Here is a 576,716-nt window from a genome sequence, read left to right on the forward strand (position 1 = left end):
GTCATCATTTCCTCCACAGTGCTTTTGGTTATCCTGCACAGTGTGGCAAGAAAGCAAACCTTCCCATCGCCCAGTAGGAGGCTCCACAGACCAGCCAAAAGTTATTACCAGCCGCGTCACGGCTCCATCACTGTGGGCAAGCTGATGGAGCAGTATGTAAGTGTTGTTGATAGTCTGAATGCTGGTTTGAGATCAGCTTCAGTGATGAAGGAGGACATTCGGTGTGCATAAGGAGATTAAAGGCAGTCTTTAAGACCCCCAGCTAGCTCAAACATGAGATATAATACGCTGCACAGGTAAACTCATTTGTTTTGTTTCTGAGCAAATCAGTTAAGCCAGGACTAAAGTTAAGCTTCATAACTGCATGAATGTAAGTTTTATATTTTACTGGAGCGGTCCTTTCTTTTTTTTATTCCCTAAATATAGAAATGTGTTGTTTGTTGTAATAATTTGTTTTGCATCAAATATTTTTAAAAATATTTTAATCCAGAGACAAAACTCGGCTTCTGGAAAAGAAAAAATTATCACGTTATGAGTCCTAATATTTGTTTAACTGTGTTGTAAACACAAGTTCTCTAAAATATTTATAAGAATTGATAAGAAACAAAGATCACTAAAACTATTAAAACCTAATCTTAACATGTTTTTGTTCAATAAGCCTCATAAGTTATGGATAAACAACATGAACCTTGTGTTTCTGTCATGTAGTGACTGATGCTGATCAACTGTATTTGGCTTTGCAGTTGTGCAAAAGTCTTGAGTCACCCCTCGTTTCTTTATATTTTGCTTCCTAGGAATCAGACAGACTTTCTTGTTGAGCAGTAGTTCTCTTTCTGAATCTCTTTTAAAGTTTTTCTTTGTTAAATCATTTACACTGATCTATGAATCAATTTTGCATAAAAAATACTCCTAACCCAAGGGATGAAACAGGGTTGTGTAGATACAACCAATTTGAAATTGTATGTTTACACTTTGTTACTAACTGCCTGTAGCAAAAACATCATTTGTTCCAGTTTCTTTAGTTGAATCTCTGCAAAATGCCAAAGATAGCACACTTTGAACTGAGGACTGGTGGGTCTAAAAATACTGTCTGCAGCAGATAAACAGTATCTGAAAGTCATGAGGAAAACGTCCAGCAGAGACCTGACAGGACCTGAGGGATGCATTTGGATCTTCAGCTGATCCATCTACTGTTCACTGAAGCCTCATCAGACCTCACTGGACTGAAAATCATGGAAACAGGTCTGATAGGGCAATGAATCCAAATTTGAAATTTTTGATTCAAATCATCAGAGGAGGATTATTTTGTTTCCATTTATATTTTATTCTGCGATTTTTCTTTAACATTGAATATTTATCTCTTTATTGTCTGAAATAAACTTTAATATGAAGCTGATTCCATTATATCAGCCAATACCTGTTATGTCAGTACAGTTTATTATATTAACTGTTAACAATCGCACAAAACAAAATGCTGTGTCTGAAAATAATGCACAATATTTATACTTCGTCTATCTACATAGATAGATAGATAGATAGATAGATCTCATGTATGGAGGTGATTATCAGTATACAAGGCTTATAAAAACAAACAAACACATTCACTTCCTCTACTTGTAGCTCAGGAAAAAAAGCAAGCATAAACTAACAAAGAAGCTAGCTGCAGATTATATCAAAGAGGTGTGTAAGTGAAATACAACTTATATAAATATACAAGTACAGGTTAATACAAGCTGTCAGTATAAAATATAAATATCACATTTGTTCATTTCTTAAGAGTTTACATAAAAAAATTACACCATTAGATATGCTGTTGGCAGGTTTTGAAAAAAAGATTTCAGGGTAATGTTATGGTGGGACAACAGTGAGACTGGTACAGCGCCCCTGCATTACTGGTCCAGGTCATTGCTGTCACGGCTGGGGGGGCGATAGTGGTTCTGGCAGAACTCCCTGATCCGAGCACAAGCCTCCAGCATCATCTCCTCCGGGACTGTCACCACAATGCGGAAGAAGTTGGGATACTCAAACGCCTGTGAAACGTCAGGAAGGATGGAGTTTAGTAATATGTCGGTGTGAGGACCGACGAAGCAGCAGTGAGATTAAAGGTGATGGCGTCTTACAGAAGCAGGCAGACAGAAGACAGACTGCTCAGTCACCAGCCGTTCGGTGAAGTCCACATCGTTCTTAAAATCTGGGAAGTGATCCATGTCGATCCCAACCTGGAAAATGTAAACACCACGGTTGGTCTAACCTCTAAACTCTGAATGCTAACATCATTCAGACTCCTTTACTGTGTGCACACTTCATTTGTAGTTTCCCACCAATCAATGAAATCTTTCATTGATTGGTGGGAAACTACAAATGAAGTGTGCACACAGTAAAGGAGTCTGAATGCTAACATCATTCAGACTCCTTTACTGTGTGCACACTTCATTTGTAGTTTCCCACCAATCAATGAAATCTTTCATTTTCAAAGGTATTCAGACCCTTTTTGTTTCCGAAGTGTTCTCAGCTGTATTCCATTTGCCTGAATTATCCTTAATCATCTGACTGGAGAGACTTGAGAATTTCTCACATGGGATATCAAATCCCATCATTTTTATTTCATGTCACCAAAACTCTCAGTAGATCTCTTTGATAAAACTATGGTGAAGCAGAAATCTGCCAACAATGTCCCCGGGTTCTTAGCAGCCTCAACTTTGGGAGAAGTTTAAAACCATGAGGATTCTTCCTACATCCGTCAGTCTGGCCATACAGAGTAGCCAGGCAGGTAGGTCCTTGATCACAAAGGTGACCAGGAGCCCAAACAGTCGCTCTGATAGAGCTTCAGAAGTCCTTTCAGTGGTGGAGAACCTGCTGGTAGCACCACCATCTCACCAGCACCCCATCAATCAGACCTTTATGTTATGGGCAAAGAGAAATGTAAACTATGACAACCTGTCCAAAAGTCCAAAATGTAACTATTTGTTGACACAGTAGAAGCACTTTGTCCATGTATCTACATCTCATATCTGCACATGGACACGCCTAAACTCATTATAAACCCCATAACACTCATTACCTGCTGACACTAGCTCCACAGAGAAGCACAGCGGTGGTATCATCGTGCTGTGTGTGCAGCAGGTACAAGGAGATGAATGATGAATGCGAATAAATATAAATATTGTAGAGATTACCAAAGCTGTAACTGCTGCTCAAAGACCTCATTCAAAGTATGAATTAAAGGTCTAAAAGCTTCTGTAAAGTTTCTGTTTTAATATGCCAACTTAAAAAAATCGAAAAGTGTGCTTACATTATGGAACAGAAATCAGACTGATGGAGGGGAGGAACTATTAATCATGTAGACTTTCTGTGTTCTTTCAGGACACTGTGTGGCGTCACTTTAGAGCCTGATTTTAAAAGTCATTTAAATGGTTAAAGTGTGAGTCATTTGCAAAATCCAGACACTGTGGAAATTTCCCATAAAATGTGAAAACCTGGGCACAGAGCACAGTTCACAGCAAAAATGATGATGATAAGTAAACTAAATGTGATTGAGAAAATTATCATGGCACAAAAATTTGAATCCAAACCACACGTTCAGCACTCACCATGATGTACATGGCTCCTGAAGGCATGACAGGGTTCAGGCCGGGGACGGAGGACAGCTCGCTGAAGCAAATCTCTGAGTTAGACTGAGGAAGCAAAAAAAGATAAACCATTCACACAGTGTCATGTGATGCATATTAATGTGCATTACTATGTGATTTTTGAGACAGAATTAAGACATAACAACAAGAATCTGGACTGAAGGGACAAAAAAGGAACCAGGGTCAGCTACTGCTACTCAAATTCCAGTAAATTGTAAAGGTGGAATATATTAAAACGACTTCTCTCCATTACCTTGAGGAAGCTGATGGTGTTGTTGTAGAAGCTTTGAGGAGTGTTGTTGAGGATTCGCTCCAGCGCCCCCTGAACGATGCTGCAGGCTCCCAGAATACGCTGGCTGAGTTTTACCAGACCCTGTCGAATCTGAAGCGAAGAAACGTGTCAGTCGGGTAAATGTAAAGTGCAAATTATTGTATATCATTGTGTGTTTGGGTTTGAGTATTGAAACAATCAGTCAACGCTTCCCCCATCAGGTCAAATCGTAAGTTACAACACTGTTAACATTTACCAGCTCTCATGTCCTGAGAAATGAGAACACAATGCTTTTAATTAAATGACACCAGAGGTTTGAGACTTACAGAGGAACTATAAAAAAAAATAAATAAAAAGTACCTCAGTTCCAAATATATCATTCCTGTCATGGATGAGGATCCATCCCATCCTCCAGCCAGGCACCAGCCAGCGTTTAGCCAAACCACCACAGGAAAGGATGGGGACATCACTGCTGAGGGATGCCATTGAAGGAGAACTGCATCCTGGGAAAACCTGAGGGCAAAAACAAGAATAAAAACTTTATTTATATGCAGATATTTGGCTTCCTTTGACTTTCATACGTTTACAGATGTTTCGTTGAGGCAAACTGACGTGAATTCACATGACTTAAAAGGAGAAAATCATCATGCTATTGTCATTTGGATCAGTTTGGGTTTCCCACAGACTGACACCACAGTGAAAAACGAGAGAGCTTGGAGATAAACAAAAAAAATCATAGGAATTCTTGGTAATTTTGAAATTATGTTATTAACGCGAAGGCTCAGTGATTAAAGAGAGACCCAAGTTTCTCAGGCAGATCAGCAGAAGGACAGGAAGACCCAGGGCTGGAGGTGGGTTGCAAAGCAAGTTGCAGATGCACAGCAACTATTGCTGACTGAAGCAGCTCAAAGAGAGCACTTCATATAATATTTGCCAGTTGGGCACTGAGATCAGCTGATGTCTTTTTCTTTTTTCTTATTTATTAATTAAGCATTTCTGTAGTTATGCTTTCTTCATTTCAATCCTATTTGTGTCTGACACCCTCCTTAAAAAGAAGAGGAAACAGATATGAATTTCTCTGAGCAAAATTTAGGTTTTGATTTGAAGTCAAGATGGAAAAAGTAACTTAAAATGCAACCAAACCTAAACTCAAGAGTGGCTGAATGGGCAAATAAACTACTGTCATTTACACAGCAATGTATAGTCAGAACTGCTTTCATCCACCTCATGTTCACTAACAGCACGACAGCAGCTGTTTACAGAGTGCCTGAGTAAAACACAGCGGCGAGGAAAGTGTTAAAAGACACAAATGTAACTGAAAACAACCATTAGATCAGCTTTTAAGTTTGATCTTGCATAATATTCTTCCTGAAAGTCTCACAAAAATACCACAGTAGAGAGAAACAAAAGGAAGAGAGTTAAAGAGGGAGGCCGATGCTGAGGTAACCACAAAGAGAAATGTTTCACCCACAGAAAGCTGGTTCGTATTAAAGCTGCGTGACGTGAAGAAAAGCCACTACCCCGCATCCTATTGGCCAGACTGAATGAATGACATAACAGCAGCACAAACGTGCTTGCATAACTCGTTTTCTGGCACAAATGTCTTAAATGTCTCTCAGATCAAGAGGAGGATGAATGTAAAGCATTGATCAACATGGATGCAATAAAAAGCTTGATGGAGACAATGGAGTAAATGTATAGGCAACTGTGTGCATGATTTATAACTCTGACTCATAGGCAGGTCAAACATCTCCACAGAGAGCATGTTGACTGTGCAGACGTGCCCCATAAAACCACAATTTATCACTGAAGGGCTTACAGAGGTTAGGAGCAGGGGCACTGACCCACTGCCTGAAACGTCCTTGCTGGTGCAGCTCACAGACGCCGTTATCCCCCACTCACTGAAAAAGAGGCCTCACCAGTGCACCCCAAGCCCAGCTCTCCACCCACCACACGGCCCCCATTCCTCCCCAGGTTCTGCTGTAACAAAACCAGACAGCTGCAGTAATTGCAAGCACATGCAGCCAAAAAAGTGCAAAGTCATTCTGGTCTGCACATGCTCATTATGGAACGGGCCAATGGTGGCGAGGTGGTTTTTGGATGCACCCAGTAACCCCGACTTTAAACTATTACACTCACAACAGCTCCCACAAAAACACAAACGCAAGCTTTCAAAAGTTGTTTTTTGTTCAGCTTTAATATCGTCAAGCAGGCGAGTCAGCAAGTCCACTGCGACACAAGGCCTCCCAGTGTTTTTCCACGAAAGCACACATCTTCATCTCAACTCCAGAGCTGAGATGAAAACGTGTGAAGATAGCAAAGGAAATATCACAGACGATGCAGTGTGCAGCATGCATATACTAAATGCCTCTTAAATGACTGATCGATCGATTGATAGTTGGCACTCATTAGACAGACCAACACACTGTAAAGTGCAAAAGTCCAAACAGCTCAGATGTAACAAAGGACTGGAGGGAAGTCTTTTGGGAATAAATCCGAATAAGACCCAAACTTTCAACTTCAGCTGAGACAAAGTTCAGATGGTTGGAAACTCCTCAAAACAACCCTCACGAACTAAAAGATGCTAAAGCACCATAGTTACTGTCTACTGTTAAGTGAGTTTTAAGAGAATGAAGCTCCTCCCTCTTCTTTTTTAAGTTGTTTGGTGACATTTAGCAGAGACATGCCTGGAGAATAAAGGTGAGGCAACAAAGAAAGAAAAAAACTGAGTGTAAATTCAAATATTTCAGGAACCATTTATGACAGAGGTAGAACACTCTACATGTACATATATTTTTTAAAATATAGTTATTATAAATGTATATGATGCGTTTATAGCCTATAAAAAGGAAATAAAGGTGTTCTGACTGATCAATTTGAATTCTTAGTGGAAAATTACTGCACTGTTGCCTCGTCTCCATTTGTTGCGAGCTGACAAACAATATGATGGCTGCCAGAGAGTGTGTCTGCTTATCTGTGGACATATTTGCATGACCTTGAACTAAACTTTGACCAGTACAGATTTTCCCAGACTGACATAGATGCCAAATCTTTGTACCACATATGCTGATGTTATAAGATATGCATGTTAAACTGTGTTGCATCACTGACAGTTTCAAGAAGAATTTCAGAATAAGAACTTTTCACATTTTATGAGCGGAGATCTAATTTTATTACTTCCAAGTGCGAGAAAATATTTTAGGAAATATGAGGACAATAAGCTTGTCCTCATAAACATTACGCTACATTATTATTCTTATTATGAGCAAATGCAATACTGATGATAATGACCAGAGAAGGATTTGTAACTGGAAGGTTTATATAATATATTTAGTTCTGAATATAACAATATTTAAGACCCTACTATCTTTCGATGTAGAGTAGACATTGATTGGTTTTAATATGTTGGAAAAGTTTTGCTTTTGAAAAAAATATCTGAAAGAAACTTCAGAAACAGGAATATTTCACAGTTTCTGATAATGCAAAGCTGATGAGCAATAAAACTTTTGAAAGAGCTGCACGATTACACCCACGTGTACAGAAAAACAGTGGGACGGGTTCAGTATAGACCGAGCTGTCATTATATGCTGATGATTTCATTCTGTTTATTAGACAAAAATCTGTTCTAGCTTTATTCCATTTAATCAAACCTGAAATCTTTAAAGAAAACCTGTAAGTCATACTACTCACTAGGCCTAGAAAAACAGATCAGAGTTTTGCTGCAGTAGTTCTACTGGAAGTCTGTTCCTGTTAAAAGGCAGGTCTTTCTCCCCACCATCACCAAGAGATGTTCAGAGAGGATCATCTGATTGCTCGGGTCTTTACCTCACTATTTAAGGTGCCCTGAGAAAACTGCTGTAAATTGGTGCGATCCAAATGAAGCTGAATGAAATGTAATATTCCTCACAGGTGAACAAACCATACACTTATTAGATAATGTCAACATAACTCCTTTTGGAGCAGTGCTGATTATACAATGCTAGTACTATTTTGTGAGCGTACACTCGATACTTGTTCAAATCATATGTTTTTGCTCCTTTTTGACAAAAGTTGCTTTAAATATCCAAAAACATTTGTGTGACGGTTTGTGGCTTTTACAGTTTTGACAACCAACATGACAAAATGATAAAATAGAAAGATGTGAAGAGTATGACCAAGAAGGACTTACCTTTGATCAATTCTGATTATATTTAGTACTGGACTGTATTTTTTAACATGGATGCGGTCTCACTTTAAATCTTTATCTATCCACTGCTTGTCCTTGCTGACCTCCCTGCCACTGGCCTGCACAGAGGCACTAATCCCCTCCCATGTGCTGATGTGAGGTTGTGCACGCACATCAGCACATGCAGAGCCAGGGCAAATGCCACTAATTGGAACAGAACATTTACTGTCACTGTGGTTTAAAACAAAAAGAAAGTGCCTCGCTGGTGTTGCACGAGCCAAGCCCACCTGTGCTGAGATGCAGCTTGTGTCGACAGCTGCTACACTCACCATATCACTGTAGATCTCATCAGCCAGGATGGGGACACAGTGTCTGGAGGCCACTGGACAAAGGAAGAATGGAATTGTTTGAGAGATGTTGTGTTTGTTTGTTTACAAAACTGGAATTCTTCCCCACTCTGAGTACAGGAGTGCAGCCAACCTTTGAGGATCTCCTGCAGGTGCTTCTTGTTGAAAACAGAGCCACACGGGTTGGATGGGTTGGTGATGATTAGACAGGAAGTCCTCTCATCAATCAGGCTCTCCATGTGCTGCAGGTCAACCTCCCACGACTTCTCCGGCTGTGAAAATAATCATAATACATATTTATGCACTGATGAGTGTTTATTACCATTACTTTACTTGTATATTATTTTCATGCCACTTTTACTTTAGTAACTTTACAAATTACATGCTCGTAAAATCTGATTCTTTGATATAAATGAATCCAGTTAACAGAAAACATAAATGCTGTGTAGCATAACAGTCATGATGTTAGAGTTCCACAGCCTTCACCATCACCAGCCTCTTTCACATGTTTCCTGCTCTGTTGCTCCTTTGAGATGTGGTCATTAAAATATGTGAATCTTTCTGGGAGAAATTAACAGATAAGCTGACTGACTTCATTTTAACGAGTTTGGTGTGTGTGGCAGATCCATTTTAGTTTACCCATGATTGATGTACTTGAAAAGATGATGCCACTAAAATGTAATAATTATAACTGTTCCAGCCCAAAAAGTGTTTAGCGTTTAGGCCAGCATTAAAAACAGAGAAACTGTCCCCACACTTACAAGCAGGTTGTAGAGTTTGACCTCGATGCCCATGGAAACAGCCAGAGTTTTATATAAGGAGAAGCCTGGGCACGGTACCAGGATATTGTCTCCTGGGTTGCACAACACACTGATAGCCAGGTCGATGGCCTGACTGCAGCCGCTGGTCAGAATCACATCCTGGAAGAGAGACAGGGTCTTCTTTAGTTTGGAGAATCTGTTACTTTCACACAGGAACGAGCAGATTGACGCCATTTGCTACCGAGTTTTTAGTAAAGGTGTAGTTCACATTTCAGATTTAGGGGCAGACGGTAATGTGTGTGAGGAGTGAGCACCTCTGCCTCTAGTGGAGCCTCAGGGCAGCTGTAGAAGTTTGCCACCGCCTGCCGACTCTGCAGGTAACCTGTCAGTGGACGCAGAGAAAGGATTCATGATTGTATATGTTCAACAGTTTCTTCTGCGCTTTGCTGGCTCTTAGAAAAACATATTTATCTTTGCATCTATCTTTTCACATCATTTCACTTTAGGGATGGCTCACCGACAGAGGGAGCATAGCCGTTGTATTTTTGGGAGTCTATGGCATCCTTCATGGCCTGAAGCACTGCACCATTTGTGGGCAGGTTTCCAAACACAGTGGGATCCCCTGAGGAGCAAAGGTGAAGGTAATCAGCAGTTAGAAAAAACAAAGAATAAGCATGATGCAAACCCCCAAATCAGCAGAAGAGGAAATGAGGAATCTCCTCACCGATAGAAAGTGCGATCATGGGTTTGTCCGGGTTCGGGGTGAGCTTCATCCCGTCCACGATGGCCCTGATGGGGTTGAGCGTGTTGTTAGCCATCTCCGAAGGCTTCACCTCCCACCTCTGCCTCCGGCTCTTAGATTTGGTCAGGTATAAGGCACCTTTGATGTTGACATGGTGGACGCCATTCCCGTGCACCCCATTTCTGTTCACTCCATTTTCATTTAGGGTTTTTCCATTTACCGTAGTTTTGCCACAAACTCCATTCCCATTCATCTGAACCATGTAAGACTTGGTCTCCATCCTGGAACTAAAGAGGATGATGGACCATGAGTCCAACACAGGATTAACAAATGATTCATTTAATCAGACTTAGTCTTGTAATGTGCCATACTTCGTATCTATACTCTCCTAGATTGCAGAGGTGTCAATTTCATATACAATATTTATATATTAAATATATAAAAATATGTATTGATATTTATCATATTTATATCTATTTCATTTTTCTGTATATATCTGTAACTGTATTACAGACATATTTATTAATATATTTATTTAATGTAAACGTATGTATTTTTTTTATTTAATTTATTTTTTCCCAGTTTCTAAAACAAGTAAATATGTAAACTGATACAAATGCATATAAATACCAACATAGAAAAATCCTAATTATATAAATTCATTAGTTCCTTTGTTTATTTTATTATGACTGATTTTATCATCAGTGATTCCTATGCATTATAGAATGTTTATTTATGCATTTATTTCTATTTATTTATTTGTTTAGTTATTTACTAAAGAGAGAGCTCACAGTGTTTGTGATGGTGTGGTCACCAACAACTAATAATATATAAATACATACATGCATACATTTACCAATTAATACATAAAGTATGTCAAATTAAAAATTTATTTTAGAAACAATTAAATCAACACAAAAATTAATTCAAATGAATATGAACATTTTACATTAATTAGATTAATTAGAATCTTTATTTTGTATTTTTTATGCATTTAATTGCTCTACTTAATTTAACTTTTGTGTTTTAGTGTGAACAATGGCATAAGTTGAGTCCAATGAAATACAATAAATGAATTAATCTGGGCCTTTTGATGTTGATGCATTTAATTCCTTTCTATAACTATTTAAATACATTTAGTTTATTTAATTGTTCAATTCTGTTTTCATTTCTTTAATTTGGCTCCGTCATCTCCGGTATATGAACAAAGAGCTCCAGACAAACAAAAAAAAAAAGGGGGGGGGGGGGGGGGTTCTTGGTGTTTATTGGGCCTGATTACTCCTGCTTACTTCCAGCTGTGTGAACTTTGTGTTTGGAAAATACTAAAATAAAATACTAAAAATACTAAAAATCTTCCACCAACAACCTTTGTATTATCTATGGGGTTTTTTAAAAAAAAAAAAAACTAATATATATATATACACACACACATACACACACATATATCTATATATATATGTACTATACTATATATACTGTAACAGCTTGCAGAGTTGTTAATGGTCTCGCCTACATTGTGAAAAAGATCTTTTTCCCGAGGTACAAAAAAAAAGACTTGAAAAATTGAGGTTTTGTGCGTAAAAAAAGAAAAAACAAGAAACAATTTAGATATTTTTCTCATCAACGTGAATTATTGATCTGCTCAGATTTTGATCTCTTTTGCTGGATTACATTTTAACTTTCAAAGCTTTTCTATTCAAAATTGTAATAAATGAAAGTGACCGCATTCACTTTAAAGGTTAATATTTCATTGATAATTCATTCATAGATTCATCGGTCTACAAAGAAGCTGAGTTTTTGTATTAAGTGGTTTAAAGCATAAAGTTATCCAGTCGTAGTAAGAGTGCTGTAATGTGTAATATAAATCTTTGAAAACTTGTAATTTATCAGGATGCCACTCAATTCATACATGATTTTAAATCTGCCAATTAATGAAATTACATAATTCCAAAAAAAAAAATAATGTTGTTTACTTACCTCATGATTTATTCAGTCTCCAAAAAGCAGCAGCGCAGTTTAATCGCTCTCAGTTAAATTAAAGAACAGAAGCTACGATGTATGAACCCGGCTTTATAGCAAGATCCCTGAAAATGGGAGTTGAGCCCTGCCCATAATTCCATTGGTGGAGGTTGAGGGTTGTATCATCACACCCCTCTTACATCACTAACCAGAACCATACCACCACAAAACCTTAACAGCATCAATCAGCATGTGGAGGAGCAGTGAAAGAGAGGAGTCGGCCTCACGCACAGGGAGACCGCCTCAGTGCGTCACGCCAGAATCAGCTGGGGCCAAAGCGAGGGTCTGATAGCAGGGCAGAAATCTATTGATCGTGAAGGCAAACTGCAAATATGAGTCCCACAGCTGGGGACATATGAAGGTCTGCAGGAAGTGAAAGTCATCTTCATCTCGTGCCAAAACATTACTAACATTTTAATGCTTTTAATGACCTATATACACCTTTGTGTGTATGTGTGTGTGTGTGTGTGTGTGTGTGTGTGTGTGTATGTGTGTGTGTGTGTGTGTGTGTGTGTGTGTGTGTGTGTGTTGTGTCCTTTACATATTGTTGTGATTTACATTGCTGTGCTTGAGAGTCACCATCTACCGGAACCAAATTCCTTGTGTGTGTTTGTGCGTATACTTGGCCATTAAACGCAATGAATGACTCTAGTACATTCCAGCACTGATCAGAGACCATCCAGATCAAAGCTTTTCCCAGGAAATATCAAAGTGATGTCATCACCTTCCACTGCTTCCTAACTTATAAACAAGGTTTCTTCTTTGCTTTATGCACATAAAACCATAAAACAACAGAAAAATTATGAAAAAAAATTGTGAGAAGATAAACTAGGCTCTGCCTGTGAATCACTGTCTTCCTCCTTCCATCTCCTTCTCTGGTCTATCACTCTCCACTTGCTGTCCACCTGAGAACAAGACACAATCTGCTATTGCATTAAACTATTATTTAATTATCCACACTTAACAACTCTTGCACCTAATCCATAATAAAGTAATGACAGAAAATGTTATAGAACCAAGAAATTGTGTTTATTATTGTTTTTATACCTGAATACCTCTGCGATGCAACAACTGGTTCATGTGTTATTGTGACCTGTCCTGTAATCCAGCTGCTGAGGGATCCACTGCCTTTAGCCTCACACAGCTGCTTTTGTCACTGTTTCCTCCTCGTGTCCTTACGGTGCATGTCTGGACAATAATATAACATGAGTAATCATTTTAAACAATCTATACACATAAAACACACACACGCACACGCGCGCACATGCACATGCAGTGATCTCCAGAATACTGTATATACTGTATGGCCACAAGTTTGCATCATGGTGCTGATCCAGAATCCTTCCCTTATTATTTATTCCTAGTGCTATGATAATAAAGTAAAAAGAATATAAAAAACAAAGTAATAATTATAAAATAATGTATTTATGATGATTCAGTTTGTTTGGCTGTCCACCCCGTGCAGGCAGAAATCTTACTAAATGTTTAAACTAAAGAGATACAATAATTTTGCTGCTGTAAAATCAGCATTTTGTCATATTTGAAATATAAATCTAATCTATAATCTGTTTACAGATTATATATACAGTATGTGTGGTTTTTTGAATATCGTAATTATAATATTATAATATTTCATATTTATGTGGCAGGGAAAAGCCCTGTAGCTCTTCACAAGCTCGTTCCCGGCTCGTAACCGGCACGCACTGCCATCAAGGGCGAGCATTGGTTAATGGTCATCATGTGACTGATGCAAGCCAGATCCTTTTATTTAGCAAAATTGTGAATAATAGTTAAATGTTTTTGTTGAGGGGCACAGACAGGACTCCACACGCACACACACATAGAAGAAAAAATGCCTCAAGGGCACTTGGGGCACCCAACATGCTCAAGCCCCCTCCACCCCCTCTGCACATGCCTGGCGTGAACACTAAACTGATCATCACGTCTTGTCTTGTCAGGAAGCTGGTAAGGAGTGTGTTGTGGGAGCGGAGCTTTGCTGTAAATATCGAGTGTTGGATTTCCACCTTTCACACCACGGACCACGAGCACCGTGCGGGAGTCGGGAGTACCACAGAAGGAGTCACACTTTTGAAAACTCTTCAGACTCTCTGTTCATTATTCAGTGTAAATAAACTCACTGTCGCTCATCGGAAAGTCCTGCATTTGGATCCTGTTCTTGTCCTGAACCTGACAGAGAGCACGTAAAGTCTCCCCAGCAAATAAAACATGATTACTGCAGCACAATCAACTTTCTTTTCTGTTTTGGGACAGATTCATAACAACTGTACGGGCTTGAACTTTTTTTTATGACCTACCTGGTTGGATTTTATAAGGAATCATGTGCCCTCGGCCCTGAAAATCTTAGAAATATGGTATCTAACCAGATTCTTACTCTGGATGGCATTACCTTGGCCTCCAGTAACACTGTGAGGAACCTTGGAGTCATTTTTGACCAGGACATGTCCTTCAACGCGCATATTAAACAAATATGTAAGACTGCTTTCTTCCATTTGTGCAACATCTCTAAAGTTAGAAATATCCTGTCTCAGAGTGATGCTGAAAAACTAGTTCATGCATTTATTACTTCCAGGCTGGACTACTGTAATTCATTATTATCAGGATGTCCTAAAAACTCCCTGAAAAGCCTTCAGCTAATCCAAAATGCTGCAGCAAGAGTCCTGACAGGGACTAGAAAGAGAGAGCAGATTTCTCCTGTATTGGCTTCCCTTCATTGGCTTCCTGTTAAATCCAGAATTCAAAATCCTGCTCCTCACATACAAGGTCTTAAATAATCAGGCCCCATCTTATCTTAATGACCTTGTAGTACCATATCACCCTATTAGAGCACTTCGCTCTCACACTGCAGGCTTACTTGTTGTTCCTAGAGTATTTAAAAGTAGAATGGGAGGCAGACCCTTCAGTTTTCAGGCCCCTCTTCTGTGGAACCAGCTTCCAGTTTGGATTCAGCAGACAGACACTATCTCTACTTTTAAGATTAGGCTTCAAACTTTCCTTTTTGCTAAAGCATATAGTTAGGGCTGGACCAGTTGACCCTGAATCCTCCCTTAGTTATGCTGCAATGGGCATAGGCTGCCAGTCTCAGTCACTCTGTGTTAATAGACCTCTCTGCATTGAATCATATCTGTTATTAATCTCTGTCTCCCTGCCACAGCATGTCTTTATCCTGTCTTCCTTCTCTCACCCCAACCGGTCGCAGCCCTGAGCCTGGCTCTGCCGGAGGTCATGGGGGTCATATAATTGTTGGGTTTTCGTCTGTATGTATTATTTTAGGGTCTACCTTACAATATAAAGCGCCTTGAGGCGACTGTTGTTGTGATTTGATGCTATATAAACAAAATTGAATTGAATCCAACAAGTGTTACATTTGTAGCCAATTACTATCTGCTAGGACTCACTCTGTTTATTTCAGTCCCTAAATTGAATCGCTCTGTCATGGCTGCGGTAGCACAGGTTGTGAGAGAGGGCCCAAACGCTGGCACGAGCTTGGATGCCAGTGAGCTTGGTAGTACAAACGGAAACATAAAGGGCATGAACAGAACTTAAGAATTACCTATACTGGGAAAACTAACAAAACAGACCTGAAACCTGAAGACACAGAGGGCAACAACACAGACAAACCAGCAACAAGCAGGAGAAAACACAGGGCTTATATACTCACAGGGGCAATCAGGGAATGGGAGACAGGAGGGGAACACAGCTGGGAGAAATCAGAGCTGACAAAACAGTGGAAATGTAAACTGAACACACTGACATAAGACACGGACCTTCACAATAAAACAGGAAATACACAGAGACACCAGCGCAGAGGGGAACTACTAAATAACCAGGGAACTAAACCAGGAACACAAGAAACTCAAAACAGGACAATTAGACTTTTAAAACATAAATTAAAGACTAACAAAGTGAACTTTATACATAAATCATAGTACAAAACACAGGAAGATGCAAAACACTGGGTCAAATGACCCAGGACCATGACACGCTCAACCTTTCTCGTGCTTTTTAAAGGAATGAAAATGTACAAGTCCAACCTTAGTGATGTTAAGAGTGTAAGCAGCAGCCAGATGCTGTCTATCAAATGCACTAGATTATCTGATCATCGGTAAGTGATGAGGTCCTGGCAGTTTGGAGATCTGCAGCATTCGTGTGTATTAACACAACGCCAAGAAGGAAAGACATCAGAAAGTGCTGCTGCTCGTCCATCTCAGAGGTCATTTCAGAACAAGTCCATCATTCTATAGTGAGAACTCCCCAACGAATTCACCCCAAGGTCAGACTACGCAATACTCAAGTAAACGGCAAAAAAAAAAGATCTCCATCTCAGACTCCACAGGCCTCGGTTAGCATGTTAAATGTTAGAGTTCATGAGAGTAAAAAGACTGAGCAAGTATGACTTAAAAGAAGAAAGCTTCTTATCTTTAAAACGAACATGGCAGCACAGCTTAGGTTTGCAAAGCTGCATCTAAACAGAGCACAAAACTTCTGGAACAGACGAGACCAAAGTGGAGATGTTTGTCTATAATACACAGCAGAACGTTTGGAGGAAACAAACACTCAGAGCAGCTGTCAGCACAGAGGAGGAGTGATGATTTGGGCTCTGTGTGGTCACTGAGTGGTCAGTGAACTCCTCCAAACCGAACCACCTTAGAATGATGTACAGTCTCTGCAGCTCCTGCACATCATTTACGCTTTTACGTCCCATACCAAGACAAAAAGTTACTGATTCATGGAGGCTATAACATACTAAGACTGACGCTTGGCTGAGAAAAACATGTTATGCTTTCATGTGTGCGGACAGCCAGATCACTGTGTTTTCAATCAATAGCCGACAGACAAACAGAACTTCAAACCAAACACTTAATGCTCGACAGTTACAGCGAGCACTCTGACTGGCTGGCAGTGAAGAGGTGGAAAACTGCTCTTTATGCAACGGCCCATCAGTCAAGCATCATGCAGTCATTTCAAAATAATGTCAATGAAGAGGAGACTCTCCTCTAGCTTTCAGGTCTGAGAGGTGAAGCCAGCGTTCTGTCCACTGACCAGCAGGGAGTGACTCCTGTTCACGAAAAAGCAACAGCCGAAACGGCCCCATCTTTAATCTGCTGCTGTGCTGTGGATGGTTTCATCCTTTCACAGAGGGTGGATTGTTTTTGTGGTGGTGATCTCCTCCACATGGATGCAAGAGTTATGGGCACAGTTACTTTGACTGAGTGGCATCTGACAGAAGCAGCTGTAGCAAATGAGTTTTTTTGAGGGGACCATGAAGTTAAATAATATTCTCCTGTGGCATCTGAATGAGAAGGAAAGCTAACATGACAGTGGCAGAAGCACTCAGCAGGAGGTTTCATAGCAGGACTTCACTAACCAATGAAAGCTACAGTGGCTACATCTGCCTTTTATTTTCAGTTCAATTCAAATCAGAATTATTTTTATAGCAACAAATGACAAGAACAGTTTACTCAAGGTGTTTTATACTGTGAGGTAAACACAATTTACAAATACTATAATACTTTAAAGTCTCAGCAGGAAGACTGAAGAATGCCTTTTCTTTAGTAGTTCAATGTTATTGTATGACTTCTGTTTCTCTTGTTTGATTTTGTTCTTTTGTTTCATGCTTTTGGGGAGATCCTGCAAAATCCTGCCTCCTAATCTGAATGAACTCGATGTGTTAGAAAAAAAAAGATTTGCAAAGTTGGCAAGTTCTTCAAATGTCTTGCCTCAAAATGCTAAAAAACAAAAACTGTGTTTATTGGCACGAACAGCCAGAAAAAAAACTGTTTTCCCTGTTTAATTTCTATCATTTGATTTTTTTGCTTTTTCATGTGTGAGGAAATGTGTCTTATTAGAAATACAAGAGCCAGATAAATCTATACTTGTAAACATATATAAAACACTGTTTTTTGTTAATCCCTTTAACTCACAGATAACCATAAAAAATATTGTTTGAGCAAATAAGAGAAAGAGTTACTAATCAAATATTTTGGCTTCTTGTGTCACCTTGCAAAGTTTCGTGTGGCTGTCGATCAACAGAAGGCCAAGAAGAATAGCCGAGACCATGATCCTATTTAAATAAAGAAAAATTACTAAATTCATTTTCAGCAGGGATGCACCAGCATCTGGTGATATCAGCCAATAGACTGATATGAGGCAAAAAAGAAGCAATGCGAGTGCTTCATATGAGTCACTTTATTTTAACATCAGCAAAAGCTCAGAAAGTTAAAATATGATTAAAGAAGCAACACCAACAACAATGAAAGAAAGGACTTACGGTCTTATGGGAAAGCTCAGAAATGACAGTCTCTGGGACTTACATTTACATCAAAAACACACACAGCAAAATGAAAATAAAACAGAACGCACTGACAGTAGTTGAAATCATCATCATCGTAATAATTCCGTTTTGTTTATAATGGCGAATAACGATTACTGTCACCTCGATGTGATTTAGATTGTGTTGTATTGTGGTAACAGGTCACATGCTGATCTCTGAAGCAGATATATTGGATTATAGAAGGTGGCAGCATGAGGCGTGAAAGTTTTCTGTCTCTGTGTTTGAGGCAGCAAAACTGAATCAGCCTGTTTGAAAAGGAGCTCTGCTGCATGTCCAGTATGTCCAGTATCCGTCATGGAACAACACTGTCACGGTCACGTCCTCTCCACCACAGCCAATCAATTCACTCAGTTAGGGTATCAGCTCTCATCATTTTGGCGCACACAATGAAGGATCTTAACTTCCTTAGGAAGTAGAGCCTGCTCATCCCCTTCTTGTGCTTCTCCACCACATCACTGATTTTAGTAAACTCTGTCTGTGTTGGCCTACATCTCTATAAAGAAAACACAAGGAAGAAAGAAGCACGTCTGACATCTGCAACCTGTTAGCTTTGCAGGTTCTGATTTTACAGGTTAAAAAAGCCTCTGGGGATGGCATTTAGCTGCACAGAAACTGTGCTTAAACCACATCACAAGGTCCGAGTTCATCACGTGACATACATCTCATCTTCCTTTGTATCCTGTCCTGTAAAGGCCTGTATTCAAGCACACACCAATAAAAAAAATCACATTGCAAAAGATAGTTACTGACAATTTCTGAATGGCGTTTAATTATATTTCACAAAAATGCAAAATAAAGCAAGTCCGTGATCATTTCAGGCTTTCATCGTTAATGGTTTTTGAGATATACGTGCACAAATGTGCAAAAGGTGATGACTCAAAAACCACAGAAGAAAGTAGCAGTTCCAGGTAACACTGCACTAGCTATTTGTTCTGTTTATCTTTTTATCCTGGTTCTATCATTCAAGGCCAGGATGAGCTAAGCTAGTTAACAACGTCCTCATTTTACCCCCCACCATGACGCTGCGCTTATTTACTGTTCCCTCCAATAGACCTGTGTAAATACGCATCAGCAAACAGAGTGGGTGGGACGATGGTTAACCTCGGTGCTGACCAGTGACTTGTAGATATCCTGCAGAGGAAAAGTATACACGACTACCAGTGATTGGTCCTTGGAGTACAGAGAGGAAAACCAACTAGAAGTAGTGCTGGCAGTGACGCCAGGTGATATAACCAAAAAGCACTACAGCACAGCTCAGCAGTAATACTGTTAAACCCACACGACACCACCAACCAGCAAATATTCATCTGTTTTAGTCGGTCGGTCATCATTCTGCAGTGGTTTGCACTGTTGCCTCGCAGCAACAAAATCCTGGTTTTGAACCCCACGCGGGGCCTTTCTGTGTGGAGGTGGCATGTTCCTCTGTGGGAGTACCCAAAGAGTCCAGACTCATGCAGTTAGTGGGGTTAGGTTAATTGTGTGTGTGAATGTTATTGTCCGTCTGTGTGTGTTAGCCCTGGACAGACTGGTGACTGTGCAGGGAGTTTTTTAAATATTTCTAAGACTTGTCAGAAAAGAATTTTTGACACAGCTTTTCCAAACATCCTGGTTTTATTTTAGATGCTTACACGTGTTTCACTGTGGGGACGGTGTTCTTTGGGTTGTACGCCTCTCTGTTCTTCCTCTTCCCATAAGCAGCGTCTCTGTGGCCAAAGAGCTCTAGTTTCACCTGAACAAACGGACGAGCTTCCTGTCTGCGTTATCTTCTCTTAGTCTGCAGCCTCACAGTCCGTTCCTGTGCATCAGCTCAAAGCTTTCTGAGCTTTTATACTGTGTGTAAACTGAAGATAACCCTCAGGTGTAACTTGATTTTACATCTTTGACCATTACAGAGTTAGAGCACATCGTTACACAGCAGTGCTCTGTGCTGTGGCTCAGTGAAAAGGTTTGCACTGGTCATTTTTGGTTTTATTCTAAAATTATTCTGTTATTGCATGCAAACAGAAGTAATGTGTGCTTTCTATAAGAAGCTGGTTCCCCACTTGGAGAACGTTTTGAGAAAAACTTTAAATTTAATAGGGGTTAAAAAAAAGCGTGTCCTCATTTTTATGTCGTGTGAAGTGAAAACAGGAAGCCAAAAGTTGGCTGTGCAAATGGAAATTATATAATCAGAAACATTTACCTCGGTCTGGACTTCCAGGTGGGGTAAAAGTCCTGAAATGTTGGACCTGCTGACGGATCCAAACAAAACACATTACGAAAATACAACGATCCCCTCTGGGTTATTTATTCTCACTTATATAATCAGAGACCTGTTATCATAAACCAGAACACTCGATACACACCTGCTACAATAAGCTGCACCATACAAACGTTTACAAGAAGCTTTTCTTTCCTTTCAGTTAAACGTGTTTGAGTGCTACCTTCTTCAAATTTTAATAGGGAGACAAATCTATTTAAAACAATTCTATGTTCTGTGTTTTGCACATCTACATTCAGTTAGCGTAGAGGAACCATGTTGGCTCACAAGAACAGACAGATCATTAGAGAGCACTGATGGCTGTATCTTCACGCGGCATCTAAAAATACTCTAAAAACTTGATTTAATCCTCGAGTACTCGAGTAGGGGAAATTAGTTCAACTGCCTTCACCGTGACTGAGCACTCTCGCATTTTCATACTCTAACAGAAGTCTTTTCTTTTTGATGTGAGGTCTATAATCAGGGTCACGGTCAGGTGACTCCTCTCCGTCACTGCTTGAGGAATCAGTGGAGTAAAGAGCGTTCACATCGAAGGAAGAGTCTTCCTCCTCTTGCTTCCTCCTTTCCTCGCTGTCGCTGCCTTGCTCCACGGGCTCTTCCTGCCCGGCTGAGGCTTTCCTTTGGGTCGATAGGTGACACTGCTCAGAGCTCAGCCTGGTAAGACTCACGTAGGGTTGTAGCAGCTTGGAGTGCAGCAGCACACCCTGACTGGGCAGCGATAGCCTCAGCTGAGCTCTGAGGCCTCGGCTGGTTTTGGACCTGCCTGCGGCAGAGGAGGAGCGTGAGGAGCGTCGGGCGGTTCCTGATCGAGGTCTGCTGTTCTTTTGTGGCTGACGATGGCGAAGGGAGCTCCGAGGGGCGACTTTTTTAGATGACTTGGAAGATGGTGTGATTTGATTGGCAGCACAGGCTGAGAACAAACTCTCTGACTGAGCACCTTTCTCAGGAGGTCCAGAGACACTGATGTCACTGGCTGTGGCTGGAACACCCATCTCAGAGGTACTTGGGTCCTGAACAAGCTGCTGGGGGTTTTGAGCAAATGCCTCCAAATCCTCCTTGTGTCTGTTGGTACTGCAGACCCGTCTGAGCTTTCTCTGTTCAGTCGGGGTTTGACACCAGGCAGAGGGAGATGAACTCTTTTTGTCTTTTACGTTTCCTGAGGTGTGATGGTGTGGAGAACTTAGCATCTCCGAACTGGAAGAAGCTGCCAGAAGAAGCTGCTTTGGTGATGCGTGCTGGTGTTTACAGCTCGTCTCGAAGGAGCCAATGTTCACCAGTCGGACCACCGGTGACAGCAGAGCAGGCAGTGGAGCGCCCCGAGCAGACGAGGCCTGAGGCAGAGTTTGTGCTTGTGAGGTGTCGCCTGAGGATCCGAGTGGCCCGGAGCTGCGCCTGTATTTGGGTTTTGCTGTTCTGGATGCTTGGACTGCTGCCCGAGGAGGGCTGGGGGTCTGCGAAGGTGGCTGATCGGACGGACAGGGGATGAGGTCAGATGGTGTGAGGTCCTGCGATGAAGAAGTAGAAGACGATGACGGGAAGAGCAGGGGAGATGAGGAAACGTTGGCCTGAAGGAGAAGCTCCTCCGAGCATCCCCGCAGGATGCTCTTCACCCATCGCTGGTGTTTGGAGCAGAACTGAGCGGTGGGGGCCGCCTCCTGAATACTTGTGCTGCTTCCCTGACTGCCCTCTTCCTCCGCTCTCTTGTTTACCTCATCTTCCTCCTCTGGTTGCTGATGTCCTCTAACGTCTGAGCTCCCGTCCGAAAAACTGAAGCCGTCTTCAGACACATCGCGAGGAGCCTCCTCTGGATGAACATCTGGATTAGTTTGGCTTTCTGCTGACTTGAGAGGAACCTTTGAAGAGCTTTCATACAAAGCCGACTTAAAGAGTTGAGGCGACCGAGATATCGACGACTGACGACAGGAAGCAGCATCTAAAGAAAGAAAACAGCGACACGCTTGTTACTGATAACAGTGGATATTCATAATTTCACACAGAGAAGATCTAATCCTGCTTGTGTCCTAACAGTAAAAATATACAGTTTAAGAGGAGAAAATTACATAAATTAAAAGAAACAGCAGAAATGGTAAAAGCCACAACTCAAAGCTGAAGAAAATCTACCCTAAAATAAAATAAAATATAAAGTTATTATCTTTTTATGACGTAAACTTGAGGTGAACTTTTCATGTTGAGCTGTTTCTTACCGCAGTGCAGCAGCTTCTTCAGGGTCGCAGCTATGGTGGTGGAGTCAGAGCTTATTACCTCTAAAAGTAGCTTCTCCTCTTCAGTCACAGGGCTCTGTTTCTTCAGGATCTAGTGAAGCACAAATGTTCAGTTATCACAGCGAGACATTCTCACTGTTGGCATTTTTGCTCTTCAGAATTTCCCTCATCAACGTTCTTAAAGGAAACTTGTGGAGTTTTTGACCATTTGAGGTCGCTGTAGAGCCAACGGGACAGTTTATCTACATTCAAACTCTCATTTTTACAAACGCATCTTTAAACCCTGCACACACACACACACACACACACACACACACGTCTGGTTTGCTATCCTCGTGGGGACATCCCATTGACATAATGCTTTCCCTAGCCCCTTACCCTAACCCTAACCATTAAAAATGAATGCCTAACCCTAACCCTTACCCTAAACCTAACCATAACCTAATTGTAACCCTGACAGTAAAACCGCATTTTGAGTGTGAAAATTGCTTTCAACCCCGAGGGGACCTGGATTTTGGTCCCCACGGTGCAGAAAGTCCCCACCAGGATAGTAAAAGTCAGATTTTGGTCCCCACCAGGATAGTACGAACCCGTACACACACACACACACACACACACACACACACACACACACACACACACACACACACCTTATCAATGTAGGTATCTCCTTGTAACACAGCATCCAGCTCATGGAGATAATGCAGCAGCCTGTCCTCGACTTTCTGGGCATACCGTTCCCCATACTGCTCGTCCACGTCATTCTGCAAGACAGACAAAATGCATCATCCCATGAAATTCAGCATAATAAGTGCAAAAGTCTTGAGCCATACCCCGTTTCTACATCCAGATGGGTAGAATCAACTTTTTGGGATTTCCTTACCTGGATGATTGAGCATGCAATCATGAAAGACGTGTTTGGGAATCACTTTGTTGGTGCAAAAATATATTTTATGTCTGTCAAACTGCTTGAATGATTCACAGGTCAGTGCTAAGTGTAAAAAAAAAAACATTCCTCTGGAAGTGGTACAAGGACTGAGAATGAGCAGCCAATGTCCAAAGTTCAAGCACATTACTGTTCCTCCACACTTGATCACTTTTTCAGGTTGGCAGCCCTACAACTCTGCAGCTCACGGAAAGATTTTGTACATCGTAGCTCTGCAGCGCACCCTGCTGGCCACAGTTAGGACCGCTGCATTTTTGGCCCAGCTGGGATGAGTTTTTCTCTACTAAGAAATCTAGTTGTACAAATACATGCAGGGTTGCCTTTATGATAATTCCAAACATTCGAGGTTTGATCAAACCCGACTGATTATTGTGAACAGAACTGTGTCTCAAAGCATAACTTTGGGGAAACTGCAATGCCTTTATCAACAAATCCCAAACTGTATGATTTAGAAATGTGCTGAATGTGCATGAATCACGTAGGCCATGAATATATTGGGACTTTAAAATGTATATAGAATATTCTGGATCTGTCTCATAATCACTTAAAGAAGATTTACCTTAATGTAATGTTCAAGTTTGTCTTTGTCCATAGCAAGTGTTTGTGCCAGAGTCCTAAAGTCCAGGTGGTTCTTCCTCATGAGGAACATTTCACGTTGGCTCTATGCAAAAAACACCAAAACACATAGAATCACCTGTTGATATAAGTAAAGTTTTTAATGTAGGCAACTGTAACTGTTCCCAAAAGGCAATTCCAGGTATTCTATCGCATTTTTCAATATGCAACTACACAAAATGTTATGAACGATTTACTTTATTTACAGAATAAAAATGCCTCGCTCGAGGCTTCAGAAAGAGGACTGAAAGAGAAAGAGAACGGGTGAGGTCACAGCGATGAAGTACATCTATTATATACAGTCTATGACAGCACACCACCAGTGTGCCATCTGTGAGGAGGCGAAAACTAACAAATAGTTCGATTCAATTCAATTTTATTTATATAGCGCCAAATCGCAACAGCAGTCGCCTCACAACACTTTATTTTGTCAGGACAACATACAGAGAAAACTCCATCAATCAAACAACCCAGTATGAGCACTTGGCGACAGTGGGAAGGAAAACTCCAGCAGAGCCAGCCTCACAGACTGAGGGAGGGGCAGCCATCTGAGCAACCAGTTGGGGGGTGAGTGGAGGGAGGCAGGAAACCCCCCCACAAACTATGGAAGACATCCATTGATGCTTCCTGTCTGGTGCCTGAACTTTTCCTTTAACTTTCTTGAATATTTATTATAAAAATGTATCATTTATATTCTTAATCCTGCTGTAACACAATCATTTTCTATGTGGGATCAAAAAGTATGTATCTATCCATCCATCTTTCTTCCTGATGTCTGAGGGGTTCATTTAAAGGAAACAATCGATGCAACATGTATAAGACATTTATGAGAGCTCAATCAGCCACAATAATAAAATCATTGACGGGTGAGGTGAACAACAGCCATCACTGTGTTCCAGTCCTGAGTTCTGCTGGGAAACCTCGGTCTTGACATGTTTTACCACTCAACCAAACACTGCGGCAGACAAAACACACTCCAATGGACAACAACACTGCTCAAAGGTAGCAGCCTCCATCAGCAGGACAAGACAGCAGCAGCACATACAAGCTCATGAACATAACAAAGCCTCCAACTGGACACGCCAGAACAAGTCCGATCCTGTAACCCACTTAGTCTTCAGACCCAACAGGACACCCCCGGAGGCTTTGTGCCCCAGTGGTTTGGAGCTGTTCCGTGAGATATGGGAGACATGCATAATTTAAGGCAGGTACTTTTAACTCAGTTTTGGTCTCCACCGGTTCAACAGTGGCTTCCAGTTAGTTCTAGCTTTGCCCGTCAGCTGCAGGGCAGATCACTTACACACTGGTCTTGGTACTCGGGGAGTTTGCTCGGGAAGAACTGGCCGATTTTTGACACGGTGTCAACCATTCCCCGGCCCTCTTTGAGCATCCACATAATGACCTGGAAGGAGACACAGGAACCACCAGGAGGTGAACGTTCACGAAGAAACAACCCCATTTCACATTCCTGTACATGCTTACTGGACCACTACTTATTTCCCTACCATGGTCTTGAGGCCAAACATGATCTTCATGTGTTTGATGGCAGGCACCAGTCTGGGTAGAAGTCGGTACGTGGTTTCCAGAAACCCTATCACCCTCTCAAAGTGCTCCAGGTCCCTGCTCTTTATGATGGAATAGACCTGAGCAGAGACGACGCGCAGCCTCCACGAGTCTTCCAGACTCAGAGGTTGGGAGTCCACATCTGGCCAGCTGGACAGGTCCAAAACTGTGAGCACACAAAATGAAGCCAGCATGTCACAAGCAAACGCAAAGGCATGAATACATTTGTTTCTAAGACTTTCTTTATCTCTGCTGTTTGAGATTAGCTTTGCAAGTTTCATGTATATGTTTCTTCTACATCAGTATAAAAAACCACTCAGACAAAGGTGTTCAATAAAGCTTTTGTTGTGTTAAAACTTTTTATTAAAATCCCCAGAACCAACCTTGTTGTATATCCATCATCTTGTGAGTCCAGACATGCTCTATGATCCACACAGGCAGCTTAGAGAAGCTCTGCATGCGCCCAGCCCGCAGCTCTCCTCCGTCCATGGCTCAGCTCCGCGGGCTCTGTGGAGGGAGGCAGAGGAGAGCATCAGCCCGCTGCACCTCCTTAAACCCCCAAACCACCACAGCTGGACATGTACCGGCAAGTTGAGGATGTTACGCATCTGAACATCCCCGGCTCTCAAACTTTAAGTTTTTTAAAAAAATGTTGCAAATAACTTCCTTTGCATGCCTTTATTTAGCATTTCAAAATAAAAGCTTAGGAAGCAAGAAACCCCGTCTCTCTCTGTAAGATAAGATAAGATAAGATAAGATAACCTTTAATAGTCCCACACGTGGGAAATTTGTTTTATCACAGCAGGAAGTGGACAGTGCAAAAGTTATGAAGCAAAAATTAAAATACAATAAGAATAAATACAGTACACAACTGTACAGAATAGAATAAAATAAAATACTATCTACAGTAGAATAAAATAGAATAAAATATACAATAAGATAAAAATAGAATACAAATGTTATATACAACTGAGTAAAAATACAATGATGCCAGAAAAGACATTTTCTGGCATCATTAGTGTTATTGCACATTTGTGGATGTGTGTGTTTGATCAGTTAAAGTCTGATCAAACTGTGTCATATTTGCTTCATATTTGAGTTTTTGAGACTTCGTCATCGGTGTTATTTTTTTCCCTCCTCGAAAAACTAATAGATTGCTAACTAATAGTAATACTAATAAACTAATAGTTTTTATTACAAAACATGTTTACGTGATGCAATCATCTTATCCGAGCCACAGTCTGAGTAACTCACTCACACATGCACTGTATACTTAGATCAAGTCCTTTGCACTACTTTTGAGCACTTTGTTCTCCCATGTGTGCCTTTTCTATTGGCCATAATTGGCCCATATTTCGTTGTACATGCACAATGACAAAAAAGGGCCGCTCTATTACATAGGTAAGCGCATGGACTTTTATTGTGAAAGCGTGGTTGACCAGGAAGTACTTTACCGGAGCCGTGAATGTCTCTGCCCTGACTTCACCCTCCAAACTATGTGGTCTTGTCTAATCCACAGCGGAGCTCAGACGGTTCTATGAGGTAACGGGAAGCTGCAAGGCTTCATTTTTGTTGCGCTCAGTCAGTGCTGACAGTTATCTGACTTTTTATTTTTATTCATTGTTACATCAACATGCTAACGACCTAGCTTCAACAGCTCACGGTCGCTCTTGAACCGGCGCGCATGTTTCGTTGCACCTGGACAAACCGCTAGGTGGTGTCTAACTTTAACGCTAAACAGGTGTTCCCCTAATTGATGTGTGCTGAGGGTAATATTAAAGAGCGTGATGTAATAAATCACGCGGCGATATAAACAAGTTCAAGTGTGGCTGCTAATGCTAGCAGCAGTTTGTAGCTCTTGGGTATAAGCTTATATTTCAATGACAGAGCTAACCATCGAGCTCTCTGCATCAAACGGCGATGCTTGAAAATATAGAAGGCCATAAGACTTACCGGACGTGTTAGTTGTAGTCATTAAAATAAAAAGTGTGTCCACTAAACACTTAAAAAGATTTTTTAAAAATTCCAAGTTGCGGCCCACTCGTGTTAGCCGGTGTCCGCCATCTTTGTTTTGGTTCGGATACACAGGTGCGACTTGGGAAATTGAGTTTTTTTTTAATTCTTCATGACGGCACCATTACCAGTTTAGCAGTGTTGTTACGGCCGCTTTAGTTTTTCAGACATCACAGTTTATTTTTTATTTGTATGGTTACCTGTGTGAATGAGAGGAGGAGAAGATCGGTGAGTTTAAATACTTGGGTGGTTTCCAAAGCCTGTACAGTACACAGGGAGGTGAAGAAGAGCGTACAGGCAGGGTGGAGTGGGTGGAGGCGAGTGTCAGGGATGATTTATGACAGAAGGAAAGCATGCAACTGAAGAGAAGGCTTAGAAGGTGGTAGTGAGATCTGCTGTATGGTTTGGAGATGGTGGCACTAACAAAAAATAGGCATGGGGATGATAGAGATACGGTGGCAGATGTGATGATCTGTGGTGACCTCTTAAAAGAAGGAGCCAAAAGAAGGAGCAGTATTTTAAACCTTCTTACTGATGGAAGTCAACAAAGTCTCAAAAGATATCTTTACTTTCTCTGACCGACCTAAATGGCCTCTTTTTGTCTCTTTGTCTCAGTCCCACCATGAACACATCCTCAGTGTCTCTGCTCCAGCTCTCCTGGACCGGGTTCAGACTGTATGCATCTAAAGGCCATCGCTCCGGAGCCCTGAGCCTGATGGCAGCAGCTTCCACCCGTCTTCCACACATCTCACCCTGTAGACGCTCCTTATCCAGCAACGTCAAAGTGCGCTCCTACCTGCAGTACATCAAACGCAAGCTCATATCCCCCCCCAGTCCTCCGTACAGCCATGTGTGTCAGGTAGGGGACCCGGTGCTGCGTTCACATGCAGCTGCTGTGGACCCTTCAGCTGTAACGGGACCTGAGATCCAGCGTGTCATCAAAACTATGGTGGCAGTAATGAGGAAGCTTGAGTGCGTGGGACTGAGTGCGCCTCAAATTGGCGTGCCACTCCGGGTCCTGGCTCTGGAATATCCCCAAAAAATGTTTGAAGAGAGCTCGCCTGCCACGAGGGAGGTCCGCGGTCTCTCCGTCCAGCCCCTAAGGATCTTTGTGAACCCACAGCTGAGGGTGCTGGATGGTCGGACGGTGCTGTTTCAGGAGGCCTGTGAGAGCATCTCGGGCTTCTCTGCCACAGTTCCCCGCTACCTGTCTGTGGAAGTGTCTGGTACGCATGCTTAAAGCTCAACAGTGACACATCTCATTTAAGAGTGTCCACATTTGTAAGGTGTGCCTTCGTCTCGGGCTTCTGTCTTCTCACCCTGCAGGTCTCAATGAAAATGGTGAAGCTGTAACATGGCAGGCTAGTGGCTGGTCGGCCCGGATCGTCCAGCACGAGATGGACCACCTGGACGGCGTCCTCTACATCGACCGCATGGACACAAAGACCTTCATTAATATCAACTGGCAGGCACACAACGAATAGAGACTGAACACCTGCTCAGGGCAGACTGACTAACTGGCGATGCACATATGAACGTGTCTTCTGGTTTCTGTGGACCACAGATCTGTACTTTGACAATAAATGCTGAAAGGATGCAGAATGGATCTTTAAATGTTGTTACCTTCCTTCTTCATAGTGAAGAAAAAATACGATTGGGCATGACTCAGTTAAAAGGCTCTAACAGCTGGAACACCAAAACACTGATGTGGGCTAAAATATTGCTACCTTATAAAGCGTGGAAACTGGTTTTCAACACATAAGCAATTATTTGTGTCATTAAAATGTTAATTATAGAAGTTATGAAAGCTGTTTTTTTTGTCTACAGGATACCTGAGGGGGTGTGGTATGAAGCAAGATGAATGACTTAGCCAGCTTTGTCAAGCTTAAAGAGTTTTCTGTGTCACAAAATTGGCTCGCTTCTCAAACTGCTAAACCACCGTGGTTATGATGAACACATAACCTGAGTTTCAGTTTAAAATGAACTGAATTTGAATTAAAATGTGCAAAAATCACCAACTTTCCAACAGTTTAGCATTTTACTGTTATGTTTTTATTTTCTGACAACATCCCTGTTTGGAGTAGGGGACACTCACAAGGATCATTTTGTGGAGGGAGGAGTCACATGACCCCTCGATACTGCCCGTTATTTGCGCACGCACCAAACCCGAAACAAAAAGGCTAACTTAGCAAAGTGGCTAACCATTGTGTTTTTTTTTCTTCATATCTCAAACTGAGGTTTTAGGTTTTGTTGAGCCAGCTAAGGCAAAGAAAGCCTGACTGTGTTCAACTTCATTCTCAGGCATTTAAAAATTTAAAAGTAAATGTGAGTAAATGCCAGAAGTTCCTCTAATGGCCACTGGGGGCTGGTTCCAAAAACGAGTCAATCCATATTATGATGTCATCTGCTGTTAAAGCAGTGGCACCTCTGTGCGTGCACTGTAACATCATGACATCAGCAACACTGGACAATCCTGCCTGCTGTAGATGAGTTAGCAAAATATAATATCAGAAAAAATGATCCTAAAAAACATTATTACTACTATATCTATAGTTTATTTAAGTGTGCTGTGAAGACATTTGGGGGTGCTTGAGCACCTGAAAAAGGACTAAGCAGCATCAAGCCCTGGCTACTTTGATCTTTGTCCAAATATGAACATTTTTGGTTCCAAAAAGCCCCAATAACAAATAAATATAATATCACTTTGAACCACGAGATGATGCAGAAAGTCCAATCTGCCCTCAGTCATCATGAGATATTCTAACATTAGTAACTATGTGCTAATGCAGCATCTGTCACAGTACAACAGCAGGAACGGTTATAAAAAACAGAGAGACTCAGATTAGTTACAAGATGTCTTTAAAGACAGCAACACAAATTCATTTCAAACAGAAGTAAACGTAACGCTCAGTGAATTACTGCAGGAAAAGTTTTTGGTAGAAGGCTGACACCAGGTGGTTGCAGAAGGTTTTTACAGAAAGAAGTGTTATCCTTTTGCTAATCGTGATATTGTTTTTGCACCGTGTATGAATATCACACAGACCCATGACCGCCGCCGAGGTCGGCGCTGCCGGGCCGTGCAGCTACATTTCTGGGAAGGGTGCATGTCAGACTACATTGCAGGATTAGCAGAGTACAATGCAGTTTGACAAATCATTTGGTGTAAACAAATGTTTGTCCTAAATGTGGAAAGACTCCCTTAAAGTGTTCCTGAGATGTTGCATTAAGGCGACAGTGGAAAAGCTAGGAAAACAAAGCTTCCAGCTGCCACTGACATTTCGGAAAATGTGCTTTAGACAACAGTGAAGTCACCTTAAAGGCAAAAACAAGCACTGATTTCAGCACGCGGCCAAATGACTACTCGAGAAAATAACTTCATAGTTACAGTAATTGTCAGTTTCAGCTGTTTTCACCTTTCACAGCAAATTACAACAAAAAAAAAGAAAAAAAGAATGAGGAAAGCCACATAACATGCCAAAAAAGTAATATTTGAAAACTTCTCTAATACAGAAAATGAAGGTTCTTAGTGTTAGTTATGAAGCAATTACATTTTAAATGCTGTGACTGATTTTCTGCACATTTTATATTAAATCATACCCACCACACCGCGGTGATCAAGCCAATTCATCCCATGTAACACACGTTTACCACACATACACTTTAATGGCACATTGACCCTTTTACTGCAGTCTGCTGCAGGACACAAACATAAAACACATTTGCTTTTGTTCACAAGTTACCGCAAAGCGACCTGCGAGCACAAAACCACACCACACAGAGGCTACATGCAAATATCAAATAAATGGCACAATGGCAGAACTTCAAGGCAGCGTTTTCAGTTCCAGTACGCAGATTTAAGGCACCGTAACTTTTGCTAAATGCATCTCGTAAGTGCAAAGCTTTTCAGACCTTTATCACACAGATGTTGACTGGTCAAATGTTTGGCCGCAGCTGCATGTAAGCGGATTTCTGAACCAACAGGCACTACAATATTCGTTTCCACAGTATCTGCACAGGACCAGAGGCTTTCTGGAGCACCACTTATCACAGGAGGAGCACTTTCCCAGCTGTGTGCTGCGATGGAGTGACTGGCAGGATTTCGCCACGTTGCAGGATTTCAAGTGGAAGACTCTGCACTCGTGGCACAGGATCTGAGGGTCTGGATTGTTGAGATTGCAGCATTCGTGGTAGGCGATGGCAGGAGGGAGTGCAATTATTGATGAGGGGTCTTCACTCAGAGGTAAGGAGCTCACTGCTGCACTGCTGCCAGTGAGAGTGGGTGATCTGAGGCCTCCACTCTGCATTTTCTTCACTTGTTTCACGTTGTGGACATTCTTTCTGCAAATCTTAAGGACCGCACAGGTCTCATCGTGCAGGGTTTTGCATTCAGAGCAGTAAGAACAAGAATCTGAGTTCTGGACACATCTGCAGAGGTTGTAGTCGCCATCCTCGCTCTTCAGAGCCTCGATTGGATCTACCTGCAGACTTTGAGGCTCAGAGTTTGTTTCACCCAGCCTCGTAGCACCAGGGGAACGCCAGCTTGGCCTCTTGCTGTCCGAGGAGTTTCTGCTGGTGAGTGGCTCTCGCGGTGGGAATGATGCTGTTGTTCCGTTGCTGTGTGTTTTGACAGTGGTGGGCGATACATTGTCCGCTGTCATCCAGATTAATGAGCAGGGACTCTGGTCATTGTTGACAACCATCTGCGGGTCCCCTTCATTAACCGGATCGGAGTACAGATCCACGTCTCCATCGGGCTGCTCCATTAGGGCCTCGCCAACTTCCAGCATCTTCTTGGTGTTCTCCACAGCAACCTGTAGGGAGATATAAGTAATAAAGTCAATTAAGGTATTTTATATCCTACTGTTGCATTTGTTAGCAGGAAGAAGAAATACGATTGACACGTTTTCTTTGCTAAACATTTTGCCTCACAGTACACCCTCCTGGACCAAACATAGTACTACAAAGCAAGATTGGTGGGTTAGTGAGGAATGTTTTCTAAGATTTTAAAGGGTGAAAGTTAAAAACAGCTTGTTTGAGGCAGACAATGAAGCGATTGGCTGCACCAAGGCTGACAAAAAAAACAAAAGATCTCAGCATCAGTGTCACATACCTGCAGGCCGTTTCCTCGCTGCCTCTCCATCACTGCGCTCAGCTCCCACTGGGTGTCGCCGCAGTGCTTCCCCAGCGCTGTTGTAAGAAAGTGGCACTCGCAGCGGGCCAGGAAGAAGGCGCAACACAAACGAAGGAGGGTATCCGAAGAGGTGGAGTTCACTCTGTGCGTCTGGAGATTGAGCTGCTCAGATGATGACGCGCTGAGCTCGTACCCTAACAGGTTGAACAGGTTCTCGATCTGAGCCGTCGACAGCACCGGGGTGATGTAGTGCGTGAACGTGCCGGAGTACATCTGGGACACAAAATGTAAAACTTTAAAATCAGATTTGATTATTTTAACTGAACACGTGAACTTTTTTCTCCTTCTGGCCCACCTGGATTACAGTGTACTCCTTCCTCCAGGGACCCAGGTACAGGTTCAAGGCTGCTTGCTCCAGCACCTCAAAAGCTTTGGCCAGGCCTTGCAGGCCTCCTCTGGTTCCAACTTGTCTGCTCCATCCTGCTGCTGTGACTGCCTTGAGCGACTCCTCCATCACCCTCAGTGGATCCACACCCAGGCAGTGGATCTCCTGAGCATTTCCCTCCTTCATAAGTCCCTCCACCTTCCTCCACAGCTCCTCATCTCTGCACGGCAGGCTCGAGCCCTGTTCCAAGATTTGGCGCTCCAAACTGCGATCGTAGGCGCCCATGAGATCTACGTCTCTCTTCCGGGAGAAGCTCATCTCTTTCATCCATTTATTAAGAGAGAGAGACAAAAATAAACCAAGATGATCCTAATAACTGAGTCACACTTTTTTTAATTCATTTTTTTTCTTATTGCTGTGCATCGACCTAATAGTGCCCACTGTCAACGGATGTCACTGAGGGAGTGTCCTATGAATTGAATTACACCTCATTTCACTCCAAAGGGATTGACAGCAAGTGGAACCTCCCACAGACTGTTGCAACGCCACATCAGAAGCACTATATTTCTCTGTTCTGTTAGTAACTATAAAGAGTTACAGTGTGACTAAAGTTAAATACACACACACACACAGGTGTTTTCCAGGTTCCTGCTATGTCTGCAGCACATGCTGACGTAACTGTGGCCACTGGAAATATGAAACATTTCGACCTTTAGCCTCATTAAACAGCACACTCTGTATCAGCTGCGACTCGTTTTGAGCACATGTTAATAACGAAAGTGAAACTTTACCATAAGTGAAAATAAGTTGACTCACTTTGTTTTTTTACATCTACCAAACTTTAACGTGTTTTCAGGGAACATCTGGAAACTTCAAGCTCATCAACGAGAAAAACGAGAACCTTTTTTTAACAGCCCCACTTTAGCATTAGCTTAGCCGCGTCTGCTACGTTAGTTACCCAACTACCCGGACAGTGAACGCACCCCACCCCCACGCGCATATTGTAAACCGGCTTGTTTTCCTTACTTTATCCAGTTTGCGGTGAAGTGGCGCCGGGAAGCTTGGCACCGAGCTGTTCTTCAGTTCGGCCGACATATAATCCGTCGACGAAAGCGAAATCAACTTTTATCAACCTTCCAGCGTGATGTCAGGCTCGGTCTGTGTGGGGAAAATACCCAGGAAGTGCGAGGAAGCGGCTGAACCTCCCCAAGGAAGATGTACATTTTTCATATTAAGAAGACATCTATGTCGTTCTGAAAACACGCCGAATTACACGTACGCTCCCGATAAACTTGTAAACGTAACGATTTAAGTTTTAAAATGTGTGTTTTTAAGCCAAAGCGCGAGGCAATAGAAAACCGGTATAATTTATAGGAAAACTCGGACTGAGAGAACATGAAGAAGGTATGTTCGTAGGTATGCGAAGCTAACGTAACGCAGCTGGCTACAGGTGGGCCAGTCTGGCTTTGTTCGATATAAAACGTGTGTCTGACGCACAGACTCACCTGTTCCTGGCACGTAATCAGCTGTTTTGGCGACTCCGGCCGCACGACTATCTGCTCGATTATCTGGGTAACGTAAACATTGTCACGTGGCACGGGATTTCCAGTTTATACAGGGTGTGTTTGGTAGTTGTTCCTGGATGTGCCGTTAGGTGGGTGGAAACAGTGGAACAATTACTTTAAAAGAAAAGTGATGTAAAAACGGGCTGAAATACAGAAAAGGTGGAAACAGGAAGAAGCTGCAAAGTGTGCTACCGAATAAATCGATTAAATCAACAGTTTTCCTGCGTGTAGTTTCAGCCACTAGATGGCAGCATTTCACCTGCTGCGGCAGCCTCACCTCTGCACGAACCACTGACACGGCACACACAGACACACAAACACACGTCTTCCTGTCTTTGTGAGGACGTTTACTGACATGATCACAGGTGAGCAGCTAGTTTAAACTCTTTAGCAGAGTTTTTCTGGTGCGATGGGAACATATCCATACATTATAAAAATAAATTCTAAAAGTATTTGTTCTGTGGTTGTTTTTAGGGCGGATTTAATGTGTTTCTGTTCATATCTAGTTCTGAGCAATAGATTTGTGAGAAACGTATACATGTTGTATTGCACTAACGAAATATAATTCCTGATAATATATAACACAAGTTCATTACCCAAAGTGACAAGAGGCCACAGAATGTCCCAATCATGGCTGTAAATTCTCTGTCAAAATCTTGTAACACCTTCGGGGTTTTGTTTGTTTTGAGCCCATTTGATGCAGAGTTCAGATTAACATAGATTGTATATAACAGATGGATGTAACCATAATCTCTGGTTTACAAAAACCTTTTTGTGAAGCCTTGAGATGAATGTTTTTGCTGCTGCCATCTTAGTTTGTCACAATCTGACATCACACACGGGGCAGACCTGACTGCACACTCATAAAGCGGTGTACTTATGAATGAACAGCCAGGCCCATCATGGAGCATGTGCTGCTTTACCACCTTTCTAGATCATTATGTGCAATATTATGTTGAATTCAGTAGTAACTTAAACTGGTCACCGAGCCAATAAACTGACTGCCTGAATTAATGGTCACAAATCTGAATTTAGCCTCACCCCTGAAAGGTGCCCTCACGCTCAGTACATGTTCCCACTTCCCACATTTAAATCTCTCCACCGGTCCTTTCAAATTTAGCCGTGCCAGGATACACATACACACGGAGACAGAGGATGGGCGTGGCTTCAGTGACCCCGTAGACAAGGGCGGACCCGTGATCCTTTAAAGCATCCCGGTCCGGCCAGGATGCTCTGCACAAGCCAGCAGCTTCACTTCGCATCGAGTGAGTCATCCTCTACCCTTCATCCTCCAGCAAGTCTGTGCAGCTACAGTGGGCATGTCGAACTCGGACAGGGTTGTGTTAGCTCTCGGAGGAGCGGGAAAAGTGGGCTCCGGGATCGTTAAAGGACTGCTGGATAAAGGTAAGCTTCTCTGTAGCTCGAAGGACATTTGGCAGGGAAAATAAACTGAGTGAAATAGAGGAGGACAGTGAATTGTAAATGTGATAAATCTTTGGGACATCTATGCGTTTTTACGCGCAGGTGTCTTTCCCCTTGGCTTCTACGCGTGAGGAACTCCATCATTATAAACCGCACTGTAAACACTTTACGGGCATTTTTGTGCGGTATGGCCACTTTTAATAAAAACAATTATTACTTATTTATACTTTATACTTATTATTATTGTTGTTTTATTGTGTCTGAATTATTAGACAATTAAATAATGACCCGCCATAAGTGATCCGCCCGCGTGCGTAAAACTGCCGGTCCACTGTATTGGGGTTTCTATGCCACGCTCTACACCGACAGGTCCGCTAATCACATTTTTATGAGGGTAAAAAAAATTTGAGCGCGCAATGTGACAACTGATCTACCAAAAATCCCGTTCGACTCTCATAAAACTAAACTGCAACACAAATGATCTATAGTTGACAATAAAATGTTGGATTAATAATCATAGACGTGTCAAAAACAACAGGCTGTTCAGCCTACTGTACAGGTTCCTTTAATCTTCCTTTAATCAAGATTTAGGGGGAGTTACCAATATGACACAATGGAGTTCTCATAATAATGCTTCATTGTCAATAAAAGCATGTCCCATCAGGAAATCTTTGGAACAGTAAAGACAGAATAAACATTCTCAGGCAGTTGTGTGTGTGTGTCATTGTGTGTGTCATTGTACAGTTTGGCTTTGTCATATCTGGGATTGCTGTGTGGGTGGTTTTATCAGCACAGCCTCATAAAATCATATCTAAATTGATCTGAACTCCTATCATCATCATCTTAAACTAAATTACAGTTTATGACGGGAGTTAAAAGAGCATAATTTCAGTTCTTGGCATGAGCTTCATCCCTGTTTGGATTCTGTTGTGTTCTTAAAGCTGAAATCTGTTGTGGGTATTTACCGTTCTGTGCCTCCAGGAAGGAAGAAGCTGAGATGAGAGTTTATTGGTTGCATGCTCACAGCTTCTTTGTTTGAACTGAGCAGTAAGTTATTGTCGACATCCCGGTCAGATTTCACTTTCTGATCACCTTGACAGAAGCAGCACAACAACACAGGTTCACTCCATCCTACTGTCTCTGTATTAAAGGTCTCTGTGTGTTTGTGTGTCAAGGTTTTAAAGTTGCAGTGATCTCCAGGGACAGCAGCCGCCTGGAGAAACTCCGATCGTTTGTCTCTCCCAACACAAAGGATAACCTCACCACTATAGTGGGAAATGTGGGTAAGTCAGGTTACTTATCCTGCCCGTCTCTGCTCTGAGGATTGTTTGCGCTTGTCCACAGCCCTTATCGCATAATTACTGATTCCTCCCCGGCAAACACTTAAAATACAAATCCAAACTGTGTTTAGTCAGAATGTGCAAAAGAGAGCCTGCAAAGTATGGGAGTGGCAACATACTGCACCAGAGCTGCATTAAATCTGTAGAAACCCTCACATGTAGTGCAGCAGTGAACTTAATGTTGCAGGGAAATCTTTCTCAGGTGGATACAAGCACCATAACTGGCTCATATACTCTTTTATCAGAAAGCCGGTTTTCTGTTTTGGTTGTTTTTATTTCCAAGATGGTCACCAACTCTGATGAGAAAATCTCATTTTACCATCATTCTTAGTATCAGGTTGTTTGTGTGTATGAGCTATCTTTAGAAAATACTCAAAACCTCCTTGCGCCATTTTTTTAACAGTGAGCTCAGGAATAAGGGTGTACTAGAGGCAGTACTTATGTTTCAGCCACATCACCTGAATGAACTCCAGGCACTCCTCCTGGCACTCCTCATTACTAACTTTCTGTGGGGCCATAGGTGAGAGTTAGAGCTGATCATCTACTCATCAGAAGGTGGGTGGTTCAATCCTGGCTTTTCCAGTCTCCATGTTCAGCTTGGACTAAAGCCCAGATTGCCAAATTGGCACGTTCCACTGGACTGTTTGCTCAGTAATGGAGGGCAGACAGCGTCTTGTGCAAGTTCACACTCCACAAGTTAGAGTTCGGTTCATGCAGGTTAAAGCTGCATGAACCGAATTCATCATTTAGAATTCTGAACTTTACAGGTAAAAAAGCAAAGCTTCAGGAACATTTACCATAGTTGTTCATGTGCACTCTCTGGTAATGAGTTCTTGTTATCATCACACACTCTTAGGTATTTCCTATGACTCCAGTGTGACCCTTCAAATTTGTGCCAAGTGGAGCTGATGTTGTAAATTCTTGTTTCAGACTCAGGTCGTCCAGCTTGCATGAAAATGTAAAAAAGTCTGTACTCGTTCACTCACACAGTCTCCAACTGCTCATAGAGACTGTCTGTAGCAGTAATGGTGCAAAGCCTGTGAGCTAGTTCAGGCAGGCAACCTCAGGCAAACCAACACGCCTGCCTCTCCTCACGTCCAACACCAAACACACCCTCTCTGTTTGGCGGCCAATTTAAGCTGCAGAATTTTCCATCTGAGCCTCTGACATGTCAGTGCTGCCCTGCATCACCGCCTGCTGGTTGGTCCCCTCGTATTTGTACTGAATAATCAGCTTAGAGACATGACACCAAACTCTAACTGTTCTGTTAGTAGAACAAATCAATCATTTCAAACTGCTGTAATTGCACAATGGTAGTGAGAGGAGGGGGGGGGGATTAAACCCAACCGACCTCCTGTCTCAGAAGTCTGTGGGCTTGTATTCAACTACAAATCCTCCACCGTACAATGTGATAAACTTCCCATTTCTTCTGTCATCATTTGTCTGCATCTTAGCAACTGTCTCACAAATGATTTACATATCACTCGATACAGGAGTCTTTCCTTCTAAAGAATCTGCTGTTGAGTTGCGTGTGGAGGTGTGCGGGGTCAAGTCTAGGAAAACTATTTAAATGTCCAAATATGCATGACTTGTTTATGCATTCATCTCTAGGAGGTGGCATTATTTCAACAGTCTTTAAGCTCTTCTACCCATCAGCACATCTGTGCGCTCCTCCTGCTATGAGATAAATGCTGACCTGACAACTGCTTGTTTGGGTTTAGCAAAAGACTGCACCTTGGGGTAACGAACATCACTGCATCTTAAAGAAAATAAGAGTCAGGAGCGACGTCCACCTCTGCCGTAACCTATCAAGTTGTGCGTCCTGTGCAAAAAGGAACATTAATGGTGATTTGTTAATTTCAGATTTAGTCAAATTATTGTTTTCAGCTGCTGATTTATTAGGTGGAGGTGCAAAAAAAAAGATCCTGTATTTTGCCACTAAGCTTACAGTATCCAGTATGGAAAGGGCTTACACCCCATAAACACACCAAACATTATTAAGAAAATTTCAGTGATAGTTGAGATGACATCACAGCAGCAGGTGAGGAAGGTGTTTATCTTCTACTGCGATGTATAATCAGAGTTTTGTTATTCCCCAGTAGGGCTGAAGTTCTATATCGATGCCGATCTCAGTGATTCATTAGAGAAAACAAGTTTGCCTGTCCTCTCCTGAAGTCCAGCGTCTCTGTTTTCAGGCTCAGAGGAGGAAGCCGAGCAGGCGAAGCAGGCCCTGCTGAAGGAGGTGGGGAAAGTCACCGACATAGTTTCCTCTCTGGGCTTCAGCTGGTGGCAGGGAGGACCCCCACACACCCAGTCCCTCAAAGATCTACACTGGGTCAGTACACGCACATACTTTCCAATATACTTATTTAATTTCTTCTCCCTCACTTTAAACTCATGCAGCATGTAAACACTTACAGGAGTCATTGGGGTGCTGTGATATTTTCTTTCCTGTGAAATCTGCAGGTAATTGAGACGTTGCTTTTCAGCACATTTGTGTCATGGAAAGCCTTCTACCCCCTGGTGAGGGACGACTCCAACTGTACCTATACGTTCATCACCGGTGAGGCATCGCAGACAGCACCCTCCGTCGCCACGACGTCCACATTACAGAGAAACGCAGTCGTATTGCTGATGTCGCCTATGTCTCCTCTCCTGTAGTGAAGACGTGTGTTTGCTCAGTGGGATGAGGCGTAGTGCTGCTTTGCCTTTGTTCTACCTCTCTCTAGTAGTACTGAGGTAGCATCTGCCAGACCTCAGGGCGACGTTGCTGAGCTCTGCTTCACCGATGCTTCTTCTCTCTCTCTGTGACTTTGCTCAGAAGTGATTGGGTAGCATGGAGACTGTTTGGGCACGTGGTTAGTGGTAGCTGGATGGTAGCATTACCATCTTTGGAACGATAGATTCAGATTCAAATTTACCAAAAGGATCAGAGAAGTTTTTAGTCTGGCTGAGCTGTTTGGTTTTCTCTCTTTATTCTCTCTGTCCACTTGGGGTCAGCAAAACAGCTGCCATGTTATTTTACACACTGCATGTCCCCGACTCTGACAGACTCGCTGCGTCCGTGGGTGTACCCTGCCTCTCGTGCAGGGTCACCTGCGATAGCTGCTCGCCTTGCATTCCTGGTGTGTGTTTATGTAGTGTTTTGCTGCTTTGCCACAGGAGGAGCAGGAGAGAAGCTGCTGATGCCTGGTACAGGCTTCCTCACAGTGGGCGCTGCCAGCACCCTGGCTTTTTGCCATGTACTGCGTGAGGAGTACCCCGAGGTGCCCTGCAAACTCAACCAGGTGAGATATTAATGGGATTACACAGCAGAGCCTTCGATAAACTGCACAGAGTCGGCTAACATGACTCATGACCCTTTAGACTTGACCAAAAGAAGTCAGCTTGCAGATCAATTCACATACCTGCCTCCACAATCATCTACGTATGTAATTCTCTCTGCTTTCTAGTGTTCACACGCGCAGCCCTGAATTTCTGTGGCATTTGCTCACTCAGGGGAAATCCGTAATACTGACACCACTTTACCACCCATGCAGATTCAGTTCTTCCTCGGTGCCTTTGTGAGAACCAGCTCACATTTCACCACATCCAAACATTACATAACCTTATTCTGTAATCTTGCATGACAGAAGTTAATCAGGCATTTTATCTAAATAGTGCATGTGCATATTTCTGCCTTTGTGCAAACATGCATATTTAGTCAGGAATATGCAAAAAGCTTCGTGAACTTGGCTGATAGAAAAACAACTTTGATGAAATCAGCCCTTATTAATCAAAACTTTACCTGATCTCCTGTATAAGATCAGAGAAGTTGATCTTTTAATTACGCCTGGCAAACTAGATGAACTGCTCGTCTCTACCTCCACGATGCCTGTGAACCTGATGTTTTCGCACATCGTACATGTTTTCGTACATCTCAGAAATCGCCTTTGGAAACTGTTGAGAAGTGGACAGGGACTTAGTAGTTGTGAGATGATTGGATGACCCATTTCACAGCTAAAACTTGATCTTACTACCAGTGCTTCCTCACAGGACGCTGATTAATCTCACCACAGCTTTAGCTCAGAGGTTGAAACCTGTTTTATGAGAACAGGAGGAGCCAAAGCTCGAAGCACAAACCCCGACATAAGTAGACGACCTGCTCTACATCCTACAGTCATCCCTCTATTGCATTCAGCCCCTCTCCTCTTCTCTTCTGACAGGTGAAGATTAACACAGGTGTAGCCACTCCTGATCACATGGCGCCCGGCTTCCTCAATCATCTGGACCTGGGTGAGGCTGTTGCCGCCCTGATCGAAAGACGAAACACCGCCCACAACGTTTTCACCATCAACTGCCCTGCAGACTTAAAGAGCGTCCTTCTGGAGAGGAACCTTTAGACTCCAAAAAAAAAAAGACCCCACCTTCCTCCAGCCTCACCTGCACAGGATCGCACTGCTTCTTCTCCTGCACTCTCCAGAAATAGTCTCCTTTGATTTCCTGTCATACAACTCTGAAACCCATCCATGCTAGCCGTTGCATATTTTCCTGCCTGTTCTCACATCGTTAGCAAGTTTTCTCTCAGCATGTGCTTTTTATGGGATATGTAAGAAAACCAACACCTTCTCCCTATTATCTGTTTCTGTGCGTTGTTACATAGTCTGTTCTGCCAGCCGCATCAACAGAAGACGTGATAGACAGCTCATTCTGCTAAATATTTTTGGTATAAGTAGACGTCTTAAGGCCAAGCAGGTAAATAATGACTTCACATTGATAACGACTGTAGTCAAGTTAGCCAAGATCCCAACAACTGGTCCAAAATGTAAATATATCTACAGACATAGACTGTACTCAGTGGAAGTTTTGACCACTATGAGTTTAACAGAATAATGTTTTAATAAGCTAGTTCTACAGCAGCATGCACTCAGACAGGTGGCTGTTACTACCAACAAAACCCCAATGTCCAAACATAGCTCTTAGGAAATCGACGCAAACATGCAAATAGCGCAAGACAAAAATCTTCTTTGTCTTCAACGAGGTCGCCGGGCCTCAAAGAAGCACTAAATGTAACTGTGTTTCCATGGCAACACCACGAGGCATCTCCCGGTGCAGTTAAAAAGCTGAAGAGAACAAACTCTCACACTTCAGCTGTGCATGTATCTTGACAGACTTTAGGAGTTCAGTATGCTTGAAATTTATCATCCACGACTAAAGAGAACGTGTTGCTACATGATCCCAGTGGTGGAGTTAAAAGTTTACCATTGCTGCATCCACTTCCTCCCTCCCTCTCGCTTCTCTGAGAGCTTCAGTGTTTCCCGCTGGTGTAATCGCACTTCACTCTGTGAAGTTTCTGGATTTGTTTTAAAGGAGTGAGAGAAAGTTACATCCCACATCTTTTTGCCACCTCTGTAAATCATTTCAGAAGCTTTTAGATCATCCAGGAGACACTTTGTTTGCAGCGTGCTTTAAATGAGCAAGTTCATACAACATGTCAGACTGTTGGTTTTGGAAAGCTCAGATACAGTCAGATGATCCAGCCAGCGCTTCGATCGAAGTATAGCAGCTAAACTGGATGAAAATTGCGACATTTGCCTGGTTACAGATTCAGCAGCTTGAGCCATTTCAGCCTCTTTGTAGCGCTTATGCAAAAATAACGTTTTACAAACACAAATAAACAAGATATAGACAATACTGCTGACCCTGTGTACTTTTTTTCAGGTGTATCACTGCTCAGAGGTGCGGTGTTCCCTAGAAAACTTCCCTCAGCACTGGTTAGCATTGTGGCTTGTAGAGTGTTCTGCTTATCCGAACTCTCCGGTTCACCCCATAGTCCAAAGACATGTACAGCAAGTTTTAGTTATTGTAAACTGCTGTAGGTGTGACCTGTGGTTGCCTCTTACTCACTGTTAGTCATTATATGGAGTTCAGGGTGTACCCACCTCCTGTCCAGTGTCAGCTGGGATAGGTTAAAGCCTCCCATGAACCAAATCATCGTAGACGAAAGATAGAAGACCTGAACAGACTTCTTGCGGAATATCATGAATAGTTTCTGACACTTTCTGTTGGTTACAGTTGGTATTTTCTTTGAACCCTGACTTGGGTGAAATCAGTAAAGTAAGTAAAACAAACCAGGTTTAAGCCTGGGGTTGGACTCATCAACGATGATGAGTTTAGACCTCAGAGGTTTAAGGCAGCATTTTTCACATTTGTCCACCATGATCGGTGAGATGGCATCACACCCGTCTGGTTTATTCGTTTTAACTGGCTCGACATCACAAATGTTTGTGTCGATCCAAAAACCTCTCATTTAGATTTGTCAGTGCAAAACTAAAAACAAAAGTGACTTCCTGTGTCCAGTGTCTTTCTTATTCTCCCCTCTTACTCTTAACTCTCATCTAATTGTCAATACTGTTAACAAAACTGCCAGAGACAAAAAAAAATGAGCAGAAAAGAATATTTTTTCATTTTAATTTACAGACACAGAATATCAACCAAAAGTTTCATTCATGTCACTCAGTTAAATAAAGAAAACCTGTCTTAGTACTTGTTGGAAAAACCATTGTTGGCAAGCGCAGTGTTAAGATTTGTTTCTTGTAGTGGGGGCAGGTCGGTACACATCTCAGGAGGGAGTTTGGTGCACTCCTCTATACAGAAACTCTAAATCCTTCAGGTTTCTTTGGCTGCTGCTTGGCGACTCAACCTTTCAGCTTCTTCCACAGATTTGTGAAAGGATAGAGGTCTGGAGACTGGTTAGTCCACTCCATGACCCTAATGTGCTTCATACCAGAACACCCATCCATGACCATCTTCAGTGTCCTGGCTGAGGAGGTTCCACGGTGGTGGGAAGGTGGGAATGGAAGATTCTGTGCAAAGGTGTGCTTTCTACATCTAAGAAGCTGAGATCAGGAGAATCTGTAACTGATTTCCACACGAACACACTCTGTGGGAGCCAGAACCGTGGCATGATCTGAAAGCATGAAAAACTTTATGTAATGTGCCTTTCAGCATTTTTGGGTCGATATTCTGCCTCTGTCCATTAAAATGAAACTACCATAACATTTAGAGACTGTTCATGTCTTTTGTAAGTGAGCAAACTGAAGTCTGCAAATACTTCAAAGCATTTGAGTTGATGCTAGGGTGGGGCAGCCTGGACATATTTACATCAGGCCTAGCGTGACTCTCTGTCCCGTTCACAAGCACCAGCTCGACCCCCTGTGGGCCCCTTTATCTGCCAGCCATTATTCCAGACAGTGTGTCCCTTAAATAAACAGCGGATTGCGAGAGGGCATTGTTGTCTTGTATGTCGTCACGCAGACATGCTGGCTCGAGAATGTAAACTTCTCATGCAAACAGATTTTTACCAAGGATAACTGGGACTGGACCAGGAAGCAGAGAGAGGAAAGTGAGAGTAGGGTAGTAGTAGCCTCTGGAGGGGGCGGGGAGCCAGCGCGCCACAGTTTTTGTTATGAACTTGTCGGCTGACGGCCCAATTAGGCCAAATTATAATTAAGCAAAGGGAAACTCATTGGGCCCCATCTCCTCTTCTAGCTCCCTGCTTTTCTCTCCCTTCTGAAAAGGACAAAAACGGTCAAATACGCCCACACAAACGGCCATGTTTGCTCTGCCGGTGATTCACGTCAATCTAATAGAAGAAGAAAACTGGCTTTTGTTTTAGGGGCCACAGTCTTCTGGACTGAGGAGCGGGCAGAATGGAAATGTGGGTGTAAAGATTAGACGAAATGAGGAAATTTAACGAAGGAGATATTTCAGCGTTGGAGCTGAACCACTTTTAGTGGCAATCATTTGGTTCATGATGAGACCTCTTGCTTAAGTTCACTCAGGTTTGGGGACATTAATCTATGCACAGCTCTCTGAAGGTCCGGCCACAGCATCTCAGTCAGGTCAGGTCGAGGTCTGGACTCTGACTGCAGCACCTTGATTCTTTTCTTCAGTTTGCTCCAAGCTTTAGCTGTGGGACAGATGGCCTCACATTGGACTCCTGAATACTTACAGAGGAGTTCATGGTCCACAACTCATCATCCATCCACCACCAACGTTCTTATCCTCGAGTCAAGTCGGAAAGTCTTCCCTTCTCAAGGGCACATGAAATCACAGCCCATCCAACGCTTTCACTGTCAGAGGATGTGCTATAAACCAGAACACGCTGCAGTATTTGCAGGATTTTTATTTTTTGGCTGTGGTGCAGGAAGTAGAGCAGGTACTAAGTGAAAGGGCGGTGGTTCAATCCCCGGTTCCTGTTGTAAACACAGTCACTGATGAATCCCCGAGAGTGTGTGGTGTAGAAGCACTTCAGTGAATGGGTGAGCTTGCTTTAGTAAAAAGCCCTCTGAGTGCTCAGCTAGAGCAGAAAAGCACCAGTCCACACTGTCATTTGCATTTTTGAGGATAAAAATGTTTGAATGATAAATGCCGGATAAATAGATTTATTTCGATAGTGCTGAGCTGAGCAGGATAAACGGTTCCAGAAAAGCAGTTTGGTGGCGTGTGTCAAATTTCCCATCTGCTTCTGATTAAACACTGGAGCGGCTGAGACGAGAGGAATTAAAATTTTATATCAGAAGTTAAAAACAAGCCTCGATCTTGGCAGCGCGCTGCTCTGCCTTTCGTGAGAGCGGCAAGACCTCACCGAAGCGGCGCTGCAACTTTCCATTTTTGACAAACCGACACCGCATGTTGACTCATGGGGCGACACCATAGGCTGGTAGGTTAGCTGGAGAGGCAGGTTTTTCCCTCCTGACATATCATCTCTCCCTGCCTGAGGAGGCACTGTGGAAAACAGGGTCAGAGAAGTCACCAGCCCATAAACACAGTGTCTGTGCAACAACAGCTGTCAGCATGCTCGATACTTTGGAAGTGATTAATATCGGTTTACTCACTGCAGAGGCTCGTGTCGTATCGACGGCCAGCTTTGAGGTGAGGGGAGCAGAGTCGTGCTATCTCCACCGGAGCGTGCTCCCCAGCAGCAGCAGGACACAGACGCTGCAGCGCGGCTCGTAAACACGGCTGTACGCCAGCGCTTCATACTAACCGTCTCCATTATGAACTCATTGGTTCAAAATGTGGATTGTTAAAGTGGTTTACAGCGTGACAACAGACTGAGAGAACATCTCGTGACAGCAGCCGTGTTTGGTGGAGTCACTTAGACCCAGATTTGTATCAGGACGAGTTTTCACTCAGTAAAACATTCACACGAGAAAATCTTTTGCTTTGGGACCATCGCACTTTGACTCAAGGTGTGACGGTCCCTGGACCTGGTTATGTTTTGGGATTCTTGTTTTGTGGCTCCTGTTCAAGTTTGGGATTTTTATGGTGAAATCTGAACTTATATAAACTTGAAAGCCAGGCCAGAGCTGTTGTAAGATCTCGCTTTTTTCATTTAAGGCAATACGACAAAATAAAGCCCATCTTATCAAAGCAGCTTTTTGAGACAGTAATCCATGCCTTTGTTACATCTAGGCTGGATTATTGTAACGCACTTTATTGTGGGGTTAGAGATGCGTCCATTAGGCGTCTGCAGGTTGTGCAAAATGCTTTAGCACATCAAGTCTGAGCACATTACCCCCACATTACCAAAAACTAAGTATAAATTTAGAGGTGACCGTGCTTTTGCTGTAGCTGCTCCAAAGTTGTGGAAAGATCTGCCCGTGCACGTTAGGCCTCTTCTCTTTCTGCGTTTAAAACTCTTCTTAAAACATATTTATTTGCTGAAGCCTTTGGCACTCTTTACGGGGTTGACTCAACTTGTTTTATCAAATTGTTTCATCAAGGAGCCGAGGAGCTCGCTGCCCTTGTTGTCTTGTTGAGTTGCAGAGTAAAGGTTACGATTCATGTCCTGATTTTTTTATTCTTTATAGTGGAAGTGAGCAGATTAGAAATGAGAATATCAGAGGGACGGCTCAGGCCGAGCAGTTTGGAGACAAAGTTAGAGAGGCGAAGCTGAGATGGTTTGGACATGTGCAGAGGAGGGACAGTGGTTGAAGATGGAGCTGCCAGGGAGGAGGACAAAAAGAGGAAGACCTCAGAGAAGATTTATGGATGCAGTGAAGGAGGCCGTGCAGAGCGTGATGGACGAGGAAGCTGGGATAGGGTGAGAAGGAGGAAGGTGAGCAGCTAAAAGAAGAAGAGAGTAGTCCCGTAACATCCAGCCCTCGACATGCACAGGCAGTCCTCTCTTTTCTTGGTCTGAAAGCCTCCCTGACATTCGACCCTGGTTTATCATTTACCTTCTTTAATCTGGACACTTTAAAATGGTCTAATAAATAATTTCACTTTTTCTATCACACATACTTTAGTTATTCCACCACCAACAATGTTAGTTAACCAGGGAAGGGTGCAGAAAAAGGAAAAGCACTAACGTCTCCCTTTTAGCTAGACACGTTTCAGCTACATTTATGCTGACACACATCAGTCGTGTTTGTTTGCTCTTCATGGGAACAAAATCCCCAAAAGGTTCAAACTTTTTCAGACAAGATGTGTGTAACACTGCTGTTCTTGTAAATGCTGCTCTGATCTTAATGTTCCCCACACCTTCAGTGAGAGCGAAAACAGCAGAACACCGGCAAGAGAGAAAAGTGTTAAAGCGAGTGCATGCGCTTAGGTTCATGCAGCAGCGTAAGTGATGAGCCACTTGTCCTGGGTCCAATCGTGTAAACGGGCGGTGCTGATTTAGACAGGAGGAATGTCAGTTATAGATGGTATCATGATGAACTGTGTGCACACAAAACACTTCAAAAATAAAACATTCAAGTCTCAGTGATGAAGCTGGATGTATTGGTGCTCTGTGGTGGTGTTGGGGGGGGGGGGGGGGTTCAACCCTGTAAATGAACTGGAAAAGGGACAAAAAAACACGGAGCGAGGATGGAGGGCATGCTGGGTGCTGCAGCGGCCTCTGATTCGGAGTGGCATGTTGTTTTTTCCTTGAGTTTACAGGCTTCTGCTGTTATTCAGCCATGTGCCCATCACATCCTCCTGCTCGATCGAGGGTTCATCCTCACACAGACACCCGGACAGCCGAGCGACTTAAAAACCAAACTAGGAAAAACACATCAGCTCCAATTACCACTGGGTGACTTTTGTTTCCCTCTGTTAATAAAGACCAGACATCTTCCAGGATGTATCACTGATTCACGGATCACTAATTAGAGGTTACCAACCTCCATATGGCTTCTTTTTTTAAATTGCAAAAGCAGGAAACTCTCCTGCACGATGATCAATAGACCAGATGTATGAAAATACACTGATCTTTCAACTACACTTTGAACCAGGCAAACGGTGCTGTGATAATCATCTGAGCTCATGCACACTGCTTATAAAAGTTAAAGGAACATTTTAAGAGATGAAAAAAATCATGCTGGCCATCTTTACTGATATGGACTCGATAATGTGTTAGGGATGAGCAGATGCCACATCATTTGATGGAAATGAAAATTATCAACCCTACAGAGGGCCCAGAATTCAAAGATAAAGTAAAAAAAGATGTGGTAGGTAGGCTAGTCCATTTTGCCAACATGCAATTGCAGCAACTCAAAATGACCCTGGCATGCTTGCATGCATGCCAGGGCATGCTCCTAATAAGGAGACTGATGGTATCCTGGGGGATCACCTCTCAGGTCTGGACCAGGGCATCACTGAGCTGAGGTGCAACCTGAGTGTTGGACTGACTGAAAGCTAACGTCCCAGAGGTGTTTTATTGGATTAAGGTCAGGGAGAGTGGGGGCCAGTCAACGGTTTTAATTCCTTCACCCTCCACAAACTGCCTGCATACTCTCTCCACGTGAGGCCGGGCATTGTTGGGCCTCAGCCAGGACCCACTGCACGGCCCGAAAATAGCTCCAAGTATTTTTCATCCCGATACCTACACCTCATGCTAACCGCAGTGGCACTAGCCTTATACTACTGCAAAACTAGTGAAAAACAGTGTCCTCCTCCTGGAAAACCAGCCATGTTTCAGGGTTGTCTCATTGTTATCTTCAGTAACTTTGAAGCAGCTGAAACTGATTAAGCCCCTTAACTGACCAGATCAATATCCCAGAAGTTTAATTTGTTGCTGTACTTAAAAAAAAAAAAAAAATCCTGTAATTATTTTTGAGTTAATATTTAACCAGTTAAACAAATTTCTCAGCCATAAGGTGCTTAACTGTAGCAAGAGGAGCCTATAGAGAATTTATCGGGTTCGTCTTGGAAAAAATGTGCTGATTGCAAAAAAAGCTGCGCAAAAAAAAAGAAAAAAAAAGTGGCAGACCAATGAATTACTGGAATTTAAGCCACTGAAACTGAAACGTAGCACAAACATTGTGGATAGTCTGTAGCACACAGCTACATTAGTGATATGAAAGCAAAAACAGCATAAATGTGGTAAAGAAGCCGTTTGGTGAGGCCGAGCAGACACCTGCTTAAGACGACGCGCCAGTAACGCTTCTAAATGAATAAACTCCAGAGAGGTTCTTTTCTATCAGACTGCAAATGTACTTATTAACCCTTTATTGACCGGCCCTTCAAATTTACCTGTAAAATGGGCCCGCCGGTGGGCCCATGGTCAATAAAGGGTTAAAGTTGTAAACTTGGATACTTGAACATGTGAAACTGACTTGCTTCTGGTGGTCATCAGAGGAACTGCAAGTTTTACAGCTTCTCCTGAAATTTTACACATTTCGGAGCTTTTGAAATTTTACTTCAACAATTTCAACATGTTGTATTAATACACAGTCAAACATCTTTACACTGACAGAAAGGGAAGTTTCACTCGTCCGACTGACATCATTGCTAGGCTCGGGGTATCATGACGACCACTCAAAGTCATCAAACGCATTTTGACCATTTCATTTGAAGTTTATTTTTCCCTCTACAGGGACAAAAAAGAAAAGGAAACAAAACAAATCAACATTTCTTCTCTTTATTGTCTAATTTGTCCAACACATTCATCATTTTTAAAGTTTCACAGTACAACAGTTCAATAAAACCGCGACTCAGTGGACAATAAATCATTTACATTAAATTGACGCCTTAGTCGTCTTTACAAAACACATTCTGACATTTTTATTAATTATGTAAACGTTACACAGGCAAGTCTTTATGTAATTGTCAGAAATTGTAGGCAGTAGTAAATTCCCCCCCAAAAAAGCTCTTTTCACATGTTTTGGATGGATACAAAAAAGGAAAAAAAAAAAAAGAAAAAGAAGATACAACCAGTAAACTGAAGTGTAAATGATTCAAACAGCTGAAGTGTAGCTCACATTATTTGACATGCACTGAGGATTTCTGAGATTTAAAGAGCTACCGGTTTCCACCAAATTTGCAGGAAATTAATCTAAAGAAGAAAAGAAAGTGGACCCAACTGATTCTCATCCCAGCACTAAAGACTCAACTTCCAGAGAAAAGACAAGTATCCAATATGTGTAGATGTGAAGGGAGGAATGAGTCAAAATAAGGTTTAAAACTCTATGAAGATACAAAAAAAGCTATGAAATAACCTGGATTATGTGAGTGTGCAGTCCCTGTGACCTGGTGTCCAGGAAAACATCCACATGAGGAGAAAAGCAACCCGAGTGCCTGCAGTTAGTAAAACCCAACCTAAACACTGCAGCGCTCCTCCTCCACTACATCTCCACCAATAACCGAGTCCATCTGAACATCCAACACAACCTCACCTCCGAATGCCTCAAAAACACACACAAGCATTCAAAAATTACAAATGTGCGTTATTTCTTTAAAAACAGTTTCTCTAGAACAGATGACTTTCCAAATCTCAGTCTAAGCACGCACACCCCACACTGTAAACTTCAGTAGTGCTTTTAAAATCAAACTCCTTCACATTTTAATCGTTTCCTGAATCAGGTGATTAAGTTTTGACACCTTATCCCTTTTCCTCATAAAGCCCCAGTCACACTGCTTTTCTTTGATGCCGATGCGACAGTTTTATTCGTCTTACTGTATGTAAACATCACTTCACTCCAAGCCTCCTGTGGAAAAATGCTCGTTCAGCCCCTCCCCTCTGGAAGCAGAGGAAGCTGAAACACCAACGTGCAGCTGTGCTGGGGACTTGTAAGTCGATGCGTTTAAGAAATCTGAAGTTAAAGTCATTCATGCATAACTGGAATGTGAGCTACAAACAGCAACTGCTCTCATTAAACTGCATTTTAATAACTACATAATTGAAATAGAGCAACAATCAGTCCAACTGGTGCCACTAAAGGTGGAAATTAGCATTAGCAACTCTGTTTTCTTTCATCGGCTGGAGAGAGTAAATGAAGCCCACGCTAATTATTCTCAGTAACATGTTAACACATGAATATTTGCTTTCTGTTACAGCATTTGCCTCAGACATAGTTGGAGGAGCCTGTCAGTCCCTGCAGGGAAGCGGTCATCGTGCCGCGCTCAGGTCGCGGACACGAAAAGGTCAAAAACATTTGAGATGGAGAGAAGTGGTAGTTCAATCCTTTCTGCAGAGAAAGGTGTGTCCGAAGAAGTCTGGACAGCAAACACAGCAATCCTTGGATAAGTCCAACTTCAACCACTCTGAAAACACAACACAGGTCCCAAAGCAGGCGCTGATGGGGTCAAAAAGGCTCACCGACACCAGTTTAGTCCCTCTGGTTGGTTAAATGTAACGTACGTCTGTATGTGTGCAAGAAAATATGCATATGCAGTTTCAGGGAGCTGCAGGTTCAGCTGGAGCCTTTATGTACTGCAGCAGGGGTCACGGGGTGAACAGAAGGATGTGCAGCAGCCTACAACACACAGTGGGGAAAGATTTTACTGGCAATACATTTGAAAATATAATATCTACACTACATGAGCTGCATGTGGCCATTTCTGTATCCTCCCTGATCTTATTGAAGAAGATAAAGGAAACAAGTATCCCATCTTGCAGGGGGTTGGGGTGGTGGTGGGTATTACCAAAATTCATAATACACCCTCTGAACACCAACCAGGTCAGCGGTGAGTACTTTCAGGGTAGGGTTAGATTAAAATACAACTCTTTTAAAATGTCTCTAATTGTCATGTCCAAAAGACAAAGCTACAAAGCTTAAATATACACATTAAAAAACACAAGGAAACATAAACTAGTATTCATCTTTCACACTGATGAGCTAATAAATGAAACTTGTTTTGTTGCTTTCATCATGAGACTTTCATCAGGGGCGCAGCCGACTCCTCCAAACACAGTGACTGGAAACAACCAGGTGAGGCAAGGCCAAAAGGACTCTTCATTACTCTGAACGCCTCAGAGTAGACAGCGGCAACAAGTAGAGCCATCACGTCGTTACGCATCCTCGATAATCCAGAAAAGGAGCGACTACAATACCCCATCGGCCTTTTATGGCTGAAGGGGGAAAAGTACTGCAAGTAACTACAAGCAGTCTTTTATTTTAAGTTGACGTTTAAATGTGTGAATGGCTCTGCTCCCAATTCAGTCAGATAATTCAGGCGTAAAGGTGTAGTAACCACAAGGGGAGCTGTCAATGCAGACTGCAAGTTATCACAATGTAAAAACAGCATTGGTTCGGTCGTCTGTTAAAGTCCACAGATCTGGAACACACTGTTCATTTGATGCTTGCGTCTTCAGCCATTTTGCTGCTGTTTTCCAACTGTTTGATCTCATATTGGTACTGATTGGCTATTTAGCCTAACCAAGGACAAGGTCTGCATATTAGCTGTGGGTAGAACTCCATGCACAGTATTCACAAATATATCAAAAACAATCACAGGTGGTACAGCTGCTCTTGGGTGATGCCTGCAAATGCAGGAAGATTGCGACTTGAAGCTCTGCAGTGATTGGTCGATAAGAGGAGCAGTAAGATTCGGGGATGAAGGAACTCTGCATTGTTATTTTGAAATACACGTTACAGATTTTTGAGACGGCTGCCGTGTGAAATTCACTTTGCTACACAGGATAAAATGTTTGTAATGTCGCAGCAACGCGAGTAAGCTACTCTGCAGCCATGCTAACATTTCAGTCCGGGTCAAAAACATGACGTTACCTTTTTAAATTAACCGTCTGCCGTTGCCGTGTGAGCAAATTAAACAAGTATTTAACAATTTTTTTTTTTTTTAAAACAGTCATAATCAAACTATTAGGTATTGACAACCATGAATGTACTGGTACTCACTAATACATCGTGGCATGCCCAGCTACAGTAATGTGTCAAACAGCTGCTTTTTGGTAAGCCAACATTGTAATTTGTTAGGCGGCTGTTGCAAGAAGCCTAAACTCGCTGCACATTAACAATAAGTCCTCCAGTTTCCTCTGACCTGCACTTGATGTTTTGAAGGTCATATCTGAGTACAGAGAGAGGCGGGCATTTGACCTTTTCAGCATTTTGCTACAGAGTGATGACTTGTAAGTCTGCTTCGTGGTCGTGTCTCTGCTCCACTGTCAGTGTTGGTAACTTTCAGTGACTGCTGAGACGTACTAGGATTAAATGTCCAGTAAGAATAACTGCTGACAGTCAGACATAACGCATGTCGACTCGTGTTTGATGGCTGTTTCTTACTTCATAGGCGGTCTGGGATTTCTATGGTACATTATTAAAAACAAGCATTCAAATATCAATCTGAACTTTGATCATCTTTAAAGCCAAAGCCACGGAAAAGCATCTATACATCATATATAACCAGACATTCAACCTAAATCTGCTTCTCCAGCATGAAGCTGATTGCTGTTGCTGACAGCTCTGTGCAGCACAGCAGTCTGCAGAGTTCAATACTTGGCTGTAGTGGAATCATTGTGTCACTGGGAGTTTTGGGAGACGCCAGTTGAGGAATGTCACATTTTGTAACGTGCAGTGTCATCACGCCCCATCCTGCAGAGCAGCACCTTGGGTGCCAGACAGGCCATTCAGTGACACTCTCATCCCTCGGTGTAATGCATCAGTCTCAGTCTACTTCACTCCGGCTATCGCTCCATCTCAACGACAACCTCTTTTCACAACTGCATCCACACTTCAAACCTTCCTCCAGATGAGCTTTTCAGAATGATGCCAAAACTGGAAACGTGTTCACTCGTTTAACAGCAGCTCAAAACACAGCAAGTATCTATCGGTCTGCTTGTTCAGATGAAACTGCATCATATATTTCAGGATCACACTTTCAGTGTCAGTCAACTCAGACGGGTCGTGCTGCAGCTTTTTGCTGTGAAATTGGCGGCGTTCTCATTTTTCCATGACCAACAGCACTAAATTCTGTCAGAGCAGACTTCTCTAATGTTTGTGTCTAATTTTTTAAAAACTGTTTACAAACCAGACTTTTGCTGGTGGCTGACACGCAGTTCCTGAGAGCACACGGTAAAGCAGGAGTTTTGGTTGAAGAAAAACAAAAAATAAACAGACTGGAGTCAATTCATTCATCCGAGTGGTTGCAGGGCCTCCTGCTACAGACTCAGGTTTTACTCAGTTTTGGGAGATGAAGGCTATGTGAGGCAGAAAGGACTTCTCACAGAGGGCTGCAGAGGGGCTAGCAGTAAAGGCTGACTCCCTGGTAAAGCCACGACGCTGAGGATGAGCCATGACAGACACAGACATGGCACTCCATAAATCCTGACACCCAGCCACTTTTCTTCTTTCAGTGTTTGCATGGCTTCTAATGCAGATGAAGTGCTAGCTATCTAAAGCAGAAAACTTCTGTCACGACTGGATAACTTGAGCTAATTCATCCAAACTCACAAGTTTGATCAGCCTTGTAAATTTGCCAGGCTGACATGACTTTCTGCAGTACGAGCTATGCAAGCTGGAGGCATTTAGTTGTAACTTGGCTAGCTATCCAAGGTTGCATTTGAGTTCAACTTTGTGATTAAACTAATCAGAGAAACCAGTTGTTTTTTAAACTCTAAACACCATTCAGAGGTCACAGGTATCACGTGATTATTAAACTTTTTGTTAACCCAGGTGTTCTGGTTCAGGCTCTGCGTGCATCCACATAAAAAGGGGCAAATATATTTATTTTACGGTGACAAATAAACAAATAAACTGCACTCAGTTCAACATTAAAGTTTACTCTGTATGTTCAGCACCGACTCTGCACCGGACTGTGTGCATGTTTTTTTAAATCTGTATTCTTGTAGCTGCCACTGCAGAAGTGTCAGATTAAGACCAAACATAAAACAAAAGTATACTTTTTTAGCATTTTAACAAAGCACTGCAGGACATTTAAGTCACTGTGCAATAACACGAATGTTACAATAACCTTTACAGAAAAGCTCATCTTCAAAGCAGCCATGTGAAGTATGGATATCCCCTTACCTTTTTCATATAAGCTTTCCCGCAGGAAGCTGAGGTACTCCGGTGTGCAGAGACTCAACATAGGCCAAAGCACTCTGCATGGAGGTGAGGCAGTATCCCTCCTCTCCTATCAGATAGCTGAAACAGAGAAGCGGATGATAGTAAAAGGTTTTATAGTTTTACACTAACAATTTTTCTCCACTTTTGGAGTTATGAACAATTACATGGTGGGCAGGCTGAGCAAAAGAAAGTCATGGATGCTATATGAAAAGATCAAGTCATAACCAAGGAGGTTTTTTTAGAGACAGCAGACGAGATGCAGACGAGGCCAGGACTCAACTCTGACTCCAGGGCTAAGAGGATCGAGACACGAGAGGGGACAGAAAGAGGAAAGCGGTAAGATGCTTATCACTCAGCTGTTATCTGGAAATTCTGAACAAAACATGCATTTGAAGGAAAAAAGGAGAAGAAACATTTTGTGAAGCCACTACAGTTAGCGGGATTTCTGCATCAATTACTCATAAAATGCTGTCTGATCTTTATCCAAGTCACAATCATAGACAAACTGATCAGGGTAGTGGCGCACAAACAGTTGGACTTTCACGTTATCAGTGAACACAGCATTTAATCCTTCACACTGCAGACTGAAAACTAAGTTAACTCCTTAATTAATGAATTTACAGTCAGCTTTTTCCCCTCTGAGATGAAAATAGACACATTTGTGGCTGAGTTTAAAGTCAAACTTATTTTTACTGCTTTGATTTGAGTTAAGTGTACGTTGTGATTCGAGGTCAGTTATTTCTGTCAAATTCACATTTTTTTAAAAACCCATCTTTCTATACTTTTCATGAAGCTTTTACTTCAACGCATTTCTGTGAGAACGGGAGTCTCTCCTCTAACGTGAATGATCTAAACTCAAGCAAGGACTTTATTTGCACTTTTATAGAGAAGAAAACCAAATCCCAAATATCCTGACATTCCTCAGCCAATGCCAGTCTAACCAACCGGCTTTTACAATCCACTCTTTTTGGAGATATGAGGAGACCTTTTGGGTGTGGTGTGTAAACTCACATGCTACTCTGCCAAAGACGTATGGCTCAAGCCGAACAGCACTTAGCTGCTTTTGGTGACATGAGCGTGCTCTGCACCAATCATCATCAGAAAAGAACAAAACTTCAGCCTGAAAACATTTGATTTGGATTTTTAAACCTGACAAAGATGAAAACTGGAAGCACTGCTGTTGCTTTGTGTTCATTTAGATCTGCACAGAAGAGCCAGTGTCAGCATCATTTCTCATGGTCAGTGTGTTTGCCATTTATTGTCACGTTTGTGTCTCCAGCAGACGTCGAGCAACATCAGCAGTCAGATTATAATGAACATAATTCTGAATTCAGTTTTATTTGATGAAATATTTGTGACTTCGATAACAATAATGTTCTCAAGTAAGGATATTTTTAGCCAGCTAGCTCTAATTTAGCTACTCTGCACAAACATGGCCAACGTTAGCTGACCAGTTTAAAATGACCATCAGCAACTTCTCAGATGAGTCTGAATGAACTAGCAGGCACATTAGTCTTCGGTATCATTAGCTAGAAGAAAGAAATTTGGTTTAGATTTGATTCCAAAATCCAAACTCTCCCTCCATATAAAGAATATACAGCTGATGCCGACTGCAGTCTTCACCCGAGGGCCTGAAACGCTACAGCCAACTATCTAGCCCGTTTGTTTGCTCACTAACGCTGTCACTGGCACTACCTGAAGCCACATTAGTGTTTTGTTGTCCTTTTGCGGTGGTGTGCTGATTGCCGTCAGTGATTGGCTGACTCTGATCTACCTTTAGCCATTGTTGCTCACTGCTGGATGGAAGCACGACGCAAAGCAAAGCAATCGTAACAGGAAAAAAAGCATCAGAGGCTTTAGTTCTGTCCTTCATATAGAATCACTCCACAGGCTACAAGAGAGCTAAGAGAGCTGAGGAAGGTCTCATTACAGCCTTTCAGACAAAAAGTTTTTTGATTTTAAACTTGGGAATAAATAAGATTTTTCCTGAGCGGCAGCATGTTAACAAAATACTCACATTTTACTGTTATTTTATGTATTTATGCACCAAACTGTATAAATAAACTGTATGTTTATCTGCTCCCAAGGACATCATCACTTTCCATGAGGATGACTCACCCTTCATGAATGAACTCCTCCAAAGCAGCACATTCAGACACCAGCTGAGGACACTTGCACCGCAGAGCCACGTAGGACAGGATGGGTAACAGGTCGTCTGCACCACTGTCAGAGGAAAGAAGGAAGGAGGCGGTAAGTTCAAGTAAGAGGAAAAACAAAAGCAAATAAATAAAGATGAAGGGAAAAACAGAGTGACATTCACAGAGTATGACTGCATGCACTCTCCAGGGGACTGAAAGGAAACTAAATCAAATGTAGCTCTTAACGGGATGCCTGTTCGGGGATGGAAATGATAAAGCTTTTTTTCTCCCCCCTCCTTCCCTCTTTGCTCCCTTTCTGAGATCTGTTGGGAGGACAAATTGCAGCCTGGGAGATGATGACAGCTTGATAGCATTTTCCCTGTGTGCAGACAGTGACCATTTGTTTATCAGGACTCACACGCAGGGCTAACTGCTCGCTTGCTAGTTTGCGTGAGAAGGCAGGTTGCTGGCCCTCAACTGACCCGGTGCACATGCAACTGGATACTCTCCTCCTGCGGGTTCTGGAAGGTGTGGACGAGCTCATGTAACCGCTGGGAGCTGGACCTCACATACTCACACAATCGCAAACCCTGAACTCTAATCTTCAGAGTTCACTACTGTAAACATACACATCGATCGCTCACACGAAAACTGGTGTCTCTGCATTCCAAGGATACAATGCAGTCCAGCCACATGCACGAGTACTGATCTCTCAGGGAAGATTAGGCCACATTATGGCTTTGCAGGGCTCTTTAGTAGACAACAAGTTTAAAAATGCAAACGGCAGAAGCAGAAAGATAGAAAATTTCCCGAATAAATGGATGTAGAGGGAATACAGTGATTAATAGAGGATCACAATAGAAGAGGAAGGGAAAAAAAAGGACTAGAAAAAGCATGACAACAACAACAAATTAGAGATGATGGCTTTTCACAGAATAAAGAGGGCAACTAGTACAAAAAACAAACCACCAGTCAAAACTAGATTATAAAGAGTAAGGGTAAAGGCCAGGAAAAAAAATTCAAATTTGGTTATACAAAGAATTTATTTTACAGTGAAAGCAAAAAAAAAAAAAAAAACCCCCAAAGGAAACCCGTCTAAGTTCTGAGGGAATATTTAATTGAATTGGTGTTGTTGGGCCAATGATCAATGAAAAGACCAACAACATTTAGAGGGATCTCCAACAGCCTGTTAACGATCATCCTGAATCACAGCCAGAATCATTTTTTAAATATATCTGCCACACTAACATTTCAGGTCGTATCTGGTAATATAAGTGAAGTAGACGTGAGCCAAAGTGCGCACACGCCACCATTTGAAATTAATCCATGTGTGGGTAGCAGCTACATTAGTCCATCATCATCATCATCTCAAAACTAAAGCAAGAAGAACAGAATGAGGATGTGCTTTGATTTTAAAGTAGAGCTTAATGGGACTCCTCAATTGCAGAGACACTGGTTTATCCAAGATTTACTGGTGACAGATTCCACTGTGTGAAAGGGCTGGGTACGGTGAAAAATTAAAGAGGCAGGTGAGCAATTTTACAAATACACAGTAAAATCAGACTGAATCACTTCAGGTAACTGTGGACCAAAAGTAGAGAAGAGCCTGGAAAATGTTACGAGGTACTAGCACTTAAACTGTTAGGCTAGATCCTTTATTATATGCGAGTGAGACTCTCCTGTTGGTATAGCACACCTTCTCCTTTATCACACTGGAAATGGGAAACAGTCCCAACCCTAATCCCAGTGCGAGTCTGGGTAAAATAGGACAAAATGGCTATGATATAAAAAAAAAAATCATAATTTTTAAGGTAAAGCAGGAAGCACCGTGATGTGAAGTTTAAATTACATTTTGTCACTGTATTTTTCTTAAACAAATTTTCTATATACTGAACAATGAAACACCAGCTAAAGCCAAAGCACACAAATCCTGACCAGATGCATCTTTGGAAGATAAAGCTGGGGGACCAGTCAGGCACCGAAACGCTGCAGCAGATCAATCCATACGGAAACACGCAGCGAACAATAAATAGAGCAAACAGTGTTGTTGCACTGGTGTACTCGATATACACAAGGAGAGATAAATATGCAATATAAACATAAATATTAACACATACACACAGCTTCTCTGTCTGCAAAACATCTTGATTAGATTTTTAAAAAACGACTTTCCAATCTGAGTCAGGCCTTGGATTAAAAACACCCACTCTGTGAGTCACAGTGACATCCACAAAGGCAACCTGTATTTAAAAGGGACTAAGAAAAGCAGTCACATATGGAACTGCACTGAGCTGCAATCAGCAAAGAAAAACATGCAAGCGCCGGCAGTCGGGGGGCAAAGTTCAGTCCAACCTGGAGATTTCTGTTCATCTTTACTACAAGATGGAAACAAAGCTCTGAAATCTAAAATAGTCACTGATCGAAATGTCTTCTGTGGCAGGACACAGCGCGATTCATGTTTCCACATAACAAATGCAGCGTGATTAAGTTTGCATTTCTTGGAGAGACATTCGTTGCTAAGTTGTTTATTTTAGCGTCGTGAGGGTACACATCAAAATCCCTCAACGTCACAACGTTTCTGGATCAAAAGCTTTGAAAAGTGCTGCGCCCAATCAACTCTTCCACTGCCATCTCTCATCACTTCACAAGCGCTCCGATGCAAAGAGACAGATATGGAGCAGGAGACACTGCCTCAGCCGCTCAACAACAACAACAACTGGAGTGTACAAAGAAGAAAACGTATCCAAGAGCTTTCTGAAGAAGGAAGATGTTTTTCCCCTTTGACTCTTGGAGCAAACTGGATTTTTACAAGCATTAATCACACATAAAACCCATTTAAAAGCTGCTGACATATCCCCCCTAGGTTTTGGGTCGACTGTTACGAGTCCTATTATAAAACGTCTAACCTTAACTTAAGTGTGGTTCTTTTAACAGCCTCATAAATGCTCTTATTCTAGGATTATGATCTCCACCCATTCAGTAAAGGAAATCCAGCGTCTGTTTTTTTACTTGTGGTCACTAGAAGTCTCAGTCTCTGTTTGCATAAATAATAATGCCAAAATACCGTCGGCCCAAATTAGAGATGAAGCCCAAACTCATGCGGATATTAATGCGTTCTCTAGCGGATACAGTTCAGCGATAATATGAAGCCACAATGAGAAATATGCAGAGCTCTGCAGCCATTTATTTTACAAAGTTTTGGTCCAACTCTGTCAACAAAGAACACGTTTAATTTGCTGAACCCTATGCATGCTACAACCTACTGAGCATTTGTCTCTGGGTATCACTGTTCATTCCACAAAACTCCATCCCTTTTCATTTATTCCCCAAACCTCCTCACTGGACCATGGTGTTGTTCCAGGCTCAGCCAGCACGACCCACTTTTGGGCCTGGTCAGGAAGAGGCGCTCTACAGGAGGGCAACAGACCCAAGACAGCGCCTGCTGTGCCAGACCTAAATGAGCAGTGATGAGAGCTGACAGGGCAGCTACCAAGGCAGGGACCCCTTAAATGATGTTTGGGTACTTATGAGCGGATCTCGGAAGAGTCTTTCCCGTCCTATTAGGAGGAATGAGGCAATGAGAAAAGGACTTTCATTTAAGTTTAATGAGGTGTACTTTAGAGGAATTCATCTAAAAGAACAATACACCACTGTATTGTATAACTGTTGCATTGTTTCTCAGTTACATTTGTCATTTTTGTGTGCTAGTGAAAAAGAAGGATTGGTCAGTGCAGTACCAGAGTAAAGGCCCAGATACTTACTGGAGCTGATCATTTACTCACATGGCCGCTGTTTTGGGAGTCATGTCCCCTTCATGAAGACACCTGTAATCCTCGGCACAGGCACAGATCAGGCGTAACGTCCTCACTGGAACAAAACACAAGAAACGATAAAACTCATGGAGCACTGCAATACAGACTGAATGCTTCAAATATTATAATATAAGATATCAAAGTATTGACCCACTAATTAGAGATAGCAGCCAGACAAACAGGTTTGGATGCAAAGTTGAGAGGAAAGAAAAAAAAAGGGCGCATTGGGACATTAAACAGATGTGTTGGGACAAAGTGTTACAGACAGATAAATCTTATTTAGAGTTTGGGGTGTTCTGATGAGAAAGAACGTGCTCGAAAATATCTGACATGTTAAATGGAGCGGGTGTGAACGCCTCGGGTGCTGCAGTGGAGGGAACGGCAGAAAAGGAATCGTAACCAAGACAGGCCGTCACTCCATTTTCTAACAATGCCATACACCTCGCAGGCTATTTCCCCCTACAGCAGGACAATGACCTAAAGCAGACTGTGTGACAAGAGCAGGCAGAAGGCTGATATTCTGTTTATAATGAGTCAGCCCGCACAGTCATTAGATTTCAGCTGCTGTGAGAACAGACCGACTGTCAGGAAGCCGGGGGTGAAAAGTCGGAAAACCTCAATGAAACAACAGAACGCCAAAGGTCTGTGAGACTGACAAAAATGGATTCAAAGCAAAGTTTAAGGAACAAAATTATTTTTTCAATCATTTACTGAACAAAATGGGTTTTTCTGGGTTTAGTGCAAATACATAAATGCTGGTTTAGAGTGACATCAGAGACCATCTGGCCAAGAACTGTTTATCTTTAAAGCTCACAAGAAGAATTGACTTATGCCTTCTTCACTCTAAGGACGTGCACCTAACGGTTGGCTGCCCTCACACTTTACAGATGCAGAGAGCTTTTAGTAAAGTTTAATGCTGATGAATAATAACACTCTTAGTTTTCTATAAATGTGAGGTCTTATGATTATAATTAAAAACAGACTGAATTTAAAATTCAAAAGGACACGTCACCAGTCATCAAAGAGTTTCAAACAAACACGAAACCCTTCTAACAAAGCAAAATTAAATGTTTTTTTGTACCTTTCAAAACCTGCAAATACTAAAATAAAAATTAGCGTGAGGAGGGAGGTTAGACGCAGAGCAGTACCAAGCCTCAGGCCATGGTTTTCTGCCAGAAAAGGGTGTATTTCTTCTTTCAATTGGAATTAATCCTCTCTTAAGAGCAGCTTTCCATCCCAAAATTCTGCCTTTGTGTAAACGAGAATAAAAACAACACAATCTGACTCACCAATGCATTCCAGTTTCCGCTGTGGACATCGGTCATGAATGAGAAGTTTGAGCTCCTGGATAGCAGACCCGTAGGGGTAGGAACCTTGTGGGGAACCGGTATTTTGGGGAAACAGTTTCAAGGGAATGCCGATATCTCTAGGTGAAGCATCGCCGTACAGCTTCACACTGGTCTCGTAGGCCTCCTCCCTTTCTACGTACACCTTCCTGAAATGAAAGAAAAATGGCTCCAGAACGAAATCCAACAAACGGACAAATAACTAAACGATGGAAACGGAGCAAAGAATGATACAAGTCTGGGAAGCGTTACATGAAAACCTGGTAGTGGTTGTGTAGGGGGTACATTTTGGATATTTAAACTCCAGGTTATTCCTAGTCGATGGCAGAATGAGGAATAATTTTTTAAATCTTCCCCGGAAACTAAGTTGGATAACTGTCACAAACTGAGCTCCTGCTGTCTAATTGATTAAAAACATACCCTAAAGTGGAATAAAAACCCCAGAATCAAGAAGCTTTTCTTATGTCTTGACGTGGTTGTTAATATTTAGGATTTGAGCACATCGCCCTTCCACAGGATCATTGTCTGACACCCTCATACCTGCTTAACATAAAACTCAACAAAAATAGTTCCACTTTAGCTTCTAGCTAAAATTAGGGCACATCACCACGAGACACTGCAGAGCAGAATTCTTGCTATTCCACTTCTTATTTCTGCAATAAAGTAAAAAGTATGGCAAGTTGATGCATAATTATTAGTATCAATAAAACTGTTAAAATTCTCCATCATTCAAGAAACAATACAGCTTCCATGTGGTAACAGTGGACTGTATCTAAAGGATGAACGCAGCCATGGTGATGCAGGTGATGTCACCTTTCTGAAGTCTCCAGCTGAGCGTTTGTGTTTTGAAATCATGCATCAGCGTAGGGCGGGTCGGACCGACAAACACAGGGATACTGCTGAAGATCTGATCTCAAATTTCTTTCAGGCTGTTTCCAACATAAAATCTTTAAACTCTGATTTACTGGCTTCTTGCAAGAGCTTTTTTAAATTTTATTTTAAACATATTTTTTATATTTATATTAATAATCTAAATCACCCAGCTCACTTCAGTGCCACGACACCAACTACCACTGAATTTGTTTGAATCCAGCTAAACTAAAGGTTGAGTATAGGAAATGCGGAAAATTAATGGCACAGCACACAACTGGGAATGAAATATAAACCACAATAATGTTAGAAGTACCATCACAGTCAACTACATCGAAATCTGCAACACAAACAAGTTGAGAACCCAACCAGAGAACAGCAGATGAGGGAAGCTGAGCAAAAATAAGAGCAGCACTGCCCCATGCTGGTCAGAGACCTTGACCCACTGGTTAAATGAACTTTTTAAGTGTTATTACACAGTCTGAAAGCTACATTTGTAGCAGTCTTTTCCATCCAGTTTAAGCAGACAGCATAACATACGTCTAAGACTCATTTCTCTCTGCATGCAGCCTGTTTTGATCCATTTCTCTAATCAGCAGCAACCTTTCAAATTCAGGTCAACGTTTTCACAAATTACTTCTAGATCTGAACCGATACGTGCACTGCACCTGTGTTTTCCTAAAAGCACTGTCTCACACCCTACACTCGGTGACAGAGGAACATTTTGCTAACAGTAAGTTAGTGTAGGGCTGCACGATTTTGCATAAAATGAGAATCACGATTTTTTTGCTTAGAATTGAGATCACGATTCTCTCACGATTTTCTTTTCCAATATAAATATTTATAGCACTTATTAACTGCACATCAACTTCGTAACAGTTGAAACTGAACATAAAAACAATAAATAAACATAAAAACAATAAATGCCTCACATTTTGTTGTTGCCGCAAAATGTTGTACTGCTTGAAATTCTGTCTCCACCGTTGCTCGACACTGCGTGTATAGAGCAGGTAGTGCAACAATAGAAAAATAGTTGCGGGAGGGCACTGTGTAGCGTTTGTCTAGGGCAGGAGTCAGCAACCTTTAACACCCAAAGAGCCATTTGGACGCGATTTCCACGCAAAAGCAAACTCTGGGAGCCGCAAATACTTTTTGACATCTAAAATGAACATAACACTGTATATATTGTTTTTTTTTTTTTACCTTTATGCTTTGTGTGAACAACTAAGGTGTGTTGCCTAAATGCATGAAGTACTACAGAGAAAATTACATTTTATTTATGTAATTAACACATTTTGAACTTTGCAAAATTCCGCCTAAGTATGTATTTTACCTGGTTAATGTGTGTGGCGGGGCGTGGACTGCAGCGCCGCTGCAGGGGAGGCGGACGCACCTTAGCGGTACCCGCAATCACGCCTCGCCGCCTTAACATCTGTGCCACCTATGCTGTTGTGTTGGTGTGTGTCGGGCTGCGAGCTTTAACACCGGCTGTATGCGTAAAGCAACCGTGTGTGAAAAGTGGTCAATAAAAAGATGCTGAAAAGCGTGTTCATGGAAACATAGTCGGGTCTCCCGTGATATGTTTACAATGGGACTTCCGCTCCTGAACCTCTGCGCACAGCGTCTGCTGTACGATCGGGGTCACTTTCATCTTTACGCACGACTGTAAGCTGCCGTCTGTGAGGCGTGAACGTGTTTGTTTTTGGAGAACAGCTGCTGACATAATGTGGATCCGAAGATCCATAATTGGCCTTCCTGGGGTTGAAAGTCTCGCACGGCGTTTCGGCGGGTATATCGGCTTCCGCAAGTGTGACGCTTATTTTGATCGATCAAAAACTAATACAATATAATTTTATATTTATATTTCAATATCACAATAATCTTCCAATTTAGAACTACAAGTTATAAAAGAACTAACATAAATAAAGTAGACTTTAGCTAATTACTTACAAAAAATTATTTATTTCCCCAAACCATGCGGAGCCGTAGAAGGACTACATGCGGCTCCGGAGCCGCAGGTTGCCGACCCCTGGTCTAGGGTGTTGATCATTTTCCTAAATCCCTCGTTTTGCACAGTGTTGATGGGAGCCATATCTTTGGTCAGGCGATAAGTAAGTAATTTCTTTGTGCCTGCGGGAGTTCGACGTGTATAGGGAAGCGCTGTATAAGGTTCCCGTTATTGATGTTTGGGTGGTTGACCGGGACAGATTTTCTCCTGTCACTTTCTCGTCACCCCTGACGTGTTCTCCGTTGTTTCTTTCCTACCAATTTGAGCATCACACGGCACAGCTTCTGTATCACGTGGTATAAGGCTCCGCCCTTGTCATTTGTTGAGCAGGAAGAGTGAGCGCTTGTTTTCATGCAGATTATCTCCCGGATCAAAATGCGGTACAATCGTCGTCGTCTTTCTTTCTTTCTTTTTTTTTTTTAGATCGTTGTCATTTGGAAATGAGATCGCACATAAGTATGAATCGAGATCGCGATTTTCTAACGATTAATTGTGCAGCCCTAAGTTAGTGAGTTTAATTAAGGTTGTAAAAAGCTAAAATTGTGTATTATTATTTGCACTAAGTAGCAGTTTGTATGACTGCTCAACAGTGAAGTCGTTACTATACAGTATTTGTCACATTTCCTTTACATGACAATAAATAACTCTTTGAATTTTGTTGGTCACACAAAAAAAGGAATTCAAAGATGTCACCAACACTAATTAATGCACCCTACTGTTTCATCCCACACTAAAACTTAAATTTAATAAATATGGGTGAATAAGGGACAACAATGTTAGAAACATGTTAACTTGTTTTATCTTATTGGCTTTCTTCACAACCTTAAAAATATCCGTTTTATGGGAACTCAGACTTTTAACGACCTGCAGGAAGCCAAGCTTAAATTTGGGTGTTCAAATCTGGATGAATAATCTATTAGAAGCAGTAAGGCAGTTATTTAATAGTACATATAATTTAATATTTAATAGGAAAGTAGTTTCTATGCACTATATTTCTCAAGAATTTGGATTACATTTGGCCATAGTGGATTATAAGATCTCTATTATCTAAACAGCTCTTTGATTATTGGTGTTTCGGCACCTTTGTGCCTCTGGCACAGAACTGAGGATTACAGGTGCACTACCTGAAAAGAGTCACTAGGGCGCTCCACAGGGGTGTGAAGAAGGCTTCCTCAATGCTGGCGAGACACAGGTCCTTAAAGCTGGCAGTGTTTAGGCACTCAAAGGACAGCAAACACAAAGACAGAAGCTGATCTGAAACACAGAACATAGCCGTATCATTTAACTCCCATCAATGAATGCAAATGTCGTGACAAGAGAAGAGTTTGCTGTTCCAAAACAACAAGCTGTGCTCACCGATTGCAATATGAATGTCCTTGACGACAGCTTTCAGGTGTTCTTTAAGCGCTCTCTTCTCCAGCTCCTGGACGTGGCTCTCATCCTGCTCCAGCGGCACAGAACAATCGCAGACCAAATCTGAATCCGAGGCAGTGTCGTCTGTGCTGCTGGGGGGTGGAACCCAATCCATCTGAGTCACAAACTGCTCCAGATCTTCAAATGAGTTCTCCCGGTCCATTGTCCCCTGCTCACTGGGCTCCTCCGCCTCTTCCTCCTCATATTTAGGGATGAGGTTGTGGGAGCGCGAGGGAGAAATCAAAGAGTCTGTGCTGAAGCTCTTTACACTTTGGGTACTACATGCTGTCCTGACTGGTCTCTTCGGAGTCTCTGTGTGATTCAGAACACGTCACCATTAACGTAACTTGGTTCACTCCAATTAACAGCATCACGAGTCCAGAACCTCTAAATGCTGCCCATACAGAGTAAAGCTGAATCCAGTGTTCTGTCTCAAATCCTCATTAACAAAAATTTAAACTAGGTAGCACAAAAAAGAAGCCAAGAGAACATAAATATGAACCCACTGTCTTCCAAACCAACCCCTTACCTGGATGAAGTGGGTTGTGAATGCTGTGACGTGGTCTCAGTTGCATGGCGGGACTCTTAGGGAGACCTTTACTAACGATGGGGTACAGCCGGTTGTAAACTCGGTACTGATGTTTCCTCAGCAGCTTCACAACTGGGTGGTCGGACTGGCTGAGGACACAGTTAAGAGCGATAACAGAATCCACTGACGATGCAAAATCAGAAACGGCTGTGGAATAACACAATTTAAATACTTTCCAAGTCCACAGATTAATAACAAACTGTGCTCCAGAAATCATTAAAGATCATTAAATGACTGAACATCTTTTAGAAGGTTCATTATCATTCATCTGTAAATACTCTGCACCACATTGTTGTGTTTCACTTGTTTTAAAATGGATTAGAGCTGAGCGAGTGTTTCTTCATTAAAGGCATGCAGCTCTCTTCAGACTGCATTCGTTCTAAACTCCGACAAACGTTTGTTTGCTTTGTCATTGCGGGGTGCTGTGTGTGTACAAGCATATGAGCTCCTCTACCAGAAGTCCAAATTACTCTCAGTGAAACAAGTACATGCAGGATTAGGACTGCCTAATTCTGTAGCACAGTTAAACCATCTGAAGCAAATACACAACCAACCTCACCGTTTATGCATATTCTATAAAATCTGTGCTGTATATGATTTATTATTGTGTTTAACTTTACTGTAAATTTGTGAAACTTTTATTAACTACATGTCAAACCAAAGGACAAAGAGAAAGTCAAATCAAACCTCGAATTCAGCTCAATTTCTCTGGTGTTGTTGAAGTCGTGGCAGACAGTTTTTTGCCTTTATGCATATTTCCCTATTAGTTACTTTAGTTTCGGCTTACTGCCTGGTTTCGTCTCTTTGCAATTCTCTAGACACTCAAGCCAAAATACCCTTCTGATTGACAAAACACCACTTAAACACCCCAATACTTGAATAAAACCTAGAAAGGACCAACCTGAGCAGTCACAACATTTGAATGCTTTGACTGTGTCTTGTTGTGTTAAAAAAAAGCACAAATAAATAGCACAGGTATTTCTCCACACAAGAAAAATAAAACCGTTTTGCACCTTGTTGTCAGTTACCTGAGCAGGTAGGAGACCAAATTTGACACTAACGAGACATCAGGATTCTTCTTCATTTTGGCTTTCCACTGTTTGGGCCAATCCTAAAGAGGCCAAAACAAAAACGTCTTAAACACATATATAAAGGTCTATTAAGTGATTAGTCATTAATTAACCAACATAAAACTCAATACTTGAGAACTTGTGAAAGAAAATAGAGGGGACTGCCTGTAACTTGCTGTGCATCGACACTGCATCAGTAGAAAAAGAAGAGCTATAGAAAAACAACAACATGCAACTCTGTGTGATTTGGAACAAACTAAGATACTTTGCTGGAAACTGGAGATCTGAACAGGAAATAAATAGGTAGGTTCAGAGTTTGCCATCTTGTTTACTGTACTGAATTATTGTAGAATTATTTGCTGCTATGCAAAGTCTTCTAATCTTCATTTACACCTGCCAACGCTTTTTAATAGCATTTAAACTTACATGGTCCTGTTCATATTCCAGAACATTGGTGTAGAGAATACGCTGCTCTCGCTCCTCTGGAGTCATTGCCCCAGACGCTGCAAATCTCCTGGAATGACGAACGCACACACAGGAGAGGTTATTGAAATTGTATGCTTGCCAGTGATCGCTAATTTTGGAAGCAGATCCCTTGTTGAGGTTCCAACAGCCACTATGTTTTTGTCCTGACTGCAAAACCCCAGCAAGAAACCTGCAATCTCTGGTTTATTATGCAGTAGGTTATTTACACAGTTTATAAACACTGTAATTTGGTCAATAAATTCTATAAATAACAGCACAGAAGTTATACTTAATACAGGATCACTGTCATGCCTGGTTAACCAAATGTGCAAATAGAAGAAGGAATTAATTACATGCAGGTGTGAAGAAAAGAAATGAGAAATATTATGGAAACCTATTTATAGCTGCACATGTACTACAGAGTTCAATCTATGCATTTAAAAAAATAAGTTATTTACAGAACTTTTAAAAAATAATTTTTAAAAGTGTGTCCAGTTTTCCTGACATCTGTGATTTATTGCAGGGACTTTACACTTCTGTATGAAATTCACAGTGCAAACCTATCGGTCATCATATAACACCTCCCTAGAAATATAACTACCTGTCCCAGCTTGCATCAGGCATGAGCACAAAGAGGAGTGCACAGCTCTTATACATTTACATTTAAAGTGACCAAAACAAAGATGCTTTACTTTAATTCACTGTGTTAATGAAAAGCTCACTGTACCTGTTGGCCTCTTCCTGCAGCCTCAGTCTTCTGTCCTCCATCTTCCGCTGTAGCTAATGTCAACATTAAGGAAATCTCCAAACCACTGCATGGATAAGACATGAGTATATCCTGGGAAATCTTATAAAGTTCATTAAAGCTTTAGAGAGTCAAACTATTCACATGTTGCCACTAGTGTCCAAACCAATGGATTTTTCTTTGATAAGAAGCTTGTAACTACTTTTTAGTATTACAAGTATAAACTTAACCAGCAATCAGTAACTGATTAAAAGCTTCAGTCATTTTTCAAGCAAATGTAAAAGAGCTTTACAAAAAGCTGTAGATCTACAGATCAGCTGATGAACGACAGGTAAGCTGCATTATCAGTGTCACCACGTTTTACATTTGTACGACCGTTTAACCAAAGAGATTTCCAACACACTGGGAAGTCTCATTTGAGTAATATAGATCAAAAATCTGTTGGTTTTTCGTCTGAATGTAAAATACACAATATACATCTTTGCATTTTCTGCTGTAGCAACAGGTCAACTTTACAAGTCATTTAAAAGCAGCTGGTTACTCAGAACTGCTACAACTTTCAATAAACTTTGTCAAAGCATATTTAATATCTAATAATAATAATACTAATAATAATAACAACAACAACAACAACGACGAATGTGGGTCAGCATCACTGACTGAGGAGGAAAGTGAACTTCACTGGGAAAGTGAAGCCACCACACTCCACCAGCCTCCACTGACAAAAAAAACACTCAAATCACCTTACACAACACAGAGTTTGGCTCAGCAAGTTAGTTTGCTATTGTGTGATTTTGGTGTTTTGCAGTGTTAGTGTGGATCCAAACTATCCACAGCACTGAAACCACACCGTGACTGGAATCTAAAAGTACTGTTTATGCCAGTGGAGTGGGTGATTCTGCAAAGAGTGATTTCTTTCTTAGTGTGTTGTTTCCACAACTCTGCAATTTAAACAAGGTGATTCAAAAAGGACCGCTTAAGTCAGAGAGCATAAAATTTAGGATACATCAAACAACAATAAAAGCAAAGCTTATTCAGCTAAAGGATAAACGTAAAAAAAAAATAAAAAATCAACATTCCTAAATCAGAAATCCGATGTTTAATGTCCTTTTCCGCTTTAACCATTCTCTCTTCTCCTGGCCCAATTCCCAGCAATGCACCACCTACTTCATTGGCATTTGAACATAATGCAAACATCAAGGCAGGGATTGTTGCTCAAAATTTATACACATCTTTTGTTTTTTGCATTTGGATTGCTACAAAGCTTAAAGCCTCATGCAGTAAATCCAACTGTGTACCACATTCAAAGGATACAGCATCCTGCCTGGCTTTGGCTATGATGAGGTTCTCCATCATCTGCCGCTGGAGAGAGAGTGTCTGAATGGGGAAAATGGAGAGAAGGCTATTTACTTATTACTTTACTTCACTGTATGTATCTGTTCAATAAAATGAGATCTAATCTTGGACTCTACTAAAATAGCTTAACATAAATCAAAGTTCAAAATATTCCCCTGGGCCTTAATGCAGCCTTTCCTCTATTTGAGGAAAACAAATCATAGCAACCATTGATGAATCTTTCTGTAAACAAAACACACAACCACGACTCACACATACCTTAAACTCAGATTTCTAAGTACTAGGAAAATAAAGGTTTTTCCTGCATCGACTCAGAAATGTGGAGGTACATAAGGGCCAACAGGGGACAAAATCCACACCAGAAATGTCAATGACACAGCCAACCGCCACTTAAAAAAACTACAGGAGGCATCATCCAAGTTCCACACAACATGAAAGTAAAGTATTTGTTGGTGATACAAACAAACTAGTTCCCTTCCCTCCACTCCAAGTGTGCAGCCACAAAACTCTTACTTAGTCATTGACAGTCGTTGACAGCTCTTTACTACATATCATGTTGTGGTTCTGTATTAAAAGGATATCTCCTGATTTACATGGTTTGTAATAGCAGTTACATTAAAAACTATTTAAGCCACCCCACGTAGTTTTAATACTATTCTGTAAATAAACGTTAAAAATACTGGGAATCCCTGATGTGCAATTTAAAGTGCAAACTTTGAAAATACTTCACCTTTTTCCATAAACCAAAGAGCATTTTCAGTTTATTTATATTGACTTAATTATTATACTGTGCATACTGTGTATTTTAAAACACAATGGCCTAATTGCTTGCCACGTTAGTGTCATTAAAAGCTTGTGGGGGGGACGTGTCAGTGGCGTTAATTGGCTAACAAAATTAGCCATTATGACTTTACCTTTACAAACGCCTTTAGTTTCCTCCAGAAAACACGAAGCTCCGCAGACTGTCGAAACATATTCCGCACCTAATTGACAAGTTAACGTTACTTTAAAAACCTACAGCTCAAAATAAAAAAGATCTCTACAGAAAAAGAAGTGTTAGCCTACAACCGAGCCAATTAAGAAAATAGCAGCTAACCAGATGTAAGCTCAACTTGGCGGCATTTTGCTTACCATTATTTACTTTTTTTTTTTTTTTTTTAATGTAGCGAGTTTCCCACTAAAATTATAAAAAACGACGAGAGAAAGTTCTGCTTTGTAGCTCACACGTTACCCGGCTAAAATAAAACGCTCTCAGGCAGTCTGCTCCCTCCGCCCGTCAAACTCACCATTAACAGCGGTGGAACCGCGAACCGGAAGACCAGAATACAAAATAAAAGCACAGGTAGCGCGCTTTACTCCACCAGAGTTTCCATTATTTTGATTACCATCGCAGAAAAAGATTCAGTACTTAAACTGAGGTCAAAGTTTGCGACATTAAATACATTTAATAAAGGCAACATTTCCCTCTTTTTGTGCTACCAACTATTAGGCGAATAACAGAAGAAATGGAAGATATTTTATTCTAAAACAATAGCACTTAATGTTTAACACATCTCTGTAGCATAGAATTTCATTATTTGCATTTGTATGATAAATGTCCCTAGATCTTAGATTAATATAAACCACTTGTGCATATCAGTATCCACAAACCAGGTGGTGCAGCACAGAGAGGCTCTGATTAAGTATCTACACCCCTTTGTAATTCATATTTCACGTATTTAATCATTCCTGTTCATATTTCTATTTACCAACTTATTTGAAGCATTAACTTTAATTTCAATGGTCACCAAAATGTAAAAACTATTGGTAGTAATACATCCAACTTAAAAAAAAAAACAAACAAAAAAAAAAAACACGTGTACATTCAAGCCCCACCCACCAGCTGCTGAAAACTTCTGTCTGCAAGGGGCAGCCAATCAGAAGAAAGCCTTAAAAAGAAATGAGCTAAATCTAAGTTTTAGACAAAGAAAGTTTCATTTACAAATGCAAAGGCAGAAAAACATTTTACTGACAGGGTGAGAGACCACAGTCAGGGACAAAAATGTGTCAAATTTCTGTTTAGGCTGAGCAGAGACAAAAAAGAAAGAGCAATCACATAAACACTGTTTTCCCACAACCATTCCCACACTCACTAATACACGTCATTTAAGGATTTACATTTTGGCTGCTGCCTGAGCTTTTGTTTGGAGCTGATGAAATACATGATGTAATGGAGCATTATGAATGTGAAGAGTAATGCTGGGAAAACAGTGAGATGGTGAGTGAGTCTGGCATTGCGATGAAACTTGACTGCGTTTAGTTCGCATAACTGAAATAAACACTATTTTTGTGCAACATTAAACTTTTATTTTCATAAATTCTTTCTTTGCCTCATTTACAGGTAACAAAATCAAATCACACACAAAAGTAAAATGTGAATATGTGTGTTCTTATCTTTAAATAAACTTTGAATGTACATTCACAGCATGCTCATATGTTAATGTTAACTACTTAAAAAGCACCACTCTAATGCTGTTTGCCATCAGCTCTGACCTGTTCTTTGGTATGCTCCTCACATCTCTGCAGTATGTTAGGGTGCAGCACCCTGCTGAAGAGCCCATTGCTGATGAGGGCGTTACATTAAGGTGGAGGAGTTTAGTAAGGGGGAATATATTGAAGTAGCATCAACATGAAGGCGAGTTTCTGAGATTTACACTGAGCCCTGTACTGCCTCCTCAGGCCTGCCTTCTTCTGGTTCATTATGGAAACTTTGGCTTTTCTGTCATTGATGCACACTATAGACAACTGTGAGCACTTACCAAGAGCTAATCCATCTAAAACACACCCAGCCTGATACTGGTGACAGTGACGAAGATGTCAGGAAAGACGGACCAATCCTGAGCACTGAATATGTCACCTGCACTGTCTGTCAAGCATAGGCCATCTTTTCAGTAGGAGAGGAAACACTCAGAACCACAAAGTGAAACTAATTAGAATAAAAACCGTTTGTCTTTCTTTGTCTTCCCTTTTATCAAAATATAATCTTCACTGTTATTATAAGGAAGTGACTGTGTAAATATGCTAGCATAAAATGAAGGTTTTACAGTTTAAAAAGTTATATTAAGATTGATATAAAAGTCATTAAAATTCTATTTTTAACTCTGTTGAAGTTGAAAGTTGAAGCACATTTATGAATCGCCTCCTGTTTTAACAACACCTTGTATAAGTTTTGGAACTGAAGGTTTCAATATGTGAAATATAGAAGTCCGCATGAAAGTGTATGTTCTTTCAAAACCTGTATATGTTCCTCAGCATCAACAGTATCTTCACATAATCATGACACTGGCATCAACCCGAGCTTAATAAAACCCAACAACACCACAATTTTACATGTTTTTAGATATCGTCACAGGCTGGGGTCTGGCCTCCCTCTCACACTTCAGTTAAAACTTTACTGTTGCCCAAATTTGAAATGTTTTCAATAAACTTTACCTACTAATTTTTAGACCCTTTTCCAAAAAAAGCCCCCCTTTGTTTCATTTGTGCCACACACATGCAAATTTCTATTAGTGTGCTGTGGTCATTTAGTGACAGGGAACAACAAACTTCAGCGAGTACGGGAGACACAAAGTAGCAATCAGAGCGGGACCATTATCATTAAGTTATGTCTATGATAACTCTGTCAGATGACATCACGGCAACCTTGTGGCTTTAGAGGGAAAAAAAAAAAGACTAAGTGTGATTGAATATCCAGGCAAATCGGACCAAATATGTATACACATGCTGCAAAACTGGAAGGAATAATATCAATAATTGAATCCCTTCTTTCAGGTTAAACTCTAAAAACCAGTGGGATGTTTGGACCGACTCTTCCTCAGGAAGTTTGTCTTCTGGCTAAGAAAAAGCATCTACCTGTTATATTCCACATGCAAAATAAAGGTGCAAACAAATAATACTGTTAAACCATTTTTATATATCACTAAAATAAAAAATGTAACATTTTTGGAAATCCTTTTAACAGAAGTTGTCACATCTTTACATTTTTAAATAAACTTGTGCTCAAGCAAGGACAACAAAGTAGCGTATGTGACAACAGACTGAGACGAGTTCATTTCCCAAACTTACCAAAGATGTCTTCTGATAGGCTTGACCAGGTGTGAGTCTCGCCAGGCGAGCTTCGTAATTAGCTTTCAGCTTCTGGTTCAAACGTGAGGCTTCTTCGATGGGTGTCAGCTCCCTGCAGCGCACAAACACGTAAACAAATAATACATGACTCACGGCGCGCGTCAATTTAGATAACAAATCGACTGCAACACGTTTGCTGTTTCACTTGAAAACACTGTGCTTTTCTGGGAATCCAGAGCAACTACTAAGTCTGTTCTTCTTTGTTTGTCCAGCTTCTATCACTGGAGCAATATTTCCTCTCCTTGATGAAAACCAGTCTTTACTTTTTGCTCGTGTCCTGCGAAGCTTCTGCTTGTAGTTTGTGGAAGACTTCGGGAGGCAGGAAAGGTGAGGGCTCCTCGGCTTTGTCTGACAACGCCCTGCTGCGACCGCTCACTCTGGGACTCGAGGATTTATGGTCTGTGGCCACAGGAGCACCACCCGCAGGTACTGTGACTGCAGTCAAACAGAGAGACCAAGAACTCAGGCTAAAGACACAATGAGATGACGTAACACTGTGCAGCAGGTCACATCTGACTTGTGACTCCTGGCTCCAACTTAGCAGGGACTGACCAGTGTGTTTATAGAAGAGATGCTTCTGATTGGAGGAGAACGTACTCACCAGTGTCTGCAGTGTGAGAGGCAGGGACGACCGCAGTCTGAAGGGGCTCTGGTAGGCCAGGTGAACCCGAAGAGAAAGCAGAAGCCGACAGGTCGGGGGGCTCGGTGCTCTTCCCTACAAATGACTTGGCTCGCTCCAGACACTGCTCAGCTAGGGTCAACATCCGATCCACTTCCACTGACACTATCTCCTTTTCCACTGAGGCCAGAAAGACACATATCACGCCGTGAGATGGGATTAATCTCTCTACTATACACAGGTCATCACATGGCATGAGAAAGCTGATTGAATTTCACAAATGGTTGATTAGTTCAAGCCTTGATCAGAATGATTAGCAGTGTTGGAACAAGAGGATTACTGAGCAGCAACCCTTGATTGGTCCGGGTCACAAATCCATCGAGTCCAACACGCTCACATTCAGGTGGTACCTTTATGGCTTACAATGATGCAGATAACACTGCTTTTTGATTGATCAAAGCAACCACACAAACAGGTCATGGTGCCATGATTGCTGGTACACTGAGGCTACGTCCACACGTACATGGGTATTTTTGAAAACAGAGATTTTCCATTTTCTTTCTTTTTAAAAATCCCGTCCACACATGTAGTTTGGAAAAATATCTCGGTCCACATGTAAACGCCAAAAACACAGTCAAACGTTGTCAAGAACATGCCAAATCCTAGCCGTGCAGAAATGTTGGCCAATCAAAAGTCTAGAAGCCTGGGAGCGAAAGAGTACACAGGGTTTTCAGGACTTCTGAAAAGCTTTGTGTTTTTCTGGAAAGGCAGCTAATTTTGTGTTACTTTTCAAGTACCTTCATCATTTCAAATGTTAATATCCAGAAACAGTATTTCGGCTGGTGTAGACTCACAACTTAGGAATGAACTAAATGCATACAGCATGCATAAATTTTTTGTTAATTTATTCAAAACTGACGACGCCTCTGCCTTTCTGAATGGAGGGACAGTAACTGCATGTGTATATGTAAGCGTGTAAAAACTGCACATAGTCAGATTAACAGCAACAGTATTTTGTCTCTATCCGCCATTATAGAAATTCATCTCATGTAAACAATAACGTGGCGCACAGCGTCACGTCAAAAAAGGCGCACACCTTTGAGCTCGCGTGAGTAAATCTCCGTTTTCCGCGTCCACATGTAAACACAAAAACAGAGTTTTTCGAGAATCTCTACCCTGGCAGGAGTTTTTAAAAAATCTCCGTTTTCAGTGATTGAAGACGCCGTTTACGTGTGGACGAAAGGTGCAAACGCACAGAAAAATCTGCGTTTGCAAAAACACCCGTGCTCGTGTGGAGCACGGGTGAGCTGATGAACAGATGAGCCTACCTGCCTCACAAAAACAATCAGCTTTAAACCCACAGATGTTAAACCAAGTAGAGCTCTGGTAACTGTGACGGCCACAGGATATAATTTACCAACAGACTCCATATAAAAGATTAAATTATTGGCCATTTTCATGTTGTGCATTTTTGGGCTGTAGCCCTATAGTCCCCCATTAAATCTGGACTATCGCACAGCGATGAAACTGCTCGGATGTATCCATGAATAACAAATGCTGAAACATTTGTTAAAGATGTAGTATCTCTTACTTTAAGATACAGTAATGCAGTTACATTTCATACTCTGAATGAGCTGCCACTTTTACATGTTGTGTGCCTTGTGAGTCCACTGCTATACAAATAAAGAGTTCTGAAGCGTGGGACTGCGGGAATTCTTTGATAATAACAAACAGCACAGATTTTGGATCAGGAAGTGAGCAATGCTTTTTCCTGCTCTGAAGTTGTGGGCCTGACTCACTCGAGGAAGCACTGCTCCAGGAACTGCAGTTTTCGGTGCGTCTGTATTGGCATCTTTTTTCAAAGTCAGAGGTCGCTTCTCGTAAAGTATTAAAGGAACAGAGGAAACGGTCAGGAGGGTAGTTCTGCTTGTTAACTGGTTCATGTTCCGTGTTCAGTGTCTGCTTTAACGAGCACTGGATTGTTCGCACACCAACAGGTAAACTGAGCAGAGATCAGACCTTATACCATTATGTTACTTCATCATCAGTCACACATTTCCTTCAGCTCTTACTCTGTGAAACAGCTTCCTCCAAAAGTGCATGTGATATGTAGTTGATGGTCCGGAGGTATTCACAGTAAGCTTCCTGCAGAGAGACCACAAACAGGCCATCAGTAGTTATAAGTACACACACTGTGTGATAACCTCACACACTGGCAGGCATCGCGTTAACACATTAGTTGTAGTTTTTAGTGCCTCCAAGTTTGATAAAGAAAGAGTTTTGTAACTCAGGAAAGCAGTTCAGCTTTGGATCCAAAAATGGTTACATGTGGTGCTGAGGATAATCTGTTTTTAGAGGAAACATAGTTGCACTTTAACTAGTCCAAAGGATGTCCTGGGTCTAAATTCACACCTACTGTTTTTGTGCACCAGGACAGAGACAGACAGGTGACAGTGCCTACAGATCAGGTCACTTCCAGCTATGGTCAGGGGTCACCTCAACCCAACCAATCAAAACTTCTAAACAATAGCATTTATTTTGTTCTGCCAATAGAAAAATATAGCACATGCACACAAACAGACTCCAAGGAACATATTAGATACTGCGCAGAGCCCTCAAACTCGCAGGCTTCCTGTAAAGGACCCGAGTTTGAGAACATCACCATACAACCCACCAGCATTTGAGAGGAAAATATATACACTGATCAATCACAACTTTATAAACACTGACAAGTGAAATGAATAACACTGATTAGCTCTTCATCAAAGAACGTGTTAGTGGGTGAGATATATTACAGAGCAAGTGAACATTTTGTCCTTAAAGTTGATGTTAGAAGCAGGAAAAATGGGCAAATGTAAAGATTTGAGTGAAGGGCCAAATTGTGATGGCTAGAAGACTGGGTCAGAGCAGCTCTCTGATTTTTAAAATTTAAAAACAAAAAAGCTGTTGTGGGGTGTTCCTGGTCTGCAGGGGCCGGGGGACAGTATCTATCAAAGTGGTCCAAGGAAGGAACAGCGACAGGGTGATGGGTGGCCAAGGCTCACTGATGCATGCGGAGAGTGACAGATGGCCTGTTGTGCTGGGAAACCTTGGATCCTTCCATCCACATAGATGTTACTTTGACAGGTACTGCTTACATGAGCATGGCTCCAGATCAAGCAATTGCATATGGACACATAGCAGGGGAACCTCTGAAAATGATCTTTATCTGCAAGAGAATTCTGAAAAAGGCACATGCTCTATACTGTTGAAAAAAATAGAGCAGTTACCAACTCAGTTGGATCATGACATTAGTTTCATGCCTGTTTTGCCCAGAGACTTCCCTAAACTTCAGTCTACTCTGGTCTTGCATACTTATTTCATTTGCCCATTTAATGGAGGCTTCAGCTCGGGTTCAACATATCAAAGTTCTGAACCCAAATCAAAGGTGAAACAGAGGTTGTTGATTGTCTTGCTTCTATTTTTGTCAGGAAATGTGCAACCAAATCCTGGCCCTGAACTGCAATATTCCCAGACTCCTTCTGATTTTAAAATAATGTCTGGTGTCAAATATATTCATCTTAATGTGCGCAGCCTACTACCGAAGATGGACATGGTCAAAATTTGGGTTAAATCTACAGATGCAGATGTTGTTATAATTTCTGAAACTTGGTTAACTAAATCTATTACTAATGAAGACATTAACATATATGGGTACAATGTATATCGTACTGATAGGCCAAAAAAAGGAGGCGGTGTAGCTATTTATGTCAAATCAAGATTTAATGCCTCGATTGTTCTGTCCCAATCGATATGCAAACAAATGGAGTTTTTGGCTTTGAATGTAGATATTGCTAATACTCTTTCGATAACCATTGTTGGGTGTTACAGGCCCCCATCTGCTTCAAAAGAGGCATTACCTTCACTAAAGCACCTTTTGGCTAAATTAAATTACACTGAACTACTAATGGCTGGAGATTTGAACTGGGACTGGCTAAATGCAACTTCTGGTGAATTTAAAGAATTTTGCGATTCAATTAATCTTACCCAGCTAGTCTATCTTCCTACCAGGCCAAATCTTAAATGCCCTGAAAAGTCCACATTAATTGATTTGGTTTTAACAAATGTACCTCATAAATTCTCTTCGCTTGGTGTCTTCTGTAATGACCTAAGTGATCACTGTGTTGTTGCTGTTTGTAGAAATGCTAAAATTCCAAAATATAAGCCGCGCATAGTGTGTAAAAGGAATCTTAAACAATTCAATGAACAGGCTTTTCATCATGATTTGTCAGTAGTTAATTGGGAAAAAATCGGATTATTACCAGATGTAGAGTTAGCCTGGACATATTTTAAGGAAAGCTTTATGGAAATTGTTAATAAACATGCCCCCTTACGGAAAGTTAGAATTAAAGGTCGAGAAAATCCCTGGTTCTTGCAGACACTCGCAGATAACATACACAAGCGTAATAGAGCATGGGACAAGGCGAGGCAAACAGATACTTCCACTGATTGGTCTGTTTTCAAACAGCTTAGAAATAAATGCACTTCTCTTATTAAAAAGGCCAAATCCGAATACTTTTTGTCTGTCACCACTGAGAATCTCAACGATCCACAGAAATTTTGGAAAGTAATCAAGTCTTTTTCTGTCAATAAAATGACTCAAACCTTTCCTAAATTTGTTGTAAAAGACTCAGTCTCAATTAATGATAAAACTGAAATTTTGAATTGCTTTAATGAACACTTTTTATCAGTGGGCTCCTTGTTTGATTCTGCAGAAACTTTTTTTAACAAATTCTTGCCCAAAATTCTCTATGTTTTCTGGAGACCGTTTTAACTTTGTACCCTTTAGTGTTTATGAAGTGCATAAAGCTTTAAAGGCTTTGGATCACAGAAAACCTCCTGGTCCAGACTTGATGGAACCTTATTTTTTGAAGCTGGCAGCGGATTATATTGCAGAACCACTTTCAATTCTATTTAATTTTTCAATTAAAACCAAAGAAATTCCATCGGTTTGGAAATCAGCTTTTGTCTTGCCTTTGTTGAAAGGAGGTGATCCATCGGTGTTGACTAATTATAGGCCAATATCAAATTTGTGTGTTTTATCCAAAATCATGGAATCGCTAGTTTGTGACCAGTTGAAGGAGTTTTTGTACTCTAATGATATTGTTTCTAAATTTCAGTCAGGCTTCAGGAAAAAACACAGTACCAACACTGCCACTATGAAAGTGATAAATGATATTATTATGGCACTTGATAAGAAATTGTACTGTGCGTCACTCTTTATTGACCTCTCAAAAGCTTTTGACACTGTTGATCATGCTGTCCTAAAAAACAGACTGCTCAGCCTTGGATTGTCAGAACATGCAATAGCGTGGTTCTCAAATTATCTGAATAATAGAACCCAGTGCATTAAACTTGAAGGTCTTTGTTCTAAATTTGTTGCTGTCCACAAGGGGGTGCCACAGGGCTCAGTTTTGGGTCCCCTTCTGTTTCTTTTATATATCAATGACTTGGGTCAAAATGTCTCAGACACAAATTTGCATTTTTATGCTGACGATACAGTTATTTACTGTTATGGATCATCTCTTACTCAGGCCATTGAAACCTTACAGAAAGCCTTTGTTGCTTTCCAGCATTCACTTATCCAGCTAAAATTAGTTCTCAATGCTGATAAGACTAAGCTAATGTTGTTTTCTAAGTCAAAGAAGGTCCCAGAGCCTATTCCAGTGGTGTCCACCCTTGAAGGAAATGTCATAGAGATAGTTCATGAATATAAATACCTTGGTGTCTGGATAGATGACTCCTTTACCTTTAAACCACATATAGAGAGACTTGTAAAGAAACTTAGGCTGAAACTTCGTTTTTTTTTCCGTAATAAACAGTGTTTTTCCTTTGCAGTAAAAAAACGTCTTATCTGTGTTAGATTATGGTGACATTCTGTATATGAACGCTTCTTCTTCATGCCTTCTAATGTTGGACACGGTGTATCATGCCTCCTTGAGGTTTATCACCAATTGTAGATATTTGACCCATCATTGTGACTTGTACTTAAGAGTAAATTGGCCTTCTTTGGCCATTAGAAGACAGGGGCATTGGTACACTTTTATTTACAAAGCTATGCTTGGATTGCTGCCTCCTTATATTTGTACTTTGGTCACAAGGACAAATAGTGGTTCTTACTCCTTGTGTTCAAATGATCAGCTGCTGCTGTCTGTTCCCCTTGTCCGCACAGAGTTGGGTAAGAAAGCCTTTGTCCACTCTGCGCCTTTTTCATGGAACCTGTTACAGAAAGACTGGAAACTGACTGAATTGTTGTCTTTAAATGTTTTTAAAACTAAACTCAAAGGCCTACAGACTGCCTCAATAATGTGTAATTGTTTTGTGTAATTTTTAATCTTGTTTGTTTGTATGTATTTGTTTGGAAATGTGCTGCCTCTTGGCCAGGACTCCCTTGAAAAAGAGGTTTTTAATCTCAATGGGACATTCCTGGTTAAATAAAGGTTAAATAAATAAAAAATAAAATGTACACCAGGGATGTGAACACCAGGCCTCAAGGGCCGGTGTCCTGCAGGTTTTAGATGTGTTCTTGATCCAACACAGCTGATTTAAATGGCTAAATGACCTCCTCAGCATGTCTTGAGGTTTTCCAGAGGCCTGGTAATGAACTAATCATTTGATTCAGGTGTGTTGACCCAGGGTGAGATCTAAAACCTGCAGGACACTGACCCTTGAGGCCTGGAGTTGGACTCCCCTGCCCTACAGACTCTCTGATGCAGGGGTCCCCAATCCCAGTCCACGAGGGCCGGTGTCCCTGCAGGTTTTAGATGTGTCCTTGATCCATCACAGCTGATTTAAATGGATAAATTACCTTCTCAACATGTCTTGAAGGTCTCCAGAGGCCTGGTAATGAACTAATCATGTGATTCAGGTGTGTTGACCCAGGGTGAGATCTAAAACCTGCAGGGACACCGGCCCTTGTGGACTGGGATTGGGGACTCCTGCTCTGATGGCTGTAGCTTCTTTCAGCAGGATAATGCGCCCTGCCACAAAGCAGAAACTGATCAGCAATGATTTGGAGCAAAACAACGAGTTTAAAGTGTTGACTTGAGATGGGAGCATCTGTGGAATGTGGACAAACAAGGCTGATCCACGGAGGTCCCACCGAAGAGCTTACAGGACTTAAAAGATCTGTTGTAAACATCTTGGTGCAGACACCAGAGTGCAGACCACCTTCAGGGTCTACTCGACGGGTCAGGGGGACACGCAGGTGGTCACAGTGTGATGGGGAAAAATGAAAAAGAAACCACAATCCGCAGAAGAGTGTTTGTTTCCTCTAAATATTTTAACTCGACGTGTTTTGAATAACAGGAGTGAAAATGCCAAGTTTGTCTCTGGTTTTAGAAGCAAATATTCTTTATTATAACGCATCGTAAACATTGGTGTTATGCGTGTAAAATAAACTTGATGACAATGCAGCAAAAAGGCACTTTCACAGGACAAAACACTGAGGTGAGTCCCGGGATAGCAGTGAATAAATATCATTATTAATTAAAGGTAGTTTTGCATGTATAGAATAACGAGCAGGTTAACGTTATGTGGCTAACCACTGACAGCCTCCGCCCCCTCCCTCTGTTTACATCCCCACCCGCCGCTTCCTGTGCGCTTCCCGCTGCTGTGTCCGTGCTGTCGGCCCCCGGGGCTCACTGACCTTGTGTCTGTTCCCTCCGTCCAGCTGTATTGCCACTTTGGCCATTTTCATGGCATTTTGTAATGGTTTCACTCCGCTGTCAACTTTAGCCATGGTTACCCTGGTGCCCCTTCTTCGTTTTACGTTGGTTCCGCCTCTTCTTCCTCGTTTTTACAGGGTAGGCTACACAGCGCCCTCTACCGCTTCAGACTGTTTAGGCTGAATTACAGTTCAGTGTTAGTGTTATCTAGTGAGACCAGGACATAGTTCCTGGTGTTCAAGGCTATGCACGAATGTGTCCTTCTGCATCAGACGAACAGTCAGCAGAAGGACGCAGTTTTCTTCTTCTTCCGGCTCCCTTTAGGGGTCGCCACAGTGCATCATCTGCTTTCATCTTACCCCAGCATCCTCCTCTGTCACACCAGCCCTCTGCATGTCCACCTTCACTACTTCCATGAACCTTCTCTGAGGTCTTCCTCTTTTCCTCCTGCCTCTCAGCTCCATCTTCATCATCTTTTGCCCAATATATCGACTCTCCCTCCTCTGCACGTGTGTAAACCATCTCAGCCTCGGCCCTCTGACTTTCTCTTCAAACTGCTCAGCCTGAGCTGTCCCTCTGATGTATTCATTTCTAATCCTCTCCATCCTTGTCACTCTCAATGAGAATCTTATTGTCTTCAGTTCTTCCACCTCCAGTAAACCCGACATCAGAGCAGGTCTCACTACCATCCTGCAAACCTTCTCTTTCACTCTTGCTGCTAGCCTTCTGTCACACATCACCCCTGACACTGTAAATGATCTGGGATGTGGGGATCTGGTTCTTTTGGTGTAATGCTTTTTTTTTTTTTTCAGTTTATGCAGTGTATTTATATTTGACACAAACACTCATTATTTAGTCAAAGTCTTATATTTTAAACCGAGGTCCCTTGTCTTTGTGAGCCCTAACTTGCCACCGCAGAGTGAGCTATTCGCAGATTTTGATCTCAACTATGCTTCCCTTTGGACAATAAAAATTACACTGAGATGCTATAAAGAAATTGCTCATACTTACATGCCTGACCCTACATGCCTTTAACTGTATTATCGTGTGGTTATTATAATATTATTAAAATAAAAAATATAGCACAGTAACTTATAATTGCTAGCTCATAATTGCTGTTTGTAAGTAAATGATATCACATATAATAATTATTGTTGAAGCTTGTAAGATGTAATACATGTTAGTGTAAAACACAGAGTTTTTACATTTTGGCTTATCTACACATTAAACTTCATTCTGCTTGATAAAGTGTTTTATACATAAACAGTGGCCATAAAATAAACCCATCGTCCCCATATGAGAACATGCATTTAAAAATAATTCTTTTTTTTGTGCTTATCTGGTTAGACTAAACCAAAAAGCAATTAGAAATTGGAATTGCATGCCAAACGAGAGCTTGGGTGCATTGCTTGGTTTGGGTTTTGGTTTTTGAATAGGAAAAACATAAAAAGCAAACTGAAACCATGTGGAGTGCAGTCATGTAAAAACAAAAAGCACAGCAGATGTTTTCATCATATTGAAACAAGCAAACATTTGATTTAAAACAGAACCTACTTGTTTGATTTACTTGAACACCACCAAAAACACCAAAAACCTGTCAGGTGTTAAAATTCTGAGTAAACGTAAGTACACCTCTGAAACTACTATAGCCTCTTTAGCATACAGGCTCAGATATCAGTTTCTGAAAATGTTGACCACTCTTCCAAAAACAACTTTCATGAGGCGGATTAGAAACAGGATTGAAACCTGGGTTTTGAAATATCAGGTACAGCAAATGTAATTAGACAAAAATTACATCATGAAATTAAAACAAAAGTTACATTAAAACATGAAGTTGGTGTCATAAAATCAGTTTAATCCAAAAGTGAAATTATAAATGTAAAAAAAATACAACAAGCAATTTTAAAATAAGAGTACCACTAAGGAACAAGCACAGACATGAGAAATTAATACGATGACAAATGGTATTAAATACAAAATGACATTAAAGTCTGAACTTACAATAAATGACTTGAGAAATGTAAAATATATATAATTTTCATTTAAAAAAATGTGGCTGCACAAACCGGTGATACAAGACCGCCATCTAATGTGGAAGTGGGAACGTTACAAAGGATTTTTTTTTTTAGCGCAACTAAGGCAAGGTGCATGTGTGTGCGTGCGTGTGTGCATGCGTGTTTGTATTGCTATCACGATGGGAGAAGTGACCTTTGCAACACGTTCCTCCTCACTTACTATTTACAGATAAATACTACATGCTAGTGAAGTTCTCTGCATGTTGTCCAATAATTAACTTGTGGACTGATAGCACAGAAAGAAAAGGAAATGAGTGGGTGGAAGAGAAGAAAACCAAGTGAGTGAAGGTCAGAAACATGAGCTAAAGTAAAATCAGCAAAGAAAAAGGAAGGACACTGACTCAGCAGAAGCACTCTGAGGGGGAAAGAGGAAGAAGAAAGCCGTGACAGTGCGCGGTTGTGAACTGAGTGGCTTTTTTTTGTTGTTTTTCTCTTACGGTGGGGAAAATGTACTCTGTGGAGGACACACAGGTGGCCAGGAACGTTGAGCTGAATGACGGCTCTCGAATGCCACTGCTGGGTCTTGGGACATGGAAGGTAGCCCCATTTCTTTATCTGCATTTAACTTTGAGAAGTTGCTCAAGTGTTACTGTGTTTTCTCATGTATTGTTAAGAGTTACTATATGTTTACTAATGCTTTCTAATACATGCACAAGGCATACTTACTGATATTTGTGAAGGGAGGTGATTAGAAGGACTTGATTGTGACTGGCAGACACTGATCACTCTTTCAGGTGGCAGAGTCAAGTTTAATAATAAGACACATGCATCCAAACAGTGGTTTCAAAACTTTAGAGGTCGAAATTAATATTCAAACTTTATAATTACATATGAAGCCAGTAACTGGATCAAAGTTTTCCCTTACATGTGATTTAACACATATCCAAAAAAGCCTTAGATCAGGCAAATACCAAGTGTCTGTTGAGCCATCGAGTGGCTCAACAGACACATTTCTACACAGCAAACTGATGATTCTTATATGATATGATTTGCCACTTAAACTATTAACTATGGTTATCAGCAACTGATGTACATTTGCACACCACTTTGCTACCAAGCGGCAATCCAGATCCTCCATCCTGCTGTATCTGACATACAGTGGCGTGAGGTCACCCATTGGTCTTTGGCATTTTGAAGTCTAAATGTTGATGTTTTCACTGCTGCAGTTAGTATCTTAACAAGAAGCTTAACAAGAAGTTATCAGCTAATGTTAACATGCTTAGTTAGCAAGCTGATAAACAGCAGGGATGCAATGCACAGGTAGAGACAATTGGTGCTAAGTAACTAATAAAGTAGTCCAAACCAAAACTGAAGCCAAATCTTCTTGGTTTGTTTGTACCGCTTAGCATGCTGTATCATGTGTGAGATAATCAATGAAAAATGCCCATAAAAGCACAGTAGAGAAGTTCAGTTTAGTGACCTGCTGAGAAGAGGCCTATCAGACATTGGCATGACTGTCACCAATGGTGTTGCTTGACTTCATGCACATCTGTGATGTTATTTTGACCCTCTCAACTTTGTATTATCTGTTGTATTATCTATCTCACATAAATTCTCTCTACATTGGTGTAAATGTGCCCAGGAACCAAGAGTAAGGTTAGCAGACACTAACTCTACTGTCCTGCTTGTTGCAGTCCTCTCATCTGTCCCCGACCTCGATCCAGGGTGCAGTAGAGACTGGCATCGCGGCTGGATACCGCCACATAGATACTGCCTACAGTTATCAAAACGAGGTGGACATTGGAAAGGCTCTGCGCTCCAAGATGCAGCAGGGCATCATCCGCCGTGAGGATATGTTTATTGTCAGCAAGGTGGGAAAGTAGTTGGTGGTAGAGGTGGGATAGCATGAGGAGGAAGAGTCCGAACTTCTTATTTGTCCTTTCCAATCTGTTTCTTTTCCTTTTTTTCTGTTAGATTGACCAGGACATGTCCTTCAATGCACATATTAAACAAATATGTAAGACTGCTTTCTTCCATTTGTGCAACATCTCTAAAGTTAGAAATATCCTGTCTCAGAGTGACGCTGAAAAACTAGTTCATGCCTTCATTACTTCCAGGCTGGACTACTGTAATTCATTATTATCAGGAAGTCCTAAAAACTCCCTGAAAAGCCTTCAGTTAATCCAAAATGCTGCAGCAAGAGTCCTGACAGGGACTAGAAAGAGAGAGCAGATTTCTCCTGTATTGGCTTCCCTTCATTGGCTTCCTGTTAAATCCAGAATTCAAAATCCTGCTGCTCACATACAAGGTCTTAAATAATCAGGCCCCATCTTATCTTAATGACCTTGTAGTACCATATCACCCTATTAGAGCACTTCGCTCTCACACTGCAGGCTTACTTGTTGTTCCTAGAGTATTTAAAAGTAGAATGGGAGGCAGAGCCTTCAGTTTTCAGGCCCCTCTTCTGTGGAACCAGCTTCCAGTTTGGATTCAGGAGACAGACACTATCTCTACTTTTAAGATTAGGCTTAAAACTTTCCTTTTTGCTAAAGCATATAGTTAGGGCTGGACCAGGTGACCCTGAATCCTCCCTTAGTTATGCTGCAAGAGACGTAGGCTGCCGGGGGATTCCCATGATGCACTGGGTGTTTCTTCTTCAGTCACCTTTTTTTGGACCCACATTGAGCTGATATTTCATTAGTTATTATTAATCTCCGGCTCTCTTCCACAGCATGTCTTTTGTCCCATCTTCCTCCCCTCTCCCCCAGCCAGTTGCGGCAGATGGCCCCGCCCCTCCCTGAGCCTGGCTCTGCTTGAGGTTTCTTCCCGTTAAAAGGGAGTTTTTCTTTCCACTTTTGCCAAAGCACTTGCTCATAGGGGTCATATGATTGTTGGGGTTTTCTTTGTCTGTAAAAATGAATTGAATTATTATTTAAAAGTACCCAGATTTATGCATCACGATGCTGTATGTTAATGTTTATCTCACTGTGCTTTAACTTTTCTAGCTGTGGTGTACCCATCATGCCCCAGAAGACATCCCTGTGTGCCTCAATAAGTCCCTAAGTGATCTCCAACTGGACTACCTGGATCTTTATCTTGTGCATTTCCCTGTTGGCCTGAAGGTTGAGCAGAGATTTTCAATTCTGACAGTTTCACTGTCCTTTATTCTGCCATTCTTCATTTGGCTTTGACTTAAAAATAAGTTAATCTTCTGGAATAGTCGACCTTCAGGAGTCAACCATGTATTCAATTCCCATTCAGGCAAATTGGAGATAAAACTGGAGACATCTGTTAAACTCACTTTAACAATAAAGACATTTTAGGCAAATTTATTCAAGGCAGTTTTTATTTAACCAAAAAAAAAGAAAATCAGAGGATTCTTACTGCTTCCATGGGAATTAAGAGTTTAAGCAGGAGCTAGGTGCTGGTAACCAAATCAGCAAGCATGAGCACCTCTGTAAAAGAAGACATTGTGGAAGTGTGCTGGTCTAGAATATTCAGGTGTGTGTTTTAACAAATGCCAAAAAGGAAAGATATCGGCAGTGATCTTAGAGGAGGAACTACCCATCAATCTGGGAATGTTATTGCTGCTAAAAACAGCTGAACGAGCTTCTGAAACATTGGATTCAGTTTTTCATATACTGCTTCTGCATCCTGGCTTAGGTTTGGTTAAATCGACACGGTGTAATGTGTCAGGAGTTGTTGTTCATGTATTTAAAAATACACTGCTCAAAAAATGAAAGGAAAGCCTTAGAACTGAAAGAGGGTGCACTGTGGGGAAAGGAGATGTGCCATTTGTCTGATGGACTTTTAATTTCACTGCAGAAAATGGGTGATGAGCTTTTCCCAAAGAAGGATGGAAAGATGGTGACCTCTGACGTAGACTACGTAGATGTGTGGAGGGTAAGAAGATACAGTCTGTATGCTTGTTTGAATAACAGCACTGAATAATCATAAGAGTAAATGTTAATGACAGATAAATGGACCATAAATGATAATAAAATGGTCAAAGTAAATACTTATGACCCAGATGTGAACTGTGAGTCATATAAATACAGCTCCATACATCATTTAACTAAATTCTTATAGAATCTTTTACATTTTTATCTGTGATTTAACTGATATTAAAAGCAGATTTTTTTTCAGGCAAACTAAATTGTAAAAAGTTGTGTTGTGTTTGCAGGGGATGGAAGCACTGCAAGCCTCGGGGAAAGTAAAGAGCATCGGTGTGTCCAACTTCAGCATCCTGCAGCTGGAGAGACTCCTCGCTCTGTGCAGGGTTCCCCCTGCGGTCAATCAGGTACTGCAGATGTGTCCATTTACATTCACTGAAGCTGTGAAGGCTCATTTCCACGAGCGCTACAACATCTCCTAGTTCATTTTGTAATTAACTGGTGTTTGTACAAAGATGTAGCATGTTCCCAGAGGTTTGTTTCTACGTTTACAATCAATCCCATTATATGTTATACATAAAAAAACTTTTCCAAAACTTTTGCACCTAACTAGCCTCAGACTGTTCATCACAGAAACACAGTTTTAAGGTCTGAAACACGAGGCTTGATTGCACAACATGTGCTTCTACAGTTTTGGCATTGGTTAATCAGTTTTCAAATGATGTAATGAATTCTCTCTCTCTCTCTCTCTCTCTCTGTTACACACACACTCATTGTCTTATCTTAGTGAGGACATCTCATTGACATTATGCTTTCCCTAGCCACTTACCCTAACCATCAAAAATGAATGCCTAAACTTGTGGGGACCAAAGTGCTGGTCCCCACAAGTTTAGTAGCACGCCAATTTTCTGTCCTCACAAAGATGTCTAAATATTTACACACACACACACACATGTGGTTGTGTAAGACATTTTATGAGTACCATTTCCATTTATTGTCAGTCTGTTTGAGCCGGTTATTAATTGGTAAGTGTAACAGCTGCTTAACTGATAGCTGATTTGAAATTGATCACTCTGATTGGTGGTTTTGGATTTCCTTTCATTTTCTGCCTACCAGCGTAGCCATCATCCTTTGTGTGTGAGGAACAAGATCAGATCATTGCAGTGTTAGCACACTGCTGCTGAGGAAATTCATTAGTGCTGTTTGCCTCCTCACATCACATTTATTTTAAATCAGAGCTCTTCATTTTTTGTATTTTGCATCACTGCTGTAACACACTTTCCTAGAATTTGGGGTTAATAAATGATTTAACATCTCTTATTTTTTCAGCTAGCTGTATATAGAATGTAGTCATCGTGGTAACTTTAACTGCTTTTTAATGACACAGATGGAAGCAATTTAAGGTTAAGGAGATATGGTGCATTGAAATTTCTGCCTTGTCTTCTCAGACAACAGTCCCACACCCTGACAGTGACAGGAGGGACTTGAGGGACTTCCATTAATAAAGTGGAGGGTTGTCCACTTTATTAATGGAAGACAAAAGTGCTTCAGGTTTTGTGGAATTTTTGAAAAAAGAAAAAAAAAAAGTCATCAGTGGGTTATTCAATTTGATCAGCTCTAAGATGCCTAAAAACATTTATTTTACTCTTTAAAGCCTTTTTACAGTATAAGTATCAGCTGCTAACACCATTAGCTTTTGTAGCTGACCTATCGACCTCCAACCACCAAATAACAGGCTAGGTCCAGCAGCAGCAACAATCCCACTGCAGTTTCTCCAGAAATCAATTGTGTTTAAGTCAGTCACTATCAGTCCTGAACTAAGTTGTCAGACTTCTTATGACAGTGTGGAGTTTTGGAAAGCCATATTTAGTAAGGACTAGTAAACTTTTTTTTTTTCAATTTAGTTGCTCAAAGTTGGACTTTGTTTTCCTGCATTCGTGAATCAGTCAGGAGCTGAATTATTATGATTGTGCAGATTCTTCCAGTGTCAGGTTCTTTTTCTTGTGATAATGTCACATGTGTTTTCTGTAAAGTGATAAATTGTGAGCTACTGAAACATTTTAGAGTTAGTGTCTCGACTGTTGTACGTCTACTTGTCATCCACAGGTGGAGCTACATCCTTACCTGATCCAGACAGATATGATAGAGTTCTGCAAATCCAAGAACATTGCCTTGACAGCCTACAGCCCCTTCGGTTCACCTGGGAGACCCTCAGAACTGTAAGAGGTCTTGCCTCATGATCCACACCGACAACCAAATCAGAAAAACAGACACGGAGAACTTTTTGTTCTTTAAATGTTTTAAACCTTTATTATATATACAGATATATAACATATCTCCAAGGCTGAGAAGATAAAAAAAGAGATGTTTTTTGAATATTTTTAAAAGTTCGGCCAGTAAACTGACTCATAGGAAGTAAAGGTCATAACAAACTTGCTGTGCAGAATCTGGATCTCATTTTGATGAAGTGCAAACTAATTTATGGAATTCGACTATTGGGGTAGGGAAAAATTGAAAAATGGATGTAAATATATCCTGATATTTAGGATGGTTTTCATGGCACAAACATAAACACATGCACTAATTATAATGGTGTGGTCCTCTTAAGTTGCAGATATATTTTATCTCAGTGGTTCTTTTGTGTCCCCATATTAGTTTGTCTCTTTCCGTTTGGTAGAGCTAACTTTATGTCTCTTTGTGGTCTGCATCTTTTAGATATATGCAGCTAACAGTAGCTAATAGCTACATCCAACAGAGGCCTTGTTCATCTCTTAAGCCGTCTTCATAAATCCTTCCCTGTCACAGGTTAAGAGAAGACACAGATCCATATAAGCTGCTGGAGGACCCAGTCATTGCTGATATCGCCAAGAAGCACAAACGCAGTCCTGCACAGGTCAGGTTGAGAAAGTGTGTGTGTGTGTGTGTGTGTGTGTGTGTGTGTGTGTGTGTGTGTGTGTGCGCGCACTCGTTAGTTAGTAACAGTGAACTTTTCTCAGGTCCTGCTGAGGTACCATGTGCAGCAGGGTGTTGCAGTCATCCCCAAGAGTGAAAAGCCTCACCACATCCTTGAAAACACAAAGGTAAGAAACCATTGTAGCTCTGGTGAGACAAAGATGCTTACCATGATTTTCTCGGTGGACGTATTAAACCTGCATTCTTTTTAACGACCACCAGGGGGCAGGCCCTCTGGTTGACTCGCTGCACCATTGTGTGGTACAAATTGTTATTACACAAAAGGCCCCAGTTCAATTTCAGTTGACAGCGCCTCAGCAAATTGTATAGTTTTAGTTCAGGAGTATAGTGTAAGTATATTTAGAGCCTCGTTGTCGGTTTCCCTGCAGATCTTTGACTTCAGTCTGACTGAAGAAGACATGAGTGCTCTGAAGGGACTGAACCGAGGGTGGAAGGCCTGTGCAATTGAAGAGTAAGTGAACCACCTGCCTGCTGTAGCTGCATTCTCCAGCATCAAACCAATGATTGCTCTTTTGTCTCTCAGAATCAAGTCTCACCCGTACTACCCCTTCACCTGAGAGAGAAGACGCCACAACGACCAACGCTGGAGCATCCATCAGTGACCTGTTTACTAATAACGATGAAATGTTTAGAATGATAAGCTCGCTTTGCTTTTTTAATGTTTAATGTTTTTTTTAATTAAAGAAAAAATGTACAAATGCACAAACGAATACTTCTGAAATGATATTATGAAAAAAACTGCAGTACTAATGAATGCAGCTTTTGCTTCAAAGGCAGAGATTACATCTTTTATAAAACATTCACGTTTAATCCTAAAAGCAAGAACAAAAAAAAAAAAAACTCTTTTAAATGAGCCGTCTGCAGCTCGTTCTGTTTCCTGTATTTGTTCCCTTAGAGGAATATCAAATCTCTGATTCTTCCCAAATACACTACTTCTAGGGAACCTTAACCGTGCATAACCAGTTTTATCTGTTTTAGTAGTCGACAGCTTAAATGTCAACAAATCAGGCTCGTTAACAGACGACTGACATCTTGTTCCACACGCTGCACTCGCATTATGTAAAGTCCACATTTCAGTGGAACTACAGAGCACCAAACAGCTATGCAGTTATGAGACAGTGAGTGGCAGCGACAGATACAACACTGATTAAGTCAGATGCAGCAAGAAAAGGAGGCGGGTTGCAAAGCGGCATCCATACTCAGAGAGATGTGTGAATAAAAGCGTCAGCTGCGCCATGAGGAGGTGTTGGCTGCCACTGAGAGTAGCTGATCTGCTGGGATTGTGGCTGAGCTTGACTTTGTGGCCTGCCTGCACTGTAAACAGACTGGAGAGTCGCGGACTCCTATTGGGCAGCGGGACCCAAGTCCGCTGGTCACCGTGTCGGTCGTAGTACAGAATAATGGCTCCTCCATCTGGATTCTGAGCTGCTGCAAGCCCTCGATTCATGACTTTACAAAGCCAGACAAACTGTCCAGTGCTGAAGACAAATGTATATAAATTCAGGACAGACTGTTGATCACATGACGCAGTTTTCTGTCAACACTTATCTAACCAGTGTGCTCCAGAAAGATTTCCTCCTTACAGCTCTGACTTTGTCCTCTGGGTGAGGATGAGAGTCATGTAGGAGACTTAAAGTCTTGATCTGTTCAAGTGCATGTGAAGTCCATCCGTGCTGTTACGAAGGCTCTAAACTTCCATTCACCCCAGGCTCCATCTTCTTCTGTGGCGAGGCTGACAGCGGCGGAGGCTTCACGGTGCACACGCATGCCGAAGCCCCTGCTATGCATTTGGGCAGGTCGGGCCCTCTGGACCACGCCCCCTTGTCTAGGTCGTATACCTGTGTGGCTCTGGAGAACGCCATGCTCTCCCAGCTGAAGCCCCCGAGAACATAGATCCTACCTGCCCACACAGCGAGCCCCGCCTCGCTGTTGGGCAGCAGCAGCGGCGCAATCTGGGTCCACTGGTTGCTGCGTGGGTCGTAGGACTCCACCTGCAGGATGTCGAAGCGTTCCGAGGTGTCCTCGTGGTCGTCGCTGCCTCCGATGGCATAGATTAGGTTGTCGAGGGAGGCCATGCAGTGCCAGCCCCGGGCCAGAGACATGGGTTGGCGTTCCACCCACACATCGCCATCCCGCAACGGATTGTAGCTCAGGACGTCCCGGCGGTATGGGCCGATCTGATAGTTGTGACCGCCCGAGATGTAGACGACGCCACGGTGGACCGTACCAGCGTGACCGTAAGTAAGCCTGCAAAACACAAACAGTTTTTTACATGTGTGGCGTGTAAACGCAGTCCTCACAGCTCAGCTATCAGAGATAATCCTCAATCAAAGAGGCGGAGTCAGCAGTAACCTGGGCAGTCCTGCCACGTAGGACCAGCAGTCCTCAGCAGGGCAGTAGACCTCCACTGACGACAAAGCTCCGGTATCATTCCTCCCTCCCACAGCGATCAGGTACTCTCCCACGGTCCCCAGGTAGAAGTCCACTCGCCGCTGGTTCATCGGAGCACCCTGCAAAAACACGCTGTTCGTGAGTCTGGGCTGCTAAACGACCTCAGACTATCAAAGCGGCTGGAGGGAAGGGACTTTTCTACACTCTACCCTGGTCCACTGGTTGTGGCGGGGGTCATATCTGTACAGAAGGTTACAGGCAGCGTCTCCACCGTTGTCCCTGGACGAGCTCCCGCCGGCGGTGAAGATGAAACCTCCCAGGACTGCCAGGCAGTGGTGGCTCCGCTGGGCCGGCAGCTCAGTCTCTACCTTCCAGCTCCCCGTTTCAGCGTCCAGACAGGAAACGCTAGCGCTAAGCTCCTCCCCACGCTCGGAAACCTCAAAAAACAAGAGAAGTCTAGCTGTGAAGCTTCCAGGTTTCACTTTTCAGACAGCAGTGGAGACACGTTTTTATATTTTAAGTCTCAAGATTAAAATACTAACACTGAAATCATATCACAGTAAGTGTCAGGTGTGAAGACATCAGGTCTAAAGCAGGTTTAACATGATGTTCACGTGAAATCATGAAATCAGCTTCTGTACCTCTCCTCCAATGAGCAGCAGTCTCTCCACTCCCCCCCTCACTGTGGTGCGTCCAGTTTGCAGGAGTGGTTGAGCGCTGGTCCTGGCGTGGTATGCCAGCGCCTCCTCCACCAGGGCCTCACAGCCGGCCTCCTCGGGCAGCAGAGCTCGCACATCTGGAAGCACCCTGCTCATGAGGTCTGCCACCGGGATCAGAGGGAACCGGATGTGGGAGAGGAGCTGCCTGGCATGGGAGGTCCGCTCGGGCGTCTGGCTGAGCCACTGCAGCGAGGCCTGGAGAAGCGCCTGCTCGCTGTCGTGCTGAACCTGGCGATGAAGAAAGGGGCTCTCAGAATGCTAACCTTGCTTTTGATTTCAGCTCGTCTGCTGAGCCGTGGTGAGAACGTCTCACCTGGCCACTGGAGAGGTAGGAGTTGAGTTTGTGGAAAGGAATGTCGCGCAGGAAGTCCGGGGTGAAAGAGAGCGTGGAGAAATGTTTGAGGATGAAGCGGTCGATGAAGGCACTGAGTCGCTCCAGGCTGTAGAGCAGCGCCAGCTCCTGCAGGTACAGGTAGTTGTCCTCGCTCACCTCTGTCTCCAGGAACTGGCAGCAGAAATCCACCGCTCGCCATACCTGAACAATGCACGAGTTTTTATAGGTAACATTAATTATCACCACCAATTGATTTTTAACAGTTAAACAAGTGATTTTAACAGGTGATTAAACCTCTCGCACTACAAACACAGAAATTCTTAGACATATTATTTTCCTGATAATTTAGTTTAAATGCTCCAAAAGGAGAAGTTCAGTCAAACAGGTCACCCCTCTAACTTTAAGCCTTAACAGTATCTAAACTGATGAGCTATAAAAAAAAAATCACCTACTGTATATTTTTCATGAAGAGAAAACTACTCGAAAACCATTTTTTGTACCAGGCTGTAAAGTATTTTTTTAATATGGGAGTCTACTGAGATTGACTCACTTTTAGGGTCAGCCCCAAGTGGCCATCAGAGGAAGTGCAGTTTTTGGCCCTTTCCCTCATCAGCCCCAGAAGTTGCCGCTTGGCCTGCGTCGTTAAACCTAACAGCTCGCTGGTTGCTTACCTGCAGGAGGTGAGCAGCTTCCAGCACATAGTCAATGTTTCCTCCGTCCAGTGGCAGCTCGCCGCTGTACAGGAAGTCCACCACCGCCTTCAGACCCATGAAGGACATCCCGACCAGCTCCACCTGCAGATAGGAAGAACACATGCTTGTACTCTATTCCATTTACAACTTCAGTACAACTAAGATAGAAACAAAGGCTCCCACAAATGATCCACATTGTTTTTAATCTGACTTTTTAATATATTATTTTACGTACATAAATAAGCTAATTTCCTGAAGCATCAATGAAACATCTGAAAGCTTTTTTCACAGCGTTGCCTGCATACCTCCTGCTGGTGCTCCTCCTTCATGCCCAAAGTAAACATAGCATTGAAATACGGGCTGGAGACCGCCAGCAGGGCTCGGTGAGCGGGGACGCGCTCGTCTTCAGCCACGAGGACCACATCGCAGAACTGGCCGTGCTGCCGCTGCTCGTTGAGGCCCTGCAGCACTTCAGCGGCATGATCCACCCAGCGGAAAACCTGCAAACACAGACAACATCACCCTGACCACAACTCTTTACTCCAAACGGCTGTGTGCCCGCTCCCAGGAGCCTCCTCAGAAACCTTGTTGAAAAGAACCAGGCTGCCTTTCTTCTTCTTTTTGCCTGCTTACTTTTGCACATTCCTCCTGATTCACACCCCAGATAAAACCAACTGCTGCCAAACTTCAGATGGAAGTTCTTGGCACTCGCAGTGTTACTGTACAAGCAGTAGAGAGAGATCTGCTGAGCTTTTCATTGTCTGATTTTGTCTCTCATGCTAGAAATGAGCTGACTTCTCAACTTACCAGAGGGATGAAATCAGTCCCCAGATCCTCTGCACTTTGGATAGACAACTGTCTACAACTATTAGTCGATTAACCTGAAGCTACTTTACAGACCATGCGATAATTTTTAACAATAATAACACTGACCTTAGACGATTCGCTAATCCGCTGGGGTCGACACACTCGGCTCGATTTGTCCATTACATCCCCCCAGGAAGGCATCATCTAAAGCACACGCACACAGGTTTTACTGTAATTCTCTCACAACTATTAACTAATTAATAAGTTACTCAAATAATGCATCACATTGTTTAACTGATTCAGTTATTTTCAAGAAAAAATGGAAGTCAAACAAAACAAGAGATCTGAGGATATTCCCTTCAGCTTTGACTCTGATGTTTGATTTATTGCCCAGTAATAAGAAAAATCGTTCATAAGCGTGCGGGGGTGGCTGCTTTTAGTTTCACTATGTGTCTGGAACACGTTCAATAATCATGTTGGTACAGGACCTGTAACAGTTCAAGAGATCAACAAGTCTTTGGTGTTTGATGTGAGAGTTGAACGAGCATGCTGGAGTCTGAGTCTCATCTGAAATAGGAGCTCTGATGCTTTAGATCACAGATATTATGAACCACACTCAGTTGAGGGTTCACGGCCCTTCCTAAACACAGGAAGAGGAGACAAGCTAGAGCCGCGGCTCTCGGGCCTTTAGCGAGATGAGATACATACAGCTGAAAAGCCCAGACGAGAAGCCGTGTCACTGCCGCAGAGCCACTGACAGCAGCGCTTCCACGCGGACCTGAGGCGGGTCAGAAGGCGGCTGGCTCCTCTGTTATTCCGTCAGCAGCAGCATCTATGGGTCCCGCAAGACAGCCAAAGAACAAACTGCCGCATTTTGTCCAGGAAGCAATAAAATGCTTCAAACTTCGCTCTTCGTCCACCGTCTTCTTACAGAGACTTATTACCGATGACACATGCTGTATTGGACCACAAAAACAGCTGGAGCAAGCAGCCAGGTGGAGTTAGCTTAGCCGCAGGTTAAACATCAACTGAACTTCCGGTTTGAGTTTTCAGAATAAACTCTTGCATGTTTATTTATTGGTGGTTTACGTTTACAAGCTATGAGCTTACAGATGAATAGAAAATATGTATTTATAAATATTTGCTAATTTTTGTTGGAAGGAAAATATTTGCTTATTTTGTGTATTGAAAAACCAGAGGGCTCTGAGAAGCTGAAGAGATATTGAAATCTTTGGAAACTTTTGGACCTGCATCAAATAATAATAATAATAATAATAATAATAATAATAATAATTATTATTATTATTATTATTATTATTATTATTATTATTATTATTATTATAATAATTATTATTATTATTATTATTATTATTATTATTATTATAGTAGTAGTAGTAGTAAGTTCGATTTACCAGACAAGACTAAAAGCTAAACGCAGTGTTCAAAAAAAACTTTTTGAGGCTTCGTTTTATTTTGAAGTCAACGACTTTAGGCCGGATGTTGTTATTTACATCAACACATTATGAAGGCCATTGAGTTACCAATAACAACGCCAAACGGTACTGTGCAAAAGTCTTGCGCCACCCGTCTTTTCTCTACGTTATACGAGCATATCGGGAAATAGAAAGAAAGGAAACAACGTTGCTAAAGATCACCTTCAAAAACATTACAAGTCTGGCTCCTTTGAAACAAAAGGAGGTGGTTCAAGACTTTTGTGCGGTACTGTAGATAAACAGCTGCTAAATGAATGAATGAATGAATATATTAAAGAGATAAACGGAGGCCTATCGGGTGGCAGGACTGTCACAATGTCACTGTTTTATGACACAGTTAACCTCGATTAATAATCTGAAAGAAAACAATAAACAATGTGGGCATGAATGTCCGAGTGCAGCACACTGGTGACCTGTCCAGGGTTTACCCTGCCTCCTAAATTTGTCAAATAAAGTTTGTCCCGTTCAGGGAAAATGAGTTACACAGAGAAAGGAAGTGGACTTCTATGAAAAGCCCCAAAAGCTATTGATAAAAGACATGATAAGATCATTTATTTTTATTCAATTATTTTTATGAGTAATATATTTATTTTGAATATGTTTGGTACACAGTTAAAACATGGAGCAATTTTGCCTCTTTTACGTCATAGAGTTGACTGCACATGTGCAGTATCCTCCCACACGTGCCCTATGGGAGGAACACGAACAGGTGGATGAAGTGCGATGCTGTGGGGAATGCTTGGCTCAGAAACTTGGCTCCTGGTTACTGTGATGGAGTAACTCCCATCACGGCAGCAGTGTTCCTTGTGCAATAATGTTTATAGATGCTAACTCTAGCTTCCTAGTCCACAGCAGCCACTTCGTTTTTTTAACTCAGTGTTTCTGGTGCAAAAAGTAGCTTCTGTAGTGAAATGCGAATCTAAGAAAACTCTCCGAACTGTGATGTTTTGAAGTTAAGGCTAAAAAAAGATAAAAGTTATGAACAAAGTACCACTGCTGTTTGGACAGCTCCTTAGTAGAAAAGCTGCTCTGAGAACAGAGGACTTTAAATACAGTTTCTTTAGCAGTGGAAACAATGGAAGGAAGCAGTTCTGTCAGAAGGCCCCACAAGCACGGCCTTTCTGTGATTAAAGTAAGGACACAACATTTATCAAGCTGTCATATTCATATTTAGGATGTTTAATAAGGAGAGAACATCTCTCTCTCTCTCTCTCTCTCTCTCTCTCTCTCTCTCTCTCTCTCTCTCTGCAGCCTGCATGTAACAGCAGGTGCAGACTGTGAGACAGACAGATGGAGATGAGGCTGGAGAGACAGAAGACATAACCAGCCCCCCTCCTGCAGTCTAACATAGCTATTTGTGTGGTTATTGCGGACCACTGAGTCTAAGTTTGCAGGAAAGATTAATGAAAGCTTGTGACTAGTGATGTGCGGATCGATCCTGAAATATCGATTCCTCCGATACCAATCATTTATGTTCTAGAATCGATTCTCACATTAAAATATCGATATTTTAGTAATTTAGGGTAAATTTGTAGTTTATCATTAACAGGAACACAGTGGAAAGAAACTATAACATTTGGATTGTCTGCAAAGGAACTACTTCCTCTTCCGCCTTTCATAGTCATGAGCGAAATACGGCTGTATAAATGTGTCCCTTGGCGTGCGCACTCACAACAATGGCTGAGCGTAATTGGAGTCATGTGCAGACGTATTTTACCTCCACAAACAGCTGAGACGTGGTTTGCGATACATGTGGCAAAAAAGTGAGGTGTTGTGGCAACACCACTAACCTTGTCAAACACCTCAGAGTAAATCATATCACAGAATATGACGAGCGTATGTTGAGGCGAATTGAAGAGGAGGAGAGGGACAGGTGCTGCTAGGGCGAGACAGACGTCTCTCATGGAGTCCTTTAGTGCTGCGGGCAGGCAAGGTGTTCAAATAGCGTGCAACTTCTGTTTTTTTATTTCTATATGATGAACTCTGCATTATTAAGTGATAAGAACAAGTAATCTGATGTCCTGTAATCATTATGACGCTATAATTTGAGATACAATAAATTAAATAAGTTTTTGTACAAAGTATCGGTATCGGATCAGTATCGTCGATACCACCCTGAATTTTACTTGGTATCGGATCGGAAAGGAAATCAGTGGTATCACACATCACTATTTGTGACCGACAGCAGGTCGACCAGCAGGTGGCAGGATGATGCAGGCACAAACAAACCAGGAGGTACAGCTCAGTTGGGCTTATGCCAGTGTCAAAGAGGAGGGAGATGACCTTTGACCTCCAGCTAGCCTATTTGATCAGTGGATTTCATGTTTTCAGCCCAGCTCGTGGGTTCACGGTGTAGTTTATGTGAGTGTAATGACCAATGGCTTTGTGTCAGACTAGTACCTGTTCCTCAAATTAATTCATCTGCACTCTGCTGTGTAAAGTTGCGCTAGAAGGTAAAAGAAAGACCGGAAGTTGATCGTTTTAACTTAAGAATAAAAGTATCTAATTAAAATAAAAATGCCAAAAAAAAGCAAAACAATTGCTCTCATTCTCATGTTATTGTATACAGCTTCCATTTCAATTTCACACACCTTTTCCTTTGTGAAAGTTATTTTTATTCTGCTGAATCATTTTTGATACACTTTTACTTTTTTCATGTTTCTGACAGCACTTTGGCTGTCAGTATTGATAAACAGAGCCAATAAAAATAATCATTCACTGTAAGAGCAATTAAATAAGAAATGTCAATCTGGAATCAAATCGCTAAAAGATATATAATGTGTAATATTAGAATGAGAGAAAGAGAATTCATATTTATTTATTCCCTTACTAACAGGAAGAAATCTTCAGCACAACCAGGCTCACACCCGCAGAACCAGGATTACTGCCCACGTGATCCCGAAATATACAGAATTATAGAAACAGAAAGTTTCTGTTAATTCAAAGAAATTCAAAGAAAATCTCTTGTCCACAAAAAAGGACGTTTTACCTATAGTGATTACTAATAGAAACCTATAATAATAATATTATTTATAATAATAACATTTCATGGTGATGCAAAATGTAAAATGGCTAAATTTGGTTTCAAGTCATTTTTGAGAACTTGCTGCTTTTGATTTTATTTAGAAAATCCCTGCCGGAAAGTGTCGCTGCCTGTCGCCGTTACCTTGACAGCGCTTCTTTTGCTAAACGCTCATTGACCAGGAGGAGGTGAACGCAGCGTCTGGGGGAGCTTCTCCGTCTGTCTGCTGGCAACCTGATTGACTAACATCACCCACGCCCATAAAGTGGTAACATACAGGAAATGAACCGAGCTGCTAGAAGAACAGCCGTCTTTTCCCGCTGAGTCTCACCGGCTTGATTGTTCCAGTGCAGTGGTCGTGATTTCCGACTGAAGCCCGCCGTGAAACGCTATCGGTTCTAGGTCTCTGATGTGTAGCATCCACTGTGCAAGTTAGCCGCTTTAGTACCGTGTAGCTGGCCCTCCCTGGTTCGGACCCATTCAACGCTCATTTTGCCTGCCTAACACTTCTCCATCCGAAAAATGGCAACCCAGATCGATAAAGAGGCTTGCAGAGAGGCTTACAACCAAGTGAGGGACGATAACACTGACATCAATTGGTGAGTGTGCGGGCACGGTTACTAACCCATACTCCATTGAAGATTGTGACTGTTTTATATTAACGCTAAAATTACCGAAAATGAACGACACACGCGCATAACCCTGCATCTGTCTGGTGGTATTCTAGCAGTTATCCACTTCGGCGACCATTAAAACACCAAATAGAGTATTTATTTGATGTGGTGTTAGTTAAAAATGTTTTTCATTCTGTCTGTTACCGCCCACTGTTCCGTCTTTTCAATGAGGAAGAGCGCAACATGAAGAGACGGACTTGCTTTTGAAAAAGTTGACATTGTGTTTAAATAAGCGTCGTTTGAATAAGCGGATACATGCCGAATAGCACACTAACTAATAAAGGCCAATAAAATGTCATCAGCTGTACGTTTGGTGGCGTTTACTTGTGCATTTCTGCACCAGGACTTTAAATTACACTATGTTCCTATGCAGTTACGCCTGCTCATTGCGAAAACGCGCTAGAACGGCACATTGCGGACTGATTCTTTAGAAAAACTGGGCAAAATACACGCAGCGTTCGCTGTCCTGTCCCTCGGATGTGGCTGATCTGTATTCTGACTGTTCAGCGGTCACACGGCGCACTGTTATCAGGCCCGGCGGGGCAGAAGTAATTTCCTTTGTCCTGTATTCAATGGGGAAAATGTTATAGTGGTGACACTTGCAGATGGCTGATACACAGCTGCCACCTTGCATGGGCGTCTCAGGCATTTTTCTGCAATGGTTGTTGGTGGTGTGTGTGTGTGTGTGTGTGTGTGTGTGTGTGTGTGTGTGTGTGTGTGTGCGCGTGCGTGCATTATGCAAACTCATGTGATCCAACAGTAATTAACCCACTGTGCTCCTTCCAGGGCTGTGTTTAAATATGAGAACAACATCATTGTGCCTGGAGGACAAGGGACTGACTATGAGGACTTCAAGAGGATGTGCACAGGTAAGACTGGATCAGTTTTAAACGCAGGGCTGTAGCTGTGTAGCTGGCTGCTGTAGATTCTGTAAAACAGCCTATATATCAGGCAGCTTGACTTGGCGGGACACTAATCTTTTAAGACTCTGTGCTCCATCACCCAATGAGCCTTGAGCCTGTGACGAGGCTGTCAGAGCACTTAGCTGTGTATTCATTGCATTGCATAATCTGGTTCACAATATCTCAAGTTTTTTACTACAGGGTGGCCTACATTTGTCTATTGGTGCAAACTACAGTGGAAATATGTTAACTTTTAGCTTTACTCCTTCAACGAGCTGACGTTCATTAATATTTCACCTGCCTCTAACAAGAGAGCCTCCAACCTTCTCCCAAAGCACAAACTCCCATAGGCCACTGTGGTGCAATGACTTCCAGTGCGCAAACCTTTTATGTATAGATATCAAAAAAACCTATCTCACTCCGGTGAAGTTCCCCTTTAGAGAGAGTGAAGCATCTGCTCAGATGATGGGTGTGGCAACTGCTAATGCAAGCTCTTTTTGTCTTTAAAGCTTCAGGGCCTCCTGTGTCTCTCTGCTTCCTGATGTCTAGAGCTCACATTCCTATGTTGAAATCACTCCTTTACAACAGTGCTTTACATGTAACCGCTCAGCTGCTGCGTTCGCTATTGGTTCCTGTTCAGTGATGACACTCACATCTCCCTCTGTGGGCTCGTTTGCCTTATTTAGCAGTGAAGTTGTAACCTGCAGAAAAAACCCCTGTGCGTGTGTGTGTGTGTGTGTGTGGGAGGAGCTGCCGCAGACTTGAGTTTAGTGAGTCCAGATCAACTCTTGTAGAATATTGATCTTAAACTTATACTGCAGCAGGAAGTGAAAAAAGAAGATACTGCATGCTGGGGTATTGTTACACCAAGATCTGGTTCCTCATTTTTTTAATGTAGTTTAAGACTTTTTAATCCTAGTTTCTTCTGAGAAAATGTAACCGGAATCAATGACTCAGTTAGAGGTATATATTATTGATTGCATCCCACTAAAGGATCAGTTCTAAGTAAACTCTTCACCATGTTGTAAAGGAGATTTTCACTTCTTAAGTCGTCCAAATATATATTTTAAAAACAATCACCTGTAAGCCAAAATGAATGCCCATATAACCACCAGACGATGGATGATTCAGAGATGTATCGACTTTTCATCTGTCTGTGCATTACTGTGCAGTTAAATTCAGGTGGTTCTTGTTTTCAGAAGATGAATCCTAACCAGCTTGTTAGGTGAACTTCCATGAAATATGTTTCAGACTTGTCAGGTTCCCCTCAGGATGAATTATAAGCATAGGGTGATCTGTGTCCAGGCATAAATTGATTAAATATTGGATGGATTCCCATAAAACATAGTTCAGAAAGACACGATCCCCCAGAGGATACATTTTACTGGGTTTAATTGTCCAGATTTTACTGTAACACCTCCAGCTAGCCAACACTTTTACATAGCCCTAAAATATTTGAAGACCTGCTGACTCAACTCGGAAAAAGGTCTAGTGCAGACATTCATAGCCCCCAGGGGACGAATCATAATTTCACTGTAGTTTTCTGGACCTTTGATCCATCCATGGATTTGTATGGATTGCTGTCTTAAAACTAAAATAAAGAATTATTTTTGTCTCATCAAATATATTTCCGCCTGTGTCACGGTGGTGCAGTGGTGTCGCCTCTTTACGAGAAGGTTGTGGGTTCAAATCTGTCGCTGAGCACGAGCTTGCAGCTTCCTCCCACAGTCTGTAGGCATGAATGTGAAGTTAACTGGCGAGTGTGGATGTGGGTATGAATGCTGCTGCCTCTCTGTGATGTCCCTTTGATGTCCTACCCCACATGCTGCCACGTATCTTCCGGAAATAAAAGAAAATGCACATCTGTACATTTTTAGCAATTTCCAAACATGAGGTCTGTTCCCCCCCCCCCCGTGAAATGAATGTTGGCTTTGATTAGCTGATGACTTTTTCCAGTAGGGATAAATGTCTTTGCCGCTAATGGAATGAATTGTAATTTCTTGACTCTTTGGCTTTATTGCAACTCTGAAGTTGGTGTTTTGGGTTAAATTTATAAATAATCTTTTTAATCAGTTGTGTACAAATAGCTCCAAGTGCTAATTATAAAAGGTGGTGTCAACTCATTAGGGGGAATCCAACTACCTTGACTTCACCGTCCTCGGGCCTCGCTGTTAGCGTAGATTAAAAACACCAAATTTGGACACCGTCGACACGCTGGTAACACCACTCCTTGCCTGATCCACCTGACACCGTCCACAGGAGACGGCTCTGGTTGCTTTCAGAGGGAACAGGCGGGTGCGCTCGGGGAGGCAGGGTGTCGCCCGACAACTGCTGAAATGAAGGCACTTAATGCAGAACAACCTCTGTGCCGACAGGTCGCTGTTCTGCCTCCTCATCATGTTGTAGTTTCAGTGCAGATTTGTCTGCAGAGTCAGCATGGCTTTAAAGGAAAGATAAACCAGGAAGAGCGAGGCAGAAGGAGGAAGTGGGAGGGTGTGGTTCAGCGCCAGGATTTGTGTCTGTACTGGTTTTCTCTCTGGTGGCTCAAACCATGATGAGAGCCATGACAAAGAGTTCATAAATCGCCATATAGCAATATTTGGATGTGACAGAGTGATTGATTCACAGACATGTCTGAGTCACGTGACTGCTTGTGCAGTGAGGTGTTGACACGAGGGATGTCCTCTGTGGCTGATAAGACTGTTTATAGTGGCTGGTCCTGTCCTGAAAGCCTGTATCAGCTGCTCGAATGTAAAGATAAGACGTTTCACTGTGAAGACTTTAACACAGCAGAGACTTAAAATAAACCAGTTTACATTTTCAAACCATTTCACATATCATCTTCAAATCAAAGCCACTGAATTTCCTGCTGAAATGCTTCCTCATCAGGACATCACAACTTAATAAACCTAAGATAAAATCACTTAATGTTGTGTTTTTCCAAATATTTGATTGAAGATATCCGAATGCACATGTCCAACCTTTTCCACTTCTGATTGGATACACATGTCTGTACTGTGGCTTTGGGTCGATACAGAATACTGATCAGGCACCAGTGTTAATCCTAAACTATGTCCTTCACTGGAAATCATTCTTTTATATATAAGGTAGCAAAATATAGCAATAAATATGGAAAAGGACATAATCACATTCAAGTGCAGTTAAAGTTTCCCAGCACGTGGGTTAAAATAACCGTATCCTAAATATAGGATTGGTGCGTCCCAGCAGTACAAGGAAGTGAGGAATGACCTTTCAGCTCTTTATCACAATAACTTCACACAGACAGTTATAAGCACCACATGTAAATTTGTTGATATCAGCCAACATGACTGACATTCAGCCAATATATCAGTGCAGCTTTTTACTCTCCAACTTCTTTTAGAGAACCGAGGTGTACGTCAGGATTTTTAATGACCCATTTTAAACTTTTCCTTCGAATAGAAAATAGAGTTTAGCTTTTTTCCTGATGACAGACTTTTTTATAAAGCTGTTGGCATCCGATACTCCACTCCACTGGTGACATTTCCAAACCAATAGATCACAGGTGGAGAGTGGAAAGTTGGCAGAGCTGCAATAACAGGAAGTTTAAAGAATCAGAAAACTTTATTGATCCCAGAGGAAATGATGAAATTAAAGTGAAATTTGAGGATGTGGAATTCAAAGGCACTGTGAAATATTAGGGACCTTTATTTTTCTGGCACATGTACAGATTTGGTGCCCAGTCGTCACAGAAAGGGGTGACTTTAAAACATTATCAAACCCTCCCTGCAGCCAGCGGCACTCACAGACCCGGGTGGAGGGACGGTGCTGTTGATGCTTCAGGGCCGTGTTGCATCTAAATGCTGCCTGGTGGAGCTTTTAATGTGACACTGAAATATTTTGGCTGTATTTGTGCCATAATCTGAGATTTGTGTATTGAATGCTTCCATAAGTCTTTGAACTTTAGAGGTATTCATTCAGTCTTTAATTGGTTTGCAGCTGAGTCTGTATGTTTGCAGTGCTGTTATTCCTAAAATGAAACTGCTCTTTGCCCTGCAGCCCACAGAGAACAACATCTGGAAGATGGTAATGAGTAATCTGTGGAGCACCTAAAGGCAGGGCGGGCAGGAGTGTTTATTGGACAATGTGTTGACATCCTGCAGGCGTGATAAGGCATCTGCACTTTCCTTAAAATTCAAATATAAGTCCTTTCCACGTTCTCTGACTTCTTAGACCAAACAACACTCCAGCAGAGTGGTATGCTGGATTTATGCTTCTGCATTGGTGTTCGCTTGTGGCTCTTTGGGCCTTAGAGAGAGGCATTGTGGGAATTCAACCAAAGCAGTTGCCGCACAGACGCGCTTGGTGTGCAGTTATTTCTAAAAAGCAAACGGCAGGTCAGCTGACGGTGACGGTGCTGATTGGTTTGAAAAGTTGCTTTGAACAGCAAACGAGGACTATTTAGTTCACCACAAAGAGGAAGAGAGGCTTTTTTTTTCTTTTTCTTTAAGCACGTAAAGACACGTTTCACTGCTAACAAGTTGTTAATACTTTCTGAATGCTTTAGTTTAGCTAGTAGCATGGAGAACAAAGGGACTACAAGAAGATTAGTCGTCATTACCAGTTTTTCCACATTTTTTTCGATGCTGTCCCCTTTTGACTGCACACGCCTACAACATGTAGATGTGGGTCCCACAGCTACAACAGGGGTGGGGAACTCCAGGCCTCGAGGGCCAGTGTCCTGCAGTTTTTAGATGTGTCCTTGATCCAACACAGCTGATTTAAATGGCTTTATTACCTCTTCAATTTGTCCTGAAGTTCTCCAGAGGCCTGGGAATGAACTAATCATTTGATTCAGGTGTGTTGACCCAGGGTGAGATCTAAAACCTGCAGGACACCGGCCCTCGAGGCCTGGAGTTCCCCACCTCTGGTCTACAGGATGCAGATTTGCAAAGGAAAAAAACACTGGTCTTCTCCATATTTAGGTTTTGCTATTTTTTGTGGTAAGAACAGAGAAGACCACCTTCTGCCAAAAGCAAAGGAAGCATCTCCAAAAACAATATTTGTATAAGTCTTCAGATGCTTGTGATTTATAAACCAGGACAGAGAAGTTCCTGTGAAAATTACAGATCATGTAGCTACATCACTGGTCTCTGTCCATCAGCTGTCACTAATCATTTTGTAGGTAACAATGAGTCCTAGCAGTCATTGTCAGTTGGTGTCTTCAGAGTTTAAATAGGTTTAACTTTGTATTTAAACCACTAAGCTTCCATGCAGTTATGGTGTCTGTTTGTCAAGAGAGATTACGCTCTGATAGGTGTTTTTTGAATGTATTAACCATTTCACTTATTTTCCAAGTACCAGTGCCAAATATGTGTTTCACTGTCACTAATGTAAATGCTTTTCTTCATATACCAACTTTAACTGAACATCTTTGGCTTCTGGACTGTTAGTTGTTGAAAGGTTTGGTAAAACTGAACCTCCAATTTTTCAAAATTCTCTGGAGGGGCAGCCAATCAGAAGAAAGTTTGCTTAACAGAAGGGGGAGGAGCTAAACTGTTTTAGTCAGGATGAATTGAGGGGTAGCACCAAGGCCCATCAAAAGATAAATAAGGACCATTTTTGAATTATGAATAGAGTTCAAGAGTAAATGTATGGATGGCAAAGACACCAACCATGATTTTATCAAGTTCTTGATTCGTCATTTTGTCTGTCAGATGCCAAAAAGAAATAAAAGACGCTGCTTGTAATTTACCACATCTTGTGGTAATGTCAAACATCAGTCCAAACAGTTAAAATGTATTCAGTTTAATATCCTCTGAGGAAAAGAAAACAATGAAGTCCTCAAATGAAGAAGCTGAGGAAAGAAGGAAATTAGGAAGGATTTGGAGGGTTTTGAGCAAAACGTTAGTCTCTGTATATATATCTGTACATATGACAGATAACACACTGTCTATATAAAGTTAAAGAGCTGACCACAATGGAATAAAAAGCTTGAAGACTTAAAAAACAGGTCAGTTAGTTTCATTAAGATTTTTTTTTTTTTACCACCAACATTTATACTTGATCTTTATTCTTAGTACAGAAATTCTGAATTGGTGCATGCCTGAAATTCCTTAATCTCTACTCAGAATCTTGAGTTAGCAGATGAAGAGCACATTCATGATTTTCTTAAGATTTGGTGGAAAGCTGCATCTGAGTGGAAACCCAGGATCCCGAGGCGGCGCGAGTCAGACAAAAGAAGCAGCAGAAATGTTTGTTCGTTCATGTCGGCGTGCTTGTTTGTATTCGGGCGTTATTCTCAGATTGCAGTGGACCACCGTGACAGTGACAGGCGTGGTCACTGGGAGGTTTGCGACACAACCGCAGGGCTCACAAAAGATTTTACTCATCTAGTCTACTGACCTGAATACTCCCCGGCTGCACAGACGCGCTCTCACAAAGCGTCCCTCTGGTTTGGAGTGCTGGGACTGTGCCACTGGGACAAAAGCACACAACTCTGCACAGCAACACTTAAAATGTAAAACTGTTGATCAAAGCACAAACTCTTCAGTTACAGTTTTAACTGATCGATGGTGGCCAGTTTTGAATAGGCTAATAAAACTTGCATTGGGTTACATAAATAAATATCCAGCGTGTGTTTGCAAATATGAAAATAGCAATAAGTTATGTCCGCATGACAACAGCCCAAAATCTAAAGACAATTAATGCTTAATGTGTTGTATTTCTTTGATTGTGGTTTTTTTTTTTTTTTTATAACTCCATCTAGTGCGATCCTTTCTTCCTCACTGATTGGTTAGTCGATGTATTCGGCTTTAATCTGTCTTGACTCATGCATTCCCCGTCTTCCCTCAGACGACGCTCGTCTGTTCGGCTTCGTCCGGATCACGACGGGAGATGCCATGAGCAAACGAGCCAAGTTCACCCTCATCACCTGGATCGGGGAATGCATCAGCGGGCTGCAGCGTGCAAAGATCAGCACGGACAAGACGCTGGTCAAAGACATTGTGCAGGTCAGTGACTCTGGAGAAAGTAGCAATTAAAGTAATGGTTCCTTTGGGGAAACTGGTGGCTTTACATTCGCACGACACTGGATTCGGAACAAAAACAACCAGAAGGATAAATGTGTTATGGACTCTTTGTATTTCTGAGGCCATATTTAAAGGTGGACACAGGCACTCTGAGGTCACCCATTGGTCAGCGCCCCACAGTTTATCAGCCAGTGTCAGTTTTGACAGAAATTCTGATTTAGTTTCAGTCATAATGCAGGCATCTGAAGTCTCTTTGCTTCAGTTGACTAAATGGAATGAGACTGCAGTCGTCCAAGTCTAAAGTTGATTCAGCTGACTAAAAATATAAAGTGTAAAAGTTTATTATGTTTTTACCGGTGAGAGTTTACAAAGGTCACAGTTTACAAATTGTGTCTTATTTTGCTTGTCCACACTTCTCTTCCTCCCATGTGTTGACATTTTGTTGTGTTGTCATGAGAAACGGGGAAGATGGGTGCTAACATACTTAAGCTAATTAACTTAATTAGTTTTGATTTATTTTTGAATCATTGACAAAGTGTCAGTACTTGTCATTATAGTTTTTGTCCTCATGCATAAGATTTATTTAGCTATTGTCAGAAGAAAGGGTCCCCTGTTGGGTCCTATGATGAATTATTGGTCAACAAAATTAACACTGTTATTAGGTAAGACTATCAAGCATGACATAGAGCTGCGTATATGAACTGTACGGCTGCAACGTGAAAAACTTGGATGCCCGCTAATGACCGTTTAATTAGTAACAGACTAATAAAGTTCTTGCATTTAGCTCGAGTTAGCTGTGGTGAAGCCTAGCAAGCGACCTTTGGACAAAATTAACGGTACATGTGGAGGTTTGGTTTCTGATGACTGTTTTTCAATGTAACCTTTATTTGGCTTGTGTCATTGGGGTTAACGATCACTCCTGTGGGGAAACCCCCCACCAGAGCAGGATGACAGTCAGTCCATGCAAATAAAATGATGCTGAAAACCAAGTGATGACATAGGGAAATCAGGAAAATGACCCAAAACAAAAACAAACGATGAGGTTACAGGATATGGTCTGTAAGGGACATGCAAAATTAAATGAAGTCTGCATAAACTTTTATAAATCACAGAAGAAATTCTCTTGCCATAGGATTTCTGTAGTATCAGAGTAATGTAGGTAAAGCTATCCGTGCATTCATGAGTTCTTAAGAAACGGCTGTTTCAACATGACAATGGTGACAAAAAACAAACAAATCCAGTGGACTAGAAATGCTGCACTCACCTGTAGCACAACAACACAGCACATTAATGAGCTTAAAGAGTGCGGCTCCATTTACCAATTACCAAATTACCAAAGAGGCTTATATGTTGGTGTTAACAACATCAGAGTGGCCAAAACATTTTTAGCTTTGAATTCACGCTGAGCTGATAAAACGCGCCAGGTTGCTCAGGACGAGCAGCCAGTTCGTTGGCAAACAGGAAGTCGATTCAGTTGTGGTTATTACTGCGGAGGAGGTGAAGAATTACAGGATTAAAACCAACAAGGTAGTGTTGAAATAACACCTCGGTTCAAAAATAATATGGCTTGCTAGAACATGTGATTACCTCGTGCTGATGAGCTCCAGCAGTGGAACATGCTGCATGACGAGTTTTGGATGCAGAAGACTGTATTAGCTGTAGTAATACAGATAATATCGGTGCCTAAATTAAAGTTGTTGGTGACACTTGCAAGAAATGAAGCATAGCTTCGCCCACCTACACAGGAGCTGATGATAACTCACCGGTAGCCTGTCTGCAGCTGCTGTAAGCTGCTTTGCAACCCACCTCCACCCCAGAACCTCCTTTAGATGCTGTCTCAGACTTGATTAACAGCAGCTGCTTTCCCTCCTCTTATGCATTCAGTACATCTTCATGGAGGGGCAAATGTCAATCTTGATACCAATTTGTCACTAACTTATTATGTAATTTAATTTTTCCCCTATTTCCAGTTTACCTTTTAATTTGTATTAAACTGTGAAGGAGTTTATTGAAAGCATCCTCATAATGTGCATCTAAATACCAGCTGCTTATCGTAGGGATGCACGCCTATAATTAGGCAGATGATATGGTGTTCATTATTGTCAGCAGGTCATATGTATGATGTGGGCTATCGCCAAAATTATTTTAGACATCTCCATCAGTATCGTACCAGAATTTCACAATCGAAGCTTCATGTTTTTAGAAGATTTTAAAGAAAGTTGTCTCTTGGATTAACTGCTGGACTGAGCAGAGAGAAGTATACATGCGGTCATAAAGTATGCTTGAGTAAAGTCCTGTTAGCTTTGTGTGTTCTCATGTAGATGTCCGTGTTCTGGTAGCGCTGGTCTTCTCTGATCTTCTCTTCTCTCTGTGCAGAACTTTGCCAAGGAGTTCATGATCAGTGACCCGCGGGAACTGGACGAGGACTACATCCGCACAGAGTTGAAGAAGGCCGGCGGAGCCAACTACGACGCCCAGGCCGAGTAAAGAAGTGCCACTGGAAGGGTCGGGTCAGGGCGGAGCAGCTGTGGGTGGCGGGGTGGGGTTGGGTTGTCTAAATGGGGGGGGGGGGGGGCGGGGAGTGTTGGGACTGGGCTGCTACCTCTCGGGGAGAGGGCAGGGCAGGATGGAGAGGGCACTAGTGACAAGTAGACCGTCACAGGAAGCTGAACCAGCTTACTGAGGAAAAGCCTCTTTGGATGTGTCCACATCTGTATCAGGGTGCTTCTGTCCTTGATTTGTAGGATAAACAGCTGGAACCAGTGCAGCTGCATAACAGAATATACAGGTTAACCACCACAAACGTGTACTTAAAAGCAAGCATATAAGCACTCTTAAAGGTGTCCTCTCCTTTCTGACGCCCTGCCCTCTCCCCAGTCAGCTCATGGTTGGTTATCTACTGTGCTGTGCGTCGTCATCTCACGCTCCTCCTCGTCTCAGCTGTCGTCCGGCTTCAGCGCCATCCGACTGAAAGCGAAGGAGGAAAATGTGGAAAAACTGGAGGGCTTCACTTCAAAGATGCCATGAGAGCGGCTCATGTTATTAAGACTGTTCACCGATAAGAGCACAGCAGACACCCCTCGCTTGCAGGCATGTGTTAGATACCAGAACATGCTCGTAGTCTTAATACACTGTACCTCCAGGAGGAAGAGATCTCCATTTTCCCAACAGTATCCTCAGTGATGGTTGGCGGCTTGTTTTGAGCAAGCTTAGCGTTTCTGCTGAGTACACATTTAACTGCCTCTTCATCTCCAGCCAGACAGCTGTGTTTGGATTACAGCATCAGAGTTCACTGTAATTGATCCTCCTCTCTTCTTCCTTGTCCTCTGAGCTGTGGAGCCTTTTTGTCACTCTAGTTTCTGTTTGTCTTCATCCGTGTCAGCTGAGATGGCAAACAACCATGTTCGTGGCTTTACCAGAGGCTTTGGCCTGTATTTTGCTATAGAGGAACAAAGGAATGACTAATATTGATCTCTAAGCATCCGTTGCAGTCAGCTATTGCCTGTTCCCCTCAACCTCAGAGGATAGTGAAAAATGGAGGTCTTTTCTTCTGGTGTCTCATCTCATCATCTACCACTGAAAGGTATCCATGCATACTGTAACCTACTGTGTTTGACTGCCTTAGTCTCCCATGGAGAGAGGGTCATCATGGGAGCTTGTGGACACTACACTGTGATTGGCTGTCTTCTTTTACATGTGGGCGGGATGTGGGTCTGAGCCCGTCGTCCTGACCCAGGAGCAGCCACGTCTCGGTTGTAGCATCTGTTTTTATTTAGGTTCAACCCTCCCTTCCCCCCTGCTAAAAAGGATAAAATAGGATTTTATTTCTTTGTACTTTTCTTGCTTTTGAGATGAATTTTATTTTCTCTGGAAAGTTTTACTTGATCATTTGTTTTGTTTGTTTGGTTTTTTTTTTTTTTTTTAAACATTGGAACAGATTTTCCCAAAAAAAAAAAAAATCATGCAAAATTGAAACAAAACAGAATGGGCACAAGATCGGTCATTTCAAAATAAAATTTGATGTTTTTCCAAAACCTGTTTCTCAAAGTGTCTTTTGTGTCTCTTAACCTCCATTTTTATTACGACAGTAACCCAGCAAACACATCTATGTTGGCCCAGAGTCGGTAGGTGTGGGTCAGCAACAGGACTGTGCGTGGAGGGCAAGACCACACTCATCAAATTTGCATCCTCCTCCGTGTGTCACCAGCACCAACATCTGTGAAGGCCTGATTGTTTCCTCAATGATACACATCCCGTTCAGGTGGCCTCCTTTTGTCTTGCTTATTTCAGCAAGATGATACTAAAGCGCTCCGTGCACGTGAACCGTTAGCCTACGTAGGCTAACCCGGCGTGCCTGCAGTGCATACCAGTCTGCATCCGGCACATTATGAAATTAAAAAGGAGACAAAACGGAGCAAAGGCAACTGAACAGCAAAAATATAATATGATGCAAGAATGGGAAAATATTTTTCTTTCAAAAATGCTGTAATTAGTCTGCCCAGTTCCCAAAGACTCTTTGAGGTAACGCAACACGGTCCAAAGATGCTCCTGCCTCAGCTGCCGGCATTAAATCAAAATGAGCTTTCCCAGTTTCAACTTTTGATGTTTAAATGATTTAAAAATCATCATGTTTATATAAGAGTTTTACACACCTCCCCCCCTCCGCTTGTATTGGTTGCTCTTTATCGAACATTGCTTCGTATTGATTCAATCCTCGCAGTCTGCAGTCATGACTTGGTCACATCTAGTAAGTCTGCATGTTAACGGAGAATATCAATGCCCGATTTGCACATTATTACTTTCAAAAGCAGGTTTGCAGCCAGAGTGACAGCTGCTGGTGTGTAATAGGTCAGTCGATGGCTCCCGGCTGTTCCAGCCCAAACACTGTCTGCGTGCGTGTGTGTGTGTTGGTTGTCCTGTTACAGCTCCCTGTTGAGTGGATGACTGTTTGTTTGCTGCTGATCAAACACGGATTCTGCTGAGTGATTGTGCATACAGTAGGCTGGTGCCTGCCTGCTGGGTGGTTGCAGCAGTGTGTAAAGACTAATGGCAGGTTTCATAATGACAGAGCTGTAAGGAAGTGAGTAGTGGATGCAATTTGAGATCACCATCAGTGTGTGTGGGAGTTTGGGCGAGTTGAGACAGGCATGCTGGGGACCACTGTATTGAAGCTGATGTTCTTAAGATTTAGATTAATTTGCATTAAAAATGAGTGGATGGGCCTTTATCACAGCAGACTTGTTACAGCAGGTCAATGAAGTCGTACAAGGAGGAACCACTTGTGTCTGTTGTGTAGTGCAATAAAGTTTCTTCCTTTATTTTCAGTTCTCTTGCCCACAATCAAGGTTTTAAACGGTTGTCAGCGTTTTCCCCACGTCTCTGTGTTACACATTGTCATGTAAAGTGTGTGAATGCTGCTTAAAATAGACCCAACACAGAGGCTGTGGCGCTGCTTTAAAGAGGACCCGCTCTGCTCAGTGCTAACTCCATACAGGGATTCTTTTAGTTTTGTAAATTCATAGTTTTGTTTAATCTTATGCTGGTGCTTGGTGCAGCCCCTCAGTTCTTCATGTGTCTGACATAAGCGATTCGAGCTCCTCCCTCTTTGAAGAGGGTGGGTGGGGCTTCTGTGCTCACAGACAGGAAATCACCTCTCAGTGACACCACACAGATCCAAGAGTAAAAAAAACAGTTTGGATCTGTATGTTTGGTTGGTATGGCGGTTTAAAGAAGGAGATTTTGGTATTTGCTGATTTGTTGGGGGATTTCCCCCTCTGATCCTCGGCTGCTGGATTATGTTTATCCCCGCACCCCCAAGAGATTTCCAGACATGTAGGTAAAAGAGTCTTGGCACGCTGCAGATGACCCCTCCACAGGAACATTCACACCAACACAGCAATAAATAAACCAAGCCTGAAATGAGTCTCAAACATTTCTCATTGTGAGCTTTTGTTAGAGACCCACAGCACAGCTTTATGCACAAATACCGGATCATGGGCCGGAGCATTTATGGACTTTACGCCTCCAGAGAGCTCCTACTTTTTCCCCACAGTGCACGAGAACCATGATCCTTAAGAGAATTCCCTTTTAATTAAAATCTTCAGTCCGACTAATTGACAACGCTCAAATGAAAAAAGAAAAACAGTTTGTTAGAATTGCACTGGTTCAGTTTTGTGCACAGTGACTTCCACAGTAGTGTTGTGATTGTTGGCCTCTTCTTCCTTTCACTTTTGTGTCTCGCATGTTCTGACACCTCCAAGCGGAGGGGGCCAAAGGTAAAAGCATGCAGAAGCATCTATCACTTTCTTTCAGAGAGGGATTTTTTTTGTGCGTGTGTGTAAATCTTCCTGTAACCAGGAAGTACAACTCCTTTTCTGGAGTGTGCCTGGCCAAGACAAGCAGCGTTAACTGAGGATATTTTTGATAACAGGAAAAGCCGGGACTCTGCGAGAAAACCTGCACAAACACAGGAGAAGCTGCAAACTCCACACAGACGGGTCGAGCTTGAACGCAGCTCTCTCTTACTGTGAGCAAACTGCTAAGCACTGAGCCACTGTACTAGCATGCAGGACTGTAGGAGTCTGAACAAGGACTGTCAGATCAGTCCCTGCAGAGCTGGCACTCCAGTCCTTCCTGCATTCTTCAGACCTCCTCAACACAGCAGCCCACACAAGTCATGTGCTCTGAGAGAGAGAGAGAGGCAGGAATTGTCCTCCACTCACCCCACATATCTAAATGTTTATGTCATGATGCTGTTGTCTTTTTGAAAATTAATTATTCTTTAATTATTCACCTCTTAAACATCAGTTCCTGCCTTTTAACAGCTCAAGTAATGATTCAGACTATTCCAGTGTCATAACACTTCATACTTTTATGTTTTGGAACATAATAAATAAAAACAACCTCAGACGAGTTACAACACATTACATATTTATTTATGTATTTCACAAAAACTAAATCAAATTGCAGAAGCAGGCCATGTCCAAGCACTCAAGACACTTGGCAAAATTTCCAGAAGTGGACGTCCCAGCAAATTCACCCCAAGGTCGGCCTGTGCAACCCTCAGAAAAACTGAAAAAAACAAAAGGAGCTCCATCTCAGGCCTCAGTTAGCATGTTAAAGGTTAAAGTTCATGAGAGTACAATTAGACAAAGGCTGTACAAACATGGCTTGTTTGGAAGGGTTACCAGGAAGATGTCCTTTGGAATGTCCTTTGTCCCTTTGGAGAAAAGTAAACACGTCATACCAGCTGTCAGCACGGCGGTAGAGGGATGATGAGTTGGGCTCCTTGCGGTCACCGAGTATACCAAAGCGTCAAATGTGAGGCCGCGTGTCCCGCAGCTAAAGCTCAGACCAAACCGGGTCATCAACGGGACAGTGATCTAAGCTCAGCAGCAGATCTCCAACAGGACGGCTGAAAAAGAAAAGATGGTCGAGCCAGAGTCCAGACCTCAACCTGACTGAGGTCCTGTGTGCTGCAACCTTCAGTGAACTGAGCCAACAATGTAAAGAAGAGTGGGCCAAAAATCCTCCACAACGATGTGACAAACCTGCTAAGCAGCACACGATTGTTATTTCTGTCCTTATATGTAAAACTTTAGAATCGAAAGAGGACTTTTATTTTTAACATGACTGCATGTTAAACAGGAAAGTGAGAACAACTGTGATCTCTGTCTCTAACACATAATGTGCGTATAAAGTTTCTTCAACTTTATGATAAAATTTGAATGAGTCATAAGTTAATAGTGCCTGTCAATTTGTCTCATGTAGTAAATCATTATTATCTGCTGTGTAGTTATCCATTAGGAATCAAACTAGCTCCCAGTTTGTTCTTAAGTTGTTTAACAACTACGTAATCATAAAAGGGAACTTACTGCGTGTTTCCTTGTTTTCTGTCACGCTCATATTTTAATAAGGAATCAGGTCACAGTTTGTGCAGGTAATCCCTCGGCCTCTTTTTCTGTTCAGACAGGTTTTTCTACTTTTGGATCTGTAACATCACAGACAGGAGATATCCATGATGTGGGTATGTAGGGACCTGCAGTGTGGAGTGGGAGCCCTTCAGAATAAAGTTCTTTTAACATGAGGGTGAAGGATGCTAAAGCAGTGTGTTCAGACATGGACTGAGGGGTGGCACCAAGACCCGGCATATGAAAGAGGACTGATACAGTGTATCATGTGAAACCACAAAGGTACAGAGCTAAACAGGTCCCCCTTAACTAATGATTAGCTACTTTACATTATCTGGATACATTTTTATCAGCAGTTACTGATTAACTAATAATTAACTAGAAGTTTCTCATTTGTTTCCTGCTTATTCCCAGGTAGCTGTGGTTGCTGGTTATTTTAAAGGGCTGCTTTTAAAAAAAAAAACCCTGCTTTAAATTTAAACACGCCACAAGCGAGGCGTCTCTAAACACCTAAAGGTTCAGACGGTTTGCATCAGTGCGGTTCTCAGACTCAGAGAAACTCTGCGAGACATTTAGTTTGAAGTTTTCCATTAAAGCTTTTAACATTTGGCTCCTTTTTTTTCCAGTTTGTTGTAAGTGCTGCTGGACTGATTCAACATTTGGTTAGTCACAGCTCAGAGGCCTAAATCCAAACAGACTCAGATGCCTGTGTGATAACATCTGAGAGAAAGAGGCAGGCAGGGACCCTGGGAGTGTTCAGAGAGGGGAGCTCGTGTTACTCCCGATGAACTCATCTGCTCTACACAAATCCTCATCTCAACTCATCTTCTGCCACACCACATGTTTTATGTTTTCCATCGTTTTAAAGTGATGTCAGTGTTTCCAAATGTAGCCTCAATCAGTAATAAGTGTAGTGATAACTCTTATTAGCAGCAGGATCCTCATAGCTCTGTCACTTTCGTGTTCCCATTGTAGAAGCCAGTAAGTATTTCCCAGGAACACCAGAAACCAACCAACGCTCCATAGCTGGAATACCAGTTATTTAACAGATTTTAAAAATGTAATCATCATTTGAAAAGCTTTTTTAAGGACAGTGCCAAAAATGATAAACATGAGGTGTTCCACTGCAGGGATGAGTCAGAAACTGGATATGTGGCTCAGGATTCGGAGACTTTCTCAGCCCCCTGAGGGTCATAAGTCTACGTCTCTGCAGAACTCTGATGAGTGATCCTCAGTCAAAGTAACCGTGGTGTTAGATGTGGCTGGACTACATTTGGGGCAATGTAAGTAATTCCAGCCAACCACATCTAACAGCTGATGAATGCCTACTTGTGGTCTACAGACAATCTTTGGACTTGGATCAGGTGGTGCAGCCCTTTACTTATACCCAGTGATCACTTTTGCATGTCCGAGACTATTATTTGAATTTCAGATTACAAACATGAGACATTCCAACCCTGACCTCTGAGCTTTTCTTTTTCTTTTTGGTTTCTTGTCACCCAAGAACGGCCTTTTTGAAAGCCTAAATGAAATGTAGACCAGGAAGATGTTGGAAACCTCATCATACTGAGACGAAAAGAGGAAAGAGAGATAATGGTTGGTGGGAGGCAGAAGAAGGGGGGCGAGGGGAGCATGGAGATTGAAATTTACACGAGTGAGCAAAGCAAACGGGGGTGGGAGGTGGGGCGGTTCTCTTTTCAGATTCTTCCAGGCCATGTGAAAAGCGAAGACAGGGAGACAGAGGGGGGAATGCGAGCGTGAATGAGTCTGTCCTCAGACTTACTGTGTGCCAGCGCTGCGCGGCGTTGGCACAGAGACATCTTTGTCAGAGACTAACGAGCTGAGGGCCGCTTCATTCTCCCACCTCAAATGAGCATCTGTTTACAGAGGGCCTTTACACTGAACGCAGGCTCACAGTCAGGCGTCTGTTTGCTGTGATGTCAGTCTGTTATTGCTTCTCTATCACCACCAATCATCAGTTAATCACCTGTCACATGACAGGCAAAAATACAGTTCCAGTAATTATTATGATATAACAACTCTGCTTTATACAAATAGAGCTTAAAGTATTTGGCAAAGCACAAGTCATGACACAAAGACAAGTTGGTGAAACCAAAATATATGATAGGAAAATTTTAAACAGATTGTTGTTATCCATGGAGATAGTCAATATTCATTTCATCTTTATGAACTTAAAGTAGAATGGGAGGCAGAGCCTTCAGCTTTCAGGCCCCACAGCTTCCAGTGTGGATTCAGGAGACAGGAGACACTATATATACTTTTAAGATTAGGCTTCAAACTTTCCTTTTTGCTAAAGCATGTAATTAGGGCTGGATCAGGTGACCCTGAATCCTCCCTAGCTAGCAAAATGTGAGCAAAATCCAGTCTGTTTTACAGAAAACTAAAAAAAAAGGTGCAGATTTGTTACACTTATTTCTTATAAAATTTAGTTTGCTTCTCATCTCAGTCACAGTTATAGACAGCCACAGTAGACAGCTGGGCAAAGTAAGCAAATATCTGTTGTCATTGTCACCAAAAGCTGCTTGGAGTCAGGCGTTCCACGTAAGGAGATGAGATGTGTGGATTAGCGCTGCTCCTCGCTATAAACAAAGTCTGGATGCAAATTTTGGATCACTGACCAACCTCCAAAAGAACTTTAGTATGAACATTTAATCAGGCTCGAATGCTTTGCTACAAAATATACTGAAGGAAAAAGTTTTGAATCTGAGTTAAAAGTTCACAAGTGCACGAGTAATGAAGCTTCTTCAGCTTCATGCATTAATGCTTTAATGTGCATATGTGCACATTAATGCATGCACATGTGCTTTAATAGCAAGTGTATGGGGAAAGAAATGAAACCATGTGTCAGACGACTCCATCAGGCTCAGCAGGAAGGCAGGAGTGTGAAAGAAACTGAGATCATGTTGAGTTTGCCAGCAAACAGGTTAGCTTCACAAAGTCTGTCACCCTGGCAACTGACCTGGGATTTAAGTTAGCGCTACTGCTTTCAGTAAACTGCTTCTGATTCCTGGAACAGGTCCAAGGAAAGGCTGGTGGGTGAAAAACAGAAACGAACAGTACTGTCCAAATCTCCTGAGCTACCCCCTCATTTCTTTGTATTTCACTTCCAAGGAGCCAGACTTTCTTGTAATGTTTTTAAAAAGCGGCCTCGAGCAACAGTTCTCCAGTTTTCTGAAGGTCTTTCAAAAAAGTTCTTTGGACATCGGCTGCTTTTTTACAGATTTTTAGTCCAGACCTCGTTCCTCGTTTGCAGAGGAATGTCTTCTTTTGTTTGTGACAAACCTGCTAAACACTACGTATCATTCAAGTAAAAACAGAAAGAAAAGCACCTAACAAAGGATGAAAATGTGAAAACTTACAAGAAATCAATTTTAAATTGAAAAACACATAATTTGTTCCCATTTTTAGATGATTCTACAGAAAATGCCAAACATAGCACACTGCCACAGAAATAAGATTGTATTTTTGCACCAACGAGGTGATTCCCAAAGAGCTGTTAGCAGAAAACTGAACAAGGGAAGGACAAAAGAAGAAGCAGCTGGCGTAAAACTATCTACAGTAGATACATCTGGACCTTCAGCTGAATCAGTTCAGTTCAATTCAATTTTATTTTATTTTATTTATTTATTTATAACAATTGCCCTAAGGTGCTTTATACTGTAAGGTAAAGACAATAATACAAAGAAAACCCCAACAAGCAACCAATCCCCCCTGAGCAAACACTTGGCAACAGTTGGAAGGAAAAACAGTTTTTTAACAGGAAGAAACCTCCCAAAGAACCAAGCTCAGGGAGGGACGGCCGCCTGCACGACCAGCTGGAGTTGAGGGGAGGGAAACGGGACGAAGACATATTGACCCTTCGTAAAGAAGGAAACAGGGAGAAAATGCTGAGGTATGCCTCATTACACAAGAACTGGACTTAAAATCATTCATTCATTCAATTTGAATGAACGAATAAGGAACTGGACTTAAAATCAGTGTCAGCAGGTCTGACGGAGCGATTAATTTAAATTTGACATGTTTGGTTAAAATCAGGGCAGCACGGTGGCATGGTTGCCTCACAGCAAGAAGGTCCTGAGTTCAATTCCACCATCAGGCCGGGATCTTTCTGTGTGGAGTCCGCATGTTCGTGGGTTCTCTCTGGATACCCCGGCTTCTTCCCACAGTCCAAAGACATGCAGTTAGTGGGGATAGGTTAATTGGAAACTCTAAATTGCCCATAGGTGTGAATGTGAGTGCGAATGGTTGTCTGTCTCTGTGTGTTGGCCCTGCGACAGACTGGCGACCTGTCCAGGGCGTCCCTTTCCTCTCGCTCCAAGACAGCTGGGATAGGCTCCAGCCTCCCCAGGCAGTCATACCAAATATTGACTTCTGTGTTTGTTAGAATTGTACAAACTCTGTTTTTGCCTTACACTGTTTTTCAATCTATCTTTTCTCATTTATCGCACCTATTTCCCATTTTCCTAGTAAAACATAAAGAAATGAGGGGTGGCTGTACAGAATGTTTTTCTTAATACTCAGTTAAATATTACCTAAACAGCCCTGAATGATGAAGCAGGCTAGTCCAACAACAAGAATAGAGATAAGAGCCCGAGAAAGACAGAGGAAAAAATACAGGTAAAGGATATGACTAATAATGGACAGGTAAACCTAACCAGACTCTAATAAGGGCAGGAAATGAACAAAGTAGGAAGTATAAACACAGAAAGCCTCATGAGGAACTAATCTTCAAAACAAAACAGGAAGCAAACTGAAGAGCAGATATGTAGAAGCTGAAGAGGCTCAGAAACACAGGGACAATACAAAATAACTATTAAGACTTACAGCCAGCAATAAACAAGAGATATGGCAAAGATTATGATAAAGAGAGTCATTTCAATTTTTCTTTCCACTGCTGCATTTCTAGGAAGCCCCTGTTAACAGCTGAACATGAATTGAAACTGAGCAGAAGTCCTTATCTGTGCCTGTGTGTGAGGAAGTTGAAATATGTAGCTGGCTTCCTGCTGCAGACACTATTTCAAAGAAGGCTGACCAATCTACACCGAGCAAAGGAAGAGATGTAAAGATGCAAAAGCCCAAATCTGATGAGGTTAAAATGGTTAAACTTTACAAAGTCTTCAAATAGTTTAAGAAAAGTCACGAAATATTAATCTCCCGGGAATCCTAGAGGATGCTGTGGTATGTAGATCACAACACTGACATTAAAACAAACAGGAAGCATCAGCGTATTGCAGTACATTGCTCTTCCCTGTATTCAGCTGGATTCCCAAACTAGTAAAGCTGTTTTCCTGACTTGCTTGTGTTTTGTCTATTTGCATGTGTTCTTTCCAATTTCAGAGTGTCGAGCTTTCTAAGCCACCCTGTATAAAAAATTTGCATCCAAAACAAATAAAGGGAATTCTTCTCCAGAACTTCGAATGCTGATGATGCAAGTCACTGTTTACTGTATACAAGTGCTACCATTCAGTCAGATCTCCAGTCTAAAGGCCCAACACAGATTCAATGAGACTGAAAACAAACTGTACCGTTATGAAAATAAAAACTCACAGCGCTCATAAAAGACAATTAAACAAACCCATCTCTGAAACATTTAGCCTAACCAACAGTCCAGAAATGTGAAAAAGTGTTAACTTTTCTTCAGATTTCAATAAAGAAATTAAGTATTTATGTTTTATAATTTGATTAAATAAAACACATTAGAAAAGTAGCTTTGTGTACTCATACATTAAGATTGTGGCAGTGATTTGAACCTCCTGAGGGAGTGGCAGGTACAGCGTGTCTTATTTAAACCTTTAACAAATTGGCTCTTCTGTTGTATTTGCTGCTGACCGTGGAGTCAGCATGCAAAGATGTGAAAGTCTTCATCGGGGCCTTCATCAGAAAAGGTTGTGGATGCCTGTGCCTCTGGCGGGAGATTAAAAGCTATTCAAATGATTTCAAAATAATTGTTACGAAGCTCATCTGTCGTTGGATTCAAATGTGTCGGGACAAGAGCAAAAAGAGTCTCCGAGGACATCAAGGATATCAGGGACTCTTTGTTGTCATTCACTGTGGTGAAAACATGAAGAACAAGATCCGCTTACTCGGGTCTCTGTGCCAATAACAATTAGAGTATGTGTAGGTGTGGCTGTAGCTCAGGAGGTAGAGGAGGTTGGTGGTTCGATCCCTGGCTGCTCCAGTGTGCACGCCTGAGCATTTGGGCAAGACACGGAAGCACATGCTGCTCTCCGATGCGATTAAGTGACCTGAATGTCAGATAGAAAAGCGCTTGTATAGAAAAAGAAGTGCATGTGTGAATCTGTGTGAATGGGTGAACAAGTCAAGTTGTATTTAGGCAACACGTCGAACCACAGCATCATCTTACATAAAGCTGCTGCTGACCCGCGTTCTGCCGTCTCCCTCGGTTCTGTCTCTTCCTATCGCTCCAGTCGCTCATGTGGCGTGCACGTCTATTTCCTTTTAATTAAACCATAACTCTCGGCTCTTCGTGGATCAGTGACATCTGCTAAAGCAGTTATTCATTTGTTAAGGCCACAGAGGTCACAGCGAAAGGTCAACTGCCTCTGTGCTCTTTATGAGACGGATGGGAGTGGCTCTGCTCTTTAAACCACATCGATTACAAGATGAATTTTTTTGTCTTTCGTTTTTTTTATGTTAAAATCATTCATAGCTTCACACAGTGATCTGTAAGTTATGCTTCCATCTGCTTTATTATATTAGGTCTGTTGTAGAGACCTCTTTTATCTCAGCCTCTAAAAAGGAGCATTTGATCATTTCTTGCATAACCAGCCGAGTCGAATATGTTCTTTATATCCTGCAGCTCTGCTGCTCTCTCGCTCTCATCATCTGTTTCTCACTGATTTTGTCAGGACCTGCAGATCTTACACCTGCTGCTGAAATCAGGCTGTAAACATAGTTTCTGCTGTAAAGTCTCTCGGGCTTGAACACAAACTGTATATAAAAGATGGCTACAGCCCTTGTTATAGTGCTCACTGATTTCTAGACTGTATTCTGATGCCCACAGTTATCATGCCCACTGCAATGTTCCTGTTCTGGAACCAGATGTGACCATGTTTGGATGAGACCCAGACAGCACCGTCTGACACTGCGGTGTCGGTATTACAGAGGAACGTGGACAGTAAATGTGACTCCATACAGCACGGCGCCGTAATGTATAGCCCATGTGCACTGTGTGGGTGGTGGTAACCCCTGCGTAGCTAAGATCTACCCCTCAGAAGGCACGGGGTGAATACGTAATAAAGCATTAGACCTTTCAGCCCAAATCTATTTTTTATGCATAATCCATCATTTAAAATGTTATCAAATGAAAAATTCTCTTTTTAAAACTTGTTTTATTTGTTTTAATCTTTTAACTTTATGCATCAAGCAAAAATTAAATTATATGCAACAGTCCCTGACTGGAAAAAAATTGTTTAACATTTCAACCTATTTTCTGCAGATTCCAGCATATAAAATAAAATAATGGTTTGTGTTTACACTCACTCTTTCAAATAGATGTGAGTAAAATAAATAAAATCAAAGACTCAGCAGCACTGAGTCCTGTCGCTCTTAAATCTATTGTCACCTGTTTAGCACGAGTGGGGCGGGTGGAGGTTTGCCCGGTGCAGCAGCTGTCATGTCAGTGGGAGGATCCGGGGGTTTCTCTGTGAATGTCACATTCCCGTGGCAGCGTGCTCGGTGTTTGCTCAGATTTGAAGTTTAATTTTTCGCTGTAGAAAGTTTTCTTCCCACGCAGTGAACAGCAGACACTAATGTTTTTGTCACTTTTTAAACACTAAAACTTAAAGTAATATAAGTACATCCACACTTTAAACACTGCATGGTCGTACTCTCTCCTGCACTCCATATTATCCATTGGTGATCTGCACACGTCTGTTACCACGGACATGCACGCTCGTACGTCATTGTCAGGAGACAGTCTCACAAACAAAATCACGACGGTTTAGTAACGCAGTAACGCAGCGTGCTTACGGAAATGTACTGGAATGTAACAGTAATCTAATTACTTTTTTGCAATAGTAATCCCTTACATTACTCGTTACTTGAAAGAAGTAATCAGATTACAGTTACGCATTACTGCCCATCTCTGCTTGGGTGCATGAGTAGTGTATCTGGAAAGTATCTTTGCACAAGAGTTTGGGGTTCAAATCCTGACCAGGGCACACATCTAATAAGAGTCTTTAGGATGAAGCATACCGGTTTGGATGCTGCCTGGATTAAAAAGGTCTGTGTCAGTTTTTGAGTAAGTAAGATGTATTGATGAGAAGCAGGCAATTGGAATGAGTATATGCAATGTGGATGGATGGATAATTTTTCAATACTGAACAGATAATGCTACATCTTTTAGGATGCATCACGCAGCTTGAAAAACAATGTCCATGCTGCCTAATATCGGCCTGGTCGGATCGTGCAGACAGGGACAGAGTTGTCGCTTGACACATGAGTGTAGTGTACACGAATGCTCACCATTTTCAGGTGCATTAAAATGCTTACCTGTGTGGAAAATGTTGGCGTTTCAATGCACTGTTTAAATACTCTGGTCGTGTAGGTAACTTTCTTGTATATTTCCCAATCTGTTGTGCGTAGGCTGATCAGATTACCCCCAAAAATAAAAGAAAAAGAAAAAAGAAATGGGGGCAAACACTATGTTTATGTGGGACAACATCGGACATGTTAGCAATGCTAGCATGCTATGCTAACATAAAGATAAACTAAAGTATGGTTTTTATACGCTCCTGTATTCTCTTTTATTTCAGTTCTTCCAGCTGCGTTTCTGTCTGGTAATCATCGCTGGATTTCAATATGGATGAATCCATACATTGTTGTATGTTTTATAAGCCACATCTGACAATTTTAGCATTTTTTCAGCCAGCTATGATGTGCTCTGCTGCTCCATGCCATTTTTTTGCCTTGTGTGAAACCGTAGAGACAAAAACTGCATTTGTCAGTATAAACTGCTGATTCATTTCTTTGTGATCGTTTCCATCTTATTTATTAAAAACTGCAAACCTGTGACTTTTTGGTGACTTTCCCATTAGACCGACTGTATTGCTTCCTTTACATGCACCGGGTAAAAGCCAGAAAAGTGGACATCCTGCAGAGCCGGTGAAATGTGGGACACTGTCTTGATATATGGGGGCAGGGGAACAAAGGCATAAAAATCTTGTGCAGTCCCACATAAAGAGGGACATCTGATCACCCTGGTCATGTGTTAGTCAACATGGGTAGGTAGTTGCTTCAGTTACTCACCTGAAAGCTGAGACTAGTTTAACCTGCTTTGCATTCGCCTGTTGCTGTTTGAGTTTGCCGAATCTTATTGATAATCTGCGGTTTTTGTCCATCACATCGCTGATACCGTCGTCCTGTCTGTATGTGGTTAATTACACTCATGTATCCACATTTCTCTGTAGTTGTTTTGCTAGTTCATGAAAATAATTCTTCTTCTCCCTTTTAGTTTTTTTTGTCTTTAGTTTTAGAAACTACTGGAATCGTGTGAATCCCCCTCGTTTTCCAGAGTAAAGAAGTTGAAGGCCGTTTGGTGACTCTGGGCTCGTAGCTAGTCTTGTAGGATGAAAAATTACAGCCAATTTGCACACTGCTTATATAACATAGTAGAGTACTGGACCTAGTTACACCTGTGTTTGACAAGGTCAGTTCATCTACACGAGCAAGCGCAGAAGAGCGGATAAATTTGAGAAATTCAGTCTTTGCGAGTGTGTGGTGTGTGGCTTCGTTTTTTTTCTAACTTGGTAGTCAAATGATAGATTTCCCGTGCAGTCACTCGACAGTGACACTTTTACCATATAGGGACTCAGCTCAGAGGACGGGGCAGATGGTAAAGGGAAACGAAGTCCAACATGCAAAAGTCAAGCCATATGTTGCATGCGATTTTTTTTGTCCCCTTGAAAGGTCTGCTGCCTCGTGGAACCGGTCTTCTTCTTCTGCTTTTTCACAAGGTTAAACTTTACAGTGAAACCGGCAAGCAGAAGTCGCCACATAAAAGACTCAGCAGCATCCTGATTCTCTCAGAATGAATCGAGAGCTGCTGCAGAGACCAGAATGTACCGAAATGAGGAAGCTGATTGTAATTGCAATGAGATACGATTCTTCATAAATGTGTAGGTATATTAGCCTGGTGTTAACGGAAATACTCACATAAGTGACATTTTTGCCAAGGTGTCATTTCTCTCACAGCTTTGAGCTGGCACATTGTGGTCCGTGCACACACGCACAGGAAGCTGTCAGAAACAAACCTAAATCTCATTCAAATGCTTTGGATGCAAAGCAATCAAGAAGAGGGGACTGTTTGCACGGCAAGACCCGGTAAACACACAGTTCCCCTTTATGTTTAAACCTCAACAGAAAAACCTCTTCAGGTGACGATTGTTTCCTGTTTGTATGAATGAAAACTTCATGGGAGCGCTGTAACCTCTGCACAAAGTACAAGTGAATCCAACAAGCGCAGAACAGCAGATAAAGTTGAGAATTTCAGTCTTTGCGAGTGTACAGTGTGTGGCTTCTTTTTTTCTAACTCGGTAGTCAAATGATAGATTTTCTGTGCAGTCACTCGACAGTGACGCTTTTACCATATAGGGACTCAGCTCAGAGGACGGGGTAGAGGGTAAAGGGAAAAGAAAAGAAGAACTAATGAGGCTCACTTCTCAAGTCTGAGCTTGCTGACAGCTGAATCAGTACAGATGAGTGAACACGCAGGCTGCCAGAGATAGCGATCAAGCCATGTTTTTCTTTTTTTTATCGGAATGTGTGCAAATACATGAACTGTGTGTTTCGCTGGTTCTGTTCGTACCTGCTTGAGGTATGAGGCGGATGAAGTATGACAAATGAGGAAACAAAACGGAAAATAAAAAGAGCAAAGATTATAAATTGTAATTGGTGTGGTTGTACCTGCAGGCCCTACAGCTCAGAGTTCACTAAAATCACTCTTCATGTTTTAACTCTGAGCTCAGAGTGACCTGATCCAGCTGTAACTATTGGCTTTATTAAAAAGGAAAGTTTTAATCTTCAAATTGTGATGAATAGTGGGTCAACAACCCTCTTAAGGGACAACTCCCACTAGGGTTTAAATACCAGGGACTCTCCACCATTTGGTCTAAGAACCGAAGAAGCTTCTCGGGTGAAAAGTAAAACATTTCTTCAAGAAACTTAAAGAAGTCCAGCTCCTTAGATCTAATCTTCAAAGTACAGAAACTGGGAGCTGGTTCCAAAGGAGAGGGCCGGCCGCCTATTCTACTTTTAGACCCAACAGCAGCTTGTGAGACTAAAAACACTCAACTTATGCGTATGTGCCAAAACTGCAGTTCCTCTAATGGCCACTTGAGGCTCCAAAACAGATGTAAGACTTCCCATGGATTCCTATGTTAAAATGCCCACCTTCACAGCCTCAAAATGTCTGTTTAATGTCTCTTTGGATATTTTTCCAAAGAAGCATTTGTGATGTAATTATTTGACATAGAGCCTCTCCGAGCAGTTATTGCTTCAGTTACAATATTAACTCTGCAAATTACTGGACTCCTTTGTATCCCCCAAACTGCGATCTTTACTAACAGAGTTTGTGTGTGTGAGTGTGTGTGTTTTTTTGGGGGGGGGGCAACAACAGTCATTTTGGGGAAAATGAAAACTTCTGTCAACATATGAAAACTAAACTGTTAAAAAAGAAAAAGGCCACTGCTATCATGCCCATCCCCTTCAGCCCGGTGAGGCCTGCTCTGTCTTAGTGCTGCTCTTAGTGCCTGCTCTTGTCTAGTGTTCCTCTTTGGCAGGATTGTCATTTGCGACGAACCACTAACAGCCACGAGTTTACAGAGAAAGTGTACAGACTTGTTTGATACTCAGTTCAGGAGAAATGAGAAGTGCAAGCCATAAACTGTGACTTTATGTTCAGCTTGTTTCGTTAAACTACAACACATTCTCATCCCACGGCGTAACATACCCTCGCATGTGATAAATGGTTGGTATGTTACACGTTGGGAATAAGAATGCTCTGTAAAGTCCGACGCAGACTGAGACTTACTGACTTAAACAGGTCGTACTGAAACAAATGAGTACATGAAGTGATTTTGCTTAAGCAAATGACTTTTTCTTTTTCTTTAAATCAAATGCGTCATTGTTTGTATTATCATATCATGACCCAGGCCTACAATGTCTCCTGATCCTGCATCATGTTGAATGGCTGTATATTATATTTAATATATTTCTATAAGTATCAATCACAAAAACACTTTTAGGTCCAAGAAGATATTTTTGAAAATTTTCAAAAAGACAGTTATTCCTGCAGCTTTTCTGTCTGTGTTTGTGCTTCTGTTATGCATAAGAGTACACAATCTTCATGGCCTTTGCACAGTTTAAGGTAGTATTTCTCTTTGCAGATTGCTGCCTTAAATAGCTGCTGTATAAATTCTAAACAGGGCTTGGACTTTGCCACTGTTCCCTTTATTAGAGGATTATTTAGAGAACTCTGTCTGCACTGTTGTGTTGAAACACAATAAAGAATGATGCAATACACATGTTGTAAGCTACACAATCTTAAAACTTTAACATGGTGAAAAAACAGCCCTACTTGACCGATCAGCTACAGCTACAGGGGGTATAATACAGTTTTTGGTTTCCCCTGTAGAAACATGGATCATGTCGTCCACATAAGAAGCAAGCTATAGTGTTTAATCCAGTTATCAAAAATGGAGCCTTCCGATAATCTATGATTCTCCTTCTTGGAGCTACTTGGATATTCTAGAACGTTTGATACCACTTATTAAAACATTTAAATAAATTCAAACGTGTCCACAGTTCAAGTACAAAGAACATAAAGATTATTTGAATTTATAATTATTTATAACTAAGTAATTAATACTTAAATGTTTATTTGTAAGAGTCTTCCTGATAGAAGTTCACCCCAAAATCAAACTTCTCTTTCCAAACATCATGACTTTAAAAAGATCCACAGACCCTGTTAACTTTGAAGTACAAACTATTTTCTTTCTGCTGAACTACACCCACCTAGAAAGAAGCTCGCCCTCATAGACATTACACAAGTAGGCGTCTCCATCGGCTGAGCTGTAATGTGAGCTTGTTACATGCTTCCTTTGATTGGTCGATGTAGAGACTAGAAAGCAAATACTTCCTACTTGAAACTGCTCACACCAAGGTTTTTGGAATTTTTTTTCCTGTTCTTGAGAAACCCAGACACAGTTTCTGGAGAAAGACTCGCTGCTGAGTTTTCCCAAATGTGTTTTTGCAACTTTAAACACTTTATGGCAGGTGCCATTAAGTTCCAATACAGTCAACAGAAGTTCACACTGTGAATGTGTGTGGGTAAGTCTTTACTATGAAGTAGAGCAATGCAGAATCAAGCAGACATGAGAGCAAACTTGCAGAAAGACTAAAAATCTGGAAGGTGTGGTTCTAGGACTAAGCAAAAGCCTGGAGGCAGTGAGGTTCAAATTCAGATGGAGGCAGGTGGAGGTCCACCAGAAAGTGTGCCTAAGAAGCCCTTTAATTCATTTTGCTGAGCTTCAGAAGAGTGATGATAACTCCATTTAGTATTCGTACTACCAAAACTTCACTGAGTCATTCAGGTTTATGACCCAGTTATCTGTGGCTTTATTGCAGTGGATGCACTCCGGGGTTCGTCTTCTAACTCTCAGGTTCTTCTTATACTGCACTCTCTGCTTTGCCACCATATCCTGTTTATGTGACGCAAGCAGATGGCAACGCGTCACCTTCATATTCAAAAGTGCCTGCTTTCCTGCAAGCCCTCATTACAATGCAACACACCCAACTCGGAGCACTCACACAGCAAATCTTATGCCCTTAAAAGGCATTTTTCCAACCGCCTGCTGTTTCTGCAGAGGACCTTCCCGTCTCTCTTTAGTTACTCTCGTGGCCCCTCTACTGGCGAAAGAGGGGACGGGAGCATGAAAACAATACAAGCTCTTTATGAGGGCTGTACTGTGTATGAGTCACACATTCAGGTTTGAGACAAAAGTAAGAAAACTGGATAATAAATTACTATTTGTTTCAGTTTTTCAGGAAGAGGGAAACTACAGAAACTGCAGAATTAGTTTTCTTTTTAAAAAAAATATATCCTTGAGACCTTTGTATCATTTTCTTTGTGGGTATTTTGAGAGTTTAGAGTCTCTTTGTAGTTGTTTTTCTTCTTCCTGTGGTTCTTTTTTGTCTTTATGGGATTGATTATCGATTTTAGTTGTTTTGTGTCTTGTCATCGAGCTGTGTTACTTCATGTATATATTCTAAAAATCAGGAGCCCTCTGATGTGACGGGCCCCAGGATCTGTGTTCTGTAATACATTCATGTAAGAGTGTGCTGAAAGAAATGAGATATGATGCAAGCCTATTTATGTGGTATTACAAAGTCTTTCCTTTCATTTGATAAAGTCACATTCACAGTAATCGCCTGCCTATGAAATTATGACGTTTTTTCAAGGATAAATATGGCCTTCATTGGATATTTTTTAAAAACTCCACACATGGTTTTTCATAATGCTACAAATTTTACACTTCATCATTTCATATGCACATATGACAAATACCTGCTAAAAATAAATGTTTCAATATTATCATACCCATGTCACTTTATGTAAATATTAAAAAAATGATGTACGTCGTACAAATTGCTCGAATAGTATTTATAGTATACCATTTATTTTTGAGTATATAGTATTATCTATCTGATAATCATGTTCAGAAATATTGTATGAATACAACTGGTATGCCCAGGCTACTCACGCGCATTGTTTCCGCCCCCTCCCTGAAGCGCGTGGACATTTCGTTCTTTCATTGGCTGTTGCTCCTGCAAGACCCGGAAGTGTTGCTGTCACAGGATGGAAAGCTTTTAGCAGCTGTTTCATTCAAAGGTTTGCGCCTCACGGACACATTTACTGTTATTGTCGGAGACCGCGGTGCATAAAATCTGTCTTCGTTAATCAAACACGACGTTTTCGGTGAAGGATAATCATGAAGCAGTGCTGGGCTCTGTTACTTTAACCCCAGCATTCATCCAGGTGTCAGCTAACCACTGATGAAAAGTAGCCTGGCTAGCTTCGTTTTAAACGCTCTTAAATCATCTCTGTGTGTATGTTTAGAATAGCCAAGGACTCCTCTAATCATCGGGTGGACAAAATATCCTCAATGCAATGATAAAGAGTAATTTTGTACTCCTTCCCGGGTGCACCTGCGATTCCTGAGTCCAAACAAAGATGGCTGCGTCCACAGAAAGCAGTTAAAACTGTCGCAGGTTACTCAGTGAAGCTGCTGTTTTTATTCTCGGATGGTTGGATGAGTTTTTCGGGAATCTAGAAACGCCTTCAGAAAGACAAAAAATTTAAACTTGTTTTCAGGCATCAGCAGCTGATTAAGACAGAATGAAAACACATGTAGGTCCATCCGTCCATGTGTGCTGGACTACATTATAAAATCTAGCGTTTCTGCTGTTGTGTTCTTTCCATTCATATTCATCGGAGGGGCATAATATACAGGCCACTATAGAGTCACCACTAAATGATAAAGCTTAATCAGCACTGGGAGTGCAACGTATTCACTGAGCCAGTTAGTGAGCCCACAGTGGCGCTTACACATCTGCCTAACCAGGAGAGATCTCAGGAGAAGCTGCTGAACATAGTGTTTTATTAATCAGACAATTAAGTTCATCATAAAGCATCTAAGTGCTGCTGCTCATTGTGTCCCAAAGCCCTGCAAACCTGGTCCCAGACATGCCTGTCACATGTCTCGATGTTCGCTGTTCAGAGGTCATCCTGGTTAGAAAGAACTAGGAACTTGCCCAGTCCCCTCCCACCTCCCTGGGTAGTCTGCCCCCTTCTATGATGCCTCTGAAGACTGAGCCCATAAATTCTTCAGAAAGTGTTTAATCAGGTGGCTTCATAAGGGAGCAGAGTTTGATTTTCCCTTAGACTTCTATGCAACCAGAAGTCTTTTTGCAACCATGGGAGTCGCCCCTGCCGCCTTTGCAGGTGCACATTGGCTTCACTTTTTATGCCCAGCTACATTTTTGTCTTTGGTACAATATGTATTCTTAATTTCTAAATGTGATTCATTTATCATCAAATTTTTTTCTTTTTAGCTTCTTTAACCGAGCCCATAAACTCATCACCTGGTTTCGCTTCTTTGACTTTTAGCCCTGTGACTGCCTGGCGACCTGTCAGGGTGTACCCCGCCGCTCGCCCAGTGGTTAAAAAAAATAGCCGTTGCTTCTCTTTTCATTGATATCGATTTATCTTTAGATTGGTTCAAATGTAATATTGTTTTGCTTTTCTTTTCTTTGAATTGGATTGCCTGGCAGTACGTACACACAATGATGATTTCCATTCTAGAACATCATGGGTAACGCTGAGAGTGTGGTGGTGCAGAAGCGGCTGGCCCGTTTCCGTCCCGAGGAGCGACCTGTGGTTGAGGGGGTTTTTGACAAGCTCCAGGGTGGTGCTGGGGGCACCGCAGGGAAGACCATAACGCTGGAGATGCTGCAGGTGTGACTGTGGAAGCAGTACTAAATATTTTCAAAATAAGACTTAAAAATGTGTCAGCAGATGGAACAGGTAAAAGCTTGAATGTAATATCACGACTTCATTACATCAGGTTTCACATGTTTTAGGCAGTCCAGTTTTCCATTTGTACATCTTTAAGCTTTTCCTATCAGGCAGGATTTGTTTTTCTGACTATGATGCTTTGACTACTTGGTGTAGAGGTGCTTTCTGTCACCAGGTTTCTTTAAACATTTTGTTTCTCCCAGTCATCAGTGGGCAGTGTGGCACCGGACTCGATGGTGAGGAGGGTCTACCGGTGCATGTCCAGCATCGACCCTGGACTGGCAGCTCCAGCAGCCTCGGGGAAGGCCGGACACGCCGGCCCCTCTGGAGTCAGCCGAGAGCAGTTGATCGTCTTCCTTGCAGACACCCTGCGGGGAACTGCAGAAGAACGTGCGCCACTCGTCATGGCTATGTCCCAGCATGCGGCAGGGGCGGCATCAGTTGTCACATGTGAGCAGGTGGTGGAGGTGAGTAGAGTGTAGTGTTGGTTTCTGCAGCATTTGTTGTCTGTGCTTCTTACAGCACTCCTGCACTTTCACTAAAGTTCCTCCAGGACCTGGTCTCTGCTGTAGTTCAGATTTTGGTTCACAGAGGACGCCTGCAGGGCTGGAAGCCAGAGAGGATGGGTGACATCTCCCTGGGTGTAAAACTCCTGGCAGAGCAGATGTGCTCTGAGCTCAAACCATCAGGTAGAGCTGATTTGGAAGTTCTTGAATATTTTAGAAACTCTGACTTCTACTTCTCCAACTTAATCTACTTGAAATCTACTACTTCCCTTTTTCTCATTAGATGAGGGGGCTTGTGATGTTTCCTGTCTGGAAGACTGGATCTTCAGGGTACAGCAGGTATCACAGTACCTGGAGCTGCTGGTAGCTGAGGGACTGAGTGTGTCTTTGAGCAGCCGGCCAGCCCCGACGCTGCTGCCCCCCTGCAGGGAGACGCCTTGGAATGAACTGAAGTGTCTACTAGAACTCCCCAGCCTCATGTTTCTGGCTCCACTGGTCAGTATATACCAGCATATTTTTGCTTTTTTATGGAGTCAAACCAAAAAACTTTCAGACACCCTGAAACATTTTGGTGTTACACTTCTGTTTTTGCCTGCTTAATGAGAACTTAGTTGTGTTGTGTTACTGCAGTGTAAACAGCAAACATATAAACTGTATTCAGGTGCTCTAGTTTTTAGAAACGCAGCGATCCAGACGATTCTAGTTCCAACATGAGACCTACACCTTGACATCAGTTATCTGGTGCTGCTTCAGATTTCTCATACCTGTGTGACATTAATAAGCTGTTTCTTGGTGTGAAGACGACAAATCTTTCCTTTATTTGAATAGAATAGAATAGAATAGAATAGAATAGAATAGCCTTTTATTGTACATGTATGTACACAGCAAATGTACACAGTACATGTACAACGAAGTGTAATGCTGTAGCTACACTCGCAGTCTAACATATGTATGTTCAGTAAGTAGATCTTTTTACTGGCTGCACCTGATGTGGTCTGTACAGGTGGGTGCCAAGCAGTGTTGGCCAAGTTACTTGAAAAAAGTAATCAGTAACTAATTACTGATTACTTCCCTCCAAAAGTAATCCTGTTACTTTACTGATTACTTATTTTAGAAAGAAATTAGTTACTTAGTTACTTTTTAAAAACATGATTTACAACCTGAATAGGTAATAAAACAATAGATCTTTCAGCCCAATTCTACTTTTTCTGCATAATCCATCATACAAAATGTGATCAAATGGAAAAAGTCTCTTTTTAAAACTTGTTTTATTAGTTTTAATCTTTTAACTTTATGCATCAAGTAAACATTAAATTATATGCAACATTCTCTGACTGGAAGAAATTTGTTTAACATTTAAACCTATTTTCTGCACATTCCAGCATATAAAATAAAATATTTTTTTGTGTTTACACTCACTCTTTCAAATAAATGCAAGTAAAACACAGCAGAAAATAAATAAAATCAAAGACTCAGCGGTCCTGTTGCTCTATTTTCACCTGTTTAGCAGGAGTGGGGCAGGCGGAGGTTTGCCCTGGTGCAGGTGTGTCACAGCCGTCATGTCAGTGGAAGGATCTGGGAGTTTCTCTGTGAATTTCACATTCCCGTGGCAGCATACACTCGATGCTTGCTCGGAAGTTTACGGGTTTTTTTCGCTGTAAAAAGAAGTTTTCTTCCCACGCAGTGAGCAGCGGACGCTAATGTTTTTGTCACTTTTTATGGAATCAAACTCAAAGTAAGGTCAGTACTACCACGCTTTAAACGCTGCACGCTCATACTCTCTCCCGCACTCGTTATATGATCCATTGTTGATCTGCACACAGCTGTTGCCACGAACGTCGCACTCGCTTACATCATTGTCAGGAGACACTCTCGCAAACGAAATCACGGTTTTAGTAACGCAGTAATGCAGCGTAATCCCTTACTTTACTCGTTACTTGAAAAAAGTAATCAGATTACAGTAACATGTTACTGCCCATCTCTGGTGCCAAGTAAGAGCAAAAACAAGACATTATTCTCTCATTTTAGGATTTTTGTCATCCTAAATCAGCAAACTCATATCAAATGTAGCTAAGTGAAATTAACGTTCACAAGGCTCCAACTATCCAAAGATGTTTCTCCAAACTTTAATTTTTCTCAGGTTGCTTTTGTCAGCTGGATAATTAACTCTTTAAACTTTGGTGACTTGATTAACACAGGTCTGCAACCAAAAAAACCCAGCGAAGGCTTGAGCGAACTGTGAAACTGCACACTCATTAATGGCCTGTCACTCAGAAAGTCTTTACCTGGTTAATCCTCTCGTCTTAATTCAGTTCAATTCAATTTTATTTACACAGCACCAAATCACAACAACAGTCACCTCAAGGCGCTTTATATTGTAAAGTAGATGCTACAATAATACAGAGAAAACCCAACAATCATATGACCCCTTATGATCGAGCACTTTGGTGACAGTGGGAAGGAAAAACTCCCTTTTAACAGGAAGAAACCTCCGGCAGAACCAGGCTCAGGGAGGGGCGGGGCCATCTGCCATTTGGGTCGATTTCTTTATCATTCTCCTCTTAGACGAGACTGATTAAAAAAAAGTTACAAAATGTTATTCTTAGTGTGTCGTGACAGTTTTTAGAGATCAAATCGGGTCGCTGTTTTTGCCATAGACGTCCATTAAGGTTTTGCAGTCACATGACCGCTAATCATGTAACGTTAACTTGCCTGTTTACATCTAAGACGCTGTAAGGTCAAGTCACGCAGGGCTTGAGACCGAGCCACCGACTAGGAGCAAGTGTTTGCAGACATGCTGGCATCTTCCATTTTTTGCTGTAATTTTGTTCTTCATGTTAGTAAAAAAGCAAAAACATTCAAGTAGTAAGTTTAGAGACCAAGACAAGCAAATAGCTCTGACATTTGGCTTCCTCCTTTTTATTCTCTTATTTAAGTCCTTTACAAGCTGTTTTTCTGTTGATTGGAGAAGGAATTACTTGATTAAATATTGCAACTCTAATATGAGTCTCTGGTATATTTATGAAAGCTCGGGGTGCTTTCATGTTCAAACAAGGAAAAGCTTTCTTTAAACCAGTAAAACAGAAAGTAGCCGCCTACATAGTGTTCCTTGTAATTAACCAGAATCTGTAATCAGAATCAATGAATCGACTAACTATTGCAACACATTTATCACCACCAGTCTATCAGAATTTGCTCAGATGTCTTGTATTGTGCACATGCAGGTGTCACTGCTTTTACTGATATTGATCACAGGTAAACATGTAGCTTTAACACTTGGGTGGATACGAGGTTCAAACAGAGGTCATGACAAAAGGTGCATCACTGTCTAAATATTTACAATAAAAGATGTACTTACTGAATGTGTGTGTGTTCTTCTAAACATGGCCGTGCAGAATGGAGAGATTGTGGCTTGCAGCTTTCTCAAGAACTGCTCGCCTGCTCACGAGTGAGCGATTGAAGTAGTTTGTCACAGGAAACCAAAGACAAAAGCAAGTGTGTGAACCTGTCCGGCTGTGTCTCTGAGAACTTGTTTGAGCTTCAGACAATCAAAGTTATTAAATGTTGTAAAAGAAATTCGATCAACTCTTATTTTCGCACGCCTTCTAAAGACTTGGTTTTAACTTCTAGGTAGAGTTAGTTTTAGGTTAGGGAGAGGCTGGGAGTGCATTAATTTAAATGAATGTGCCAAGCAACCATGCTTTTGTATGTATATACTCTACTACAAACAGAGTGGAGCGGGCAGTAGTTGCTGTCGGGGAACCTCAAGGAACAGCCAAAGTATCTTTTGAGTGGGGTTGGTCAGTGGGTTTGGCACAGCATTTACTCGTCTTTCTAGCAGCGCACGTGCAGAGTCTGGTGAAAGCTGCGAAGAATAGGGGGAGTGTTAGTGGGATAACAAGAACTAAAAGCACTGAGTCATGCAAAGTGGCGAAACAAGACATTCAGTGATCTGAGTAACAAGAGGGGAACAGGTTCTCCGTCACCTTTCAGACACCCGATCCACCTCCTCTGTTGTAGTGTGATTTTTATTATAACAGCAAATCATTCATCAGATATCACACATATTCTTCCACACGTCACTGTTAATCTCACCAGTTGCCAGATGGCTACAGCGCCCCCTGGAGGCTTGTGTTTTCCACTCGGCTGCACGGGGAGAGCTTTACCAGGATGGTGGCCGGCCTGATGAAGCGAGGGCCCACCCTGCTGCTTATCAGAGACACCAAGGGGCATGTCTTTGGGGGCTTCGCCTCCCACACCTGGGAGGTCAAACCTCAGTTTCAGGGTAAGTATGCCTGTATGACTTACACACCACAGATTAACTCTAATGCTCCCACTGCAAAAGAGCTGAAGTCCACCTGTTATGCTCATTTTTATTCTTGCACTGTATTTGGGTAGCTTTACATGATTCACAGCTCAAAATAATCCTTCTTTAAGTAGTATTGTCTTCCTTTATGCAGCCGCTCAGGGAGAATTTGATTGATTTGGGGAGTTTATGTAATCAGAATCATATAAAAGGACAGATGCATATATGATCTGCCACAGTGTTACTTCATTAATGTCATTTTTTTCTCCAAGCTTTCCTGTTTCCTCTAAAATGTAAAAAGGGCCACAAAGTGAATATTTTAATATTTTATTCTAACATTTAGCCAAGTGAAATAAATCATTCTGATTGTGGTCCTACAGGAAAGGACCGCACAAATCACAGTGACCTGTTTTTGAGAGCTGCTGGCACTGTCATAAAACCAAGTAATACATCCAGATTTAAAAGAAAAATCAGTGAATGTTTAACTTTGTTTCACGGGTACGAGTCATACCTGTCTGTTGCACAGGCTTGAGTGGCCGAGCAGGAAGTTACTTTTTTTTTAAAGAAAACTAAAAGTTCTTTGATGCTGTGATTTAGACACGATTCACATGAAACAAGCCACACATAAAAACTTTGTTTCTAGCTGAATTTCTTCATCTTTCTGAAGCCCCTGTTCTCTAGTCTAGAATAGGGTTGCAAAGGGGCGGAAAATTTCCGGTAAATTTCCGAAAAGTTTCCGGTAAATTTCCATGGTAAGTTAAGCTTGGGAATTTTGGAAATACTCCATATTGGAAACTTTCCATGGAAATAATGGGAATTATGGAAATTAATGGGAATTTAGGAGAACTAACTGGGAATATATTATTTCCAAGCATAAATATAAACAGAAATCATAAGAAAACCTTCATGCAAAATTTTTTTAACAGATATTTCAACAAATTTATTTGTAAGTACAGTAGAATAGAACACGTTTCAATAACTTGTTTCATGGATGAATAAAAACAGAAATGTTGAGTTCAATATTACCATCCTCTAACCGCGCTCATTCAAAAATGCCCCCTGTCCATCTCCACAAAGTCCCATTCAAAAGGTTAAATGAATAATGCCACTTATCCTCCAAAACGTCCCATTAAACATGCAAATCTTCCTTCAAGCAATCCTCTTTTCTCATTTTTGCTGTCAATAGACTCTTCCTGGATCTCATCATCATCCAACAACATGTCCACTTCCTCAGCATCCAACTCTGAGTCTTCCTCTTCAGTGTCACTTTCCAGCCTTGTTGAGGGTGGCTCTGTGTCAGGCTCAAAGAGCTGTAGAATGCCGACCAGCTTTTCCACTCTCACATTTGTGAGCCTGTTGCGAACCTTTGTGTGGGTGTTCCCAAACAGTGACCAGTTGCGCTCTGAGGCGGCTGATGATGGTGTGATTTGGAGGAGGATGGAGGCTACAGGTGCAAGGGCCTCAGATTCACATAGTCCCTTCCACCAGGTGGCTGCAGATATGTGCTGGCATGACTGCCATATTCCATCCCCTTTCCAAAGGCCTTGCTTTGTTCGATACTTTGCCAAACTGCCTAGAACTTTGCCTTTATCGAGACCCAGGTGGTCAGACATGGCTGTAATGACCGCATAGGCACCGTTGCCCTTGTCATATTTGGGGTCCAGCATGTATGCTGCTGCATGCACTGGCTTCATGCAGAACTCCCTCCGCTGTTCCAATGACTTGACCACAGCCGTTTCCTCTGCTTTCAGTAGTAGGGAAGTGGGCAGAATTGTCTGGATTTCTTCTTTGAGTTCTGCAAAAAGGCACTGAACATCTGACAAGATGGCACCATCCCCCTCTATCTTCGCTATTGCTGCTGCAATAGGTTTGAGGATTTTCTGACTGCTAGATACTCTTTCCCAGAACACATCATCCAAGATTACCTTCTTGATGTCACTGTCGATGCCTACAGACTGGGATATGGCCATCTCTTGCAGAGACTCCTTTCCCTCCAGAAGGCTGTCAAACATGATAACAACACCACCCCATCACGTTATGCTGGGAAGCTTCAGTGTAGTACTCTTGTTCTTTTCCTTTTGCTTTGACAGAAATGTAGCAGAAGTTACTTGTTTGCCTTTAACATATTTCAGAACTTGCTTCGCTCTCTTATTCAGAGTGTCCATTGTTTTTAGTGCCATTATGTCTTTTAGGAGAAGATTTAGTGTATGGGCAGCACAGCCAATAGTAGTTATATGAGGGTAGGTCTCCACATGTGCCCAGGCAACCTTCATGTTGGCTGCGTTGTCAGTGACCAGTGCAAAAACCTTATCTGGTCCAAGGTCATTGATGATCACTTTTAGCTCATCTGCAATGTATTGGCCTGTGTGTCTGTTTTCCTTTGTGTCTACACTCTTGTAGAACACAGGCTGAGGTGTGGTGATTATGTAGTTAATAATTCCTTGTCCCCTGATATTGGACCATCCATCAGAGATGACTGAAATACAGTCAGCTTGGTCAATGGTCTGTTTCACCTTTGCTTGAACTCGACTGAACTCTTCATCCAGTAGATGAGTAGACAATGCATGTCTGGTTGGGGGAATGTATGCTGGTCGGAGAACATTCAAAAATCTCTTCCAGTACACATTGGATGTCAGCATCAGGGGTGAGCCAGTTGCATAGATTGCACGAGCGAAACACTCATCTGCGTTTTTCTGGCTAGTGTCATCCATAAAATCAAAGAATCCTCTGATGCCAGAGGGACCAGGAGCTGATGAGTGGGTATCTGACTCTGATACAGCTGAAACAGACTCATTTTCCCCTTGAGTGGAACTCCTGGCTGCTGCATGTGTTGGGCCTTGAGGAATTTCTTTGCACTTTGCAATGTGCTGCTGCATTTTTGTGGCATTCTTCACGTACGTCTTATCACAATACTTACACATATATACAGATTTCCCTTGTACATTAGCTGGTGTAAAATGATAGCGCACGTGGCATTTTTCTGTAAAATAAAACAAGAGCTTGTAAAAATGCTAATGCAATGCAAGAGATCGTAATAATACAATTGCAATATGATAATAAACAGATATAAATAGTAAGGCTAGCTAAACAACTGGAATGATCTTCAAAACAAAACAGCCAAATGAGGAAGCTAGCATCTTCTTTATGTTATACTAGCTATGGCTTATTTAGCATCTAACAGATGCTAGCATTTTATTTAGCATCTTATCAGATTGCTATCTACCAGATTAATACATTTTATGTGATATTCACAATTTAAACATTTAATGAATATATTTTCCCATAATATCATCAAAACTTACCTCACTTGTTAAGTCCACAGGCTCAAATGTGTGCCTTCAATACTCTTTGTCCTTCAGGCTCAAAAGTGTGGTCCATGTGTACATGTGATGGAGGCATGCACAGTGCCAGTAGGTGGTCTCAATAGCCATGCAGCAAGCATGTGCTCTGTACATGTGATTAAGGAATGGCATGGATATTCAAGTGTATTTGAATTGCATTTGTTTGTTTTTGTCACTATTATGCTAAAATATACTTTGCTCAACTATATTTAAGTTCCCTAAGAAGAGCCAACCTTCAATTTTGAAAATTCCCATAAATTCCCATAAATTCCCGTTTATTCCCATGGAAAGTTTCCATCTTTGAAAATTCCAGGAATTTTGCAACCCTAGTCTAGACTAGAATAAAATATATTAGAATTGATACTTTATTGTCATTCAGAACATACACCAGTTAGTGCGTGATTTAGATGTCTGTGGAAGAGCTACATCGTGACTTAAGATGTAACCCCTCTTAGCCCACACCACGACTTTCCACGCCATCCAGTCAGGAGGTATGATGTCGATTTCTCTCTCAAGTGTATTTCATTCATTAGAATTACATTTCAGTGCATTGAGTCACCTGATTTTGCAGGTCTTTGCTCCCCACTGCTGTCAGACTCCACAACAAAGACTTCACAGCTGACCAAACACACACATCCACACATGTGGATGTGTGTGTTTGCCGTATGTGCAATAACACTAGGTGCAATTCTTTTTTGACAACGCTGTATTTTACTCAGTTGTATATAGTATTTTATTTTATTCTATTCTATTGTGTACAGTATCTTATTCTTATTCATATCATCTCATCCTATTCCAGTGGTTTTTTTTAATTTTTGCTATGTGACTTTGCACTGTTTACTTAGTGCTGTAACAAAACAAATTTCCCACGTGTGGGGAAGGTTATCTTATCTTATCTTAACTGGACTAATACAATATTTGAAAAAAACACAGCAAATCAAAAAATTATAAAACGTTTAAAAAAAGCACCTAGGATAATTTTTACAAATATTTATACATATTTTGTTATATTCCTTTAATATTTTATATGTAAATATACAAATTACATCTCTGCTGGTGTGTGGATTTTAGCATCAAAATGACAATGTGAATTAAATGGATGCATAACTTTCTCTCTGGTAAAACCATTGGTGCTGTATCAAACAACCAGCCGTATTACTTGTCATTAGTAAAACAGCTCCAGAAGGCACCAACATTACAGAAATTATTTTTTTAGTCTGCATTTTAAATGTTGTGAATTTGGGCAGTCTGTGGGCCTCGACTCATTTTGAAGTCTGCATTAACGAGAGGAGCTGCAGTTCTTCTACATTGGCTTCATTTTTCTGACCCAGAAGCTGCTGCTCGTTTTGAGCAAAGAGCTCTTAATAAATCGCTGTGTTACTGTTTGTGCTTCTGAGCCGTGGCTGCATTTTAAACGCAAACCTCTCTGAAAGCCGGCGTGCAAAGAACAACCGCGTCCAAGCTTTTGACTCAAAATCGTATTCTTTCCTATTCATCCTTTGCAGAACTTTTTTTTTCTGTGCATATCTTGAGACATCTGTAAATGTCAAATCACTGAACCATCATTTGGTTTTTCTCTAAGGCGCTCCACAGCAGTACGCAATCGGATGAGATTTACAGCTCAGTAAAAGATTAACCACAAGAAAGAAAGTGTGTCGGCTCTAATAGATACAAATATGTCACGCAGCAGGTAGAGACTCATCTGAAAACACAGATGAAATGAAACACTGAGGAAGTAACGCCACTGGTTTGAATACTGTGGGCTGTCACTTGACTTTCCTCTCACATCTTCATAATTTGTATATTTGTGTGTGTGTGTGTGTGTGTGTGTGTGTGTGTGTGTGTGTGTGTGTGTGTGTGTGTGTGTGTGTGTGTGTGTGTGTGTGCAGGTGACTCCAGATGCTTCCTGTTCACTGTGAGCCCCAAACTGAGAGTTTATACAGCAACAGGATACAACCAACACTTCATGTACCTCAATCAGAACCAGCAGACCATGCCCAACGGACTGGTGAGACCACACTCGTTCAGCTGGAGAGAACTTATTAATGGAGTTCCTCAGGGCCTGTACTCATCACAGATATCCTCAGACATAACCCTCTTACTTTTACCAGAGCCTTAATATCTTTAGAGAAGTTGTATGTAATTTAGGGAACATAGCAGTCTGTGTAAAAGTGCATTTTAAAAAGCTTTGTTTTTTACCCTTTTATCTAAAAATTCTCCTGAGGTGTGTGCTGAGTATATTGGTTATCTCTGACCTGATGGTAGCAGTGTTGGCTCACTGATCCAACAGCTACACTCAGAGTGATATCAGTGTGCACCTGTTGTTGTCACAGTGCAATGATGGTGTAGAGCTGCGCTGTCTTTGACATTTGAGGGTCTACAGATGATAGTAAACAGAAATCTGCCAATGATGACTCGAATAATTGGACAGCAGAATTAAAAAGAGTAAAAGTTTCGATTTTGTCCAGAATCAGAAGCGTTTCAACAGAAAGTCCCACAAAAGTGCAGGAATATCTCATCATCATCTCAGCGGTGCAGTAACCAGGCTGTAATACTCAGGAGCATGTGGCTGTGATTTGGTGTAGGTGGCTCTGTACCTCATACAGCAGCTATGTTCAGCCTGACCTGACAAGCTAAGCACATCTTCTGATCATTTAGAAATCATTTGAACATTTCATAGGTTCCTCAGCGTGGACGCAGCGGCTCCTGTCCACGTTTGGACTTTTGTGTTTTGCAGTTGTTTTGGTTTTATTCCACTTGCTCAGTTTTGGTTTCACAGGCGTTTCACTTTGACTTTCACTTGCTGGTTAGATTTCAGCATAGAAAAGTACTCGGTTGGTTTCCTGAACACAGTGGCTAAAGAGACGATATTTATTTATTTGCCCCTGAGTGGCCCCCGAAAAATTAAATGATTTGTTTTGTGTGCCCTGCTTGTGTTAACTGACATAAAGATGTGTTGTCTGGTGTTCATCAGGGGATGGGCGGTCAGCACGGCTATTTTGGCCTGTGGCTGGATAGTGACTTTGGCCGCGGTCATAGCCGGGCACGACCCAAGTGCACAACGTATGGCAGCCCTCAGCTCTCTGGAGACGAAGACTTCACCCTGGACTCCATGGAAGTGTGGGCTGTGGGAAAACCCCCAGAGCCCGAGGAGGTCAGAGTACTTGTTCAAATTCTTCTATAAACTCGGCAAAATAAAGACCCGTGCTGACCTAGAGTCAGAAGGTTTGCACTGGGTGTTAGTCGGTGTACCTGGAGTCAACAATGTGTGGCTGTCTGAACACAAACAGCCAAACAACATCTCCGTCAAACGTTGTGTTTAAAACCAAAGAAATACATGTTTGCATTTTGTGTGATTTGGGCCTTAACTAAAGTTTCTCTTTAGAGTCCATTTTTAAAATACTTTACAACTCCACAACTTTATTAGTGCAAAAAAAAAAATCAATGTATTTTCACTTAAACAAGCGGCGGTTTTTTTATGTGCATTAAAGTTATATAATATAAAAAATTTAACAGTGCAAATGCAAATTCCTTGCTGACAGTTTAACTAAAAGGCATTTCCAGTGGAAATTGGCCGACATATCCTCAGCATAACCATGTATAATATCCACAAAACTTAAAAAGAGGTTAAACACACACAATACGGTAATATTATGTTGAAGCACAGTACGTATCACTCCGCGAGGCTCCTGCCTACGATAGCCATAATGCTCCGACAATCCATCAAGCGGTGCGGCTTCGTAGCTTAGCAAAGTCGTACTAAAACATTTGACAGATTTTTGAGCGCCCTGTACCACATAAAATTGTTTCGAGGTCATAAACACAAACAGAATTCATACATAAGGCACACGGGATTATAAGGGGCACTGTCGATTTTCAGAAAAATCAAAGGATTGATTTTAAGTGTGCCGTATTTTCCAAAAAACACGGTAATAACGACGGCCCACTAGCATGCTCTACCAAAAATAGTGCTTTGTTGTGTATCTGACGGACGAAAGCTAAACCAGTTCCACACCACTGAAGCTGCAGCATTCTTACAAACCAATTCTGGTTCATCCGTTTCATTCAACGATCCGCTTTCTCCCTTCTCATTCTCCGTCGCCGCCATGCTTTTTCCGCCATGTGCGTATGAAAACAAAGGCACTGCGCATGCGCGTTTTACACATATTCTATCGCAATATTTCATTTTCTTATCGTTGCCCAACATTATACCGGTGTTACCGTGAATGGTATGATATGGCCCGGCCCTATCGGATAGTTTTTTTTCTTTAATGATATGGACTAATCTTGTCTGAAATAAATACATAAAGCTCATGTTCCTTCCATCCATCCCCACATGTGTGGTGGGAAGGAGCAGCCTACGCAGAGAAATCCTGACCTCGCTCTCCCCAGTCATCTCCTCGGCTTCATCTGGGTAAAAACCAAAGCATTCTCAAACCAGCTGAGATATGTGATCCACACCCTGGGGGGCTCGCCCCATAGGCATCGTAGTCCATCCTAGTTAGATGCCTGAACCAGGAGTAGAGGATCTGCTCCGAGATTCCAGGGAAACCCCCTCCACTTCTGTACGCTTAGAAATTCTCTCCATAAAAATTCCGAACAGAATCGGTGGCAAAGGGCAGCTCGGGAAAAGTGCAGCACCCACTGGGAATAAGACCAAACTCTCACTGTGGTTTCACAGAGACCGAATCGCTCATAGCAACCAGCCAGATGGTCCAAACTTCAGAAGCGCCCCCCACAGGATGGAATGCCGACACCACGTGCACGTGTGGATCGGTTGGACAAACTCCCACACACACTCGGATGCTCCAGAGAGGACAAAGAGGAAACATGCATTATTCCTTCAAAGTTCCTGACTAACAGACAGAATCTCCTGTTTAGTATCCCTGCATACAATATTGTGGAAAAGTCTTGAGCCACCCCTCATTTCTTCATATTTTATTTCCAAGGAGCAATTCCTTTTAAATTTAAAGGACTCCTGAGTAATCGTTCTCCAGGCTTTTTGAAGCTCTTTCAAATGTTTTCTTTGGACATTGGCGGCTTTTTCAGTCCACTCCCTGTACCTGATCATTTTCACAGTTAAACTTTAGATTTCTTTCAAATTAAATGCTTAAATTACATTTTTAGGCATTTTGTCACTAGCAGCCTGTCATAAAACACATTTGTTCCTATTACTTCTGTTGAATCTACAAGTAATACCAAAGATAGCACAGTTTGACAGAAATAAAATAATATTGTGCAGCAACAAGGTGATACCCAAACAGCTGTTAGTCAAGTGGCTTTGTCATAAACATGGGCCTCTTTTAGGTCTCTCTTATTCTTATTTCTGCCACGCCCACCACTGTAACCAACAGTCTCTGTGTCACAACACAGCTCAGCCTTACATGTAAATGTATGCAAAGACTTCCCATCAAAACATCCCCCTAAATAACATTTAGGGATCAGTAACTCTGCAGGTTTAGCAGACAGTGGTGCTGTTAGAAACCAGTTTATCGCCCAGTGTCCTAGTACTCCACAAATCTCACTTTATGTTACTTTCCTAAATTATTTTTCAAGGTAATAAATATGCACAGAGTACTAACTTTTTGTGCAGTTGTATATTGCAATAATAATATATGAAGGTGACATTTCACACAGCAGAATTTGTCTAATGGCACACTCACACTGAGGACGATGTTTTTTATCTGATAGATTTTGTTGCACTCTAATGCTGATCTGTGCATGCACAGAGCATGCACTGCACCACAAGAGCTGCAGTTCTTCTGCATGAACCTGCTGTTTCCTTTAAAAACTGTGTTTTTATTTTCTGTGCCTATTATTTTGCTTTACAGGGTGAGGAGGGTGGAGGTAAGAAGAGCATCCTGGATGTGGATCCAGAGGCCCAGGCCCTGATGGAGATCACAGGGAAGACCATGCACAGTCAGGGCCTCAGAGAACCAGAGGATGACCAGGAGTGACTGTAAACACACCCAGCTATATATCGCTTCCATTCATGCCCCAGTCTACCCAGTTACTAATTCATAAGTGGATTTAAAGGGAGCTTAAAGGTGGTCTGCACAGTGCGGTTTGTCACCAGTGTGCAGGTTTCAGGCCTGCTTTACATCAGCGAGAGCACGATGGACGTGTTCACATTTGAGCTGCACTGGTGTGAATTCATTTTATCACTATTAAAAAACACAAAGTGAAGAATCAGACTGAAGAGACGTAGCTTGGAGGAATAATTCAGGGAATTTACAACACTGGCGATCACAGCTTCTTTTTCCTTCCTTTTTCCTTCCGATAAAGTTCACGAAGACAAGAAACAGAAACTTTGATTACCTGTTTTACAAACTGGACACATTCCTGGATTTACTATTCCTTACCAGTTAGCACAAAGTCCAAATCCTGACTTGGATTCTGGGCAGATAAGCTGAGTAATTAACGGGTTAAAGCGAAATAAACAAAGACTGTGGAATGCTGTATCACAGCAGGCCTGTGGCGTCTGTGCAGATGTGATACTGTGAATTTCATCAAGACTGGCAGATTATTTCACTAAATTTAAGAAGATTTAGACTACAATCTATTATTTTTAAACTTATTTTAAGATGGGTAATTTTTGCAGTGTATCTTTAAAATTATTTAATGTACTAGTTTTTAGTTTATTTGCCTTGATTTGTTCCTTAGAATAAGTGTTTTATGCCTATTTTCAGATTTAATTTCTTCAACATTTTGCTTAGAACAAGTGGTTAAAGCTTATTTTAGGTTTCAATTGCCGTGATTGGTTGCCTGGAATAAGTGTGTAAGGCTTATTTTAAGATTTAACTATCTATTTGTTGCCTAGAATAAGTGTTTAAAGCTTATTTTAAGTTTCAATGTTCTGATTTGTTGCCTGGAATAAGTGTAAAAGACTTATTTTTAGCTTTATTTAAATCTCGATATTGTTCTTATTTCAAGAAATCTTAGTAAGAAAAAAACACTTACTCCACTGGCAGATAATTTCACTTGTTTTAAGCAAATCTTCACCAAAAATAAGTGTATTTATCTAGTATTAAGGAGGTGGGTTTTTGCAGTGTAAGTCACGTGTGATTTTATGGTTCAGTGTCTTAGACTGATAAGCAGGTCTGTGGTTGATCAGTGAGAGGATCAATAAATCTCTATTTAATCTGTAATCTAATCTGTATTATATTACTTATAAAGTGAAATATTTCAAGCCTTTTTTATGTTTTGCTTTGATTTTTTGGTGTTATTTTCCTTCTTACTCATATGAACAGCAGAGTGAGCTGGTCCAGAGAAGCTGCAGCACTTTACTTGTTGCACTAACTGGCTGTTATTCATTTAAAAGGCTGTTTTGCTGTTTTTGCAGCAGTTTACAGCAGCAGCTGCTCTGCTCCGGTGTGAAAGGTGAAGCAATGTGTGAAGATGGGTGCCGCTCGCTACTTTAAATGCTTCCATGGTTGATTCTTCGACTGTATTTAAAAGATAGATGTAGCTGAAGTGTGTTAACCTTGCATTCTGTCTGATGGCCGGACAGGGTAAAGTCTCAGAATGACGTCTGCTTGTATTGAAGCAGACTGTAGAGGGAAAACATCCTCCAGCTCCCTGGATCTGTGTCCTTACTAAACACTTCCAATGTGTATTTATTGTCTCAGTCACTAGTTTGAGCCCCTAATAAATAAAGCACAGTTATGGTTCCCAATAAGCTCACAAGGAATAATAAAGTACGGTGTACTCTACCATGTGACTAAGAAGCTTCTCCAGAGGTTGCCACTTGGCAGACATCTATAAATTTTAGTCCCAGGACTGTCGGGATAGTCAGTTATTGCGACCACACCCCAAGTAGGTTTATGGGTGCAGCTTGCTATCCAAGAATTAGCTGATAGCTTATCTTTCCACCCACAGTTGGCAGCAGGCAAAGGCTTTGAGGCTTCAAAGTTCAGACTCACTATTGGAGCCATCTTCGAGGGGCCACGAGAGGATCAGCAGAGAGTTTTCGGCGTTTCCATTCTGGCTTCTTTTATCAGTCCTGTGGGCGGAGCTTGTTAGTTCTGCTCACAGACTTCATCCATGTGCTGCAAAATAAGGCGAGCTTTGTAAATGTTCAGGTTGTCTAAAGATGGAGCAAAACTAGAAGTGACGTGTGTCCTGCAGTCTCATGCTTGTGATGTCAACTGCAACCAAAATGGTTGCAGGTTTGAGCCGATATCACCTGAAGTCGCCCGTTTACAAGACACGCTAGCTTCACTTTGGCACAGTGCAAGGAAGTGGTGACATATCATCCATCTTCCATCATCCATATTTAGGCAGTGATGCAGACCTTTGCCTGAGCAGCTCTGGCACTGACTCATTCTGTGGTTACGCTGATAAAGATCAGGATTGCAGAGTCCAGGAAACCTTTTCTTCATGTCGACGCCAGCTCATTGAGCTGAGGTGGTGTAAACTGAGAGACTATTGGGATCTCTATATCAGGCCCACAAGACAAATGAGCCACTGACTGAGCTCACCTGTTTGTTAAGCGAGCCAGTTAATTCACACCCACTTAACTGAATTGTCATGCCCAAAAAATGGCTGGGTCTTACCATCAGCAGTCAGGCATCTGGCTCAGTTGTAGACACAGGCCTCTTTTAGGCCTCTCTTATTTCTGCCACACCCCACAATTGTAACCACAGTCTAGTGTGTCACAGCTCAGCCTTACATGTAAATGTATGCAAATGCTTCCCCTAAAAACATCCCCCAATATAACCTTTAGGGATCAGTAACTGAAGAATTAACAGACGTGTTGTACAGAGGTGCAGCTAATAGCCTTCCTCTGTCCCAGCACTCTGTAAATCTCACTTTACTGAACAGTTTATGGGAAACAGCCCTCAAACTTTTATTTTCAGGTCAGGACAAACACACCCTGTCTTTTCGTCGCTGTAGAGCCACTTGATCCACGAGCAGCTTTAGGAAATCCACTTCTGTTACACACCAGTCGATATGCTGGTGTGTATATGTGTTAATATAATATGTTCATGTGTTCAGCTGCACAAACAGGAAATCGGTAATGTTGCATTAATACGGTTGATGGATGTGAAGACACAGAAAAGCAGCTTAATGTTATTTCTTTATCTAAAGTGACCACAGAGTTCAGTCAGCTGTTAAAAAAGTGCACGGTGCAGATTTTGTTCACTCAGCTGGAACAAATTAGACTCTGTGAGTTAGCATAGTAAGTGTTAGCAACATGAGCTCTGAAATCTGGTGTATTCATTATTTATTGGTTATTTTCTGTATGTACACTTTATTGTAGCTACTTTGACCCATTTCTCACTTTTGCTCGAATGTGACTTTATGTCTGCCGACACGACGCACAGATGAATAACTGCTAATACAAACAGCTGATCAGTGGCTGAAAGCAGCTCTGTGTTCACCTCCTCCCGTCTCGCCCGCTCCTCTCTCGCTATCATGCAAATTACTGAGACAAGTTACACATGCAAATCTATCAGATAGTCTTACAGCACTTCAAACAGCAGCATGACGGCTCTGGGCCCATAAACATTTATGTTTATTGTATTTGTGTAAGGAAATGATTTTAATATTATATTCCCAGAAATGAACGTAATCTGGGATCATCTCGTATTTTACACTCTTCGGAATAGTTTCTCCAACTTGTGGTATTAAAATGTCCCTGTAGGCTTTGTAAAATAATTGACTGTGTCGTCATATTTTCTAAAATATTCATCTTTGTAGCTTTTTCTTCTTTGTCTGGCAGAGCAGGGTTTTTATTCTCTTCATCCTGATCCACACACATGCTGACTTTTCTATAGGTCTGATGTCACCTAGTAAACCTCAAACTTAATTTGCTATCAAAGGACATATTACATTTACTGTTTTATTCAGTTAAAAGGAAATTCAGCTGTAAATAATCATTCTTTGCTCAGAAGAAGCAGCGGGAAATTTCCTCTCTGAAAATAGGCCGACTATAAATGCAGAGTAAAGGAAATGAGGCTAAAAAGATATTTATAAAACATTTGATGAACAAATGCTTCCAGTACGTTTCAGCGAGTGAAAATACTCATGCTCTTTCTTTGGAGTTTGGACCTATGACTAACGCAGGTGAAACAAATGCCTACGACATCCCGGGTTTATAATAATTTTTCACTCACATCCGGTGAGCAGCCACTTTGTCAGATACACCTGTTCAACTGCTTTTTAAGACGAATAATAATCAACCAATCACATCGCAGCAACTCAGGTGTGCTGACATGGTCAAGGTGACCAAAATGTGACATGAGTGTTGGTGTGAGATTTTTCCTCACATCCATCTTTTATAGAGGAGATTCACAGAGAATCACCTGAAGAGGATAAAAGCATCCAGTGAGCGGGTGTAAACACCTTCTTGATGTCAGATGTATGAGAAGAACGCTTTGAGCTAACTGGAAGGCACAAATAACACCAATAAAGATTCATTACAACCAAGATGTGCAGAAGAGCATCTCTGAATGCACAAGACACAGCAGCAGAAGACCAAACTGAGAAACCGAGACTACAGTTTGCACATTTTCAGCAAAATATTAGTACCAACTGAGCATCGTTCAAACATCACTGCCTACCTGAGAATTGTTGTTGATCATGTCCATCTCTTTACTACGACCGTGTCTTCTGATGACTGCTTCCAGGAGGATGACATACCGTGTCACAGCGCTCAGCTACCTCAAACACAACATTGGGTTCACTGAACTCAGATCAGTCCAGCAGAAAACCTGGGATGTTTTGAAATGGGAGATTTGCATTATGGGTGTCCAGCTGACAAATCTGCAGCAACTGTGTGATGCTAACATGGCAACATGGACCCAAATCTGTGTTTCCAACACCAGCCCAACGTGTGGCCAGCGTGTATATAAGATGTTTAAAGCAAGAAATGAAAAAACGAATGTACTTTCACTTTAGTAGGATCTGAGTTACAGGGGGTTAGATAAAGAGTAAGTTTTGTGGTCTGTAGCTGCAGAAACAGAGTCAAAAAACGATATTTCATGACGATAAAGAAAAAAAATGTCTGGGCCTGCTTTGCATTTCACAATCAGACATTTGTGCCTGGATTCTGCTTTTATTTTAATTACATGTAATTTTCTTTGTATACCATGTTTGAGTTACAAAAGAAATAGTAACTGTATTTAGGAAACTGTAGTTTTGTACTCCAAACATGTGAACATTATAAACGGCATGTATGCTAGAATCATGACGAGTTAGTTGTGCTCTGCTCACCTTTCTTGCGAGCAGCTTGCTTTCTCCTTCCCCCACTCCCTTTTTTTCTTTTTTGATACCCTGAATTCACTTTCTTGGCTACAGACATGACTCAGAGTTAACATTAGTACTCACATTGATGGAAAAACTTAGCTGTGCTATGTTGGTGAGTCTGAGATGTTTGAAGGGATGGGTGCTCAAAGTTAAAAAGTGGCACATAGAAACAGGCTGAACAACAACAACCCAAATTCATCAGGAATCCAATATGGAATGGCATCATACTATATAGAATATTGTCACTGTACACATGTACAATGGGATACAGAGCATCTCCTACTCAGTGCAAACATGTGGGAAAAGAATGGGGGGGTGCACAGTTCTGCAGCACTATATCCCACATAGCAGACAGGTCTGGCCCAGATCTGGTGTCAAGCCTGCACTGCTGGCTGACTTCTGGCATGGTAAGAAGAAAGTGTACTTTATTGATCCCCGTGGGGAAATTCCTCTCTGCATTTAACCCATTCACTCAGTGAAGCAGTGGGCAGCCATTGGGCACGGTACCTTGCTCAAGGTACCTCAGGGTAGCTGTTCAGGGGAATCGAACCCCCGACCTTCCGATCATGGGGCCACCACTCTACCTACTGAGCTATCCCTGCCCCTAAGTGGTATGTCACTTAGATATGGGCCAGGCCTGGCGTAGATGGCACTGTTTATGTGATGGTATGCTGCATCTGGCTCGATTGTGGTTTGGTTTATGTGGCCCAGGCTCATAGAAAACAGGCCTGGCTCGGGTCAGCATCAAGCTGGCACTTCTGACTGACTGGTGTCATGGCAGGGTGTATGTCAACCAGATGTGGGCCAGGTCTGGCAATGATGGCACTATTTATGTTCCTATTTTCCTATTTTAGTTAGAAGACCCAAATGCCATGTTGCAATACTATACTGCTATGGTAGCCAACATTTCAAATGCAGGTTTGTGAGTGTACACTTTATCCAAAACCTAGTGACGGTTTACTCATGTTTACCACTGGGTGGCTGTAGCTCAGGAGATAGAGCAGGTCACTGATTGGAAGGGTAGTGGTTCGATCCCTGGCTCCTCCAGTCTGCATGCCTGCAAGATACTAACCCCAGTTTCTCTCTGGTGCATCCATTGGAGTGTGAATGTAGTTAGGAAGCACTCAGTTTAGAGAAAGTGACTGTGGCATGTTCTACAGAGCGCTTTGAGTACTCTGGGAGAGTAGGAAATCACTATATAAGATTCACAGTCTGAACAGAGTTTCGTCATGTTACTTTTGCACTATTATATTCCAGCAGCAGTATTATTTGATATATTGATATAATGTTAATTCTGAATTATATAAATCATTCAATTCAAAATAAATTTGCTGCATTACCTTTGTTGAGACATTCTGTGCTAAATACGGCACATGTTGTTATTACATGGCTTGATTAAGCTACACATTAGGCTGACATCTGGGGCCAGAGCTGAAACTGTTCTGGGCCAGCACAGGGCCAGCAGTGTGTCTGCAACTGGCCTTGTGCTGGCCCATGTGTGGGCCACCTCTGGCAAACCAAAGCCACCAAAGGGCCGTCATTCTTTGCAGTATGTGGGCCATGTGTAAGCACATTGTGTGGACCAGATCTGGGCCATACCAATTTTTCTATGTGGGTTACTATGAACAGTATTTCTCCAGTTGATTCTGTTCATCTGGACGTAGCGTTTTCAGTGGGAGAAATGTTTCGTCACTCATCGTTCACACTGCAGGTCTTAATGCTCAATTCCGATTTTTTGATCAAATCTGATTTTTTTGTCTGCTTGTTCACACTACAAATAAAATGCGACAGCAAACGCTCTCCAGTGTGAACGCTCAAAGCATGCGCAAAAGAAGACGTCACACACAACGCGCTCTGTTTGGACCCAGAGCAAACAGTATTGTTTGACTGATGGCCTTAATATAAAGACTTCGGACTTTACGTTTCCCAATTGTTGTTTTAAGTTATTTTGTTATTTACATAATAATGTAGATAACCTAATAATGATCCTTATTGCTGTTTTAGAGGAGCGGTGCTTCAAAGGATAGTTGCAGATTTCTGTCAGAATCTGCAGATTATACAGTACAAATAAAATGTTCACGTTTCTCCAACGTTGTCTTCCCAACAGTTTCACTGACATCTACACTGGATGGCCAGGAAGCGTTCACGATGTCTTCTCCGGCGCTGATAATTGGCATCTGTCTCGTGTCAGTGACGTAAAAGACAGATTTAATGCGACATGACCATCAAACAGCAGTCGCTTTCTAAAACATCAGATATGTATCGGATTCAGTATCACATACAAAAGTGACCCAGATCGCATTTGAAAATATCAGATTTGTGCCGTTCACACTGTCATACCATGATCGGATATGGGTCGCATAGGGTCAAAAAAATCGGATTTGATGCGCTTTCACCTGCAGTGTGAACGTGGCTTATAAACAGTACATTTGCATAACGACTGAAACCAGCCCACTGAAGGAACAATGGGCTGGGGGGTCAGTTCCTTCATCATAATTATGCAAATTCTCATGACCATTGATCAACAACCACTGACCAAAACCCACTGATCAATAACCACTGATCAATGACCATGAGTACCATTCACAGAGAGTTGGGGAATGGCTGCAATCACAGCATTGTAAGATGGTGACAGATGTACCCTTAGGCCCCCTCCTCGATTCAGAGATGGTCTTTCCCTTTTCACGTAAATGGCCTCCTTGACTCCGCCCTCAAACCAGCGTTCCTCCCTGTCCAGGATGTGTACATCCTCATCATTGAAAGAGTGTCCACTGGCCTGTAGGTGTAAATAGACTGCAGAGTCCTGGCCTGACGAGGTAGCTCTTCTGTGTTGTGCCATCCGCTGCGCCAGAGGTTGTTTGGTTTCCCCGATGTAGAAATCCTGGCAATCCTCCTGCACTTAACAGCGTACACTATGTTACTCTGTTTGTGTCGGGGGTGATAAACCCAGTTTATGCTCCAGTGGATGATGAGAGTCAAACTGACCCCATCAGTAATGGGGGACATCTAAAAGCTGATGTGTACCGTAAACCTTCGCATACGGATCAGTATTTGAGGTTTGACTCTCATCATCCACTGGAGCACAAACTGGGTGTCATCAGGACGCTACAACACAGAGCGAACACCATCCCCACTGACACAGCGGCCAGGGAGGCAGAAGAACATCACATCAAGAAGGCCCTGAGTAAATGTGGTTACCTCCCCAGAGCACCTCTTTAGTTTTCTTGGTGTTCAGTGCCAGGTTGTTCTCTGAACACCATCCTGTCAACTTCAGGAGCAAAGCATTTCATGATTACCGGAGTGAGGGCCACAGGGCGCTAATCCTTCAGGCTAGTGATGGGAGACTTCTTCGGCACTGGGATGATTGTGGCTGAGTTTAGACAGGGTGGGATGGCTGCCTGGTATAGGGAGAGGCTGAAGATTCTGGTGAAGATGAGGGTGAGCAGAGTAGGTGCTGAGAGCACCTACTCTGTCACTGTCGTCAGGTGGGGACAAAGCAAACGTAACCTATGTTTTACCTGATAGGTACAATGTTGCTGTTGAAGGGTTGCTGCTCTTCCTGTGTGTGTGTGTGTGTGTGTGTGTGTGTGTGTGTGTGTGTGTGTGTTTGTGTGTTTGTGTGTGTGTGTGTGTGTGTGTTTGTAAAAAAAAAGTAATAAATATAAAATAATGCATTTTTAATGATTCCACTTGTATGACTAGCCACTCAATGCAGGCAGAAAGCTTATTTAATGTTTAAACTGCAGAGATTAAATAATTTTGCTGCTGTAAAATCAGCATTTTGTCATATTTGAAATATATATATATATAATATATATTTCAAAAATAATCTGTTTTTTTTTTTTTGTTTTTTTTGTCTGTCCCATTTGGTTCTTTAGCCGTCAGAATTGTTGTCTGAAGACCAACAAGGATACCAAATGGATTTATTTTGCCAAATGGATCATCATGGCATTGCCGTATTGGTCCATTTGATCAACTTTTGTTGTTATTATTTATTTTATTTTCAGTAGTTACAGATGAGACAGACATGATTGGGGGATAGGAAAGGGAGAAAGAAAGAGAGGAAGGAAAAGAAAAACAGAAGGGAAGAGGGACAGTGAGAAAGGGCACTTACAAAGACAAAGAGAAAAAAAAAAAAATCTCCTGGATCACCTGTTGAGAGAAAAAGAAGAGAAAACAAGCAAAAAAAACAACAAAGCAACATACTAAACACAACACCATCATGTTAATCTAGCTAAGTGTAAACAGCAATAAATACTAAATATTGAATGTTGTTGTGCAGCACAGACAGCGCACAATGTGCTTTGAAGTAGCAGCTAAGAAAGGTGTAGTTTATGTCTACGAACAGTGAACACCCATGTGCACACCTGTGTGGATCAGCGCGCTTGTATACAGAAGGTTTCCCCATGTAACGGTCTGCTAGAGGGTGTGGAGGGCCATAGCCCCGTCCCCCAGGGCATGAAGCAGGCATGGAGGAGATCCAGGCTCCAGACATCCAGAGGCCCCAGAGTGCGAGGACCCAAGGAGTACCACCGGAGGGGCATCCGTGCCACCCTCCTGGGAAGGGCTGAGGAGATCCCCAGACGAGGGGTCACCCAGTAGCCACGGAGCAGAAGCCAGAGGGGGCTGCACTGGCGCGCCCGCCGGCTCTGCTGGCAGCCAGCTGTGCCAGAGTGAACCGAGCTGCAGGCCCCGAGGCCGGAGGCCCGAGGGCCCCCTTTGCCCCGGAAGAGGCCTGACCGAGCGACAGGCACCAGGCCCCGCCAAGTAGCCACCGGGAGTAAGCTGGTGTATACCTGAGCGCCCAGCCCCGGACACCAAGAACCACCAATGCACCGACCCCTGAGTGCATCAGTTACCGGCAGGGAGTGTGGTGAGGGGAGATAGGCCTCCACACTTTGGAGGGCCTGGGTGTTCCCAGGGAGGTGGAGTCTAAGACCTGACCTGACATATAGACACAGACAAACAGGCACACACAGACACAAACATGCTTTCCCACCCTCATGCACACATATACAAACACTCAGCACTCATCCAACGTAGGAATAGACATATATGCACATGTACACACAATCGCACTCCCCAAACATACTCTATACCCCGGGTCCAGGTACCCTCGCCCCCAGAGGGGGAAAAATAATCTGTTTCTTAATGTATTTTCTTTAAAACACTGTTTTTTTAAAATATCGTAATTATAGTAATGTGTGTGTATATGCATATTAGATAGTTTTGGTGAAATATAAGCCCTCTACAAAGGAGGGAAAGCCCCGTAACTTCCTTTGAAACTAAATATGTTCCCTATAACAGTAGACAGAGCTACAGAGCCATGGCACCCTTACCCAGTTAGCTACCACATAATGACCAGCACTACTTGTGCATTAAATAAAAGGACGAGTAATGTTTGCCCCACTGTTGCACACATAGCACGCTCATTTGTTTCAGACAACTTGCCAATGTATACATAATAGCCTAATACTCCTGTGTGCTATAGACTATAGTGTACACCCTACTTACTGGTTTTTGTTGCATCAGTCTGCGTCTCCCAATTAATTTGTGTGTGCTCTTTGCAAGCTTGTTCCCGGCTCCAGGCACTGCACTCTGCCATCAAGGGCGAACACTGGTTAATGGTCCACAGCCATTGAAACCCCCCCTCGCACACACACACCACACACACACACACACACACACACACACACACACACACACACACACACACACACACACACACATGCCCGTAGTGCAGAGTGGGCAAAACCATTTTGTCTGGAATTAAAGTTCAATCTCAAATAAATGTATCCAGACAATTGAAATATGATGCTAATTTTTTAAAACAAAGGCTTGGTGCCTTCCTGCCATTACGCCCTGGTAATCCCCCTATTTTTCTTCCCATTATTATTCCCATAAATCTGTGAATTTTTAAACAGTATCCACTTTGTTTGTTTTTGTATTTATTCTGATATAATTAATCCCCCCCCCCCCCCCACCGCATCCCCCTGTTGTGCCACCCGTTAATAAAAAACCTGGAAACGCCCCTGTTAGTTGACACTTGTAGGTCAAACAGCTGTGCGCGTGTTTACATGAGCGCGTGAGACTGTGAGAAGACTCCCACACACAGTGAAACATGTTATAAACGACCTTTTACGACTTTTATGTGAAAACACAAGCCTAAGCATCAGAAGCGCTCATTCTGCAGCTCACTGCCCTCTCGTACTTTGCATAGATACCGTCCTTGCTTCCGGACTTTTTTTATAACTTGCGGGCTATAATGCAAGTTAACTTTTACTTCCTTGTACACACACGCGGATAGAGGAACTGGCCGTTTTGCGGGTGGCCTTTTTGTCAGCGCTCTACATCCTCTCCTGTTTCACTTCAAAACGTTCAAATCATGATTAGATAGAAAACAAACGAGCGGCGACTTTGGGGAGCTGTAAGGAATCGATTTCACTCACAAGGTAAGCCGGACACTTTACTTTTCTTTATTTTTTTCCTTCTTTTCTGTTTGTTTGGAGTCAGTTTTCTAGCGGCCGCGGCGTGACACAGTTCAGCTGGCTGAGGGGAAATCCGCTTTTTGCTGGCGGCAGCTGCAGCAGTGTGTGCGGGGCTGCAGGGGATGTGTCTGACCAGGCGGCTCAGCGTGGAGGCAGCTCCGTGTCAGAGCGGGACCGGTACCTCCGAAAGCCTTCACGCACGGCGCACTTTACATTTCTTCTATGGGGAACTCGTTTTGAGGTGAACAGTTGGGTCCACGTGGAAGAGTTTCACCCATATTTAATTCCAGTACTTCAAACTTCACTGTGTTGGTCAGGATAATAGACACTGGGCCCTCTGCGGCTTTAGTGCGGGACTTTGTGTAGCGGTTGTGCCATTTTATTGTAGTTTTGCGCCACTTTTGTGAGACTTTTTCTATTCCATAAAAGTCGTTTTTGTGTGATATTGCATTTCCTTGTTGTTGCTTCTTCTCCTGCCTTGTTTGGGGTCATTTGTGTGCTTTTTGTCTTTGTTGGTCGTTTTGCGTCATTTTCATTGCTGGAAGGTTAGTTATTGAATATTAAGAGGTCGCAGATTGCTAGTTGCTCTGCTAAAAATGTCTTGCATGAATAACTGTAATGAGATGATCTGATAATGTGGTTGTATTTCCAGGCAATTTTAAGTGATCTGTGCAGGAGACCTGATTTAAATCAGGGTGTGCACGTTATTTTAGTTCATGCGTCACATAAAGACTAAATGTGATCTCAAGTGTGCCAGACCATTAAAATCATAGCACCATAACCCGTAATGTCAGTATCTTTAAGTAAAGCACATTATGAAAACAATACATACTTAAAAAACTGTCAAACAACCAAAAATATTATTGTTTTTTTTTTCTCCTCAAGTTAGCAATCCATCTTTAAAACAGGGGTAATAGCGTATATGTTTCCCACATTCAGTGACTCTGCTGTCTTTGGATCTCAGTGGAAAGGCACAAAGCTTTACATCTTCACGACTCAAACAACTAATTCACAATTCAGGTCTTTTCATGCCTGTGTGGTAATACTGGCATCACCACACCAGGAGCAGTGTGCTTTTTCTTTTCTGAAAAGGTCTTTGGCACAGGATTATGTTTTCTGCATTAGATGTTTCCTCAGCAGCACGCTCACTGCTGCTAAACAAGTTTTATTCTATTTAGGGCCGATTTCTGATTTTAAATGGAAAAAAAATGTTGAATTTCCAGCTGTGCAAGGCACTCGTGTCAGACAACATGGCCCCTGCTTGGTGTGGTTGGCTGATCACAGGCATGGACGACTGAACTTGCTAAGAGCATCACTGAGGCGGTGCGAATTCAAACAAGAGAACTGTTCAGAATCATTGCTCAAACTTTTACTGGCAAACCGGTGGGGTGTGTAGATGCAGAGGGAGCTCCTTACAAAGACTGTTTTGGAGATCTTTGGCTACGTGGAGTGAAGGATTACAGGAATTCAACCAGCACGCAAGCTGCGGGAAATACTTGCACACACTCTTCCAAAAAGCCAGCGCAGCATTGCCTTCGTTAAGCGCTGATTGGTTGTAAATGTTAAACAGGAAAGGGAACGACCATAGAAGACTTTACCACAATGATAAAAAAGCACAAAAAACAACAAAGATCAAAGAGGCATGGTTAGAAGCAGAGACGTGGACAGTTTCCACTGTTTTCAGTTTCACAACACCACCAAGGTCTCTGTATGTCGTGACATTTATCTTCTCTGTGGCAGGGATGAAGCTGAAGGACCAACAAGTGCACAGCACGATCTTTATCTCTGCCCCTTTGGCGATTGTCCACAGTGACAAGATGCAGACGTATTTGTGTAAATCTCTACCTATCATGCGTGCACCAGTTGTGCTGGGACCTTATGCCATTTTACCCCTGATGGTGTTGCATTCAAATGTCCATCTTGTCCAGAGTTATACAAATAAAGGCTTTCCTGCATGGGAAAAGATCAAAAACAATCAAAAAACACCATAAACCCCAGAATGTGAGTTCTACTGCACATTTTCAGCTCATCACAGATGCCGTCCACCTGTCCAAAACTCACAAGAATCGTTAACTGTCCTACAGTATGGGTCAGAATTGAATCAAGTTTACATTCAGTGTTCATGTAATGGGTCTAACACGAGGTCACCGGTTTGTCTCTGTCATTCTCTCTCACCAAACCAAAAAACGCATCACTTTCTGTTTGTGCTTCACACATGGATCGTGAGCCAGATGAGCAGCTACATCTAGATTCCCCTTTATAATCACCAACGTTTGTATGAGGAGCTGTAATTTAATGATTTCCTGAGCGACTGAAGTTTTCTTCCATTGTGTTGACAGCAGAGGTGGAGTTTATCACAGACAAATTTATTACAGTTATTCAGGAATTTCTAAACATAATTTTCTCTTCAGTTTGCATCTTGATCATCATCTTGTGTCTCAAATTGTTTCTCAATTTCCTGGTTCCTTTTCTTCCTCTTTGGTCATTTTGCATTGCTTTTGATCAGTTTGAGTTCATACTGTGTCTGTTTTGTTTTTGCTTGTTGTGTATTGCTTTAATTATTGTGTCCATCTACGGTCATTCGGTGGCTCTTTGTGGGTCATTTTGCATCTCTGTTTCTTTTTGTGTATCATTTGTCATTTTGTGTCTCTTGCTTTTGTCATTTGAAGTCCTTTTTGCCACACTGTGTCACCTTTTGCCCTTTTTGTATTTCTTTTGGGTCTTTTTGCCTCCTTTTAATGATTTTGTCTGTTTTGTGGTTATTGTGGAGATTTGTCTGTCATCCTGTGTCTCTGCAGTTTTGCTTCTTTTGTCTTTTTTGTCATATTAGTCTATTTTTCCTAATTTCGTGTCTCTTTTTTGGGTCCTTATGTGCAGAGTTGCTATGTATTTTATGCTATTTGTTCATTGTACTTGCGTTGTGGTCGTTTTTGAGTCTTTTGTCTTTCTTTCTTCTTGCTCATACCACACCTATTTTTGTATAAATATAGTATAAATATCCAGATGGCGACACAAATCATCTTCTATGAGAGGCAAATGACTTCAACAAGACATAAACAAATTCTAAAGAAATTCAAGGACTGAAAATAAGATTTCTGTTTGGGTTGCCATGAGAAACAATGAGACACCAAATTACCAGAAAAAGACTCAAATGGACCATAAATAGCTGCACATTGCCTTCATTCAGCAGACGTGTGTCCTACAGCTCGTAGTCTCGTAACCTTCCTTGTTCCAAGAAAACAAGAAACGTCCAAATAGTTCACGTCTGTAATTCTTTTCATTTCACTGAAAAACCAATGCAACGATGTAGCTGTAGCTCTGTGGAGCGCTAACACAGCCGTCTGTGAAACTAAAGCATCTGCAGAGACGTTAAAACCACATGACTGACCCCAGAGTCACCGTATCTGTATCGCTGCTTCTTTTAAGTGCAGATATGCGGGGAACATTTTCTTGCACGTCCTCTTAATTGTATTGATGGGGCTAACGGGTCTAGCCTGTTCTCTTGTTCCTTTTTTCTCCAACAGCACAGCCTTTGGCCGTAGATGTCTGTTGAAGTTGAATGAATACATTGTTGGCTGGCAGGAGGGAGATGGCGAAATGCAAACAAACACCAACAGTAATGTTCGCGTCCACCTCGTGGATCTGAACTCACTGTTGAGTCACTGATGTTCACAGAAACACGCTGCTCCAGCTGCTAATAATCATTTTACTTCACTATGGCAGTGTTTGCTTAAATGATTAATATTGATCCTTATTATTCACTGACACGGTCCTGTGTAACTGTGTGGAATCGGTTTGTAAATACTGCAGCAAGTAATTAACTGGAATATTTAGTTTTTTGATATTCCAAATAATTTCCTAAATATGTGATGAGCAGTAAAACAGCCGCCTTGAGTCAGTACAACATAACGCAAAGTGTTTCATCAGCGAGCGGAGCAGGCGGCATGTGGAGGCTAACTGGAAAGTTTAAGCAGACTGACTAATCTCAGTGTTGTAGCTAAATTTGTCAAAACGTAAAGTTGTTGCTGTTTGAAAAGTTAAAATCTGTGTGGCAGCCATAGGAAATGGCTCTGCAAAAGGTTTCTGCTAGAAAAATAGAATTTTTAACGCTTACCATTTGTTCTCTGCGTGAACAGAGGAGAGGCCAGGCTTCAGTCCCCCGGTCTGCCCCGATTACCCACGCCGATGACGTCCTGCTCTGGAAAGTGTTCGCACGTGTGCGTGCAATTCCAAGAAATGTTTTGAATGACTTCTGATAAAAATTGGCTTCCATCCATCGAGATCTTCAAGGCCCGCTCAACGATTTATTGGTGGAAAATTTACAAAAAGCCTTTTAAATTAGAAACTATGATCCTTACAAGATCAAAACTGCGTGGACAGAGCAACATGTAGAAAGCACCATAAAAAGATTTAACATAGCATGTCATATTTGACCTTTGACCTCTTCTTCAAGGTCAAAAGAATGATCTAAAAGTGATAATAATGCTGCTTGGAGCTATTTAACATGGAAATACGTTTTCAGATCGATATACGTGTTAGCATGGGATACTTACTGAGTACAGCTGATTAATTTATTATTGTGACTTTGTTATCCACTTTACAGTAACAGGTTATTACTGTTCAAATACATAACAATTTAAATACATGTGAAATATTACTGAAAAAGTTCCTTTTTTTAATTTTAGAAAAGAAAAATACAGTTTTTAATCAAAACGTTTATATTTATCGCTAACCATTTAAACACATTTTAATAAGCAATGAAATGAATGCTACACAAGTACAGTATTCACATAAATAACCAATAATTATTCCCCAAATGTAGTCTAGTATATGGACATGTAGTTAATGTAGAAAAAAGCCCCCAAAATGAACATACTGTAAATAATTTGTTAAATCTCGTATCAGCTGGTAGCGTAATGTCACATATTTATTATCATTTATGCAGGTGTTTGCAAAAAGAAAAGAGAAAAGTAAAATTCTGCATATTCTGTGTTTTTTTTTTCTTTTTTTAAATGCATTTTAAAACTGTTTGATCCAAAGTTCACATATGTGTAATTGTTAAAGAAGCAATGAGCTAAAAGAGGCTAAACCACAGGTGTCCAACTCCAGGCCTCGAGGGCCGGTGTCCTGCAGGTTTTAGATGTGTCCTCGAGGCCTGGAGTTCGACACCCCTAAACAGTTTAGCAACTGTGTGAGGAGATAAATAATAATAATATCAAATCTCTTTCATGTGTTTATTGTAAAGCTTCAACAGTTAAACTTATTTGAATAAATGAGTCGAAATTACGTTTTTTGTTTTTGCCGCTTCAGCTCTTTAAAATCAGGTTTCATATATATTGCTGCAGTGAAGTGAATGCCATTAGATCTGCACTGTTAGTCCTCAGACTAAACAAGCTGAAGATCTTAGTTTGTTCTACTCTTTTCTTAAAAAGATGCGTAGTTTTTTTCATTACTGTTTAAATGGGGTTTTTGTTTCTCTGGTGCTTTTCATTCATATTTGGGTTGCATGTAAACAGACTCATTATTCTAATTTTCACTTATGGCACAAGTGAGTGGATTAAAGCGAGCCACAGACTCAGTAATGCAGCCAAATTATGAATGTATCACCTCTGCGTAGGCCTGTGGGGTTTTGAGGAAGATGTGAGATAACGTTGTCCTATACTGCAGAAATGATTTGACTTGTGATAAATACCCAAATATTAAGACAATAGCCATACAGTTCATGTTGGGGATAATTCAATCCAGTAAAAACGCCGAGTGTAAAACTTAGAAAGACCGACGGACACAGACATCTGTCCTCCTTCCTCTGCTGCTGCGGCGCATTCACTGCCTGCAGGTGTTGCTGCTAGAAAGTGAGAGGAGGCATTCGCTTTCTCAGCCTGCAGCCAAGTTAAAAAAAAAACCTGCTAGATTAGAGAGTGTGGCACATTAAGCAACCAGCTGTTCTATATACATACATACATACGGCTTAGCGTTAGCTCGGTCAGAACAAAACTGCACTCTAACTACAAGCAGAAAAACACCAAATAAGAAAATAGACTGAAGCTTTTTTAGATTCTAAATGATACTTCTGAAGTGAAACATTGCACAGGCAAAAATGAAACTATTACAGAGACAATAATCGTTTTGTGGAGTACAAGAAAAAAAGCATAAAGGAAGTTTGACGTCTATATGATTTAAAGAGCTGTAGCGCGCGTTGCACCCCACCCAGCACCTCAGGCTGATGTGTCATCTTCAAGGTGCAAATCTTCATGCTCTTTTTGTAACATGCATCTCTGTATATCTGCTGTTAATCACCCGTAAATGATTCTTTTGTTCCACAGCATCTTAAACAAGTTGCTTTGGACTTTAGCTCGTACCTCGCTGCAAATATTGATATTAACCAACACGTCTTTGCTGAGGATGAGCTGGATCCTTCAGCTTCTTCACTCCACGTGCTGAACTCAGCAACTTGCTGAGTTGCTGAGGCCACAGTGGCCTAGTTTACAGACAACCACAGACTGTATATAAAAGATGGGCACAGCGACACAAAGCCACATATAGGTTTTGGGACATGACGGTTGCTGTTCTGGCTGCTGCTCTGTTACTTTTTGGAGCCAGAAGCTGCACTCGTAAACTGCACGAAGGACACATACATGATTTGTCGTTTTTGTAGTTTTGCCTCTTCGCGCCACCGCAGTGGATTTTAAATCAAACAATCGATATGTGATGAAAGTGTAGACGCTCAGCTTTAAGTCTTAAATACAAGGACTCATTAACTGGCCACTCATTTTCAGAGGCTTAAAAGTAAATTACTAACATCATTTTCAATATAAGGATGGATGAAAATCATTAGCAGTTCATAACTGAGCCCGTGGACATCACTACATGCCGTTTCCCCCCCTGAGATGCTCTGCCAGGCTTTTACTGTGGCTGACTTCACTTGCTTCATCTGTTGCACAGGTTGCTTTCGCAGTTTGCCTCGGCTCATTGTCCATCTGAACTTTAAAGATCTGTCCACACGGTTTTGCAGCATTTGTGTGAATCTGAGCAGAGTACAGTCCTGTCCACAGTTCATCATGAGCAGTCACATCATCAGTAAACACCAGTAACACTGCCTCCATGACCTGTTCATTACCTACTTTGTAATTGTTTATATGGTCAGTTTCTGATGTCTTTCTAACTGGTTTACTTTTGGTATTTCAGCCTAGCGCAAAAAAGGTTGGGGACCGCTGGGTTAACCAATCCCAAACCCCACCCATGACCTGCTGACCCCATTCACAGCAGTACAATGCTTAGCTGCCTACCATCCTCTTTAGCCAATACACTGGCTATGGAAGCATGTCATACAACCCAAATATAAAAACATGCAAAGTATCCCTGTAAATACCAGTTTTGTGTTTATATGAATGCATTCCTTTGGCACCAAAGGTGGTTTGGCTGAAAGAAACATCACATCCTCATTTCACATAAACACAAATCTTCCTGAAATGTTTTCCATACAGTCATGCAGGATGTTCACCTGACTAAGGCCTCAGTTTGTGCTTAACAAGTATGAGGAAATTTGTTAATGTAAATAAGATCCTTAATAGGGACTGTCCCTCCACTGGACTCAGGGTTTCAGTAGGAAAAGCAGGGGCATAGTGCTGTAATTATGTCAGTTAATTATTCACCTCTCCTCAGAACACTGAAGAATGCTCTTTAGTTTAATGTTTCAGCCTTATCCGTATTCACAGGAAAGCACATCATGGATTTTTACACATACAGACGTGCTTTTAATCATATGTAAAGATAAAAATGCCATTTTTTCTTAATCTATGCTCTGTTTTGACTGTAACTCTTCACTAACGTTTCTTAATGTGTTGTATTCAGTGTTGTGACACACTTCACAAGAGGTAACTCAAAGTTTACGCAGCTCAAAGTGAAATATTTCATGTTGGAGGCATGTTCAGTGCCTCGCCTCGTCTCCAAGCACTTTATTTGTTCTGTTTTTTTCTCTTTCTCCTTCTCTTCACCCAACCCCTGACAACCAATTGTTACAACCACTTCTACTCAAAGAGCTCAAAAAATATTAGACACATTAACAATGTTATGCTGAAGTGCATGATAGTCACAGACAGTGTAAGGAACTTTAAAAGTGTTTTTGTGAAAAGGTTTTCACAGTTTCTGTGCAGTCCTGTGAAAAACTGAATCATCTGAGACTCAGCTGGCAGGCTAAGTGTTAAAGTTCATGAAAGGCCCATTAGAAAAGGACTGAAGTACGGCTTTTTCAGAAGGGCTGCCAGGAGGAGGAAGCCTCTACGCTCTAAAGAAAAAACAACAGTCAGGTTTGCAAAGCTGCATCTGAACAAACCAGAAGACTTCTGGAAATATGTCCTTTGGACAAATAAAGCACATTATCCATGAAGCACAGCAGCATGTTTGAAGAGAATCAAGCACCTCACACCAACCGTCAGCACGGCGGTGGAGGCACCATGCGGTCACTATATATACAAAAGTATTCTACAGTCACATTTGAGGCCGTCTGTCCCACAGCTCCTGATGATCCTCAGCAGCAAATCTGCAACAGAACGTCTGAAAAAGAAAAGAATGGAGCTGCTGCAGCGGTCCAGTCCTGACCTCAGCCTGACTGAAAGCTTCAGAGAGCTGTGAGACTGATAAAGTCATACAGAAAACGATTACTTCTTGCTGAATCATGAGGTGTAATTAGTTTTTCACAGGGCTGCATATTACAAGGTTGCTGCCTTAAAAACCTTTCTTTTACGGTGCAGTTTTAGCTCCCGAGAGAAGCTTGTTAGAGTACTGTTGCATCACCTTCATTTTTAACTTCCACATCCTGGGTACTTGGTCCTAGTGCACATTTACCTCACAGTGTACTGACTTCACCTCATTGCATAGTGAGTTGATAGCATCTCCGCTACATAATAACAAGCTTGTTACGTTCCCTTAGAGTGACTTCTTTAGCTCAAAGTTAGCTGTTGCAACTTTGAGTTTTGTTACACCAGCAACAATATCCTCGAAAGGCCTCACCACCATAACTGTGTCTCCACCTGTGTGTCTCCAACCGTTTCACTAGCGTACAGCTGCATGTCCCATCATCTGCAGTGAGAGTAAGACAGAAAATCCCCCCCGTGTCATAGATTTGCTTTATTTCCTTTGTGAAAACAAAAATAAGAGAAAAAATTTGTGATATTTTTAGAGGAATTATTTCTTTTAGGTGATTAACATCATTAACTAACATCATTCATTTGGCATTTGTCAGCATCATCAGTGAAAGTTGTGCCAACAGTGGAGATGTTACTGCACCATCCTGGTAGGTGTTTACTGGATCTTTGTAACATCTGTGTAACAGCGAAGCGTGTCGAAGTTACATGCAGAAGTTACAGTAGGTTGCAGTTAGCTGCAGTACCAGCAGAGGGAGCTCTTTTATTTTAAGCCAATATGAAAATAATAAGTTTAAACAGACTTTACTAACACAAGTAAATACATATTAGCCACCTAGCTTAATCGTTCCTGGCATAGAAGGACCCTGGAATGTATTTCATACCTTCCTTGATCACTAGCGATTTCTTGGCTTTAAATGTATCATCTCCCCCTGCAGGTAGGCTACTTGGACCGGCGTGTCTGTTACGTGCTTCCCCGTGAAATTAGGTTGCTTGGAGACATTGTTTGGCGTGACACTAACAACAACAAAAAAGAATAACAAACAAAAGCTTTCAAGCTTGTCTAAGTTTGCACTACGTCAGGGGTGGGCAATTCCAGGCCCCGAGGGCCGGTGTCCTGCAGGTTTTAGATCTCACCTTGGGTCAACACACCTGAATCACATGATTAGTTCGTTACCAGGCCTCTGGAGAACTTCAGGACATGTTGAGGAGCTAATTTAGCCATTTAAATCAGCTGTGTTGGTTCAAGGACACATCTAAAACCTGCAGGGACACCGGCCCTCGAGCCCTGGAGTTGCCCACCCCTGCACTACGTCATGCACACCAACAAACCTCATGCTTCTCATGTCTTATACTGACCACACCCTCCCAGTTTGGTCATTTCTCTGATGTGTCAGTGATGCTGCCCTGCAGCCCAGGCATGCAAACTCTAATTGTAGTTTGCTTCTTAAATTAAAATGTCATTTTAAAGCTTTTGAGGATAATGGTATGTAGATGTTGTCTGTCCGTCTGCAGGCATCTTGAGTTAAAACTGACAGACATAACCTTTACTGGTATGCAGGACTGAGAAAATTGTGATAAAAATCTAATCAAATTGAAAGCGAACTGATTTTGGACTGTTTATAGACTGTATTTTCAAGATGGCCACAGCAACCGTCACTTCACACAGGGATTTCTGGAGGCTTGGGGTTTACACTTTGACCTTTTTTTTTGAGTTAGAAGTAGACACTAGATGAGCGCGTAATGGCGTACAGGTGCAACACACAGGTACACACATATGCCTGCTAGTCGAGTTTCAGGACTGGAATTAGCAGAGTGCTAGCTGCTACAGCTGCCTGGACCAGCACACATGCCACTCAAAGCAGCTCATCCCTAACTTAACACAGTTGTTAGGAAGGGGGAAATGTTCGGCAGAGGTCAGTTTTTTTATACTAGTCTGCAAACATGCATATTCGTGCTGTAAGTCCGGGCATTTAACTGTGGGGATCTGTGGCTGACTCACTTTGGAGTCAGCCTCAAGAGGCAGCTAGAGAAACTGCAGCTTTTTGCACTTTGCAACATGAGTGCTTAAGTAATAATGTACATGGGTTGAAATGTCAACACACTGACCGGAGTTGCAGCATGTGTGATCTCAACTTCCACTTCCTTTTGTCTTCTGCTGCCTTTCTGTTAGCACACAAATGAGATGAAGATATGAAAAAGCAAAGCAAAAATAGAAATGGCGCCAGATGTGGAGTTTGGACGTGGACCCACTCATCAGAAAAGACGTGGGTGAGGTCAGCTTCCCATTTCAGGCTAAAGTAGAATCCAGATATAGTGAAAGAATTAACGTGTCGTCACACGGCTCAGAACACGGACATTCCTGTGCAGTGACCTGGATTCAAGTGAAGCGATAAAGTCTGAAAACTGGGATGAGATGTAAATGAGTGATTTCTGTTGTTTGTCATCACCGCCGTGTCAGCCAGAACGGTCTGAGGCGACATGTGGCTATCGGAAGTCTCCCAAAGCAGCCAGATGACTGTAAGACACGCAGAACTACCACAAACCACACGGTCATGTTGCTATAGTCGTTTTGCTTCACCGGCTATGTATCATGCAGATATTTTGCATCTCCTAGTAGTTGTTTTGTGACTCTTACTGGTTGTGTTATATCTGTTTATGGCCAATTTGCATCTCTTTATATCTTTGTAGTCATTTTTGTACTTACTTCTTTTCCTGAAAAAGAAGTAAAAGTTCACACTATATGGCTCGTTGTCCTGGGCAGTAATCCACACGTGCATTTATTCACTGTTTTCAGATCAAGTATGTACATTTATTATTTTTTCTTAATCGTATGTGTTAGTAAAAAGCATCATACATTTCTTGTTTGAAGAAGGGACACATCAGTAGGGATTCTGAATAGACTCTAAATATCTGTTTCGCCTCTTTGTGAAACTGTTGTGTAGTTCAAAACTATTTTTAGGCTCTTGTGTTGTGTCATTGTCATTGAGGGTCTTTATTTCCTATCAAGTATTCTCGTTACCCGCGGATCTGCTCTGTGTTTTCCTTGCACCCCCTTCGTGCCACTCCTAAACCGAGGGGTTCCACAGAGTTCAATCCTGGGTCCATTATTATTGTCTTTACATTAGTCTTTTTTATTATCACTTTGAAAAACACTTACTTACAATAAGCTCATTTACAGAAATGGCTCACAAAAAAATTGTACTGTATGAACCTGTTAATAAATATAAGGAATAAAAGGAATACAGAAGAGTAAAAACAAAGGAAACAATAAATGTCTTTAAAAACGATTTAATGAAACAGAACTGGGATGAAGTGTTCAGAAACAGGATGCGAACGGTGCTTATGATGAATTGCTTAGAATATTTACATTATTGTATAATACAAACTGTCCAATAAAGCAATATAGTAGAAAACATAAATATACAGACTGTCCACAGATAACAAAGGGTCTGTAAAAGAAGGAAAAATGCACTATACAGAGATTTCTTAAGAAAGAGAACCAAAGATACTGAAATTAGATATGAAAGATATAAAAATAAGTTAATGAATATACTTAAATATAGTAAGAAGGAATTAGATAATAATAGAAATAATATTAAAAGAAAAAAGTTTTTTAAATTGTCAAAAAATGTAAAAATCAGAAATCCTTGGATTGTAATGATATTGATATTCATTGAGGGTATTTTAAAACCATTTACTTACGTCTGTAATTTATCATTTCAAACTAGTCGATTTTCAGACCGAATGAAAACAAAAAGTTATAGCTCGGGCAACAAACACCATTTCACAAACTACAGGCCTGCCTCTTTACCTCAGTTCTCAAAAATACTTGAAAAACTGTTTAACAACCGACTGGAAAAACGTATAGACAAACTACTCACCGAGCGTGGGTACGGCTTCAGATGAAGAAGATCAACATCATTGGCACTATTAGATTCAACAGAATACATCACAAATTCCACAGACAAAAATCAATATGTGGCTGGGTTGTTCATAATCTTGAGAAAAGCATTTGACCCTATAGATTATGATATATTAATAAGAAAACTGGAACTTTATGGTGCCAGAGGCGTCGTTTTAAACTGGGTTCTGAATTATATAAGAGACAGGAAGCAGTTTGTGAAATGAAATGGTTATTGCTCTTTATGTATGGACATTGCTTGTGGTGTACCCCAGGGCTCAGTTTTGGGCCCATAATTCTTTAACTTATACATCAATGACACTTTTAAAGTGTTCAAAGTATTAAAAATGTCACTCTTTGCTGATGATACAAACATTTTCTGCTCTGGTGATGATCTGAGACAACTAACAAAATAAGTGAACTGAAGTTCTTTACAAAAACACATTGTCATTAAATTTGAATAAATAGCAGTAATAGCAGTACTGGTAATAGCAGTTTAAGTACAAATGTTAACATTCAAATAAATGAAGTTGATACTGAGTGAAAATACATTTCTTGAGGTAATAATAGATGAAAAACTTAACTGGAGAGAATAAGATATGATATATAAGATATAATCATTCCAAAGTCTCAAGAAGCATTGCAGTACTAGTAATACTATTGCAATGCTAGTTGCATTACTAGCATTGCAATACTAATCCAGTCTAATGCTGCTAGTATTAGACTGGACTTCATATTTTCCACTGTTCACTGGTTTCACCTTACATAAGCTATTGTGCAGAGGTCTGGGGCAATAACTAAAAAACAACATTACATTCACTGTTTACTCTTAAAAAAAGCAGTTGAATCATCCACACTGCAGGTTACAGGTTATATACACACTCACTACTCCTGCAGTCATAGTGAAATTCCAAACAGCACAAATTCTGTTCAAAGCAAAACAATAATGAACTACCAGGTCATATTCATATGTTCTTTTTGAGAGAAGGAAGTTATAACTTAAGGTGTTTTTGTAACTTCAAGCTGTGACTGTGTGTGATACCAGGAACAGTCTTTGTGTTTCTGTGCGTGGAGTGAAGCTGTAGACCAGTTTGAGTGTGGAGCTGAGGCAACGTCCAAACATAAAGCAGTTTAAAAAGAGTTATAAAGATGTGATCTTCATGAGTTATAAAGAAAGGAAAACGCTGAAATTCAGTGAATATCTCTGTTTAGCTTATGCTTACTGTATTATACAATTAACTTTTCAAAACTCTAGGTATTGTATTTGTTGTGTGGAGTCACAGTTTACTGCAGATTATATCAGTAAGGAAGCTGATTAAATGTTGACCGATAACTTCTGGCGAAGGGGTGGGATTAAATACGTGTGCACGTATCGAAATATTAGCTCTATTTTGTGTGGCATTTTTTTCTTCTTTCCGTTGCTAAATGAACTTCTGTCTATCTGTCTACATGATACAAACAAACAAACAAACAAACAAACAAACAGACAGACATTTTCAAATTAAAGACCTGCACATTTCAAAGTAAAACAGCAACCAAATGTATTGAATAAACACAACACGAGAGGTTTAACATTAATAATAAAACATGATTTTTTTTCCCTTTCATCATCGTATTTCGTAACTTAAATAAAGGCAGGATTGATTTAGTGATGCCTTCTGGAGTAAAGGATGATTTATGGAGCAGTAGGCGAGGTTTGTTTCTCGGTGAGCTTGTGGGAAAAACATACGCACTGCTTTAAAGGCTATTGCAGGATTCATAAATGTGTCACAACAGGGAGGATTTTACTCTAGTATGCACTAGCTGCAAGGTGCCTGTGATGACTGATGGATTAGTTGTTGTTTAAAATAGTCTCAGCCAGCAAAAACTCATGTTTCCACGTTTTTCCTAATTATTCAAAAGTCATGCTTCGGCTTTCTCCCTCCCTGTGTCAGCTGCAGAGATGGCTCGTTTGGGGCAGCAGGGCGAGATGACTGAGTACAGGAAGATCGTGATCAAGCGGGACCTGGAGATGGGCGTGGTCATGACGGTGTTTCGGCAGAAGGCAGAGCGGCTCACTGTGCAGGTCATCATGGAGACCCGTCAGGTGGCGTGGACACGTACCGCAGACAAGACTGATGGCGTCTGTAAGTATTTGAGTCTCAGTTGTACGACCTGAGGGTCCCACTGTTGTTTCCTCTTGTTGTCATACACCATGATGCTCCAGCTCAGAATCTGTCAGGTTTGGTTCAAAACTTTCAAAAATGGGTTCATCTGAAGCAGGATGTGACATGTTTTAAACCACACCATCCACACTCCTTTCTCTGTGACCTTATTTCCCGTTTCCTAGTATCTATATAGTGGATGTATGTAACCACGGTAACGTCCGCCAGTGTTTTAGGCATTTTAAAGCCACAGTGTTACCATTTTGGTCACTGCCTCATTTCTGTTTCTTTTCTTCCCTATGACTAATCACAACATCCCTATAAAAATAAATATCAAACCACACCTCTGGCCAAAAAGTCAGGAGGCACATTAGTGTATCGGAGGTACCACAGCACATAGAACAGTACCTGTTATCTTGGGGCTCCTGCACTTCACTGCTCATTGTGTAGTTTTGAATATCAGCTTCATGAAGCTTCAGAGATGACTGTGGCTAAAAAAGGAAGTTAACCATACATCATATAATCCAACCAGTTTATAAAACAATGTGCATGTTTTGTCTAAATTTCTCCTTGATGGTGTGATTTCACTTTATTATTATAAATGCATTTGGGGTATTTTAACCTTTATTTGATGGGACAGTGGAGAAAGACACAGAACATAGCCTCGAATCCTTATGGCATATGGGTCACCTGCTGAACACAGGGTGATTCTACTTTAAAAAGGAAATAAAAAATGAGTTTATCATATCTGTGCACAGAGGCCTGATATCTCATCACATGGCTCTGGGAAAAAGATGTGTTAATTATCCTGTTTGTGCGATATAATTGGTAAATGGGGTGGCTGTAACTGAGGTGGTCAGCTACTAAGTGCAAAGTTGGTGGTTCGAACCCAGTCTGCTCCAGTCTGCATGCCAAATATCCTTGGGCAAGATACTATGTGCACAGAAGCTCTACCCCCTGTTTATAGTAGGTTTGATAAAGGGGAGGATGAACTGAGGGGCCCAGTGTTATTCCAAATCAAACACTGCTACTTTAGTAAAGTTTATGAATAAAATCTAAGTTTGGAAATATGCATTACAGGTCTCCTTCAGTAATGATGATGGTCGTATAGTTAAATCACATCCTTTAAAAACTGTAGCTGCTATAAAGAAACACGTGTGCTGCGTTTCAGTGGACCTGTCTGAGATCCGAGAGATCCGTCCGGGAAGGAACTCCAAGGACTTTGAACGCTTCAAAGATGGGAAGGACAAGCACGATGAGAGCACCTGCTTCACCATCTTTTACGGCTCCCAGTTTGTTCTCAGCACCCTCAGTCTGGGAGGTGAAGCTTTATGGATGTTTCATGCAGTGTTTATAACAGAATTTAGTAGCATCAGAAATATTTATCTGCTGCTCAACAAACTCGTAGTTGCCAAGTGGATTTGCGTGATGTATTTGCATCTTCTTTTCATTTCCCACGCTTGCTGTTAAGTTCTTTTGAAGCTTTTCAATGCATAAGTGCACCTGTTGCTCCAGGAAGTGCCTAGTGCAGGCTAATTTGTTTTAGGGGTAAACAGTAGTTTTGGTGTTACCTATGTAATATAACCAAATCCACTGGTGTTTTCACAAACACATCTTTGAGTAATGTGTCTTTTTTTTCTCATTGTGCAGCTGATTCTGTGGATGAGGCGCAGAAATGGCTGGTGGGACTTGAAATGCTGAGGGAGGAGACTCGGGCATCACCAACCCCGGTGCTCATAGAGAGGTAGCCATGCATGCTGCAGTGTTTTCATCACCTCAGACACTGACATTTATTCAATTCAATTCAATTCAATTTTATTTATATAGCGCCAAATCACAACAAAAGTCGCCTCAAGGCGCTTTATATTGTACAGTAGATAGCACAATATTAAATACAGAGAAAAACCCAACAATCATATCATATGACCCCCTATGAGCAAGCACTTTGGCGACAGTGGGAAGGAAAAACTCCCTTTTAGTAGGACAAAACCTCCGGCAGAACCAGGCTCAGGGAGGGGCGGGGCCATCTGCTGCGACCGGTTGGGGTGAAAGAAGGAAAACAGGATAAAGACATGCTGTGGAAGAGAGACAGAGATTAATAACAGATATGAAATTCAAACTGTGAAGATGTCCTCCAACCATAGCTGCCTCGAATTTAAAGCAAAACATTACCCTAAGGTAGAGGTGTCAAACATGTGGCCTGGGGGCCAGAACTGGCCTGGAAAAGACCAGCCTGCCAGACAGCTTTGGAAAATGTAAAAGATGGCAGAAAGTTTTGGACTTTTAACTGTATTTTTATACGTTTTGCAGCTTTTCCTGCTGATAAACACCTCCCCCAAGCCATTTCATTTGACACTGAAGTATTTAAGTGACAGATAAACATTTAAATGACAGAAAAGTTCCTGTGTTTCACTGTCTACTATATAAATTGTGGTTTTAAAAAAAGAAAATTATTTTTGCAAATACAGCACATTGTGTCAGTGAGCTACCAGAAACCTTATCATGTAGAAAAACTGAGAGGTGCTGCACTTCTTTATCTTATATTAAGATATTTCAGGGATTAAATGTGCAGTTAAGCAACTTTAGAGTGACAGAATGTGAAGTTTCACTTGTTCGGCCCACTTAACTTAACAAAGTGGGCTCTAAAAGTAAAAATGTGAACTGTTTGAGGTCTTTGTTTTTCCATGATCTAAACATAAACCTACACTTTTATCAAGTCTTTGCTTTAAAATGTTACATTGTACATACTATTAGGATGCACCTAACAGTATGAGTCATGCAAACACCTACAGACACACACAGACACCCAGCTGTGTTTCCATGACTTAACAGGACACACACACACACACACACACACACACACACACACACACACACACACACACACACACACACACACACACACACACACACACACACACACTTCCATAGTTATTTGTGGCTGTGCTGCTCCGATCATTGATCTCTCTGTGTTATTGCCCCTCCAGCTGGCTGAGGAAGCAGATGTATTCTGTTAATCAGACCAAGACAAACAGGTATGCTGAATATAAAGATTACCTACTAACTGTTTAGTTTATGATACTTACTAATAATTTTTTTTACAAAATGAATCCAGTGGTTTTACCAGTGTGCTGCAGCCCCGAGCTCTGGTCCCACCAGTATTAGCGCCTGTTTGCCTTCAGCCACCTCTGCTGTGTTTAATATGGATTCTTTAAAAATGAACAGAAGCTAATTATTCCAGCTGGCTATATTTAACATGTAGCTAGATGTCTCGAGCTGAAGAGTTAGTGAAGCAACAAACTGTGGAGAGAGCATGCTCAGTTCCTGAGACTCTGTGGTCCACGCCCTCCTGTGTGCTCAGAGCGTTTTTTAAATTACTGAATGTCCAAACTATCGTATGGAACACATAAACCACATAAACAGCACTTGAATGTGTTCGTCATGTAACAGGATGAGAAATTAATTGGAACAAAGTTGAAATCACGGCTAGAACAGGACATAAGTCTGGTAAACCTGTTCTACATGGTGATCTGACCCTTTAAAGTTTACCCATAATGCACTTAGCGATGCGAGTTTCTGTTACTCTGCAATGCGTCACAGATAGTACTACCCTGTGTTACTGATGCTGCGCCTTTCAACCCTGGAAACTTTAAAATTTCATGTGGATGTGATCTGGATCTCAGAATAATTTCACGTTGCGTAAACTTATAAAAAATCTGTTCTACACCTGATGTTAAATGGTCTTTTTTCTGCACACAGGAAAGTGTCTGAACATGCTATAACCAGTAATAATAAATGGTTTCCAGTCTGATCACACTGGGTTTTTTGTCTCATATCTAGCATCTCCTTGAAGGAACTGAAGGCACTGCTACCTTTGATGAACTACAAGGCCCCGAGCTCTCGCACTTTGAAAGAAAAATTCCAGGTATTTTCACTTTGCGGCTGCCTTTTTAAAAACATAGTTAAACCCCCTCAGAACACAAAACAGTCGTCTGCAGCTGCTCCCGTCAGCTTGATCACAGCTTTCATGCTCTGCTTTCACAGGAAGTGGGCTCGAAGAAAGATCGCCTGGACTTTGAGCAGTTTCACAAATTTTACAAGCTTCTCATGTTTGAGCAGAATGAGGTTGGTATGAATGAATGACATTACATAATATCACCAGACACGGGTTCTTGTTTTTCTAGCCCTTTCATTCATGCTGGGTTTGTTTTTTCTCAGGTTCTTGACGAGTTCAAGAAAGAATCCTGCGCCTTCATTCTGGGGTGAGATCCCGTTTCCTCTCGTGTAAATAATAGCGATCTGATGAAGGATGCTCGTGTGAATGTGTGTTCCCTCTCTCTTCCGTCCTGCAGTAACACAGACAAACCGGATGCCTCGGCCGTTCTCCTGCACGATTTCCAACGATTTCTCATCTATCAGCAACAGGTAAACAAGCTACAAGGAATAACGAGCATGTCGGACAAGCCGTGACTATATTTAGGGTGAGGATTATGCAGGAAGCAGACATGGAGCAGACCTGGAATTCCAGAATTTGGAAACTTTGAAGATGGAAAAGAGCCAAACTGCTAAAACAGGAAACAGATTATATATAACCAATCATACTGCAGCCAGCACACGTCCAGGACCAGCTGAGTGGTGGAATTCATCTTTTTTTTCACTGTCATAGCAAAGATATGGGTAAATGTACTTCTATTTATTATAATTATAACTAGTGTGGCGTTGGTTTATTTGTCTGGTGTGATGAACAGGGATACTGTACATGTCTTGATGGGTACTTAAGCGAAGCTGTAATGTTTTTAAGCAGTGCACATGTGTGTGAGAACGACAGGGATAAAAACATTTAAACGTTATTTGGAGGCAAAGTCAACAAAACTTCTGAAGCTTTTAGAATTTTTCTGGTGATTCTATGCATGCAGCCTTTAGACATATATAGACTCATGAACGTCTCTCCACGTAAGGGCTTTAAAATAATTGCCTGGATTCATCCTAACATGCCTGCTGCGGTCTTTGGTTAAAGTTACACCCACTTAAACGACATATATGTCATCATTTGTCATGGTCCTGGGTCATCTTACCCAGAGTTTGGGTTATTGAAATATTTTTCTTTTTCAATATTGTTTCATGTATTTCCTCTTTGAGTGTATTTATGCCTGATACTAGTTTCCGAGTTTATTCAGACTTTAGTTCTCCCCTCTGTTCTGTCCTCTTGTGTCAGTCCTCCTGTATTAAGTTCATTCTTGTGTCTGTGTTCTCTCACTTCCTGTTTTATTTTGATAGTTAGCCATTCCTTGTGCTTTGCTTTCAGTTTTGCTTCCCTTGTCTCGTCCTCTCATTACTTCCTGCTGTGTTCCCCACCTGTTTACACTTGTCTCATCACCTCTTGTTGCTCCTGGATTGCTGGGCGTTTATCAATACGCGTACTTGTGCGTACTTGCGTTCTCGTGTACTCGTGATACGTCATCAGTCAGAGACCAAGTACTGTTCCAATTCGAAGTACGCATCAAGCCGATAACGCGAAAAAGTCCCGGATGTGTTCTCGATCCGCCCGTGTTATCGAGCATGCATCGGTGTAGACTTGGTACAGCTATATATCCCAGAATGCATTTCGTCCAAAACTCAACAGCGGACTCCCGGCACATCGTCTCCCCCCCCCCCCCCCCCCCCCCCCCCCTCCCCTCCCCGCCCGCGGGCGGTCTTCTCACTACTCAGGTTAAATAAACTCCAGCAGCTGTCTATAGTATTGAGTGTCCACTAGAATAGAAATAAAAGCGTTCTAACATCTCACCTGCTTGTTTTTATTAAGGTATGTACACGTATGTACATGTACACTATTTTTATTAATAGAGGTTTCACTACTGAGGTTAAAAATGATATATAAGTCACTTAGATCACTTCTAAATGTTAATGTTTGGTTTATTTCAGTGTTTTATTTGTTCCTGAGTAAACCGGTTTGGCTGTGATTAAAGTTAAGCTTCATAACATGTTACTCACAGTTAAATTAGGAGGGGACGGCAGTAAAAACTCCGGACCTGTGACATCATCACGTACGCTGGTACAAATCACGAGTCCGTGCTCGCGTACTTGAGAATTGAGAGACGGCCCACGAGTCTGTGCTCGCGTTCTCGGCGGGTACGTACTCCCGTGCGTTCTCGGCGAGTACGTACTCACCGAGCACGCGAGTACGTACTCGCGTACTTGGGCATTGATAAACGGCCTTTGTTTCCTGATTTCAGCCTTCAGGGTCACCTGGTCCAGCTCTAACTATATGCTTTACCAAAAAGGAAAGTTTGAATCTTAAAAGTAGAGATAGTGTCTGTCTCCTGAATCCAAACTGGAAGCTGGTTTCACAGAAGAGGGGCCTGAAAACTGAAGGCTCTGCCTCTCATTCTACTTTTAAATACTCTAGGAACAACAAGTAAGCCTGCAGTGTGAGAGCGAAGTGCTCTAATAGGGTGGTACTATGATCAGGGGTGCACATAAGTGGTTCGCAGGTGCGCATTCTCCTCAAGATGTCGAAGAAGCAAGCTCCTTTAAGCAATTACTTTGGTGTTTTTCCACCTCCAAAGAAATGTCAGAAGGAGTCCGAACCGCAAAAGAAGCGCGTATTCTCGGAAAAGTGGTTGCAGGAGGTGAGCTGGCTTCAAACAAATGATGAACGCACAGAGATGTGGTGCAGTATATGCTGTGAAAATCCCACTCTAGCGGACAAAAACAGTGCCTTTTATATGTACACAAATGCACATTGCAACTTCTTATCTGGTGCGCATCTTTTATTTTGACAGCGAATGCGCACCTGCGGGCCACTTATGTGCACCCCTGACTATGATATCAGGTCACCAGCGACTCGTCCAGGGGTAAGGTTGGGGTTTCTAAACGGGCACATTTTCAGAAACTAGAAAATGTTACTTTCATTTTTACTTTCATTTCGGCATTACAGATTTTCTCATAAAAAGATTTCCAGACTAGCAAAGGTTACCCCCAACAAGTCACCAGTGAGCTGGCGGATGATGGAAGGTTAGCTTATTTTCAGTTCTTATTTATAAGGAAGGGGAACAGTGATATGATATCATTCATTATGTGAGGACACAATAATATTGACTTCCTCACTGTGCAGAGAAGTTTATCTTGTTTTGTTGCCCTGTTTTAGCCCTGCAGCTGTGCACTGAACTCGCCTCTGGTTTGGAATCGCAGGGATTTTTAAATGAGTTGCAGTACTTAAATCTATATGTTAGCAATGTTAGCTTATTGCTAACAGAACGCACACTGAAATGTAAGTCTTGTGTTGACAGTTGTATATTACAGAAATATATGTGGCTGATAAAGCTATTTTGGGTTGTGCTAAAATGGTTTAGAATCAGTATGTGTTTGATTTGGTAGATTTTATAACTGTGCATCAATTTGTTTTGTAATCTGGCTGTAACAGCAGCCACCTGAAGGCCACAGGTGTTGAGTGATGACCGAAGTGTCTTGCCGTCTGCTGCTGGTCTCTTTGAATGTCAGCACAGGGCTGAATGTCTCAGATGGAGTCTGCTTGGCCCCCCTGGTCAACTTTGGCCCAAAGACAGTTTGTAGATTGCTGACCAGGTGGTTCCCAGATTCACCACAGTGCAGTTATCAACAGCTGGGACCTTACTCTCTGTGGTTTTAGCTAAAGCAGTTATAGAATTTACTGCTTTTCCTTTTCTTCCTTTTCATTTATCGTGCTCTTACAGCAGAAGAGTTCACAGTGTGCTCACTGGACCGATATTGATTCTAATGCAGATTAAAAAACACTCCCCTTCACACTTAAAAGGACTTAAATTAACTGTACCGTGGCCAGTGTTGGGAAGGTTACTTTTAAAATGTATTCCACTACAGATTACAGAGTACATGCCCCAAAATGTATTTTGTAACATATTCCGTTACGTTACTCAATGAGAGTAATGTGTCCTGAATACTTTGGATTACTTAATATATTATCATGCTTTTTACAACTACATGGATGTACTATTGCTGTGTGATTTATTACTATTACTGAAGGCTACTTGTCATACCAATACCAACTAGATGTTTAAATCTTAATATAAATGCGTAACAGTAGGTGGACATTAGGTAAGGCTGCACTTTTTGCAGCGATCTCATATAGAAAACTATTCCGCGCGTATATAAAACAGGTCTGCAGCTCCGAACCGTAGTAAAGGGACCTCTGGCTAATACGTTGGGTTCGTGTCGGGCTCGTAGCTGAAAACTAGCTTTACTTTGTTGTCTGGGTCAACTTTGCTAGCGAGAGACAGAGAGAGGCGTTTAAGGGCTGCTCCAACGGAACTTATTGTTTCGGAGGAAAACACGAACACAGTGTACAGTTGAGTCCTAATAGCTTACTTACAGCTGGGTTCGTCAGGCACTCTTCTTGGCTGCAGTGGTTATTATTATATTTACATGCTTCCAGCTCCCGTTTCTGCTCGATGACAACTCGTACTTTTCCTTTCTCTCCCTCCCTCGCTCACAGACACATGACGGGTATGGCAGTCCATTCTCCCTGCAGCATGGACTACACTGCCCATCAGGCTACATGCTTTGGGGCGATGCCTGTAACACTCTGCCTATTAGCTTCATATTAAATCATTTTGTGAATCATTTTGAAAAATATTTCTTCAAGTCATTATGCGGGGTGCAAGTAGGGGTGACATGGGCCGCGAGATTGAGACACAGACATTAGAGCCTCTTAATGCGTGTTTTGTGCGTGGAATTACCAAAACTAGAGAGGGCAAAGCTGAACACATGAAACGGGCTGAGACCGCCGTGTAATCCATTTATTTCAATAAAGTAACTGTATTCTAAATACCACCTTTTTAAACGGTAACTGTAACAGAATACAGTTGCTCATATTTTGTATTTTAAATACGTAACGGCGGTACATGTATTCTGTTACTCCCCAACACTGACTGTGGTGCGGTTACTTAATTTACACTCTATCTGAAGCAAGCCATGTAGTTCCCCTCCTCTCTCTAAAGTCTGCTAAGGCTTTCATCTGATTTCCTCATATACAGAGAGCAGCATGTTTATGGATTTCCTCTTTCGCTGACATCACACAGCTCTGGGACTAGAAAAAAAGTCTTTGAAATGAACCGTCGCAGTCTGATGATTTTTTTTTTTTTTTTTTGGCCCTTTCATCCATCAGGAAACTTGGGCCAATGATCTGAACCAAGTCAGAGAGCTGATGACAACCTTTATTGATGACACCATGAGAAAGACCAATGACCCGGAGTTCACCGTCAGCGAGGTATTCAGCACCAACATGAGTGGACACCATCTTCCTTCTTCTGCACGAAGTTTGATAATCGATGCTAAAACGGAGTTTTGGCAGGAATGCAGTTGTGTTAAAAAACTTGCTCGAAATTCTGATCAACAGAAAGCAGCCTTTAAGTTTTTGGAGTGTTTAAATGAATACATAATCATCCCGTAGCAGTTCTACAGCGTTGTGGAGTCTGGAAGGGCGGGGCTGGGGGAACGGGTTAGATTACTCTGAAATCTGAAGCTTTTCTCCTCTTCCAGTTCCTCGGCTTCCTGTTTTCCAAGGAGAATTGTATTTGGGATGAGAAGTTCTCAGACATCAGCAACGTGGACATGAACAACCCTTTGTCACATTACTGGGTCAACTCCTCACACAACACGTCAGTTTGACTCCATCACACATACTAATGATGATCAGTAATATTTCCACATACTATTGGTTTGTTTAAATGTGTGAAAGATAAAATGTAGCATGTCTCCTGTTGCACTTCAACAGCTACCTGACAGGTGATCAGATTCGCAGCGAGTCGTCCACAGAGGCTTATGTCCGCTGTCTGCGTCTGGGATGCCGCTGCGTCGAATGTTAGTATCAAACCCCCGGAGTGTGCTACACCTGAATGACGCCACTGTTCGGGCCCAGCATTAGCATGCATCCTGAGTGATTCTGTTGCAAGTGGACAGCTCAAAGACAGTGACGAAGGAAGGAAGCAAGCAGTGACATCTGATCATTCAAACCAACGTCTCAGCGTAATCTGGGCTGACTGGGATACAGCCGCATGCTTTTACCAGCGTGTGTAGATGTGTCCTGAGCAGTGTTGGTCAAGTTACTTGAAAAAAGTAATCAGAACTAATTACTGATTACTTCCCCCAAAAAGTAATCCCGTTACTTTACTGATTACTTATTTTCAAAAGTAATTAATTACTTAGTTACTTTTTAAAAACACGATTTACAACCTGAATAGGTAATAAAGCAATAGATCTTTCAGCCCAATTCTACTTTTTCTGCATAATCCATCATACAAAATGTGATCAAATGGAAAAGTCTCTTTTTAAAACTTGTTTTATTAGTTTTAATCTTTTAACTTTATGCATCAAGCAAAAACTTAATTATATGCAACATTCTCTGACTGGAAGAAATGTGTTTAACATTTAAACCTATTTTCTGCACATTCCAGCACATAAAATAAAATATTTTTTTGTGTTTACACTCAGTCTTTCAAATAGATGCAAGTAAAACACAGCAGAAAATAAATAAAATCATAGACTAGCGGTCCTGTTGCTCTATTTTCACCTGTAAAGCAGGAGTGGGGTAGGCGGAGGTTTGCCCTGGTGCAGGTGTGCTGCAGCGGTCAGTTGAAGACTCCGCGAGTTTCTCTGTGAATTTCCCATTACGTTGTAGCGCACTCGGTGCTTGCCTGGAAGTTTAGGGGTTTTTTCGCTGTAAAAAGAAGTTTTCTTCCCACGCACAACGGACGCTAATGTTTTTGTCACTTTTTATGGAATCAAACTCAAAGTAAGGTCAGTACTTCCACGCTTTAAACGCTGCACGCTCATACTCTCTCCTGCACTCGTTATATTATCCATTGTTGATCTGCAGACATGTCGCACTCGCTTACGTCACTGTCATGAGACATTCTCGCAAAAAAACTCACGGTTTTAGTAACGCAGTAACACAGCGTTCCTACAGGAAAGTAACGGTAATCTAATTACCGTTTTTACAATAGTAATCCCTTACTTTACTCGTTACTCGAAAAAAGTAATCGGATTACAGTAACTGCCCATCTCTGGTCCTGAGCAAGGCTGCCAATTTTATTACAATGTGTTCAGGTGTAAAAGACACTACCAAGTATTGAATAGTCGATAAAGCCTTTTGTACGCCTTACAGACTAGCGAGCCAGCTCTAACACTCAGTAATGCCCCTGCCCCAATATCTCATTCATCAAATAAAAACCGAAAGATAGTTGGCTGGTGTAGGTCAGAGCGACTGCTGGGGTCTCCACATGTTTGCCCACAAACTCGCGGTTAATGTCACAGTCTCTAAGTTGTCGGTTCTCTCTAAGTGCACGGTGCTGATTGCACATTTGATCTTTGAAAATGGAAAATCTCTGGATGCTAGTTTGTATCAAAGTGAGCGAGAAGTGATCACAGGCCCTCGTCGAGATGTGAGAGCAGACTCAGACGGCAGGTGTGAACTTTGATTTTGAGCTGTCCACTTTTGATTGACATGTTAATGTAGGCAGAACAAAAATCAGTGACTGAAATAAAGATTTATTTTAACTCTTGTCTGTCTTAATAGTTTCTAACATATAAATTAACCACCCCGTCCACTCGATGTTTTGGGCCTTTTCAGCTTAATTTGGCCAAACTTTTAATTAATGCTTAGTAACGTTTGACGTAAATGTCACAGAACCACAGTTGATTGCTTTAACTTTGGAAATGAATCATACCATTACATGTAAAACAGGAGTTTTTAATGAGAGTTTTTAAGATTCCTTGCTCACTCAGTGTGTTCACAGTGTCTCTTTGTGTTACTGAATGCAAACAGTGGACTGCTGGGAGGGCCCCGGGGAGCCAATCATTTACCACGGCTGGAGCAGGACGACGAAGATCAAGTTTGAGGATGTGGTCAGAGCGATAAACGAGCATGCTTTTGTCACCTCAGAGTAAGAATCAAAACAACCAGACGTGTTACTCAAAAAATGCTGCCTTTGACTACTGTTAAATCTGAATATAAGCTGATGTTGGATCCAGATAAATCAACATTGCAGTTCTGTGAATTCAAAGGTCTGAGCTAAACTGCAGAAGCAGCGATTCAATGTGATGATTTAAGAACTTTAATTCATTGGGAAGAGATTCTGTTTTTTCATTGGACCATTCAGAACCATCTCGGTAACCACGTCTCGTTGTCTCAGGTTCCCGGTGATTCTGTCCATAGAGGAGCACTGCCCCATAGATCAGCAGCGTCAGATGGCTCGTATTTTCAGAGAAGTATTTGGAGACAAACTGCTGATCGAACCCGTGGAGCACCTGGCCGAGCAGCTGCCTTCACCCACACAGCTGAAGGGCAAGATCATACTCAAGGTAATGTGGTCTGAGCGCATCCACGCGTCAGTGGAAACGACTTGTCACAGATTCCTGAAAACGGTGCTCTCCTTGTTTTCTTTGAGCAGCACAAGAAGATCAACATGGAGGGAGGATTCACCGTCAAGGATGTTAGAAAGGGACAGAAAGAAGGAGACCTGGAGATCTGGGACCCTGTGGATCAGGTATTACCCTACATATCAGTGTGTGCCATTGATAAGAGAGGTTTGAGGTTCTGAGATTAAATGTGTTCAGTTATGTCATTTAAATGTAGCTAAATCGAGTCAAATCCAATGAATTTCTCTGGATTCAGGGCTGACGGTTCTTGCCACTTTTTGCCTCTATTATGATAATATAGTATTAAGCTGCTGCGTTAGTACTGTAGCGTAACAAACTGACTTGTGTCTGCGCTGTGCTGTGTGCTCATGTGCGTCTGTAATTTTTTTTGTCATCTCTCTGTAATTCATTGACCTCACTGAACGAAAGCAGCGCCCGACGCTTTGTGTCCCTGTTGCTCTTTGAAAAGCTTCCTGAACAAGTGGCATGTTTTGCATGAGAAGGTGGAAATGTAAATGTTCATTTCTCTTTGTCAGCGCTGGAACAAGCACTACTGTGTGATCTCTGACGACAAGCTGTACTACGCAGAAGAGTACGAGGATGAGGAAGAGGATCCCAGGAAGGTAAAAACCAAAGTTTAGTAGCAAACTTCAAATATCAGGTTTATGCATCTTTTTTGGACATGTGGTGCAATGAGCTGTAAAGAAGCGAAAAGGGGATGTTGAAAGATGCCTTATATTAAAATTTGCAATAGATTAGTTATTATTTCAAAAGTACAATGACAACAATACTAAAGTGAAAGTACTAAGTATTGTAATATTCATCTTGTGATTATTTCACTCGTCATTAGCGAGAAATGCTGGAGCCCTAACCCTGACTCCTTCAGCTCCAAGTTATTAATAGAACTTTTACAATAATTTAGAAAAGTATTGATAGAATTTTTGTTTTTGTGACGTTTCAGTATCAGGACCTTCACTGCTCGGAGCCGTGGTTCCACGGTCGCATGAAGGAAGGCAGGCAGATGGCCGAGCGGCTGATCCAAGATTACTGTAAAGAGACCGGCGGACGAGACGGCACCTTCTTGGTCCGACAGAGCGATACCTTCGTTACAGACTATACGCTCTCCTTCTGGTACAGTGTCCCATGTTTTTTTGTTTCATCAGATTTACATACCAGCACTAATTTCTGTTTGTCCTTCCCCCTCTGTGTTCGCTTTCTAAGGGTGGGATCTCGGCGTCATGTAGTATAGGAAATGAGAAGGGCGAGAGATTTGAGAATGGGGCTCAGAAAAATGTAAAGTTTGCTCTGCTGTGAGAATGTCTTGTAGTGTGTGCTATATTTGCTATCTGACCATCACATCTCCTACTCCATGGTGGAAAGCACAGACGCTGTGTGGGATTTTTAAGAAATATTAAGAAATTATATAAAATGTACACTATATAGAACAGTCACTAAATCAACAATAAATAAACACTAAAATACACAATAAACCTGAATTCTAAAAAAATTGACCGTCACCTGACAGCCTGAGTCATGCAGTGATGTGGGCTCTAATCTGAGCTGCTGGTAAGTGCAGAGTTCTGATAAGCCTGAAGAATTTCTTCTGTTGGCTTTCCTGTTTAGGGCTCATAGGAGTTGATTTCATCTGTGTTCAGTAGTTTTTGCACTTAAACAACCTTCCTTGAGGCTTCTGTGCTCATTAATAGTTTGTGCAGATGATGAATAGGAATATTGACTTTATACAACATAACTAATGACCTTACCCACTAAATGAATTCCACTAATAAAATCATCATTTACATGAAGGAATATGAAAAACAGAAAATTCAAATTTTCCCACTTTAGTTAAAATAGGATTGTTGATTATCTGCAGTAATTTGTTTGCCAGCAGTGAGATCACACATCCTTGTCCTTCCATGCGCTTTCACAGAGGTGGGTTTCAAAGCGGCTTGCAGAGGCAACAGCAGTTGTTAGCAGGCTAAAGCAGTTTAACTGACACACTTTATATCAGCTGCCAGGATAGCTACCTGAGCTTGGCTTCACGCTGTGTTCAATTTGTGTGGTTCAAAGAGGATCTATTATTATTTCAGTTCTATATTTTTATTCTTGTACTTAATCTACCTTTCCTCAATTTAAAGTTTAATGTAATGTGACATTAATGTAAGGCACTGAAATCATCCTCTGTGTGAAAGAAGCAGTTTTAGCTGATTGGCTGCTCTTCACAAATGGAAGGTTTTAACAGCAAATGGGCGGGGCTTCTGTGCTCACAGCCAGAGCTGTGTGCCTTAGATAGATGATGCTGGAGAGATCCTCTCTATCATACACAACCAAGAGTAAAAATAAAGTGTCTACTTCCTGGTGTGTCACAGTTTGCATTAAAGCTGCACCTAAATTTAGACCAGAGAGGAAAGGAAAGAACAAAATGAGAGCGTAATTGAAAAGCTGGTGGTAATGTCTATAAAAACCCAACAAAAGGGTGAAAAACACAGGGAATGAAATGCCAACAAAATTCCTCAGCTTGAGGATAATGAGGGAAAACTCACAGAAGGGGTCACAGCAGTGAAAACAGACCATCCAACAGAGACCACGGGGAAGACACACACACACACACACACACACACACACACACACACACACACACACACACACACACACACTCTCTCTCTCTGTAGTGGGGATTGAACACAGGAGTTTGGAGACACAAATGAAACTGTTAAGGACAACCAGACAGTGGAGGAAGTAAAACCTAACTATCAAAGTAAAACAGGAAACCAACAATAGCCATAACTGAAACAAGGAAACGCTGAAACATGAATGAACTTCTAGAGGGGGAACATGGAAAAGTGAGCGCGAAGGAGATGACTACAAATAACTACAAATACAAGAACCAAGGACCAGAAAACACAAAGGACTGAAGTCATTCCTAAAAAATCACGAAGTAAACAGAAACCAGACACTCAGTAATTTAATAAGGAAATAAGGTCACAGTAGAACAATGACGAAATAAAAACTGTAATCCAAACGTTACACTTTTGAACAGAAAATACAAACTGAGGGCGCCGGTTCAGCTCGGTGGGATAAGCAGCCGGCCTGGGCTCCAATACGACCCTCAGCCCTTTGTTGTATGTCTCTCCTGTCAGGCTTCACTGCATCTATCAAAATAAGGCCAAAAACACATTTAAACTCAAATGGAAACTCGGACTAGAATATATTCAATTTGAATTCAGTTATATTTATGATTGGGAATAAAGAGAATCTGAATAGGTCAGCTGTAAACACTTTGGTAGCTTCATGTTTCTGCTACACTGGAGAAGAAAGCTTTGAGTAGGTGTGTCCACATGTTTGAGCGGTGCTGCAGTGATGCAGATGTCATCATTTCGGTCATTTGTTTGCACGTGTTTCAGGCGAAGCGGGAGGGTGCAGCACTGTCGCATTCGCTCCGTCACAGAGGGCGGACACACCTCCTTCTACCTGACGCCAAACCTGCACTTTCCCAGCGTGTACGCCCTGATCCAGCACTACAGAGACAACCCGCTGCGCTGCCAGGACTTTGAGCTGCGCCTCACCGATGCCGTACCAAAACCCGACTCACATCTGCAAGAAGGGTTTGTCCCACAGTGCTAAAATGCATCACAGACATCACAGGGTGCTGAATCATTTTGCAGTGTGATGAGAAATAACGAGTTAATCATTCACAACTTCTCAGCTTATAATAAAAAACCAAACCCTGGTTTGATGCAGGGCTCCACATCAATGTTCAGTTTTAGTTGTGTTACTGTAGCTAAGCTTACATCTCACACTCAGTCCCACACACATATGCATAGCTTCTGTTTCTCACTTTCACACTTTCACACATGCACACCCACGGATGGATAGTAACTGCCCTCTCACTTCTATCAGCCTTTTTTAAGAGCATGGAAGAAAAAAAAAACCTCCTGTTTCTGTCAAAGCCAAGCCATCATCTGATAAACAGACATGCCACATAAATAGAATAGAATAGAATTCAACTTTATTGCCATTGCACATGTCACAAGTACAAGGCAACGAAATGCAGTTTGCATCCATCCAGAAGTGCTTTAGCCATGATATAGATATATTACAAAATATATATTAGCAATAATATAGATATATAAATATATTACAAAAATGGGTCTGTTATAGGTATGAGGGTACACAATATGGGTCTATTATGAGTATGTTATAATGTACATGGTATGAAGGTATGTTATGAATATGCTATAACTATAAGTATGTACAGGCTGTAGTGGTGTACAAGCTATGAACAGGATATAAATATAAAACTATACAGAAATATGAACTATGCAAGTTATAAACAGTTGTAGAATTAAAATTATCATATTGTACAGAATGATTATTTATACAGCATTTACAGTAGTGCAGTTAAGATAAGTGAAATCTGTGGATAATTTCTACAGAGGCTATATACAGTGCTAGTGGTTGTGAATGTGTAAGGGTGTAACCCTCCTTGTGTTTGTGTGGAGCAGGTGGTTCTACAGTAACCTGAGCAGAGGTCAGGCAGAGGATTACCTAATGAGGATTCCCAGAGATGGAGCTTTTCTCATCCGGCAGAGAGAAGGAGAACCAGACTCATTTGCCATCACATTCAGGTACCATGCTAAAGGAAATTCAACAAATGTGTCTCCACTGAAATGTGTCATTTCATACAGGTGAAATAAAGTTGATGACCCCTCATTATGTAACTGTAATCTCTATAAAAACTTTCCATTAATTCAGACACTGATCCTCAGACATCATTAGTGACAAAGTTGGGCTAAAATGTGTGTTTTCCAACCTAAATCTGATGATCAGGGTGACAGAGCCAAAACACACTGCCACCGTGACCATCTGCATAACGTGTTTAGTACTGCAAACATAACTACCTGTTATCAACTTCTCTCATTCAGAGGTGACGGTAAGGTGAAACACTGCCGCATCCAGAAGGAGGGCAACATGTATCTGCTGGGCACCACTACGGAGTTCGAGAGCCTCGTGGAGCTGGTCAACTACTTTAGGAAGAAACCGCTGTATCGCAAGATTAAGCTACGTTACCCGGTCACGCCCGAGCTGGTCGACCGCTTCAGCACAGTGAGTTTCAAGAGATTCTGCCACTGTTGCAATAAGTTTGTGGAAACTAGTGAATCATTTGTGCTTGAGAAACTGGTAATTATGGTAGCCCCAAGAGTTCAAACACACTAACAGCTAGAAAATTCAAGGAAACTCAATGTTTTTGGTTTTTGCAATAACGCAACAAAACAGCTGCGGATGTGACAAGCTAAGAGTAAATGGCTAGTAGCAAACATGTCTCTGCAGTATTTTATGAATCGTGTGATTAAAACACACCTTGCATCTTTGTCTGCCACACAACACTGAAGAATCCTCCCCTTCCAAGCACGTCTCTGTGCAATCATTGTGTTTTGTACGGTTTCTTTTTAGTTTCCCAGTTTAGTAAAATAGCCCCCCCCCCCCCCCCCCCCCGCACTTTTATCACACTATGGCTCTTGTTCTGACACATGCCATAGAAACTGAACATTTAACAGTATTCCCCATGAACCTACTTTTCTCTGGGTATTTCTTAATAACATTTAAATGAACAATAATGGATTACACAGCAGTGGGGAAGAAATTCCCTCACAGTAGATGTCTGCGAGTTCCTGCTCGTCTCTGACTGTAAATTAGCAAAGTTTGTGGCAAAGCCAGTAAATTCCTCAGTGTTCAAAATACATGGTGATGAGTCTGAGGAAGGTTTTAATAATTTTAAACTCAGAACATTTACTGTAGTTACACTTTGCTCGCTGTTTTAGCACCACTACAGAACATTTAAGGTCAGCGTCAGGTCATGATATCCTCTTAACAGTGCGCTGTGTTTCACAGGAGAAGAACTGTGCCTCTTTATATGATGTGAAGACGTATGTGGAGCCCAATGAGATCGAGCCCTCGCTGGTGTGTATGCAGTCAGATTTGGTCATTTGGTGTGTTGTCGAGATTTCTTTGATTATTGTTCCTTTAACATTCTCAATTCTATGTGTGTGTCTCCTTTAGCCTAAAAATACTGTCAAGGCATTATACAGCTACCAGGCGAGGAGGCCAGATGAGCTGAGCTTTCAACAAGGAGCTTTGATACACAACGTGTCCAAAGAGGCCGATGGATGGTGAGTCCACACGCAAGTTTGTGTCTTTGCATGTACGTGGTTGGCATGGCCACGGACTGATTTAGTGACACAGATGTGGAGAAGGCCCTCCGCCCTCCACAATAGAGATCAGACTCCAATTAGAAGTGACATGAAGTGGCTTTTTGTCTTTGCTGATGTATCTTAATGTAACAACTTTGTGTTGATTTTTAGCTAGTTTGTGTCTTTCTTTGGGCATCTTGGTGTCTTTTTGTGCTTTTTTTCTTGTTGTGTCTGTTTTAGATGTTTTGTGTCTCATTGTAGCGCTTTTGGTCTATTTGTGGTTGTTACATTTTTTGTTTGTTGTGGACTTTTTTCTTCTCTTTAGAGTTGTTTGGTGTATCTTTGCCTAGTCACTTTGTGTCTCTCTTTACATACTGGTGTGTGTGTGTGTGTGTGTGTGTGTGTGTGTGTGTTTTGATTGAATTTACAAATGAAATGATTCTAACAGTTACTTTAAACCCTCAGTAACCCTTACATAAACATGGCTAATTGCAAACACGGGACTTTTCACATCAATTTACACAGAAGTATCATTAAGTAGAGCAACTTTATTATTTAGACTCTTTCTCTCCTACTGACCTCTCTAAACTAACTTTAATAATGACCTCTGAGTCTATTAGACTCCACGTCTTACCGTTAGTGGTTTTAAATTTGATTAGTTTAACTTTATTAACAGACTACATACAAACCGACTCTCAGAGTGGATGTAATAAAATAATTAGGAAGCCATCTCTTGGTGCAGCTGTCTTAGGTAATTAGAGACCAATCTTTAAGTAACGATCTCCTTCTGCTGGCCTCTGACAGTGGACTTGTCTTTGTGCTTCTATCGTTAGATCTGAGACCTCGGTGCAGCATTTGATGCTGCTGACTGGGACGCTTTATTACACAGTGTAGAAGACATCATCAAAATATACTGTGCTGGCTTGAGCAGTGTTTAGCTGACAGATTCAAATGCGTTCATGAGTCTTCCTCACTCGCAGAAGTTTTCTGTCAGACATGAGCTACATGGACTGCTGTAATTCCTTTATTCTCATGTTGTTTTGAAGGTTGTCAGAAAAGCCTTTAGTTGCTCCAAAATACTGACAGGGACTGAAAATAGAGCCCATATATTTTCTATATTGGCTTCTCTTCACTGGTTCCCTGTTAAATGCAGAATTTAAAATTCTTCTCCTGACAAACAAAGGCTTGAAAGATCAGGGCCCATCATATTTTAAATTTCTCTTAGTACCTTATTGTCTTAACAGAGCACAATGTTCTAAGACTGCAGACTTGCTTGTAGACTCAGGCTGCTAGGATACTTCCCATAGTGTGTTCTGTCCTTTCTTCAATTTCCTTCAATGCACATATTAAACAAATGTGTAGGACTGCTTTCTTCCACTTGCTAAGTATATCTAAAATTAGAACCATCCTGTCTCAGAGTGACGTAAAATCCTTCTCATCACATTCAAGGTCTTGAATATTCAGACCCCGTCTTATCTTAAAGACCTCATCGTACCGTATCACTCCATTAGAGCACTTCCCTCTCACACTGCGGGCTTACTTGTGGTTCTGGTGACCCTCAATCCTCCCTTTGCTGCGCTGCACAGCACTAGGCTGCTGGGGCTTCTCGTGATGCACTGAGTGTTTCTCGTTCAGTCTGCTGGAGGTTTCTTCCTGTTAAGAGGTTTTTTTTTCCTTCCCACTGTCACCAAAGTGCTTGCTCATATGGGGGTCGTCTGGTTTTGTAAGCTCTTTGCCTCACAGTATAAAGCACCTTGAGGCGACTGTTGTTGTGAGTTGGTGCAATATAAATCAAACTAAATTGAACTGAAGTGACTCATTCTGCTCATTACAGGTGCAGAGGAGACCACGGTGGCAAGTTACAGTTATTCTTTCCTGCTAACTACGTGGAGCCAGTGTCCAGCAACACCGAACCTGTCACCAGAGTGCAGGTAAAGATTAGAAGTCAGGTCAGAGTTCAACTGTACTGTAGCTGTGTGGAAAGTGACTAAAAACGACCTCTATTTGTGATGTCTGCTAAAACAGGAAATGGAAGATAACCCACTAGGTGAACTATGTCAGGGCGTCGTGGACCTCTCCAAATGCAACATTCAAAACTGTGAGTACTCGTTATCTTAGTGTGTCACACAGTCACAATGGAAAAGCACAGTTCATATACATTACACAGCAGCGTCGTCCAGTTTAGTTTAGTCCTGAGCATTTTTCTCTGGCTTTAACTCAGTTTGGACTAAATGTGTCATTACTGCATTAGGGTTTGTATACACGTCGACTAAATCCTGATTCCTCAAAGTTTGGGAGTTAAACATCACTGGGCCTCTTTGTCTTCCTTTTTGTAGTGAAGAATGGTAAATACGGGAAGCCCCACGCAGTGACCTTGCAGGACAAAGATGAAGACAGTCTGCAGTTTGACTTGACTGCAGGTTCTCTGGAAGAGCTGTTTGAATGGTACAAGGTGGCATGGGACATTATTCAGAGAGCGGCGAACAAGCAGTACAGCAAGGAGCAAGAGGTGAGTGCGATATGCTTCTGTGGAAGCAGAGCCCGCATCATAAAACCCGTTGGGATGTGATTGCTGGAGGTTGCACCAAAACCACCAGCAACCACAGACTTTGGTCACTTGCTGATTGCCACGTGTTGTAGATAGCATGGAAGACATCAACTTGTATGCAAACAGTTGGAAACTAACCACCAAGCGTTAGTGAAACTGGAAAAACTGCAGCACAAAACAGAACGTTTGCATCCAAAGTTCTGCCTTTAATGCTGAAACCAACCAATGCAAATCTCACTGGTGATGGGAGGAATCTGCCCGCGACCAAAGCAATCACAAGCAGGTCTTTGGTGCAGCAGTGTATGCATCTTTGCAACCAATATCACCTGGCAACAGCAGGTAACCTTCTGCAACCCGTCCCTAGCAACTGGGGTGTCATCCAGTGTTCTCTAGGCTTGTGAGAATGTGACTTTAAACGAGATACAAAGTGACTACAAGTAAATGCAAAGTTACTTACTAACAACTACAACGACAAAAACTGGCTACAGTGAGACACAAAATGCTTCGTTCAGTCAGTGGAGCTGGTTCTACTGGTGCTCTCTTCCTGTTAAAAGAGTTCTTCTTTCCCACCGTCACAAAGTGCTTGCTCACAGAGGATCATGTGGTATCTTATCTGATACCACAGATACGATGTAAGGCAATTTAAGACAAGTGTTGTTGTAATTTGAAATCATTTAAAAATATACAAAATTAATGTAAAAAATAATAACTGAAGAAACTATAACTGCAAAGAAATGATGTAAAAGAGCATCATCTGTGTGAGCTTACAGGAGGGTTGTATATTGTCGGGAATCGGTTTTTGTTTAAGCTAGCACAGAGTTTGACCGAAGCAAAGTGCAAGATGCAAAACCACATCGGCGTCTATATTCATAGGTGGTCTGTCCACATTACAGTGCAAACAGGAAATGACTTGTTTTTCTGTCCGATATCAGATGAAACAACAGGTGGAAGTGGAGAAGAAGGCAGAGGTTGCCAAGGAGATGTCGGAGGTGGTGGTCTACTGTCAGCCACGCAGCAAAGAGAAGGACCGCTTTGGTAAATACGTGTCAACTCACATGTCAAATGCAGACAGAAGCTTTTGCACGCTGCTTTAAAATGAAACCTTGCCTCACTTATTTAATCTGAGGTTAAGAATCTAAATCATTGGTGAATGCGGTGTTACTTTTGTAACTCCATGTCACAGTAAGATGAATTCAAGCTTTGTGTTTGAATCGCTTTTCTCCAGACCTCCAGTTTTAAAAGCAACGTAGTTATTGTACAAAGTGTACAGCCTCCGGGCCTGAAAAATAAAACCACAAATTTAGATCAAAAGTGCATTTAGATCTGAGTACTGCAGGCAATACTCATACCCAGCTTTGCAGGATTAAAAAAGCATGTTTAAAGCCTGCAATGACAAACATTTCCCTGTCTAGCTTGCAACAACATTGTCCTGATCAGTGGATTTATTGATAACTCATCTGTTTAGTAAACGTCACTTTGACTGGTGTGCCACAGGGTGCTCACAACTGTAAAAGTGCCTGACCACTGCTAATCAGAGTTACTGTGTTTGGTGTGCCGGGCCTGTTATGTAGGCCACACACGGCAAACAGAAGGAGGTGACCTTTACAGGTCCAGCTGCCAAATTTAAATCGGGTATCGTTTTTAGCTTTTATAGGTGCAGTCTCTGTGGTATCTCATTTCAGTGAATTGCAATGAATAAGCAGACACCTTCTTCTTCATTTCTGACTTTTAGATGTTGTTTTTTCTGTTAGTTGGTGGCTAAACTTCCTTTGAATGACACAATTTTAAAAATATAATTGCAGTCACAAAAGTGTTTAGATACTTTTACTCAAGAGCTGGTCCCATCCTGAAATACACGTCCGTGACTCCTGTAACTACACAGTTTCTAACATTGATTTAATGAGTCTTTCTAGCCGAGGAATTATTTGAGCTGAGGAAACTCGCCGTGTTCAGCCACAGGTTGTTGTACAAACAGGATGTGACCAAAAGGAAAGATCTAAAGAGGTTTCCTGTGATGCACTGTCTCAATCTGGAAATAGATGCTAAAACTACATTCGCACCACAATTGATTTCTGTAGGTTCAGAATGACTCTGTGACATTTCCAAATAACAGATCTGCAATATCAGCTTCTAAACCAAATAAGCATCTGAAGGGAAAAAACACGGTTAAATCTGAAAGCATCTATAAACCTTTATTTAATCGCGTTGTACATAAAACTCATTTTACAAGAAGCTTTTATGTAGCATTTATTTGATACTATTTAGGTTCATTTTTAAATGTGTTACTTTCAAAATTAGGAAAAGACCGATTTGAAGCGGGCACAGTCACATGAAACAATGCCACGCCACAGCCACTCATTGTTAGAGCCCCAAAACCCACAATCGCTCATCTCGTTTGATGACCACCACTTATCATGTGGAGTGTGGTTACTGAAAAGAAAACAGGAAGTTGTGCTGAAGTGAGCAGGATTTGTAACTGATGGACCAGCTTCAAAGTTCTGTGCTTGTTGCTCATTTTTGTTGAGCATGACATCCAGTTCAGATAAATTCAGTTATATTTTATTCCTATGGAGCCGATCAACATCAATAGTGAGAGAAAATGTTTGCTGCTGTGTTTTGGGTTAAGTTAAAACCTTTAATGGATCATTAAAGTCACCTAACAGTGAATTATAACACAGCAGCCTGAGACAGCTCTCTGGGTCCTCTTATTCAGCAGCATTGCACATCTAGAAGTAATCGAGGGCCATTACAGTTTTTATATGGCAGCAGACTAACTTGCCCAATGTTCTTGAGACTGTGCAAACACAAAGAGAGTCATAAGTGTGCAGTTGCAGTTTTTGTCACTCTCTGATCAAAATTGACTGAACCAGCAGCAAAAGATCAAAACTATGCTTCTCGTTTGATAAACATCATCATTTATTCCTTCTTACCTTCTTCCACCACGATAAAATCACACTTCCTGCGCAGCTCTTTCTGTCTCTGTGTACTTCAAGACCAGTTTACCATCTCAAATCTCGGTTTTCTGCATTATTCGCTTGCTTATCACACAAAAATAACCTCTGACAAGAAAGCCTCATTTCTGCTGTTCAATACTGAAGAAATGTAAACTTTTACAAATGATGCCAAAGTGCTCTTAGCCGTGTCTCTAATCAAACCTCTGTAACTTTGCTCTGCTTCACTTCAGCAGCATCAGGTAATGTTCATGTGTTGATTCATGGTTTTATTCTGTTTTTGATCTACTGCAGAATATTTTTAAGGTTATCTGCTATAAAAAGCCAGGCCAGGAAAATCAGCCTCATGTTTTTGTGTTTTATTCTCAGTTACTTCCACACAAAAGCATCTGCTGTGGTGCTTTCACCTCTGATAAAGTCTCACAACTGTCAGCTTTGTTTTTATACAAAGATCTAAAAATATGGATTTGTGACCATAAATGATCAGAATTTTCTGACTGAGTGAAAATGTGTGAGAGGATGGGGTTTAGATGCAGTTTAGACGTGCATCCTTTCACAGTCTAGTCCAGGGGTGGGCAGTCTCAGTCCACGAGGGCCGGTGTCCCTGCAGGTTTTAGATGTGTCCTCGAACCAGCACAGCTGATTTAAATGGCTAAATTAGCTCCTCAACATGTCCTGAAGTTCTCCAGAGGCCTGGTAACAAACTGCAGTGATTCAGGTGTGTTGACCCAAGGTGAGATCTAAAACCTGCAGGGACACCGGCCCTCGTGGACTGAGATTGCCCACCCCTGATCTAGTCCCTAAACAAACATCCCTCTGAAATAAATCCTTCGTCCACCAGTTAATTTGTTTAGCTCGCTTTAACTAATTGTTAGCTCCCTCCTTTAGCAAGCAGCGAAGGTGAGGTGGCTGAACCACTGAACTTCTCCCCTCTCTCCTGTCTCTGCAGACAGTTACAGCTACAAGGAGGTCCGCTCCTTCGTGGAGAACAAGCTTCCAGGAAAGAGCCGCACCAAAGACTTCCTGCAGTACAACCGCAAAGCTCTGAGTCGTGTCTACCCGAAAGGCCAGCGCGTCGAGTCCTCAAACTATGACCCTTACCCGATGTGGGCCCTCGGCTGTCACATGGTGGCTCTCAACTTCCAAACAGCAGGTACAGCAGTGCTCATTTATCACACGGCGGAGGACGAAGGAGACAGTTTTGAGGGCTTTTCATTTATTTTCTTATGACAAGAAAACATTCTAGAGAAGCAAAGTACAAAAACACGCTAAAATATTTGTATATATGACAGAATATACATATAAAATTAGAATAAACCTCCGCCTGTAGGTTGAGCAACACGAGGATCGGCACATGAAAGGACATGAAAATGCAGAAATAAATAAGTCTGAGGAAATAAAAGCGTGAAAATGGAAAATAATAGAGGATTTAACACCCCATTAATACAAGAAATCTTCTATTAGTAGTATCTGAATGCTTATTTCATTATATTCCTCCACTTATATGTAGTATTTTGGCTATGAATAGCTTTATAAACCCATATATTATGTGTTTAGAGACACTATGTCTTTGTCTTTTGAGCCTAGTTACAGTCACGGTAAAGAGAAAATACACTATCTGTATATTACTAAGAATTTAAGTGTGAGGACAAAGTAAAAAAAATATCTAGTCTTTAGCAGGTCGTACATTTGGGTTTGTATGAGCTGAGATGAACAACACCTGACACTGTCATTATTTAGTTAACTAGGGCTAAACCAACATGCAGAAGCAGTGTGTCCACCCCATGGTTCTGTAGCCTGTACAGTCTTTCAAATACCTGTTCTCTGTGTGAGGTTAACAAACATGTTGGCCCACTCTTCTTTACGGTGTGGCTTCAGTTCGTTTATCCACAGCATCTCAGTCGGGCTGTGGGACTGATGGTCTCACATCTGACTCCAGAATACATAAAAGGAGTTCATGGTGGAGTTCTAAGTTTTTCACACGTTACTTCAGCATCTTGTCTTAGTTTTTGTTCAATAAATAATGGCACAGTGCAATGTGTCATATGTTGGGATTCATTTAAAGTTACATTTACCTCATTTTAAGACCTGCTGAGAACCAGGTCATTTTTATTATGTCCCGATATTTAAAGATATGACCACCAAGTCTGAACCCTCAGACTGCTGATGGGTTGCCAGTGCATCACGCTTCACTAAAGCTAAACTCAAACTGCCCTCTTTATGTTTTCTGTCATGTCTTTGGGGGATATCTGTCTACTCCACCTGAAAAAATAACACAGGTTACGCTATCGAGTCTACCTGTTAGAATATTATCAGGATTTGCCTGGAGGAGAAGTGACACTGTGAAGTTATTCAGGTTCTTGTAATGCTAATGTGTCCACCCAGATAAATACATGCAGCTGAACAACGCCCTCTTCAGTCTGAACGGACAAACGGGCTACGTGCTGCAGCCGGAGTTCATGCGTATGGATAGCTACGACCCTCATCAGGACAAGAAGGAAGTCAAATACAAAATTGTGGTCAAGGTATGCCGCCACACGCACACACACACACTCTCTGTGCCTCTGTCATTACTATGAGTCATGTTCAGGGTCGACTTATGTACAAAAATGCACTTTGGGCCCGATGGTGTGCAGAGAATAAGAGCAGTTGTGTTCGTCCCTTGCAGGTGATTGGTGCCAGACACCTTCCGAAGCCAGGCCGCAGCATCGCCAGTCCATTTGTGGAGATCGAGCTGTGCGGGCACACAGAGGAGAAGTACAAGACCATCGTCTATCGTAAGGAGATTCTCCAGCAAACTTTCTATTTTTACTCTATTTCATCTAGTTTTTCTCTTTTAATACATCTATTAAAAATGTAGCTTATGTTCGTTGTTTCAGTGTTTTCTGCAGGAATTAGAGATTTGAAAGATGATCGATGGTAAAATTTTAATAAGGTTGTTGTGTATCTATATCAACACTGAGATTTGCCTCGTCTTTGTGGGGCTTTCGATCTCTCAGTGGAAAAATTGTGGGACGTGGGGGGCTGGAGCCCATCCCACCTCTCACACGGCAAAAGGCGGGACAGGCCGGGAGAGGTCGTCCGTCACAAAATATAATAATGTAAAACCTTAAAATAATCAGAGCTTGAGCACCTTCGGCCTTAGCTGCAATTCTGCGGGAACTTTTATTCTTTTCAGCTTGAGGTTCTGGGGACTTTCGATTTAACGGGGACTTAAGGTTTCACAGGTTAAATCTTTGTGTGTTTCTGCCCCCTGCAGGTGACAATGGTCTGAACCCAGTGTGGAAAGGCTCAGAGCGCGTAGTCTTGAGTGTGTATGAGCCTGAACTCACCTTCCTGCGCTTCGTCGTCAACGAGGAGGACATGTTCTCAGACCCCAACTTTCTAGCTCAGGCCACGTTTCCTGTGAAAGGCCTCCGCTCAGGTGGGAATTCATACACGCAGCTTCTGTTACCGTCACTCTCAAGCAGTGCTCGTTATCATTATTACATGAACTAAATGTTACTTAGAAGCAAGATTTAATACGCACTGAGAATACTTTCACCTGAGAACTATATCATGTGGAGCTCAAGACAATTTCCTTGTTCACCAGTTTTCTCACAGGTGTACTTGCTTTTGCTGTATTAACTTTCTTGTATGGGGCTCATATTTTAATAAGAAGAGACACTCCACTTCTCAAATTAGAACTAATGAAACAGATAAGAGGTGAAACAATTCTGAATCATTTGATATTTAAGTAATATTAGACAGTGGCTAGCTCATGTCTCTTGTATCCTGGCCAAAGACTTTAATGTAAACTTTTAGATTCTTTGTAATCAGGGAGTTTCCACTCTGAGTGTGACGCAGCTTTAATATCTAATTGGGATGACTGACACCACACACTGAAGTGAAATTAGGTTGTGACTCATTTTAAGACATTTTAAGTTTAGAGGGAAAACAACTCATACAGTCACGTTGAAAACAACGTTTTTTGTATTTCTGTAAAAACAAAACTAGATCCATTGTTACTGCTTAAGATTGTAAAATAAAAACTGGATTTATAAAAAAGAGATTACATAAAATTTTAAAAAATGTAATTTTTAAAAGTGATTTTTAAAAGTCGAAAACAACATGATGCCATGAATGAATCAAGTTATAACACAAATCAAGGCAATATGAATAAATGAAGGAAATGAAATGTTTTGGGTTTGCTTCTGCAGGTTACCGCTCTGTCCCTCTGAAGAACGGCTACAGTGAAGACTTGGAGCTAGCTTCTCTTCTGGTCTACATCACTGTGCAGCAGGCCGGGGTGAGTAACGCACCAGGAACGCATCGACGTTTATGTCACTGTGGCTGGATTTCTGTGATCTCCTGACTCGCACGTATCATTCAGAAAGCGGAGGAGGAGCTGTACTCGTCTTCCAGCCAGCTGAAGAAGAAGCAGGCAGAGCTGGGCGAACCCTTCCTGTACGACACACACAGCAACCTTCAGCGATCCTCCCTGGCCCAGCCCACCAACAACCTCATGAGGAAGGGCAGCACTGGCGAAAATCCAAGGTAAGTCTGAAAAGTGCAGGAATACTCTAGCAGCGACAGTCTATTCACGGAAAGGACCCCGTTCGTCTGCTGCTGTTGTCTTTGGGTCTTTTGCCAAGCTTAAATTTACCATTTTTACCAAGCTTGGTTATATTTTGGTTGATTTTGCTGCCGCTAACATCCCGCCTATCTATCAGACTGATTTCATTGCCGTCAGCGGATGGCCTGCTTCACTTCAGTTGAGGTCCTTAGACTGCCACAGCTTCCAAATTTCAGTGGCAAGCTCGGAATAAACTCCAGAGTTCATATTCACTTCACCGATTAGGAAATTCCATCCATAAAACAGCTTTTTGGTGGATTATCTAATTTGCGTTTCATGGCGCATACTGTAATATGTACATATACTGTAATATATGACAATTAATCTGTGATACTTGTTACTCTCTGCTCTCAATCTGTCCGTCTTTCTCTCCAGGTCAAGGGAAAAGAAGATAAACAACAGTAAATTTTACTCCTGAGGACTCATTTGTCTAACCTGTGTGAGCAGCAGGCTTCAAATCTACTATCAATGTTTGCTATGGGAGCTGTGATCTGGAAGATCTTTTTTTTTTTTCCCCATCTTTCCACCGAAGATGGCAACATTCCAGTATCCCGAATGGTTTTCTATTTATTTAAGATTGAAAAAAATAGTTCCTAATGTTTTGGAGTTTTTGAAATATGGAATTGGTGGAGGAAATGTAAGAGGCCATTACAACAGCCCAAGTAGCCAGCATTGTGCTTGATATGTTTGCATTCAGTCTGTTATCAAACTGCATCGTGTTACACTGATGGTATTTATTTTTAATTAAAGAGCGGAGTCTGAAATAATGAAGATTTCACTGCAGGGCTGTTCTGCTGCCAGGGAGCTTGTGTTTAATTCATTTTAGTCATTTTGAATGTGTTTTTTTTTTTTGTTTTTTTTGGGGGTTTTTTGCTGTGCAGTTTCACCAGTGTGACGTTTTTCTTCACAATGTTTGTTTGATATGGAAATCCGATCTGTAATCTCATGCAGTGAGTGTTTCCTCTATTTAATATGAAGGCAGATTGTGGTTATAGCTGTCCCATAATTCCTCTGACTTCCTCATGAATCGAGTCAATAAAGTATGCTTGGTGAACGATATTCTTTATCTGTATTTATTGCATTGTTTTCTGCTCCACTGCAAGTACTGCAAGTAGGCTGCAGGGACAGCAGTAGGCCAAACACTTGAAGTGAGGAGAAAAACGAGAGGAGCGTAGAGAGACCTCGAACAAAAGAGCAAGTCCTCCATCAAAAACTGGGGAAATAATTACCTGTAAGTTTGCTCACTTACAATTTTTAACAAAACATATTCCATAAAGGAATATACTTTAGCCTATGGATCTCCAGCTTCTCTGGAGATTCATAGGCTAAAGTACAGTATGGAGCAATATGCAAGTAATGAGCCAACCCCGGTAGACAAGAGCAGTGCAGCTAAACCAATGACAGATACATCTACTGAGCATGAAGAGTGTGGCTGGACTCGAGACAAAGAACAAGTCCCCAGCTCATCTCAACACAGGAGATGTTTGCAACACTGCCCTATGCTCCATCTCCACTACCAGCATCACTGAAACCACTACTGCTCTACAACCACTTGGGTATAAGATCAAGGATGCAAGCAGATGAAGACAAAGGCTGGAAAGATGTTGATGCAAGCTGCAGAAGGGTGTCAAAATGAGGTACAGCAAGCTGTCCAAAACAGAGGCTCTAGATGCCACCAAACAAAGGCTGCAAGCTCTGAGAAGAAGGCTGAAGACATATACCAGAGAAGAATAAATGGCCTTCTGGTAAAAGCATGTATTGATGTGCCATCCTGGAGGAGCTGGACTTCCTGTGCAACCTCTGTGGGGTCCAGGTATCACCTCATGCAAGCAGCAGTGACTCTGACTCCAGCTAAATGAGAAGAAACTGTCCAAAAAGATGAGGGAAACGTGTCCTCCACCTGCAAAACCATTTGTTTCTTCTGTTTTCTCACTAACAGCTAAAGCTTCATGTTTTTCCCCCATTACACTGATATAATAAGATGAAGAAAAGAAAAAACACACCCGGTTGATAACATATTCACAGACAATTTATTTTTGATTGAAATTATTTCACATCATAGTTGTTATTTTCCTGTTGAAGATCTTTTGTATTTTTATTACAACAGCCACAGAGCAGCAGCAGCAGCAATAATAATAACTCGGCAGGAGAAGCAGATCAATGCGACCGAAAGACTGAAAAAGAGAGAGAAACATGATGGGCGCCCCTTTTCCAGCTGCCAACAAAATGATTTTACTACAAGGAATGGGAAATAAAGTTGAAGTAGTTGCATTTTTTTTTCAGTCTGTCAGATTTGTCTGACCCTGTTCCTTCCATAACAATGGTTAAGACTCGAGCACAGCTGTACATGACGCAGGTGTGGTAGAAACTTTACAAAAAAATGTTTTTTTTATTAAAAAAAGGTGACAGATGAACGGGGAGGAAAGCGCAGTGAGCTCCACAGGAAATAGGAGACATGGCCGAACAGGAGAGACGGTACTTTTCAACCAGCACATGTTCTAGAGTAACACTTAAAAAAAAAAGAAAGAGAAACATAATAATAATCTCAACATGCTGGACCCCAGGCTCACAGTTTGGACAAGTCAACGTGGCCTAAAACAACCCACTATGGGAAATGGGCTCATCTGCTTTCACGCCAAGTTTGATGAATTACCTCTGGGATTAAGGGTGAAGCTACAGCCACGAGCTCCTTACCTCAGCCAGTTTTCCCTACTATTACAGTCTCTGGAGATCCTACGCTGCACTGAAGCTCAGTGTTGTGTTGCAGGTTGCTTGTAGCCTAAAAGCTGCTAAGCTGTGATCACAATCTGGAGACCACTGGGTGATGTTTGTTTTTCTGCTTTATCTTATTTTAATAGCATTAGTCGTACACCCTGTAACAACCCCCATAAAGGCCACAAGCACATTGGTCTAGCAACAAGGATGTTTAAAATAATAGCGTAGCTGGAGTTTTGATCCATTTAGACTTCGTCCCCCGTCCTTTGTGTGCCTTGGAAGCAGTGCGAGAAAACCCTTCTAGTCTGTTTTAGCTCCTCCCTCCTCCAGCATGACATCATAAAGATCCTAGACCAGAAAAAAGAAACTTTCTGAAACTGAGTGTTTCGATCAGGCTCGAGCTCGTGGATTACTCGCACATACCTCATTATCTGAAACTCTGGTATTGTATTGGAAGGACTATTTTACCTTTCGATAAAGTCAAGGTAACCATTTCTCCTGATACGCTGAGCTAACCAGCCGATGGCTGTGGCTTCACGTCAACCAGATAAACGTGATATTGGTATCAGGATTCTTCATGTCACTCTTAAAATAGAGTCAAACCGTTCATCCTTCAAAACCATCGGGGATAAAAACAACTACAGTAAAATCAGACTGAATCATCGGTTCGCTGATGTGTGGAATCACCAACTTTATTTAATATGATCACAGTCAGCGTGATCCACATACGATACGATTCGTGATATAAAAAATGGCCATCGTTTAAATGATTAAATCTCGGCTTCAGTCCAAAGGCGCCAAGTGTCATTGGCTGTTTTAGAAAATCAACATGAATAAAGCTTTAACTGCCTCAAACAGCAGACTCATGGGTAGATCCTGGCTATGACCAATCACAAAACAGCCGGATGGGATGTCTCCATTTCAGTCCTCAACCTGGTGAGATAGTGATCAAACCCTTTATGGTATTTTTACAAAACAAAATAACAAAATAACGAAAAAACATATCCGATGACGCGGCAACATTTACGTGCAAAAAACCTTAAACAACAAAAACACCGGAAACAAATGTTTGATTAAAGTGATCGAATGAGAGAAACATAAAATATAACACGCATTGAAAACATTTTTTTTAGATTACAGAGCACTTTGTGTGAAAAGAAGAAAAACAAAAAAACAACCACACACATTAAGATGAAGGCAACAACAGCCTGCCGAAGAAAAGGAGGCTGAGAGAAATACAGAAAGGAGATGAAGAAGGGCGAGGATTCAAAAATGGTTCAAAGAGAGAAAGGTAGAAGACGACTATATACACTCATATGTACATCATACGGGATATGAAAAAAAGAGCACAATGTCCTAAAGCTAGACCCGAAGATGGCCGTACACAAACCGCACCTACAGGCCAAACAGAAAACTGTCGTGGCACCCAATAAATAGGAAACAAAGCGCTTCGTAGCGGACGGCGTCCTGTCCTCTGATTCAACAAGCATCTGGAGCGTTCCCCAGGTCGACACGAATAAATAAAATGGATGGATGCAGTTGCGCTTGCCTTGAGTTTCCAAGACAAATCCGCCCAAACCACGCGCACACGGGGAGGAGAATAGATTCTGACAGACTTGCAGTGTGTCAGGGCAGTTACCACATCGTATGAAACGCTGCCACAACAAACAGGCAACACTTTGAGGGAATGTACACGGGCAAATAGAAGGTGCCCCACCCTCCCCGATTACTCGTCCCTTATTGTGATCGAATATGTACAAGAATTTTGTCCCATCCTCTGATAAGAATTAGCCTAAAAATGTCATCCACGTGATATGGCGTAATATAAATACAGCAGAGTGATTCAAAACAGGTCGTGGGACAGGTAAAAAGACACAACAAGTGACTCATCCGCTAGAGGCACTGCGACTCCTCCGCTCGGACCTCAGAAAAGGGGGTCGGAGAGGCAAACGGCGTCAGGGGGGCGACACCACGCTCAGGTTTGCCTCAAAAAAACAAAGCAGAGTAAAGACGTTTGGCGAGTTCTTTGCTTCAAAAGCGTCCCAAAGCACCTGCACGGCGGGGACCAAAAACGAGAGCAAAGGGGGATATGAAAATATACAACTCTCAGCTGGTGATGGGTCTGGTTTAAACAGGTCCGATTTCAGAAGTCCACTCTGAAGTTTGCCACCGCGGCTTTGGTACACGGACGTCCATGTGCGGCGGCGATCTGCGAGGGCTTCTTGGATAATGCGATGCAAAAAAAACAAAAAGCTGTGTACTTTGATACCTCCCAACGAAATCCAGGAAAGACAATGTGTCGGAGGTTTTAAAGACAACTTATAAATATCAGTCAGTCCCAGACCACCCAGCTACTGCTACACAACTGTCCTATTAAATAGAAACGGGAGAGCTTCAGCACGCACACTGAAGGCAATTTAAAAAGGACCAAATATTGCCATCACCCTTGACATTCCTGCAGAGCTCCCAAAATGTCATCGTTGGGGAGGTGATGGGGAGGGAGGTGGGCATCTCCTTATGTTTTATATAGAAAGACACAATATATGAAAGCACAGATGTCTGGAAAAATATGTTAATTCAAGTTGATAAAAACCTTTTTTGTTTTCTTTTTCTCCTTTTCGCGAGTTGTACATGAGGAGTAGGCACAGTCTTCTTTTCTCTGAGGTAGCACCTCATTTTCCCAGTGAAAGATTGGAAAAGGCCGGAATTTGATCCTGAAAACTGACAGCAAAGAGAGAGCGAGGACTCGATAACAGTTGACTGCGTCCGTCGGGAGAGCTACATCGTGGATCGGATCAAAGACGAACTGGAAGGCGAGCTGCTGCGTCCATCCAGCCTTCGTTCCATGAGGGGCAAACGCCAGCGAGAGGCTCCGGGGGGGGAAGCCTTCCTCGATTCGGGATTTCATTATGAGGTGCACACGCAGAGGTTTGAGAGGGGAAAAAAAAGAGTGATTATGAAAACTGAGAGACTACGTATGAAAGGACGGGGCAAAGGGTAAGGACAGAGGGAGCAGGGTTCCGGTATTTCAGTACATCGGGTCCTCTCGTTCTCTGATGTCGTTTGTAAAAAAAACCAAAAAAACAACAAGGGCCTTCGAGGTAAGAGGAGCGATGAGTTTCACAAAGTTCCTTCCCGGTGACGGTGTCACTTTGCGGGATCGGTGATGAAACTGGTGAAGGCTCCTCCTCATAGCAAGTGTCTAATCAGACGGGGTGATCCTCAGGCCGGGTGATGTTAGGGTTCCTGGTGTAATGATGGCGTCGATGAAATGTGTGTGTGAGTTTGTGTGCAGTGTGTGATCGTGCTTGTGTGTGTCTCGGCATGTAAAGGGGCTGCTGAAAGCTTGGCCGATCACCATGCTTCAGTGTACCGAACATCAACATCCTTCAGGTTAGGCAGTTTGGCCTGGAGAGGAACACAAACAATATACACTTCAGTTGAGATTAGTTTTATTTAAACAGCAACAAATTTAAACAGGCACTTTAAATTGTAAGACAAAGGCCAAATAATAAAGAAAAAACCCCAACAATCAAACAACCCTCCTATGAGCAAGCACTTGACAACAGTGGGAAGGAAAAACTCCCTTTTAACAGGAAGAAACCTCCAGCAGAACCAGGCTCAGGGAGGGATTTCATTCATAACTGTGCTTAAAAATTCAGTGGAGGGTATACAATACCTTAAAAAAAACCAACTAACTAAACCACCAAACAACTGATGGAGATGCACTGATGTGTTGCATGAAAAACACCAGCAGAGAGCAGTCTTTAATGGCGATAAGTGCAGCTGAGCTCAGAAAGCTGTGAAACACGGAAACAGGAAGTAGTACACCAACTATTTTAACAACTACTGTTTGTCAATATTTTAGCATTAGTCCCAGTGATAAAGGTGAGCCAGCAACATCGATAAAGCTGCGTTTAAGCTCCTTAGCATGCACAACAACAACGCAAGCCCAGACATGTCTGAGAGCGAGAGCCACGTGTACCTAAACACTAAGCTACCTAAACACCCTTCAAGGCATCACAATCACTGGCAAGAAAACTGTTCCTACTAAAGGTGAAAACAACTTGTTTCACCACTGGTGACAAAAACACACTGCTGAGTACAGCCAGGCTATAAAGGCACACAAGGAGGAGATGCTAGCAGCTGCTGATGTGCTGCCCAAAAGTAAACAAATGACCCCTCCAAGCATTGTTAGAGTGCTCGCTAGCTGCGCTCCATGTGAGAGGAAGAATAAACAGTGGATGGAAATTTCTGGTGCAGTTACATAGTGGAAAAGCAGAGCTTTAAGCAGCTGGTTAAAAAGCTCAGCCAAGACTCAAAATCCCACGTAGAAAATATTCCTCAGATTCAGTTTTATTATGTGACATTACTGCCTCGACCGCCTCGAGGGATTGTGCAGCTTAATGTTAAATGATCAAATTGACTTTAGCTGTCAGTAAAGCACAGTTTTAGCTATCATGGGGTCAGATGTTGGTGGCTTTGTCAAAACCATTTATTTTCACTGTATTAATACAAAAAATATGTATGCATCTATCAGTCCATTCCAAATTACTCTGTGTAGACATCAGATATAAGACCTCTCTTCAAAGCGATAAAGGTCCCGAGGCATGCTTTTTTCCATTCATTTAGCATTAGGTGCCACACAGAAACAGAACAGCAGGGGAACCATTTAACACTGACTGAATTACCTTGAGGTCCTCGTATGTGTCTGCTGTGAGCTTGGTGCTGTTCATGTTCAGGCTGCACAGACTCTTCATGGCTGAAACAGGCAGACATTTGCACTTAGAGTTGACACACACACACTATCAAGGACATTCACTGTGTCATAAAAATGCTTCCTATGCAAGATGTCTTACAACTGAGCGCCAGGAGACCAGCATCAGTGACGGGAGTCTCACACAGGTTCAGAACCTGAAGGCAGGCCAGATGCTCGGATAACAACCTCAGTCCTGCATCCCCAAACTGAAGCATGGAACAAAGCAAGGAAAGGGCAGCTGTTAGGCATCTGTAGGCTCATAGACAGTCATGATTTCCTTGTGCAGCTGTGTTTACCTGTGTGGACCAGAGGTTGAGCTGTTTGAGTGAAGGCAGCTTGATGAGCTGCTCAGCACAGGCACTGGTGACATTGGTGAAAGCCAGGCTCAGGTTCTCCAAGTTCCCAAAAGAACCTGAACTGAGCAGGCGGGCCAGGTCCGCATCCTAGAGAGGTGATGACAGGTTATTGTAAGAGTTAAATCAAGAGTTTTGCTTCTTTTCCAAGACAGTGTCTGTGTCAGCAGTGCGATCTCACCGTGGACTTGGAGGGCAGAGTCAGCCGGGTAGGGCCTCCTTTTCTTTGCTGAGGAGAAAATAGAAAGAAAGATGGCGTCTGAGCTTGAGGCCTTGCAGGAATCGTTTCTAACAGTAGATGGCACGTGTGAGCAGCTGCAGGCGTTTCCCACTGAGGCACATCTCTGATCACCTCGTGTTTAATTTCAGTAATAAGATGCTTTAAAAATGCTTCCCGTCCTGCTTCAGTTAGAACCACTAATAAAAAATTATTCTCCTACATAACATAAATGTGGTGTTTCTGGGGCAAGATTTTGGCCTGCACAGTAATGACCTGCAAATTCACTGATGAAATTCAGTTCTGCATCATCAATTGGGAGACAGATTATTATGTTTTAACCTTAAACAGCAGCACATTTTGTTTTAGCTCTATTCTCTCTCCTTCACTCACAAACTCTCTTTACATCCATTTTATTCAATTATCTAACACTGCATTTCAAGTTTATTGAGAGATAACGGTGTACCGCTGTGTTGGTGTGATAAAGAAAACAGCTGGTTACTGGGAAGGCCTTTTAAAAAGGAGGCGAGATAAGTTATGGAATATAGACATGTTTATTTGAATTGCAAATAAATGGAGTCTACATATCAGCGTAAATGACGTATGTTAAGCAAATATAAGATAAATGTGTTGTTTTATCACTTATTTTAACAGAACTATGACAGCAGTAATAAGCAGACACTTTTTTGATATAAAGTTGTTAATTTTACAGATTTAGACTACTTTGCTTCCATAACATGCCGTCTTTTTCAGATTTTTTAATATAAAATGTGTGTTGTGTAAATCGTCTAAGGAAATGTAGTGACATTTATATCAAATATACACTAAAAAACACAAACTTTTATAATTGGAGAAGAGTACAAGAGTCTAAACTTTACTGTGAATTTGAAAAGTGTGTGACAACTATACATTGTAAGCACATTGGCAGTTTCACATGCATGTATTTTCTGCAGATTCTAGCTATCATTATTATTATCATCAGTTTCTCCCAACACCTGTCTCTGCTGCTGCTCTGAAGGAAGAAAAAAACTACAACCTCCAAAGATTTTTAGAGTAAACGGCAGGATTTTATATCCAAACGTGTTCATACACATAATATTTGACATGTGGATGCGTGTAAATGCACCTTATGTCTTCCTTTTGTCCCTAATGTGTGCATGACCTCTCAGACTGTCAACAACCATCACCAGTGTGTTAGAATTGCAGACTGACAATTATCTACAACCAGGTCACATGCGTTACTGACGACACATGAATTTGCAGTAATGAGAAGCTGGTGACTTTATTTTTCCGTGCACCCGCAGCAGCGTGCTGGCAGCAGCGTGCTGGCTGCAGGCCTCGGCGCTCCTACTAAATAATGAGAGTGTGAGGTGGAGTTGGAACTCACCAGCTCTTTGAGCTCTCTCTGTCGGTCGCAGAGCTGCTCGTACATGCGGAGCCCCACCTGGGTGCTCTCCAGGGTGGAGATGATCTGCAGCTGGGTGTCTTTATTTTCAATGATGTTGTACTCCAGCATCAGACACAGGATCTGGAAACATGTCATGCACAAGTTAAAGCTGCTGATATACTGAAACACCAGAACATGTGATGAAACCAACACGTAGTGCAGCCCAGTGTTGGTAAATGGATTTTCTACTCTTAATCTACTCGACCTGACTCATTCACAAATTCACACAAGTACTTTTTTCTATGTCTAAGACTCACATTCACCCTCCAATTAATCCTTTTAGAGCAGCTTGGCATCCAGCATGTTGTCCAAGGATACTTTGGCATGCAGACTGGAGCAGCCAGTGATCGAACCACCAATTAGTCAATGACCTAAACTACCTCCTGAGCTACAGCTATGCCAGATAGTAATATTAAACTCCCAAACTGCACATGGGTGGACTAAATAGAGACTAAGGTGAGAATAAAATGACCAAAATGCCATGCAAAACAACCGCAAAGACTCAAAATGTCCAAAATAATGAAATGATCAGAAAGAGAGATGTGGAGAAATGAACAAAAACAAGACAATATAGCAACAAATACTAATTTTAAAAGAAGAAATGATTAAAACGAGACTGGAAACATCCACATAAAGAGGTAAAGTGACTTAAAAGTGAGACAGATATGGCCACAGTGTGGCCAAAAAAAAAAGTTACTAGAGTGAGGAAACGACTGGAAAGTGAGGCTGAGGAGCAACAAACCAAATGTGATGCAGAAAATCTATAAAGTGATAAAGACTAAAATAAAATCTGTACACAAACTACTGCGGTGACACCAAATGACCACAAACAAAAAGATAAAAAATGGCCTCAGAGACGCATAAAGTAAGGAAATGTGGTCAAAAGTGTCCACCAAGAGACAGAAACATGAACAAGATGACCAAAATGTGAAAACGTACAACCAGAAAGTGATAAATTACAGAGATGTGATGCGATAAGACCAAAAAGGTTAGAATAAAAACAACCACGGAGCAGTGTAGAAACACCCCACAGTGACCCAAAGAATCCACAAAAAGACACAAAACTGCAAAATGTGTATATATTTAGGAGAGCAGGACATAATTCATGGTTATAAGGTAGAAAGATTGAAAATCATCCACCTCCACCATGGTTTGGTTTCCACGGAGGGCCAGCAGCATGCAGGGGCCCAGCTTATTTTCAGCCAGAGAGAGGAGGAACTTCTTGGTCTTATAGCAGGAGCCCATCAGGATATGAACCTGGAGGATGGAAGGAAGAGCAGGAGGTGGGTCACGTTACAGTTCAGGATGACTGTGTCGATGCTTACGTGTGCACATGTGTGTTCATACACTCACCATACTAGCAAAGAGCTCTCCGTCGTCATCACAGGCCACGCCTCCTGGACTGTAGAGCTGGAACCAGCCATCTTTCCCTGAACGCACGCTGAGCAGGCAGGAGTGGACCTGGAAAGCACACATACAGGGTGACTCTCCTTTCTTAGGCTTAAAGCAGAGATCAACCTGAACACACACACACACACACACACCTCCTGCCGAGGGTCCTCTGCAAACCTCTGAATGACATATTTCAGCTCCCTGTTTAGAGACAGAAATATCAAGACACAAAGGTCAGTTTGTTTGAAAGCTCGAGTTCACCTCATTTATCAGGAGCATGTCTCGGTTACTTACTTTGTGAATTTGGCATGTGCAAGAGCCCTGCAGAGAAGACAGAGATATGTGAGGTGTTACAGCCTTAAATACATGAACGCATTTTTAAATGCAGCGTGACTCAGAGCTGATCTTTATGGCACATCTGTGCTTTCTGGAAGCTGCCTCGGCATCACGTCTGCGCTTTCTCTAACAGTGATGTCAAGCTGATGACACAGAGGCATGGTGTTACTTTGTGTTGGTGGATACGGTCCACATGCAGAGGGAGTGCAGAGCTCATTATGACTTTTCCAGCACGTGTACGCATGACTTCTATGAACTGTTTGTTACCCAGATCAGCGATTCCCAAATGGCGTGCCGAGACACCCCGGTGAGCTGGGAGATGAATCCAGGGATTCTGTGACAACTGTGCATTTTTGTTACAATGCACAACTGCACAGAAAGTTATGAATGAATTACTTGACTCTGTGTGTACTTTGCACTCGTTTCCTCTATAAAAATATGCCACAGGCTCTGATCTGCAGAGTGGATCAGATTCTTGTGAGGAGCCAATGACAACCAGAGACCATCTGTAAAAGATGGATCATAGCTACTGAACGTCCCCCCCACTGTTGTCATAACAATGCAACCATGAGTGGAAAGTACAGGGAAGACATGGAGGGCCATTTTTCTAGGAAAAACCATGTTGGTGCTCATCAGTGCGTCACTGTAAATATACAAGCACAGTAAAAAGAAAGCACAAACTTTCTATTGGAAGATTTTTACGTATCGACACTTAATAAATGATCTAATCCTTAACGGGTCTTAAAATTAGGAAAGTACATCCAAGAAAACCTGACATGTTACACTGTGCCAGCATGTATTAAACAAAATCTAACTCAAATGCTTTAGTAATGTAGTAATGTAATCATTTTCTGCATGGCTCTATCACTCTCTCACATCACTGTGGAGGAATTTTGGCCTACTCTTATTTACAGCTCTGGGGTTTGCAGAGCTCTCTGAAGGTCCAACCACAGCATTTCAGCCGGGTTGAGGTCTGGACTGTGATTGGGCCACTGCAGCACCTTGATGCTGTAAAACAAGCCTAAATCATCATCCCTCCACCGCCGTGCTGACCTGTCTGTGAAACATCTCCACTTTGGTCTCTCTCCAAAGGACAGAAGTTATTTTCCAGAAGCAATGTAGCTTTGCAAGCCTGAGCTATGCTGCCATGTTCTTCAGAGAGAAGAGGCGTTCTTCTGCAAGCCAAAGAAGCCCTACTTATTCAATTAACTGTATTTTAACCTTTTATCTTAACCTTTGAAGATTGCCTTGAATTTTTTGTCATGAATCTTTCTCACTGTACAACAATGGATTACAGATTGTTTGGAAACGGCCTTATAACCTTTCTGAGATTGATGCACAGCAACTGTTGCTCCTCTAAGATGAGCGCTGATATCTTTCCTCCTTGGCGTTGTGTTAACACACACCTGACTGCTCCAGAACTGCAAACTGCCGATACCTCTGCTTTAATGGAGCCTCTCACACTTGCCAAGAATTAATTAATCAAGTGCATCTGATGTCCTGATACATAAATCCTTACAACTGACATTATTTTCTTGTGACCATGACTATAATTAGCTGGTGCACAATAAAATGGAATGCACCGAAAGCTCGTGTGTTTACATATTTGTTAGTTTTTACAGCATAAAACATCCCGTTTCCACCTTATTCAACAGATTTCACAGAGAATGTTTCGTTCTCATCTAAGTCATGTCTGTGACTGCCAGACTGCCACAAACATTCACTTGGGCTCAAGGATGAACGATTAGATCTTGGTGGTCAAAGATAAAGGTCGCTGTGACCTCACAAAACATGTTTTGGCTAGCAGTAAAGAATTTTGATGCTGGTCACTGAAAAATGTCAAGTGGAAAGAAGCGTCACTGGTTAACCAAACAGCTTCTGTTGCCTATCACAGAACCTTTGGCTGGCAGATCGTGGTGTTTCCAGACATTTTGAAATGGTGGGAGCACGACTGAAAACAAAGCAAGAAGATCCCACAGTGAAGCAGTTCAAATATCATTTAAAAAGTATTATTTAAAAATACTTCATATAGCTATTAAAAAACCCTCTTTGTTCGTGGCATTATTCATGTAGTATGGGATGATAATTATGGAATCATTAACGTGTGACTAACAACTTGTAATGTGTTAATTAGTCCTCTGCATGCATATGCTTCTCACTCTGTACGAGATGACTCACTCTGTCCAAAGCTAAAGGGTTCTGGGGAATATTGTTGCTTTTCCTAATGACGCCTGAAGACATCAGCCAGGTAACAGTGGCGCAGGTGGGTTCCCCAGCTAACGAAACAACAAGTTGTTGTCTAGTTGCCGTTAATGAAGCTCGGGATCAGGCAGCCAATTACAAAGACAGCTCTGGGCTACTTATGTCTAACAACAGCGGGCTCGCTGGGGGTAGGAATCCGCCCCCCACCCTAGTCTGCGATCCTTTGGGAAGCACGGTAATGTACCTCACCACGTCAGCAGTGACACCCCCACGGGTCCTCATCAGAAATATGTGCACACCCTGAGAGACAGCGACAGCGAGTCTGTGGGGACTGGCTTGTTTTTGGAACCAGGCTCAAGTGGCCACAACAGGAACTGCAGTTTTTGTTGGGCTTCCGCACAGCTTCACTGTTCAGCCCCAGAGGCACACGTTGGGTTTTAATTGACGTTCCCACAGCAGGAACCCCAAATTCTCTGCTGTTTGGAGCAGTCCCCAGTGCTCTGTGTAGTGCAGCGGTCCAATCCCCGGGCCACGGCCCGGGCCGGTCTGTGAGTCGTTTGGTACCGGGCCGCGACAGTTGAGGCTCCGGTGTGAAATTTATGGTTTTCAGCGTTTTTATCGTTAACTCGGTTTCCCTGGGTCTTTCCCGTGTTGTAGTTGTGTGTCTTATTTTGAAAGAAATATTTACGCGTTACCATAGCGACCAGAGAGGAGGATGTTACTCTGAATGTCGTTGGCGCATTTTCAGGAGGACGCTGCTAAAGTTACACAATTACACAGTGAATTCACTTTTATTATTATATTTACAAAATCCCACAGTTTTTGTCTCGGTCGTATCATTTTATTTTGTTGTATTTATCCGTGACACCTTAAAGGCCGGTCCGTGGCACAAATAAGGTTGGGGACCGCAGGTTCAGTGGCCTCCATGAACACAAGGTGCTTTTTGGTCTTTCATCATTAATAACATAAATTATATTATCCAGCATTCTAACTCATGCAATACTTTTTGATAGTTCGACACATTTTTAATTAAAAAAAAGATGTTTTTTGGAGATTTTTCTCCAAATCCGAGTTCTGTGCTTTTTTCAAATATGTGTCTGTGTGTTTATGAATGGAGCCTGCTCAAACCACTGGGTGACATAATGGTGGATTTATCTGTTTGTTTTTTTTAATTTGCATATCCTATTATATATGCAGCGTGCAACATATGCTACATTATCTATGATGAACACTCACTCTTTAGGGAAGGGGATGGGCTGCAGCAGGCTGGCCAGAGCAGGTCTCCAGTCGTCATAGTCTGACCTACAGCAACAGTCACAAAGCAAGAACATAGAGTCAGTGTCACCCTGTCAACCCGGAGAAAAATGGTTTTGGCGTGCTACAGCACTGACGCATTAACTCACAGCATCTTGAGGATGAGAGCGAAGCAGCCCAGCACTCGGTCAGCCTGCGCCGGCAGCTGGATGGAGAGCGTGTTGACGGCCGGGCTGACCAGCAGACAGTCGATAAGGTTGGGTTCGCTGTCGCCCCTCGTCGGCCCGCCCTTCCGCTTGGTGTTTGCCGAATTGTTGTTCCGCTCTAGCTCCACCAGGATCTCGCTGGAGTTGACAACGGAGGGAGGAGGAGAGAGCGGCAGGGAGGACGTCGGAGAGGAGATGGGGATGGTTGGAGCCACGGGGTTAGTGGGGGCTGGGGGAGGTGGCTGAGGAGGACTGGGGGTGGTAGAGAGCGGTAGGATGGTGGCAGGAGGTGGCGTTGGGGGTTCGGGCCGCAGCAGGCGCAGCGGCATCGGGGGTTTGCGGTCGTTCTGCTGTTGACAGCCGTTTCGGATTTCCTTCAGGCTGGGGGAGTTGTCCCGACTGCAACGAGCAAGAGAGGAAAACATCGGTCATGCTGGAGAGCGTGCATGAAAAAGCGTAAGCACAGATGAGAGACGCAGGTGAGATGTAGCTGGAGGCAGAAGCGATGTTTCCTGGAGTGACAGCTCCTTCGTGGGTTAGTGCTTTGGAAAAAGTGGCTCCTCTCTGGGGTGAACAGCGCTAAAGGGATGGTGATAATGAGCTGAGAGGGCCCGTGAAATCAACAAAGAGTCCAGATGGGAAACACCAGAAAGACACAATTCAAAAAATAATTCTAAAATAAATAAAAACCAAGTCCAAAATGCTGATGAATGAATGAATGTTAAATCCACACACCAATGGCTGATGCCACAGTTGCTACATCCATAAGCAATGAGCTGCATTTAATAAGAAGCAAAACTGGAAACTGTGAATAGTCCTGCAAGAACCCAACAAACCTCAGGTTATTCTTCTTAATAAACATAATCAGCTTATGTATTTAATTACTTTCCATTTATTCTTTTGTATATAATTGCTCATGTATTTCTGTGGCACTCTGGAACATTGCAGATTAGTTTAGGGCTATAAATGGCATAATGTGGTCTGATGATCGAAACAGTTACCGTCTGCTTTCCTGGTAACATCTGCAAATTGGTGTTTGTATCGTTTCCTTCATATTAGTCCTACAAGATGTGGGAAATTACCAGTCATGTGTTTGTCTAATCAATGACAACGTGAAGGCAAACAACAGAATAACCCTTCTGCTGGAACAGCAGCAAAAAGGAGCCTTAAAAGCAATGGCGTAAATACTCTCGATGAATGCTGTGGAGTGAGCTTTCTCTAGTATAAAAAGTGCAAAATGAAAACTCTGAGATGATGGAACAACAAGTGTATAGGCTGAGTGAGAGTTGGAAAGAAGAGAAGGACGAATGTGAAGGTGGTAAGACGAGTAAGCGTTTATTAAATGAGTGCGGTTCAGGGAAAAGACAAGAAGCAGAAGAAGAAGCAGATACTGTTTGCGTGTGGATATGGACGTGACTGACCTGTTGATGAACTCCTCATAACAGGAATAAATGGCAGCCAGACACACCGCCACCAGGTTTGGCAGGACACGTGGGTGAGGGCACTGGCCTGTGGGCCCGTGCATGCTGCAAAACAAACGTGCAGGTCAGAGGACAACTTGCAACTTATCTAAATCCAGTGTGAGTCTAACGATACCCGTCCTCTAAGCTGATGCTAGAGGACTACATGGTAACTGTGTACGAGCTTTCTGGGGGTACAGCCTCACCTGCACTTAAACAAAACACTGTATACTTGAATTCTTTAGGAATGCCAGTCACTAGTGACCTGTAAAGGATAGCTAGGAATGCTAGTGATTCTACTATGAGTGTAGCGGGCTACACCTGCCACGCTGGAGATGATAAGGACAAGACAATGACAGTGTTAGCTCAGAAATGCTACCGATTTGGCTCAAAATACTAGTTGGCAGTTCCAGGAAGTGTAGAGGTTGGTAAAAGTGAGTGGCTTGTCTCACGCAGTGAGGAGAAAGGTCATGCTGGCCTGTTACTTTGAACTGCTGGCCTACCACTCTTTGGTTTTCACACAGATTCAGTTCCTCCTTGCGTACGGGAAATATCTGCAGTGTGCTGCATTTTATCCAACAGCCTTTGGCTTCAAATTATATTCACTTCCTCTTAGATTGTGAATCATTCAAAGAAAAAACAAATGTACTACTTATGTGTTATTATATTGTCTATTATGAGATTTCAAAGAGCTTGTAGAGTGAGGATATACGTTGGTGCCCAGTTCCTACCACAAGGACAAGTGGACAAGAAACACACAACTCACACACACTCTACATCCAGTGTCATCAAACTCAATGTTATATTATTGATAAAATAAATAATAATAAATAAATAACTGTCCAAGTGTTCAGGCAAATTACAATCTGATGGTTTGGCAACATTTTTCTCTTTTTCTTAAAACTTTCATCTCAATAAAGCTCAGCTGAACACACGGCCTCTCCTCAGGCTCGCCGTAGACTTATTTCTGGTTTCCAGTAGACTGGTCTGGCTTTGGTCTGCGCAGCATGTTTACCCAGTATTGAAGGCAATGCCCCAAAAACGTTTTTCCCCCTTTTTAAACATCCTGCCATCCTGACCGCGAGCTACAGCTGTGGCCTCCAGAGCAATTAAATCCCACCTCACTGCATCTTTAAATAGAGGCTGTAGTCTGAAGTTATTGAGTCACAGATTACAGATTTATAGCAGCACATGCTCACCTGTGAATAAACTTCTTGACCACCTCCATTCCACCGTTGAGCTCATTAAGAGCCAGGATGTACTCCTGAGTGAAGAGACGCAGACGAGGGCACTTCCCGAAATCCTGTCAGCAACACCCAAAAGCAGAGTTAGGAATATATAATCCAAAATGCAAAATTGAATGATGAATAAAGGATATGCAGAAATAAAATGTTTTCTTATTCTCATTAGCTACTGCATACACATTTATTAAAGACAACTAGCAGAGTCTTTCTTTGCAAAACACCTAATTTAGGAGAGACTCACACTGATTACAGCTCTCGTGCTCTTTCTACACCATACTTAATCACCATTTCTATCTATTACTTAAGTTGCTGCTCATGAACCAAGGGCTTGCACAGGACTTTATGGACACTTGTGGGAACTTTACATGGCAATTCATTCATTCATGTTTTTTAAATTCTCACAGAACTGAAGACAGCAGACGGATTTAAACTCTCTCATTCAGCAAAATGCGCGCCGTCATCCACTGAGATCAGGTTTTTCCACTGGAAGCAGTGAAAACCAGTTTGAAAAATATTTCTGCCTGCATGGAAATGCTTCTGCAGAAACCCTTAATTTGAAAGCTAACGGTCTCTGGGGGATTTCTCAATATTTACCAATTTAGCGTGACGTCAAAACACAGTCCAACCCTAACCTTAGATGGGTCACAGATGATCTGGTGGGTGATACGACATTAAATTACAACACAGCACCAAACAGCTAACAGAAAGCTCCCAGGGTTAAGACGCCGCAGGAATGTGGCATTTGCAGCCAAAAACACAAAACTGCCTGCAATAAACAGTCATCAAAAGGAGAGGTGGGCTACGTGGAACCAGTAAAGATTTTTACAGCAGATCTATCGTTGCTGGGAATTACTGGTCTTGCAAAATCTTCTGCTTCCTAAAAAATTACTTTAAGAAGTCTAAAATAAGAAGAAGTCTAAGATAAAAATGGCGCTGTGCAGAAAAGCGGTACTGGACTCGTCCGATCTCACCATGTTGTGTTTGAGGATTCTCTGAACCACAGGAGTGAACACTTCGATCACAACGCTCGACCGCGGTCGCTCCCGACAGTGCTGCAACACACAAGAGCGACGGGCGTCAAAAAGGAAGCGCTTTTAATTATTTGCAATATTTACGACAGAAGAAACGTGTTCAGCATCTGATGCACAAGAGCTCACCTTACAGAAGAACTCGCACAGATCAGGTGGAGGGTGGTTGTTTTCCAGAAGAGGAGCGATGGCCTGCACAAACACACATGTACACACACAAACGCACACATACAGGTGACTATTTCCATATCATATCTCTTATTTACACAGGCCCAGAGCCAGCAGGTGAAGGAGCTGTGTAAAAACAGGCCACAGGTGAGCTACACAAACATCGCAATTTCCCTAAGCATCAAGCTCCACCCGCTCTGCCCAGTTACCACCGCGTGGGTATCGACCACCACGGTCGAAAACACACAAATAAAAAAAATGTAGCATAAAGAGAGACACAGGGACAATCTATATTCTTCAGTTTAACGAGCAAAGCAACAAAAGGGTGGACTGAAGCTTGTTAATGATTAATAAACTTGTTAAATATCAGTTTAGTGCACAGTGACAGCAAACTTACCACAATGATGTTTTCATGATCCTGAGGACTGAGGTTTGAGTTCTGCAAAGGAAGAGGAAAAAAATCAAAAATAAGGAAGAACTCATTATGATTACGGAGTAAACAATATGTCTAACGATGGAAATTCTCCACCTTAAAGGAAACGACATCATCACGGCAATGTCACGCAACACGAGTGAGTGTGCTACCTCAGCCAGCAGGGTGGAGATGATGTGCAGTGGAGCTTGGTGGATGGATTCATCCTGCAGCGGTGAGGTCAGAGCCATGTCCACCAGCGCTCTGATCTCCTTTAGCGCCACGTCCCAGCGACTCGGGTTGTTTAGGACCTTGCGATACTTGTAGATCTTTTTCTGCAGGAGAAACGACGCGGTCATGGACAGCTGAGCACTGGCCCAAAGGCCGCAGGACTGCACATAACACATCAGGGTGCTGCGTTTGTGTCTGTTTGCACAAGTATTTGCCTATGGAGGGCCCAGGAAAACTGCTTGTGTACAATGCTCCAACAAAAAAAAAACAAAGCCACATAGCTCGATGATGTAGCTGAGTGACAGCTGAGCTCACTACACTGCAGCATGAGAAGCACAGACAGAGCAGCGAATGCTTTTTATTGTTTTTAATGTTCAGTTTCACTTCAGCTTTTTCTACGTTTGAACTTCACTCTTCTGCAACTTATTGACCCACTAAAGCACAAGCAACACCAACCCACAGATGGTTGTTTGTGCCACTGTTGGTGACAATAAACAGCTACTACATGTAGGCGAAGGTGCGCGAGGCTGTCCGCAGGCAAATACCTATGCAAATGGATACAAATCCAAGACCGTAAATCCACCTTTAGACAAAAGGAACTGCAAAGATATGCAAAGAAAGAAAAAACTAAGCCCACACACAAAATACACAGAAAGAAAACAACTGTGGAAAGACACAGACCGCAAAGAGAGACAGAACAGCTACAAAGAGACAAAGAAAGTTCCTCAAAGTTGGACGGAGCAAAGAAAAAAAAGGATAAAATGTACAAAACACCAAAAAAAAGGCCAAATAAACTTATGACAATGATAAGCAAAGCAGACACAAAGCATTAGGAAATAATATAAAAGTGGTTTTTGTCTCGTTGGTCCTCCTTTGTCACAGTTTCCTCCGTGTTTGTGTTGGATTTTTATTTTAAAGGTGTCCCAGGAAATGTGTGTGTCACACACTAACCTGAAACATTTGTACAGTGCAGAAGTCATTGCAAGTACTAAGGCATACTTCCTTGTACAGCTTTATTTAGCTCTGTGAGCACAGCATGGATTCAGACCTGACAGGTTTAGAGGTCTGGTCCTCATAAAGGTCTGTGAAGTGCTATAAAATGCTGTGTGGGGTTGGGGGAAGGTGTGCAATAATAAACATCCATTTCTGATGTTTTGAGATGATAATTCTGCAGTAAATGTCACCGCGTGTGGTAATCTTTACAAAGTGGAGGACAGGGTGAAGGCTGCAGCGTGGAGCTTTAATGAGGCTGAAGAAATGATTGAATTCATAGTTAAAGAAAGAAAAAACAGTGACCTTACCTTCCACTGCAGGGAGTGAAACCACTGGTCCCTCAAGTAGCTGTTTGCAGCCTGCAGCAACACACACACACACACACACACACACACACAGACAAAATGTCAAATGATTTCGAGTATATCCTGAGACAAACTTTTGCTGCTGTGCAAAAAGTCACAAGTTCACCTTTTAGCCAGCATTAAATGACCAGATCTACAGTTTTATTAAAGACTCCTGCGCTGTGAAGAAGAGAAACAGATTTAATGCACCCATAAAAGCAAACCTAATGGTCAGAGAGCTGCTAAAACAATATCAAAAACTTGCACAGTGCTGCAACTGTCAGATGCACAGTTAACAATAACAACCATTCTGTGCATCTGCCAAGTAATCTCTAAGTAATCAAAGTAATTGTAATCTTAGTAATCTAGTCTAATTTAAAGTCTTTTAACTAAAATAAAAATGTAATAACTGGACGTGTCGGACTTCCTGATAAAGTTGATGGCATCCACAGTGAGACCGTTCCACTCGTGTCTTTAGAAACAGAGCGGTGGCTTCAAATCGCAAATATTTTGCTTGGTGATATTGTCTCAGTGGAGGGACACCAAATATGGATGTTTTATTAAATAAATTAAAATACTCTCATCTCATGCACCCCCATCGTGACACATCGCACAAACTCACATTAAACCAGCTCAACTGACAAACATCTAACAAATACGACACAAAGAATCGTCGCCTAATTTATAAATTAGATTGCCAAAAATGTTGTTACCAGTCTGAATGAGTCTTTGTCACTGAGCACAACTCAAAGGGACTCTTCTGAACCAGCTGCCGGCTGCTTTTATTCACAAACAGCGCCGCCGTTGACCCCCAGCGACAGAAATGTCTCTGAATGTCTATTATCATGAATTTCTGTCTATGGTGACAACAACAGATATGCGATTTCCAATGATATATCGTCGTTAATTGCTGTATTATCAGAAACAGATTGCATGTTATTTCCAACCCGACCCCATTCCATCGCAGTCTCACAGATTGATATATTGACTCTGTCTTATGGCAACACGTATGGCAGGTTTTAGCGACAGCATTGACAGCCTGACAATCTCATTTAACAGGAAATACATAACTGCAGTGAGATAACTTTATCTTATTGGATAAAATGGATATTGACAAAAAAGTCAAAGGAAAAAAAGGTGATAAATACTCAGGATATCACGAAACGTTGAAAATCGTAATAACGTTGCATCGTTGCTGCCGGGTGATTGCCGCTGTGCTTGCAGCAGCTTAACGTGAACGCGGATGAGCTCCGGTGTTGGATTCATTTCTACGCGTTCAGACGGAGTTCAAACCTTTTTTACATATTCGACTTACACAATGTGCTGACCCAACCCATGAGCGACGGTTACGACATTATTACTTCAAACTACTTTGTTAAGTTGCGCAGCGCTATCATGCAGTGTGCTGCACAAACTGCTTTTGTGGTTGTTCCTGGTACAGTACGTGTCTCTGGTCAGGGCTCGAAAAATCGCTAGCCCGACGTCCCGGGGCTAGCGATTTTTCCAGTCGGGCTACCAGAATCTATCCCTGCCCTGCCCGTCGGGCTATCATAGGAAGGAAAAATATATGTCAATGCTTTTGCATTCTTTCGGAAATGTAGCTGGGTAAATATGTCATTGGCATCGGTGAACCACTGTCAATATGTGACTATGGCTGCTCAATTAATCGAATTTTAATCTAAATTACGATCTGGGCTTTCAACGATCATTAAAAATGACTGAGCCGATTATTAGCACCTCCCTCGTGCTTTACTCTCGCGCTGCTCCGTGTGGCAAATCGAGCGCACCTCTCTGCGTTTCGAATACGCGGCACAACAATTAAGAGGAGCTAACAGAGGGAAGCTCGGAAAGCTAAGCAGAAGTTATTTGGAGAGGAGAGTGACTGCCGTTGGTTGAAAAGAGAGGTAAAAAAAACCCTTCAGTGGTGTGGAAACATTATGGGTTCGCGGAGTCAGACGTGGATCAAGTAGACATAGTGTGGAAACTTTGGTGTCGTAGCTGCACCACAGAGCGACATGGCAAAGTTCACTAAACATAGATGTTTACATTTTATTTTTTTATATTGCAAACATTTGCACTGTTATCAGTATTTGCACACTATTTTATACTATTTTTGACCATCTTTAAAGCCATTATTCAATACATTTTTATTGTTAAATAAATATCATCAAATAATCGAGATCTCAATTTCAGTGAAAATAATCGTGATTATCATTTTTGCCATAATCGAGCAGCCCTATATGTGACATATTGAAATCACATTTGAATTTGCGCTTGTTTTTTGCTTTCACTTTGCAATCGCGCGAACTGTGTATAGAGAGCGACAGTACTGATTGGTGAGTGACGATAATTTGCGCACCAATTCCTCTGACATCATCTTATCAATCGTTAGTTTACTATGCAAACATGACAAGTGAAATCTCCCGCAGGAAGCTTAAACATGTGAGAGGTTGATCGCGCAGAGAATCGCTGAGCGTTATGTGAGTGCGTGTGTAAAGGCAGCAGGATATATATTTTAGTTCTGCTGAGCCAAATAAGACCGGTCAGGGTGAAGAAGTGACAGCCAAAGAAAAGCTTACCACAAAACGGAAAAGTTATGACAAATCAGACTATAAGGCAAAAAGAAAGTGCAGCTTTATGGTTTCATGGACAAAAGAATTTCTGTGGCTGGTATATGACAAGCTAAATAACCAGGGGTGCACATAAGTGGTCCGCAGGTGCGCATTCGCTGTCAAAATAAAATACGCGCACAAGATAAGAAGTTGCAACGCGTGTTTGCGTCCATAAGATTTTCTGGAGGAGGACAGACATTTGTTTAGAACTCTTAAAGATGTCGAAGAAGCTCCTTTAAGCAATTACTTTGGTGTTCCTCCACCTCCAAAGAAATGTCAGATGGAGTCCGAACCACAAAAGAAGCGCGTATTCTAGGAAAAGTGGTTGCAGGAGGTGAGCTGGCTTTAAACAAATGATGAATGCACAGAGATTTGGTGCAGAATATGCCGTGAAAATCCCACTCTAGCGGACAAAAACAGTGGCTTTTATATGGACGCAAACGCGCGTTGCAACTTCTTATCTGGTGCGCGTCTTTTATTTTGACAGTGAATGTGCACATGCGGACCACTCATGTGCACCCGTGTAAATAACATAATGTTCTGCCGGGTGTGTTGTTGGTTTCCCTCGATTTCTGAGTCGAAAAGTGCCTTTGTTACTGGGACCAGTAATTTTAAGAAAGGTCCCCATTAGAACCCATGAGAAATGCAAGAAATGGATTATTGCTCAGTCTGCAAATAACATACTAAAAATCAACCTGAAAAATCTGTTTAGAACAGCCTACTATGTTGCAAAGAGTGAACTGCCACTGGCAAAATTTAGCAGTCTTTGCAAACTTCAAAAAGCAAATGTCCTAGATCTTGGTTCCACTTGCCTCTTACCTGTGATTTCAGTGGAAATTTCAAATTCAGGATCTGACACAGACTGATTCCTGTTGTACAGTTCTTACAAGTTCATAGAAATTTCTGTTCAATTACAACCAAGTATTTGAGTTGATGATTGTAATTTTTATACAATATTGTAATTTGTGTTTCAACAATTTTTTGATTAATGTTTTGTTTCCGTTACAATATTATACATTAAAGTATAATATTGTAACGGAAACAAAACAGGAAACAAAACATAAAAAAAATTGCTCCCTTTTTTATTCGGGCTACTTAAATTTATTTTGGGCTACCAAAAACTGAAGAGTCCCTGCCCGAAGGGCTACCAGGGATTTTGAAATTTTGCGAGCCCTGCTGGTGCAAAAATTAAACATACAACCGCACACACAACCAGAAATCAAAAAGATCACGCAGAGAAACACTGCATGCAGCGCAACATGACCACAAAGAGATGCTAAACAACAGTTAAAAGAACAGTTTCTGTCCAGTGAAACAGCTAGGCTTTCAATTTGTTGATTTTGGATTAAAAGCATAGGATGGGGCAAGTCAAGTACTAGAGTACTTAAATATAGTAAAGTACAGTACAATTACAGCCTTTGGTGCTCATGAGTACCTGCCTGCTTCAGCTTAACCTACAATATAGCGTCAGGTTGGGGTTTCTAGTCATCAACTTTACCTTCAAATCTACCATCCGTCCACTAAACACTAAATGCACGTCAGTGTTCTTTACATAGCTGGAGATTTATCCCAGGTTTCCCAGCATTCCACGACCAGCAAAGCTTCTCCTTCAAAGTGAGAGCATCGGGCGGTGGTCCAAAGAAGGCCAGCAGGCACAAGCAAACACAGCTGAAGAGGCTGACATTCACTGTTGACCCCCAGCACCAATCATAGGCCGAGCTGTGTATCCAAGGTAATTGGGCTAATGGGTAACGGTACTAAATGTGCCCCCTGAGCGGCTCTGGTTAATGCTGAAATGAAATTTCCTCAGAGTTCAGCAGGTACATGGAGCAACAGGCCAAAGACAGGACCTTGTGTTGTCCCAAGCCAAAGCAGACAGACAAGCTTTAATAAGTTAAAGATTGAGGTAAATTCAGGACTGCTTAAAATCGTAAAAATACTCATTTAACAATGCTACAAACAAAACAGCATTTACACAGTTATCTGCAATTATTTAACTTTTTGTCACATTCCAGCTGTTCATAGAAACACTTGCTAAGAATGAAACTAAATAAATGAAAATCAATGTGACGGGCACAAACAGAGTGATGCTATTCCATGGCTGCCTAATAAGAAGAAGGATCAATGACCTGATGACAATTTTTATCATTCTGTTGTGTAACATCAATCTACAACAGTGACCAGAGCACAGAGCAGAGAGTCTTGATCCAATTATCCACTGGACGCCACATAAGCCACCTCTAAATGTGGCTGCTGCCCACAGAGGTGTCGGCTCCCAGCCAGGTTTGTTCCACTGTAGCTGGTCTGGAGTCACCTGTGTCGCTTTGTAGTCATTTTCTCTCATTGCGTTTGGGTTTTTTTGTAGTCATTTAGTGAAGTAAGCGTTGTATTGATGTACAACTGTGATCAAGTTTAAACTTAACCTTTAAATAAGAATCTGTAGTAGGATAGGGCAGATCAGATTTGACAAGCTGACGCAACGAGATGTGGAAAGTGTGTTTTGACAGTGTGTTCCTGGAATGTGCACGCAAATCAAGCCACAATGTTTTGATCTAGTTTCAGAAACTGTCTAGTTACAGATACGCTCTGAAGGAGACAAAGAGGAACTTGTTACGTTTTCATAAGACTTCAGCTGCATGGAGGACTTTGCTCTTAGTAATTTACTAATTGTGCTGAACACAAGAGGTTACAATTATTAGAGCAACAATCACTGAAAACATCCACTAACCTCTCTGGACAGCATTAACATTTGTGAGAACAGTTTTCTACATTTTCATTCTGTTGTCTTTGTTTTTAAAGTATTTATAAAGTTTGCAGTGCTTTTGCTGTTTGAAACCTATTTTAATATACCCACTGTACGGTTTTTAAGACATGTCAGGTCGGTAACTTGTTGTTAAGTCTGGTTAAATGTTTAGTTAGAAATATGAAGTGTATATCTACATGCTGACAACATCAACCTTGTTTCCAAATTTGAAGTCTTTTTCTCACTTTTTGACCAACAAATCGTTTGGCCGACCTCGAAGCCCTCGGTGTAACGGATCGTTAACACGACCCTGCTCACAGCTCGCACATGCTACCAAAAACATAACCTCCCTGGCGGAGGTGAAAATAGTCGTAATAATAATGAATTACCTGCAGCAGGACGGTGCCACCAGGGAAGCTGAGCTGGACGCAGTACTTTGGGGCATTGTCCCAAGAGAGGAGCTGCAGGTCCTCTATGGAGCTGTAGGGCAATGATGTCTCCATGTAACCGGTGGGCTGGGGAGGAGAGAGGGAAAGAGCAAGAGGATATTAGTCTGCCACTGTCTAACATTTACAGTACATATTGTATATTTAAACAAAGCAGGAGGAGAAAAAGGCATTTATTTTTTACTGGCAGTCAGCTGGAAAGACAAAAAGAAACATATCCCAGGCTAACCTGCCCTGGGTAAACACGAGGCCAAACAAAACCTCCAAATACAGCCGAGTGGTAAATGCTGTGAAAACAGTACACAGAGTAATCTTTATCAGCTGTGGTGACATTTGATTTAGTTCCAAGTAAACATTCACCGAATGCAAGAACAAAGTGGAAAATCAATTTAGCAAAAGCCATTAATCACGCAAATACACAAACATCCTCCAGAAAGACAGGACGGCGGCGCTTTAACTCAACGCGCATGCAGAAAAAGGCCCTTTGGTGCGATGGCAGAGCTCTGATCGCAGTCTCATCGCAGTGCACATGAGTAACACGCCACAACCCGTTTGCTAGTCTCAAAATGATTACAGAAACGCTGACAAATGACCACAAGTTTCCGGACTCAGGAACAGAAGAGTCTTTAGAGAAAGGGAGGCGGGGGGAGCCAAGCAGATAAAAATAACGAGGCTGAGAGAAAGCCACAAGGAAACCGAGCCTGTATATCTTCTAACCCGCAGGAGGAGCTTGAAGAGAAATGTTTAATGCCACTCTATAATAAGACGAGTGTCTGCCAGCACTGCAGAAACAGCAGCAAATGAATCATCAGCTGATTTCCCAGACGCCGGCGTCACTGCATGATTTTCGACCAATTATTGTCGATGGCAAGATTAACTGTATATCCACACAAATGGCCCGAGTGGACGTCATCTGTAGTGGCTTTCACTGCATTGCTCTGCTGGAACTATCATCCTTATTTTGCTTTTCATTTTTCTGAGGCCATTTCCCTTCAGAAAATTTGGAAAACACAGAGTGGAGTGGCAACATTTTCTCTCAGGGCGGCAGAGCGAGTGTGAAAAGTTTCACCGGGAGCAACTTTGTCACACATACAGGACGTCCCTCTCTGAAAGCCATTTCTGTAATCTGTGAAACTGCACAGATTGAGTTTTTATGCCAGTGGTTAAACACAGATAAAACATTACAACTTGCATTTTGGCTTTCTTGCGGTGACTTGATTGCAAAACACCGGGTTTGCAAAAACGTAATGAAGTTTGGTATCTAAAGAGAGAAGTGACTAAAGTGTCGTAGCTGACCTACTTTATTTGGCGTGTTGCTGATTGAGAATGAAACTGGAAAGAACCACAGCTGATCTGCTCCGTCAGGCGTAGGTTTAATAATGCAGTAACCAGGTCTATGTATTAGTAGTAACAATGTAAATATAGTAGCACACATGTAACTGCCCACCTAACTGAGATGGGCTAAAGTTAAGGATACCTCCTCCTTTTTTTCCTGTTTATTGTATTAATAACATAAAAGTGCAGGCGGGCAGATACAGGAAGCTTAACTCGAGCCACCTTTTCTTCTTTTAAAGCACAAATAATGCAGCAGTTAAACTATTCAACCATAACTGAGAAACGCCAAATAAACAGACAACGTTGGTGGGCAGTAGAAGCATTATTTATATTCATTTAATTTCAGCGCTCACTGGAAGAGCAAATCTTCTACACATTTCAGTTCAGGCCTCTGCGAGCGCCACGTCTGCCTCTCAGATAATGTTTCTGATGAAATCCCAGGAAAATCTGCTCTTATCTGATTACAATAACACATGTTTTGGTATCAGTGTGCTCATAACAACTTGTGACAAAGAAGCCTTTTCCGGATGTCATCAACCTCCCTGTAGTCGTCTTTAGGCCTTTTTTGTCATCCTTTGATTTTCAGGTGAATTTGAACCATAGGCCCAGGCCACTGTGAGACCTCCCATGATGCTCTGAGCACTTTCAATCCGCCCCTCGTTCTTTTATAAAGCACTACTGCGTGTCATCGTCTGGCTCCTCTATTCTCTTTCATGCTTTGGTTCCAGTACAGGTCTCTTCCTGCCTGTTCATTTAGGTTCTGTCTCCAGTTGAAGTCTTTAAAGCACCTAAGGACGAGCGCTGCTGTGAACAGGCACAGTCTAAATAAAACTGACTGAACTGAGCTGAACATGTGTAGCTTTGTGCCGTTTGCCTTTGCAGCTGTGTTTTCACTCTTTCTGTACGTGGGGCCTCTCTCACTCTCTTTTTTTAGTGTTCCAGAGACATTTGTTAACAGTGACTTTAAAAGTATACAAGGCCCGTCCTTCCATGACTCCACTGCATCTTCTTCCCTGCGCGTGCTTCCACACAGATAAACAGCACGTCTGCGGCTCCAGTAAACACAAACACATCTGAGCAGCTACACGAGAGCAGCAGCAGACGCCTGGCGTCCCTCTGCAGCCCGCTCGGGCAGACAGGTGGTTCTCGTCCTTAATTGCGTCCATCTCTCTCTATAGAGCAAACAAACAGCTCTGCCAACCCCACCCGGTGAAGAACGTACATGCTATTCCTTTATTTACACCTCCCTCCACGACCGATGGGTGAGCTGGCTTCTCGGTGTAACCCCGCCTCCCCGCACACAGGATACCTGTTGTGCGCCCGCACCCGTGCGGGATTTTCATTACAGACGACGTCCACGGCAAATATTGGTTCTGGGCAAGATGTCTCATTTCCTCGGAAGAGTAAACCTCAGCCCCTGCCTCTGTCCATCCCTCCACCTCTCCGTCTGCATGTCTCAAAGCTGCCAAATAGTGTTTGCGGTGGGTTGTTTGCACGCACATGACACACTAACGAGATGAACTGCAACATTAAGAGGAGAATATGAAGCCGGGAGCTAAAGGAGACGATAGGCAGAGGGAGAGCAGAACGGAGACAAACAGAGGAGACTTCAATTTTCTGATAACCGGCCGAGGTTACCATAGATACTCCTTCCTGCACAAGAGCGAGCACTGATTGCCTCTCTCTACCCTTTCCTCTCCCTCTCCTCCTCTTTCAGTCCTCCTCCTTCTTTTTTATGTCTTATTCCCAAACCTCTCCTTTTCTTTTTTTTGGCTTATTCTGTCTCTTTCTGTTGTGCTTCTCATCACGGAGAAGGGCTGGAGGAGGCTACGGCTCCTCATCTCCTCTCCGCGCTGCTGCGTTGCTATAGAAACAAGAGGATGGAGATGTATGTTATGTTTTTTTGTTTCCAGGGAGAAGCAGACAGCGAGCAGTGATGGAAGGAGAACGGAGGAAATAAGACACAAAGCATAAGAAAGAGACCGTGACGCATGAACTATATTTTACAGTAAAACGTTCGGCTCATCTGTGCTGATCACCTCTGCATCACTGGCAGGGAGGATTATGGACAGATTTCCATTCAAAACCACCAAAATGTAAATCAGTACACTTTAAACACCATTTGTAGCGATGCGCCCGTTTATTGGCTGACCATTGGTATCTGCTTTTGTCTTGTTTACAGCCATCAACAAATCAGTAAACAAGGTGACATCACCGTGGCAGCGGTCGATGTTGATCTGTTGTCTCCCATCAGTTTTGCTCCACTTACATTTGGCATCCAGTTCCATGAGTTGGCGATGTTGAAACTGTCCTCATTTAAAAAGACTCCTGATCACAAAAAACAATTTGAACGGAAACTCGAGCAAACGGGTGTTTGGGGCCAAGAACGAGCAGAAAGGAACGTTTGTGTCGCTCCAAACAAGACAAAAAAATTAGGTTGCCATCACAAGGGAGTCTGGTTACAGATGACGTCTCTGAAAATATACCTCTGTACGATTCATACTCCGTAACAACAGGTGTCGCCACTCAGTCGAAACCTCCCCATCAGCACTGGGAAAGGAGGAGGAGAAGTTAAAACCGGGAACAAAGATCGTTTTTCCCTCCAAAGGTTTTTCCAGAAAGTCTTCTGTGCCGATGTATCATCGAAAACCAGAACGATCATACTTTTGCATTTCCATCCACGGCGCCCGCTCAAGGTTACAAAACCAAGGCGGTGCACGACTGCGTGGCTGAAACGAGACCAAAGTCTGGCTTGTGACGGCGGATGTGGCGTCACTTTTGGCATGTGGCACTGTTCAGGAGTGCGGGAACGCCAGGTACAAGCTCTGCTGTAACAGCTGGCTATCGGCCACATTTTTACATCCCTAAAAATGTAACACTGTGGATATGAAATGATGCTCGCTCATGTGAAGAACCACATCTCTTTCCCACATTTCCTCTGCAAGTATCCGTGCCAGCTCAAGTAAAGGCTGGAGTTAGCATGGAAGCGTTGGCTTTTCTGTGCATGCAACAGTATACGTACGCACAGGGTGTGGGGCGTGCCTTCTCCTTTACCTTTCAGGTGTGGTGTGACCTTGTGTCAGCATTTGTAAACCCTGACTCAGTCCTCTACAGCCCTGTCAGCTCGTCGATACACTGAGTAGAGTTTGCAAAGCGCTGCATGAAGGAGGAGTTTCTTTTCTTTTTTTTAAATGGCGTGTCTAATGAGTAAAAGCAGGAAGCGCATCAGCAGCCAGAGAGAAAGACAAAGAAAGAGAAACCGGAGGAGGGTGACAGAGGAAGTTGCGGGCGACTCAAACAGCTGACTGAACTGGTGTGAGGAGTCACCTGGCAGGTGTTTCACAGGCCAATGACAAAGGCCAGAGCACTGTAGCACATTCACCCCTGGAAGAACTATGAAAGCTAATGTGAGTCGTCAGCCTGAGCAAATTAAATCCACAACTCAACAGGATATTAATCTGTAACTTTATTTATTTTAAAAATGGAAATTATTTGCTCTTCTCAAAGGAAAAATTCTAGATAAAAACCTCAGATGCAAATTTAACGTCGACTAACATTATTTTTCCACACATCTACTTCCTCTTCCTGTTTTACTCCTTTTACTTCCTCATCCAGCGATACTTTCTTCCTTCCTTTCTTTTATTTTTCCCCCTTCCTTCTCATGCTTCTCCTACTTCCTTAAGCTTATTTCTCGCTTCCTTCCTTCAACTCTTTTTCCCAGTTCTCCTCACCTTTTGGTATTTTCCTCCCCTTTTAGTCCACAAATCCTCATGTTTTTCCATTTGACATATTTCCTATTCATGCCCCATCCTCTCACCATTTCCCCAATTTACTTCCTTCTCTCGTGTCTTGTTTCCCAACCTGTTTCCCCTTTCCTTGTTTTCATTTCCTAAAGCCTTCCCCGTCTCTTTGTTCCTTCACAAAGCCCTCTTTCCTCTCCTGTACTCACTCTACACCTACGACTGCACGGCCACTAGAAACTCCAACATCATTGTGAAGTTTGCGGACGACACTACAGTGGTGGGTCTTATTACCAACGGTGATGAGACGGCCTACAGGGAGGAGGTCAGCGCCCTGACCCACTGGTGTCAAGACAACCATCTCACCCTCAACGTCGCAAAGACAAAGGAGTTGATAGTGGACTTCCGGAGGTGCAGAGGAGTACACACCCCCATCACCATCAACGGCGCCGCTGTGGAGAGAGTGAGCAGCTTCCGCTTCCTTGGTGTACATCTGGCTGAGGATCTTACGTGGTCAGTACACATAAACAAAACAGTGAAGAAGGCGCAGCAGCGCCTCTTCTTTCTCAGGAGACTGAAGAGATTCGGCATGAGCCCCCGCATCCTCAGGACCTTCTATCGCTGTGCCATTGAGAGCATCCTCACTGGATGCATCACCACCTGGTACGGCAACAGCACCGCTTACAACCGCAAAGCTCTCCAGAGAGTAGTGCGGTGTGCTGAACGGATAATTGGAGGTGAGCTTCCCTCCCTCCAAGACATCTACAGGAAGCGGTGCCTGAGGAAAGCGGAGAGGATCATCAAGGACTCCAGTCACCCCAGCCATAAACTGTTCAGACTACTTCCATCAGGAAGGAGGTTCTGCAGCATCCGGTCCCGTACCAGCAGACTGAGAGACAGCTTTTTCCATCAGGCCATCAGACTGCTGAACACGTCATAGACACCTCACCCTCACTACTGGAACTTCAACATTATGCACTCCATACTGTATATAAATACCACTGTTTTGCACATACCAACCTCTGTATATTTTATATATCTTATTTTATTGTTTACTTTATTTCATTTGTAAAACATGTATATACATACTATATACACACTCAAACACACACACGTAGAAAAACATATTTAGTATACACATTCAGTAATGTATATACCTTTACATATTGTACATATATTTATTACTTTTTAGATTAGCCATTTTTATATTTTGCTTGTTTTACATTATTGTATTTTGCACAACTCTGTTGCTTGTGAAGCTCGCACACAAGAATTTCACTCACATGTACTGTACCAGTGTACCTGCACATGTGATGTGACAATAAAAGTGATTTGATTTGATTTGATTTTCTTTGTTTTCTTTTCTTTCCAACTTCATCCATCTTTAATTTCTCCTCCCTGACTGAATACTTTTGTCCACTTCCTTTTACCTCGACCATCTTCTCCTTTTTCTTTTACAACTCTCCTTCATCATCCTCCTCTGCTCCTTTCTCTCTCCCTTCATTTACAACACAATACATTTTTCCCAAATTTCATTCTCATCAGTTATTCATTTACTTTCTAATCCTTCTTCCTTTTCTTTCCTCTGCTTCCTCTTACTTTTTCTCTTCACTGGATTGGAACCATTTCCCCTCCTTTCACCACCTCCTTTTGACTCCTTTACCTTCTCTTCCCTCTCCCTCACACCTTCCTCTTTTCACTTCATGTTTCTGCTGTTCCACGTAAGTCATATCGCTGAGCATACTGAGAACACTAAAAGAGAACGGCGAGATGAGGACAAACAGAGGATATAATGAAGCAGGATGTCAGATATGTCACCGTATCTAGAAACACTGAGGAAACTGAGAGAAGTCTGGTTGGAGAAACTTTATTGGCGTCTTGCAGTCAACGCCATTTGGTGCACCACACACACTGACAACCGCAGCCCTCCTGCTGGAGACAGATAGCAAGAGGAAAAGCAGGCTTTGGAGGGCTGCACATTTCTTCCTGTTCCCGTCATCGTGCAAACATTACCCTTTCACATCCTGTGTTCCTGCGTGCTCTTATTTACCAATAACAGCCTTTCCCGAGCAGATGGACGTTCAGCGGCGACCCAGATTTGAAGGGCGGCTACGGTAACGGAGAGACCCCCGCTCAGCGTGACCAGCAGATTGATCACACGCTAACATAAACATGTCACATGTTCTGTTTAGGGGCTTAGTCACACAGCAGAACTCGTGCAAAGCTGCTCGACTCAAAGCATTAGAGTCACTTCCCTCAACGATAAGCCGCTGCACTTCTCCATTTGCGAAGGAACGAGCAAACTGCAGCTCGTAAACACACTGCTGACCCGCGGCGCACTGTCAACAAGCCGGGCGGGCCGCCCCAGCGTTTGGTGAGCTGCGGCTTGACACGGTTCCAAGAAACGTTTAAAGTCAAGGAGCGCTTCGGCGTCGCTACAGCAGGAAATGAGGAACCCCTCCAGAGAAGAGTTAATGCGGGACAGTGCATGTGGGGAAACAGTGTGTGCACACAGCAGCACGAAACTCACTGAAGGCATTAATATTTACATGTGTAGCTTAACGCTGCACTTGATTAATGCAACTCGCAGTGTTGCAGCAGAAAGAAGAGCAGAGCTTTGCATGTGCAGGACTGAGGACGGCGACACAGAGGGACGCCCACTTCCTGCTTCCAGCATCAAGACGAATCGCATTTAACAAACATGACTGATTCAAGTCGTCATAAATCTTCATCATTTATGTTAATTCAGTTTTATTTATATAGCAACAAATCCAAGTATTACATTAGATATATATTTGCAGTCTTACAGGTATTTGATATCCTCTCAGTATACAATATACAAAAATAAGAAATTGCTAGTTTAAATAATTTCGAAGACCAAAAAGTCAAAGGAGGAATGTCAGTTTTCCAAAACAACTACATAGGTTTTTACTGCCACATTTGTGCCCCTGAGGCTCGGCTAAAAGCACAAAATGGGTGTAAACATTCTCCACAAACCACAAGTTTTCTTAGAAAAAGAGACAAAAACGAGCACATTCTCTTCTTTTCCTTCAGTAATATTTAAGTTTACAAGAACAGGAACGGGTTAGTGTCACTTTAAGTTTGGAGTATATGTTTAGAAGTTTTACAAGCCGTTCATTTTAGGTCGGGACAGCGACAGGAACATCATCTGTTGCCACATTTTCAAATACAACCAGATAAAAATAGATCCTGGAAAGCTGTTTCTGATTTATTCCTCACCCTCATTCCTGCGCTAACAGTATGTGGAATGTGCTCAGCACACAAATGATATGATTAGCCTTTAATTTGAAAACTAAAGTGGTATCAGGCAGTAACACCAGCGAGACATCAGGATATACTGACCAAAAAGCAGCAACAACTAAACAAACAGCACAGTAATAATGGGTGTAGCGGTTCCTGGCAGCCTGCAACGCCGTGAGCGGCTCGACTCCAGGTCCAAACGGAACGTTAACCCAAACAAAACTGTAAATCACACTCGAGAAGCTCACATGCACACACACACGTTGCTGTGACTGTGGAGGAAGGTTGCTGTGGAAAACAGGCCTGCCGTGAGCTGTCGTTATTCCCCGCCGCAGCAGGTCGACGCTCAGTGTTGTGACACACAACAGACCTGAGCGCAGACACGCAGTTACATCAGACAGTGTGAAAAGCGTGGCTAAATATCCTTCTCCTGTTCAGGTATTTAATGGAAATACTGGAGCAGCAGAGCGAGCGATACGTCGGAATGCAGATATGATCGCAGCACGGTTCACTGACAAGTTGTTTAGCAGGTAACATGTAAGACCTGCTTAACTGCACACACAGCAGCCCTGCGACAAACTGCAAACTTTCTATCATTGCACCTCATTACCTGCTGGATGTAGCAGCTATTCCTCACACTAAAGAGTCTAAATACTTTTCATCCACTTTCTTCCGCCTATCCAAGTCAGGATCAGCTGGAGCCTATCCCAGCTGCCGTGGCGCAGGAGGCAGGGTGCACTCTTGTACAGGCCGCTTTTCACATAATGCCATCTGTATGAATGCACAGGGCTTCACGTGGCACTGAAACTGTCCTGTAGCGACTTTGATTTCTGGCTGAATGTCAGTGCTAAAGCTCCGAAACTGCAGCAGCTTCAACCGTCACCCAGAGAGACTAATGAGTTTGTTGCTGGTTACGTTGTGGAGGAGATGCTACAGTGATCTCTGTAAAGTCAACACACTGAGGTAAATGTGCAGCAGGCTACACACCCTATGAACAAAACCAACATGTGGATGCCAAACTCAGAGGGCTGTTTATCTTTGGCAGTGCAGAAGTGCTCTAATGACTTCTTCGTCTCTGCAGGTAAAGCAGCAGTGTAACCAAATCCCTTTTTATGGCTCTAATCTAACATGGCAAGTAATGTAATATCATTAATGACGACAACAACTTAAACACTGATCAAACACATTAGAATTCCAGCCTAACACTTATCTGTAAATATCCTAACACACAGGATTTGAAGCTTCTTTTATGACCTTTTAATGACATCTAAAGACGTGCAGACAAACTGAGGAGTAACGTCATATCGTATATAAATACGCAGCGATTTAACATCTCAGCCTGACAGTCTGTTCTGAACCAACACTCAAATTCACTTTAGCCTTCAAGGTTTTGTTCCTTTGGTGGTGTTTTTGTGTTTTAAGATTAGATTGCGATACTGCCCCTGACGTTGAGGCCATGGTTTCACTGCTCATTGTGGTCTGGTGATGAATGAGCTCAAGACGTCACCAGCAAGAAGGCCAGACAATACATCAGGGGCATGGGGCATCGGTACTGACCCCCCCAAACACAAAACCAAACTGCTGCAGTCACTTCCTGAATAAAAGCAGTGTTGAAATGCATTCGGCCCTCCACTTTTTTGTTTAAATATATGCTTTTTCAAATCAGGAGCCATATATGGTTAAAGTGTAGCCAGTGATTTGTTTTTCTGACTCATCAGGTTTCAGGGCTGATTTTTTTCTTATATGAATAAAAATCTTTCATATCAGTGCAGATGATTCAATAACAGGAAAATGCTTGGTTGAAGCTTTGTAATTAATGTATTATTAATTCAGAAATACGTACAGTACACAGCACCATCAATGCAACAAACACTACCAAGGTTTTCTTTTGCTTAGTCACTCATTTATTTCTGCTGAAGATGCTCCAAGACCACCACGTGAACTACTTGATCCTGCGTATTCTAAGCATTTGGCGTTGACGGCACAATAACGGGATTTTTGCCTCCTGCCATTCACAAATAAAAAGTAGGTTAAATAAATCTTGAACGCTACTTTAAATGTTTTCTAAATGTGCCGACTGCTGTGCGTCACGTTTTCCACGTCTCGGTTGAAACTTTGAACCGAGGTCTGCAAATTTTGTCCTTAGACGGCGAGCGTGAGGCTCTGAATGGGCAGCTTTTTGTCACTCCAGCTGTTCACGTCCACAGCGGAGCATAATGTAAAGTAATGGCAGATGAGGTCAAAAGGCACCAATGAGAGGAGAGCAGTGTGTTCGTTTTAAAGGCGTCACGTGTGACTGCTGCTTCCCACACGGCACCGTAGCCCCAGTATTGTTTTCGTCAGCCTCCTCTTTGCCAGCTCGTCCTCCACATCTGCAGACGACACTCATCGCTTCTGAGTTTGACACAAACTTGTTAATGAGGTCACGGGACCTACAACTCGACAAACAAATGCCTGTTTGGTCGTCATTCTGTCTGCATACGTGCTTTTCTTACTGTTCTGGTTTCTGCAGCCAAAAACAACACAAAGAAGCAACAGCTGTTTAGAATGGAAAAAAAAATCTTTTTTTCCTTTCCCTGGGCTTTTAACCAGACTTCTCACCAGTCATTTTATCTGATGTTGGCTCCAAATAGCTAGGGTCACTGCTGACGGTAAAATACTGCAATCTTAATGCACTCCAGAGTTTTTTTTCCAGTCATTAAAAACACATGCTTATTTTTACATTACTCTTTTTTTAATTTAGCCAGAGAACACTGTACGAGCGAGGTAAAGAGATGCAGAGAGTAAACTCAGAGGCAGTTTATTAATCAAAGAAATGACTGGCTTGTCTCTGGTTAGTCTATCAATCTGCCTATCGGTCGTTGTGTCCTTGGGCAAGACACTTCACCCGTTGCCTACTGGTGGTGGTCAGAGGGCCCGGTGGCGCCAGTGTTCGGCAGCCTCGCCTCTGTCAGTGCGCCCCAGGGTGGCTGTGGCTACAACGTAGCTTGCCATCACCAGTGTGTGAATGTGTGTGTGAATGGGTGAATGACTGGATATGTAAAGCGCTTTGGGGTCCTTAGGGACTAGAAAGGCGCTATATAAATACAGGCCATTTACCATTTACCATTTATTGGTCCGTATCAATACATTTAGCCGTTTTACTGTCTTGTTTTATTAGATACAGCACAAGGAATCCAGGCTACAAAGCACGAACTCTGCATCAGCACCTTCACACAAACAACCCACGACCAGGGACGCACGGATACGTTGGCTGATTTATTTGCACTCGTTTCCTTTCATCTCAGTGTGGGAGTCTTTACTGCATGCTCCTGTTATTTACCGTCACATTGAATCCACTTTTCCCTGCTGTTACTATGTTCCACACACACGTGAAGCTGGAAACGGACGAACAAAGTTAAAAAACAACAAGTGCATTAAATCACACAACCATTTAAGAGAGGATGAAGTCGATGAAAATGTCATCTGAACTTTTCTTCTTCAAATTCTGCGCACTTCAAACTGCCGCAAATGAAAAGAAAAAACACTGCCGGGGTAGCAGAAACAGCTCCAACCTGCTGACTCTTTGGTGTTAGCCTCTTCAGTGCTACATTAGTCCTCAGTCACACAGGCATCTGGTCCAGCCGCCGCCCCCTGTTGGAAAAATGCACATTCCCTATCCGGTTGGGGAGTGGTTGCTAGAGGTCGCTAGCAACCAGTGTTGCCAACTTAGCGACTATATTTAGCGAGTTTTCAGAACCCCTTAGCAAATTTTTTCTAAAAAGCGACTAGCAACAAATCTGGCGACTTTTGCTGGTGTTACTGGAGACTTATAACGACTTTTTGACGTGAAAGCAAGTATCGCTCTCACACTCAACAAGCAGTGGGTGCTGCCGTGGGCACCTCGCCCATACCAAAGCGCTCACAGGCAGCAGATAGTCCTCAGGCAGCAGTCCCCCCCAGCTGCCATCAGAGTTCACCCCTACGCGTTCAAACTTCTAATGAATCGTGCATTAGCGAAGCCGCTGCTCCCGCGCTGACTGTAATGCAGGGTGGGAGCAGCAGTAAATGTACAGTTATCTTTGTCTAAAATAAATCATCTCCATCTTGTACATCCGATTTCGACTAAAGCTGTTCTGGTGAGGTTTGCTATGACCATTTTGATTGTTAATGTAGTTTGTTAACAACGTTATGGTTAAAAATAGTCTTCTTTCACTGTTACTTTTTGTGGATCAAAAGTTTTAAAACTACTTAAAAAGACACTCAAAAAAGAAACTCTTTTGGGTCACCAATTATGCAAATTAGGCGATGAGGTCATTTAGCGACTTCTAGCAACTTTTAGGACAGCCAATAGCGATTTTCCTTACTGAGGAGTTGGCAACACTGCTAGCAACTGATGCTGCACTGAGAACCTCCTCACAATGGTTTTGGCCACCAGCAGCATTCGTGGTCTGGTTGTAAACTTGGGTAAACTACTCAAACAGCGCTACAGTGAAAAGTGTGATGGAAACATGTTAATGACAAACTTTGGCTGAGGAAAACTTGACTAAAATGTTGACAACTCAGTGAGTTAACTTTAAGACAGCTGCTACACAAAGCTATGCTAGTACGAAAAGAATAACAGTATAACATGAACAATCCATTAGCTCCTGCTTGCTATCTTGTGACACATTTGTGCATCAGCCACTAAATCATGCAAACGATTAGACAATGCGCTGCTGTGTGACATCAGAGAAAGCTTAAAATGCAAACGGGCGGGGGGATGTAAATTTCAGTTGAGGTGGAAAACAAAGTTTCACAGCGTTCGGCTACAGAAAAGCACTGTGTGCAACTTCCCACTGCCCGAGCTGACTACAGCTTCTTTTTTTTTTCCCCCAGCTGGCTTAAAAACAGCCCACAGTTTTCCTGAAAGACACGACTAAAAACAATAGAGAATAACTGCTGCTTGGCTGCAGTCTTCATTCCTTTTTTCCCCCTCCTGACAAACTCTGTCATTTGGTTTTCTCTGTTTTCCTTCACTTTATCCATCACTCGCTGACACACATAACAAGGCAGAATAAGGGGAACGAGTCCAATTCCAATCCATTCTAAATATCATAAATCAATATGGCAGGGAGCACCATCATTCCTGACTCCAAGTCAGATCTTTGCCTAATGGCTGCATTGTTCAAACACAGACTGGGAGGATCCATTTTTTAAGTATGAACACATATGGTGGCCTGTCAGGGAGGTCTGCTCAGACCTGTTTGGGACTCTCTTGGCATTTTGTATTAACAGAACTGCAAAAACAAGATCCTTCTGCTTTTGGGAGCAAAACATGTGACCAGCTGATGTGGATGTATACTTTTATCCTCTACTCTCCTGCACAAGCGTTCTTCACCACCTTCAGAGTAAAAGCTTCAGGATTGGCAGCGGTCATGTGGTTAGCAGCGTCACCGCACAGCAAAAAGGATCTGGGCCCAAAACTGCCGGCCAGCTGGAGGCCTTGCTGTGTGGAGTTAGCATGTCCCAGTGCCTCGGTGGCTTCTCTAAAAGTACTCCAGCTTCCTGCCACAGACCAAACACGGACTTCTTAGGTTAATCGCCGATTCTAAATTCAACACAGCTGTGGATGCAAGCCAGGTGTAGAGCTTAAAGAGGGTAGGATATGTTGCTGCATGAAAAGGAGTGCAAAACTTTTAAACTTTTAAAGGAAAAGTTCAGGATTTTCAGTCCTGCAGGTCAAGACTGCGTCTGGATGTAATCAAATCTATCACTGCAGAAGCATCTCTGTGTGAAAACAGGGGCACATTTAAAATGGTTCAAGATATCACTTTTGAGGCTAGAGCAGAGTTTCCTGTCTTTGTACAGCTCATAACCAATCAGCTGCTGCTTAGACCTACTTTAGAGATGGTGGAGATAGGTGGCTTGGCGTTGAGGCCTGCTATATGAAGTTGAATGACGCATTATGCAACCACATCAGGAAGTCTAGCTGACTTTTCTTCCTTTTTTTTTTTAAACTAGGGGAGTTCTAACAGCTGGGCTGAAACTAAAAGCATCAGTGATGTGACACTTTTAAAAACAATTTCTGTCCTGAAAATGAAAACTAGAATACTATAAACGCACATTTTTTTTCAATGTATAATCAGCAGCTAATTGCTGTTTTCTAATTAGTGAAATGTAATCATGTGTACCTTTAAACTTTTACACTGTAAAATGGATCTGAGTGCAGCAGAATAGGTCCTCTTTAGGAGTTTTGGAATTGGGCTTGCTTCACTCGTCACTATTTTCGTGGAGGTGAATCATTTATATTGTCAGTGTAAAGCTACAGCAGGTCCTAACTTTACTGTGAGCCTGACTCTGTGTTAAGAGCTCTGTTAGCATCTCACTAACGGCTGCTGAGCTGCATACCCACAGCTCCGTGCAGTGCAGTTGTATCGTCGAGGATCAGTTTGATCTACATCTTCTTTAAAGATGCAGCTCTGCGCCGTTTCTTCTGTGCTCCCTCGAGTGTGAAACTTTCACGCCTCCCACTCGTCCCACACGTGACACTGCTGGACACCTCGGCGTGAAGGAGTTAGGTGTTACAACTCAAAGTTAATCCGAAGTGTAACACGTTCAGCAAGGTGACAATAACACACGGGCTCATCCACACAGTGACTGAGAATAACAGGCACGTGTTTTCATTAATATGAAAGCTGTTTGTGCGACTTCAGCCGCTCACACTTTAGGATTCGCCACACAGCAAATCACCTGAAACCACCTACAAGACTAGTTTTCTCTTAGATAAACAGGACGTCCCTCAGGTCTGCCTCTGTCATTTTGTTTGTTCTTCAGACACTTAAAATGACTAAAAATGTCATTTACAACATTTTTGGTCATCTTTTGCAGTCTTTTTGAGGCTGTGGTCATTTTTCATCTTTTACGGTCCTTTTTGGTCTTTTGTTGCGTGTTCGTGCAGTCATTTTGAGCGCATTTGTGTTCATTTTCCATCTTTTGTTGTTGTTTTTTCTCGTTCCATCAAGGAAACATCGTCTCCAACGCTCCGACTCAATCAGTCCAGCACAATGCTGTGAAAAAATAAAGTTCCATGTAACCAGTTTATCTGTTCTAAAAGTGACATCGTGGGTCACACCAACGCACACCAAGATAGATCAGCGATGTTGCTTCTTGCTAAATATTTCACCTATAAGGACATGCGAGATAGCGATTCTTAAATGCCAAGTTCAACCTCACCATCTAAAATGAACCCAAAATAATCAGGTTCCTTTCATCTCTCGCCTTTTGTGAGCGAGACGTGATATAGGAAGTGCTTTCCTGCACTTTGCAGCCTTCTTACATAAATGTGATGTAGGTTATGCTTCTGAGCACAGCCGTGGCAGGAAGGTCTGTCGAAGCAAGGAATGAAAAGTGAGTCACAACCCTCCCTCCTGCTACTCAGCGAGAGACAGAAAAAGCATTTAACAGATGAGTGAAAGCCTAAGCAACTGCAACTGTCTACACTTGTGTACGCACGAGAAGGATTTTAGAAAAATGGCAACCACTTTAATTTAATTCAGGTGAAACCCTCTTGGCAGCGGCGCTCAGTTTCACAGAGCTTTTTGTCCTCACAATCATCTCGGTTATTTGCAGAGCGTGGGGATGTTGTTGGAGACGCAGAGTCGATGTTCTGTGGAAGCAGCCCTGCTGGAAGAGCGCAGAGCAAATGGGTCAGCATTGTTCGTCGGCCCACATACCGGCTCCGCTTGACGCTGGGCACAAAAACTCCACTGAGGACGTGCACATTCACGCTCCTGGCCTGAATAAAACCCTGTTTGCTCAGATTTCAGCCTCTACGGGGGCAAAGAATAGGAGACGGCTCGCAGGCGCACCGCTGCTGCATGAGGATTTCTGAATAAACGCTACATGTGACATAATTCAAAGCAGCATTAACGTCACACAGTAGATTTCCTGAAACGAAGCAGGCTAACAGACATTTTGTGATAAATGACACCACTTGGTATTTGCGGTATGGTAAGAAAATATGCAGTGCTGAGTTCAGGGCTGTTTGTTGCTGAGCGATTTACAGGATAACATATGAGACATCAGCCAATAAGCTTCTAATATGTCATATTAAAACAGACGACACAGCATGCAGTCAGGAGGTTTGTCAGAGCAGGACAAAAATGTCCAAAATGAACCGACTTCTAGTTTGCAAAATTATTGTTTTTTAATGCTTTTGAAAATAAAATAAAAAGATTGCATGAAAAGGTGGAGGCTTAACTGATACCTGCAGTTTGTTTTTTCATTCTCAGCTGCAATAGTTTCACGACTAGTGTTCACAAAGCATGAGGGTCACAGACAATGACAATGACCCCTCAGTGTGGTTATTTTTAATCAGTATTCTGACGCATATCCATACCCACCCAAGCAGAGATGCCCAGACCTCCTCCAGCTCCTCTGGGGTGGACACTGAGGTGTTCCCAAGCCAGCTGAGGGACACCTCTCCAGCGTGTCCCGGGTCTCCTCCCAGCTACACGTGCCCACAACACCTCACCTACGAGGCCTCCAGGAGGCATCTTAGTCTGATGCCTCTGCTGGATCCCTTCGATATGATAACGATACACGGACTGAAACCATTTACGCACATTCATATAGGCACTTCTTTTCTCCATCTAACTGCTTACTATCTAACATTCAGACTCCAATTAATGCATCAAGAGCAACTCGGGGTTCAGTTTCTTGCCCAGGGATACTTTGCCACGTACACTAGAGCAACCAAGGAATTGGCTCACCAATCCTGCGATTAGTAGATGACCTGCTCTACCTGCTGAGCCACAGCCAGTCCACTATGGAGCACCTGAAAGGCCGAGTTCCTCACCCCATCTCTAAGGCTGAGCCCAGACACCCTTCAGAAGAAGTTCATAATAAAGTCGTCTGGTCACTGCCCAGAGTTCAAAGACATCCTTATAGGTTTGTCATAGACTGGTTCGCAAAACCTTTTCAAACACCATTTTGTACTTTACAGAGTGTACTACACATTTATAAAAACGGTTACAGTTTTTTATTTTCAAATATTTTTTTAATTTCAAGTATTGTTTAAATGTCTTTGTTATCTTTAAATTAATATATACAAGATATTGGATAATATGTAAGAAATAAGGAAGTATTAGAATACAAACACAATACTTGAGGTGAACGTCACACAGCCGTGCGGTCATACACATGCACGGATTCTTCTTCATGTTTGTTAAAAATGGTAAATGGCCTGTATTTGTATAGCGCTTTACTAGTCCCTAAGGACCCCAAAACGCTTTACACGTCCAGTCATCCACCCATCCACACACACATTCACACACTGGTGATGGCAAGCTACATTGTAGCCACAGCCACCCTGGGGCGCACTGACAGAGGCGCCCCAGGGTTGTTGGAACTTTACATTTTGCAAAGTTAAAAACCAAAGAAATTTCCTGCAGTTTTACAAGTATATAATATTGTTTGTTCACTTTTTCTAAAGTATATTTTTTTTACTTTTATGTTTCCCAGTTAGTTTTAGTTTACTTTCAATTAAAGATAATAACCTACCCACCTCCTCAAATTGAAATAAACAATTAAAAAAAAAATCCACCCCCCCGCCCCACACACACACACCTCCCAGCTACTAAATTATTGTTTATACAATTACTTCAAACTGCAAAAATTTTCTGAAGTTATCAGCAGATTTTAAAGAAACATCTGCTGTGGCTTTACATCCAAAACACCAACAAAATATCAATTTAAATTAAAATAATTCAAGTGGGGCCAATATAGCAGCGCTCTATCAGTATCTGCATTTATAACAGCTGATAAATGAAAATGTAAAAAGTAAAGAAGAGATGAAAGAAACACCCTTCAGCCATGTTGTAAGTGTTGATGTTACATCTTTTGCCCACCAGGGGGCACTCTGCAACTTCCCTGTCAGGAACAGAGGGAAGTTTATGTGACAATAAAATTATTTTTTTAACTGCATTGATCAAAATATCTTAATTACTGGTAAATATCTGCACATAACAAACGTTGGGAAAATGTGTTCGCGATTTGTGCCTTGCAAAGAAAAGAAAAGGACAACGTATCATTTCATCATCATACATCAGTATCATTCTTACAAATCTTGTATTTGAGGCTACAATGAATAAATAATAATAATAATTACAAAAAAATATGGAATGTATTTTTGTGTAATCCCACTTTGAACCACAGGATGGCACTGGGTATTTAACCTGGCACACCGTTAAGGACATATTTATATTGGTGCCCTGGAAAGGGGCAACTCTGATGTTAACAGTAACGTGGTAACTTTGAATTGACTGCAATAATTGCCTTTTGCAGAGGCTAGTTACACAAATAACTACGGAGTCGTTATCAAAAGAGCTGCACATTATTTTTCTATTAATCAGCTAGTTTCATGATACCTCATCCTGTAAATGAAAACACTTGCATATAACCCCTGATTCCTCACACATATCTCAGGGTGTCACGGACTTGCTGTGTTACGCCCATGAGATAATGCATAAAGGCGACCAACAATCAGTGTAAGGCAAAAGTTGAGCCGTGACACACACACACATATATATATATATATATATATATATATATATATATATATATATACATATATATATATATATATATATATATACATACATATATACATATATATATATATATATATATATATATATATATATATATATATATATATATATATATATACATACATACATACATACATACATACATACATATATATACATACATATATATATATACACACACACACACATATATATATATATATATATATATACATACATACATACATATATATATATATATATATATATATATATATATACATATATATATATACACACACATACATATATATATATATATATATATATATATATATGTATGTGTGTGTGTGTGTGTGTGTGTGTGTGTGTGTGTGTATGTATGTATGTATGTATGTATGTATGTAGCTCCATTTTCCCTGAAAGCTCTACGATTTCTCGAATGTGATATTTTACATGAATTCAGAAAGTCATCAACTATATCGGAAAGTCTTTTCTGAAATAATAACAGCTGCCAAGGTGTTGCACACTGCAGCAAGCAGTTCTGCAAACTCCTCCAGCGTGGGTGTGATAGGCAGACGTCCAAAGGGCCTTTAACAAGGTGTGCTGATAAAACAGCTTTGAGGAAAATGTCACGAGATAATAACAACAGAAGGGGGAAATCACAGGGTTTAATTGTTCTGCTAACAATTACAACTGATCCCTACTGACACGGGTCCTGTTGCAGTTAATGCTGTAATTACAGAGTGTGTGATTCCTCCAGGCTCTTCAGCTCCTAAAATAATGGCCATGTTGTTTCTTTTGAAAGGGGGAAGCTGCTGGATTTCCTCCTTTATGTCTACTGGTTAAACAATCCCATTAGATCCCATCCAGGTCGGTTTTCATTGGCTCAATCAGCTGATTACCAGGACCTATAGGCCTGCACATCCGCAGAGGAAAGAGCCTCCATGTGATCACATGACCGAAGAGATGTCACCTCGTCAGAGCATCCTCTTTCTCTTGGCCTCCCTCTGACAGGCAGGAAGCAGCAGCGCTTTGTTTGGTCAGGTTGCTGGAGTAGACCTTCAGCTGGTTTCATGTTACACACCTAAAGCCTAAACCCCCCTCCCCCACAGATGGCTTTTATTCCCACACATTAACGGAAGAAGATCTTAGCTGTTAATATTTAAAACCCAGACGCAACAACCCCTCCCGGATTCAAAGGACGAGCTCAAAGCGAGAGAGAGGCACCTGGGAAGCCGGCAGGGTCGCCGGGAAGGTGAGGGGAAGTGATGGAGGCGTGGCGGGGAGGGGTTCCAGATTAGGAGCAGGAGGGAAAGCAGTGACAGGCTGCCTTCTTCCAACTGCGTCAACAGCAGACTGTGCGTAATCTGGGTGCGCGTTCAGACACGAAAAGGCAAACAGCAAAACTGGAATGTGAAACGCAGCATATTACGAGGAAAGTGTGTGTGTGTGTGTGTGTGTGTGTGTGTGTGTGTGTGTGTGTGTCGGAAGGTTTCTTACCGTGGCCGAGGTCAGGCTGCTGTCCGCGAGCGTGAGGTGATGCGGCTCCCATCTCCGCAGGAACTTGGAGGTGAGGATCTTGCTGAGGAAGGTGCGGGGGTGTTTGACCACGCACACCTGGATGTCCCCCTCATGGAGCAGCTTGTATCGCATCCCGCTGCTGCTGCAGTGATGCAGGGACCTCTTGCACGGCCCCGCGCCCAGCTTCGTGTTGTTATTGCTCTCCGACATGTCCGCCAGCAGAGGCTTGTTCTCCTCGCACTGGTAGAACTGATTGTTGTGCGGCTCGCTGCCTTCAACGCCGCCGCCGCTGGTGAAATCCATAGTTGTCTGTAATCCAACAGTTTCTGCTCTCAAGGAGGGGAGAGTGAGCGCGTCGCCACGACACGACAATCCGACATGAATATGTAAAAAACCAAAAATAATAATAATAATATTTTTTTTTTAAAATGAGGTCGTTCAGATCGAGCTTGGGGGTGGGGGGGTGAGGGGGGTACCTACCTACCAACCAACTGCTACAACACGACCTCGGTTACTGTAGACAGGCGCAGAAACGCCACCGATCAGTGTCTCAAGGCAGGAGATCCAGATGTGGGGAGATTTTCGTGACACACTGCAAATAATCCACCATTTTCCTCCCCGCACAATGCCCCATAAATTGTCTCCACGGTGCGCGTCTCGCCTCCCCCTCCACCACCGCCACCAACGAGCTACTCAATATGTTAGGGCCATGGCCTTATCCATTCCGTCCGCCCTGGCTCCAAACGCAATAATCCACAGCGAGAAACGTGCGGGATTCACGAGAAAACGGGACGAATATCCAATGGCGGCGACCGTGGGCTCCTCCGTGGGATTTTGTGGTCATTACAAGCTCACTGGCACGGTTTCCTTTTATTCAGTCTTTTCCCCCTATCTTGGTGTAAAGCAGCCAGCACTCTCCGGCAGCGCCGAGCCGATTGGTCCTCGCTCGTTCATGTGACACCGGACTGACGTCAATGGGGAGGTGAGCGGATGAGCCGTGTGTCTTTTGCGCTTGAGTGTCTGCCGAGGGCGCACGCTCGAGCTTCGCTCACCCTCCTCCCCCATGCGCGCAGAAAAATGGAGGAGGGCGCAGCGACTTCAGGCGAATCCTTATTTTCTTTTCCCAGTTTCGAGGAAATGATGCAGCGTCGTCACTTTCCAGGGAAGGAAAAGACGATCGCTGGCGGGCTGATGCGTGCAGGCGACGGGCAGTTTACACAGCTCCGAGCTGCTGATCGAAATCTGCCCCCACAGCCAGATTAGATACATCTGCCATTTGCAAAGGCAGAGGTTAGTTCTCTGTGGCTCTCAGAGACAACTTTGTGAACAGAAATGGGGAACAGAAAGGGAAGGGATTGATTTTTTTTAAGTAATACACATTATGTACATAAAATGAAGAAATTTGTATTTACAGGCCTATATGCTGGATATGATTTGTTATAAATTCAGAAACCAGATCGGACAGAAAAGTAAATGATCCCTTTAAGTGTATAGACTCAGCAGTTATGATAATATGACAGCAGCTGGGAATGATTATTTGAAAGCAGAACATAAAGCCTGAGAGCTTCACTGCATTATATTCCAGTATGTGTTGAACTTTTGCAAATATGAATGCAGAAAAGTTATACATTTAAAACGTATGCAGGTAAATCGGAATCATGAAGAGGCTGCTATGAAAGCTGCAAACACCTGCAGAGGGTCAGATAAGTCCTGAAGAGTCAGCTGCATGGGAAGAACAAGATCTGGGCAATGAACACCTAAGCCCTGCCGGTGATCAGGTACCCTGCTGGGATAATAAGCTGACCAAAGGAGGAGATAGGAGCCACTGACTCTGACACTGACATGGGGGGTTTCTCCCCAGATCCAACACCCTGAAACTGTGTGCTAAGTGGAAGGAAGGTGGCTGAGGACTAATGAGTGTCAGAGCCGCTGTCCAGGAGGAAACAACAGATCCATGAGTACATCTGGAAGATGGCTACAACTGATAGTGTGCTTAGTGAATACCTCAGGCAGCAGCAACCTGAGAAAGGGGAGGGCCCTGCACAGCATATCTGATAGAAGAAGTGACTAAAGTGGCTAATAATTGAGAAATCCTACCAGTGGCTGAACAAAGTTGAACTGAAAGACAGCACAGAGGGACTAATCATGGCAGCACAGGAACAAGCTCTGAGCACAAGATCCATAACATAAAATAAGTATACATAACAGCAGGGTGCAAGATGCTAGCAGGCAGGGCATACATGGAACGCCATGACATGGAAGTCATTCTCGAGTGATCGAGCGGAGAAACTGGTGATGGCTAACCAACTGTACATAGTGGTGGTAGACAAGCAGAGAAAGATGGCCGTAGTAATAGATGTAGCGATACCAAATGACAGCAACATCAGAAAGAAGGGAAGCGAGAAGCTGGAGAAGTACCAAGGGCTCAGAGAAGAGCTGGAGAAGATGTGGAGGGTGAAAGTAACAGTGGTCCCAGTGGTAATCGGAGCGCGGGAACAACATCCGAGATCTCTGTTCTAGGAACAGCTAAGATACTGCGCAGGACCCTCAAGCTCCCAGGCCTCTGGTAGGACCCGAGCTTGAAGGATAAAAGACTGCCTGCAGGGGCAAGAGGGGAATTTATATATCTCAGCAGGTGCAAGCTGAAGGCTTTCCTGTGGCCCTAAGAGTCCCTGAACCGAAACCTCATCTAAAATCTGTGCATAGACTCAAACGGACACAGTAAAGCATGCAAGACAGACGAAGAGCCTCATCAGCAAGAATGTGACAAGCCACCACAAAGGAGAACTGAAAAACCCAACTGCTACAAAAAGCATGTACATTTACATAGGTGCCATAACATCTGTCACATGTGCTGTGTGACTGACATTCAGGTTGACTGAATGCCAGTCTTTGGACGTTTGGACCTCATCCTGTGCTCGTGGAGTCTTATTCTGACAATTTGGTCAGAAACCTGCATCCAAGTAGCCCACTCAAGGTCATTTTATAGGGCTGTGGCAGCGGTCTCGCTGCTCCTCCTCTCACAAAGGAGCAGATACCAGTCCTGCTGCTGGGTTGATGGCCTTCTACGGCCCATCTCCCATTATCTCTCCCAGACTCTTGAGGCTTTGGAAGCCCGTTTCTGCCACTAAAAAAAAAAGTATCCATAACTCGAAATTTTGAGTTATCTTTCTTGAAATTTCGAGAAAAGTAACTCCAAAATTTTGAGTTAGCGCTGCCAATCAGTAATCTACATGAATGATGTCATTTCCTTGTTACCTGGAAGCTAAAGCCCTCAGCTACAAATGCTACAGCTAACCTACCAGGTCATGAATGCACAAATTGCTGAGTATTTTCAGCATGGCTTCACAAATGATGAAATCCTTCTGTTATTAGCTGAATCACATGGCGTTACTATCAGCAAACGTACTCTCGAAAGCGCCAGTTTGTTGCAATCTAGTTTCGAGTTACTTTTCTCAAAATTTCGAGTTAATAAGTCGAAATTTTGAGGAAAATAACTTGAAATTTCCATATGAGGCTGTTCTGCAAGACATAGCAAACTTTGCATGATCTTATAAAAGTCTACTGTCTATGATATGACAAAGACACTGACAAAAAGGTAAAACTAGAGAAACATGAGTGAGGAGGGACAAGATGAGAGCAATGGTACGTGGAGACCACTTGCAAAACTATCACCTGTTGGATGTTGTTTTATTGTTGCTTCTCCAATGCACATATGTGTCTGTGTCGGTTCTCAGTCATCCAGGTCATGGTAGTCTTGAGAGTTTGCAAAAAGACAGCTTCCAGTTATTGTTGTTTATCAAGTTTTCCCTTAGTTTTTTTGAGAAGCCTAGAATAAATAGACTTTCTCAAATTAAAGTTGACCCCTGGTATTCACAGGGTTAGGGACTAAAACCGTGAACACGTGAGACCTCTCTAAAAATGCTAAAAACTGCCTATTTTAACAGGTCAAACAGAAGATATACCTTAAGGTATCATCCTAAAACACTTTGCAAATGCCAGCCAATAGGGTGTAAGTAGCATTGTGCCTATTTCAGCTTCCCAAAGCTGCATTTTCTTTCCCGGAAGCTTTGTGTTTGGAATTTCCACATAATTTTTTAAGAACAAAACCCAAACATTTTATTGCTATTTTACTGTGTTTACATTAATATTAATATTCGAAAATTAGTAAATAATGATTTTTATCATTCAAAAATGTATTTAGTCATGAAAATAAAATGAAAATAACCAGCAAATATTTCAGATATGCTTATAAAAAAAATCTGCCAATAGGGGAATTTCCCGCAAATAATTTTTGTACAGCTGACTGTGGTCAGCTGTACATTCATGAAACGTCACACCTTACGCCCCAGCAGAATGACTAACCAACAGGATTATGTCCACATCCGAAGGAATGTAATGAATGCTGCAGCCGTCAGAGGATATTGTATACCTTTGGTTTTACTCTCGTCCATCAAAAAACCCAGCAGAGCGGGTTTGGACCCCGACAGGTTTATTTTGGATCGCAAAGATCAACTTGCCACAACTTGCCAACGTCCGTCATAGATGTCTCATCCAAGCGGATGTTGAACAATACGAGCCCCGCAGTCATGCCTTCCCAGCCACTGCTGACAGTCACCGTGACTCATGTTTCCACTTACTCACATACACAGGTGGGTCATAAAAAATGCTTCCCAGGTAGATGCTTTACATTGTGGCAATGGCTGATTTTCCTAACCCTCTGTGCATTTCAGCTCTGTTACCTGTTTAGTCATATTCATGGCAGAACTTCCACCCACAGAGGCCGTTTATCTGTGCATCATACAAATCAGCAGAAATACAAACATGTATTTGAATGACAAATACACAGGTGATGAGGGGGTGGCGATATTTATCCATCATGGGTAATCTCCCTTTTGTCTAAGTGTGATCTCTGTGGTTTTTCTTAAGTATTACATTCAACATCCTGAACATATCACTGATGAAAATGATGAGAAAAAAGGCATAAAAAATAGAGAGTACCAAGCCCGATTGTGTTCTGTGTACTTAATGACATCATGGGGCTCCAAAGTAAGAGTAACTACACATTTGTTACTGGACAGTGACAGAACTCAGTTTCAGCATTCAGAAATACAAATAGATGGAATTTAAAGAGAAAACATCAGCCTATCGAGATGTAAACAGACACGTAAAAAACATGAAGTTAAAATAACAATAAAGACAAAAGAGAAAACGACCCCACAGAGATGCAATGTGACCACAAAGAGACACAAAGATACTAAAAGGAGCTACAAAAACCCACAAAGAGACAGAAAGTTATTACAGACAAAGCGACACCAGTCACTTCTGTGTTTTTACAAACATGTAAGTGTCAGTGAGAGCAAAGGTTCAGACAGCGTTTAAACTCTACCGACATAAACTTGTTACAAATCTGCATCAAGTGTGATTTTACTGAACAAGCTATAGGCAACACCTCGACTGTGCAAGCATGCACCTGGAAAAAAAAGATGTTAGATGTCCTAAAAATGTGGGAAATAACCATTTATTTCATCCCTCAAACACTTTAGGTCAAAGGGGGATCAAATCTTCATATATACACAGGGAACAGACCCCCCCCCCTCCAAAAAAAAAAAAAAGGTTTGGACATGAGAAAACTTTATTAAGATTGGAACATGCACTCCACAGATACTTTATTATGAACACATTGCTAGTGCTGGGCTGGACGCCCTTGTTCATTCAGAACTACCTCAGTTCTTCACAGCACAGATTCAAGGTGGTGGACCCTCAGAGATTCTGGTCCGTGACATCATCACACAGTTGCTGTAGATTTGTCGGCTGCACATCCACGATGGGAATCTCACGTTCCACCACATCCCAAAGGCGCTGCGCTAGTTTGAGATCTGGTGACTGTGGAGGCCATTGGAGTGCAGAGAACTGGTTCAAGAAACCAGTTTTGAGATGATTTGAGCTTTGTGACGCTGTGTGCTGGACGCACCCATCAGAAGATGGGTACAGTGTGGTCACAAAGGGACTGACATGGTGAGCAATAATACTCAGGCATGCTGTGGCATTTAAATTATGCTCATTTATTTCTGAGGGGCCCAAAGCATGCCAAGAAAATATCCCCCACCAATCTGAACCACAGTTGTGCTGTGTGTGGGTTGTCTTGCCTGGGCCTCCGTACCTGTGTAAAATGTAGGGCAGCTCACATCTATAATGTGGGCATACTGTGGGTACACCACGGGCCCTCACTGTGGGCCTCTCTCTGCTTAGTGTGGGCTGTCCACACTAAACTGTCAGCGTGGCTCAGATTTCACACCTGTACTGGGCCATATTGGGATCTGTTCATACCCCGAGTGGGCATTTTGCAGGGTTTTCACCCAGAATTATCGCTCACTGTATATTTCTCTTTCTCAGATTATTCTCAGGTAACTCTACACATGATTAATTAGATCAGCAGTTTCTGAACCACTCAGCCCATCTAGCACCAACAATCATGTCAGGTTAAGAGTCACTGAGATTACTTCTCTTCCCTATTCTGATAGGAGGTTTAATCTTGAAATACGAGTTGTTGCAATGTGACTGGCTGATTAGATAATTGCATGGTGTACCTAACAAAGCAGCTAGTGAGTCCTTATGAAGGAGAAAGGCTGTTAAAAGAGAGAGCTTAAAATCTCTTCCCAAAGGTCCCAAACCACAACGCCTACCTCAGTATCACCTCTGAGGTTTACACATGCTTCCGCTGGGTCATCTCACCTTTCTTGTAGAGACCCCAGCCCTACCATACTGCCAACAGTGCCCCAAAAGTAAAGCCCATCCTGTTGCAACACCTTGGGCCCTCCGGTGAGCGTTGTTCAGGAGACGAGTTATAACAGGCAGCGTTATCTGTAGTCGTATTGGAAAAAAACAAAAGGCAAAGGAAATGATGCAAGTTCCATCAAGGATGGAGTTTGTCATACAGACTCGGCAATAATGAAAATAATCTTGAAATAATATCTGGCGACACTAACCGTTTCCACTGAAATCGCATGAACTGTTTTAGGAATTACAGCCACTCTGTGCTCTCACTGCATTCAGGATCTTTTTTCCCCCAATGCCTGACAAAGATGTTCTTACTGGGTTGAGATCAGGTTACTCGCTTGGCCATGTAAGACTATCCCATTTCTCTGGAAATTCACAGTCATTACAGATTGTGAAAAAGTAAAAACAAAACAAAACAAAACAAAACAAAACAATCAAAACGTAATTTTTCCCCTCCTAAATTAAACTAGGAACCAATAGTTGAGATTCAGTGGCCTGAAGAAATAACAGAATGTAAAGTTGGGGAGTTTACTATAAAATGCAGTTGTGTGTAGGTTTTACTGAAGTACATTAAACAGAGGCTCCGAGGTCACACATGTCATTTCCTGCATATTTTTGTGCATCAACTTCTACCTTTTCTTCATTAGCATCCAGGTGTAAGTTGTGGAGGCAGCAGTCTAAGCAGAGATACCCAGACCTGCCTCTCCTCAGCCACTTCCTCCAGCTCTTCTTGGGGGACACCAGGCCATTCCCAAGAGGCACGAGCCCCCCAGTGTGTCCTGGTCTACCCAGGGGTCTCCTCCCAGGTGGACATGCCTGAAACAGCTTACCTTGTAGGTGCCCCTGAAGGCATCGCAGTCAGATGTAGCGGGCCTACTTTGAGCTCATTTCCAACACTTTTACCCACGATCTTCTTCGGTCTATTAATCACAGCTCGTGGCCATCGGTCAAGCAGTAAATCAACAGCTTCACTTTCATGCTCAGCTCTTGGTGCAGCATCCACATTATGAGACCTTCCACCCTTTGGCTGCGATTCTGAGCAGAGCTGCCAACAGAGAGCTTCCCCGAGTAGCAACTGAACAGAATACTGGTAAGTAAAGCAGTGAGGCTCTGCAGATTTTCTGTGCTGCTTTCAAATAATAATTCCCAGCATTTCTCAGCTGAATCAGCACATTTACAGGCATGATTCACCCTCCCGTCCTCCTTGGTGCTTGTCTGTACTGAGAACCCTCATGAACGGAATGTGGACAACTTTGTGCAAATTCGAGCACGTCGCACACGTCTGTGTTTTAGAAATGAACTTTAGTGCATCGTGTACATCTCGAGTAAGAAAACTTGGTCAGGCACAGATCGGATACAAAACAGGAAAAGACACCAGCCTTATAATACCAATGCAACTACTCTGAATGTGCTATTGAGCAATGCAGTCAACCTAAACAATAAAAAGTGTTATTAAGGAGCTTTCAGCATCTCTTTGCATGATACAAAATGAGCAGCAGGAAAGTGACTAAGCATGTCGCTCTCTCTGGAGGCTGAAATAAAATAGAGAAGCAAATGAGACAAAAACATACAGCTTGACCACCGACAGTTTTAATTCCTCTGACGTAAATGAATGACACTCATGGGAAACATCTTACAAAACTTCCTCATGCACCAGTTACAAAAGTACAAACTGAAACAAGACTCCCTCTTTCTTTCACAACACAGCTTTGGTTGAAGCTGGGTTATTTTCAGGTTAGACAGCCATTATTTTCCCTTATAATGTTTTCCAGCACATCACAACAATGACAGTCATGAGGTGCGAACACATGAGAGCGAGTGCTGTTTAGTACACGGAGCAGCTTGGAAACCATATGACTTACTGTAAATGTTAAGACACCCTGGAATGTTACACGACAAGAATAAGGAAGCGGACCAGGAATTCCTTTCATATTCAGCTGGGCTGTCATATCAGAGCTTTCTGTCCAATTATGGCCATTTTATGAATTTCAGATAGTGTGAAAAAACAAAACAAAAAAAATATGGCAGATGATGAAAATCAGACGGTTTAAAAACCTCTGTCAGCTCCGTCTTTCCTCACATCTATACAGGCAGAAACTTTAACGACTCACGCGGCCACAACAGAACCATTTACGTCAAACTCCAGGTCGAAATAAACCCGCGTTTTTTCTTTAACACCGCTGATGTCAACAATCCATTTACAGCACAAAACACAAACCGTTTCATTGTAGTTGTTGCTTCATATTCGTCTGTGTGCCTCACAGCCTGTTGCACCAGCTGTGTTTAGCTTTGCACATTTCCTGCAATTTCTTTTAGCGATTTTGCAATTAGCTACGGTCATGGTAACGAGAAAGCACACCCTCTATCACTTCTAAAGTTTTAAATATCAGGAAATAAAAGTCATTTGCTCCTTATCGGGTCCTAAAATTTGGTAAATCCAACTCTGATAAACTACAATACACGACGTTGTGACAATGAGTCATTGTTTCTTTCACAGAAACTAAACCCTGAGGCAGAAGCAGCGTGTGAAACACTAGATGCACCCTCACTGCTTCCATGGGAAATAAGCGGTTTAGCAGCCTGGTACTGAGAGTCAGATGCACTCGATTAACTGATCATCAGCAAGTGTGCAAACTTTGGCAGTTTGCTGGTCTGTTAACACAATACCAAGGAGGAACGACATCAGCAGTGACCTGACAAGGGTTGTGAGGTCAGACTCTGCCTGGGCTGGTTTCCTCTTATTTGTGTGTTTATATGTGTAAAAGCCACAACCAATAGAGCGTTCGCTCTCACAGCGTCATATAAAGGATTGTCCTGAGAATCAGGACAGAGTGGGGAAAAAAGGCATTATTCCCGTTTAATCTGGAATAATCTACAGAAAGAGCTGACATTGTCAGAAATGTCAGCTCTTTTAGTCAGTGTGACTGTTTTTAATGTAGCTCTTAATGATCTGCTGTTGCATACCATCCACGCCTGTGCTCACTTGTCTGTGTGGAATATTGTATTTGTTTTTTACTTCTTATGTGTTGTAGTTGTTGTAACATTTGTGCAGGTCTCTCTTGGAAATTTTCATTCTCACTTTTCACAATTTGAAGTCCACCATTCTACAGTGAGAAAGATTATTCACAAGTGGAAGCATTCGAGGCAGCAGGACGTCCCAGGAAATCACCCCAAGACCAGGCTGCAAACTGCAAAGCATCCAGGAACTCCAAGCCTCAGTTGGCATGTTAAAGGTTAAAGGTCATGTCAGCACAATTACAAACAGACTGAAGAAGCATGGCTGGTTTTGGTTTCCAGGAGGAAAGAAGATTGCTGCACATCTTCGGTTCGCAAGGCTGAAGAAAACGAGACTTCTGGAACAAATCATGAGAGCAAAGCAGAGACGTCTGTCCACAACACAGAGCGGCAGGTTTGGAGAAGCTAAACGCAGCTCCTCATATCTGCTGTCAGCACGGTGGTGGAGGCGTGAAGATTTGGTCTTGTTTTACAGCCACAGAAAGGAGATTCACTCAAAGTCCAGACCTCAACCGGACGGAGGTGCTGCGGTGGGACGTAAAGGTGGTTCTACAAGCTGCTGAATCAAGGCGTGTCTTTAGGATTTCACACACTGCTTCTGCTTTGTGGCTTAGATTTAGTTAAATAATGACACGATGTAATGTGCCCTGTGTGGTTGTTCATCTGTGGCTGTGTTTAAATCCTTTTAATGTGATTTTTATGACGTCCTCACACGTAAACCCTTTGAATTGACAGAAGGTGCATTATTTATTATTTTGTAGCAAATTATTTAGATATTTAATCCGTTATTGTTGAGCCAATAACTATTTTTAGCCAACTGTTACATATAGTTGATCATTAGTGAAATGTAATATTTAGGCCCTTGGAATCACTGTCATATTGAAGCAATCAACTCTTGTTTTTGACAATTTATTATTAAAAAAACGTGTAGAGGTGTTAACGAAGGCGACTAGAGCGTTCCCCCCAGTCTCTGAAGACTTTTGTAACATGGAGAGCAAATAAATGGTAACTGAACGTCTGGATATGGGCACCGCAACCTCCATCGAGAGGTCCGGCTTCAATTCATGGAACCTGACAGCTCCAGGTGAGGGGAGCCTTGCAGACAGCTAGCAGGTAGGTCGGTCTGTGTAGGGGCCAGAGAAGTCACGCCTGTATAGAAAGCAGAAACTGTCTTTGTGTAGGGGGCTGTAAACGTATTTATTTCTGCATGTGGACTTTAACCTGCGAGTCTGGATACTGACAGAAACTGATCCGAGGAACCACAGCTCTTAAGGTCTGTGTAGGTTCTCAGTCATCCAGGTCATGGTAGTCTGAGGAGCTTGGACTTCATTAAGTCTCCTGAAGATGTTTCACCTCTCATCCAAGAAGCTTCTTCAGTCTTCCAAGCTCCTCAGACCACAGCTCGTAATACTGATGGACTGGCTTCATTTTCCAGCCCTGGTTGCTGCTTGGTAATAATAGTGAGTAAAAAAACAAACAAAAACAAAAATGAGATGATATTTTGCATACTGGAATAAATAACAATTTAAAAAAAAACAGGAGTGTTTTTGTTAGGTGAGCTACGAATGCTTGTGTAGCAAACCAACCAGTAACAGTGCAGCAAATAAAGGCGACCAGCTGCAACATATCAGTTTATACCAAATTACCGCTTGAACTGATGCTGTTGCTATATTTATGGTGTTGAAGTATTAAATATTTATGTTATGATACATAATAAGCTTACAAAATAATACAGACGTGATTCCAACTGCAGTCTAATGCAAGTTTTTGCGCAAGTCTTTAAAACTTGACATTCTCGCGTCGCTTCAAATTGAAAGAGTTGTGTTTTGGCCCGGGGCGATCGGCCCTAACGCACACTGCGCTGCATGAAACGGGGCACGAGCTCTGCTTAGCGAGTGCACATTTTGTAAGCGCAGCCGCTGAGTGCAGGACAGACAGCAGCAGCTGTAACTCACACAGAACAAACGGGGTCAAGAGATGCCAAAACTGTCCTGACTGTAAAGCCAGGTCAGAGGTCAGCAAAGCTGCAGCACATCCGGTAAATCACCAGTGTTACGTGCTCTATTTTATAATGGACCGGGCCCGGACCAGCTCAGATAAAAAGTGATAATCCATTAAAGAGTTTGTGCTCCAAGAGGCAAACGCTGAAATCAGCACATGGGAACGTTTCTGTGAATATATGGAATCAGGTGCTGTCACCAAAAGCAAGTCACCCGTGTTCGTGCATAGTTTGGAGAATTCCACATGGCTTTTCTACACCGTCTGAGCTGCACGGCATAGTTTTTAAAGGACACAACCGCACTGCAAGGGCTTCCAGTAACGTCGACAGTTTCCTGGAGTTTAAGAGACATTTGTGAAATCTTTGGTTGTGGATTCAGAACTGTGCTCCTACAGCTTCCTGTACAAAATCATTTTACTTCCTTCTTCTAAACTGTCAAACTGTTGCGGGATGATTAGGGTTCAGTTTAAGCACGTAACAACGAGGATCACCAATCAGACTAAAAGTGCTGCTAAAGTGCCCGTATTATGTTTTTTTAGGCTGTAAAAACCAAAGTTATTCTCTCCCCACGATGGATTTAAAACACCTTTTCATTAGTCAGTTATCTACATTACTCTGTCACAGCAGCATGGGGGTTAGTTGACCTCGGCCTCACCTAAAGACATGAACTAAGGTGGTGTAATGTGCATCTTGCATTAAAAGTTGATGGTAAAGGAAGGCGTGTTTGCTGGTGGGATCACCGTAACAGCAAATCTAAAAAGAGTTTTGATTAACAATTAGCATCAGCTTAGCTACCTGCCTGAAACCGAGTGTTCAGAGCAGCCTGTGGCTTCTCTGAACTTTAGCATGAGCATCGAGAACTGCAGCAGCAGAACTCTGCATACAGTTTTTGCTGTGACCAGCACATGCCAAACAGAATATTATCCATCCACACACACGTAAAACAAACCAGCGTGTGAGGCTTAATATGCATGTGACTGAGTCAGCTGGCAAGTGTCTAATGCATTTACCAAAAAGGCAGCTGATTCCTGCTGCAACTTTTTACTTTGCTTTCATGTGTGACTCATCCTTCCCTCGTATCTCTACCACAAGGTGACGTGTGCAAAGTTATCATGAACTGGAACGTCATAACGGTGATAATAATGGGATATTTGCAGCCTTGAAATGATCTAGAGTGATCCTTTAATAAAGCGGCACCACAGCGGGCCTCGCTGTCTCTGCAAAAACTGTGCAGCGTGATTTCTAGTGTAATAAAGGGGTAGTGACTGGTGTATAATGAATCCCTCACCAAGTAACCGAGAACCAGAAAGCATTCAAAATGAGCAATGTCCTTTAAAAGAAAGTTGTAAAAAAAGGATCCCACACTTCAAAGAAAATAGATTTAGATAAGAAAAATGTCATAAAACCCATAAAGCTAAAAATGTGTTCAGATTAAAGTCTATCCCATTTGGTCATACAATAAATATACATCAAAAGGGTCGTGAGTATAAACCAATGAGTGGAGTCGAGATCTTCAAAGCGTAGCGACTACAGCGCTTTAGTGTTTGTATATAAACTCAGACCTACAGCAGATAGAGCGTACCAGTGTGCAAAAGTGGAGACACATGGAGCCGGGACAGAGCTGCCGGCTGCTGTCTCGGGTCAGATTCTGATCCGGAACATGCCCTGACTCAGCTGAAGGCGGAACAGTCGACAATTGGCGATGCGCAAGTTGGCACAGGCCGTTTTGGAAAGGTCGCTGGGTAACATCTGCTTGGTGCGATGCCACGTCCCGGTGGTGCGCCGGAACTCCCGGATGTAGTCAAAGTTTGTGCCTGCAACCAAAGGAAGCGAGAGGGTAACAGGATCAAACGATGAACATCCTGAAAGCCCAGGAGAGCTTTATTTAATGTTTTCACCGACCTGTGTCCAGGTCCCCCACCACGTAGATACTGGCTCCAATGGGCACGGCGCCGTAGACGAAGGAGGAGCTGGTCTGGATGCACAGGTTCTGGTCATCCAGGAACATCCACCTGCAGCAGAACATGTTTCTTTTCTTTTAATAATGCAATCGTAAGATTAGCCACACGTACAAACTGTAAGGACAGCTCTGTTCATCTGTGCAACGATGTGCTGTAAGTTTAAAAAGTCAAGTTCAAATGGAGCGCTATCGTCTAAATACACACAAAATAAAAGCTTCAACAAGACTTTCAGCTGTCACTGGAGAAAGCATGATGCCAAAAATAAAAGAAATCAATTTAGACTTGAGAAAAATAATTGTTGATGCTCACAAAGCAGGAAATGGATATATAAAGTTATCACAGCGTTTCCTGGACAGGAATAGACTGCAAGAAAAACTCCACCTCCACAAACCAGAATGAAGTGTGCTGAAGACAACCTGGAGAACGATTAAGCACGATTATGAGATGAAACTAGAGCCAAAGGGAGAGGCCAAAGAACAAAGAACACTGTCCCCATAGTGAAACACGGTAGTGGCAGTATTATGCTGTGGGGATGCTTCAGTGCTTCTGGAAGTGGGAATTTCATCAAGGTAGAATGACTCATGACGGAAGGAAAGACGTGAAGATTTTGAAAGAAAACTTCAGAAAGAAAACTGGGTCTGGGTCATTATTTTGTCTTCCGACTCAACAAGGGAACGTTATTGACTCGCCCACACAAAGACCTGATTAGAAATCTGTGGGGTCAACAGAATTAGGGCTGGGCCATATCATACCGTTCACGGTACTACCGGTTGGGCAACGATTAGAAAATGAAATATGGCGATAGAATATGGGTAAAACGCACATGCGCAGTGCCTTTGTTTTCATACGCACATGGCGGAAAAAGCATGGCGGCGACGGAGAATGAGAAGGGCGAAAGCGGATCGTTGAATGAAACGGATGAACCAGAACTGGTTTGTAAAAATGCTGCAGCTTCAGTGGTGTGGAACTGGTTTAGCTTTCGTCCGTCAGATACACAACAAAGCACTATTTTTGGTAGAGCATGCTAGCGGGCCGTCGTTATTACCGTGTTTTTTGGAAAATACGGCACACTTAAAATCAATCCTTTGATTTTTCTGAAAATCGACAGTGCCCCTTATAATCCCGTGTGCCTTATGTATGAATTCTGTTTGTGTTTATGACCTCACTCTGCAGGCTTACTTGTTGTCCCTAGGGTATTTAAAAGTAGAATGGGAGGCAGAGCCTTCAGTTTTCAGGCCCCTCTTCTGTGGAACCAGCTTCCAGTTTGGAAGCTGGTTCGGGAGACAGACACTATCTCTACTTTCAAGATTAGGCTTCAAACTTTCCTTTTTGCTAAAGCATATAGTTAGGGCTGGACCAGGTGACCCTGAATCCTCCCTTAGTTATGCTGCAATAGACGTAGGCTGCCGGGGATTCCCATGATGCATTGAGTTTTTCCTTTCCAGTCACCTTCTCACTCACTATGTGTTAATAGACCTCTCTGCATCGAATTATATCTGTTATTAATCTCTGTCTCTCTTCCACAGCATGTCTTTATCCTGTTTTCCTTCTTTCACCCCAACCGGTCGCAGCAGATGGCCGCCCCTCCCTGAGCCTGGTTCTGCCGGAGGTTTCTTCCTGTTAAAAGGAAGTTTTTCCTTCCCACTGTCGCCAAAGTGCTTGCTCATAGGGGGTCATATGATATGATTGTTGGGTTTTTCTCTGTATTTAATATTGTGCTATCTACTGTACAATATAAAGCGCCTTGAGGCGACTTTTGTTGTGATTTGGCGCTATATAAATAAAATTGAATTGAATTGAATCGAAACGATTTTATGTGGTACACGGCGCTCGAAAATCTGTCAAATGTTTTAGTACGACTTTGCTAAGCTACGAAGCCGCACCGCTTGATGGATTGTCGGAGCATTACGGCTATCGTAGGCAGGAGCCTCGCGGAGTGATACGTACTGTGCTTCAACATAATATTACCGTATTGTGTGTGTTTAACCTCTTCTTAAGTTTTGTGGATATTATACATGGTTATGCTGAGGATATGTCGGCCAGTTTCCACTGGAAATGCCTTTTGGTTAAACTGTCAGCAAGGAATTTGCATTTGCACTGTTAAATTTTTATATAACTTTAATGCACATAAAAAAACAGCTGCTTGTTTAAGTGAAAATACATTGGTGGGTTTTTTTTTTGCTCTAATAAAGTTGTTGAGTCGTAAAGTATTTTGTCTAGTGTCAATTATATCGTCAGTTATATCGTTATCGCAAATTTTCAAATGTATATCGTGATAAATATTTTTGGTCATATCGCCCTGCTCTAAACAGAAGACCAAGATCTATGTTTGAAGACAATCAAATCTGGAGGAGTTTGAGAGATCCAGCAAAGAAGAATAGGCCGGGACCGCTCAGGAGACGTGTGTGAGACAACACGACTGCAGGATGTTGTCCAGCAAAAAAGGACGCACGGCTGACTATTGGCATCAGCACGAATACATTTGACGCTGGTAGTTTCTGTGAAATCTTTTCAGTTCTGTGTGCAAATTAAATAATGGAAGCATTCAAAATAAAACTGTTGTAAAAATTCCTTGCCCTGTTTAACAGCATTTGGGAAAGCGCTGAAATATGACAGCACTTTAATGCGCCAGCACAGTTTACGTCACTGTGGCTGCGTCTGTGGTTTAAACGTTTCAGTCGGCGACTCACCTCCTCATCTCGTCATGGTAGAACTCAGACTTGCAGGTCGTCATTTGTCTTTGCTCGGGGTTGTCGTTCTCTTGGCTTCTGACTCCACCGAACACGTAAAGCTCCTGACCGACGCCGCACGCCACTGAGCCAAACCTGAGCAGCACAGACATTTTGAGGGTTGACAGTAAAGCGGGCTCCTCGCTATGCAATGATTAGGAGTTTAACAATTCATTTAAAGATAATAAGTAACGAGTAACTTAGGGTCATACGGGAGAGATCTCTTCCCTTAAATGGGAGTTTTTCCTTCCCACTCTCGCCAAGTGCTGGCTCAGAGCGTCATCTTATTGCTGGTCTTCACCTTACAAACGTAAAGCGCTGATATTTCACTATATAAATAAAACTGAATTGATCTGAATTGAATAATTAACGCTATAAAAAGGATGCATGTGACCACGTACACCCTGTGAAGCCTCGAGGACCTCTGTTCAAGAATACAGAAACACTGCTTCTCTCCACAACTCGAGGATTTATGGTCGTCTGTTTTTAACTACAGAACTTATTCAGTGGTTAACTTTACTGACGTTCTGAGGAAGGTGGGAGACCAATGTGGTTTTAGCGCAGTGACACTGGGTTCGTGCCATCGGTGCCTTTTGGAGCATTTTTAATGAGACAAATAACCTGGCTTACCTTGAGCAGCTTGCTATCATTAAGTGACAGCTTATTACTCGACCCTCACTCAACTTTGGGATGAATAAATATTTTACCATTTATATAGAATCATTTCTGGAACCAAATGGTGGCAGGTAAAAGTTTGAGGATCCAAAATCCGTAAACTCATGGGTCATATTGCAGAGGCCCGGTCCAGCTCTTGAAATACATTTATTTAATTTATTCCTTTGCCTTTTAGCATTTTTTAGTTGAATTTCAGTACAATGGCATGGCTGTGAGAGGGTTGGATCCTCAGCAGATTCTGAACATACTGTGGGCAAAAGCGCAGTTGCAGCAGCGGTGCTTAAAAAGTACAGAAAAACCAATAAGGAAATTCTGCAGACGCCCACAGAGAAGAAAAAAAAAAGCCTCATAACAGCGCATAATGAAACCAAAACCCGTGGAAGGATGAAATCCACATGAGTAGCACAGACGGGTCTAGCATGCTTGGTGTGGATTCAGCAATACGAAAGAGAAGGTGTGACACAACAATGAACACTAACGCACAATAAAAACCACAATGTTGAATGTTCTGACTGCACCATATGACTCAACAGCTACACTTGCTGAGCAAGTCAGTGAAGCTGTGAGGTTAGATAAAGTTAGTCAAACTGAAAATAAAACTTTCAGATTGGGGAGAATGACAGTGACCATAGAGCTATGTATCATTTCCTGTTGTGCAACATAAACTAGTCCAAATTAAAGCAATGACACTGAAGTTAAATGTTAAGTGTTGCACAGCAAGTGTATGTGCAGTGAGAGAAAAAACCCCCCAAAACAAGCTGACTGCAAAGAAAAAAAAAAAAAATGTCAGGACTGTGAGGAAACACCGACTTTAACGTTTTAAGATCACAGCTGTGCTTACCTTCTCTCTTTCAGAGGACACAGCCCCGTCCACTGCTGGGTTTTGGGGTCAAAGCATTCAACAGAGTCAAACAGCTTCCCGTAGGAGCCCCCACCAATGGCATAGACCTTCTTATTCATGGAGGCGTAGCAGCCGACCTGAAGGAGAAGACGGAGACGATCGTACAAATCAGACGAGGTCAAAGCGTCGTCCAGCTGTCGAGCTAACCAAATATTTCTGTCACTGATTTTATGTTGTTGTTGTTTTTAACATTTCAGAACAATGAGAGCTGTTCTGCTGAAGTTACTGCTGAAGACGGGGTCATAACAGACCACCAACATCCAGTCATTAATCTAAGGCCAATCGAAGGAGATCTGTGTATCTTTGTGTTGAACCCATGTATGGATACAGCTGCCTAACCAAATCCCCAAATCCCAAACACACACTTTAAAAATATAAATACATTTGTCCAGAATCGCTGGGTGACATAACTGCAGGTCATCTTTTATATACAGTTTATAGACAAATCCTGTTACTCAGAGTTTTACATTCAGTCATCAAAGTGACATCCATCAGTTCCAGCCTGAGCAATCAATCATTGACGTACACAAGTGACGCCAACCGTAGTTCCAAGCGCTCCGGGTGGTACAGCATTCCCAACTGGAATATGGGTCAAATTCCAGCCTATTCCAAAAATAGCTAAACACTGAGTCCAATATATGTAAATAGGGGCATTGTGCTGGGAATTCTAGTGCTGACGTTACTGAAAACATTCACAACCCATCCAAGCTAAATCTGAGACCGTGTCGTCCTTTTCCTAGTTAATTTGCACTTACGTATTTGACTCAGTTCTGTGTAAATTTTTCATCTTTTCTCTTTTTCTGGTCCTTCCTTCAAATTTAACAAGAAGCTGACCTCATGCAGCTCTCTGATTGGTGGTTTCAGACTCTCTCTGACCTCGTGTAAGATGACAAATTGCTGACGTTGTCACCCATCATTAACACTCAGCAGCCAGTTAGCTTCCGGTTCTGCAGAACAGATGAGCTCAGATGGAAAAGAAATCCTTAGAAAACTAACTAGTGATAACAGACCCACACCCAACTCACTAAAAGAATCGATTCGATCTGTCGCACCACTTCAGCAAACCCTGCTGGTGCTGTGTGGAATATCACGTGACCAACGGCTTCTTGTATTCCCGCATCACTGACCATAAAGCACATTTAGACATTTTTTCCAAAAAAGTTGTCTACAATTATTTCATGGTGTTCTTTTGATAGTTTTAATGGCGGGATGACACGCAGCAAAAATCCACAATGGAACCTGAGCCTGGGCAGTTACATGGGTAGCACCTTAGACCCTTATTTGTTTCTGTATTTACTTTATTCCTTTGTTTGTACAACATTTACTATTTGTCCTGCTTCTATTTATGCAATTTCTGCACTTTTAACATTTTCTTTTTGGGCATTTCTGTCATTTATACTTTAACCACTTTTTGCCCTTCATACTTACTGACTGTTGATTTTATGTTTAATTGTGTGTGTGTGTGTGTGTGTGTGTGTGTGTGTGTGTGTGTGTGTGTGTGTATATAGGTAGGGGGTTACCTTGCGGATCATGGTCATACTGGTCTGCATTTTCCAGGTATTGAAGTAGGGGTCGAACACCTCGACAGTAATCAGCCCCAGCTCTTCACTCTCTCCACCAAGAACATAGATCAGACCATCCAGCTCCACCACACCGAAGTTCTGACGAGCCTGAGAACATCAGCGGATGTTAATATAATCAACCACCACCGCCAACAACATCCCCCACGCTCAGCTGTACGCTCAGCCACAAACAAACACCCTCCTGGGGTCTCTGGGTGTTCCCGTGTCTGAGTTCCAAGTTCAGATGTTCCATAAGTGCAAAGCACAACTGGGCACAGCTGGGCGATCTGTGGCCCGGTTTGTTTGCAAAGGGGGCCTTGAGTTTAAATCAGATGCACTATTAGAGCATACCAAAACCACGAAGAGTACCGCTGGTGACGTCAGTTTTTCAAACAGCTGTTTGTCTGTGTGTCAACACAAACGCAGCAGTGGGGTCAGACCCCATGACTGGCTTGAAGTGTATTATTTATTATATTGTTTTCAGACTGTGTGCAGTGCTCCTGTGCCAAATTCATCTCGGTGCAGCAGCTTTAATAAGCTGATGATCTGCTGGTGGAGCTCTGTCGGGGTCCTTCCCCTAACTTCACCTTCCAGCATGTTTCCGCCAGCTACTTCATATCAGGAACTTAATAATGACAGCAAACTTTTATTAGTGAATGACATCACTTTTCTGGAGAACGATCGTGCGCTCTGTGCATCATCTGCCTTTAACCCTTCAGCTGTCAGGGAATTTTTGCAGCACTGCTGACACCTGATGGCCATGAAGTCAAATATAAAACAATAAGGCAGCAACATGTCTGCTCTACATCTGGTATATACTGAATATTTATGTAGCTAAGCAGCACGAATGATGGTTTTCATACATGTTTAGTGTCTATCTGACAGAAAAGCACTGAGCAGAAGGAGAGAGTGTATCATATGGCATTTGCAAAACACTGCATTCTGTTGTTTTTAATACAGCATCCCTATTTTGCACTTTTTCTGCACACTCACACAGGAGTTTATTTCTGCCGTTTATCGGTTTATGGGTTTCCACGAGTAACTGTTTCAGAAACATGTGATTGTACCTGTAGCATTGGGGGAATCGGGCTCCAGGTGTTGGAGTCGGGGTCATACTTCTCTCCACTGGACAGGACTGTGTTGTGTTCATCTGTTCCACCCATCACGAACAGAAACCCCCCTGACCAACAGAGACAGCCTTGCTAATGACACACCTGCTAATGTCTTTTACTGAACACAAAGCGTTTTGTTACAGACATGTTTATGGATCACAGGCGCGGTGGACTGCACTGACCGGCAGCAACCAACCCATGGCTGAGGCGGGCGACACTCATTGGCTTCAACTCTATCCAGGCCTGCCTGTTGGCGTCATACAGAGGACACATGCAGCGCGTCGCAGCTGTCGGCTTCCTGGTTCTGCACAGAATGGAAGCATCAGATCAGACAAAAAGTTAGACTTTTCCCATTACTCTGTTCAGACCGGATGTGAGTCGGCCTTCCTGGTACTTTTACTGAAGACCAAGTGCACACAGGAGACACCTTTAAAGCTGCCTGCCTGTTCAGACCGAGTTTACATCCTGCATATTTTTAAATGGTAAATGGACTAATTCTTGTAGAGCGCTTTTCTACTCTACTGGAGTACTCAAAACGCTCTATACAACATGCCACATTCACCCCATCACACCCATTCTCACAAGCACTCTCTATACTTAGTGCTTTCTAAGTACATTCACACACATTCATACCCCGATGGATGCATCGGAGAGCAACTTGGGGTTAGTATCTTGCAGACTGGAGGAGCCAGGGATCGAACCACCAACCTTCTGATCAGTAGATGACCTCCTGAGCTACAGTCAAAGTATGACTTCTCTGCAAACAATTGATTGTGTTGCATAAGGCCAACAAAGTGAAAACTACAAAACAATATAGCTTTGAAATGGGCGCTTAGGAGAAAGCCTTTAGAAATCCACTAACGAGAACACACTAGATCTTCTTGTTTTGAAGCCAGAAAGATCTGCTGCAGAGTAATTGTAGCTCCAGTACTAGAAAAAAAGAATTGCCTGAAAATCATTTCTTTCTCCCTGTACAAGTTACAGTAATCTGTATTTACTTTCATTAAATCTCTGACAGTTTTCGGGGAACCAGACAAAAAGTAAGTATTTATATCTACTTATATAAATACAAGTAGATATAAATCTCCCTAATCCTCACGCTGGATTTGGGAAGGTTCCCCTTCCTGACACAACCCCAAAGGGCCATGTGTCAGATGCAGATGGAATCGAACCATCAACCATTTGAATGTGCTAACCAGTACACTATAGAGCCACACACAAAATATTAAGGAGGAGTTAACCCTGCAAAGCCTGAACCATGAAATAACTGCCAGAAAAGTCTAACTTTTTGAAGATGGAGTGTTTATTTCACCTTCAACGTCATCACACTCATCACACCCTGGACACAACCTGTTCCAACTCCTTCCCTCTAGTAGGCGCTGCAGAGCGCTGTATGCAAAATCAAGCAGACATCTGTACTGTTTTTATTCCCACATTCACTCTGATCAACGCTCACGTAGTCTGTACTCATACAGCCATCATATCAATCATTGCAGTAGCACTGCTGTCGTACAGATCAGGGGTTTTTTAGGAAAAAAGAAAAAAAGTCACAATAAAATTGTCTTATCAGATATATTAGCTTCCTTAAGTATCTGAGCTTTTATGTAATTAAATAAAAAGCTGCATCAACCCACCGTACCTCCACCATGACCTGAACTAATCTCAGCTGAGATGGTTTGGTTACAGGACAGAGTGAAGCACACTGTGAGATTTCAGAGGCATTCAAAGTTCAAAGGTGATAACTGAATCTCAAAGTCTACGTCATCTGCTTTGTTTCCATGCTGCGTCAGTCATGATAACATCTGAAGGACACAGCATACAAACAAGCTTCTGCTGCAGCGCTCAGCTCAGTTTTACTGCTTCAATCTTTTTTTCCCTCCGTCAGCTGTTTTTATTTTTCTTCCAACAAGTGCTGATATAAACCCCCCACCCCCACCTTTCCTTTCTTCGCTCAGTAGACACAGGTTGTAGCTGTGAAATGGTCATCCATTCATTCTGACTGTGTCGGAATTTTGTCCCAGGCTATCTTTGTTGAACATCTCTCACTGTGACACATGGAACCAACATTTCATAGTCACAGGCAAAAATACTGTCATGGTTATTTCACATGAGTCATTCTTCCTGAATGGCATAAAATTACACAATTTACACCCGAGTTAAGGCCGGTTAGCTAAGGTGTACTTCAGTTTTGGTGTCATCAGCCGACACTGAAGAATACAGTACAATAAATAAAGCTTATACCTGGTAATGTATTTGCAGCCAAAATAAATGTATGAAATAAACTTCTGTTTCTTTGCATGAAGCCCAAAACAGAGCAAAACAAAGTTGGCGAGCGTGACTTACTTGCGATCCTCACCTCCAGCGATGACGATACACTCAGAATACCCTCTGGGTTTGAAGGCAGCGAGCATAGCCTCCCCCTGCAGCTGACCCTGTGTCAGCACCGGCTGACAGTACTCTCTGATCACCTCCCTCATCAGAGGCTCCCCCATGGCCTGATGGGATACAACGGTAGCACACAGCGAGGTTAGCTCAAAACTTATATTGCATTTGTATGTTTACAGCAGACTGAGTAAGCCACAGCTTTCCCACATAAAGGTGGTAATCAGCAGTTCCTCCCACACTGGGATGTCACTAAAAGCTTTTCAGGAGAGTTTTCATGGTGAATGACTGCGTGTGAGGATCACTGGCTCACACACAGGAAGCACAGTTAAACTATCCATGTCTGCAGGTGGAGGAGACGTACCAGGTGAGGCTGAAGGAGACAAAGTGTGTGTGTTTTAGCCACTACACACACAGCACTCATCAGTACACTCAGTTATTAATGCTCAGTGTTGTTAGATGTTGAAAACAGGAGCCACTTTGTTCTGAAATTCTCTGCTGCCATTTGATGTTTTCTCAGATTTAAAATCATGGTTCATTTGTCAGTTAGCCTTGCTAACACGGGGAGAAAAAGACTCATTGTATTCACACTTAATGTTGAAGAAAGGCAGCCTCAGCCTGCATTTCAGCTGCTACAGCCTTTCACCTGAGCTGTGACGCTATCATTATAGCCAAAGGATATAGCAAACAAAATCAAAAACCTGTGATCAGAATCTTAGCTCATAAAATCGAATATACTTCCTGCTTCTTGTTAAAGTTTTCATGACATACATTTACATTGACACTAGGGCTGTGCGATATGACCAAAATCTCGTATCCCGATATAAGACATCTATCGTCCGATAACGATATAAATCACAAAAATTTTACATTTTCTGTAAATTCTGTGAATCTCGGGCAGCTCGACTTGCATGAAGTGTTTCCAGCTGGGCATCATGTACCTGGAGTCGAATGTTTTAACCGATGCATGAAACGATACATTTTTAGACATAAGTTGTAACGGCCGCTGTTTTCTTTGTGAGTATTTATTACACGGGGTGCTGCGGGGAACAGCCTGTTCTAACATTTGAATCTAAGGTTTATTTTTTAGCACCTGACGACTTTTTTGCTTCTCATCCGTAAACACTCTGCATACTGTTTCACGTGATTCAGTTTATTTTGAAAAGTCTCAACAGGATCTTGAGCTTTATTGTGAAAGGTTTATGTGGAAAATAAACAAGCGGACATGCGATGGTTTTACCGTCGTTGTTGCTAACGACAACGCATAAAAACAGGCGCTTGTCCGTCTGTAGTGTGGTTATATAAAATATAAGAGAAAGAGAAAACTTTAACAAATTAATATAGCCACTACAGTGACCATCAAAATGATGAAAAAAATATTGCCGTAAACGTTTATTTTGCGACACCATGAAACAAACGATAGCGTAAAATTAAACGATAGACGTTTTTATATCGTCATCCGATATATATCGTTATATCGAACAGCCCTAGTTGACACAACAGTTTTCAGTGTAAAATTCAAATCCAAACACGGTCTCCTTGTGCCTGACAGTAGCAGCTGGTAAGAAGTATTTAGACTGTTTACCTGCTCTCTCAGGTAGCTCAGATCCAAACCCTGCAGCCACACAGCAGACATCACTTCCTTCATGCGTACCTGCAAATTCAGATGGAATAACACTTTGTTTGTTTTTTTTTCAATTTGAGCCAGCCCTTCACAGATTTTTATATGCATAAAAAAGAAAAGTGTTTATAGTTAGGTAGTTTAGAATTTAATAGGAAAAATCACTCATCGGTATTTTGTTGATATGAAACTAAAGCTGGACAATGAGACTTGCCTCTGAATGCTGCAGGTATCTCTGCAAAAAAAGAGAACATTTTCCAGTGCTACCCACCCTGCGATCATCCGGGTCGTGTGCGAACCACCGCACCACGGCCTCCAGCACATGCTTCTCGTTGCCCACATTCAGCTTCTCCATGGACAGCACCTCGCAGAGCCGGTCCGGTGGCAGCTCCCTGAACTCCTCAGTCAGCGCCACATCACGGAAGTGCGTCTGCAGGAACTCTGTGGCGACGTAGTGCACATGGTAGAGGCAATAGTGCAGAGAGAAGAGGCGGATACCAATGCAGTTCTCTGCAGTGATGCAGCTCTCCAAGAACTGGCAGCACAGAGACTTGAGGTCGGTCATGAGGAGAAGGTCGGATGCCTGCACCATGTCCTGGATGGTCTCTTCTCTCAGTGTGATCTGTGTGTGAGGTACATATGAACAGTCAGTGAAAGTCACACGCTATTAGGATATCAGCAGGTCACTCTGCTTTTTAAAGCATCCCCACTCACTTCACCGCTGAAGATGTAGTCCAGGATTTGTTTCATGATGGCCATAGAAACCCCCTGCAGCTCGATTCTGTAAGTAGACCCATCTTCCTTTGGAGGGTTGTAGTTCAGCTTGGTCCTAACAGGAAGTAAAGCAAGAATCATCTGAGCTATAGCACTGCCACTAAATAAAATTGGACACGCCCTTGTTGTCCCTGGCTGGTGTTTACAATTCGATCTGTGCTGGGGTGACTGACTGACCTGATGTAGGGGCTGGCAGCAGCCAGGATATTTTTCTGGACAGGAAGCTCCTCTCCGTCCACCACCAGCAGGGCATCGTGGAAACTTTGCTCCTGCCAAAAGGTGCGAAGGACTCTCAGGAGTCTCTGGGAATGTTGTGGATCCGAAACCTTCGAACCGGGCTCATTGGAGGCAGTGTCGGGCATGTCTAGGCTTGCGACAGCCCGAGGACGCACAGCACACTCCTGCCAACATAGTGCCAAACTGAGCTTCTTTAAACAGTACCACCTAATGTTGTCGAACATACGATGACAGTAATGCACAGTTTACGGCACTAAGTAAAAGAAAAGTGGTCCATTCTTAAAATCGAGTTTCAAAAGTCACAACACAAACTCTTCATTGTGATTTTTTTTTAAATAATGGACTTCTCTGGACTGGCTAGTCCTCTGCCAGTACAGCGAGTGTAAACGGGCCGCGTTAGCAAAACCCAAACGTAGCTAACATATCATGCTTTCAGTGAATCAATTTAATGCCGAATATTACGGAAACACCCGAGGACCCATAGGACCCAATGATTTACATTTATATATATTAGCGATCTTGATTGTATCGAGTCTAAACTTGAACTGATATTCCTAAATGAGGTTTGGCCAGTAAATGCTAGCATAGCACCAAAACAACCGACATGTCGATAAAGATTTCCCGTGATAAAGGAAGGACAACGCCGCCATTAACGTTTTGTTTAAGTGACATCGTTACATGATTTTAGCAAATTGTTTTTGTAAATGAAAACTGTGGAGCTATGTTTACATGGGGTTCCGCCATGGACTGTTTACAATGCATGCAAAACCTGAGGTGTCATCCTTTCCTTTTACTGATTAAAAAATTTAAAAATCTCACCTTAAGACTGGAAAATGCACTTTTCTTTTCTGGGCACAGGGCGTACCTACACTACATGAATTAGTCATCCACCCTCTCTGATCACTCAGGACGAAAATTTTGGAAGTAGACGTCAAGGCATGTGTTGTGCTACATTCAAATCTTGGGAAAATGTGGTAAATATGACATCCATCTCGAATATATGTGACGATAATGGAGAACGTACAACGGAGAACATATCTATTTATATTTCAAGCCACTATGTTTTGAAAGCTTTCATAATAAAGAAGAAACCATCTCGGTTGCTTTAAACAGATAAAAAAAAGTTAACACAGCCGCTCGCAATGTATTTTGACGACACCACCTGAACGGAGCATCAGGGCGGAACGCGTGCAGTTTAAAATGTGTGCAGCAACAGAACAACTGTGAATAAAACAACCGATATAAATATGTACATTTGGTTTCTAAAGGCAAAAAACATGTTACATTTCATTATGTATTTTATTTTAGTTTTCGCAATGTCTTTTATTTTTCTGACTTTCGCTGATTGGTCGGTTTAGAATTTACGACCACACCCATTCCCTTATTGTCACATGTTTCCACACAATAACTACGAGTTTGAAGCACAAAAAACTTCAATTTGTGTAAAACGACCAGCTAGTTTTAATGCTCGAAGGCGACTGGAACCAGGAGGGTAATGCTGGAAATTCTTTGCAGCTATTGGCTTCATGCCTGAAAGCATAATGGCGGATGTCGTAAAACGTGGCTCATGGTCGAAAAAAAATTATCCCCGATAGAATGATGTCAGTCAAAGTTTCTATACATATTAAAGGCATAAACTATTTTACCCTAGTATTTGGCTTCGACGGTTTAATATAATTTAATATAACTAATATGACTAATGATTAATATATATAATTCATCTTCTTGTTATCGTTCGAAATAAAAATAAAACGATTAACTTTTGCGCTTTTATGTTGAAGGAGCCGCTGTTCTCTCTCGGTAACATAACCGCCATGACTGCAGACAAGCGCAGAGCGGGAGTGCTCTTAGGTTACAGCGCTGATCATGTATTTAAGCTAAGCGAGTGTCCAGCTAACGTGGCTAAAATATATATGGCGACACTACGAGTGTGTGGATTTCACCGAGTCCCTGCTAAAGTTGTCACTACAGTGAGGATGTGGTGGGAGTGTTCTTCTGACTGAGTCTCGTAACTGTTCTGCGGTACGGTTTAAAACTCCGGACATGCCTCGACTTCCGCGGAACAGACTGTCTCCGTGGATAGAGCGGCTCATCTTGAGCTACGGCAGCCAGGAGCAGGAGGAGGTGGGCAGCAGGTTGAAGGCTCATGTCATCGGTGTGGGTCAGATGTCCCAGTCCCAGGCGGGGAACACCGAGGGCCCCACCGGGTTGCTCTTTCTGTCTGATGGGGTACTCCAGATTCCAGCCGTCCTCACGGCGTCAGCCTGGGAGCATCTGCAGGAGCAGGAGGACCGTGAGTGCTTCAGCAGCCTGCTCAACAGCACGGTTTGCATCCAGGACTACCGGCTGCAGTTCCACATGGCCTCGGAACAGACTAAATGCAGGTTCTTCTTATCAGTCGGAGAACTAGCTACAACCGCAGCAGGTCCAGTTAAAGACAACACCCCCTGCTGCACCACCCTGCCCTCTGTCAGGATGAAGATCTGTAACACGTGGAGAGCTCTGCTGGGTCAGGAGGACTCTCAGAAGAGCCAGTGTGAATTTGACCTATCCGAGCTGCTGGGAGAGTGGCAGCACGACTGTCTGCAGGCTGTGCTGGAGGACGTCAGGGAGAAGCTGACAAGGGGATGCGCCGCGAGCCTGCAGCCCTCCACCTCCACCTGTCACTCCACGCAGACCTGCTCTAGCACACGCTGGGATGTGGACAGGATCAGATATAAGGGAGAGAAGTGTTTCAGTGTCCCTGTGAAATATCTCCTTATCCCAGAGGAAGACTCTCAGCAGGTCCAGACTCTAAAAAATGCTGAAAGCAGCACAGAGAGGATGGAGAAGGAGAATATACCGCAAGTCTGCAACCCTCCAGAGACCACGCAGCCCTCTGTTGATGATGCACACTGGCAGATAGTTCAGCCAGCAGCTGTACAAGGACTTTGTGCATCCAGTGACAGCTCATCTCTTCCAATGGAGGACAGCCTGCTCCACGAGGATGTGATCACAGGTGGGACTGACGAGCCTTTGCCCAACCCGTGGAACATATTTTCTCCTCCTTGTATCTCCCCATCTTCCTCTGATGCATCTCCAGAAGCTACACCAAGCATCTCACCGCACCCAGCCTCTGCTGCAGAATCCAAGCCTGATCCCGCCACCAGCACGCAGCTTCCTGTCCACCTGGTGGAGTCCAGCTACTTCCCACCCTACCAGAAACAGCTGACTGCCCTCCCCACCACTGCCACTTCCTCGTGTTCAGCTTCAGGCTCCATGATTGCTCCAGAAATGGAAAAACATCGCACCTGGACAGCACAGCAGAGCCTCCCACCTGTGGACCAAGAAAGGGAGGAGACAACTTTGACAAGACACGGAAAAGTTAAGAGAAAGCAAAGCGAGTCCACACCAGAAGCCCTCGACACCTCCACCTTGGCGGAGGACAAGGAGGCAGAGCTGAGCAGCAGTCCTCCATCGTGGCTCTTTGACACTCCGGTAAGAGGCTCCAGTGCCGAAGACGGCAGCAGTCCTAAACAGGCTTCAGGGAGTGTCCCGAGAAAAATTCCAAAGGTTCATCGCGACGGCAGGCCGTTCTCTTACTCGTACCGTGTGTGTGGACAGAATCTGCAGGACTTCAGTCGCTTCAGAATGACTGAATCTCTGCTGCACTGGGCTGTGAAGTATCTCGTGACTCCAAAGCAGACAGACAATCCTGCAAACGTAGCGTGAGTGGGCCTAGTTTACCTCTCGTCTGTCTTTAGTTCTGTTCTGGTATTGCTTCAGTTTGTCGGTTATGATGGTGTCCTCAGATCGCTCTGATGGCCATTTCTGTTTGGGATGGTTTGGTTTATCAAACGAAGGTCCACATCAGCTGATGACGGAATTTACAGCTGTTATTTATTTAGCTTTTATGAAGATTTCCTCATTTTCCAAGAACAAAATAAAAACATTAAAGTGCTGGCGTTTCAGTCAGAGCTTCCTAATTTAATGAGAAACTGATCTGATTTTGGTTTTTTTGAGCATATAAGACATCACCTTGGCTTGTAGGAAGTTAAAACTTAATTTGATTTATTTTTTTCCTGATATTTTGTTTAAAAATTTGCAAGCAGAAGAGGTTTGCATTTCACAAAAGCACATGACAGCAACGCCAAAGACACTGCACCGAAATAATGTTTTGCACACACGGTCAATGTTTGTTTTACAATTTTTGGTGAGCTCTACACAAATAACAATGTTAAATCACCAATAAATACAATTACTGACCAAAATAAAGCCAAACGGCAGTTTTCGTCACACACTGTGAAACCATGCTTTTGTTTCATGCTGTGTGACGCTGTCACGGATTAAAAATGAATATTTTCTCAGCCTCTAGATGCTAAAATGTCCAAATAAAACACGTTTGGAGTCTTTTTTTCAATCATTTGCTGTTAAATGTTCTGTAAGTGCAGAGGTTGTGGCTTGCTCTCTTTTGTGATTTCAGACCTTTCCTGTCTGTGATTAATGGAAATGTCACACGCTGCAATATTCAGCTGACATTAGTTTGATGTCAGAAGTCATCAGCAGCTGTTTGATTATCCATGAAAGCAAAAATGTAAAATATTTGATTGTTCCACATTTTGATAAATGAATATTTGTGACAGTTGAGTAAAAATCTGCGTTTTAAACTCCCCCCCCCCCAGTTTTCTGTTTTTCAGACAAAATTGATAAAAGAAAAATAAAACTTGGCAGATGAGTAAAAAGGAATGTTTGTAGTTTTCTCCATAGAACCGCCTCATGTTAATGTTTCAGAGCATCGTTGGAGCTGTGCTTTTGTGTTCTTTCATTGTTCAGTGTGGAAATGATTAGAGCAGTATTAACAGTAGAAGCTCAGTTAGCAGCTTTATTGTCTCACCTGCAGTAGAATTCTTGGACCCAAACCTCAGTCAAAGTCGTCATATTTGTAGAAAACAAAAAACTAGTAAAGCTGCATTAGTAGATATTTTTCTTTCTTTTAAACTTGGCAGCTTTTCAGTATCGATATCCAGGCTCTTATGCAGCCATATTTCATGTTCTTCATCAGTATGAAGGCTCATAAGCCTGAAAATCAGACTCAGTGTTTATTTCTGATCAAATATTCTGATTTCCTGGTTAAAGGTAAAAGAGTTGTTCTTTATTCGTCCAGGAGGTGTCGCTGAAGACCGTGCTTGTTAAAGTCGAGCTGATGCAGCGGTTCAGTAATGCACACTTCAAAGCAAAAAATGTGAAGTGAACTAATCAAAACCTCACAAAGTGACTGCTGGTAGGTAGAGGAGGGAGTTCACATTTCTCTCAGTCAAGACTAAACCTGAGTTTTTGCAGAGCTGTACCTCCTATACGTGAGTATTTACTGTCACTAAAAGAAAAGGCAAAGAAGAAAACAATGTTGCCATTGTATGGAAGTTTTAGGAACTAAACAGTTTATGATAATAAGGAAATGAGCACAACCAATAAATAAATAACATATACACAACTAAGTAAGCACCACGATTCAGCAGCTTGTAGAACCACTTTTGACAGTAATAAACTGAAGCAATCATTTTTTGCACGACCACAGCTCACATCATCGTGGAGGAATTTTGGTCCACTGTTCTTTACATCGTGGCTTCAGCCATCTGAAGGTCCCACCACAGCATCTCAGTCAGGCTGAGGTCTGGACTCCGGGCCATTACAGCAGGTCGATTCTTCTGTTGGAGATCTGCTGCTGTGCTTGGATCATTGTCCTGTCGATGACCCAGTTTGGTCTAAGCTTTAGCTGTGGGACAGACGGGCTCACATCAGCCTCTAGAATATTTTGGCATACAGAGGAGTTTGTGGTCGACTCAGTGACATCAAGGTGCCCAAATCATCAGCTCGCCACCACCGTGCTGACAGTCGGTATATGTTTGTGCTGATAAGCTGTGTTTGACTTTCTCCAAACATCGCACTGTGCATGAGGACCAACTCGGCAGGAAACAGTAGAGGTTAGTTTTGTTCATTTTAACAGGTGCCAAATAAATCAGATGATGGGATGTTTCAACAGAGGAAAGGATGACTGAACAGGATACAGACCCAGGGGCACAAGAAGTCAAGGAGCCCTGGTACAGAGAAAACTGAAAAGAGATGTGCACAAAAAGCCTCAAAATGACCAAAGTGAGGAGAAATATTAACAGAAGCTGATGCACCAATGAGTGTAAACAGAGTAAAAATGATCAGAAAAAGGTGCAATGTGACCCCAAAGAGACTGAAATGATGAAAAACAGATAACTGTCTCCCCCTGGTCTCTACAAACAACCAGAGGCTGCAACTGTGAGAGGGCCATGCACACAATCATAGACGTGAAGTTACATTCAGTAAACTGCATTTTATTAACACTTTTTTTTTTAAACTTTACTGAGTGTTCTAGATTGTTTTTAATTAGCTGAAGACGACATAAAAAGCTCATTTTGTCTGATTCATCATGCTCGTATAAGCAAATAATAAGAGGTGAGAAAAGAAACACAATTATTTTTGGTTTATAGCAATTTGTGAAAGAAAGAAAGAACAAAAGAAAGCTTAACAGCAGTTTCCGTATAACCACTGTGTAAAGAATGGTCACATCTTCTTTGCAAAAACACAAAAATGTCTAAAGTGAGGAAACTATGACACAAATGCAGCACTGCAAATAGATGCAAAGTAACTAGAAAAGACACACAACACATCCTGGTATTTATTAGCTCCACCGAGGAGGTTATGTATTTGGTAGCATTTGTGTTTGCGTCATTGTGTTTTGAATGAATGAACTTTTAGAGCGGGGATGTGTTAACAATCCTTTAAAACACAGATGTCGAACTCCAGTCCTCGAGGGCCGATGTCCTGACACTTTTAAATGTCTCCCTGCAGCAACACACCTGAATAAAATTAGGAGGTCATTAGCAAGACTTGACTGCATGCTGAGGTGGCAACCCCTAACCCTTGCTCAAGTAAATTTACATAAATGTAAGTTTTTGGAAAAATGTACTTCTAAAAGTACTTTTATTGCATCATATTCATTCATTCATGAGCTGCTGTAACATGAATCAAATGGCTGAACTGCCACCTCAGCATGCAGTCAAGTCTTGCTAATGACCTCCTAATTTTATTCAGGTGTGTTGCTGCAGGGAGACATTTAAAAGTTTCAGGACACCGGCTCTTGGGGACTGGAGCTCGCTACCTGCGCTTTAAAATGTGGCTTAAATCCACCGAGGTCTTCAAGGTCAACTTAATGATTTATTGGTCAACAATGGGCAAAAAGCCCAAATATTATGTAACATCTGACCTCTGACCTCTCCTCCCCCTCTCTACAAAGTACAACTTCTTAAAGTACGTTTAAAAAGAAAAATGTAAACAAAATGAAAATGTACTTTTCCATCCATCCACTTGTCCTTTTCAGGGTCGCGGGGGGCTCTGGAGCCTATCCCAGCTGTCATAGGGCGAGAGGCAGGGTACACCCTGGACAGGTCGCCAGTCTGTCGCAGGGCTAACACACAGAGACAGACAACCATTCGCACTCACATTCACACCTATGGGCAATTTGGATTAATCAATTAACCTACACAAACTGCATGTCTTTAGACGGTGGGAGGAACCCACGCAAACACGGGGAGAACATGCAAGCTCCACCCAGAAAGACCCCGGCCTGATGGTGGAATTGAACGCAGGACCTTCTTGCTGTGCGGTAACAGTGCTGACCACCGTGCCACCGTGCCAGCCTTCAAAGTAAATACTGCAAGAGACAGCACCTCCTCTCTGGGTGCTTCCTGTATTAGCTTTGCTTCATTTTGTCATTTTGAAGTTTTAAAAGCTTTCGATTTTTTTATGTTAACTTCAGTTTTTTGTTTTGCTGAATGGTTTCTTCTCTCGTGAGCCTCCTCGTCTGTGAGGTCTTGGCATCTTGCTTTCTGTTTTATTTTGAAGGTTAGATCTTCATGTGGCTTTCAATGCTTTTGCTTCCATTCTTTTTTTCCCCTCCCTCATTAGTGACTGACTGACTTCACCCACTCCTTATTTCACTCCTCTGCTGAGAAGAGTATTTAATCTGCGTCATTCCCCTCAGTCTTTGTCATTTCTACCGTCTTTGCTCTCCCTGTGGTTTGGAATTGTCCATTGAAGATGTGTTTTCTGAAATCTTGTGCACTGTAAAATCTAATTAGTTCCCAGAACTCAAAAAAATTATGGAAACTCGTTGCCTCAAAAAAATTGAGTAAAGCTTAGCTAAAAATGACTAAGTTAGGACAACGTATTTATTTTGAGTACTCTGTACAAGCTCATTTGTTCCCAGAACTCAAAACAATTGGATCAAGTTTACGTAAGATGACCAAGTTAGGGCAACTTACTCATTTTGAGTACACTGTACTCAAAATGTACACAGCCGTGTTAGTTCCCAGAACTCAAAAAAATTATGGAAACTCGTTGCCTCAAAAAAACTAAGTAAAGCTTACTTAGGATGACTGTTAGGACAACTTATACATTGCAAGTCTGCAGTATTAAGAATAACTTGATATTTCTGACTTTCTGACAATACTAATTGTTTACCTACTGACAAACATTTCAAGTTCAACTAAATGAAAAAACAATTTGTGGTACCATGAATATGATTAAAAATAATTAACAACAATTTTTGTAATGATGTTAAAATGAGCACAACTTTTATTTTCAAACACAACAAAGTACAACAGCCAACATACTGGACACTGTTCTGCTGAATAAAAATTATATTGCCATCACTGTTACAACGAAACAAAGTCTCAGATGTAATTATTCTGAAAATAAGTTTAGGCCTACCACAAGTTTGTTTTGTACTTACATTATTTATATAATCAACATAAAATATTTATTGTTCTGTCACAAGTGCAGTCTCTAATTTAAACAACACATTCGTTTTTCATTCCAACACATGAGCTGGAATGTTGTAATATTTTAAGGATGGCTTGTTTCCAGTCCAGGCATTACTGCCTGAATGACTGTCATGGATCGAGGTGATTCAAATGTAGGTGCAGAAGAAAGTCTTTAACTTCCCTTAAGTACAGTGGCAGTGGATGTGGGTTGGAGATGCAATGAGCTTGATCCTGCAGGTGACCACCTTCACTGACCACACCATCTGTGATGGAGGACTCATCTCTCCTGGTGTCCTGCAAGCAAACAATCATATTTTTGGAACATGAACTTAATTGCTTTCTTAAACATTTTTTCCTGCATTTGGTATAAAACAGACTCCAATTTAGACGATCTCAGGCTCCCTCCCTGCCGGAGAGGTGACATTCAATGTCCCAAATTGTCAGTCTGGATAGCCGTGACCCCCACACAACACACAATATTGTCATGAAAGCATCATTTTAAAAAGGTCTATGCAAACATGGGCAATAACTTTCATTCTAATGATGTGCAAAATGATTTGGGCACAAAACAAATTTTGCTGTTAGAAAACTTGCAGACTTCACTATATACAGTGTAGACCCTCTAAACTAAGTTTGGGGGATGTGATCTTTCAAGAAATGCAGACCAAACTGTTGTTGTTTGTTTACTTACAGAGCATGTCTTGTAGAATTAACTGGAGTCACAGCAACAGCATAGTGCAGTCATATCTCAAGTCTAATAACAGAAGACAGGAAAAGATCAGTAAAGAAACAACTTCCCCAAACCAAAGCACAAACAAAACAATAAGTAAAACAGGCTGATCTAAAGTATGATTAAAGTTCAGCCTGATTAATATAAATGTCACTGACAGTTGCTAATATATTGGAAAAACAAAACACTTACCACTGAGTTGATGTCTTCCTGTCCAACAACAGGACTGCTGGTCCCGATGGGCCTCAAAGACAGTAAGAAGCAAGCAGAGGGAGAAAAAACAGAACATATTTCAGAAACTGATTTGATCCTTAATGGCTGTGCAATCATTGTAACATAGAGTTTGCTTATGTTGTTAAATAAAGGCTAGATTTGACATTAATAGATGCCACAGATGTTCTAAAGCTGCCACAAAGCATGAAAATGTCAGAGCATTTTTGCAAATATGTGATGTCTTGATAAATCGAGCAGATATTTGAAATTCACACAGCTACATTCTCGCCTGAAAATATCTTAAAAGTTTATTTTGTGACCCAGAAAAAGTAATACGTTTTTCAGCAGTGCTCCTCCGCCATTGCCGCGCTTACAAGTACGCACAGGCTCCGACAACCGCAGCCGACAAATGCGATCCTCTTTTTCACCAGACTACCCTTTCTGGGTCACAAAATAACCTTTTAAGATATTTTCAGGCGAGAATGTAGCTGAGTAATGCTCAAATATCTACTTAATTTATCAAAATATCACATATTTGCAAAAGTGCTTCCACGTTTTCGGAGAGCTCCGTTATCCACCCCCCACACCCCACCCTACCCCTAACGGCTGCACCTCCCAAAGAATTTTGTCTGGGCTCTTATCTCACTTATTTATTTCAAACAATCAACAAAAAAAATCACCGACATAGTTTTATGTAAGGTTTTTAAGGCTGTGGTGTTAATTTTTAAGTAACATGAGCACAGCGGCAGCAGCAACGCTAGGCTAACACTAACTAGCTAGCAAGATTATAAACCTGGTGCTAAACTAAGAGAAGCCACAAAATCAGTTTGAATAAGAGTAAACATTTACTCACCAAGTCAGTAAAGATCCACAGCAATGACAACAATAATATCTCCAGGTTTGCTCAATATATTCCATAACAAATGCTGGCGCCATGAACATGCGGACTGATCCGGGAGGGAGGGGGACGGTAGTCACGTGGCATTTTCAAAACACATCTTTCATCCTTCCGCCCTGAGAAGCAAAACTTCCAGCTTACTTATTTTTTCTAAGTTAGGACAACTCAAATTAATCGAGTTTATCAGCATTTTTGCATAAAAAGTACTGGCAACTTATTTAAATTGAGTTCTAATAACAAATTGATAAAAATTGAGTTCAGCCTATTTAATAGTTTTAATTAAACACAATATTACATTTTACAGTGTGGTCGTTAAGGTGCTTTTTGACTTCCTGCAGATTCATTCTAGTTTTTTCTGTTCTCGTCCTTCAGTTTCATCAGCCTACAAGTGACAAACTGCTGCGAACAGATACAAAGTGTCTGCAAAGACACCCAATATTATAGCAAAGATGAACATGCAACTACAAAGCAACACAAGCCATTTCCTGCATGTTGTTCCCCTTGTTCTCTCCAGGAATAAAGGCTAAAATGCACCAGAATAAATCTTTACAAAAACCCAAATAAATACAGATTAAAGCTAATCTCAGTCTGAGATCATCACTGGAATCTCTTTTTAGTCTGGGACTAGGTTTAATCTAGGTCTGGGAGACTGGCTGAAACTGTTTCATGGACAATCCTGACATGGAAAAGATCGTAAAGAAAGGAGAAAGCAATCAGAAAGGAAAAACAAGTCAGCGCTCTGGGACCTCACGTCTAATAATCTGTTTCTAATAAAGTGACCCTACAACACTGAGTTTGGTGAGTCAATGCTCCTGATCTTTGGACACACAGTGCTGATTTTGTGAACTCTCAAATAAAGGTTGTAACAGCTGGGCGACTGGGTGACATCACTATCAATAAAACATCATGCTCGTGCGTCTGCTGCTCGAACATAAAGTTATACATAATAAAATGCGTCCTGCAGAATTTCCACTAAAATGTCAGATCCTGAATCCCGCTCGCCGTGGCCCGCACTCGTCTCATACTTTCATGTTAGTTTAGTTTAATTTGCTAATGAATCACCGTCTGCTCAGAGAGAAACAGAGAAAAGACCAACTTCTGAGTTTATCCACTGAAAGCTCCAAGGCCTTAATGTAAGCAGGAGCCAGCTGTGCGCACTTGTAAAGTTGTTATAATCCTCCTCTGACCTATAAACAGGAAAATACATAATATAAAGCATCATGCTCACATCTACAAATAATACACTGTCCATGTTGTCCTTGTAAGGCAATACAGTCCCGAGTGGCTCCACGAAGCTTCTTCAAGGACAATTAAAGTTGGGTTTCATTTTGTTCCACTTTCATACGGACACGGTCAGAAAAGAACCTGAAGAAGCTGCAGTCGATGTGAAAACAAATATTCATTCAGAACTTTTCCACAGAGCAGAGAGTTCAGGCTGATTTGGTCACATCTGTGGGAGACATTTCAATACTTACACAATTGTTTTATATGATTGTACATTGCTATTTTAATTCTCTGAGCCCTTCAGATTTTTTTAATTAATAATTTTTTTTCTTTTAATTTTGAACTTTTAGTTACACTTTAAATCGTTTATCTGTTCCATACACTCTTTATCCATTATTATATAATTAGAAATATTCATTGAGCGTTGTGTTCACCTCCCCTTATCTTCATGTTTAGTGTGAGCGTTTGGTTACTTCCTGTTTTACTTTGAAGGCTGGCTTTCACGTGGGTCTTGGGTCATAGTCAGATACTCAAAAAACAAAACAAAACAAAGAAATAAATGAAATAAGAAAAGAAAATACAAAAAAAACAAATCTTCCCACATCCTTTTCCTAATCAATGTTTCCTTGATGGAAAACCCCATGAGGTCAGAGGAAGGTGTGAAGGAGAACTCATAATGACTGAGAACAGCGAGCCGTGGTTCTCCTACACCGGCCTCCTTAAACTGATGACGGATGTCTGACATATTGAAATGATAATTTCCAGAAGATGGACTACAAAATTTACATTTTAGTTCACGTCAAAAAGAGACTCACTTCTTAAAATGATCACTTAGCTACAAAATTTAGAATTTTAAAGGAAATACATGTACCTGAATGTAAAAAAGAATATTAATGATAAGGCTGAAAATACAGTGATGAACTTAAATAATCAGAAATGTGAAACAGAATCAGGGGCGCCTCCAGAATTTTTTCATGGGTGTGGCCATATGAGGGCCACTAAAAATATTGGAGTGGCACACGAGAAGCAGAATTTCCAGTTTTATTATGCTGTTCTTAAATACATAAGTTACTCGAAAAATGTGGCAAAAACACAGAGACGGAAAAGAATGATATGCCGAGTTCATTTCCTGCTATTAAAGTTGACGATTGTTAGCAGAAGCAAATTAAGATCCATTCTCCCAGAAAGGAGTTCAGTTTAAAAGCAAAGTTGTTCAGGAAAGACAAACAAGTGTCGGATCATGTCAGAGTGTGATGCCTGTCTCTGTGTTGCCCCTGAGATGCACCATTGAGCTTTCCAGGGGTCGGCTCCGGCTTTTCTGCAACCTGATATGGATCAAATAACTGTAAATATATTCATAATATGTTAATATGTTTCAAAACCAACTATTTATTGGTACAAAACAAAATCATTTTTCAACATCACATTTATTTAAAACGGTTTTGTCTGTTTGTCACGTTTATTAACATAACAAAGTCTTGACGTGGGGACGGGGGGGCACTGGAGGTGGTGGTGGGGGTCGCCCCCTGCTGGTCATTCAATAACGTCAGATCCCGAAGCTACGCCCATCTTTTAGACTGCCAGATGTTTATCGTGTTTTGCTAACTTCTGTAGCTATTAACACTTTATCGAGTGTTGGAGTGTGGCGGCTTCAACAAACACTGAGCTTTAAATTTAGTTTTACCTTAGGTGAGTTTAGATGTTTTTTGGGACACTCAGGCACCCCTAAATTTTATCATACCACCCATTAAAAATAGAATAGAAGGAGTAGCAATAATAACAATGTATCTTATATGTCTTCTGATATTATATTTTGGCAGCTGGTCTACTGGAGACAGGATCCAATAAAAACTGGTTTAAATGTCCGGTGTTGTTGCTGTAATGATGTTACAGTGCACTCACACACAGGTGCTGCTGCTTCAACAGCAGGTTTGTCAGGAATAAATACGACTTTTTTGGGGGGGGGGGGGGGGGGGGGGGGGGGGGGGGGTTGTTGCTGTGGCAGAAAGAAAATGAAGAGGTCATTTCACAAACTCTTATAATGTTTCTTTAGGGCCATTAGTTTGCTGACACATCACTAGTTACCACCCAAGGAGCTGATGTACTTCATAATTTTAGTTTGTTAAATATTTTTATTCCTATTTTGGTCGAATTGAGCTTCAGTGTTGGTTTACAGCTCCAAGTGCAGGTGAGAGTAAGTCAGAGGATGTGATCTGTCAATGTTCAACAGCAGCTTTAACTTACTTTAGCAAGCTCTGGTCAGCATGATTGAGCCTTTGCCTCAGGTTTGGTAAATAAAGGGTACGAGATAAAACTGGTGTATAATTTTGAAATGTGCGATTATTCATACTGAATTATTTTTAGACCCAGATCTAAGTAATTACGTTTCTTTTGATGGTAACATTGTCACGATTAGTTGAAATGAAGTTTGCAAATGTGAAAAAAGCTGACTACATTTGCAATCATCATGTGCTGTTTATATTAACTGCGAGGCACTGTATGCATGACAATATGACTGGGGGCTGAGCCCCCTAAAAGTTTGGTTCTAGAATCGCCCCTGGTTTTATACAAGACAGACATGAACTGGAAGAATCGACAGTGGACTGAAAACTGAACACATTACATAGGCAAATTAAAATAATTTGTTCCTTTTCTTTTTGGGAAATGTGATTTGTATATTTGTATAATAAGTTAATCTTGTAATATATTAACGTTCCTAGGTTTATGCATTGTATGTGTAAGCATGCCCCCATTTTCTTGTGTCATCTTTCAATCAATAATAATAATAAAAAAATAATATTGTCTTTGTACCTTACTGCTTGGTAGTATCAAGAAATGTTTTAATAAAAATAATCTCAACATTAAATATAGCTGATCGCATTAAGTTGCAAATTTTGAGCTAATACAAACTTTTGTGGGAATCATATAATTATTTTTTAAACGCCACCACCTACAAAAACCAGTCAATCGTTTTAGAGCAGCTGTCAGCCTGAAGTACTTATATTCCTGTTAAGCTGATCATTATTATTATATTGTCAGCCATGCCTGATTTATGCGCTCAGATATTCTTTGAAATGAAGTTTGCTGCAGAAATGTTCCCTCTGCGTCATTTGTGTTGGACTGGAAGCAAAACGAGAGTCTGACACGAGTGAAGAGAAATTGTTTAAGTTATTTTCCCTTTTATACACTTTGTTTTCATTCGAGTGAACTCACAGCAACTCCCAGAAAGGACTCGGCAATGTTTGCTTGTTCTCTCTGTGTGAGCAACTCTGAGCGTCAGGGGTGGACGTGATATTTCAAACAGCACATCAGTGCGTTTATGTATTGGGTGCCCGGAAATTTTTCCAAATAAACACAGCTTGATTCAACCTGGGTGGGCAGACTTATCAAGCGACTAATTCTATAAACAGATGAGGGAATAACCCGGCACCTCATTGGTTGTTGGGCAGAGGAGGGGGACATGAGGGAGTTTCAGCGCAATGAAATTTTAATTAATGTGGGTGGGCTAAGAGCAGCACCGACTGTTTATGATGGACAATTTATTTCCCAGTGCAAAGTCAACATAACACAGCAAACGTACAACAATTATTAACATTTTTCTGGGGCCCTCATGAGGCTGGAGAGTCAGTCAGTGGAGGAGTGGAGCTGCGGGAGCAGGCTCAACTTTCCCCGGGACACACTGCGGCTTTCCCGGCGTCATGACTCTCTACCACGGCCGTCTGCCGTCGCTCGGAGTGACATCTTCGGCTTTGAGCCTCTCCGCCCCCCCGCTGATCTACCTGTACGGAGGCGACAGCGGCGGGGTCGTGCCCACCGCCCTGAGCTTCGTGCCGGCCCGCCAGGAGCCCCCGCAGAAGCCGCCCTACAGCTACATCGCGCTCATCGCCATGGCCATCAAGAGCGCACCGGAGCAGCGCGCCACGCTCAGCGGCATCTACCAGTTCATCATGGACCGATTCCCCTTCTATCACGACAACAAACAGGGCTGGCAGAACTCGATCCGTCACAACTTGTCCCTGAACGACTGCTTCATCAAGGTGCCCCGGGAGAAGGGCCGGCCGGGCAAAGGCAGCTACTGGACGTTGGACACCAAGTGTCTGGATATGTTTGAAAACGGCAACTACCGCCGGAGGAAGAGGAAGGCGAAGTGTCAGCAGGAGGCTCTGGACTCCAAAGCCACCGGGCACAAGCGCACCAAGGGCCCCGGGCAACCCAGGGACCCTCAGACCTCCCCGAAACATCAAGCTGGCTCGAGGGTAACAGAAGCACCCGCGAGGGATGAGGAGGAGGAGGCGAGGACGCCCGCAGACAGGAAACATATTCTTGGCGAGTTGAATCACGCGGAACAGCCGCAGAGCTCCTCCACGCAGAGACTTAAAGTGCCCCCCAACCAACACAGCAGTCAGGCCGCCGGCAGGGAGCTTCACGCCCCACAGCCCGAGCCGTGCTCCGCGCCGAAACGCGCTGCGCTGTGGACGGACGACGCTCATCTCCCAGACGAGACCCTTGACCCGAAATCAGAGGAGAGGAAGTCTGCGTTCAGCCAAAGAGAAAGAGGTCCTCTCTGCACCGTCAGCTGCGCAGGAAACACAAACTTGGCCGCACCTGCGCCAGACAGGCCGAAGGGGAACACACTGAGCAGGGACAAATCCAAAGGTTTCAGCATAGACAGCATTTTAGCGAAGAGCGAGGATGAAATACGAGGCAGCATCCTCGGCCTGCCGGCCGAGACATGCGCACAGGGCCAAAATCCGGCTTTCAGCGCGTCCGTGGTCCTCGGCGCGCGTCAGCATCAGTTGTACCAGATGGGATTCCCTTTCTGCTCTTACCTGTCGCTCTCCTACCCTGACAAAGTGCTGCATTTTAAATGACCAGCAGACTTTCGTGCGTTTTACGCACCAAACGCGTAAAAGTGTAAAGTCTGTGTTTAGCTTTACACGCAGAGACACGAAACAGGATCTCTGCCATCATCTACTTTAAAGTTCGGACAAAAATGAACAAAGAGCGTCAAGAAGACTTTTATCTCCATCTTTACGCATGCGTCATTTTCAGGTTTGTGATTATATTCAGTTTTTTCCTCCCAAATCTGTTGCTCCTCAGAAATTATAGCTGCACAAAACATAATGATCAGTACAATAAAAGGCTCCGAAAAAGGATGTCGTCCCTGCCATGTAAATATTTACGGATATTCTCATATGCTACACTTTACTCATGATGGTGAAACCCCATAAAGCAAGAAAAGTGCGTAATTTAAAAAAGAATTTTAATTGTCGTGACTGGGCCTGAAGATGCCGTACAATATGAAGTTTAGTACTCAGTAATGATGTAACCAAAACCTATTATTATTTTCCACTCTGCTCTGGATTTGAACATTTCTTTTACTGCAAAATAAAATTTAGCCAAAAATGTTGACGTGATTTATTTTAAATTGTGGTACGAAAGAATAAATAGAAACACTGCTGGAAAACTGCACCTTTGTTTTTCCCCCCGTTTTGTTTTAAGAAAAATGAGACGACGTGTTTGGTTTTGTTCATTTTCATTAAAGTTTATGAGTTTAAAAAATGAAATAAAACCGATATCAGGGCTTTCACCAACTGAAACATCAGCAGCAACAGAACTGAAAAACTGGACACTGCCTTGTAGTTTCAGGACAGACAGACATTACATTATTAAAAGTTGATACTAATCTAAAAAATTATAACAAAGTTTCATTGAAATCAAAAACATGTACCGCTTGAGAACAGAGAGATACATTGTGCATTTACAGAATTCATAAAAAATCAATTAATAAAAAAACATGAAAATGTTCTGGGGAAATCAGAGAATGTAACTTCATATTTGTGAACACAGCAAAGTATTTAAATCATGTTTTTCCAAGTTGAGCGGGAGTAAGAATGTGTTGTGATGGCGCTTTATTTCAGTGGAATGAGAGAGCAGAGGCAGCCGGGCAGTTTTTGGAGGGCAGCTTTATAAATAAACATCATGCTGTGCTGCTCCCTGGTATTTGTTGAGGAGGACCGGCCCACCTTTGCATTTCATACGGTGAGAAAAGATTATTGACCGCAATGAAATACAGTGCGATGTGATAAAAGGAATCAAAAGGCTTCCAGGTGGAGGAGGAAGCATTCATATGAACAGTGCCAAGCACAGAAAACAATTGTAGATCATGATTATGATCAGTAAGAGACACATCCATATAGTTTCTTCCACATCCAGCATTCATCCAGAGTCTGAAGTATTTAGATCATTTTATGTTTGGAACCAGCGGTTTCAGTTTTTGAGTATAGAGCAGTCCAGGCTGGATGGTGACCTTGTGAAGGTGAAGCTTAAAGTAATTTACCAGTATTTATACATACTGTATGTGTGGATATATTTGGCACAGTCACACAGATCTGTGTGTGAAGGTGTTCTCATAAATACCTGCTTAAATCAGTGCAATCAGTCATATGTTACACCCTGTGCAAGGTGGCAACACCAGGTCCCCCAGGCGCCCCCAAAAGTCCACAGTTTACTTATCATTTCAGCCTAATGATGATGATATATTAGCACAGTTTAAGTTAAATACATAGACCTTAAGTGCTTTATTTTCTGCTGAGTTTATTTGTTTAAGTTTGTGTTTCAAAGTGTGTTTTAATCAACACCCAGAAGACCAGGAACCATCTGTCAGTGAAAATGGGGAAAATCTTTGTTTTACTGAAGTTCACATAATCCAGAGTTTCAGCTGCAGTTGTCAAATTCACCAAATCTAGGACTACAAAAAGAAACGGCATGTTTTTATTGTTTGCAGCGTTGACCTTGACCTAAACTCAACGTCCATTTATCAGCTTTCCTTTAACCATGTCTGATGTCACCTGCAAACAACATTTAGAAACAAGTTTTTTGGTTCAACTGTTTCCACATCGAGAATGAGTTTGTAAAAATCACAGTAAATAATAATAAAAAAATCTAAATCTCAAAGGAACCAAACAACAAACAAACAGTAATAATCTTATATAATAATTTTCTCATGTTTAAACTTTTCGTATTTTTTAATTCTGGTACCTTTTTCTAATTTATATTGTTACATTAAGAGTTAAAGCTAAAACTTCAAACAGCATGAAAGCCAAATGAATAAAACACATTCTCATCATAAAGCTGAAATATTAATACTAAATCATAAAAGTGTAAAATGCTTATGACTCCTCTCCAAACCAGCAGCTGTGATTCCATGCAGGTAAACGCAACGACACGCTGAAGCATTCACATAACTAACAGCTCAACACACTCCAGATATTTTATTCATGTTCATGTGTTCATATAGAATTATGTAACACACAGCCTCATGTTTATTTAATTCTATATTTATACAAAACAATTATCATCATTTGTTCCAATCTATCTTATCTTGGTATCTATCTTAATACACAAGCTAGAGCAGTCTGCATCAGGCTGTAAATTCCCTCCTTGCATCCAGACAGATCCGGGCTGGAGTGTGACTGTTTCCTCGGGAATATCAAAATGATTTCTTCCACTTTCTCTTCTTTCAATTCAAGAAATTTTGAACGCTCTCTCAATGGAGGAATTCTTCCAAAAATAATTAAATCTGGATCTGGATCAACAACAAAAGTTAATCACTTCTACATTTTTCCAAAAACAGCTTCAGATGTTCAAATGCATCAAGAACTTTTTGAGTAAACTTATAGAAGAAGAATCAGCCCGATTATCTCCACCCCTCTGTGGAGATAATAAGGACATCCGTCCTTTGTAATCCTGCAATTTGTAACATAATAACTTTGATCTGTATTTTTTTTTTTTAATGACAGAAAATGAAGGGAGTTTTTTGGTGTGTATGTGTGTGTGTGTGTGTGCGGGGGTGGGGTGGGTGGGTGGGGGGTACTCTAATATAACACATCCTGGAAAGTGTTTGGAAACGAACACATTTCTGCCATGATTGCAATCTGTTATTAAAATGCAACCTGCATGATTTTCTAAATGCTTCAGTCTGTAGTGCATTCAGAGGTGGTACGACTGTGACTAAGCTGGACGCAGCATTTGTCCTGCTTCCTGTCTGCTGGATGGCGTGTGGCCGACGCACTCGTTTTTATAAGGTTGTTATTCACTTGAAAATTTACAGCTTTTGAAACAAAAGTGTCACTTATTGCTGAAGCTTTTTAAATTATGGAGACAAAGAGACTTGTTGTATTTCAAACTTCTCTCAAGTATCTCTCATCCTTACAGCCTGATTTTATCCATGTTAGACAGAAAGAAAGTGTATTTAGCATTCTCGCCTTTAAAAAATAAAACACCTCACGTGCAAACGTGCAAGATTTAAAATAAGGTTAGAATTATTGCGAAATATCACCTCATAAGTCTTCTTCACTGTGCACTGACTGTAGTCACTGGCTTCATACCTGCAGGAGCAACAAGGTCATGTAAGTGCCAAAGACTGCAGTTCCTCGAATGTCCACTTGAGGCCGTCTCCACAAAAATGAGGCAACTCCCATGTAACATGTTCATGTTTACAGCAGAAATAAAGACATTTACAGCCTGGATTAAAAACTACATCGAGTCACTGGACTGAATGTCCTGAAGGTGTTTGTGCTGCCGGAGCCTTTTGGACCATTTTTACTGAATTATCTGACAAATAAAATGACTTGCTGTGAGGTGCAGGTATTTGTGTCCGCGTGTTGCCCCCAAACAGTTTATGATCGTAGCTTGATAACCAAGCTTGCTAGCATTAGCTGATAACTTAGCACTCCAGCCTCTAATCTAAATATGTTAACTTCTACCTACAACAGCTGCGCGTGGCGTGGGTGGAAGGAACGTCACGGCGGTGACAGAGGCCGTATTTTCTGGATTTACTTCTCAGCAGGGCTCAGCTTACCTGGAAGAAGTGACGAGTTTAATGTACAGACACGGCTTGTGTTTCCTGGTTTCACTATAAATGCTAATGCTAACAGCTGAATAACAATGGTAACCCTGCATTTGCTCTGGACCGGGAGTCATAAATAGCTAATGAGAAGCCTTTTAAGGTCTGATGGTGCTGAAAGTCCCAAACGAGGGTCTGTGAGCGACTTGTTGTAGAATGACACCTGCAGGAAATCAGAGCGCTGTGCTGACAGCATCATTACAAACACAGAGCAGCCATGTCTAAATATAGGCCCGCCGCTCAGACTCACACTCCGCTGAAAAAGCTGCACTGTTTGAGGCTAGCGCTGTGCAAATCAGGAATGTTTGCTTGAAATAAATAAACTTGCCCACATTTGAGGAGAGGAACTCACAATCACAAGCATTTCCTGTGTATAGGATTCTTTTGGTCGGACGTGTAAATAAAACATGATGAAAACCTCAGAAGGGAAAGATGGCGAGAGAGGAGTGGAAAGAAGAGGAGTGACTGGACTCGACGCTCGGCCTCTCCGAGGTCTGGGTGCGTTTCATACCGACACATAAACCAGCATAATTGGCTCCGCTGGTTCCTCGTCCTCCAGCGATCTCCAAAGTCTTCTGAAAACAAAGCAGATTAATAAATGTTGGTTATCTGATGGTGTCTGTGAGTGTTTGAACAGTAAGAGATCCTCCTGAGAAAGCAACTCAGACAAAAGGGAAATCCTCTCGCTTCTATTTATTATGCGAGAAAACAAACTTTGCTGATGGGCCGTGGTCACAGATCTTTAACATGCACGGAGCCAGCATTGGCACCAGGCTGAACTCTGCAGCAGGGACATGGAGGTGGCTTCCAGTCCCTTCCTGTGAGAGGCTTTAGGATTGTGGACTATGCAGGATTTGCTCATCAGAGCAAATATGAGACACATTTATTTCTTCTGAATGGAGCTCGTCATTCTCCTTTATGTCATCCTTCAGTCAAAGTGACATCGTCTTTGGATTGACTAAAATCGTGACTGGATTCGTGACTCCGTCCAGAAGAGCAACGCAGACGGAAAAACCCCACAAAAACCCACTAATCATCCCACCATGTGGTTTGCGGCTCTGTGTTTCCATAAATGCTTCTTGCCTCATTTTGCATACCGTTGTGTTTGTTTTTGTGCATCTTCTGTGTCTAGTTTTGTGTTTCTTTATGGCTTTTTATGTGTTTTGTACATCATTGTGGTCTTTTTGTTTGTCTATGACGTCCTTTTTTGTCTTTTTTTTGGTCAATTTTTGTCTCATTTTGGTGTGTGGGTCATTCTGAGACTGAATCTGGTAGTTTTGTATCTTTTGCTCATCTGTTTTGCATTTGCTTTTTGAGCTTATGTTTGTACTCGTCTTTTTTGTAATTGTTTCACTCATTTTAACTTCTTATCACATTATTTTATCCATCTGCACATATCTTTATTTGACCGCTAACTTTGGTCAGTGTGTGGTTGTTTGATGTCTGACTTTTTTGTGTCTTTTTCAGGTCCCTTTCTTTGTCTTTTCGTTTGTTTTACATCAGTTTCAAGTGGTTTTGCATTTCTTTTTTTTGTCTCTTTGTGGACATTTTGTGATCACTGTGTCTGTGTCTGTGGTTGTTTTTCACATCTTTGTTGTTTTGTGTCATTTTAAGTCCTTTTTTGTTTCTGAGGTTGTTTTTCCTTTTCTGTTTTTTTTTTTTGTCTCTGTGTATTCTAAGAAATAAAAACAGTCTAACCCTTAAATCGTTTTCGATTGTTGTCATGTCACACATTGTTCTTCACATTTCTATTGTCAAATTAAAATCTCTTTAATCTGTCCTCTTCCTTCACTCTTTTTCTTTATAGCAGCCATAAAGGTAAAACTTAGATTTCTTTAAGTGACAATGTTTCCTTGGTCAGGACTGATTTTTTCCTTTTATTGAATCCAAACAAAGCAGAAGAGAAGGCATCACTTCCTGTCTGACAGAGCTGAAACACCCACCAGACCATTGGTGTGTTTAGAACATTAAATGTAAAAGCTTTCATCAGGTTGAATCACTGTTCTGTTGTAATAATCCATCATACAGCACAGAGCAGCAAAATGGACTCATATTTATATGAAAAGATTTCAGGCCGGCCCACGAAGACGTGTAAGGAAAGTGAATGCAAAATTTACAAACGCTGAAAAACAAATTCTTTATTTTGTTTTTTCACAGTCTGACACAAAGGAGAGACTGAACAGAAATTATTTTATTGCCTGAGCGAGTTCTCTTTCAGATGGGCATGCAGAGTTTACTGTGCTTGTTTCATCTCAAAATTGTTACTCGGAAGAAACAATCTAACCTTTCCTCCACCAACAAGTTAACATTTGCTTTAGCCTCACAGTAAAATGTGTTAACAGCAACTTTGCTCTCCAGTGTTAAACATATTTTTGTAATAGGTTTCTCATTAAATTATGAAATGCCTCTTTGTTTTCTATTGGCTCGCCCTGGCGTCATGTCTAATTTTTCTCAACTATAAAACCGTTGACCTGATTTTTGGTTCACATGTTCTTTCTCCCCTCAGGCTGAGTTGTAATCACTGTGATTCACACGGCAGTAACTACACAGGACTTTAGCCAAACTGCGTAACTCAGTCGTTATTGCGGCAAATAATAATCTAGTTCAATAAATCTTTAATGAAATCAATGTGGTGCAAAGGTGTCTCAATCAAATAAAATAATGCATATTTCTCTGGCGTCTCAGGCTGCAGTTCTTTTTCTGAAGTGTGTATCTGCTAACTTACATGGAACATTTCTATGTTGTTCCACAGTTCTGTGTTGCATATCATGGTAACCCTACAAGCATGCTCTCCATATGTGAATTTGTTTAATATGACGGGGATTAGAGCTGATCAAAGCACCAAAGCAGGGTTGGACTCAAATAATAATACAGACCACTCTGTTCACGCAAACCTCCACAGCCTAACAATATTTAGATCTGTCGGTGTAATACTTTTCACTAATATTACTGCCATATAGTAAAATATAAAGAAATTCATCTTTAATTAGCGTGTAAATTAATCTCGAAATGCACATGCACAGTGATGGAGAAACTCTGTAACCTTTGTGTGCACAAGCTGCTTGAAAAGAACAGTTTTTATTACGTTTGTTACCAACATCATGGCAAAGTTTCATTTTCAGATATTACCTTTACACTGATATGTGTGCAGGAGTTCTCCAGGATGGAGACAAATGTGTGTGAACACTGAGGTTTCAATGCCAGCAAAATTTCAACTTAATCATAGGCGGAGACGGGCAGTAATGCGTTACAAGTAACGGCTAAAGTCCTGTGTAGTTACAAGTAACGGCTTACTGTAATCCGATTACTTTTGCTATTGCAAAAAAGTAATTAGATTACTGTTACTTTCCCGTGAGCACGCTGTGTTACCGTCGTGATTTTGTTTGTTAGAGTGTCTCATGACAATGACGTACGCCGATCACCAATGGATAATAAGGAGTGCAGGAGAGAGTGCGACCATGCAGCATTTAAAGCGTGGAAGTACTGACATTACTTTGAGTTTGATTCCGTAAAAAGTGATAAAAACATTAGCGTCTGCTGTTCACTGCGTGGGAAGAAAACTTTCTACAGCGAAAAATTTAACTTCAAATCTGAGCAAACACCGAGCACGCTGCCACGGGAATGTGACATTCACAGAGAAACCCCCGGATCCCCCCACTGACATGACGGCTGCTGCACCGGGCAAACCTCCACCCGGCCCACTCCTGCTAAACAGGTGACAATAGATTTAAGAGCGACAGGACTCAGTGCTGCTGAATCTTTGATTGTATTTATTTTACTTGCATCTATTTGAAAGAGTGAGTGTAAACACAAAACATTGTTTTATTTTATCTGCTGGAATCTGCAGAAAATAGGTTGAAATGTTAAACAATTTCTTCAAGTCAAAGACTGATGCATATAATTTAATTTGTGCTTGATGCAATGTGCATAAAGTTAAAAGATTAAAAGTAATGAAACAAGTTTTAAAAAGAGAATTTTTCATTTGATTTGATTGGGCTGAAAGGTCTATTGCTTTATTACGTATTCAGGTTGTGTATCATGTTTTTAAAAAGTAACTAAGTAACTAATTACTTTTGAAAATAAGTAATCAGTAAATTACTTTTTTGGGAGAAGTAATCAGTAATTAGTAACTAATTACTTTTTTCAAGTAACTTGACCAACACTGATCATAGGACAAACTCAAGTGAAGTGAACTATGCTACAATTTTTGTATGTGTGTGTATCTCTCTCTCTCTCTATATATATATATAGAATAACGATTTTACTGTTCCATAAGCTTTAATGTATGATTTGTGTATGCCGCCTCCCTGATTGTTTAGTATTTGTCATACTCTCAGGTCATCAAACAAATTATAATCTAATGTTAGACAATGATAACCTGAATAAATTCCATTTATTTTCACTTATTAAGAAAAAACACAACTGAATCCCCCCTGCACTGTGTGAAAAAGTAGCTGCTCCTTATAACAGGTTGCACCACCCTTGGCACTGAGAACTGCAGTCAAGTGTTTTTGATAGCTGGTAATGAGTCTTTGCAGAAGTGTTTGGGGGTTTTTCCAGCATGAACGACTGTTTAAGGTCACGCCAAAGCATCTCAGCTTGATTTAAGTCCACACTTTGAGTTTCAGATCATTGTCCTCGTGCATAAGCCAAGTGCGCTTGATGGGCGGACATCCTCCAGAATTCATGTGTGGCGTGGGTGTGGTCTCTGGCCGGCTGCAGAGGAGGGGTGACGCAGCGAGCTCCCGGGGCGGCGCAGGGGCGGGGTGAACAGGTGTGCTGGGATGTGAATGTGATTGTGACTCTTTATATGTTCACAGTGACAGTCGGAGGGAAGGAGAGCAGACGTGACAGCGGAGTGGGAGTGTCTGTGTCCCATTGTAAAACCACAGTAAAACCAGTAAAACCGAATGTCAAAATAAATAAGTGCCGTCACCACATCCGTGTCTTGTACGTGTGTAAAGGGTCCAACTTCACATCATGTTTCCATCAGTTACAGCGAGTCGTCCTGAGGCAGCGGAGCAGCCCAGACCATCACACCACCACCACCGTGCCTGACTGCTGCTGTGATGATCTTTTTAGGAAATGCTGTTAGTTCGGTGTAACAGGACTCAAACCTTGCAGAAAGCTCACTGTTTGTCTCGTCAGTCCAGAAACTATATTCCCAGAAGTCTCGGGCAAACCACTGCAGAGTGGTTTCCGCCTTGAACTCTCCCATGGAGGCCATTTTTCCCAGCCTCTTTCTTATTGTTGACTCATGACCTCTGACCTTAACTGAGCCAAGTGAGGCCCGCAGGTCTTTAAAGGTTGTTCTGGGTTCTTCTGTGACCCCTTGCATGAGTCGTCAATGCGCTCTTGAAGTAATTTTGGAAGGCCAGTCGCTCCTGGGAAGGTTCAGCAGTGTTCCAAGTTTCCACCATTGTGTGGATAACTGCTCTCGCTGTGGTTCTCTGGAGTCCCAAAGACTTAGAAATGGCTTTGTAGCTCTTTCCAGATTGATAGATGTCACCGACTTTGTTTCTCAGCTGGTTCTTTTGATCGTGGCGTGATGTGTTGCCTTTTGAGATCTTTTAGCGTGCTTCACTTTGTCAAAACAGGTTCTATTTAAGTGATTTATTGATTCAGTGGGTCTGGCAGTAATCAGGTCTGCACTGAAAGAAACAATTTTTCACCTTCAGTAAACATGAAGCAATAATTTCGAGTAAAATGCAGCTGAAATAAATTAAATTAGAGGTTTATTTATTCAAATAATTAATAATTAAGGAAAATGTGCTTCTTATAAACTGAATGTACACCAGTCAAGTACATTTCAATAATAATAGAGAACAACATCAAGAATAAGAATAAGAAGTTTAAAACCCAAAGAGGGAACCACAGTCCACGATACAAAACCTAATGCAGTGAAGGGGATGTGATATATGCTGGCATGGATATTTTTAAGTCTTGTCTGAATTAACTTTGATTGGGAACTGCAACATAAAACTGTTTAAAATATATTTCCTTAAAAAACAAGGGTTTAAAACATTTTCTGAAAGTCTTGCTTCTGCCATCATCTGCTCACTGACTGAATTCTGCCAAAGCTTTCAGTCAGAACATTTTTGAGCATCTCTTGTATGTCTAGAAAAAATCCCGTCTGGAGCGCACGTGTGAAAGCAGCTTAAACCAAGCCGAGCACTGCTGTTTACATTCCACGTTATGATTTTTAGTAATCATTTAAAATCCTTGTTACCATGTTCCTGTCACCTTGCAGTGATTTTAACAGTCAGTGTGCCGGAGTCTCTGTGCCGGGCTACTTTGGGGGATAAATGTGGATTAACTCGGAGCATTTTAAGCTAATTTTAAATATTGTCACGATGCTTCATTTTTAGACCGAGCTGACAAGCCTCTGTAGTCGCACCAAGAGAAATACGGCTGAAACTCTGGGAAGTGTCATCATCTCTGTTTCATGTGCAATCAAGTCCCAGCTCGGTGCTAAATCACACGGTTTGGGGCTCGCCAGTTCAAAAGGCCTTTTAATCCAAGTGTTTATTATATTTTTTCACTCTCTACATAAACCGGCTACACTTGTCCAAATACACACTCAGCACCGTGGGGAGGGCGGGGCCGTGATGAAGATTGATGGGCTCGGTTCTGGCCACATTAGCTGCTAATCAAGTTAGGTTTCCTGGCACAGGGCTCGATACATCATTACGTCCTCCAGAACAGGACTGATGCTGTTTACAGCACGGACACAAACACACATGTACCCTCATATGGAGAAAATTGTTCAGTACAACAACAGCCCTGCAATAAATCTTCAGTTTGTGTTGACACACAGAGAGAGACTCTATAGTTGTTTCTGGGACTGTAGTTTGTGTTTTCTATTTTTTCTGCCCTTGCCTACCGAACCTTTTGGAACCACTGCCTCACTAAAACACTTTCTGTTGCCATTCTCCTTAAACTGTCACCAGTCTGCATGGAAGTTATACATCTACATGTACTTGAGGAGGTTGGGGCTGCTCTGCATGGTGGAGTAATTAACTTAAATGACTTAGTCTCAGTGGGTCTAATTACCTTGAGCAATTCAAAAGCACTTAGTAATAAATGCAATGAAAATGGCTGTGATGTAAATTTATGACTAAAATATTCAAATCGCACTGTTCCAGAAAAGGGAAAAACACAGCAGCACCATTTTTGGTGAAGTTGTAACCAAAACAAATACAAAATGTAAATCGTATGCTTATCTGCTAGAGTTTGCCCTACAAGCCTCCATGTAGCCTGTGGACTTGGAGAGGACGTCCCTCAGGTTTCCCTCTGGGAGGTCCTTTCAGAGTTTGGGGTATCTGGCCTCTTGTTAGGGCCTACTCGGTACGACCAGAGTGAGAACTTTGGTCACATTTCCAGCAGTAAATCAGTTGTTGATGTTGCACTAAGTTTCTCCTGTTCACAAGGGAATGAGGGAGCAGGAGAATAACAGATGGATTGGTGAGGTGCAGCAATCTGTGAGAAAACAAAGTTCTTGATCTATTGATCGGTCTGCGCTCCTACCCCGACCTGTGGTCACGAGCTGTGAGCAATCACTGAAAGCTTCCACCAAATGATGACTGGGCTCTTCTATAGAAACAGGGTGACCTTGGTCATTAGTTTGGTGGCTCAGAATATAGACACTACTCCAGATCCAAAGGAGTCAGTTGAGGTGGGTGTGTGACTGGGAGGATACCCTGGGGGCAGACCCAGGCACGCTGGAGAGATTTTGTCTCTCGGCTGGTCTAGCAGCGCCTGAGCAGAAGAAAGAGGCCTGAGCACCTCTGCCTACGGTCCTGCTCCCGGATCTGGACCCAGACAAGCAGCACAGAGTGGATGCATGGATGAATTTTTATATGAATTTTGTAACACTTTTGGAGTCAGTCAGTATGTTTTGGAGGTTTTCTTACTTCTAACGTCGTTCATCGTTTTCATTAATATTTCAAAATGCTGAGTTTCATAAAGTATTAATAGTACACACATACTTTCAACCTGCAAACAAAACATTCAAATTTAAAGATATTATCATTGCAGTCAGCAGCACTCACAACAACAACACGTTACAGCCCAGTCTCATAGCAACACAGGAATCAGTCAGGAAAAAGCACTTTCATGGTCACATGCTGTCACATTTTTTCATATCAGCACAAATTAGTAACTAACGTAAGCCATAATAGGAATTACATATGGTGTCTACAGCATGAACATGTTGTCCAGAGCGATTATTGTAGAAGCTGTGAAAGGAAACAGTCATTGGTCCAGATATAGAACATGTCAGACATGACAACCAAGACACAACGTTTTAAATGACATCAAGTAACAGTTTAAAAATTAAGAACATATTTCAAAATAATACAAATATCTGTGATTTGTACGACTCTAACTCGAATCTCTGGTGTGATCGACCCCCCCGAGTTAGTACATATCAGCCAAAAGGTGGACATCGTGTTCAGGGACATTAAAAAAATGGCAGAATTTACATCCAGAGTCAATAAACTACAAGCTGCGACACTTTGATGTCCTGCTGTGAGACTGCTCTGATTTTATCATAAAGTTTTTCAGGTCAGCAGAGCTTTCGGACCCTGAATGTGTTCATTTTATTTGCCCTTCTTTGCTCTTCAGACTATAGCTGCCTTTTTTCCCCTCTGCCTGCTGGATGTTCAACCCAAACAATGAGATTATCTCTGCATATTTATTTAGTATTCGTGTAACACACGGAAACAAATATTTATTTTATGTTTAACATCAGTGTGTTGCTGTCAGATCCCTAAAAGCTGAAATACCGAAGACAAAACATTCCCCATACTGCACATCATGGCGTCACTCTCGGCTGTATGAACGAGACATAAAAACTTCTCTGCAGCTTTGCTTGCACCAACTGTAAATAAATACCCGCAGTCCCATGAGTAGTGTGTGTGTGTGTGTGTGTGTGTGTGTAAAAGAGAGTGTATACGAACACTGGCAGGAAGACTTGTACACAGCAGCAGGATTACCACCCCCAGACTGGGACCACCCTGACTTTAACACTTAATCCAGGAGGAAGTGGAGCTGCATCACAGGGCTCATGGGGCCACCACCCCCTCTGCACACACACACACACATGCAAAGTAGGACTTGTGTTGCAATGGAGTTTGTATCCTTCCATATTCAAACATACACACACTTCATTTGAGCAGTTCAACCAAAACAAACCAGTTAAGATTTATACTGCACAGCTGGTCTTGTACAAATCCAGCATGTTTGCAAAATGTGGTATTTCCAGAGTGTCTGTGAATGCATCACGGTTGTGTTTGTAAGTGCAGTGCTTTCAGTGTCAAAATTCATTTATAGACGTTACAAATAAGAAAAAAAAAGAGTTCTGGGAAGTGTCCTGATGTTGGACCACTGAGCAAAACGTAGGAATGATTATTGGTTATTGATTTATTGGATTAGAGGTGATTTATAATAGAAACACATTTTTGTCTCCATTAAGTCGAGCAAGATAAACAAGAGACGGAGAGAAAAACAAAGGATTACACAAAGCGACTTTAAAACAAAGCTAAATACACTCACTGAGCACTTCATTAGGAACACCGTGACCCTTTTAAGCAGTAACAGTTTGCAGATGGACAGAAATGCACATGCAGGAAACCTGACGACATATTTCCATTTTACATCTACAGCCTGTGTGAATTCAATATGCGGATCAACATTCAAAGCTATGCAGGGAGGATGCACTCAATAAACCGGGAATCGTTTTATTTATCACTGCTGCAAATAAACAATGTGCGGCACATAAACAAACAAAAGGCTCTAATCAGTATTCGTGTGACCTTTAAAACAGAACCAGCTCTCCTGGGTGCAGTTTACAGTAGACTCAGTGGGCATGGACCGATTGTGACCGTGAAAAGTCCCACAGAAGTCATGTAGCACCTCCTTTAAGTCTTTTGTGTTTCATCTCGTTGTAGTTGTTCCTTCACAGTTACAGTGCGTCTCTTTGTAAACGTTTGCTTGTTTCACTGTCTTTACAGACTTTGTGTTTCTTCATACTTGTTGCATATCTTTGTGTTGTTTTTGTGTCTCTTTGTAGTTGTTGTTCTATTTCTTTTACCCTGTAAAACCTGAGCCATGAAATAATTGCCAGAAGATGTAATTTCTTTAAAACTGGGATATTTATTGAACCTCAGTTTGCAGTTTATAGAAGTTTTAATTTGTATCATTTCTTGACACATCCAACATTTTTTGTGTAATTTATTGCTCACAGCAGCAGTGTGTGAGTCAGATTTTATGCGTCAGATTTTTCAGGGAAAAAAGAATCACGCCGGCACACCGTGGGGTAATTTAATCCCCTTTGTGTTTCCTGATGTTTTTTTCCATTTGTGGTGATTTATTTGTTGTTGAACTGGAGGTGTTTAGTGTCTCTTTGTAGTGATTTCGTCGCTCTTGTAGTTGTTTTATATAACGATGCATTTTCTTTCACCTTTCCAATTCAGGGTCACAGGCGGTTCTTGGAGAGTTTGTCCCAGCTGCCATGGGGTGACGGGTACACCCTGCGGTAAGGCTAACACAAAGGGGCAGACAGACAGCCATTCACACTCGTGGGCAATTTTGAATAGCCAATTAACCTCACCCCACTAACTGCACGGACTGTGGGAGGAAACTGGAGAGAACCCCCACAGACACATGGAGACCACAGGAAGGCCTCGGCCAGATGGTGGATTCTAACCCCAGACCTTCTTGTTGTGAGGCAACGGTACTAACCACTTTTCTACCATGCTGTTTTATTTATCTTTGAGGCAATTTTGCAGTTGACTGACTTGCCAACAAGAAGTGCTTACACAAGCTCTGAATAGCCATATTGAGGCCCCGAGGCCTTTGGCTCGTAGAGCCACAATTCTTCCGTAAGGCTGTCTCTGTTTTCTGTCTCTTCATTTAATTCCAGATTGAGTCAGAGATTCAATCCACTTGTTGCGTGACTCCTCGTTCTTCTCACAACTGAAGAAATGTCGTCACCAGCGCACGTTTGGGCTTGTTTTGCTGCTGCAGACTGAACCTGGGGCGATGGCTCGCCTGGTATTCTGATCTGAGCTAAATGTAAAGCCTTTCACTCAGTATGTGGCATGGCCGTGTCACATGTGACTAGGCCTGGTACTAATTAGACAGCACAGAGTGCTCACGGTGTGATGCTGCTGACTGGCCTTTCACAGCTCATTACATGGTATCCAATCAGAGCGCAGTCAGCATGACTGCTGTTTATTTATACGAAGAGCTGAAAATGGCAGAGTGCGGGCAGCTCGGAGCGAAGCTCAAACACTGGAACACTCCAGCACATTGTACTGTTGCAGAGGGTCACGATCAACACCCGGCTCTTATTGACACAGACGTATACAAGCTCAAAGAAACAGGCACCGGTCTGCGGTACCTTTACTGTCATGTCAACTTTTGCCAAAGAAAAAGGTTTTTTCTTTTTTGGAAGAAAAAAACAACACTTTCTGTAAGATTAGTATACAAAAATATCACTTTATGGATCCAGTATACCAACACTGCACTGACTTTAGCCTCATCACTGACATCAACTCTATACAGTGGTTACACATAAAGGAAGAAGCTAACAGCACAAACTCTGGTTTTTGATTACACAGTTTGCAATTTCTGCCACTAGGGGTCTCTGTCTCTTAACAGCAGATAACGTTTGAACCTTACATATGAGATGAGTTCTCTAAACTTTTAGCGTAATATTCTGTATTCAAAAGAAAAAGAAAGACAAAGTATTTGTGTACAGTGGTTCACTGATTCTGACACATTTAGGACCTAAAAATGAAACTGCCAGTCTGTAATGATTCTTCTTACGTGTCATTACAGCGTTGTCATGGGTTTGAGCTGCATTACATAAAATCTTTACCTCTGCTTCTTTTGTTGTAATTAAACGATTCCTATTTGAATATCATAGAGAATCACAACTTCTTTATGGTTATAAAAGAAATTTCACCACTTTCCTTGAGAACCCTAAAAAAAGTGTATTTGACATAAACTAGTCTCTTTAGACCAGAGTTTCCCAACCTTTTGGAGCCACGGCACATATTTCACATTAGACGGCACACCACCAAACAAAAATGTCACAAAAAGCATATTGATAATTTTTCCCCGCACACCATGTGTAGCGGAATTGGCTCAGTTTGGCCCCAGTATACCCTTTTTGCTTTCTTCTGACCACTACTCACGCTAGGGCCTTAATCTGGATCGGAGTTTTCTCCAGGACCCAGGTCAGACTGACTACTTTTTATTTTCAAATATTTATCTATTGCTATTATGCACTGCGTCATCTCACAGCATGACTATCGTGTAATTTCTTCTTCGTCTTCTGTTTTACTGGCAGTTGGCAACCCACTTTAATTAGAGCAGTAGTTGTACTGCCCTCTGGTGGAAGAGAATGTAATTGTTCTGCCCGTTACGCCGATCGCTTGGAGTACTAATCAGGTGGAACCAGATAATCTTCCATGGCACACTTATGTGCTGCGGCACAGTGGTTGGGAAACACTGCTTTAGAGCACCGTGACCTGGGTGACTGAGATGCATACAAACATCTTGCATTAGTAAAATATTATTTTGGGGTGTGTGCTGTAATGTGCTCCAGTTTTTGTGTAACTGTGTGGAGATAGAAACCAAATTACAAAGATGAGTTCCCAACATGTAGCATCACCTCTAAACAGGGGCGCCTCCAGAATATTTTCATAGGGGTGGCCATATGGGGGCCACCAAAAACAGAATTTCCAGTTTTATTATGCTGTTGTCAAATACAGGTTACTGAAAATAGGTACACGTGAAAATCAAATTAGATTTTTGAAATCCATAATAATCTTTTTTAAGCAGGAATAAATGACAATATTTCAGCTCATTGTAGCATGTCTGCCTCCCTCTTTAATTCACATTTATTACAATTATTACCAACATATGACAGTCTTGTCAGGAGGGGGCAGCAAAGTTTGGGGGATGGCTAGTGCAAAATGCAAAACAACATTTGTTGTTAAGTGCAACCAAATACTATTTTACAGGCTGAAATGGGTATGAACCCTTCTTCTTCTAATTTGAGCTTCTATATTGTTTAGATGTTTTTTGTCAGCTCTATAGCTCTTCTTGATTTCTTCTCATTTCATGCATCATCTGCTATTCATTCCCATTTCCAAGTCTTGTCAATCACCTTTAAAGCGCTCTAAATAGAAATGAAAGGTAAAAGTTTGGCAGCTAAAGGCTGCAGGTGAATCAAAGAGCACCAAAAACTGATCCCCAACTCCACCGACACATGGATGTTTTCCACATTCACGCCACAACAATGTAAGAATACTTTAATGATTTCACATGGTTTACACTACACAAAGTTAATCTTCAACATTTCACAGCAGGACGTAGCGAAGACGTGGGCACCAGCCATGCAGAGCAAATATAGGTTTATTCAGAGGGAGCTGAGAGTACAGATGACCCTGGCAGCTAAAATGGGTGTTGAACTACAAGCATCCATTACTGCGCGGGTGGGGGTGGGGGTGGGGGGTATTTACAGTGAGGATGAAAGCAAAGATGTTTGGGTTAATGATGGTCAGCTGTGCCTCTGACAGATGAAGGTCGTCTGTGAATTTGGAGGTTGTTCAGTGGAAAAGCACTCCTCACAAACCTTGTAACATATTAACAAATGCAGCTTTGATGAACATTACGTGGAATAACTTTCAACTGAGACACTGATTCCAGCTAAAATGACCCAGGCTCACTGATTTACTGCGTTGCAATCACACAAACAAACTAAAAGCGGAAGCGTCTGATTGTGTAACAGCTGAATCAGTACAGTAAAAGTTTGAGTTGCGGGAATAAAAGCGGGAAGATTGCTTTGCTTTTTCCTGATGATGGACGCTATTTGGAACATGTAGAAATTTTTAAAAATTAGTTGTGTAACTTTTTATGTGCATTAAACCAATTAAATTGTTCTGACTCAGTAACTTAAAGTTTTTTTTTAAATTATTTCCATGACATGTTGTAGTCCCCCCCCCCGTAACATGGTTTTATTTCAAGCGAGATATTATTTTTATAATTAAAAAATTCATTTATATTTTATTTATTTAGCGTAATATATAGAAGCTTGAAACTCACTAGAGAAATTTGCTGTCAGTTAAAGAAATTTGGGTTAGTGTCTCAAAATTGTGACTTCATACAAGTTACATGTGATAGAATTTCAAATAATGTCAAAAATTCAAGTTGGGCATTTTGAAATTCTCAGTATTTCAGAATAATCAAAATTTTCACATAAACTGAACTTTTAAGAAAATAACAAAGTTTTGACAAATTTTCTGGCAATTTTTGTTTCAACTTAAATTTTTTCCATTGGCAGAAAGTTTCCATAGTAACCGTTCAAATTTCAATATAATACATTTCATATCAGTTTACAATTCCACTCTTTAATTTCTAATTATATTTTATGGTGTTTAAACAAAAATCTAACAATATAGCCCAAAAATAATATTATGAAATAAAGTCACCTTAATTTTTTTTTAATTACATAATCATTTATTGGTTCATTTATATCACTTACACAGATAATTCACTTTATAAGTTTTTTTTTTAATTCACTTACCACTGAACAGTTTGGGGCTCTGTACCTTCACTTACACCTGAATTTGTCTATAGAGGGATATGTTAGAATAAGTGTAGTGCAAATTGCTCATGCTTGGCTAAAAAGCACAAGCAAAGGGTAATATTAAAAATCAGAGCATTTAAAGCTGGAACATGGCATGGGGACAAACACAATGGTTAAGTCAGTGTGCACACAGTCTAAGAACGTGGGGAAAAATGGGTTTGGATGATTTGCAAAGACGTCAGTTATGCACGTTGATCAAGATTGCTATGAACGAATGATTCACATTTCACAACAACATCAGTATCTGCACACATGAATACAGCTGGGATGTCCAGGGGGGCACTTCAGGGTCACATTACAGTCAGACTAAGGTCAAGGTTCACAATTACATCTATGATTTATACATTTACGATTAAACAACAACAGCATACAGAGAAATATACAATATATACATAATAACTTCACTATTGGACAAAAATGGGATTCATCCCGCCTGAATGTGTCAGCCTGACTTTAAAACTTTCAGATATTCCTGTTTAAATTCTCCCACTGAGAAGTGCAGACAATGCTGCCCCACAGTGGCAGACTAAAGTAATACAAATGTCATATGGACGCACATGCACCAGAACCAGGCAACATGCTTAAATGATATTAATGTTACATTACAGCCACATGGAAACAGACCACTAACACATGTCCATCACTGAAGACACAAACAGCCACAGCAGAGGAGCGTGTACGAATGTTTGGTCAGCTGAGTGAGGGTAGAATAATAGGATAAAGAAAAGGACGCTGACGTGGACAGAAGGCACTTTGGAAAGATAAGGAGTCCCACAGTTACAGTAATAATAACAGTAAAACAAAATAAATAGATAAATAAAATCAGCATCTCTGAATTGCAAATGTGTGAATCTTGAAGTGAAAAACAAAAGGATTAAATAATTATTTCACATAAATTAGAGGCGAAAGATGGTTAGCTTAGCATAAAGCCACAAATCATTGTTATATCTACCTTTTTGCATCGATAAATAACTTGATATGATCTTCAGTGAGCTGACGAGAGGAGCTGGAAGGCGGTTTGCCATGTTTGGTCAACACCAGGCTTCCTGTTTCTCTCTGTAATTCTCGTTTCTGTAGCTAAGTTAACCCAATCATAACCCAATCACTGCTGTTGCTGCGACTTCATATTTAATTTACAGCTTTGAGAATGGATTCATTGAGTAAGGTTGTAACTGTGGTTGTTACCACCGTCTGTAACTGCTGCTCGAGCTAGCGTGACATAAAGGAAGCGGATGCCTGTGCAGCTTCTTTAGGAAGTTCTATCATTTATGCTTATTTCACTGCAAAAATTGAAATCATTGTCGTTTTAAAGAAAAATATAGTTGTTGGTTGATGATGTCACCTATAATCTAAGCCAGGTTAGCTCTTTTGTGTTACAATAAGAAGAACAAAAGATGTGCTAGCAGATCCAAAAGTTAGCTTTTTAGCCAAATGCTAAGTGAAGCGATGCACCCCGTTTACTAAAACCCAGTAATTGGTTTGCAGTGTTAATTGTTGCGTGTACCATCTTTGTGCGCACTGCTCTAAAGAGAATGCATGGGAAAATATTGCAATAAAGTTTTGTTTAAATGTAAATTTTATCAAACAGTTTTTGTGTATTTACAGAAAAAAAAATGCACAATAAAGTTTCGAGGAATAAAAACTGACCTAAAGCCACCTGAACAGCAGATTAAAGCACAATGAATTCTTATTGCCATTAATGCTGTTAGATAGGTTGCTTGACTTCTTCCTATAATAAATATGGTCACTGAGAAACACAGAATAAACAGCATATAGGATACGTAACATACACGTCACTGGTGTAATACATAAATCCAGTGTATCTGAGGCTGTTCGAGGCTTATACTGGATGGTTTATTCCTTTAGTTTACGTCACAGACAGATCTACCAGGTCACAGACACATGACTATTATAAATATTAAAGTAACGATGGCCTTATTATTGCTGATCCAGCACACGGTGCAGATGGAAGGGTTTTGCTACAGGTATGGCACAGCTCAGTACAGCAGGTCGTGTTGTTTTTCAGCAGCGCACCACACAAAAGCAGCAGGAAATTTAAAAAAAGAAAAAAGAGCCAGCGGGAAAGTCGGATAGAGCGACGTGGAGCTGGAAGGAAACGGCTGATGTGTTGCTGTGTGCTGTCAGATTGTCACGTGGAGGCTTTGAGATGCAGCCAGTCACTCTCAAACTCACTCTGCTGCCATTCTCTCTATGTGCTCAGTCAGCAGCTTGTACTGTTCTGCAGAGGGACAAAATACATGCGTTGTTCTTCCACACGTAACAGGAGCCACTTTTTAATTATTTACACACAGTATTATGATCACCGACAGACCAGCTGTGCATACAATGAAAATAAAAATATGAGATGGCATTTGGGTATTTTCTGATTACTGAACAACAATTCAAAAGTTTCTATCAGAAGACAACAGAAAAAAAATCCTTATCTTGAATTTTTAAATGATAATTTCAACTTTTAAATAACTGCCTTTTATTATCCTTATATATGAAAACATTGATCCATGAATACAAGAAAACTGGACCAATCCAAGGCTACTTCATGCTTTACCTTCATTCAGGTTCCCAATAACTGCCTGCTTCTTCAGGAAGTCATTGCAGAGCTTCCTACTCAGACCAAACGCCAGCATGTTGTGAGTGAACGTCCTGAAAATACACATAGCAGCAACATCGTCTCAGTACAAGAGGAAAATATCACAAACACACAACAAATATTGTGCAGTCGTTGGCACATCCTCAGGGTTGTCACAATAACCGTGTTTTACAGTAACTATACGACTGAAACAACTCAGTAATAGCATTACAGATATTATAGATTACACATGTAATATTATAGTATACATGATAATGGTGAAACAAAAATCTGCTATTGGGACACACCAATACGCCCAGCTGCAGAGGTTTTGTAGCCACCTATCACCTTTTATTAATCATTTTCATGACTGTGGACTTATGTAGGACTACAGTAATGGGCCCCACCTTTTAATCTGTATTTAATCAGTTTTGCATTTAATCTGCAATACTGTCTGCATTAACAGACATTGCAACACGTGCGTGGCTCTGTAACACCACTGTTACCACTGATGCAACAAGTCAGTTTGTGAAATTTCTGCCATGCACACATTTCACGATCAGCTGTAAATGATGTTACTGCAAAGCGGAAGCATTTAGGAACCACAGCCGCTCGGCCATCAGTCGTCACGTCATGTAAAGTTACTGAGGGGGGGTCTGAGTGCTGAAGTACATAATCTGCATTAACATCAGCGCTTAAAATGTGTGCCGGGAGCTTCGTGACGGGGGTTTCATGGCTGAGCAGTGAGCCTCACATGAGTGTTGTAAACATGGAAAAACACTTCTCAGTCTGACGGATGAGTCAGGGTTTGACCAATGCCAGGAGAACGTTACAAAAAAAAAGGCAAAAAAAAAGGCGGTATAGCTACATTTAATGTAATTTTTTTTTTTTTTTACATAAACTACAAAAGTGTGATTTATACATCAAAGCTTATTGTAGAGGTTCAGAAGTCATGACCACTTGTGTGCTGGTTCAGCATTAGTCATGTATCTACATGTGAGGTGCTACTGCGTGCCCACATGAGCAACAGAAAGGTGACTGAAACCATCTCTGTAATAATCAAAGTATTTGTTTTTTGAGACACTAAAAAGATGTTCAGATTATTTTATTAATTACCACTTATTATCTTATCACCTGTGTTTTGTTACCATTTTATTACCTCCACCTAGGAGGTTATGTTTTGGTTTGTCATTCGGTCTGCACCATCTGATTTTACTGCACTGCAAACTTCTTAAAGTATGTTTAAAAAAATGAATATACAGGAAATAAAAAACTATTCCCTTCAAAGTAAATATTGCCCAGAGAGCGAGCTGCCTTGGCGGGCGTTCGCGCTCCTTGTTAGTATTTCTTTCTATTACTACGTGGAAATCACAGAGGTGTTTTGGTTACCCCAGCTGGCCAAAGGCGATGTTCTCATCGATTTTGTAGCTGTCCTTCTTCTCCTCATCAGTCATGTGACACCACTTCTCCCTGCAGCAAAAACACAGTCGCAGTCAGACTTCAGTTCCACTCGACCTTCAGCTCGTCCACAGGAACAGGTCAGGGGTGGGTGTCGCACAAATATCGCTGACAGGCAGCACTAGCATCCAGCAAGGTTTCTTTACACAGAATATTGTGATTTTTTTAAACTATATTGTGAAAAGCCAAGAAAAACCAAACAAGCATGACATCCAACCCTGTGACTGTCACTTTCATTTCATTACACATATAAGACACGAAAGAGCACATTAACCAGCCATCAGCAAAAAGACACAACAACAAATGATTCATTCACAAAGAATCATCATTGTCAAGACATGAAAAGCACTGATTTGGACTTTACTGCTGCAAAACAAATATTTATGAATCTGGAAATGTTTCCAGATTATTATTGTCTGAGGTCTTTGATGTGAGTCCATGTTCATTTTCTCGTGTATGTTGTTATGTCGATGATGCAGCTTTACATAGCTGTGTGCTCCGTTTGTCTCTTATAATTTACATTTTACAGTTTTGACTCATTAGGCATTTGTCCTGAATTTGAATTAAATCTTTTATAACGCTTGAAAAAGAAGAAAACATGCCGTCATCTGTCTTTGAAGCAACATGCCACAAACTCCCCGAATAATGAAATCTTATCTGAGTCTGTCCTGGAAAAACAAAATCAGAACTATAAGTTGAAAATGATTTTCATGACTTCTGTCACACACAGACGGCTATGTGTGAATATTTTTTATGCACTTATTATTATATCCATTGCTAATATCATTCGTTATATATTTGTCAAGGCAGAAATGAAAGAAAACATGTCACCAAAGATCAAACATGTTACATTTTTTACATTTTTAATTCTTATTTTTACACATCTATATTTAGATGTAATCAGTCTGCAGTGTAAGTACAAAAGCAAGCACACACACTGATTTTTAAAAAAGGCAGGAGAGGGGAACATGCAGATGGAGTCAGAGGAAAAAAATGCAAGCAGATTAATGGTGTGAACATGCAGTGAGCTGTGAAGAGGCAGAGAGCATCTCCAGACTGCAGTGGATCTGCTGCTATCTATAAATACCATCCCAGACATTATACAAGCCCTCTTTGCACATTCCGGATATTAACTGTGGGTGTGATGCTCGTCAGAGGTAGGCACAAAAATCACTTCAACTGCAGCGTGACGGAGCTGCGCCCGACAGCCCCGACATGCCAACAGACGTCGAAGAAAGAAAGAAGAAAAAAAATTATCTTCACAAGCAATGCAACATCTCATCTCACCGTGCTCTGATTATGCAGATATCCACATAGCACAGCCTCACATTACACTCTGGTCATCAGTCTGGGGATTTACTAACAGAGGCTCTCCTCTCACGGTTCACCGGAGCACATGTGACAAATCAGACCCGGGGCGACCGCCAGACCTCGAGACTCAAGTTCTGACATCCATCGGACATTTTTGGGGTTTTTAGCACAGATTCCTACAGATTTCCATCTTTATTCACCCAACAGAACATCTGGCGAGCACGGCTGTCGTGCAGTGAAATTGGAGGTCGTCTGTTTTGGTGACTATGGAGTCAGAGTGTCACCATAGTAATCTGTCTGGCACAAATCAGTGACGCATTTTAAAAAGCTGTAAAGTTCACAATGCCAGGTGTCCACACCGCCCACCGCCCGGTGGTGTGACAACAATACTCCATCAGCCTTTTACGGCTGGGGGTAAAGACTGTTAATGGTTGTAATACTCATGAAACAGAAGTCATTTTTGTTGCTGTGGATGTTTGAGCTGTCAGCGCTCATACTCATTCATCCAAATCATGGATGGATTTGTGAAGTCACCGCTTCCTATGAGAAATAGGTATGAGAAATGAAGCTACTCAGTGAGTTCACAGTTCCTTTGAATTATTAACCAGATGAGGTGGTTCTCACAAGCTGCCCCTCAGCAGGTTTCCTGACCTTGGCCAATCAGAAGAATGTGGATTTTAAGGTCCCTATTTCAACTTAAGGGGATAGCTTAGCTTCGCTGACAGTGAATCAACCACAAATAACGTAAAGAGAGACAACACCAAAGCAAAAAGAAGCATTTTTTCTGCTCTAAACTTTAAGCTACAAAGACTGAAGGGGGGGGGGGAGTTAACTTTTAATACCAAGCACAGCAAACAACAGGGGAAAAGTACTTGACTTTTAGCTAGCAAGGAAGCTATAAAGCAGCCAGACCTCAGTCCAGCAGAGCGCCTTCGGGACGTGGTGGAACAGGAGATTCATATCACTGCAGCCAACAAATCTGCAGCAACTCTGTGATGCTGACGTGTCAACATGAACAAAATCTCTTCCATGAAGAATTACGGCAGCTCAACAGGGGCCCGACCTGCTACTAACAAGGTATCCCTAATAAAGTGGCCCTCTGAGTGTAGTTTGGCTTCTGTTTTGTATATTAACAAGAAGTGGTATGTACCACGCAAAGTGCAGTATGGCAGCAGCAGAGACCTATGTAAAGACCTATGTCATTCAGATTGACATTCTCAAAGCTCTCTGTCCCCTTCAGGTTTAGTCATCATGAAGATCTGCCCTTTGCCTTCTCCTCCACCTAAACTTTGATTTTTGCTTGTTTTTTTTTGTTTTTTTGGAGAAACAGAGGGACAGACCTCACATCTTTCTCTTCATCCTGCGTTCCCCTGCCCGGCAGCAAGGCACAAGGAGACAAAGGGTTAAAGTCAGCATGCAGAAAAAGAGAGAACAATAGCAGCTTTTAGAGAGGGAGAAGGAGAGGAGAGCAGACAGGTGGAGAAAACAGAGGAAGGAAAGGGGGAGAAAGAAGAGAGAGGAGAGAAAAGGAGAAAACAGGTGAAGAGGGGGCTAGAGGCAACAGTACCAAATATTTCATTTAGACAGGAAGTGACAAAGCAATAGGTGCTCCTTTAAACTCTAGAGATTCATATTTCCATCATTTACACAAAGTTAGCTAGTATTAAACAGACTCACCTCGTGGTCGGAGATCTTTTCTTCCTCTCACAATGGACAGCATCAAAAAAGGCAGCGTTCCAAAATCTCAGCGTGTGCCTGACAGACAGAACATGGACACGTTTCAGGCTTCACGCCTCCACCGCTTCACCAAACAGCCAGAAATAACCGTCACTTCTCCAGGCACAAAGAGGCTCTGGTATGATTCATACTGCAATGCTAACCATTTCTAACATCTGCAGTTCCCAACGCGCCAGTAATGACTCAGTGAAATTGGGGGGGTGGGGGGGCAACAATGTGTAAAAGCTGCTTTTTGAAATTAAGCAGTAAACCAAACAGAGCTCCTTTTTGTGTCGTGCCACTGATTTAAAATGTTACCTTTTTGTTTCTCATCACTTTCAGTTCAATATTGTTACTTTTTAATTTATAATAATTTATGTTAGATGATCACTTTATGACATTTTGAACAATGACTGTGAATTAATGTTGTTTTTCATCTCCTAATGTCATATAGTTCATGCCATAATACCACTTACCACATTTTTCATTTATACAGTTTTCACTGGACTCTGTGCAGTTCTGTGACAAACTCAGCGATTCATAATTTTGGCGCACTTTTCCACAGTGTTCATTTATGCACAGCTAAAGGTTCCGCTGAGGTCTGGACCATTGCAGCATCGTCATTCTTTCCTTTTTCAGTTGTTTTGTTGGAAACGAGGTTTTGTGCGTGGGATCATTGTCCTGTTTCATGACCCAGTTTGGGTCGAGCTTTAGCTGTAGCACAGACGGCCTCACATCTGACTCCAGAGGACGGCCAGTACTGTCAAGAACTTTAACATTAAACATGCTAACTGAGGCCTGCAGAGTCTGAGATGGAGCTTTAGGCTTTTTGCATTTTCTCTGAGTGATACACGGTCATTCTTTGGGGTGAATTTCCTGACGTTCCCGACCAGCAAACCACCCAAACCTCTGCTTTTATAGAGGTGCTCACACTTGCTGATGATCAGTTCATCAGGTGCATTTGATTAGCATCACCTGGCTGCTACTTACCCTCTTAATTCACAGAACTCAGTGTATTCTAGTTTTCCCTTAATTGAGTCCCGTGAAAAGTTTCTTCCTCACATGACGTGATTCTTACCAGATAGGTTGCTGCTTCAGGTGAGTGTACAGGTACACCTTTTCCCCTTTCTTTTCCTCTGGAGCGCCTGACACTGAAGAGGAGGATGAAATATAACAGGCAGTGATGGACTCAGGTTCATTTCTAGAATATTCTTAAAAAAAAGTAAGAGCACTGGAGCAGCAAAGTGAAATAAAAAATGATTTCTGAGCTACGATACCTGGTGATTTAGGCTTCGTCTCCCCCGGATTTTCCCCATCGCTACAAAACAGATTGTAAGAGTGAGGAATACAGTGACATGCAAAAGTGTTAATGAACAGACTCAAAGGAGGAGGTGCATATGCTCACTCAGACTTGGGAGCCACTGAGCTTCTCAACTTGCTCTCCAGGCCCCCAAAGAAGCCTTTGACGTCAGTCTTGGACGTGTGTTTAAGGAGGCGCTCGGCAGCGTCCTTCTTCCCTGTCAGCCAGGTGTTAGCCTTGTTGAGATAAGAGTCCAGACCAGCTGGAGCACCACCGCGATCCAACAGCTCCGAGGGAGATGGCTGAGACTTTCCTGAGAAGAAAAGTCCAAAATGCTGAGTGCTAACGTTGCCTAACAGCATCTCCCAGCAGCTACCTGTTTTGCACCGTCTGAGGTGGGGGGTTATTTTCACAGGTGTTCACTGAAGTACTTAAAAAAAAATAGGCCCGTGTGAGATTTAATGAAGTGAATGCTTCACTTTAGCCCAGCAGCAACTCAGTGAGCTGGAAACAAAAACAGTCATTAGTCTGTAAGATTGTGTTCACAACACAAAAGTGGAAACATGCTGTTACTCTGTGTTAAATCAGGGCTCTCTGCAGTCTGCAGCAGACCTTTGTGTGTCACTTTGCGCCGGAGTGCAAGTTGTTATAAGCAGAAAAAAATATTTAACTTAGCAGACGTGCCTGCAGACTCGCTGATGCAATGCACTGTGTCACAGTGGTGTACTAATCACTCAGTGCTTCCTGCTTGCACAAGCACAAACACTACCTTTATTTGTGATGCTGCTGCAAGAGAAACCACAGAGCCAAACCCTGCTGGTAACATTCCCTGAATCAGCACTGAGGTGTCTTGTTTTTATAAAACAGACACAAACACAGATGTCTGTCTTTTGCACTTTTGCAGCTAAAAGTTGGAAAAGAAAAGCCTTTAATTTGGGCTACAGAGGCTCAGCAGCACGCAGCGTTTCTCTTAAAAAGCAACACTTTACAGTTGCTCTGTGGTGGCGTTCAGAGTGTTTTCAAGAACTTCAGCTGATCTTACCAACGTAGTAATAAGTGAAGCACATGGTCATGAGGTTTTTTGCTGGGCTGTAGTCGTCCATCTGGTAACACCTGCAACAGAAAAACAAAACAAAAAAACACAGCATTTCTTTAGATGAAATAATGACTTTGGTGGAAAATATACGAATTAAATATTATGTAAAGTATGCAGAAGTATATTTTTAGCACCCTTTGTCTGTTTCTGTGGAATTTAAGCAAAAACCACTCAATGCTGAATTTTCTGAAACTTGTTGGAGACGTAAACAACTGAAGATGCATTTACTGCATTGGGTGTGTGTTTGAGGTCATGTTCATGCAGAAAATCTTCAGAGATCCTGGAGAATTATTGCTCAACACCACTTTAATGATCCCAAAAAGGTCGGACTCGTTGGAAGTAAAAAGTAAAGAAAAGAGGAGCAGCTCTTTCTGCACATTACTGCAATTAAAAGTTTTTACTTCTTTTTGTTTTGTGGCACAGTTCAATTTTCTAATATTACCGTATTTACTTAAAGTTCCTTTTAATGTCAGAATGTAATGTTCTTGACAGATTTATCTGATCTTTTATATAATCTGCACAATATAGTCATTTGTGTAATCTGTGACTGATTATTAACAACTGAATAATCTTCAAATTACCTTGAAAATGCACATAGAAGAATAAAAACCTCGAGCTAACGAGAGCATCGCGTTTGGTTCAGTTGGAGCAGCATTTGCAAGACGCAGCTTTGATTCCAGCTCTGCTAAAAACTTATAATGTCACATGACCACTTATTCAAAATGACGGCTCAAGTTCGCAGTAAAAAAGTTACAGTTGGACCGTATTTACTTACTCAAATAGCACAACTGCAAAAGACTGCACGAGTCTGTAGAAGGTGGCCTCGCTCACACATTTGGAGTGGCAGCGCTGTGAACACAGTACAAGTACATGTCACTGCAAGGACACATAACATTTCAGGAGAATATAACACCTGCACTTCTTTCTTCACATGTATCAGAGTGATTGTTTTCCCATCACACGACAAACAAGAAAACAATCGAAAACACATCTCGCCCTTTTTCAGCTAATGCCGTATTCGCCAGATTCCCTCCTTGATTAAACCACAGTGTGTGGCTTTTCAGGAAATGACTGAGCCTTGAGCTATGAGCTTGTGAGATGCTTTTAAAGACTTTTCTCTTTGTAACAGCCAGTGGGCTCAATGTTGCAAACAGTAAACGAGTCAGAAAGACGATGGTGGTGTTGGTCAGGGTTTGCTGGTGGAATTTGTGGAAAGAGGAAAACAAATACAAAACAACAGACTTATCTCTGTGGCCACCGCTCAGCCGTTTCCTGTTGATGTGAGAACATCGAGAAGGCCAGAAGGAGCTGAGGATGCACAGTGTAAAATCTACACATGATGGTTTTATCAGCAGTTCCCAATTTTATTCCAAGTTTATCATTTGTTAGAACACTCGTTTGTTTTTGACTCGAAACTAACCCGACGGGTCAGCAGCATCTGTCATTTAGGACTCAGGCACGCTGTCTGCATGTAAAGACAGGTAAGAGAGAGGAGACTAGAACAAAAAAGAAGAAGAAGTGCAAATGACTTCTTTAGTGAACTCTGATGGAAATTTGCTACAACTGGTAAACAAACCCTTCACTGTGTCTCAGCTCTAAAGCGTTTGATGACTACCACGTCGGGCTGGAACCAATTATTTCATTTAATCTGCTGATTATTGTTTGGATTAACCATTTAGTCCATGAACTGTTTCCAATGCTTTGTTCTCGTTTGTGTCATTTTGTTTGTTTAAGAAAGCAAACCCAGAGATACACCAGCCTCTGGAACATTTATCAGGAGGGGATCAGGGGCCTTTCCAGAGACGCCGAGCCCATTCAGCTGGATATCCAGGAGTCTTCTCAGCTGAGAAGACAGAACAAGTGGCACGTGTCTTAGTATTGAGGACGTGAAGAATGAGAAGCAGAGCTCAAAGTGACAAAACGGGAGGTGGAGAATCTCGACAGAGAACTCCCGAGAGAGAAAAAAGAAAGTGAAAATGATCAATTGAAGGCTGTGGGAGTCGCAGAGTGTCTTCAAGGAAATAAAAGAAAAACATGCAGAAGGTCTCAGAGTCAGAAGAGTGTTCAGCTGAGCTCAGTTTGGAAACAACAAATTTCATCTCGAGATCCAGGAGCTGCAGCAAATGCTCAAGTAAGAAAAAGACTCGAGGAACCGGACAGAAGCCGCAAACCTCAAGACCTTCAATGTGACAGACTGTGACTGACGCTCCGGGAGGGCCGAAGTGACAGGACTGAGGAGGCCCAAACGGTCGGAGAAAAGCTATCAGCTGACAGCAGGGCAAGCTGTGGGAGACAGAAAAAAAGCAGGAAGTAGTAGTCCGAGACATCGTGGAGCTCACGCAGATGCTCAGAAACACATTTGACAGTCCAGGCAGAGAACTACGAAGCCGAGGCTGCGGAGAAACTGCACCGAATGGCTAAAAACAAAATCAGCTGCCAGAGTGAAGACGGCTTCAATCACAGTTACAAACTTCTCATTTGACAAATAAGTAATCAAATCTCAGCACGTTGGTTATGCCTGTGTCTCTACACCAAATTAGTCCATCACAGTGCAGAAATGAAACCTTCAGAGTGTTTTGTTTGAGTTCCTTATAGCTCCTTTTTGCACAATAGAAAGCAGAAAGGTCGCTTTTTGTACAACACAGCAGCAAATGGAAAAAAACCAAAAGAATTTAAAAAGGACACAGAGGCAATGTGCAATAACATGTGACTGTGTGAGTGTGTACTTTCAGTCATTAAAAGGAGAATAATGTAACAAAAACCATCTAAAAACACAAGTTTGAAGTCAGCGCCACTTTAGAATAATATCACAAACCGAATGCTGTTTTTAAATCATCTGCAGCAGCACAGTTTCCACCTCTGCTGAAAGTAGTTTTCCAAAAAGTCCGAATGACAGCAGCAGTCAAAGAGCTCCAACTTCTAAGAGTTTGTTTTCCTTTCCACCTGTTTCCACCTACATTTACCCACAGACAGGAGGAGGCAGAGGAGGCTGACTACACTGCAGCTCCATAGCAGTAATTTTCTCAGTATATTCTGCCATGGTTTACTCTTAATGTCACTTAATACCACCACTAACATGGTGGGTAATTATCTTTATGCCTCTAAAATGAATTTCGATGCTTTGAGGAGAACAAAGCAGGAAATGACCTGCCATTGTTTGGTTGGTTGGTGCTTATAGAGTATTATGGGTATAACGAGGGAGCGTTTGATTTTCTCCGGACTTACCTGAGCGCTGACATACTTGGCAAACCACTCCCTGCCTTTTCCATTCTCTCCACTGCACAACTCTCCAAAACGAGCCTTCTCCTCTTGGTCAAAGTCCTCTCTGTGAAAACATGGGCTGCTGTGAAAAGACACTTTAAAGTCTGCTTTGATGAAAATAAAACAGAGAAATCTGAAAAATACAAAGAAGATGGTTCTGAAGTTTGGACTGACAGACAGACAAAGGCCAAAGATGTAAAAAACAAAAAAGACTGGCAATCACTGATTTTACATCACTGAGCTAACAGCCAGCTCTTACAGGTGATTTCAGAAGATTGCTTATGTTTATTAATGTGAAAGATGTCCCAATGAAACAGCATGGCTTTAACAACGTAGTGAAATTACCTAAAAAGTAGGTAAAAATAGCAGCATTGCAGAGCAGCAAATATCCAACTGCATACTGCACAACATTCAAACTCATCTTGTGTATTCACTGTCTGCCTTCATGATGCACAGCTCGCTTAGTCATGCATTACTGCATTAGCATCTACAGGATGTGGCTCATCATATCTCTAATCCTTTCACTATTATATTAAGGGACAATCAGAAATCCACTAAGAGGGTGATGAAGATAATGAGAGATGACTGGACCGTCCCAGACAAAGGTAAAGAGGGCAAACTGCTGAATCAGAGTTCTAATGGCAAGAAGATTTTACTTTAGGATGAGATGTGTTATGGCATTGACCCACAGAGAGGTCACATGGTGACAGAGAGGTCACATGGTGACCTCTCTGTGGGTCAATGTGCAAAGAGCTCAGTGGTCAATGCTTGAGGGGTCAGAATGAAATATGAAGCTGTCCTGATATTTAGAAGTGACTTTGACCAACCTCACATTTCACTCCATTAGATTTCTTACGTCAGCAGACCAGTGACCCCCGTGACCCTGCCGCAGTGTCATGAGAGGCTCAGCGTGTAAACCATGAACCACGAGCACCAAGGCCACGTGCTAAGCACAGAGGCCACTGTTCAATTTCTTCACTTCTTAAAATATGCTCGAGTGATAACAGCAGAACCACCCATGTGTGTGATACATGTTGATCATATACTGCAAACACTGCTGCTTTAACATAAACGTGCCCATGGCTACATTGAGACACCCTGCTTGGAGTTTGTAACCTCCTCTGTGTTCAAATACCAACGATATCTTTTCCTTATCTGGCTTCCTGGACAGAATTTAGCACTCTGGTAAATGTCGATGCCACCTTCACCCTACAGCTCTTTCCCTGCGTTGATAATTTGGTGGCTTCCATCCAGACCCACACAATGCTCACCAACATCTCTCGCAGGCGCTGTTGGACCGTGCCATCAGCTCCTCTATGACCCGCTTTGGAGTTTCTGTACTGTAATTAACTTCCTGCATGTATTTTCACAACATTTCTAGTTTCATAAAGACAGGCTGTTAGAAACATCCACTAAATCTGTTGTTAAAACACAAACACATACAGACGACATCAGATAAAACCCAACGCGCCTACGGTAGACTCGTCTCCGCGATCGACATGGAGGGCTTACAGACTCTTTGATCCAGACTTCTCCACATTCTTTCTTTCATCATCACAAAACAAGTTTCAAAAATCTAAAGGCGAAAGGCTAACACCTTTTCATCATACCAACTTACATTTTAACAATGCAAGTTAATCCAACGCCCTTTTCAGTAAACACTGTCCGCAGCAACCTCACATGACTCACGCTGCTTTCAAAGCCCACACTTTTGTGTGGAGATCAAAGCACTTCAGCCCAGATCGTCTCACCCTGCCTTGCTGATTTCATGTGGTTCAGATCTGACAGTTCCCTTTCAGCAAAACACAAAAACCCCCAGAAAGTTTCAATAGTCTCAAAGAACGACTGAAACAAACAGCGGATTTCAGGATGATCGTTTCTCTCATCTTTGTCCGTTTTTTCCAGGGATCCCTGTTTGTAATTTCCCACATGTATGGCACAATTCTGATCTGTTTCAAGTCAAGAACATTTCAGTAAGTCAGACCTCTTCTATTTGCAAAACATGATGCAACAAGTATGCCACTGATTCATTCTAAAAAACCCACAATTTTCAAGTTGCATGTTTTCTTACGAATGCCGACGCTGTAAAGACGGTGTATACTTGTGCAGTTTCAAAACTTTGCATCATTTTTCTGTCATTCTGCAAAAACTTATGGGATTACTCCATCATTTACCAACACAGAGAAGCAGACAGTTATTCACGCTCACATTCACAGCTATCACTATTATCCATATCACTAATTAACCTTTAGAATGTGTGAGGAAGCCGGAGCACCTGCAGAGAACACACAACATTTTTCTGTGGCTCTAATGTTTCTCAAACTCAGGCTGTCTTCCAGTCAGCTTCACAATCTCATTTATCAAACAAATGTGAGCTGTCCTTTTTTAAGACTCACTCAAACACAAAAGACCAAAAACAGTTCAAAATGTTGCTTCTTACTTTCCATGAAACACCTTCTCCACATACGTCTTCATGAACTGCCTCCTCTCCACTGTCTCGGCGTCGGCCTCCTCCCCGCTGTGAGCCGACGAAGACGACGACCTTCTTAGTTCCCATTCATTAGAGGGTGGGTCCATGTCATTTTCACTGTCTGCCGACTCTGTAGCATCACTGTCATTGTTTCCCTCCTCTGACTGGTGGTGGGAGTTGGGCTTGGTTGGAGCCATGGGCTCTGGCAGCTGGTGGACTCCTGTGGAAGAAGCTGGCTCTGGGGAGAAAATGTCTGTGTGTCCTTGGTGTTGACCTCCATCTATGTTGAGAGTCTTGGTCTCTGACGGTAGGTCGAAGTCTATTAGGTTGTCCACTGCCACACCCTCCATGGTGGAAAGCCTCTTCTTTGTGACTGTGCAACAGTGGTGTTAAACGGAGCTATTTACTGCTGTGCAGGAACATGAGAGTGCTGGTCCCAGTTTAGGTTTCCACTGAAGCCGCCGGCCTTGCTAGGTTAGGATTCTGCAGATCATTCCACCCCTGAGGGTGCTGACCCTCACAGAGTGAACTCACAAAGCATCTGTGGACCAATGAAAGAGAGAAATCAGCAATATTAGACCATGTTAAAATAGACCGTGTGAACATAATAATTTTAAAAACACGCTTTACAAATGACCTGCAATTCAAACAAATATCACGTGGTTTGATAATGTTAAATACAATTAACAAAGGAATATATTTGGCCAAAAGCTGCAGTTCCTGTTACGTCCACTTGAGGCACTTTGAAAGTGAGCCAGTCCCCACAGATTCCCATTTTAAAGCGCTCACATGAATAATTTTGTTTGCAGTGAATGTGTCCAGTATGTGCGTCTGTGTGTCACATCCAATATACGGATGCAGTTTGTTCACCACGCTAGCTAGTAGGGGTGCAACAATACTAATATCGGTATTGAACCGTTCGATACAGTGCTTTCGGTTCGGTACGCATATGTATCGAACAATACAAAATTTTAATTTATTTTATCAACTTTTCTTCTGACGATGCTGTCTGTGTTGAGCGCTCAGTGGATCTGCGTTTGACTACTCCACCTAGGCTGCACTGTCGAGCGCAGATCCACTGAGCGCAGCGCAAGCTAGCGACACAGAAGCTAAGCTCGTTGCAACATGGCAACTGCCTCAACGCTAGCCGAAATTGAACCTCCCCCACCCTCATTCAGATCTGGCGTTTGGAACTATTTTGGTCTTCATATGAAGTATGACCCTGAAGGTAAGCGCGTCATGGACAAAAGTAAAACAGTATGTCGGATGTGCCACGCAATGCTCAATTACATTGGTGGGAACTAGTGCGTTAGCCCAGTTAGCTCGTTAACGTGTTGACGCTGTCCAGCCCCACACACGGGGCGATCCGCGGTAACTCGTTAACGGAGATTTGCGGCGTTATGGCGTTAATGTCATTTTAACGAGATTAACGCTGACAGCACTAGTGGGAGCACAACGAATATGACTGCACATTTACTCCGACATCATCCTAGTGCAAAGACAAGTGGAAGCAGACAAAAACAACAAGCACGCATGCTACAAACTTTACCCGAGTCATTTAGACAGCCGTTAGCACATGATTCTCCTTATGGGGACCTGATATGTTTAATATGCTGCTGAGAGTATACCCCAGAAGAAGCGTATAGTATAGCTTTTATTTTGGAAAGAGCCATTTCTCTGTAATAAACTCTCTTTTCCAAAGATGAGGGATTTCTCGATCAGATAGATTTTTTTTTATTATTATTTTGTTGTTTCAGCAACATTAAATTTAAAAACTGTACTTTTGAGTTAAAATATATATTTATAATTTTAATAATGACAAATTAAAAAAGCATGAACATTTTTTTGTATCGAAAAAACATCGAACCGTGACACCAAAGTATCGAACCGAACCAAACTGTGAATTTTGTGTATTGTTGCACCCCTACTAGCTAGCATTAGCTGTTAACTTAGCAATCCACACTCATTCCCAAATATGGTCACTTCTAGCTCCAAGAAATGACACATAGTAGCTAAAACATTGAAGCCTCAGCAGGCAGACTGCAAAACCAACGGCCACATCCATCTTTTATATACAGTCTATGCACAAACGTCCTGCTAATACATGGGTTTTATGCTTTATAAAAAATCATGCCATGTGTTACAAACACAAAAAAAATTAAATCTGAGATCTTTTTGTTGCTGGCGTGCTGAAGTTCTTTTTTACAAATGTTCTCAGTAATATAATTTCAGACCAGGTACAAATTCAGAGCATTTACGTGAAATTGATCCCTATACAGACATCGGCATTACTCATTCTGAAGCTTTACTAATAACCTTTCAGTTACTGATTTAGGAATTTCCAGCCACTCCTATTGCAGATCACTTCAAGTTCAGTTCATTTAATGTGATTATCGAGCCCACTACATTGTCTCCTAATGGAGATTTGTCTCTGGCCAGAAAGTCTTTTGAATCTAAAAGATTCAGTTCAATATTTATTAAAAAGCAACATCATGATGATTTGAAAATGGCCTGTATTTGTATAGCGCTTTACTTGGTCCCTAAGGACCCCAAAGCGCTTTACACATCCAGTCATCCGCCCATTCACACACACATTCACACACTGGTGATGGCAAGCTACATTGTAGCCACAGCAACCCTGGGGCGCACTGACAGAGGCAAGGCTGCCGGACACTGGCGCCACCGGGCCCTTTGAAACATTTAGAAAAAGTGAACAAGCAAATCAGAGTCCTGAATACATTTAGATCACCTTAAATATATTTAAACCTGGTTTAGCTATAAAGCCTTGAACTAACATTTTTCCCCCGAGTTTGTCCTTAAAGCAGCATTTCTGCAGGACTTGGTGCAGTTTTGCAAGAGTGGTTGGGTGGAGGTGCTGCCTTAAAGGCCAAAGTCAGAGAGTAAAGTAAACAAACACCTCAAATTACAAGAAAGACTGCAACCCTTACTTTGCTCCAAACTGAGACAGTGCTTTGCGACGGTCAGTCTAAGAATCCTTTTCTGCTATGAAAAAGTGAAAACATCCGTAATGAAAAGAAAAGAGGGTATTACAGGCCGTGTAGCTGTAAATGTAAATTTAACAGCCAATAACAAATTGCTATGTAAATAAATCTATACAAGTTTACTTCTTTCTAAATTTGAGATGATAAAACAAAACCAGTGTGACATCTGACTCAACACGAGGCCTATAAAACGTGTCTACAGTGACACGGCACTTCTTATTTAAATGGTTAAGGTGTGAAAGTGAATATAATTTCCTGTTGTTTCTGATCGCAGACATTCTGCAGGCAGAGTTAGCTGAGCAGAGCAAAGTATGCTTTGTGGTCTGACATAAAACCCCCCACAAACCTCCTGATAGGACACGCGTGTCCTCCCTGACTCTGATGCTTGAAGAAGGAGAAGAAGATCTTTGTATCTCAGAAAGCTGATCCTTACCTGGATGCATCAAAACAGACCTACTGATCACTTCTCAGAGGGAAAAAAGAGCACGAAAGAAAACGAGCAGCATGTTGTAGCTCTACACTGTCATTTAGATTCTGTTCAGTTGTCCTTGCTTTGAAATCTCACACCCCGTTCATCTCTAAACCTCAGTGCTGTATTTTTAGAATCTATTCTTTCATCATGTTACAGTGCAAATAACAGGAAGTTGAAATGATTGATTAAAAACCACAAAGAAAAAGGCAAACAAATCTTAAACTGCACTGCTATACATCTCCTGACACACACACCTTTCATCTGGTTTGAAATAAATGCCCAGTCATGGGACAGCATCACACTGCTGACTCCTCAAACGGCCTTCCCAGGATTCTTCACCCAGCAACAGCTGGCATCCTTCACACACACACACACACACACACACACACACACACACACACACACACACACACACACACACACACACACACACACACACACACACACACACACACACAGCACTCTGTCCTTGAGCTAATCTGCTTTAGCTCCTCTATATCAGGGCATTTGGTCTTCTGATTGAACACACAGCTAAAATATTGTACACACACACACACATGCACACACACGCACACACACATGCACACACACGCACACACAGAGCCCCTGGGCCAATGCTTGTCATGCAGCTCTGAAGATGAGGTTATATAATGCAGCATTTAGTGAGTAAGACCGAGGGTGAAACATTCGAGATGCACAAACACACTCGTGTGTACCTAAACACCCACATCACCAAAGAGAAAGCAAACGTTTGGCCTGCAGACGCTGCTTAACTTGTGCCATTTACTTAAATTGTTTCCTCTGAGCAGGACGCTGGCTGGACCTGCTGTCCCCGATGACACGGCTTTCTCGCCTAATAAAACGAAACACCGGGGGGCGCTCTTTGATGTGTCCGCAGTCTGGCTGTCACTCTACATTAACAGTCATGGTTTGGTGTGCAAGTCTGAGTTTAGGTCAGGGTTCAGCATCATTTTTGACAGAGTTAAAATCACATCGAGTAACTTAACTGGATAAGTGGTAAAGAAAATGGATAGATGGGTCTTCATTTACCTTTGCAAACAAATCTCAGTATTATTTTTTCTGGGTGGGAAGAATTTTATCCAAGAATCTGTGACCAACCGTTATATTTTCACTCGGGATTGTAAACTGAGTTTTGTTCATTTGATTTAATTTTCATCATGCTTGATTAGGTTTAAGAGTGGTTGCTAGGTGATAGAGTCTGTAATAAGACCCGCCCACCTAACTGCTGGAAAAGGAGTAAGAGCAGGAAAGAAATAAATCAAAGATATGTTGATGACAAATGTATTTGTGTTACAGCAAAACAAATCTAAGTCTCCATTCGAGCTGTACTTTTATTTACTCAAACCCTCTGAAGATTAAAGCCAAGAACTGCCACTTCACAAAAACCTTGTGACAGGTTACAACGTGGAAAAATACTGGAAAAAGTGAGCATCTTATGTGAAGTTTAAACCTTGTTTTGTTCCTTTCTATGATTAATCTGACACACTGGACTTCTGGTTATAACTCAGTGTAAGACTTGACCTTTCATTGTCATTGTGCTACCTTTGTTCGAGTTACGGCTTACAAAGATCTCTTAGACCTAAAGGCCAATTATAGGCTTGACAGTAAGCCATTGTGTTTCATACTATTTTAAAAACCTTGTGCCAACAAAAGGCTTATCAGTTGTTGGTTTTGTCGTTTAAAAAAAGGTGTTGCGTTTCCTTTCCCATTGATTACCTTATGAGCCCTTCAGATTTATTTTGCAAGGCTTGGCATGGGGCCACATCCTTGGTTGGCAAACACTTCCTGTGGACAGGGCGCTCTTATGAATCACTACACATTTCCTGTTAAGGTGAAGTCACAAGATCTTTGACATTCTATCCTTTATTTCTGCAGTGGAAGTGTAGATGGCAGAGGTTTCCACAGACACATCACTGGATCAAAGGTGATCTCTGCTTGGCTTTTTGAGCCTTCAACAGTCTGCACTGATGCTGGGTCAGGCGATTGTGGAGAATGCTCACTCCTTGGGTTTTCTTTGGTTCTCAAGCAGTAGTAGATGGAGCAGATGAAGAATGGCCTGCTGGTTGATCTGGCGCCAGTGTTCAACTACAGACTTCAGCTATTTCTGCCTCCATGTCTTCTTACAGCTTTGAATAGCGAGAGTGGTATAATTCTCTCTCGTGTTGGTCTTCTTCCACATAGCACAAAACTCCAACTTGGATCGCTTATTGGACTTTTTCCATTAACCACAGTGAAATCATTTCTTAGCTAAACCTCGAGAGTTTGGCTTCATTTTGGATCTTTAGTAGTGGTTTAGAAAGGCTGCTCATCAGAACTTTTGCTAAGTGGAGTCTTTTGTTCTTCATTTAACAAATTCTCCATCTTTAAACATGTTGCCAGTGAACCAAACTCGATGTATTCATCTTCTGACAGTGAGCTCACTTTTCGCTGCCCTGATTATTTCAGTATTTCAAATATTTCAGGAGGTTATGCACGACCCCTTTAGAATCTGTCAACGTGGGGTGGCTGATAGCTTTGTAATTAGAGCCCACACCATATGGGCATTAACACCCAGAGCAGCAAGTCTCCGGCTTACATCCCAACAGGTCAGAACATTAGGTGCATTTTTATGCACATGCAGTTTCTGTTTTTCTTTCTACACTATCCTCGTCACTACAGGCATAAGAAACGTTCCTTTTCTGAAACAGAAACCTTCAGTTTAACCGTGACTTGTCTCGGAGAAAGCAACTTAAACCACAATAAATAGTTTTACAGGTCATCCAGGCCTTCATGTTTTTAGACATGGCTGTAATTTAATCATCTGATCATGTTTAAGTGGTAAACTTGCATGGGTTACTGAGCATATGTCCTACAGTTAAACAGTCGTGCCTGTGATGCTCAGAGTGTGAAATATTGCTTGTCACATCTCTCCCCTGCAGCACTTCTTTTAGATACCCGAGAAAACAGCAAAGCCCCTCAGTCAGCAGTCGTGATTCCCTGTTGAGGATGGATGGCAGCGGTACAATCACCTGCTGGCCAGTGACGCCATTTGGCCTGATTAATGTGCCCCGTCCTGCCACAACAAATGCACACATGCACACACACACACAGTCAGGGACTCTATAAATCACACTCCTCTCTGACTGCAAAGGATGCAGGATTTTTGCTTCCCTGAACCAGAAAGGGAGCTCCCAGCCCCCCCTCCTTCTCCCTGAAAATACACAAACACACAAACACACAGTGACATGCAATCCCTGAACCCAAGTGCACACAAACACACACACAGCCCCTCCAGGTAGCATGCACAGAGGAGGGTGGTTCAATCGTGATGAAAGATACTATGAAGCTCGAGGGCTCCACACAAGCATCGCAAGACCTTCTCCCATCTCATTTTCAGTGTGTGCTACACGACTCACACAGGGAAGCCAGAGCCGTTACGCAACCTTCCCCCCGAACCACTCCCACCCCCAGGAAATATTATTCAACACACTTGTCTGCAAAAAAAAAAAAAATTCTGCTGAGCAAAAACGAACAAGGCACCCCCGACACAGTTCATCCATCTCTGTCGCCCTGGCTTTCTGAGCCTAAAACACCAAACGCAATCCAATAACTCAGCTTTCTCCACTATGTCAAGCACGGCATTACAAAGCATCAGCTCAGTGCATAAGCAAGGTGACTTTAAGGTCTCCGGCTCAGGCCACTCATCCATTTCTGTTCTCAGAGGCATTCCTGAACAATGCTCGGCTTTAATTCAGGTGAGAACCAATACCCAACTTGGGACTTCCCTGACCCACAATCCTTTGCAATTTGAGAGGGTACATATTCAGTGTCCCCATTAATGTGCCTACTGGGATGTCTCAGTTACCAAAACAAAAGCAGTGAATGCATTTTCTGGATCTTCCTTTAGAATACACACAAAGTCTGAAAAGATTTGGGAAGGAGGCTACTTCTCCTTCCTCCTAACTCCTTTTCTTTACATGATGACATCCACCCTGTTACGGTAACACCATTCCTTGTATCTCAGGTATTGTGAAATAATTTAATTTTACAACTTTCACAATGTTCCAAAGCAGTGAAAACAGTGTTTTGTACTGTAACTGTATTCCAAGCAGTCTGCAGTGGAAACTGGAATATCCACAACCTGCACCAGGTCTACTGGCAGCAGCCTGCTAGTGACCAAAGCAATCACAAGAAGGATTGTGGTGCAGCACTGTACACCTCTTTGTGACTGATTTCAGCATGCAACAGCCAGCAAAGACCAAGACGATAAAAAAGATGGATGTAGCTTTGTGGAGGGAAAACTATAGCCCATCTGAGGCCACCAGATGGCGATAGTTGTGATTGGAAAAAGGCCCTAATGTCTGTTTACAGAGGTCAAGGCCTTTCTTGACCTCTGTAAACATTTTGCTGCCAAGTGCATGGACTGTCACTCATGTTGGGTCATACGAGTGCCTGTATAACACTAGAGCTGGGCGATATAAGATTTTTTCATATCACGATATGTTTTTTTCATTTCAGGCGATAACGATATATATCATGATATAAGCCAAATAACTATATTTGTAAGATTTAAATGTGCCGTTGCTCACAAGTAAAATGTGAAATAATCAGCAGCTTGTTTTGATTTAAATATTTATTTCCCATAATAAGTTCAACAGGGCAGATGTACTTAAAGAGCATGAGACTTTTTCAGATAAATAGGCAAACTACACAAAAGGCAGCCGCTAAAGCGTTTAAGTTTCAAAATAGAACAAACAAAACAGACTACTAAATTGTCAATTCCACTTAGAAACAAAATATTAATTCTAAAAATAAATCTTAGTTTGTTTTTACAGAAGAACAGACAAAATTGACTAACTTTTGTCAATATCAAATAAACTGAGAACTAAAAGGAAATTCTCAACCTCTCCTTGTTGTATAGGTTAGCTTTTCAAACAGTTCTAACAGTGACTTTAGTCTGACAAAAGCCGAATGGCGAATTAGCGCTTTCAGCCAGAGATTGAGCATGCACAGGTTTATTGTATTTCCAGACTTGCTTTCGGCACAATTTACAGTGCGCGCTACTCTGTTTTTTGTCAGACTTGAAATAGCCGAAATACCTTCACACTACGGAACTTCTATGGCCCTTCCGTTCGACAATCTCTCCGGCATTGGAACCATCATCTGTTTTCTCTTCGGTAACCTTCGCTCACGCTCTCGGTTGATTTTTCTCTAGTCGGCACACTCATTTCCTCCATTACCCGGGCGGCACGGCGGCTGGCTGCTTCCCAAACAAATACACGTGCGGCTTGGCACTTGTGCTGTACGTAACAAGTCACGTGACGTGACGCTGCGGCTGTGATTGGTTCGGCTCTGTGCTACTTAATTTGGATTGGCTGATTTCTTCTTTTCTTTTAAGAGAGCAAGAGAGATGAGGCCTATCGCAATAGTTTAATTTTTCTATCGAGAAAAAGTTATTTCGCAATACATATCGTTATCGTTCTATCGCCCAGCTCTATATAACACCCTGGTATTTGGCTGCAGTATAGATCACAAGCTACTCATTACAGTTAAATAGTTACCATGCTGTATATAGAATGTATCCAAACCTGTCAAACAGGTCAGACAGCATGATGACAGAGCAGACAGCTATTACAAGTATTTAAAACTATGTTATTAACATCTCCAGAGCTAAGAGAGTACACGGGAAAGCTCACAGTTTTAAAGACCAGAAAGACTAAAGTCTCTTCCCGATGCCCATCTTATGAGGAAGTAATAAAGTTGTTTCTAACAGAGGTGTTTTAGCTGTTGGCTGGGCAATGAACCTTCATAAAATCAGATAAAGCAATGCTATCGTGGATGTTGAACTTCCTAGTGCAGATCCATGCTGTGATAGCATTTTACGCATTGCACCTTTAAGAGGCAGCAGGGAGTGGGTGCTGTGGGAGCAGTGGGGTCAGAAACTCGAATCTTCAGAGGTGCAAATAAGATTAGACGATCTCAGAAAGAGCTGTTTGTGTAATTACAGGGTGTTAAAACAAGGGGGAACTGAAGCTGTGTGGGACAGTTTGGAATAACTGACAACACTAATAAATGCATCTTTATACAATCCTGCTACCTAGCCAATATATCAGAGTTTAACATCAGAAGCAGTATAAAACTGAGTTTTATGGTGCAATATAAACATGATCTAACAGCAGAACTACAGCGGCAGAGAGCGACGGCTGAAGCTCACAGGCTTCTGTCACGTGTTCAGTGGATGTATGACAAGCAGAAGTGTGTGACGGCATAGTGGTGAAGGTGTAGAATCTCGGCTGAGGGGCCTGCACTCCAGATAGGATCTCCTCACCACACAATAACTCTAAATAATGTTCTCAAACCTCATCCACAACATCCACCATGGAACTTGATTTTTTTTATATTGGTAAGAAAAATCCAATGCAGAGATCACAGAGAACAGGACTCTGTACAACACTAATACCAGCACGTCAGATCTCTTCCTTCATTTTCCAAACATGACTCCCTTGTGTAACGTTCCCATTTCCTCGTAATGAATTGTAAATTAGAAAGAACATCAGTCGCAATCTCTGAGAAATAGCCCAAACCCTTTCCTCATGCTTCATGACAGAAGGCAGAGGATGGAGGGCAGCACGGTGATGCAAGCTTCATTTATAAAGGCAGCTAAACACTTCTGCCCCACGGATGAAGAGAACTGAGAAGGGAATGCTGTAAAAACTGACAGGAAGTTCATCTCCGTGCAGACTTCCAGATACCACCAAGCACAGTCCCTATCTTTGTCACACACACACTGTGGTGGTTCCACACGGAAGATGGAAATAGGCACATCTTCACTCGCCAGTTAGAAGTCTCAGTGTGAAGGAGACCGTTTTTGCTGACTGCATGATAAAACTAACATCATGTTGTATTGAACATGGGCTTTCCCCCCCTTCGTGGACTTCAGAAGAGACCCCCTAGTGGTTATTAAAAAGAATGCAGGTGTGAACACAGTAATCGCACTCGGTACAGAGAGCCTTGGAGACCCTCAGAGAAGGTGATCTTGGTGTGGCTCCAAATGAACTGCAGAGGAGTTTGTTTCTGGCGTGAACTTGATCCGACCTCAATCCAATCCAACTAGTATGTATGCTGATAATATGTTTCTTTTTTTTCCTTTTGTGTTTGTTATTTATTAAATTTTTCTTCCACAAGACATTCATAATTAATTTTAAAAAATACAGGCAAATATATTTTGCATGTCTGGTCTTCATTTTTTCTATAAAATCGCAAAGGACATCTTTCACAGTTTACTGCACACGCCCCTCTTTTCAGTCCACATTTACTTGACACTATTACATGTCAATAACTTCTGTCTGATCTCTTTGCTTATATAAAAAAGGAGTTCTTCCTCCCTGCTCTTGCCAAGTGAATGCTCATAAGGGAACTGCCATATTGTTTGGGGCTCTTCATCTAATCTTGAAGGGTCTTTGCAATATATCAAAATATAGCTTTTCTTCTTGGCAAAGAAAAGCAAAGTATCTGAACTGAAAAAGCAACAATCAGTAAAATGATATCAAAAGCTGGTAAACCTGACAGTAAAGTAAAGGTGAGCTACTCTCCCATATTCATTAAAAAAATAACAAAAGCCTATATTTGGATGACACATCTGACGAATATAAATGTGTCTCTACATCCTTAAAAACGATGCTCCCTGTTTTGGTTTAAATCCACCTTCTTCACTCAAAGCGTAACAGCTCTCAACGAGGTTTGGCTTACGAATACTCTCCAATCACAATCTGTCACGAGTTCATTAACATATGAAAAGTTCTACAGGCACGAAGGAAGCAGGAGCTCGCACCGCCAGCTCCTCATCATCGGTGACCCGGGCGGACTGACAGCTCCGAGGAAGCGGCGCTGAACAAACACACACGTTTCCTGGAAGGCTGGGAACTCCGTGGAAGACTAGAAGCTGACCGTCAAGCCATTTTAAGGCAAACAGGGAAACCCCACGTCAGTCACAGAGAGGTTCGTCTGCAAGTGCAGCCGAACACATCCAAACGAGAGCGGCTGCGGCGTCCAGCAGCCCTATACGCTTTGACCCCAGAGCCATTCAAGCGACCACAAACCCCGCTTCAGAATAACGTTTAAGACCCGTAAATTACGCAGTCCGGAACATGTAGAGTGACATCTGATGAGCTGACAACGTAAATAAAAGCAGTACGTACATGAAACATCCGGTGCTGGACGGAGAAGAAGCCACTCACTGCCGCTCGTACGCGTCGCTCATCGCTCGCTCCTGCGTCTTCTTCTTTTTCTGTAGTGGCGTTTTCGAAAAGACCTTTAGTTGCATTACCGCCACCCTCTGGATCAGAGAGTAGCTCAAACCAGCTAAACCACGGATTTCTCCTCAGGTCTGTATTCTCTAACAGTCTCATCGCCAAAAAACACAAACAGATTAAAAAAAAAAAACCCGAAACAAAATTGTGCGCATATTTGGTGTGGGGTATTTTTTATCACCCCGTGATCGTCTGCCAAAAAATGATTGCCCGTATTTAAAGTGTTGTAAACGGCTTGTTGGCGGATTATCTGTCAGACAAATGTCAAACCTACCTCTCACGAATGATGTGAAGTCATTTTGAGCCACAAACAACACAACACTGATACAAAGAAGAAGCTGCATTCAGTTTTGGGCAAAGCGGCTTTTGTATATTCTTTATTTATTCAGCTAAAAAGTCTCAGTGACATCAAAATGTCTTTCCTGACAGAGATGTGGCCAACAAGGCAGCAGAATTTGTAAGAAATATGACATCACTGCTTTGTGAAGGTATAATAAGTGTCTAGCAAAGACTGGATTGATTCTAATGGAGGTACAATAAAGAAGAATCATATACTTGCAAAACATGCCCACGCTATCTCCACGGACACAATGACCGTGCAGAAGAGCAGGCGTGACAGCAGTTTTACGGTGTTTTAGTTATAGTGCTAAAACCGAGGACATGGGGCTAAAATGTTCTCATCCGCCTCAACCACACGTAGCGTTGCATGAATAAAACATTTACCGCTGGTTCAATCAGTGGTCAGTACAAACGTGTTATACGGGATGTTAAAGCCAGCTCAGAACCTCCTCTGGTATCCAAAAGCTACCGCTAGAGTTTAAAGGGGCGCAGTTTTCGTTTTGCTGTTAAAAGCCGCAAAAATGCGCTCACGGAAGTGTAAACGTCTGCAGGTGGGCTGCAAACAACCTGTTCATCTATTGTTTTGTTTATAAAAACACGCAGGCAGAACTGACTGGCAGCACAAACGAGTTTAAACTTGAGCAGCAGCAGTGAGGGAGTGTGGTCGTTTAAGAACACATTGTTCGTGCAGGTTTTCCGCGTGTTTGTTTCACAGAACAGGAAGTTAACTTAGATAAATGAAGGAGAAGCCAAGGTTTAAGATGAGGGCGGACTGTGTGAGGTCCTTTCCATAAACCCGAAATCTTTGCGTATCATTTTTGGCCCGTGCCACAGACGAACACGTCACATCAGATGTTAATGAATTTACTTTGCCATGTGCGTAATTACGTGCATCCTTCTTGTTTTTGGGTTGCAGACTGTGGGAGGCTGCAGCCACTTATTAATGTCAGTGTTGTATATTTTGTGATTCAGACATGGATATAACACACTATCAGAGTTATCAGATGGCGGCACATGTTAGGAGCTGAAACTCACTCAATAATGCCTTCATCCAGTTTGAATGCGGAAACCCTCAAATGAAATCTGAACATCTACACATTATGTCTATGTCCATTAAATAACTATAACTGAAATATGTTTCAGTAAACAAGTAAGAAAACAAAACTTGTGTAAGTGTTCAAATTTGCATGGACCCAACTGCAGTTCCAGTCAAGCACTCGTTCTGACAACATTTCCACCTCATTCAAAATAAATCCACGCTCAAGTCTCGTGCTCCTTGGACAAAGGTGAACAGCTGTCTGTTTTTAACAACTTCAGATATCACAGAAGATAAAAAACAAACAGATTTTTTTGTTTCCATCTTCAGTCACGAATCGTAAATTAGAACAGCCCACCACAATCCGTCTGCCAGTCTCACCCTCCACTCTCAGCTCACTTGTGAACAAGACCCTAAGATACTTAAAATCCACCTCCTGGGGTAGTAAGTTGTCGCTGTGCCAAAAAGTGATTTCTGATGTTTATATGTGTGTTTTTTATGTGGAACTGGTAAATAGACTGTAGTCAACAGGATTTACAAACGGGTTATATATAAAAATAAAGAGATGTCTCTCTAATATTTTTAATATTTTACCTAAATTATAACCAATCCAAACTTTTTTGGTCACATAAACATTTTATAGAACTATTATGTTATTTTTGTTCCATTTCTCCTGCCCTCTTGGCTAAATCTCTCTTAAAAACAATTTTAATGCCAATAATCTTTTTAAGTGGATAAAAATGGGATATATGAAAGTCACTACCAAAAAAACTGATTGCAGCTTCTACCTTGTGACAGGAATGTTGTTTGTGGCTGAAGATAATAATAATAATAATAATAATAATAATAATAATAATAATAATATTAATAATAATAATAATAATGCATTTTATTTGGGGCGCCTTTCAGAAACCCAAGGTCACCTTACAAAGAACAAAATTAATAAAAGGAAGAATAGTCATAAAATACATAAAATAAGTTAAAATTGCTTGACAACAGATAAAATCAGCACTAAAGCGAATAAACCAGTTTAAACAGATGTGTTTTGAGCTGTGACTTAAATACGGAGAGGGAGTCAATATTTCTTATGGCTGGAGGAAGAGAGTTCCAGAGCCGGGGAGCAGAGCGACTGAAAGCTCTGTTCCCCACAGTAATAAGGTGTGAGGACGGAACAGTAAGATGAATAGCAGATGAGGATCTGAGAGGGCGGGAAAGTGGTGATATGGAGCAGGTCACACAAATATGAAGGAGCAGATTTATGGATACTGTAACAGGGCAGCCCTTAGCGGCTGGAAACACAGTGAGTTGGACGAAGCCAAGTGTAGTGGAACAAAAGTATTTATTTGCCATACAGCTCTCCTTACAACAATTCACTTGTCGAGCTTGTTCACAGCACAAAATATCCCTTCTAATGACAACCGGCAGCCTTAAATATGTTCAGCTGTCACCGACTTAACCATTATTCCACTCTTAGGTAAATTCTTAAATCCCAACCTTCCACCACAGTATATAATATATGAATTAGAATAAATAAATACATAAATACATTTCACATTTTCATATTAATAAATATTTCACACTTTAATGTTACACCAAACCCAATATTATAAAAACCCCGAAACCCAAACACAAAAAGATTCACCACACTCTCTTTACCAATGGTCTCTCCCGGAACCTTTAAATGGTGTCTGGACCCCTGGGGAAACATTTGCCCAAACACCCTGAAGAGGACACAGGCAAGAAAGGTGAGTAATCATTATCTTCCTACACTTATTTGCACCACTTTTATTTCACACACACATTTGCATTAGTTTTCCTTACTGGTAAACCTTAATCACAATCTCAATCACCATTCTTCTTTCCTGACAGACAACCACCACATTCCTTGATGAGGAGCAGCTGTGCAGGATCTGAATCAAGGCTACCAACTGATTTTAAAATTCCCAATAAATAATCAATAAATATTTAAACTTCTTGTGTGCAAATGTTTTACTGTGCAAATCCATGCTTAAAGTGCAATGCTAAATAAAGTGCTTGATAAGGTGCTTTTAATAAAGTGAAAGGTGTGCTCTAAAGTGCTATACAGATAATATAATACAAATACATGTAGTAAGGAAGTCCTCTTCCTTACAGATACACTTGTATGTAAGAAGTAAGATTTTAAAATGTATCCTGGCTTCTATGGGCAACCAGTGAAGCTGCTGAAGAACTGGGGTAATATGAGCTCTTAACGGAGTACGGGTTATGACCCGAGCTGCAGAATTTTGAAGAAGTTGGAGTTTATGAAGGGACGTTTTAGGGAGACCAAATAAGAGGGAATTACAGTAATCAATAGGGGATGTAATAAGACTATGGACAAGGATGGCAGCAGCATGGGGAGTAAGGAAGGGACGAAGTCGGTTAATATTACGTAAGTGAAAGTATGCAGACCAGGTTATGTAATTAATGTGAGACTGGAATGAAAGAGTATTATCAAGTATGACACCCAAACTCTTAACCTGAGGGGAGGGAAGGGTAGGAGAATTTTCAATGTTAATGGAAAAACTGTGGGATTTGGTTAAGATAGATGGTGTACCAACAAGTAAAACTTCAGTTTTATTACTGTTAAGTTTGAGAAAATTGGAGGAGAACCAGGATCTAATCTCAATAAGACAGTTTGAGAGGGAGGTAGGTAGGAGGGATGAATTGGGTTTAGAAGAAATGTAGAGCTGGGTGTCATCGGCATAACAGTGAAAATTTATATTATATTTTCGTAATATATGACCAAGAGGGAGCATGTAAATAATGAAAAAAAGAGGCCCTAATACTGAACCCTGGGGCACACCAACAGAAACAGGATAGAGAGTTGAAGAATGGGATTTAAACTAGATAAACTGAGTGCGGTCTGAGAGATATGAGGTGAACCAGGCAAGGGGGGTGTGACTAATGCCAATGGATGCTAACCGGTTCAGGAGAATATTGTAAGAAATGGTATCAAACGCTGCACTAAGATCAAGAAGGATGAGGATGGATAGGAGACCAGAATCAGCTGCCATCAGAAGGTCATTGGTAATCCTTAACAGAGCAGTTTCTGTGCTATGATTGGGGCGGAAACCAGATTGAAATTGTTCATAGAGATTATGGTCATTGAGATGTAAATGAAGCTGGGAGGCGACAACTTTTTCAAGAATTTTTGAAATAAAGGGGAGATTTGATATAGGGCGAAGATTATCAAAGTTATTGGGGTCTGCACCAGGCTTTTTGAGAATTGGAATAACAGAAGCCTTTTTCAGTGCTTCAGGAACAATTCCAGTGTTCAGGGAGGAATGAATAATATTGGTTATGAGAGGTGCTAACGAGGGAAGACAGGCTTTAACTAACACAGTAGGGAGAGGGTCAAGTTGACAGGTGGATGACTTAGATTTTTTAATAAGATTAGATACGTCAGTTATGGAAGGAAGAGTAAAGCTTGAAAATAACTGACAGGAAGACAGTGGGGGAAACAGGAAGTCTACTTCAGAGTCAGAAGCTCCTAAAGAGTTAAGTTGACGGTGAATATCTGAGATTTTACTAGTGAAAAAAGAGATAAAGAGATAAAAAAAAGAGAATACATGTAGGAGGGGAATGTGTCTGGAGGTTTTGTAATTTTACTGAACAATGAAAAGAGAGACCTGGAGTTACCTTCAGGTCTCAGGTAACTCCAGATATCAAGATGACTTGATATCATTCATGAGAGACACATTTGACAGATGTTTCACATTTTAAAGGCCAACAAGTCATTTATCTAATCTTAATCTTATTTCATCTTTAAAATTCAAATAAAATCTTTCACTTTTTGGCAAATACCCAAAACCACTTATCAGCTTCTGGCACAACACCGGCTTCCAAAACGGCAGAATATCTTTCAAAAAAGGCGAAAAATAACAAAAGCAAAATACACAAAACAACCTGAAATGAATCATCTTGTAATGCTGTCGCATTCAAATAATACAATGATGCCAGAATGTCACTCAGCTGTCTTCTTCACTACCTGTGACCTGTGACCAGTCATTTGGAAATGAACTGTCAGTGTAAGCACCTGAGTTTGGCCACTTGAGGGCAGCAGAACAAGACAAAAACAACAGATATGAAGGTTGTAGAAGCTGCTGTATGGACACACTTGAAAAGTGGGCACATGCCTCTGAGGCCAGAGGCGTTCTTGGGCTTAGGAGGGTTTAATATATACAGAACTATTATTTTTCAGTTACTTGAATTAAATTATTTTGGAAATGACTATAAAATTATTTCAATCTTTTGTTATTGCCTGAGTAAATCATATGCCATATAGTGGCATAGCCTCTAAATCTAACGTGTATTTGGCAGCCATTAAGTAAAAAGCATTGACACACTGGGAGAAAGCTGCACTTTGAGTTCCTGGTTGTTAATGCTGACCCACATTCACAGCAGGTCTGCAGCTTCCAGACTAATGATAGTGGTGGATCCACAGTGTTAGCACTACTGGATCAGATGGACGCAGTCTGACATTTCTTGTTGAGGAAAAAGGTCCCTGACTGTGGATTAGATTTAACCTTTTCAAGTGTTCAGAATGTAACTGAGCAGCCCGTCTCCTTAGGGTCATTTTTGAATGCACTGCTTATGTGTGGATTTCCGGTGTGAGGAAGAACAAAACCCTACAAAAGTCTTGATGGGAAGCTTTATCAAAATGGAAAGTTAAGTTAAGCCTAATCCTGAAAGTGGAGAGGGTCTCTGCCTCCTGAATCCAAACTGAAAGCTGAAGCTAAAGCAGTCAGCAAAGTGCTCTGTTGAGGTGCTACTGCACTGTGAGGTCTTTCAGATAAGATGGGGCCTGATTAATCAAAAGTTTGGATGTGAGCAGAAGGTTTTTTGAGTTTGATCATAGTTTATGTTAAAATACACATTTCATAATGTTAAATGCATTAAAAGGCATTGACCTGTTAACATGTGTTAAATATGTAGCAAGCTTCACTGACATTACCTGGATTACCAGTGTTAGGGCTCCACGATCGAGACAGCATCACCACGTCCATCTCCGACACTGAGAAACTCTTAATGGAGAAACTGTTAACCCCCTAATGGATAAACAGTGGATTACAACATGAAGCTATCATTATAGGGTCTTTACCTTATAATGTAAAGCACCTTGAGACTGTTGTTGTGATTTGGTGCTTTACCTGAAGTGAACTGAATTCAGTGGGTCCTGATCAAGCATCAGCTGGAACCACCAACACAGCTGGTCTCTTTGGTAGTCATTTTTGATGTGTGTACGACCTTCGTTATCTGAGATTACAGACGTCTCTTTAAGCAGAAGTGATGTGTTGTTGGTAAAAATAAGAACATTACTGTTATTTCAAAGCTTTAATGAACTTTGAATTATTTCATAATTCCTTTATGTGTCACGCTACTGAGTCTGTGACCCAGTGTTTTGTGTTCGTTGGTTAATTTATATTTTTGCATTATTGTTATTCATGGTTTTGGTTCTCTTTATTGTTTTCTGCTTGCGTTATATTCTTAGTTCCTAGGTTTCTGTCACTTTGGCTTCCCCGTGTTCCACGTCTAGTCACTCTTGTCTCCATGTTCCCTCTGTCTCCCAGTCAGTCATGTCTCCATGTCTAGGTGTCAAGTCTGTCTTTGTGAATGTCTCATGTCTCCTGTTTTATTTTGATAGTCCTTGTGCTGTGTGCAGTGTAATTTCGCTTCCCCTTGTCTCATTATGTCTGATTAGGCCCCAGCTGTGTTTCCCTCCTGTTTCCCATTCCCTCGTTACTCCCTTGTGTATTTAAGCCCCGTGTTCTCCTTTGACCTTTGTTATGTAGTACCACTCCATGTGCTGTGTGCGATGTCCCGTAACTCCCCGACTCCCAGCTCTGTATTTACCAGTGTTCTAGTTTCCAGTTTAGGTTTTGTTTGTCTCTCGTTTTTGCTACAGCACAATAAAAGCTGCGTATTTGAGTTCATCCTTCTGTGTCCATGAGTTTGGGTCCTCATCCTGCCCACCACAGCACCAAACCTTGACGTTATTAAGCTCTATCTTGAAAAAATACACATTTGATTAACCTTTCATATGTGTTGGTGGAGGAGATATGGTGTTATCCCAGAGAGGCTGACTTTTGCAAGCAGAGGAAGGGCACGAGACTTTTCCCTAGCTGTGTGTTTCCATATGAAGGCCAACCAAAACCAGTTCACTCAGGATGTCACAGGAAATCAAGCTAGAAGTCAGAGAAACACAGTTTATTGAAAACGTTAAAAAACAAAACACACACACACACATATCCAAACTTCTCCTGTTGGGTTTACACAAATCCCTGAGCCAGTCAAAAATGTGGTACTTCCAGTGTGGTATCCCAGCTTTTGCCAGAGACAGAGACAGAGCCCCAAATAACAGCAAAAACTGGAAACATATTAACTAATCAGTGTATTGCATAGATGCATGCCGAGTGGCATCCACCTTTTCTCCCTTCTTATGGGTTATGGCATTAGTGAAATGGGGTCGCTAGACAAATTTTCCAGTGTGCAGATTTACTGTTGTGGAGTGGCGTATTTAAACCCTAACAAAATCATTATCAGAGTCTAACAATAAGTGTAAGTGAAAGCAAAAAGCAAATTAAAAAAACACAAGAAAGCACAGAAAATGAAGGTCTTGAAGGGACCGAACCATGATCTGCTTTTTAACAAACTGACTGATTCTGACAGCAACCCTCCAACTTCCTGCACATGTTTCATACTAATGCAAAATGACACCTAATGACTAACTGGGAGAATATGGTGGCATCTTACAAAATTGCATTACATTACACTCCAAGATGATGTTTACCTTCTAGAAAAGCCCAACTTCCCTCAGTGGTTTGCAGCTCCTGGCCCATTAACTCAAACTAAAGAGATAAATCTTTTAAACTAAACAAACATAAATATGAATATTTTATTTTTAACAACTTTTAACTTTAGTTTATAGCCTGGCTAACATCACTCTAGCAAGAATCTCCTTGGAGTCTCTTTAAGGATTCTGACCACTGAAAACTAAGTTCCAGGGTCCGCTCATCAAGGCGTCGTGGAGTTGAAGGTCGGTGCCCACTCAGGGTACGTATCCAGCGAAAACAGAGGAATTCCCCAAGTTGCGATGGCCAGCAGGAGGGCGAGGACCCCGATCGTGTTGACGCCAAGCCCCGCCTTCACCTGCAGCAGACATGATCAGACACGAGGCTTGCAGTCAAGGATGAATGTTATACAGATGTTTCTTGTGAATTATGGCCAGCATACATTTAGTGAAAGAGTTATTTCTAGTGTCTGCTTCTCTTTTCTTATCAAAGAACTCACCATATCCATGATAGTGATGTGTCCATAGGCATACACCACAGCATTGGGCGGGTTGGACACTGGCAGGAGGAAGGAGAAGGATGTGCACAGGGTGGCAGGGATCAGGATGTACAACGGGTTGACATGTATGGCCTCGGCCTGAAGCGAGAATAATCTCTCATAAATATTTCATAAATGAGTGAAATAAGAGTCTCTAGTGTTCCATACACAGTAGTGTCATTGATGATTGCTGACCAGCTGGAAATAAACCACTTGTTTTGTGGCAGGTCAGACAAAAAAAGACTGTATGTTAAAGATGGAAATAGCCAACGCGACATCACCGTTTTATTTGGGAATTCAGTGTTGGCTACAGTGGCTTGCAAAAGTATTCGGCCCCCTTGAACTTTTCCACGTTTTGTCACATTACAGCCACAAATATGAATCAATTTTATTGGAATTCCACATGAAAGACCAATACAAAGTGGTGTACACGTGAGAAGTGGAACGAAAATCATACATGATTCCAAACATTTTTTACAAATAAATAACTGCAAAGTGGGGTGTGCGTAATTATTCAGCCCCCTTTGGTCTGAGTGCAGTCAGTTGCCCATAGACATTGCCTGTGCTTCTCTTCAGCAGGGACAGGGAAGCTGGTCAGAGTTGATGGGAAGAGGGAAGTCATGGTTCAAGGGGGCCCTCGAACCTCCGGCCTCGGGGCCTGCAGCTCGGTTCACTCTGGCACAGCTGGCTGCCGGCAGAGCCGGCGGGCGCGCCAGTGCAGCCCCCTCTGGCTTCTGCTCCGTGGCTACTGGGTGACCCCTCGTCTGGGGATCTCCTCAGCCCTTCCCAGGAGGGTGGCACGGATGCCCCTCCGGTGGTACTCCTTGGGTCCTCGCACTCTGGGGTCCCTGGATGTCTGGAGCCTGGATCTCCTCCATGCCTGCTTCATGCCCTGGGGGACGGGGCTATGGCCCTCCACACCCTCTAGCAGACCGTTACATGGGGAAACCTTCTGTATACAAGCGCGCTGATCCACACGGGTGTGCACACGGGTGTTCACTGTTCGTAGACATAAACTACACCTTTCTTAGCTGCTACTTCAAAGCACATTGTGCGCTGTCTGTGCTGCACAACAACATTCAATATTTAGTATTTACTGCTGTTTACACTTACCTAGATTAACATGATGGTGTTGTGTTTAGTATGTTGCTTTGTTGTTTTTTTGCTTGTTTTCTATTCTTTTTCTCTCAACAGGTGATCCAGGAGATTTTTTTTTTCTCTTTGTCTTTGTAAGTGCCCTTTCTCACTGTCCCTCTTCCCTTCTGTTTTTCTTTTCCTTCCTCTCTTTCCTATCCCCCAGTCATGTCTGTCCCATCTGTAACAACCGAAAATAAAATAAATAATAACAACAAAGGTTGATCAAATGGACCAATACGGCAATGCCATGATGATCCATTTGGCAAAATAAATCCATTTGGTATCCTTGTTGGTCTTCAGACAACAATTCTGACGGCTAAAGAACCAAATGGGACAGACAAAAAAAAAAAAAAGAGTTGATGGGAAGATGGATGGAGCCAAATACAGGGCAATCTTGGAAGAAAACCTCTTGGAGTCTGCAAAAGACTTGAGACTGGGGCGGAGGTTCACCTTCCAGCAGGACAACGACCCTAAACATAAAGCCAGGGCAACAATGGAATGGTTTAAAACAAAACATATCCATGTGTTAGAATGGCCCAGTCAAAGTCCAGATCTAAAGCCAATCCAGAATCTGTGGCAAGATCTGAAAACTGCTGTTCACAAACGCTGTCCATCTAATCTGAGTGAGCTGGAGCTGTTTTGCAAAGAAGAATGGGCAAGGATTTCAGTCTGTAGATGTGCAAAGCTGGTAGAGACATACCCTAAAAGACTGGCAGCTGTCATTGCAGCAAAAGGTGGTTCTACAAAGTATTGACTCAGGGGGCTGAATAATTACGCACACCCCACTTTGCAGTTATTTATTTGTAAAAAATGTTTGGAATCATGTATGATTTTCGTTCCACTTCTCACGTGTACACCACTTTGTATTGGTCTTTCACGTGGAATTCCAATAAAATTGATTCATGTTTGTGGCTGTAATGTGACAAAATGTGGAAAAGTTCAAGGGGGCCGAATACTTTTGCAAGCCACTGTATGTTGGCTTTTTGGAACCAGAGGTTGGCATTTACAGACGAGAGAGAGCGGGGAGCTCATTGTGTCAAACGTGGTTAGCAGAGTATGTCCAGTCGCACATATCAGGTAATTAACACTTAAGGCCTTTACACACTTAGAAATTTGCAAGAAACTACGCACAAATTTGTGTAATGCATTTACACAACGTTAAATTTATGTGAAAAGTTTGTCCTTGAAGAAATTGATTTAAAAAAAAATTAAGTTGGTATCAAGCGATGATGAGCTGGTTTAGTGGACGCTCATATTCAAGACAAGCAAAGCTTCGGTCAACAGGTCTGTAGGATGGCAACTGCTTATCCCTTACGTGGTTTGTTGGTTAGCTACAGTCAAAGAAATTAGGGTTAAAGGGAGGGACCGTGAACTGAGGGACTCCTCAGTGTAAGATAAACGAAGATTATTTTCAACTGTGAATCATGCAAAGCTACTCTAGTAGACTCAGAGAATCAAATTTTCAGCAGATCTGTACAGTATAACACACTGAACTAACCAGTGGGGAGAGAATGGGGAGGAAGATGGTGATGGTGGCGGCGTTGCTGGTCACTTCTGTTAGCGTGGTGACAATGAGACAGGCAATTGTGACTGTTGCTAAGACCGGGAGGTCGCCCAGAGGCGTCATCAGCCTGGCCACCCACAAAGAGAGACCTGACTCCTGCACACACAAACAAACACACACGTTAAGTGTACAGCAGATTTTATACAAGCTTTAATCTATCTAACAATTCTTTCAAGTTCTGAAGAGACAAGTTTGTTTGGCTCACTTTTCTATACATCATGTTGGTGTAGACACTATAAAAGATGGACATAGGTACCTGTGTTGTGTTTGAGACACGGCGGGTCCAGAAGTTGCTGTTTAGAGTCATCTTTATTATAAACGGCTGCAGCTCTCGGCTGTCAGACGCACATTCATCACACCACACTTACAACAATTTAGACCTCTGCTTCCCCGTGTTTTAACACTGGGGGCGCCCCAGTACCATTAGATCAACCACTGGTTTCTGAAGGCCCGTTTTGAAAATTTGAGATGACGTTTGTGGACACTTGACCAGATGCGATGAGGACGTGCTGGTCTGACAGTGAAACCATTTGTTCATTAGTTAATGATTTCAATTGTAGACAAATCATAGCCAATGAATTTCAGAAGGTTGATTCTGTTCATCTGGACGTGGTGTTTTCAGTGGGAGAAACATTTCGTCAGTCAGGGAGGAACGCTGGTTTAAGTGGGGAGTCAAGGAGACCATTTAGGTGAAAGGGAAAAGACCATCTCTGAATTGAGGAGGGGGCCTAAGGGCACATCTTTGTGATTGCAGCCGTTCCCTAACTCTCTGTGAATGGTACTCATGGGCAATGATCAGTGATCTTTGATCAATGGTTGTTGATTGATGGTCATGACAATTTGCATATTAATGGTCAAGGAACTGACCTCACAGCTTATTGTTCATTCAGTGGTGCTAGTTTCAGTTATCATACAAATGTACTGGTCATAAGGTTGGAAACCTGCAGTCAGCTGAGACTGAAGAAGTCATTTGGATGAGTAACGAAGTAGTGAAAATTCCTGTCATTCCCAATGATCTACACCAGAGTGCTGATTTTTATCTGGACCTGAGATTTTTCTGTGTTAGCTGTGAAAACTTTACAATGTTTTGCATCAAATTTCTTCTTGGTCTGTACGAGGAAACTGTTCTGGAAGTATTGTGATTTGTATTTCAGCATACCTCTGCACCTTTAGCGAGGGCAAAGCCTCCACCAACCAGCAGGGCAACTTGCCACGGCATGGAGGCCTGAAACTCTTTCCAGGAAATCATCGCCTCTGAATTGAGAGAAAAAACTATTTACTGGGACTGATGGGACAGATGCTGAAAAACAGACGTGTTAAAAAAGTTAAATGACTGTTAAAACTTTACTGATTGTTGGTATTCACACATTTCTGTGCAGCCTCAAGTTTTTATATATATTTTTTTATGTAAAAACTTGATATGCATAGGAAGCAATAACCAAAGAAGTGAGATTAATGTAGTGTAGGAAAACTGCATTAAGAAGAATTAAGAAAAAACAACCTGAGTAAATCTACAGTATTTAATCCTGACCCATTATGCTAATTTCCTGCTCCTTATTCTTGGAGCAGTTTTGCATGACTCACAGTTAATAATAATTCTTATTTATCTCATAGTGGTCTGTGGTGTAGCCCCTTGGTTTAAAGTTTGCCTGAAACAAGGTTTCAACTGTAACTGATTTGGTTGCCCTTCATAAACAAAAAGGTTGAGAGTACTTGTGTTAGCCTTCAACATCCGACTAAACAACAAGCCACACTTCATACATATTTCACACCATATTTTCTGGAGGGTCCGTGAGCAGGTACAAAGAAGAGGAGGACGCCCAGCACCAGAGCCACAGTGGCATCTGTGATGTAGTTGGATTTACTGAAAAACAGAAAAAGTGATCAGGTGGGTCATGGTTCATTGCTGCTGCGAAAAATCATAAAAATGCATGTTTCCCAAAGAATCTGGTCTGGTCTTTGTCATTGTATCATTTTATCATATTGTTTGTGGGAATAATTTTGAATAATTTCCAAGGCAATAAAAGAAGGTTGTGACTCACTGAGGGAAGAGGGATCCCCAGCCGGGTACAAAACCTGGAGATCTGGTCAACCATAACAAAACCATCACCACAAAAACCACCCCGGTGAAGATCTCCTGAGAACTGGAGAGAGGGAATGAATGAATGTGTGAATGCATAAATTATCATAGGAATGTCTTTCTGTCAATAACTGATAAACAAGTAAAATGAATGACAGCACTGGCATGACAACTGACCATCTAAGGTACTGTAAAACGCTGTGGATAGTTAAATAAATGCATGAATAAAAATATAGCTCTTTAAATCAGTTATATTTTAACAGTTAGGTATATATATATATATGAGCTCCTCAGCCCTTGTGGCCATTGATCAATGGTCAAACAATTTGCATATTAATGGTCATGAAGCTGACCTCACAGTCCACTGTCAGTCTGTGGTGCCAGTTTTGATCATTATGCAGTACTATTTATAAGGTTGGGGAAACCTGCAGTCAACTGAAACTGAAGAAGTCACTTGGATGACACTGAAAACACTACGTCCAGATTCTGGGATTTCTTAGCTGATGATTGAGCATGCATTAAGATCCATTGTAAATCCCTAACCAACATCCTGTATCACCAACACTGCATAAATCAGTGGTTCCCAAACTTTTTTTTGCCAGGCCCCCCTTTTTCACAAGAAAAATGTTCGCGCCCCCCCCCCCCCCCCCCCCCCGCACAAACACATCCTCCAACCACACACACACACCCATATTTTGTTTACAAAGTCCATTGCGGTTTATTTCACACCTCAAAATTTAGTAAACTATTAAGCAAATACAAGTAAACGGCAATAAATTACAGGTAGTAATAAAATAAACTACTAACTCTTTTACGCTACGTCCACACCTACACGGGCATTTTTGAAAACGCAGCTGTGTCTATGCGTTTGGGCTTTTTGTCAACACGTAAACGGCGTTGCGATTCACCGAAAACGGAGATTATTTAAAACTCCTTTTTTGCGTTTACGTGTGGACGAGGAATACAGAGTTCATCACGCAGCGTCAAAGGTATGTGCCTCTTTTCACGTCACGCTGCGCGCCACGTTATTGTTTACATGAGATGAATTGCAGAATGGCAGATAGAGACAAAATACTGTTAATCTGACTATCTGCAGGTTTTACACGCTTACATACACACACGCAGTTACTGTCCCTCCATTTAGAAAGGCAGAGGCATCACGGTGTGATTATTTTACGTGTAGTTGTTTTTTTTCCTGTGTAATAATATTCAACATTGCTATCAATACATTTTTCAAAAAATGTCTCTCTGTGCAAAATGGGTTTAAAAACATAAACAGCTGTGGGATACTGTTTGTCCGGGATTTGGAGAGCCCAGCGCTGCTCCCGACGCAGGGAAAACTAATTTTGCAGGGGAGACCTACCTTGGCACTTGTGCAGGTGAAGCCAAAGGGAAGATATGCTTCACCAGATTTTCTAGTCGGTTTGGAAACATATTTGGCGATGCTTCATCTCCTGCTTTGCGTTTGTGTGGGAGCCCCGTCAAAAACCTGTCCATTATGCTAGCAGTGTCCAAGCGTTCTTTTTTTTTTTTTTTTTTCTTTTCATACCGCGCCCCCCCTGCAATGGCTCTGCGCCCCCCCTAGGGGGCGGGCCCCACACTTTGGGAACCTCTGGCATAAATGATCACGCATGAATGAATAAATGATCAAACTGATTACTTTGAAGAATGAACGAGTGTGTAAATGAACGAATGAGAGATCACCTAATGGCTCCCAGCTTCTTGTACTCGTCTTCCAGCACCTTTTTCACTGCCCTCTCTCTGTCAGACTGCTCTCCCCGACACTGCCACAGGAACTTGAAGCTGCATGAGACAGTGTGTGTGTGTGTGTGAGAGAGAGAGAGCGAGAGAGAGACAGAGAAATTTCATTTTAATCTTTCAAATTTTACTATTTAAGTCAAACTGATGATAAAATTCAGTCTTTGCACTAAAATGATCTGGAGTAAGAGAAACACTTTGTATGCAGGAGTGATTTGCTTTACTGGATCTTCTTGGATTCTGGAGACAGACACTGCGTCTACTTAAAGAGAGGCTTAAAAATGTCGTTTTTGTTAAATCTCTAGTTAGACCTAGATCAGGTGACCGTGAACCAAGCTTTAGTTATGCTGCCAACTACTTCCCATACTTCCCATCATGCACTGAGGACTGTAGTTTGTGTTTGTCTATGTTCTCCAGTTTAGCCTTCTCCTCTCTTTTATCCTCACTTCCTAACCAGTCACAGTTGATGGCTGCCCCTCCCTGAGTTCTTCCTGTTTTTAGTGATCCCTGCTCTGTTATGTCCTGAAGTCATATTACCAAATAAAAAATGCCCTATATACAAGTCTTATATAAGTGAATATAAGACACTTTTTCTGGAAATACTGCAGATTTTTGGAAGATGCTTTGGCATTGTTCTTTTTGGTGAGGATTGCACTTTTAAAATAAAAATCGTACCTTTAACCTGTTTTAAATGGGGTAGCAAAACATAATAAAAACTGTCAAATAGCATGTATATGTTCTTTAGTTTTCTCTGAAAAGCTGCTGGCAACTTCTGTTTAAGTTTAAGTTTAAAGCTAGTCAGACATTTCTGTTAAAGATGCCAACAACTGATTCATCATCAGAGCTTTGAACCATAATAAATCTTCACAACAATAAAACACATATATAACACATGTGATGACGCTTCCACTAATTGATTAATGCAAAGAAATCAGAATAGGATGATGAAACTGATAAAACAGAATAACAAATGGAGTGTGCACAAACAGTAGTCAGAATAGAATAGCACTGATAGCAGGTGATTGGCTCTGCGGATGGTATGCTGACACTCACTCTGAGCCAATGAATAGCCAGTACAGCCAGAACCATGTCAGCAGCAGCATGATAACACTGATGGGCAGGCACAACAGGAGCCAGTTCGCAAAGTTGATGCTGTTGCAGTCTGGGTAAACGCTGGATGTAAAGACAGTGGATTCAAAAACATTATTTTTAAAGGAGTCTTTCAATCATTTAGTTCATTCTAGCTGTGCAGCAGACTGAATTAACCGAACACTGAAGGCAACATTAATCCCACCACTGCCAATATGTCTCATTAACATACACCTGATGCGAGACACTCACTGGTTGAGGTACTCAGAGAATATGAGGTTAGCAGAGGTTCCCGGCAGCGTGGTGATGCCGCCAATGCTGGAGGAGTAGGCGATGCCGATGCACATGGCTTTGCATAGCATCCGGCCCTGCCGACGCCTGCAGGAGGCCGTGGGTACGTTTTCTGCAGCCTGTAAGACAAAATGCGGAGAAATCAAGACAGAGAAGCAGAAATAGCGGGAGTAGCAGAACATGTATGAGCACTGGAAAAATATCAAAGAATAATTTTATTCTGTGTTTGCTTGGTGCTTTTTTGCACCTCGTCTGCTGCAGGCTGCGACTCTGCTGGTATTTGAACAGAAGTGAAGGTTTCTGTGGGGACATCTGGCTCTGTGCTGTCACTGAGAGAGGAATAAGGGATTCAACTGCTCTTCAAGCACATCAGAAACACAAACTTAGAACATCCTGAACCCAGAGGTACAGAGAGGGCAGCAGTGAATCCCCATGCTTTACATACCTCAGAGTTTCTTTATTTTTTGCAGTACAGTTGTTGATTTCTGGAAAAATGACAGATTATAGTCAGGGTCACAAGTTCCATCCTACTATAAGCTCAAAAACACACAGCTATCTCACACTTTGAATTATATTTTGTGCTTTTACAAAGTAAAGTATACTGTTTGTGCAGGTACCGTCCAGCTCCAGGGTAGGGTTGTCTTCACCAGAGTATCCCTCTTCATTCGCCTTTAGAATCTGTTGGAGAACAGCATCTACGATGGGCATCACCATGGTAACAGCTGATGTGTTTTGGACCCACATTGAGAGGAAGGCACAGCCGGACATGAAGCCAAGCAACAACCTGAAGGAGACAGCAGTGTGTTCAAAAAGCAACAAAGGAGCCTTCTCACTTAAATCTCGAAGAAATACAAAATTTGAATCCAACAGCAGAGAAAGAAAATGCTCACCAAGCAGGGTTGACCCCCACCAAGGTGACGAGCCTCAGGGCGACTCTGCGGTGGAGGCCCCACTTCTCAATGGACGTGGCGAGGCAGACAACACCCACAAGCAGGAAGTGGAAGTTATTAAAATACTCCTTTGCCACCTAGAGGAGAAAAGGGATTTTAGAACAGAGAGCTGCTATAGAGTAATTGAGGAAGAAGAGTAAAAATTGAAGCGCATTTTTTAATTTGAATTTGTGGCCAATGAATATGTTATACAGGGAGTTAACAAGTAACAGATAAACCAATTAAAAATACAACTTTAAAAAACACACATTCACTGGAAAATATAAAATAATTGGATGAGCATAAAGAAGAGTCCAAGTGTCCAAGAATAAAAAAACATTTATTTGCAAATAAGAAGAACAAGGCCTGCTCTGCTGTAGGCCCACAAGACGCAGGAGGTGCCATAGTGGTCAATTGCAATGTGTGTCAGGCATCAGTCAGGGGTGGAGACCCTTGCAGTCTGATCGTTGGCTTTCGAGGTTGGGTATGGGGACATGGAACATGACCTCTCTGGTGAGGAAGGAGCCTGACATAGTGCATGAGGTTGAGAGACACTGGCTTGTTTTAGAGGCCAGGCTTCTGGGGTGAATGAGATTCACTCTGCGTTCCTAAAAGCTTCAGATTTTGTAGAGCTCTCTTGGTTGACATACCTTGGAACACTGGCAAGGCAAGGCAAGGCAAGGCAAGTTTATTTATATAGCACAATTCAGCAACAAGGTGATTCAAAGTGCTTTACAGAGACATTAAAAGCAAAAACAAATAAAAAGCATGATTTAAAATTGATTAAGACAAGCAAGCAAACAAACAAACAAACAAACAAAACAGTATTTAAAATCAAAAATCAAAACAGTAGATAAAATCAGAACAGTAGATAAAATCAGAACAGTAGATAAAGTCAGTAGTTAAAATGTAAGTTTTGAAATTTAAGCTTAAAAGTGTGGATTTGGTGTTTTATTCAAAAGCAGCTGAGAATAGGTGAGTCTTCAACCTGGATTTAAATAAACTGAGTGTTTCAGCTGATCTGAGGCTTTCTGGGAGTTTGTTCCAGATATATGGAGCATAAAAGCTGAATGCAACTTCTCCGTGTCTGGTTCTGACTCTGGGAACTGATAAAAAACCGGATCCAGATGACCTGAGGGATCTGGAAGGTTCATACTGGGTCAGGAGGTCACTGATGTATTTTGGTCCTAAACCATTCAGAGCTTTATAGACCAGCATCAGAACTTTAAAGTCTATCCTCTGACGGACAGGCAGCCAGTGTAAAGACCTCAGAGCTGGACTGATGTGGTCCACTTTTTTGGTCTTAGTGAGGACTCTAGCAGCAGAGTTCTGAATGAGCTGTAGTTGTCTGACTGATTTTTTAGGTAGACCTGTAAAGATGCTGTTACAGTAATCAAGCCTGCTAAAGATGAATGCATGGACTAGTTTTTCCAGGTCCTGTTGAGACATCAGATCTTTTATCCTTGAAATATTCTTGAGGTGATAGTAAGCTGATTTTGTTATTGTCTTAATGTGTTTTTCTAAGTTTAGGTCTGCATCCATCACTACACCCAAATTTCTCGCCTGGTTGGTGGTTTTTAGGTGTATAGATTGAAGTTCTCTGGTGACCTGTAATCGTTTTTCTTTGGCTCCAAAGACTATTACTTCAGTTTTGTTTGTGTTTAGCTGGAGAAAATTGTGGCACAACCAGTCATTAATTTCCTCAGTGCATTTACCAAGAGCCTGTACAGGGCCTCGGTCTCCTGGTGACATTGTGATATATATTTGTGTGTCATCTGCGTAGCTATGATAGTTTATTTTGTTGTTCTTTATAATCTGTGCCAGTGGGAGCATGTAAATGTTAAACAGAAGGGGTCCCAAGATGGAACCTTGGGGAACTCCACATGTGATACTTGTCTGCTCAGATGTGAAGTTACCCATTGATACAAAGTATTTCCTGTTTTCTAAGTATGTTTTGAACCAGTTTAGTACAGTTCCTGAAAGACCTGCCCAGTTCTCCAGTCGTTTGAGTAATATGTTGTGGTCAACTGTATCAAATGCTGCACTGAGATCCAGTAAAACTAAGACTGACATTTTTCCACTGTCTGTATTCAGACATATGTCATTAAACACTTTGGTCAGAGCGGTTTCAGTGCTGTGGTTCTGTCTAAAACCTGACTGGAAGGCATCATAGCAGTTTTTCTGTGTTAAGAAGTAATTGAGCTGTTGAGAAACTGCTTTTTCAATGATCTTACTTAAAAATGGGAGGTTTGAGATTGGCCTGTAGTTTTTAGTGATTCTGGAAACACACCTGATATTAAAGAAAAGTTTACCATCTGTAACAGGTCTGACTCCAAAGTCTTTGAGACCTTTTTGAAAAAACTTGTTGGCAGGACATCTAAACAGCAAGAGGAGGAGTTCAGTTGACCTAAGATGTCCTCCAAGTCTTTGCTGTTAATAGGGTGAAACTGTTTGATGGTGTTTAAACAGTTTTTCGGTGGACACAGTACATATCCTGGATCTGCTGTTGATGCACCAATTGCTTGTCTAATCTTTTGGATTTTTTCTGTGAAGAATTTGGCAAAGTCATTGCAGGCCATGGTCGAATGAAGTTCAGCTGCCACTGACACAGGAGGGTTTGTTAGCCTGTCAACTGTAGAAAATAAGACCCGAGCATTATGACTGTTTTTGGTGATGATGTCAGAGAAGTAGGTCCTCCTTGCACTCCTCAGTTGTAAATTATAATTGTGAAGTTTCTTTTTATAGATGTCATAATGAACCTGGAGGTTTGTTTTTCTCCATCTGCGCTCAGCTTTCCTACACTCTCTTTTTTCATTTTTCACCAGTATGGAGTTTCTCCATGGAGACTTTTTCCTTCCAGAGATAACCTTCACCTTAATGGGAGCAATAGTGTCTATTACATTTAACATTTTAGCATTGAAGCTAGTGACGAGCTCATTGACTGAACCTCTGGACAGGTCAGGTGTTAATGGGAAGACCTGGTTAAAGATCTCACTACTGTGTTCAGTTATACACCGTTTTGTGATCACTGCTGTTGATATATTTGTGTGGGCTGAAATTTTACTTTCAAAGAAAACACAGTAATGATCAGACAGGCCCACATCAGACACAGTAACCTTTGAAATGCTCAGGCCCTTGGAGATCAGTAGGTCAAGAGTGTGTCCTCTATTATGTGTGGCCTCTGTTACATGCTGAGTCAGCCCAAAGTTGCCCAGAGTGTTACTCAGGTCTTTAGTCCCTTTGTCCAGAGGGTTGTCCACATGGATGTTAAAATCCCCAACAATAATTACACAGTCGAAATCAACACAGATCACAGACAGCAGTTCACTGAGATCATTAAAAAAGTCTGTGCAGTATTTGGGAGGCCTGTAAACATTAAGAAACACAACTTTGGATGGAGCCTTCAGCTGTAACGCCACATATTCAAAAGACTGAAAACTTCCAGGAGATAGCTGCTTACATTGAAATGATTCATTAAATAAGACAGCGACCCCTCCTCCTCTCCTGCTCACCCTGGCCTCACTGATAAAACTGTAGTTAGGAGGGGTCGTCTCGATGAGAACAGCTCCACTGTTACTTTGGTCCAACCAAGTTTCAGTTAAAAACATAAAATCAAGGCTGTGCTCAGTGATTAAATCATTAATTAAAAATGTTTTCCCAGCTAAAGATCTAACGTTTAATAAAGCCAACTTAAGTGTTTTAGAGGTATTATTTGCCCCCTCGTGTTTGGGAGCAGTCTGTGGCACACAAGGTATGTTTACTACATTTAAAGATCTTTTAGAGTGCAGCTCTCTGTGTTTTGACCAGGCCACACGTCTCCTTCTGTCACCTAAAAGTACAGAAATTTTAAAACCTTCTAATAAACAGGGTCCCAGCTTCTCCTGGGAAAAGTCACCACTGTCATAATCCTCACAGCCCGGACCCTCCACACATCACACATCAGACTGCGGAGACAGAGCATGAAGGTGGTGAGGTGGAACTAAGGGGGGCGAGGCTGGGCAATGTGACTTCGATTGCTCTGTTGAGGGCGGGGCTCGATGGCGAACCTTTGGCTGCTCTGGTGGGGGGTTAATGGGGGACAAAAAGGGATTGGGCCGGGGGGTAGATCTGAGCCCAGCATTGACCCGCTCCATCATCTCCTCAGTGAATTTCAGGTGTGGGGAGGAGGGAGAAAGGGAGGGGGAGGAGGGTGATGGCCTGTCAGGGGTTTGGGGGACTGGGGAAGGTCGTGGTCCCTGGTCCTGGTCGTTGGTGTTGTTGAGAGAGTTGGAGGCAAATAGGGACCCCTCTTCTTGCCTCAGATGTCTCTCCTTTCTGAGGCTCTTCCGGGGTGGGGGCAGATGGAGCTCCTCCTCAAGGTTTCTGCTGGGCTTTGTTTGTTCTTGGAGTACTGTTTGTTCCTCTTTATGAGATAACTCCTCGTTTATCTCAGCCTTGGCACCAAGCACAGATGGATGACGTATGGAATAGAACAAGTTGGAGGTGAACAGTTTCACCCCTGACTTGTTAAAATTAAATCCATTTGCTTTAAACAGATGCCTGCGTTCCCAAAAAATATTAAAGGTGTTGATAAAATGCACTGAGTGGTCAGTACATGCTGATATAAGCCATTTATTCAGTGCAAACAATCTGCTGAATCTCTCGTCTCCTCTGACGGGCGGTACAGGCCCACTGATGAATACAGCTGCATTCAGATTTTACAGTATTTAATAATCCAGTAAAGTCCCGTTTCAGAACCTCCGACTGTTTTTTGGACACATCGTTTGACCCTGTATGCAGAACAATATTTGTCACAGTTGGATATTCATCTGCAATCTGAAGATGTCAGGGTCTGACGGCACCCTGACCGGTCGACCTGCCAGTGTGTATATTTGTGTGCGTGTATGTGTGTCTCTCCTATCACCCTGTCTCCCCCTCCGGCTCCACTGTGATGTGTTAGGAGGTAACCTAGCAACAGGCTACTTCCGACCCGGAAGTGCTGTCGCCCGAAGCTGCTGCACCTGCAATCAATCCACCAGCTGCTGCCAATCAATTACCATCTTCAGCAGGGCTACTTAATGGTGCGGCTGAGCGACAGACAGCGCTGGAGTATTGCACTAAGCCTGGTAGTGTTTTTGAGCCGCCACGTTATTGAAGTACTGTTTTGCCCACGTACTCATTTTGCTGTCGTGTGTGTGTGTTCACCCAGGGATTGACAGAGGATTACGGACACAAAGGAAGCACTTGGAGGAGAGACGGGCACTCACTACCACGCACGGGCTTACACGGGAGGAAGGACGCACTATCACCATTGTTGCACATTTGAACTGTTGTCACCTTGCTGCACTGTAAATAAATGCACTGTCCTTATTTCTGAGCTCCGCGCCTGAGTCCACTCTTTAACAACCGTGACAGAAGAATTCTCTCCTTCAGGTTGTTGACCATATCCTTAGGAAAGCAGAGGACTTTACTGTTCTTACCGCACATCCTTTGTACATCCTTTACGGCAGAGTCACCCACAATCAGAGTTTCAGGCCTAGCCTTTAGCTTTCCCTGTGGCCTTTTACTTTTCAACAGATTTTCAGACCTTACTTCGCTACTTTTAGATGGATGGTTGTCCGATATAGATCCAGGGTCCTTTGATAGTGGAGCAAATCTGTTCTGCAGTTTCACATTCAGTTGTTTTGGAGGTTTGTTGTTAACCTTCCTATTCACGGTTGTCCAGTCCTGTTTCCTCCCGTATACGGGGGTAGAAGAGCTTCTCTGTCTCGTAGGAAGTGAAGGCCAGTCGGTTTCAGAGATTTCAGCTCGCTGTGCCCTGCCTGTGATACGTCCTCCCCCTTCCAGGAGACATGATTTATGTCTTGGTTTTGCACCAGGACAGTCCAAGGGGGGATTATCGCTTGATGATTTATAATAATGCACAGAGTCTACTTTCTTGGTCATGTTATCTGTGCTCCTTAGCTGTGTACTAGCTTGCTCATCGCCATTGCTTTGAATCAAAGGCAAGGTTGTTTCATTTCCACACAGTCCATTTACCTCCACGTTTACTTCTAAGCGATGAATTTTTGTCTCCAGTACTGCAATCTTCTGCAGGAGTTTGTGGTAGTCATCCGTGGAGAGGGAAGGCATCTTGTTGCTAGTTAGCCTAGCGGTTAGCACCTTTCCAGGCTATTGAGGCTGTTCGGAGTCCAGACGCTGTAATCAGGCTTCAGCTGTGTCTAGGCCACAGACACACGGAGCGCTGAGGATAAGGTAACTAAAAATGTTGCTGTTTCTGTTAAGAACACTTTAGTCCTAATGATCTATAAGTGTCCAGAAGCTCTCGCCGGTAAGCTCATACAGAAAAAAGGGAAAAAATCAGCATAAAAATCAATAAAAATCAATAAAAGAAGCAAAGCATTTGAAGAGCAAAGAGAGGAAGCGTCCACACTCACAAAAGGGGGCGGGAATAGGTTGGAGAACTGGGGTGGTGCCTCTGGATTGGCAGACCGAAGATGACGTGGCTCTGCTGGCTTCATCAGTTGGTGGCCTCCAGCTCACACTGGAGCACTGGACCAGTTTGCAGCCAAGTGGCAGAAATGTGAATCCAGATCTGAGGCCATGGTCCTCAGCCAGACAGGGTGGAGTGCTCACTCTGGGTTAGGGGTGACTTGCTGCCCCAGGTGGAAGAGTTTAACTATCACAGGGTCTTGTTAATGAGTGGGGCGAGAGGGGAGTGAGAGATTGGCAGATGGATTGAGGGAGTGTCTGTAGTGATGCAGATGCTGTACTGGTCATTCATATTAAGGAGAGAGGTGAGTACACAAGCTACCTATGGTCACAAGTTCTGGGTAGTGACCAAACAAAGGAGACTGTGGATACAAACGACAAAATTAACTCTCTCCAAAGAGTGGTTGGCATCTCCCTTAGAGATAGGGTGAGGAGTTCAGTCATTTGAGAGGGGCTCAGAGTAAAACTCCTAGTCCTCCATCTGAAAAGGAGCTACTTGAGGTGGCTCGGGCCTCTGATTAGAATGCATCGTGGGCCCCTACCGGGTGAGGTGTTCTGGGCATGTAGCACCGGAAGGAGGCCCCAGGGCAGGCCCAGGCCACGCTGGAGAGATGATGTTGCTCAGCTTGCCTGCCTGGAACATCCATCCTAAAACATCCGTTTTAGGATTTTTAAGATAACACGAGGGACAAGCAGGGTGGCTGTAGCTCAGGTGGCAGAGCAGGTCAGCCACTAATCAGAAGGTCGGTGGTTTGATCCCAGGCTGCCTCCTGGCTGCATGCCAAATATCCTTGGGCAAGATACTAACCCCATGTTTGCCTACTGGTGGTGGTCAGAGGGCCCGGTGGCGCCAGTGTCCGGCAGCCTCGCCTCTGTCAGTGCGCCCCAGGGCAGCTGTGGCTACAATGTAGCTTGCCATTGCCAGTGTGTGAATGTGTGTGTGAATGGGTGAATGACTGAATGTAGTGTAAAGTGCTTTGGGGTCTTTAGGGACTGAGTAAAGCGCTATACAAATGCAGGCCATTTACCATTTACAAGCAAATCGGAAAAGAAGCAGGAATATGCTGAAAATTTCAGGTGAGTGTCAAATGTTGAAGTCAGTGCTTCTTTTTCCATGTAGGCAGAACCAGAACCAGAAGCTAACAGAAGAACTCACATTGGAGGACGACATGATGCCAAAGAGGGGGAAGAGAATGGCGGGGAGCATGGCGGTCATGGACAGTGGAATCACCTCCGTCACCCAGTATATCGCCATCAGCATCATCACAAAGCCACATTCTGCCTCCTACAGGGAAAACACATAAAGATGATTACACACACACACACACACACACACACACACACACAGGTGTATTTGGTTGATAACTGTAAATATAAATAAATAAAGTTCATTTCTAGTTGAATGTTATGCAGAAGTTAGAGACAGTAAACTAGAGTCACTCAGCAACCACTTCAAAACACCTTTAGGTGATTATTTGGGCTGTTGAAGCATTGTCTAAATTTAACTTAATTCTTATTGTTATACTTCTGCATGTATGTATCTTTGCTTTTGCAGATCATTTCAATGCTGCGCCTTTTTTTAAACAAATAATACAAATTCTAAAAAAACCAAGAAACCTGGATCTGTACTGAAATTATCCAGAAAGAACCAGTTTTGTTTATTCAGTTTTTTTAATTTAATATTTTTATGGATAAATTTCACAGAAATATAAGTATTTTATACTCCTTGCATTTTCAAAAACAGGATTGTTACTTTTTGTAAAACACATTTGAGGGAAGTTTTCATTTTCCATTACTGCATGCCCTCAAACATCAAAATGATTTAGCCTAAGCAGTAACTGAGGAAAGGTAATGCTAATGGTGTATCAATCTTTCCTCAGGCACCGCTTCTTCTACACGTCCTGGGGGGAGGGAAACTCATCTCCAATTATCCTTTCAGCAGACCGCACCACTCTTTGGTGAGCTTTGTGGTTGCAAGCGGTGCTGTTGATGCATCCAGTGAGGATGCTCTCAAAGGCACAGCGGTAGAAGGCCCCGAGGATGCGGGGGCTCATGCTGAATCTCTTCAGTCTCCTGAAAAAGAAGAAGCGCTGCTGCGCCTTCTTCACAGTTTAGTTTGTGTGTACGGACCGTGTCAGATCCTCCGCCAGATGTATACCTAGGAAACAGAAGCTGCTCACTCTTTCCACAGCGGTGCCATTGATGGTGATGGGGGTGTGTGAAAGTCCACTATCAACACCTTTGTCTTCGCGACATTCAGGGTGAGATGGTTCTCTTGACACCAGTGTGTCAGGGCGCTGACCTCCTCCCTGTAAGCCGTCTCATCACCTTTGGTGATAAGACCCACCACTGTTGCGTCGTCCACAAACTTTACGATGATGTTGGAGTTGCTAGTGGCCGTGCAGTTGTAGGTGTAGTGTGAGTACAGGAGAGGGCTCAGTACACACCCCTGTGGAGCACCAGAGTTCATTTTGACGTGGGATGAAGTGATGCTGCCCAGTCTGACCACTTGGCGTCTGTCAGACAGCAAGTCGTTCGAGGGAATGATGGTATTGAATGCTGAGCTGTAATCTACAAACAGTATTCTCTCTGACGTGTCTCTCTTCTCCGGGTGCGAGAGGGCAGTATGTAGTGTCAGGGCTATGGCATCATCAGTGGACCTGTTGTGGCAGTATGTGAATTGTAGCGGTTCCAGTGAGTCGGCTAGTACAGAGCAGATGAAGTCCTCAACCAGCCTCTCAAAGCATTTGCTCATGATGGGGGTCAGGGCTACCGGTCGCCAGTCATTTAAGGAAGAGATGGTGGGACGATGGTGGCCATTTTGAAGCAGGCTGGGACTACAGACAGAGAGAGGGAAAGGTTGAAGATGTGTGTAAACACTCCAGCCAGCTGGGCGATTTGAGGACACAGCCGGGAATCCCGTCCAGACCAGTAGCTTTGCGTGCATTCACCTGTCTGAAGCATCTCCGCACATCCTCCTCAGACACAGTGTTCACGTTGACATCATCTATGACGCGCACACTTTCCGGTCTCATGGTGTTCGCTGTGTCGAATTAGACGTAGAATACGTTTAGATCCTCACACAGAGAGGCCGTGTCAAGTCTGTGTCTCTGTGCTTGTCTTGCGTTTCCTGTTTTACTTTGATAATCTCGTGTCCTCTGTTTAGTGTTTTGAGTTTTGCTTCCCCCTTGTCTCGTCATGTCAGATTAGTCCCAGCTGTGTTTCTCTCCTGGTTCCAATTCCCTCATGGTGTGTTTAAGCCCTGTGTTATCCTCTGTCTGTTGTTGTGTCATTAACCCTCAACGTCTCCATGTGCCGTGTGGCTTTCCTCGTGTTCCCAGGTTTCCTAGCTCCAAGTTCCTTGTCCCTAGTTTCTTAGTGTTTGTGTTTCCTAGTTTCCCAGTTTAGGTTCTGTGTTTCTAGTTTCTAGTTTTGTTTTTGTATTCTATGTCAGAGTTTTTCTCCAGCAAATAAAACTGCTGTTTTGAGTTTAAATATTTGTTTGAATCCTGTGTTTGGGTCGTCATCCTGCCTGCCACACAGCGCTACACGACAGAAGCTCTACTTGGAACTTTGTTAAGATCCGCCAATGCAGAATATGATATTTTGCCATTTTTAAAGGGGTCTTAAACATTCGATCAGTGCTGTAGTCTAAATTCAAATTTAGACTGAAATAAAGTTTAGATTCCCATGTACTAATATAATTAGCGCAAGGTTGCCTTTCACAAGAAAAGCTGGTAGAAACAAACACCTTTTACTTACTTTCTACTTTCTTCTAATATGCAATCCTTTTATTTTTTAAACCTAAATGTGTTATCATTATGTGTTTTCATTTTATGAAAGTATATAAACTTTTATTTATGGCCATTATTACAACAGGATCAAGGGTCAGCTGGCACTATGCACAAAGGTCTGTTAGCAGTATTTATAGTGACGGGAAAAAGTCTAAAAGAGCTCCGAGTGCTCAGAGTAGAAAAAAGTATATTAGTACAAGTCCATGACTAGCTGATAGGAAAGCAAATAAAGAGCCAACGTAAACTTAATAAAGCACAGAGACTGTTCAAATCATCACAAAAACTCTAGCAGTGGCAACATCTTTCACAATATGCAAATAATGATCCATATAAAAACACTGATTAATGCAACTTCAGTTAAATGAAACTGTTATGGAGGGGTTACAGTTCCTGTCATATTTGTGCACGCACCTTTGTTCCGATGACCAGAGGAAGAGGGAGCAGCAGCAGCGGCGTGAGGATGATCAGGAGAAGGCTGTGATAGTTCCACAGTGCTTCGCTCAGCTTCGTCAGCATCCTCCTGTCTCCCATCGTTTTCGTCTCTCCTGCAGGATCCTGCTGTGACCCTGCAGTTATTTGGCTGTGATATGTTAGAGAGGGTAATGATTAACCGAGACTGAGAGGCTGGAAATCAGTTTGGGGAAGTCCTCCAACTATTGGAAGCTTCATTTTACATTTCCATATCAGTTTTCTTGAGCAAGATACAAAAGCTCATTAGTAACTGTTGGTTATCTCTCCACTAAGACAAAGGTCAGATGTTAATGTGACAAGGCTTTTCATTTATTTCAAGCGTGGTGCTGGAAAAGGACAATATTAGTAGTTTCTCTGACATAAAAACCAAAATATAAAGCATGTAAAGATACTTACCGAGAATCATTTTTATTAAAATGTGCATAGCAAATATACATACACAGACCTAATAAGTTGCTTCCAGCGTGCGATATGATATTGTATCTGTGCATGGTTTGGTGAGCTCTAAGGTTTTCCTCCTTCAGTTCATAGGGAAAACTCTTTCATTTACCCTGATTTTTAAGTATTTATTTATTTGATCCTGGTGTGAAATATTTTAGACACAATATTTATTTGCTAGAATGTCGACTTCATCATTTCCAGTCCTCATTATATTTTAAGAAAGAATAAAGACTGTTATATAATTAATGTTGAATATTCAGCAACAATTTAAAAGCAGGCACCAAAAGTATGTATGATATGTGAGTATATGCCTAAGTCACGAAACTTACTAGCTTATTGTGTAAAGGTGAGTCTTAATCTATACTCCATAGAACATGCATCAGCATGACATGACACCTGCTGATGGTAGTATATTTGTCTGGCTATAAGTGTGAGAATTCCAAGAACTTCTGTTATCTTTTAACTTATCTTGAAAACCTCAGCGATCCATTAAAGTTTAGCTGCGTTTATGTCTGTTGCTTTTGACCCACGACTAATAACTAAACAAAATTCAGGAAAATATTTAAAAAAAAACCTTTCCAGATGGAATGTGCTGACAGCACCCAGACCACTTCACTTTATAAGTTAGACTTTAATGTTCTTAAGAGATTTTGTGGAAAACTCTCGAGTCACCCTCATTTCTTTCTATTTTGCTTTCAGTGAGCCAGAGCTGAGATATAGTTCCCCACCTTTGCATTTCAAAGCTTTTCTTTGGACAGTGGCTGCTGTTTCACTCAGTCCAGTCCTTGTACCTCACTGTTTTCAGAGGAATGCTTGCTTTGCTTATTAAGCCACACTGACCTATGACAGACTGAACACTGACCTATGAATCATTCAACCATTAAAAAAAGCCACCTAACTCAAGGAATGAACCTTGAGTTAGGTTGTTTGGCCTGAAGCCTCATCAGAACGGGAGGAATACTGGTAAAAATAAAAATCTGAGGTGTGGTATGTTATAAAAGCACTGGACTCAACTCCAAATATAACAATTCTGGTTGAAATTGCTTTTAGTATACATGTAGGAGGTCAGGAAAGAGATACAGCACTGAGTGTCTGCTGTCATGCATAAAACACGGCGGAGGCTCTATCATAGTTTGTGTTGCATTTCAGCCAGTGGTGTTGGAGACCTTGTCCAATTAATTGGAATAATGAAAACATACTGTAAGATGTGCGCTGTGGTCGTATGCAGCCAGTTTGCTTTAACTATTCATTGATTTATTTAGAAATTGAATGAAGTCATCTTTGAGTACCAAGCACAGGAACCTGTGTGATAAATCTGTCCAGGAAACAGAATTCTCCTAAAGGTTATACTATTTAGATAAAAGAGTCAAATCAGTGGAGCTGTTAAACATATACAGCAGTTCACCTGTAGCAGGAAGGGTTATCTTTGTTTCCTTAATGAGTTTGCTTATTTATTTTTAACCTCTTTAGAGGACAAGATGTTGTCGAGTCTGTTGGAGCACAGAATGAAGTCCGTGGAGCTCATGTAACCACAATGACGTCACTGTAGATGCATACTTAATACATCAAATATATGAAGCAAGATATATGGAATCATATAGCAAAGAAAAAATTTATAAATAACTGTAAATATGTTTTATACTTTAGACTCCACCCTTTGCTTTGTTGCCAGTGCTGCAAACCCTTGGACTTCTCTCAGTGAGCTTCATGATGTCGTCACCTGAAATTGTTTCACTTCACAGGTGTGCCTTGTCTGGGTTTATTTGTGGAATTTCTTGCCTTCTTAATGGGGTTGGAACCATCAGTTGTGTTGTGCAGAAGTCAGGTTGGTACACAGCTGACAGCCCTATTTGACAACTGTTAGAATTCATATTATGGCCAGAACCAATCAGCTAAGAGAAATGACAGGCCATCATTACTTTAAGAACTGAAGGTCAGTTCTTAAAGCACACCTCCAGGATGTGTCAGGGCTATTTGACCAAGAAGGAGAGTGATGGAGTGCTATGCCAGATGGCCTGGCCTCCACAGTCACCTGACCTAAACCCAATTGAGAGGTTTGGGATGAGATGGACCGCAGAGTGAAAGGGCCAATGATTGCTCCCAGCATCTCTGGGAACTCCTTCGAGACTGTTGGAAAACCATTTCAGGCGACGACCTCATGAAGCTCATCAAAAGAATGCCAAGAGTGAGCAAAGCAGTAACCAAAGCACAGGGCAGCTATTTGGAAGAATCTAAAATATAAAACATGTTTTGAGTTATTTCACATATTTTGTTTACTACATAATTCCATATGTGCTCATTCATAGTTTTGATGCCTTCATTGAGAATCTACAATGTAAATAGTCATGAAAATAAAGAAAAACCATTAAATGAGAAGGTGTGTCCCAACTTTTAACTGGTAGTGTATGAGTTTAAGAGTGCTGTTTGCTCACCTCTAGCAGCTTGGCCACCTCAGGATTGAAAGGTGCTGTTTTGATGTAATGAAGGAAATGGGGAAGTGAAGCCTCTGCTCCTGGCTGACCGTAATCTTGATGGTCTTGATGGTCTCACTCAAATAAAATCCCGAGCACCACTTTAAATCACTCCACAGTCACCTGAACCTGTTGAACATTAACACTGAAACCAGAGACTGTTTATGAAAGATAGACATCATGACATCACCCATTGTTTTTATGAAGCAGTACTGGGGTTCACATTGGCCGCCCACTATAGTCCGTGTGGGTCAATGCTACATGCTACATAAGTTCCCCCCCAAAAATCCTCAAAATCAGAGAGCATACTCGAGTTTACCAGCCTAAACATGTTGCAGCTGTTTAGCTCACAACATCTGAATATTTGTGAGGAAGAAACTGCTTATTAAAATTATTGTATTAAAATTATTGTGACCAGTCCTACATACAACAGTGCAGTCCAGAAATTATATAATGGAGGTCATAAGTCAAAGACCTTGCTTTAAAAAATGTTTCATAATAGGTTATACAACATTATACTTGAATTAGTTCATTATGGTTTAGTGAGGTTATGCAAAACCAATACTTTATTGGGGAAATACCTCTCCAGGAGCTCTGAGTGTTTATTACATAATGCTGAACACTTGAGACAGGATTTGATTTTTGGCAAGAATTCTTGGTTTGAGTAAAGATCTCCATTCCTGGCATTCAGAAAAGTTTCTGATGGAGTTGCACGTTTTAAAATAGAAATTCATAGAGGTCTATGTTCCTGGAAGTGGGTTTACTCAGTTATTTGGTAAACTTTCCCAAGAACAAGTTGCGTATTCCTGAAATCATAAGCACAGTCTTCCAAGATCTTCTTCAGGTTTGTCTCAGAGTTACTGGATAACTTGCTTGCTTGTGTCTCTGCTGGCAAAGTATTTAAAGAAGTTGTGAAATGTGTATTTGAACCTTGACTGTCCTATTTCCTGGAAAGCTTTGGATATTCATTGGAAAAAATTAGACTCAATGTTCCACAGATCTAATTTATTTATTTTTGAAGAGCTGAACAAATTTTTAAATGTGGGCAAAAGTGAAGACGTTTGGAACCAGGCAGAGGCATTTCTCTTTGTCTCCATGTCATTAGTGGGGTTAAACAGTAGGAGCTGACATTCCAAACTCTACTTCTAAATATTTAGGATTGTTTAGGATTTATGAGATTGCGTGTATGAGTGAAAACACTTGTTCAAGAAAATCCCCAGTGCCACGTAAAATATGCTTAAACCTAACAAAATGTATTTACTTACATTTTATTCAAATTTAGACATTTATGGATTTTAGATTTTAAATGAAATACATGTACAAGCAATGTGGACACACAAATTGAAATGTAAAAATTTCAAACCCTAAAATTATTGTATGATTCTTGAAAACACTGATCAGGGAGTTGGGCTACAGTGTTGCTACAACATCCCTGGTAGAGGTCGACTCATTTTAGATTTTTAACCGTGATACGAAGATCAGCTGGCGATTGGTGAAAAACCCAATATTCTGATCTTGATTGTTTTTTTCTTCCAGGGACACAATGAATACATTTCCCCAACATGTGTTATACATTATTTATTCATTTTATTTAATTTAATGTATTTATTATTGTTAATAATTATTTATTTATTTATTTACTTACTTTGCTCAGATCAATGCAACAATGCTCTCTGCCTTCTCGCTTCTTTACTTTTTTAATGTTCACTTATCAGCCATCATAAATCCTGATACTGATTATCAAATAGCCAATATCAGCTGATAACACTGATGACTCAGTAGAGCACTAATTCCCTGGTAGTGCCCTGTTTTCGGATCTGATATTTAGGCTCATAAGACAATAAAAATCTTTTTAAATCACCTGCAGACAACGGGGCGAGGGGGGGGCAGATTGAATTTGAATCTGTATTTTTTACTGATGCTCATCAGGTAAAGACAGAATCATTAAATGCTTTGTAAACTTTAGACCCTCCTACCAGCCATCCACTGAGGTCCGGGGGATATTCCAGGAAACATGAAAATATTTTCCAAAGAGCTGGTCAGCAAATTCTGCTTTTGCACCAGTTGTTCTCTTATCTGGAGCATAACTTGTTCCAGAAAAGGACACGTCAGCAGCAAATGTTTCCATGACGATGCATTTTGGTAAGAAGTACAAACCCTTCTGACAGTGAAAACCCACTTACATTAACCCTGAACTTGCTAAGCCCCAAATTCTGCTTCACTGTGCAAGTTTTTTTTGTTTGTTTAGTTTGGATTATAAAAAGGGCTTTTTGTTGTTGAGAAAATCCAAAAAATAGCACACTCTTTTGTGCAAGGACTTTTAATTGACAGTCAACTTCTTAATGGCTACAGCTCTTCTACTGTGTAATATTATTAAAGTTTGATTTGGTTTTGACTGGAACAGCAACTTGAACTGTTCAATTCAAACTGAAAGATGCAAGAAATGAAAGCAGAGTAAAGATCAGCTGAAAGGAAAGTAATTGAGATGGAGAAGATCAGCATGTCATGATATGCTGGGAGAAAGTACCTAAAAGCAGACACCACAGGCACACTGATAAAGCAAACCTTTATTTTTGGTCAAAGGCAAATTCCACAAATGTAGAAATCCATGAGAAGGAAACAGCACATCTTTAACTTACAGAGAAAACAACATGAAGAAACCAACACACTGTGGACTGAAGGAATAAATACACAAAGGCTGATTAGGGGAATGGGGAACAGGTGGGTAAATAAAAAAAACACACAAGACAAAGGAAGTAAAACTAAATCCAACACACGAAAGACAAAAAATACTAGCAAATTAAAAAGGGAGGTAACATAACACAGAGACAGAGGGTGCGTTCTGAATGTTTCTCCTATCTCCTATTCCTAACCTCTTCCCTTTCATCGAGGTCATTGCAAATGACTTAAAAGAGGAAAAGAGAAAAGCAGTGTGCTGAGAACTGGAACAGCCTTACACTAGTCTCTCCTTCTACAGCGTGACATCTGTTATGTTGTAACGACAATGTGCAGAAGATGGACCACAAAACTCTTATCGTACTTCACCACAGCGCTTTCTGACCCCGTTGTTTTATAGAGGTCATATAAATGAGAACAGCCAGTGGAAAAATATCGCTTCAGTGCAAAGGTTGGAATTGTAAACAAGAAGGAACATGTAGGTCCAGATTTAGTGAAACCTGCAGCAGCTGAATTCCTTCTTTTGACCTTAAAAAGCTGCTGGATTTATTAAAGAGGCTCGTGTTGTGACTGAAAGCTATTAAAAAGGAATATTTTGGCAGCCGGCTTTGTAGCATATGTATTTGTAAAAATGTCACTTTTAGGTGGAGAATATTTAAATGAGTCACAGAAATGAGAATTAAAAAGTCTGTGACACAGAATTTACTGCAAATTGCATGAGGAAAAAAATGTTAAAACTTGGAGAGTTTATTTTTAGGAGGAGGAGATGTTATCAGAGTGCACAATTGATACTTTGCATGGATGAACTTTGGCTCTGTCCTAAAATTCTTGGCTCCTCACTGACACAGTTTTCATGAAACGAAGCAGCAATATACTGAAATGAGCTTCTTTTTCTCAGCAGTGTGCACGCAGCAAGTGACTTGTGCTGAATCTGTAACAAATAAAGGAGTCATTGTGTTAGATTAATGCTTGAATGTTGCAATGTGCTATTAAAACTAAAAATGCATGCACGCATACAGGCACGTGGCACAGTAGCATAGTAAAGGGGACGGTTTGCAATTTGATGGTAAACAATGTTTTGTGTTGTTCTGCACGTCGCACAGGTCAGCTTTCTCACACAGATTTCAGGTTTAGGGTGGAACAGTTTATAATGATGCAGCCCTCGAGTAAGACAACACCTCTGGTCCAACCTAACATCAGCGCCTGTGCTGATTGGTCCGACAAACTCAACAAGGTTCAGCAGTTGGCACCTGTCTCAGATACAAACTCAGGTTGGTGAATCACAGGCTGTCAGTGCTTCCAAAGTGTTTCCTGTTACAGACACTTCTTACACGCTGTCACACATCCATTTTCTCCTGTAGCTAGAATGACAACATTTCTTTAAGTTATTGGGAAGATCAGGGCAAACATGAAATCATGCAGCTGCTCAGAGTGACGTCAGGCTGCAGAATGGTTGCTCTCTTTTTCCCTCTCAAATAGTGTATGTGTGGCGGTGAGCAATGTTCCCTCTAATTTTTCATGTGTCTGAGCGAACACACAAACTCCCTGAGCGATCCCTTGGACCACTGTGAGCAACAGCAGACGTGTGCACTGTGGTCACGCCAGCATCTAATCCATCCAAGTTACATGGTTTATTAAAATAATCAAATTACAGCATTTACATTTATGTTAGACTACTTTTAATTAACTGCTTTAGCCCACTTACAATGACAATTTAAAAAAAAATCTAGTCATTGGCCTGTGTAGTATGTTAACACTATTGGAAGTAACTCTCTGTCTGCAAAATACAGTAAATAATGACCAATGTTGGGCAATTAATTATATAGTTACTCCTCAAAAAAGTAACTCAGTTTGGCAAACAACAAAGCTTTTTGCAGCTTTTTTTTTTAAATGCAGCAAAGGCATTTTTAAATAAACATGTCAAACTATTTACAGAACAATCAGCTGTTCTGCATCAAATTTGATGCCACACAAATTATTTGTGCCACTCCAAAAAATAATTTCTGTCCACTATGAGATAAAGGAGAACAACAGCCTGATACCGGCAGGCCTGACAACAGGAGATGTATCACTCCTGTAACACCTGTAACATTCAGCAGTAGGGATGGGTACCGGTTCTGACATCAACAACCAGACCGAAAAGCAGCGCACATTTCGGTGCTTTATTTCGGTGCTTTTTTTTTCCTGAGCCAATTCTAGCCAATCATTTTACGTTTCCGAGGATAGTAGGCGGGGCCAGGTACGTACGTTCTTTTAGAGCAGAGCTACAGATTAAAAATGCCCAAGGTGAAGCGGTCAAAGTCTGGCTGTACTTCACAGCAAAAGATGCAAACTCAGCAGCCTGCAACAAGTGCTTTAAGGTGATACTGTGATACTGTGCAAAGGAGGTAACACCTCGAATCCGATGAAACACCTGGCGACGCATAGCGTTTTTTTTTAAAGCCGAGAAATGCACCGTGTTTGATAGCTTGCTGCGAGACCTCACACCGAGCACATCTACTGCGGGTGTGGTGCCTGTTATCGGACCCGGAGTTAGCAACATCCCCCAAAAACCCGAAGAGTAAAGTCCTGGCCGCTAGCCCTGCCAGTGTAGCAGAAATGATGAGGATGATGATGGCAGCAGCAGCCGTTCTTCTCTGTGTGAGTAGCTTAATGCTGTTCGTGTGTAATTTACGTTGAGTACGCTAACCACATTATTACAATAATGCATGTAACTAGCAAACACCGTCGTAGTTACATGCGGCTGTCTTCTTGTTTGATGGCAGATACTCCCTTCACCCTGGCCAAAAAGGCTAAAATGACCAAAGAAAAAGTGGAAAACAGCTAAACATGAGAGGTTTTTGGACAAAGTTTGTGTTTTTTCCATTGATTAAGCACTGCTTCCAGCCAAGAGTGATACCATATATGCCCTATAGCTGAAGAAAAGGCTTACATTGTTATTTTTTTACAAAAAAAACAGCTGAACATGAGAGGTTTTTGGACCAATTTTGTGTTCTCCATTCTTTAAGCACCGGTTTGAGCACCGTTTAAGCACCGGCACCGTTTCAAAAGTACCGGTTTGGCACCGGTATCGGATAAAACCTAAACGATACCCATCCCTATTCAGCAGTCGCCTCATTGTTCTGACACACACAACAAAACTATTGACTACACTACACACTATCTACACAAGATTTGCGCTAAACGTCTCAAATCTCTCACATCTCAAAACTGCCGTCACTCCTAAAACTTCCCCCCGTTTCTTAACCACTAGATGCCACTTTGCCATACCATTTTTTGATTGGTCGACATGGTACATTTTTGGTAGTGATGTGCGGATCGATCCTGAAATATCGATTCCTCCGATACCAATCATTTATGTTCTAGAATCGATTCTCACATTAAAATATCGATATTTTAGTAATTTAGGGTAAATTTGTAGTTTATCATTAACAGGAACACAGTGGAAAGAAACTATAACATTCGGATTGTCTACATTCAAAGGAACTACTTCCTCTTCCGCCTTTCATAGTTATGTGCGAAATACGGCTGTATAAATGTCTCGCAGCCGCTGTCGTGCGCACTCACAACAATGGCTGAGCGTAATTGGAGTCATGTGCAGACGTATTTTACCTCCACAAACAGCTGAGACGTGGTTTGCGATACATGTAGCAAAAAAGTGCTCCAAGAGTGAGGTGTTGTGGCCATACTTGCCAACCTTGAGACCTCAGAATTAGGGAGATATTCAAAAGGGCTGTTGGGGTGGGGGGGTGATAAATACATTTTACAGTTCCACCTGAGGACCCGGCCTTCGTGGTCTAAAGAAAGCCGGGTAGTACCTCACGAGCTCCCTCGGTGGAGTGAAATGCTGCTGTCTGCTCCTTGCTATCTAAAATATAACCGGGCGCTGACGTAAACTCTCGACCGTCTCACACTTCTGTTTAATCAGTTTTCTGTTTGACGTTTATTCAGCTGTGTGAAAACCCCGGAGGAACCCACCCGATGGATTAATAAAGTTACATTTAATTTAATCTAATCTAATAACTTTAATCTCAGCCAAACCGATTTACCCACGAACAAATAAAACACTGAAAAAGCCAAACAATAACATTTTTAAGTTATCAAAGTGACTTATATATCATGTTTAACCCGAGTAGCGAAAGACCGCGGGGGTTTGAAAACGATGTGTCGGTCGGCTCAGATATTTGAAGTTTCCACAGCTACATTCTCACCTGAAAATATGTTAAAAGTTTTTTTGCGACCCAGAAAGAGAAATAAGAGTAATATTAAAACTAAGTAGCTGCCGTCATTGTTGGAAACTAGAATTGGCTGGGCCGCGCTATGAATTCTGCGATATGGTTTTTCAATTTTGTTGTCCGGGTGGAAAATCGAGAGAAATTCGGGAGAACGGTGGCTCTGGGAGATTTTCGGGAAGGGCACTGAAATTCGGGATTCTCCCGGAAAAATCGGGAGGGTTGGCATGTATGGTTGTGGCAACATCATTAACCTTGTCAAACACCTCAGAGTAAATCTATGGGCTCAAAATGTGGTCATAAATATTTTGTACTTGTAAATCAGTTTTGTGCTTGTAAATCAGGATTTGTATGTGTAAAAAGAATTTGTGTGTGTGTAAAAAAGATTTGTATGTGTAAAAAAGATTTGTGTGTGTGTAAAAAAGATTTGTATGTGTAAAAAGAATTTGTGTGTGCGTAAAAAAGATTAGTATGCGTAAAAAGAATTTGTGTGTGCGTAAAAAAGATTTGTATGTGTAAAAAAGATTTGTGTGTGGACTTAGCCAAAAAAACCCTGCAAGTTACAAGTACGCATTTTGACCCTATTTTTCTTCCTTTCATCTGATTGGTCAATGTCATGTCAATCACAAATGTAACAATCCAATCAGAGAACAGATGGGTTTGCCTGTCGGAGGGGCGCTTTTTTTTGAACTGCAGGTCTTTGAAGGGAATAAATGCCCTTTTACATGCCAACCCAGCGTTTCCCTTCATCACCACGAAGGAAAACAGTCTGTGGTCGTCTGAGTTTGGTGATTTTTGTGTCACAGGTCTACGTGCTTAATACAGGGACTTCCACAGCCTTTTCAACAGCGCTGCGGACCGCGGGGTGGGCAGTGTTTTGGAAATAACAGTCTTCATTACAAAGCTTTCTTCGTTATGAATTAGCATACAGGTTTTTATTGAACATTTGAAGAACTAGCAAAAAAAACCCCAGAAACTCTTGTAGAGGACATAAAGTCAGATATAAAAACGACAAGGAGCAGGTGCATCTAGTACAGGTAGAGCTGCTGCAAAAACCCACAGAGCGCCTCTTTGCTAGTAGTGATGTGTCGGTCGCGAACGAAATGGCTCTTAGAGCCGACTCTTTGACGTGAACGACGCGAGCCGGCTCCTTATCGCGAGCCGTGGGTTTTTTTTTCTTTCTCTCACCCTCTCTCTCGCACTTTTTTTTCCGCTTCAATCCGCACGCGAGCCTTGTGCTTTGCGCTGGGCAGAGGGGGGAGGGGCGGTAGTTACACTTGCAGTAGCACAGGAACAGAGGGAAAGAGAGAGAAAGAGAGCCAGGGACAACAACATCACATTAGAAAGGTACAGTAATCATCCACAACTATTTTCAGTTGCGGATGATAAATGATACAGAAAGTTTATTCATGCAGGCCCATATGACAGAGAATATGCATGTTCTTTCTGTTTTCATATTTTAATTTATATTTAATTGTGTTTTGTGTTGTTTCACTTTAAATTTGTTTAAAAGGAAAAACCTGAAAATTTAAATAGTTAAAAGTTGAAATGTGAATAGTTGTTTTTTGTATTATATGATTTATTTATTACATTTTATGTGAAGTGAATAAATAAAAGTATATTTACGGTGGCCCCTAGAGACAAAGCACGTGCAAACTTCAAAACACGTACGAACTCTGAAGCACGTACAAACCCTGAAGCACGTACAGACTACAAAACACGTAAAACCTCCATAGCACGTACAAACCCCGAAGCACGTACAAACTCAGAAGCACGTACAAAACTCCAAAACACGTACAAAACACGACAGAAGTGCTCCAGGATGCTAGGCGCAGTGTTGAGCTTTTGTTACCTAGTGGCTACACAAGCCAGCAAGTACGAACGACCGGATTTGGTGTGTGGTAGTAACAGGTAAATGAACATTTTTTTTAAATTATTTGAATATATATGAGTGCTTGTGTATAAATACACAAGCCATTCACATATGCTTTCAATTGTGTAATGTAAGTGATCTAGGTAGCTCTGTTTTGGAAGTTCAGTTAACGCTAGAAATGTGTTTTGGAGTTTGTACGTGCTTTTTGGAGTTTGTACGTGCTTTGTCTCTAGGGGCAACCGTATACATTTATATATAAACATATATAAATAAAACCACTTTTTTTTTTACATTAGTAATTCCTTTTGTGCATAATTTTATATTATTGTTAATAATTAATTAATTAAAGCAACAAAACAACCTGAAGAGCCGGTTGGGAGCCGAAAGAGCCGGCTCTTTTTAGTGAGCCGAGCCGAAAGAGCCGGTTCTCTAAAAAGAGCCGGAAATCCCATCATTATTTGCTAGCTAAAACACCAGTGTCGGCAAATAAGGACGCTGTCATAGCCTGTCAACGACGTTGATTGGCTGCGTATATACGAATGTGAATCGCATTATTGGCTGGAGTATGGGATAAGGTGGCATCGTTCTAATCCCATACGGGAGCAGCCAGTCACTTACTGACTAACACTGCAAAAAAGAATTGTTAAAGTTTTAATTTTAAATTTCAATCCAGGTTAGATTTTTTTTGTGCGCAACGCGGATTTTTTGTGCGCAGAGACCGTGCCAGCAGTGCGCAATTGCGCACGTGCGCAGCTTAGAGGGAACATTGGCGGTGAGTAACCATGGTTACAGGGGGATGCTCTAAAACTCTCATGATCCCCAGTAAAAGATTTCAGATTATTATATCCATGCAAAACCAAGACTGCACTCTGATTCTAAGACCTTCTTTAAAAAATATACTGTATATGTAGACAGTATGTATTACTGTTCCAACCTTAATAATTAGTGAATCCATCGAAGATAATGTCCGCTTGTGTCACTGATGTTATGTTATGAATCTCTCATTTGAGTGCATGCTGTGTAATTTCCCCTATTTACATTTTGTTGTGCTGTTTGAAAATATGCATGTCTGTGTATTCAGTGCATGCCATAAGAAGAAGATGATGACAGAGGTTCCATGTTCACTCAGGATCAATGAAGTCCAGTGGACATTTGAAGACACTACTCAGAATGTGTATGTGAATACAATGTAATCACAAATACAGTGTAAAATGAGAGCTATAATTAAAATGCTCAAAAAACAAAGTACTGCAAAATAAAATATAAATCAACAATAATCTAAATAAAAAAAATAATAATAATGATAATCTATCTATCTATATATATATATACACACACACACACACACACACACACACACATATATGTATATATATATATATATATATATATATATATATATATATATGTACAGATAGATGTCTGTTTCTTCCCTGGTCCCAGTGGGGGTGTGTCCAAATTCATAGGCTGCATCCTCCTGAGGACCCGGCCTTCGTGGTCTAAGTGGGCCGGGTCCTCCGAAGGCCGGGTAGGCCAGAAGCGAGAAATTCGACGGTGTAGCGTTCATACCTGCGTCACCAGCTGTCTGGGTGGAGTTTAATAAACTCAGCTGTCTGCTCCTTGCTATCTAAAATATAACAGGACACTGGCGTAAATTCTTGATCATCTCACACTTCTGTTTAATCAGTTTTCCGTTTCACGTTTATTCAGCCCTAATCTCAGCCAAACTGATTTACTCATGAACAAATAAAACACTGAAAAAAGCCAAACAATAAAATTTTTAAGTTATCTAAGTGACTTATATGTTATGTTTAACCTGAGTAGCGAAAGACCGCGGGAGTCTGAAAACGATGTGCAGGGAGTTCGCTGTTCTCGCTATGAATTCTGGCATATGGTGAATGGTAAATAAATGGTAAATGGCCTGTATTTATATAGCGCTTTACTAGTCCCTAAGGACCCCAAAGCGCTTTACATATCCAGTCATTCACCCATTCACGCACACATTCACACACTGGTGATGGCAAGCTACGTTGTAGCCACAGCCACCCTGGGGCGCACATATGGTGGACCACGAAGGACACACCCGACCCATCCTTCAAATTCGGGGAAAAGGAGGACGCATTTGTCGGCTGCATTCGGAGGAGTCTACGAATTTGGGCAGCCTTCGGCGCATCGCTGTGACGTAATCGGCCTACAAATGCGGCCTCGGGAGGATGCAGCCCATGAATTTGGACGCCCCCAGTGTCTAACCCGCGTCTCATGTTTCCTGTTTTATTTTGATAGTTCCTTGTCCTGCGTTTAGGGTATCCAGTTTTGCTTATTCCCTGTCTCGTTATGTTTGATCTCTCCCAGCTGTGTTCCCTGTGTGCTTCCACTTACCTCGTTACCCTTCTGTGTATTTAAGCCCTTTGTGTTCCTCTGCTTGTTGCTGTGTGAGTTTTTCTGTGTTTCTGGTTTAAGCTACGTCCACACGTACCCGGGTATTTTTGAAAACGCAGATTTTTCTATACGTTTGCACCTTTTGTCCACACGTAAACGGCGTTTTCGGTCACTGAAAACGGGGATTTTTGAAAACTCAGTTTTTGCGTTTACGTGTGGACGAGGAAAACGGAGAAAACGCAGCGTCAAAGGTGTGCGCCTTTTTTGACGTCACACTGTGCGCCAGGTTATTGTTTCGGTGAAATGAATTTCTACAATGGCGGACTTAGACAAAATACCGTTACTGTTAATTTTACTCTCTGCAGTGTTTAAATGCTTACATATACACACACAGTTACTGTCCTTCCACACATAGGACTCAGTTCTGCTTCTATGCGCCATCTTTGTTTACTCTTTCCCACCCAGGCTTATAGACTTCTGATTGGCCAACATTTCTACACGGTTAGGAATATATCGCCACCTGCTGCTTTGGCATGTTCTTAGCAGCGTTTTCCTTCGTTTTTGGCTTTAACGTGTGGACGGGATTTTTTTTAAAAACGAAAACGGAAAATCTCCGTTTTCAAAAATACCCGTGTACGTGTGGACGTAGCCATACCCTCGTTTCTAGTTCTTTTTTAGGTCCCCGTCCAGGTTTTCTTTTCTGTGTTTGTAAAGCTTAGGTTTTGCTACAGCGCAATAAGCTGCTTCCTTCATTTTACACTTTTGTTTGGAGTCCTGAATTTAGGTCCTCATCCTGCCTGCCGCAGCACTCAGCATGATGGTAACAAACTAGAAAAACTCAAATTGCTCTGATTGTTTATTCCAGTGTCTGTGACAGTCTGTGACATCAACCTTCAGTTGGCATTTTTTTTTTATATTAATTTACCTGCAAAGTATAGTAAATAACTTTAAAAAGGTGCCATGAAGAAGTGCAAATCCAAAGGTTTTCGGGGCTGGGCTAGGCGTCCATTGTTGAATGCAAAATGACTCCCGACGGCAGCAATGACGTCATTCTCTTCTGTGCTAAGCTGCAGTGTGGGAGTATTTGGGGGAGATTTTTAGGAGGATATCTAATCCTGACTTTTGAAAAACAGTGGAGTGTTATGATAGAGAAAAAGAAGAGTGAGAAACTGATTATTAGCCTGGGTCTGCACATGAGATTTGCTGACAAAATGACTTCTTTAAATGTTTTTTTTTTGTTCGCAACCAGGTTTACGGAGACTGCAGCACCGAAACAGGGGCTTCTAAATGTTTACCTGTTGGTGGAGAGGAAGCAGTAACACCACTACAGAACAATGAATACACCCTGTCAACTTTGGGTTAGTTAAAGCACATTAATCTGTTTCTTGAGAGCTGAACTCAGGAGCCTTTTTGAGTCTCTTTCAGGATTCAGAGTCTGACCACTGAAAACTACGCCCGGAGTCCGCTCATCAAGGCGTTGTGGAGTTGAAAGTCGGTGCCCAGTCGGGGTACGTATCCAGCGAGAACAAAGGAATTCCCCAAGTTGCCATGGCCAGCAGGACGGCGAGGACTCCAATCGTGTTGACGCCAAGCCCCGCCTTAACCTGCAGCAGACAGGATCAGATTTTTCTTGTGAGTTATGGCAAGCATACATTTAGTGAAAGAGTTATTTCTAGTTGCAACATCTCTTTTCTTATGGCAGAACTCACCATATCTAGGGTGGTAAAGTGTCCATAGCCATACACCACAGCACCTGGTGGGTTGGACACTGGCAGGAGGAAGGAGAAGGATGTGCACAGGGTGGCGGGGATCAGGATGTACAAAGGGTTGACATGTATGGCCTCGGCCTGAAGCGAGAACAATCTCTCATAAATATTTCACACATTAGTGAGATTAAATAACAATAATTAGTTTTTCTTTTATTCACATTCATTCAAAGGATTAAGGGGGGCCAATATGTATTTACATGTAAATGTGTTAGCAACGTCTGTTTAAACGCGTTCCTGTGATTATTTACATGTTGGCCTGAAGTGAAACATCGCCCTCTGCTGGTACTGCAGCTTACTGTACCTTTTGCATGCATTTCCATTTCACGCCTTGGAGATGTAAAGCTTGGGATGGACATGGTGGACGGGCGTGTCTATTGCATGCTTTGCAGTTATACTGCGTTGAAAAGATGGACATTTCCAACATGACATCACCCCCCCCCCCCCTTTTTATTTATTTATTTTTTTATTTTTTTAAGTAATGACCCCAACACTGATCACAACAAAGAGGGGAAATATCTCCAACATGCACTAACATTTGACCACATAGCATGCAATTAATTTGCACAAATGTAATGTCTTTTATTTACTGCCTGGGTGTGAAACTCTGTGATGGACCACCTGCGTGGCATCCACACTACTGTTATTTCAAGAATTGTGCTCCACCAAAAACTCTGCAAGTATACAAATGAGTGGTTTGAATTGACCAGAGGAACATGCTCAAGGCCAACATACAGAGGCACCATCTTTTTCTGGAGGTTAACGATGAGGGTTGAATCTCTCAGCCAACCCAGAGACCAGAGAACTAAATGTCCCTTAGAAAAGCTAAATGAGTAAGTTTTGCACACTTCCTGGAGAAACCCCCTCCCTACTTATGGGGGGTCCGAAGGACTTGAGACAGAACTGTGAAAATAGTTGTTAGCCTTGATGTGGTGGTCTCTTTTGTTGTAAGTTCCATATGCTCTGTTTTATGTTGAAACAAAATCTGAAAGCTCATAAACAGTACAAACTGCAGCTAAAGAATAGAATAATCCTTTGGACTTTGTGGACTGGTGTCAGCAGAACCACCTGCTGATCAACGCCGGGAAAACCAAGGAGTTGGATGTGGACTTCCGGAGACGCAGACCCACCACACTGACACCAGTGAACATCCAGGGAGTGGACATTGAGATAGTGGACTCTTATAGGTACCTGGGTGTTCACCTGAATAATAAACTGGACTGGAGCCACAACACTGATGCTCTTTACAGGAAGGGTCAGAGCAGACTCCACCTGCTGAGGCGGCTGAGGTCATTTGGAGTCCAGGGAGCGCTTTTAAAGACCTTCTATGACTCTGTGGTGGCATCCGTCATTTTTTACAGTGTGGTATGTTGGAGCAGCGGTTCATCGGCAGCTGAGAGGAAGAGGTTGGATAAACTCATCAGGAAGGCCAGCTCTGTTCTGGGATGCACCCTGGACCCAGTGCAGGTGGTGGGAGACAGAAGGACTCTGGCCAAAATAACATCTCTGATGGACAGAGTCTCCCACCCCATGCATGGAAATGTTGCTGAACTGCAGAGCTCCTTCAGTGACAGACTGCTGCATCCTAGATGCATGAAGGAGCGTTTCCACAGGTCCTTCCTCCCTGCAGCTGTCAGACTGTACAATCAGAACTGCTCCCAACAAACATAATGTTTACATCAGCACTAACTGCAATAAGTTAACCAACTGATTCGCACTACAACCTGGTTTGCCTCTTATCTGTAGTTATTTTTATTTAATTTAATAACTGTACAATACTCTGTATATAGTAACCATTGTCCTTAATGTAAATATTTAAGAATAATTGTGTATGCTTCTGTTCTGTGTCCTGTGTACTGTCTGTTTGTATATGTGTCTTTTTGGCTGCTGTTACAACCAAATTTCCCCTTGTGGGACAATTAAAAGGAATTAAAAGGATTATTCTAAAGCAAAACACTGAAACAGCGGAACGACTCAGATATCACAGCAGTTTCCCTCTAAAAATCAAAAAAGCTGAATTTATCAGACTGAAAACACTGATTAGGTCAGGACTGAGGAGACATGAGAGGAATCTTGAAGACGTGTCTCTGCATAGTCTTAGCACTCAAGGACTTAAATTAATGCTTGAACTGGAGGCCGACCTCACGCTAAGTTGATGTTGTTGCAGTTAAAGAATTTACAGGCATCAAATATTTTGGCTCAACAAATGAAAAAGCAGATTCTGAAGAAAATGAATCATCTGGAGGCTGTAACCACACAGTTTTACTTATTTTTTCAGAGTTATTTTTCACTAATTTGGCTCTAGTGCTGGATTTGATGGTGAAATGGGGAACAACACGCAGGAAAGGATCAGACCAGCACCCATGGTGCACAGCTGATTTCTAAAGAGCTCATTAATGCAACATGGTTGTAAAATTGCTGCTTATCCCTTCCGTGTTATATTTGTCGGGAGAAGCCAATCAGAAGAAAGTAGGCTTAAAGGGAGTGGATTTAAACGCTTTGTTTCAAGCAGACCATGAACGGAAGGATTCCTCCACAGCCCAGTGTAAGATAAATAATGATTATTTTAAGTACTCTAGTAAAGTCCAAGAATAAAATACTGAGCTGAAAATGAGCTGAACAGGTTATCTAACAGTAATTCTCAGCATTTCGGCGGCTCTGTACAGTATAATACACTGAACTAACCAGAGGAGAGAGAATGGGGAGGAAGATGGTGATGGTGGCAGCGTTGCTGGCCACCTCTGTCAGTGTGGTGGTAAGGAGGCAGGCCACTGTGACTGTGGCTAAGACCGGGAGGTCACCCAGAGGTGTCATCAGCCTGGCCAGCCATAAAGACAGACCTGACTCCTGCACACACAAACAAACACACATGTTAAGTGTACAGCAGATTTTATACCAGCTTTAGGTACCATTATATGAACCACTGGTTTCTGAAGGCCCATTTTGAAGATTTGAGATGACGTTTGTGGACATATGACCAGATGCAATGAGGACAGGCTGGTCTGACTGTGAAGCCATTTGTTCATTAATTAATGATTTCAATTGTAGACAAATTGTCAGTGGACAATGCACAAGTAGCCATACCATGGCTACTTGTGCATTCTAAAATTCAAAAATTCACAAAAAAAGACTTTTTTGTTCAGTTTGAGTCTAAATGAGTGACTGGGCCCATAAACTGAGCGGCAAAGTGCGTACAGAGGGCAATTCAGAGAGAAGGTTTTTCCACTGACCTCTGTAGGTCCTGAAGTCTTTTTACAACCACAATCGGTTGGCCTATATCTTTATCTATGTCTATATCTGTCGCTGTTTATCTCTAGAGATAGAGATAGACAGAGATTTAATTGAAGTACACTCAAAACTATATTATTTGAGTGTACTTATGGTTTAACTCTAAGCTAAACAATCTTCTGATCCTTTTTTTATTTCCTGCTTTTCAATAAGTTTTACTATAATCTTTCTGATTGTGAGCGCTGACTGAAAACAATGTTGACACAATCAGGGGAGTAGTCCAGTTAAAGTTGGTAGAAGGTAAAGTTGTAATCCCCAATGAGCTACACCAGAGAGCTGTTTTTTTGTCTGGACCTGAGATTTTTCTGTGTTAACTGTGAAAACTTTACAATGTTTTGCATCAAATTTCTTCTTGTTCTGTACGAGGAAACTGTTCTGGATGTATCGTGATTTGTATTTCAGCATACCTCTGCACCTTTAGCGAGGGCAAAGCCTCCACTAACCATCAGGGCAACTTGCCACGGCATGGAGGCCTGAAACTCTTTCCAGGAAATCATCGACTCTGAATTGAGAGAGAGAAACATTTACTGGGACTGATGGCACAGATGCTGAAAAACAGACACGATGTTCAGAACCTCTGAGATTTAAATGAGTGTTAATACTTTACTGATTTTAGGTATTCACACATTTCTGTGCAGCTTAAAGTTTATTTTTTTATGTAAAAGCTTGATATGCATAGGACGCAATAACCAAAGAAGTGAGAATAATGTAGTGTAGGAAAACTGCATTAAGAAGAATTAAGAAAAACAAAAGTTTGGTAAATCTACAGTACTTAAACTCAACCAGTTATGCTAATTTCCTGCTCTGGGGCTCTTTGAGTATTTGTGTTAGCCTTCAACATCTGACTAACCAACAAGCCACATTCCATACATTTACCGTATTTTTTGGAGGGTCCGTAAGCAGGTACGATGAAGAGGAGGACACCCAGCACCAGAGCCACAGTGGCATCTGTGATGTAGTTCGATTTACTGAAAAACAGAAAAAGTGATCAGGTGGGTCATGGTTCATTGCTGCTGCGATAAATCATAAATATATGTGTTTCCTAAAGAATCTGGTCTGGTCTTTGTCAATCTATCAAGAAACTACCTGGAAAGATCAAAACCAAAAACAAGTCTGTTGGTTTCTACTGAAACTGACTCCCAGATGAACTTCTCTTTATTAAAAAAGTTATTTCGTAAAACAGCTGGTAACTCTGGTTCTTTGCATGCATTACAACAAGAGGAAACAATACATATTTTTAACAGTGTACAACTTCTCATGTTGCTCTTGGAAGAGGTGGAATTTTTCAAAATGATACTACATTTAAGAGTATTTGCTTCAAGGTTGTCTCCACATGCCACTCTGGATGCTTCAGCACTACTATTTGGTTTTTCCAGAGAAACCTGTTCTGGCTGTTGAACAGACAGCAGTTTTAGCAGAGAGCCTGCAGCACATTCAGATACATGAATGTGCATCTGAACCACGATTTTATTTCTTGACATTCATGGGGTTGTGCACTAATTTCAAGCATCAGACTGTTGGAGGGTAGCTCGACTCTCCAGAAACACCTGAAGAGAACATTCAGCTAAAACATTCAGGGTGCATATTATTGCCTGCAGGCATTTTAGCTTCCATATCTCCATTTCAAGATCAAGTTTGAGTTGACACAGCGGCAGAGATCCAGAACAAATAGTAAGATTGTGACCTCTACAGAATGATCTATAGCAGGAGTGCTGCCAAAGGACACTGGACAAAATTAAACTATGGGTTTGTTGTTGTTGTTGCTTTAATGAAAAAAAAAAATAGAGGGCTTTAAGATCACACCTTGTACTTGGGAATACGTTTGAATAATTTCCAAGAAAATAAAAGAAGGTTGTGACTCACTAAGGGAAGAGGGAAGCCCAGCCGGGTATAAAACCTGGAGATCTGGTCAACCATAACAAAACCATCACCACAAAAACCACCCCGGTGAAGATCTCCTGAGAACTGGAGAGAGGGAATGAATGAATGTGGGAATGCATAAATTATCATAGGAATGTCTTTCTGTCAATAACTGATAAACAAGTAAATGAATGATGGCAATGCATGAAAACTGGTAATCTAAGGTAATGTAAAACCCTCTGTATAATTAAATAAATTCATGAATGAAAAAATAGCTCTTTAAAAGAGTTATATTGTAAGTTATATATGTGCTGACAGAGAGAGAGTTCACCAAACCTCCGGGCTATAGACCTCTTTATCCATCTCATTTGGCCTGAGTTGGTCAGTTTGTGAGATAAATGTCTGCCCTCTCATGAATATAAAACCAGGTGGCCCTTGCCTTGTCATGCTCAAAGTGCACCAAAAAAACAAGTAAATAAATAAATGATTTATTCTGAATTAATCCCAAAAATGAAAAGAAAAAGACAGAAGCAAAAATGCAGAGGCAATCTCTCTTTGTAGAAATCATGACCTGTCTGCACAAAAAAGCAAACAAAAACTTTGCTGTGAAGGTTTTTCTACAGAAGAACGCTTCAGGCAACCTTCTGGAGACCCTACCTACGTCATTCTGGATTAGGCAGGTAGTCCCAATAAAAGTCCAAATAAGGGGTTAAAAAATGGGGTAAACATTTAGATTCTGATGATTTTTACCATGTGTATTAATATAGGTGTTTTAGACAATACATATATAGTTCAATTTTTATGTTGTTTTTTTTAATTCAAAACACCGAATACACAAATGAACGACCATTTAACTGCCTGTTTCTAATATTTGAGGTCAGTGAATGGATGAAAAATAAATGGGCATATTAATGCCTGACAGCAGTAATGATCACACATGAATGAATAAATGATCAAACTGATTACTTTGAAGAATAAACGAGTGTGTAAATAAACGAATGAGAGATCACCTAATGGTTCCCAGCTTCTTGTACTCGTCTTCCAGCACGTTTTTCACTGCCCTCTCTCTCTCAGACTGCTCTCCCCGACACTGCCACAGGAACTTGAAGCTGCGTAAGAGAGAAAGAGAGAGAGAGAGAGAGGAAGTGCCCACCCTGAATTTAATGACTGACTGTGTTTGGTTAAAGCACAGATAGACAATAAAGAAATAATTATATATTTACATAGTTGTGAAAATATTTAAATTATAACCAAGTTATTCAAATACTTAGTGGGTCTGAATTTTACTTTCACTAGCTGGGACCACATCCTCAGTTACGATGAATAATAATGGATGAGAAACCGTGGACTGATGCTGCGATTTGGGAAGGCCTCGGAGGGGACTGGCAGCAGCTCCTGGGTTGGGCAGATCCCCAAAGAAGGCATCCCCTAGCAGAAGCGAAGATTAGACATTGTGAAGGTCTTGGAGACTGTTGCAAATGTATAACTGGTAGTCTTGTGATAACCATCGGACCGTGAGCTTGATTAAGTGGTCCGGAATTCCTTTGAGGGAGGCATAAGTTGCCGTACCAATTTGGAAGGAATGGCCAAAGAAGAGATTAGGAGAAATCCTGGACACCATAGAACTTAGCAAAAATATGAAAGAAACTATGATCTGGTTGGGATGTGGCTGGATTCGACGATGAACTGAAGGTCTGAATGTAAGGTATGTTGGGATTTTCTGAGGTAGAGGTAATGGGTCAGCAATTCAAAGGGGCTTAAAGGTGAGTTTATTTTTAAGTTAAATATCAAAAAGCGGCTGCGCAATTGGTTGGTTTTGCTTTATTTGAGGAAGAAGACGAGGCAGTTTTTGGAGACTGTGCGGCAGTCACCTAAGCAGGGATGAAGATCCAGATGGAATTTTGTTGATAAGGTCTATTCTGAACAGCGTAGAAACCCGAAGAAGGCAAGCAGCAACATAGTGTGCATGCCAGTAAGTAGTCACTGTACTTCAGCCGGAGCATGGAAATGCAGTGATAAAGAAGACCCGAAGTTAGGGGCAAATGGCATGGGGTTGCAATGGGAGCCTGACGTTGGAGACCTTTGATGAGTAGCAAGCTGAGATGATGTAGAGGTCAAGCAAGTACTTTGGCGAAAAAATTGACGCCTCTGAGGTACATCTTTATCATGGGAATTTTAATGCCCAGGAATCAGAATGCAAAAGATACAAAACTGATCTGTCCTCAGGAGGGGAAAGCTGTGCAAAAGACATCTCTGTATATTGAAACTCAAGCAGAGTAAGCTCTTTTGCCCAAGATGGGGCCAGACCGCACATGACGATGGGACCGTCGCGGCTGTCAATCAACTTGGGTTGGAGCAGGCTGGTTGAGTAGTGGAAAAATCAGCTCTGCCAGATCTATATATTTACTAGCAATGATTTGTTGGCAAAGGTAAGTGCATACTGGGAAAGGTTTTGGAGCTGGTGGGTTGGGAGGAGGAATTGCAGAGACCAGCAAAAACTGAGCAATATTAGCTTGAAAAGAAGGGGACTGGGCTAAAAAACTTGGCCATGTGCTGCTTGGAGCTGCTCTGATAGGAAAAGGAAAAAGATCTGGGTTAGGAGAAGGTATAGTTGGATAACTGGTTGCAGGAATGTTGGCTGAAGTATTGTAAAGAGAAGCTGATGAACAGAAAAAGGACTAGCAACCCGGTGCCAGAAAGATTTGCTGCAGTGATTAGCAAAGAAGGGATAAGTGGTTGAGAAACTGGCAACCTGGTGCCATGAAGATTTGCTGAGACGACTTGCTAAGGAGGGATTGAAGACCGCAGAGCTGGCAACCCGGTGCCACGTGGAGTATGAGCAGCAGCTGAGGAGGGAGCTGGGATTTCGCCTCCAGGAACATGCGATGTAGTGGCTAGATGCGGCTGTTGCTGGCTGATGGGCGAGACTGTGAGGTGTGGGGAACCTTCACTGTTAGAGGCGTTGGCAGCTTTTATGCCCGGAAGAGGATTATCTTTGTTTGCTGTATGGATGTCAGAGTGTTGAGAAATTAAAAAGAATTGGAATAGCTTTGCCTTGTTGTTGGAAAGGTGAAAGATGGGCTGTGGTTCAGTCTGAAATCCTTGACGAGAAGGTGTCTTCGGGAGACCTTACCACGGCGTGGGAACGGCGGTGTGTCCTCAGAGTTAGACACTGTGATGGGTTGGATTTTCGGGAAACTCTGTGGGCCTGGAGATGCATCTCAGAGTGATCAGGAGTGGAGCTGTGCCGCAAAATTTTGCTGGTAATCTTCCTCTAATTGAAATTTAGAGGTTATAATTTCGTACAGATTGTGTGATGGTGGAGCGACTGGAGTCACTGTATTGCTGAATGGAGCAGAGAGAGGAATTCTGAGGAAATTGATATAGTAGCAAGAATGGCTGCTGGAAGGTTCCCCAGGTGGCCAGGCGGCGATCGGTCTCTCTGTGGCTCCACTAATAATGATTACAGATGAGAGTTTGGAATTCCTAGACTACCTGAAAGATATCTAATGAAGCATATATATAGACTGAAGGCCAGAAGGGGCATGAATGAGGTGTGGTCCCGCTCCTGAACTTCAGATTAAATATCTCCACATAATTTTACAAGTTTTAAAATTTATCTTTAAGTCAAACTGGCGATAAAATTCTATCTTTCTGTAAAATAATCTGGAGTAAGAGACGTACTTTGTATGCAGGAGTTATTTATAGTTTTCTTGGATCTTCTTGGTTTCAGGGTACATACACTCTTTCTATTTTTAAGATCAGATATAAAAACTCCTTTCTTCTTTTCAATAAAGCTCTAGTTAGAGCTGGAGGAGGTGACCCTGAAATGACGTTGCTATATGCTCAGGCTGCTGGGGGACATCCCACAATGCACTTACCACTGCAGTTTGTATTTGTGTTTGTCTGTCTATATTCCCCGTTTTTGTCTTCTCTTCTCCTGTCCTTACTCCCTAACCAGTCACAATAAAAGCCCCCTCCCTGGGCCTGGTTTTATTGGAGGTTTCTTCCTGTTAATAAGGAGTTCTTCCTCCCCACCATCTCCAAATGTTTACTGAAGAAGGACCACCTGCACATTGGGACCCTCTGATGTTTACATTATATTATAATCTCATCTCACTGGCAGCAAACATCAGCTGATGGTTCAACCTCTGATCACATCTAATATAGTGAACTATTAAAGATATTTTAGCCCCCCCCCCCCCACAGTTGCTACAGAACTGCAGAGTGCTTTAAAATTCACCTCCATCTCTGCTCTTCCTTTTTCTGTTCTTTCGGAGGATAGTTTGGAGTGTCCCCTTTGCAAATCGATACCTTATCCCCTGGTAGGGTCTCCCATGGTGTGCATGCTGCGGTGGGTATCCTAGGATCCCCTCGGCTTGCTGCCTGTACTTTGGGGTTTCTCCCAGTAGACGAGTGGGTTTGTTCCCTGCGCCTCCGGGTCAGTGAACAGGTCCTGACTGTTGTCTGCTCTTATGTGCCGACTGACGGTTCAGACTACCCAGCCTTCTTGGAGTCCCTGGGTGGGGTGCTTGAAGGTGCTCCACTTGGGAACTCTGTTGTCCTACTGGGAGACTTCAACGCTCATGTGGGCAACGTTAGTGAGACCTGTTCGAACATAAGAGTGTCCATACATGCACGTGACAACAGGACACCCTAGTCTGCAAGTCAATGATCAATTTTATAATCGTATCACCAGACCTGCAGCCATTTGTTCTGGACACTTGGGTAAAGAGAGGGGCTGAGCTGTCAACTGATCACCACCGGGTGGTGAGTTGGATCAGGTGGCGGGGGAGAATGCTGGACACACCTGGCGCACCCAAATGTATAGTGAATTTGTGCTGGGAACACCTGGCAGAGGCCAGAGGTCTGCAAGATCTTCAATGCACACCTCCGGCAGAGCTTCAAGAGCATTCCAAGGGAGAATGGTGTTGAGGCCGATTGGACCATGTTCAGCACCTCCATTGCCGAAGCTGCTGCATTGAGCTGCAGTCACAAGATGGTTAGTGCCTGTCGTGGTGGTAACCGCCAAACCAAATGTTGGGCACCAGAGGTGAAGGGATCCACAAAGCTGAAGAAGGAGGACAATCTGGCTTGTTTAGCTTGTGGGACTTCGGAGGCAGTTGATATGTACCGACAGACCAAGCGGAATATGGCTTGGGCAGTGGCTGAAGCAAAAAGTCAGGTGTGGTAGGAGTTTGGAGAGGCCATGGAAAAAGACTTTTGGACTGCCTCAAAGAGATTCTGGCACACCGTCAGGTGACTCAGGAGGTGAAAGCGGTGGCCTACCTGCACTGTGTATAGTGCGGATGGAACGCTGCTGACTTCGACTGAAAACATCTCTGGATCTCGTTTACAAGTCACAAGAGAAGGGAGCGGAAGATCGACAGATGGATTGGTGCTGCGGCTGCAGTGATGCGGATGCTGTACCGGTCCGTCGTGGTGAAGAGAGAGCTGAGTTTAAAAGCGAAGCTCTCATTTTACCAGTCGATCGACGTCTCTACCCTCACCTATGGTCACGAGCTGTTGATAGTGACCGAAAGGACGAGATTGCTGATACGAGTGATGGATGGGCTTCTTACGAAGGGTCGCTGGCCTCTCCCTTCAAGATGGGCTGAGAAGTCCAGCCATCTTTGAGGGGCTCAGAGTAGAGCTGCTGCTTCTACATATCGAAAGGAGCCAGTCGAGGTGATTCGGACATCTGATAACGATGCCACCTGGCGCCTTGTGGGTGAGGTGTTCCGGGCATGTCCCACCATGAGGAGGCCCATGGGGCAGACCCAGGACATGCTGGAGAGATTATAGCTCTCGGCTGGCCTGGGAACGCCTTGGTGTTCCCCGGACAAGCTGGAGGTGGTGGCCAGGAAGAGGGAATTCTGGGCTTCTCTGCTTAGGCTGCTGCCCCTGCGACCCTGCCCCGGATTACTGGAAGAAGATGGATGGATGCATGGATGGATGGTTTCGAGTGTTTTTATGGGGGTGGTTTTTGGCTCTGTTTAAAGGGTACTACAGTATATGCGCTGTATTTTAAAAGTTCAGTTAACAGCTTAGCTGATCTTCCAGCCGCTTCAATGGCTACCTGTAGGTGTGTGGTGGACTGGCTAACAGTAAACCTTTAGAATAAAAAACCTAAATGCAGCACATTTAAGCTGCTTTAAATAGGCCCACAAAACTGTCAAACAGCATTTATGTTCTTTAGTTCCTTTTTAAATAACTTAAAGTTCGAGAGCAAACCAGCCGTTTTGAATGACACTGTTTTATATAGTCTCTGATGATGGCATTATTAACAAAGCACAAAAGCATAAATATGGAAACAAATGGTTCATCATCGTCAAAACTCTAATAAATTTTCACAACAATAAAGACATAAATGTGATGTGATGATACTTACACTAATTAATCAATGCAAAGAAATCAGAATAGGATGATGAAACTGATAAAACAGAAAAAATAATGGCGTGTGCACAAAGAGTAGTCAGAATAGCATTGGTAGCAGGTGATTGGCTCTGCAGATGGTATGCTGACACTCACTCTGAGCCAATGAAGATCCAATATAGCCACAGCCATGCCAGCAGCAGCATGATAACACTGATGGGCAGGCACAACAGGAGCCAGTTCGCAAAGTTGATGCTGTTGCAGTCTGGGTAAACGCTGAATGTAAAGACAGTGTTTGGAGAGCATTTAAAACATTGTTTTTAAAGGAGTCTTTCAATCATTTAGTTCATTCTAGCTGTGCAGCAGACTGAATTAACCAAACACGAACGGCAAGCCTTCATTTGTGCCTGTTCATGTTTCTAAAGTAGAATCACTTTAAAATCTCTTTGTGCTGGTTTTTATCGACTTTATGTTCATACCTGAAAACTAAAAGAAAGATCGTATGTGTGTTTTCATTAGGTAGGGATTTGTGTTGGTGTGTAGGGCTGTAATTTGAGGTTTCTGATGTTAAATGGTAATTATGAGACAATAGGTTTCGAGTCATTTTACAGAGAAACTTGAAAGTAATGAGTAGAGAAAACAAACAAATACTTTCTCTGTGGAGTAATTAAGTAACATACTGGATTAATTTTAGCTGTGTTCTGTGTAATAAGAGTAAAACATTACTTTTTTTGAATAACGATCCTGAGTAAAACTTCATTACAACAGAGAGGGGATATACCTCCAGCATAAGCAAACATTTGACCACACAGCTTGCAATTCATTTGCATGAATGTAATGTCTTTGATGTCCTGCCTTGGGATTGTGACTCTCAAAGTGCAGCCACTGAGAATCTATAAATTCTTATGAGTTCCTATCCCTACTTACGAGACACTCACCGATTGAGGTGCTCAGCGAATATGAGGTTAGGAGAGGTTCCGGGCAGCGTGGTGATGCCGCCGATGTTGGAGGAGTAGGCAATGCCGATGCACATGGCTTTGCATAGCATCCGACCCTGTCGACATCCTGTGTCCCTGTGGGAGGCTGTGGGTACGTTCTCTGCAGCCTGTAAGACAAAATGCAGAGAGAAGCAGATTTAGTGGGAGAAGCAGAACCTGTCCTGAGCACTGGAAAAATATCAAAGAATAATTTTATTCTGTGTTTGCTTGGTGCTTTTTTGCACCTCGTCTGCTGCAGGCTGCGACTCTGCTGGTATTTGAACAGAAGTGAAGGTTTCTGTGGGGACATCTGGCTCTGTGCTGTCACTGAGAGAGGAATAACGGATTCAACTGCTCTTCAAGTACATCAGAAACAAAAACTTAGAACATCCTGAACCCAGAGGTACAGAGAGGGCAGCAGTGAATCCCCATGCTTTACATACCTCAGAGTTTCTTTATTTTTTGCAGCACGGTTGTTGATTTCTGAAAAAATGACAGATTATAGTCAGGGTCACAAGTTCTATCCTACTTTTTTCAATATGTATGTTGTTTTTAGTATTTATATTCTGAAGAAGGACCACCTGCACATTGGGACCCTCTCAATGATTTTAAAATGGCTTTATAAATAAAGTTGGCTTGGATTGCCTTGGCTATAAGCTCAAAAACACACAGCTATCTCACACTTTTAATTATATTTTGTGCTTTTATAAAGTGTACTGTCTGTCCAGGTACCGTCCAGCTCCAGGGTAGGGTTGTCTTCACCAGAGTATCCCTCTTCATTCGCCTTTAGAATCTGTTTGAGAACAGCATCTACGATGGGCATCACCATGGTAACAGCTGATGTGTTTTGGACCCACATTGAGAGGAAGGCACAGCCGGACATGAAGCCAAGCATCAACCTGAAGGAGACAGCAGTGTGTTCAAAAAGCAACAAAGGAGCCTTCTCACTTAAATCTCGAAGAAATACAAAATTTGAATCCAACAGCAGAGAAAGAAAATGCTCACCAAGCAGGGTTGACCCCCACCAAGGTGACGAGCCTCAGGGCAACTCTGCGGTGGAGGCCCCACTTCTCGATGGATGTGGCGAGGCAGACAACACCCACAAGCAGGAAGTGGAAGTTATTAAAATACTCCTTTGCCACCTAGAGGAGAAAAGGGATTTTAGAACAGAGAGCTGCTATAGAGTAATTGAGGATGAAGAGTAAAAATTTAAGCCCATTTTCAAATTTGAGTTTGTGGCCAAAGAAAATGTTATACAGGGAGTTAACAAGTAACAGATAAACCAATTAAAAATACAGTTTTAAAAAACACACAGATGCACTGGAAGATATTAAATAATTGGATCAGTACAAAGAATTGTTCTGAGCTGTAAATCATACAGAGCAAGAAATTAGGAAAACAGGGCTCTTTTTTATTTGTCAAGAAAGAAAAAGAAACATTTCATGTTGAAGTCAGTGCTTCTTTTTCCACACGTAGGCACACAAGCAGCACATCTGCTGCTGTGCATTCCTAAAGAATAACAATCCTCAAGACGAAGAACATTTTCGTCCTCTGTAACTCTGATTGACTCACATTGGAGGACGACATGATGCCACACAGGGGGAAGAGGATGGCGGGGAGCATGGCGGTCATGGACAGTGGAATCACCTCTGTTATCCAGTATATCGCCATCAGCAGCAACACAAAGCCACATTCTGCCTCCTACAGAGAAAACATGATTACACACACACACACGCGCACACACACACACGCACGTGCGTGCACACACACACGCGCGCACACACACACACATCGATGACTGTAATTATAGCTAAAGGTCATTTTTATATAAATGTAATGCAAAAATTAGATGCAGCAGCTCGTCCACTAGGCCAGAGTCTCTCTCGTCACTCAGCAGCTACCTTCAAACACCTTTAGGTAGTTACTTGGACTGAAGCATTGTCTAATTTAACCTTCATTACAGCGGTTATCTTTCTATTATCTTTGCTTTTTTCTTTTTTTCTTTTCTTTTTTTGAACCATCTGGTTGTGGATCTGCATGAACATTTCCACCACCGGGCTTCACAGTCAGGGCCCAGCATTTTGGGTGTCACACTATCAAGTTCTGCTTGATAGTGCAATAATGTTTTCCGTTTTGATTATTAGTTTGTCTGTTGATCTTGTTAGTCTTTAATTCTTGCAGTTACTTTATCGCAAGTTATTAGTTCCCTTCACTTCACATTCTTTTCCTTTTGTGTCCTTTCCTTATGCAGAGTTTACTTTTCTGTTGGAGTTTCCTTGTTTGGTAATTAGTTGTTGTTTGTGTCTAGTATTTATTGTTACTTCCTCACCCATAATTGTGTCGATCTCATGCAGTCATGTCTTTTTTCCTCACTGATGTGTCGACCTGAATGCTCCCCATTTAAAAAAAAATAGTGCTATCTCCCCCTTGTGCTTTGTCTCAGCTATTCTCTCATGTGCTCCGTGTCAGTTTATGCTGTGCACTTGATTTGCTGCTTCATGGACTTTATGCTTTTTGAACTCTCACATCACCCTCACTTCTTAACTACAATTCTAGGTTCTCCTGAAACAATCTTGTTCTGATCTGTACTAAATATTAGACTTGTAGTCAAGACCGCCTAAACCAAGACCAAGACAATACCAAGACCAGAGGGTATCGAGACCAAGACAAAACCAAGACCGAGACAAAGTCGAGACCGAGACAAAAAAGTCTTTAAACTGCAGCCAGATGCTGCTTCGTTTACGGGTGTCAGGCATATTTATGTATTTTTGCGATGCACTCGCACAGCCCTCCTCACCGCTGTCTACTGTCTCACTCACTGAGAGGACAGACGCACGCTCCACTTGACTGTCGCGTGTCTCACCCTCTCTGTTTTTCACATAATGATATTATCCTATATCGTTGCACGTGATTGGCTACAATATGGAGGGATTGGAGCATAGCTGAGCCACTGTGTGAGAGCTGAGCAGCCAAAGGAAATTAAGTGAGGAGCCGGCTCTCGCTCAATGGGAGTCGACTCTTCTGATTCACTACAAAGCACTCTCTAAGCACGGCTCTTAGAGCTGATGCTTTTGAAATGACACATTATCAAACGTTACGTTGTGTGTCATGGACACTGTTGACTCCAAATCTCCCGACCACTATGTCGATCTGAGACAGCAAGACCGAGACAAGACCGAGGGATCCGAGACCAAGACAAGACCAAGACCACGTGAAAGTGGTCGAGACATCCAACTAAATATATCAAATCTTATTATAGCCTGAAAAACAAAATCCCACTGGCAAGCTGTATTTTTAAACTAATTTTGTTTTTGCACTGCAAAGGCTTCCTTTTACCTATTTCCAATGTAGGTCAAACTTTCTGTAATCGGATATTGGGCTTTATTTGCAATCCCGGACAAGTCATTTGTTAACTGAAATTGTAAAATGAGGTATCATTTTATGTGTTTTCATTTTATGAGTATATAAACTTTTATATGCAGACAGTTTTAGAAAAGGATCAAGGGTCAGCTGGCACTAAGTACAAAGGTATGTTAGCAGTATTTATAGTGAGGGGAAAAAGTGTAAAAGAGCTCCGAGTGCTCAGAGTTGAAAAAAGTATATTAGTACAAATTAATCACTGGCTGATAGGAAAGCAAATAAAGAGCCAATGTAAACTTAATAAAGCACAGAGACTGTTCAAATCATCACAAAAACTCTACAATAACTACAACCTGCTGAGATCATATCATAAAGTTCATGTGCTATACAATTAAAACTAGCAGTGACAACATCTTTCACAATTTGCAATTAATGATAGGAGCCGTTTAAAAACATTGATCAGTGCAACTTCAGTTAAATGAAACTGTTATGGAGGGGTTACAGTTCCCGTCATATTTGTGCACGCACCTTTGTTCCGATGACCAGAGGAAGAGGGAGCAGCAGCAGCGGCGTGAGGATGATCAGGAGAAGGCTGTGATAGTTCCACAGTGCTTCGCTCAGCTTCGTCAGCATCCTCCTGTCATACATTGTTTTCGTCTCTCCTGCAGAATCCTGCTGTGACCCCGCAGTTATTTGGCTGTGATATGTTAGAGAGGGTAATGATTGACCGAGACTGAGAGGCTGGAAATCAGTTTGGGGAAGTCCTCCAACTATTGGAAGCTATTTTACATTTCCATATCAGTTTTCTTGAGCAAGATACAAAAGCTCATTAGTAACTGTTGGTTATCTCTCCACTAAGACAAAGGTCAGATGTTAACGTGACAAGGCTTTTCATTTATTTCAAGCGTGGTGCTGGAAAAGGACAATATTAGTAGTTTCGCTGGAACTATAAATGTGTTTAACACTGAAATCATTTTTCACACTTAATGGAAGTATACCGATTCACAAAACATTTATATGTATCTGTGGTGTTTACTCCATTGTGTGTTATTAATGCTAAAATTTCTTAATCTTCCTTTTGACTTTGTCACAGACTCTGACATAAGAACCAAAATATAAAGGATGCAAAGTTTCTTATCAAGAATAATTTTTATTAAAGTATGCATAGCAAGTATACATATACAGACTTAATAAGTTGCTTCTAGTGGGCAATATGATACTGTTTCAGTACTTGTTTCGGATCCTGATTTTTAAGGGTTTATTTTTTGTTTGATCTTGTTGTGAAATATTTTAAACACAATATTTATTTTCTAGAATGCCGGCCTGCATCATTTAAAATCATCACTAGATTAAAAAACATGATAAGGACTGTTATGTGATTACATGTTAAGTAGTCAGAAGTAATAAGACACATGTTGAAACCCCCAGAGCTCCATTAAAGTTTAGCTGAGTTTATAACCTGTTGCCTTTGACCCACAACTAATGACTAAACCAAATTCATGAAAATATTTTCACAAACAAACTTTCCAGATGGAACGTGCACCGAGCTGACAGCATCCAAACCACTTAAATTTATGAGTTAGACTTTAATCAAGAAAATGTTATTAAGGGATTAACAGATAAGAGTTTTACAGTACTGTGTAATCTTTTTGAGTCACTCCTGATTTCTTTATATTTTGCTTCCGAGGAACCAGACTTTCTTTTTTTAAAGAGCTCTTTCAGTCCAGTCCTTGTAGCTTACAATTTTCAGAGAAATGTTTGCTTTTGTTTGTTAAGTCACTCAACACTGACCTATGAATCATTCAACCATAGAAAAGACACCAAACTCAAGGAATGAATCAGTGTTGTGTCTACACATAACAGATAACTTAGCAAAACAACAAATTTAAATTCTATATTTAAGTACTTTCTTACACATACCCCGTCACAAATAAAACAAACAAAAAAACCCCCACATTTGTTCCTGTTTCTCCCCTCCGTGAATTGCTACCTTATCGTGGTGGAGGGGTTTATGTGTACTACGGATCCCAGGGGCTATGTTGTCCGGGGGCTTCTGCCCGTTGGTAGGGTCTCCCATGGAAAATTTGTCCTGGGTGAGGGACCAGACAAGAGCGATTCAGAAGGACCCTATGAGTAGAACACCAAGGGAACAGTTCACCCTGCCCAGGATAGGGTTACTGGGGCCCCACCCTGGAGACAGCCAACCTGTGCCCGGCAAGGGCCTGTGCTGTTGTCTGCGGGCTCAGTGGCGGTTTATAGTACCCAGCCTTCATGGAGTCCCTGGGTGGGATGCTGGAGGGTGCTCCGTCTGGGGTCTCTGTTGTCCTACTGGGAGACTTGGAGGGGTGTGATTGGGAGGAACAGCCTCTGGGATCTGAACCCGAGCAGTGTTTTGTTGTTGGACTTCTGTGCAAACCACAGTTTGGCCATAACGAACACCATAAATCATAAATACAATTTTTTTTTTTTTTTTTTTTTTGTTGAAAATCAAAAATGGATTCAGTTGCACTTTCTGGCATAAATATATCACAGTCTGTGATGATCTCTGGTGTGTCTAACACAAAAGCTGTTGACGAAATTCTCGATTACTTGCGTACTTATGGTAACCTTAACCTTCATTTTTACGTAAATGATCCCGCGAGTACTTTCTTTAAAAACCTGATCGCTGAGTTTGTAGATATCACTGCTTTTGCAACTCTAGAGCCGCTTCTACCGTACACTTACTGTTCTAAAACTGGTGCCGACCTTGTGTTCTGCGTCACGGCTTTGGCTGGTGAGTACGTCGCCACAATGGACAGCAGCAATCCTCCTCCCAACAAATTGCTGATCGCAGCGGGCACCGGTTTGAGGATGTCTTGAAGACAGTAATGAGGCAGATTGGTCAACATTTGCATGAAACAGGAGCAGATGATGATGGAAAAAGTGAACATGAATATGATGAGGAAAATGGAGTAGACGAGGACGATGGAGTAGAGGAAGAAGAAAAGGAACTGGAGCCGCAGCAATTGTGTTCACCTTCTGCTAGACAGGTTTCCACTGACCAGCAGGGGGCACGACCCCGTCAAAGCCAGACTGGACCAACTCCAAGAGTATCACTCACAGCACATGATCTCAATCCACCACAAATACAAAGGGTTGTTGTTGAGCATGTGGTCGGAAACCCAGACCTGAGCGCTACAACTTCACTTTGTCTCCATGCTTTTTCAGGAAGGATTCCTAAGCCAAGTAGCGAAGCAGATTTTGAATCATGGCGTTCCCAAATTGACATTGTCAGCTCTACACGTCACCAGACGCATTATAGAGAGCCTGTTGTCACCTGCTACTAAATTGGTTAAAGGTCTAAGCCCCAACACATTGCCTTCAGTCATACTAAGTGTACTTGACTCAGCTTTTGGAACAATTCAAGATGGAGAAGAATTGTATGCTCAATACTTAAATATTCTTCAACCCACCACCTTTCTCTGACTTATTGTTGTCATTATGGACAGAAGAAGAAAGACAACTTGCTATGGAGTCACTTGTGAAAAAATACATTGGTGCATCAAAACAAAAAGCCAACATCCAGTCCCAAAGCACTTATTCTTGTGGGCACTCCACAGCCAATGAAGAGTTAAAAGAAATGAAAAAACAACTCCAAACCCCCCAACAGCAAATGTCCCAACTTTTATCCCGAAGAAGTTCAACAGAGTCAAAGTTTAAACCACGACAAAACAAGCCCAGTCACTCTTCCTCAGTCAAATACCAAACCCAAGCCATGGTACTGTTTTAACTGTGGAGAAGATGGCCACCTTTCTTCCACCTGTAACAACAGAACAAACCCCAGTCTTGTTGAAAAGAAAAATAAACAATTAAGGAAAAAACAGCAAGAATGGGATGCTAAAAATACTTCATCTTTAAACTAGAAACAGCTTCTACGGTGGGACACACAGGAGCTGCATGCACTAGCAGTCCCAGAAACCAAAACAAACTTCTATTGCTGCAAAAGGGCTTGTGGGGACCAAAAGCACAGGACAAATTCAAATCAAGGGCAACCGTTTCAACTGTCTTCTTGATTCTGGCTCTCAGGTTACTACCATTCCTTATTCCTTCTATAATACTTATCTTTCAGATCACCCAATCAAACCACTAAATGATCTGTTGGAAGTAGAAGGAGCAAATGGACAAGCCGTACCTTACCTGGGATACATCGAGATTAACATGGCCTTCCCAGCTGATTTTCTTGGTTCATCCATTGATGTTGATATACTTGCCCTTGTCGTGCCTGACGTCCAGCAATCATACCCAGTGATACTTGTTGGCACCAACACTCTTGATGTTGCTTACAGCAAACACTGTGATACCCACCCTGAGCAGTCATTCCTGCCAACTGGTTCCGGTTACATTGCAGTTTATAAAATCCTCCAGTGTCGCCATGTCCAGAATTTGAATGACCAGTATGCTCCTGTAATCTTGAAGTCAGACCAACCACATACCATTACTGCTTGCCAAACCACTGTCCTTGAGGGATGCCTGGTCACAAGGCTATTCCAAGGTGAGAAAGCAGTTATTCTGGAACACGCAACCTCCACTTCTCTGCCTGGCGGACCCCCTGGTAAAAACCTGCCTTGTGGACTTACCTCAATGTCGGCCATGTTGTCTGCCTGTTGTAGTGAGTAATGAGTCTGACCATGAAATCCACATTCCAGCTCAAGCCATTATTGCAGAAATCAGCGCCTTCCAGGAAGTCATTTCAAAAGAGCAACACATCCAGTATTCAGACCAGTCTACAGAGTCGTTACCTCCATCTCAACCACAGTACAACTTTGGAGATTCCCCGTTAACTCCAGACTGGAAAGAACGCATTGTTCAAAAGCTCAACAGTATTCCTGAGGTATTTGCCAAAGACGATCTGGACTTCGGCAGGACCGACAAAGTTAAACACCAAATAAAATTGTCTGATCCAACCCCTTTCAAGCAAAGACCACAACCAATTCACCCTCAAGATCTTGATGCTGTAAGGAAACACCTGCAAGAACTTCTTGACTCCGGAGTTATCAGAGAATCTGACTCACCATTTGCCTCTCCAATTGTGGTTGCACGCAAAAAGAACGGCAGTGTACGTCTTTGTATTGACTACCGCAGATTCAATCTGCAAACAATCAAAGATGCTTATGCTCTGCACAAACTGGAAGACATCTTCTCAGCACTTGCAGGATACAAGTGGTTCACGGTGCTAGACCTCAAGTCGGGTTACTACCAAATTGAAATGGAGGAGAAGGATAAAGCAAAGACTGCCTTCGTCTGCCCATCAGGATTCTGGGAGTTTAATTGGATGCCACAGGGGATTACCAATGCACCAAGCACATTCCAACGGCTGATGGAAAAATGCATGGGAGAACTAAATCTAAAAGAAGTCCTGGTTTTCATTGATGATCTCATTGTCTTTGCACTAACTCTTGAGGAACATGAAACTCGCCTGATGAAAGTTCTCACCAGACTTAAAGATTTGTGCTTGAAGCTTTCACTTGAGAAATGCATGTTCTTCCAGACATCTGTGAAGTATTTGGGCCATGTAGTGTCCCAGGCTGGTGTTGAAACTGATCCGGACAAGATTTCTACACTCACTTCTTGGCCAGTGCCGAAAAACTTGAAGGAATTAAGATCTTTCCTTGGTTTTGCTGGGTACTACAGACGTTTTGTCCAGAGATATTCAGCCATTGTCAAGCCGTTGCACGATCTCACTGCTGGTTATCCACCTTCCCAGAAGAAACTGACACCAACTGTAAAACCAGAGAATTACCTCAACCCCAAAGAACCATTTGGAGGACGACGGATGCACATGTGTCAACAAGCTTTTGAGTCCATCATTGACAAACTTACTTCTGCCCCTGTTCTGGCATTTGCTGATCCAAGAAAACCATGCACACTCCACACTGATGCCAGTGCCACAGGTCTTGGTGCGGTGCTGTATCAAGAGCAGGATGGGGAAAAAACTGAATTGTAGCATATGCCAGCAGACGTCGTTCTGGGAGTGAGTTTAAGTATCCCGCCCACAAGTTAGAGTTTCTTGCTTTGAAATGGGCGGTGACTGAAAAATTCCACGACTATCTTTATGGTGCTCGGTTTACAGTTGTGACCGATAGCGACCCATTTACTTATCTGTTATCATCAGCAAAACTTGACGCTACTGGTTACAGATGGCTTTCAGCTTTGTCCACTTTCACCTTCAAATTAATATACAGAGCTGGCAAGCAGAACTTGGATGCTGATGGTTTGTCTCGCCGACCTCATGGTGAACTGTCTGATGATCCTCTGTCTCAGAAAGAACTTGAGCGAATCTGGAAATTTGCATGGCAACATCTCAGTGAACCTGATTTTGTTTCTATTGCCCAGCATACCATCAAAGCAGTTTGTGACCGTCATCTGGTGTACAGTTCAAGCACTGATCCTGATCTTGCTCTGGTTTTATCCATGTCTGTCAATGTCAACAGTCTGCCTGACAGTTTCACGGACGACATCCAGTTCGCCTCCATGGTGCTCCCCCAAATCTCAACAGCTGACCTTGCAGCTAAACAACGCCTTGACCCTGTCATTCGGCATGTCATAGCTCAGGTTGAGCGAGGAGAGTTGCCACCGCTATCGCTGAGGGAAGAACTTCCCGATCTACCTCTATTACTGCGAGAAGTAAATAAACTGAAGCTCCATAACACCCTTCTCGTCAGGAAGAGACAAGTGGGAAATGACTTCACATACCAGCTAGTGCTACCTGAGGAATATCGACCAGTTGTACAACACCAACTTCATGATCAAATGGGTCATATGGGAATTGACAAAACGCTGGACTTGGTCCGTTCCCAGTTTTATTGGCCTGTCTGGTGATGTGGTCAATAAAATAAGACACTGTGAAAGATGCGTGAGACGCAAATCGTCATCTGAATGAGCTGCACCTCTGGTCAATATCAAAACCTCTCATCCCATGGAACTGGTGTGTATGGATTTTCTCTCTGTGGAACCAGATCGTGGAGTCAAAGACATACTTGTCATAACCGACCATTTCACAAAATATGCTGTGCCAACACCAAACCAAAAAGCCGGGACTGTTGCCAAATGTTTATGGGACAACTTTCTTGTGCATTATGGTATTCCAGAATGCTTGTACAGTGACCAAGGCCCTGACTTTGAATCCAGAATCATCCGACAGCTTTGTGAAATGGCTGGGATCCACAAAATAAGAACCACTCCATACCATCCAAGAAGTAATCCTGTTGAACGGTTTAACCGAACATTACTGGACATGCTGGGAACACTGCCAGCTCAACAGAAATCTCATTGGAAAGATTTCGTAAAGCCCCTGGTGCATGCATACAATTGCACAAGAAATGATGTTACAGGTTTCTCACCATATGAGCTTACGTTTGGCCGCCAACCTCGCTTACCGGTGGACTTAGCTTTTGGACTACCCCTTGCCAAAGAAGGATCAACATCCCACATGCAATATGTGGAAAAACTAAACTCCCACCTGGAAGAAAGTAACAAGCTGGCCATTGAAAACCCAGAAAAGCTGATGAAAGACAAGCCCCTGAGAACTTTACATCGTGACCTCCTACTGCCCTGTGGGTATCGACCACCTTCTGAAAAGGAAATACTTACTAAGCAAAAGAGGAAAATGCCTGTGTTACCTGTGTCTCCGGTACATGCTGATGATGACAATGACGAAGAGGAACTCATCTCATACCTACCTGTTCCTTTCTCTGCTGAACCTGTCACCTTCACAACAACCATTGACTTACCCAATACTCCGCAACCAGTTCCAGTTATCAACCAGCCTGATGTCCCTGTAGTATCAGCTACAGAGGAAGAGAGGGAGATTGTCTCAGAGGAACCTGTACCTGTTGAAGAGGAACAGGTTGTTGATGATGAGGCATTGGAAGTTGGCTTTGAGCCAGTTGATCTTGCAGAAACTTCTAAAGATGAAGAAAGTCTATCTTCTGATCCAGTTACTCCAGAACCATCCAGAAATAACTTGTCACAACATTTACCTACCGAATCAGAGCCTCTGAGTCCTGAGGCAGAACCACCTTTGAGGCACTCAACCCGCTCCAGGAATCCTCCTGATCGGTTGCAGTACATCAAGCCTGGTAAGCCAGTGTTAAAGAGTGTTCAGACCTTTCTGCATGGGTTAAGTTCTGTCTTCTCCTTTGCTCTTCAAGACAATGAAGAAGAGAAGACAATGCCTCCACACCTCAGCCCACCAGTCATTCGCTGCCAGCCTAGTCCATGTACGAGGACGTCCATGGGATTAGGGGGGGAGACTGTAACCAAGGTAACATCTGACCCCACTTCCGCGAATCCCTTTATTGTGGCGGGAATGAACCCTGTATAAGTTCCGGGTCAATCAGCTGCATGTCCCCTACTCCCATGGCTGCTGTTGTCCCTGTGATTGGCGTGCTTGTCAAATATTGACAAATTACGGACTCCATATTAGGGCTGGGCCATATCATACCGTTCACGGTAATACCGGTATAATGTTGGGCAACGATAAGAAAATGAAATATCGCGATAGAATATGAGTAAAACGAGCATGCGCAGTGCCTTTGTTTTCATACGCACATGGCGGAAAAAGCAGGGCGGCGATGGAGAATGAGAAGGACGAAAGCGGCTCGTTGAATGAAACGGATGAACCAGAACTGGTTTGTAAAAATGCTGCAACTTCAGTGGTGTGGAACTGGTTTAGCTTTGGTCCGTCAGATACACAACAAAGCACTATTTTTGGTAGAGCATGCTAGCGGGCCGTCGTTATTACTGTGTTTTTTGGAAAATATGGCACACTTAAAATCAATCCTTTGATTTTTCTGAAAATCGACAGTGCCCTTTATAATCCTGTGTGCCTTATGTATGAATTCTGGTTGTGTTTACTGACCTCGAAACGATTTTATGTGCTACACGGCGCTCGAAAATCTGTCAAATGTTTTGCTAAGCTCCGAACCCGCACCGCTTGATGGATTGTCGGAGCATTACGGTAGGCAGGAGCCTCGCCGAGTGATACGTACTGTGCTTCAACATAATATTACCGTATTGTGTGCGTATAACCTCTTTTTAAGTTTTGTGGCTATTATACATGGTTATGCTGAGGAGATGTCGGCCAATTTCCACTGGAAATGCCTTTTAGTTAAACTGTCAGCAAGGAATTTGCATTTGCACTGTTAAATTTTATATAACTTTAATGCACATAAAAAACAGCTGCTTGTTTAAGTGAAAATACATTGATGGGTTTTTTTGCACTAATAAAGTTGTGGAGTTGTAAAGTATTTTGTCTAGTGTCAATTATATCGTCTGTTATATCGTTATCGCAAATTTTCAAATGTATATCGTGATAAATATTTTTGGTCATATCGCCCTGCTCTACTCCATATCAATTGGCAGCGTGCAATAACCTGGCCGATTCATTCACCTTTATACCCTCTCTCGATCCACTCAGCGGTGAGTTATTTGCTTTGTTTGCTTTGTCACAATTAATGGAACTGCGTAGCCACGGTCGCACGTTTTAAACGCCGGTAAGCTAACGCTAGGCTAGTGACAATTAAGTGCAATTACTGGTGCATTTATTAAATATTGTTGTTTTTGTTTCTTTTTCACTATGGCCGAATGTTAAATTAACGTTTCGAGAGTTGAGTGAGTGATTTGATTTTTGTAGTTTTGTCCGTTTTGGATGTTTTTTTGTTACTTTTCTGATTAAATGCCAAAACGGCCTATGGGACTTTTGAGTTAAACTGCTTTTAGATTATTGAACTTGTTGCGCAACACCTATAATTAAATCTGTTTTGTAAATATTATTAACCTTGGATAATGTTTATTAGCCTTATTGCTAATTTACTTTACTTTGATGGGACCCATGTAAATGTTTTTCAGTAGTATTTTGAATGAAATTTATTATAAGAGATGATGACTATGATATGTTATGATTTGTTTGGTTATTGGTTTATTGATTGTTGTATGAAATATGGCATTCTGCCTTGAAGAGATTCTGGCAAACCGTCAGGCAACTCAGGAGGGGAAAGGGGTCCTCTACCTGCACTGTGTATAGTGCCGGTGGAGTCCTGCTGACTTGACTGAGAAAATTGTCGGGTGGTGGAAGGAATACTGAGTCATGAGCTCCACCAGGGCTGCCCATTGTCACTGATTCTGTTTGTAATTTTTATGAACTAGTAGACCTTATGCTCACTGCTATAGAATACCAGAATTGGCAGGTCCACCACTGGCAGCCTGTGATTTTCACACATCAAGCAGATTAACCCTGACCACAGGGTTCACATCTGTGACAGATGTAAAAGTGTCTGGAGTAGCCGTGGAGAATGCTATGCTGCCTGTAACATTTAGTGTAACTGAACAAACAACTAATCTTGATGCAACAGTTCTCTCAAATCTTAGGCCAATCTCTAAACTCTCCTTCCTTTCCAAAATCCTGGGAAAAATTGTCTTCCTTCAGCTTCAGGCTTTTCTCAAATTAATGCCATCTCAGAAACATTTTATTCTGGTTTCAAAGCGCTACATAGCACTGAAATTGTGCTTTTTAAAGTTTTCAATTATCTTTTATTAATTGCTGACTCTGGTAACTCTGCCATTTTAGTGCTTTTAGATCTGAGTGCAGCATTTGATCCAGTGGATTATGGGATTCTCTTATCAAGACTGGAGAGCTGTGTGGGTATTAAAGGAACTGCACTTGAATGGTTCAGATCTTCTTTGACTGATAGATGTTTTTCTGTCAGGTTTGGTGGCTCTTCATCCACATCCACCCCCCTTAGATGTGGGGTCCCTTAAGGATCTATCCTGGGCCCAGTACCCTTTTCCCTTTACATGCTCCCATTAGGCTCTATTTTCAGGAAGCATGGAATCTCATTTCACTGTTATGCCAATGATTCTCAAATCTACTTTCCTCTTAAAATGAATTCTACAGACTCTCTAAAAGTGTGGGAGGAGTTCGTGGATGCCATGGAAGAAGACTTTCAGACTGCCTTGAAGAGATTCTGGCAAACCGTCGGCGACTCCGGCGGGGAAAGCAGTGCTCTACCTGCACTATGTATAGTGCAGATAGAGTGGGTGGAGTGCTGCTGACTTTGACTGAGAAAATTGTCGGGCGGTGGAAGGAATATTTCGAGGACCTCCTTAATCCCACTGGCACGTCTTCTGTGGAGGAAGCAGAGTCTGGGACCAAGGGGATGACCTACCAATCTTTGGGAGCTCCAAGTGGCGGAAGCCTTTTAGTTGGGTGGTATCAGAATCTCATCTCTGCTTTCGCGGATGATGTGGTTCTGTTGGCTTCATTGGGTGATGGCCTCCAGTTTACCTTGGAATGGTTGGCAGCAGAGTGTGAAGCAGTGGGAATGAGAATCAGCACCTCCAAATCTTTGGCCATGGTCCTCAGCCGGAAAACGGTGGAGTGCCTATGAGTTCTTGCCCCAAGTGGAAGATGTTAAGCATCTCTGCGTCTTGTTCACAAGTGACGGAAGAAGGGAGGGGGAGATCGACAGACGGATTGGTGCTGCGGCTGCAGTGAGGTGGACGCTGTACTGGTCTCAGAGAGAGCTGAGTGTAAAAGCGAAGATCCCAATTTACCGGTCGATCTACATTCCTACCCTCAGCTATGGTCATGAGCTGTTGGTAGTGACCGAAACGACGAGATCGTGCATACAAGCTGCGGAAATTGGCTTCCTCTGAAGGGTGGCCGGCCTCTCCCTTAGAGATCGGGTGAGAAGTTCGGCCATCCAGGATGGGTTCAGAGTAGAGTTGGTGCTCCTTCACATCGAAACCAGTTGAGGTGGTTCGGGCATCTGACAAGGATGCCGGGGCAGACCTAGGACACGCTGCAGAAATTATATCTCTCGGTTGGCCTTGGTGTTCCCCCGGACAAGCTGGAGGATGGCTGGGGAGAGGGAGGTCTGGGTTTCTCTGCTTGGGCTGCTGCCCCCACGACCTGGCCCCGGATTAGTGGAAGAAGATGGATGGATGGATGTTCTTTGATAGCAGTTTTTCATTTGAGAAACAAATAAATTCTGTTGTAAAAGACAGCTTCTTCCAGCTCAGGGCTCTTACAAAACCTAAGAACATTTTGTCATTTGCTGACTTTGTGAAAGTGATCCATGCATTTATTTTATCCAGGCTTAACGACTGTAATAGTCTTTATTTTGGTATCAGCCAGGCTCTGCTCTCTCATCTTAAGGTAGTTCAGAATGCTGCAGCTCGACTCTTGACAGGCACTCATAAACACGACCATATTTCCCCAGTCATGACTCGTTTACACTTGCTTCCAGTGTGCGTTGTAGAATTGTTTTAATTTTTTATTGCTTGTTTTTAAGTCTACATCGATTAGCTCCGTCATACCTCTCTGATCTTTTAACTAAAAATACTCCAAATAGAGCTCAGCTTAGAGCTGCTTCTAGTGTTCCCTAGAAGAAGGCTAAAAGACAGAGGAGACCGGGCCTTTGTGATTGCTGGACACAAACTTTGGAACAGTCTGCCTCTTCAAATTAGGATCTCTCCAACATTTGACATTTTGAAGACCCGTCTGAAAACACATTTTACTCTCTAGCTTTTAATTGTGACTGAGTTTTTGTTTTGTTCTTTGTTTGTGTTTGTTTCTACTTTTTACTTTTTTACTACTTTTTTACAGCACTTTGGTCAACCTGTGTTGTTTTTAAATGTGCTTATAAATAAATTGATTGATTGATTGAACTGGATTGGTGGTGGGTTGGTAATGGTCTAGTGAGGCACATCCATGCCTCATTAGACCATTAACAGGCTTACAACCCTTGCATACAAGCAGCTGGGAGCCATAAAAACTCAATACCATTTTGAGCTGCTGCAATGAAATTTTGGCAAAATTGATGAGTCACATTTTCTTTTTTCCAACAATATCTTTATTGCGTTTCAAAATTACATACAGAAATTGGAGTGCTTCCACAGCAAAGAGAACATCCAGGGCAGCTAAATTATTGTACAACAGTCACTCGCCCTCCCTGGCAAATCAAACACTTATAAGATGTTAGAGAGCAACAGTGAAGTGGAAGTACAAACTATATAACCCGTAAATAATAACTCAGTCAAACAAAGGAAGAGAAAAAAAAAAAAAAAACACAACACAAACCCCCCCCCCCAAAAAAAAAAAAAAAAAAATACATACAATAATAACAATAATAATAATAAGCTTCTCTATTTCCAAGGGTTGCTCAACACCAACTCGGTTACACTATTGTACATGGTTCAAAGTTACAAACTCAAATGTATAAATCACACAGCATTAAAGATCAAGTATAAAAAACATTAATTTAGGAAACTGCAGAGGACCACCAACATTTACACCCCATCTGCCCCATCCACCATACTGCCAAGATCCATATTTCCCATATATTGCATAAAGGAACCCCAGATGTTTTGAAAAAGTGGTAGTTTCCCCTTGATAATGTAAGTGATTTTTTCCATAGGTAAAGTTGTGGACAATTCCTTAATCCAGTTAATGTATTTTGGTTTACTGGTCTTCCTCCATGAGAGTGCTATGACTCTTTTTGCCAGCAGTAAACATAGGTCCAGGGCGGTAATTACCTTTCTAGACATAAGATGTCCATCAGGATATAACCCTAAAATAAAAAGTTTAGGGTCAAGAGCTAATCGTGTACCCAAAATAGTATCCAGAGCTTGTTTAATCTCTTTCCAAAACCGTTGTACTTTATTGCATTCCCAGACACAGTGGAAAAACGTCCCTTTCTCCTCACCGCACCTGAAACACAAGTCTGGGGTATCACCATTATACTTATTAAGCTTTTCTGGAGTCACATACGTCCTCATTAGCCAATTATATTGCAATACTTTGAGACGAGTACTGGTAGTTTGTGTTTGTGCTTCAGCACATGCCTCCTCCCAGTCTGCGGAGGATAAGTCCTCCAGTAGATCTTCCCTCCAAGCATTAAGTTTTCCTAAAGAAGATTCAGGGGATCCCTCTACTAACATATTATATAATTTGGAGATTATTCCTTTTCCAAAGCAATCTCTTTTCATTTCTGTTTCCAGAGTGGAAAACGGAGGGATTGACGAGTCACATTTTCAATTTTAACTTTTATAATGTAGAAATGGAAAACAGCCTCGATATGTTTTTATAGATAAAAATAAAGATTATCCTCTGCTTTTAAAATCAAAGCACCCAAAGCCAAATGAACTTACAAGAGTCAGAACCAGGAGTGAAACGAACACAAGTTTTGTTTTAGATTTAAAATGCTTCAAAAAGTTACAGGAAATATGAACAACAGAAGAAATAAAATTACACGGGCTGTTGATTAATGATTCGAGGTCCGTGTGGTGTCACTGGCAAACCTGTCGCTGTGGTGTTGGGGTTTGAGACAAGTTGGTTGCTCCCTGCAGCAACAGAGTGAGAATCCAGGTACTTGATCACAGTGGCAATCTGGGTCAAGTGGCATCAAACATTCGGGTTATAATAGTGGAGAAAATTAGCAGAAGTTATGAATAAATTGATTGTCATAGCTTGAAATTTACAGATACCCTAGAAATATTTCAGAAAATCATTACATGATAAAAAAAAAAAAAAAGTCCCAGCAAACTGTCCAGGAAACCGAATTCTTCTGTTAAACACATCCAGTGAAAGCAGTTCATCTGCAGGGTAAAGGATCAAGGGGAACCTTGATTTGCTTAATGAGTCTGCTCATCGACTCTTAACCTCATCAGGAGAAGTTCAGAAGATGAGATCTTGCTCTGTTGTTGAGTCTGTTGCAGTCTGGAATAAAATCCATGGAGTTCATGCAACAACAATCAGGTCATTCTTCAACTTGGAGGGATTCTGGGGAACCTAAAACAGAATTTCAATTATGCATAGAGAATTATATTTATATAAAGATATGAGATCAGGAGCGCTGTTTGCTCACTTTAAGCAGCTTAGCCACCTCAGGATTGAAAGGTGCTGTTTTGATGTAATGAAGGAAAAGAATAGAGATGTTCTTCCTCATGCTACCCTCAACCCCTGGCTGATTTAACCTCTCGAGTCTTAGATCTGTCTCCCTGCCTCTCAACCAAATCTATCAGTTGACACACCTGCTGCTGTCCAATAAGTTCAGAATGCAAAGACATTTCCGTGCAGCTGCATGTTCTTGTAAAAGTCTGTTGTGGAAACTAGACTGAACTTTCCTTAGACCTAATTTATTCGTTTCTGTAGAGCTGAACAAATCTTTGTTTAACCTTAACCTCGCTTAAACTTCAGTTGAAAGCAAAAGATTAAAATATCCATTTCACAAATTCTTTAAGCCTTAAGTGTAGTGTAGCCACGTTGAGAAATTTTGTCAAAGTTCGTCTAAGAGTTTTATTTTGAAGGATTTTGCCTTTTTGTGATACATGTCATTTCTGCCACAATTTAAGTTTTATTTAGAAGTCAAGTATGATGGCTGTAAATTTTTTATTGAATGTTTGTTTCGCTCTAAAACTTTAAATCTTTTGGCCAAGAAGTGGAACTCTCAAGATTAAGAATATCTTCTGTGAAGTGCCAACATGGATATGATTAACTTTTCACTGTTTTTCCCACTGAGGAGAGAATCTGAAGCTCTCATAGAATGATTGAACACCGTAACCTCTTGCTGTAAAGTAGCAGGGTTAATCTTAGTTTAAGGGTTAATTTATGCCACCAACTGTTTATGATTCATCTCCAGCTGTTGTTGTTCTTGTTTTGTTTTGGGTTTTTTTTTTTAAAGCAGTGTGTGTGTGTGTGTGTGTGTTTATTTTACTGTGTGTTTCAGTGTAATCAGGAAGTGGAGCTTCTCCTCCTCACTATAAATTTCACAATAAATCTGTCCATAGTCACCTGAACCTGTTGAACATTAACACTGAAACCAGAGACTGTTTATGAAAGAGGGACATCATGACATCACTCACTGTTTTTTGTGAAGCAGTACGGACTACAATAGGCGGCCACAGTGGCCACCCACTGTGGTCCGTGTGGGTCTGTCTACAATGGTGCTACGAGGGTGCATGTTTGCTGTGACCAGCCTCATAAATCAGAGAGCATGCACGAGTTTACCAGCCTAAACGTGTTGCAGCTGTTAAGCTCACAACATCTTAATATTTGGAGGGAAAACAATGATAATTAAAATCATTGTCACCAGATTTCCACTACTGAAATGTTCTCACAAACAACAGTGCAGACAAGAAATTATATAATGGAGGTCATAGGACATAAGCTTACTATATAACATGCTTTCATAACAGATTATACAACATTATAGCTGAACTAGTTATGGTTTAGTGAGGTTATTTGATGACCCATTATGCTTTTCATCTTGGCTTGTAATGCTTAAAGAATTCGTGAAATGGGTTTTTAACCTTTTGTTTTTAACCAAACGTTAAGCGAGGTTAAGGTTAACCAAAGATTTGTTCAGCTCTTCAAAAATGAATAAATTAGGTCTGAGGAAGGTTCAGCCTGGTTTCCACAATGGACCTTTAACCCATAATGTCTCTTTTCATTGCTGTGCTGATGATATTCAAATCTACCTCCACTTGACTGGGGATGTTTCATCTTCACTACATCCTCTGTGTGATTGTTTGAGGGATTTCAAAGACGTGTAACGTGTAACTCTCTTACTCTAAATGAAAAGAAGACGGAAATTATTGTTTTTGATAGAAATATGCCTCTGGGACAACTAACTGGTACACTTGGGCCTGTTGCTGTTCACCTCACTGATGCTGTTAGGAATCTTGGAGTTTTTATGGATAGTTCCTTCAAACCGGATAAACAGGTGTCTACTGTATAAAAAACCAGCTTCCATCAACTATGCCAGTGGTTCCCAAACTTTTTTTTTGCTAGGCCCCCCTTTGTTTTACAAGAAAAATGCAGAGGCGAGCCGTGTGGTGTTGGAGGGAGAAAGGACCCAAAATGCAGGCAGTAGATGATAATGCTAGTGATGTTTATTTACATGGTGGCGTAGTGGCAAAACAGGCAATGAGGGATGACAAAACTAAAGAAACCTAAACTGGGAAAGCTAAATAACAAACCTGAGCTGATACCAAACGGGGTGAGAGGCAGCGAGCCGCAGACGAGGAACAGGACACCGTGGAACACAGACGAACCAGCAACAAGCAGGAGAACACACAGGGCTTAAATACACACAGCAGTAATCAGGGGATGAGAGAAAGGAGGGCAACACACCTGGGAGAAATCAGGGCTAATGAGACAGGGGGAGCAAAGCTGGACACACTGACATAAGACACAGGCCTTCACAATAAAACAGGAAACAAGAAACCACTAAACAAAGACGCAGACACGACACTGAGAGACAGACTAGACACTGAACTAAACCTGCAATAAACATGAGAACACAGAACCTAAGAACTAGTCCCTAAACAGGAATAACTAAAACATAGATTAATAATCGTCGTCGTGTCGTCGTCATCATCATCATCAGCACCCGAGAACCAAATGATAATTCAAAAATAAACCAAAACATAAGAACTAAAAATGCTGGGTCGAACCGACCCAGAACCGTGACAGCCATATTTTGCTCCATTGCGGTTTCTTTCACACCTCAAACATTTAGTAAACAATTAAGCAAATACAAGTAATCTGCAATAAATTACAGGTAGTAATAAAATAAACTACTAACTCTTTTATGCTACGTCCACACCTACACGGGTATTTTTGAAAACGCAGCTGTTTCGTCAACACGTAAACGGCGTTTCGAATCACCGAAAACGGAGATTTTTTAAAACTCCTTTTTTGCGTTTACGTGTGGACGAGGAATACAGAGTTTGTCACGCAGCGTCAAAGGTATGTGCCTTTATTCACGTCACGCTGTGCGCCACGTTATTGTTTACATGAGATGAATTGCAGAATGGCAGATAGAGACAAAATACTGTTAATCTGACTATCTGCAGGTTTTACACGCTTACATTTACACACGCAGTTACTGTCCCTCCATTTAGAAAGGCAGAGGCGTCACGGTGTGATTATTTTACGTGTAGTTGTTGTTTTCCTGTGTAATAATATTCAACATTGCTATCAATACATTTCTCAAAAAATGCCTCTCTGTGCAAAATGGGTTTAAAAACATAAACAGCTGTGGGATACTGTTTGTCCGGGATTTAGACAGGGGGAACAAATCGTGGCAGGATCAGCCTGATATTATTTGTATCCCGCTGTAACTTTACTGTATAAAGAGCTAACATCTCCAAAATGTCAGGAGTAGTTAGTCATTACAACAAGTGTTTGTGAACTAAAAATCAAGAATGTGGGATACTGTTTGTCCGTGATTTGAACAGCCCAGCGCTGCTCCCGACGAAGGGAAAACCAATTCTGCAGGGAAGACCTACCTCGGCACTTGTGCAGGTGAAGCCAAAGGGAAGATGTGCTTCACCATATTTTCTAGTCTTTGGCTTAGAATGAAGTTGGTTTGGAAACATATTCAGCGATGCTTCATCTCCTGCTTTGCGTTTGTGTGGGCGCCCCGTGCTAGCAGTGTCCAAGCGTTTTTTGGGTTTTTTTTTCCCTTTTCATACCGCACCCCCCCTGCAATGGCTCTGCGCCCCCCCATAGGGGGCGGGCCCCACACTTTGGGAAGCTCTGAACTATGCTGAATTTCTAAGGCTAAACCTTATATACAGCGCAAAGATCTAGAGAAACTTATTCATGCATTCATCACTTCAAGACTAGATTATTGTAACTCTCTTTATTTATCTTCCCTCCTTCAGCGATTCCAGTTGGTCAAAATGCTGCAGCACATCTCTTAACCGGCACTAGAAGGTATGATTCCATCACTCCTGTTCTAGCCAACTTACATTGGCTTCCTATCAAATATCAAATCGATTTTAAACCTTATTGTTAACTTATAAAATCCTAAATAATATGGCACCTGATTTCTTAGCAGATCTCCTCTGTCTGTAAAGCCCTAAGAGAGCACTAAGATCATCGGGTCAACTGCTCTTAGTGCAACCTAGGTCTCGGCTGTAGACCAGAGGAGACCGTGCCTTTGCCATTGCCGCACCCAAATTAAGGAATAATCTTCCTCTTGACATTTGTGCATAAGATTCTATTCAATCTATTAAATCACGTCTAAAAATGTACTTGTTTAGCCAGGCATTTGAGGCTAATTAGTGTGATTTTTATCTGGCTCTGCATTTATATTATGTAATTATTTTATATCTGTAAATTATATTTTATATTGTGATTTTGTCTGTATCATGGAAAGCACTTTGGTGTACTTTGGTCTTGAAATGTGCTATACAAATAAATTTGATATGATATGACATCTGATTGGCTGAAATCTTCAGCTTCTATAAGCTGTAAAACCTTCAGAGTTCATTTTTATTCATGCAATGTATGATTCATGCTAAACGTTATGATATCATTGTGATATCTGAGTGCATTGTTTCTAAAAGTAGTTAACTAAATAACAAGTGTGTTGTGCCCTTTCATAATCTGGTTTCATGAAAAAATAAATTTCTAAAGTCAACTTTGACCAAACGGTTAAGGTCAGCCTACATGTTCCCCAAGGCCTAGTTTGTTGTTGTGAAGTTTGAAGAAAATCCAAAGAAGTTTTCACAGATTTAAACAAAATTAAATCAGCTTGAGCTGTTATTGGTATATACCATCACTCTAAATTTCAACACACTGCCTTGAAAGCTGTGAGTGCTGTATTTCTAACAAACGCACAAACAAGCAAACAGAACAATTACAAAGTCCCTCGCCTCAGTGGAAAAATAATCAAATATTAATTCAAAACCTAATCAGCTGTTGTTATCAAAGCAGACTGGCGTCAGCGTACAGTATGCAGACTGGCGTCAGCATACTGTAATAAAAACATCATAAAACATCAAAGTTTTAGTATAGCCCTTTCACTTCGGGACAAGTTGTGCTCTCTGAGTTCTTTAGTTAAAGTTTGGTTCATTTGTACTTGAACATCAACTTGACCAGGGCCCTAATCCAGGAAGCAAGTTCAGCATACCCATATGCTGAACTTACCCTAAACGGTTATCATGAAGTCATTTCAGGGTTTTCTCAGCACGTTCACATGAAAGGGAAGGAACTGCCAGCATCTGACCAATTACAAAGGGGCGTTTCATAGATCGCTGATATGACTCTTCTTCCGCAGAAAATTATCCCCTTGAGTGTCACCTACTCCAGAGATTGTCATGGTACTGGGTCGTGTGACCCAGTATGTGGGTTTTTAATGTATCATTTTGTATTCATTGGTGTTCTAGTTTCAGTTTGGCTCATCTAGTTAATTTCCAGGTTGCTGTTTAGTCCTTTGTTTCTTAAATTCCTTTTGTCATCTCCCCCTGTACTCAGTCTCCCTGGTTCGTGCGGCTACCTGTCATGTGTTATGTCTGCGTGGCTCTTGTTGTCAAGTTCGTTTCATGTCTATGTCGCCGTGTTTCCTGTTTTATTTTGAAAGAGTCTGGTGTTCTTTTTTCACTGCATTTAGTTTTACTCTCCCCTGTGTTGTCATTATGTTTCATTCTAGTCAGCTGTGTCCTCATGTGTTTCCACTTCCCCTGATCACCTCATGTACCCAACGCATGAAGTACTTAAACCTTGCTGGGAGAAAGAAAAGAGGGAAACGAAGAGTTTTGGATGGACTGTGGGGAGACATGCAACAGAATTTAATCTGGATCAGTTGAACATTAGTCGCAGAGTGTCGTTACCAGCAGTGTCTCCATGGCTACTTCCTGATGCTGTAGTAGACTTAACATTGTTGAACAGGAAGACTGAGGGTAAGGCATTTACTTTGAACGCTCATGTGGTACAGGCTTACATTGACCAATATTATGGTTATGTTCAAATATATACAGACGCCTCAAAGAACTCAACCGGACAAACCGGTGTTGCAGTTGTGGTCCCAGAGTTCTCGGTGGAAATGGGTAATAGGATTAGTGATGGGCTTTCTGTATACACTGGGGAAATGATCGCAATATTACTAGCTGTTCAGTGGGTGGAGGACGTGAGGCCATTACATGCTATCATTTGTTCAGATTCAAGTTCATCATTGGTCAGTCTACAGCATAGTCACTCAGACAGTAGGGCAGATGTTTTGGGGGAAATTCAGCAGACACTTTTCCGGCTACACATGATGGGACTTGCAGTCGTGTTTTTATGGGTTCCAGCGCACTGTGGAGTGTGGGCAAATGAACAGGCAGAGTTGCAAAGGAGGCCGTAAGGCATGGGGCGGTTGACATGGCTGTTAGTATTGGCCAAGCAGAGATAAGGAGTATGGTAAGGCAAGTTATGAGAGCAAGATGGCAAAAGCAGTGGGAGGAGGAAAGGAAGGGACGATGGTTGTATAAGATTCAAAGGAGGGTGGGAGGAATGAGAAATGCAGGACGGACCAGGAGGGAGGAGGTGATCATATCCAGACTGAGATTTGGACATACTGGCTTGAATGACACATTATTCTTGATAGGGAAACATGGTACTGGGAAATGTGATTACTGTGGGGTAGAGGAAACTGTAGAACATGTCATGTTGCAGTGTCAGAGGTATCAGGTTGAGAGGAGGCAATTGATTCAAAATCTCAGTAACCTAAAAATCAAACTGGATCTTGTTGATTTGTTGCAAAAGGAACCGGGAAGTAAAAGTTATCAGGCCTTATTTCTGTTTTTAAAAGAGGGGAACTTGTTTGGCAGGATTTTTTTTTTTTTTTTTTTCTTCTTCTTTTTTTTTTTTTTTTTTTTTTTTTTGAGTGTCGTTCCAGACCATACTCCATACCAGTTGGTGGCGGTAATGCACCTTTCAGTAGTTTGCCAACCGCCAATACAAATGTAGGAAGAAGATCACCTCATGTATGTATTTAGTCCTCAGTCTTGCTGTAGTCAGTGTCGCGTCGTCTGTGTTATCTCCTCTACTCCTTGTCACGGTTTCCCGGTCAAGTCCTAGTAAGTCATAGTTTGTATGTTGTTTAGTCATAGTATAAAATCACAGTAAGAGTCATAGTTTCCCAGTCTATGTTCAGGTTTTCCCTAAGTTACTTTGTTGTTTTTTTTTTTTTTTTTTTTCTGTGAGTTTTCAGCCCTAAATAAAGGCTCGCCTTTTATTAAGTCCAGTTTTGTCTCCTCGCCTCTGTCTGCTCTTGGGTCCTCTACTCACTCCACACGGTCTGCCCCGGCTGTCCGTGACAGATATTATCAAATGGGTATAAAAAATAAATAAATAAAATAAAATAAAGATCATAAAAATATATCAGTAAAATGCAACACAGCGCTAAAAAACATGAGAAAATAGGTCATTTGGTGACTGAGTCAATTTGTGACCTTTAAAAGCACCAAACATGTACAAAAGAGAAAAGCAGTTTTATTTCATTTAAACATAAAAACACAGATTTCAATGAGTTTATGTAAGCATGCTGCATAAAAGCACATAAATGCATATACATTGTTTTGAATATTAATTGGTAATATCCTTTGCAGCTCCATTTCTCTGCCTAGCCTAGTCCTTATCACCTCCCAGCACTCCTGTACTTTCTTCTTCTCCCCAACTATCCTGCTTTTCTACCTTTGAATACTTCCTGTTCCTCCTCATTCTCCTTGGCTAATTTTTTTGCTCAAGTTGATACACCAAAGACCTTCATTACAATGTCCCCTCATCACTTCAGCTGTATTTCCCCAGTCATCTGGTCATTTTTCCTTTCCACCAAAAGCCTGTCCTCCCTGAACCATGAGCAACATTCTCCTCTCTTCAACTTCCAAACCACTTCATTTATGCCTCTGCCTTCACTTGTTTCCTGTTCTTGATTTTTCAGAGTCATCCTACGAACTGCCACCAGATACAGATACATCTTCCCCTGACACCACCTTAGAGTCTACTCTCACTGTCACTCCCACCTTTTCTTCCTGCTTCTGAAGATGCTTCCCACTTTCCTCTTTGTCTGTCTTGCCGTCTGTCAGAACCTTACTGGTCAGCAGCACTGGAAGCGGCTGTTGTTAATGGGGTTTGACCGATCCTATGTGGAAATCTCATTGTTGATTAATCAAACTTAACCGGCCTTCAGCTCCTGCTTCAAGAGATCCATCCAGTGGCAGTCACTGCTGCTACTTCAGACATTTCCCCCATCTGCCCACATCCGTAGTATCTGCAGCTCAGCTGGTATCCTCTGGAGGTTTTCTGCCTCTTTCACATTCATTCTACCCAGATCTATACAAGCTGTCTGTATTTATTACTTGTCCATATAAAACACACATGAGTGACTTAAAAATTTATATTAAAGGAAAGGTCACTCATTAAAAAGTTTGTTTTTATTGATTATTTGACTGTAGGGTTTTGTTGTGGGCTGTCTTCCAGCTTCACTTGATGGTGTGGCAGCCAAAGAGTTCCCAGGTGTCTTGAGTGCCTTTTTAATGGTTCCTGGTGGTACCAAGTGATTAAAGTGAGGATTGGATAGCCATATTCCTTTACTGTAGATTGTAGTCGGTAGGCCAAGTGGGAAATATTTTATTTAATAATTGTAATTATGGTTATTATGTACACAGCATTGATGTGATATTAATAAAGGTTATTAGGTAAGAAATGTGTGTGTAGTTTAGCATGGAACCCCAGATAATGGTATGGCTTGAGGGCCAATTAGCAGCAGTCTATAAAGGGGTGCCAGTTAACATCAGAGGCCGTTGCTGGATCCGTGTCCCACCCCTGGGCTACATTGTTTTATTTCATGTTATGTTTTTGGAATTTTAATACAGGTGAATAAACACACCTCATCTCTGCCTCAAGCCTCCTATTTGAACCCAGCCACTACATGCCATCCTAACAGTGTCACGTATGAATATGGGTATAAAGGATAGGGCTCTGTGCTGGACTAAAAACTTGTTGCAGCCGCTGAACCGTGACAGGCTTCATGTAGTGAAGGTTTGTCTTTGGAGTTTTATATTCTGGCAGCTCAGACTGAGCGGAGTGACTCTGTGCTTACAACCTGAACTTGACACCCTTGATGTTACTAAGTCACTTTTTATTTGTCTTTGAGGGTGTCTTGCATCATTTGCAGTTACTTTAATTATTTTTTATTTTTTATTTTTTGAGTTGATTTTATTTTGACATTTTCTTGGTTAGTTTCAGTTTCTCATTTTGGTTTTGTCTCATTTAATCATTTTATGTTGTTTTCCAGTCATTTCAAGCTTTGCTGTCGGTGTTTTGTCTTCTGACTGATTTTTTTTATAGAAGAAATACGGTATTACCTGCAACATAAAACTGGGGCTCTGACCTTTGCCCAGTAAGACCTTCAGTAATTCAAGTGTCAGACAGAATTATTCAACTTTCCTATAAAGCTGATATTTTATTTTAGTGTCCTTTTAAAGTCCTCTGAGAGTTCACCGGGTGTGGGCAGGACTAAATACATGATAATAAGATATATTCCTTCATTCTAGACATGTAAGAATTAGTTATGCAATGGAATAGTCAAAACTCTTGATGTGAAGATTGTTCCTTTGCCTTCTAATATATGATTGCATTTTAAATTATAAGTGGCACATTTTATTAATTTATTATTTTAGGAAAGTAATCAATCAGCAAATCAAGTACATAACCTAAAAGACCTGATAATTCTTTTTTTGCTTTCAAAATTCATTTCAAAGTTCATCAAGCATTATCTTGTTTCAACAATACCTATTTAAAAAAAATTAATTACATTTTTTTTATTACAGTTTTGTTACAAATCACTTAGAATTACAAGAGTTGTGAAAGACACTCAGTTAATCTATTCTTAAACAAAGAAAAAAAGAGTTCGGGCTGTAAATAACTCTGGATGTTTGTCGCTGTAAAACTTTATCAGTCATCAGTTTTCAGGCACCAGTTTGGCTGCTGCTTCCAACTCTCGGAGCTTCAGAGGCAGGGTGACGGTAGCGAAGTGGACCCTATCCTTCCTCAATTTCTGTTTCACAGTCTGAGTCGGGCCCAGCTCCATGTACTCCTGCTTCTGCCTGTTGTACGGAGGCCAGCTGACCAGCCCAGGACCATTGGGAGAGCTGGGGATGTATATGCAGAGAAGATCATCAGTATATGTTCCCTGCTCTTTCATTCTGCAGAAATATCATAATTTCATTTGTATAAGGCAACTGCACTCATGTCTGCCCTTGTGGGTTGCATCCTTTAAATATTTCCTACTCCAACCAGCAAATTTACTGCAGTCACCTGTCAGCCACTCACAGCTGATTAAACTGATTACTTATTGCAATAATTCCTGTCAAGCATTTGGTTCTGGAAGCTGATGTGCTGGAAGGAGAAAAGCTGAGATAAGATATATTTCTTATACCCCAAAAGAAAAACCTTGATAAAGTCATGGTGGTAACAGAGATCAAACCCTGGGCCTCATTAGTGCTGTTATAGACTTGACCTGTGACCTTTTTCCCCTGACAAACGTGCAACCATTAGGTGTTGTATTTGGATCAGATGCCAACCTGAACTTGACTCATAAACCCAGACAGGTTGTTAGTAACAGCAAGCAGATCTGTTGAGGCCAGTCAAGAGTTACCTTTTCTGTTTCTACTATACCGTACATCATCAGCCCTGTATCAGTTGCTACCAGTTGATAGTCAACATGTCATGAAGGAAGTCAACAGTACAGGGTCGGTAGTTTTGTGGTTTGCAGCAGTTTTTACTCACCCATCTCGGACAAAATTAGCCCAGTATGACATCATCGTCCTGCAAAATCTCTCATCCTCTTCAGTGATGTTGCCTGAAGATGGGACAGTGGAAAGTCAGTCACAAAGCCGCCCTCTGACTGTCAGTCTCCTAAGGATAAAGCTGATGTATTCTGCCCTTCAGCTCGATATTTTCATTCTTGGACTCTGATAATCTGGATCCTCTGTCTGAAACAAGCTGGTCTAACTTTTCCCCCTTTGACTGACATAAACAGAGTTGAAACCGCATGTGGGTGGAGCTTCTGTGCTCCCAGCCAGAGCTATGTGCCCGACATGACCATATTAGGGACATCCATTCTCTGTGACGTCATATAGATGCAAGAATAGAAAAAACTGTCTGAAAAGGAGCTGTCTTACACCTTTTGGCTCACAGTGATTACTGTACATGTGCTGACCTCAGTATTTAGAACTTTGGGAATTTTATATTATTTAAGTCATGCACATCTGACAGAAAAGAAGGGAAAGCAGAATAGGTCCCTTTTAAACAACATTTTGTAGCCATTTGGTAGCCACAACTTTCCCCCATCAGTGATACCACAATAAAAATGTATTATAGGGAATATACTACACACACTTACCTAAGATTTTTATATTTCCATTCCAGAAACATCCACCAAACATCAAGCCGACATCATCTGCGTGATCTGCTTTCACAAAGCTAGGCCTGTTCTGTTTGTATATCTCAGCCCGGTATACAAACTCGTACAGGTAAACTGGAACGCCCACATCTGAACAGCCAAGGAGACAAAAGATGAGAGGTGCATGGTTAGGCTGGGCTTAAACAGAACAAAGTCAACTTTTCCCCTCACTGTGTTAGTCACTGTTCACTACTGGCATAAAGCTTTGAGGAGCTTCTTTCCTTGCATCAGTTACAGTTGGATTAAAGGAGCAAAAACTAAGCTGATAAGCAGTTTTGGGTAAGTTACTTTAAAATAGTAACTTAGTTACATTACTAGTTACTGCTATCAAAAGTAACTCAGTTACTTCAAGTTACTCGTTACTTTCAAAGTAACTAGTTACTAGGGAAAGTAACTTTGGTTTTACTCAGAATTCTCTTGTTAATGTGTTTCTTCCCGCCAGACTGCCAGTCTTCTAGCTTGCTTACTTGCCACAAGTGCACTGTGCCACCTACCAATAGAAAGGAAAAGATAATGTGCATATTTCCACGAGAGAAATCCCACGCCTGGACCGTCGTTGACCGCCGCCATGATTCTAACCTACGTCACAGCGTCATGTGCGCTTTTTACATCCAACACGAAAACTGCAGTTGTGGTGCTTTGATTGTACTCAGAACTTGGAAATTCTGCCTTCTGAATAGGAAGATGTAGGACTGCAGATGAGCTGCATACAGAGCTGGACTGGGACAAAAAACCGGCCCGGGCGTTTTGACTGACCGGCCCGCCATTATAGGAAAAATCATAAAGCCTTTGAATGAAAACAAATGCTGTTGTGACAGTGATGTACACTGTTCTGATGGTATATATGTATCAATCTGTCAATCGTTTGTTGTAAGATTCAGATAATTATTTTTAAAAGCTAGATATTTTAAATGAGAATAAGAAAGAAAAGTATTTCTTTGTGCCCACCTTTCCCTGTTAATGCCCTACCTGGCCCCCTGGCAACACTTTGCTAGACCCGCCCCTGCACAGTTACCAGCTGTCAGCTACATAAAAAAAGGGATCCTGGTGTTATTTGTCTCTCAGAAACAGTTCATAACTTCCCTTCAACTCATTCATGTCACCTAAAAGGTAAACCTGTTTCTCCATCACCTGTTCAGCTCTGATGATTCAGTAAGGACATCTCCTGGTTTCATCTTCATGTTTCCCTCTCACCACATATCCAAACCGACATCATGACCAGCAGCTTTACAGCTGTGGCTCCAGCAAACATCAGCTGATACTAGAAATTAATATTAAATAAATTCTAACAACAGCTGATCAAGCTTAAACGTGCTGCTGTTCTTTAACGCGACATCTGCTGGGTTCCTCTTTCTGGCGCAAAGTGGGCGATAAACAAACAAGAGAGAAAAGCCGATCAGCTGATCATCGATCAGTTTCATGATTGAAGTAGAAACAGGAGAGGGAGGGGAGAGAATGAGAGAAGAAGAGGCAGCTGTGCAGCAAAGACACAGAATAACTCCAGCTTTGTGTCTTTTTTATTCTGCTGAATTACGGGACAAACTGTTCCTTTTCACCTCAATAAGAAACGTGTAGTATTTTCTCTGAATACGAAACGATTCCGTTTTTTACGGGATGGTTGGCAACTCTAATAATTAACCTTATGAACAAAATAACGTTTAACATCAGTAACATCATAGCACCCACACAGCTGTATAGAAACTCCGTCATACTAGCTAGTACGCAGTACGAGTTATTGTAACAGACTGTAAAAAGTCACAACGAAAATAAACTCCACCTAAACTTGGTTTATATCTGACCCAGATAGACTGCAGGTCATAATTTCTTACCTGAAGTTCAGTTCACCTGACACTCGGACCGGTGGCCACTTCGGGTCTCTCCTCCTCCTGCGTCCCGTTTCCCTCCTCCACTAGTGATGTGCGATACCACTGATTTTCTTTCCGATCCGATACCAAGTAAAATTCAGGGTGGTATCGACGATACTGATCCGATACCGATACTTTGTACAAAAACTTATTTAATTTATTGTATCTCAAATTATAGCGTCATAATGATTACAGGACATCAGATTACTTGTTCTTATCACTTAATAATGCAGAGTTCATCATATAGAAATAAAAAAACAGAAGTTGCACGCTATTTGAACACCTTGCCTGCCGCAGCACTAAAGGACTCCATGAGAGACGTCTCTCTCGCCCTATCAGCACCTGTCCCTCTCCTCCTCTTCAGTTCGCCTCAACATACGCTCGTCATATTCTGTGATATGATTTACTCTGAGGTGTTTGACAAGGTTAGTGGTGTTGCCACAACACCTCACTTTTTTGCCACATGTATCGCAAACCACGTCTCAGCTGTTTGTGGAGGTAAAATACGTCTGCACATGACTCCAATTACGCTCAGCCATTGTTGTGAGTGCGCACACCAAGGGACACATTTATACAGCCGTATTTCGCTCATGACTATGAAAGGTGGAAGAGGAAGTAGTTCCTTCAAATGCAGACAATCTGAATGTTATAGTTTCTTTCCACTGTGTTCCTGTTAATGATAAACTACAAATTTACCCTAAATTACTAAAATATCGATATTTTAATGTGAGAATCGATTCTAGAACATAAATGATTGGTATCGGAGGAATCGATATTTCAGGATCGATCCGCACATCACTATCCTCCACCTGCTGGCCTCCACCACATGCTAATGTTACTGAATCTGTGGAAGCTCCATGATAGCCACCACACGAAGTAACGAATAACGAGCCTATCTAAATCCCAGTAACGAGTAACGCGTTCCTGATTTTGGCATAATAACTAGTTACCGTGCTCATTACCACAATAATAACGTAGTTACTGTAACGCGTTACTTAATAACCCGTTAGTCCCAACACTGCTGATAAGTAGGTACACTGATAACCGCAGAAATGAAAGAGAAGCTAGCTGCATTGTGAATTGATTTTAACAAGATAAAAGTGTTTATTTTAACCAAAACCACAAACTTTAACCAACCAGCCACTGGAAAACCATGGATGGTCTCTAAGCTCCTGTGCTTGTGTCATCTCTTTTCTATTCCCTGAGTCTGTTTCAGCAGAGAGACTGTTAGTTCCTGCTGTCGCCAAGTGCTGCTCATAGGAGATCATCTGATTCCTGGGAGTCTCTCTCTAATATTGTAGAGTCTTCACCTTTTTATATTCATCCATAGCTGCTGTGATGCAGATGCTGTACCGGTCTGTCGTGGTGAAGAGAGAGCTGAGCGCAAAAGCAAAGCTTTCAATTTACTGGTCAATCTACATCCCTACCCTCAGGCTGTGGATCCAAGTGGTGGAAATTAGCCTTCTGTAAAGCGTGGCTGACCTCTCCCTTAGAAACAGGATAAGGCGTTCAGTCGAGAGTGGCTCTGACTAGCCGGAAGGGTCTAGTTGATTCGGGCATCTGACAAGGATGCCTCCCAGGTGATACCTGGGTGAGGTGTTCTGGGCATGTTCCACCAGGAAGAACCCCGGGACAGACCAAGGACATGCTGAATAGATTACACCCCTCAGCTGGCCTGGAAACGCCTTGGTGTTCCCTGGATAAGCCAGAGGAGGTGGCTGGGGATAGGGATGTATGGACTTTTCTGTTTAGGTTACTGCCCCTGCGACCTGGCCTCGGATGAGTGGAGGAAAATGGATATATGGAAGCAAGGCCAGGATAGCAGTTTGGGGTTTTTTTTTTTGTTTTGTTTTTTGCCATATTCTTCTTCGGATTTCTGCTCAGGATTTACTGAGTCCCATTTCATGTAATGTCTCTGATAGAGAGGCCCGAGACTGACTGACTGAATGACAGTGTTTCATTTCTGGCACTTATATGTGTGGTTTTGGGAGTCCTTGGAAGTCCACCTGCTCTAATATTTAAATATAAAGGCATGCTGGATCAGTTAGCCCGTTCTCTAACCTGAGTGGTACCCGGCCACTCGGACAACAGGCAGTGTCATCAGCAGGTCTCCCATGATTTCAGTGAATCCGTCTCTGATCTCCTCTGGAGTTTTAGCATCTTGCAGGTATTCATCTACAATGAGGTTGTTAACAAAGGAGGCCTGGAACAGAGAAACAGGTTTTGAAACTATTAGATCAGGCTGAGTTTTATTATAGCGCCTAGTCCTGATTTTAACCTGAGCTCAAAAAAAACTTCACCTCAACTTCAATCAAATTATTGAATCAATGCTGCCGTAAATATAAAGAAAAGCTGCCCAGCTGTCGCCGTGCTCACCCCTGGAGGATTAAACATGTTCACCACTGCCAGCACGGCCTCTCTGTTCATGCCATTCTCCCACCCAGGAGCGGCGAAGCTCTGCAATTCACGGAAACAAAATTTAGATCAAGACTTTAAACAGGAAACACACACTAGGAGAGTGGAATCAGTCACAGATGCTGTGGTGTAGAGGTATCTGTGCGACCTGAGGTAAGATCCAGCCAAATTCATGGTTGGTGATTCCCATCAGCACCGGAACCTTCAGCACTTCGTGTTTCTGAAGAAGAGCCTCTGCCAAGTCAGTCAGAAACTCACCGTCCACCACGGCCCCGAGGAAAATTTTCATCTGCACAGAAGTGACTGTTGATGACTTCCAACAGAGGTCAAATGGATAAAGGAAGCTGGAGTTTGCCCGCTGAGAGTGTTTAAATGCTTCCATCTAGTGGCCTTAATGAAGTATTATTCTTGCACTGGATATTAATCTCTAAACCAGCAGGTTTTCACACAATTGGCTTGAACAGCATCGGATTCATTGTCTGTTTTTCTTTTTCTTTTCTTCACACTCAGTGAATTCAGAGTATATCTGCTTGCATGTGTTAACACAATCATTTACCTGCTTTGTTGCGGCTACTAATTCATCTTGACTCTTCCCCTTCATACAACGGATCAGCTCCTCTGTGCTGCTGTGGTTACATCCAGTATGGCTGGCAACAATCTGGGTATGCGGAGGAGATGAATGACAATCACAAACAACACAATCTCTTGTTGCCCCAACTGCACTAACTTTACAGCTTTAACCCTTTCACACATAGTGGACAGCTATTCAAAGGCTGTTTTCTTGTATTTGTGTCAGTGTTGATGTTATACTTGCACATAAAACACTACATTTGACACTGATGTGTGACTCCATACCCTGCCACCCACTGGTCAGCCAGTGTTGTCCACCTAAGTGGACATGTAAAAAACTCTTTGAAAAGTACATGTTTGAAAAAAGAAGTTCAAAAATCTTTTTTTCATGCCTAAAGATGAATAAAAATACTAAAAAAAAAATCCTCATTGCAGTTGTCATAATTCATCCATGAAAGGGTTAAACTGAGCAATTTCACTGTTACCATCTCGGGATTTCTTTTTTAATTGAACATGGACAATACATCTATATGCATGTCTGTTCAGATGGTGGTGAAGACTTGATTAGCACTGACGTATTAACTGTTCATGCTTGGCCAGATATAGATGCTACTTCAAAGGAGCTGCAAAGCAGATATGTTGACCTGCTGATGGAGCAGTCACTGTGAGCTACTTCAAATTCCTCGCATTCAAATTTCAGCACCTGTGCTTGAGACAAAGGATGATTTGTAGTGTAGGTTCCAAGTGTTGCTACTCCACTTTGAAAGATGGCCCTCTGAAACAGTCCTTTTGCTTGTGGAGAAAGAGTCTGTTCAAAAAGAGACATACAGTATGCATGTAAAATTCACTTATGAAATACTCAAACACTTGAATTACTCAGTATTAACTTTGAGGTGCTCATATTTGAGCTTAAACGAATGTTTAGCAGGTTGATTTGACATGCTGATTTCTTCCTTACCAGTATGGATGCACTGATTCCTCCAGCAGATTCTCCAGCCACTGTGACCGTCTGCGGATCGCCACCAAAGGCTTCAATATTTTCCTGCACCCATCTCAGGGCTGCCAGCTGATCCAAGAAACCCCAGTTGCCCTGGGCGTGTTCATCTCCAGTGCTTCAGAACAAGAAGAGTTGACACAATTTCTTTGGATTGCCTTAACTTCATAATATCCACCACATGACTGATGAACCAGTTGGAGTTATTACTGGCAGTAGACTGTGAGTTAGCTCAACCTTTTGTTAGAAATAATTTAATTACTGTCATCTGGTGTAGGTTGAAAGGTTAAAGAAAACAACTCCTTACCTCAGGAAACCCAGAATGCCGAGTCGATACTGAATAATAACCATCACTATGTTTTCATAAACAGCTAGTGGAGCCCCATCATACTGTGAAGCTGCACCCATAGCCAGACCTCCTCCATGGATCCACACCATCACCTGAAACACAGCCGAAGAACCTGCGTGTCACAGCTGACCTCTGCACACAGGAAGCACAAGACCGATGCCGATTGGAGGAAAAGAAAAAAGTAACGCTGGTAGTTAAAGTAGTAGAAGCACACGGTCAAATGGAAAGCTGCTTATCCATGTCCAGGTAATGGGGTCATCAGTCGAAACAGAGATGTCCAGACTTCCTTCTCGACAGCCAACTCGACTTCTTCAGCGTTCTTTTGCTTTCCCAAGCAAGCCAAGCGACATAACATCTCCAGCATTTCCAGACCCACACCAGGGTATCCTCCAAGTTCACAATCTCCTAAACCTAAATCCTTCTAATCTAGGAGACGTAACCAAATCTGATTACTGAACCACCACAAATGACTCGGCTCTCATCTCAGCCCTTTCTGTCTCGCTTATAACAGGATCCACAGGTACTTGGGAACCCTTCAGGTCTCCTTCACTCTGGGCATCAACTTATTTTTTAAGCCAGAGTGGGCACTCCACCCTCTTTCAGATAAAAATCATAATCTCCACTTCACACTGGCAATCATCACTCACTGAAGCCAGCAGTACCGCATCATCAAAGCAGAGATGAGATCCTGAAACCACCAGTCGTGACACCCTCTGTCCCTCGGCTGTAACCAGACATTCTACCCATAAAAATTCGAAACAGACTCAGTGGCAAAGGACACCCCTGCTGGAGTCCAACACCCACTAGGAACAATATGCCTGGAAATGCAAACCAAGCTCTCACTTTAATTGTACAGTTGGCCCATAGCAATGGCCCTGATATCCCATGATCCTGAAGCACACTCCTTTGTTCTACCTGAATCTGATATTCACTAACAAACAGACTCTCCTCTTCAGCACGCTGACACAGACCTACTGAGGCTTAGGACTGCGTTCCCCTAGAAGCTACACTCTTCAGTTCAGTTTTTTAAAAAACCTTGGTGACCTCAGTGACTGTGATGGGCGAGTCATCCCCCTCGTCTCCGGGCTCTGTCGTCCCTGCAGTGGCTGTGTCAGTGGGGATCAGGGGACTCTCACTAAGATGTGTCCATAAAGATCTGTATGTGACTGCTTAACCTTTACTGTTGCAAGAACATATAAGGCATATTTGGAGATAGCAGGACTCTGAGCGAGATACCCCCTTAGTCTGGATTTAGATGCCTGAAAACAGTGCACAACATTTTGCTATGTTTCCTCTACTGAGCATGTTTTACTAAAATAATATGTAGCCATGGGAGAAAGGCTTTGTTAGAAGTGTTAGCCAGTCAGGCGCAACATGAACCCCACATATTAAGAAGGCGTCGCTTGGACGATGCAACAGGAGGTCTGGGGTGAGCTTTGTGTTGCTTTGTTGTCATTTTGCTTCCATTTGCATTCATTTTTAATTATTTGCTGTTATCTTTGGACATGAAACAAGAAACAATCTGAAACTGTCTGTGAGGCTTCAGTTAAGGTGGTAAATATTTGTTGACCTGGAGGGAGTAGGGTTGTAATGGAAAAGAGCCCAGGACACCAAACTCATCCAGTGCAGAAAATGACATCAGTGCTGTATTATACTATATAAAATATTAGACTATGATACTCTGTATCCCTGCACCCTGCCACTTTTACTCACTGGCAGCTTGTTCCCCTTAGTTGCTTCAGCTGGAGTGTAGACATTCAGATACAGACAGTCCTCTGAAATCACTGGTGGGATGAATTCGAGTGACATGGTTTTTGAAACATTCACAACTAGTTCACGATCCTGGATACACCTGAAAAGGAGACAGATGAGGGAGAGTGTGTGATTCAGAATGATAGTGCTGTTAAAATGTTCTGCTCTTTGGTGACTTACATAGATGGCTCTTGTGTGACGTCTCTCACACCTTCCCAGGGTTCCTCAGGCCGCGGAGCAGAGAAACGGAGGTCTCCCACGGGCGGCTGTGCGAAGGGTATCCCCAGGTAGCACTTTGCCCTCCTCTCCGTGCCTTTCACACTAACATATTCTCCTCTGATTCGACCATTTTTCGTCGAGACCACGAGGTCACTTCTCCCTGCTGAAGAAAGAAGTGTGCCGTTAATGGGCTGTGCGTCTAAGTCTGAAGAAGTCTTTTAACTTGTTGCTGATCATCTTTGATAACAGCTTTTAGTTTCTCTGTTTGTAAAAGTTCAAGGAGTCACAAGCAGATTTATATCTGCAGGTCACATGACTGAAAAGTATCATTATTCATTCAGTTTAATGCAGTTTTATTTATACATTGCCAAAACACAAGAGCAGTCGCCCCAAGGTACTGTAAGGTAGACTCTACAATAACACAGAGAAAACCCCAACATGATCTATGAGCAAACACATGTCAACAGTGGGAAGGAAAAACTCCCTTTTAACAGGAAGAAACCTAAAGCACAACCAGGCTAAAGAAAAGACCTTTACCCTCATAAATATTAAGTAATAATTTTGAGTAAAATGCAACTAAAGTAAATAAATATGTCTGTGAAGGTTCTCAGTCATCCAGGTCATTGTAGACTAAGGAGCTTGGAAAGAAAAGCGTCTGGACTTCTTTAAGTTGCTTGAAGACGTTTCACCTCTCATCCGAGAAGCTTCTTCAGTTCTAAGGTCAAATGGTGGAGAGTCCCAGATTTAAACCCCGAAGGCAAGTGATAACTTTCTTTTTGTAGCTGCTTGTGGGGTCTCGCTTTAAGGCTTCGTAGGTATTGTTATCACTGAGGAGAGTAGCGATCTTTGTGTGGTAATCCGTTGTGTTTAGGACCACGGAGCACCTTCCCTTGTCAGCTGGTAATATAGTGATGTTGTGGTCTTTGCTCAGGGAAGCGACGGCCTTAAATCTGGGACTTTCCACCATTTGACCCTAGAACTGAAGAAGCTTCTCGGATGAGAGGTGAAACGTCTTCAAGCAACTTAAAGAAGTCCAGACGCTTTTCTTTCCAAGCTCCTTAGACTAAAGTAAATAAACCAATTATTTTTTGGTTTATTAACTTCCTTAATAATTAATTATTAAGGAAAATATGCTCCGTATAAACTGAATGTATGCCAAACAAGTACACTTTATTTTATTAAAATTAACATTTGACATTGCACTTACATGACACACCAATATGGAAAATTGAAATTACTTAAAGTCAGCATTTTGGATACTGTGTAAAATACAAATAAAAGCAGAATGCAATGATATATGAATCTCAAACTCATATTTAGTTCACAAGAGAAAATAGTCAAATATGTCAAATGTTTAAAGCAAGGGCAGCAACGCTTTGTAAGTTTGACTAAAAAGTGTGATGTAGTCCTGTGTGGAAGGCAGAGGTCAGACCCAAACGCAGAACTTGGAAACAAAATGAGTAAACTAAAGAAGACGGCGTTATTAGCTGTAACACGATACTCTTAAACTCAAAGATACAAGCATACAAAAACTCAGGCCAGGAGAAAACTAAGCCTTAACTAAGAGTAAAAGAGGGAACAACACTACAAGGGACAAAGTGAAGCTGAGAACTTAAATACACACACAGGATAACGAGAGGCTGAACCACAAGTGGGAGCACAAAAGGACTGGGCAAGAAACAGACATGGAGACGAGCACAGAGAAATGAACAAAGGAACATGAAGGGAGAACATAGGAACAGGACTACAACAGTGTCACGGTGCCATGGAGACAGCACGGGGGGACGGGGGACGGACAGACGGAATAACAAAACACAGAGATGAGACTGGACCAAACAGGCACAACAACAACCACAGAATGAGAAATGTAAAGAATGAAAACTCAGAGGCATTAGGAACTAAAGACAGAGAACCAATACAGAGCTGAGCTGGAATATGAAAATCTCCAACACCAAACACAACACCACAACTCCAAAACAGGGTCAAAGACCCAGGATCGTGACTAAAAGAAACAACCATAAGAACATTTCACAACTAACCAGGGTAACTGGTTACAGGTCAGTGACGTGAGTGGGTAAAAAAAGGATCTTAGAGAGGCAGAGAAGTAAAGATTGGCAGAGGTTCATCAATCTGCTAAAAACAACTGCATCTACAAATTCTGAATAACAATGTTATTAATGTTCCTTGATGTAAAACTCTCAAGACTGTACGGTACATAACATCATTATGAGATTCAGAGAATGTGGCAAAATCTCTGTGCCCAAGGGTCCAGGCTCAATGTCTTCATTGGATGGACCGTGCCTTGGGCAGCATTGCGTTAAATCAGGGATAATTCTGTGATGGAAATCAGTGCCTGATGTCAGGTACACTACCAGACATCTCAGTCAGTGAACGCTATTCTCTGTCCACAGATGCAGATTAAAGCTCCATCATTGCAGAGAAGAAGCATGTGAACATGATCCACAAACACCGCCGTCTTCTCTGGGCCAAAGCTCATTTAAAATGGACTGAGAGAAAGTGGAAAACTGTTGAATATTTGAAATTCTTTTTGGAAAACATGACTGTCACGTCTTCTGGACTAAAGAGGAGAGGGAATTTCCAGTTTGCTATCAGCGCTTACTTAAAACACCTACATCTCTGATGATAAGTGGGCACTCAGTGTCCCTGGAATTGACAGCTTACACTGAAAAGGCACCATCAGTGCTGAATGGTTTACACCGGGTTTAGAGCGACGTGCCATGCAGAAGGTCTTAAAAGATAATCCTAAACCACTTTTTCAGCCCCCTGGCTTCAGAGTAGTAGTGTCCAAATGCTGAACTGGCCTGCCTGCAGTCCTGACCTTTCACCACCTGAAAACATTATATGACTCAGGACTATCGAGCAGCTAGAATCTTCTATCAGACGACAAGGGGACAAAATTCCAGCGGCTCTCCCCAGTTCCCAGACATTTACAGACTGTTGAAAAAAGAGGGGCTGTTACATGTGTTGCATGAAACTCAAAATGACCTTCATGTTTAAAACTGCACATTTTCTCAGTTCAAACAGTTTACATGTTTGTGTTCTGCTGTGAATAAAATTTGGGTTTATGAGATTTGCAAAGTAGCTGTATTCTGTTTTTATTTACATTTCACAGCCCAATGTTTTGGAATTAGGGTTTATATATATATATATAAAAAAAAAAACTAGTGATAAATCATATGCAGTATGCTTTGTGCAAATAGGGTTTGACCTCTGGCCCTTCCACATGCCACCCTGTCCCGGGCCTCCTGACTGGAACAGCAGCTCACAGATGCCAAATATGTAAAGCTGTTCTTTGACTTTGTATTTGTGTCCAATCATTGCTTCTGTGTAGCTTAATTGGCTCAATCCAAGTGTTTTGTATCAGCTTTAAGTTACATAATCTGTGTAGCTTTAAAATGTTTAGCCTACCTTGAAGAAAGCTTATCAGGTGGATTTCCCCAGCCCAGTGGCAGATTAATTCTTTGTAACAAATAGGTAGGTTTAACTAGTTAACAGAATGCTTTCCATTAGTGGGCCTTCACTGTGTATTTTTGCTGTCTGATTGCCACTTACTGCCATCTGCTGTCTAAATATTTCCTGTAACGCTGAACTGTGTGAAGCATGCATGTAGTGAAGCTCGATGATTTAACATGGTTTTGGTTTTACTAGTCCAGTGCCTTTTCATGAAACTGAACCCCACATTATTTCTTTGGGTGGTAGTTAACGTTTGGGATAACTGGTTTGGGAATGCATTAAGAAATGTGAACACAAAAATAGCCCCACAAGCATGCCTGTGCGTGTATGTGTGGTCTTCTTCCTGCACAGAGATTGAAGCAGACACCATTCACTGTCATGGAAACACTGTGAACAACTTTCAGCCAGAATAGCTTAACTCATCCAAAAAAACCTCAGACCTGGCACTGAAATCCTCCCCAACACACCCGCCAACTTTCAAGGGGGTGGGCAAAATGATGAAGGCATACATGGAACAAACATCAAAAACAAACTTGTTTCCTTTGGTCAAATATCAGTATGATAATACTTTATCTGACACAATTCCTTCTTCTTTTCTGCTCTGCTAACATACTATAACATTCTGTGGTGAAGCCATGAATCAGCCATCTGTCTGCAGACATTACCATGTGCCTCCCAGATAAGAGTTCAAATGGAGCGTTGTCTCACCTGGTGTTGCCTGTGCTACCACAATCAGCACAGGAAGAACATAAACAATGAACAGCGCTGTTCTCATCCTGGCCAGGCTCAAAGAAAAGACGGACTGAATTACAGTAGTCTCAGAGAAATAGCCTTCTACTCCCCCCTCCCCTATCCTGCCCTCCTCTAGCACCTCCCATACACTCACAAACACACAAGCATTCAAAACATAAAGCGAGTACACAGACTTTTAACCTCTTTCACACACACTCAATATGCGATAGCCTCAGCATAAATATTGGAGTTTTCTATTGATTTAAACTCCACGCAGGACTCTGACCGCAGAGTCAAAAATGAGGAAATGCTGCTCTTTGACCCCCCTCAGATCTCACTGGTATACTCCTAACAGTATGGTAAATACAAACTGTTCTCTATTTCTAGGAAAACAGACTGCTGTCAGACTGAGAGGAGGTACATGAGATGAAATGCGGTACAACAAACAAACCCAAATAACTGTGAAGTGAACTGTGCACATTCTGCCGCGGCCCTTCTGTAAATGATCGCAGTGAACGCACTAAAAAGGTGAAAAAAAATCCTTGGAGCAAAGCTGCTGTGGGTTCTTGTGTCACTTGTGTTCCTTGTGTTCTTGTAAAAGTCACTAAAAGGTGATCCAAAATATTTTCACAGCTGAGGGCTTTCTGTCATATTATGTGCTTCACTAAGCAAACAAGTGTTGGAGTCAGTGTGTGTACAGACCTTTCTGTATAAAGACCATGTGGAGTCCCCATCAAACCCAACGTAAACCCAATGTGACTAAGAGAAAATACTGTAAAGTGGCGTCACCGGTGTCAAATACTGTGTTTGTAAAGAATTGCTTGAGTTCTGATGTTGGTAATTCTCATTTATGTACAGATTAAAGGTATTTTCAGCATTATTCAGGTAGGATTTCTTGACACCAACTATATTTACCAGTGTGAGAAAGGTTTAGTCTGCTATGATGACTAAAATTGAAGAGTTGAAATCAAAGACAAATGCTCCTATGGTCTTGTTCTGAGAGTATATTAAAGTATGTAGTAAATTACATCCAAAAGACATCAAATTCAGCACTCTGCATGCTCAGTTCCCAAGAACTAGATCTACCAAGTTTGGAGGGGATTGGATAAATGGTTTTGAGGATAGGAAAAGAACAGTCAGACAGGAAGACGAAGATAAATGATCTAAATATACCAAATTCAGTCTACTGGAGTACAAAGTACAATAATTGCCTCTCAGATATTACAGACTGCAAATATGAAGCAGTTTAAATGCAAAAATATCTGAGTACTTTAAATATTTAAGGTTGGGTTTGAGTCTTTTCCAGATGACATTTGGTAAAAGACAGGAAGTCACTCTGGGCTGACTTGCAATCCAGAACTAACAGACCTAGAGCCAATGTAGAATCGCCAGTACCTCTAACATTCATGTCTTTGAACTGCGGGAGGAAGCCGGAGCACGTGCAGACACAGAAACTCCACACTGAAAGGTCCTCAACTGGCCACCGAGTTCCAACGCAGAACCTTCGTGCTGTGAGGCTCCCGATGCTTCAACTGAATACTTTGGTAAATCTCCGATCTGTTGAAGTTTATGTAGTACATTTAGAATTGGCATCTTGACATCCCAGCGGTGTTGGTGGATATCACTGTGCTCAGTTCATTTGACAACTTTCAAAAGATCCCAAACTCCTCTACATGCCACATGGCATTCGGCCCTTGTTGAGTACCCATGTTTAACAGTTCAGGATTTAAGATTTTTTTCTCTCATGTTAAGAAAAAAACAAAACAAGCAAAGAGACAAATAAATGCCACACTGACAGGATTGCATGGATGTGGATCTAAAGTCCCTAAACCATAAATGTGTCCTGGGAAGCTACTCAGCCAACCGTTGGTCTTATAAAGCCCCAGTTTTTTGATAAAACATTAGAAATTTTTTGTCCAAGAGATAATATGATTACTGCACATTCTTCAGCCAGTCAATTTGTCACCCAATCATCCACTCTACCACATTTCAAACGTGTTCTTTTGAGTTAAGGTACACTGTGGTTGCACAGCTTGAACCTAAGACTTTCCATCCCTCATGGGAACACAGGTTGTAGACTTAGTTCACTCATCACTCTGATTTTTTTTTTCTGATTAGGTAATCCTCCCCCATCTGCATTCTCTTGATCACCTATAAGGACAAATTCTTGCCCAGGTACCTGAAACACCTGAAACCATTTTGTAATGTGGCTGATTGTATATGTGACCATAATAAGAAGCGGATTGCTCATAGATTCAGATTAGAAATCTTATTCAGTGTGTTCTCTTTTGTATAATATAACTTCACACACAAAGTCTTCAATAGGAGGCGGGACAGGTGGAGGTCCTGGTTTGTGTCTCCAGTTAACTCACTGGTCTGTTTAGTTTTTATGTGTTTTTACGTTTGGTTTCACGTCACTATTTTTGGTTAGGGTGAAACTCCTTTCTTTAGAACAAGAAAATCCAGCAATTAAAAACTGAATGTGTTGATGGATACTTATCTCGCCGATGACATACCCCATTGGGTCGCACAGCTCCACCCAAGGACACCTGGTACTTTAACTTTGTTTCACTCCCTGGGAATGAGAATAAGCCAGTTTTATCCTCTGTTCCTGCTTCCAAATTACCAGAGCTGCTACCTAAACACCTCAGATGTTTACAGTATGGTGCAAAAAAGCAGAAGATGCCTTTGAGCAATAAAACAAATGGAGTATGTGAGCATGACAAAAATAAAGACAACAAGAGACTGGCTGATGTTACAAACAGAATTCAGAAGTTACAAGGTTTGTCTGAGTAAACAGTGAGCAGCGTGTCAGTGCAGTCTTCCACCCCAAAGGTCAAGTTAGGCAACAGTGTGTTTACCTTTTTACAATCAGCAGAAAAACAGTGTTTCAAGAGGCCAAGCAAACACGCCAAGTTTTGATAACTTGTTCTGGGAGCATGAAGGACTTGTAGAAATTCAACCTCAACCTGCTTTCCTGTAACAAGCTGCAAAATAATGACAAGACAAGGAAATATTGCACAGTTGATGGCAGTAAGTATGACACAAGTCCTGGAAATGCATAACCCCTGCTGTCTTTAATTAATGTTTCCAGGTATGTGAGCATCTCCTGCAGCAGCACTGTAGGTCAGTTTAAGTCAGCCTCCTCAGCTCACAGAGACTGAGCTTACACTCTGAGTGTGACAATGACTATGACACTGCAGTTGGTTACAGACACTGAGCCACGCATTAACATTACCCTAAACCCTGCTTGTGATCAAATCGAGGCAACAAACTGTATCACACACAGGTTTAGGGTTATGGTGAAACTGACCCATTCTTCATTCCTATAGAAGCAGTCAGGCTGAACTTTGTTTTTCAAAGGCCTCCTGAGAAAACCTTTTTTTCACATGGCCGTGTGGTTACAGCCTTTTATCTGCCTGTGTGCAAATGCGTCACTGTGCCACCTACTTAGCTGACATAGGCTACTTTACACTAGTGAAAAAAAAACAATAACACATTTATCAGAAAACTGCAACAAGCTGGCTGCTAGCTGTTATTTTTAACCACTTGTGAAAGTAACAACAAAACCTTTGAGTGAGTGAGTGAGTGAGTGAGTGAGTGAGTGAGTGAGTGAGTGAGTGAGTGAGTGAGTGAGTGAGTGAGTGCAAAACCTGACTCCTGCAAAACAGTTGGACAGAAGTTCTCACTGGAGACAAAAACAGATGCCAAATGCCTTGTGTGAACTCACATACTGTACTGAGAGCCGTCCATTTGTTCTCACACCACAACATCCACATGTTATTGTCAGGTGTGCTAACAGGCTACATTTTGAAGGTCACTGGGGAAACAGAATAATAGACTGAATAGAAGCTAAGAGACCAATCTCTAATGTGGGGCGCATAAATGAATTAGACTTTATCTAAGGGGGACCATAACTTAAAAAGTGATAAGAGCCAAAAACTAGCCACCACTTTGCTGTGTTGCTGCCTTAAAACTGATTGCAAAATCAAACTACTGCAGTTTATAAGTAGGGAAAAAATGGACGACGGAAAAAACAAACACCCAAAATGTGTAAATGCTGCCAGCTGACCTCGGTTGAAATAAAGAGTTAACGTCTTGGTCCAAATGAACAGTCTGGAATTTGGATTAATGGCTGAAATTACCCATAATCCACACAAATCTCCAAAGTATCAGTGCTGGACAGAAATCTGACAAGCTCATAGTGTAAACTGTGAAACAATTCACTGATATAAAGCTGTTGTTATCCAGTTCAACACCATCAAATTAAGGAAACCTGAGAAACTCTGTGAAAAAATGGCCTGAATATCTGTAAGCCTCTTTAGCATGTTTCCCACAGTACCAGAAGGACTGTGGCAGCTGTGGCAACAAGACATAAAGTAGCGTCGCAAAAGAAACCTCAAGATTCAAATGTCTGAATCTTGCATCTACCCAAAAACCACAACAGTGATGCAAATAATGGCCTGTGCACTAAGTCTGGCCCTCCAACAGCAAGATGTTAAATGCAGCCCTTTGCATCTAAATGTTTGAACCGTTTTCTTCCAAATCTTCTACAAAAGCAGCAAAGTAAATGCATTGTTACAGCTCGCCTGCTTCTAGAACATTATTATATCGATTCTTCATTTTCTGTAAGTCTACTAATTTGTATTTTGAGGTCATTTTTGAGAGCTACAAATTGCACATTGCATTGTTGTACAACACACCATGAAGACACTAGAGCAAACATATTGTGTATTTATCCAGAAGACTATGACCCTGTGTTCAGTAACATAGTGATCGTGATTAAAATTATTCTGGGCTCTTCTTCTCATAGTTATATTGAAACATAGTGAGTGTTATTAGTTGTATGGCAAAAACAAAGGCATTGTCTTGATTGAGAAATAATCAAATAGTCCCCACTTGATGATGTAATAAACGGCACAATGGCGTTCAACATTTTGCTGTGTTGCTGCTTTAAAAATGATTGTAAAATCAATGAGAACACACAGGAAACCAGCACTGTGGTGATATGATGTCATCCTCTAAAACCAATACCAAAACTTAGCAGATGCAACATAAACTATGTGTATCTGAGAAAGTGACTTCTGGTTGGTTCCACAAATGAGTTTGGAAATAGTAAAAAATCAAAGAATAGTGTGTCTGTGGCTTTTGAGAGTCAGAGGTGTGAGGTCATTGCTGATAGTTCTTAGATGAATTAAAGTTTTAATCTGTAGTTTTTCATTTAAATGTGAAGATAGACGTAGCCAATGTAATGTGCCTTACATGTTTCTGAATTTACCTCATGCCATGTTTTGATTTTGGCAACATAATTTTCATATCTAGACAAGAAAGTGGAGTGTTGTCTGTGAAGGTTCTCAGTCATCCAGATCATCGTAGTCTAATGAGCTTGGAAAGAAAAGCGTCTGGACTTAATTAAGTTTCTTGAAGATGTTTCACCTCTAATCTGTGAAGCTTCTACAGTTCTAAGTGCAATTGGTGGCGAGTCCCAAGCTTGGTATTCCAGGCACAAGCATAAAGTGTACGGACACAAATATGCGCTAAGATAGCTCGAAGAAACAGTCCTATAAATGCTAGAATTTTTATCACCAAACCTGAAACTATTGATGGGCAATATCACCCAGAAAGCCAATTATTTGTCAGATAAATCAATTAAAAATACTCCAAAAATAAACCTACAGCACAAACACGGTGACGAGATCCAGTTCTGAGAGTCCAATTAGTGGATATAAGGCCTAACAGATGGCCAGCAGCCAGTATCCAAAAACGTTTAAACTATTTTTATGAAGGTGAAACTATCTATACAACTAGAGGCTATTTCTTTCTTTCTTTCTTTCTTTCTTTCTTTCTTTCTTTCTTTCTTTCTTTCTTTCTTTCTTTCTTTCTTTCTTTCTTTCTTTCTTTTTATTTCAGGCTGTAAATGTGTTTTAAAGCATATTGTCTTGGGCTTTTTAACTTGGGAGTTTATGAGGATGGAGTCACTTTTGAATCAAGGGGACATTGAGACATGCAGGACAGAGGAGACATGGAGACAGCAGAGAAATGAGCCTTGGGCTAATGCAGCTATGCCCACAGTCATCTTAATTGGCATCACTGAAACATGTTGCTTGGCCTCCTCTCTCCTCAAATCCTCTCCTTTCTCCTCTGCTCCTTCTCTGGTGGGGGGGACTTGGACGCTAACAGAAGAGCCAAGTAAAGTAATTGAGGACTGATAAAGGAAAGGAGAGGGGCGAGCTGCTCTCCTGCGAGGAATCAGTGGTTATTCGAAAAGTGCCCACTAGATGGCGCCAGTGCATTTCGCTGGGAAGAAACTAATCTCGATCCTCTTCCATCTTCTTGTTGAGGGCAGCATGCATTTTTGGAGAAGCACGTGTGTAACCTAGAGGTTGCTGGCTGAAATCCCTGGATAGAATAACACTCTATAACTGAGCCACTGAATGCTGCTATCCAAAGGCAAAGGAGGCTTTCAGTTATGCCCTCTTAGGGTTATTATTTTTCAAAAGTGATGAAGCTATACCGACCTAAAACAATCTTTAGACTCTTTTATTTTAAGTTATCAGAATAAGCTAAATATCTAAAAAGACAGAATATTAAAATGAAAGAAGAGTGCAAACACTCTGCATTTCTCTTCATATTCCCGTCTGCTCTTCAAACTGTAGTGTTAATGTTATTAATATTCATTTTCCATGTGTCATGAAAGCCTCATTATGTCATAGCCTAACACTGCTGTTACACTTTGTAGGTATTCTTATAAGGTAAACATTTCAACGTGAGTCATTCATGCAGGAAACCGAAGCAGCCTGTCGTCAGTCCAAAAGGAAATCCTGGCTAATCTCATGTCTGTATCACATTTAAACAAGAAACAAAATGCACGACAATGAAAGCAATGCCACACAGAAGACAATACACACAGGTGACAAAAAGAAAAGAAATTTGAATAATTTATAAACACATTGGTTAAGAAAACGGGTGGAGTGCTTGAGAGAATCCCAGCGGTCATAAGGTGAGAGGTGGGGTCTGCTGCAGGGCAGTGGCACATTTATCTTTTGAGTAAAGTCACATTTTTAAATACGTTTTCTATAATTTGACTTCCTTCATTTGTGGTCAATCAATGAGCAGTCTACAAAATCATTTAAATAAAAAATCAAAGCTCATAAAATAGAAACAAAAAAATACAGCCAATAATTGTTAATTATTTCAGCACGCTTTTCTTTAAGTTCATTTATTCAAATTGTATTACTTTAATCTGTTTCTACTTATTTGGGCAATTTCATTTATCATTTATTCCGTTTTATTGAATGAATGTGTAGTATTAATTTCTACGTTTGCTTAAAGCTTTTACATTTTTCCATAATTTTTCATATGGAAAACAGCAGATGCTTGTTTGTTTTGCTGCTATTTGTCCCCTGTTTACGAAAATTAACTCTCTGCATCACACTATGTTTGAAAGTTTATGCAGTCTAAAATTGATACCAAACTACTGATAAACATTAGACACCACGATCTGTCAGTCACCAGTGTTTGGCTCCCATGATAGATTACAGATGTCGATGCAAAAACTAGGGAAAAAACTACACCTACTAAATGAAAAAGTAAACAAAAACAGCATAGCCCATATTTATAGCCGTAGGATGGATGGAGAGCACGGGAAATATTTGTTATGCGTGTACATCAGCATTACACTCCACTGTGCTGCTGAAAGAAGTGAAAAGAACCACAAAACAGCAAGAAAAAAGTTAAGAAACTAAACTTTACAGACTTTTTTTAAACGACACAGTGATCACGGTTAGGCTGGTTTTAATTATCCATCTATCATTACAATATAAAGCAATATTATATCATTAATTAATTAGAGTTGAGGATTTATATACACTGCTGATATTTGTATTGCGAAGTCGATCGCGAGGTCGAAATATAAGGCATACTTTCTGTTTTATTGCGCTTTACATCGGGGTAGACGTGAGCCAATCGGGGACGAGTGCGGCGCCCTACGTCAGACGCAAGGGGCGTGTCGGAGGCGCGTCCGCTCCGGTGTAGTAGCGGAGTTGACTGTAGCGCTCGAGCTCCATTGAAAGTGGCTCCCTGGCTGAGACGCGGTGCGGGCAGACGAGGGGGCGGACCAGCCGGAGGAAAACTTGACACAGAACAACAGCAGCCGCACCGCTGACCTCCACAGCTGACACTTTTATCAGCGCGAGCTTCCACGGGACACACATTTACTGCGTGTCGCTGAGTGACGTGCCAGCGGACACAGCGGAGGCGCGCCCGGTAACGGAGTAACGTTTGCAGGAAAGCGAGAGGTGAGGCGGAGGCAGATATTTGTAGTTGAGAAGGAGAGCCTCGGTCACAGGTGGGGACTCAGCTACAGGTAGCCTCGCGGGAGCTGTCGTGGCACGAGATAGCTGTGAAAGCGCACGCGGGTCATGAGGATTTCTCCGGTCGCTGCTCGGAGCGCCGCGTCGCAGCTGTGAACGAAGAAGAAGAAGAGGAGGCAGAAACCGGAGGAAGAGCCAGACCACTTCTCTGCCGCTCAGCCCGAGAGCAGAGGCAGCATGTCCCGGAGAAAGCAGAGCAAACCCCGGCAGATAAAGCGTAAGCATGACACAAGTTTCCCCTCTTCTTCTTCTTCTTCTTCTGAGTGTTCGTGTGTCGATGCGCCGCACGCGCGTCCCTGCCCGGACCCCCCTCATCAGTGCGTAAATTAGAAAGCACAGCTGACTCTGAAGACTTTAAGTTTCAGATGCAGCTCGTTGTCTCGGGATAAGCGGAGGATGTCGCCTCCCCTCCAGCCCCTCCTGTCCTCCTCAGCCTTTATTAAAGGGGCTCCTCGGCAGCTGCCTCCGCGCTGTAAGCCTGTGCAGGAATATCAAAAAGTTTTTCTTTATTACCCTGTGCGGAATGTTTTTGTGCATTGGCAGCTGAAAGTGTAGCCGGGGCTTCCTGTTTAATTCTGTTGTGGAAACGTCAGTGTTCTCGGCAAAAAGCCGATGTGAGCTGAGATAAAGCAGCGATCCGATGTGAGCGCAGATAAAGATTAAAATTGGATCTTTTTATTTGTTTTCTGTCTGAGGCAGCGCCAAGGCCGCCGCTGCATCCCCCCTCCTGGCTTTTCACTTCTCCTTCCTAGAGATGGGGCGTGAGATAGGCCGCATGGCCGATCTCTCCCGCTGATAGCTGCTTACAATTGGATCAGTTTTTTCATCTATCCTTTTAACTCAATAATGCATCTCGGGGCCGCTTGAAAGGCCCTTTTCTTGGTCTGGCGCTTGGCTGGTCTCCGTGCTTGACGAGCTCTTCCTGTTTATAAAACGTGTGAGGGTTTATCGCTGTTAACTGATGTTCAGAGTTGATATAAGAGCATATTAATGATGTTGTGATTAACCTCTGCTCCTGCTCTGCGGGCCTGTTGCACACCGAGAGGATGGTGGGGACTCTCAGTGTTAATGTGGTTCTGCTGGAGAAGAACAAATATTTGGAAGCAGCAGCTGGAAACCGTGACATAAGTTTGTTTGGCATCGTCGTCACTGATTGTGTCACGGTGTCCTATTTAGCATAAAACCTCCACAAAAACTGTGGATCTTTTTAAGTGAATTCAACAGTTGTTCTAGTGCAGAAACCAAGCATACCAACCACAGAGAGGCCGGTTACTAGAAAGTTCAAATGCTAACCAGCCATGCATGCAAGGACTTCTTTGCCAAACTACAACATCATTGTAAATTGATTTTACTGTCTGCAGATAGTAGTTAATAGACCTGGAGACGGTCTGACGTGTCTCTCCTTAAAATCCATGTGAATGAAGCCAAAGGGAAATATTAAAATGGCAACTTCATCACACTTCTTCCTCTTGTGATGTATAATCGACACAGTAATGACACATATTGATATTTTATTACAGCATGCAGGTACATTGCACTTACCAGAGTCAGTGCTGTCATTACAGTTTGTCCATTTGTAAACATTAGTAACGCCACATGTCGGCTGTATTTTTATTGTTATTACTATTATCATTTGTAACATTATTAGTATTAGTTTTATTAGCAGGCAGATTAGCTTTCTTCTGTCCAAAGTCCTTCTGGAAGCAAGTCTTGACAACCAACATCCCTGCTGTGAGCCCCCCCCCCCCCCCCCCCCCACACACACACACACACACTCATTTTGAAGCCGCATCTAACTTAACTTCATTCATTGATCTTTAATAAATGTTTAAAGTTTGCTGGCTTTTTGTGAAAATAAGGTTTCACCTTAGTTTCACCTTATTTTCACCTAATGTTTGTGTTTGCTCTTGTGGAATTCCTCCTCCGATTTCTGTCTACCTCTTTGAGTGCCATCTCTCTAATTTGTCTCGGGTACATCAAGTTCCAGATTCAGATTTTGTTACTGTGCTTAGACTCTGTTCAGTTGGATTCGAGCATCTAGTCCAAAATGGTGCGGCACACTTGGAGTAAAGTTTCTCTTTTTCATTTTGGATCCAGAAATGCTGTAAGTAGATATTTAAATCATCCCTTCAACAAATGTTTGATGATTAACCTGGACTAATGAAGGCAGATGATGATGATGTCTTCAGTACCTGGAGAATACAGTTGGTGGTAGCTGTTTGTGTTCTAATTCATCCGTCTTGGTCATGGATTTTCATCAGGAATTTCTCTCGATGATGCCCAACCCTACCCCCCCCTACATTGGTTTCCATAGAGAGGCAGTGAGCTCCCAGCAGGCACCTCCAGTAAGGCCAGCAGCGAGGCCTGGAGATGTATTCCAGACCCCAAGGCTGATAAACTCAGGCTAGACCCGGTGTATGAGACAGCGTGTATATGTGCGCGTCTCAGGGGTGTCATGGCCATCTTTATCAGTGCTTCTGGTCCACAGTGCCTCCCTGTGCACCAGGCCCCGGCTGTGGTCGAGGCCGGCCAGGCTCTCAGCCCCGTGACTCTCTTGTGATTTGGCAGACATTTTGATAGGAAAGAGTGAGGAGTGATAAGGACTTTGTTCAGCTGGGGTGTGTGTGTGTGTTTGGGGGGGGGGGGGGGGGGGGGGGTTCATGGGGTAGGGGCTGCTACCACTACTGTTACTGTTGAACCACCATGTTGTTTTGAGCATGCTGCTTGCTGATAGTGATATGACAAATTCCAGCCAGGTCACAGTGGTGTTGGGTGCCGTTTCATTGTTGAAACTGACTTTGTTTCCTAAAATGATTCACGCCTTCGATAAGTCATTTAGTTACTCATCCAGCTGAAGGTAAACCACTCGTTTTTTAGCGTTGCATTTGGAGCTACAAATAAACTTGTGTTGACCTGCTCTCAATACAGCTCTTCCTGTTATTGTAAAAGTTATTTGGTGTCCAGTTAAAGCTTTCAACAGACGGAGATGTGAGAGCTTGACGTGTTTAAGATATTTAAAAGGAAATTGCTGATTTACAGTTGGTCACTCTGTGTATTTCCGGTCATCTGAGTGTAGCTAATGGCCGAATTCTCCTGACGTCTCCTGAAGTTTATGTGTTATAGTTTCTCACGTTGTGGATTTAGCCATTTGCATTTTGGATTGCTGTTTAGAAAGCTTACATTTGTGTGATGGAAAGAGGAGCGCTCGTGTGTGACGTTAGTGTAACTGCGTCAATTTGTCTAATGGTTAAATGTTTAAACGTAGTGTGATGAAGAGCTGAAAGACTTTACAAGCGGTAACTTTTTTATTTATTTTATTGGATGAAGATGTCTGGAAAAAATGCGAGATATATAGATGTTCTCGGCCCTCAGTTTCATAGTATGATGAACTATTGTACTGATCATGAAAGAAATGTCATCAGTACATCGACTCTTCAGTTAACCTGCTCCCATTTGCTCAGTCGAACATTACAGGTGAGCTGGCAGGTGTAACCTGGTCCAGCTGAGTCGGATGTTTGACTTCTTGCATAAACCTCCAATAGGTAATGCCTCAAAAGGTTCAGGGCTGCAGAGTGTGTGTGAAAAATGTACTAAATGAATCAGTGGAGATACTTTGAATGAGCGGGGTGGTTTTGTATGTGTGCAGATTATAATCCAACTCATTAGTGGTGCAGTTACAGTAAAGCAAAACTCAGGTGGTCTAGAATCATCCATGAAGCCAAGTGACTGTGAGTATTCCTGCCTTTCGTACCACACTGAAGATGTTTATGTTAAGACTACTTCTACTTTTCCTGTAAATATTGGCATTAATGTGTCGTAATCGATGGAGATTACATCTTTTTGTTGTTGTCCTTTTCTTTGTTTCTTTGTATCAACATCAACTTTTGTGTTTGAAACAAAGAAAAGTAGTGTTAAACCTCTACCTAAATGAACCACCGCAAACATAATTTATTAAAGTTAATAAAACTGGAAACATTGTTATTAGCTGTATTACCTCATGGCTGAATCTTGTGTTTCAACTATTTATTTTAGTTGAAACACCGCCTCCCCGTTCATGTTTGGTTGCCTCTCCACCCACCCGTACCACTCCATTTAGGAAAACAAGAATCCTGGAAACACCCCCGTAGCTACAGTAGCTAATACTGTGCAGACTCAGGTGTGGTTTGAAAAGCAACAATTGAACACTGGCGGCACCCTCACACACACACACACACACACACACACACACACACACACTGGAGTGCTCCATTAAGACAGTGTAGCATGGATATCTCTTTTAGGTTTGGATTTTTATTTTTTTTTGCCAAACAGCAGTCCAAGTCCAGAGCTTTCTGGAGGCCCTTAGTAGAGGAGGAGAAGGGGGTGTTTGTGTAGCAGATAGATATTTGTCTGTGTCTCTTTGTGCGTCATCCTCCCCAACGGTTTGTGATCTTTCAGCCTGATATGGCTGCTCTTCTTGATGGGGCGATAGGAGGCAGGCAGGCAGCCCACTGAGGCTGGATCCCTGGGCTTATATTTTGGCGGTTGAGATGGGAGACGCGATAAAACTTGGCGGCGATCACTGCTGCTGATATCGCAGAAAGCAAAAGAGAGGGGGGAGAGGAGGAAGGGGAGGTTGGGCAGATGGAAGGAGAGATGGAGGACGGAGGGCGCATTGTAATTACATGTGGCCGTTGTGTGCCATTTTTCCCAGCGTCGCCGTTGCTGTTGGTGGTTTTTTGTTTGCGATCGGCTAGGGGTGGATGTCTAGATAATTAAAAGAAGGAGAGAGAAAAGCGAAAAGGGAAGAGCGGTTGGGAAAAACAGTGCAGTGATAAGGGGAGGGGGTTTGGAGAGGGAGTGGAGGTAGATAGTGGGAAGAAAGAGATAGAAAAAGAGTGAAAAAGTGTGCTGCTAGATGAATGTGTTGTGGTGTGTTTTTTAATGGCAGCCCAGCCAGCCTGCTCTGCCGCTCCCCCACCCTCTACCGAGAAAGATGTTTGGGGCTGATAAGGAGGCCTGCAGATGGTAGATAGATAACAACCTGCAGATCCACTCTGCTGATTGTGTGTGTGTGTGTGTGTGTGTGAGAGTGAGAGAACGCCTGGTTCCTATGACATCAGTGCTAGAGCTCAGAGGTCAGCATGAATAATGCGCTGCCTCCCACAGCTGAAAGCAAACCAGGACGCCTGCAGAGGCCAGACAAGGAAATCACCAGGCTGACCTCCTCCTCCTCCTTTTAGTCTTCGTCTTCTTTCTCTCTTGTTCTCTTTCTGCTCAAAGTTGTTTTGAAACTTTGAACACTAGTTTTAAAAAACTAAAATTGTGTAACAGGAATGCTTGGGCGCGGCTCACGTGATTTCCATACAGTCGCACGATTGAGGGATTAATTCATTGTTTGTGAGTGACGAAACTAAAACACACAAGCTTGTCTAAATTCCACACACAGCCAGGAGAGTCACGCTGCGCCTTGGTGGCTTTGCCTTTTGTTTTTTTTCTCTTTCAGTGTGCTTTTTTTTTAACTCCTCCTTTGTTCTGCTTTTAGCTTGATGTGAACTTTAGATAAGCCGCGGGGGCCCGATCTCCGGCGCAGATAGAGATTGCCAAGCATGATTAGAGTTGTTATCAGGCCGGAGCAGGCAGGAGCAGAGGCTCGGCTGCAATAACAACAGGCCCAGGCAGGAGCAGCCGGGGTCCAGACCCTGGCAATCAGTTCCAGCCCTAATGGGATTAATGTTGTTGTATAATTAGATGATAGGTGTGAATGCATTTCTATTCTCCCTCAATCTCTTCGCACTCTCTCTCCTCCCTAACAAGCGTCCTCATTGATTAATTTAATTCAAATTAATAGCACGTATTACTCTTTCCAGATTGTGCGTGTGATAGCACAGACATGTTGGGAAATTTTATTTGATGATTATCTGTGTGTGTGTGTTTGTGTTTGTGTTTTAAACATATTCTCCTTTGTTAAAGGCGTGAAACTTTTGGGTGTGTACAGTAAGCGGCGGCAGATGAAGAAAAAGAGGAAAGGCACAGCGTCAGCAGGATGACTCGCTTGATTCTACTGATATTAAAGCAGCTAGATGGTGACTGATTGGGTATCAACTGGCAAAGATTCTCATGCTGACAATCAGATAGCTCAGCGTGAGAGCCGCATGTGACTGCAGTCAGTCATGCCCACATGTGCCCGAGCTGAGTGTGGATAAAATACTGTGAACACTTTGAAAACATTGAAATAATCCAGTTTTTAGCTGGCAGTTTAAGCAGATTCGATCGGCTTCCGGCTCTGGAAGGTTAAAAAATACTTTTATTTGGAGTTAGATCGTGGTTTTGGATGGGACTTACACATTTCTCTACTTGATTTGTTCTCTTCTTCTTAGACGTTTGAAATCCAGCGATAGTGATCTGATGAATGCAGCAGTTTTGAGTGTTTTTGGTGAAGATGCCTGATGGATTAGAGCGCCCTCTGCTCTCCTTATATGCATTTGCGCTTTTCATGAGTATGTAGGTATGCATTGTGGCTAACTGAGCAATGATGACTGTGTGTGTGTGTATGTGTATGGTCAGATATACCAAAGGAGGAAGTTGGCGAGGTTACAGAGGAAACACCGTTTGTGTTGAGTGCGTGGATGAGTTATTACCCTTTCCTGCTATTTACCCGCGGGGACAGCCTTGTGGTGAATTATGACCCCGCCAGCCCAGCGCAGTTGTAAACGGTTTCACCCCTGACCTCGGTGCTGACGCCTCTGCGCTCGAGGGAGGAGAGAAAGTATTACGCACAGTAGCGTAATCAGCGTACCGGCTGTTTGCTCTGGGAGTAATTACAGGTCTGATAGCTCGGTCCACAGAGCTTTGGGAGGACTTGTGGTCTCTACAACCCGGGGAGCCAAACACCTTCTCGTCAAGCAGCTGTGCAGCTTCATCATGTGACCCTATTGTATCAAAAAGATCACATGGAGGTCAGTTATTGCAGTGCAAAGCAGAAGTTTGTGCGTGTGTGAGGTACCTGAGGGCCACGTGGCTCCAATCTGTGGTCAGAATGATTCTTGACACTCAAAGTACAGTGTATTTGTGCAGACTTATCTGTGTGTGTGTGTGTGTGTGCGTTCGTGCGTGCGTGCGTGTGTGTGTAAAGGAGAGTCATAACCAGTGTTATGACAAGCCCCCCCCAGCAGCAGTGATAAGACAGACCATTTGCGCCTACTGTGCTGAGCACTCTGTTCCGGGGTGTTAAGGCAACCTGGGCAAACAACACTGCCTGACCTGCTTTTACAGCCACACACACACACACACACACACACACACACACACACACACACACACACACACACACACACACACACACACACACACTGTTCTTCTCCTGACCAACAATAAATGAAAGTGTATGTTGAAGCTGCCAAGCTTGAATTCCTAGATCGCCGATATGAAACCAAACGGTGAACAGTGCCAGGTTCAAAGGTCACAGAAGCCCGACCAGATAAAACACTGTGTCCCCAGACAGAACATGAAGCGCTTAGCGTACACACACAGACTCATTCACAACGACCTTTGACCCTGTGTGCACCTGCTTCCAGTGCAGTCTGATATTGAGTGAAAAACGACTACACACACATACACACACACACACACACACTAGTGAAATAACAATAGAAATTAAAAATCATCTTTTTCTTTGTTTTAGTGCTTTTTTGGGTTAAATATGCAAAACCACGAGTTTCTGTTACCGCAGAAAAACACAAAAACACACCAACGTTTGTATTTGTGTATTATTAATATAACATTTATTTAACTCCATTATTCATGTATAATGTGACGCTCCCTGATGCAGGCAGTTTTAAAACAAAGCTCCATATTCATGTCACGGCATTATGCACGAAGTAATCTGTAATGTATTGGATAAAATATTAAAGATGCAAGAAACTGAACATATTGAGCATCTTCTGTGATTTGTTTTGTTTTTAGTAGTAAAACAATGATCAAATTTGTAATTATAAATTATGATGGGGCAAACTACCGTTGAAGAAAAAGCAGTTTCCTCACATACAGAGCCAGAATAAACTATTGCTCATATTTTGTTTTCAAGCTAATCAGACAGGAAATTTTTTTTATCATTGTGGTGGTAAGTGATACAATCGGTGCCCACTTCTCTGGTATTTTCTCTCTTCTCTGTCACTTCAGTCTGCAATGAATACACTGAGTCCATAAACTGTTTTATGAGCAGCTTACATTTAATTACTTGAGAAATGTTATAAGCAAATTCTAGATAACCTTTATGAGCATAACACACAGGAATGAACCTGACTCCCATTCTCAGCTCTCCAAAAGTCTGCGGTCATTCCGTAGGAGCTAATAGGTATGAGCGGGATGGCGATCTATATGCAAGTCTGATTAGCATTTATCCAGTGTTGCAGGTTGCACAGCTGTTCACGCGGCACATACTCGGAAATGTGCAGACTTGCATCCTTAGAGAGAATGCACGTAAACGTGCTCCTTCTATTCATACTTTGTGGGTAAGCAGTAGAGGGATAGGCCTCTTATCTTGCACACGAGACATTTTGACATGTCTCAGTAAAGCACAGGTGTAAAGAATGAAATGGATGATGGTTGAATATAGCTGCCTCAGTTTCTCACTCCTGATGCGCCTCCTGCTACTTCACGGTCACTCTGTTATTGCTTATTGGGATACCTGACTGTAAGCTGTGTGTGCACGCCTGTATGTGCGTACCTGTGCTTTTGTAAATGAATTATTCTGTTTTCACAGGATCTCTGCAAACGTTTAATGGAACAATAAAAAATGAGCTGGCGTAGCGGCACATGGACCGGTTGTCTGCTTGCTGCAGTTTCTGATTTGAGTCAGTCTGAGGCAGTGTGTTCCTCTGCAGGACGAGAGAGGCTCTGGAAAGGCAGCTGAATGATGAGGACCTGGTCCTGCTGCCAGTATGCAAACCCGAGACAGGCAGGAGTGCAGCTAGCTAGTTATAAAGAATTTTTATCCATGGATTAAAGCAAAAACTAAAATTTGTAATTACAGTTTTTTAATCAATTTAAATGTATCCATCTGCATTTTAGAGCATTAATAGAATTCCTTTATTTAATGCTACATGGTGAGAGTCACATTAACATGACAAAAAAATAATTTCCTGTTGACCTTTTTTATTATCAACTAATCTGCAACATTTTTCTGGGTAGCCAGATTAATCATTTGTCTAATGAAACACATAAAATTGAGGAAATTTGGCCCTGCAAACACATCAAATCCTTAAACTTTAGCACATTGAACCAGTGACTCTTTCTTCTTTTTGAAATTAAATTAGAGAAAGTTTTGTGATTGAGAGACTTCAGCAAAATGTTTGCGGTAGTGGACTGTGGGGGTTGTCAAACTATCGATACTCTAATAATGATAGTAATAATAATGATAATATAATCTGCTAATCTGGAGCGGGGAATCAGATGGGCTTCAGGCCTGATACTGAGGAGGAGGAGTGTGAGCGGTGGATGAGAGAGCAGCTGCAGGCAGATCAGACCAAGATGATTGACTTTTCTACTTTTAAAATCATTTATAAAAATTAGTTTCTTATTTTGTTGCAGCCAGCTGTGAGGTCAGTTTAATAATGCAGGCAGTGACCGGCTCAGCCTGCTTCATAGTGAGTGCAGTTTTTTTTATATCTTCTTCGGTACATATTTATTCTTTTATGTACTTGCGCACTGGATTGCATTATGTGATTTAATGTAAAAAAGTGCTTGGGTGATTAAGGGACTGATGCTGGTTTTAACATTAAAGAATAAAGGGGAAGGCAGAGTTTGGGAAATGAGGAAGAAACACAAGAACGGCCACCTAATGTCCAGTAATGAGGAGGGGAAGAGGAAGAAGATGGACACAATGAGGGAATGAGGAAGAAACGGGAAGGACGGGAGGCGAGGAGGTGATAAGGGTGCCTCGGCGTCCGAGACAATGCGAATAGAAAGAGGAGATGCTGGAGGATCCTCCTGGGAGCCTCTTTAACAGAGGAGGTCTAGACCGGCGGCTCCTCTCGCTGTCTGCCTACAGACACACAAACTATCTGCTTACATAAAAACAGCACCATCACCTTGGATCATATGCATTTACCTTCGTACGGCTGATTTCGGGCTTTCGAAACGTGCTCTGTGCCATTTTTACTCCTCTGCTGTGAAAATGAGAGTCTTTTGGAAATGTGGACCATCGCAAACTATTCCAGATGTTGTTGCAGTTCCCTCTGGCTGCCAACAGAGGATGATAAAAGTCACAAAGAATATCATGTTTTTCCATTTAAAATCCTTTTTCCCTTAAAAAATATGTTGTGGTTGATCTGCAGAAGTCTATTTGACCAGAAAGAGAAAAGAACTGAGAGCTTGAACCTGCAGCAAAATTTATGACATCTCTGCTATTTCAGGGCCAATCATGATCCAACTGCTGACTATATAAACCAGTAACGTGGAGCCCGAATTGCACAAAATTGTTTTCCAGATATGGGTGAAAGATGAGGCGGTGTATTGAACTAAAAATATGTTATAATTTTTTCTAGAATCTATACATGTTTTAAGCAGGGACAGCATGTTTAGATGTACTTTCATTTAACGGATGTTAAGAGAAACATACCTCCTCTCACACCCACACACACACACACACACACACACACACACACACACACACACACACACACACGTCTCACTGTGTACATTATGAGTCATGTGAGCCAGTAGTGTTGCAGTGATCCGGGCCTCTGAATTGCTTTGTGCTTGTGTAAACCATGGTGCTCTGGCTCCCTGGCTGATAAGTGAGCTGCCAATCAACTGCCTGCGTGTGTGTGTTTGTGTGCATGTGCGCGCGCGTGCCTGGCCTTTACAGTTTGGTCATAGACTGTACAGCATGTATATTGGAGCTGTTGGGTTGGGAAGATTGAGATTACTGTCTTAATTAATTCCTGAAATGTGCCGGTGCAGACTGTAACATTCAGACAGCTTGTGAGATCCACTGGAAAGGGTGAGAGCCTATCCCATGATTACTAAGAGCTTAGGAGAATGAATGATTCATGCCTGTCCTTTTTTTAAAATTTCATAATACTACTCGTTTTCAAGTCAAACCACTGCTTTTTACTGAAGAGGACACTGACCTACTAGTGCGACTAATGACCGTTTTGGATACACGATTGTAACTTAGTAACTTAAACTAAAGTAAGTATTTGTTTCTGTTTAAAAAATACTTTCCTTGTCAGTAGGCAACGAGCCTGGAATCACTTGCAGTCACCACCTATTTATGTTTTTTTTAGTTAGTTTGAAACTGAGAGTAGTTTCATATTGATGTATAGATATAATAGATTCAGAACCATTTATAGATACTTAAACACTTGAGTAAAGGAGCAATCTTACTCTGACATTTTGCACAGAAAGGTCAGTGTACCAGTCATGTGGAGTACTCTGGATGTTATAATAGTTGTGTAAAGTCTGCGGCCTGACTGATGTTAGATTTTTAACGGGACAAAGCAGGTTTTAAAGGATGTATCCTTTGTACTTTATACTTTAAAGTTACTGTTGTGTTAATTATTTCCAAAAGGTTTAGTATTTATGCACCAATATGGATGTCATCAGCTGCTGCAAGAAGTGCATGCTCTGCTTTGTCTTTTTATGACACAGCCGACACACACACAGCTATTTAACTCTCACTTTTTCCTGCGACCTGAGCTATTCCACAAAAAGTATTCTGGCGTAGATGGTGCTGTAGTGCCACGTTAACCGCGCTATCTACCAAACTGTTGGCTCTGTATTAAAACTGGAGGCATGGAAAGATGTCAGTGATGGATTTAAAATGGGACAGCACAAGGTGCTCAAATGTCTTCGTAACTGCAGAGCTCAGAGTGTTGGGTCTAGATTCATTAAGGCTTTTGGATGGAGAAGCCAAGTCTGGCCCAGATGCTTTACAGGAGTTCTGTCTCTTCAAGGGTCTGTTTACATCTCTCTCAAGTATAGAGAGGTGTTGCCAACTCTGAAGTGGCGAGCAGTCGGGGGAAGGTGCAGACTGAGGGGCTGAAGGTGTTGAAAATCTAGGCTGGGGAGTGAGGAAGTAACATGTAGTTACCATTATTTGTCGAAGTGACAGTCGAAGCTGAACAGGGGTCATCTCCAGACAAAAGCAGAGTCCTAGCTGAGAACTGGTGTTTTAGGCTACGTCCACACTAATACGTTTTCGTTTGGAAACGCACCGTTTTCTCTCCGTTTTGGCCTCCCGTCCACACTGAGATGACGTTTTCCCCAAGGAAAAACGCAGCGTTTTGAAAATGCTCTCGAAAATGCATACATTTCAAAACGGAGCTGTCCCGTCGCAGTGTGGACACTCGAAAACGCAGACTTTCGAAAACGATGACGCATGTTGGTCATATGATGCAGTTATGTGACCACTTAAACCAAGATGGTGGACGGCACCGGACAGCAGTTGTTTTGTTTGCTCACAATTTTGGTAGCCCTATCTCCCAGCGGATGTTCTCGCTTGCTTTGGAAACCTTGTACTCGTTGGTGACTCGTTGTCTTGCCATTTCGCCGCCACGTTTCAAAGAGCCGGAATATAAATAAACGGCAGAGGGAAATGACGCAGGTCGAGTCGTCTTGCGTTTCACGCATGCGCGGAACTGCAACATTAGCGTTTTCGTCCATTTTTGTGTGGACGCGCAGCTCTTTGAAAATGACTGAAAACGCTAGTGTGGATGCGGAACGTTTTCAGACGAAAACGCCGTTTTCAAATCTATCCTTGCTAGTGTGGACGTAGCCTTAGATTCTTCCAGGACTGCTGTTTAGCCTCTCTCTCACCGTCTTGCTAAACCCCCTTCTGAGCTATGAACCAGGGATTGCTGTTGTTGGAACTCACTCTAAAACTTCTGCCCTCACAGACGCTGTTGTAGGATATCACATTATCTGTATAGTCATCTTCACGGTCCTGAAATCATCCGTGCGGTTTAGACACACCTGCCGATTCTTTTAGTGTCTGTGAGTGTGAGGGTAACTTCAGTTTCCTGTCCAGCTGACAGGGATGGTACCCAGTGTGGTCTTCTGCTGCTGCAGCCCATCTGCTTTAAGGTTCAACATGCTGTGCATTCAAAGATGCTCCTCTGCGTACCGTGGTTGTAACAAATGTTTTTTTTTGAGTTACTGTTGCCATCTCAAGACAACAATGTATTTTCACCCAGAGAACTGCTGCTTTTGTTTCTGAAATAGTCAGACAAGCCGGTCTTGCACCAACAACCACACTGTGTTCAAAATTGCTTAAATCACCTTTGTTCCTCATTCTGAAGCTCATTGAATGTAACTTTGACGTTGGAGGACAAAACCAATTTCAGGGTCAGCTTGAACACCTCTAAGATGAGCTCTAATGGTAAATGGCCTGTATTTGTATAGTGCTTTACTTAACTTTACTTAGCGCTTTAATAAAAATATTGTGTTGGCTGCAGTGAAGGAAATCTAGTTTTTGAAACTTTGTACAGAAAATTGTACAGTATGGCTCAAAATGTGACCCTTAGCTTGATACAGATATGCCGCGCTCCTTTAATACGTTGGATTTCAGAATCTCGTCCAACGTCATAAGAAAAACAACCCTGCTGGAAACATTAATTTGAAGGCTCAGATGTTAAAAGTTATAAAGAGTCGATATTGGCCGCAACAGTGATGAGCAAATGGCATCAGCACGCAGCAGCTTTTCCATCCTGTCTTTATATGTTATGGTGAAGACTGTTGGGAAAAAGACATTTGTGCAAAATTCTGACACATTGTTTCATCTTCTCATGATAAAGACTCAGATAAAGATTGAGTGAGCTATAAAAACTAACTTCATGTAATCTTCCAGATTAATGAATCCCTGCTGTAACATCATTTATTGTGGGCGTGTTGATCTAATATAACTTAACAGCTCACAGAGGCAGGAAGTCAGACCGTAAACAGTCCTCCTGAGTGTAGACGCAACAACGGAGCGCAACACAATGTGACTGGCATATCTGCGTAAATAACAAAGCCTGAATGCTTTTTTTCTTCTTAAGTTTATTATGGCTTTTCGGGACCTTCCCATCACTCTGACGCTCTCACTCTTCGGTCCAGCTCCAGCTCGTCCATCAGTTCTCTCATTTTTCTCCTTTTTAAATTCCTCTCTACCCACCACTATTTCTCTCAACTTCACTCCCTGTATCTCTAGCCTTCCACCTTCACTTCTCTATCGCCCCTTCTTTCATTCTCTCTCTCTCTGTGTCTCCAGCCAGACCCCTAGCCTTGGCGAACCAGGTCTTGGCGGTATGATAATGTGGAAAGTTGAACTGGCCCCATTACAGCGAGGCTGATGGTAGGCCCGATAAGCCTGTTGATAATGGGTGCAGATAGCGCTGACACAGCGGTCCAATAGCCTAGCCCTGCCCCCCCCACCTTCCCCGCCTTCCTCACCCCCTCAACCCCCCACCCCCACCCCCCCATTATCATTCCTGCCCACCGATGGGCTCCCAGAACGCTATCTCCTCTCCATTTCCACTCCTGCGACAGATAAGAATGGAAATACTGACTTCATAGCTGACTGATTAAAGTGTCTGCCTTTCTTGATAATACACAGATAAATTATGTTTTTTTTCTTCCTCTTCTCCTCCTCCTCTCCCTCTCTCTCTATCTAGAAAAGGGTGGGGCACAGCAGAAAGAAGAAAAACCCGCTTCTTCTTTCATTTCTCTTTTTCTTTTGTGAAGATTTTTTTTTTAGTGAGTGAGGGAGACGTAGTGCAGAGAGGAGTGGTCATATGACTGAAGCGACTGTATAAAATTTGCAGATCGTGTGGACAGTAAAGGCATGGGCACAGAGATCAGTGCAGAGTGGCCATCTGTACCAGGCCGACTGTAAAGAAAACTTGTATTACTGGCTTTTCAAGTCATTATAAAGCCAACAAGAGTGGCTGGAGGAGGCGGGTGGTGGCGGTGGGGGACATAGAGATGGAGAGAGATTAGGGGCAGACAGGCCTATTTGCAGCCCAGTGAACTCCCACTGCAGCTACAGCCGTTTCCAGGTTGAGTTTTTATCGCTGATCGCTCCAGTTTGATACCAGGAAAGATCCCTGATGGATATGCTCCCTGCATCCAAATCCTCTAACCCATTTGCTTTTTATCCCCCCCCCCCACCCCCCGAACACGCACACACAACCTCTATCTCCCTCCCCTCTCTTATCTTCAGCTCTCCAGCTCTCTGTCTGTCCAACTGAACTTCTGTCCCTCCTCCTCCTCACCTCTTCCTCCATTCTTTCCATGAGGAGAAATCCCCCATCTGCACCATCCTCATTCCTCCTCATCCTCACTCAGTATGGTGGTAATGACAGCAGCTGTCTGGCAGCAGCAGGATTTCCAGCCAAGTTGTTGACAATGTTGACTTTTATCATATTAAACTGGAATATATTAAAGTACACGAGCTGAGGATACTGACGACTTTTATTTTGAAGGCTGCAGGCTGCCTATGTTCCTGTCCTCCCTGCTGAAACATCTGAGCGACACTGAAGGCTGCTGCTTTGTACATGGTTTTGACCTCTGATGGTCCTACAGCATACTCGCCTCCTGGAGGAGGAGCTTTGAAATCTCGCGCTGTATGAATCGACTGGCCGCCATGTGAAGTTGCAATGAATCCAAACATATCTGGGCTAGAGTTGAAGAATCCCAGAAGTATCTGTATGTAACCATGAGAGCTTTAATGCAAAGTCATCAGGATGCACTAAACCACTGTTTCAAAATAAATGCATTTAAAAGAATAATATTTTTGCATATGTTGTGAACCCGAGTTATGACATCAGCAGCTACAGTCTTTTGTTACGCCTGGAGGAAGCATGCATAGTTGGTGTCTGAGTGGATTATTAATTGAACTGGTTCTTAGATATGTGCTTTACACACTATATCTAAGTGCTTTCTATCTTACATTTACGCTTGGATGAACACAGCAACTCTGAGTTTAGGATCTCTTCCCCGAGCAGCCAGGAATCAAACCACCAACTTTCTGATTAGCAGATGACATACTCCGCCTCCACCACATGACCAGTCGATGGTTTTTCCATCTAACCTCCACTAATCCACCAAACTGCACTTGTTTAGCATGTTTGTGCTGTCAGTAGCTTTGGAGCCTTTATAATAAAATGATCCGAAAGAAAATATGACCTGCTGTGGGGTACAGTGTGCTTCAGTTTGTTCATTAAATTGTGTATATTATTATTATTATTATTAGTCTGTTACTTATCACTAATTAACAGATATCTGTGTCTGTGGGTGCACCCGTATTTTATGGATACAGTTTTCTAACCAAATATTAGCTGATACTGTAGCATTCATCCAAAAATGTTCACTTTTAGCACCTAACAACAACATGGCCATAGGCAAAATGCGTGCTCATACCACTGGGTTATATCAATGGTAACTCTGTCTATCTTTACATAGACAGCGTTGAAAAATATGACAATATGTTGATGTAATGAGAGCAAAAATGCCCTGTAACAAATGTCAGTTGTAGTTAATTTCCATTTGCATTACCTGGGTGGGTACAGACAACATCTGTATATACACCGACCACACTACGTCATCAGTGTATAACTACACGCCATATTTGTAATGATCCATATAAAATGGAATAATCTGCCCGCAGACCAAATTGATTGATTAATTTGATCTTTTTATAAGCTACCCAAAAGTTACAGCAGGTCTACTCGTGTTAATAAGGGTAATTTAACAGCCGTGCATCCCTGATGAAACACAGACTCAAAGTTTAATCCATTAAAACAATGGCAGGTACAGCTTTCACTTCCGTTTAAAGCAACCTCACATCGCTTCATCATTAGACAGCAGCATTTTTTTTTGTTCACTGTGAGTGCATGAGAGGTCTGGTCAGCTTGTCGCACAGTCATCCAGCTCAGTCATCTCTCCAGCGAGCCAGTCAGATGTTGTGTTCTCCAGCAGGAAGCAGCGGGATGGAACAACATGCTGTTTGCCCGGGCCACACTCGCTGACCTTGATAGATTAGACCCAGAGAGGCTTTTCTGTCTGACACACAGCAGTGATAAGTCTGTGTGCGAAATAGTTTTTCCTCTTCTCAGAAATATGGCTGCAGTGTAGGCTAGGACAAGATTATGTGCATGTGATTGTGTGTGTGCATGCTCACGCGTGTGTGTGTCAGTCTGCCTCTACCAACCAATCTTCCTGTCTGTGTCTGCTAATAAGCAACTCCCCTCCCACCTCACGAGATCACTTATCTAAATATATTTTCTTTCCCAGCCCACAGTCTGCTTTGCTTATATGTGACCAGTTCTATCTGTTCCAACGGCACGCTGCCTTGTACACATTAACCATGAGGAGGATGCAGAAAATCGCCATAAAGGTTAATTTGATACCAAAACCTGACTTTACTTTTTAAGGCCAAGGCTTCCTTTTTTTTTCTTTTTTCTTCGGCAAGTCCACAAAGAACAGGCCTGAGAAAGAAAGAATGAAAGAAAATAGAGGGAAAAAATGAAACTGATAAAAAGCCCAGATAAGAGAATGACTGTGTTGTGTAGGAGTTGATATCAATGTTATCTATCTGTCTTTTTTCACTCTGTGAGCCCTTCTGTTGTTTTTTTAGCCCTTATCTTGCTCCACCAAAATGCCAGGAACAAAAAGAGGAGAAAGAAAGAAATTACCGTGCGGATTATTCATGGGGGTTGGCTGATAAAATGTTGATGCTGAAATTAAGACCAAATACATGGAGGCTCTTTTTTGTGTGTGTTTATCTTAATGTTATTTGTGTGTTGTTGTTATTTTAAAAATATGTGTATAAAGGTTTTTGCATTGTGCGCAAGCTGTGCGTTGATAATTTCTTGCTGTTGCTATTAGCAGATTAGACCTCATTTAACTCCTTAATGCCCTCCCTGACACCAATTCATTACACACACACACATTCTGGTGGGCCCAGATAAGCTCAGTTCTCAATCTGTCGCTAATAAGGAGGCAGAAACCAGCGGCGGACAGGTTTGAGTTTCCACAATGGCAACAGCGGCAGGAATCGGCCACTTTGCGGCACCTAGCTGTCCGCTGGCGTCCCGACAGAAGACATGAAAGACGTGCAAGGCCAGCAGCTTGACCCCACTTTACATCTCAATCCCTAATTGCTCCTGTGCTTCATACAATAGCTCTGAATTCCCATCTCACACACTGAGTGTGTGTGTGCGTGCTCATCCATCACTTGTCTTCTCATGGACTAATTTAGCTTATTAATGCTTGCCGCTAACTTTACATAGAAATAGTCCTGGGCAATAAAATGATTCTGATGCAATGAATCTATGGAAGAGCTCGCTTCTTTGCTCATTAAGGGCCTATCAGATCATCTGACAGTGAAAAATGCTACATGTGACATGCAAACAGCCAATCATTTAACTGGCTGATTGGTTTTTTGCGCCATCAAAATGTGACAACAAAAGAAACGACCCCATGTGCTCCATCTTGAAGGATACAGAATGAGTTGCCACTGTGATGCTCAGCAGACTGTTGCAAGTTTCTTTGGGGTGGTGGAGCTGTGTGTACCAAGAAGTTCCTGTTATATTTTACTACAAAAGTACTTTTGATTTGCCGAGCGGTTTGGCTCTTTGGCCATACCCAACAGAGGGAATTTCATGTTGTACTGCCATACTGGAAATCTGGAACAGCTTTGTGTGGGTCCTTGTGTTTGTTGTAGTGATGTTCCCTCTAAGTGAGTGTCTGCCCATAGGAGGGCGTGGCATTATGGACCGAAATATCATGAGTCAGTATTTCTAAACCTGAATGCCCAAAAACAGTATTTCTGAGGACTTTCTACAGTAGCAACAGGCTGAAGTTACAGAGGTAGCCTATAACGTTCTGATCTGCAGTCAGTCCTGGTCCGTAATTTTGTATGTAAAGCTGGTCGTTCACTAATAGGAAGCCTGGCAGCTTGATCCCCAGCTCCTCCAGCCTGAGTGTTGAAGGGAGTATGCTTGGACAAGCTTCTGAAGCCCCAGAATTACCCCCAGTGTATTACCGATGTGATAGAAAAGGCACTGTGTGAATGTGTGTGTGTGTGTGTGTGTAAAGCGCTCTGAATGGTCGATAAGACTAGAAACGCTCCAAATAAATGCAGTCTATTTACTCTTGGCAAGGGGGTAAATATTCCTCAAATGATGGACTAAACGGTTATGTATTGCTGCGCTGGGAGCCCGCCCGCTGAGGCTTTAACTCTTAAAAGTTAATGCTCATCTGCATGAGTGGTACTTGATATTGTGTAGTAATTTAATACAATAATGGATCACCCTTTTTTATCATGATGGAGTACACCTGTAGAAATAGGCTGGAAAAATCCATAACTGGAATGAGAAAATACTGTGGGAAGAATAATGAAATAAAATAAAGAGCGATAAACTGTTAATTTAATGTCTTTGAGAAGATATTTTATGAGGTTATATTTCTTATTTTCTGAGGTTAGATTTTATTAGGTTATTCCAGCTGAGATTAAGATCTTTTTAAGAACTGTGGCTTTTATTAGGTGGTAAACTGTGAGTCTGGGCTCAGAGAGAAAAGACTGCTGGAGAGGCAGGAAAAGGGGGAAAGTGGTCCTTGTGTTTCACACTTGACCCTGTTTTTAACCGGAGGTCACCTGGCGAGCTACCCTCTGCCCCCCCTCCCCACCACCACCACCACCACCACTCCTCTCTGCAAGCTCAGGTTACCCCTGTAAGTGTGTGTCTAACCACTCTCTCATGCATGCATACGCTTTAGAAAGGGCTTAAAAATCTACATTTCATTCATTCGCATCAATATTTAAACCGGCCACTCTTAGTCCGTATTATCAGCTCACAGAACATTAGCGAGTTTCCAGATTTGCAAACTCGTATTTTCACTGCAGGATAAGGACATATGGGACATCGGCTGTAATTTCCTCCACCCCGTCGCGGTTTCGTTGCCCTTACCTCTTTGTGCCTCTTTGCCCCCTACCCTCCACCTCCACCCCTCCTATCACCGGCGAGTCTTCTTGTCTGTGTATTAGTATTAGCTGCAGCAGCAGTGTCCCCTGAAGTAAAACAATCTGCTGTAATCTATCAGTGCGTTATCGGCCCTATCTGAGAGCTGAGAAAGCCGGGGCCGGGGCTGTGGCGCCGCTCTCCGGAGCTGATAAAGTTTCAGAGTTCAGCGATGATGAATGTTAAGAAACTACACCCTCGTTACCAATGATGTGGACTTGGCAAAGCTCAGCGATAGGGAGGGGCAGCAGGAGGTTGAAAGTGGAGAAAAAGGGAAAAAGAGGAGGGTGGCGGCAGGGTTAGGGAGGGCAGTTAGAGAGGGAAAACAGGTCTGCTTGGCATCAGTCGTGGGTCGTGGGATGGGGAGAGGGGTCGGGCCCCGGTGGGCTGCTGCTGCTTCTCCACAATCACCAGGTTCTTTACCCGTGCAGTATATCCTGTCTGTCTCACTGACATTAAAAATGCTCTTTTTAAAGGAGACACCTGACCAAGAGGGCAGCAGATATTATGCAACAAATATAACACAACAATATTAACACAAGAAACGTATACAGCTGACATTGAACACAGGCAAGTGGACACAACAAGATCATTACAACACCAGACTCAGTCGCACTGACCAAGAGAGTTTTTTCTTTTCTTCGTTTCTCCATCACCTGTTTATTTTCCTACTTTTTATAGGTGGAGTTTTTTGGTCTCGGTGCATTTGACATCTGGTTAAAAAATACAAATTCAAAATGAGTCTATATGACAGTTAATATTCCTCCATCCAAATTAAAGTTTTTTAGAAGACACTAATTCATAAATGCTAACAACTGTTTTGCAAAGCTGGCTAATATAACATAAAGGGGTTTTTTTGTCTTTCACAGATGTCTCCTTTTGCATTTTTGACTCCACAGAAGTGTCTAAAAGACGGCTTAGGATTACGATTCTGGACCAGAGCTGGACCTCGGGGTTCACAATGTTGGCTTTATAATGCACACCATTTTGGCTTTTTCCCTTAGTATGAAAGTTCGATGGGTCGCTTAAAAGAGGCTGAGGGAGGGAAGCACCGTATGCACCAGCAGCTGCATTCATTAATGCGATTCTTGTGATGTGATCATTCATGACATTTTTAAAAGTGACTGGTTGTGCTGCTCCTGTTTGCATCATAAAAAAGGGACGATTTCATTTTTTATTTTTAATGTGATCGCTTTACCATTTTATTCACCTGCTGGTCACGTCAGTGTCAAAGTTCATCCAGGCCCTTGAACAAACTGCTTCTATCTCGCCATCAAACTGCCAGGCCTCAAAGTCCCCCTGATGGAGGTGATAAGAGAGGCGGAACAAAAAAGGCTGTGCTATAAATAACTGATAAAGCTTTAGGTAGTTAGTTGACTAATGATTAGTGGTCCAGTTCAAACTCGCCATATCTGTTGTGCTCATTCTATTTTGAAGTGCGTGGGGGATGTTTATTGGAAGGTGGTGCGCATCTGAGGAAAGAGCTGTTGGCTTACGGAACACGAGCTGGACAGCTGCCAGTCTGAATGTATTTATGATTTTTGGGAAAGCCTGCCACGTGGAAAAATTGGAAAAAGTCGAGCTGCTAATATCGAGCACCTGATATAGTCTCAGGGAAAATTTGTCCTTGATTCAGGTTTTCCCATCTTTAGGTATTTTCTGACTGCACAAGAAGAAGAGTGGTCATACAGGATGGAGCTCTCTGCCTGTGCAAGTCTTTTTTTTTTATAGGTACAGGCACATAATGTATTATAATGGACATGAGAGCTTTTACTTTATCTGCTGTGCTACTCTGTGCTTTTTATAGTAAAGCAAACTAGCTGTAACTGTAAAATGTGTCTCTGAGTGATTTGTCGTGTCTAAATTTACAACGATCTACAGTTTGGGTATATATTGTGGCCTTTTGGTTGCTGCACAAGTTACAACAGTGCATACAGTACATAAGAATAGTGCAGGGTAATAGTGGCTTAAGTAGAGCTGCAAGTAGTCTTACGCAGCACTAGACTTACTGGTTACATGGTTAACAAGCTGTGCAGAGCTCCTTTAACTAACAATGATCCCGCATTTTTCCACTTACATACCGACTGTCCGCTTCACTCGGCAGACACGATAAATGTCATCCAAACCAGAAAATGTTACGTTTAAGAATCGCCGACATTTTTTGGCTTTTGTGCACTTTTCGTAACAATTACGCCGTGCGATCGTGCAATAAGACGCACTGCAACACCTGAAGTTGTGAAATTTCCAGGATAAATCGGAGCTCGCTCAGTCTCCCCTTTTATGTATTTACATCATCATCGCCTACATCCTCTCTTTGAGACACATACACACAGAGACACACAGAAAGGAAAGCGGTTCTCAGTTCTTAAGCGCACAAAAGGAGACTAAAAATGTGCAAAAGAGAGAATGGGGGGAACAATTGTGATTGTGACAAAGTTCATGAGCGTATAATAGCAGTTAATGCGTGGCGGGGCGCGGGCAGCTTTGTTCGCCAAAGTGCCGAGCTCTTAATAGAATCTGATAGATAGACGCCTGTCTCCTCAGGCCTGTTAGGGGGGCGATGGGGTGGCTTCCACTCACCAAGCCTGTAGTCTCTCCCCCCTCCCCGCTCTCGCTCACGCCTCTCCTTGTCTTACTGTCATTCTATGAAGGAATAATTTGTCAATAATTGGCCGTGTCATTCTCGTCAAGACGGTTTGATAAAGCGCCGGCTCTTCGGGGGCCGGGCCGGAGAATATCTCCGAAAATGTGGGGAAGCGGGGGAAAAAGGCAGCATGTGGCAGCAGATCTGAGCGAGCGATAGGGCCATTAAGCGCTTTAGAAGTATTTTAGCTGAATTCACACAAAGCAAAAATAGATAAATAAATAATGAAAGAGGAAAAAGTGGAGCGTCAACTGTCAGGGAAGTGATACAGACTTTAAGAAATCATTTGGGAGGGTGAAAGATAAAAGATTATCCCTCTTTTCTGCCAACTTATTGCCTCCTCAGCCATCGCTGAGGCTAATTCGCTTACTCAAGCAATCATGCGGACATACCGTGTCCCTGTGTGTGTGTCTGTGTGTGAGTGAAAGTACCACAGCCTTCAAAGTGCTGCTGGGAAGTGCTTATAGCAGCAGCAGTAGTGTATATAACTTGTGTGTGTGGTGTATGTTGCTTGTGTAAATCTGATCCTGCCTCCGTCCACATCACTCAGCAGTGTATGGCATTCATTATCTGCTCCACTGTAAGGGGCAGGAATTTTCCAGAGATATCGCAGAATGCTTATTATCTCTAAAATATCTCTGGATGGCTGACACTCATCTGATTGGCTAAATCCGCCGGGGCAAGCACATTCCACTGACCCCCCCCAAACAACCCCATCGACTGTAATGTCAGGAGACCGGTCCTTATTGTGGAGCTTAGCCCTGTGTGAGAAACAATATCAGAATAGTGGCCGTATTAATCCGGTCATCTCCAGAAAGACATAATGTGGAAATGATATTTGATAGGGTGCACTAAACAAACAAAAAAAATCTATATGGCACCCAAGAATTAAAAGGTCAGTTTGCTCAAATAAAAAAAGACCTGTAACATCCAGAAGGTCATTGGTGACCAGTCTAGGGTTAGGGTGACGGTTCTGGTCATTCGCTTATTTTTATAGGATTTTCTGTTTTCTGCCTGTTTGAAACAAAGAACTGTAATTTCAGAATTTATGACTGAGTTTGAAATGTCCTCAAGTTGGTGAGAAATCTCCTTTATCCTAAAACGACACCTGCACATTACCTGTGGACAGAGACATTGGCAGAGACCTTGTTGGCCCTGTGGGAGTAATATTCCGTAGCATACACTGGTTTATTTGCATAAAATCTATCACCTTCTGCTTCTCTACTGATGTCTCCAGTTTTTTTGTTGTGGACCTACAGTGCATCGGGACATCCTGTATTGCTGTAATTCACCAGCAGAGGTAAAAGGGAGACTTCCCTTTTGAGTATAAGGAAGGAGAATCCCCGACCCTCCCCCTTTGCCCGTATCAGTTCAGGGATCTGACCGATAGCAGGTTCTGCTTAGCTTTTTGGGCTTCGTGGCCTTAACAAACCCACACTGACCTTTCAGTCAACTCGCGCCGCTTTGCATACCTACTCACCGTTTCGGTGGCATGCAAATGGAGGGAGATATAGAGCTGGAGTTCCTAGGAGTGAGCACAGTGCTGAGAGCCGTTGGGTGGCCCACCGTTTTAAAGTAATCATTAACTGGGCCGGGAAGTTTGGCGTGTAGATTTGGGTGTATTAATTGTCATGTATGTGTAAGGTGCATGGGTCATGATCAGATTGCTCTTTCAGTTTCCCCCTGCCAGTAATACATTCATGAATACTGCAGGAACTAGTAAATTCAGAATTTACTTTAGGCTGTTGGATTTGGAGGATTTTTATGCCACATGCCTTTTGTAATGCACTCCACTGCACTACAGAGCCACATGCTTGTTCACTGGAAAATTGAATCCTACCTTGTTTTTATCGATAATTACAAGCTTTTTGCTTCTTCACTGTTGGTTCTGGGCAGATGTTGCTGTTTGTGTACACTTCTCATTATATTATTTATTATTCTGCGTCTGGTTGCTGTTGCTGCAGTTCAGACCAACCAAACGATTGAACGAGAGGGTGAAAGGCTGAGGGGAACCGCAGAGTCAGTTTCTGTATGAGTGGTCGTGCTAAAACACGTGTTTTTTTACAGGGCATTTTTCTTTTTGGCCCATTTCTGTTTATACATTTAAACTTTTAAAATTGCCCTGTGGCATCAGTTTTAATTAAAAGCATGTCTAACAGCAGGTAGCTGTGTCAGACCATATTTTTTGGTTTATTTAAAATAAACTATATGTCCTTTTTTCAGATTCTCCCTGAAATGTTTATGCACAGCTATGCTAGTTAGCTTTTAGCAGCAATTTTTATCTGGTGTTAATTTTTTTTCCTCTATGACAAAATCAGCTAATAAAATTTTGGACCAGAAAACGCTGGTCAATTAGCTTTAGCTGTAGCTTTTTTATTTTGTCTATCAAATGCATATATGAAAAGGAATAAAATACCAACATGTTAGGTTCAGGTCTTAAAAACTATGTATACATATTTTAGTCTTTGCATGACAGCATTAGTCACCTAAAAATAATTACAACACTTTCAAAGCTTCTTTTAAAGCTGGTGGCGGAGAGGCTGATGGGCATCTAGAGGCTTTAAAAGAAGATAAAGGTAACACATACTGGTCTGTTCCTCCTTCTCAAATGATTAAATAATATAGATTGCATGCACAGCGTGGCCAAACACTGTGTGTGAAATGGCTAAATGTAATGTGGTGGAGGTTCACCATTTCTAGAAACTGATATTTTTTAAGGAAGTGTTTCATCATATTCACACCTGAATGTATATCTCACACCATCTCCACAATGACTGAGTGATTTTTCCACTGAAGGGGACGTTTGTCACAAATGCGAGCTGCACTTCAAGCTTCTCTGATCAAGAGGTTACCTCTCTCTAAAACCACAGCGCAGCGTTTTAAAGTGGGGACGAGGTAATCCTGGAGTCCCGCATTCATTATTCATCGACAGATAGCGCTTCCACCAGCGCGGCGGCCCCTCAGAATGTAAGGGCCACGGTGGGCAAAAGCTGAGTGGGTGTGGGTAACGCTAATATTCCCTATCCTCAGAGAGCGTCTCAGAGAGAGAGAGACATCTATCGTCCTGATCCCGCTGCTTTTATTTCACTTTCAGCTCGTCTTAAATTTCCATTATTCACCACAAAAAGCCAAACCGAGGCTTTTCACAGTGACTGTTTGACACTGATGGGCCCCTCCTCCTCCTCAGCACACACACACACACACACACACACACACACACACACACCTCAGAGGACCATGTGGAGGACTATTATTAATCATGCCCTTATCAGCTCCTCACATCTTCAGCACTATTTGCTGTTTAATCACTAAAATAATATGGAGGGGAGGGAGGCGGTGCTGGGGTGGGGGTTTCAGGTTGCTATGGTGACTGAATGGAAAAGGTCAGGCGTGGTTTATCTTATCAGTGATAGGGAATGGTTACTAATTACAGATAGGTACGACCAGCGCTCGGTCCACCGGGCCCTGCCTTAAAACACTATCAGCAATCCACACCGGCCTGATATTAAAATTATCTCTGAAGTCATCCGCGTACACACACACACACACATGCACACGCTCACACATACACATGCACACACACAGACCTCTACTATTCTAGGCATCAGGAGACTAAATCCCTATAAGACACTATACCAGACCAGACGAGGCAAGGCCAGGCCAAGGAAGACAAGACATGATGCTATCATGGATGTCACCACCTAATAACCTAATAATATGCTTTAATGGAGGAGAGAGTGTCCTCCCTCTGCTGCTACCACTGGCTCGCAGCCCACAGTGAGCAGAAGTGCCTTTAAGCAAGACTCTGAGGTCTGCAGCCAGCCCCGGTGTCTTTCACCATTTTGTTTTGCACGACAGCAGAGAGAAAACTTCTCCCAGCTTTTTTCCTTAATCAACTTAACATTGCACTCCCACTGAGTCATATTAAAGTTGTATTTAAAAACCAGTAAGAAAAACATGTGTCATGGCTGGGTTATAGCTTTCTCCCCTTTTTGTGGCTTTAAAGAGTGTCAATAACAGGACTGCTGAGTAGTAAATGGTAAATGGCCTGTGTTTGTATAGCGCTTTACTTAGTTCCTAAGGACCCCAAAGTGCTTTACACTACATTCAGTCATTCACACACTGGTGATGGCAAGCTACATTGTAGCCACAGCTGCCCTGGGGCGCACTGACAGAGGCAAGGCTGCCGGACGCTGGCGCCATCGGGCCCTCTGACCTCTGTCAGATGTCTATTCATATTAATGTACAGAATTCACCTGCTTGCTGCTACTACTGCACATTCACCCAATGTATATACTATATATATATATATTTATAATGTTATTCCTCTACCCCCCCCCCCTTTTTTTGCACATGTTGAGGAGCGTGTCAGGATACATTTCACTGTGTGTTATACTTGTATAACTATGCATGTGACAAATAAAGAACCTTAAACCTTGACCACCACCAGTAGGCAACGGGTGAAGTGTCTTGCCCAAGGACACAACGACTGAGACTGTCGGAGCCGGGGCTCGAACCGGCAACCTTCCGATTACAAGGCAAACTGCCAACTCTTGAGCCACGATCGCCTACAGTGGATAGATTATATTGATAAATGTGAGGATTTATACCTTTTCTGTGTTTCGTGCCTTTGAAAACAATCCGAAGACTTTGACTGTTTGGAAAATTGTATGGTCTATGTATGGAAATAATCAATTGCAGGCCGATTAATCACGAAACCCTAGCTCTCTACACATCTCTACACACAAAGGCACTGCAAAGGGGAACGTCTTGTGATCATTCACAGGCTGTTTTTTTATTTGTGGACTCTACTACAGAATCTTTGAATGACTCAGACTTCAAAGCAACACTTATTTAGCTTATAGTGGGCTTAGGTGCAGCCCCTCTATTCATCCTCTGTCTGAAGCAGTCAGTATTAGCTCCTAAACAAAAAGTAGAGTTTGTGTGTGGGCGGGCTGACGTGCTCACAAACAGGCCTGAGATGGTTATATGAGGGATATCCTACAAAAGCAGAAACACACTGAAGCAAAGTGTTCAGAGCAGTTTGAAGTTTGCTTTTGGTTCACATTGTTAGCTTCTAATATAAAATAAAAGAGTTAGTCTATGGAAACTTGTTTGTATGTAAAGTGTGATGTTTAAGCGTCTGTAAAAAGTCCTAATGAGCATCTGTTCTAGGAGTGAGCGACGTATTTTTTTAATCAAGGAAACCATGGAAACAATCTTCTAATTTCTCGAAAAGTTACAGGGAAGCATGCTGTGGCCTTTTATCATATCACCTCTGAAACCTGCTGCCATTGGGATTGATTAAGAGCTCGATGCCGAACACATTAGCCACATTTATTTTTGTGTGTTTGTATGCAAGATTGCTGCAGTTACAGATCCAAGCAGTGCAGACTGAATTCACACTGAGCAATAAACAAACAGAAATGGTCCTTTTAGATCAGCACTGAAGAATTCTTACTGCACGACTGGCCCTCCATACACCGTAATAAACTGTATACTGAGCTGTACTTTTGGCTGAATTCCAAATTAATGATGCATTGAAAATGTGACATGATTCTGTGGAGTGCATCTGAGAACTGGCGTCAGTCGTGTTAAACTCGGAGGCAAGTTGGGAAACCGTCCTGTGGTCCGAGCCCTCAAAATTTCAAGTTCTCTTTGTAAGTCGTGCATAAATCATCCATTCCTCCTGGCTAAACAGGCCTGGGTACCTGTGGCCAAGGTAGAGCGAGACTTGTACTAATAGGAAGATCAGTAATTTGATTACTTGCTTGCCAAGATATCCAACCCTACATAAACACAGCATGAATGGGTGATTGTGCCAGAGCAGGAAAGCGATACATAAATACCAGTCTATTTACCTTCTGGCCTATTATTAGTTTTAAAAGTGAGTGTCTGTGAGTGCACGGGCGTTTGGCATGACTAACCAGCAGATCTGATGATATGTAATTACTTATTTCAGCAAGATAATGCCAAACCACATTCTTCCTGTATTACAGCATCACATCTCCATTATAAAGAAGTTTAGATGTCATTTAAGAACGTGTGAGGCATTTTGAAACCAAAAATATGAATATTAAGCACCTTCAACTTTATTTCCAGAGTACAGCGAATTGGTCTTGTCTGCAAAATGTGAAAAAAGATAATTGTTTTTTTTCAAATATTTAACTTTTTTACCTTTTTTTTTATTTATAGCACTTTTAATTTGTGCTTAGCAGTTCAGAAAGAATATATTTTTGCGTTTTCTTTGACTCTATGGCCGTGCTTCTGTGACAGAAATGTTCAGTTTTAAAAATTAGAGTTAAGGTAATCATTCAAACAGCAGAGGAGAGAAAAAAATAGCTCTGGAAGATTTTTTCTCATCGAATGACGCCGTCGCAGTGCGCTGGAAATTTTGTGAATATCTAATTTTGCCTATTTGCCTCATATGTCGTGGGTTAACCGGTGAATTCATGAGAACAGTCATCAGCTGCAGCAGATGATGCAGCTCAGCGCACTCTATAGATGTTGTAGATGAAGGTCTGCCGAACAATTAAACACCTGCCAAACAAACGCGGCTCAGTTTGTCAGAGGAAAGTTTGCCTAATTTCATCTTGTGGTGATGCATCCCTCAGATGTGGAAGAAACAGTTGTTTGTGTGTGTATTTGCATGTGGGCTATACAAGTGAAGAAGAGAGTATTGCTGTGTGTTTGTGTGTGTGTGTGATCTTGTCTCAGCACCCTTCCATTTATCATCTCTGACATTTGGCTGTACTCCCCGTCTATCTGACCATCATCTGAGGAAAGCACATTTTTCCCATCAGAAATCCCGTTGTGACTTTTTGCGTTGGAGGGGTGTGTGTGTGTGTGTGTGTGTGTGTGTGTGTGTGTGTGTGTGAGATGGGTGGGGGCGTGGGGAGGGGGTTGCTGATACTTCCTTTGGTGAGGCAGAGAGATACATAGATGTGAGCGAGCGCATCTTTTCTTGGCTCTGCTCCTCTGTCTGTGTGTGCGTGTGGGCACATGCGTTCGATCCATAGAGTAATTATGGATATGTCTTTTGCAAGAACACACACACACTTAACATGGATGTTATCTGGGTAGTGAGGGCTCCACTGATGCCCTGCCTCTTGAAAATACCCCCTTTCTTTGCTGCTGCCAGCCATGCAGCGGGTTATATTTAACCAGTTATCTCCTTTACATCCCCTCTTCATGCTCCACAGGGCTATCGCAACAACACTGCTGCCACCATCTCACTTTATTTTTATTTTTATTTTAAGCCTTGTGACAGGAGGCGGAGATAACAGATGCAAAGCCAAGTTGTGAGTGGCGTTCCCCCCCCTTTCTCCTTCTCTATTTCTGCTCTCTTCAACAAAAAGACTGCCCCCTCATCTTTCCATCTCTCCTTCCTCTTGTTTTTCTTTTACTTTGCTTGTCTGAGTCTTTATCTTTATCATTTCTCTGGCCTTTTATCTCGCCTCCCACCCCTCCTCTCGCTCTCTCTCGTGGTATTTCTCTTGACTTCTCAGAGAGGGTTTCCTGCTAGAAGCTTCCTCTTGTTGGCAGCGGAGAGGCAGATTTACAGTAGGCAGCCGGAGATCACACAGATGTACGACACCGTGGGATTCTCTCATGTGGAACGGTGGCATATTGAATTCTTTTAATGCCTTGTTTGGTGACTATTTACAGTGCACATCCTCGTCACACTTGACCCTCAGTTACAACAGGCACGTGCAGATTTACTGTCAACTCAGGTTAAAAAAAAGCAACGTTTGGACAGAAGCTTTCTGCATGTTTGACGTTTAGAAACCTAAAAATCATAGCTGAGCTTCGGCTCTGTGACAGACTAATCCAAGTAGGCTGCTCATGACGTGCTTTTAATTCAGCAAAAGCAAACAGGTTGCTAGAGAAAAGCAGCATCTATCTCACACGAGAAATCGTCAATGTTGAGAAAAAGTGCAGGTTAGGAAACATTTTTAAACCGGTGACAGCACAGAAGCTCCTGAAATCCAATCTGGGAGCAATCAGCTGTGTTGAGAGGAGAAAAGAGTATAGTTGTTAGACGGATCAGACCATTAAGATGATTTACATCCTTTAATTAACTTGAGGGAAAAATCAACACCCCAATGGTAATTATAGAAGAAATGTGTGAGAAAAAGAGTATTTAGAAGTGTTTCCTTTGCTTATAGGATAATAAGAGAGTCATGTCTCAGGGCAAACTGCAGATAAGAACCAAGACGAGAAAAATGATCAGATCACTGAGGTAACTCTTCTCTTATTTGGCAAAAAGAAGCATCTGATAAGCGTTACTTTTAAGAAGTAAACTTTCGATTTTACTGATCAAAGCTAAAGATTAAATCTCTGAACACCCAACACGTCACCAGTAATCGTCTATGATTGAGCTCGGGTTTGTTCTAGGAACATCTTCAGAGACTATGAGCCGTCTCAAACTTCAGGGGTTAACAGAACTGTGTTTGTAGATGGGTTACCGATGACTCAGGTTCATCAAGTCTTCATCGGTGACAACTCTAACCCCAGACTGCCAACACTTGGGATAAAAAACAGACTTTTACCCTCTATTTGCTACAATCTGACATCACACAGAGTTTATACTCGGGAGCAGGCAGATTAAAAAATGGCTAATGTCCACGCGTTACACATGCAACCCTACCATGGTAAGTGCTATAAAAGTTCAGCGTTGCATTTTATGTGTAAAATGGCTTCTGGGGTTTCATTTTACCGGTAAGAATAGTCTAAGTCATATAAATCAAAGCACAGTTGTTGTCTTTGCACAAAAAAGGAGGGAAAATATTAAATTTCACTGCCTGTCCAAGTACTGTTTACCTTTGCACATGTACAAACAGACATCAAAACCTGATTTTTTTCTAAAATATGTTTAAATTATAAAAGCCTGATGATTGTAGTTACCGTTATGTCAGTTGTTCAGTGAGTCCAGTTAACAGAGGTGAAGCCTAGCCTAGCTCTGCCAATCAAAGCAGACACTTTAAGACTTTAAAGCAGGGGTGGGGATCTCCAGGCCTCGAGGGCCGGTGTCCTGCAGGTTTTAGATCTCACCCTGGGTCAACACACCTGAATCAGATGATTAGTTCATTACCAGGCTTCTGGAGAACTTCAAGACATGTTGAGGAGGTAATTTAGCCATTTGAATCAGCTGGGATGGATCAAGGACACATCTAAAACCTGCAGGACACCGGCCCTCGAGACCTGGAGTTCCCCACCCCTGATTTAAAATGTAACAATAAAAATGAAAAAAATCACCCACGACAGAGTTGTTATGAAGGGGTACAGGCTGTTTTTTAAACTAGCTGTGGAGTCTGTGGAGCTTGTGGAGCTAACCTACAGTTTTTGGCATTTCTACATAAGCTTAATTCTTCAGCAGGAAAGGTTGCTGCTTTGTCTCTATTTTTAATTAAATACTTTTTACTCACTTTACTTCTTCTGCCCTCTATCTTCAGAAAACACCAAAATAATGCCAAGTTATGGGTCACACATAAATCTGACAACTTTTAAGGCCCCGAAATATTTGAAACCAGTTTGACTCGTTCATGAAAAGCATTGAAAGCCCATTTAGATTAGAAGAAGACGCTTCAACTGTGTGCTGGAAGTTGCTGTAATAGTTGAAGGTCATGCCTGCAGATGTCTTGAGAGTAGTTTCACCTAAATGCATCATTTATAAATGACATCATTTCCACACAGACACAAAGCCTCCCCTGGGCAGTTTTCATTGCACTCTGTCATGTTTTTGTCTCTGTTGTGTCGCTGTTTTCCCTCCCTCCCAGAGTGTGTTTAGTCTCATATTAACAGAAACATCTGTGTGTGTCGGTGTGTGTGTGTCTCTTGTGTTCAGTCCTTCTGTGCAACTGTTCCTCCAGTGAAGCGTGCAGTGATATTCGGGGTTAGAGTCAAAGCTTGATGAAGACTCGGGTGACAAAAAGGCGAATAGAAGTGTTAAGAAAATCGAGGCGTTTTTAAGTGTTTTAATAATAAACGGCTGTCTCAATGTTAACAACATGGTGTGCAGAGCTGGTTCATGTCAGAAGACGACACGGTGTTTGGGGTCACTCAGACTGGAAGGGCGAGCGAGGGAGGACCACATCGGTCTCTTTCCTCCTGCATACCATTATAATCTCGAATCTGCCTCCCATCTCCAGTTGAGATCGAGATGTCATGTGGACACACAAGCAGTCACACAAACACGCACACACGTTGGCAGTGAAACTGACCACTAATCACTCTAAAAGTTAAATAAAAACAAATGCACGATCACTGCTTTTCTCACATGTGCACACTTTGCTGTTGAGGCTGTACATGAACCTGCTTCTGATGTCTCCTGCAGTTTTCAGCTCCTGCTGTTAGCCAGCTCTAACCGCACTTTGGACAAATAGGCAGACACCAGGAACTGAGTGGGAAATTTCTTTTAAAAATTGGCAAAAGTGAAGCTTTTCAGGTTTCTGGATGTAATTTAAAGACAGGAAAAGACTCACATCCTCATTGAAATGTAGAATTCATTTTCAGATATTATTTCCTGCAAAGCCCAAGATGACCAGTTCTTGTATATCAGACCCGCGATACAAGCACGTGATCTTTTAACTGTTCTGTCCACAGGCAGCTGAGCTTACGAGGATGTAGCATCTAATCTTCGGATCAGCCGTCCTTATTGCATGAGCTCTGTGGTTTCTGTTACATGTGTACTGAAAACTCCTCCTTATAGGTCGACCTTTTCGCCTTGTTTTACATACTAACACATAGATACCCTACTTTCAGAAACTAAAAGTGTCTAACATTTTGCTGTTTTCTCTTAAAAGCATTTCCATTTGGATGTTCACAAAGGGTCAAAGACAATGTTTAAAAAAGAGCTGGACATTAACCCCAGCCCTAGATAAGTCACTGACAATGTCACTGTCACTGACCAGAGAGATTAAATTGTATCCCTTATTTAATCAGAAAAGAAAGGCAGCTTTTCAGCCTGCCCTGCTCCCTCTTCTGAGTGTTTTTGGATACGAGACAGAGGCGTATCGCACCTGTACCGTGCTGTTTGAGTCTTGCTTGTCTGTGGATTACAGGGGTATATGAATGAGTCCCATCAGTAATTCTCCACAGCACATCCACGTATGCGTCTCACTACCATGATGAGTACATGGATGACCTTTCACTGAAAAAACTGTGTGCGTGTAGATGTGTGGGTGAAAATTCTCACGAGTTTACTCAAGGCCAAGTGTCTTTATATCAGCAGAGAGGAGCGGAGATATGGAAAGAAACACTGTCTCTGATATGATTTGAGGATAGAGCGATGATGGGTAGACTTCACATACTGTATGACCTTGTGTAGGCGTGTGTGTGTTTGTGTGTACGCGTCTAGAGAAACCAGTTAGCACTTCCTGACCTTCGGTTGTCCACTCCGAGAAACCTTCTGGCCGGTCTGTAACTGCTCTTTTTTTTGGGTGAGGAAAGTGCACGAGTGCCTTTGAATGTATCAGCCCTGTATTCCCGCTCCACTCGCTGGCCTTGCCTGGCTGTTGGGTTTGGGGAGGTAAAGGAGGAGGGAGGGGGTGTTGGTTGTAGATAGGAGGGGATTCAATAAGTAGTTGAATCAACCCCTCCTCCCCCTGTGGATCTTAGGACGGTGGGAAAGTTCAAATCTGCTGCTATTTTCTATCTTTTATCAGCCAGGCTTATCGGCTGGCTTTCTCGTCTGCATGCCTGGCTTCAATAGTCCAGGGTCTCAGCTCCGGCTTCATGGTAACTGCTTTCTAACTCCTTTTCTTCAGACTCCTCCCTTTTGAAATGCCACCTGTTTTTACTCCCTTTTCCCCTCTACATTTTATCATCAGAGCATGAAAAGACAAAGAATATATATATACATGTAACTCATGTATACCAATGCAGATTTTTGAGAGTAAATCTTCAGACACCCACACCTGCTGATATTCTTACTATCAGTTGTAAATTAAAAGGGAAAATGATGAGGGCACTGTTTGTTAACTTTCCACTCGTGTGTTGAGTGTGTGTCTGTTCAGCCATTTTGGCTGAGGGAAACAAATCCCTGATGCTGCACGTGCTGCAGACAGCACAGAGGGAGTCAGAAACAGTGGTTTGGAGCCGCTCTGCTGGACAAAATATGTAACGACACCATTTTTCTGCTTTAGGCCCTGTTTAAGTAAAACAAACATCTCTCTTTTTCACTCACCTCCCCGTGCATGGATTGGTTTTGTTACATAGTAACTCTTCAGCCCCATTCCCTGATAGCAGACTAGAAAAAATATATTTCTATAAATAAAATCTTTGGAAAGTAATGAAAGTAATCCTTCCTGGCATTTTGTTTTGATTATTTGCTGCCTAAAAATATCAGCTAATCCATAAAAGCTAGTCGCTGTCTGGTCTTAAGACACTTGTGGTTTTTGGTACTCTTTGTGGGTTGGGGGTCACCGCTCACAGTGAAGTGAATCTTAGTCTGAATCAACATTAAGCAGAGCTGCAGTTCTTCTGCAAACAGAAACCTGTTTAAGCGTTTACATGATTTCAGTAATGAGTTGAGTTGGCAGGTTTGTGGCAGTCATCTGAAAGCATTTTTGTAATTTTTTTTTTACTTTTTATGGTTGTGGATCAAAGATCCAAGTCTCACTGGGATTAGCAGATGAAAAAGTGAACCCTATTTTGTCCTCAGAGTGAAATGTTTTTAATTAGCTCATTAGGCTGATGGCTGTTGCCTGGTGCTGTTGTTTCCTCAGCTAACATGTGGACCGTGGTTTAACCAGTTGGTACACACGCTCACTTTTCATTATCTTTTAAAAGGAATACACCGCTTGCTTTGGCTGCATTTAAGCTGCAGACTGAGGTTCCTGTGCGATGCATGTGGGAGTGAGGCGTCCTTGAGGAAAATGAAACAGTCTGTCAGGGTGAGTGCGTCTGAAGTGCTGCCAGAGAAGAAACGGTTGTGAAACAGAATACCAAAGGGAGGACTTGATCCAACACATCATGCGGTGTCTCAACAGCACGTGTGGTGTACGAAGCGCCTCTGGCGTACGGCTGCAAAAAACAAGCTTATAAAACTTTTAGCTCACTGAGACAGATCTGCCTGCTGCGCGGCGTACAGTCTTTACTCCAAAATATGGCGTTTTGGGGAACATACCTCCCCACGTTAAAGTGTGTGCAAAATGCAGCCAAAATGGCAGCAAGCTGAACAAAAACAACGATGAGGCAGGCGCGCTGTTCAGAGAAGGCGAGAGGTGACTTTGTATTAGTCACACCAGCCTGATAGGATCTTTCTGTCAAAGGTGATGAAATCTGCTGAAATGCAACATCTCCAAAATGTTATCGCACAATCTCAGTCATGTAGTTCAGTTTTAACTCGCTGCTGTTGAAACGCTGTGTGCTGCTTCATTCCTCGATGGTGCAGCGACCTGCTGGGATTAACTGATGCTGGTTTTTTTGTTTTTTTAAACTGACTGGATGCACAGCAAAGAAAGCTAAGTGTGAATTAATTGGCCATAATTGTTACTGTGACATGCTGCAGACGGTCAAAATGAAAATATAATTAAAGAGCAGAAATGTGCAGGGAGAAATCCCTGATGCAAGCATGTTAGTGTTGCGTAACAGTAGTTATAGCAGGAGTGCAACATAGAGAAAAGCTTGTTGGAGGGTAATTTTTGGGAAAAGTCGCTGATTTTATTTCATTTCTCTGGTTTAAACATGAAGTTTTTGTCCTGTTGACCACTGAAATGGACATTTTGGCTCTCTCGTATAAATAGAATCCCGGTCTAGCCTCGAATAAGTGTTACAAAGTTCTCACACTTTTAATTAGTGAAAGTGCACAAACTGCTGCTGCCCTTTGCTCTGCCAACAACGAGGACTTAGCTGGAGCCTCTGGAGTGTCTGCACTTCAGTCGGGGACGCAGGAGAGGTGTTCACAGGATGCTTCCTCACTAACTGGGCTAAAAGAATTATTTGCACCTCCTCCTCCTCAGACAAAAATCCCACCATTTTTGATTTCAGGCATGACTCCATCATCAGGAGAGAATATCTAGTGGCAGCCACCCTCAGCCACCACAACCAGCTGCTTGTTCGACACACGTGGAAGTTTCTGTTGTGGTCTAACTACACTTTTAACATCTGCTGTTGTTTGGATACCATGAAAGGACCACGTTCTGTCCTGAACCCTCTGAGAATCAATCGGCAAGCATTAGCAGAACCCTAATGGGCCACACCAGCTTGGCTTTTTTGTCTCCAAGCAGGTGTAAATAATAATTTAGCTGTAAATCATTCTTTTAGCTTCTGTTCATAGAGGACTGACTCAGTTCTGCTGTGCCCCCTGCTGAACTGAAACCAGTTTCTGAACAATGGGATTAATAGGAAAAGGGAACGGCTCTCCCAGATCAGCTCTGGCTCTGTACCGCTCTCGGCTCCTGAAAGTAGTTCCCGATGAGTGTGAAAAATGAAACCTTCCAGAATTGTGTTGTCTCCGGGTTTGAGCTGATGGACACAGACAGTGCAGGCATGGCAGGGAGTATAGGGACGCTGATGAGAGCAAAATCTGACCCGTTCGGTTAACAGATCCTTAATAAGGCTGCTCTCCTTGCCTCAGAGCCCTGTGATAAAGGTGTGTGTCTGCTCCACTGTATGTGTGAGCGCGTACAGTAGCAGTAACACGGCGGGGCTGCTATCAGGTCTGAAGCAACACGGTGTTCCAACATGTAACGCAGCAGCAGGGAGATTTATTTCAGCGAGCTCGGCCCACTGAATAGTCCTCCTGAGAGGCTCCGGACTATCAGATAGGCCCGCTGTGAAGGGGCTACTGATCTCCTCCTCCAGGGCTAGTTTTTCTCTCTGGGGGGCATGAAGAATACCCCGCCGCCAGGCCATCCATCAAGGCCGCGAGTCGCTGTGGCTGTCTGTGCCACTGTGGGGGCGGTGTTGTGTGCTATCTCTCCACCTGCCCTCATCGTGGCCAAAGCAAGTATCTCCTCCTCAGAGGAGGAGGAAACTAATTGTTGGCCCCGGCTTGGTGTCGAGCCTCTCAGTCCGTTTCCATTACACTCCATCAGTCTGTCCACTGCTTTCTGTCTTCTCTGTCTCTGCACCATGGTTCAGACGGTGTCCCACCCCGCCATCTCCCCAGGACCTTTATCGGGGAGACGGCTTTGCTCATTAAGGAGTTAATTTTCTCCCTCCTATCTCTGATTAGTATAGTCAACCTAAAGCACTGTGAATTCTTTAAATTTTCTTCCTTGTTATCAAAAAAGGGAGAGGGAGAGAAAAAAAAGATGGGAATGGGGGATATTTAATCGTTTAAGTAGTCTTCCTCGGGAACTAGATTTCTCTCTCTCCCTCCTGTCCCCCTCCTCTTCCCACCAATGTAAAGAAATCTTTGCTGAAAGCCGGCCCAGCTCAGTAATTCAGTTTTTAAAGCATGAGGATGGAGGAGGAGGAGGTGGTGGAGGGAGGTGGTGGTGGTGGTGGCGGTGGCGGGAGAGTGAGGGAAGAGAGAAGGAGAGAGGGAAAAAAAACGACTTGATGAAATTCCGCTATCAGCTCCGAACCAATATGCAAAATATCTCGCTGGAAATCAAATAGCTATTATGTTTTCATTTCCACGTCGGCGTATTTGCTTAATGAAGAGGAGACAGATCAGACCGGCAGAGAGAGTCTGCAGGAGCCGATAACCGCCAACGGCTCCCAGCTATCCGCACAGAGTGACGCTCCCAGTCACTCCGCTTTTTCACCGGGAAGGAAGAAAAAAAAAGGAAAGGGGATGGAGGGGAGGGAGAGAGAGACAGAGGGAAGGTGATGGAGTGCAAGGAATGGAGAGAGCGCAAGCGATATCGAAAGGGGACGGAGAAGAAGAAAGAGAGGTGGCGGCGGCGGCGGTGGGGGCGGCGGGGATGAGAGATAATGACAGAAAGAGAAGAGGAAGTGAGAATATAAAGGAGAGACTGCAGGTTGAGATGAGTGATGAGAGAAGAGATGGAGAGAATTTGAGTTTCACAGACAGGCTGAGGAAACAGGCTCTTAGAAAAACCCCTTTTTTCACACTGTAGCATGTTTCTTCATGAGTGTTTAGGCCTTTGATGTTCGCTATCGTGCCGGGTTCACTTCACCGCCACTGCAGCATCATCATCATCATCAGCCTTCCAGTATACCGTGTGCCTGACTGATGGCCGCGATGGACGTTTCCTACCTTTCTTTTCTGTTCCTTTCTTCACACGCCGTCTGCGGGCGCTTTTTATTTCTTGCCGACATGGCGGGAAACATGCTGAGCCGTGGATTTCACGTGGTTTTCTTCCATTTTCTTTAATGCCATCAGTTAATAGCACTAATGTGTGTTGTTTGACTTCTATCCAACGTCGGTGCTGTAGTATAATTTCATCTATGGTTCTACAATAAACTTGAGCCTTACATGAGTTGATACTTTGGTGATATTTGCAGAAAATCTAAAGAATGAACTTCAACTCTAAATGTTTTGAGAAGGTGAAAGTTGCCACATCAACATAATGAACTTCCACAAACTGCTGTTGCAGTGTTACTGATAATGGACAGTTGAGGACACGGCATCGCGTCAGAGTTTATAATCTCTTTCCATCTTGTTCATGTTTTAAGCTAAATGCAATGAAAGAAGATTTGGAAACTAAAATCTCAGCAAAGGAGTGAAAGTCAGTGTGTGCTGAAGTCTCAGACGGTCAATACACAACTCAGATTTATAAACCATAACTGGTTAATGTGAGCGTGCTCAACCTGACGAGTCAAATGGTTATGATAAAGATATAAAGGAGCACTATGATGAAACATACTGAGCATTGATTAACCGTTTGGTTTGTGAGAAGGTTTCTGTCACATTTTGAAACTCACTCTGTTCTGACTCATCATGCAGGTCTCACTGAAAACAGAAATACCAAATCGTTTCAGAGCATTTAGGACACGGGGGCTCTGCAGACCTCGCCCTGCAGGACTGTCAGCCCATGCACCACTGTGGTCTTTTATACCCCCCCTCCCACATGCCTTTAAGTGTGGAGATGATCAATAAGTCCCCTGAGTTTCAGTTTCTATTGCTTTGCTTGAGTTTGTTGTAAGCGGGCACATCAACAGACAGTGCTGCTCAGCTCTGATGCTAAAAGCTGAGGAGTACGAGCTGATTTTTATTGAAGCTGAACATGACGGATCGAAACGGCGGCCTGCGCGGACACTTCCTCCCGCGGCGCGAGCACTGATGGCAGGGACGGTGGCCGTGGAGGAGCGATAAGAGTCCACGCAGCGTCGAGAAGAGTGTTCAAAGTGCAAAGTTGATTAAAAGTATTTCCTCAGTGATGGGTAATTCTCTTTGCTCTGATCAATAAGTGGCTCCTCTCCAGTGCGCGACTCTGTGTCAGGTACCTCAGGTTCTCCCGCTCCCTCTCTCTCTGAAGAGGGAGCTCACACATCCTCCTCTCCTTCCCATTCTCTCCTCCTTTTCTTTCTCTAAATATCCTCTTTTAATGTTTCTCTTCACAAGTCTGTGATTTTGTGATACAAGCGCGCCTCTCTCCCTCTCCTTCTCTTGCTTTCAGCTCTAATGTATTTTTTGTGCGGTGGGTTATTAGCGTGAGAGCGGCGAGGCTTTCGTCTGTTTAATCAGCTTGTTGAGCATGCAGGTTTGATGTGTGTTGTCTCTGTGTTTAATCAGCGAGCTGCTCGCTGCAGGTTTGATGTGGACGGAGAGTTAATAAAGCAGTATCTTTGGCGCCTTCATCAGCTGCAGCACTTTGTTCTGCCTCTCCTCGCGCCTCCGAGACAGACAGCTGCGGTCTCCGTGAGGGAGCTTAAGTACTCCTGTAGCGCCACATCAGTGCCGGTCCCATCTCGACGGGCGATTGGATCGCTCCTCTGTCAAATTGGGGTTGTTACTGTAATTCGGGACCTTTGCAGTGCCGTCCCAATTTGAAGTTTGGTTCATCTTTTGAAATATGTCTAAACAAAAAATTTCTCACAGTAGAAAAGCAGAAGTTTGTGGTTGAAAGCAACCTGAACGATTTCTCTTTATAGAGTGCTGTTAATCATTTATTGCATAAATACCTGTGAGTGCTGAGTGAAATGTGACCATAGCATCTAGCAAAACAATTTATCAGCTTGCTCAGTTATCATGTGATCAGATAGTCCCTAATCTAATCTCTGACTTTTTCTTTTTACTTTTTGTTAAGACTCAGACACCAAGGCATCGAGAGATTTGTCATAGTCTGCTCATAGTTTCTTTTTTGTGGAAAAGATATACATATTCCTAGAAATAATTAGCTAACTTCTATGGTTCTGTTCATACAGTATGCTGTAAATAAGTCCCAGTTTTTTGTCTGTTACCTGCACAAATCATATTTTGACTGCTGATTATTGATAGATTTGTCGATACAAAGTTTGATGACATCCTTTGGAATTCAAATACTGATAATGTATTAATAGTTAAGTTTTATTATTATTTCCAGTATTTCTGTGATAATATTGTTATCTGGTATGTGTTTGATCATGACAATCATTAACAATCTGATATCATGCCAGCTGCTCACTCAGTCACTCAGTTTCAGCAGTCTCTGTTCAGAAATTTGCTGAAAGTTGGGACTCCTTGTGTTGATGCTATGATTCATTCATTTCAAAAAGTGCACTGAAAACGCACCAGACAAATCAGTGGAACTGAACGGGCCAATCACAATACTTCTATGCTGCAACCATCCCACGGTAGATACATTTCTAGTGACGTGCATGTCAGTTTACACCATAGATCACGGTGTAGGGTTTACAAAGGTTTTGCAGGTGTAACGTAGCGAGGCATAGAGAGAGATTAGGTTGAGCTGGCTGGCTCTTCAGTGGTTTCTTATGAACGGCTCTGACCTCGGTTGCACTCGTGGTTTCATTCATTTCTGCCTGCTCTGTACACAACTGCTAGAAGTTTTAGAAACAAGGGTATTCATCAGTCTTTGCCAAGTGTTGAACCAAAACTCATAACACTGATCATTTTAATCCAGAGCTGTTGGGGTTTGTCAGGTGAGGCTGGTGTACGAGGAACAACTTCCAGTCAGACACACACTGAGGAATTCATCAAAAAGCACCCTTCTGTTTCACAAAACGGTCTTTCAACATTTCGGGGAAAGTTTTGAGTTTTACTGGCCGGAGAGCCTCAAGTTTAAAAATGTGAACAAATGCAAGCTTCAGGCTTTTTTTTTTCTTTTTTTTGGTCCTTCTTTAGCTCACAGCCCAGAAAAATGATGTGGCGCTGCTGGATAAGTCTCAGCTTAATTGATGTCCCTCCTACAGAGATACACATTTGGGTTATGTCTTTTTATTATTTCTTCATCTCGTGAATGAGTTCAGTCCAATTTTCTTGGATATCACGCCGTAACAATTAAAGGCTTTAACTTTAAACTGGCAAATGAAGTAGAATGTGGTGCACTTATCACAAGACGCCCCGCTATCCTTTCTGCCAACTATCCGAGACAGGAAGAGAAGGGGAAAGGGAGAATATTTCTCCTTGGATAAAAGCGGGGAGAAAGTGGAGCTGAAACTTTTCCGCACCATTTGATGTCTGAAAGCAGTGATGCAGCGATTGATTCATTAAACCAGAGCCGTAATGAGGAAAGAAATCATAATTCAAACTTACATTTTAAACAGGAAATATAATTGGAATTTTATACAGAGGAGTCCCTTTGTACAATTATGATTAAAGGAAAATTAATTGTATGAAAATGTCCTTATAGATACTGAAAATTAGATCTAGCAAAGCTCCAGCGACACGGACCTAATTCTAAAAATATTGTGTACAGGATCGATCGTTTTTTTTCCCCTTGTCTTTCTCCTCTTTTTTTTTTAACATTTTTTATGAAGGTCCAAATCTAGCTGTGTTAATTTTATCTGAAATTAGAGTGAACCATGCAGGCGTGGAAGTTGAAATTAGCCTAAAGATGTTTCATTTACAAAGACAGAAACACTTTGTCAGCCGGCGATTGTTTCCCAGCATTATCTCTGCCTGCTTTTAATTGCTTTGGTGAGTGAAATTAACAGAATTAGAAAAATTGCCTCTCCCTTTTTCTACAAGCTTCTTTATTCACGGGTATTGTTGTGTGCTTTGTATAGATTATAGACTCCTTTTGTTCCAGTATTGTAAATATATACGCCCCCAGTCACGGCTTTAGCTCCGAAACAATCCCTCTTGCTCGTTCGACACAACCTAATGAAAATTAATTTACAACCTGTCTGGATTGAGGGAGAAATGAAAGCGGGGGGAAAAAAAATCCTGGATTTCTTCTCTTGGTATTAATGTCAGGCTGATTTAGTTATTCAGAACCAATGTGCCCACCCTCCTTGACTTTCCAGGACATCGTCGTTATGCACGCGAGCTGTTTTCTCCCCTGGCGTTCGGCGGCATCTTAACCATTTCTGCCTCACTCTGCCGCTCATAATCCTCTTAAAAGAAACGCTCACCCCCAGTTAATAATTCTGTCGTGGCTACCTCTCGGGGACTGAGAATGAAGCGTGTCATCGGATGCAGACGAGCATTTCTGACACTCACGGTTGAATGTGAGCATATTTCAGGGTTTGGAGCTCTTAACGTGCCGTTCAATCGTTCATCTTATAGTCAGAATATTATTAATGAAGCAATTTAAAAAAAAGTCACATTAAATCCATATTAACTCACTTCATTTTTTGGATGTAATCTTCAAACGGGCTAAAATAGATCAAAAGTACTGTATAATTACTGTGGTCAGCAGGGATTATGAAACTGTAATTGATACAGATCAGCCCTGCACTAATCACTCTTTTAGCTGCAATTTTAGGTATACTGTAATTTGGCTTTAAGGTCCCCCTTGGCTTCTTGGCTATTAATCTTCTGGATTAGACCGTTCAGCGTGTCCAATTCTTGAAACCGTTTTTCAATGAGTCCAGTAAGTGGGGCTGGGGGGGCATATCTCTGTGTTTAGGGTATTTTCTTCCTTCCTGTCTACATACATCCATACAACCGTAAGGAGCCTGTTAAACCTCATTTTAATTTCCACTTCTCCTGCAACTCTCAAGGCCCTCGGGAAGACAATGAAAGCCTCGGGGTGGTGTTATTGTGTGACTGCAGACACATCTCCTGAGTGGTGTATTTTACAGACACACTTCAGGGCTTCTGTCACGCTTTGGCCAGCGAGGTAGGGGGTCACAGATCCAGACTGCAGTGTTTCTCCAGTCTGAAGGAGTTCCACTGAAAAATCGACCCATTTTGTTCTGCAGAGTAAGAAAAGCGTTCCTGGAAATAATTTTTGTCTATTCTGCTCATGTCCAGTACCATATTTTTTACTTTTAGACCATATTTTGTACTGAGTAACTCGTCTGTCTGATACTGGTTGCTTTAGCTCCTCCCCCTTTAATGTGGCACTGTTTCAGTCTTTTAATTGGCTGCAGAGCTCAGCGCCAGTTAATTAGTTTCTAGTACTTTTATTCATCTTATTTGAGTCCAACCAGCATATTTAAGCAGATGTTGTAGATTAGACTCACATTAGACAGCTATCCTTACACTCTATGGACAAATTCAGTTGTTGATTAGCCCTCTCCTCTTCCCCACAGGTTCTCTTGGGGATCTCGATGGCGGCGAGGAAAACACACCAGACAACCTGAGCCTATCAGGAGAGGAGGGCGGAGCCTCCGACCCAGACGATTCTGCAGAAGGCGACAGCTCCAGTCCGCCTCCGTACACACCATTGTACAACGAAGGTGAGAAGAAGAGCGAAACATTTAGCTCTAACAGAGGATAGCAGTACAGACATTGGTTTGTAATAAAACAGAAGGTCAGTCTCAGACTTCCCGAGAGAGCGGTCTGTGTTCTCTGTATGTATAGTATACAGTCATGAAGACGGGCTGCAGACACTTGTTTAAAAAGTATTTAGTGCGGTAACCATGCACTTTTCAGTTGGTTTTCCCTTTTTTGCAAGGTCTAATTTCCAGTTTTCTTTCATTTAGTTAAAATATGAAAAAGAAAAACGAGCAGCAGCAATTAGTCTGAAACCTTTGATTTTTAAGTGATCTCTCTTTAAAACCAGCAGATGTTCATGCCCAGTGAAACAAAGAGCTCGGGACAAGTGACAAACTAGCATCGCTGCAAATGCAGTTAAGCCATTAGGACAGCTAATGTGTTACAAAAGTCTGTTTTATGACAGGTAACCTACAAATGTACATGAATTATATTTGGAGAGCCATGCAGAGCTGCACGCTGTGGTTCACGTGGACTTGTTTTACGTGCATAAAGATGGCGTTTGAAGACATTCGTTCTCAGCACTGACTCACACACATCTGTTGTTTCTGTAGGTTGTTCAAATGATGGAGTAATTCTATCTTTTTTCAGTATAACATTAAAAAAGCTGCTGAATCCTAATTTTCATTTGATACATTGTATTAAAAAGATATTAAAAACTTAAGATCTACTTCCTATATTTTTATTCTAACCACATGTCTGTACCATAAATATGTGTCTAGCTTTAAAAATGGACTGAAGATTCAAAGTTCCCTTAGTTAGCCTTCCAAAGACCTTCATGCATTAACACAGGGGTGTCAAACATGAGGCCCTGGGGTCAGCATCGGCCTGGCAAAGACTCCAATAGGTAGTACTGTTACAAAAAATCCTGCCCTGGACATGACTGCAAAATGTAGAAGTGTATTATTCAAGAGATTTGTCTGTCGTACACACACAGGGTTTTTCCACAGATGGTACAAAGATAATCTGCTGTAGAACTATCACTTTCTGCCAGCAGATCAGCTCTGCACACAAAACACGTCATCGGCCTTAGCAAAGGTTGTAAAAAAAATCTGTGTTCTCACTCATTTTTAAAATATTTATATCACATTTTCCGCAATATCAGCGGCACACTTACAACATCCGTCAACAGTGAGCACCTCTTGAAGTAAAATAATCCAGATATGCAGTTTACTGGCAGTTATTAGTGGTTATTAGCAGATTTATCTCTTCATCAAGCCGTTCTTTAATCGACTGACGTCTACCTGTTATCTGTCTGCAGACGTCACCCAGAGACAATGCAAAAACTCTGCGGCACCATTTGGAGGTTGCAGCTTTCCACACACGTGTCACTCTTTTATCTCTAATATGGATAACAGATAAAAAAAAAGAAGAAGAAGAATTCTGTTGGCTTCAGTGAGTCCGCCCCTGTCGTGCACCTCTTATCCCGAGCCTACCCTCCACCCCCGCCGTGTGATAGCAGAGTTTTTCAGTCATATTCTTTTGACTTATTCGAGATTTCACCAGCTGTGTTTTTTTAATCTCAAAAATTCCTGCTCTTGTGAAATTTTGGGGGCTGCGAGTGATAAGCGTCTGCTGGTTGGCTCGGTTTGATAAACCCATGGAAATTCTGTCAGGTGCTAATCGAGACGAGATTAGAGATTAGCTCCAAGACTGTGTGCGTGTGTGTGTGTGTGTTTGAGTTGAGGGGTGGGTTATGTGTGTAATAGATTGTATAAGACGAAGATGAGGGAAGTCAGGCATACCGCACATGTGAGGAAGTTTGTCTGTCCATGGCAACCTTGCTTTGTGTACTTGTTTCTCTGGTTTTTTGTGTGTGTTTTTTAACCCCCGCGTGCGCACACACACACACACACACACACACACACCTTCCCTCTCCATCACACTGTTGATTTACTCCTCTCTCTCTCTTCTCTGGGGTTCCTCAGTTGCCCAGCGCTGCCATTATCAGTTCTCTGTAAATCAGCCATGTTTGACGAACCTGCTCTTTCAACCTGGGATCAATACCAGGTCGTTATCTGGCCAGCGCTGGCTAATAAAGGCAGGGCCTCTTATCCACCATCTGGAAGAGAGAGAGAGAGAGCGAGAGAAAGACACACACACACACAGACACACACACTGGCGATAACCGCCCTGATAACTTTAGCAAGAAAAACACATTCTAGCAGTAACAGGACCGAGCGCTCTGTTCTCTCCATAACACCCCGTCTTTTCAACCTGACAGCGAGAGCCAGTAATATTAATGCTGATACAAAGGAGTGCTGCACGCAGACACACACTTGAGCATCTGTTTGGTACATTTCTCTCTGTTGTGGTGATTTTTTTTCCCTTTCCCTCCTCTCTCTTCTCAGAATTGCTCTACAGTTGCAGCGACCCACAGAAACGAGCAAAGTTCCTTTTTTCATAACAAGGCAATCATTTTTATACATCACAGGAAGCCCGATAACATCCACTTCTGGGCTGATAAGGAAGTAATGTTACCTCCTTTTGACCTCTAATTGTCATGCCCTCATTTGAGCCAATCAGAAGGATTTTTGTAAACTGTTTTTTTCTTCTCTTCTTTTCATCAGAATCTGATTAGCGGTGATAGAGAAAAGTGTGTGTGATGCATAAACGGACGTAACTGAGGCGGCGTTCTCCTCTGGTTTCATTTCAGGGAACGGCTCGGAGCGTTTACAAAAACTAATTTTCAAAGGATTAAAAATATTTTAACATAAAGATAAAGTTGATTGATGCATGTCAAACAGACAGAAAGGAAACAAGTATGTAATTGTCACTTTTTGTGTTTTCATACACTTCCTCCTGTTCACTGCATCACTGTCTGTTCATGTTTTATACGGTTTTACTTTCTTGTTTTATTTTGAAGGGAAGTTCTGCACTTCCTGCTGTGTTTTTTTTCTCCTTCTTTCCTGATGTCTCACCTGTTTGTATTTATTGTTTTTTTTTTCATTACGCTTGTATTTCTGCTTCCGTTTGAAGCAGCTTTGGGAGTTTTTCTGGATTACTGAGTTTTTAGCAGTGGTTCTGTTTTGACACACAAATCTTTACATCATTAGGATGTGCTGCTTCCCAGCTTCACCTCCCTGTGGATGGATGGACGTGGATGACTACAGTGTTTAAGTTCAGTTGAAAAGACATGAGAGGACCGCTGATAGCACTTAGCTTTTAACATACTGCTTTATGCATTGTGCTTCCACTCCAGGACTTTTATCTATTTATTTTTAATGTATCATAAACGTTTGAATTGATTTAAAATGTTCTGAGGGACAGATTTAGTCTAGATTCTGATTGGATCACGTCCAAACTCCTCCCACCTTTCTACACAACTTGTCTCTCCAGAATATTTTCATCTTTCATCATATTTTCATTCACATTAGTTTTTATTTAGTTATTGTCTTGTTTTTGTTGAGGGGGAAAAAGTCGCTGACAAAAATGATGACAAAGAGTTTTGATCAAAGATATTAACACTGTTTAGAAGAATTGAGAAAATTAAATCTAAGCTCGAGGAACAACAACACACTTTCAAGAGTAGCCCACGTTACCATCTGCGGTGCATGTCTTTGACACTGCCCCCTGGTGTGGACCGTTTTTTATTTTTTTAGGTATCCCCTGCTGCAACCTTAATGCTGTCTGTAGGAGATTAGCTTCAGTGTAATTCAAACGTGTAAATAAGTTGCTCTTTATGTGGGAACTTCCTATTTTTGTCTCTGTACGTGCATTATTGATCGTCTTCGGAGGAGTGCCGGCGTGCAGCAGCTCTCTGGATCCAGTGTGTTCAGTGACGGACCGCTGCAGCTGCTGCTTTCTCAGGACACTTTCATTCCTTCCACCAACACGGAGACTGTCTGAGTGCATAAGTTGGACCTTAAACACGAGGGGAGGATGTGTCAATAAACAGGCGACACCATTATAATTATGGCTGTTGTTATTATCAGGCAGAAGCGAGACAGAGGACTGTAGAAGTTAGGAGGCGAGGGATTGTTGGGTGACTTTGCCCTGCAGGTGTGACAGAGGAAGTTCAGCTTATCAGATTGATGGAGACTGTCTCGCTGTTGGGGGGGGGGGAGAGGTGGGAGGGGAGGTAGGGGGGGTGAGGGGAAGAGAGAGGGGGGGTTGGCAGAAAAGTGTCTGTCGACTCCTCCTGATACCTGCCTCCCTGTCTGAGATGATATGGGAGATAATATTGATAATATTAAACGCAATAACTGTGTCTCCAGCTCCCCTCCCTCGCTTCAGCCCCTGCAGGATAAAATCAATGTGCCATTCAATGTGATTTATAGCTGAAAATAATGGCACTGTTTAGGCGGGGGTGTGAGTGGGGGAGGGGGACGCGGCGTGTGTGTGTGTGTGTGTGTGTGTGTGTGTACAGTATGTCTTGGCTGAGTGTTTGCGTGTGGATATGGTTGAAAGGTGGACGTGACGTGAAACTGGATGTGCATCCTGTGTGTGTGTGGATTTATTTGACGGTGCACATCCACCCAGCCTCTCAACTGTTACATTAATAATGGCAGTGTGTGAGGGCATCACGTGGTCATGAGGCGTTTATGGCTGGTATCGATCGGGTGCTATCGCTGTTTATCGGAGCGGGAATGCAAGGGTAAACACGGCCTTTGTGCAGACAGCTGAGGCGTTATCGGGGTGGAGGGTGAAGACGGGGCGGGATTTGGGGAAGGGGAAAGAGATAGGAAAGGAGAGGACAGAATGAGGAAGGAGGAAGAGAAAAGGAGCTGTGAGGACGACGATTCAGATTCTAAACGTGCAGTCGTGGGGAAGCTTCATTAAAGCTTTGTGCTCTTCCAGTTAATTCACACTGGGAGAAGTTGAACTAAAGCAAAAGCAGAACTTGGGAGGATTTTGTGTTTGTTAACCAAAGCTAATCAGAAAATGTCTTTGAAATAAAAAGAGAGACTGAATGAGACTCATTCATGGTACACTTTTTCTCCCCCGTCCCTGCTTATGGTTTGTAAATTCATGCACACGCAGAATAAAATACATTTTTAAAATTGTAAAGGTAGTGTTCAAAATACTCTAAGTTTATTTCAGCATTAAAAATAGAAGAATAGTAAAGTAAGAGCCACTTGGTGAGGTGTGTTCCAGTACCCACTTGTTCACAAGTCATACAGAAACCAGACCAGTAAGAAAAAACCCAGAGTGGGGGGTTTGCCACAAGCAGGATTACTCAGTGGGCTCGGTCACTTTGGAACTATTATCAAACCAGTTTCCCTGAACATGCGTTAATAAATGGAAATAATCTACACTTATGACTAATCTATGCATAATCTCTTCGTGAGAATATTTTAGTTTTACAAATTCAGAATCATTCGTTTCTTTCATGTTCTAGAAAGATTGGCCAGCTTCAATCACTTTGCATATACTAACATGATGAAACTACCAGCAAGCTGCTGCAGAATGAAGAGCTAGTGAGCACCGCTGTGGTCAGAAAGAGATTTCCCGTAGTGAAGTGCCAGCTCACAGCAGAGCAGTGAGAATGACGTTTATTAAGTCGGATAAAGCATCTAATGAAGAGCTGCAGTGGGTTGCAAAGCAGCTAGCAGATGAACAGCAAGGCTAATAAAGCAGCTCCCTATCACTGAGCCTGGTTCTGTCATAGGTTTCTTGCCATTAGTAGAGAGTCGTCCCCCCCCCCCCCCGCCCCATCATGAATGAATGGGGCTCTCTCCTTCATATCATATGCCACAAAAAAGCGAACAGGTGCTTTGTAATGAATTTAAACTGAACTGAATATTGAGATGTTTGCGATCTGGTTCCATGCAGTCAGCTTTTGAGTCACTCTAACCCTTGGCCTGATGATGGTGTAAGAGCAGAGAGCAAGAAGAGAAAGATCTTCAGGTCAGATAGTCTGAAGAGCTGTGATGTAACTATTAATCTAATCTAACTAATCATGAGTCCCGTTAAGAAGAAGGGACTGAGCGGCCCGATGAACTGCCCGATACTGGCTGCACAGGCAAAGTTCAGGGTTCACATATCTCTGGATAAACACACACACATGCAGATACTCATATTGAAGCAAGCACACACACACCACCTGCAGAAGCGCACATCTTTGATCAGTGAGCAGGAGGCTGTGTAATCAGCTTGATCAATGGCAGGGATATCAGCAGTGATTACAGGAACACAGCCAGCCTCAGTCTCTGCTGAGGGTGACAGGCCTGCGGTAGGAGATGGAAAGATAGAGGAGGAAAAGAGAAGCACATAAGACGGAGACCCACCTACATTCAGTGAAAGAGAACTGGAGGGAAGGGTGGATGAGGAGGAAATGGAAAGCTGCTGGGAGAAGATTTGGGAGAGCGAGAAAAGTAGCAGCGATGAAGGTGAAGATGTTGAGTCTTTGATTCTCCTGAGTTGTAATGAAAATCAAAGGGTCCATCTCTGCATGGCGAGAGGTTGTGTTACACGGCGAGGGAGGCCTTTGATCAGCAGACAGGAACAACGGCTTCCAGACACACACTAACATACGTACACACACACAGGTTTCAATCGGGGTGTTTGTTTTAATCGGTAGTCTTTCTGTTGTGTATCTAGAGCCCAGAACGCAGGACTCGGGAGGAGGCCCGGATGATAAAGACATTGAAGGGGAGGAGCCTGCACCGATGCACAGCGGAGCAGAGGAGGAAGAGGAAAGGGAGGAAGAGCAGGAGGTTTTACATTGGAGGGGTCCAGGTCAGTATACTTGCAAGATTTCCATCACTGAGTTGCAACAGAGCTGTGAATTCTTGGTCTGACGAGTCCCGTTGTTTTTCTTCAGTTAGATAAACATCGCGGGAGGTTTCAACCAATCAGATCACTCAAAAAAAATCTTATTTGCTTCAGAAATGACAGTAACTGCTTGTGCAAAAAGGCCGTCGTGAACGGGCTTTTCACAGTTATTCTTCGCTTTCAAATTCAGTCATGCTAATGTGCAATAAATTAAACAAGCCTTTTTCACAGAAAGCGTTTTGATATGTAACAGGATTCGGTGGTGCACAGCAATGGCTGCTGTTTCCCACGATGACAGTAATATTATGAATCATTAATTCAATTTGGAGGAAAACCCACCTGACACCAGAGACCGGCCAGTGCTAACAAAGCTTTATAGGGAGAAAAATAAACCAGTATAATCAACATATTCCTCAGAGCTCAGCTGGTAATCAGCTGGCCTGTTATCGCAGTAATGTTAGCTGATTCCCCCAACTGTCTTTTACACATTAAACACAATAAAGAAGGCTAGCATATGTGTGAGTCCATTTTACTCACACTAGTTTCTGTCATTCTCTCTGTCACGAGACATCAGTGTGTGTGTGTGTGTTAATATACAGCAAAACAATGAGTAGTAAGTTATCTGAAACCACAGTTGGACAGATACCAAGTGACCCCGAACATCTGTAATCCTGCTGAGTTACAGCTGACTAACACAGACCTTAAAGACATTTCAGAAACAGGAACAATTCTTTGTTTCAAAATAACACATAGAAAGATCAGAACAGGCCAACAGTGACCGGAGGTGTCAGTTTCACACCTACAGATACTGTAAATGTGTGTCTGTAGTTGTTTTTAGTTGGTTCGAAATTAGTCTGGGGTGCTTTTTATTCCATCGATTGACAGTAACATTACGTCTGCAACACTAAAGTGAGGAAATCTGAAGTTGTTGTGGACTATTTTAAAAAGCTGCAACACCACAAGCGTCCCCGCTAACTCACTTCTGGAAGCTGTATGTTTATCAGTGCTTGTAAGGTTAGACAGATGAAGTGATCGTCTCTGCTCTTGAATTAATTTTATGGTAATTTACGATGGCATTGGTTCATAGTCAGTCAGAAACAGTTTCATAGAGATCAAAATTAATGTAATTCGATGGCTTTATAATAGGGCAGGGCACATAGAGGTGTGGTCGTTTTCGCCTGTTGGTAGGTGGACAACATGATGATGTCATAATATCTGATTCAGTGCCTAAGCTGTACCTGTGAGCCCAGTTTGGTTGCTCCTGATCGTGCAGGAGGAGTTTGTGGGCAGATATTATAGTAAGATATTACAGCGTGGTGCAAAAACACTCTGGTTTGGTCTTTATGGACATTTCCTCCTTAATACCAGCTGTGCAGTCGGTGAATTCTTTTCTTACTCACCAGCTTGGATTTTAATAAAGCTTAAAGTTGGCTTTAAAAGCACGGCTGCTTTGATTGGCCAGTCCCAGTGACCTCCAACATCATACTGAGAAACTTCAACCAACTAACCATCATTTGAGCTCTTCACGTGTTCTTGAGTGGACCGGCCAAACTCTGTATGCATTCAGACGTTCTCTAGTCACTTGTCGCAAGGCTCTTTCAGGGTCCATTGTGTTGTTCTGCAGGGGAGATGTGGATGTGACAGGCCGGGGGAAAATTTATTCAAGTCGTAACAAAAACACACACACACACGGCTAAGAGAAGATAACAAGTAAATCGCCATAATTTTATTATTTATTTCCCCTCTTATCGAGGTTTGTTTGGTTATTTATTTCTCTCTGTCTGTTGTCTTCAATGAGTTAAACAATGCAAGAAGATTACCACACTATCTCGCATTATTTCCTTTTCAAGCTGCACACGTTTTATGTACGTTTGTGCATGTAGTGCCGAGTGTGTGTTTACGGGTGTGTTTGTGTGTGCGTTTTAATTCCTCTGCTGGGGAAGAGAGGATGTGTTCATTATCGTCCTGTCCCAGCCTTGTCCCTTTAACAGTAATTGGAGCGATATTAATTGCAGCGTGGTGGCTGGTTGATGGTAGCACCATGATGCTGCACTGATATGGCCCTTCTTTCTTTCTTTCTTCTTTTTTTTCCCTCTTCCTCTCCTCCTCACAAACTAACTGCCGGGTGAGTAAGACGGGGGAGGGAGGGGGTGAGGAGGAGGGGTTGGGTGAGAGAGTAAGGGAGAGAGATAGCCCCTCTATCAGCTCCGGAGCAGGCGCTGTCTTTATCAGGAGCACGATTGGCAAAAAGGAAACTTTGACCGGTCTGAATTTTTCTCTTATCGTCAAGCCCCCCTCCCCTCCCCCTTCCTCCTCCTCCTCCTCTCCACCTCCCCTTCCTCCCTCCCTCCATCCATCCACCTTCCCTTCCTATGGTCTCTCCATCACCACTAACAATCCCGCTAGTCCCTCTCTCCTCCCCATTCTCCACCTCCTGGAGAGCGTGCATCTCTCACTCTTTTCCCTCCATCTTTTCATTGTTTCTTCTTCTTCTTTGTCTTGCATGTCACGGCCGGACTGGAGTCGCTCCTGTTCGTATGAAACATTCGCCATGTATGTGACATGGGATGCTGAGAAGAGGTGTGTGCATGGAAATCAACGGGTTTAGGCATTCCACTTGTTCCTCCCAGTTTTACCTTTGAGACATTCCTGGAACCGGAAGCTTTTAATCTGACACTATAGCTGCTTTAGGCCGTTGGTCCAGTTGTGTCGCTGAGCATAAGACCTATGAGATTATTTCTACATAAAATGGGTCTTTATGAAGTTTTAAATTGGCTCATGTCATAATGCAAATAAAAAATGAGTCACTTTTGCAAATATGAGATATTTGGCACAGACCTGTGAAGTCGATCCTAAAGACGTTTGGTCTGCAGCGCTGTGATGATTCTTCAGCACGGCTGTGAAGTCTTTAAACCTTCTCTCTGTGGATAAAAACACCTGTTGGCATTGAGTAACACGCTATCACACTTTACACTTTGGGAACTTACAAACTTGTAACCATTTTCTTACTTTTCTAATTGTATCAGTTCATCTAGAAACAATCAACAGCATCGATCAGTCGTTGGCATTCTGAAGGCAGAGCTAAGAAATGTATGATTGTTACTCAGAAATTTAGGCAGTTGCAATTGTTTTTATCACACCTAATCTCCAGATCATTTGTGAGACTGGATTATCGACTGTTTTGTGAAAAATATTGTGCCAAACACTCATTTTACACATCAAATCACGTTACAGGACCTGGAAAGAGGGCTGTACCCTTTAAAACAGACACACACACACACACACACACACACACACACACACACACACACACACACACACACACACACACACACACACACACACTTTGACATAATGCTTTTCCCTTACCCTAACCATCAGAAATGAATGCCTAACCCTAACCCTTACCCTAAACCTAACCATAACCTAATTGTAACCCTGACACTAAAACCACATTTTGTGGGGACTGGGAATTTGCCCCCATAGGGGCTGTTGCTCCCCATAAGCATAGTAAACTTCCAATTTTTGGTCTCCACAAAGATATGTAAACACGCACACAGAAACTTTTCTGTTCTGTCATTTGTCCTTCCTGTCAGCTGACCTCTCACCCCTCCCAGTTTTTCTTTATGTCCTTTTTTGTCCCACAACATTGTGATCCTGCTCTTATCTCAGTTCAGAGTGGGCCCTGTCTTCATAGCTCCACCTATAGCGCCCTGTACATACACCGCAGAAATCCATAACAGTAAGTTATATATCAGTGCCAGTCTGTTATGTGTAAACTCTATGCAGTCTTGTGTCTAATTTCATTGAATATTAATCTGCTAATTATATTTGGAAGCTAAAAAAAAAGATGAATTCTTCTTGTCTGAAATACAGTAATTCCTAGATATGAAAATTTTAATTTCCCTTTTCGCACACATTCTGTGAACTAAACCTTGGGATAATAATCTCTTAATTTATTCAAACATTTTATTCAAATCAGTCTTTGTTGCGGTCATTACTATTGTTCCCACAGACCGATATTAACATAAAAAACAGAGAAAACAACAACAGAAGATTTCCATTCATCCTCCGTGCCTGCTTAGAGATAATACAGTTCATTACTGGACACAACATTTTTCACTCCACATATTTGACACAGTCTTCTCAGTGTGTAATGACTTGTTTATATGTCAATCTGAATAAATTCCTTAGTCATAGATGATAGTCGAGCCGCTTCTTTTTGTGTTTCTCTCTTTTCATTTTTAGCTGTTTTGGCCAACAGCGGCTATCAAACCGTTGGCTTTGTGGCTTCCATTGATATGAAAAAAAAAATTAAAGAGATGATAACTGGGAATGGATTAGAGGCTTCAGCAATTTGCCATTTCTTTTCGTCTTAAAACAATCAAGATGATGTCTCTGTGCGTGCGTGCGTGTGTGTGTGTGTGTGTGTGTGTGTGTGTGTGTGTCCTCAACCATTTTGATGAGGGTGGTGGTGGCATGGTGTCTAGGAGAAGTCTAGGTGGGAGCTGCTTCCTATCAGGGATGGCATGATATGCTAAAGCCGCCTTTTTAATCTACAGTGTGTCCATACTGCATGATATGCAAAATAAATTATGAAGAGAAGAAAAAACTATCATTTGAGTGACCTTGCAGGCTGGAGGGTTTGATATTTTCTCCCTCACTGCTTAAAATTCTTGATATGCAAATGGATGTCACAGTAATCCCTTGTCATTCGCTGGCTGGCTGGTGTTCCCCACACATTCCCACTCGCCATGCTGTATATAAACCCATTGTCACTGGGCAAGGGGAGCATTTTGCAAAAGTTTGATGTGTTATATATCCGTGATGATGGACGAAATAACTGAAATGAACTTTAAATGTCTTTCCTGTCATAGAAACGTCATGCCAGGATCCTCCGTGTACCCGCTGGTGCCCAATAAACTGAGTGACTGTGAGCTGAGAGTCTTCCTAATACAAAGTTAATTAACAAATCAATTATTGAGAGAAAACTCATTTCAGCTATTGTGAAAGTCAACTCATTGTTTAGTTGAGTTTATTAAAAAAACACCTAACTGGCTAAATGGCAGAGTAATAAATTAGAAAATACATTTTTGTACCTTGAAGCGTTTTCTCCCTACGGTCAGGTTGAATTTATAATCCTGAGGCTATCGGTCTACAGCTGCAGCAAACAATCAGTTCATTGCTTTGATTGTTTTCTGAATTAAATGTTTCATCTGTAAAAGGCCAGAAAATGTGAGTCATAGTTTAACAAAGCTCCAAAATACTTGGAAATGTAAGAAAATTACAACTCGGCGTATGATGAAGTTAATACCTAACCCTGCCCCCAACCACAAAGGTTCACTGTCACTTAAGACGGCTTTATGTTTTTGGGCTTTACACTGTCCCACCCCGTTCATGTGAGCACAGTATCTCAGGAATGTCTCTGATTATTTTTTCTCCTAAATGTGTTCACTTAGGCTCAAGGATGAAGTGATTAGATCTGGTGGTCAAAGGTCACTTTGACTGTACCGCCTTAAAAAATAAGTACAGAGAATGCGTGTGCATTTACACCTAAAAGGTCTAAAAACAGGATCCAGTAATGACATTTTATATCCAATGATATAACAAAGCAGAGCAAGACATGATGCAAATTATAACTTTAACGTACAGTAAAGCACTGGTAGCTACATTTGCCAGCGTGCACTGTTATAGTGTACCTGCAAAAAGCTGCAACAGCAGCTTCTGCAGTAAGAAATGTTGAATTACTCGTCGTAAAGAAAAGATAAACCCTGCCAAGTGTTTGGTTAGCATTATTCTGCTACTCCTACTTTAATCTTCTGTTGATTACTGTTGATTTATACCATAAAACCACCTTTCCTTATGCGGGTTTCACCATGAAGGTAGTTCACTTTTCATCTTCACCTCCATGACAAGTCAGGCAAGTGCTTACCTGCTTGCCCAGCTTCCCATTTCTTTCAACCTTTGCTGTAAGTCCTTTAATACCTGCTCCGCACATTTACGGGAATGCTGCTATGTTTTCACGATCACCGTAAAGATGAGTGCTTGTCACAGGTGATTGGCAGGTGCAAGACTCTCAGTCCTCATGCTGGCTAAACAATTTAATAAACCACATCACCAATCCACAGCAGGCGAGGTCTAACTGAAGTAACAATCACAGCACTCAGGTTTATGTACATCTTGCCGACAAAGACAGCTGTGAGATGGTGCAGTAGCTCATTGTCAGTATTTATTTTGTTATAGTAGAGGCTGTTTCCACCATAACGATCAGTTTTACAGTTACGCAGCTGTAAGGCCAAAACAACCCTTAACCACATGAGTCAGAGAAATTTAATAAACATTTTAAATCTCCGTCACAAGCCGTGACGTGATATGAAAACCTCCAGCCAAAAGTAAAATGTTTCCTCGTCCAATCAACGCTCTTAAGACTGGATAAGAGGCTGGTTGTGACGAGTCGGTGACTCTTAGTGAAGTACCAGCCCCAGTCTCACTGATGAGTGTGCCATAGATTAAAAATGGACTGTGTTTTAATATCAGGGGAAAAAGCCGGCCCTTGTACAGAGACCTCTGGGACGGAGAAGATAATTGACCTCCACAGTGAAGTCTTGTAAATAAAAGCACAGTCACGAGTTATTTACTTATGTTTCATCAAATTCTAAGCTTTTCAGTTCAATTTGAAAAGCATGTAGCAAATTGCATTTTCTGTATTGCTTCCGAGCCTCTTAAAGTTTGCAGCACAAATTATAAAGAAGGTCCCCTCACCCTCTGACATCTTGTCTACTCCAGAGGCCCCGAGAAGCCAGCTGAGCGAGGCGAGTGCTTTCCTGCTTGCCCAGCACTCCTCGGTCCTTATCCTTCTCTGCAGAGTTATGTAAATTACCTCCAATAAAGCATTATAATGGCAGGCGTAATAATGGTTATTATTATTTACCAGGCACTGTGTGTGGCTGCATGCGTGTGTCTGTGCGTGTAGTGTGGATGGGTGTTGGGTTATCAAGCAGTAGTTAATTATAATGGAGCATGAAGTCGCACTATATGCATATTATCACTGCTGAGAGTCTAATTTATTTGGGCTGAGAAACGAGAGATGTTGGTGGTGTCACATTTGCATACTGAGCATGGCAGCACCCCCGCCCCCACAGGCCCACCCCCCCCCCTGAAAATCACCGCAGCACAAGGTGCTCCCTCATCACTTTGTCCACATGTGATAAGACCTTTGTTTCTCAGTTTGATCCATCTAGTCATGGATGGCTGAATGCAGCAACTGCAGGATAAGATGTTTGTGTAAAAGCTTCCACTTTTCTGCTCTGCTACAGGTTTGCCCGTCTCTTTGTGGAGCTATTTATACAAATCCTGGACCTCAGAGTCTGATATCTATAGACTGTCATCAGGAATGCAGTACAGCAGCCTGCAGTGTTCAGTCCACATTATTATTTCAGAATTAAAATGACCGGAAATACATAAATCAATGATTTAATAATTCATTCTTCATGCACAAAATCTTGTTGAAACTGAATTTAGACATGAATTAAATGAATTAATTTGCTTATGCATGTATTTACCTTTATACTTGCACTTCAGATATTGTGTACTAATATTTATTTATCTAGTTTGTCTGCATTGTTCTCCTTCTGAATCGTGCCATATACAGAGAAATATGTATACAGCAATAAATACAATGTAAGGCAAGTGCAAAGCAGAAATAATATATAACTGAATATATATAATTAAATAAATACATCTGGTAACCAGTACATTAATAATTTAAAATGGAAACATCCATAAAAGCAAAAGCAAAGAAATGAATACAAAAGCAAACGTATCCTGAGCTTCTGTCACAATTAAATGATATTTCACACACGTCACATTAAAAACCTGTTTATGGTGACAAGAGTAGAAACACCACAAAAACAAAACACACAGCTGACAGTGTCCAGCTGATTCCCCACAGCTTACATTCATGTTTTTACAGTAGCTACACCGTAAAATAACACCAGCATATGTAGCTGCCAGCACTTTACTGTAATTTAACAGGGAAACTTGTGCAGTTTAAGTCATTAACAGAATTTCAGAATTGCCTCAACCAACCAGTGAAGTTGCAGTTCATATCTCGTCTCGTCTTGTCTTCCAGCTGTATTTTTTTAATCCCTTTTCGGTGCATTTAAAGGAATGTGAAATTATTCAAGTTCAAATTATTTTGAATTTATTTTCAGTAGTTTCCTTATCAAATATCTGTGCAGGTAAAACTTTGATTCTAAGACACTCCTCACATTTTGGTACAGAGTGCTTTGCTGCACACGCTCTATGTTCGGGCTTAAATGTGTGAATGTGTGCATTTCCCTGTGTGCTATCTGTTATCTGGTCAACCAGGAGCATAGACGGTTAACTCCCAGTGTCAAAGACGAGATATCATCTCCAACACTCGTCGAGGTTAAAAGGGGTGAAAGGGATGGAGGGATGAAGGGTTAGAATAGGCTCAAGAAAGAAGGAAATAGGGCGTCGTGAAGAAAGGAAAGAATTAATACGGGGACAGGTGAGAAGAAAGAGAGGGAGGGAGGTTTAAGATGGAGCGGGTTAGAATATAGAAGTACATTATTCAGTTTAGAGTGCAGAGATAACTAATGAAGGGTGAAAGAGGGGTTAAGGTTTAAGGATCAATGAGAGCGAGAGATGGGGGGGGGGGGGGTGAGAGATTTTAAGAGGTAAAATTCAGATAGTGAAATTAGAAGTGAGGAACAGGAAAGCGAGTGAGGTTAAGAGATAGAGGGATGACAGAGAGATAATATGAAGAAATGACAGTCAGCCAATCCTGTTGGCTCTGGGTTAAAATACAGTTTGTAGCCATGCTAGAGGCTTGGCTTTAGGGATGGCGGTGTCTGCCTGTGGTGGAGTAAGTCTACCATTTTGAAATATCTCAACAACTGTTTGATGGGTTGCTAATTTATTCATGCCCTCCGACTCTAGCTTTCCTCGAGCTCCAAGAAGAGTCAGACTTTGTCGGCGTTGTGGCTACTTATTCCATTTTTTCTTATTTTCTCTTATATATCCTGCGCATATTTAACATGGCCAGCTCTTTGATTTATGGCTGTGAAAAACACAAACACGAACCCTCTGTTTGCAAGAGGCAGCCAATCAGAAGAAAGCTGGCTAAAAGGAAGCATGGCCTTAAAGAGGGTGGAGCTAAAACAGCTTGCATGAACTCAGGAGCTTCACCGAGATCCAGTATAAGATAAGTAAGGATTACGTTTAACATGAATCATCCAAATCTGCTTTGAATTAAAATACGAACCTGAAAATGAGCACAACAAGTCTCCTTTAACCAGCATCTGATGGATTGCGGCCAACTCTGACCATCAGCTGAAAATATTTCAACTCAACTGCTTTCTCACGATGCCCCTGATGTTCCTGTAAAATCAAAGCTTCATCAGCTTCAGTCACCAAACTTTTAGGATTTCTAAACTTTAAGGAAGTAGTCTAGTTCTCCCATTGGCTGCTAGGGGGAAGATATTTGTGGTTTGCATAATGGTCGTGAAAGACTCCAGCGACTCTCTTTATGTGAGTAACACAAGGCAAAACCCCATTGCTGGTTTTGGACAGTCTGAGTTTAGAAGCTAAACGTTACAGTTGGGATGCCACGACTGGTGCCTCATTTTCAGCCATTGAATTACAGAGTATTGTTCACCGATCAGTTGCGGGCGCAGGTAAAACGGGGCTGACCTGTGCCCATTTGTCCCTCACTTCATACATACTGTACTCTCACTCCGTCTGCTCCCTAACCTTCCTCCATATCTGCAGCCAGCAGACTCCCATGTCTCTCAGCAGGAGGGTGTCCCTGCAAGCTCACTGTCAATTTCACCTGTCAGTCACAATGCTTTAGAGTGATGATTTGGTTGTCATGTGTCCACCGGGCATGTCTTGTCAGCGAGTTTGATTCCCCTCAGAGTTCAGAAAGGAGCCTGGTGGAAGCTTGTTTTGTACAAACCCAATAAAACAAACATAAAACAAGCAAATATTTCAAGGAATATTTTTACGTTAACCTTTTTACATCTACCAGGTTACTGGTAGGTTTATGGTTCGGGTGGATTTTTGCTACGTGCTAAACGAGGGCGGCTTCTGAAACTAGTAGATGTTATCTTTCAAGTCAAGACTGTTCCATCTATCCATCCTCTTCCAAAGACTAACTGCATGTTTTTGGATTTTGGGACACGGACACAGGGAGAGCATACCTGGGATATTAAACGGTTAAATAAAGGCCAATCAGATTTGGACGTTGGATACTTGAAACGTTACACTTGCTGCTCCTGTGTGGCTTCATTGCAGACTTACTATATGTCAGACAAACGAGAGTTCAATGTAGCTGAAAATTACTTCATCCTGTTACTTGTTTGTTTAGTCCAGCTGTTTGGGGTTTTAGGATAACCGAGAACTGATTTGAGTTTGAAATGCCTTAAATTTTATCTCAGAAAAGAGAAAAAATAAACCCTCAAATTTAAACTCTCTACTACTGCGTTGAGTTGGGTCTGGTTAATGTACAATTTTAAAAAGCCCTCAGTTCTCTGTAATGCCACCGATTATAGCTCTGTCTATTTTTTAATGATTAAAGAAATAGACAACGATTTCCCCATTCTGACATGCTGAAATGCTGCACTGTGCACTGTTGGAGAAGGTGTCTCATTCTGTCTCATGAATCCGTCCAGTTTGGTGACTTTTAGGCTGCTGTAACACAAAGTAGTTCCCACTCTTACGTTTGCCAGGTCAAAACTCAACCGGAAAACTCGTTTGCAGTGAAAAGTTGTATTTCGTAAACTTGGGAGTCGACGCTCGTGAGCCAGCAGCAGGCTCTGCCCTCGTTTCAATCACCCACTCCTGATCTACACCACATATTCTAACTGACACACACACTCTGTCACACTCTCCTCTCCCATCTCCTTTCTCCAGCCTGCCTGCGATGTGTCTCTCCCCTCCTCCATTCCTGATGATTGATAGGCACGAGGCCCTAATCTAGAGGAACATTTCTCTGTGCTGTCCGGCTTGCTATCAGCCCAGCAGTTCTCCGTGCACCCAATGTGTGTGCCCACGGCAGGCCTGCCTGGTGCTGGTGGCTGGGACAGGATGTTGGCACGCTTGATTACCTGCCTATCAGATGCTTGGCCTCTTCTGCAACCACCACACTACAATCTGCATACCTTCCTCTCGCACAAAAATACACTCAGGCACATGATTGTGTTTAATGCACCAGGCCGCTCAGTTGCCTCCATCCATGCCCATTTAGAACGGGGACAGCTACACTGCTTCAACCTCCGGTGGATACAGTTGGAACTCGGAGTAAAGTTCAAGACTTCCAAACTGTGTCACTGTAGTAAAGTGGACATAAAGGCTGATAACGCCGTAACTGCACGTTCACCTGCCGTCGCTTTATGCTTTATGAATATTCTGCCAGCTTTTTGAGCTATCTGTCGAGCGTCTGGGTACGCTGCTCAGTGCCCGTAATAAACAGATAAACAGATATAAGAGAACATATGTTATCACAAGAGATATTAAAACTGTAATAAATGGGATGTATAAATGCAATACTGATGGCTGACTAATAAATATTATAAGATGGCTTTTAAATGATATTTTCATGCAATGCAAACTACAGAAATCTATCCAAATTCATAGAATAACTTGTTAAGTTGTTCTTTAATAATTTCATTCATTTCATACTACACACCAGCCCTCATGTCATGTATTTCAAATTTAAGCATTGCTGCAGATCTTCTTTCAGGCATAGGATGAACCGAGGGGTCGGGTCGAGATCCCGAACAAGAATTAAAGCCCAAAAATGGGCTGATGCTCGAAGATTATTCACTAATACTTCATAGGAACCATGCCATTTCGATCCATCATACTAGTAAAAACAAAAACAAATGTCAAGGCTCGTGAGGGTTTTTCCCCTCAGTTCTTTTTGTTCTGCTCCACTGAGGCTGTAGCATGATGTAAAAAAGAAGCATGGAGAGGAAAATCCCCGACACACTCGTCCTCTGCCTTCTGCTCATTTTCCCCATCCTTGCAATATCTCTCTCTTATCATGTCCTGTCTCTCTCTCTCTCTCTCTCTGTCTCCTCTGCAGTATCTCTTGCTCACCAGTTTCCTTCCTTTATTAGACAACAAACACTTGTTTTCCCAAGCAAGCGGTTTAGGGCGACCACTGCAGCAACAGAAGCTAACCATACAAAAGAATTTACGTATATAACTTTGTATATTTTCAACATTTAATAGCACGGGGAATTTGCCCCACCCCATCTACCCTACAGCTTTGATTCTTAATGGGCCATTCAGTGCTGCATACTGGCTATAATTACTTTTTAAAATGAAAGTAAACAAATATTGTACAGCTAAAACATTACAGCAGCGGAGCAGGAAGAATTCTGTAAAGGAAAAAACCAGCTTTCTGTCTCGGCTACCTTTTATTGCTTTAAAATGACGTGGTTTTCTTGAAGCAACAGGAATATAAAGTCAAGATTATGTAGGTCAGGCCAAAAATAAAAGAATCATAAAGTCTTCTCACTCTCTGTGTCCAGGCTTCCTTTTCAGCCATTAAACACATATATTGCAGGAAGATGCTGTGGCAAACAGTATTTGTGTACTCAGTGAATCAGTGTTTTACATCCCTTCTCATGTTCCCTCTGTTTGTTCACTTCACTCAGCTGCTCTCCTGCTCCGTTTAATTGGCGAACCTCTAAATGACCCCGAGTGCGTGGAGCTGGTCTATCACTCTTTAACTTTTACTCGTCTCCTCTGCGCGGCCCGCGCTGCCGATACCGGCCTGATTGAAATGTCCTTTTTTGCAGGAGCCAGAAGGAGTTGTTAAAGCAGACATGAATTAATGATTGAATTAATTATCGGAGTCACATACCGTACAATTAATTTTGTGGCTTTGCCTCAGTCTTTTTTCCTCTCCCCATCTGTGCATAGAGAATGTCAAGAAACATTTTCTAATTAATTTATGTGTGATTATCAGGGGTAGTTTCTGGAAGGTCTCCACTTTCAATTTGTGACAGGCTGCAACAGAGAGAGGGAGATGGCTGGGAGAGAATGAGGTGGGAGTGAATAAGGGACAGGCTATACTCGTGAAGTATGTGCCCTCACACACACACACACACACACACACACACTTAGAAATGAGGGTTTTTTTCCTCCACATTACGGTTCTGTTTTAAAATTACTTCCAAGATGTCAGTCTTTCTCATCGAGTCGTGACTCTCCAGTCGGTGTTTTGCTGTGGAGCAAATTGAATCATCTAACTAGTAATTTGAGAAATCTCTCTCTGTCTTTCCACCTGATTTTAGCTGATGCCATTCATGCGATCCAACTTATCAGTTTGAGGTTAGTTAGTTCATATATACTGGTTAAAAAATGTCCCCTGCGTTTCTTCCACAGTGGCGTTAAACTGTATTTCTGACAGTTTCAGATTCAGAGGAGAGACGTGCACATACCTATGTGGCTCCTTTCAGTGGCACAAGCCATTCTTAATTGAAATATTAAATGACTCTGTAATAAATCTGCACATATTTTATTCGATAAGTACTTGGTGAAAAGTAGCTGATCAAATAATCACCTACTTTTGAACTCTAACGTGACGGTCTTGGAAATCCAATGACAGTCATCCCTGTTCTGCTCTGCAGCCTCAATGAGCCACCAGCTGTCGTCCACAGCGGCTTTAATTTTGTTTCTTTTGACTTTAGTTTCCTGAGCAAAGAGCTTCAGTCACTCACTCGTGTTGTGTTTAGATGTGAAATCTTTTATTATATTTGATACTTTTTTTTCTTTTTCTTTGAGAAAATTGCAACCCAGTCTGCCCATTCTGCAAATAACCCCAAAAACATATGTTACACTGTCCCTCTACGAGCGGTGCACACATTTTATTTAAAAAAAGAGACAGAAATAGAACTGAAGATGATGACTCTATGGATGGAGACTCTGCTCACTCTACTATGAGCAGTAGCAGACTAGCAGCAGCATCAAGCACTCTATCTGTGTGTCCACACGTTGGATGCTTAAAACATGTCATTGAAGGCTAAACAGTACCTGACCTTTTAAAATGCACATCACATATCCAAGATGCAAACCTGGCGTGCAGACGATACAGACAAACGAGCAGGCTTTTTTAGATTTTATTTCTCTAAATCAAAACAATAAATTATGAGCCGCATTGATGCTTCATTTGTTTTAATCACACTTATAACAGGCGGCGTCTCGCAGTGCTCAGCAGCCTTTGAAAAATGGTGGATTCAGCTTCAATAACAGGAACGGGCCAGCCAGGCTGCAGCGAACGCCTCCATATGCTTTGACTCTTCATTTAAAATGAGCGGTGCTCGTTAGAAAGAGCCCTGCATGATCGACACAGAGAGTCGTGGGTAAAAAGAGAGGGCCAGTGTTTTCCCAGCAGTTCACCGGGCCACCGGGGACCCCTGTGGTTAACCACACTACCAGCCGTGCACAGCCATGCATGAGTTCATAAACATAAAATGGGTGTACCATATCATCAAGATATCATGTGTGTCAAAGCAACTTTCGACCTCAGGGTGAAATTTGAATAAAGTTTGTTATCATTTCAGAATCTTAAAGGGAACCTGTTCTGCCTTCTCTCCTTTTCTGTTCTAGTTCTGTGTTCTTTTGCTCGTACTAAATCAGACTCAGCTTTACTGTCATTCCACCATCGACATGATATAAATGAAACACAGATTCCTTAGGTCAAAATGTCAGATAACAAGTTCAACATATATAAAACGAAACCTCACGAGGCAAAAGCTCAGGCTCCAAACACTTTGTTTCAGACAGTTTTTTTCTACTCTTGCAACTGTATGATGTCACAGAGTAGATAATGCTGATACTGGGATGTCAGCCACACAACTCAAAAGCCCCACCCGCCTTCTGTTTGTAGATTAAGCATAAAAATACTCAAGGTGTGGGAAAGTAGAGCTTTACACACCATATTCACACACCAGATCGTAAGGGTGACAAGCTTCACCTAAAGGTAAAGCTGCTGATTTTAGAGTTACACACTTATCTCACTATTTGAGGTTGCTTATTTTTAGCTACTTGCATAAGCACACGCAGAAGAAGATCATCTTGCAGCTGGTATTTCAGAATCATTGTATAGCGATATTGTTACAACATATTGTGACGGTTTCGTGGGTTTACGGTGATTCCCACGCTGTCGGTGGGCGATCTTGTGACCGGTTGGATGATGCTGCTGCTCTTCTCACAGACTGGCGTACAGAGATGGTTTATCAGCAATAAATAAAACTTCCCAACAGTCAGGAGACAGAATTCCAAATTCAAGTTGTTGCATGTGAATGTCGGTATTCTTTGCATTCATTTGTCTTCACTGAGGCGGACGGTGTGGAGGACTCATCTCATCAACAGTAGTCCTGTCACCCCCTTCGTCCTCCGAACAGAAAACTGCTTTTAGTCTCCCCCCCCCCCTTCCACATACACACACACACACATACACACACACACAGTTTATCTTTCTTCACATATTTGTGAATTTGCATGTTTGCTTCTTGCTCTTTTCTGGTGGTGTATGTATTTTGTAGATAAAAGTTCAGCAGTGCAGTTAAGAGAAATTAGTTGGGTAAACAGTGGTAAATGTCAATGATAAAGTTCTGTTGAAGCTCATCTGATTAGCGGGACTACGCAGGTGTCTTATCTTGCCTGTGCAACAGAGGGTAAAATGGAAATGATTGCGTGGTCCTGAGCAGTAGATGCCTATCCCAGAAATGTCTATCTGCTGCTGAGCTGAGCCTGCTGGACTCCAGGGACCCAGGGGTGCAGCGTGGAAGATCATGGAGAGAAAGAGAAAAGGACGCGCAATCAGGTCGTGCTTCTTGTAAGATTGAGGCCTTTTATCAGCCAGCTTTATAAATGACAGGAGTGGCCATTAATGAGAAAAGCTGGAGAGAATTCATTGAACTGAAATTGAATTTTTGAGAAAAACGTTTACCACGCGTAAAGGTGACTCAATCAATAAATATTTTTAATTCATGTAAATGTCATATAGAAGCCTAATGTGGTGCCATATGTAGGATGTGATTTGATGCATACTGACGTCATTCATTCAGAACAGCCTACTCTTTGTAGAAGGTGTAATCATGGAAGATCCCAGCACTCACCTGTGTCTAACTGGCTTATATCTGAAAAACACCACTATATGATACAATACAATATGTTAGAGGTAATATTTTACCACTGTTTCATAATCAATACAGACTATTTGGTGAGGGGGGATACCACGTTTCCCTTGCATACATACATAACTTTTTACAGATAAAAAGCTTCAGTCAAACAAAGATTGTCGTTTCTGTCAGCTAATAATTTATATTTGGTGGTTCATTTGTGCTCTCTGGCTTCTCCACCCATTTACGTAGATAAAGGCAAGACTGATATGACTATGATATACAGATATGACATTGTTTAGGACTGACACAGCATGAAAGGAGGAGCCGGGGTGCAAAGTGGCTTGCAGTGACGTAGGGTTGGAGGCAGGCTCAAGTAGCTTAAATAAAGCTTCCTTTGAGATTTGCCAACTGGGTATGTAGAGTAGAATCAGCTGAGCCTGCTTGAACTAACATGGTGCTTTTTAAACATTTATGTTTAGATTGTACTCAGGTTTAGTGCTATATAATAGTTGATTGTCAGCTGTCTCTGTGTTCAGTATGTATTTCTTTCTGCAGTCTGCACTCAGTTGCTCAGGTTGGTGGTCCAGCACATGGCTCTCTGGGGACTTGAAATGCATTCTGTATTGTTTTCAACCTGCAGACTTGGCAGACAAAGTAATGATTTAACACTTTGTGTAAACACAGAGCACAGGCCCCATTCTTTTTTCTAATACTAACCAAACTGAAGTATTTGCTGTGTGTTTCCCATAAGGACCGAAGCGAGAACAGTGTAAGGAAGGGGAGGTGTTGGGATTTGTCATTCAGCAGAGGTTAAACCCCACCTATTAGTGCGGGGTCGGAGCAGCACGCAGATAAAGATTTCCTGTTGTATGGTGTCAAAAAATCAATGGCTCCGGTGCGATGTGCTCATTTGATATCAACAATAGTCTTTTTAAAAATCAATTAGGCCGGATAGAGAAGAACATCAGTGTAGGGTTACACCTTTCTCTTTTCACCACTTATTCTTCACTGATATCCAGTAAGGGCAGGCTGTTTGTTGAGGATACTCGGTCCCTCGGATGAGCAGGTACAGTGCTCTCATGTGGCTTTGCTTTTTCTTTTTTTGATCATTTCCCATTATGTAAAATGATAATATATAAAAGTCACAGAATAAACTAGAAAGATATTCTGTTTAACAACTTGTTTGTGTGAAAGAAAGGTGAATACAGGCTTCCCTTGAACCAGAGTAGTTTTTAGCTGTTGGGAATCTAAATTTAAGGGGACAGGGCTCAGTAGAAAATCTAGTCATTCACAGTCATGCAGTAATTATAATGATCAGGCATAATATTATAACCACTGGCAGGTGAAGAGAATTACACTGATTATCTCTTCACCAGGGCAATTGTAAGTGGGTGGGATATATTATGCAGTGAAAGTGAAAAAATTTCCTCAAAGTTAATGTTAGAAGCAGGAAAAATGGGCGTAAGTACTTGAGCAAATTTGGTGAGAGCCAAGTTGTGATGTTTGAGTCAGAATATCGCCAAAGCTGCAGCTTTGTGGGGTGTTCCCGATCTTCAGCGGTCAGTATGTGAGTGTGGGAACGGTGTGAACCAGCTAAACGTCACGTGTCAGGTCTCATTGATGCATGTGGGAAGAGAATCACACAGATGAGCTTGATGCTAAGTTAATGCTGGTTCTGATAGAAAGGTTTCAGAGCATCGCAGTTTGCTGCAGATAGAGCTGCATATCTGCAGACCAGTCAGGGTGCCCATCTCCTGTACCAACAGTGGGCACGGGAGCATCACAACTAGGCTACAGAGTAACGGAAGAAGGTGGCCTGGTCTGATGAATCATATTTCCTTTAACTGGGGAACACCTGGCATCAGGCTCAACTATGGAAAAAGGCAAGCGGGTCCTGTGATGCTTTAGCCAACCTTCTGACATGTATCACCTAACTAAGCATTGTTGCAGGTGTACACGCACGGGAATACTGTGATTCCCTGAAATGGAACAAAAACAGTTCAGGATTGGTTTGGTATTAGACAGGCTGTCATAATGTTAAGCCTGATCCATGTGCATTAAAATGAAGCAGATCATTTTAAATTAGACCTTATATAATTTCTAGCACTGTAATTTTTTTCCTTGGTAGCTTAGCATGATTAACAGTTCAAAATGATTCCTCTTTGTATTATCCTAGGGCCAATTCAGCCCCTCGCTCTGTCTTCTGTCCCAAAAAACCTGTTTTAGCTCTTAGCCATTTAGGAACACTTTCTTCTGATTGGCTCCTCCTCATCAACAGAGAATTTAAACAGCCATAGCTATTACCATATAAGGTAATAGCTATGGCTATTACCTTATATGGTACAATGTCACCCCCCCCGTCGGTGACATTGTAAAGATTCAATGGTATAAAAAAACTAGCATTTCTTCAGTTTGGGCCTCCAATACAACTAAAAGCCATCCCTCAAGTTATTGTTTCCAAAACAGGAAAGAAATGAACGGACTGGAAACAAACTTCTGAAGTATCTTATTAAACTCTGATGCCTTGGAGCCAGCAAAATCTGCTTCCCCATCTCTGGGTGAGAGTACTGTTTTGGATCCTTCCCAAAGTTGTGGACAGTTTCCACTAAGTAAGCATTTAATAATAATATGACATATCATTTAAGATAACAGCCCACCTGCAGGTTTAATTAATTTTCCTTCCAAGCTGAATATACCTGAAGATGTATCAACAATTAATCTAACCAGCTGAGCATAGAAGAACACGTTTGTTCCTCGTACTTTTTTCCCAGCAAATGAATCTTACAAAAAAACGTAATAAAATGAACGAGCAACATTAAAGACTTGATGGATTCACAATCACTTCAGATTTGTTTGGGTTTTTTCCTTCAAATGTTTAGTGTTTGTGTGGTATGTGGCACCGTTTTAAGCTTTATCTCTTTAAAACATGAAAGATGAGCTCAATATAAAGCCATGAGTCAGTGTTACATTCACTGACCTTTGCAGACTAAAGCATGTCCAACCAATAACTTCATCAAGGCAGCCATAAACTTTCCACCACTCCCAAATTAATCACCGCTAAATCTTTAACGATATGTGATATACAATCTCAGCTGCTGCCTCGGGCATTATGGCCCGAGACTGAAATCTTTGAATGCTTCTGTCTTATTAACACGTACGTGCCTTCTGTGAGAGTGATGAGGATGGGGGGAATCCTCTCATTTATTGACCAACAGGCTTTTTCACCTTTCAGTCAGAACATCAATGAAGTCAACAATAGATGGTGCCGTCTTTTATGGTTTTAATCATCTTTATATTGTACATACATCAATATCAAACTCATTAGCAAATCTGTAAACTGTAATAACGCTGATTTGTGTAATTTCCATCGACAACACGCTGATTAAACTGTCGGGACGACAAGAAAAGCAGCACTGATCCATAAATCCTGTAACGACATAATCAAAACTGTCCTGCTCTCTTCTAACGGCTGCCTGCCACCTTCAGCTCGGCTCGCTGTCTCACCATTATTCTGTGCGTCCTCTCCCTCCCCTCACTCATCGGTTAATTGCGTTAGTCATTTCATTAATGACGGACTGATTGTTTTATTGTGTTGGCTCGTCAAAGAGGTCTGGACGCCCCAGTGGTTGCTGAAGCGTCCGTATTGATAAGCCTTTGTGTGGGTAGCTGGTGACAGGGGCTGTATTGGTGTGTGCATGCTGGATGTGTGTACCTGTGTGCATCCTGTGTGTATGTGTGTGTGTGTGGAAGAAAAAGCAAGCGTGTGTGTGTGTGTCAGAGCTAAATGAGTGGGGCAGCATGGATACTGAGAAGCTGGTTGATATTGATAACGAGCCCATCCAGGCCTGTGTTTTTTTTGGAATGGGTCATCCAACAAAAAAAGCGTGTGTGTGTGTGTGTGTGTGGACTACAATGTGGGGTAGTATCATGCGGAGCAGAAAGTGTAATAGCAGCCAGTGCCGCCATATTGATAAGGAGCGGTGGGTTATTATGCAGGTCTGTGGTGGGCAGGAAGTGTAATTAACAGGGATTAGGATTGTAGGAGGCCTCATGTTACCCCAGTGAAGACAGCAGCTAACCTGTTGGGATTAGTGAGAAGCACTCATTAGTGGAGTGAACCGATAGGACTTTCTCTCAAATGAAAAGGCAGTGTTTTTTTAAACAGAATCATCACTGATGCTAACTATAGTTAACAAGTTGCATTCACTTGGTTTCCATTAATGTAAATTTGTATGTTAGTGAATAACACAGAATCGAGGCTTTTATCTGTGAAAGATACCCAGTGGGAAGATTTCCCAGAAGGAAATCTTTTACATCAATTTTAAAAAGCTGTAATTACCACTGCCTGGTAAGATTTAATGTGCTACTACAACTAGCATGTGCCAGTAATGGACCAACAAGCCTTTTGCACCTTTTGCTGCCATTAAACAGCAAAATGCTGTGAGGTTAGATGATAATGTAACAAACAGGAGAACTATGCAAAGTCAAAGATTTACGCCAGCCACAATCAATACACCCTCAGTCTTATTTAAAAAGGTCAAACACAGATTTCTTTCAACTATTTCACACAGAACTGAGTTTTATTTTTGGCAGTAGCATGGGCTCATGGATGTCCATGCACATAAAATAAGGGTACACATCCACATTTTCCTAGAATTGAATAAATAACACTTTTTACTGACTGACCAGCGAGCTATCCTTCCTGTGAACAAACTCCCAGTCCGCTATATTAACCTCCGTTTGGCGATAAGCTCTGCAGGTTTGGTGAGCTTGGCGAGTTCTGCCATACTGCACTTTTTGTGAGAGGAGTAAGTTCTTTTTTTTCCTTTTTATCTTATGTAAGCCTCACCTTTGTCCACCATTTCTGATCATGCCATTATGTCATTGATCTTAATGTTTGATAGCAAACAGAACAACAGTTGGCTAGCTTGCTGTTGGGTCAGTAGACCCCAGCTCTCACTCCTTTAGATCTTTAAAACAATGCTCTTTTTCTTTTGCTGGGTGGAGTTTCCACAGCTCCTCCATTTTCTCCACCATCCACTCTTTCAGTTACCCGGGGGTACCTACTGACAGCTGCTGCAGAAAACTAAAGTCTCACCCTCTTCCTCTTTTGGTTGTGTAACTGAACTTTCATTTTCTTTGAAGAGCATGCACCCAGTGGCAGGCAGAATCACATAATTTAACAATGTACATGCCAGCCGGGTCCCCTAATCGTGTAATCAGCGTGACTTCCCAGTAAGCCAAAGTGTAAAAAAAAAAGTGTCATATTTATTGGGACTTTTTGTCGTTTTTTGTCTGCTACTTGTGAGGCAGTGTATTTGATTTATCTCTGCACATCAATCATGCAGATCCTATAAACCATTTAGACAGTTAGTTTAACCTCGACCCCGTCACAACATCCAAAGCTAACATGAAAGGAAATGTTGGAACATGTTGAGGTTGAATACCTGACAATGTGATGCTTGTGTTGGCCTTGTTTATAAGTTAATATCTGCATTGGCTTACTAAGGTCAAATGCTCATGACGTTTCACAATGAGGGTCAGCAGAGCTGGTCAGCCTGATAAGCGTTCCATGTGGTTGGGATTGGCCAATGGCTCGAAGAGTGGCTGGACATTGATGGAGTGGTGAGATAAGGAAGAGGTCAAAGTGGCCAAACTGAGGCCCCACTGGGTGATTACTGGACTTCAGACTCTGCTGCCAGGAGGACAGACTGAGGACTAATTTTTGGCTCAGCATTAGATTTCAAACCAGGAAATCTCATGTCCAAACAGAATCTGACACCTGTCCTGTGTCTCAAGTCCAGACCAGCTATACTTTGTAGCTTCAGACTCTTCAAGATATATATGTGTGTGACCCCAGTAAAGACTCGAGACACCCAGCGTGCTTGTGACAGTGTTTTTATTTAAATGTGCATTTCTCAGTCACTAGGTCCGTCGTCCTGACAGCTTTCCAGCTGTCTCCACCTGTCCTCCCTTCCTCCAGGTCTCATCATCACTGAAATAGGAGAGTGTAATTACTGAATTGCTTCCAGCTGCAATGCCAGCCTCCCCCTCGAGCCCGCTGCACCACCCCTCCTCTGCAGTGGACCTGCAGACCACACCTCTGCCACATACCTCCACCGCCCGCCTGAGGCTGGAGAGCCATGCGGCCAAGCCCAGGAGGTAATAGCGAAGAGAGTCAACCGCCCAATTGATGGCCAGACACTCCTCCACCATGCTGTATCTGGTCTCTCTGACAGCTACCGGCTGATTTACACAACAGGGCGGTCAGCCCCCTTAACTGCTGGAACAAAACCACCCCAAGCCCTCTGTTCGAGGCATCTGTCTGCAGGATAAAAGGGAGGGAAAAGTTGGGTGTGTGGTGCAGCAGCTCCCCACAGAGATCCTACTTCACGTCACCTGGCACTGTTCCGTCCACTGGACCAGATCTGGGGCACCCTTTCAGGTGAGATCACTCAAGGCGCTGGTCAGCTCTGCAAAACCAGGCACGAACCAGCGGTAGTAATCAGCCACACCCACCTCTTCCCTTTTCGTATTGGGGTGTGGGAAAGAAATGATGGCTGTTGTTTTCCCAACCTGTGGGTGCACCTGCCTACCTCCCAAGTGGTACCCCAAATATTGTACCTTCCTCCATCCAACTGCACACTTCTTTGGGTTGGTTGTGAGCCCAGCCTACCTCAGGGACTCCAGGACCACGGCCACCTGCTGCATATGCTCCGCCCAAGTGTTAGTGTTGATGATAATATCATCCAAGTAGGCAGCAGCATTTGCAGGTTGTGGACGCAATAAATGGCCATGAGGCGCTGGAAAGTGGCCTGGGGCACCTCCCACACTGCAAACAACAGAGGGCCTAACCAGCGATCCCAGTTGAGTTCATCCTCATGAGTGAACTTCTGAATCATGGACTTTAAAGTCTGATTCATCCGCTCCACCAGCCCGTCAGTCTGAGGATGGTAGACGCTGGTCCAAACAGAATTAATGCCCAGTAATTTGTACAGCTCTTTTAGTGTGTGAGAAATAAACTATGTGGCCTGGTCAGTCAGTATTTCTTTTGGGATGTCAACTTAGGAGATGACCAGAAATACTGCCTACGCCACAGAAATGATATGCAGCGCCATTGCTTCGGGATATTGTGTTGCATTATCCACCAGAACTAATACAATCCAAGTGTACTCTGGTAAAATGGCCCAATGAGGTCCATACCAATGCGCTCAAATGGGTCCTTCATTAATGGTAACGCGCGCAAAAGCTGTTTTGGAATCGGCGACTGGTTAACCAGCTGACACTCCATAAAATCGGGCCATGAATCGATCCAGAGTTTTTCGTGTCCCACAAGCCCTACCATGGGGTTGTAATGAGCCGCCTGGAAAATAATTTCCTGACGGCTTTCAGGCATCAACAACTGGGTGTGTCCCTCTTCCTAGGGTGTCATCCCGCTCTAGTGGGGTCTCCTGTGGAGTGAACCACTGGAGCCAGAAGGGGCTTACAAGAAGTCCCTGCCGTCTCCTTGTCCCCAGAGACAGCATCAAACGACCCTGCATCACCGCGTGCAGCGCAGGCACTACACGCTGCTAAAGGTCGTGAGCACATCCCTACACACTCCTCTAAAGGTTATTAAACCTCGGCCAATCTGTCCCCAGAATTAAGGGACAGATTGTTAGGCGTTGGCTAACTGCAGCCTTTACTTGTTTAACCATTTTGTCCTTAAATTTGATCTGCAGCGGCACTACTGCAACGGGATATTTGTGAAAGTCCCCTCCTGACCTTCACCCACTCTGCCTCCAACAATGCCCCTGGTCGAACCAGGGTTTGGTGCATATAGCCCAAATGTTAAACTCTATTTTACTCGCAGTTAATCAGTTAGAACTAGAGTTAAGCTGCAGTTTAGTCACATGTTGAATATGCTTTTTTTTCCAGAATGTTGTCTGGATGCCAAAATATGAACAAATTCTATATAAAGGGGTAGGTGTGAATCTAACCCTGAATCTGAACCTAAGCAGGTCACCGGTAACCTGGTGGATGTTAAGAGATTAAAAAAAGAACCCGAGTCACACAATAAAAAATTCAGCCCAACCTGACCCAAGCACAGCAGGTCGGGCCAGCTCCTGTTGCGTCTGGCATCAGGCATCAGTATCATACTCTTCTGTTCACAGGGGCAGAAGAACGAGAAAGCACGGCTGGTTGTGGTGTGTTTTCTGAGTGCACAACCTGAGGTTGATAAAACTGATACCATCAGTTACTATCGAATGTTCTCAGTATAGCACCTGTGTGTTATTCGTCATACTGGGCTGAGTTTAATTGCAACTCTGAGCTCTGAGTTAAGAGAAAAACACCACTTCCTGTGCGCCTTTGCCACAAAACTCTCTTTGACAGCAAAAACAATATCTCCAACCGCTCCTTGGCTTGTAAGGACTCATTTCATTGAATTAACGTCTACTTTTTTTTCTTTCTCCAAACCGCACTTCTGCCTGCTTTTTTTCTTCCCCCTCCATAACCCCAAACCTACCACCATCACCTCCTTCACCCACTCACCCACCCCCAACCGGCTGTGGGAAAGCCATTTTATCAGCGTCTGTCCGTTGTTCTCTGGTGGGGATAGATACAGAGAAGATAGATGAGTGTTTTGACATGGAGAGTGTTAGACAAACACTCTTATCAGGCCCGCCACTTTAGGCCGACCCCCTGCCCCCCCTCGAAAAAGCTCTTGGTTGAGCTGAGGGGGAGCTGGAGAGGAGCGCAGGCAGATTTTGTATGTATTTTGATCAGAGAAGTAGGTGGACGGTTATAACAAGAGAACTCCTCAATAAGCAGACCCCAGGGCTGCTTGTTTAACTGCAGCAGCTGCTGTTAATCCCATCTAGTCAGAGTTCCCGTTACAGCACTCACTTGCAGTCTTGTTCATTTATCCTCAGATGTGCAGAGACTCCTCTAAACGAGAGACTCTCACAGTCCGAGCTGTCTCTAAGTTTTTAAATAGATGGCTCAGTCCTCCATGCCTGCCGGCTATCTGCCTCTATCTGGGCTGCAGCGGGCTCAGACCACAGCTGTCACTGCCATCCTTCTGCACTTATCTTTTCACTTTGAGGAAGTACACAAGAAGTTTCCCCTGTTTGAACCGGCCAGGACAGAAAGCGCTCTGCTTGTATCAAACTCCCCCTGCTGTTGAGCTGCTGACAGTATTTTCTGTTTGGGCTGAGCTCCTCTGAGGGTTCAGGTCAAGTTCAAGCCACATGCTGATTGAGTTTTTTGTCTTTTGAGCCACCCATACGGCCTGCACTGTGGCTCAGTTTGAACCCGCAGGTTTAGATTTTAGCCACAAGTCACAAAACACTGACCCTCAAAGCTTTTCTGATGAATGGTGAGTTCAAGGTTTTTACATCATGCTCCCGATGAAGAGACCTCTTCATGATCTCTTCGGCACATGAATATTTAAACCACTCTGGGCTTATTTAATGTTATTTTCTCCTCTGTTTCCCACCTGCTTCCCAGATGACCTGGAGCTAAGTGATGAAGGTGGCGACAGCAGTGTGGTGACAGTAAGAGACCTCTCTCCAGACACAGTATGGGGCCCCTACCCAGGAATCGTCCAATCACAGAGCAGCACCGATGAGCAGGAGACTGAGGTAAGAGCTCGTCCAGTGTGGTTACCACGGCTTAAAGTTCTCTGGCACTGTGCTGAATTTCCAGCATGGAGCTGTTTAAGATTTAAATATAGAATTATATCTATGGTAACTATTACTGTGTATTTTACTGCGTTTGCACTGGCTTAGCAAAGTGTTGGCTTAACCGCCGTCTCTGCAACATGAAAGCACGAGTAAACTTTGTGTAGCATGGACGGCTCAGAGACCAACAGAGGATTGATCATTTAAAAGTTTAAACGCTAGACATAATATATTTTTTATGACTTTGTTATGTTTGGATTTGGATACAATGAATCTACCAGACTATGTTTTCCTGCTAAAATAATGAATATTATATTTTCTGTGGCTCTAAAGCACCTTTCAAGTTGATGTGAGAACTCACATTAAGCAGGTTGAATTTCTCAAATGGTTGCTACCACAGCCTACCATCTAGTTTATTACATGGAGCTTTGTTTTTAGCATCGTTGGACACTGAAGTAGGAGATCACTGTACACATGCAGGGAGGTTAAGCAGGAGCAGGTCCAGTATTGGAGTAGTTTATCCAGTAATACGCTGTCAGCTACTAGGTTAATGTAAAGGATTTTTGTCCAGTGAGATAAATGAAAAAAGTCCTCGTCCAGTCCAGTCCTGAGCTTCTCAGGGTTCCTGAAGGCTCTTTATTGTGGCTACAGTAACACGTAACTCCGATTAATGTGGGCTGTCCTCATATAGTTAACCTCAGTGAAAGCGGTCTTAGTCAACTAGTTTGTGATTGTTTTGCTGGTCCCGGGACATCTGTGGTGGCAGCAAGCAGTCTAGCCTTATTCTCTTTCAGTGCCACTTTTGCTGATGTCATGCAGCAGAGTTGATGTTTTATAGGCTCGTTATTCCAGTTGTCTGTTTTCTGCAGTGTACCAATGTTAATAATGGAGCCAAGCCTGCAAGCTACATCAGTCAGGCTTCCCTTTCCTCATGTCGTGTTCACACCTTCCCACTTTGGCGGCTTATTTAAACTGCAACCACCACCAGCTTGGGCATCAAACTGTATTCAGCTGCTGTAATAAATCTTTCTTTTTAAACGTTGAGTTGTCCAAATAAATAAACATTATTTCTCAGCCAAAGCTCAAATCTAATTTTCTTTTAAATTAATAGAAATAATTTGCCTTTTGGTTGCAATATGTTGTTATAGAACTCTGAAACCATCTAAGCCTAAATGATTATTGGATTAAAAAAAAAAAGAGTTTCAGCATGCTGTTCTATACCACCTCTGCACTGTAACACAGAGCTGAGGGCAAACCAGGGTGAAGTGAAACACTAAAGAGAAACCTGACTGAAGGGATTTCCACTGGTCAGGTCAGAGGTCAGATGGTTGCAGACAACGAGTACAAATCTTATCATGTGTGAGACAGTGGTTGGAAATGAAAACAGCCATGCGTGCAATGTATTTATGTGTGTGTGTGTTCCTTGGGAACAGTGTGTGGGACCGGATGGAGCCCTATCAGAGGATGGGTTTGTGCATCATGCGCAAGTCCATCTTAATCATATGATACTGATGCTGGGAGAGGCTTCCTGGCATGGAACGCACTCTCATACGAACACTAAGCCTCACACACACACGGGGTTGTTCACACACAGCCATTCCCTGCCCAAAATTCTTGTACTGATTGCCTGATTTTTGTGGCTTGATCTTCAGTTTTTTTCTCAGCTTTTAAAGACGTCAGATTAGCCCATTTTAATCGGTGCGCATCTGCATCCAAACCAGTTTCTCATCAGTCCACAAAAAGACTCCCGTTCAAATTTAGATGGAGTTTATACCACACATCCTGGCCTTTCTCCATCAGAGTCCTATCCTCTTCCATCCTCTCCCCTCTTCTCCTCCTCTCCTCCCTGCCCTCCCCAGACGTCCGCCTGTCTTTTATCTCCACATGGCGCCATCCTCCTGGACAACAAACCCCAGTGATTGATTCCCGCTTGATAGGCTCTCATTTCTAAGATTTCGTTTATTATCAGTGTGGTTCTGAGTGTACAGATAGATGTTTGTGTGTGTGTGTGTGTGTGTGTGTGCGCGCGCTCTAACACTCTCACATACACACACATACACGCTCACCCATCACCTTTTGTTCCTCCCCTCCCCTTCCGCTGCCCATACTGTCCTATTCCTCCTCTAAACTGTATAGTCTTTTTCTGTTCTTCTGAGGTCTTGGCATTCATATGGAAAGCATCTCGTCCTGACTCTTAAAAACTCATTTTCTCCCTCTTCTTCCTCATTTTCTGTCCCCCCTCCTCCCCTCTCCCCCCTTCCTATCTGCGGACTAAAGGAGTGAGGAGACGGACCTTCGGTATCTGCTGGAGATAGTGGCCGTAATCTCACATTCCTCCTGTGTTTCTCCCCCTGTCACTCCATTCCCCCCTCCACCCCCGCCCTCTATCCAACCCTCAATCCTTCCCCGCCTCCCTCCCTCCTGGGTCAGCAGGGGTCAGGGCTATCCTCCTTAGTCTGTTGGAGAGGAGAAATCTGCTCATCTTCTTCTGCTCTGCCAAAGTGTGAGCCTAAAACACTTTCAATGCTAAGGATAAACTCATTTCACATATCTTTTATTTGAATTTATGAATTAAAAAATGCACAGTTTTCATGGCTTTTATCATTTAAATGTATCTTTTCACCCCGATCTGCTGGCTAACATCAGCGTTTTAGATGTGAGTTTGGGTCTGATAGTGCATACTAACTAATAATGAATCTGGGTTAGCCTACAGCCTCTTAGTTGTTAGGATGTCTCTGTCAAATCTATGTAAAACAGTTGGAATCTCTAGCAGGATATATATCAGTGTTTTGAGATATTTTGAGTATTTTGAGAGCAAAATGTCAGTTTTGAAAGACAAATATTGTTCTTTAAATAGTGTGTTCCCTCATAAAGGTTATGTGGGTCGCACTGTATACCACTCACATAACTTCAGTGTTTGATGTTAATGCTTCCTTCCAAGATAAACTAGTTCCCTGTGTCATGTGCACTAATCCACCTCCAAATCATCTCAAATGTCAGCTTTTGAAGTATTTCCTCGTTAGCTTCAACTAATCGTCACGTTATCATCGCTGTTGCTATAGATGAAGTATTTTTGTTTCAGAACAAACAAGGACGCTTCATCAATAATGGAGATCACATTGGATGTGTCACAGGTTTATTGGATATTGTTTGAACTTCTAACTAACTGGCCCAAAAAAAAAAGCAGTGATTAACATAAAATTTGAAAACTGTTTAATATTGTGTTGTCTTATTCTTACAGTAGGCCTTTGACTTTCTGTGTAATTTATTCCCAGATAATAGAAAGGGACCAAAGTTTTCCACAATTCCTCCATTCTCTAATGCGTCCTAGTGGTTTTCTGTATAAGAATAAAATAATATTTTTATGATAAAATACCAAACAAAAGTAAAACTTTCACTTTTCACAGCATGTAATGCCAGATTAAATAAACGGGTCAAAATGACGTGTGTGAGATCCCCTCTTCAGGGCAATTTACAAAAGTCGTGCTGTTTCCTAAACGCAGGGGCAGTCAGTTTGTTTCAGTATCAAATACAACAATAATTAACTAAAAAATAGGACATGCTTTTCTTTTCAGCGCAGTTCATGGAAATTGTGTCGCAAACATTAGTAAGTCAGTTTGTAAGATTAAATATACTTTTCCTCATATTTTGTGTGTGAGAAAGAAACTCATATTGCAACTGAGTCTGCTCACCACGCTCTCTTTGTAAATACTGACAGTACGTTTTTTTTGTCAAACCCAGTTTGCTCTGGTGCAACACCTTATTGAATCAGACCTGAGGAAGGTACTCTTTCTTCTTCTTTTGGCTGATCTGCCTTTCTTTTGGCTCAGATATCGATGTGTTTCCTGACACAACCCTCCCCACTGCACTGTACTGGCATTTGGACATGCTTTCACTTCATTTCTTGGTAAGGTTGGCACGGCCCATTCTCAGCCCCACCCCCTGCAGTATTGGCCTTCTTCACTCTTTCTCAATTAACCTCCCTCAACTAACTGGGGCCCATAAGCTAAGATTTCAATACCAGGTCTACCCAGTGACTCAACAACACTGTTTTTGGATGTGCAGAAACACGTACAGAAACATCAGAGATATTTTTCCTTGTCGAACTGCGCCTTTGATGGTTCCTTAGCTGTGTGTTGTTTTATGCGTGGGTGTGAGTTCTGAGAAATCAGGGTGGGGCAGAGAGAGCGAGGGAGAGAGGCAGATGAGATCCAGTCCTCGTTCTCCCTCCAACAGATCTCCTTCATTAGATTAGCAGCGTGTTAACTGGCCTGTGTCATATGGAAATTCTGCCATTTGCATCTCTTGAGAAAGAGGCGTAAAACCATTTATCTATTTAAATATATTCTGGCTGATATGGCTGTTGGACTTTAGAACAGGGTATAATAATGTTTACTGATCAACTGATCAGCTGGCTGCTGATTCCTCACAGTTTTTGGTTGAGTGAACAACCAGGTCCTCCTCGGCGAGCCTCCCATGGCAACCCAGGAGCGAGCACGCCACTGCTGCTTTTCTGATTGGATCGCACATAACAGATCTGATATTATATCTCTGCTTCTTCTGATTGGATCCTGCTTTAATTAACTGATAGTGCGGTTGTGTGCGATTGGATAGAAGTTGTAGGACTTGTGAAATTTTAGCTCAAATGAAGGATGAAGCGATGATGCTAAAGAGCGAGCAGAGTTTGCTGCATCTGTTGCATCTTCCAAAAGGACAGATGTCCTAGAAGAAGTCTGCACCACAGGAAAAACTCCGCTTACATCGTTCCTATTGTTCGCCCCCCCCCCCCCCCCCCCCCCTTCAACAGCACCCAACAGCTCACCCCACCCCAATCTTGTCTTTCGTGGAAAGGCAGCCCCAAGGCACGATCCTAGAAGGAGTAGAGTAGGGGAGTTCAAAGCGTTATCACGCGCCGAACGTCTTTTCATCATGTTTTAGAAACAAGCGTTCGCACTAATCCCCCAATAATCTCTCCAGGAGAACTGGGGCGATAAGGCGCGCCACCCACGGCTTTTCAAACACTTTTTGGGTAGTCTCTTCTCACTCTCTATCTCTCTTCCCCTCTACCTCATCTACTCTCCTCTCCACTTCCTCTTTCCCTCACTCCCCGAGAAGGACGAGTGAAGGTGATCACCGTCTCCTCCTTACTCTCTCTCAAGCAGTTTTCTCCTCGTTTTTCCTTTTTCTTTTTTTTGTGTATGTGTGTTGACTCTGAATCGGTTTGTTTACATCCTGATTCTGATCTTTTGCAGTTTATCTGGACTCATCAACAGTGTTTCTCAGCCTCTGTGTTTCTTTCTCTCCTCCGCCCATCAAATTAGAATGTTAATTAAAATGGTGCTCCTTCAGAAGATGACAAATCGATGATTACGGTGAGTGTTGAGACACCTTCTGTGATGCCCCCCAGAAGAACGTGAGACATAAGTGGCGTTCCTAAAACAGAGGCAGAGTGCAACAACAATAATATTTAGCATTAAAGACACAGGAAAAAATATGTTTTTTAAACATCTCCCTTTACCTGCATTTTAAAGTATTCATATATCGAATCCCTGTACTATCTTGCAGTAAAATGTTTAAATATTTGCGATAACTCATCCCGCACCCTGAGGCATACACAAAAATGAAGTCAAATGTGATATGAAGCCATGCTTATCTTTGTTGGCTCGTGGCTTGTAGTAGCTAGCTGAGCAATATCATGGATGGGAAGCGTGTGTTTGAATATCATTTGGCAAAACCCTTGTTTACATTGCTAAAAGTGCATGGTTACCATTTCATTTATTTCTCCTTCATCCTCCAACTCCAGTTCAAGGACACCGTTGAAGGAGGTGTGGGCGGATTCCACAATGGCAGAGCCCAAAGATCGCCAGTAGTGGTCATGGCTGAATCACATCACCTTGGTGTTGTTTTGTTGGATTTTAAAGTATTGCACTGCACTCTCTTTGCAGTTTAATGAACCAACAACAGCAGCAGCTGGTCACACAAGCTTAAATGGCTGGATGTGTTTTCCCCGACCATTTGGTAAGCGGTTGAGGCACGTTGTTGGCAGAATACGGTGCTAAATCCAAAACCTCTTTATGATTGCTTTGGTCGCTAACAGATAAGTCGGAGAAGTGTTAGCAACCAAAGCAATTACAAGAAGGTTTTTTTGGAGCACTATCTTTGCAAGCACTTTCACCCAGTAACAGCCAACAACCTACAGTAACAACTCACTAAGCAGTCACTGGTGACCATAGGTTGCCATGGGACCTCTGACTGGTATCTTGGCCAGTGTAATCAAAAACTATTGCAATCATACAAAGAAAAGCTGCTGGCATGGTGACCCTTTGCTGCTGGCTTTGTCCACGTTATGTTAGCTTTCCCACAAACAACCATTTCAAATATTGAATATCACTGGCGGACCTTATCGACCAAAAAAACTTTTAGCTAGCGGTAGCTGCTACTTTCAGACTGTCATACCTTCTATCACAAGTTAAACTGGCTCTTGCTTAGCTTTGTATTCAGCTAATTTCATTTTGGTAAGGACTGCAAGTAGTAACTGCACGTCAAACAGAAAACACAACAAACTTAACAACACACGTATCGGTGCCTTCTCAAAGGTAGTGCTAATCCCCGCTTGAGATCAGTGTGATTGCCTAGATATTCCCTATTCCCTAATTGATTCTGTCACGTCTGACTGAGTCCCTCTAGAAATAATCCTTCCACTCGAAAATGCGTCGCAGCACAAACGGCTAAGCATGCTCTAAGTCGAGCATAGCATCGGTTCAGCCAGGCGACAAAGTTAAGCTCAGCTGTAATTCCTGCAGATCAGTTGATATTCTTCTACACATCCAATTGCCAATTCTCATATATCATACACTATCATATTTTTATTTAAGTTGCTGCAAGCCACTCTGCAACCCACCTCCCACTTCCTCCTTTTAATGCTGCATCTTAATTATTGTCATCTGTTGTGAATAATGTGTGAAAGGACGGGAAGGTTTCACAACTCTAGATATAAATTCCTGCTCTTCTGACTACAGTGGTCTTGACTGAGCTAACATTATACTGTGGCTTTAAATATGTCAACAACTAGAGCTTTTAAGGGGGGGTAAAACCCTTGAGTGATAGACGTTATGGCTCAAAATGTTGACCATCATGGCATTAAGGGGAACCAGCATCCATCTGACTGAATCAGCGTGCTCAGTATTGGCTGCATTTACCCTCACCTGTCATATGATTTCCCCACATCGTGACAGTAGCTGTCTGATTGTCAGTCTGGCTCTGACAGAAGAGTCTATCACCCCAGGAGAGAGGAAAAAACTCCCTCAAAAAAGATAAAATGGACCGATACTGACAGAGTTGGCCCAGAGAGAAGGAACAAAGGATGGCCGAACAGAAAGGAGGGAAACAAAACATTAGGAACAAAGAGAAATATGAGAGAAGTGGAAGAGAGGTGAGAAAACCGTGGAAGACGAGGGTTAAACAAGAAGGAGGGAGGATGTGTTCATCACTCAGTGGCAGTGACTGGCTGGTATCTGCATCTCACTGTCATCTGCACCGGCTTTTGCAGGGTGGAGGAGGATGGAAAAAGGAGGAGGAGGTGGTGGTGGTGTAGGAGAGGAGAGAAGAGGAGAGGGAAAACCTCTATCCTGTCTATCTCTGAGCCTCATCTCCTGCAGTTCAGGAGCCCGCTTTCCAAGAGTGCCTCATTTTCAAATCTCTTATCTCAGCCCCCGTTTTAAGTATCGCAGTTTTATATTTTTACATGTCATTTGCATGCAGCTCATCAAACCAGACTCCCTCTATTTTTTCCTCATTCCTTTTCTTCTCTGAGGTGTGCGGCGATACATGCGGCTGTGCAGGAGCACCCCTGCTAAAGGGAATAAGCTTTCACTGGCTGCCACCTAGCCTTGGCTGTATACTGTACTGACAGGATTTATCCTGTGTGTGCAGAATACACAGCATTAAAAAGAAAAAAAGTATCTTGTGTCTCTGTTGAATGTTAGGGAAATGCTCTGCTCGAGTACAGCGGAGGTAAAGTGTGTGCATGTGTGTTTCTATGCGAGAGGCGGATGAGAGTAGGTTTCTGATTTTATCTGCCTTCCTTTTCTTCTTTGTATTTTTGGAGGATTCACACAGTGACCTCTTTGTTTGGGACAGTGAGTACACCCCTCCAACTCTCTGGATTGCAAAAGAAACTATTTCCTGTGGCCGAGAGATAGAACGAGAGACGGACTGAGAAAAGAGGGAGAGATAGGACGGTGGAAGGAGGGGCAGGCAGATGGACGGACGGACGGAAGTGTAGGAATGAGAGGGAGAGGAGAGGAAAAAGAATCAGAGATTAAGAAAGAAAGAGGTGCATAAAAGGAAGGAGGCGGTGCAGGAGAGACAGTGAAAGTGGAGAAGGGAGGAAGAGAGTGAATTGGGATGATTGAATGAATGATTCTGTGAGGGGAGTGAATGAACGGCCATGGTTGAAAAGGTCAGGAAAGGAGCAGAGCAGCTTATTAAATTCCCACAAACTGTTTGAAGCATTTAATGTAGGAGAGGATTTTGCAGCTTTTTTCGAGTATGTTGTGATCTGCTCAAAGGCCTCTAATATGCCCGTTACACTTCAACAGTCCAAAACCCAAAGAAATTTATACTTTACAGTGATATCTAGTGCCTGAAAAGGAGTTATTGTGCACATGTGAGAAGTGCCGACGATTACACAGGATCATTTCTGCTCATTCCCAGGCCCATGTCCTTTATTCTTGAGCTCTATTATAGGAATTTTGCATGATTCACACTTCAGTGGAGCTTTTTGTAACCGCTCAGTTCATTCTGTTTGTTAAACAAGCTGTTTTAGCTCCTCCCCCCTTTAATGCCACCCTCTCCTTTAGCCAAGTTCTTCTGATTGGCTTTAAGGGGCAAATAAATACAACAGGAAGTGTATTTCACAGCACTGGTTTCCATAAAATAACTGCTATTACTAATTTCTATATAACTTAGCTGTTTGACATACCTTCTATGTCAAAAACCAAAGTTGCACAAGGGAAAAACATAACAAAATTATTGGAACCATGTGGAATAAACTTGCAATCCTGTTGCCTTTGGTTTGTTGCTTTGAAGGTGGTGAGTTTGGTGTGTCCAGACGGTGGTAAAACAGCAATAATATGGACTCTGCTATCAGTTTGCAGTTGAATGAAGTCAAGCTGGTGACTACATGCACCAAAAATCCAGTAATTAATTTATAAATTGGTGAAAATACAAATCTAATGCTATCAGGTAGCAGATCTGTTGCCATCTACATTCAACAGAAATTCCCATTAGCTACTTACATTCTGAGCACAGCCAGAACCCCATAGAAGGGAAACAGTGTGTTTATATGAATCTTCCAGTCGGTCTGAGTGTTTGCGGCTAGTCTGAGTCGTCCTGCGATTGCTTGGGGACAGGTTGCCCACCACTGGGTGATCTGTGCATTATAATGATAGTATAACCCTGTTATATAGCACTTACCTGCACAATCTCATACACACACACACACACACACACACACACACACACACACACACACACACACACACGCACAAACCTTCATATACATCAAGTTACTTTTTGCACAATGCTCAGTCTTTTGCACAACCCACTGTCCTTGTTGCACTTTTCTATTGCACTGTTGTGTCTGTATCGTTCTGCTCTGTCTTTGTGTTGTTTTGTTTTTTTGCAATTTATGCAGTTTTTGCACACTTGCACTTTCTGTAGTCCTGTGTTGATTGTCTGTTATATGTCATTTGTAGCACCAGGGTCTTGGAGGAACGTTCTCATATTTCACTGTGTACTGTAACACTGCACATGGTTGAAATGACAAAAAAGCCACTTGACTCTGGGCGACCAGTTGGTTGTCGCGACGACTTGCGATCGAGTCGCTGTAAGTGGAAAAAGTCAATGCAGTCACCGGGCAGTTACAAGTCTTTTGTTCTTGTCTCTTTTTTACCTTAGTGTGACTCAAGCATCACTTCCATCTCTAAACTCAGGTTTTCTTTTCCTGAGTTGAAACTAGGGCTGGGCCATATCATACCGTTCACGGTAATACCGGTATAATGTTGGGCAACGATAAGAAAATGAAATATGGCGATAGAATATGGGTAAAACGCGCATGCGCAGTGCCTTTGTTTTCATACGCACATGGCGGCAACGGAGAATGAGAAGGGCGAAAGTGGATCATTGAATGAAACGGATGAACCAGAATTGGTTTGTAAAAATGCTGCAACTTCAGTGGTGTGGAACTGGTTTAGCTTTCGTCAGATACACAACAAAGCACTATTTTTGGTAGAGCATGCTAGCGGGCCGTCGTTATTACCGTGTTTTTTGGAAAATACGGCACACTTAAAATCAATCCTTTGATTTTTCTGAAAATCGACAGTGCCCCTTATAATCCCGTGTGCCTTATGTATGAACTCTGGTTGTGTTTACTGACCTCGAAACCATTTTATGTCGTACACGGCGCTCGAAAATCTGTCAAATATTTTAGTACGACTTTGCTAAGCTACGAAGCCGCACCGCTTGATGGATTGTCGGAGCATTACGGCTATCGTAGGCAGGAGCCTCGCGGAGTGATACGTACTGTGCTTCAACATAATATTACCGTATTGTGTGTGTGTATAACCTCTTTTTAAGTTTTGTGGATATTATACATGGTTATGCTGAGGATATGTCGGCCAATTTCCACTGGAAATGTCTTTTGGTTAAACTGTCAGCAAGGAATTTGCATTTGCACTGTTAAATTTTATATAACTTTAATGCACATAAAAAACAGCTGCTTGTTTAAGTGAAAATACAGTGATGTTTTGTTTTTTTGCACTAATAAAGTTGTGGAGTTGTAAAGTATTTCGTCTAGTGTCAATTATATCGTCAGTTATATCGTTATCGCAAATTTTCAAATGTATATCGTGATAAATATTTTTGGTCATATCGCCCTGCTCTAGTTGAAACTATTAGAAAACTTTGTTCTGTTTGCATTAAGTACAGCAGGAAAATTGGTGCATGTTTCCTGGCCTGGAATCATGAATTTTCTCTCTTCCTCATTTACAGACTGTCATAAATACTACAAAAGGTCCAATTTTTGTTATGTTTTGTTTTCCACACTCAATAAAACAAAGAAATTTTCCTGTCTTTTTTAACGTTGTTATCTAAAGAAGCCGTTTTATTGTGGAATAATCTGGGTAATCTGGGTTCTGTTAAGAACACGGATCTGTGTCTAAGCGTGCACCATCATGCATTATTGACTTGTTTTACATTTAATAACCATCCCGCCATCACGTTCCATCTGTTTTACAGCAATGTAAACTATATTAGACGACGTGAAACAGTATCCAGCATTGAGACATAGATGTGCTTGATGTACCAGAGGTTATTTGCATATACAAACATACTTATTCCCCAGTGGTAGCAGTAAAACTGTGGCAGTTGACAGCTGCGCAGAGAAATCTTAATCTGCTCATCTACAGGGTGCTGGTGGAGGTACTGAGATGAGGGCGGCTCTTAGTCTTTTTCTTCTGCTTTAATTGACATCCACATAGACCACGAGGCGATGTGACATGGGGTCAGGTGTTGGGGATAGTTCTGGGAAAGTTGCTGTTACCATGATGATGATGATCATCATCGTCATCGTCAGTGGTGTTTGGGTCTGCAGAGAGAGAGAGAGAGAGAGAGGTTGAGCAAGGAGCCATTCTGATACTGAATGAGGGAGTGGAGGAAGAAAATGAAGAAATGAAATCAGCCCAGCATCATTTGCATTCAAGTTTTATCAGCATAGGAGGAGGGCGTTTTTGGACCTGATAAGAAGAGGGCGTCGCAGGCTGCGCTGGAGGTGGCGGGGGGGTTGGGTGAGAGTGAGAGAGAGAGAGAGGTGTGTGAATGGATGTTATATGTGCAGTGACTTTGGCAGAAAAAAAAAAGTGGTTGGAGAGCTCAGTCGGTGTGTGCTTGCACTGACACACATGAATGTTACAGAAGCTGTAGTGAAGACACAGTATTGGGGGTGGGAATGGTGTGCGCGGGGGGGTGGGGGGTTAATATCAGACCAAATAATTAGATTCGCTATCGTCGCGGCGGCAGCAGTGCGGGGATCAGGCAGATTAAAGCCGGGCTCGGGGCTGGTTAATATTCATGAAGGGACCAGGGTCCGGGCGAGGGGCTTAGACTGCAGCTCAAAGACTCTCCTCCGGCTGATGGGGCTTAAGGCAGCGCTCTCAACCAAGATGGAGCTCTGCCGCGGAGGCCTGACATCCCACTGATAGATGGAGGGCTGCGTGGATAGTTTAGGTGACGGGAAAGAAAGAAGAAAGACGGCAAGGAGTTTTTGCACTCGATACACCGACATCCGTGTGGATCTCCTGATCTTCATTTGATCGTGCTGCTTTCATGAAACAATGGATCCTCTCTGAGTTCTCTTCTTTTTTTATTTTCCTTTACAGACACTGTTCATACCAGCACATTTACACGCATCATTATCTGAAAACCCTCACCTTCTATTCTGGGCTCTTTCTGTAAATAGGAAACACTCGTAGTACATTTCCATGTTCTATGCTACATACGGACTGTGTCTCAGTTAGCTGCGAGGTGGTGTCAATGCCAACTCGTGTTTCAGCATTCAAACTTACCGGTCTGAAGGCCCTTGCTTTGCTAACCAAGTAAAAGCAGTTGGTGAAAGCAAACGTTAAAAGCCAGAAACAAACAGATAAAAGGAGGCGAAGCTTAAATCCTCCACCAACCATTTCACCTCCTCGTGTAGAACCAAAAGTTACCTTCTTGGTAACGATGAGACCCAAAATAACAGAAGTCAGTGGCCAGGATGAGAACACATTGATGATTTGTTGGCGTTTAAAAGGAAACGTATTGATTTTGCCATCACGGGAGGTGATGCGGCCATGAAACAATGGCTGTTTCTAAGATTCTTATATTTGTGCTATTTTCATTATCCACCTTTGATAGATAATCATGTTTGGCTGCTCTGAAAACTTGAGAAGGTTGACTCTTTGTTGGTCCAGACGTTCCAGAGGCGAACGTTGGCCGTTTGAGTCATTGTGATCGGCTTCAGCCCAAGAGAAGTGAAAAGGGCTTTGATAACATCCGGTGGCCTCTCCCTTCTCCTTAACTCACTCGCACATCTCTGGCATCTGCATTCTCTACTGGCCTGGTTAATTACACACACACACACACACACACAAAGTGTGATCTGGCCCTCTGCCTCGCTGACTCTCATTATCTCATGTGAAACTGTGTGTGTGTGTGTGACTGTAAAGTGTGTAAAGTAGCGTGTTCTCCTTGTTGCAGTTTGACACAGCAGATTATCTGTTAGCGTTGCTGGTATTAGGTGACGTTGTGATTTACTTCCATGAGCCGAATCCTCTACTTTAGCTTTGTCCAAGCAAAACTAGCAGCATCTGCAGGACAACAATTGATCTCTATCTCCTTTAAATTCAGCTGTGGGCATACCAAGGACAAGCAGGCCGAATGACTGATAGATTTCCAAGTAATCTTGGAGTTTTAACACAGCCCGTGCAGGTGTTTGCATGCTACTGTAGCTCCCGCAGTGTTTCCTGAATCCCAATGAGACCACAGATGTGGGATGTGCCCCTAAATAAAAATATTTTTCTTCACTCCTTCAGGTTTCCTGTGTTCACATCTGGAGGCTGGCCAGTTGACCTCTTTTTACACTATGAAACATAACAAAACCAAAAACACAGCACAACTAATCATAACTGAACGTGCTTCACATCTGCTAGCTTTGCTACTGCAAACCTGGAACTGCCCCCACATGCCCTCCTGGGATGGTATTAATGACCCACATCAAACAATCGGGTCTTGGTTAGTCTTCGGCTCTTCGGGTCTACAGTGTCCTCCATGCAGCTGGCTTACATGCTTACAGGATTACAAAGAAGTATGGTAGAGAATAGTTTTGAGAATTGCCCCTAGTGTGAGTCATCATGAGGGTGGAAAAGCTGCCACGTCTCACTGGGATGATTTATCTGGTCAGACATCAGATATGAAAATAAATGGAAATTGCATGTGACATTTCACAACATCTATGACGTTAACGTTCAATCAATAACTCCAAAACAAATATTCTATTATCATGTTTCTTTTGTGCTAGCTTGTTGACATTGTTGTGGTCGGAGAGGAAACTCCATCGGGGAGAGACTGAAGTGTTATTAGTTCTGAAATAAGAAGAGAAGGGAGTGCATCACGCTCTTTAATTACTTAATATTTTAGATCTTTAAAGGATGAGCATGTGTGTGTGTGTGTGTGTTTTCCATTTTCTTTTGCTATTTGTGTATTTATATATATAAAATATGTGTGTGTGTGTGTGTTATTTCCACTTGTGCGCTAGTGAGCTCTCCCCATTGCCCTATCATGGTGAATTCCAAAGCCGTGGCCGTGATGAATTAGTCTGAAGCAAATTAGCAGTACTTACAGCTCAGACGGCTCCAGCATTGGGTTACAAATTAAAACAAAAGCAGCCGTATCTCCACATCAGCGCTAGTCCCCCATGAAATACAATACGCTCTGCCTCAATCTTTAACGTGCAACAGACTGAGAGGCTTCCTTCCTTCTGTCCTTTCCCTCTCTCTTCTCACTGTCTTTCCAACATCCATCTTCTTCAGATATTCCAATGAGCTGTCTGATCATAACACGCAGCCCGATGTCTTCAGCTAACAGTGGCAGACTTCACGTTAGGTATTATTGACCAAACCAGTGTTATAGCTGCTTTATGTAAAGAGAGAGATAAGGAAAAAAAATACTGTGCAAAATGAAATTGCAAATGCGTTTATTTGAAAACTGAGAAAAATTGCTGTAAAAAGTTATGAAAAGAGCAACAAAAGAACGGAAAAATGTTGCAGTGCTTAAAAAATTTGCTGCAGTACCTCATAACTAATAAGGTTAATGAGTAACACGATTAGGTATAAAACCAACGTCCCTGAGAGGCAGGGAGCGATTCACCACTCTTTCAGGTTTCACAGAGACCAGGGGCCAGTTTCACCAATACAGACCTCGACTGTGGCTGAGGCAAACCAAATGATTACAACTTTGGCACATGTCTAAATTTAGTCATTGACTATGTTAAGTGGGACTACCGTACAAAGAATTCTGGGTAAATGGAGGCTTTTTAAAGAACAAAAATGGCCAACCGGTTTACATAATACCTGCTCAGCAGTGTTTACCCCAGCAGACACAAAAAATAGAGATAAGCAAAGAGTGTTGGAAGCTTCTGTGGCGTAAAGTCTCAATACATACAGCAGAGCTGAAATCTTTTGGCTTCTTTGTGTATACGAGCTTCTGCTAATTCTTAGGTTGCAGAAACCAGCTGGCTGTGTGCACGAGCCATTGATTTTTCCCAAGCTTAGTTAACAACAGTCTAACCTTGTGTAATTTTAACCCAAGTCTTTTATTTTTGCAGTGCAGTCAAACTGATATTAGAGCGTAGTTAAGCCTGGTCTAAAATGTCCTCTGAACAATGAACAGGCAGCAGCTGTTGGAGGAGCTCACGCTAAGCTGCACTGAGGTTGATGATAAGAGGAGAGCAGCTCTGAAATATTTTTGGGAAGGCCTTCACATGAATGTGTAACATCTGAAAGTAATTCCTAAAACAAACCTGTAATTCTAAAAGAGCAGCGCTCTCTTTTTCCTTTTGTAGTTAAAAGTTTAAATTCTGAATTTTCTGCTTTTAGAGTTTAGTTAAAACAGTTGAAACCTCACGTAAGTGGTTCCTGATTTTTACCTCATATTTGTCCTCTGCGGTTCAGTTGTGGTGAGACATATATAACATCTTTAAAACACGCAAAGTTAAGGTGAAAAAGCCACTGCACGGTGTCTTCTCACCACAGCATCAGTGTTTATACAATACAATACAACTTTATTTATATAGCACATTTAAAAACCAACGGTGCTTCACAATAAAACAGCAGGTTAAAACATGAATAATATAAGACCATTAACAAAGTACTGAATATGCTAACAGGTCAGTGGCACTAATTACACAAGAATAAAAGTGAATATCAAATCAAACTTGTTAAAAACACACAGGTTTTAAAGTGATGGTTTGATCTGCACACGCAGGCTTTCTCAAGAATCTCAGTTTTTTTTCTGCTATTTGCATTTCTCCATGATCCGTTTCAGATGTTTCAGAAATGTTTCCTCTGAATGTTGTCATTTAATAACGATTATCATCTTCACTAATCAGTAATAAAGCCATTTGCTATTCCTACTCATATGTTCCTGCCATTAATTTTATTATGGGTATAATGACATTTTAGTTCATTGGATTAAAAACAAGATTTCAGTATAAAAATAAAATGAGATGATTATAAAACAAACATAAAATATAAAACTACAGTACAGGTTATTAATTTTTTTAACACAGTAATACAAACTGGTTCATAAACTGCTGTGGTGATAAATACTACACCTGTCCACAGTTACAAAAATAAACCTAAACAAGCAAAATAATGAGACTAAACTGAATTTGGGAAAAACATACATAAAATAATAAATACATTTGTGAACTGGTTGAGTAATAATCATACTTTATGTAACTAGCAACAAATAACTTCAATCAAAGATGCACACATTTTAAATGCTGTATAATTAGGAAATCGCTACTTTATCAATTGCATTACTTGATCAATGTTCAATTAGTTCTTTAATATCTGCTAGATAACTTTGTATTAACTCCTAAAATCTGCATCATACCTGCAGATAGTGAACATTACAGCGCTGCTTTTGTAAGGAGGATTTATGTAATTTGACCAGCTGCTAATGCTGAATTTGCCAAATGTGTTTTATTTGTATGCAAAGTGTTTGGAATTTTTTACAGAAAACTAAAAAATAAACCAATAAAATAAGTAATTACAACAGTTATGAAACCTGAATATTAACAGATACATCGGGCCGTAATGAAAAAGTATTTTCAGGTATTTATTCACTGGTTGCAGTATTAATAATCCCAATAATCCTGTGATGTCACAGACCTGCTGCAGACGAGGAGAAACAACTTTTTTCCTCTCACTGGTCCAAACTGGCGATTTGACATGTTTGTTTATCAACAGTTTATGACTAATTATATTGATGAATTGAGACTAATGCAGTATATCACACTGAACATTTTCCACTAATAGAACAATTATAGATGATCGTGTGTGCTGTCTGTGGTCAGTGTAGTTCTCTCTAAAGATCATTTTAAGGACTTTTTTATATGAATGTGACGGGTTTGTTACAGATAGTGAAGGTCAGATACACGAGCAGTGAGAATCGTCATCAGCCTCAGTCATCTTTTCTTTGGCCAAGTGCATGCAGTGTGTCAGCAGAGCCCGTCACTGGCTTTCCATGAATTTCCTCATCCTTTTTTTCCTCCCAGAATGAATCATTCTGAATAATTCTGTATATGAATAATGAATAATGAATAATTGTGTATAAATAATATAATATAAATAATAATAATATAAATTAATTATTCATTTTATAATAATATAAAATGAATAATTCTTCAGTTTCACATTTAATGCCACTTTTAATTTGATAAAAAGGGGAACCCTTTCAGAAGGTGCCCAGTGGTCGGGTCATATCTGGAATTTTTTTTTGCAAACAGAAAATATTTTTAAAAAGGAAACTTACTGAAACATTGAGACAAATCTACAGCGTGTTTGGAGGAAAGCCGTCCTCAAAATCAGACTTAAAAACACCAAAAGTCATGGAAGATGCCAGCGTTGAACGTGACTAGGAAAATAAAGCAGGAAGCTTCTCTGTGCTTCTCTCATCGACTGTAACTGCTCAGTGAGGTCCGTCACGTCCTGTGCTGAGGGAATGCTTCCTCTTGGTGGAGAGTGAACGGTACTGCATCGCTGTGCAGCTCTCACACAGTGAGGACAGTCGGTCATTGCATCAGAGATTTCTTCTCTTCCCTGTGGAGTCGTTGCAGCTGTCACAACCCAGTCAAATCCACTTTTATTATTATTTATCTCTGTTGGTTGTAAAGAGATTATATTTTGAATATTTATGGTGATGTCTGGAGTATGATACTTAAACAGAAACTCTGATGGAGGAAAGGTGGTGTTGGTGGTGTTTGAGGAATAATGTGCTGGTGCAGAAGTACAGAAGAAAGGCCTCGCTGAGAGTTATCAGTGATGGGATACACACATGTGGTGGGAGTGCTCCCACAGCCACATATAAACAAAGACAGGATTGTACTCAGGACTCGTGTGTGTGTGTGTGTGTGTGTGTGTGTGTGTGTGTGTGTGTGTGTGTGTGTGTCATACCTCCACACATACAGACAGTGGATGTTGACTCTACACTCTTTGTCCAGTGTATCCACCGTGGATCTTATTATGGCTGCCCTTTGAATAGCTGCCTGTCGACTTCATCAGATCTTTTTTTCCTCTTCCTTTTCTTCTCTCCTTTCTCCTGAGGTCCCTCTTCCTCTTTTATTCCTCTTTTTTCTTCATTTTCGGGGTTGCTTTGTTCCGCTTGTGCTCCCTCATTTCCTTCTGGGGCTGTAATCATCCTCTGCTCACTGACGGCCTTTTCATAAACCGGTGTTTACCGCTGGCCGCACACTGGATACTCACGTGTGGCTGTGTCGTCCCAGCTGGCTGCAATTAATGCTTTGATTTTGGTGATTATCTGCTGGTAGTTAAAAGAAGAGCGGTAATACTTGAAGAAGACAATAGCAGATGTTTTACTTGATTTGGCTGTGATGTTTAGACGACAGGTGGAATTTGGGCTTGGGCATGCTTTAAAGGGGTTTTCCCCAGTAACATGTTTATTCATGTTTATCATGAAACAAATTAGATATCTAATCTGGGAGGGGGGGAGGGGGGGGGTCACAATGAGTAATCATCATGTGATGACACCAGAGTTTGGATGATCATTTTCAAGCTTTGTGGAAGCCCAGAATTTAAATGTGGCATCATGGAGCAAAAGCTAGTTATGGCTGGGTGGCTGTGGCTCAGGTGGTAGAGCGAATCAGCTAGTGATTGGAAGGTTGGTGGTTCGATCCTTGACTTCCCCAGTCTGCATGTCAAATATCGTTGGGCAAGATACTAACCCCAAGTTGCCCTCTGATGCAACTAATGTAGATTAGTTTGCACTTGTGTTTAGAAGTGCATAGGTGAATGAGGCGTGTTGTATACAGTGCTTTGAGTACTGTGGGAGAGTAGAAAGGCGCTATATAAGAATCAGTCCAAATTGGGCTACACTTATACAAACACTTTGGTTGTTTTTATGACTTATGTGCAGCACTTTGTGATTCTGTTTTGAAAGGTGCTATATAAATAAAAATTTATTTATTTATTTATTTTCTCATTTAATGTCAGATTTTAATTATATGCTTCATGATCTGATTGATAGTCTGATTTTGCAGTGTTTTTTTACACTAAGAATAAATCCAGAGGAAGAGAGAGGTTCTTTGTGATTCCAGCTGATGATAAATATAATAGTAGGATTTTTCCTGCTACTACTATAAAGTCATAAGTTTGGATATTTTATCCCCCACAATCAAAAGACATGAATAAAAGAGCTCATTATGGAGGAAAAAATCTGTTGTAGTGCTTAGAACAATAAATTAACTTTTATTTTGAAAATATAAATTCTTCCAATTAACAAAACAGACATTGATCTGTTATTGAGTCAGGAGTCCATATACATATATACAGTAATACCGTAATAGATGATTATGAGATTTTACCCTCCGCTTCAGAACATTTTCCACAACTCACCCAGAAACTGAGCAGAAACTGAGCAGGTCTCTAAAACCGAAATGATCCGATGACCGACTGAGAGAAAATTAACAATTTTATCTTGAAAACAAAAGTGACTCATAAACACAGCATCTTGGGACTTTTGATGAACCCATTTGGTTACTTTGTTTAACTTCCTAAAATATTCTTGATGCTTCACATGTTTGATTTAGCAAAGATTATAGACCGGGTCCTCTTCCTGACACACACTTCCCCATTTATCCGTGTTCTGGACCGGCGTTAGGGGTGCACCGACTTGTGTGTTGTCAGTTGCAGCCTTGTGGATCTGCTATGATGCAAAACGAGTAATAACAAGAACCCTTTGTATGTGTTTGTTGTGTGTTGGTTGACAGGCAAGAATAAAAACCTTGGCTGTGATCAGTCTGATCAAGGAAAACTGTTCTTTGTGTGTGCAGAACATTCGAATGACCGTCGTGTGTGAAGATCCAGATTGTTGGATTAGTCGCCTCCCTCTGACCTCCGACGCCTCTGCAGCAAACTGCTCTATCTACAGCCAAGGTGACTTTTTTTCTAATGCACAACAATAGGATATTTATTTTCTAGCTGCCTTCAAAATCAGAATCTGTGTATCAAACAGCAGAAAGTTGAGATCAAACACAACCTGTGCATTTTATGCTGCCAGATTTCCAGTTGTTACTCCCTCCTGTTTGTTTTCAGGCGAGGACTTGTTCTGTAAGGTGATGAAAGAGCTTACGGCCGGTGAAAGGCTCGTGGCGTTCGTGTCTCCTGTTCCTCTGGGCTCCTCCTCTCCGGTGGCCCAAGGCTCTCCTCCACTGAGCCTTGTCGCCCACAAACAACCTGTGGTGAAGGAGGAGCCGTCGTACCCGGCGGCGCTGCACTCAGAGATCCAGCTACTCCCGCAGCAAGCTGGCATGGCAGCAATCTTGGCTACTGCTGTTGTCAATAGTGAGTGTTGTATTCAAATCGTATTCACGAAAAGAGCATTTTAAGTGGTTAAAGGTTCAACTGGCTATTTGCAGAACAATACATATTTTCAATTAATTTCAAATGAGGCAAAAATTTTAAAAATGTGCCAAAGTATCAGATATATGCCATGTTAGAACTTGAGACCTCAAGGCTCAGTGTCCTGCAGGTTTTAGATCTCACCCTGGGTCAACACACCTGAATCAAATGATTAGTTTATTACCAGGCCTCTGGAGAACTTCAAACTGGTACCTGCAGCTGTTGTGATTTACTGAAATGTACTTTGTTATATAAATGTAATGATCTCTTCAGTCACAAGATGGCACTGTAGCGCTTTTAAAACCAGCTGATTAGTTTGTACCTTCCACTTAAACGTTTCCTGTTGCTTCTGTGGTGACGTCTGACTGATGGTCAGATAATTCACAATCATCACACACCGGTAGATCTGGTGCCTCTGTGGCAGGAGACTTCTGAAAAAAGGCTTCTGTGGTGTGCACACACATACTCACCTGCCACTGTATTAGGTACACCTGGGTAGTACCGGGTTGGACCTCCTTTTTCCTTCAGACATGTGTGCAACAAGGTGCTGGATTCCCTTTAAACTACAGATGTTTTTGTGGGAAAATCCCACTAAATCAGAGGTTCTGATACTTGAACTTCGGTAGGTTGATGTAACCATGGCTACATGCCTAAATCCATGAAGTTTCTGCCATGTGATTGGCCGACTAGATATTGGTGTTGACGAGCAGTTGAACTGGTTTAAGTAATGAAGTGAGTACATTTGGAAATAGTAATAGTAATTGAAAATGTATACATATCTCAAAACTGTAAACCAGAAGTCTGTGAGATTACAATTAGACTACAATGAAAACTTTGTATAACTTTAGCAGGCGAACTTAACCTCATCCTTACTTTTGCTAATTAAACTAGCGCTTTTCAGGTTCTTGAACCAATATTTGTGTCTGTGTTTGACTGACTAACTCGTGTGTACTTGTTTTTGCTGAACAGAGGACATTTTCCCATGTAAGGACTGTGGGATCTGGTACCGTAGTGAGAGGAACCTGCAGGCCCATCTTATGTACTATTGTGCCAGCCGTCAGAAGCAGCCAGCTGCAGCTTCCTCCCCTCCACAAGACAAACCCAAGGAGTCCTACCCCAATGAACGCATCTGCCCCTTCCCACAGTGCAACAAGAGCTGCCCCAGTGCCAGCTCACTCGAGATTCACATGCGCACACACAGTGGTGAGAGCAGTATTTATATCTATGCATAGAAGACAAAGGGTCAGAGCATTTGGGCCTGACTGTTATCCTTCTCCATCCTTCCACAGGCGAGCGTCCATTTGTCTGTCTCATCTGTCTGTCAGCATTCACCACTAAAGCGAACTGTGAGCGGCACCTTAAGGTCCATACGGACACCCTGAACGGGGTGTGTCACGGCTGCGGCTTCGTCTCCACCACGAGGGACATCCTCTACAGCCATCTGGTCACCAGCCACATGGTTTGCCAGCCTGGATCTCGCAGTGAGGTGTACTCTCCGGGGCCAGGTCTCCCTAAGCTACCCCTGTCCATTGGTAAGTCATTCCGTCATATTCTGTTATTTTTTATACTTTTTTATACTTTTTTTTTACGTAGCAGTAACTTTAAAAGGTTCACTGCTGGAAAGCCGGCACGTTAGCCCTTTTTTGTCCTTTAACCCTCCCGAGATTGTTGGAAATTTTGGACATGTTTAATCTGAGTAATCTGAGATTTTGAATAAAATTTGAATAATCTATTCAAATGTAAGCGACTGTTTTAATTTACTAACCTTGACTCTCCTGTTAAGGTCTGAGTCCAGGAGACTCTGGTGTTGTGCTGAAGTGTCAAGTTTGTGGCCACAACGCTGACTCACCTGCTCAGCTCCAGCAACATGTACGAACTCACCTGGAAGTCAGGGTCCCAGCTGAAAGAAGCCCTACTCCTCGTCAGAGTACCCCATCGTCGGTCGACCACTCCCAACCGTCTCCCCAGGAGAAGGAACCCCTGGCTTCATCCAGTCCAGGCACAAATGGAGGCTCAGCCACTCCTCGAGACTGCAGTCCTGCTGATGACCAGATCATGGAGTTAAAGATCAAAGAGGAGCCTCATTCAGATTCAGACACAGAAGAGCAGAAAATGGAGATTAAGGAGGATGGAGAGGAGGAGGAGATGGGTGGAGAGGAGGTAGATCAAGAGGCAGGAAGGAACATAAAAGAGGCGCAAACGACCTCCTCCAGCCAAACATCGAACTCGCCGAAGAGTCCAGCTACAACAACAGTGAAGGCAGAACCCACTAGTCCCACCCCTGGTTCTAGCCCCGCCCATATGGGAGGTGCAGGCTCAGTTGTTCCAGGAGGAGCGCTGTTCCTGCCTCAGTACATGTTTAACCCCGAGGCAGCCATCTTGCCTCAGGCCTCGGAGATCCTGGCTAAAATGTCAGAGATGGTCCACAGTCGCCTAAAGCAGGGCCAGACGGTCGCCCAGAACAACGCCGCAGCCTTCTTTCCTTCTGGACCGACTGCACCCACGGCAACAGCCACTCCACCTCACAAAGGAGCTACCTGCTTCGAGTGCGATATCACCTTCAATAACATAAACAATTTCTATGCACACAAGAGGCTTTATTGCTCAAGCAGGCATCAAGGCGAAGGTGCATCCTCAGCCTCGGGCCCCGCATTGACTAGAGACGCAGCCTCGGCCGCCGCGCCTTCTGCTGGGACATGCGGCTCATCTGCATCTCCTCAGGGCGGAGCATCAAGTAGGGCTGCCTCTGCCTCGCCGTCTGACTCCGAGCCTCCTGCAGGAAGTGGAGCAGCAGAATCCAGGAGGGTGCTGGAGGTGAAGACTGAACCTCCAGCGGGGAGAGAGGGAATCTCGTCCTCCTCTGAAGGGGAAGGTGCTGGTACGAGTGTGGGAGGAGGAGGAGGCGGAGGAGGACGAGCAAGTGAAGGCAGCCAGAGTCCTGCTAGCGGTTCCACAGAGGACCTTGAGGACGATCCCAACAGAACCTTCTGCGAAGCCTGCAACATCCGTTTCAGCCGTCACGACAACTACACTGTCCACAAACGTTTCTACTGTGCGTCGCGCCACGACCCGTCCAACCAGAGAGCCGTACACATGGCCAAGACGACCAACACAGCCGCCTTCATTCCGCAGCCCATCCGAACACGCAAAAGAAAGAAGATGTATGAGATTCACATGGCAAGAACCGAGGCGTTAGCTAATGCTGCCGCTGCAGCAGCAGCGGCAGCCACTGCCGCCGCCTCTGCTCCATCCCCCTCGGTTCTGGGCTTGGTAGTAAAGCAGGAAGTCTCTCCCAGTGGTGCAGGTGGCTCAAGCCCCGAAGGAGATGGCCCAATCGACCTGAGCAAGAGGCCCCGTCTCAGAGAGGCTCCACGGCACAGCGGCAGCGGTGGCGGCGGCGGCAGCAGCATTCTCCCAGCTCTGCCTCTCACCGACTACCACAAGTGCACAGCCTGCAGCATCAGTTTCAACAGTATTGAGAACTACCTGGCTCATAAAACATACTACTGCCCTGCCACCACCCTCCAACCCCACACTTTGGAGCAGCTTCACAGGCTCAAGAGATCAGCCTCCACCTCTCCAAAAAGCAGGCCTCAGCAGGAGCGTTCGGATCTCCTGCACCCTGTGGAGAATAAAGCTCACCCAGCTGAGTGGGTGGCCCAGGCTCAGGGCACGTCATCCAGTCCTCACACCTCTGCCTTACCCGCCTCGGACGCTGCATCTCCTTCACATACAAATACCACACTTGCAGCCTCTCCAGGAGCTGGAGCCAAAAGCGTGGTCACGGCTTCTGCTCAGATGGTCTGCCCATACTGTCCCAACAGGCCCATCGCTGGTGACTTGATGGAACATTTCAAGACTACCCACGGGCTGGTCGTAACCATTCAGCCACCCCAGGAGACTCTGCCCCATCTGGGCAGAACAGCGAGCCGCAGCCCGAGCCTGAGTCCCAGGGACGGAGCCGCTGCAGCGACTTCAGCCACTCCAACCAACCAGGCCAGACTTGTCTCTCGAGTTCACAGAGACAGCATCAACGGGCAGGGTAGGAGTGGTACAGCTTCCCCCGTTTCGCCCCTGGTGAACGGCAGCCCCTCCGCCGGGGGCGGATCACCGTTAGCCAGTTCTCCTCTGCCTGTGTCTCCCCCACGGGCTCCGTCTCTGACTTTGTCACCTGTGCCTGAGGTCCTGAGGGAGAAGCTGGGATCGTCACACGTTCCGGACAAGGCCGCCCAGACCGTGGCCTCCCACGCGATCCCTGTACCCAGCGTCAGTCCTAAAACCACCCCGGTCATCTCCCCTGTGCAGAACGGTAACTCGCGCTTCTGTCGGCTGTGCAACATCAAGTTCAGCAGCCTCTCCACATTCATAGCTCACAAGAAATACTACTGCTCTTCCCACAGTGCCGAACACGTTAAGTGAGCTAAGACACTTTTGATCTTTCCCTTCCCTTTCATCTTTCTGAGCGGAAGTTTTCCTTCACTAAGTTTTAAATGGCTCAGAGGGTCCTCCTCCTCCCCCGCCAGTGTCCCACATAGGTGCCAAAACGGTGCTCGGCTGGCATCACCACGAATGACAGTGAATGACTGTTACTCACCTGGCAAGGCCTGATGCCTGGCTCCTCCAGAGCAGAATTCCCAGGTGGTGTTACTCACATACAGAAACTGATATTCCTCCTATGGGTCAAAGTGTGTAGTACACTAAGAGCTGAGACACATGCTACCTGCACACTGGTGTGCCCTCGTCCCGAAGATCACTCTTTGTACACCAGTCGCTGATTCAACACTTACCACACCCTCGCCTCACAGTAGTGTTATTATGGGACGCTAAATAGATGTATGTCAACAACCCTTTTTTCTGTCTCTGAACTGAGCTTTTCATGGCAGTAATTCCATTCTGACTGATGATGATGATGATAGTGCATCTCCAGTGTTTCCCCGCCCCCTGAGCTCTTTTACGTTCCCAGACCTAAACGGAGGAATCATTTCTCTTGTCTGGAAAAAAAAAGACTTGATCATTGTTGATGTTTTTATTATCTGTGCATAGTGTATGATGTCTGAAAAGAAAAGAATTCTATGCTTTTGGGTTCAACACTGGCTCTTTTCTGCTTACTAGAGAAGCTGAGGCATTTTAGCTGACACACAGATATGTGCTATCATGATGTTACTAATTACTGAAGGATAATATTTCAAAATGGGACTTTTTTTTCCTTTCATACACACAAATTTTTATTTTCTCTGTAAAAAAATGCAAGGAAGAAGAAAAAAGATGTGAAATATTTATCTTTTAGTCATCACTGATTTCATGTCAACAGAAAACTACCTACTTAGTGTCCGAGAGTATTTGTATTTTTTATTTGTATATTTTTCATACTGTTGGAAAGAACTGTTTGGATCTGGGTGTGTTGAAGTGAATTTTCTAAGTGTAGATATGTAATATCTTTTCACAGTAATCACTGGGATCACACTGAACTTTATCATCTTAGTATTTCTCGTTCTGTTAATGTGGGCTGTAATCGATGCCGTCTGAAAACCAGCACAGCGTTTCTTTTTTTTGTCTTTCTGTTTTTAACCCCACGATTCATGCAGAACAGCCGTTTGTTTCCAGACCGTCACGTCCGAACATTGAAGGGAGCTCGTTGGACACCGCTGCGTTCACACTTTGGTGAGAGTGACGAAGCTTTCCAGATTTTTAGGTTACACGAAAATCCACATTTTCAGTAAGAAGTTTGTCTTCAGATACACACACACACACACACACACAGCTTTACATTATTTGTTGCAAACATCACTCTCATACTAAGGCATATTTATTATTATGATTGTACTTCTCTCCGGCAATGAAGGCAAAACAGTGAACAGTCACATGTTGGCGTAAGACCTCACAAAAGAAAAGTAAGCACATATAACCATATGTTGTGGCTGTGGTGTGTGTGTGTCTCATTTGTGCACAGACACACCAGATGTTCCCATGCTGCTGTTGCAGTTGCAATACAGTGTTACCTAGAACTGTGAATTACGTTTTATTTTTCCGACTTTGATGCAAACTAACCTGTAGCTGCCGAGGGGTAAAAATCTGCATCTAGATCACAGCGTTTATCCCCCCCCCCCCCAGCTTCTCTCAGGATTTTAGCTCTTTTCATTGTGAGCCATTAAAACCGACTCAGACTTTCAAGCGACACTAAAAGTACAGTTTCATATAGCAGACTGTTAACAAACCCCCAGGAACCCCACCGCCAGGTCTTCAAGAAACAAATCTAAATGTAACGTAATAGAACTAAAATCATTCCTGGTTTTCACAGACTCCTTAAATATTCAGCCAAATTTGACTTCACTTTTTGGACAGTGTGAGTCGTCCATCTTTATATACAGTCTGTCTTGTGATCCTGACTCGACTGGTTTGAGGTCTCGTCCACGCATTAAGTATATTTTTAAGATGCAGCTTTCGGCCCCTCGCAGACGGTTCCAGATGACTGAAAATGGACCTCATTCAGAAATTCAGAAACCATTTAATGTCACGATCCCCCGTGTTTACATGTTTTTTTCATGACTTTAAGCTTGTGGTTATTTTGCCAACTTGTTGGTTTGGCATGCTCTTAACAGCACTTGGATTTTGTTTTTGCATTTAATGCAGACACAAGTCCACGTATGTGGGAACTAAAGCTGTAGTAGAATTTGGACCTGGTCCGATTGATTGGTGTCCCGGGAGCTGCAAAGATATTAATGGAACAGGTGTAATATCACCAAGAAAGCCTTTTGTGCGTCCATCCACACTGAAGGGGTTTTTCTGCAGGGAAGCAGTGGATCACCTGGTTTTAAGAATCTTCAGCTGTTTACAAATTCAGGGGGAAAACGTGCACCTAACCACAACCTGGGGGTGTAAAGGGGCTAAAGGAGCATCATATTGGGGGTCAGAGGTCACTGGAAAAGTCTCATAAGTAACCTTTAAAGATGTAAGAAACATGGCAAAGCAGTTGTTTACATCCTGCAGTCACAGCAAGATTAGAAAACTAAAAGCATAACCCTTTTTATGCTGTGTTCTTTTTCAGAATCTCCTCAGAAACTTTTTTTTTGCCTCTAAATATCCAGATTTTTGTAGTTAGTCTCTGTTTTTTAAAGATGTTGATTCAGGGACACTGGACCAAACCAGTGACATGACACAGTGTAGAATAAAATGATCGACCAGCGCAGTTTTAAAGGATACGTATACCGACTCGGTGGTTTCCATACTTTGCTTTTAAAACCTAAGATTATATCATATAGATTCATTTTTCATAATTCCAGTTCTTTTTAAATTTATAAGACATTACCTGCTCCTGTTTAGCTTGGAGCACCAGTGCACCAGACTCATCACACTGCTGTTTACAGCCGTGGTCTTAAAAGTAGAGAGAAGAACACGCCGTGAGCCACTTTTTCACTGCAGGAACTTTGCAGGAACCTTTGGAGGAGCTCAGGGTGTTTTCACTGTTGGGACTAGGGTCTAAATGAAGTTCTAGGGTTTTTGTTTGTTTTTTTAAACTCTGAAAGTCCCTGTTCAGGAGGTAGCCCCACCCCCAAAAATTCCTGAGCTTTTTTGGGGGTTGGGTACTTGCTTTCTGAACTTTTCTGATTGGTCAACTATTCCTAACATTTTAAGCTAGTCTATGTCAGCATCTGCAAAAGCTTTTAAAATCATTTTGCTTTAATTTTGGTCGAGCATTTCTAGACTTTGCCGCTACAGCTCATGCCTTCAGTGACTGTTTGCAAAGTTGTAAATCACGAGCAATAGCAGTATCGTTGAATCTCTTCAACGCTGACTGCTGTTATGTAGTCCCCTGTCCCTCACATTACATGCCATCGTCGTCTGCGTTGTTGTATAGTCTGCAGCTTGGGGAATGACGGATAAAAGCTTCCTTGCGTCCATGCAGAGGCCTGACTTTCTTAATCATCACAGGTCCTCACACCACAGTGGAAATGCAGAAAGCCAATGATCTAATGAACCTTTTAGTTCCTTGAAAAACATTCTTGGCACTAAAGGTTTTTGGTAGTTTTGTGGAAATCATAGCTGCAGTCATGTCACCTAGTTACAAATGGAGGAACTGAGTGCTGAGAAACCACCCTTAGATCTTGCCGCCTTTTCGTTGCACTGTTGTATAAAAACGTGCTGAATGTTTTAGTTTTAGCTGCTTTTTTTTTCTTTCTTTTTTTGGTAACGTATTTATGTTTTACGGCACTTTTTCCCGTCCAGAATGCATCCTAGCTCTACCTTGAAGGACGTTTCTGAAAAATTTTAGACCTTGAATAAAACCTTTCTTTGTTTAATTGTAAACCTTTTTTTAATGATTTCTTTGATGTCTGTAACGGAGAAAATCACAATGAATGTCAACACTTTTATGTCCATATTTTTCATTTCAGTTCCACTACACTCATCCAAACTATGCATGGGAAATAAAAAAAGTTCTGAGAGACACTGATGAGAAGTGTGGCTGTATTTCTCTCTTTGGTGTGATTGCATTTCTTCGACTTTTAGGGGCAGCTTTAGTAGTTGCTTGTGTCTTGTCACTCTTAAATCACAAAGGTTCTACTTTGCAGGTTCTGTTTAACAGTTTGTTAATTTTACATAAAATATAGTATTTGTATATAAAGCAGAGTAATTCTGCCCACTAAGAAGATGCCCTCTAGTGGAGGGTATCACAAAAAGCAGCCTGAAGCCATATTAGGGCGTGATAGAATCTGTCAATGATTTTGTTTATGTGAGTGATGGGTCTGTGTTTGACCTGACCACCTTAATAAAGCTGTTTTCCAATACTGATCAATTGAAGTGCTTATTAATATAACTTAAAGTATAGGTATTGACTCTGGTGGGACTCGAACCCACAACCTTTGAATTCCTTCCTCAGTTCTTTGCTAGAAGTCCAATGCGCTATCCATTGCGCCACAGAGCCTCTTGTAGCTCAGTTTGTCATTTAATTGTTTATCTATTGATTGATTGCTTTGAGGTATGAATGGTCGAGCAGGAAAAGGTTGAAAATTCATATTTGAAACATAAGGCCCATCCTTATGTTTTCAAATCTCTCTTTTTTAAAAATCCAACACCAACATAATGTTAGTGTTTGGGGTTTTTTATGTTATGTTTGTTGTGTGTAACTGTGTGTGAGCAGGTGAGAAGCAGCTGCTCAAGACACCCTCTAGTGGAGATGATCCCAAACAGCAGCCTGCAGCCACAGAAGGGCATGATAGAATCTGACAGTGAGGCACAGTTGAACTTGTTTTTAAACCTTAAATATACATGTCGAGTTCTCCAGAATCAGAGTGTGATGTTTACAGATGGCTGTCCTCCATGATGCTCTGCTCCAGTGTAAATGACTGCGGCTCATGTTTTTCATTTTCATGCATAGACGGAATACAAAAATGACATGAAACTGGAACGTGTGTGTTTGATTCAAAATGCTTGCTTGGAAAAACTTTTTGTAGAGTTTTACTCTGTGTTAGAGATCAGTCAATATGATGAATTCATTAGATAACTGAGATTAAGATAGTCAGCACCCCTGCTGATGCATTAGATTCTCCACACATAAACTGGACATAGAAACAAATCATAAGGGGTCCCTGGATGATCTAAAAGTAGATGCAGTCATATGTTTTTCTGAAAATGTGTAAAGGTTTTAAAACACAACTCCTGATTACATGTAAAATACATATTTTATGTTAGTGGTTAATTAAGCTGATTAATTGAAATTAAAAAGGAAGCTCAGTGACTGTACCGCATATCTTCAGCAGTGCCAAGTGAAACAGCTACATGAGCCACATGTCAGGTGTATAACATGATTGGCTGTTCACAAGGCTGCAGGCAGATCTAAAGAGGGTGAGTTAGACAATATTGGTAAGGCACTTTCACATCACTGAACCAATGAAGTGCAAGTTAATAGAAATTGACTCTAGTGGGACTAGAGCAAAGAGAATTACTTCCTCTTTGCTCTTCTAGAAGGCCAATGCGCTCTCCGGTGCACCACAGAGCCCTGAGTGGAAGTAAAAGGTCAAGATTTCACAGCCAGTGCAGGTGGATTCAGGTTAGCAAAAATGGACGTGTGCAGGTCTGTGGCCTCGAGGGCAGATCTAGCCTAAAATTATTCAATTAAAATAAGGTAGCATTAACACTTTGAGCTCAGCAACAATTAAAATTAAATATAAGTTTTTACATTAAAAAAAAATATAAATACTAGGGGTTTATGTTTCTTTGTGTGCTTTCAGATCAGTTGTGTCAACACAGTACGTCAGTGAAAAAATAACTGTAAATTCAGACATGTGAGGTTGAGCTGAAAAGAATGATACCAAACAAGGCAAGGTAAAAAATACGTAGAGTACATAAAATCAAAATTCACATGTGTTTTGTAGTGAAATGTTTAATTATGTGGGCTACAGAAAATAATTAAGTTATAGACTATATTTATATGAAACGTATGTATACTTACAGCATTTTAATCATTTTAACCATATGTAACACCTGCATATGTTTTTTGTTTGTTTTTTTTAAAAGGTTTTGATTTTGCCACCGAATTAGATTTCCATGCCACCCTAAGAAAATTTCTCTAGATCCGCCCCTGCACAGGATTAATCGGCTGTAAGAGGAGAAGAGCTTCAACGTCATGTTCCTGAAATGAAACTGAGGGTTTATCAGACCAACAGGTGGCTGCAGACAAGTGTCTCTGTCAGTCAGAGAGACTTTCTCAGCAAAGCCTCTACAGAACAGCGGTGAGTGCAGCAGATTCAATTTAAGGATTGACAATTCAGCAATGATGCAACTTTCAAGCTTTTTATTCTGTGCTGTGTCTTGTCAAATTAAACTCTCAGTTGCTGTCAAAAGCAGAGGTGGCAAAATTATTAAAAAAAAAAAATGGAATTTTGTACAATTTTCAGGTATCTGTACTTGACTTGAGTGTTTTTTGATGCGTGCCATAGTCAGGGGTTCAAAGTGGGACGGTGTTTTTTCTTTGTTTGTTTTTCTGTTGACACAAACACCGGAACAACTGCAGGTGTCCATAAGTTACGGTATTTCAGCATCGAGCTAGCCCTACTGAAGAAGAGTGCGCATGGAGGGGATTATTTTCTTTCTAAGTGGCAGGTAATTTCAAATACAACGTTTCTATTGTAAGAAGTGCCACCTGGCAGTTTGCTGCCTTCTGCCGTGTGATTGGCAGAGGAGCTTTAAAAGGCAAGGCAAGGCAAATTTATTTATATAGCACAATTCAACAACAAGGTGATTCAAAGTGCTTTACAGAGACATTAAAAGCAAAAACAAATAAAAAGCATGATTTAAAATTGATTAAGACAAGCAAACAAACAAAACAGTATTTAAAATCAAAAATCAAAACAGTAGATAAAATCAGAACAGTAGATAAAATCAGTAGTTAAAATGTAAGTTTTGAAATTTAAGCTTAAAAGTGTGGATTTGGTGCTTTATTCAAAAGCAGCTGAGAACAGGTGAGTCTTCAACCTGGATTTAAATAAACTGAGTGTTTCAGCTGATCTGAGGCTTTCTGGGAGTTTGTTCCAGATATATGGAGCATAAAAGCTGAATGCAGCTTCTCCGTGTCTGGTTCTGACTCTGGGAACTGATAAAAAACCGGATCCAGATGACCTGAGGGATCTGGAAGGTTCATACTGGGTCAGGAGGTCACTGATGTATTTTGGTCCTAAACCATTCAGAGCTTTATAGACCAGCATCAGAACTTTAAAGTCTATCCTCTGACGGACAGGCAGCCAGTGTAAAGACCTCAGAGCTGGACTGATGTGGTCCACGTTTTTGGTCTTAGTGAGGACTCTACCAGCAGAGTTCTGAATGAGCTGTAGTTGTCTGACTGATTTTTTAGGTAGACCTGTAAAGATGCTGTTACAGTAATCAAGCCTGCTAAAGATGAATGCATGGACTAGTTTTTCCAGGTCCTGTTGAGACATCAGATCTTTTATCCTTGAAATATTCTTGAGGTGATAGTAAGCTGATTTTGTTATTGTCTTAATGTGTTTTTCTAAGTTTAGGTCTGCATCCATCACTACACCCAAATTTCTCGCCTGGTTGGTGGTTTTTAGGTGTATAGATTGAAGTTCTCTGGTGACCTGTAATCGTTTTTCTTTGGCACCAAAGACTATTACTTCAGTTTTGCTTTTGTTTAGCTGGAGAAAATTGTGGCACAACCAGTCATTAATTTCCTCAGTGCATTTACCAAGAGCCTGTACAGGGCCTCGGTCTCCTGGTGACATTGTGATATATATTTGTGTGTCATCTGCGTAGCTGTGATAGTTTATTTTGTTGTTCTTTATAATCTGTGCCAGTGGGAGCATGTAAATGTTAAACAGAAGAGGTCCCAAGATGGAACCTTGGGGAACTCCACATGTGATACTTGTCTGCTCAGATGTGAAGTTACCTATTGATACAAAGTATTTCCTGTTTTCTAAGTATGTTTTGAACCAGTTTAGTACAGTTCCTGAAAGACCTGCCCAGTTCTCCAGTCGTTTGAGTAATATGTTGTGGTCAACTGTATCAAATGCTGCACTGAGATCCAGTAAAACTAAGACTGACATTTTTCCACTGTCTGTATTCAGACATATGTCATTAAACACTTTGGTCAGAGCAGTTTCAGTGCTGTGGTTCTGTCTAAAACCTGACTGGAAGGCATCATAGCAGTTATTCTGTGTTAAGAAGTAATTGAGCTGTTGAGAAACTGCTTTTTCAATGATCTTACTTAAAAATGGGAGGTTTGAGATCGGCCTGTAGTTATTCATTTGTGTCTTGTCAAGATTGTCCTTTTTCAGTATAGGTTTTATTATAGCAGTTTTTAGTGGTTCTGGAAAAACACCTGACATTAAAGAAAAGTTTACGATCTGTAACAGGTCTGACTCCAAAGTCTTTGAGACCTTTTTGAAAAAACTTGTTGGCAGGACATCTAAACAGCAAGAGGAGGAGTTCAGTTGGCCTAAGATGTCCTCCAGGTCTTTGTTGTTAATAGGGTGAAACTGTTTCATGGTGTTTAAACAGTTTTTTGGTGGACACAGTACATATCCTGGATCTGCTGTTGATGTACCAATTGCTTGTCTAATCTTTTGGATTTTTTCTGTGAAGAATTTGGCAAAGTCATTGCAGGCCATGGTCGAATAAAGTTCAGCTGCCACTGACACAGGAGGGTTTGTTAGCCTGTCAACTGTAGAAAATAAGGGAGACTTCCGTTTTCCGGCAATGGAGTAAGGTGTGTCGGCCACTAGCACCTGCCTAACTTTTTCAAAAATTGTACTTTTCGAGCCCCATTTTGCTGTTAGACACGAACTTTTCGGGTCATTTATGAATGTTACATTGGAAGGATGTCTAAGGGAAGGAGACAGATCGAGAAAAACCTTACTACCGAGAGTTGTGCTAACGCTGGCGCAGCAGAGGACGCTGGCGCAGCCTTGAACCCGGCACTTGTCGCCCTGCTTGAACAGCACAGAATAGCCATAGCCGCAGATTTTAAGGCTACATCGGATGTAATTAATGATAAGTTGGACAAGATTCAAGCGGAAGTTGCAAATCAAGAACTACGTATTGGTGAGCTTGAATCAAACGCAGCGGATGTGGTTCAGCGTTTAGCAGTGCTTGAAGCTAAGTATGATTCACTACAGGAGGAAAACAAACTTTTCAAAACTAAACTTTCCGACCTGGAGAGTAGAAGCAGACGGCAGAACATACGTCTGGCGGGCCTGCTGGAATCGGTGGAGCCGGGTCCACGGCCAACTGAGTTCTTTTCCCGGCTGCTGGTGGAGGTCTTCGGTGCACAAACTTTGCCATCTCCTCCGGAGCTTGACAGAGCCCACCGTAGCCTTATGCCCAAACCGGGCCCTGATGGGAGGCCACGCTCAGTTATTATTCGCTTCCACCGCTTCCAGATCAAAGAGCTGCTGATGAGGGAAGCACGGAGACGCCGAGGGACGTTGGAGTATTGTGGACATAAACTCCAGTTTTATGAGGATTATAACGCCGACGTCCAGAAGCAGCGAGCCCAGTATAAGGATGTTATGGCCGAGTTATACCGGAGAGGCCTCCGTCCTTCCCTTCTTTTCCCCGCCAGGCTTCGTATTACTCTTCCAGATGGGAAAATTCGGCGATTGGAGTCAGTTGAGGAGGCCTCTCGTTTCATTCAAACTATGGAAGAAAACCAAAGCTCTCCATCCTGAATTGGACACTGTAGCCGGTCAGAGCACTCACTCTAATTTATAACTATAACAGGTCGGACTACCCTATGTGGCGTCCTCGTTGTGACTGAGATTATACAGCCGCGATGTTGGTATAGCAGTATATTCTTTGCTGTTTGTTCTAAGTTAAAATTGGTTCGTTGTTTGGCTGATTTGTTCTTGTTTTCTTTAATTTCTTTTTTTCGTGGCCTGAAAACTGAGACCCTGGTTCGAGTTTAGGGGCCAATATTCAAGGGTGTAGGTATGATGCTAGTGGTACGGGGAGCTCTTGACTAATATGGGAAGTAAGCAGGGGCTTACGCGGTTGCTTTTTAATGCAACCTGCTGGGGTGATATTGGTGGGTGGTATTGTTTTAGTTTGTTTTTTTTTACACAGGGATATGTTATTGTATTGCATTTTCTTTCTGGGGTGGGGTTGGTTGACATGTTTTCTGTTGCTGTTGTTGCTGCTGTTGTTTTCGTTCCCTCTCTTTCCTCCTTGGGCAATTTTGCATATATATATAATATATTATATTTTGCATATAATAATGTGGGACTTCCTTGATGAGTGGTAATCTTACCTTTGTTAGCTGGAATGTGAGAGGGTTGAACCACCCAATAAAGCGAAAGAGAGTCTTATTACGGTTGAAGCAATTCAAGCCCGGGGTAGTTTTTTTGCAAGAGACTCATTTGCAGGATTCAGATCACTCACGCCTGGCGAAATGTTGGTCAGGACAGATGTTTCACTCTAATTTTAATGCAAAGGCTAGGGGTACAGCTATTCTTATTGATCAGAACATCCCATTTGTTTCATCTACTGTTGTGTCAGACAAAAATGGACGATTTATAATAGTGTCTGGCAAACTTTGTGATAGGTTTGTGACTTTGGCCAATCTTTATGCACCCAATTTTGATGATGTGCAATTTTTTCAATGCCTGTTTTCACACCTCCCGGACTTAAATAGTCACTCTTTGATTTTGGGGGGCGATTTTAATCTTTATTTGCATGCGGTTTTAGATCGTTCATCCCCCAAACCGGCTACTCTTAATAAATCTGCAACTTATGTCAAGTCTTTTCTTGAAGATTATAGTCTTACGGATCCCTGGCGGTTTCTGTTTCCTACTGGTAGAGACTATTCTTTCTTCTCACATGTACATCACACCTACACTAGAATAGATTATTTTTTCATTGACAATTTGCTAATTAATAGTATAAGATCCTGCAGCTATGAAAGTATTACTGTCTCGGATCATGCCCCCCTTGTGCTCAAAATAGCTTTTCAAGGTTGCGACTCTGTGAGAAAGCTCTGGAGATTGGATCCATTGCTGCTCACGGATGAACAATTTGTTTCTAACATCTCTTCTAAAGTTAAAATTTTTCTTAACGAGAATAGAACACCTGGTATGCCAAACAGGACGGTGTGGGAGGCTCTGAAGGCATTTCTGAGAGGAGAAATCATCTCAGTGGCAGCATTTAAAAGACAGTGTGCACAGCGGGAACAGAGGCTTATTTCAGCCCAGATTTTAAACATCGACAGGCAGTACGCTCAGTCACCATCACTGGCACTATATAAAAAACGCTTAAGTTTACAAACCAAATTCAATCTGCTTTCCACTCGACAAGTGGAAGGATGTCTGATTAGGAATAAGAGCGATTTTTACGAGCATGGTGGAAAGACCGGTAAGCTTTTGGCCACTCAACTGCGTGGTATTAGGGCTAAACAAATTATAACTGGCGTAAAGGCGGACAATGGAGTGGTGACTAGGGATCAGAAGGCGATTAATGACATTTTTTCTTCATTTTACTCTAAGTTATATACATCAGAGTCTACTGTTAATGTAAAAGATTTACATGGTTTCTTTGACTCCATTGATATGCCTTTGCTCTCCCCAGAGCTTAGACAGACTCTGGAAGCCCCCATCTCAACCGCGGAAATTCAGGCGGCAATAACATCTATGCAATCTGGGAAATCTCCTGGTCCTGATGGATTTTCTGCAGACTTTTATAAAAAATTCTCGGATGATTTGGCTCCTTTCCTTTGCGAAGTTTTTACAGAGTCGCTAGACTCTGGGGCACTTCCTTCATCATGCTACCAGGCCTGTATCACAGTGTTACTTAAGAAGGGCAAGGACCCGACTGACTGTGCTTCTTATAGGCCTATATCTCTGTTAAACACGGATGTTAAAATTCTGTCTAAGCTACTGGCGCACAGACTGGAAAAAATTCTACCTGCTATAATCTCTCCCGACCAAACTGGCTTTATTAAAAATCGGCATGCCTTTTTTAACATACGGCGACTTTTTAATATTATCTATGCCCCTGGCCACGTCGTGCCTGAATGCCTTATTGCTATGGACGCAGAAAAAGCATTTGACAGGGTGGAGTGGGAATATTTGTTTTTTACTTTAGAAAGGTTTGGAATGGGCCCCTTATTTTGCTCATGGATTAAACTTCTTTACGCAAGCCCCACGGCTTCAGTGGTAACTAACTGTCGCTACTCTGACTATTTTAAGCTCCACCGCGGAACGAGACAGGGCTGCCCTTTAAGCCCATTGCTTTTTGCTCTTGCAATTGAGCCATTAGCAATTGCAGTCCGTGGCAGTGGGGATATAAAAGGCATATGGAGGGGGGGGATTGAGCATAGAGTTTCACTGTATGCTGATGACCTTCTCTTATTTCTTTCCAACCCGCTTACCTCTTTACCTGCTGTACTTAATATATTGAACGGTTTTAGTCAGCTCTCTGGATACAAAATCAATATGAATAAGAGTGAACTGTTTTTGATTAATGAGAGGGCTCGAAATTTGGATTTGGTAAATGTTCCCTTTAAAATAGTCACAGATCACTTTGATTACCTTGGAATAAGTGTCACAGAGCAATTTAATTGTTTGTTTAAGAAGAATCTCCTCCCCCTGCTGGAACAGTGCAAGTATATGTTGTCTAGATGGTCCCCATTATCCTTATCTTTAATAGGTAGGATTAATTCAGTGAAAATGATGCTACTTCCAAAATTCTTATATGTCTTTCAATGCCTCCCTATCCTGATTCCAAAATCCTTTTTTAAATCTTTAGATTCACTAATCACTTCATATATTTGGAATGGCAAAGCTCCCAAATTGAAGAAATCTATTCTTCAAAGGCCCAAGTCGGTTGGAGGTTTAGGCCTACCCAATTTCCAGTACTATTATTGGGCCGCCAATATTAGGTGTTTGTTATATTGGAGATACTATCATCTCGAACCGTCACCACCAGTTTGGGTTGCCATGGAGTCATTTTCAAGTGGGAAAATTTCTCTACCTGCAACTTTAGGTTCATCACTCCCTTTGGCATCGCCTCTACCCAGTAACAATAGAGTTGTCCAGCAGTCTCTTAGGATTTGGTCTCAGTTCAGGCAGAGTCTGGGTCTTCGGGCTTTCTCACTTCAAAGCCCAGTTGCAGCAAACCACTTATTTGTTCCCTCAATGGCAGATAATGCTTTTCATATCTGGCATAGAAAGGGCCTAAAATCCTTTGCAGACTTATATGAAGACAGTCAATTTGTAAGTTTCTCTCAAATATCCACCAAATTTGGCATAGCTGCAGCTCAGTTTTTTCGCTTTTTACAGGTCAGACATTACGTGCAGAGTGTGACAACAGAATTCCCCCAAATGCCTCCGCACAACCCAGTAGATGATTTTTTAACGGTTAACCCAACCTCAAGGGGTATAATATCAACTCTCTACAGCTTAATTTCCAATTTACAATGCTCTTCAATAGCTGCTATCAAATCTAAATGGGAACAGGACCTTACCTTTCATATTACGGATGAACTCTGGGACTCTATCCTTGGTCAGGTTCACAATATATCAATGTGTGCTCGACATACACTTATCCAATTTAAGATAGTTCATCGGGGGCATTGGTCCAGGGAGAGGCTGGCACACATATATCCAGGGGTGGACCCAGCCTGTATAAGGTGTGGGGGTGCTCCTGGTACATTGTTTCATATGTACTGGTCCTGTCCTTCGTTGTCCACCTTTTGGAAATCTGTTTTCCATTCGATGTCTGAAGTCGTGCAGAATTTGAATCTGTCCAACTCCAGACTCAGAATATTAAACTTTTCATTACTGCTGGCCAGGCGAGCTATTTTGCTGAAATGGAAAGACTCTTCTCCCCCTTCACACACACAATGGCTAAAAGATGTAATGTCCTGTATGGATGTAGAAAAAATTAGATATACAGTTCGAGGGTCTAAAAATAAATTTTATAAACTCTGGTCTTCCTTTCTGGACTTTTTTGAAAGGCCCTCAACTATTGTTACTGAGTAGTCCAAGGAAATACCCCCCCCCCCCCCCCCGCTCCCCCCCCCCTTTTTTTTTTTTTTTTTTTTTCCTTATATGAGTTTATTTGGTGTTTTTAATTTTTGTTTGGTCTTTTGCTTTTCTTTGTTGGGCCGCAGGCTGCCAACTATCTGTTGTTTTAAGGGTTAGGGTGGGAACAGGATTGAAATTTTGGAAAATTCTGAAGCATTTTTTTTGTATACATTATATTGAAACCTTTGTTTAATAAAAAGACTTTTGAAAGAAAGAACTGTAGAAAATAAGACCCGAGCATTATGACTGTTTTTGGTGATGATGTCAGAGAAGTAGGTCCTCCTTGCACTCCTCAGTTGTAAATTATAATTGTGAAGTTTCTCTTTATAGATGTCATAATGAACCTGGAGGTTTGTTTTTCTCCATCTGCGCTCAGCTTTCCTACACTCTCTTTTTTCATTTTTCACCAGTGTGGAGTTTCTCCATGGAGACTTTTTCCTTCCAGAGATAACCTTCACCTTAATGGGAGCAATAGTGTCCATTACATTTGACATTTTAGCATTGAAGCTAGTGGGTGTGTGAGGTGAGGTCAGCTCTCCTCTGCAGGAATTTCCGGAGACGATAAACTCACTCTGGTGTCAGTGGGTATGATTTTCAATAAGACACTTTTGTTGTTTGATTCAGATTATTTAGTATTGTAGCTGCTCATGTTTAATTTGTCTGTTTAACATTTGTATTGTATTCCATTAGTTATAATTGTTCTCGCACAGCTCTCTTTATCCAACATCATTTATCACAACAGCACAGCGGTCACAAACTGTGTGGTTTTTCCGAACAGCAACACCTGGCACTAATTGTGTCTACCTTAAATACATTCCCAGAAACACACCAAACTGTAAAACACAAAAGGTGACCCCTATTTGCACACAGAAGGTAACAACACAAAAATGGCCCCTACAGGTCCAGCTGCTGTATTTCACAGGGAGAGGAAAGAAAGAGAACTAACTTCACTCAGAGATGGAGAAAGAAGAAGAGAGGTAGATTTAAAGGGAAGGACTGCTCAGTGAGGTTTGATTAACTAGAAATTTCAAGCTTACATGTAAGTCCTCATGTTTTCATATCAGATATTGTGTCAAGTCATGATAAATAGGTTCGTTTGCGGCCATCTGCTGCACATGCTCCACCAAGGTGTCACTATAGATGATCACATCATCCAGGTAGGCAGCAGCATGCAGCCACAGCACCCAGTCCATGAGGCGCTGCAATGTGGCCGAGGCTCTGAACAAGCCGAACGGAATTGTATTGAACTGGTACAAACCCTACAGAGTTTTTCCTTGGACTCTGCAGACAAGGGAACCGCCAGTAGCCCTTGGTTAAATCCAGTGTCCAACTGGTCCAGGAGTTCATTGACCCGTGGCATGGGATATGCATCACAGCGTGACACTGCATTTACTTTGCAATAGTCTACACACAACCGTGTAGACCCATCTTTCTTCACTACAAGAACTATGGGGTTACACCAGGCGCTGTGTGACTCTTTTATTACTCCCATTCTTAGCATTTCAACCAATTCCCTTTGCCTTTTATGTTCAGGAAGCCTGTAGGGCCATGAACACACCGTCATGCCAGGCTGCATCTCAAAATGATTATTATTCAGCCGCTCCACCAGCCTGTCAGCTTGAGGGTGGTAGACGTTGGTCCGAATCAATTTATTGCTCAATAACTCGCACAGTTCCTTCAGTGTGCAAGACATGAACGACGTGCCCTGGTCAGTCAATATTTCTTTTGGAATACCGACTCGGGAGATGACCTGAAACAGTGCCTGCGCCACACTCTTTGCAGAAATGGTACGCAGTGGCACTGCTCCAGGGTATCGCATTGCACAATCCACCAGAACTAATACAAAGCGATAGGCGCGTGCATTCTGGTAAAATGGCCCGATGAGGTCCATGCCGATGCGCTAAAATGGGATCTCCATTAATGGGAGTGGGTGCAAAGGTGCTTTTGGTATGGCCGGCTGGTTAACAAGTTGGCATTCCGGACAAGTTGCGCACCAGCAGCGCACATCTGCCTGGATGCCCAGCCAATAAAATTGGGTCATTATTCACTCCAGAGTCTTCTCATATCCCCTATGCTCTGCCATGGTGTATAGTGAGCCGCCTGGAAAATAATTTCCTGGCGGCTTTGTGACACCAACAACTGGGTGTGTTTCACGACTCGCTAAACTCGATATAACCTATCTTTCAACAATACAAAGCGCAGGTAGGTCCACATGGCTTCAGGGCACACCACATGACCATCAATGTCTATCACTTGGTCGAAGGCTGAGCGTAAGGTGTCATCACGAGACTGCTCCAGTGGTAAATCTCCAATGGTGGGAATTTCCGGAGATGACGGGACCTCACTCGAAAGGCCCACCCCGGCCAATTCGTACCCAGAATTAGAGGATTAGACATATATGTATATGTTTTTCCCTTACATTTTAATATCAACAGCACTATGGGATACTTGTGAATATCACCATGAACTCACTTCACCTCCACCCACTTGGCTTCAAGCAATGCCCTGGGACGAACCAAGCTTTGGTGCACAAGGGTCTGCGTACAGCCCATGTTCACCAAACCATGGTGTATACCCCCACTGAGTCCTTACAGGAATGCTGTACATCCCTCCCGGACCGGGGGAGGGTGCCGGAGCACCGGTGATGCAGAACACCTGCCCCACAACCGTCAGTGAGCACTACGGCCTCAGGTGTCCCGGCCGCCCGCATTTCTAGCACTCCTGCCCTGGCTGTCTGTGCCGCTTTCCATGCTTGGGTGCAGTGCTGGGGAGCGGAGATGAAGCGGAGAAAAATGTGTTAGTGGGATGGATCGAGGGGCTACGTCACAGGAGGGGGCGCAGGGATCCGTCGCCTCTGCGCTGGCATCGGCACTCGTCTGCCTGGCGGTTGGCTCACTCTTTCTGGCCTCTCCACTCTGGCTGCCAGATGATCTTCAGCGAGTGTAACCGCCACCTCCACGCTCGTGGGCCTGTGGCAGCGCACCCACCAGGCTGTGTCTAAAGGCAGCCCTTCCACAAACTGTTCCAGCATGCGAGCCTCCTCCTCCGACAGCTCGGGCTGCAGCCACCTCGCAGCTGAATTGGGCTCAGGCAAACAGCCAATCATCCCCCCGTCATTCTAGGTCTGGAACCGCCAGCGATAATCCTCCAGGGAGAGGCCCAGTAGGTCCAGCACGGCCCAGCAGACAGTTCCCCCGCGACGTCGGCGGCAGACTCGGGCCCGCCGTCTGGGCCTCCCCCGCCAGTATTGGTAGTAGTGGCGGCGCCCACTCCGCCAGAGGCCACTGACATGCCTCCGCAGTGGCCTGGAAGGTCTCCAGGAAGACCTGGGGGTTGTCCCCTTCCCCCATCCTGTGCATTGGCACCGTCAGTTGAAAGGGGGTGCAGTGACACCGCGGCCCAGACCAGCCGTGAGCTCACGGCACCACCCCTCCCCTAGGGACCACACCTCCGCCACACAAATTCTACATCCACCCACACACACACACACACACACACACACACACAGTGGGTTATTGTAAGTTCATGGGAGACATCGAACAGATGGTGAGACTCCCCCAAAGTTGATTCTGTTCATCTGGACGTTTTCAGTGGGAGAAACATTTCGTCACTCATCCAAGTGACTTCTTCAGTCTCAGCTGACTGCAGGTTTCCCCAATCTTATAAACAGTACATTTGCATAATGACTGAAACCAGCCCACTGAAGGAACAATGAGCTGGGAGGTCAGTTCCTTCATCATAGTTATGATGATCGTTAAAATGCAAATTCATGACTATTGGTCAACAACCACTGATCAAAGGCCATGAGTCCCATTCACAGAGAGTTGGGGAATGGCTGCAAACACAGCATTGTAAGATGGTGACAGATGCACCCTTAGGCCCCCTCCTCCATTCAGAGATTCATATAAATTGCCTCCTTGGCTCCACGCTCAAACCAGCGTTCCTCCCTGTCCAGGAGGTGTACATCCTCATCATTGAAAGAGTGTCCACTGGCCTGTAGGTGTTGTAATATTTAAAGAAATTAGGTCACTGCTGAACTGTATATAACCATCATCCTAAACATTACATTAATTATCATTTCATCAAAGTGTTTATTGAAGCTGCTGGCATTATGTTATAAGTTATATTATAGGGGTTATCATAATCAAATATTAACATGTTTATTACAGGTGCGGTTATAACTACTTTAAAATGATTGAGTTAATATATATATATATCATAACTCAGAGCCTGAGTATATGGTTACAGTAAAATAGTAGCTGAGCAAAGGCCTGAATGTATTCAGCTTCTTGTGGTATTTGAGTTTGCTTAGTTACAGGTGACGAAAGGATGTCCAGTCCATGGGGACCTCAAAGGCCTGAGATCTTCACCATATTTGGAGGGATGGGGAACTTCTGTGTCTGCAGTTATCTCTTAAAATACATGGATGTTTTGTACATGCAAATTATGTGCTTGTAAACGCAAGAAGGGGCGTTACAATACCCTGATGTTATAAAAGCAATCTAGAGTGTATTTTGGGTAGAGATGTACAACTGATGTTTTGCAGTTTGCACCTCTCCACGCTGCGTGCATTCATTAAAATCAATTGTTTGACCGACCTCTTCTGGACCATCATTGTTTTACTCTCGTCCTCAATTTCGAACCCGTAACATTTGGTGCATTGGCCGAGGGTTGAGGGGGAGAAAGTTGGAGGTTGAGACTGAGAGGGTCCAAGGTGCTCAAACAGCCAGACACGAGTCAGTGGTCGAAGTGAGTGGACATAAGCCGGCTTATTCAAAGGTAAGGCACTACCTGTTGAATTATTTCCAAACAGTGCTGAATTGGTTCTGACAAAATTGAAAGTCTACTCACTGAAAATTACTGGTAAAGGTCTGTTTTGATTTTGGTGAAAATCTCATGAGAATTGAAGTTGAAGTAATGATAATGTAAGGTTAAGTGACAGTACTGATTAAAGGAAATGCAGTTGGACTGCTAAGGAAAGAGAATTTAAAGTAGTTGGACTACTGAATAGGAATAGGTAAAAGTTACGGAAATAGGAAAAGGACAAGTTAAAGTAGTTGGACTACTGAATTTAGGATATAGGTCATTTGAAATCTGTATATGGTCATACAGTTATAATTGAATATAAAGCTGGGCTTGGACATCAATACAGTCGGTTTTGTGGTTTCATAGGATGTCTTTAAAACATAATTAAATTTCTGTAGGACGGAACTGTGGGAAGTTCTAGGAAGTGCATCGCCCAGAGGTAACGCTTGCCGGAGTCGGGGACGCTTAGGCTCCGTCCTCTATGAGGGATAGTCAGTTGGTCACTGTGGAGCTTGGGGCACTCCAGAATAACTAGTGGTTGGACCACTTTGCCGTTTGGAACGGTTTATGCACTTTTTTGGGCAGTAAAGCTTGGAGCTTGGGCGTTGGACGCTTTTAAATTTACTTAGGATATTTAGGGATTAGAGCAGATACAGTTTGGAACTGAGACTGTCATTGATGATCAAAAACTTGGAGTTTGTCCCTTGGAGGGTTAATTCAAATTTTGTCTAAATTATGTAGGTTGTGCAATTTAAGGCCTTGTAAATATTATTTAATTTATCAGACGTCTCTGTGTTATAATTTCTATGTTTGTATATAGGCTCTGTCTGCCACGGGCGCTGCAGCAGGCTGGTTATTTTGAGAGTGTGTCTGTGTCTATGTAAATGAGATGCCTGTGACTTATTTAGAGTGACATTTCCTGTTTACTAATGAGTGGCTAATGACTGACTGCAGAGCCTGGGTGAAGGACGACGTATATTGGTGTTTTAAGGGAAGAATTGCTTTTATTTCTACTTTGTTGGCATTACGGTTGTTAAATACGATGATTACTTTATGATAGATGTCTGTCTCATTTTGCATGTGTGCGATTGGCTTTCAAATGTAGTTTTGTAATGTAACCTGTACACTCCATGGAGGAAATAGACCATGGAGTTTTGGAAGACGATAGCAGAGATATGACTGGCTTTACGTTTAGTCTTGTGTTGACTCCAATTACGGATGGTCAGACAGGGCTGGTTGAAACAGAGGTGCGTGTTTGCTGTGAAATAGGGGCCACTGACCATGACTCAAAACACAAAGGCTGTGAGATTAAAAATTACTGTGAGTAACGGTTTGACTTTTGACTAGGGAAATAATATGCTTGCTTTTGGGGCTATGAAGATATTTGACCTTGAGTGATGTTATGAGAGGTTGAGTTTATTTTTCTGTTTAAAAACACATAAGTATATGCACTTAGTACACCCACTCAAGAAATGATTGTGTGACTGATGCTACAAAACTGACCTAAAGAATGGTGATGTGTGTGGAGAAGTGTTAGTTGTCCTGATGTGTGAAAGAGCGCTATTAAAATGTGTGTGAGTGAAAATCAGGCTATTGTTTTTAGATAAAGATTTAGTAGAATTACTGATTATTTGTAGACTGAAATTAAAAGGAAGTCTCTGCAGAAGCTGTAGAAACAGGAAACCGTGTGTGTGTCTGGGACAGGAAATGCATGCCCATAAAAGGGAAGCTCACGGTGACAAGTGTGCACCCAGAGTAGAGAGAGAGATTTAACTCTGGGCAGATGAAGCAAAAGGGAGGTTTTAAGATAAAAATGAATATGATACTAATTATATGCTTTAGTGTGCCAATACAGGTGGACTCTCTCAACTTTGCAACCTTGAGTTCAGCAGCAGAAAAGTAGATTAAAAGGATTGGGAGAAAATAAGCCAGTCTTTGGCTCGAAATTGTGCAGCTTGAGCTCTCACTTTGTCCTTGACCCCGAGAAGAAACGCAAAGGACAGTCAATTTCCTGATGAAGACAGATAGAACATCGTGGACGTGAAGAAGTAACGGAAGCTAAAAGACAGTGCAGGCGAAAGCAGTAACACTGACAACGACTGATGAGTCCAGCAGCATGGAAGAAAGCACGTGATGCAACATGCATGCTGGTGAAGAACAGCGTGATATGTCTGCTTGAAGGCACTGACTGTCATATTTGCCAAGCCTGGAGCAATCTTGGAAGAAAAGACTGAAAAGATGAATGGAGAAGAAAACAGAGCAAATGAAAATAAGACTGAAGGAAGAGGAAATACTGAAAGATCAAAACAGAGAAGAAACACACTGTGTTTGCTGGAGCTCTGAAGCCCGAACAGGACACTGTGAACGAAAAGGACCAGTGAGAGATGAAGCTGGACGAGTTTGACTGCGAGAAGATAGAGATGATTGGATTGAAATTGAACCCTGAACTTGTGATTGTTTAGGGATGTCCACCACAGCACAACAAAGAGGTAAACAATACAAAAGGAAAAGATAATCAAAATAACTGACAATTATATTAATGAATAGAAAACACACATATATAAATTGTTACATGTGAGATTATTTTTGAAACGAATCAGAAGTGAGATAGTTTGAATGTAGAGCTCAGTGAAAAGATGCATTAATTAAATATGAATACATGAAAATGCAATAAATACATAAGGATGCAATGAAGAAGCAGCTTACACTCATGCAATGAAGAAACTGCTTACACTTAATTAAGATGATCACCTGGCATGCAATGAAGAAAACAGCTTACACTGCATTTACATGACCACATAACGCAAGGAAGAACACGCTTACATACATGACATAATTGGTATTTTTGACTAGAAAAAGAGAAATGGGTCGTTTAGGCACCCGTGATAATAATGCAAATGTCTTAGTTTGTTATTTTTAGGAGCAAAGCAGACCCGGACCAACTCTCCAGATCCAGCAGTTGGAAGAAAATTGTAGGTTAACGCCAATGGATATGTTAAGGCAAGTTTCTGGTTGAATTGTTCACAGAATCATGTGTCCATGAACCTGGAAAACAGGCCCTAGCTCCTGGCTGAAGATTAGGAGTGCTTATTTAAGGTGGGAAATTAAAATAGAGGGTTAGTAATTCGGGGAAAGAAAAAACTGACTGCTTAACTGGAGAATTGGGAAGGAGTTTGAAAGACTGCGAAGCCATAGATGCATAAATAACACACACAAACAGAAAATGGATTAACTCTAAAAAGACAAGCTCATGAAGTTTAATGCATAGAGACATTGAATAAACCTGGTTAAGAACATAAGCATATGCAATGAAGATCTGCTTGCTGCTTGTATGAGTGAGAGAATGGTGTGAATGGTTAATAAAATTGATGGAAAGATTTAAAAAGATGGAAAAAACACAAGAAAAGTATTAAAGCAGTTTTAAAAGGGTGACTTAGGAGTGCTCTCGTACTGATTGATAAAAACAAGTGATTAGTATAGAAAGAAAATGAAAATAATTGAATAATGTGATAAGCTTTAAACATGTATTTATCTTGTGACTGAGTATGAAAATTAGTTGGAGAGCTAATGTGAGTGATGACAGAGGAGCTTGCTGTGTGTGTGTGATTGAGGCCTTGAAGGAGGAGTAGACAGTTCAGAGGTGCAAATTTGATTAAGAGGTTTATAAATTAGTGTTGACATATTGTGAGAACGTGCTTATATGTTAGGTTGAATGTGAGGTTGGTAAAGTGCTTAAAGGGGGATATTGTGTACGAAACGGTGTAGCTTTTTACGTTTTGGCTGTGTTCTATGGCTGAAATTTAAGATTGTTGAAGATTTTTGAGGTTGTTGTTTTATTTTTAAAGAGGGAGTTTTAATAAACATGGACATGTTTAAGGGGTTTTGTAACAGTGCACTTATAAAGAAAAAACCTGTCAGGTGATTTTGTTTTGTACTTTGATGAGCTAATACTCAGCTCTCTTTTTTTTCTCATTTTTGTTCTAAGCAGGCCTGCAAAAGACAACAATGAATAACGGCGCCGACAATAGTCTCAGGAAAACAAAAAGTAAGGTGACCTTTTCCGAATTACAATGGGTCAGATTGTGGGTCCCTGTCTAAGAGGATTGCAGCGAGCCAATCCAGTCCAAACGTATAAAGAACTACTTTACTAGAAACAACTAAAAAGAAAATAAATGAATACCGACTGGACACTGACAAAAGACTGGACTAAGGTTGGACACATGACTGATAATTGTTCTGTTTTAACTTTTCCTTTATAACACAGGTTGGATCATAAGTGGAGAAAGTGAGTATAAAAGGTGATGTTCTAGTTAACATACAGGCTTTTGTTTATAGGACGTTTCAAGGATGCAGGCTGTGGATGGAGCCAAGAAGGGATTTTGACATGATGATTAATTTGATTTCATTCCTTAAACACAGGTTTGAAGGCCCGGAGCAACTATACCTAATATGATATGATTAACTTTTCTTTTAATTCCCTAACCTGAGTGAAGGATTTTGAGTTTGTAACACATGAGATGTGTCACAAAAAGGGGGGTCTTAATATATGCGATTAGCTACATGAAATGTGCTCTTTTAGGGTTACTAAGCAAATGTCTACGTGACCTTTACCTAACAACCTTTGTGATGATAAACTTGTTTACCGACTTGCTCTCTTGTAGAACATACAGACTTAGGAAAGGGGAACCTCAGCTCTGAGTTTTGAGAATAACTCTGTTAAGTTGACAGGAAACACGTCGGAATAGCCATATAGGGCAAATGTATTAGAGCTTGTAATTAAATGTGGGACTTGAAAAGAGGAAGCAAATTTGGTACAGGACGTACTTGAGATGATCAGATGAGAGAAGGAGAAGGTCAGGAATAGTTTAAAGTAAGATTGAGAAATTAAATGGGGTAAAAGGGGGTGTAGCTTCAGGGCAGTTCACAGCCCGGCGTAAACGCAAGGTGCTGTCACACAGCTTAAGTTATTTGGTTGATTTATTTTATGACAAAATAATAAGGAAATATTAAAAATATACAACACGTTGAGGAGATCTCTTTTGTTATATTTTAGTGTTTAACATGGAAGATGCCTCTCTGGAGCTTCTCTCCTGATGCTACCCCACCAAAAGACGCTTATCCATAGAGACCATGTCAGCTCCCAAACAGACAACAACAAACCAAGACTAGCAATAAACAATCTAAACATAAATAATAACAAATAAAGAACAATACAGAATAAAAATTTGAACCGAAGAATAAAATAGTGAAATGTGGATTATTAAATATTAAGTATTTCTCTTAAAAGGTCTCTGTTAGCTGACGCCAAGCGGTCGCAGCAGATGGCTGCCCGTACCTGAGTATGGTTCTGCCGGAGGTTTCTTCCTGTTAAAAGGGAGTTTTTCCTTCACACTGTTGCCAAAGTGCTGGCTCAATAGGGGGTCACAAGATTGGTGGGTTTTTCTCTGTATATATGAAGCACCTTGAAGCAATTTTTGTTGTGATTTGGCGCTATATAAAAAAAATTAAATGGGAATGTATTGAAGTAAACTTAAATGTCATAAACTAGGAATTAGTTCATTTCTCAGGGGAGAAATGAAAAAAAAAAACAAAAAAAAAATGGGGACTGGTGTTAGGAACAAAAGCTGTATTTTTAATATGAATCTGGTTATGATCTTGTTTTATGTACTTTAATAATGAAGGCTGGCTTGTAGAGCAAGGCCACCTTTTACTCACAAACAAGTGCTCAGCCAGACTGAAAAACAGGAAGCTTTAGTGCACAAGGCATATTAATAAATATAGACACAAAAAGAGGAACTCCCCATATAAACAACATTCAAAATGTGTGAAGTATAAAGTACCGAAATAACACTATATAAGTCACAGCTGATGATTCTAATGTTAGAGAGCTCTTGCAACTGGCGTCTGAGCTGTGCAGAGGTCGCTCTTAAGACAGGTACTTATGTAGGTTAGCATAAGGTTGAGTCCAACAGAAGCAAGGCACCCCAAATGTGCACAGCATGCAGCAAGGGTGGCCAAAATAATATAGGAAACAGCACATGTAGGGAGAGAACACTCACTAAAAGTTCTGACTAACATAGTGAGGTGGCTTATGTGAACTTGCAGGCGTTCACTATGACATCATTAGCACAACAGAGACTGAGTAAAGTTTTAGATGCTCGAAATCTGACACTTACACATGAAGAAATCAATATGGCAGATTTAATGGGATTAGGAGGACCTAATTATTGTACTAAGACAGCAGAACTTGAAGGGAGAGCCAGGGAAGATTTAAAAGCAGGACCTGTTGGGATTGGGGATTTAGAGATTCTTTTATTGCTATGATATAATCTGCCTTATGATGACTGCATTAATAATAGGTTGTACAGTATAATTTTAATAGTATTGAATATGTTTGTGATAACAGTGATGTCTCTATTTACAGGTTGAGTTTATTTCAGACACAATGCATAACTGTGCTTGTTTAGAGTTGATGTTCCGTCCAAAGGGTTTTAAGCTTCACGGGTGAGAGTGTCCAGGTGATACATGTTGAGGGAAGATGAGAACATAGCAGGTTAATTGCATGCACGCTTACAAACACACATGATTTAAATATAGGCCAGGCCGAAGGCCTGGACTTTATGTAGCTTTTAAATTTACAGCTCCTAACTTGCAGGAATGGCGTGGACTGTAATGAATGAATGGAAAACATGCTTACAGACACAAACATGACATAGATTTATTTTGGAGGGTAAAGGTGGAATACATGGTGCTTTGTTTCTGCTTAGCCAGTACTGAGGTAAAAGGTGTTAAAGATACATATGCAATAAGTGAACAGGAAATGTGTGAGGGTGAGCCGGGTGAAACAAAATGTTGTAGAAACTTGTCTAACTGGTATTAACAGTAACTTTTGCATGTTATGTATATGCTTGAAGCAAAAAGAGGCGTAAATGATGATGGAAAATTTTGAAGTGTGTTTTCTAGCGGACATTTAGGCTGACATAGGGATGGTGTATATTTTACCCGGGGTGTTTTTAAATAGAACTAAAAGCGTTGCTCACACACATAAAGAGTATTGAGATTAGGTAAAGTTAATATAATGGATAGAGCCCAGAACATGATATTGTCAACCAACTTTGAATAATGACAGGAACCTTAGATGAACACAGTAGGTTAGTAAGGTGTAGCAGAGAAAGGCTGTTTGTTTTTTATCCCTTACAGGAGAAGATTTCCACTAGAGAGGGACCCAGAAAAGGAGCAGAGACCACTTAAGCATGAAGTGTTTTTAAGTGGGAGCTGGTGTTTTATTACTGGACCACCTAGAGGACATGAGGTGGTTTTCTGATTTGCTGAGTCAGAGGACGGCTAGAGAGGGTCAGAGCGAAGGCAGTGGACCTGGGAATGGTGGTTTCGGCGCCCATGATACCATTAATGGATGTAGAGGTGACAGAGTGGGTCGAGGAGTGACACAAGGAAATGGTGTGGTGATGTCTCTGGAGAGACATCAAGAGAGGGAATTGTAATATTTAAAGAAATTAGTTTACTGCTGAACTGTATACAACCATCATCCTTAACATTACATTAATTATCATTTCATCAAAGTGTTTATTGAAGCTGCTGGCATTATGTTATAAGTTATATTATAGGGGTTATCATAATCAAATATTAACATGTTTATTACAGGTGCGGTTATAACTACTTTAAAATGATTGAGTTAATATATATATATCATAACTCAGAGCCTGAATATATTGTTACAGTAAAATAGTAGCTGAGCAAAGGCCTGAATGTATTCAGCTTCTTGTGGTATTTGAGTTTGCTTAGTTACAGGTGACGAAAGGATGTCCAGTCCATGGGGACCTCAAAGGCCTGAGATCTTCACCATATTTGGAGGGATGGGGAACTTCTGTGTCTGCAGTTATCTCTTAAAATACATGGATGTTTTGTACATGCAAATTATGTGCTTGTAAACGCAAGAAGGGGCGTTACAATACCCTGATGTTATAAAAGCAATCTAGAGTGTATTTTGGGTAGAGATGTACAACTGATGTTTTGCAGTTTGCACCTCTCCACGCTGCGTGCATTCATTAAAATCAATTGTTTGACCGACCTCTTCTGGACCATCATTGTTTTACTCTCGTCCTCAATTTCGAACCCGTAACAGTGTAAATAGACTGCAGAGTCCTGGCCTGACAAGGTGTAAACAGCACTTAAACTTTTACTAGAGTACTTTTTTAACAGTAGTATTTGTACTTCTACTTCCAAAATTAGAGGTGAATAGGAGGAAGAAAACATAACAAAGAAATAAAATAAATTATAGCCTCCACACATTGTCTCACTGTTTATTGAATTATTGAACAATAATGCAGTTACAGTTTTTCTTTTCTCTCCATTTATCCTCCCAGTGTGGACATGTCGACATGTCTGCTGCCAGCTGTCTGCTGTCTGAAGACCAGTTTCTGTGCTGCATTTGTCTG

At 42.1% G+C, this 576,716-nt stretch overlaps 21 protein-coding genes and 1 non-coding gene across 32 annotated transcripts in view; 10 read left to right on the forward strand and 12 right to left on the reverse strand.

Moving 5' to 3' along the window:
- Window positions 1-1,889: 1,889 nt before the first annotated feature.
- tat (tyrosine aminotransferase) lies at window positions 1,890-10,195 on the reverse strand. The gene is made up of 11 exons (XM_063480513.1): window positions 9,898-10,195; window positions 9,691-9,795; window positions 9,488-9,555; window positions 9,174-9,332; window positions 8,546-8,684; window positions 8,395-8,447; window positions 4,261-4,413; window positions 3,883-4,011; window positions 3,591-3,674; window positions 2,121-2,219; window positions 1,890-2,030 (listed from the first exon to the last, which is right to left on the reverse strand). The coding sequence occupies exons 1-11, from the start codon at window positions 10,193-10,195 to the stop codon at window positions 1,890-1,892; spliced, it is 1,428 nt and encodes a 475-aa protein (XP_063336583.1).
- A 7,973-nt stretch (window positions 10,196-18,168) lies between these two features.
- Window positions 18,169-27,965, reverse strand: LOC134630357 (serine/arginine repetitive matrix protein 1). Its single transcript, XM_063477569.1, has 8 exons — window positions 27,846-27,965; window positions 26,276-26,399; window positions 25,835-26,058; window positions 25,630-25,731; window positions 24,274-24,375; window positions 23,419-23,532; window positions 22,751-22,859; window positions 18,169-22,479 (listed from the first exon to the last, which is right to left on the reverse strand). The coding sequence occupies exons 2-8, from the start codon at window positions 26,379-26,381 to the stop codon at window positions 20,924-20,926; spliced, it is 2,313 nt and encodes a 770-aa protein (XP_063333639.1). The 5' UTR covers window positions 26,382-26,399; window positions 27,846-27,965; the 3' UTR covers window positions 18,169-20,923.
- pdf (peptide deformylase, mitochondrial) lies at window positions 27,328-29,886 on the forward strand. Its single transcript, XM_063477571.1, has 3 exons — window positions 27,328-27,434; window positions 28,521-29,131; window positions 29,232-29,886. Exons 1-3 carry the CDS (start codon window positions 27,430-27,432, stop codon window positions 29,387-29,389), a joined length of 774 nt encoding a protein of 257 aa, XP_063333641.1. The 5' UTR covers window positions 27,328-27,429; the 3' UTR covers window positions 29,390-29,886.
- A 69-nt stretch (window positions 29,887-29,955) lies between these two features.
- Window positions 29,956-35,345, reverse strand: spata2l (spermatogenesis associated 2-like). Of its 2 annotated transcripts, none has more exons than XM_063477557.1 (4): window positions 34,927-35,345; window positions 33,392-33,741; window positions 33,016-33,309; window positions 29,956-32,716 (listed from the first exon to the last, which is right to left on the reverse strand). In XM_063477557.1, exons 2-4 carry the CDS (start codon window positions 33,737-33,739, stop codon window positions 31,820-31,822), a joined length of 1,539 nt encoding a protein of 512 aa, XP_063333627.1. In that variant the 5' UTR covers window positions 33,740-33,741; window positions 34,927-35,345; the 3' UTR covers window positions 29,956-31,819. The 2 variants fall into 2 exon arrangements, with proteins under 2 accessions (XP_063333627.1, XP_063333628.1); XM_063477558.1 differs by lacking the exon at window positions 34,927-35,345 and adding an exon at window positions 34,448-34,902.
- An 857-nt stretch (window positions 35,346-36,202) lies between these two features.
- On the forward strand, window positions 36,203-43,421 carry si:dkey-238o13.4 (uncharacterized protein LOC560780 homolog). The gene is made up of 6 exons (XM_063477559.1): window positions 36,203-36,390; window positions 37,584-37,691; window positions 39,944-40,083; window positions 40,215-40,311; window positions 40,911-41,035; window positions 41,954-43,421. Exons 1-6 carry the CDS (start codon window positions 36,306-36,308, stop codon window positions 42,128-42,130), a joined length of 732 nt encoding a protein of 243 aa, XP_063333629.1. The 5' UTR covers window positions 36,203-36,305; the 3' UTR covers window positions 42,131-43,421.
- Window positions 43,422-50,638: 7,217 nt separating this feature from the next.
- On the reverse strand, window positions 50,639-84,419 carry vps9d1 (VPS9 domain containing 1). 2 transcript variants are annotated; one of them, XM_063477560.1, is made up of 17 exons: window positions 84,309-84,419; window positions 78,694-78,766; window positions 76,604-76,801; window positions 76,266-76,437; window positions 75,943-76,054; window positions 71,797-71,859; window positions 70,465-70,517; window positions 69,699-69,786; window positions 69,231-69,313; window positions 68,143-68,291; window positions 67,557-67,925; window positions 67,325-67,454; window positions 63,266-63,471; window positions 61,947-62,031; window positions 58,145-58,249; window positions 55,988-56,104; window positions 50,639-52,477 (listed from the first exon to the last, which is right to left on the reverse strand). In XM_063477560.1, exons 1-16 carry the CDS (start codon window positions 84,399-84,401, stop codon window positions 55,993-55,995), a joined length of 2,091 nt encoding a protein of 696 aa, XP_063333630.1. In that variant the 5' UTR covers window positions 84,402-84,419; the 3' UTR covers window positions 50,639-52,477; window positions 55,988-55,992. The 2 variants fall into 2 exon arrangements, with proteins under 2 accessions (XP_063333630.1, XP_063333632.1); XM_063477562.1 differs by lacking the exons at window positions 50,639-52,477; window positions 55,988-56,104 and having other exon boundaries at window positions 58,170-58,249; window positions 61,926-62,031.
- Window positions 84,420-86,820: 2,401 nt separating this feature from the next.
- On the forward strand, window positions 86,821-93,835 carry zgc:56622 (uncharacterized protein LOC326033 homolog). The gene is made up of 10 exons (XM_063477564.1): window positions 86,821-86,939; window positions 88,037-88,213; window positions 89,348-89,464; window positions 90,168-90,245; window positions 90,526-90,642; window positions 92,342-92,454; window positions 93,041-93,128; window positions 93,232-93,315; window positions 93,577-93,659; window positions 93,732-93,835. Exons 1-10 carry the CDS (start codon window positions 86,850-86,852, stop codon window positions 93,763-93,765), a joined length of 981 nt encoding a protein of 326 aa, XP_063333634.1. The 5' UTR covers window positions 86,821-86,849; the 3' UTR covers window positions 93,766-93,835.
- A 1,047-nt stretch (window positions 93,836-94,882) lies between these two features.
- Window positions 94,883-99,161, reverse strand: klhl36 (kelch-like family member 36). Its single transcript, XM_063477563.1, has 9 exons — window positions 98,860-99,161; window positions 98,278-98,355; window positions 97,650-97,844; window positions 97,324-97,446; window positions 96,632-96,853; window positions 96,241-96,546; window positions 95,809-96,036; window positions 95,561-95,718; window positions 94,883-95,455 (listed from the first exon to the last, which is right to left on the reverse strand). Exons 2-9 carry the CDS (start codon window positions 98,353-98,355, stop codon window positions 94,885-94,887), a joined length of 1,881 nt encoding a protein of 626 aa, XP_063333633.1. The 5' UTR covers window positions 98,860-99,161; the 3' UTR covers window positions 94,883-94,884.
- A 3,666-nt stretch (window positions 99,162-102,827) lies between these two features.
- Window positions 102,828-113,786, forward strand: cotl1 (coactosin-like F-actin binding protein 1). The gene is made up of 4 exons (XM_063480452.1): window positions 102,828-103,265; window positions 104,127-104,209; window positions 111,077-111,234; window positions 113,629-113,786. The coding sequence occupies exons 1-4, from the start codon at window positions 103,189-103,191 to the stop codon at window positions 113,737-113,739; spliced, it is 429 nt and encodes a 142-aa protein (XP_063336522.1). The 5' UTR covers window positions 102,828-103,188; the 3' UTR covers window positions 113,740-113,786.
- Window positions 113,787-134,021: 20,235 nt separating this feature from the next.
- meak7 (MTOR associated protein, eak-7 homolog) lies at window positions 134,022-151,121 on the forward strand. 3 transcript variants are annotated; one of them, XM_063477566.1, is made up of 9 exons: window positions 134,022-134,094; window positions 135,568-135,720; window positions 135,984-136,247; window positions 136,325-136,469; window positions 136,570-136,781; window positions 140,385-140,571; window positions 145,823-145,941; window positions 146,908-147,087; window positions 149,765-151,121. In XM_063477566.1, the coding sequence occupies exons 2-9, from the start codon at window positions 135,574-135,576 to the stop codon at window positions 149,888-149,890; spliced, it is 1,380 nt and encodes a 459-aa protein (XP_063333636.1). In that variant the 5' UTR covers window positions 134,022-134,094; window positions 135,568-135,573; the 3' UTR covers window positions 149,891-151,121. The 3 variants fall into 3 exon arrangements, with proteins under 3 accessions (XP_063333636.1, XP_065327611.1, XP_063333635.1); XM_065471539.1 differs by having other exon boundaries at window positions 136,334-136,469; XM_063477565.1 differs by having other exon boundaries at window positions 134,038-134,094; window positions 135,537-135,720.
- A 10,400-nt stretch (window positions 151,122-161,521) lies between these two features.
- Window positions 161,522-206,126, forward strand: plcg2 (phospholipase C, gamma 2). Its single transcript, XM_063477568.1, has 33 exons — window positions 161,522-161,635; window positions 176,152-176,343; window positions 177,533-177,682; window positions 178,012-178,105; window positions 179,349-179,396; window positions 180,202-180,286; window positions 180,406-180,486; window positions 180,580-180,623; window positions 180,714-180,786; window positions 185,522-185,623; window positions 185,896-186,014; window positions 186,131-186,216; window positions 188,180-188,297; window positions 188,547-188,715; window positions 188,805-188,900; window positions 189,309-189,395; window positions 189,734-189,903; window positions 192,177-192,377; window positions 193,278-193,400; window positions 193,698-193,878; window positions 194,665-194,733; window positions 194,833-194,942; window positions 196,798-196,894; window positions 196,989-197,061; window positions 197,300-197,472; window positions 198,444-198,546; window positions 201,412-201,615; window positions 202,848-202,987; window positions 203,131-203,239; window positions 203,722-203,886; window positions 204,662-204,750; window positions 204,835-204,998; window positions 205,453-206,126. The coding sequence occupies exons 2-33, from the start codon at window positions 176,160-176,162 to the stop codon at window positions 205,493-205,495; spliced, it is 3,750 nt and encodes a 1,249-aa protein (XP_063333638.1). The 5' UTR covers window positions 161,522-161,635; window positions 176,152-176,159; the 3' UTR covers window positions 205,496-206,126.
- Window positions 206,127-207,088: 962 nt separating this feature from the next.
- cmip (c-Maf inducing protein) lies at window positions 207,089-252,991 on the reverse strand. 2 transcript variants are annotated; one of them, XM_063477573.1, is made up of 22 exons: window positions 252,530-252,991; window positions 252,029-252,375; window positions 231,583-231,708; window positions 225,803-225,853; window positions 224,444-224,605; window positions 224,256-224,297; window positions 223,820-223,882; window positions 223,634-223,714; window positions 222,618-222,721; window positions 221,380-221,484; window positions 219,902-220,357; window positions 219,735-219,800; window positions 216,255-216,281; window positions 216,113-216,161; window positions 215,922-216,029; window positions 215,709-215,825; window positions 214,509-214,649; window positions 213,086-213,133; window positions 212,848-212,994; window positions 212,652-212,757; window positions 212,484-212,554; window positions 207,089-211,200 (listed from the first exon to the last, which is right to left on the reverse strand). In XM_063477573.1, exons 2-22 carry the CDS (start codon window positions 252,350-252,352, stop codon window positions 211,147-211,149), a joined length of 2,448 nt encoding a protein of 815 aa, XP_063333643.1. In that variant the 5' UTR covers window positions 252,353-252,375; window positions 252,530-252,991; the 3' UTR covers window positions 207,089-211,146. The 2 variants fall into 2 exon arrangements, with proteins under 2 accessions (XP_063333643.1, XP_063333642.1); XM_063477572.1 differs by having other exon boundaries at window positions 252,029-252,991.
- Window positions 252,992-261,311: 8,320 nt separating this feature from the next.
- Window positions 261,312-278,737, reverse strand: gan (gigaxonin). Its single transcript, XM_063477574.1, has 13 exons — window positions 278,617-278,737; window positions 277,738-277,961; window positions 277,501-277,615; window positions 277,058-277,408; window positions 276,751-276,819; window positions 275,127-275,278; window positions 272,966-273,087; window positions 272,739-272,851; window positions 271,630-271,779; window positions 270,050-270,186; window positions 268,495-268,629; window positions 265,746-265,855; window positions 261,312-265,657 (listed from the first exon to the last, which is right to left on the reverse strand). Exons 2-13 carry the CDS (start codon window positions 277,920-277,922, stop codon window positions 265,485-265,487), a joined length of 1,812 nt encoding a protein of 603 aa, XP_063333644.1. The 5' UTR covers window positions 277,923-277,961; window positions 278,617-278,737; the 3' UTR covers window positions 261,312-265,484.
- Window positions 278,738-279,618: 881 nt separating this feature from the next.
- Window positions 279,619-282,465, forward strand: acd (ACD shelterin complex subunit and telomerase recruitment factor). Its single transcript, XM_063480453.1, has one exon. The coding sequence runs from the start codon at window positions 279,841-279,843 to the stop codon at window positions 281,506-281,508; it is 1,668 nt and encodes a 555-aa protein (XP_063336523.1). The 5' UTR covers window positions 279,619-279,840; the 3' UTR covers window positions 281,509-282,465.
- Window positions 282,466-293,269: 10,804 nt separating this feature from the next.
- On the forward strand, window positions 293,270-295,141 carry foxl1 (forkhead box L1). Its single transcript, XM_063480454.1, has one exon. It carries the CDS (start codon window positions 293,392-293,394, stop codon window positions 294,562-294,564), a length of 1,173 nt encoding a protein of 390 aa, XP_063336524.1. The 5' UTR covers window positions 293,270-293,391; the 3' UTR covers window positions 294,565-295,141.
- Window positions 295,142-311,909: 16,768 nt separating this feature from the next.
- Window positions 311,910-340,243, reverse strand: kiaa0513 (KIAA0513 ortholog). Of its 2 annotated transcripts, XM_063477575.1 has the most exons (13): window positions 340,135-340,243; window positions 328,433-329,003; window positions 325,957-326,056; window positions 323,507-323,580; window positions 322,678-322,748; window positions 321,741-321,948; window positions 321,613-321,653; window positions 321,414-321,486; window positions 320,297-320,374; window positions 319,960-319,989; window positions 317,240-317,320; window positions 315,830-315,924; window positions 311,910-315,502 (listed from the first exon to the last, which is right to left on the reverse strand). In XM_063477575.1, the coding sequence occupies exons 2-13, from the start codon at window positions 328,810-328,812 to the stop codon at window positions 315,453-315,455; spliced, it is 1,281 nt and encodes a 426-aa protein (XP_063333645.1). In that variant the 5' UTR covers window positions 328,813-329,003; window positions 340,135-340,243; the 3' UTR covers window positions 311,910-315,452. The 2 variants fall into 2 exon arrangements, with proteins under 2 accessions (XP_063333645.1, XP_063333646.1); XM_063477576.1 differs by lacking the exon at window positions 319,960-319,989.
- Window positions 340,244-348,655: 8,412 nt separating this feature from the next.
- On the reverse strand, window positions 348,656-368,599 carry LOC134631891 (solute carrier family 13 member 1-like). The gene is made up of 15 exons (XM_063480456.2): window positions 368,495-368,599; window positions 365,446-365,574; window positions 357,780-357,916; window positions 357,507-357,673; window positions 357,335-357,374; window positions 357,137-357,218; window positions 356,851-357,008; window positions 356,563-356,682; window positions 355,456-355,554; window positions 353,714-353,815; window positions 353,444-353,535; window positions 352,831-352,925; window positions 351,606-351,767; window positions 348,932-349,069; window positions 348,656-348,790 (listed from the first exon to the last, which is right to left on the reverse strand). The coding sequence occupies exons 1-15, from the start codon at window positions 368,597-368,599 to the stop codon at window positions 348,656-348,658; spliced, it is 1,761 nt and encodes a 586-aa protein (XP_063336526.2).
- A 15,496-nt stretch (window positions 368,600-384,095) lies between these two features.
- Window positions 384,096-400,885, reverse strand: LOC134631892 (solute carrier family 13 member 1-like). Its single transcript, XM_063480457.1, has 15 exons — window positions 400,781-400,885; window positions 398,465-398,593; window positions 397,898-398,034; window positions 397,625-397,791; window positions 397,336-397,375; window positions 397,138-397,219; window positions 396,854-397,020; window positions 396,072-396,191; window positions 390,551-390,649; window positions 389,544-389,645; window positions 388,557-388,648; window positions 388,088-388,182; window positions 387,078-387,239; window positions 384,336-384,473; window positions 384,096-384,230 (listed from the first exon to the last, which is right to left on the reverse strand). The coding sequence occupies exons 1-15, from the start codon at window positions 400,883-400,885 to the stop codon at window positions 384,096-384,098; spliced, it is 1,770 nt and encodes a 589-aa protein (XP_063336527.1).
- A 23,585-nt stretch (window positions 400,886-424,470) lies between these two features.
- On the reverse strand, window positions 424,471-438,976 carry ces3 (carboxylesterase 3). Its single transcript, XM_063477577.1, has 13 exons — window positions 438,878-438,976; window positions 434,657-434,858; window positions 434,438-434,576; window positions 432,683-432,816; window positions 432,340-432,493; window positions 432,085-432,189; window positions 431,368-431,469; window positions 430,960-431,100; window positions 430,773-430,853; window positions 430,458-430,599; window positions 426,472-426,621; window positions 425,856-425,928; window positions 424,471-425,218 (listed from the first exon to the last, which is right to left on the reverse strand). The coding sequence occupies exons 1-13, from the start codon at window positions 438,942-438,944 to the stop codon at window positions 425,029-425,031; spliced, it is 1,680 nt and encodes a 559-aa protein (XP_063333647.1). The 5' UTR covers window positions 438,945-438,976; the 3' UTR covers window positions 424,471-425,028.
- Window positions 438,977-446,975: 7,999 nt separating this feature from the next.
- zfpm1 (zinc finger protein, FOG family member 1) lies at window positions 446,976-553,694 on the forward strand. 5 transcript variants are annotated; one of them, XM_063477579.1, is made up of 9 exons: window positions 446,976-447,490; window positions 491,461-491,607; window positions 498,188-498,325; window positions 524,017-524,150; window positions 544,360-544,462; window positions 544,622-544,870; window positions 545,897-546,130; window positions 546,217-546,459; window positions 546,711-553,694. In XM_063477579.1, the coding sequence occupies exons 1-9, from the start codon at window positions 447,451-447,453 to the stop codon at window positions 549,344-549,346; spliced, it is 3,924 nt and encodes a 1,307-aa protein (XP_063333649.1). In that variant the 5' UTR covers window positions 446,976-447,450; the 3' UTR covers window positions 549,347-553,694. The 5 variants fall into 5 exon arrangements, with proteins under 5 accessions (XP_063333649.1, XP_063333653.1, XP_063333652.1 ...); XM_063477583.1 differs by lacking the exons at window positions 446,976-447,490; window positions 491,461-491,607; window positions 498,188-498,325 and adding an exon at window positions 513,990-514,238; XM_063477582.1 differs by lacking the exons at window positions 446,976-447,490; window positions 491,461-491,607; window positions 498,188-498,325 and adding an exon at window positions 513,990-514,226.
- A 61-nt stretch (window positions 553,695-553,755) lies between these two features.
- trnar-ucu (transfer RNA arginine (anticodon UCU)) lies at window positions 553,756-553,847 on the reverse strand. The gene is given in 2 exon segments: window positions 553,756-553,791; window positions 553,811-553,847. It is a non-coding gene; the product is annotated as a tRNA-Arg (tRNA).
- Window positions 553,848-576,659: 22,812 nt separating this feature from the next.
- The window catches only part of LOC134630258 (nuclear factor 7, ovary-like), a 1,575-nt gene continuing 1,518 nt past the window's right edge, over window positions 576,660-576,716 (forward strand). Inside the window, exon 1 of the mRNA XM_063477415.1 lies at window positions 576,660-576,716. This exon is cut by the window's right edge and continues 199 nt beyond it. Within this exon, the coding sequence (XP_063333485.1) occupies window positions 576,660-576,716 (57 nt within the window).

Source organism: Pelmatolapia mariae, linkage group LG7 (assembly GCF_036321145.2).
Source record: "Pelmatolapia mariae isolate MD_Pm_ZW linkage group LG7, Pm_UMD_F_2, whole genome shotgun sequence".
NCBI lineage: Eukaryota > Metazoa > Chordata > Actinopteri > Cichliformes > Cichlidae > Pelmatolapia > Pelmatolapia mariae.

Bases quoted from the DNA above. Each gene is read 5' to 3' on its own strand.
- tat (XM_063480513.1), bottom strand. From the start codon at position 10,195: ATGGAGACCAAGTCTTACATGGTTCAGATGAATGGGAATGGAGTTTGT. The intron at 4,414-8,394 runs GTGAGTGTAGCA...TTTTGCCCTCAG, and splicing joins ATGAGATCTACAGTGATATG to GTTTTCCCAGGATGCAGTTC. The intron at 4,012-4,260 runs GTACTTTTTATT...TCTTCGCTTCAG, and splicing joins ATGATATATTTGGAACTGAG to ATTCGACAGGGTCTGGTAAA.
- LOC134630357 (XM_063477569.1), bottom strand. From the start codon at position 26,381: ATGGACGGAGGAGAGCTGCGGGCTGGGCGCATGCAGAGCTTCTCTAAG. The intron at 22,860-23,418 runs GTGTGTGTGTGT...GTGCTTCACTAG, and splicing joins GAGATACCTACATTGATAAG to ATCCTGAAGAAACAGAGCCC. The intron at 22,480-22,750 runs GTAAGAAACAGC...TTCTTTCTTTAG, and splicing joins GAAGAAGCTGCTGCACTGCG to ATGCTGCTTCCTGTCGTCAG.
- pdf (XM_063477571.1), top strand. The intron at 29,132-29,231 runs GTACGCATGCTT...CTCACCCTGCAG, and splicing joins CCTGTCTGTGGAAGTGTCTG to GTCTCAATGAAAATGGTGAA.
- spata2l (XM_063477557.1), bottom strand. From the start codon at position 33,739: ATGAGCTTCTCCCGGAAGAGAGACGTAGATCTCATGGGCGCCTACGAT. The intron at 33,310-33,391 runs GTGGGCCAGAAG...TTTGTGTCCCAG, and splicing joins AGGAGTACACTGTAATCCAG to ATGTACTCCGGCACGTTCAC. The intron at 32,717-33,015 runs GTATGTGACACT...ATCTCCCTACAG, and splicing joins AGCGAGGAAACGGCCTGCAG to GTTGCTGTGGAGAACACCAA.
- si:dkey-238o13.4 (XM_063477559.1), top strand. From the start codon at position 36,306: ATGTCGAACTCGGACAGGGTTGTGTTAGCTCTCGGAGGAGCGGGAAAA. The intron at 40,084-40,214 runs GTCAGTACACGC...TGAAATCTGCAG, and splicing joins CCCTCAAAGATCTACACTGG to GTAATTGAGACGTTGCTTTT. The intron at 40,312-40,910 runs GTGAGGCATCGC...GCTTTGCCACAG, and splicing joins TACCTATACGTTCATCACCG to GAGGAGCAGGAGAGAAGCTG.
- vps9d1 (XM_063477560.1), bottom strand. From the start codon at position 84,401: ATGGCTAAAGTTGACAGCGGAGTGAAACCATTACAAAATGCCATGAAA. The intron at 67,926-68,142 runs GTAAGGGGTTGG...TGAATCACACAG, and splicing joins TCACAACCCACTTCATCCAG to AGACTCCGAAGAGACCAGTC. The intron at 67,455-67,556 runs GTGAGCACAGCT...TCTGTGTTTCAG, and splicing joins GGACATTCATATTGCAATCG to ATCAGCTTCTGTCTTTGTGT.
- zgc:56622 (XM_063477564.1), top strand. From the start codon at position 86,850: ATGTACTCTGTGGAGGACACACAGGTGGCCAGGAACGTTGAGCTGAAT. The intron at 92,455-93,040 runs GTAAGAGGTCTT...TCCCTGTCACAG, and splicing joins CCTGGGAGACCCTCAGAACT to GTTAAGAGAAGACACAGATC. The intron at 93,316-93,576 runs GTAAGAAACCAT...GTTTCCCTGCAG, and splicing joins ACATCCTTGAAAACACAAAG to ATCTTTGACTTCAGTCTGAC.
- klhl36 (XM_063477563.1), bottom strand. From the start codon at position 98,355: ATGATGCCTTCCTGGGGGGATGTAATGGACAAATCGAGCCGAGTGTGT. The intron at 96,854-97,323 runs GTAAGCAACCAG...TGCATTGTTCAG, and splicing joins AAGCTGCTCACCTCCTGCAG to GTATGGCGAGCGGTGGATTT. The intron at 95,456-95,560 runs GTTACTGCTGAC...TGTGTTTTGCAG, and splicing joins TACGTGGCAGGACTGCCCAG to GCTTACTTACGGTCACGCTG.
- cotl1 (XM_063480452.1), top strand. From the start codon at position 103,189: ATGGCAACCCAGATCGATAAAGAGGCTTGCAGAGAGGCTTACAACCAA. The intron at 103,266-104,126 runs GTGAGTGTGCGG...TGCTCCTTCCAG, and splicing joins GATAACACTGACATCAATTG to GGCTGTGTTTAAATATGAGA. The intron at 111,235-113,628 runs GTCAGTGACTCT...CTCTCTGTGCAG, and splicing joins TGGTCAAAGACATTGTGCAG to AACTTTGCCAAGGAGTTCAT.
- meak7 (XM_063477566.1), top strand. From the start codon at position 135,574: ATGGGTAACGCTGAGAGTGTGGTGGTGCAGAAGCGGCTGGCCCGTTTC. The intron at 136,470-136,569 runs GTAGAGCTGATT...TTTTCTCATTAG, and splicing joins CTCTGAGCTCAAACCATCAG to ATGAGGGGGCTTGTGATGTT. The intron at 140,572-145,822 runs GTAAGTATGCCT...GTGTGTGTGCAG, and splicing joins GGTCAAACCTCAGTTTCAGG to GTGACTCCAGATGCTTCCTG.
- plcg2 (XM_063477568.1), top strand. From the start codon at position 176,160: ATGGCTCGTTTGGGGCAGCAGGGCGAGATGACTGAGTACAGGAAGATC. The intron at 180,787-185,521 runs GTAAACAAGCTA...TTCATCCATCAG, and splicing joins TTCTCATCTATCAGCAACAG to GAAACTTGGGCCAATGATCT. The intron at 203,887-204,661 runs GTGGGAATTCAT...TTGCTTCTGCAG, and splicing joins TGTGAAAGGCCTCCGCTCAG to GTTACCGCTCTGTCCCTCTG.
- cmip (XM_063477573.1), bottom strand. From the start codon at position 252,352: ATGGATTTCACCAGCGGCGGCGGCGTTGAAGGCAGCGAGCCGCACAAC. The intron at 231,709-252,028 runs GTAAGAAACCTT...TCTCCTCCCCAG, and splicing joins GCAGCCTGACCTCGGCCACG to CCCACCGGTTACATGGAGAC. The intron at 216,162-216,254 runs GTAAGTAACCGA...GTCTCTAAACAG, and splicing joins GCACATGCCAAATTCACAAA to GGAGCTGAAATATGTCATTC.
- gan (XM_063477574.1), bottom strand. From the start codon at position 277,922: ATGCCCGACACTGCCTCCAATGAGCCCGGTTCGAAGGTTTCGGATCCA. The intron at 273,088-275,126 runs GTAAGTCACGCT...CATTCTGTGCAG, and splicing joins GCTGGAGGTGAGGATCGCAA to AACCAGGAAGCCGACAGCTG. The intron at 271,780-272,738 runs GTACAATCACAT...TGATGTTCTCAG, and splicing joins CGATTCCCCCAATGCTACAG to GCTCGTCAGAACTTCGGTGT.
- acd (XM_063480453.1), top strand. From the start codon at position 279,841: ATGCCTCGACTTCCGCGGAACAGACTGTCTCCGTGGATAGAGCGGCTC.
- foxl1 (XM_063480454.1), top strand. From the start codon at position 293,392: ATGACTCTCTACCACGGCCGTCTGCCGTCGCTCGGAGTGACATCTTCG.
- kiaa0513 (XM_063477575.1), bottom strand. From the start codon at position 328,812: ATGGAGGGTGTGGCAGTGGACAACCTAATAGACTTCGACCTACCGTCA. The intron at 321,949-322,677 runs GTAAGATCAGCT...TTTTCTTCTCAG, and splicing joins CTTCACTTATTACTACGTTG to GAAAGTCTCAGCCATCTCCC. The intron at 315,925-317,239 runs GTAACCAAAACA...GTGTATTTTCAG, and splicing joins ATCGCCTTTGGCCAGCTGGG to GACGTTCACTCACAACATGC.
- LOC134631891 (XM_063480456.2), bottom strand. From the start codon at position 368,599: ATGCTGACGAAGCTGAGCGAAGCACTGTGGAACTATCACAGCCTTCTC. The intron at 355,555-356,562 runs GTGAGTGTCAGC...TGTCTCATGCAG, and splicing joins TGGCTATTCATTGGCTCAGA to CTTCAAGTTCCTGTGGCAGT. The intron at 348,791-348,931 runs GTGAGTTCTTTG...TGTCTGCTGCAG, and splicing joins ACATCACTATCATGGATATG to GTGAAGGCGGGGCTTGGCGT.
- LOC134631892 (XM_063480457.1), bottom strand. From the start codon at position 400,885: ATGCTGACGAAGCTGAGCGAAGCACTGTGGAACTATCACAGCCTTCTC. The intron at 397,376-397,624 runs GTACCTGGACAG...TCATTTTTTCAG, and splicing joins CCCTACCCTGGAGCTGGACG to AAATCAACAACCGTGCTGCA. The intron at 390,650-396,071 runs GTGAGTGTCAGC...TCTCTTACGCAG, and splicing joins TGGATCTTCATTGGCTCAGA to CTTCAAGTTCCTGTGGCAGT.
- ces3 (XM_063477577.1), bottom strand. From the start codon at position 438,944: ATGAGAACAGCGCTGTTCATTGTTTATGTTCTTCCTGTGCTGATTGTG. The intron at 432,817-434,437 runs GTGAGTAAAAGT...GCTGTGTTTCAG, and splicing joins CTAAGGGGAACAAGCTGCCA to GTGATGGTGTGGATCCATGG. The intron at 431,101-431,367 runs GTAAATGATTGT...ACTTCTGTGCAG, and splicing joins TAGTAGCCGCAACAAAGCAG to ATGAAAATTTTCCTCGGGGC.
- zfpm1 (XM_063477579.1), top strand. From the start codon at position 447,451: ATGTCCCGGAGAAAGCAGAGCAAACCCCGGCAGATAAAGC. The intron at 524,151-544,359 runs GTAAGAGCTCGT...TTGTGTGTGCAG, and splicing joins CCGATGAGCAGGAGACTGAG to AACATTCGAATGACCGTCGT. The intron at 544,871-545,896 runs GTGAGTGTTGTA...TTTGCTGAACAG, and splicing joins GGCTACTGCTGTTGTCAATA to AGGACATTTTCCCATGTAAG.